The following is a 576,716-nucleotide window of genomic DNA, read 5'->3' as shown; positions in this document are numbered from 1 at the left end:
AAAGATTTTTTTGCACCAGCCCGTCTCGAATAGAATCGAAAGCCAGGGCCTTGCAAGAAGCAGTTCAGAAATTGCTTCAGTCTGGTGTAATTATCCCAGTACCCCCATTGCAATGGGGACAGGGTTTTTACTCCAATCTTTTCTTGATTCAGAAGCCGAATGGGTCGTTCTGACCAATCCTCAATCTCTAAAGGTTAGGAAAATACATTTGGATTCTAAAGTTCCACATGGAAACATTACGCTCCATAATTTTGGCCATGGAACTGGGAGATTACATGGTATCTCTGGATACAGGATGCTTACCTACATGTGCCTATAGCACGGTCTCATCAATGTTACCTCAGGTTTGCCATCCTCCAGGCAGTACAGACGGTGTAATAGTTAGCATTACTGGTTCACAGAACTGAGGTCATGGGTTTCGGTTCCCACCACTGCCCTAACTGTGTGGAGTTTGTATATTCTCCCTGTAGTTGCGTGGGTTTCCTCCAGGTACTCCGGTTTCCTCCCACAATCCAAAAAATATACTGATAGTTTATTCCAAGTTTTGCCCTTCGGGCTAGCAACAGCACCCAGGATGTTTACCCAAGCTATGGTGGTTATGGCAGCTTATCTCCGCAAGCAGGGGATAAGAATATTTCCATACCTCGATGACTTGTTAATCCTAGCACATCAACAGACAGTAGTTTGTCTACAAAGACACGGGTGGCTCATAAACTGGGAAAAGTCGTCTCTGATTCCGTCACAACTGATGGTTCATTTGGGAGCATATTGGACTCGGGTCTACAGTGAATTTTCTTGCCAGAGAAAAAGATAGCCATGCAGGTCATGACTCTGGAGTCGTTGCACACTCAGACAATGTCAGTCCATGCAGCAATGCGACTGTTGGGTCTGATGGTGTCAACCTTCGACATGGCGGAATATGCACAATTCCACTCCAGACCTTTACAGCACCTTATTCTGACCAAATGGAACTGAAATCATCAGACAATAAAAAAGCAGATGATAAAGTTTCTGGTAAAAAGGTCTCTAGCGTGGTGGCTACAGACAGACCATTTAAACAAGGGGAGACCCTTTTGGATAAAAGAATGGCAAGTCCTGACAACAGATGCCAGTCTTCAAGGCTGAGGAGCGGTGTTCGAAAACCTTTGGTTCCAGGGAAAATGGACCATAAGGGAAAGTTGCCTGCCAATATATCTGTTAGAAATAAGGGCCATATATATGGCTCTAGTTCAGGCAAAGGACAGTCTGTAAGGAAGACCAGTCCAGATCCGCTCAGACAATGCAACAGCGGTAGCGTACCTCAATCATCAGGGAGGAACTCACAGCAAGAGACTGATGGAGGAAGTGACTCACATACTGAAGTGGGCAGAGCTCCATCATCCAGCATTGTCAGCAGTGTTTGTTCCAGGAGTACTGAACTGGGAAGCGGATTTTCTCAGTCGACACTCCATTCAGGAAACCGAATGGGCATTACACCCAGAAGTGTTTCAGACTCTAGTAAACAGATGGGGTCTGCCAGAGATAGATCTCATGGCGTCGCGTCTAAACAACAAGGTTCCAAGGTACGGATCAAGAACAAAGGATCCAGGAGCATTCCTTGTAGACGCACTGTCAGTGAATTGGAAATTTAATCTGGCATATCTGTTCCCTCCAACATCCCTGTTACCCAGGGTAGTGAGAAAAATAAAGCAAGCAAAAGGAGCCATAATTCTAATAGCTCCAGCTTGGCTCAGAAGGCATTGGTACACAGATCTACTAAGGATGTCCATGGAAGCACCAATACTGCTCCCTCAACGTCCAGATCTGCTAATGCAGGGTCCTTGTTGTCACAGCCATCTGGATCGTCAGTCTTTGACGGCGTGGCTGTTGAAAGCTCTTTCTTAAGAAGCTAGAGAATCTTCAAAACAAGTAATTCAAACTATGCTTAGAGCAAGAAAAACCTTCTTAAGCTCGTATGTATTCATTAGTATAGTGAAAGAAGTTTGAATCCAAGGTCTTTTTAAAGTATCCAGGATTTTGGATTTTTCTTCAAGCAGGATTGGATAAGGAGTTGGAAGTACCTTCCTTGAGAGTTCAAGTATCAGCATTAACTGTGTAGTTTCAGAGAAAAGATGCTGACTTACAGGTTGTGTGTACTTTTTTTCGGGGAATTGTACACATTCAACCTCCATTCATTCCTCCTGCAGTTCCCTGGGATTTGAATCTAGTTCTTAAAATCTTTCAGGGACCTCTGTTTAAACCACTTAAGAGAGCAGATCTTGAAGGGTTAACGGCTAAAGTGCTCTTTCTACTGGCAAGGGTGCCAGTTAGAAGAGTGTCAGATTTAGGAGCACGGTAGTGTAAGTCTCCTTTTCTAATATTATTTCCAGATAAGGTAGTTCTTAGACCTAAATCTGGTTATCTTCCGAAGGTGGTTTTAAAGTTTCACCTTAACGAGGAGATTGTAGTCCCAGCTTTTTCAGGTATCGGGACTTTCTGCGGGAGAAGGGTTGCTGGACGTGGTCTGGGTAAGAATCTTCATAGATTTTACTAGTGCCATCAGAAAAACAGATTCTCTCGGATTTAGAAGAGGATGGCCTGCTAGTAAACAGACACTGGCAAGAGGGCTCCGAATGGTAATTTCAGCAGCTTATTCTCGTGCTCATATCCCTACTCCAGCTAATGTCTCTCCATACTCTACACGTAAGGTAGGTCCTTCATGGACAGCACAATAGGGTGCTTCAGCAGAACAGAGTGATATGGCAGACACATAGGTCTTCCATTAACACTTTCATTAGACATTATGCCATGGATACTTTTTCCTCTCATGATGCTGAATTCGGGCGAAAGATTCTCCTGTCTAATCAGGAGCGTCCCCACCACTAAACTGGCTTTGGGAATCCCAATGTTATCCTGTGGATAACCTGTGGACCCAGCCAGAGAAATTTACCGTTATGGTAAGAACCTACCGTTGATAACGGGATTTCTCTTATGTCCACAGGTATCCACAGGAGTCCCACCCTGGCGCACCTGATTTGAGGATCTTGACAATCACTAAACCTCTTCCCTCTTGCATGGAAGGGTGAGTATGTGTGTTCTTATCGCCTAAATAGGTTTCTGCCGGATGCTCCTGCCTAAATAGCTGTGGAAAGAACTGATTTGACTGAGTCAGTGGGCGGGATTATATGGAGAAGCCCCGATGCATCCTGGGAGGCCAGAAAGCTTGTGACCGATTGGTGCCAATTCCGCTGTCGCTCCGGCATATCCCAATGTTATCCTGTGGATACCTGTGGACATAAGAGAAATCCCATTATCAACGGTAAGTTCTTACCATAACGGTAAATTTTTCATCTATTTATTACTTTACAATGTAGGAACTGATGAATAGGTCCACCACTATGGAGGAGGTTGAAGGGTGGTAAGTCTTCAAACATACTTCCAGTCAAGGTATATGGAGAAATATCCCATCATCATGACAAACCCCTCATTGGATGCTGACAATCACACGTGCCCTTGGTTTTTGCACATCACAGTAGAACAATGGAACAAGGAATCATAGAAAATAAATAACTACAATGAAATATAAAAGAGACAGCTACATGGAGTATCATTATCCTGAATCTTTAGCTCTGATATGTCTGTGGGACACTTGTGACCACTTCCTTTCACTTCAGTAGTTGGGGATCGCATTGTGACATTGCAACATCATAGTCCATTGTTACACAGCTACAGATATGAGAACATGTAAGTTAACAGTAGCCCCTAGAGAGGACCGGGTTCGGTTCCCTGAGAACCAAACCCTACCGGACTTCACTACCCGAGCCCGGATCCGAGCCAGGCTCGGGTTTTCCCGCCTGACTCGGAAACCAGAACAAGGCAAAATGTCATCATCCCGCTGTCGGATTCTCGCGGGGTTTGGAGTCCATATAAGGAGCCGCATGTTGCTGCCATTTTCACTCCGGCATTGGAGAGTGTAGCAAGAGGGCGTGTCTCCGTCCTCGGTGTCCTGCATCAGTACAGTGGTAGTGTCTTGTGCTCCATCAGTCCAGTCACAGTGGTGGTGTCCTCTGCTGCTATATGTCCAGTGCAGCTGTATAAGTCCAGTCCAGTGGTGCTGTGTTGTGCTGCATCAGTTCAGTGGTGGTGTATTGTGCTGCAACAGTCCAGTCACAGTGGTGGTGTCCCCTGCTGCCATATGTCCAGTGCTGCTGTATAAGCCCAGTTCAGTGGTGCTGTGTTGTGCTGCATCAGTTCAGTGGTGGTGTCTTGTGCTGCATCAGTCCAGTCACAGTGGTGGTGTCCTCTGCTGCCATATGTCAAGTATTGCTGTATAGGTCCAGTCCAGTGGTGCTGTGTTGTGCTGTGTTGGACTATTTAGGATTGGATTGCAGTTCAGCCAAAAAGATGAGGATATCTATCTAACCCTATCTAAGTGCTCGTCAGTCCGTTAGTTGTTATTAACCAGGTATGTTTAAGGAGTGTCTTACCCCTGATGTCCTTGCTTTAGACAGCGGCTCCGGCACCCGTAGCACACGGTGCTCACTCCCCGCTGCTTCTGTTAGGTATGCGGCTGACGGCTGACCGATTCTGATTAGCTGCTTAATGGCTGGCGGCTGTAATTATCGGCTGGCAGGCTGCTTGTTCCCCGTCCGTGTCACAGTCTGATTTCACAAATTCAGTGCACAGTAGGGGCTCCTTAGTGTGTAATCCAACGCATTTCAGGCATAAGCCCTTCATCTAGGATAATTGATGGACGTCCTCAATCCCTTTTTGTAGGATAAAACTGCTGGCTTGGTTAGGGATTTCCCACAGGTTTCCAGAGGGAAAAAAATCATTTTTTCCCCCTCTGGAAACCTGTGGGAAATCCCTAACCAAGCCAGCAGTTTTATCCTACAAAAAGGTATTGAGGATGTCCATCAGTTATCCTAGATGAAGGTCTTATGCCTGAAACGCATTGGATTACACACTAAGGAGCCCCTACTGTGCACTGTGACACGGACGGGGAACAAGCAGCCTGCCAGCCGCTAATTACAGCCGCCAACCGCCAGCCAGCCGCCAGCCGTTAAGTTGCTAATCAGAAGCGGTCAGCCGTCAGCCGCATACCTAACAGAAGCAGCGGGGAGTGAGCACCGTGTGCTACGGGTGCCGAAGCCACTGTTTAAAGCAAGGACATCAGGGGTAAGACACTCCTTAAACATACCTGGTTAATAACAACTAACGGACTGACGAGCACTTAGATAGGGTTAGATAGACAATCTCTCACTGCTGCAACTTTGACATCCAGCCATTACATGCTTTTTGTACTATGATAGGTATTGACAATCTCTCACTGCTGCAACTTTGACATCCAGCCATTACATGCTTTTTGTACTATGATAGGTATTGACAATCTCTCACTGCTGCAACTTTGACATCCAGCCATTACATGCTTTTTGTACTATGATAGGTATTGACAATCTCTCACTGCTGCAACTTTGACATCCAGCCATTACATGCTTTTTGTACTATGATAGGTATTGACAATTTTATCTTTTACTAGTTATTTCTAGGCCAGACTATAGTCTGTTCTCACTGTGTATTAGTGGGGGTATAGTGATTTGTTCACACCTTGAGGCAACCTTTTGCCGTGGGTGGAGTTTTCAGAGGGTGGGGGCTGCTATCAATTAACCCTGCATCCATGTCTGCATGGTTATTTAACTAGTATTGATCAAGGCTGCAAGCATTTTAGGCTGCCAGCATTTTAGTTGCTAAGTATATTAGTGCAAAGTAGGATGATATAATCTATGGAGATATTCGGAGATAAACAGGAGAGAAACAGAGGGACAGCAGACTATCTCCCCCATCTCCACAAAAGAACTGCAACCAACAGACTACAGTGAGTTACCTATACCACTACCAGTAATGCCTGCAGCCTGCACAGCCTGGATACTGAACAACCTGTCTGATTAAGTAGCAGCCCTACTGCTTTCACACATTGCTCACACTCTCATTTACAAAATCTACAACCACTGTCTACTAGTGTCTATCCATCTCAGCCTTTCCGTTCCTAACATTATTTCTTAAAATACTGTTTGCACTCTCTCTTGCTTACAATACACCCCACATTCTCCTTGTTCATTCTATATTACACCTACACCATTCTATTCCCCTTAACACTACTGTACCAAATTATGGCTCCTCGATCCTGTCACATACCAATCCTCACTGCAAGGTCTCGCCCCCCAAATTCAAAATCACCCACAAACACTCAAAACCCAGCCAACCTTATCCCTATCTCCCCTGTCCCCTCCCTTCCTTTCTCCTGTGCACTCTGGAATGCTAGATCAATCTGCAACAAGCTGCCAACTATCCATGACCTCTTCATCTCCCACTCTTTTCACCTTCTCGCCATCACTGAAACCTGGCTCTCCTCCTCTGACACCACCTCACCTGCTGCCCTCTCCTACGGAGGCCTCTCCTTCACCCACACAGTCAGAACTGATGGTCGCCAGGGTGGAGGCGTGGGCGTCCTTCTTTCCCCTAACTGCACCTTTCGTGTCATCCCACCTGAGCCCTCTCTCACCTTCTCCACCTTTGAGGTCCACACTATCCGCCTCTTCTACCCCATTCACCTCCTTGTGGCAGTGATCTACCGCCCCCCTGGCCACTGTTCACCTTTCCTTGACAACTTTGCTGCCTGGCTTCCCCACTTTCTCTCCTCTGACCTCCCCTCTGTCATCCTCGGAGACTTTAACATCCCTATTGACTTCACTAATGCCGCTTCCACTAATCTTCTCGCCCTTTCCACCTCCTTTGGACTTTCTCAATGGACCTCCACCGCTACTCACAATCTCGGCCACTCCCTCGACCTTGTCTTCACCCACCGATGTGATCGCTCTGATTTCTCAAACTCTCCCTTCCCTCTCTCTGACCACCATCTGCTTTCTTTCACCCTCTCATCCTCCCTCCTCCTCTCCACGCCCAGACCCACCACCACCAGATGCAATCTTGGGTCTCTCAACCCCACTTTCATGTCCTCCCTCGAGACTTTCCTCTCTCCTCTTTCCACTATGACTTGTCCCAACCAGGCAGCCACCTTCTATAACTCTTCCCTAACCACTGCTCTCGACTCTGTGGCCCCCCTCTCCTCTGTCCCCCTCCGCCGCTCCAAACCCCAACCCTGGCACACCAAACTAACACGTTTCTTACAAAAATGCTCACGCTCCGCTGAACGCTGGAGGAGATCTCACTCTCTGGCGGAATTCCTCCATTTCAAGTTTATTCTCTCCTCCTACAGCTCTGCTCTTTCCCTCGCCAAGCAATCCTTTTTCCAAGCACTTATCTCTTCTCAGTCCTCCTGTCCACGCCGTCTCTTTGAAACTTTCAACACTCTCCTTCGCCCCCCTCCTCCTCCCCTCCCATCCTCCCTCACTGCCACTGACTTTGCCTCCTTCTTCATCTCCAAAATTGAGGATATTCGACACGACATCTCCCGCCGTCACCCCCCTGCCCCCTCTATCCCTCCCCTCAATCTATCCCACCCTGTCCTCCTTCCATCCGACTTCAGAAAAGGAAGTCCACTCCCTCATCTTATCCTCCCCCCCACCACCTGCCCCCTGGACCCCCTCCCCTCCCGTCTTCTCCGCTCCCTCTCCCCCACTGCCTGCTCCCACCTTGCTCACCTCTTTAACCTGTCCCTCTCCACCGGCATCTTCTCCTCACCATTCAAACATGCTCTGGTCTCACCTATTCTCAAAAAACCCAACCTCGACCCCTCATCACCCACTAACTACCGCCCCATCTCTCTTCTCCCTTACGCCTCCAAATTACTTGAACGACTAGTCTACAGCCGTCTCACAAGCTACCTCTCTGACAACTCCATCCTCGATCCACTACAATCTGGCTTTTGCCCACTCCACTCAACTGAGACTGCCCTGGTGAAAGTCACCAATGACCTGCTTTCGGCCAAATCCAGGGGCCACTTCTCTCTGCTCATCCTTCTGGACCTCTCTGCTGCCTTTGACACCGTAGATCATCCTCTCCTCCTCGGCACACTCCAAAACGCTGGCCTCTCTAGCACTGTCCTTGACTGGTTTTCTTCTTACCTCACTAACCGCTCCTTCTCTGTGTCTGCCTCAAGCACCACCTCACACCCTTCCATCCTTCCTGTTGGTGTCCCTCAGGGTTCTGTCCTTGGACCCCTTCTGTTCTCCCTGTATACCTCTTCCCTGGGTGCGCTCATTAACTCATTTGGCCTTCAATACCACCTCTATGCTGATGACACCCAACTCTACCTCTCATCTCCTGATCTGTCCCCCTCTGTCCTCTCTCAGGTTTCCAGCTGCCTCTCTGCAATCTCCTCCTGGATGTCTGAACGCTCTCTAAAGCTCAACATGGACAAAACGGAACTCATCATCTTCCCCCCATCCAGAGCAACACCCCCGACCAATATCTCCATCATTGTTGACAACACCACCATCTCCCCCGTTCCCCAACTCTGCTGCCTGGGCGTCACTCTTGACTCCTCCCTCTCCTTTGCACCCCACATCCAAGCTCTGGCACAATCCTGTCGTTTCCAGCTACGCAACATTGCTCGTATCAGGCCATATCTCTCCCAGAGTGCAACTAAACTCATCATCCACTCACTGGTCATCTCACGACTTGACTACTGCAATGTCCTCCTCACTGGCCTCGCTTGCTCCCATCTTGCTCCCCTCCAATCTGTCCTAAACTCCGCAGCTAGGCTTATCTTCCTCTCCCGCCGCACCACATCTGCCACTCCCCTTCAACAAAATCTACACTGGCTCCCATTCCCCTACAGAATCCTCTTCAAACTCCTCACCCTCACATACAAGGCCATCTCTAATTCCACTGCTCCCTACATCTCCAACCTCCTTTCCATTCATACTCCCTCCCGCCCCCTACGGTCGACTAATGACCGTCGCCTCTCCACCGCCCTGGTCACTGCTTCCCATGCACGAGTTCAGGATTTTGCCCGTGCTGCACCCCTTCAGTGGAACGCACTCCCCCGCTCCATTAGACTCTCCCCAACCTTGCAAAGCTTCAAACGGGCACTAAAAACCCACCTATTCATCAAAGCGTACCCTTCTAATGCATAACCCAGAGCTGAAGCCGCGCCTCCACCCCCTGCCTCATGCCGTGAACATCTCAGCTTTGCTTGCATACTGCCATCAGGCTACCTCCCGCTTGCCTGCACCTCTTGTCATCTGTCTGTCGCCCCTCCCCAATAGATTGTTAGCTCTTCAGAGCAGGGCCCTCTTTCCTCTTGTTATCTAAGCCCTCGTCTCAACACATTTCACTCACAGCTCTCCCCTACTCAACGACCATCTTTATCCTGCTAGTAAAGGCTCATCTCCATCTATGACCACCAGCCTCTAGTAGTACGATGATCACTCCCTCAATACTTACATCTTAGCTGTACTATGTCTTGAGAATGTGTGGTGCTCTGTTACCTGTACTCTATTTCTGTTATTTATTTACTGTAATGCAATGTTTTGTCCCCTGTACTGTCCTTTGTACGCCGCTGCGAAACACATGTGGTGCCTTATAAATAAAATGTAATAATAACAATAATAATAATAATAATAATAGATATCCTCATCTTTTTGGCTGAACTGCAATCCAATCCTAAATAGTCCTAAAAGGGCTGTAAACATTTTAATTAATCTTTTTTCTTTCACAGGTTTTGCGCATACACATATCCACACACATCAAGCGCTCTTTTTATTTTTATAGTGTCCCTGTGCTGCTGTATATGTCCTGTGGTACTCTCATATATGTCCAGTGATACTGCCGTATATGTCCAGTGGTACTGCCGTATAAATCCAGTGATACTGCTGAATATGTCCAGTGATATTGCCGTATATGTCCAGTGGTACTGCCATATAATTCCAGTGATACTGCTGTATATGTCCAGTGCTACTGCAGTATAAATCCAGTGGTTCTGGCATATAAATCCAGTGATACTGCCGTATAATTCCAGTGGTAGTGGCGTATAAGTCCAGTGATACTGCCGTATAAATACAGTCCAGTGGTACTGCCTTATAAATCCAGTGGTTCTGCCATATAATTTCAGTGATACTGCCGTATAATTCCAGTGATACTGCCATATAATTCCAGTGGTACTGGCATATAAATCCAGTGAAAGTGCCATATAAATCCAGTCCAGTGGTACTGCTGTATAGTTCCAGTGATACTGCTGTATAATTTCAGTGATATTGCTGTATAATTCCAGTGGTAATGGCGTGGCATATTAATCCAGTGATACTGCCATATAAATCCAGTCCAGTGGTACTGCCATATGAATGCAGTGGTACGGCCGTATAATTCCAGTGATATTGCCGTATAATTCCAGTGGTACTGGCGTATAAATTCAAGTGATACTGCCGTATAAATCCAGTCCAGTGGTACTGCCGTATAATTCCAGTGGTACTGCCGTATAATTCCAGTGGTACTGTTGTATAATTACAGTGATACTGCCGTATAATTCTAGTGATACTGCTGTATAATTCCAGTGATACTGCCGTATAATTCCAGTGGTACTGGCATGCAAATCCAGTGATACTGCTGTATAAATCCAGTCCAGTGGTACTGCCGTATAAATCCAGTGGTACTGCCGTATAATTTCAGTGATACTGCCGTATAATTTCAGTGATACTGCCATATAATTCCAGTGATACTGCCATATAATGCCAGTGGTACTGGCGTATAAATCCAGTGATACTGCCATATAAATCCAGTCCAGTGGTACTGCCATATAAATCCAGTGGTACTGCTGTATAATTCCAGTGATACTGCCGTATAAAGCCAGTGATGCTGCCGTATAATTCCAGTTATACTGCTGCATAATTCCAGTGGTACTGGCGTATAAATCCATTGATAGTGCCATATAAATCCAATCCAGTGGTACTGCCATAAAAATCCAGTGGTACTGTCATATAATTCCAGTGATACTGCTGTATAATTCCAGTGATACTGCCGAATAATTCCAGTGGTACTGGTGTATAAATCCAGTGATACTGCCATATAAATCCAGTTCAGTGGTACTGCCGTATAATTCCAGAGATACTGCTGTATAAATCCAGTGGTACTAGTGTGGTATATAAATTCAGTGATACTGCTGTATAAATCCAGTTCAGTAGCACTGCCGTAAAAATCCAGTGGTACTGCCGTATACTCCAAGTGATACGGCCATATAATTCCAGTTATACTGCCGTATAATTCCAGTGATTCTGCCGTATAATTCCAGTGGCACTGGCATATAAATCCAGTGATACTAACATATACATCCAGTCCAGTGGTACTGGTGTGGCGTATAAATCCAGTGATAATGCCGTATAAATCCAGTCCAGTGGTACTGCCGTATGAATCCAGTGGTACGGCCGTATAATTCCAGTGATACTGCAGTATAATTCCAGTGGTACTGACGTATAAATCCAGTGATACTGCCGTATAAATCCAGTCCAGTGGTACTGCTGTATAATTCCAGTGGTACTGGCATATAAATCCAGTGATACTGCTGTATAAATCCAGTCCAGTGGTGCTGCCATATAATTCCAGTGATACTGCCGTATAATTCCAGTGGTACTGCCATATAAATCCAGTGATACTACCATATAAATCCAGTCCAGTGATACTGCCTTATAAATCCAGATGTACTGCCATATAATTCCAGTGATACTGCTGTATAATTCCAGTGGTACTGGTGTATAAATCCAGTGATACTGCCGTATAAATCCAGTCCAGTAGTACTGCCATATAAATCCAGTGGTACTGCCGTATAATTCCAGTGATACTGTTGTATAATTCCAGTTGTACTGGTGTATAAATCCAGTGATACTGCCATATAAATACAGTCCAGTGGTACTGCCATATGAATCCAGTGGTACTGCCGTATAATTCCAGTGATACTGCCGTATAATTCCAGTGATACTGCCGTATAATTCCAGTGGTACTGGCATATAAATCCAGTGATAGTGGCATTTATATCCAGTCCAGTGGTACTGCCATATAATTCCAGTTATACTGGCGTATAATTCCAGTGATGCTGCCATATAATTCCACTGGTACTGGTGTATAAGTCCAGTGATACTGCCATATAAATGCAGTCCAGTGGTACTGCCATATAATTCCAGTGATACTTCCGTATAATTCCAGTGGTACTGGTGTGGCGTATAAATCCAGCGATACTGCCGTATAAATCCAATCCAGTGGTACTGCCGTATAACTTCAGTGATACTGCCGTATAAATTCAGCGATACTGCCGTATAATTACAGTGATACTGCCGTATAATTACAGTCATACTGCCATATAATTACAGTGGTACTGACGTATAATTCCAGTGATACTGCCATATAAATCCAGTCCAGTGGTACTGCCGTATAAATCCAGTGGTATTGTCATATAATTCCAGTGATACTGCCATATAATTCCAGTGATACTGCCGTATAATTCCAGTGGTACTGGCGTATAAATCCAGTGTTACTGCTGTATAAATCCAGTCCAGTGGTACTGCCATATAAATCCAGTGGTACTGCCATATAATTCCAATGATACTGCCATATAATTCCACTGGTACTGGTGTATAAATCCAGTCATACTGCCATATAAATCCAATCCAGTGGTACTGCCATATAAATCCAGTACAGTGGTGCTGTCTTGTGCTGCATCAGTCCAGTGGTGGTGTCTTGTGCTGCCATAAGTCCAGTGGTGGTGTCCTGTGCTGTATGTTATTTACTCCAAATAAAAGGGCTATATAAATTACTTATATTATTATCCAAATAATTTTTACAGGGTTTGCCCTATGTGGTGTAGGGGTACACTCACCTGTGCTGCATATTATTATAATAGCTCCAAATAAAAGGGTTATTATTATTACAGGCTGTGCCGTGTGTGTGTTGTTTAGGGGTACGCTCTCCTGTGCCACCAATATTGTGCGTGTATTACATCTGGGCAAATTCCAGAACGTCCCATGTTGTTTGTGCCGCACACTTGTGTTGCTTAATTTAGTCATACAGCTACCTCATTGCACCTCTTTTTCTTCTTTTCATGATGTGCTGTTTGGGGCCTAGTTTTTTAAGTGCCATCCTGTCTGCCATTGCAGTGCCACTCCTAGATGGGCATGCCAAATCTAGAGCCGGCGACAGCGAAATGTGGGCCCGCACATCGCTGTCACTGGCACCCTACACATGGAGCAATGTGTGCTTAATTTCTAAACAATCTAGTCAGATTGCTTAGAAATTAAGTAAAAATTGCTCCATGTGTACCCCCTTAAACTTTGATTAATCTCCCCCATAAATATATTTACAGTGCACATATTCTACTGTCATAGCTCAGTACCATCCACAGAGAATGTGTACATGCATTTCCATGTGCACTACAGTAACCTTTTCCTGAGAATTTACACATTATTGAAGTATTCTGCCACCCATGGGTAATGGTGTGAGAATACCCAATGCTTGATTTAATCCTGAAATTGCTGAGCATATATATACTGAACCTCTCTGTATCATAGTCTTATTCTCATACAGTGTACACTATGTTATATATCTTTTATTTGCAGTGCACCATCCTGAAAGTCACTCACCCTTATAGAATGAAAAAGTGCTGGAACTTTACTTTGCACCTTATTTGAAAATATTGGTCAGTTACCGTATTCAAAGCTGCGCACCCTGGACCGCTGACAGATATTTCACAATTTTGTCATTCATATTGTCGGCATCACAATGTTGACAGTTATGATGTCGACATTGTTGAAATTTCAACATTGTCAGAATGTTGACATTAGTGGTAGAGTGTTGGCGGGAGGGTTAGGGTTAGGCTGTGGAAGGGTTAGTGTTAGGCTGTGGGGGTTTAGGGTTAGACACTAGAAGGAGCGGTAGGGATTAGGGTTAGGTACAGTGGTGAAATACTCACCTGAATGCTGTAGGATCAGAGGTCCAACTCGTCCCATGACCACCAGGGCCGGAAGACCCAACTGGAGCCACTGCAGCCATCTGCACCAGGTAAGTCCCCTCTGGGCCACAATGTCAGCATTCTAACATGCTGACCTTTCATCACTGTCTACATGCTAAATGATGACGACATGGTCAATGTTGACTGTTGACATATTGTATAGTAGGTAGATGTGCCTTAACAGAGTTAGTTTAAGTCTTTTTACCCCATTTGTACACAATATAGCAATGTAATGAAGTGTTATACACACGAGAGTAATGTTTTGTCAGTTATTAATAAATATAAAAGTTGTATTTTCAATATAGAATATTGTTAAATACAAACAGCTCTGCAACTTTTGCTAGTCACCTTAAAATTTTATGTTAATTATTGTTCCTGCCATATACAAAGTTTAAATGTCTATAAAAAATGTGATTCAGTTGGCTGCAACTCAATGTAATAATATAGCCATGATACTATTGGTTTGAGCGATATAAGGTGGAGAGGTCAATATGCAATCAGCCAAATATATGGTTTGTTTACTATGGGAACCATTTTTCTCAATGGTCTAAGTCACAAACTTTTATCTCTACATCTGCTATGCCTAGAAAAAGCACTGGATGGGTTTCCATAAATGAAAGTCATTTTTCTAAGTGGAACACTGCAGACCTGCCTCAGTGGGTGTACACTGGATGAAGGAGTAGCAGCTGCTGGGTCATGTGTAGCCTTGCTCCCAACTGCCATCTGGTGCATGAATGGATCCAAGATATCATTTTCTATCACAAGATTACTTAAAGGAGATTCAAAGGGTGAAAGTGAAATGACAGTGGCTTCATCTGTTCATATGCAGAGCATTTTTATATTTGCAAAAGCTAATGCATTATATGAACTTAGCCTACAGTTTATTTTCAGAGGGGGGATTTATCCCCCCCCCCCCCCCCCAGGTACACTTTATAAGGAAAAGGTAAATTTTTAGGTCCTTTTTGACCAATACAAAATAATTTAAATATACAATCATTTAAATATACAATGTTAAATCACATTCAAGATGTCATTAAGTCCAATGGAATTAAACAAATCAGTCATTAGGAGACTACCTGAAAAGTGTTATGCAGTAGGGGCTGCTCCAAAGTCTAGTATGTGGTTGTATAGTTAGGAGCACCTACAGACAGACAGGAGGCAGACAATTAGCCACACATTTTGTAAATGTTCACTACCCTATGGGCCTAATTCAGAGTTGATCGCAGCAGCAAATTTGTTAGAAGTTGGGCAAAACCATGTGCACTGCAGGAGGGGGCAGATGTAACATGTGCAGAGAGAGTTAGATTTGGGTGGGGTGTGTTCAAACTAAAATCTAAACTGCAGTGTAAAAATAAAGCATCCAGTATTTACCCTGCACAGAAACAAAATAATCCACCCAAATCTAACTCTCTCTGCAAATGTTATATCTGCTACACCTGCAGTGCAAATGGATTTGCTCAACTGCTAACAAATTTGCTGCTGCGATCAACTCTGAATTACCCCCATAGTTAGGAGTACCTACAGACAGATAGGAGTCAGACAATTAGGCACACATATTGTCATTTGTAAATTAATTTTATTATCCTGATGACTTTAGGTGTACAACATGAAATGCTAAAAGAATAATCTTTATATCACACGATTTATTATTCTCCTATCTGTTGAAATACTGTCATAAAAAAAAAAAAAATCTACACTTTTTTTTAGCTGATACAAATATGAGTCTAAACGTTTCCGTCAATTGTGAAGTCTGTCAAAACAAACCTCTCTCCTGCAATAGCTTACGTCTCTACAAAGTATTTTCACAAGCTGCTCATTAAATTCGAAAAAGATTGTTCAGAGCAACTGTCCAAGGTCTTTCAATTAATTATAAGTATGAATTAAACGTTATCTCTTTAGAAATGGACTTGCTCCACTGCTCCACAAAGTCCACTTGCAATGTTTCAATAACATTGAATCTACCTATTAAAATGAGTAATTTGCCGCTTTTTTATTATTTATTTGTTATTTCCAATCCCGTTTTCTTATACTTTTGTAAAACTGATGTGTATTATTATTATTATTATTATTATTATTATTATTATTTTATAAAAAAGAGTATTTTGCATTCCATCTAATCTTTTCCCATTTTGGCCCTTCTAAATAACATTTGGCCACTGAATATTTGTTCCCTGTAGTACCACCATTCAGTTTAGAAGAGCAATTACTTGCATGTAAGAAGCATTATGATTGATGAACGGAGGAGTCCCATTCTAGGGACTGTAGCTGATCCCATCTAGATTTAAAAGCAATTGAAAAAAAAAAAAAAGAAAGAAATACATTGGTTAACTTGCCTCTATTTACGCTAGAGGGTAAAAAAAACAACAACCCTGAAAACAATAAAATAATACACACTGGGGCCCTTAGAAATGAATATGATATTGTTACATTTTCTCACTAAAGAGTACACTCAATTGTAATTCTCTCTGTTACTTTAGCGGGCGGGATTTCATTGTGTGAAATGTCTCTAAAGTATTTTTTTAATGTGCTAGGAAAATAAAAAGGAAATTGAATGTAATTTGTATTGTCACTGCCAAATCTTTGCAGACAAGAATTCCAAAGAGAGATGGATGCCTTGGTAGAAAAAGCGGCGCAGACACTGCCATTTAGCTAGCAGCTGTTCTTGCCCTAAGCTTTGCCTTTAAAGTATACCAAATCCCGATAACAGGATCACACTTTTAATCACATCTGTGTGTGGCCGGGATGTGACAGAGATGTGAAAAGTGGAAAGAATGTATTGTGTGTAACAACAGATGTAAGGTGGGGCTATTGGGAATTAGGAAACATGAATATGCTGGGTCAGATGCAAATGGAGATCACATCATATTGGATTGGCAGATGGTGAACATGCAGTTGCCAGTTAGCAGTTTGGTTTATAGATGACCAAACTACAGAAAACAAACTACAGACAAGAATACTGTATATTTGTCAATATACTTAATGACTTGATGAACCGCTTAATGACCATTTGAGCTTTGTAATCATACATATCTTAAAATCTTAGATTTGATCTTATAAAGAAGATTACCTGTTTATGGGGCTGTTATACTAAGCATTGGATAGGGATAAAGTGGAGAAAGGTAAAGTACCAATCAATCAGCTCCTGCCATTTTGCAAATACAGCCTCTAGGAGCTGATTGGCTGGCACTTTATCTCTCTCCAATGTATCACTCTGAAGGCTTAGTACATCTCACCCTTTATTTGTTAGGGCATTCAAGCAGCATACATTTTTATTTATTTTTTATTAATAATAGATAGGCTATTTTTCATTTTAATAATTTTTACACCTTACACAACATATATTAGTGATGTGCACCAGACATTTTTCGGGTTTTGTGTTTTGGTTTTGGATTCGGTTCCGCGGCCGTGTTTTGGATTCGGACGCGTTTTGGCAAAACCTCCCTGAAATTTTTTTGTCGGATTCGGTTGTGTTTTGGATTCGTTTTTTTTTTTTTACAAAAACCCCTCAAAAACAGCTTAAATCATAGAATTTGGGGGTCATTTTGATCCCATAGTATTATTAACCTCAATAACCATAATTTCCACTCATTTTCAGTCTATTCTGAACACCTCACACCTCACAATATTATTTTTAGTCCTAAAATTTGTACCGAGGTCGCTGGATGACTAAGCCAAGCGACCCAAGAGGGAGGCACAAACACCTGGCCCATCTAGGAGTGGCACTGCAGTGTCAGACAGGATGGCACTTCAAAAAAATCGTCCCCAAACAGCACATGATGCAAAGAAAAAAAGAGGTGCACCAAGGTCGCTGGATGGCTAAGCTAAGCGACCCAAGTGGCCGACACAAACACCTGGCTCATCTAGGAGTGGCACTGCAGTGTCAGGCAGGATGGCACTTCAAAAAAATAGTCCCCAAACAGCACATGATGCAAAGAAAAATGAAAGAAAAAAGAGGTGCAAGATGGAATTGTCCTTGGGCCCTCCCACCCACCCTTATGTTGTATAAACAGGACATGCACACTTTAACAAACCCATCATTTCAGCCACAGGGTCTGCCACATGACTATGACTGAAATGACTGGTTGGTTTGGGCCCCCACCAAAAAAGAAGCAATCAATCTCTCCTTGCACAAACTGGCTCTACAGAGGCAAGATGTCCACCTCCTCCTCATCATCCGATTCCTCACCCCTTTCACTGTGTATATCCCCCTCCTCACAGATTATTTATTTGTCCCCACTGGAATCCACCATCTCAGGTCCCTGTGTACTTTCTGGAGGCAATTGCTGGTGAATGTCTCCATGCAGGAATTGATTATAATTCATTTTGATGAACATCATCTTCTCCACATTTTCTGGAAGTAACCTCGTACGCCGATTGCTGACAAGGTGAGCGGCTGCACTAAACAATCTTTCGGAGTACACACTGGAGGGGGGGGGGGGGCAACAGGTAAAATAAGGCCAGTTTCTGCAAGTGCCTCCAAATTGCCTCTTTTTCCTGCCAGTATACGTACGGACTGTCTGACGTGCCAACTTGGATGCGGTCACTCATATAATCCTCCACCATTCTTTCAATGGTGACAGAATCATATGCAGTGACAGTAGACGACATGTCAGTAATCGTTGGCAGGTCCTTCAGTCCGGACTTCTTAGCCTTTTCCTCGCACCCCCAGTTGCGGGAGAATGTGAAGGATGAGCTGTTGACGGGTCACGTTCCGCTTGACTTGACAATTTTCTCACCAGCAGGTCTTTAAACCTCTGCAGACTTGTGTCTGCCAGAAAGAGAGATACAACGTAGGTTTTAAATCTAGGATCGAGCACGGTGGCCAAAATGTAGTGCTCTGATTTCAACAGATTGACCACCCGTGAATCCTGGTTAAGCGAATTAAGGGCTCCATCCACAAGTCCCACATGCCTAGCGGAATCGCTCTGTTTTAGCTCCTCCTTCAATGTCTCCAACTTCTTCTGCAAAAGCCTGATGAGGGGAATGACCTGACTCAGGCTGGCAGTGTCTGAACTGACTTCACGTGTGGCAAGTTCAAAGGGTTGCAGAACCTTGCACAACGTTGAAATCATTCTCCACTGCGCTTGAGTCAGGTGCATTCCCCCTCCTTTGCTTATATCGTAGGCAGATGTATAGGCTTGAATGGCCTTTTGCTGCTCCTCCATCCTCTGTAGCATATAGAGGGTTGAATTCCACCTCGTTACCACCTCTTGCTTCAGATGATGGCAGGGCAGGTTCAGGAGTGTTTGCTGCCACTCCAGTCTTCGGCACGCAGTGGCTGAATGCCGAAAGTGGCCCGCAATTCTTCGGGCCACCGACAGCATCTCTTGCACGCCCCTGTCGTTTTTTAAATAATTCTGCACCACCAAATTCAATGTATGTGCAAAACATGGGACGTACTGGAATTTGCCCAGATGTAATGCACGCACAATATTGCTGGCATTGTCCGATGTCACAAATCCCCAGGAGAGTCCAACTGGGGTAAGCCATTCTGCGATGATGTTCCTCAGTTTCCGTAAGAGGTTGTCAGCTGTGTGCCTCTTCTGGAAAGCGGTGATACAAAGCATAGCCTGCCTAGGAACGAGTTGGCGTTTGCAAGATGCTGCTACTGGTGCCGCCACTGCTGTTCTTGCTGCGGGAGGCAATACATCTACCCAGTGGGCGGTCACAGTCATATAGTCCTGAGTCTGCCCTGCTCCACTTGTCCACATGTCCGTGGTTAAGTGGACATTGGGTACAACTGCATTTTTTAGGACACTGGTGACTCTTTTTCTGAGGTCTGTGTACATTTTCGGTATCGCCTGCCTAGAGAAATGGAACCTAGATGGTATTTGGTACTGGGGACACAGTACCTCAATCAAGTCTGTAGTTGCCTGTGAATTAACGGTGGATACCTGACACACGTTTCTCACCGCCCAGGCTGCCAAGGCCTGAGTTATCCGCTTTGCAGCAGGATGACTGCTGTGATATTTCATCTTCCTCGCAAAGGACTGTTGGACAGTCAATTGCTTACTGGAAGTAGTACAAGTGGTCTTCCGACTTCCCCTCTGGGATGACGATCGACTCCCAGCAGCAACAACAGCAGCACCAGCAGCAGTAGGCGTTACACTCAAGGATGCATCTGAGGAATCCCAGGCAGGAGAGGACTCGTCAGAATTGACAGTGACATGGCCTGCAGGACTATTGGCTTTCCTGTGTAAGGAGGAAATTGACACTGAGAGAGTTGATGGTGTGGTTTGCAGAAGCTTGGTTACAAGAGGAAGGGATTCAGTGGTCAGTGGACTGCTTCCGCTGTCATCCAAAGTTTTTGAACTTGTCACTGACTTCTCAAGAATGCGGTCCAGGTGACGTATAAGGGAGGATGTTCCTAGGTGGTTAACGTCCTCACCCCTACTTATTACAGCTTGACAAAGGCAACACACGGCTTGACACCAGTTGTCCGCATTTCTGTTGAAATAATTCCACACAAAGAGGTGATTTTTTTTGTATTTTGACCAGGCATGTCAATGGCCATATTCGTCCCATGGACAACAGGTGTCTCCCCGGGTGCCTGACTTAAACAAACCACCTCACCATCAGAATCCTCCTTGTCAATTTCCTCCCCAGCGCCAGCAACACCCATATCCTCATCCTGGTGTACTTCAACAGTGACATCTTCAATTTGACTATCAGGAACTGGACTGCGGGTGCTCCTTCCAGCAATTGCAGGGGACGTGCAAATGGTGGAAGGCGGAACCTCTTCCCGTCCAGTGTTGGGAAGGTCAGGCATCGCAACCGACACAATTGGACTCTCCTTGGGTATTTGTGATTTAGAAGAACGCACAGTTCTTTGCTGTGCTTTTGCCATCTTAACTCTTTTAAGTTTTCTAGCAGGAGGATGACTGCTTCCATCCTCAGGTGAAGTTGAACCACTAGCCATGAACATAGGCCAGGGCCTCAGCCGTTCCTTGCCACTCCGTGTCGTAAATGGCACATTGGCAAGTTTACGCTTCTCCTCAGACGATTTTGATTTAGATTTTTGGGTCATTTTACTGAGCTTTATTTTTTTGGATTTTACATGCTGTCTACTATGACATTGTGCATCGGCCTTGGCAGACGACGTTGATGGCATTTCATCGTCTCGGCCATGACTAGTGGCAGCAGCTTCAGCACGAGGTGGAAGTGGATCTTAATCTTTCCCTATTTTACCCTCCACATTTTTGTTCTCCATTTTTTAATGTGTGGAATTATCTGCCAGTAATAGATCAACGTATAATACTGGTGGTCACTGGTCAGCAAAACTCTGCACTGTACTCCTCCTATATAATATACTGGTGGTCCCCAGTCCCCACAATAAAGCAGTGTGAGCACAGATATATGCAGCACACTGAGCACAGATATGGAGCGTTTTTCAGGCAGAGAACGTATAATACTGGTGGTCACTGGTCAGCAAAACTCTGCACTGTACTCCTCCTATATAATATACTGGTGGTCCCCAGTCCCCACAATAAAGCAGTGTGAGCACAGATATATGCAGCACACTGAGCACAGATATGCCCTCCAGCCCCGGTAACGTGTGGCTCAAAAGGCTCCAACATTCAGCTACAGGCTAAAGCCCGGGGGAGCCGCCGCAGAGCGGCAGTTCTGGAACTGGTTAGTGACAATTACCTATAATTCCTGGATATGGGCTATTAAGTACGAGTGTGGATACCACCAGTTCAGAGGACTATTACGTTCCCATACTTCAGTGGACTCTGCAGGATTAGCTTCACATTGGTGAAGTATAAACAGGCTTGCAAATATAAGAACTGCCTTGTTATACTAACATCCTGCTTGAGCTTTATGTGCAGCATTAATCAGTGGCCATACATTTTCAGTGCATGCATGCAAATTCATGTTTAACTAACCAGCAAATTATACCATATTGGCAAGTTTTTTTAGACACATGTCTAGCTCCATCTAGTTGTTCTTACGGTGTGTAAGGATTATAAGTTGTAATTTTTAAATAAACATTTTGTGATTAAAATTGTGATTTACAAAACCAGCAGCTGCAATCAAAGTATTTTTTTAGTGCGCCCACAAAATCTTGTTTCTTGCTCTGTATATTATTGGTGGACCCCCAGATCCCCTATTTGTGGGCTGCAAGAAAATTAATGCTTTTTTTTTTGGTTTTTTTGAGCAAAGTATAACTTAAGATAGCGCCCACTTATTTTGTATATTGTTTTCTCCTATATAATATACTGGTGGTCCCCAGTCCCCACAATAAAGCAGTGTGAGCACAGATATATGCAGCACACTGAGCACAGATATGGAGCGTTTTTCAGGCAGAGAACGTATAATACTGGTGGTCACTGGTCAGCAAAACTCTGCACTGTACTCCTCCTATAATACTGCTGGTCCCCAGAATAAAGATATTTGCAGCCCCCTGAAACAAAGTGAGAGGACGCCAGCCACGTCCTCTCACTATCATTTCCAATGCACGAGTGAAAAATGGCGGCGATGCGTGGCTCCTTATATAGAATCTGAATCTCGCGAGAATCCGACAGCGGGATGATGACGTTCGGGCGCACTCGGGTTAACCGAGCAAGGTGGGAGGATCCGAGTCGCTCGGACCCGTGAAAAAAAAGGGTGAAGTTCGGGCGGGTTCGGATCCAGAGGATCCGAACCTGCTCATCACTAATTATTATATACTTACCCAGGGGCAAACGATTTCGGGGGGTGGGGTGGGGGGCAGGAGTCCAAAGGTTTGATTTTAGAGCAATTGTTGCCAACCTATGAAGGATGTATAATCAGCATGTAACAAGCTATAGTCTGCGTCCCAAAAATGATACAGTTTATGTAATACAGTACTTCAGACATGTGCAGGCCCAATGGTCGCAGTAAGCCACTTATCACTAATATATATATGCCCGGTGCCCTCTTATGCAAAAGTCAATTGCTCATAATAGTCTCACTTATAAGCGGCATTCACAGGTCTTACTCAGAATAAATGCATACCTCCCAACTGTCCCGATTTAGGATTGTCCCACCCGTGGGCCACAGTGTCCCACAATGGGTGGGTGGGGGTAGGGCAGTTGGGAGGCTGCTCTACCTAGCGTCTCTCCTGCTCTCCTCCCAATGTTGGGAGGTATGTAGGCCCTCATTCCGAGTTGTTCGCTCGCTAGCTGCTTTTAGCAGCATTGCACACGCTAAGCCGCCGCCTACTGGGAGTGTATCTTAGCATAGCAGAATTGCGAACGAAAAATTTGCAGAATTGCGAATAGAAAATTCTTAGCAGTTTTTGAGTAGCTCGAGACTTACTCCTACGCTGCGATCAGTTCAGTCAGTTTCGTTCCTGGTTTGACGTCACAAACACACCCAGCGTTCGCCCAGACACTCCCCCGTTTCTTCAGACACTCCCGCGTTTTTCCCAGAAACGCCAGTTTTTTTTTCGCACACTCCCATAAAACGTCCAGTTTCCGCCCAGAAACACCCACTTCCTGTCAATCACACTACGATCACCACCGCGATGAAAAATCTTTGTTATGCCGTGAGTAAAATACCTAACTTTTGTGTAAAATAACTAAGCGCATGCGCTCTGCGAACATTGCGCATGCACAGTTAGCGGATAATCGCAGTATAGCGAAAATCAGCAACGAGCGAACAACTCGGAATGACCTCCGTAAATGGGTCCTCATCCCAGCAATTGATGTGGTGAGGGCCCGTGTATTCTGAGAGTAAGACCTGTGAGTGCCGCTTATAAGTGAGACTATATATATATATATATATATATATATATATATACAGTATATATATATATATATATATATATATATATATATAAAAACAGGGGCCCATGAGGAAAACCTACGGTGATTGGTTGAAACGGCTGTTGGGCCACTACTGCTGATACAAGATACCTGTTTGGACTTCTGTTGGCAATAAACGTATGTAACTGCAGTGGCAAACTCAGGGGTTTCCAAATGCAGTCCACAATCTCCCACTCTGCAGAACATTGGAACAAGTGCAGGAGTCTGGAGGAGCGGCAGAAGAACCTAGTAATGACCCTGGACATTAATTTAAACATTGGTCTTTCTATACACTGGATATTGTATGTAATACAGTATTAATATTTAATACTGTAGATGGTCTGTACTATAGTATAGGCTGTTTCAAACATTTAAATAACATAAAATAAGTGGTCAGGAAAAGGTTAAACATCCCATAATAAATAATTACACAAACATAATAGAACTAGTACTGCACTTTCTAAGCTCACATTCTCCCACCTCATGGTAAGACTCCTGTTTCTTCTTCCTGGTAGCTACTCTCTGGTCCAGTGCACACACACAGCAAACTCAGTGGAAGAAGCTGCTACCACTGGGCTGGTACAGCAAATCTACTCTGTCCCTTAAACTGCATGAAGTTTTGGCAGCTCTAGTAATGTAATCACTTTATGGGGGTCATTCCGAGTTGTTCGCTCGCAAGCTGCTTTTAGCAGCTTTGCACACGCTAAGCCGCCGCCCTCTGGGAGTGAATCTTAGCTTCTTACAATTGCGAACGAAAGATTTGCAATATTGCGATAAGACATCTCTGTGCAGTTTCTGAGTAACTCGAGACTTACTCGGCATCTGCAATCAGTTCAGTGTTTGTCGTTCCTGGTTTGACGTCACAAACACACCCAGCGTTCGCCCAGACACTCCTCCGTTTCTCCAGCCACTCCCGCGTTTTTCCCAGAAACGGTAGCGTTTTTTCACACACTCCCATAAAACGGCCTGTTTCCGCCCAGAAACACCCACTTCCTGTCAATCACATTACGATCACCAGAACGAGGAAAAAACCATGAGTAAAATTCCTAACTGCATAGCAAATTTACTTGGCGCAGTCGCAGTGCGGCCATTGCGCATGCGCACTAAGCGGAAAATCGCTGCGATGCAAAGAAATTTACAGAGCGAACAACTCGGAATGACCCCCTATATACCATTGCTATTGTCATAATTTGAGCCATTTGCCAAGTGGTGGGGGGTTTCCGGGCAACCAGAAACCCCCCCCTGCGTTTGCCTATGTACTGGAAGTGAGTGGTCTTATATTATTTTATTTTGGATCTGGCACCGCTATTTTATCACTGTTTAATGTGTGCTGTCTCGTACTTTTCATATTAATATATATATATATACATACAGTATATATATATATATATATATATATATATATATACACTGCTCAAAAAAATAAAGGGAACACTAAAATAACACATCCTAGATCTGAATGAATGAAATATTCTTATTACTTTGTTCTTTACATATTTGAATGTGCTGACAACAAAATCACACAAAAATTATCAATGGAAATCAAATTTATTAACCCATGGAGGTCTGGATTTGGAGTCACACTCAAAATTCAAGTGGAAAAACACACTACAGGCTGATCCAACTTTGATCTAATGTCCTTAAAACAAGTCAAAATGAGGCTCAGTAGTGTGTGTGGCCTCCACGTGCCTGTATGACCTCCCTACAACGCCTGGGCATGCTCCTGATGAGGTGGCGGATGGTCTCCTGAGGGATCTCCTCCCAGACCTGGACTAAAGCAACCGCCAACTCCTGGACTGTCTGTGGTGCAACGTGGCGCTGGTGGATTGAGCGAGACATGATGTCCCAGAAGTGCTCAATTGGATTCAGGTCTGGGGAACGGGCGGGCCAGTCCATAGCATCAATGCCTTCGTCTTGCAGGAACTGCTGACACACTCCAGCCACATGAGGTCTAGCATTGTCTTGCATTAGGCGGAACCCAGGGCCAACTGCACCAGCATATGGTCTCACAAGGGGTCTGAGGATCTCATCTCGGTACCTAATGGCAGTCAGGCTACCTCTGGCGAGCACATGGAGGGCTGTGCGGCCCCCCAAAGAAATGCCACCCCACACCATTACTGACCCACTGCCAAACCCGTCATGCTGGAGGATGTTGCAGGCAGCAGAACGTTCTCCTTGGCGTCTCCCGACTCTGTCACGTCTGTCTTCACATGTGCTCAGTGAGAACCTGCTTTCATCTGTGAAGAGCACAGGGCGCCAGTGGCAAATTTGCCAATCTTGGTGTTCTCTGGCAAATGCCAAACGTCCTGCACGGTGTTGGGCTGTAAGCACAACCCCCACCTGTGGACGTCGGGCCCTCATACCACCCTCGTGGAGTCTGTTTCTGATCGTTTGAGTAGACACATGCACATTTGTGGCTTGCTGGAGGTCATTTTGCAGGGCTCTGGCAGTGCTCCTCCTGTTCCTCCTTGCACAAAGGCGGAGGTAGCGGTCCAGCTGCTGGGTTGTTGCCCTCCTACGGCCTCCTCCACGTCTCCTGATGTACTGGCCTGTCTCCTGGTAGCGCCTCCATGCTCTGGACACTATGCTGACAGACACAGCAAACCTTCTTGCCACAGCTCGCATTGATGTGCCATCCTGGATGAGCTGCACTACCTGAGCCACTTGTGTGGGTTGTAGACTCCGTCTCATGCTACCGCTATAGTGAAAGCACCGCCAGCTTTCAAAAGGGACCAAAACATCAGCCAGAAAGCATAGGAGCTGAAAAGTTGTCTGTGGTCACCACCTGCAGAACAACTCCTTTATTGGGGGTGTCTTGCTAATTGCCTATAATTTCCACCTGTTGTCTATTCCATTTGCACAACAGCATGTGAAATTGATTGTCAATCAGTGTTGCTTCCTATACATATATATATATATAAGCAAGAGTCCAAAGAAATGGAGGTGCACTCATCCAATAAATAATTTGCAGCAACTTTTCATAATTCACATTGGTTTTATTGATAGAAATTCGGCTTATTCAGTCGACGTTTCGATCCTCAGTTCAGGATCTTTTTCAAGACAAGCTTCGAGATATACTTAATGCTCACAAGGCATCATATATTGATTTCTACAACACAATAAACAATACATACATAAATTCACAAAAACATTACAAAAATTACAAAAACTTAAAACAAAAACACAAAAGCAAATAGTCGTGAACCACCGCGTCATTAAAGCTCACTACGCACCCAATGAGAGGCAAAAGGGACACAAGAGATAAAGTGGGTGAATACCCTCACCATACATGCACATTATCAGTAACTATGATGCACTATAAGGAACACTAGGGGCCAAATGTGTGAAGATAATTAAAGCAAACTTACTCTGCTTAATCAATATATCCAGTTCGGACAATACCGTAGCTGCACGGCTGCTGTAGTCATATGTGATGTGGTTTCTAAAAAATTCAGGATCCACATCAATGTCAAACTGAAAGAAGTACAACTCATCTCCACCCCTATTGTGCTAGTGCGGATTATAATACTCACAGGTGTGGATAACAAACTCATGTAGACAACTTAGACAACTCCATAAGTCACTACAAAACAAGTGTGAAATATATAATCAAACTTTCAGTCAGTGAAAAAATCACTGAACAAGCATCACTGCAAAGGTGTCATTTCCACTCATATGATACATCAAGGTACTCACCCAATATAATCGTCATACCAGCCTCGGCAGCCACACTGGTATACCCCTAATAGCCATTCCTTATATACCCACTCACCGGAAATGGGTCGTGCACCTCTGTGCAAAAACCTCCTTACCTCAAAACAACAGGTGCGGGAGGGCTTAAAGCCCAGCAAAATCAAGCCACCGGCTCCAAAAGTCTTAATCACTCGGGCGTTCAAAAACCACCCGTGGGGGTACATAATCTACGTTATATTCAACTAAATACCATCCGTGGAACGCATTGCGTTCCACGGCCTCGTGACCGGAAGTGCCAGACGTCAAGGACAGTCAAAACTTCTACACCGCTCGTGGAGCGCACTGCGTTCCACGCCACAGGAAACGAGGGTGTCAGATGTCCTCATAGTCACTATGTGACGTGCGCACCACTCGCCATAGCAACTATGGAACGCGTTGCGTTCCACTGCCGGGTGCACGGACTCGCTCCTGTACAGGAAGAAGGCCAACTGGTACTGAGGCGCTCATGGATACTGCTCTACTCTAGATGTGACAGCTTACTGTGTGCTGAGATACATATGAGGGAATACAGGATATTTGGTCCTACGCTGGAATGTGCAAGTGCACTAGTTCAAACAAAGTCTCAATGTTCTCCACTGTGGGTGCTGTAGTGATCAAGCTGACGCGGTGTCACACAAACAAATATATTACAATAAAGAAATAAACAACATATTAAAATACAAATAAGACATATTTAGTCCGACACAACCTGATATCTGCTTGACCCTCATGTATATTAGTAAAGCTTACCCCTACAGTATAATAATTATTATAATGAGGACTAGGAAAAACAAATAATGGTTAAATAATAATAAAGAAGGAATGGGTCTCATGATCATCAAGGGAAAATAAGGCCTAGCAGTATATAGGTGGTGTCGTTCACATATGTCCATAACAGATTGAGCTCTCCACATTCACCAAGTCCCTTGCCTATTTTACTCCCAACTCTTGCATACTGGTGGACTATTTATTGGAGGTAGTTTAACCTTGGCATATTATCATAGATAAATTTAATTAGTGTATGGAATCAACGGGTAAGGAGCTGCTGGAAACCAGACTGCAAAGATAATTCACAAGAAAACATTCATGGCAGAATGTTCATTGAGGCCTTTTGGTGAAACTGTATTAAGGTGGGAGATCCAGAAACACTCCCGTTGTCGTAAAGCAAGCGTACGGTCACCACCATGAGGCAATGGTGGGACCCAGTCTATGAGTCTGCATTTAATATTTGCCACCTGGTGTCCTCTCTGTAGGTAATGTCTGGCAACAGGTTTGTCAGTAGTACCCGTTTGGATAGCCGTACGAATGGACAGCCGATGATTTGCCATTCGTTCTCTAAAGCAACGGGTGGTCAGGCCTACGTAGTGTAATCCACACGGACACGTTAGTGTGTAAACCACAAAGTCTAACCTACAGTGAAGATGATATTTGATTTTAATATTTCTCCCCGAGTGGGGATGCGGAAACGTAGGACCAGTGAGAAGAGATCTGCATGTGGTACATTTACCACATGAGAAGCAACCTGGTTTGCTGCTCATGATCTGGAGAAAATTCAATTTAGTCACGGGTACCGCTGTCGGTCTCATAAGAATCTGTCTCAGATTTGGTCCACGTTTATAGGCCATCATGGGTGGGTTCATATGCGTGAAAGGTAGCCCAGGATCTGACTTTACAATAGGCCAATGTTTGCGTAAGGTTTTTCGTGTAAACTGTGCATAATTATCATACTTGGTCGTCAAGACCATGCGAGTATCAATGCTCGAGGTTACAGGTGTAGTCTCGTTGAATTTACGTCTAGCCTTACGTAGACTGTTGTTGATCACCTTGTTTGAGTAACCTCTCTCAGTAAACCTATCTTTCATTTCTATCAGTTGTTTCTCTCTATTGCCCGCATCATTATTTATGCGCATTACTCGTAAAAATTGAGAAATGGGTAAATTATTTTTTAGAGAGGGGGGATGAAAGCTGCTGGTTAATAGGGTGGTGTTTCTATCAGTCGCTTTTCTGAATACTGATGTCACAAATTTTCCGTCTTTAATAGACACTTTGACATCCAAAAAATGTATGGTGTGGTCTGAACTCTCACTGGTAAATTTTACGGGACTCTGTAGTGTATTGAGGTTATTTACCATCTCTAAAAAGGCTTCCTGGGTATCTTCCCATATCAGGAAGACATCATCGATGAATCGTTTATAAAACGAGATCCTAGAGCCATATACAGGCATGATCTGTGTCTCCTCAAAATTGGACATATATAAATTCGCGTACGCGGGCGCCAGGTTGGAGCCCATAGCTGTGCCCGATACTTGCAGAAAATAGCTATCTTTGTACTTAAAATGATTCAAATCTAGTACAAGTTGGATTAATTCGAGGACAAATTCAGTCGGTATATTTTCAACTGGATTATGGGTGAGCACCCCTTTGATTGCTTCAATCCCTTCCGTGTGTGGTATAATCGTGTACAAAGATTGTACATCCATAGTACACAGGAGGTATTTGCCCTTGGGTACCTCAGTCTGACCGAGTAGATACAGAAAGTCGCTTGTATCGCGAATGTAGCTGCGACTAGTGCGGACATGTGGTTGAAGTATAGAGTCAACCCACTTAGCTATAGGTTGTAGTAGGGAGCCTTCAGCTGCAATGATAGGTCGTCCCGGCCTATCATTGCAGCTGATCAACCCGCCGGGACGACCTATCATTGCAGCTGAAGGCTCCCTACTACAACCTATAGCTAAGTGGGTTGACTCTATACTTCAACCACATGTCCGCACTAGTCGCAGCTACATTCGCGATACAAGCGACTTTCTGTATCTACTCGGTCAGACTGAGGTACCCAAGGGCAAATACCTCCTGTGTACTATGGATGTACAATCTTTGTACACGATTATACCACACACGGAAGGGATTGAAGCAATCAAAGGGGTGCTCACCCATAATCCAGTTGAAAATATACCGACTGAATTTGTCCTCGAATTAATCCAACTTGTACTAGATTTGAATCATTTTAAGTACAAAGATAGCTATTTTCTGCAAGTATCGGGCACAGCTATGGGCTCCAACCTGGCGCCCGCGTACGCGAATTTATATATGTCCAATTTTGAGGAGACACAGATCATGCCTGTATATGGCTCTAGGATCTCGTTTTATAAACGATTCATCGATGATGTCTTCCTGATATGGGAAGATACCCAGGAAGCCTTTTTAGAGATGGTAAATAACCTCAATACACTACAGAGTCCCGTAAAATTTACCAGTGAGAGTTCAGACCACACCATACATTTTTTGGATGTCAAAGTGTCTATTAAAGACGGAAAATTTGTGACATCAGTATTCAGAAAAGCGACTGATAGAAACACCACCCTATTAACCAGCAGCTTTCATCCCCCCTCTCTAAAAAATAATTTACCCATTTCTCAATTTTTACGAGTTATGCGCATAAATAATGATGCGGGCAATAGAGAGAAACAACTGATAGAAATGAAAGATAGGTTTACTGAGAGAGGTTACTCAAACAAGGTGATCAACAACAGTCTACGTAAGGCTAGACGTAAATTCAACGAGACTACACCTGTAACCTCGAGCATTGATACTCGCATGGTCTTGACGACCAAGTATGATAATTATGCACAGTTTACACGAAAAACCTTACGCAAACATTGGCCTATTGTAAAGTCAGATCCTGGGCTACCTTTCACGCATATGAACCCACCCATGATGGCCTATAAACGTGGACCAAATCTGAGACAGATTCTTATGAGACCGACAGCGGTACCCGTGACTAAATTGAATTTTCTCCAGATCATGAGCAGCAAACCAGGTTGCTTCTCATGTGGTAAATGTACCACATGCAGATCTCTTCTCACTGGTCCTACGTTTCCGCATCCCCACTCGGGGAGAAATATTAAAATCAAATATCATCTTCACTGTAGGTTAGACTTTGTGGTTTACACACTAACGTGTCCGTGTGGATTACACTACGTAGGCCTGACCACCCGTTGCTTTAGAGAACGAATGGCAAATCATCGGCTGTCCATTCGTACGGCTATCCAAACGGGTACTACTGACAAACCTGTTGCCAGACATTACCTACAGAGAGGACACCAGGTGGCAAATATTAAATGCAGACTCATAGACTGGGTCCCACCATTGCCTCATGGTGGTGACCGTACGCTTGCTTTACGACAACGGGAGTGTTTCTGGATCTCCCACCTTAATACAGTTTCACCAAAAGGCCTCAATGAACATTCTGCCATGAATGTTTTCTTGTGAATTATCTTTGCAGTCTGGTTTCCAGCAGCTCCTTACCCGTTGATTCCATACACTAATTAAATTTATCTATGATAATATGCCAAGGTTAAACTACCTCCAATAAATAGTCCACCAGTATGCAAGAGTTGGGAGTAAAATAGGCAAGGGACTTGGTGAATGTGGAGAGCTCAATCTGTTATGGACATATGTGAACGACACCACCTATATACTGCTAGGCCTTATTTTCCCTTGATGATCATGAGACCCATTCCTTCTTTATTATTATTTAACCATTATTTGTTTTTCCTAGTCCCCATTATAATAATTATTATACTGTAGGGGTAAGCTTTACTAATATACATGAGGGTCAAGCAGATATCAGGTTGTGTCGGACTAAATATGTCTTATTTGTATTTTAATATGTTGTTTATTTCTTTATTGTAATATATTTGTTTGTGTGACACCGCGTCAGCTTGATCACTACAGCACCCACAGTGGAGAACATTGAGACTTTGTTTGAACTAGTGCACTTGCACATTCCAGCGTAGGACCAAATATCCTGTATTCCCTCATATGTATCTCAGCACACAGTAAGCTGTCACATCTAGAGTAGAGCAGTATCCATGAGCGCCTCAGTACCAGTTGGCCTTCTTCCTGTACAGGAGCGAGTCCGTGCACCCGGCTGTGGAACGCAACGCGTTCCATAGTTGCTATGGCGAGTGGTGCGCACGTCACATAGTGACTATGAGGACATCTGACACCCTCGTTTCCTGTGGCGTGGAACGCAGTGCGCTCCACGAGCGGTGTAGAAGTTTTGACTGTCCTTGACGTCTGGCACTTCCGGTCACGAGGCCGTGGAACGCAATGCGTTCCACGGATGGTATTTAGTTGAATATAACGTAGATTATGTACCCCCACGGGTGGTTTTTGAACGCCCGAGTGATTAAGACTTTTGGAGCCGGTGGCTTGATTTTGCTGGGCTTTAAGCCCTCCCGCACCTGTTGTTTTGAGGTAAGGAGGTTTTTGCACAGAGGTGCACGACCCATTTCCGGTGAGTGGGTATATAAGGAATGGCTATTAGGGGTATACCAGTGTGGCTGCCGAGGCTGGTATGACGATTATATTGGGTGAGTACCTTGATGTATCATATGAGTGGAAATGACACCTTTGCAGTGATGCTTGTTCAGTGATTTTTTCACTGACTGAAAGTTTGATTATATATTTCACACTTGTTTTGTAGTGACTTATGGAGTTGTCTAAGTTGTCTACATGAGTTTGTTATCCACACGTGTGAGTATTATAATCCGCACTAGCACAATAGGGGTGGAGATGAGTTGTACTTCTTTCAGTTTGACATTGATGTGGATCCTGAATTTTTTAGAAACCACATCACATATGACTACAGCAGCCGTGCAGCTACGGTATTGTCCGAACTGGATATATTGATTAAGCAGAGTAAGTTTGCTTTAATTATCTTCACACATTTGGCCCCTAGTGTTCCTTATAGTGCATCATAGTTACTGATAATGTGCATGTATGGTGAGGGTATTCACCCACTTTATCTCTTGTGTCCCTTTTGCCTCTCATTGGGTGCGTAGTGAGCTTTAATGACGCGGTGGTTCACGACTATTTGCTTTTGTGTTTTTGTTTTAAGTTTTTGTAATTTTTGTAATGTTTTTGTGAATTTATGTATGTATTGTTTATTGTGTTGTAGAAATCAATATATGATGCCTTGTGAGCATTAAGTATATCTCGAAGCTTGTCTTGAAAAAGATCCTGAACTGAGGATCGAAACGTCGACTGAATAAGCCGAATTTCTATCAATAAAACCAATGTGAATTATGAAAAGTTGCTGCAAATTATTTATTGGATGAGTGCACCTCCATTTCTTTGGACTCTTGCTTGAATATTGTGGGCCTACCAGTACTTGGAGTACCCCACTAGGAGCACCCCATTGTTGTTATCCTTGATGCGAGTGCAGGAGTATACATGTTTTATATATATATATATATATATATATATAGTTACATAGTTGCATAGTTGCATATTTAGTGAAGTTGAAAAGAGGCAAAATGCCTATCGGGTTCAACCAGTATTCTGTGTTAAGCTGTGCATATTATAATGCACCTGCTGAAGTAATGGTTTAGTATCAATTGACAACTATGGTTCTTACCACTCCCAGATATATAATGTCACTATGTTAAGAGCTATAGCCCTGGATACTTTTTCCAGTTATAAATCTGTCCAATTCGTTTTTAAATGAGAGTCCGCCATTATTACCTGTTCCAGCAGGGAGTTCCAAATCTTTATTGCCCTTACCGTGAAGAACCCTTTCCTATGTTGTGTACGGAATTTTCTCTCCTCTAGCCTCAGCGAGTGCTCACGTGTCCTATTCACAGTTCTTTTAATAAACAAATCCCATGCTAACTCCTTATAGTGACCTTTTACATATTTGAAGATATTAATAATGTCTCCTCTTAGACACCTCTTTCTAGTGTATACATATTTAACCTAGTAAGCCTTTCCTCGTACTCCAGAGTCTATAACCCTTTAATCAATTTAGTGGCTCGCCTTTGAACTCTTTCTAGCTCCCCTATATCTTTTTTATAATATGGTGCCCAAAATTGAACACAATATTCCAGGTGGGGACGCACCAAAGATTTGTACAGCGCTAGGATTACATCCTCGTCCCTCGTCTCAATGCCCCGTTTTATGCACGCAAGCACTTTAGTTGCCTTCTTTGCTGCATTTTGACATTGTGTACTGTTGTTAAGCCTATTATCTATGAGCACCCCCAAATATTTTTCCACCACAGTTACCCCTTTTCCCCCTCATTTAGCGTGTAGGATGCATATGTTTTTTTATCCCACAATGCACAACTTTGCATTTCTCTATATTGAACTTCATTCCCCATTTAGACGCCCAGGTTTCAAGTTTAAATAAGTCATTTTGTAGAGAATCCACATCACTTTCTGAATTAATTACCTTACACAGTTTAGTATCATCTCCAAAGATTGACACTGTGCTTTCCAGGCCTATTCCTAGATCATTGATAAATATATTGAACAGTAGTAGGCCAAGTACGGATCATTGCGGTATTCTGCTGACTACTGGTGCCCAGCTAGAGAACATCCCATTGACCACTACACGTTGTACTCTGTCATCCAGCCAATTACTTATCCATGCACAAATAATATAACCTAGGCCAAGTTCCCTTAATTTAATGATCAGTCTCCCATGAGACACTGTATCGAAGGCTTTTGCAAAATCTAAATAGAAAACATCCACTGTTTTTTCCTAGTCAAACTTCTCGCTCACTTCCTCGTAGAAGCTAATTAAGTTAGTTTGACAGGATCTGCCCCTTACAAACCCACGCTGACTTTTGCTAATAATTTTAGTAGCCTGCAGATAATTCTCTATGCTATCCCTCAAATTTCCTTCCAATATTTTACCCACTATAGAGGTTAAACTAACAGGTCTATAGTTACCCGGATTATCTTTAGTTCCCTTTTTATATAAGGGCAATACCTCAGCTATGCGCCAATCCTTTGGTACCATGCCTGATCTAATAGAACTATAGAAAATCAAGTAAAGGGGTTTTGCTAGCTGTGACCTAAGCTCTATAATCACCCTCGTATGAATGCCATCTGGGCCTGGGGATTTATTAATCTTTATTTTGCTTAGTCTCTCCAGGACTACTTCCTCACTTAAAAGAATATCAAGCCAAGAGTCATTATCTTCACTATCGTTATGCACTACTCTCACCGTTTGATCCTCCCTGGTGAATACTGAGGAAAAAAAATTGTTCAGTATTTACGCTTTTATTTTGTCATCGTTTATCAAAGCTCCCAGTTCATTTTTTAATGGGCCTACACTTTCCTTCTTTAACCTATTACTGTTTATGTATTTATACTAATTTTTAGGGTTGGTTTTACTCTCTATAGCGATTTGCTTTTCGTTTAAAATTTTAGCTTGTCTTATTACTTTTTTGCATCTTTTGTTGCATTCCTTATAATACAGGAATGACTCCTACCCACCATTGGATTTAAATGTTTTGAAACCAGGCCTCTTTTTAGCCATTGCTACTTTGACCTCCTTGTTAAGCCACATTTTTTTGTGTTTAATACTCCTGCACTTACTACTCATGGGAATGAATTTGTGAATATTGCTATCAAGCAACCCTTTTAAAGCATCCCACATTTCTGTTGTGTCTTTACCTTGAAACAAAACTTCCCAGTCAATGTCGTTTAGTGCCTGTCTTAGCATATTGTAGTTAGCTTTTTTAAAATTAAATATTTTGGTTTATCCCTTATAGGTATGTTTCATGAAAATGATGTCGAATGTGATCATATAGTGATCACTGTTTCCCAAGGTCTCCCGAACATTAATGTTTGATATAATGTTCACATTATTGGTAATAACTAGGTCCAGAATAGTTTTACCTCTAGTTGGATCCTCTACTAACTGATTCAAGTATTGATCCTTTAATGTATTTAATAATCTGCTGCTCCTAGTTTTTACACAGGAATCGTTACTCCAATTTATATCAGGATAGTTAAAATCCCCTAACACTAGGATGTCCCCCATTCCTGCAGCTTTTTCAGTTTGCTGTAAGAGTTTTTCCTCCTCACGTATGCTAATATCCGGTTGCTTATAGCATGTGCCAATGACTAGTTTCTTTGCATCAGTGCCCCCACTAGTGATCTCATCCCATGGCGACTCCATGTTATCTCCAGTCCCCTCAAAAATTACATCTATTAAGTTTGGTTTAAGAGATGATTTAACAAAGACACATACCCCTCCTCCCCTTTTGGTATCCCTATCCCTCCTGAAAAGAGAATATCCCTCCAAATATGCAGCCCAGTTGTGAGAGTCGTCCCACCATGTTTCCGTAATACCTATAATATCATACTGATACTTTGATGCCATTCCAATTCCCCCAATTTACCTGATAGGCTTCTTGCGTTCGCAAGCATACATTTTAGCTTAGTATTTCCCCGGCCCGTTTGTTTTAATGGTATCTTATCTACGTGTACGAGTGTCTTTCAAGAATTACCCTTACCGACTGTTATTCTCCTCCCTCCCTTTCCACCCCCATCATAATTAATACACCCTTCCTCATTATTCTCTCTATTTGACCTAACATAATTTTCTCTAAAAGATATAGTTGAGCCATGTTCATCAATAAGTAATAAATTGGAAATATCGTGGGCAATACCTGTGTCAGTAAATCCTGTGCCAATACCCATGCAAATCCCTTTGCCCTTGCCTGCTGATCTTTTATATATATATATATATATATATATATGTGTGTATATGTCTATAAATATATATACACACACACACACACACACACACACACACACACACACACACACACACACACACACACCACACACACATATATATATAGTGTATAATTGTTCTGTGACTAGCTATTAGATGAATATACTGGTTATGTGATCTACCTTTGTATTATTCTATGTGCTGGGGTCAAGATATATTAGTATTTCGCTTCTGTAGCAATTTGGATACCTAGATCTCGCTTACCACTCTCTAATCCTGTGTATTATATGGAATATAATTATACAATTGTTTTATCTTACAGTGCTTCCTGTATATGTCCAGTAATTATGGTGTACATGTACTATGACGTGAGTGGGTGGTAGAGCTATGCGTTGGCCATGATGACGTCATACATATACCAAGCTGCAGGCCGGGTGGGAGATCCTGGGATTGGTGACTGACATTTACATGGTGGTGTATACTGCTATAAGGTATGTTTTTTTTTTATTATTATTTTTTATCCTGGCAAAAGTGCCACATTAAATAGGCACTGAAACGTTGACTGACATGCTGCCTATTGTGTTATTGCTGAAGAGCCAGGAGTGCCACCTTCAGAATTAGTGGGTTTTTTTTTATCCCACGTGCGAACCCGATTTTTTTCTGCAGACTTTACCTCGCAGCTCATGAAGGGGGTAATTCTGAGTTGATCGCAGCAGGATTTTTGTTTGCAGTTGGGCAAAACCATGTGCACTGCAGGGGAGGCAGATATAACATGTGCAGAGAGAGTTAGATTTGGGTGTGGTGTGTTCAATCTGCAATCTAAATTGCAGTGTAAAAATAAAGCAGCCAGTATTTACCCTGCACAGAAACAAAATAACCCACCCAAATCTAACTCTCTCTGCACATGTTATATCTGCCTCCCCTGCAGTGCACATGGTTTTGCCCAACTGCTAACAAAAATCCTGCTGCGATCAACTCAGAATTACCCCCGAAGTTCAACTGCAGGGACTTGCACGCAGGGTAAACCTCACTACTTGGATTACCTCGGTATGGCAATTAGCCATGCTAATTGAATACCCTTTCCAGGCTAGCATTCGGTGCCATTGCCTGATTAGGCGCTCCAGTTGCCTTTAACGATGGTTGCTTGTATAGGGGGTCACATTAGAAAATATAGTGGTACCTAATAAATCCAAAACAACATTTAATGACCGTGATTTCATTGATGAAACTATTGTTCTCCTTGGCAATTCCAAGCTATCATTTGGAACGTGGCATAAAGTCCTCTGCAAAAGGTCACCTTATGCCTTAACTGAACAATTAATGCATAATCTGATGAAGTACGATGTGAAACGTGAAATGCTTGAACTGCTTGAGAAAAGGAAATGCCATTTATGAATCATTTGTGAATAATAAATTAACTTTTTATTGCTTAATACATGGCTGGAAAATATAAAATTATTTATTTATTAGCAGTATTTAAATAGTGCATACATATTAGCTCTTAGGAGATAATATTTGGTCATTCACATCAATCCCTGCATTAGTACAGTTTACAATCTATAATCCCTACCATGTGCACAGTACACACTCATACAGACTAGGGTTAATTTTTTGGGGAGGCAATTTCCTAACAGTATATTTTGGGATTGTGGGAGGCAGAAAGTAGGATTCTTGGCACCCAGGACAAAATGAAATATGGCGCCTCAAAAAATAGTTCTACAAATTTATTACAGAAGTTTTGTATACTGTACATAGTTACATAGGTTAGTTGCTATGCAATTGCTTACAAAATGAAATCCTTTTATTGTTGCAAATATATATGTTCATGAATAAAACAGCATAACAATGTATCCTTGCCAATGCCATTAAATGTTAAAAATTGCAAAAAGTACCAGTGAAAATATCAAATAAATAGTTATTAATACTTTGAAAATGAAAAAAACATCCTACAGTATAACAACCAATGAATTACAACAGACCGTACCCAGCTGAAAGTATGCCACATAGTAGTGCCTCCGAGTTGACAAGATTCCACATAAGTAGTATCTCCCAGTTGACAGTATGCCACATAGTAGAAATCCTAGTTGTCAGTATGCCCATAATGAGTGAACCCCATTGACAGTATGCCACATAGTGCCTCTAGTGCAAAGTATGTCCCATTAGTAGTGCTCCTCGTTCACAGTATGGGATGCAGTTAAGATACCAAAGGATGGGATCCTGGCGGTCGATATAATGATGCTGGAATCCCCAGGGACGCCAGAAGCCCGTGATGCCGGCATCAAAATACCAACAGCCAGGATCTCGATTGTCCTTCCGGCGGGACACGCTAGTGTCCTGCCACGAAGGGCAGGGGGGGGGGGGGTATAGGGAGTTAAGTTTAGGCAGCCAGGACGGGAGGGTTAGGGTTTGGCACCCCCCGTATTCAAATTCTAGTGTCCCCAAGTTGATAGGATTTCACATACTGTACATAGTGTACCCAGTCCACAGTATGCCACATACAAAAATTATAGTTCTCAGTATTCCCCATAAGTAGTGCTCCCAGTTCACAGTAGGCCTTATAATAGTGCACCTTTTTGAAAGTATGCCCCATAAGTGAAGCCCCCCATTGTCAGTATGTATCATAATAGTGCCCCAGTTCCTAAATATGCTCCATAAGTAGTGCCCCTAGTTAACAGTATGCCAAATAGATCATGCAATAGATAATAAACATGAAGATATCAGTTTTAAGACCTAACTGCAGAACACGGAAAAAAATTACATCCCCATAAACCAAGAAAAATTAGGTATCATTTTTTTTATTTGTTGTTAAGTAATGAATGTATGGCTTTCTACTGAGTCAAATCATAGGCGGGATGTAATGGCATCCGAGTTTGCCGGAGGTGCGGGATGCCGGATGAACTCTGATTTATTTTTTTAAAGCGACAGTCATTTACAAGGTATTTTGCTCTGTAAATGACTGTCGCTTTAAAAAAATAATAGTTCGGCCAAGAGAACTTGTTGTGCTTGACGCGCTGCTCGCATTCTGGCAGGCGGATGCCGCTGTCGGGATATTGACAGCCGCCATCCTGTCCACCGGTAAATCATACTTAATCCATATATACAAGAAAAAGGAAAAAATGCTCTGCGCACCAAAAATCACTTAGAATTAATTAATTCTAAGTGATTTTTGGTGCGCAGAGCATTTTTTCCTTTTTCTTGTGCTTCAATTAGTTGTTCAGCCTAACCAGCTGTTTTGCTCAGCAGCCCATTAGGTCACGATTTTTATTGATTATCATCTGATAAATTATCATCATATATTGTATTTCAGCGCCAGATATATATACAGTTTGAGATCTATCTCTAGCTGTATGTGTTTTTAATCCATATATACACCTGATATCTCGCTTATTATGTACCAAGCATTATATAGTGGAAATGGTCTCCATTAGTATCCCTCCACCTCCACTGGCCCCCACTGTGTGCAGGTGCAGTAACACTTCCAGGACTGAACGCTGCAGTGTAAACTTTTGTAGTGAAAGTGGAGTTGTTAGCAGTGGCGCACACAGGTGGTTTCTGAGTAACCAGAACCAATTTTTTTTTTTACCTCAGCCACGTTTTGACAGTTTGACGGCTGGCAAATGGAGCCCTGCCCCCTTGCGGCTATATGCCACAATTTGCAGGACTGTCAGGAGGGGACGGAGCCAATTTGACGTAATCCTCATAGTAACTTCCTATTGGCTCGCCCCCTCCTGCTGACCTGCGAATTGCCACGAGGGGGCGGGGCTACAATTGCCTGACCATTTAAACCCTGGGGGCTTAATGATGAAAAGTGCTACGGCCCAGCCCCACATTAATGACCTCCTGCAGCTGCATCCACTTCTCACAGGGCACGGCCGTCTCCAAAAGTACTGTAAGTGTACTATATTTGTCCTATGTGTGTGTGTGTGTGTGTGTGTGTGGTTGTTTGTCTGTATACAGTGTGTATGTGTATTTGTGTTTATGTGTGTATTTGTTCTTTGTATATGTTCTGTTTGTTTAGTATGTGTATTTATGTGTTCTATGAGTGCGTGTTTGTATGTTCTAAGTGTGCGTTTCTCTATATGTATGTGTTCTATGTAATGTGTGTATATATGTTTTATCCTATAGATTGTAAGCTTGCGAGCAGGGCCTTCCTACCTCTATGTCTGACTGTTTTTACCCAGTTTTGTTCTATTACTGTTGTTCTAATTGTAAAGTGCAACAGAATATGCTGTGCTATATAAGAAACTGTTAATAAATAATAATAATAATGTGTGTGTGCACATAGACGGAACACCCTCCTACGAATCCTGCGTTTGCCCCTGGTTAGGCTTTACTGGGACAGCTACTTATTGGTGCAGTTTTTCTGGCATTGGGGGAATGATAAATTATCCCAAAATTTGTTTAAAAAACACTTTGAATAGCAGCTATTAGGAATGTAACGTGTCAAGGCATTTATTCATATTTTGACAATTAGGCCAAAAATTACATGTAATTATTGGACTAATTAAGCTAATTATAAACTTCCAATTGCCTAATTAGACATTGGAGGGTAAAGGAGAAGGGGATTTTCCTTACCATCTCTCACCCTCAGTGATGTGCGAACAGAAAAACTCAAGTTTACTCTACCTGGTTCAATGCGAGTTTCTAATCTGAATTGCTAAATTAATTTTCAATGTGTATTTGTAGAGAAAACTTTTGCTGGAAACTACCATTCGGCAACTCACAGCTAATTGGATTGATCCCTCTGTCTCGGGAGGGTGTGGGGGGGGGGACGCCCCCACTTTATAGGAGGTGAGAAGTAGGGATGAGCGGGTTCGGTTCCTCGGAATCCGAACCCGCCCGAACTTCATGTTTTTTTACACGGGGCCGAGCGACTCGGATCTTCCCGCCTTGCTCGGTTAACCCGAGCGCGCCCGAACGTCATCATCCCGCTGTCGGATTCTCGCGAGGCTCGGATTCTATCGCGAGACTCGGATTCTATATAAGGAGCCGCGCGTCGCCGCCATTTTCACACGTGCATTGAGATTCATAGGGAGAGGACGTGGCTGGCGTCCTCTCCGTTTATAGAGAAGAGAGTGAGACAGTAGAGAGAGACACAGTAGTAATTTTGGGGAGCATTAGGAGGAGTACTAGTTACTTGCTGAAGTGATAGATAGTGTGACTGTATATTATCTGACTTGTGGGGGAGACACTGACAGTGGGGAGCAGTTAGAGTCTGAGAGCAGGACTCAGGAGTACATATAACGTACAGTGCACACTTTTGCTGCCAGAGTGCCACACTGCCATTGTGACCACACTGACCACCAGTATAATATATATTGTGATTGTCTGCTTAGGAGTACTACTTGCAAGTTGCTGATAGTGTGACCAGTGACCTGACCACCAGTCACCACCAGTTTAATATATATATATATATATATATAATTGTATATAATATATATATAATATTGTATACCACCTACCCGTGGTTTTTTTTTTCTTTCTTCTTTATACATACTACTATAGTAGCTTACTGTAGCAGTCTGCGGTGCTGCTGAGCTGACTGTGTCCAGCAGGTCCGTCATCAGTCATTACATAATAAATATATATATACCTGTCCGGCTGCAGTACTAGTGATATTATATATATATATATATATTGATTTCATCTCATTATCATCCAGTCTATATTAGCAGCAGACACAGTACGGTAGTCCACGGCTGTAGCTACCTCTGTGTCGGCAGTCGCTCGTCCATCCATAATTGTATACCACCTACCCGTGTTTTTTTTTTTTCTTTCTTCTTTATACATACTACTATAGTAGCTTACTGTAGCAGTCTGCGGTGCTGCTGAGCTGACAGTGTCCAGCAGGTCCGTCATCAGTCATTACATAATAAATATATCTACCTGTCCGGCTGCAGTACTAGTGATATTATATATATACATATATTAATTTCATCTCCTTATCATCCAGTCTATATTAGCAGCAGACACAGTACGGTAGTCCACGGCTGTAGCTACCTCTGTGTCGGCAGTCGCTCGTCCATCCATAATTGTATACCACCTACCCGTGTTTTTTTTTTTTTCTTTCTTCTTTATACATACTACTATAGTAGCTTACTGTAGCAGTCTGCGGTGCTGCTGAGCTGACAGTGTCCAGCAGGTCCGTCATCAGTCATTACATAATAAATATATCTACCTGTCCGGCTGCAGTACTAGTGTGATATAATATATATTGATTTCATCTCATTATCATCCAGTCTATATTAGCAGCAGACACAGTACGGTAGTCCACGGCTGTAGCTACCTCTGTGTCGGCAGTCGCTCGTCCATCCATAATTGTATACCACCTACCCGTGGTTTTTTTTTTCTTTCTTCTTTATACATACTACTATAGTAGCTTACTGTAGCAGTCTGCGGTGCTGCTGAGCTGACAGTGTCCAGCAGGTCCGTCATCAGTCATTACATAATAAATATATATACCTGTCCGGCTGCAGTACTAGTGATATTATATATATATATATTGATTTCATCTCATTATCGTCCAGTCTATATTAGCAGCAGACACAGTACGGTAGTCCACGGCTGTAGCTACCTCTGTGTCGGCAGTCGCTCGTCCATCCATAATTGTATACCACCTACCCGTGGTTTTTTTCTTTTCTTTCTTCTTTATACATACTACTATAGTAGCTTACTGTAGCAGTCTGCGGTGCTGCTGAGCTGACAGTGTCCAGCAGGTCCGTCATCAGTCATTACATAATAAATAAATCTACCTGTCCGGCTGCAGTACTAGTGATATTATATATATATATATTGATTTCATCTCATTATCATCCAGTCTATATTAGCAGCAGACACAGTACGGTAGTCCACGGCTGTAGCTACCTCTGTGTCGGCAGTCGCTCGTCCATCCATAAGTATACTAGTATCCATCCATCTCCATTGTTTACCTGAGGTGCCTTTTAGTTGTGCCTATTAAAATATGGAGAACAAAAATGTTGAGGTTCCAAAATTAGGGAAAGATCAAGATCCACTTCCACCTCGTGCTGAAGCTGCTGCCACTAGTCATGGCCGAGACGATGAAATGCTAGCAACGTCGTCTGCCAAGGCCGATGCCCAATGTCATAGTACAGAGCATGTAAAATCCAAAACACCAAATATCAGTAAAAAAAGGACTCCAAAATCTAAAATAAAATTGTCGGAGGAGAAGCGTAAACTTGCCAATATGCCATTTACCACACGGAGTGGCAAGGAACGGCTGAGGCCCTGGCCTATGTTCATGGCTAGTGGTTCAGCTTCACATGAGGATGGAAGCACTCAGCCTCTCGCTAGAAAACTGAAAAGACTCAAGCTGGCAAAAGCACCGCAAAGAACTGTGCGTTCTTCGAAATTCCAAATCCACAAGGAGAGTCCAATTGTGTCGGTTGCGATGCCTGACCTTCCCAACACTAGACGTGAAGAGCATGCGCCTTCCACCATTTGCACGCCCCCTGCAAGTGCTGGAAGGAGCACCCGCAGTCCAGTTCCTGATAGTCAGATTGAAGATGTCAGTGTTGAAGTACACCAGGATGAGGAGGATATGGGTGTTGCTGGCGCTGGGGAGGAAATTGACACGGAGGATTCTGATGGTGAGGTGGTTTGTTTAAGTCAGGCACCCGGGGAGACACCTGTTGTCCGTGGGAGGAATAGGGCCGTTGACATGCCTGGTGAAAATACCAAAAAAATCAGCTCTTCGGTGTGGAAGTATTTCACCAGAAATGCGGACAACATTTGTCAAGCCGTGTGTTGCCTTTGTCAAGCTGTAATAAGTAGGGGTAAGGACGTTAACCACCTCGGAACATCCTCCCTTATACGTCACCTGCAGCGCATTCATAATAAGTCAGTGACAAGTTCAAAAACTTTGGGCGACAGCGGAAGCAGTCCACTGACCAGTAAATCCCTTCCTCTTGTAACCAAGCTCACGCAAACCCCCCACCAACTCCCTCAGTGTCAATTTCCTCCTTCCCCAGGAATGCCAATAGTCCTGCATGCCATGTCACTGGCAATTCTGACGAGTCCTCTCCTGCCTGGGATTCCTCCGATGCATCCTTGCGTGTAACGCCTACTGCTGCTGGCGCTGCTGTTGTTGCTGCTGGGAGTCGATGGTCATCCCAGAGGGGAAGTCGTAAGCCCACTTTTACTACTTCCACCAAGCAATTGACTGTCCAACAGTCCTTTGCGAGGAAGAAGAAATATCACAGCAGTCATTCTGTTGCAAAGCGGATAACTGAGGCCTTGACAACTATGTTGGTGTTAGACGTGTTTCCGGTATCCGCCGTTAGTTCACAGGGAACTAGACAATTTCTTGAGGCAGTGTGCCCCCGTTACCAAATACCATCTAGGTTCCACTTCTCTAGGCAGGCGATACCGAGAATGTACACGGACGTCAGAAAAAGACTCACCAGTGTCCTAAAAAATGCAGTTGTACCCAATGTCCACTTAACCACGGACATGTGGACAAGTGGAGCAGGGCAGGGTCAGGACTATATGACTGTGACAGCCCACTGGGTAGATGTATGGACTCCCGCCGCAAGAACAGCAGCGGCGGCACCAGTAGCAGCATCTCGCAAACGCCAACTCTTTCCTAGGCAGGCTACGCTTTGTATCACCGGTTTCCAGAATACGCACACAGCTGAAAACCTCTTACGGCAACTGAGGAAGATCATCGCGGAATGGCTTACCCCAATTGGACTCTCCTGGGGATTTGTGGCATCGGACAACGCCAGCAATATTGTGTGTGCATTAAATATGGGCAAATTCCAGCACGTCCCATGTTTTGCACATACCTTGAATTTGGTGGTGCAGAATTTTTTTAAAAAACGACAGGGGCGTGCAAGAGATGCTGTCGGTGGCCAGAAGAATTGCGGGACACTTTCGGCGTACAGGCACCACGTACAGAAGACTGGAGCACCACCAAAAACGCCTGAACCTGCCCTGCCATCATCTGAAGCAAGAAGTGGTAACGAGGTGGAATTCAACCCTCTATATGCTTCAGAGCTTGGAGGAGCAGCAAAAGGCCATTCAAGCCTATACAATTGAGCACGATATAGGAGGTGGAATGTACCTGTCTCAAGCGCAGTGGAGAATGATTTCAACGTTGTGCAAGGTTCTGCAACCTTTTGAACTTGCCACACGTGAAGTCAGTTCAGACACTGCCAGCCTGAGTCAGGTCATTCCCCTCATCAGGCTTTTGCAGAAGAAGCTGGAGGCATTGAAGGAGGAGCTAAAAGGGAGCGATTCCGCTAGGCATGTGGGACTTGTGGATGGAGCCCTTAATTCGCTTAACAAGGATTCACGGGTGGTCAATCTGTTGAAATCAGAGCACTACATTTTGGCCACCGTGCTCGATCCTAGATTTAAAACCTACCTTGGATCTCTCTTTCCGGCAGACACAAGTCTGCTGGGGTTCAAAGACCTGCTGGTGACAAAATTGTCAAGTCAAGCGGAACGTGACCTGTCAACATCTCCTCCTTCACATTCTCCCGCAACTGGGGGTGCGAGGAAAAGGCTCAGAATTCCGAGCCCACCCGCTGGCGGTGATGCAGGGCAGTCTGGAGCGACTGCTGATGCTGACATCTGGTCCGGACTGAAGGACCTGACAACGATTACGGACATGTCGTCTACTGTCACTGCATATGATTCTCTCACCATTGAAAGAATGGTGGAGGATTATATGAGTGACCGCATCCAAGTAGGCACGTCAGACAGTCCGTACTTATACTGGCAGGAAAAAGAGGCAATTTGGAGGCCCTTGCACAAACTGGCTTTATTCTACCTAAGTTGCCCTCCCACAAGTGTGTACTCCGAAAGAGTGTTTAGTGCCGCCGCTCACCTTGTCAGCAATCTGCGTACGAGGTTACTTCCAGAAAATGTGGAGAAGATGATGTTCATTAAAATGAATTATAATCAATTCCTCCGTGGAGACATTGACCAGCAGCAATTGCCTCCACAAAGTACACAGGGAGCTGAGATGGTGGATTCCAGTGGGGACGAATTGATAATCTGTGAGGAGCGGGATGTACACGGTGATATATCGGAGGATGATGGTGAGGTGGACATCTTGCCTCTGTAGAGCCAGTTTGTGCAAGGAGAGATTAATTGCTTCTTTTTCTCTGGGGGTCCAAACCAACCCGTCATTTCAGTCACAGTCGTGTGGCAGACCCTGTCACTGAAATGATGGGTTGGTTAAAGTGTGCATGTCCTGTTTATACAACATAAGGGTGGGTGGGAGGGCCCAAGGACAATTCCATCTTGCACCTCTTTTTTCTTTCATTTTTATTTGCGTCATGTGCTGTTTGGGGAGTGTTTTTTGGAAGGGCCATCCTGCGTGACACTGCAGTGCCACTCCTAGATGGGCCAGGTGTTTGTGTCGGCCACTAGGGTCGCTTAGCTTACTCACACAGCTACCACATTGCGCCTTTTTTTTTCTTCTTTGCGTCATGTGCTGTTTGGGGAGTGTTTTTTGGAAGGGCCATCCTGCGTGACACTGCAGTGCCACTCCTAGATGGGCCAGGTGTTTGTGTCGGCCACTAGGGTCGCTTATCTTACTCACACAGCTACCTCATTGCGCCTCTTTTTTTCTTCTTTGCGTCATGTGCTGTTTGGGGAGTGTTTTTTGGAAGGGCCATCCTGCGTGACACTGCAGTGCCACTCCTAGATGGGCCAGGTGTTTGTGTCGGCCACTAGGGTCGCTTAACTTACTCACACAGCTACCTCATTGCGCCTCTTTTTTTCTTCTTTGCGTCATGTGCTGTTTGGGGAGTGTTTTTTGGAAGGGCCATCCTGCGTGACACTGCAGTGCCACTCCTAGATGGGCCAGGTGTTTGTGTCGGCCACTAGGGTCGCTTAGCTTACTCACACAGCTACCTCATTGCGCCTCTTTTTTTCTTCTTTGCGTCATGTGCTGTTTGGGGAGTGTTTTTTGGAAGGGCCATCCTGCGTGACACTGCAGTGCCACTCCTAGATGGGCCAGGTGTTTGTGTCGGCCACTAGGGTCGCTTAGCTTAGTCATCCAGCGACCTCGGTGCAAATTTTAGGACTAAAAATAATATTGTGAGGTGCGAGGTATTCAGAATAGACTGAAAATGAGTGGAAATTATGGTTATTGAGGTTAATAATACTTTGGGATCAAAATGACCCCCAAATTCTATGATTTAAGCTGTTTTTTAGGGTTTTTTGAAAAAAACACCCGAATCCAAAACACACCCGAATCCGACAAAAAAAATTCGGTGAGGTTTTGCCAAAACGCGGTCGAACCCAAAACACGGCCGCGGAACCGAACCCAAAACCAAAACACAAAACCCGAAAAATTTCAAGTGCACATCCCTAGTGAGAAGCAAGGGTCTGCATGTCACCACGCAGACTTCCTGGCCTCGCAGGCCACACTTCCATTGGCCAGCTGCACAAGATGAGGATTACTCAGCTGGTCTTCTGTGGGGAACATTGCAACCATTAGATTCCAGCTTACGACATCGGTTGCAGTGCTGGAATTGCAACTATTTGCAGGAGACATCTCTTCTACTGAGATGTTTCCTGCATGATCCCCTAGAGATAACATGGAAAATACAATGCTGCTTGCAAGCAGCATTAACAGGGGCGGATTGGGATGGAAAACCAGCCCAGGAAACTTCTGGAAGCAACCCTAATGGAGGCGGGGTCTGTAGAGGAGATGAGGTCTTTTGAATAAGGGCGGGATGACTCCTCATAGTGCCTGATTCTCAGTGGCGTAAGTTCGTCACAGTCGCCCGGAGGCAAGATAAATATTTGTGCCCCCCCCCCTATTTCCTATATTAAGATAAATATATGTATGTATGTGTGCGTGTGTATATGTGTGTGTGTGTGTGTGTGTGTGTGTGTGTGTGTGTGTGTGTGTATGGAGTGTTCTGAAAAAAATTATAAACTGTATTTTATACATTTAATTGTCTTTTATTTTAAATCACACATTTCTTAGCAGTCATACACAGGATTAGAACCCGTGACCTGTTACACTAACAGCAGACACTTTACTGATGGAGTTATTTGCTCCTGTAGAGGAAGCATGAGAATTCTAACTATATGAAGTTACGTGTAATTGTCAGAGAAGTATCTTCATATAGATGAATTTCTCATATTTCCTATACAGGAGCAAACAGCTTCATCAGTAAGGCGTCTGCTTCCAGTGTAATAGGTTGTGGTTTCTAATCCTGGGTATGTACTTGTAAAATGTGTACCTACAGTATAATAAAAAGGGTGTGATGTCACTGATTTGTAAGGTGCAGGGACCAGTGAGGAAGTCGGCCACTGAAAAGACAGCGGCAGCTATCAATTAACTTAATTCAATGGTGTCACAGAATGGGAGGAGAGGTGCCCCCCTTCAGAGCAGGAGCCCGGCGGCAGATGACTCTGTTGCCTCCCAGAGTTCTGCCTCTGCTGATTCTGAGTTGGGTCAAGTTGCAGCTCTCTGCTTGTCTTTTGATGCAGTTGCATCTGGGACTTTATTCTTATGCTGCTACAATGCCCTTCCCTGGTGTATGTTGTGCACCTGAATATGCAAGGACCGAGAAGCCCATTATCAGTGTCTACAGATGCACAATCATGCTTTGTGTGTCTTTATACGCCGATCCCACCATTGAATCTTGCAGCAGCCCCATGTTATGTGCAGATCATCCATCTGAGTATGGTCTCCAGTGATAGCTATTCAGTGTCTCTGTATGCAGTCACTATCAACAACATGCCCAAGTCACTCCAATAACACTCCCATACTATGCTACATCTGCATCTGATTAGCCAACCCTATGTAACCTTCCAAGAATGTACAGATGTGTCCCTGCTCATCATGCATATAATCGTGGCAAGCTATGTATGTGGCAGTGATTATACTGTATGCAGTTTGCCGTGCCTAGTCACAGCGTGCTATCACGCGATTGATTTCAATAGAAGAAGATGTGTACAGAGCTGTCCCTAACCAATTTAATGCCCTAGGCAAGATTTTGTCTGGTGCCGCCTAGCCTCGTCGCTAGTTCCGCCTTTGACCAAGCACCCTTTAACCAGCACAGAATCCATCACCCAGCAGCATAGATCACAGCATGTAGCCATAGAGATCAGTGTACCTTATGACCAATACAGGGAAATGGCACTGATGAACCTATGTACATGTATTTATCTCTGATTTACTCTCTCCCCCCCCCCCCCCAAGAATATAAGAGCTACATAATGACGGTAAGGTGCAATCAGAGAAATTGTTACTCTTCAGAGAGTCAGGAAGGTTGCTACTATTTCAGGGAGTCTTCCTAGTATGTGGTAAACATTATTATCAGTATGGATTTGCTTCAGCCTCCAACCCGCAGACCTGCATTCTTTAACAGACACATATGTATCTCTGCAGGGCCATCTTAACAGCAATGTTGTAGGCCCCTGGGCAAAGCAAAGCACTTAAGGCCCCTACTCATCCTCCAGCTGTAGGGGTGCTATCAGTGGCATCTTTGATGTCCCACGGGTGGCAGGGGGTGTCCTATCGTCCGCTCAGCATGTAGAACCTAGAGCAGTTATTTCTGCTAATTACTCCTTTACTGCAAAGATGGAGGGAGATGGGGCGGGAGGGAGAACACTAAACTGTATGACTTCAAGGGTGGTAGGGGGTGTTTACTAAGCAGGGAATGGGTGTAAAGTGGAGTGGGCATAATATTCATCCTTTTCTGGTAGGGAGGCAGCTTGCGTGACTGCAGATATCTCCAGTTCCTGGAAATAGATTTCTTAGCTTTCAATAGGATAAAACACTAGAGAGTCACACTTTTCAGGAGGTTTTGGGGACTTGGGGATCAGAGTTCAGGAGCCAGAGCAATCCACCAATGAAAATATAAAACTGCATACCAGGCGTGTGGAGATTGAGCAGGGACAGCGGCTGGAAGGCTGATATCTCTGGTTCTGGGCATAGTAGAGACAAGCTAACAGTGCACACCGAAAGGGGAGAGTCCCAGCTTTTAGAATATACCCTCAGAAAAACTCAGAAAGAACCCAAGATATCTGGCTGGGAAGAGCAATTAACAGGCTCGGATGGGGACCACAGCTTTGAAGGGCTTGGGTATGTGATCCTGCCGCATGGGATGCCGAATGTCAGTATACCGACATCGGCATACTGGGCGCATACTGGGCACTTGAATGCCGGCAGGGGGGCCGGTGGAATAAAGCTCCTTGCGGGCTCGCAACGCTCACTACACTGCAGGCTCGGTGGCCACAGGTTCTATTCTCCTTCCATGGGTGTTGTGGCATAATAGGGAACATGGCTATGATCCCCCCTCGGGAAAAAAATCCATATACAATCCTAAGTGGGGCCGCATGCTGCATAGAGTTGGAGGGGGGTGAGTCAGTGCCAATTGCCTCTCATTTTTTTGTGAGGGAGGGGGGCATCAGTTCCTTATCTGGCTCTGACAAGCGGGATCCTCCTCCTTGGAATGCCATCTTCCTAGTGATATTTGGGAAGATGGTGCATGTGCACTAGAAAGCACAGTGCCAGAGTTTTTGCTTGTACAGTGCAGCACCATCTTCCCAAAGCTGAAACTGGGAAGATGGTGCAGCAGAGGAGACATGCTTGCCAGAGTCAAGTTAATATATTCAGGTGGGGGTGGTGGGGGGGAGGCATGCCCTGCCCTCCTCCGGGCCCCTCAAAACTAGCCTGGGTAATAAGTACTCACCCTCCACCTTCTCGGTGGCACTGACTACATATAAACATTGCAGCCACAACAAAAACAAAACACTTTAGTAATGTAACTTCTTTCTTTTCCTACCTGACATATTCAGACCCTTTACAACTAGCTTAAAAGAAATTGATATAATTTAAAATAGCCCTGTCACCTGTATTTATTCAGACCATCAGTTTGGTAAAAACCAGTGACATCACTGAAGCACTGAAGTACAGGTCTCCAGTGAATTGAAAGGTCAGTTGTATATTAGATACCAATAAAAAACAATAGATCAACAATAAAGAATGAAAGAATGTAATTTTTAGTGTTTATGGGCGTGATGTAAATGGAGCCTGAGTTCGCCCGACATGCGGGATGCCGGACATTTTTAAAGGGGTAATCATTTACAAGGCAAAACCATATCTTGTAAATGACTGCGCCTTTAAAAAAACGTCCTAGTTCGGGCAGCATCCCGCATGTCGGGCGAACTCAGACTCCTTTACATCCCGCCCTGTATTTGTTTTGATTTAGTGCATTGCTGAAAGTTTCAAGTTATTAAGTTAATAATAAGATTTTACTTACCGATAAATCTATTTCTCGTAGTCCGTAGTGGATGCTGGGGACTCCGTCAGGACCATGGGGATTAGCGGCTCCGCAGGAGACAGGGCACAAAACTAAAGCTTTAGGATCAGGTGGTGTGTACTGGCTCCTCCCCCTATGACCCTCCTCCAAGCCTCAGTTAGGATACTGTGCCCGGACGAGCGTACACAATAAGGAAGGATATTGAATCCCGGGTAAGACTCATACCAGCTACACCAATCACACCGTATAACTTGTGATCTAAACCCAGTTAACAGTATGACAAACGTAGGAGCCTCTGAACAGACGGCTCACAACAATAACAACCCGATTTTTTTTTTTTTGTAACAATAACTATGTACAAGTATTGCAGACAATCCGCACTTGGGATGGGCGCCCAGCATCCACTACGGACTACGAGAAATAGATTTATCGGTAAGTAAAATCTTATTTTCTCTGACGTCCTAAGTGGATGCTGGGGACTCCGTCAGGACCATGGGGATTATACCAAAGCTCCCAAACGGGCGGGAAAGTGCGGATGACTCTGCAGCACCGAGTGAGAGAACTCCAGGTCCTCCTCAGCCAGGGTGTGCCCCTGACCAAGTAGCAGCTCGGCAAAGTTGTAAAGCCGAGACCCCTCGGGCAGTCGCCCAAGATGAGCCCCCTTCCTTGTGGAATGGGCATTTATATATTTTGGCTGTGGCAGTCCTGCCACAGAATGTGCAAGCTGAATTGTACTACACATTCAACTAGCAATCGTCTGCTTAGAAGCAAGAGCACCCAGTTTTTTGGGTGCATACAGGATAACAGCAAGTCAGTTTTCCTGACTCCAGCCGTCCTGGAAATCTATATTTTCAGGGCCCTGACAACATCTAGCAACTTGGAGTCCTCCAAGTCTCTAGTAGCCGCAGGTACCACAATAAGCTGGTTCAGATGAAACGCTGACACCACCTTAGGGAGAAACTGGGGACGAGTCCGCAGCTCTGCCCTGTCCGAATGGACAATCAGATATGGGCTTTTGTGAGACAAAGCCGCCAATTCTGACACTCGCCTGGCCGAGGCCAGGGCCAACATCATGGTCACTTTCCATGTGAGATATTTCAAATCCACAGATTTGAGCGGTTTAAACCAACGTGATTTGAGGAATCCCAGGACTACGTTGAGATCCCACAGTGCCACTGGAGGCACAAAAAGGGGGTTGTATATGCAGTACTCCCTTGTCAAATTTCTGGACTTCAGGAACTGAAGCCAATTCTTTCTGGAAAGAAATTTGAACCTTAATGGACCCCAATTTGAGGCCCATAGACACTCCTGTTTGCAGGAAATGCAGGAATCGACCGAGTTGAAATTTCTTCATGGGGCCTTCCTGGCCTCACACCACGCAACATATTTTCGCCACATGTGGTGATAATGTTGTGCGGTCACCTCCTTCCTGGCTTTGACCAGGGTAGGAATGACCTCTTCCGGAATGCCTTTTTTTTCCCTTAGGATCCGGCGTTCAACCGCCATGCCGTCAAACGCACCCGCGGTAAGTCTTGGAACAGACATGGTACTTGCTGAAGCAAGTCCCTTCTTATCGGCAGAGGCCCTGAGTCCTCTGTGAGCATCTCATGAAGTTCCGGGTACCAAGTCCTTCTTTGCCCATCCGGAGCCACGAGTATAGTTCTTACTCCTCTACGTCTTATAATTCTCAGTACCTTTGGTATGAGAAGCAGAGGAGGGAACACATACACCGACTGGTACACCCATGGTGTTACCAGAACGTCCACAGCTATTTCCTGAGGGTCTCTTGACCTGGCGCAATACCTGTCCAGTTTTTTGTTCAGGCGGGACGCCATCATGTCCACCTTTGGTCTTTCCCAACGGTGCACAATCATGTGGAAACAACTTCTCGATTAAGTCCCCACTCTCCCGGGTGGAGGTCGTGCTGAGGAAGTCTGCTTCCCAGTTGTCCACTCCCGGAATGAAAACTGCTGACAGTGCTATCACATGATTTTCCGCCCAGCGAAGAATCCTTGCAGTTTCTGCCATTGTCCTCCTGCTTCTTGTGCCGCCCTGTCTGTTTACGTGGGCGACTGCCGTGATGTTGTCCCACTGGATCAATACCGGCTGACCTTGAAGCAGAGGTCTTGCTAAGCTTAGAGCATTGTAAATTGCTCTTAGCTCCAGTATATTTATGCGGAGAGAAGTCCCCAGACTTGATCACACTCCCTGGAAATTTTTTCCCTGTGTGACTGCTCCCCAGCCTTTCAAGCTGGAATCCGTGGTCACCAGGACCCAGTCCTGAATGCATAACTGTGGCACTTTAGTAGATGAGCACTCTGCAGCCACCACAGAAGAGACACCCTTGTCCTTGGAGACAGGGTTATCCGCTGATGCATCTGAAGATGCGATCCGGACCATTTGTCCAGCAGATCCCACTGAAAAGTTCTTGCGTGAAATCTGCCGAATGGAATCGCTTCGTAAGAAGCCACCATTTTTCCCAGGACCCTTGTGCAATGATGCACTGACACTTTTCCTGGTTTTTGGAGGTTCCTGACTAGCTCGGATAACTCCCTGGCTTTCTCCTCCGGGAGAAACACCTTTTTCTGGACTGTGTCCAGAATCATCCCTAGGGACAGCAGACGTGTCGTCGGAGACAGCTGCGATTTTGGAATATTTAGAATCCACCCGTGCTGTCGTAGAACTACTTGAGATAGTGCTACTCAGACCTCCAACTGTTCTCTGGACCTTGCCCTTATCAGGAGATCGTCCAAGTAAGGGATAATTAAGACGCCTTTTCTTTGAAGAAGAATCATCATTTCGGCCATTACCTTGGTAAAGACCCGGGGTGCCGTGGACAATCCAAACGGCAGCGTCTGAAACTGATAGTGACAGTTTTGTACCACGAACCTGAGGTACCCTTTGTGAGAAGGGCAAATTTGGACATGGAGGTAAGCATCCTTGATGTCCAGGGACACCATATAGTCCCCTTCTTCCTGGTTCGCTATCACTGCTCTGAGTGACTCCATTTAGAATAGGTCTCACCGAGCCGTCTGGCTTCAGTACCACAATATAGTGTGGAATAATACCCCTTTACTTGTTGTAGGAGGGGTACTTTGATTATCACCTGCTGGGAATACAGCTTGTGAATTGTTTCCAATACTGCCTCCCTGTCGGAGGTAGACGTTGGTAAAGCAAACTTCAGGAACCTGCGAGGAGGAGACGTCTCGAATTTCCAATCTGTACCCCTGGGATACTACTTGTAGGATCCAGGGGTCCACTTGCGAGTGAGCCCACTGCGTGTTGAAACTCTTGAGACGACCCCCCCACCGCACCTGTTTGTACGGCCCCAGCGTCATGCTGAGGACTTGGCAGAAGCGGTGGAAGGCTTCTGTTCCTGGGAATGGGCTGCCTGCTGCAGTCTTCTTCCCTTACCTCTATCCCTGGGCAGATATTATGGGGACGAAAGGACTGAGGCTGAAAAGACTATGTCTTTTTCTGCTGAGATGTGACTTGGGGTAAAAAAGGTGGATTTTCTAGCTGTTGCCGTGGCCACCAGGTCCGATGGACCGACCCCAAATAACTCCTCCCCTTTATACGGCAATACTTCCATGTGCCGTTTGGAATCTGCATCACCTGACCACTGTCGTGTCCATAAACATCGTCTGGCAGATATGGACATCGCACTTACTCTTGATGCCAGAGTTTCGCATATATAGAAATGCATCTTTTAAATGCTCTATAGTCAATAAAATACTGTCCCTGTCAAGGGTATCAATATTTCCAGTCAGGGAATCCGACCAAGCCACCCCAGCGCTGACCATCCAGGCTGAGGCGATCGCTGGTCGCAGTATAACACCAGTATGTGTGTATATACTTTTTAGGATATTTTCCAACCTCCTATCAGTTGGCTCCTTGAGGGCGTCCGTATCTGGAGACGGTAACGCCACTTGTTTTTATAAGCGTGTGAGCGCCTTATCCACCCTAAGGTGTGTTTCCCAACGCGCCATAACTTCTGGCGGGAAAGGGTATACCGCCAATAATCGGGGGAAACCCACGCATCATCACACACTTCATTTAATTTATCTGATTCAGGAAAAACCACATGTAGTTTTTTCACACTCCACATAATACCCTTTTTTGTGGTACTTGTAGTATCAGAAATATGTAACATCTCCTTCATTGCCCTTAACAAGTAACGTGTGGCCCTAAGGGAAAATACGTTTGTTTCTTCACCGTCGACATTGGAGTCAGTGTCCGTGTCTGTGTCTGTGTCGACCGATTGAGGTAAAAGGACGTTTTAACGCCCCTGACGGTGTTTTAGACGCCTGGACAGGTACTAATTGGTTTGCCGGCCGTCTCATGTCGTCAACCGACCTTGCAGCGTGTTGACATTATCACGTAATTCCTTAAATAAGCCATCCATTCCGGTGTCGACTCTCTAGAGAGTGACATCACCATTACCGGCAATTGCTCCGCCTCCTCACCAACATCGTCCTCATACATGTCGACACACAAGTACCGACACACAGCACATACACAGGGAATGCTCTGATAGAGGACAGGACCCCACTAGCCCTTTGGGGAGACAGAGGGAGAGTTTGCCAGCACACACCAAAAACGCTATATTATACAGGGACAACCTTTATATAAGTGTTTTTCCCTTATAGCATTTTAATATATATATACATATCGCCAAATAAGTGCCCCCCCTCTCTGTTTTAACCCTGTTTCTGTAGTGCAGTGCAGGGGAGAGCCTGGGAGCCTTCCCACCAGCCTTTCTGTGAGGGAAAATGGCGCAGGGTGCTGAGGAGAATAGGCCCCGCCCCCTTTTCGGCGGGCTTCTTCTCCCGTTTTTCTGAGACCTGGCAGGGGTTAAATACATCCATATAGCCTCCAGGGGCTATATGTGATGTATTTTTAGCCAGAATAAGGTATTATACATTGCTGCCCAGGGCGCCCCCAGCAACGCCCTGCACCCTCCGTGACCGTTGGTGTGAAGTGTGTGACAACAATGGCGCACAGCTGCAGTGCTGTGCGCTACCTTCATGAAGACTGAAAAGCCTTCTGCCGCCGGTTTCTGGACCTTCAATCTTCAGCATCTGCAAGGGGGGTCGGCGGCGCGGCTCCGGGACGAACCCCAGGGTGAGACCTGTGTTCCGACTCCCTCTGGAGCTAATGGTGTCCAGTAGCCTAAGAAGTCAATCCATCCTGCACGCAGGTGAGTTGAACTTCTCTCCCCTAAGTCCCTCGATGCAGTGAGCCTGTTGCCAGCAGGACTCACTGAAAATAAGAAACCTAAAAACTTTTTCTAAGCAGCTCCTTAAGAGAGCCACCTAGATTGCACCCTGCTCGGACGGGCACAAAAACCTAACTGAGGCTTGGAGGAGGGTCATAGGGGGAGGAGCCAGTACACACCACCTGATCCTAAAGCTTTAGTTTTGTGCCCTGTCTCCTGCGGAGCCGCTAATCCCCATGGTCCTGACGGAGTCCCCAGCATCCACTTAGGACGTCAGAGAAAATATTTTAGATGCACTCAAATTTCTGTTTCACATTTCCCTTCACAAATATTAATCTGCAGTCTACATACAACTGCAAATTTGAATAAAATTGTGAGATAAATGATGAAGAGAGCTGTGTATGGGGAAAAATAAATTGAAAGAGAAAGGGTCACTGGAGCAAGAAGCACATTCTCTATAGAAACAAAATGAAACATTTTTCTAATGCTAAAATGATTTTTGTAAAAAATGGACGGTCTGTTCCTTAGAGACAAGTTGCTGTAGAACTGTAGCAATTTTGATGAAGGCTAAGAACACTTTTTGAGCCAACTGTGGCCCTCTTTCCGAGTTGATCGCTAGCTGCCGTTGTTCACTGCGTATCGATCATTTTAAAAACGGAAAAACTACGCATGCGTTTGGGCCGCAATGCACACACGCGGCATACGGGTACAAAGAGCATAGTTGTTTTGCACTGCTTCTTGCGATGATTCCATTCACACAGCCGATCGCAAGGAGATTGATAGGAAGACTGAGTTTATGGGTGTCAACTGACCGTTTTCTGGGTGTGTTTGGGAAAACGCAGGCTTGTCCAGGCGTTTGCAGGGCGGGTGTCTGACGTCAATTCCGGGACCTTCGTCGTAGCAATCATCGCACAGAATAAGTAACTACAGGGCTGGTCTTGTTTTGCACAAAATGTTTTTGTACCGCTCGGCTGCACAGGCGTTCGCACTCTTGCAAAGTGAAAATACACTCCCCCGTGGGCAGCGTCTTCTAAAAGTAGCCAGCTAATGATCAACTCGGAATGAGGGCCTGTAAGTGCAAATGTACAAGAAACACCTGAGTGCTATAGACACGTAAAGAAGACATGACAACATACTGTAGATGAAATAACATATTAAGGGGGTCATTCCAAATTGATCGCTCAATAGCTACTTTTAGCAGCCGTGCAAACGCATAGTCGCCGCCCACGGGGGAGTGTATTTTTGCTTTGCAAGTGTGCAAACGCGTGTGCAGCCGAGCGGGACAAATTTTTTTTTTGCAGTTTCTGAGTAGCTCTGGTTGCAAAAAAGATAATTAACCAATTGGATAATTACTTTGGCGCTAACAAAGGGGCTCGTCTCCACAAGCTGCTGCTATATAAGAATAGTCAATTCAAATCACATATACAGTAAGTAAAAATAGGTAGCAGCGCTATAAAAAAATTATACATAGTGTAATATCATAAAATAGATAATTTTTAATAAAAATTGTTTATACAACAGTCATATTTTTCCAGGGGTATACTAAAATGGCATGTAATCATATGAAAGGAACCTAATACTGTCCCGTACAATTGTGCAGACCTCAGTAGATAAGTTAATTCGTAGAAATTTAAGCTGCCATAAATGGACACTAGGCAGTAATATTGGACACAGTTCATGAAGGTAACGTTACCAATTAGAAGCCGCTGGAGGAAGGTCCGTGCCTCATCCAATTGAGGTAGTTGGAAAAGCTGTCCTCTCTAGATTGCGGCATCCAAATAGAAGTGGTAGCTCTGAGTAGCCCTGGACTTACTCAGTCCTTGTGATCACTTCAGTCTTTTTGGTCCCGGAATTGTCGTCAGACACCCGCCCTGCAAACGCCTGGACACGCCTGCGTTTTTCCCAAACACTCCCTGAAAACGGTCAGTTGACACCCATAATCACCCTCTTCCTGTCAATCTCTCTATGCGATAGGCTTTGCGAATGGATTCTTTGTTAAATCCATTGCCCAGCAATGATTCGCTTTGTACCCGTACAACACGCCTGCGCATTGCGGTGCATACGCATTTGCAGTAGTAACCTGATCGCTGTGCTGTGAAAAACGGCAGTACAGGAACAGCTGTACCAAAACTGGTTCTAGACCTTGTAGGGAACGTTTCCTTTGGGGCACGCCCCCTTTCCCATTCATAATGGCAAAAATATAGGGGCATTGTTTCAAGGGAGAAGAGGCGTGGCCACAGAATAGTACCAATCCACATTATACCACACAGTAGTGTCCATCAGTCACATTACACCACACACTAGTACCCCTTATGACATGTTAGAGCCCCTTACACGCATTATACCATAGTAGAGCAGAGCCCCTTATACACATTACGCCAGGTAGAGCTCTTTATACAGATTACGCAGAGTAGAGCCCATTTTATGCACTTATATATGTTATACCAGGTAGAGCCCATTACACACATTTACACACCACAGTAGAGCCCCTTACACATGTTACACCAGATAGAGCCTCTTATACATTTTGCGCCACATAGAGCCTCTTATACACGTTAGGCCAGGTAGAGCCCCTTACACACTTTACACCAAGTAGAGTCCCTTACTCAAGTTATGCCAGGTAGAGCCCCTTACACGTTATGCCAGGTAGAGCCTCTTACAAACATTATGCCAGGTAGTGTCCCTTACACACATTACACCTGCGCCAGCGGGAGGCGGCCATTGTAGTGTGGGCAGGTGAACGCAAATCAGATGGCGCTGGTGGGGTGACTGCGGCCACGCCTCTGCCCTACTAGCCCTCACCTAAAACTGCCACTGAGCTCTATAATGCCCTGTGATGCCACGCCCCCGAACTTATGACATTGTGCCAAGGAGTCAGGGCCGCCAGCACTAGGAAGTACAGAACTGCTTATAATGTCCTAGATGCTCTACAGGCTGAAGGGTGCGTGGTGAACATCACTAGGACGCTTCAGATGTCCCTGCAGCAGCACAAGGTAAAAGTATCAAATATTTTACAACATGGAAGGGCCTTTACTCTTTTTTTTTGTAAGTAATTTCTGTCTCATGGAGGTAAGGTAACATGAAGGGGAAGTCTGAGAGAATATTTTCCTACTTGGTGCTTAAAAATACAGTATTGGTCATTGTAATGCATGCTCTCCATTATTAAGTAATGAATTAAATAAATAAAAAAATAAAAAAATGAGTGCACCACCCCCATAAAAATCCAGAACTGGCACCAGTGTGAGAAAATAAATAATGACTAAATAATTACTCAGAGCATGATTTTCAGAAAGCTTGTACATAGGCATAAATCTAAATGTTACATAAAAAGTCAAAATACATGTATCTCCTGTACATGAAATTTGTTGTGATTTGGATAATTATATTGCACTTATTCTCATCATTACCTTGATTCTGATAACTCCAGTATTAAAAACTGTTGGGATCCCGGCAGTCCATATACCGACATCGGAATTCCGACCGTAGAAATCCTGACCTCGAGCGCAGTGTGTCCGCTTGTGCGCTCAGTGGCGAGTTTCGCTCGCCACACTATTATATTCCCTATCTGGTGGTGGCATGGACCACCACCCTAGAGGGAATACTGGGCAGCTGTTGGGATTTTGACTGCCGGCAATTTCCCTGTTGTTGTGATTCCGGTGTTGGTATTTCAAACGCTGGAATCCCGTCATTTGGAAAATGAACTACATCCCCTCATACACTGTGGATTCAGTTGCACCAAATAGCCCCAGTCGATGCATGGGGGGATAGTTTTATGCTGCAGGGTGAGGTTTAGGGTTAAGCTGCACCCCGGGGGGTTAGGTTTAGGCTGTGGGGAAGGCGGGGGGTTAGGAATAGGCACCCCCCAGGAAGCCTTAGGGTTATGCTGCAGGGGGAAGGGGGGGTTGTTAGGTTTAGGCACCACCAGGGAGAGTTAGAGTTAGGCTGTGGGGAGAGGAGGGGGAATTAGGTTCAGGCTGCAGTGCGGGTGGGTTATGGGGCCAGGGGGCATAGGTAAGTTTACTTACATTCCCCTGTCGGGATTCCTATCATCAGGATGCTGCAGTTGGTATTCTGACCATCGGCATACCAAACGCTGACAAATCAAACCCAACCCCTATGGGCAACCTCACCTGATGACTAATTAAGCAATTGGGAGTTTCCAATTAGCTTGATTAGTGTGTAAATACTTACCTTCCAAATCACTGTCTTCTGGATCCAACAACGAGAGCCTGGTCTTCTGCAGCAGTGGTGAGTATATGAGTTTTTGTAAGTGTGTGTGTGCATGAGAGTCTGTGTGTGTTTGTGACCCCCCTGTTCAGTATAAACCCCCCGGAGCTGGCCGCTGGAAGAATTAAATCTCCCAGCAGCTCGTGCACCTCCCAGCAGTCATGGACCCTCCCAACAGTACCCTCCCCAGTTGGAAGATGAAGGGGAACCACCGGGAGCAATGGACACCTCCGATGGGTATCTTTTTTTTTAAACTCGCACCACAGGATTTTCAGCACTGAAAACCCTGCAACCACTTTTTTTCAAATTGGATATCATGAGTGTCGGGGGCACACAAACCTGTGGTTATCCAAAATTGTGTGCGAGGTAAGCAAGGTTTTTTTCTCTAATGGTTAGCGAGGTCTCTGTGGTGACTGGCCATACCCCCTCTGGAGATTGGTCACACCCATAATCATGGGCTACTACCACTGCATTGCCCCGATGGGCCCTTCTTGCCTCAGTCCGGCACTGGAGCTACAGTAGGTGTATGAGGACACATCTGTACCCACAAGAGGTAAATTGCTTGGGGAATGGATAGATTGCATGCTCATACAAGAGAATGTCCCTCTCCCTATGTGTCCAACCAGCCCCTGTGTCTGTGAATCAATTAGTTAGGTGTGTGATCCTGTTGACTTAGAGGAAATGTTTAGAACTCTGGTTGGCCATTATAGGAGATGTTAAGAGGGTAAAGTAAAAGTGGATGGCGCATAAATCGGTGTCTAGGGTACAACACAAGGAAGCAGGACACACACAGGGCCATATGCAATTGCGGTCGAATTGCCGCAAATGTCGAAAAACGGGGCATTTTCGACACAAAAAAATTATTCGACAATGCAATACAGTACTTTTCGACTAAAAAAGTCTGTTTCATATTCGACTTTTTGCAATTCGACAGTTGTCAAAATTCGACATGTCTGCAATGGTAAAAATGCGGCTTTTCGACAAAAGTATAGTCAATTGAAGAATGTCGATTCGACAACAGTGCTTTTCGACAGTAATTACGTAAATTTCAGTCCGCCTCCTTTTGCTGGCGGGATCTAATAAAAAAATTTAAAAACATGTTTTTTTTGTGGTTTTTTTTTATTGCTAATAGCATATCTATATTAGAAGGGATTATCTACTTGGGTTTGTGTATTTGGAGCCACAAGTATTATTTAATATATTTTTTAAAAGAATATATATTTTTTTTTACTGACTAAAATAATCAGAGCATGTTTTTCAGTGGGAAGGGTTGGGAATGGGTTAAAAATCCTGAAAAAAAAATGCGTGGGGTCCCCCCTCCTAAGCATAACCAGCCTCAGGCTTTTTGAGCCGGTCCTGGTTGTAAAAATACGGGGGGGAAAATGACAGGGGATCCCCCGTATTTTCACAACCAGCACCGGGCTCTGCGTCCGGTCCTGGAGCAAAAAATCCGGGGGACAAAAGACGTAGGGGTCCCCCGTATTTTTCACACCAGCACCGGGCTCCACTAGCTGGAGAAATAATGCTACAGCCGGGGGACACTTTAATACCGGTCCCTGCGGCCGTGGCATTAAATCCCCAACTAGTCACCCCTGGCCGGGGTACCCTGAAGGAGTGGGGACCCCTTAAATCAAGGGGTCCCCCCCTCCAGCCACCCAAGGGCCAGGGGTGAAGCCCGAGGCTGTCCCCATATCCAAGGGCTGCGGATGGGAGGCTGATAGCCAAGAGACAAAATAAAGAATATTGTTTTTTGTAGCAGAACTACAAGTCCCAGCAAGCCTCCCCGCAAGCTGGTACTTGGAGAACCACAAGTACCAGCATGCGGGGGGAAAACGGGCCCGCTGGTACCTGTAGTTCTACTGCAAAAAAGGTACCCAAATAAAAACAGTACACAGACACTGTGATAGTAAAACTTTATTACACACATGCACGCTGACACACACATACTTACCTATGTTGACACGCCGACTCGGTCCCCTTCTCCAAGTAGAATCCACAGGGTTACCTGAAAAAAAAATTATACTCACCAAAATCCAGTGTAGATCTGTCCTCTTCTACTTGTAATCCTCGCACTTGGCAAAAAAACAAAACGAAAATCCCGGACCACGCACTGAAAGTAGTGATAAGCGGGTTCGGTTCGTCGGGATCCGAACCCCCCCGAACTTCACCCTTTTTACACGGGTCCGAGGCAGACTCTGATCCTCCCGCCTTGCTCGGTTAACCCGAGCGCGCCCGAACGTCATCATCCCGCGGTCGGATTCTCGCGAGATTCGTATTCTATATAAGGAGCCGCGCGTCGCCGCCATTTTTCACTCGTGCATTGGAGATGATAGGGAGAGGACGTGGCTGGCGTCCTCTCAGTTTCTATGTTCAGTGGGCTGCAAATTGTGCTGCAAATATCTGTGCTCAGTGTGCTGCAAGTGAAAATATCTACGTTCTCTGCCTGAAAAACGCTCCATATCTGACTGTGCTCAGTGTGCTAATTGCTTTATTGTGGGGACTGGGGACCAGCAATATTATATAGTAGGAGGACAGTGCAGAGTTTTGCTGACCAGTGACCACCAGTATTATACGTTCTCTGCCTGAAAAACGCTCCATATCTGTGCTGCATTGTAGTATATAGTAGGAGGACAGTGCAGAATTTTGCTGACCACCAGTATAACTATATATATATAGCAGTACGGTACAGTAGTCCACTGCTCTACCTACCTCTGTGTCGTCAAGTATACTATCCATCCATACCTGTGGTGGATTTCAGTTTTGCACAGTTTGCTGACCACCAGTATATAATATATAGCAGTACGGTACAGTAGGCCACTGCTCTACCTACCTCTGTGTCGTCAAGTATACTATCCATCCATACCTGTGGTGCATTTCAGTTTTGCACAGTTTGCTGACCACCAGTATATACTAAATAGCAGTACGGTACAGTAGGCCACTGCTCTACCTACCTCTGTGTCGTCAAGTATACTATCCATCCATACCTGTGGTGCATTTCAGTTTTGCACAGTTTGCTGACCACCAGTATATACTAAATAGCAGTACGGTACAGTAGGCCACTGCTCTACCTACCTCTGTGTCGTCAAGTATACTATCCATCCATACCTGTGGTGCAGTTCAGTTTTGCACAGTTTGCTGTCCCCAGTATATAATATATAGCAGTACGGTACAGTAGGCCACTGCTCTACCTACCTCTGTGTCGTCAAGTATACTATCCATCCATACCTGTGGTGCATTTCAGTTGTGCGCAGTATATATAGTAGTAGGCCATTGCTATTGATATATTACTGGCATATAATTCCACACATTAAAACATGGAGAACAAAAATGTGGAGGGTAAAATAGGGAAAGATCAAGATCCACTTCCACCTCGTGCTGAAGCTGCTGCCACTAGTCATGGCCGAGACGGTGAAATGCCATCAACGTCGTCTGCCAAGGCCGATGCCCAATGTCATAGTAGAGAGCATGTAAAATCCAATAAAATAAAGCTCAGTAAAATGACCCAAAAATCTAAATCAAAATCGTCTGAGGAGAAGCGTAAACTTGCCAATGTGCCATTTACGACACGGAGTGGCAAGGAACGGCTGAGGCCCTGGCCTATGTTCAAGGCTAGTGGTTCAGCTTCACCTGAGGATGGAAGCACTGATCCTCCTGCTATAAAACTTAAAAGAGTTAAGATGGCAAAAGCACAGCAAAGAACTGTGCGTTCTTCTAAATCACAAATCCCCAAGGAGAGTCCAATTATGTCGGTTGCGATGCCTGACCTTCCCAACACTGGACGGGAAGAGGTTGCGCCTTCCACCATTTGCACGCCCCCTGCAAGTGCTGGAAGGAGCACCCGCAGTCCAGTTCCTGATAGTCAAATTGAAGATGTCACTGTTGAAGTACACTAGGATGAGGATATGGGTGTTGCTGGCGCTGGGGAGGAAATTGACAAGGAGGATTCTGATGGTGAGGTGGTTTGTTTAAGTCAGGCACCCCGGGAGACACCTGGGACGAATATGGCCATTGACATGCCTGGTCAAAATACAAAAAAAAATCACCTCTTCGGTGTGGAATTATTTCAACAGAAATGCGGACAACTGGTGTCAAGCCGTGTGTTGCCTTTGTCAAGCTGTAATAAGTAGGGGTAAGGACGTTAACCACCTAGGAACATCCTCCCTTATACGTCACCTGGACCGCATTCATCAGAAGTCAGTGACAAGTTCAAAAACTTTGGATGACAGCGGAAGCAGTCCACTGACCACTAAATCCCTTCCTCTTGTAACCAAGCTCCTGCAAACCACACCACCAACTCCCTCAGTGTCAATTTCCTCCTTACACAGGAAAGCCAATAGTCCTGCAGGCCATGTTACTGTCAAGTCTGACGAGTCCTCTCCTGCCTGATATTCCTCCGATCCATCCTTGAGTGTAACGCCTACTGCTGCTGGCGCTGCTGTTGTTGCTGCTGGGAGTCGATCGTCATCCCAGAGGGGAAGTCGGAAGACCACTTGTACTACTTCCAGTAAGCAATTGACTTAATTTACAGGGAACTAGAGACTTGATTGAGGTACTGTGTCCCCGGTACCAAATACCATCGAGATGAGCGGGTTCGGTTCCTCGGAATCCGAACCCCCCCGAACTTCAGCCTTTTTACACGGGTCCGAGGCAAACTCGGATCTTCCCGCCTTGCTCGGCTAACCCGAGCACGCCCGAACGTCATCATACCGCTGTCAGATTCTCGCGAGGCTCGTATTCTATCTCGAGACTCGGATTCTATATAAGGAGCCGCGCGTCGCCGCCATTTTCACACGTGCATTGAGATTGATAGGGAGAGGACGTGGCTGGCGTCCTCTCCGTTAGAATAGATAGAGACACTTGAGTTGATTACTTAGTAATTTTGGGGAGCATTAGGAGTACTCAGAGTGCAGAGTTTTGCTGATAGTTACTAGTGACTGACCACCACCAGTTTTATTTATTATTTAATATAATCCGTTCTCTGCCTGAAAAAAAACGATACACAGTCACATACCATATCTGTGCTCAGCCTCAGTGTGCTGCATGATAATATCATCTATATGTATATCTGACTGTGCTGAGTGCTCACTGCTCACACAGCTGAATTGTGGGGGAGACTGGGGTGCAGTTATAGCAGGAGTACAGTGCACACTTGCTGCCAGTGTGACTGACCAGTGACCACCAGTATATTGTCTGCCTGAAAAAGTTAAACACTCCTGTCTGTGGTGTTTTTTTTTTTTATTCTATAAACGCATTCTGCTGACAGTGTCCAGCAGGTCCGTCATTCATTACATTATATAAATATTTACCTGCAGTAGTGTTATATTTTTTTTGTTCATCTCTATCATCTTTATCATCTCTATATTAGCAGACGCAGTACGGTAGTCCACGGCTGTGGCTACCTCTGTGTCGTCAGTGCTCGTCCATAATTGTATACCTACCTGTGGTGGATTTTTTTTTTTCTATCTTCTTCATACTAGTAGTTTAGGAGTCTGCTGACAGTGTCCAGCAGGTCCGTCATTATATTATATATACCTGCAGTAGTGATATATATATATATTTTTTATATCATTATCATCTCTATACTAGCAGACGCAGTACGGTAGTCCACGGCTGTAGCTACCTCTGTGTCGTCAGTGCTCGTCCATAATTGTATACCTACCTGTGGTGGGGTTTTTTTTTCTATCTTCTTCATACTAGTAGTTTAGGAGTCTGCTGACAGTGTCCAGCAGGTCCGTCATTATATTATATATACCTGCAGTAGTGATATATATATTTTTTATATCATTATCATCTCTATACTAGCAGACGCAGTACGGTAGTCCACGGCTGTAGCTACCTCTGTGTCGTCAGTGCCTCGTCCATAATTGTATACCTACCTGTGGTGGGGTTTTTTTTTCTATCTTCTTCATACTAGTAGTTTAGGAGTCTGCTGACAGTGTCCAGCAGGTCCGTCATTATATTATATATACCTGCAGTAGTGATATATATATATTTTTTATATCATTATCATCTCTATACTAGCAGATGCAGTACGGTAGTCCACGGCTGTAGCTACCTCTGTGTCGTCAGTGCTCGTCCATAATTGTATACCTACCTGTGGTGGGGTTTTTTTTTCTATCTTCTTCATACTAGTAGTTTAGGAGTCTGCTGACAGTGTCCAGCAGGTCCGTCATTATATTATATATACCTGCAGTAGTGATATATATATATTTTTTATATCATTATCATCTCTATACTAGCAGACGCAGTACGGTAGTCCACGGCTGTAGCTACCTCTGTGTCGTCAGTGCTCGTCCATAATTGTATACCTACCTGTGGTGTTTTTTTTTTTTCTATCTTCTTCATACTAGTAGTTCAGCAGTCTGCTGACAGTGTCCAGCAGGTCCGTCATTATATTATATATACCTGCAGTAGTGATATATATATATTTTTTATATCATTATCATCTCTATACTAGCAGACGCAGTACGGTAGTCCACGGCTGTAGCTACCTCTGTGTCGTCAGTGCCTCATCCATAATTGTATACCTACCTGTGGTGGGGTTTTTTTTTCTACCTTCTTCATACTAGTAGTTTAGGAGTCTGCTGACAGTGTCCAGCAGGTCCGTCATTATATTATATATACCTGCAGTAGTGATATATATATTTTTTATATCATTATCATCTCTATACTAGCAGACGCAGTACGGTAGTCCATGGCTGTAGCTACCTCTGTGTCGTCAGTGCTCGTCCATAATTGTATACCTACCTGTGGTGGGTTTTTTTTTCTATCTTCTTCATACTAGTAGTTCAGCAGTCTGCTGACAGTGTCCAGCAGGTCCGTCATTATATTATATATACCTGCAGTAGTGATATATATATATTTTTTATATCATTATCATCTCTATACTAGCAGATGCAGTACGGTAGTCCACGGCTGTAGCTACCTCTGTGTCGTCAGTGCCTCGTCCATAATTGTATACCTACCTGTGGTGGGGTTTTTTTTTTCTATCTTCTTCATACTAGTAGTTTAGGAGTCTGCTGACAGTGTCCAGCAGGTCCGTCATTATATTATATATACCTGCAGTAGTGATATATATATATTTTTTATATCATTATCATCTCTATACTAGCAGACGCAGTATGGTAGTCCACGGCTGTAGCTACCTCTGTGTCGTCAGTGCTCGTCCATAATTGTATACCTACCTGTGGTGGGGTTTTTTTTTCTATCTTCTTCATACTAGTAGTTTAGGAGTCTGCTGACAGTGTCCAGCAGGTCCGTCATTATATTATATATACCTGCAGTAGTGATATATATATATTTTTTATATCATTATCATCTCTATACTAGCAGACGCAGTACGGTAGTCCACGGCTGTAGCTACCTCTGTGTCGTCAGTCACTCGTCATCCATAAGTATACTAGTATCCATCCTTCTCCATTGTTTACCTGAGGTGCCTTTTAGTTGTGCCTATTAAAATATGGAGAACAAAAATGTTGAGGTTCCAAAAATAGGGAAAGATCAAGATCCACTTCCACCTCGTGCTGAAGCTGCTGCCACTAGTCATGGCCGAGACGATGAAATTCCATCAACGTCGTCTGCCAAGGCCGATGCCCAATGTCATAGTACAGAGCATGTAAAATCCAGGGCCGGTTCTTGCCCTTGCGGCGCCCCGGGCAAAAGTTAGGGGCGTGGCTTAACATGGGGGCGTGGTCAGTCACGCCCCCCATTTGTAGCGCCGCTGAAAAAAAGAAAAAAAAAAGAAAAAAAGTATACTTACTGTACCCCGCTCCTGTTTCCAGGCCCTGCAGACCGGCGCCGCTCTTCTCCTCGGATCAATGGGAGAGACGTCAGTCATGACGTCTCTCCCATAGCACAGCATAGGCACTAGAGGTCAATTATGACCCCTAGCGTCTATGCCACAATGCTGTGCGGTGCGCGATGACGTCATCACGCACCGCACACCAAAGGTCCTCTCCATGAAGGGAAACTAGACGCTTAGCGTCTGATTCCCTTCAGAGCGGGGGAGGACCAGCGCCACGAAGGGAAACCAGACGCGTAGCGTCTGGTTCCCTTCTCACAGCGGGAGGGGGGGCACAGCGGGGGGACACTGCTGGGGCGCACACTGACAGTGGAGGATCTTGCCATGGTGCGGCGCCCTCCGGATGGCACCGGCGCCCTCTGGAAGGTGGCGCCCCGGGCAAAAGTCCTGCTTGCCCGTGGCAAGATCCGCCACTGGTAAAATCCAAAACACAAAAGATCAGTAAAAAAAGGACTCAAAAATCTAAATTCAAATCGTCGGAGGAGAAGCGTAAACTTGCCAATATGCCATTTACCACACGGAGTGGCAAGGAACGGCTGAGGCCCTGGCCTATGTTCATGGCTAGTGGTTCAGCTTCACATGAGGATGGAAGCACTCAGCCTCTCTCTAGAAAAATGAAAAGACTTAAGCTGGCAAAAGCACAGCAAAGAACTGTGCGTTCTTCGAAATCACAAATCCACAAGGAGAGTCCAATTGTGTCGGTTGCGATGCCTGACCTTCCCAACACTGGACGTGAAGAGCATGCGCCTTCCACCATTTGCACGCCCCCTGCAAGTGCTGGAAGGAGCACCCGCAGTCCAGTTCCTGATAGTCAGATTGAAGATGTCAGTGTTGAAGTACACCAGGATGAGGAGGATATGGGTGTTGCTGGCGCTGGGGAGGAAATTGACAAGGAGGATTCTGATGGTGAGGTGGTTTGTTTAAGTCAGGCACCCGGGGAGACACCTGTTGTCCGTGGGAGGAATATGGCCATTGACATGCCTGGTGAAAATACCAAAAAAATCAGCTCTTCGGTGTGGAAGTATTTCAACAGAAATGCGGACAACATTTGTCAAGCCGTGTGTTGCCTTTGTCAAGCTGTAATAAGTAGGGGTAAGGACGTTAACCACCTCGGAACATCCTCCCTTATACGTCACCTGCAGCGCATTCATCATAAGTCAGTGACAAGTTCAAAAACTTTGGGCGACAGCGGAAGCAGTCCACTGACCAGTAAATCCCTTCCTCTTGTAACCAAGCTCACGCAAACCACCCCACCAACTCCCTCAGTGTCAATTTCCTCCTTCCCCAGGAATGCCAATAGTCCTGCAGGCCATGTCACTGGCAATTCTGACGAGTCCTCTCCTGCCTGGGATTCCTCCGATGCATCCTTGCGTGTAACGCCTACTGCTGCTGGCGCTGCTGTTGTTGCTGCTGGGAGTCGATGGTCATCCCAGAGGGGAAGTCGTAAGACCACTTTTACTACTTCCACCAAGCAATTGACTGTCCAACAGTCCTTTGCGAGGAAGATGAAATATCACAGCAGTCATCCTGCTGCAAAGCGGATAACTGAGGCCTTGGCATCCTGGGCGGTGAGAAACGTGGTTCCGGTATCCATCATTACTGCAGAGCCAACTATAGACTTGATTGAGGTACTGTGTCCCCGGTACCAAATACCATCTAGGTTCCATTTCTCTAGGCAGGCGATACCGAAAATGTACACAGACCTCAGAAAAAGACTCACCAGTGTCCTAAAAAATGCAGTTGTACCCAATGTCCACTTAACCACGGACATGTGGACAAGTGGAGCAGGGCAGACTCAGGACTATATGACTGTGACAGCCCACTGGGTAGATGTATTGACTCCCGCCGCAAGAACAGCAGCGGCGGCACCAGTAGCAGCATCTCGCAAACGCCAACTCTTTCCTAGGCAGGCTACGCTTTGTATCACCGCTTTCCAGAATACGCACACAGCTGAAAACCTCTTACGGCTACTGAGGAAGATCATCGCAGAATGGCTTACCCCAATTGGACTCTCCTGTGGATTTGTGGCATCGGACAACGCCAGCAATATTGTGTGTGCATTAAATATGGGCAAATTCCAGCACGTCCCATGTTTTGCACATACCTTGAATTTGGTGGTGCAGAATTATTTAAAAAACGAGAGGGGCGTGCAAGAGATGCTGTCGGTGGCCAGAAGAATTGCGGGACACTTTCTGCGTACAGGCACCACGTACAGAAGACTGGAGCAACACCAAAAACGCCTGAACCTGCCCTGCCATCATCTGAAGCAAGAAGTGGTAACGAGGTGGAATTCAATCCTCTATATGCTTCAGAGGTTGGAGGAGCAGCAAAAGGCCATTCAAGCCTATACAACTGAGCACGATATAAGAGGTGGAATGCACCTGTCTCAAGCGCAGTGGAGAATGATTTCAACGTTGTGCAAGGTTCTGCAACCTTTTGAACTTGCCACACGTGAAGTCAGTTCAGACACTGCCAGCCTGAGTCAGGTCATTCCCCTCATCAGGCTTTTGCAGAAGAAGCTGGAGACATTGAAGGAGGAGCTAACACAGAGCGATTCCGCTAGGCATGTGGGACTTGTGGATGGAGCCCTTAATTCGCTTAACAAGGATTCACGGGTGGTCAATCTGTTGAAGTCAGAGCACTACATTTTGGCCACCGTGCTCGATCCTAGATTTAAAACCTACCTTGGATCTCTCTTTCCGGCAGACACAAGTCTGCAGGGGTTCAAAGAACTGCTGGTGAGAAAATTGTCAAGTCAAGTGGAACGCGACCTATCAACATCTCCTCCTTCACATTCTCCCGCAACTGGGGGTGCGAGGAAAAGGCTCAGAATTCCGAGCCCACCCGCTGGCGGTGATGCAGGGCAGTCTGGAGCGACTGCTGATGCTGACATCTGGTCCGGACTGAAGGACCTGCCAACGATTACGGACATGTCGTCTACTGTCACTGCATATGATTCTCTCACCATTGAAAGAATGGTGGAGGATTATATGAGTGACCGCATCCAAGTAGGCATGTCAGACAGTCCGTACGTATACTGGCAGGAAAAAGAGGCAATTTGGAGGCCCTTGCACAAACTGGCTTTATTCTACCTAAGTTGCCCTCCCACAAGTGTGTACTCCGAAAGAGTGTTTAGTGCCGCCGCTCACCTTGTCAGCAATCGGCGTACGAGGTTACTTCCAGAAAATGTGGAGAAGATGATGTTCATTAAAATGAATTATAATCAATTCCTCCATGGAGACATTCACCAGCAGCAATTGCCTCCACAAAGTACACAGGGAGCTGTGATGGTGGATTCCAGTGGGGATGAATTGATAATCTGTGAGGAGGGGGATGTACACAGTGATGAATCGGAGGATGATGATGAGGTGGACATCTTGCCTCCGTAGAGCCAGTTTGTGCAAGGAGAGATTAATTGCTTCTTTTTTTGTGGGGGTCCAAACCAACCCGTCATTTCAGTCACAGTCGTGTGGCAGACCCTGTCACTGAAATGATGGGTTGGTTAAAGTGTGCATGTCCTGTTTATACAACATAAGGGTGAGTGGGAGGGCCCAAGAACAATTCCATCTTGCACCTCTTTTTTCTTTCATTTTTCTTTGCGTCATGTGCTGTTTGGGGAGTGTTTTTTGGAAGGACCATCCTGCGTGACACTGCAGTGCCACTCCTAGATGGGCCAGGTGTTTGTGTCGGCCACTTGGGTCACTTATCTTAGTCACACAGCTACCTCATTGCGCCTCTTTTTTTTCTTCTTTGCGTCATGTGCTGTTTGGGGAGTGTTTTTTGGAAGGGCCATCCGGCCTGACACTGTAGTGCCACTCCTAGATGGGCCAGGTGTTTGTGTCGGCCACTAGGGTCGCTTAGCTTACTCACACAGCTACCTCATTGCGCCTCTTTTTTTCTTTGCGTCATGTGCTGTTTGGGGAGTGTTTTTTGGAAGAGCCATCCTGCGTGACACTGCAGTGCCACTCCTAGATGGGCCAGGTAATTGTGTCGGCCACTTGGGTCGCTGAGCTTAGTCATCCAGCGACCTCGGTGCAAATTTTAGGACTAAAAATAATATTGTGAGGTGTGAGGTGTTCAGAATAGACTGAAAATGAGTGGAAATTATGGTTATTGAGGTTAATAATACTTTGGGATCAAAATGACCCCCAAATTCTATGATTTAAGCTGTTTTTTAGGGTTTTTTTAAAAAAAACACCCGAATCCAAAACACACCCGAATCCGACAAAAAAAATTCCGTGAGGTTTTGCCAAAACGCGTTCGAACCCAAAACACGGCCACGGAACCGAACCCAAAACCAAAACACAAAACCCGAAAAATTTCCGGTGCACATCTCTACCATCTATGTTCCATTTCTCTAGGCAGGCGATACCGAAAATGTACAAAGATGTCAGAAAAAGAGTCACCAGTGTCCTAAAAAATGCAGTTGTACCCAATGTCCACTTAACCACGGACATGTGGACAAGTGGAGCAGGGCAGACTCAGGACTATATGACTGTGACGGCCCACTGGGTAGATGTGTTGCCTCCCGCAGCAAGAACAGCAGTGGCAGCACCAGTAGCAGCATCTTGCAAACGCCAACTCGTTCCTAGGCAGGCTACGCTTTGTATCACCGCTTTCCATAAGAGGCACACAGCTGACAGCCTCTTACGGAAACTGAGGAACATCATCGCAGAATGGCTTACCCCAATTGGACTCTCCTGGGGATTTGTGACATCGGACAACGCCACCAATATTGTGCGTGCATTACATCTGGGCAAATTCCAGCACGTCCCATGTTTTGCACATACATTGAATTTGGTGGTGCAGAATTATTTAAAAAACGACAGGGGCGTGCAAGAGATGCTGTCGGTGGCCCAAAGAATTGCGGGCCACTTTTGGCATTCAGCCACCGTGTGCCGAAGACTGGAGCACCAGCAAACAGTCCTGAACCTGCCCTGCCATCATCTGAAGCAAGAGGTGGTAACGAGGTGAAATTCAACCCTCTATATGCTTCAGAGGTTGGAGGAGCAGCAAAAGGCCATTCAAGCCTATACATCTGCCTACGATATAGGCAAAGGAGGGGGAATGCACCTGACTCAAGCGCAGTGGAGAATGATTTCAACATTGTGCAAGGTTCTGCAACCCTTTGAACTTGCCGCACGTGAAGTCAGTTCAGACACTGCCAGCCTGAGTCAGGTCATTCCCCTCATCAGGCTTTTGCAGAAGAAGCTGGAGACATTGAAGGAGGAGCTAAAACAGAGCGATTCCGCTAGGCATGTGGGACTTGTGGATGGAGCCCTTAATTCGCTTAACCAGGATTCATGGGTGGTCATTCTGTTGAAATCAGAGCACTACATTTTGGCCACCGTGCTCGATCCTAGATTTAAAACCTACGTTGTATCTCTCTTTCCGGATTACACAAGTCTGCAGAGGTTCAAAGACCTGCTGGTGAGAAAATTGTCAAGTCAAGCGGAACGTGACCTGTCAACAGCTCCTCCTTCACATTCTCCCGCAACTGGGGGTGCGAGGAAAAGGCTAAGAATTCCGAGCCCACCCGCTGGCGGTGATGCAGGGCAGTCTGGAGCGAGTGCTGACATCTGGTCCGGACTGAAGGACCTGCCAACGATTATTGACATGTCGTCTACTGTCACTGCATATGATTCTGTCACCATTGAAAGAATGGTGGAGGATTATATGAGTGACCGCATCCAAGTAGGCACGTCAGACAGTCCGTACGTATACTGGCAGGAAAAAGAGGCAATTTGGAGGCCCTTGCACAAACTGGCTTTATTTTACCTAAATTGCCCCCCCTCCAGTGTGTACTCCGAAAGAGTGTTTAGTGCAGCCGCTCACCTTGTCAGCAATCGGCGTACGAGGTTACTTCCAGAAAATGTGGAGAAGATGATGTTCATCAAAATGAATTATAATCAATTCCTCCGTGGAGACATTCACCAGCAATTGCCTCCAGAAAGTACACAGGGACCTGAGATGGTGGATTCCAGTGGGGACGAATTAATAATCTGTGAGGAGGGGGATGTACACAGTGAAAGGGGTGAGGAATCGGACGATGAGGAGGAGGTGGACATCTTGCCTCTGTAGAGCCAGTTTGTGCAAGGAGAGATTGATTGCTTCTTTTTTGATGGGGGCCCAAACCAACCAGTAATTTCAGTCACAGTCGTGTGGCAGACCCTGTCGCTGAAATGATGGGTTTGTTAACGTGTGCATTTCCTGTTTATACAACATAAGGGTGGGTGGGAGGGCCCAAGGACAATTCCATCTTGCACCTCTTTTTTTCTTTCATTTTTCTTTGCATCATGTGCTGTTTGGGGACTATTTTTTTGAAGTGCCATCCTGCCTGACACTGCAGTGCCACTCCTAGATGGGCCAGGTGTTTTTGTCGGCCACTTGGGTCGCTTAGCTTAGTCACACAGCTACCTCATTGCGCCTCTTTTTTTCTTTGCATCATGTGCTGTTTGGGGACTATTTTTTTGAAGTGCCATCCTGTCTGACACTGCAGTGCCACTGCTAGATGGGCCAGGTGTTTGCGTCGGCCACTTGGGTCGCTTAGCTTAGCCATCCAGTGACCTTGGTGCACCTCTTTTTTTCTTTGCATCATGTGCTGTTTGGGGACTATTTTTTAAATCTGCCATCCTGTCTGACACTGCAGTGCCACTCCTAGATGGGCCAGGTGTTCGTGTCGGCCACTTGGGTCGCTTAGCTTAGTCATCCAGCGACCTCGGTGCAAATTTTAGGACTAAAAATAATATTGTGAGGTGTGAAGTGTTCAGAATAGACTGAAAATGAGTGGAAATTATGGTTATTGAGGTTAATAATACTATGAGATCAAAATGACCCCCAAATTCTATGATTTAAGCTGTTTTTGAGGGTTTTTTTGTAAAAAAACACCCGAATCCAAAACACACCCGAATCCGCCAAAAAATTTTCAGGGAGGTTTTGCCAAAACGCGTCCGAATCCAAAACACGGCCTCGGAACCGAATCCAAAACCAAAACACAAAACCCGAAAAATTTCTGGTGCACATCACTAACTAAAAGGGGTCCCGTGTTTACACATGGGACCCCTTTCCCCGAATGCCGGGACCCCCCGTGACTCCTGTCACAGAGGGTCCCTTCAGCCAATCAGGGAGCGCCACTTCGTGGCACTCTCCTGATTGGCTGTGCGCGTCTGAGCTGTCATACGGCGCATAGCACTATGCCGCTCCATTATATTCAATGGTGGGAACTTTGTGGTCAGCGGTTGATCGCGAGTAACCTCACCGCTGACCGCAAAGTTCCCACCTTTGAATATAATGGAGCGGTATAGTGCTATGCGCCGTCTGACAGCTCAGACGCGCACAGTCAATCAGGAGAGTGCCACGAAGTGGCGCTCCCTGATTGGCTGAAGGGACCCTCTGTGACAGGAGTCACGGGGGGTCCCGGTATTCGGGGAAAGGGGTCCCATGTGTAAACATGGGACCCCTTTCAGTGCGTGGTCCGGGATTTTCGTTTTGTTTTTTTGCCAAGTACGAGGATTACAAGTAGAAGAGGACAGATCTACACTGGATTTTGGGGAGTATAATTTTATTTTCAGGTACCCCGTGGATTCTACTTGGAGAAGGGGACCGAGTCGGTGTGTCAACATAGGTAAGTATGTGTGTGTCGGCGTGCATGTATGTAATAAAGTTTTACTATCAAGGTGTCTGTGTACTGTTTTTATTTGGGTATTTTTTTTGCAGTAGAACTACAGGTACCAGCGGGCCCGTGTCCCCCCCGCATGCTGGTACTTGTGGTTCTCCAAGTACCAGCTTGCGGGGGAGGCTTTCTTGGACTTGTAGTTCTGCTACAAAAAACAATAATCTTTATTTTGTCACTTGGCTATCAGCCACCCATCCGCAGCCCTTGGATGGGGGGACAGCCTTGGGCTTCACCCCTGGCCCTTGGGTGGCTGGAGGGGGGCACCCCTTGATTTAAGGGGTCCCCACTCCTCCAGGGTACCCCGGCCAGGGGTGACTAGTTGGGGATTTAATGCCACGGCCGCAGGGACCGGTATAAAAGTGTCCCCCGGCTGTGGCATTATCTCTCCAGCTAGTGGAGCCCGGTGCTGGTGTGAAAAATACGGGGGACCCCCTACGTCTTTTGTCCCCCGTATTATTTGCACCAGGGCCGGACGCAGAGCCCGGTGCTGGTTGTGAAAATACGGGGGATCCCCTGTCATTTCCCCCCCCCGTATTTTTACAACCAGGACCTGCTCAAAGATCCCGAAGCTGGTTATGCTTAGGAGGGGGGACCCCACGCATTTTTTTCAGGATTTTTTACACAGTTTTGTGCCGTCCATGAAGTCGAATCCAGGACGTACACTATCGTCAATTGATCCGTTTTTTGACAGCGGGACTGTCGAATCCGTTTTTTATTGAATATGTTGAATTCGGGTACCGGCGGGAGGGTATGTGACTGTCGAATTGTGTTGAATTTAAAAACGGTCTAATTCCAGCCGGACACACTAGCCCATTTCAGACTACATAAAGTTTAACACAGACCATAAAAGCCATTCAATGTATAATTATGCACACGGTAAAGCAGACCCAAACAGTCTTAAAATCACATATGTGATCACAGATACAGAAACAATCACTGTCCTGGGAATGATGCATACATGCAGCCATAGTTATTGTTATTAACACTCGTCCTTACTATACTATATTTAATAAAAGCCAAGTCTGCCCCTCACCTCTGTATGTGCACTGTCGGCCACTAGAGGCGCCACATGGACCAAATGACTCCTTTGTGTACTGGAAGCTGACACAGCTCAAAGTAAAAGTGATACTACAGGGAGATGTTACAGCCTCCTACCTCGCTGTTGCCAATATTAATATTGATCTGTTTCACACTTGCTGCATGCTGAGAAAGGTTGGGGAGAGCGAGAACGGGGGTAGGGGTAGATAGGGACTGGGTAAGAAAGAAAGAGGGTTGGGAGGGTTAGGGCAGATAGTTACTGGGGAGAGAGAGAGGAAGTAGGAGCAGAAAGGTATGGAGTTGGAAGAGGGGGAGGGGTTGGGTTAGCTAGGAACTGGGGAGAGAATGGAGTGGTAGGAGCAGATAGGGATTGGGGGAGAGAGAGGGGGAGGGGTTGGGTGGATAGGGACTTTAGAGAGAGTGGAGTGGTAGGTGCAGATAGGGACAGTGGAGAGAGATGCAGATTTTTTTCAAAATAGTCACCTCTGCGCTGCCGGCGCTGGCCACTGGAGGTCCAGTAGCGCACGTAGGGGGGGGTTCTGGTTACCCAGAAAACCCCCTTGATGGGCCAAATAGTTTTTTTTTTGAGACAGAGACAACTTTGTCTCCTTCTCAACACAAACCGCGATCGCAATCACAGCTGCTGGTGGCTAATGGTGGCTACTGGTGTCCTCTTCCTTGACTACCCGGGAGATGTATGGGGACTGGTGAGCTTACACATGCTAGTTCTGGTTTATATAGTGCAGCATTATTAAAGCCTGCCCATTACTGATATACAGCATCTTATATATCTATCTATATCTATCTATCTATCTATCTATCTATCTATCTATCTATATACATATATATATATATATATCAAAGAGCCTAATGCTACACACAAACACCTACTCAGCATTACAGAACCCCGGCTCCCAGCAACAGGACTTCCAGAAACCAAGCACCTCCTGTGTGAGTAGCGACCGCCTCCCCCTATAATCCGGCCCCGGTGTCTGTCATATTGGCGGGCTTTTAACTAGTAGAGCCATGTTTGTCATAATATCAGATAACGTTCTAACTGTTCTGTGGATTGTTGAATTTTAAATTGCCTCATCGTTGGCTGGCAAGAAGTGATTTTATTGTGATGGTTAATGTAAACTCAGAATGAAAGTTCTCTAAAAACCATAGTTGAACCAGCAAAATCCAGTGTTCATGAGTGCAAGTAACGTGGGAAGATAAAAATAGAATAATCAGGTATAAAGTTACCTGCATAATATGGATTCAGTTTCAGATTATACCGCAATGTATTTTTTCCATTATTTTCATTAGAATGACCTGAAAATACAAAAAGAGGAGAAATCATTGCTGTGTAAAAAAAAAAAAATTCTAAAATGCCTTAATCACATTTTATATTTTCCATACAGTATATCTGTGCTTACATGCCCTGCTTGCATGGAACCATACTGTCTGTGAGCATGTGTCACAAATGGGGCTACAGTTGTCTGCAAGTTGCAAACCAACCTGGTTTGTCCTTGTAAATGATTGCTGCTTTAAAAAAAATGGGTAGACTCGCAGGCTGTTACATTTAGCCCATGGTGTGAAAGGGGTACTCAAAATAAAACTACTTGGTCTGTCTGAAAATTACCATTGAGTTTTAGTTCAAAACCTGCCACTCCTAGTAAATCTTCAGTTACTGCATGATTGATCTGAAAGCTGCAATCAAAACCTTAATTGCCAGTAATACTGTAAACAAAACAACGTCCTGCATAAATACAGTGCTCAGCAATCCAAATCTATCTAACAGATTTTGTTATGAATGCAAAGAAAGGAAATTATGAAATGGAGTTTAACAAAATAAAAAGTCACAATGCTACAGATATTACTTCCATCTGGTTTCCCTGTCTCATCTTTAAAGGGGTTACATACGTAATCCCGGCGGGTGGGATGCCGGCTGTCAATATCCTGAAAGCGACATCCAGCCGCCATAATGCCGGCAGCGGGGCGAGCGATAAAAGTCCCCTTGCGGGCTCGGTGGCTAGCTGCACTTGCCACAGAATCTATTCCCACTCTGTGGACACCCACAAGTGGGATTAGCCCTGGTGCGCCGGGTTTCTGGCTGCCAACATTGTCGACTGATGGGATTTTGGCATCGGTATCCTGAATACCGGGATCCTGACAGACGGCATTGTAACTGCATCCCCTTTAAAGAGACTGAGGCTTATAAATCCTCAGTATCCAGGCTTCTCAGATTCCCATCCCCCTGTGCAATAAAAGACCAGTATGTTGCTAGTGCCAGTGGCACACCCAGGGGGGGTTTCCGAGTACCCAGAAACCCTCCTCCACCAAAAAAAAAAAAAAATATTTTTTTTTTTTTTTTAATGCTGCATGAGTATTGTTAATGGCTGTCTAGCGTCCTCTGCAGCCTGCTCTCTTCCTGGTGGCACTTGTAAGTGCTTCATAAAAGTTTACTTTATTTTAATTATAGTACATATATATCCATGTGCAATTTGTGCATACATATATACACATGTATATACATACATATAAACACACACACATGATATATATACATGCGTATATATACTTGTACTGTATGTATATGTATATATATATATATATATATATTATCCTTTATATGGCGCCACAAGGGTTCCGCAGCGCCCAATTACAGAGTACATAAATAATCAAACAGGAAAACAGCAACTTACAGTTGATGACAGTATAGGACAAGTACAGGGTAAATAAACATAGTTACATCAGCAGATGACACTGGAATAAGTATCAGGTGGCAGAAGACTGCTGGAGTTGATGCAGTTGAAGATTATTAAAGTAAGACAAAGGATAAGCACATGAGGGAAGAGGGCCCTGCTCGTGAGAGCTTACATTCTAAAGGGGAGGGATAGATAGACAGAGGTGACACAGATGGGGTACATAGAGAGCGTGGAACAGAGGGTTAGGATGAGATTTGGCTGGGTTTGGTGAAGAAGTGGGTCTTGAGAGCCTGTTTGAAGTTTTGTAGAGAGGTGGAGAGTCTGAGGGGAAGCGGTAGGGAATTCCAGAGAATTGGAGCAGCACGTGAAAAATCTTGGAGGTAGGAGTGGGAGGAAGTAATCAGTAGGCAGGAGAATCGGCGTGCATTAGCAGAGCGAAGAGGACGGGTGGGAGTGTAAAGGGAGATAAGGTCAGAGATGTAGATGGGAGAGGAGTGGGTGAGGGCTTTGTAAGCGAGTGTGAGAAGCTTGAAATGGATATATATATGCATGTTTAATATGCTATGTGTATATTATATATATATATATATATATATAGGTGTATATACGGTATATATGTGTACATATATAGATATGTATATATATATATATGTATATATATATATATACACAGACACACTAGTTTTACGGACCCAGCATGTACTGGGTCACCTCAGTCCCCGCCCCCGTGCTTGGCTCCACCCAGTTCTGGAAACCCCCCCATGAAAATCCTGCGTTTGCCACTGAGTGCACTTCTCTCCTTTTCTTCCCGAACCCAAGCTGGTACTTTCCCTGAGCACATCTCTCCCCAATTATATCTGTATTTCTTTTGAGCTAATACCGCTTTCCCTCATTCCTACTCCTTCCCCTGTGTTTCCTTCCCTAACACAATTGCTAGTGCATTTCTTAAATGTTTATTTTACTTGTTACTTCCATTTTTGCACTATTTATCTAATAGTGTTGAGTGTTATAACTGTTTAAGTGGGATTACTTAATAAAAATAGTGATGACAATTGGACACAAGAAAAAAAACAAACCAGAAATAAAACAAAGAAATGGTAATATACCCTCATGTACATTATCCGTAGAGGTTCCTTATGGGTTGCACAGGCAAATGCAAGGAGTTTTTCCAGTTGCACGGAAACCCCCTTTACTCACAGGCTGGCCAGCAAACACTGCATTAGCATAAAGGGTAGAATGGAGCTGGTGCAAATGCCCATTGGCAGTAGATTTTCCTACCAAGTCTACAGTGTGTGTGTGTGTGTGTGTGTGTGTCTGAGTGCCCAATCATCTCACCAGAGAGAGAAACTTGTAAGTGGCTTACTGCGACCATTGGGCCTGCACATGTCTGAAGTACTGTATTACATAAACTGTATCATTTTTGGGACGCAGACTATAGCTTGTTACATGCTGATTATGCATCCTTCATAGGCTGGCAACAATTGCTCTAAAATCAAACCTTTGGACTCCTGCCCCCCACCCCACCCCCCAAAATCGTTTGCCCCTGGGTAGGTATATAATAATTAGTGATGAGCAGGTTCGGATCCTCTGGATCCGAACCCGCCCGAACTTCACCTTTTTTTTTCATGGGTCCGAGCGACGCGGATCCTCCCGCCTTGCTCGGTTAACCCGAGTGCGCCCGTACATCATCATCCCGCTGTCGGATTCTCGCGAGATTCGGATTCTATATAAGGAGCCGGGCATCGCCGCCATTTTTCACTCGTGCATTGGAAATGATAGTGAGAGGACGTGGCGAGCGTCCTCTCACTTTGTTTCAGGGGGCTGCAAATATCTTTATTCTGGGGACCAGCAGTATTATAGGAGGAGTACAGTGCAGAGTTTTGCTGACCAGTGACCACCAGTATTATACGTTCTCTGCCTGAAAAACGCTCCATATCTGTGCTCAGTGTGCTGCATATATTTGTGCTCACACTGCTTTATTGTGGGGACTGGGGACCACCAGTATTATATAAGAGGAGTACAGTGCAGAGTTTTGCTGACCAGTGACCACCAGTATTATACGTTCTCTGCCTGAAAAATGCTCCATATCTGTGCTCAGTGTGCTGCATATATCTGTGCTCACACTGCTTTATTGTGGGGACTGGGGACCACCAGTATTATATAGGAGGAGTACAGTGCAGAGTTTTGCTGACCAGTGACCACCAGTATTATACGTTCTCTGCCTGAAAAACGCTCCATATCTGTGCTCAGTGTGCTGCATATACTGTATATGTGCTCACACTGCTTTATTGTGGGAACTGGGGACCACCAGTATATTATATAGGAGGAGTACAGTGCAGAGTTTTGTTGACCAGTGACCACCAGTATTATACGTTCTCTGCCTGAAAAACGCTCCATATCTGTGCTCAGTGTGCTGCATATATCTGTGCTCACACTGCTTTATTTTGGGGACTGGGGACCTCCAGTATATTATATAGGAGGAGTACAGTGCAGAGTTTTGTTGACCAGTGACCACCAGTATTATACGTTCTCTGCCTGAAAAACGCTCCATATCTGTGCTCAGTGTGCTGCATATACCTGTGCTCACACTGCTTTATTGTGGGGACTGGCGACCACCAGTATATTATATAGGAGGAGTACAGTGCAGAGTTTTGCTGACCAGTGACCACCAGTATTATACGTTCTCTGCCTGAAAAATGCTCCATATCTGAGCTCAGTGTGCTGCATATATCTGTGCTCACACTGCTTTATTGTGGGGACTGGGGACCACCAGTATATTATATAGGAGGAGTACAGTGCAGAGTTTTGCTGACCAGTGACCACCAGTATTATACGTTGATCTATTACTGGCATATAATTCCACACATTAAAAATGGAGAACAAAAATGTGGAGGGTAAAATAGGGAAAGATCAAGATCCACTTCCACCTCGTGCTGAAGCTGCTGCCACTAGTCATGGCCGAGACGATGAAATGCCATCAACGTCGTCTGCCAAGGCCGATGCACAATGTCATAGTAGAGAGCATGTAAAATCCAAAAAAATAAAGCTCAGTAAAATGACCCAAAAATCTAAATCAAAATCGTCTGAGGAGAAGCGTAAACTTGCCAATGTGCCATTTACGACACGGAGTGGCAAGGAATGGCTGAGGCCCTGGCCTATGTTCAAGGCTAGTGGTTCAGCTTCACCTGAGGATGGAAGCAGTCATCCTCCTGCTAGAAAACTTAAAAGAGTTAAGATGGCAAAAGCACAGCAAAGAACTGTGCGTTCTTCTAAATCACAAATCCCCAAGGAGAGTCCAATTGTGTCGGTTGCGATACCTGACCTTCCCAAAACTGGACGGGAAGAGGTTGCGCCTTCCACCATTTGCACGTCCCCTGCAATTGCTGGAAGGAGCACCCGCAGTCCAGTTCCTGATAGTCAAATTGAAGATGTCCCTGTTGAAGTACACCAGGATGAGGATATGGGTGTTGCTGGCGCTGGGGAGGAAATTGACAAGGAGGATTCTGATGGTGAGGTGGTTTGTTTAAGTCAGGCACCCGGGGAGACACCTGTTGTCCGTGGGACGAATATGCCATTGACATGCCTGGTCAAAATACAAAAAAATCACCTCTTCGGTGTGGATTTATTTCAACAGAAATGCGGACAACTGGTGTCAAGCTGTGTGTTGCCTTTGTCAAGCTGTAATAAGTAGGGGTAAGGACGTTAACCACCTAGCAACATCCTCCCTTATACGTCACCTGGACCGCATTCATCAGAAGTCAGTGACAAGTTCAAAAACTTTGGATGACAGCGGAAGCAGTCCACTGACCACTAAATCCCTTCCTCTTGTAACCAAGCTCCTGCAAACCACACCACCAACTCCCTCAGTGTCAATTTCCTCCTTACACAGGAAAGCCAATAGTCCTGCAGGCCATGTCACTGTCAAGTCTGACGAGTCCTCTCCTTCATGGGATTCCTTTGATGCATCCTTGAGTGTAACGCCTACTGCTGCTGGCGCTGCTGTTGTTGCTGCTGGGAGTCGATCGGCATCCCAGAGGGGAAGTCGGAAGACCACTTGTACTACTTCCAGTAAGCAATTGACTGTCCAACAGTCCTTTGCGAGGAAGATGAAATATCGCAGCAGTCATCCTGCTGCAAAGCGGATAACTCAGGCCTTGGCAGCCTGGGCGGTGAGAGACGTGTGTCCGGTATCCACCGTTAATTCACAGGCAACTAGAGACTTGATTGAGGTACTGTGTCCCCGGTACCAAATACCATCTAGGTTCCATTTCTCTAGGCAGGCGATACCGAAAATGTACACAGACGTCAGAAAAAGAGTCACCAGTGTCCTAAAAAGTGCAGTTGTACCCAATGTCCACTTAACCACGGACATGTGGACAAGTGGAGCAGGGCAGACTCAGGATATGACTGTGACAGCCCACTGGGTAGATGTATTGCCTCCCGCAGCAAGAACAGCAGCGGCGGCACCAGTAGCAGCATCTCGCAAATGCCAACTCGTTTCTAGGCAGGCTACGCTTTGTATCACCGCTTTCCATAAGAGGCAGACAGCTGACAACCTCTTACGGAAACTGAGGAACATCATCGCAGAATGGCTTACCCCAATTGGACTCTCCTGGAGATTTGTGACATTGGACAACGCCACCAATATTGTGCGTGCATTACATCTGGGCAAATTCCAGCACGTCCCATGTTTTGCACATACATTGAATTTGGTGGTGCAGAATTATTTAAAAAACGACAGGGGCATGCAAGAGATGCTGTCGGTGGCCCAAAGAATTGTGGGCCACTTTCGGCATTCAGCCACCGTGTGCCGAAGACTGGAGCACCAGCAAACAGTCCTGAACCTGCTCTGCCATCATCTGAAGCAAGAGGTGGTAACGAGGTGGAATTCAACCCTCTATATGCTTCAGAGGATGGAGGAGCAGCAAAAGGCCATTCAAGCCTATACATCTGCCTACGATATAGGCAAAGGAGGGGGAATGAACCTGACTCAAGTGCAGTGGAGAATGATTTCAACGTTGTGCAAGGTTCTGCAACCTTTTGAACTTGCCACACGTGAAGTCAGTTCAGACACTGCCAGCCTGAGTCAGGTCATTCCCCTCATCAGGCTTTTGCAGAAGAAGCTGGAGACATTGAAGGAGGAGCTAAAACAGAGCGATTCCGCTAGGCATGTGGGACTTGTGGATGGAGCCCTTAATTTGCTTAACCAGGATTCACGGGTGGTCAATCTGTTGATATCAGAGCACTACATTTTGGCCACCGTGCTCGATCCTAGATTTAAAACCTACATTGTATCTCTCTTTCCGGCAGACACAAGTCTGCAGAGGTTCAAAGACCTGCTGGTGAGAAAATTGTCAAATCAAGCGGAACGTGACCCGTCAACAGCTCCTCCTTCACATTCTCCCGCAACTGGGGGTGCGAGGAAAAGGCTAAGAATTCCGAGCTCACCTGCTGGCGGTGATGCAGGGCAGTCTGGAGCGAGTGCTGACATCTGGTCCGGACTGAAGGACCTGCCAACGATTACTGACATGTCATCTACTGTCACTGCATATGATTCTGTCACCATTGAAAGAATGGTGGAGGATTATATGAGTGACCGCATCCAAGATGGTGGATTCCAGTGGGGATGAATTAATAATCTGTGAGGAGGGGGATGTACACAGTGAAAGGGGTGAGGAATCGGACAATGAGGAGGAGGTGGACATCTTGCCTCTGTAGAGCCAGTTTGTGCAAGGAGAGATTGATTGCTTCTTTTTTGGTGGGGGCCCAAACCAACCAGTCATTTCAGTCACAGTTGTGTGGCAGACCCTGTCGCTGAAATGATGGGTTTGTTAAAGTGTGCATGTCCTGTTTATACAACATAAGGGTGAGTGGGAGGGCCCAAGGACAATTCCATCTTGCACCTCTTTTTTCTTTCATTTTTCTTTGCATCATGCGCTGTTTGGGGACTATTTTTTTGAAGTGCCATCCTGTCTGACACTGCAGTGCCACTCCTAGATGGGCCAGGTGTTTGTGTCGGCTACTTGGGTCGCTTAGCTTAGTCACACAGCTGCCTCATTGCGCCTCTTTTTTTCTTTGCATCATGTGCTGTTTGGGGACTATTTTTTTGAAGTGCCATCCTGTCTGACACTGCAGTGCCACTCCTAGATGGGCCAGGTGTTTGTGTCGGCCACTTGGGTCGCTTAGCTTAGTCATCCAGCGACCTTGGTGCAAATTTTAGGACTAAAAATAATATTGTGAGGTGTGAGGTGTTCAGAATAGACTGGAAATGAGTGGAAATTATGGTTATTGAGGTTAATAATACTGTGGGATCAAAATGACCCCCAAATTCTATGATTTAAGCTGTTTTTGAGGGTTTTTTGTAAAAAACACCCGAATCCAGAACACACCCGAATCCGACAAAAAAATTTCAGGGAGGTTTTGCCAAAACGCGTCCGAATCCAAAACACGGCCTCGGAACCGAATCCAAAACCAAAACACAAAACCCGAAAAATGTCCGGTGCACATCACTAATAATAATATAATAGAAAATGTATTATTATTTATTTATTAACAGTTTCTTATAAAGTGCAGCAAATTCCGTTGCGCCTTACAACTAGACTCAATGATAAAACAAACTGGGTAATAACAAACAGATCTAGAGGTAGGAAGGCCCTGCTCGCAAGCTTACAATCCATAGGGAAATTGGTATTGATACATAAGGATAGGTGCTATCTTTTTCATAGTTGTCCAGCAGATTGCAAAGGTTCTTGGTGGTCTGCATGATATCACATCACAGCAATGATGAACCAGGGTCAGGAGGAATGGAAAGTGAAAAAAGAGAAAATATGTGGAGGATATGTGTTTACTGTACAGTGGGGATATAATTGGATAGGAAAGCTTATGAAGGTTATGTGAGCAGTTCTGGAATTTGACAAGCTTGCTGAATAGGTGAGTTTTCAGGGGACGCTTGAAAGTTTGGAGACTAGAGGAGAGTCTTATTGTCTTAATAATACTCTTAATAATACTTTTAATAATCATCATATTCATAATTGTATTTATATAGTGCTCTTTCTCCTACAGGTCTCAAGGGGCTTATTGACAAATTTCCTAAAGGGATCTTTTTAAAGATGCTTTGGTGCATAAAGATAATACACTGAACTTGGTGTGACCTCACATATGATCCTATATAGCCAAGGGAATCTTCCAATCTTGTAGGATCTTTGGAGCTTTTAATAGGGTAATCACCAATTATTAATTAATGCTTCACCCATGACAGATGAATATCTGAATGTTTTGTAATTTGTGATCTGGAAACTTTGGGGATCATTCTGACCTGAACGCAAGCTGCAGTTTATCGCAGCGGTGCGATCGGGTCAGAACTGCGCATGCGCCAGCGCATGCGATACGACCTAAGGCCGTCGCTGCAATACGATCGCTTTTGCCTGATTGACAGGCAGAGGCGGTCGCTGGCAGGGGGGGACACGAAACGGCGGCATTTGGCCGCCGTTTCATGGGCGCGGTCCGGCCAACGCAGGTGTGGCCGGACCGTGCGGTGGAGCGGGCTGCAGCGGCTGCGTGACATCACGGGAGCTACTCCTAAAGTGCAAAAGCATCGCCACTGTGTGATGCTTTTGCACTTCTGCTGGGGTAGCCGGCACTGACATGCGGGGCGGGATAGCCCTGTGCTGGGTCCCCCCCCCCCCCGCATGTCTATAGACATAATCGTAGCCCTGCAAAATTTTGCAGGGCTACAATCAACTCGGAATGACCCCCTTTGTTATCTAAAACAACTTCATTTTTAAGGAATCTTGATGACATCATCCTACTTATGAAATTGCTCTTTCAGTGTGTGTTTCTCTACATCCACCACTTCTTTGCTTCCTCTATCAGTTGGAATACAAAAAGGCTCAGTCTTATATCCTCTGCTTTTCTCAATCATCTGTATGTGGATAATACTCACATCTACCTTTCTATTCCAGATATCTGACTATCTGTGTTGGCCCAGGTCAGGGACCTCAGAAAGTATTCCTGAATGGGTTGCACTCTGACTGTGGTCAGAGTGCAGTCATTTAAATACCTAAATGGTACTGTACCACACTCCTTTTTTACTGCCATCACTTGTGATCATTACCAAGGAGCTACAGGACTCCTTGCTGTATAGCACAACTGTGTGGGCTTGACAACACAACTCCCATGCAGTTAATTTGTCACCCACTTCCAGCAATTATATAAAAGTTATAGAATACCCTGTACCAAAAATGTACAGGCTAAGTGACTCAAACTCCCACACATTTAATTTGGATGACCCCTGCTTCTAGCAATAAATAATAGCCAGTGGCGGCTCCAGAGGTGGGGCTGCAGCACAGTCCAAAATTTAAATAGGGGAGCCACACCTACTGCCAGTGAGCCCATTTGGGATGACAGTAGTGAGGCCAATCCCGGGATAGGAGTCAGCGGGATCCTGGAATTTAGGGCAAAAACGGCCGGGATCCAATCCCGGGGATTGAGGGATCAGCGTTGAGCATCCTCTGGATGCTTAGACGCTGCCTGGCCCCATCCTCCCGGCTCCCCAGCGTGACGTGCAGTGAGAAGTGACGCTGCGCTATCACCCGCCGCCGGGAGAAAGAAGATGATGTTCCCCACCTGTCTGCCCCGATCTATGGTGAGCTATGTGTGCGGGGTGGGCGGGGCGAGAGGGCGGCCACATAGGGAAAAGCCAATCCCGGGTATCCCGGGATTTACCATTTTTCAATCCCGATACCCGGAATTTAAAAAATGTCCAGGGATTGGCCTCCCTAGATGACAGCCACTGGCAGTAGGTGTGGCTACCCTATTTGAATTTTGGACTGGTAGTAGCATTGCCTTAGCAGTCTAATAGTCTCCTCAAAGACTGAGTTCTGGAGCACACAGTATATGGAAATGACTAATAAAGAATAATTTATTTATAAAAAGAGAAGTACAATGCGTAAGCACAAAAAATGTTACAAAGAAAATAGTTACAATGTTATATGCATGTGTTGCAATGTCCAAATAAAGTAGGACCAAAATTTACAGATTAACATGCACAAAATCCATCCGTAAAGAATGGTAAGAAATTCAGGAAATGCAGGTTACAAACAATCCTTCAGTCTGAACATAAGGGGGTCATTCCGAGTTGATCGCTAGCTGCCGTTGTTCGCAGGCTAAAAATCGACATTTCTGCGCATGCGTATGCACCACAATGCGCACGTGCGACGTACGGGTACAAGTCCTTTGTAGTTTTGCACAGGTTCTAGCAACATTTTCATTAGCACTGGCGGCCGCAAGAAGATTGACAGGAAAGGGGCGTTTCTGGGTGTCCACTGACTGTTTTCAGGGAGTGCTTACAAAAATGCAGGTGTGCCAGGGAAAACGCAGGCGTGGCTGGGCGAAAACTGGGCGGGTGTGTGACGTCAAAAGCCAACCCACCAATGTTAGAATCAACGCACACGAAGAGTAAGTACAGGGCTGCACTTGTTTTGCACAAAAAGATTTTGCAGGCGCTCTGCTGCACAGGCGTTCGCACTTCTGCAAAGCAAAAATACACTCCCCGGTGGGCGGCGACAATGCGTTTGCACAGCTGCTAAAAACTGCTAGTGAGCGATCAACTCGGAATGTCCACCATAGAGCAAAGAATTCCAATACCTTTCCTCAGATGATTCTCACACCCCTGGGATGAAGATATCGAAGTCTCTGCTGACTGTTGGATTAGTTAGATATATCTGGGACTATCACTGAACTGTACAAGAAGCTTTTAACTTAAAGCCACATAATTGTGCATAACTTTCCCTGTTGAATGATTTCCTAATATATTTGGCATTCACATTAATCTGTGCGAGTTTAGCTATAATATGACTGTAAATATGATGCAGTCTGTATATTAATTCTCATTTCCCTATAAATTTTAAGCGTCTTTTTTGCAATGCCTAATTGCCCTTATTATGCCCTCAAGGATTTACATCTCATTCTTTAAGATGTTAAACTTTAACAAGCTTACCCCCACATGCATACATCTGAACACGGGACAAGAAGCATCATAGTTAAAGCTTGGCCAAATGATGTTCATAAGTACCATGTAAGTGGGGTGCAAGTGCTTCTGAAGGGCAGTGTTTCCCCCTGCCCCTTTTCCAGAGACATGCAGTGAACAAAATAGCTCAGGAGGCACTGGCTAGCACCAGATCCAGATTTACACGTGACAAAGGGTACATCTGGAAATTTTACACAGGTGCAGCAGTATAAAGCCCTGGAAATATGATGAGTTTTGATCAAAGAGGTGCGAAAATGATAGGCAGATTTTATATATTTAAAGTTTATTAAAGTTGGAAGCAAGCAAATTATTTGTGTTAAATTTCCACTTCTCTGCATATTCCTGACTCGCACGTACATTAATGGTATAGTGCAAAGTTGAACATACACAGGGGCGGATTGTGAACTAAAAGTGGCCCTGGAAAAATTCCTAGAAGTGGCCTCACATGGGCGGCACCAAATGAACTGTAGGCGGGACAAACAGCAAAGTAGGAAGGATAAGTACATCACTACACTTATGTGGAAGTTGTTGCTTTCAATGTTATTGGTAGTCAAGGCCCCAACACTCCCAGACCTTTAGCCTGCAGTGACAAACCCCAAACCTCCATATTCCAAACAACACTCAGTCATCACCACTGAGACTGAACACAAACCCCAAAACTGCCAGCAAATAGACACACGAGGGGCTGGGTAACGGAAAAGGGGTTGACACACACACACACACACACACACACACACACACACACACACACACACACACACACACACACACACACACACACACACGGCTGGGTACAGGAGCAGGGGCTGGCACACACACATGGCTGGGTGCAAGGGCTGACACACAGGGCTGGGTAGAGAAGCAGGGTCTGGCACACACACAGGGCTGGGAAGAGGAGCAGAGGCTGTCACACATACAGGGCTGAGTACAGGATTGGGGGCTGTCACACACACAAGGCTGGGTGCAGGGGCTGACACACAGGTTTGGGCAGAGAAGCAGGGTCTGGCACACCTACAGGGCTGGGTAGAGGAGTAGGACCTGGCACACATACAGAGATGGGTAAGGGAGGGGACTGACACACACACACACACACACACACACACACACACACACACACACACACACACACGGCTGGCTGCAGGGGCTGACACACAGGGCTGGGTACGGGAAAGGGGACTGGCACACATACAGGGCTGAGTACAGGGGCAAGGTACAGTAGCAGGGGCTGAGTACAGGAGCAGGGGTTGGGTACAGGAGCAGGGGCTGGCGTACACACAGGGCTGGGTGCAGGTGCTGACACACAGGGATGAGTTCAGGAGAAGGGGTTGGCACACATACAGGGCTGGGTGCAGGAGAGGGTCTGAGTACAGGAGCAGGGGCTGGGTGCTGGGGCAGGGTACAGTAGCAGGGACTGGCACACATAAAGGGCTGGGTACAGGAGAGGGGGCTGGCACCTGTACAGGGCTGGGTGCAGGAGAGGGGCTGGGTACAGGGGCAGGGGCTGGGTACAAGAGCAGGGGCTGATGGTACACACACAGGGCTGGGTACAGGAGCAGGGGCTGGGTACAGGGGCAGGGTACAGGAGCAGGGGCTGGGTACAGAGGCTGACACAGAGGGCTGGGTTCAAGAGAGGGGCTGGCACACATACAGGGCTGGTTACAGGAGAGGGGGCTGGCACATGTACAGGAGAGGGGCTGAGTACAGGAGCAGGGGCTGGGTACAGAGGCTGACACAGAGGGCTGGGTTCAGGAGAGGGGCTGGCACACATACAGGGCTGGTTACAGGAGAGGAGAGGGGGCTGGCACATGTACAGGGCTGGGTACAGGAGAGGTGCTGAGTACAGGAGCAGGTGCTGGGTATAGGAGCTGGGTGCAGCAGAGGGACTGGGTACAGGAGCAGGGGTAGGGGCTGGGTACATGGGCAGGGGCTGGGTACAGGAGCTGGGGCTGGGTACAGGAGCTGGGTGCTGAAGAGGGGCTGGGTACAGGAGCAGGGGCTGGGTACAGGGGCAGGGTACAGGAGCAGGGCCTGGGTGCAGAGGCTGATACAGAGGGCTGGGTTCAGGAGAGGGGCTGGGTACAAGAGCAGGGGCTGGGTGCAGGGTCAGGGTACAGTAGCAGGGGGTGGCACACATACAGGGCTGGGTACAGGGGAGGGGCTGAGTACAGGAGCAGGGGCTGGGTATAGGAGCTGGGTTCAGGAGAGGGGCTGGGTACAGGAGCAGTGGCTGGGTACAGGAGTTGGGTGCAGCATAGGGGCTGGGTACAGGAGCAGGGGCTGGGTACAGGGGCAGGTGCTGGGTACAGGTGAGGGGCTGGGTACAGGAGCCGGGTGCAGGATAGGGGCTGGGTACAGGAGCTGGGCGCAGGAGCAGGGTACAGGAGCAGGGCCTGGGTGCAGGAGCAGGGTCTGTCTGACCCACTCACACACCCACCCCTGGGTAGGGGAGAAGTGTTTGTTACACTGTGCTGTGTTCCCCTAATCCAGCTACCATTGTACCTCTTTGCTCTATCCATACTTATGTATGTTCTCTGGCAGCTCCGTGCCTGTGTCCGGCAGCAATCACTCAGCCACAGGCAGGAAGCTAAAGTAAACACAAAACACTTCCTGTGTAGCCTGAGGCTGAGCAGAGGTTGTGCTGTCAGTGCTGCCGGGCCACTAGGTGGCTCTGCCGGTTATAGGGAGAGAAAAAACCCACACAAAAAGTCACTCAGCCAGTTACTGGCCCCACAGTAGTGACGGCCTCCTGGGAATCTCCCCCGGTAAATCTTATGGCCAGTCCGGCCCTGGACATACACCCTATTCTGCAAATTTGCATACAACAGCATGCAATGGGCCGCTATATCATACCCTCCAACATTTTACACATAAAAATCGGTACAAATTAGAAAAAGGGGCATGGCCACGGGAAAAGGGGGCGTGGCCATGCCCCTTTTCCTATATTTTCAATGGAAGTTTGGAGAGCCAAAAATCAGTACAGACCATAAAAAAGGTACTGTACCTGCCAAAAAGGTACAGTCGGAGGGTATGCTATATGCATTTCACATCTGCTGTACAGTTATAACCAAGTAAGTAGAAAGGACACATAAAGAATGGTTCTCTCATAAGCTAATTTAAGGAAGGGTGTGATGATGCCAATATGACCTTTGCAGACCTGTCTGTAAGCGAATATCGACTGTTTGGAAGAGTATATTTTCTCTCTAGAATTTGGCAGCACCAGGTTCGGTGACACCCGGTGCCGCCAATAATACCCCTAGAGTATCCAGTCCTTCCCTAAAAACTGCTACCTGAGCATGTTTTACTAAGAAATTACATCATAACTAAAGATCTAAAATTATTGACATCACCCATAACAATACAATGAGGTAAATTTACTAACATTCGTATTTTCCCGTTTCAGGTCAAAGTTCAATCACGAATGACATCGAAAGTGTAAAACTGCAACTTTTTGAATTTATTACGACTAATTTACTAAGCTGTCGTATTCGGGTTTTTCTTTTGTTCCGATGTCGATGTCATTCGTGGTTTTTTTTTTTTTTTTACGGCAGTGATTAGCAAAACACTGCCGACTTTTTAAAAATGAATCTCGGCCGGATCTGTGTGATCCGTGCTGGGGTTCATTTTTTTTTTTTTTTTTTTTTTTAAATTAAACAGTGTAAAATAAAAATAAAAATTGCGTGGGGTCCCCCCTCCTAAGCATAACCAGCCTCGGGCTCTTTGAGCCGATCCTGGTTGCAGAAATATGGTGAAAAAAATGACAGGGGTTCCCCCATATTTAAGCAACCAGCATCGGGCTCTGCGCCTGGTCCTGGTTCCAAAAATACGGGGGACAAAAAGAGTAGGGGTCCCCCGTATTTTTCAAACCAGCACCGGGCTCCACTAGCTGGACAGATAATGCCACTGCCGGGGGTCACTTTTATATAGTGCCCTGCGGCCGTGGCATCAAATGCTGGGAACTTTCTGCCCTGCGGTTGACCTAAAGTGACGTCACCGCTGAGCAGAAAGTTCCCAGCATTGGTAACAATGGAGCGCATAGGCGCTACATTGTAACACTGCCGTGTGCTGCCTGTCACTCAGTACAGGAGCACACAGCCGATCAGGAGAGTGCTACAACGTGGCGCTCCCTGATTGGCTGAAGAAACCCACTTAGACAGAAGTCAGAGTGGGTTTCTGGCATTCGGGGAAAGGAGTCCCATGTGAAAACATGGGGCCCCTTTCAGTTCGTGGCTCGGGTATCCGTTTTGTTATTTTATTCAAGTACCTGGATTACAAATGGTTGCCCCGAGGACCCTGGGACCCTGGATCTGGTGAGTAGAATTTATTCAACAGGTACCCCTTGGATTCTACTGGAGAAGAGGACCGACCTGCGTGTGAACATAAGGTAAGTATGTATGTATGTTTGTGTGCATGTATGTAATAAATCTTTACTTTCACGGTGTGTGTGTCTTGTCTTTTTTTGGGTATTTTTTTAGTAATAGTACTACAGGTACCAGCGGGCCCGTTTTTCCGCCGCATGCTGGTACTTGTGGTTCTCCAAGTACCAGCATGCGGGGGAGGCTTGCTGGGCCTTGTAGTACTGCTCCTAAAAACAATATCTTGTCATTTTCACAAAAGGCTATCAGCCCCCCATCCGCAGCCAATTGGATGGGGGGGACAGCCTCGGGCTTCACCCCTGGCCCTTGGGTGGCTGGGGGGGGGGGACCCCTTGATTGAAGGGGTCCCCACTCCCCCAGGGTACCCCGGCCAGGGGTGACTAGTTGGATTTTTGATGCCACGGCCGCAGGGCACTATATAAAAGTGACCCCCGGCTGTGGCATTATCTGTCCAGCTAGTGGAGCCCGGTGCTGGTTTTAAAAATACGGGGGACCCCTACTCTTTTTGTCCCCCGTATTTTTGGAACCAGGACCAGGCGCAGAGCCTGATGCTGGTTGCTTAAATATGGGGGAACCCCTGTCAATTTTTTCACCATATTTCTGCAACCAGGATCGGCTCAAAGAGCCCGAGGCTGGTTATGCTTAGGAGGGGGGACCCCACGCAATTTTTTTTAAAGAAAATAACCACTTTCCCACCCCTTCCCACTGATATACATGCACGGATCTCATGGATCCCTGCATGCCTATACAATCACGGATTAAAAAAGCAGGTCTGTTTTTTTTTAGCACTTTTTTACGAGTTGTAATTTTTCACGGCAGTGTTTTTTTTTTTTTGCTTTGCACTTCTTAGTAAATTACCGAGATTCATAGTTAAACAGCCGCGTTTTGACCGATGGTGTATTCATTCGTAATTTTTTTGTTGGACTTCCAAAAAATTACGAATGCCCTCATCACTGCCGTGATTATTGCTTAGTAAATTACCGAGATGACACTTTGATGAAAAAACGGCATCTCGGTCAAAATCGGGACCTTAGTAAATTTACCCCAATGAGTGAAACCATTGATAATATTATGTTTACATCGCTTAAAACAACACAATATATAAAAACTAAAATTAAATTAAATTACATCACCCTGGTTGGCACCACTGATGACATAAAATAGATGATATCACTAGGATGCTGGTAGTATTAGGATACTCTCTTTATTGCATGTTGGTTAATATGATGCTCTCTGTTTTGTTTGGTGGACACTAGGATGTTCTTTGTATTGTATGAAGGTTATAATCCTCACAGGAGGTAAACAATAATAGCCATTCAATATTTGCTCCCTACAGTACACTACATATTGTTCATGCACTGCTGGCAGATTTTGCTGCATGGTGTTCACTATAAAAGGTCTACATACTGTATGTAAAAATGAAGAACATTTTTCCTATGGTGAGACACACACACATAGAAGACAGAATATAACTTTTATCATTGTCATATTACCTGCAATATAGGTAAAATAAACAAGTGATGTCAAAATAATTTGAAATGAATTAAATCTGTTAAAAACAAAAAACACAAAAAAATGTGTTGTCAGGCTGTTCCATATATTCACTCTAGTGTGTGTTCTCATTCGTCTGTTCTAGATATATGTTCTAATATTCACTACAAGTTAGAAATGATACCCAAGTATGGACATTAAGGTGTGACACTTAACACAACTTTCATTTCATCCCAGATGACTCATTACATGTTTCTAGAAGGGAGATGTAATTGTGTGGCTAATTGTTTGCTAATATACAATGTTCTAATATCATTGCAGCAATAATTATCTTCCTGCACTTAGGATCTGATTCTGCTTGGAGCGCTATTGAGACAGAAACTGAGATATTCTCAATCCTTATTCTGCATGTGAAGAAACACCCAGAAAGGTAAAAAACGCCCACTGATACAGCCGCAAAATTGCAATGCATACGCAGAAATCGAGTACCATCGACAATTGTTGTTGACCCAGGGCTACAAAGAATAATGAGAATGTAGTTGCACCAGCGCCATGTTTTTAGTCGCAATCCATTGCAAGTGATGTCAGATACACACACTGAAAATGACCATGAACCTCCTGCATTTTTACAACCACTCCCCCAAATGCCATGTTAACACCCACAAACGGTCACTTTCTGGCAATCAAATTGCGATCGCAATTCACTAAATTGTGATTGCAATTTAGCCTGCGCGTACACAGTGCATTCACAGCGCATGTGCAGTCTGAAATAATTGCCTGATATGCGATTTTACTATTTTGCAACTGAAGCTGAATAAGGCCCTTAGTGTGGTGTACATACTGTATAAAGAGGCTGTAACAAAGTTTATGATTGTTAGCTATTTGTAGCAATGTTTTAATAGACTGCATTTTCCAGACATTCTGTGGCAAAGTCATTCATTTAGAAAGCTAATACACTCTGCTATGTGAATAATCAGTGTATGAGTAATCTAGTACAATGTTGTAATTATATCAATATGATTCTCATTCACAATTCTGTGCATACATTTAATACATTTTTGTTCAGAAGTGTCAATAAGAATATTAAAAATTAAAGCATTGTGCAAGATTACTCATACACGGATATTTTGATTATGAAATATTATCCAAGACTCTATCAATATCAAACTACCAAAAGTACATGGATGGAACATCTTTGCAATATAAACTATGGTGCTCAAAATACAGTAACAATCTTTTAGTGGTAAAATGCTAAGAGGACCAATAAAAGGGGAAGTGGTCAGGATGCCATCAGTCATGTGACCGATGCTGGAATCCTGACATCCCTCAGGAGACAGGTACCGGAACACTGACAGCCTACATCCTGAAGATGATTATTGGGGTGGGGGTTAGGGTTAGGGCCCGGGGGGGTTAGGCACCAGGGGGGAAGTAAGCACTAGGGGGGTTTAGCCATAGCCAACACCCATGAAGGGTAAGCTGTAGCCGACACCCCTGGATAATTTGCCCTAGCCACACCCCTAGAGGGTTAGGGAAGTAAGGGGAAAGGGGTAAAATACTTAAACCCCCTTCCAGTGTTAATATTCTCATTCTCAGGATGCCGCAGTCGGTCATGTGACCGCCGGCATCTTGACCACTGGCATTTCATGCCTAACCCCAGTAAAAGTACCGTGCTGAAGAAAGTCATGTACAATTTCAGCCATTTATGTTGTAGTCCCAAGTTTCTTTTAACACTTCGCAATGTGGAAAACATGCTCTCTGAACATACAGTATGTATATATATATATATGTCCACCCTTAGTCCGGCACTCCCATAAACAAATTTTTACTTAGCTGGTTGGACGCTTGTTCAATATTCATATAGTCCTCCACAGAAGCAGCTCTCCAAGCCTTTGATTAAAACATTTCAGACAGAGCCAATGTAACAGCAAACATTTCAATGCCTCTTTATTCTGGCATTTTCATCAGGACATAATACATCAATAGACAAACCACATTTATATGCCCTACTACTAACCATGTGCAACCCATTCCCAATCCCAATCACGCTGCTGGGGAGGCCAGCTTCTGTGAAGGACTATATATATATATATATATATATATATATATATAATCTGTCAATAAAGCATATATAGGGGGCGCTCCATAGTGCGTAAACTTTTTTTATTTTAAATTGACACAAAGTACTTAAGACAAATGATAAAATTACACTCGTACCAGAAGGCAACCAGTGAGTCCTCCAGCCCTCTGTCGAAGTCGACGACGAAATGTGTTAGGGCGGAGTCTAGTAACGTTGAGGACCACTGGAGCTGTTGAACTTGTAGCCGCTGGCGTGTGTGATCCTGCTCGCGAGTCCCAGGGAAAACGGCCATCGGCGGGTGGAGGACTCCAGCACGACCGTACGACACCTGTTCCAGCTTTGACCGGTGATCCATTGTGGAATCATGTGGTAACCAGCCCACACTGGTTGACTTCTGGTACGAGTGTAATTTTATCATTTGTCTTAAGTTCTTAAAATAAAAAAGTTTACGCACTATGAAGCGCCCCCTATATATGCTTTATTGACAGATATTTACTTCCGTGGGAATTCGGATTGATTGAAGGGGAGCAGCGGTCCTGAATTATCTAAGGAGGATCTAGTGCTTATAAGCGCTAATAGAGTTGCTGTGATTCCACTTTCATATATATGTTTTTATATGTGTTAACACTCCATGATAAAATAACCAGTGCTGTATCTGCTGTCTATATATATATATATATATATATATATATATATATATATATATACACTGCTCAAAAAAATAAAGGGAACACTTAATCAACACAATGTAACTCCAAGTCAATCACACTTCTGTGAAATCAAACTGTCCACGTAGGAAGCAACACTGATTGACAATCGATTTACACATGCTGTTGTGCAAATGGAATAGACAACAGGTGGAAATTATAGGCAATTAGCAAGACACCCCCAATAAAGGAGTTGTTCTGCAGGTGGTGACCACAGACCACTTCTCAGCTCCTATGCTTTCTGGCTGATGTATTGGTCACTTTTGAATGCTGGCAGTGATTTCACTCTAGTGGTAGCATGAGACGGAGTCTACAACCCACACAAGTGGCTCAGGTAGTGCAGCTCATCCAGGATGGCACATCAATGCGAGCTGTGGCAAGAAGGTTTGCTGTGTCTGTCAGTGTAGTGTCCAGAGCATGGAGGCACTACCAGGAGACCTGCCAGTACATCAGGAAACGTGGAGGAGGCCGTAGGAGGGCAACAACCCAGCAGCAGGACCGCTACCTCCGCCTTTGTGCAAGGAGGAACAGGATGAGCACTGCCAGAGCCCTCAAAATGACCCCCAGCAAGCCACAAATATGCATGTGTCTACTCAAACGATCAGAAACAGACTCCCTGGGGTAAATTTACTAAGAATCGTATTTTCCCGTTTGAGGTCAAAGTTCAATCACGAATGACATCGAAAGTGTAAATATGCAACTTTTTGAATTGATTACGACTAATTTACTAAGCTGCCGTATTCTGCATTTTCGGGTTTTCCTATGTCGATGTCATTCGTTTTTTTAGGCAGTGTTTTACGTGAGTGACTTGTAAAACACTGCCGACTTTAATACAATGAATCTCGGCCGGATCTGAGAGATCCATGCTGGGCTTCATTGTGCACCTTGTTAAAAAAAATAAAAATGTTTAAACTTAAAAAAAAAATTGCGTGGGGTCCCCCCTCCTAAGCCAAACCAGCCTCGGGCTTTTTGAGCCGGTCCTGGTTGCAAAAATATGGGGAAAAAATTGACAGGGGTTCCCCCATATTTAAACAACCAGCACCGGGCTCTGCGCCTGGTCCTGGTTCCAAAAATACGGGGGACAAAAAGCGTAGGGGTCCCCCGTATTTTTGAAACCAGCACCGGGCTCCACTAGCTGGACAGATAATTCCACAGCCGGGGGTCACTTTTATACAGCGCCCTGCGGCCGTGGCATTAAATACCCAACTAGTCACCCCTGGCCGGGGTACCCTGGAGGAGTGGGAACCCCTTCAATCAAGGGGTCCCCCCCCTCCAGCCACCCAAGGGCCAGGGGTGAAGCCCGAGGCTGTCCCCCCCATCCAATGGGCTGCGGATGGGGGGCTGATAGCCTTTGTTTAAAGTTATGAATATTGTTTTTAGTAGCAGTACTACAAGTCCCAGCAAGCCTCCCCCGCAAGCTGGTACTTGGAGAACCACAAGTACCAGCATGCGGCGGAAAACCGGGCCCGCTGGTACCTCTAGTACTACTACTAAAAAAATACCCCAATAAAGACATTACACACACACCTTGAAAGTATAACTTTAATGCATACATACACACCACCATATACACATACTTACCTTATGTTCACACGAGGGTCGGTCCTCTAGTCCATGTAGAATCCATGGTGTACCTGTTGAAAAAATTCTATTCACCAAATCCAGTGTAGAGGGCTCCTCGGATAATCCATTTGTAGTCCACGTACTTGTAAAAATAAAAAAACGGACACCCGACCACGAACTGAAAGGGGCCCCATGTTTTCACATGGGACCCCTTTCCCCGAATGCCAGAAACCCCCTCTGACTTATGTCTAAGAGGGTTTCCTCAGCCAATCAGGGAGCGCCACGTTGTGGCACCCTCCTGATCGGCTGTGTGCTCCTGTACTGTCTGACAGGCGGCACACGGCAGTGTTACAATGTAGCGCCTATGCGCTCCATTATAACCAATGGTGGGAACTTTGTGGTCAGCGGTGAGGTTACTTTCGGTCACCCGCTGACTACAAAGTTGGGGGTTGTGCTTACAGCTCAACACCATGCAGGACATTTGGCATTTGCCAGAGAACACCAAGATTGGCAAATTCGCCACTGGCGCACTGTGCTCTTCACAGATGAAAGCAGGTTCTCACTGAGCACATGTGACAGATGTGACAGAGTCTGGAGACGCCAAGGAGAACGTTCTGCTGCCTGCAACATCCTCCAGCATGACCGGTTTGGCAGTGGGTCAGTAATGGTGTGGGGTGGCATTTCTTTGGGGGTCCGCACAGCCCTCCATGCGCTCGCCAGAGGTAGCCTGACTGCCATTAGATACCGAGATGAGATCCACAGACCCCTTGTGAGACCATATGCTGGTGCGGTTGGCCCTGGGCTCCTCCTAATGCAAGATAATGCTAGACCTCATGTGGCTGGAGTGTGTCAGCAGTTCCTGCAAGACGAAGGCATTGATGCTATGGACTGGCCCGCCCGTTCCCCAGACCTGAATCCAATTGAGCACATCTGGGACATCCTGTCTCGCTCCATCCACCAACGCCATGTTGCACCACAGACTGTCCAGGAGTTGGCGGATGCTTTAGTCCAGGTCTGGGAGGAGATCCCTTAGGAGACCATCCGCCACCTCATCAGGAGCATGCCCAGGCATTGTAGGGAGGTCATACAGGCACGTGGAGGCCACACACACTACTGAGCCTCATTTTGACTTGTTTTAAGGACATTACATCAAAGTTGGATCAGCCTGTAGTGTGTTTTTCCACTTTAATTTGGGGTGTGACTCCAAATCCAGACCTCCATGGGTTAATAAATTTGATTTCCTTTGATCATTTTTGTGTGATTTTGTTGTCAGCACATTCAACTATGTAAAGAACAAAGTATTTAATAAGAATATTTCATTCATTCAGATCTAGGATGTGTTATTTTAGTGTTCCCTTTATTTTTTTGAGCAGTGTAATGTATATATATATATATATATATATATATATATATATATATATATATATACAGTGCTGTGCAAAAGTTTTAGGCAGGTGGGGAAAAAATGCTGCAAAGTAATAATGCTTTCAAATATAGAAGTGTTAATAGTTTATTATCAATGAAAAAAATGCAAAGTGAATGAACATAAGTCTAAATCAAATCAACATTTGGTGTGACCACCCTTTACCTTCAAACAACAATAATTCTTCACTTGGAAGAGTAATTTCTCTGTGTTTTTGTCTATAATATCACAAAATCATTGACAGTGTTGTCCAAATCAATTGTGTAGGGCAGGCAAGCCTACCTCATAGCCAGCAGTGCTTGATAATAGAACTGAAGTGTGTACCCACCTATCATCCCATTACTCCTGAATTCAAGTACTGCCTAGAATATATTTTAGGAATAGAGCTTTCCAATTTGTGTTTAATTACAAAATAATAATATGCCACATCACTTCTTTAGTTGCAAAATTAAATCTTTTATAGGCTTAATAGAAAACTATAAATTTTATTTTTACTTGGCAAGTACGTTGGAACAAAACATCTACCAGCCATTGAAATAAATACTTAATTCTATTTTCAATATATAAGCATAACACTGAACAGTGCATAACATTACATGAGACATTGGAATGCCAAATGTGCAAACTGTATCTAATTTCCAGGTACTGTTTATAGTGAAGCAGCACAATATTCCTGGAAGTTATATTGAAATGTTTGCATAAAATCCAATTATGCAATACATTAATACCAGGACCCAATTTTATCAACACTGCAAAAGTACATGTTGTCATCAGACCCTGTCCTCAAATGCTCCCCCCCCCCCCCGCTCCCCCTCCCGTAGCCTTCAATTAACCACTGTACACAGTTCCTTTATGCTGCATTCTCAAAATTTATAGTAAGGGTGGATGCCTTGGTGAATTATCAAACGTGCACTTATGGACAGTGTAGTTTCTTGCAAATTGCTTTATAATCTTGCTAAATGTGAGCCTAATTCATGTTTATATGCAAATGCAATTCCAATTCCAATTTTCTAGGTTATGGAACTGCTAATGTTATCAAGTGTAGCTGCCGCTCTGAAATGAAAAGGGTTACCCACCGGAGCTATCACAAACTCATTCTCAATTGTGTACACATTTGCAGCCTATAGGCAAGAACAAGGAACATCGAGGATAAGGTTTGGTCTATGGCTACGCAGACTGGCACAGCAGTAGCGATACAGGTGCCATGTTTTTGCAGCTCACAGCCATCAGCAGATGCACGCTCTGAAAACGGTCATGACATGCCTGCGTTTTCCCAACTTCTCCCGGTTAGCACCTCCAAATGGTCACTTCCTGTCAACTTATCCATAAAATCCTCATTGCAAGTAGGATCGCAGCGGCACCTGCACACATACACATTGCAATCGCAGCACATGGGCAGTCTGCCGATCATTGCGCCATTGTGAGATAATCGCTCATTACAGAATTAGGACCTGTGTTTTCTGAGGCTTCAATAATTAAACTATATGATATTTTTTAGATGTGTATTTCTGTTATAAGCACAGGTGAGGTGCACAATTTTTTTTGTTGACAAATAAGTCCTTTAGGGAGATTATTTCTGAACATAATTATTTTTTTATTAGAATAATTTGTAGACTACCAATTTGTCTAGAGAATTTGCAGTGATAAATAACATTTAGGGCCCCTGTATATTTGGGAATTCAGCCACCGCAATATGAACAGAAGGCACATTTTGCTGTCATCGTTCATAGGTAGCAAAATTAATAGTTTTTAAATTGTTTTGCACCAAGCCCCAAAGGTAAACACTGTGTAAAGTTAGAAGAATATCATCCTGTATTATCTCTGACATTTACGCAAGGGAATATTTGTTACAAATTTTTTAAACTATTTATTTTCATAATGGTATGGTACATTAAGACAAGTTTAAAAACATGCTAATATGTAATTTCAGACTTCTAATCTGTAATATGAAATGCGCCCTGCACTCTGTAGATGTCTATGTGGAATTATAGCTGTTAAATATGCAATCATGACAGCAATCAAAAACTGTAATCTGAGCACTTACGCTAGTAGGACACATTTTTAACTCAATAAAAAAAAAGCTATCTTCCTGTAACAGGGTTAACCCCTATGAAACTCCATCTGGCAAGACATGGGACTGAATGAATGGCCAGCATTACTATTAGGTGGACACAATGCTATTTTTGTGGTGGACCATAGCGTGATTCCATTCTTGAAGTTTTGATAAAGAAAGAGATAGTTAGGAATGATGTTCCTGAACCTCTCAAAGAACTGGTTTCTGTGGCTGCTGTATTCAAGTGGGTCTGGGTATGCACCTGGGTAAAAAGGGGGGGTTGGGTATGGGATACTGACAGTCAGGATGCCGACAGAGACAGACAGAGGAGGAGAGGAGGCAGATGCACAGACAGATAAGGGGGCACAGAGGTACACAGGCATAATTGGAGACATGGATAGAAAGGGCTGGTAGAAAGGGGAGCAATAGATGGAACATAAATGCAATTGGGGTTGGAATGGAGACAACAGCAAAGATGCAGTGAGACTGGGAGGCAGGTAGAGGAGCTGGCCAGTGAGGTTGGAATGTATAGAGAAAAGATGCAGTAAGACTGGGGGCAGGTAGGAGCTGTGCAGTGAGGCTGCAATGTATAGGCAGAACATGTAATGTGAGCGGGAGGCAGGTTAGGAGCTTTGCAGTGAGGCTGAAAGGTACAGGCAGGTGATGCAGTGAGAATGGGGGGGGGGGGGGGCGCACGTAGGAGCTGTGCAGAGAGGCTGGAAAGTATAGACAGAAGATGTAGTGAGACGGGAGGCAGCTAAGAGCTGTGCAGTGAGGCTGCAATGTATAGGCAGAAAATTTAATGTGGGTGGGAGGCAGGTAGGAGCTGTGCAGTAAGGCTGAAAGGTACAGGCAGGCAATTCAGTGAGAATGGGTGGGGGGGTGGGGGGCACATAGGAGCTGTGCAGAGAGGCTGGAAAGTATAGACAGAAAATGCAGTGAAAGCTGGGTCAGGTAGGAGCAGGGATGCTTTAAGATAGGAGGAGGATGCTGCCTCCTCCATTTGGTCCCCCTCCTCTCTGCTGGCAGCACTGGATAGTCTAAGCTCTATAGGGCTCAGACTCTACTGCGTATGTGCAGATCACCGGGAAAATGGCGCGGCGGCCATTTTCCCCCCAGTGATTTTGGAATGCTGCTGTCGTCAGCACAGTACTCCAGAGGATTATGTTTTTAATAAATGGGTGCAGCATGTGCGGTGGAGTCAGGGGCCCTGTGTGCAATGCACAAATTGCACCCATTATAGATACGCCAGTTGGTAGGAGCTGTGCAATAAAGCTGAAAGGTACAGACAGAAAATGCTGTGAGACTGATGAGCAGGTAGGATCTGTGCTGTAAAGCTGAAAGGTACAGACAGGAGATGCAGTAAGACTGAATGGCAGGTTGGAGCTGTGCAGTGAAGCTGGAAGGTATAGACAAGAGTAGAGAGAGCAGGGGGTAGGTAGGAGCTATGCAGAGAGACTAGAAAGTACAGATAGGAGAGGGGGAGACAGGAGAAAGGGTCTGTGAAGATAGGGGAGACAGTGTGCATACTTACACAGACAGGGACCATGCGTGCAGAATAGAATCCATGGTTCACCAACACTGTTCCAGGGAATAGTGCAGCATGTGCTGATCTCCTCCAATCAGGGACTCCTTAATTATCATATGCTATGCTCATCAAATCAGGGCTCAGCACATACTCCTCTGACCCTTTGCTGAATATTATGGGATTGCTGACCGAGCAGTGAGTCCTGCAGGGACAGGGAGGTCCCTGGGCCCTGCTCCTAACTGCTGATGAACTGCTCCTGACTGCTCCATCATACATCAAATGGGACTTGCTTGATGCATCTCAAGGGCAGGTATATGCATTCTGGTTCTGCTAACACTGCACAGTGCAGCAGTGTCCCTGTGCTCAATTCCAGGGGCGTTTTAAGAGAGGAGGAGGCCCGTGTGCAGCCTTCTGCTTCAGGGGCCCCCTCCTCTCTGACTGATGCACAGGTGTTTTAATACTTACCTCTCCTGTGTCCCCCGGCGGGGCCATCCTTCTTCGCAGCGGCAATAGTGCCTGAGAACAGACTCTATTGCCATGCGCAAACCTCCAGGAACACAGCGCGGCAGCCATTTTCCCAAAGATTTTGCTGCTGCGCGAAACTCTGGAAAAATGGCCGCCGTGCCATCTTTCCGGAGTTTTCAGCAGGCGCAATAGAGTTTGTTCCCCCTAGTGTTCAAACTCTATTACACTGCTGAGAAGAGATGGCTCCGTCGGGGGACTCCAGAGAGGTAAGTATTAAGCAAATGGGTGCGGGGTGAGTTCCCCTGGATCCTGGGGGCCTGTGTGCCTTGCACACACTGCACCCATTATAGATACGCCAATGTCAATCCCCCCTAATCCAGCTCTGCTATCTTTCAGCCAACAGAATATCCTAGAAACCTGTGCATAAAGCACATTGGCATTTTATTAGATGAGAACCCTATCATCTAGCTTTTAAGTTTACAGCTGTACAGTTACTTGTATTTCACATTCCAAACTTATTTGCAGTACTTTGCCAGGAATTTCAATGTAATCTTTCTTGAAAGTATTGGCTGCTCCATATGAACCTGCTGCCAATTTTTGTTACTAAGCGAAAGAGTCTTAGTAGCTTCCAAAATATTTTTAACTTATTTTTATTTTAAATAAAGTTGTATAACGATACAGAGGCAAACTGGGTGCCTCTATGGAAGTGTCATTCCCTGCATTATTGGTTGTACTGTTTACTGTAATTTCTTTAATAAACACAGTAGAACATGTTGAAATAAATCTGATGCCAAATCCAATTTAACAACTCAACCTTAAGGTGGTTTGTGATATACAGTCCCACGTAATATATTTTAGATATTGTTCTTTTGAATTGCACTGTTCTTGCATGTCTTGAAGGATAGGTCATACTTAATGTGCATTTATAATATCCAATTAAATGCTTCAGTACTTTTATATACAATTCTCAAACAAACACTGCATCCTGCAGGCATTTCCCTCAGCTTTATAATTATTTGAAGGGGAACAGCAGATAGTACGAAACACATCAAATAAAATCTGTACCGTATCCGGCACACTCTAACATTCTGTATTTTACAGTGCATACAAATTAAATCTTTTTACACTTGAAGAGATTATTATATGAAAATATGTTGGTTTTATTTGAAGAGAGCGTTCTCTAAGCCAAATATTTGTTTCCCTTTGGCATAGCCGACTTTCACATTACCACAATAGACACATGGTCACGTTTTACTGGTCATCGGACGAAAAGGTGCATAAAATAACAGTAAGATACACTGCTGGTAATAAATAGGGTAACATTGAGAAACTATAGAACACATCCTGTAATTAAATCAGAAACACTATAAATGTTATTAGTTGTGTCAGAAATTCATTAGAACATAGCTCTTTTTAATCATTTCCAGGTTTTTTCCCCTGAATTAGGATCACACAAGTTTCAATTTTTGCTGATGGTATATTTTTGTCTGAACTAAGGGCCCTTTTCAGATCGCATTGCGACTGCAATTTGCCCTATCAGACGCCAGTGTGCATGCGCAGGTCCTGTCCTGCGTGAAGGAAAAAATGGAGGTGGTGCGCCTACTCCGAAGGAAAAAATGGAGGTGGTGCGCCTGCCTTCGCAGCCAGGCTGCGAACACAGTTGTTGCAACTGCAATTAAATTGCGGTTGCAGCTGCAGAGCTGGGCGGTCAGCGTGATCGATGACCTTGCCCTGTGCTGGACGGTCCCCAGCATATGACAGAAACTATTGCAGATTCCGCTTTTCAGCAGACTCTGCAATCCAACCTGAATAAGGTTCTAAGTATGTTTTTTTTTTAAATTAATCTGAATTAAGAATATTCTCCAGCAGGAAGGATTTCAATTCAATTGTAAAAATAGAAAAATAACTGAATAGAATAATATAAAAATAAATAAATAAAGGGGGATATACTTTATCTTTTCAATATTCTGCTCATAGTAAGTCATAAGCATCTATTTATGAAGCAGTGAAAAGAGTGTAGAAGTTACCCAGTGGAGAAGTTGCCCATGGCAAACTATCAGCTTTTAAGTAACATTTGTCAAGTGTGTTCTATAAAATTATACGTAGCAGCCGATTGGTTGCCAAGGGCAACTTCTCCACAACATCTCCTGTCTACATAACCTCTGAACCCCTGATATGGTGATACTGCCACTGCCAATACCCTTTGAAAAGACAGTATCATATGCATGGTTTACTTTTTACAGAATATAATGTTTTTACTGCATTAAGTCAGTAACAGCAGTGGTCATGATGGGACAATGCCATTCTTATGGTCAGAGGAATAAGAGGTTTGTGTATAAACTCTCTGAAAAAGGACACCCTCTTTAATATCCAACAATGGATTTAATTGCCATGTAAGTAAAAACCAGATCATTCTGAGTTTTACATGCGTTTGCAGCAAATCAATAAATAATTTATTTAAATAATTCCTGTACTGCAATAACAATTTGGAAAAGAAAGCATTCCTGTTGTGTGCAGCACTTGCCACGTGAATAACGTTAAAATGTTTCTACAGACATGACAGCAATTTATTGAGATGCACAATAAAAAACTTCATTATGCATGACAGCATATGCTTAATGACAATTTCACTGATAATTTAGAGGGCGTGATATTACATTTAGAATTTAAAAGAGGAAACGTTATGTTGACTGCATACAAAGTATACATTAAGACTAATTGTGAATATTCTGGGACAAATGTACAGGAGTTAATGTTGTTTCTAATGCAAAACCTCTTGCATCATAATTAGGATAGGGCATGTTTATTACATATATTCCACCAGGACTGAAATCCCTGGGTGTAAGTATCATTGGCCTTCTTATTAGTACAACACTTAAAGGCAGGGCCGGTGCAAGGTTCCTCAGCACCCTAGGCAAAACTTCTGCGCCCCCCCCCCCCCTTCCCATCGTTCCCCCAGTAGCCAGCCCCTCAGCTGAAATGTTAAAAAGTGCAGAGGTGGCATCTTACAAGTTCCACAGCAACAACTGTGCTAGCTATTGACAACTGATAACCGTGACTTAAGGTCCATACACACTTGCCGATAACATGAGCGATGTCGCTCATTTTCCCCCTCCCTGAGCGACGTCACTCAGTTTATCGGCAAGTGTGTATGCCGCCAGCGACGACCGATGCGCGGCCCCGCGGGTTGGCAACGATCGTCGCTGTCGGTAGGGCATGCATGCAGGATCTGGACTGTCGTCCACGGGCTGGCGGAGGCATGACGTCACTGAGCGATATGAGCGGTCATATCGCTCAGTGTGTACAGTCGGCCGCCGACCGGCCGGCCGGCCCGGGAGGGGAAACATTAGATGACGTCGCTCACAGAGCGACATCGTCTAATGTGTATGGGCCTTTAGAGCCACACCAAAGAATATTTTCCTCAGATAAGAGCCATATGGCCTATCCAGTCTGCCCTTTATGGTTAGGACCCAGAGTATACGGGATAGGTTAGGGGTAAGGATATTAGGGTTAGTTAACTGGATTGGGTTAGGATATTACGGATAGGTTATAGGGTTGTTTTAGTGGTTTCATACTTTCAGTTAGGGTATTAGGGTTAGTTTGGGGGATGGGGGTTAAAGTATCAGGGATAGGATATTAGGGTTGGTTTATCAGTTTGGGTTAAGGTATTAGGGAAAAGGCCGGGTTATAATTAAGGAGATCATGATAGATACTGTATACTCCTGTACTTATGGGTGGGACTCTATGGATTTCAAAAAGTATGCAGACACGCACAAATAGATTACTACGTTTCAGATGCTTTAATATTGCATCTGTATTATTGCATCTTTTGTTGAAAGATGCAATATTAAAGCATCTGAAATGTTGAAAAGCTGTCTCTGCATATGTGCATACTTCTTTGAACTCCATGGAGTGCCTCCCATAGGGGTGGTCTTCAGTATGCCGGCTGTCGGGATCCCGGCGCTCAGTATACTGGCGCCGGAATCCCGACAGCCGGCATACCGACACTTATTCTCCCTCGTGGGGGTCCACGACCCCCCTGGAGGGAGAATAAAATAGCGTGGCTCGCGTAGCGCGCCACCGTGCCCGGAGTGTGGCGAGCGCAGCGAGCCCGCAAGGTGCTCATTTGCGCTCGCCACACTGTCGGTATGCCGGCGGTCGGGCTCCCGGCGCCGGTATGCTGGTCGCCGGGAGCCCGACCGCCGGCATACCATACTACACCCTCCCATAGGTACAGGAGAATGTTTGCAATTGACAATTCCAGGGAGGGCACCCAGGTACTGTACATGCAAAAGCTTAAGTGGAGTGCAGGACTTTTCTGCTTAATTCAAAAAATAAAAAATAAAAATATATATATATGTTCCAATTCAAACAGGCAGCGGCACTCAGAGACCTTTAAATAGTTTTCAACTGTATAAAAAAATGGTGACATAGTAACATTACGGAAAATAATTACCCCTCTGCCAAGGTCTTCGAGTAGTGCCGCTGCCTGTTTGAATTGGAGCATATCTACACTAATCTGGATGGCACCGAAGCAGCTGCCAGTGGGAGAGAGGAGTGCCGCTCCATTTGGAGATAGATTTTACACACATTATATATATATATATATATATATATATAGTCATTTGTTCCAGATGGCACAGACCATGAAACATTATATATATATATATATATATATATATATATACATATATATAGTAGTTTGCTCCAGATGAGACTGTACAGCAATATATATATATATATATATATATATATATATTGTAAATCTAAAAAGAGAGGGGGAGAGATTAACCTTGAAGCCGCATTTCTGGCTGCTGGACTCCCTGTCGCAGCCGCTGGTCAGGGCTAGCAGGGAACGGGGGCAGATCAGTTGGTGATTGGGGAAGTCCTTGCCGCCGTCGCTGGTCACAACCTCCTTCTCTGCAGGCAGCTCCTTGTGCGGCTTGCAATACAGGCACAGGGAGCGGATCTTCTCCTCCTCGGTCATCGGGCCGGGGGCGGGAAACCAGGAGGGGGAGGCGGGGACTCCAGCTCTGGCCCAGCTGATCCGACACTTCACTTGTGCGGCTGCCGGAACCTTGCATTTTTTCAGCGTGCGCCGCACATTGTGGCTGTCATAATTTTTTGTTCGCTCAGCGGGGCCGCCCTTCAAGTGCCGGCGCTCATAGGCAGCTGCCTAAAGCTGCCTAATGGTGGCGCCGGCCCTGCTTAAAGGGATCAATCTTCAAACCTTGGAGAAACTGATCCGAGCTCCATCTCCATTTGGATGCTGCAGAACTGTTCCAGCAATGAAACTTGTGTCTCTCTGGTGACCCTTGTTAGGATACATATTTATATTTATATAGTTTGGATATCAGATTTTTCCGTATTTTGGAATAATTGCATACCATAATGAGATATCATGGTGATGGGACCTAAGTCTAAGCACAGAATGCATTTATATATCATATACACCTTATACACACAGCCCGTAGGTCATTTTAGCCAATATTTTTAATAACTTTGTGCACTAAACAAAGTTTGTGTACATTCACACAATTCATTTATGATTCATATACACCTTATACACACAGCCTGAAGGTCATGTAATACAATATTTTTAATAAGTTTGTGTATTAAACAAAATTTGTGTATATTGAAGCATCAGAAAATAAACTTTCACTATCTCACTCTCACTCAAAAAATTCTGTATTTCAGAATATTCCGTATTTCGGAATATTTGGATATGGGATACTCAACCTGTATTTTAAGATAAAAATGTCGTCACTTGATTCAGAACTCCTGGGAGACCCCTCCTAATAACTAATTAGACAATTAGAAGTTTTCAATTAGCTAATTGGTCCAATAATTACATGTCGTTGTTGGGGTAAAAATCTGCAGAATAATAGGTTAAAAGATGTGGCACAGGTATATGGGGTGTTGCATGGATTGGACATGTGTTTTAAATTTATGCCTCAATCACCTCAAAGTCAAATTGTTGTTTTTTACATTGTTATGCACCCAAAATTTAACTAAAGTATGTATTTGTTTATTTAAATGAAAAAGAAATGCTTTTTATCAGTTTTCATACTTTTTTCTTTAAATACAACAATCAGCCATTTAAAAGCTTAACATATTTTTCTTTGGGGCAGTAATAGAAATATATAAATATATATATAAATATCTATCTGTCTATCTATCTATCTATCTATCTATCTATCTATCTATCTATCTATCTATCTATCTATCTATCTATCTATCTATCTATCTATCTATCTATCTATCTATCTATCCTGTTCCCAGCGGTGCAAGTGGGCGAGTACGGGTGGGTACGGCGTACCCTTAAGAATTTAGCCGTGGGTACGCCGTACCCACTGCCGATGGGCCGCCGCTCCCTCCCTCCGCTGCTGCTCTCCTGCCCCTCAGTGTCTTCCTTCAATTCAGCGCCGGCCCAGATCGGCGCTGAATTGAAGGTAGACACCCGCACAGCCGCCGGGGACTGAGGGGCAGGAGAGGCACGCTCTGTGCTCTCCTCCCCTCACACACAGGGCAGCAGCAGTGGTGAGCAGCAGGGGAAGAGGGGGGGGGGGGGCAGGGGGCATGAGTACCTGGCACTGAGGGCATATCTGGCACTGGGGGGACATGTGTATCTGGCACTGTTGGGACATTTCTGTATCTGGCACTGGGGGGCAATGTATATCTGACACAGTGGAGGCATTTGTGTATCTGGCACTGTGAGGCAATGTGTATCTGGCACTCTGGGGGCATTTGTGTATCTGGCACTGTGGGGGTATTTCTGTATCTGGCACTGGGGAGCAATGTATATCTGACACAGTGGGGGCATTTGTGTATCTGGCACTGTTGGGCAATGTATATTTGGCACTCTGGGGGCATTTGTGTATCTGGCACTGTGGGGCAATGTGTGTCTGGCACTGTGAGACAATGTATTTCTGGCACTCTGGGGGCATTTGTGTATCTGGCACAGTGGGGCAATGTGTATCTGGCACTGTGGGGCAATGTATATCTGGCACTGTGGGGCAATGTATATCTGGCACTGTGGAGCAACGTGTATCTGGCACTATTGGGATCATATGTGTATCTGCCCCTCCCCCCATATGCGTATAACGCCCCCATTTTCATTGGCCATGCCCCATGTGGAATTTGGCCACACCCATTTTTGGCGCGCGCACACTGTTCCTGTAAGACATTTTTTCTACTTGTACCACTGACTGTTCTCAATAATTATTTGTAGTTATTTGGGGTACAGGCTTTTTAAAAAAATGTTATCAGTCCCTATTTTTTCAACTGGATAGCACGAGTATTGGGAGTGTTTTAATTCCACCTTTAGATAACGCTTTACCAATCTTTTAGCTCTTCTATAAGAGATGTAAATCTTTGTAAACCTGCTGATGCCAGGGTTATGGGGGGTCATTCCGAGTTGATCGCTAGCTGCTTTCGTTCGCTCTCCAGCGATGAGGCAAAAAAAGGGCACTTCTGCGCATGCGTATGTGGCGCAATGCACACGCGCATCGTACTATTGCAACGAACGATGTAGTTTCACACAAGGTCTAGCGAAGCTTTTCAGTTGCACTGGCTGCTGCAGAGTGATTGCCAGGAAGAGGGCGTTTCTGGGTGTCAACTGACCGTTTTCAGGGAGTGTTCAGGAAAACTCAGGCGTGCCAGTAATAACGCAGGCAGGGCCTGTTCGTGACATCAAAAGAGTCTGAAGTGATTGCAAGCACTGAGTAGGTATTGAGCTACTCTAAAACTGCACAAAAAAGTTTGCCGCCTCTCTGCGATCCTTTCGTTCGCACTTCGGCTAAGCTAAAATACACTCCCAGTGGGAGGCGGCATAGCGCTTGAATGGCTGCTAAAAACTGTTAGCGAGCGAGCAACTCGGAATGACCACCATGATTCTCAGCTTCATGGGCTTCCCATAGAAATGGACACATTAGAGCAAAAATGGATGCATGATGACACAAAACTACAGTAATAATCACAGTTTTCTGTATTGTATTGTATCTGACCTTCACTCATCTATATGTGTAATTATAATGCAGTGGTATATGGATTGCTATTAAATACTGGCTACCATAAAGGGATTTCTATTGTACCATATGCTAAACCTACACTGTGTTGTCATGACATTTACTAATCAGCAGAAATAAGGCTCTGTATATACTGTAGATACGAGGTGCATACTTTCACACAGGGGCGGATCCAGAAAAAAATTACAGGGGGGCACCATAAGGGGCGTGGCTTCGTTGGAATGGGCGTGGCTTCGTTGGAATGGGCGTGGTATTGCAGGAAAAGACTACCTTATACCCCAGTTTTGCAACCTGCACGCCCAGACGTTGGCCACCACAGGAAAGAAAAATAATCCTGATTCATGCCCCTTACATTATTTGTCATTTTTCCTCCTTATAGTAATGCCCAGTATACATTATGCCACATACTGCAATGGCCCTTAGACATTATGCCACACACAATAATGCACATGACACAGTATGCACACACCGTAATGCCCCCGACACATTATGCCACACACTGTAATGCCCCCGACACATTATGCCACACACTATAATGCCTGTGACACATTATGACAGGAATTGCAATGCCCGTTATACATTATGCTACACACGGCACTGCCCCTGATACATTATAGCACATACAATGTCTGTGACACATTATGACACACACTGCAATGTCCGTGATACATTATACCACACACTGCAATGCCCGATACATTATAGCACATACAATGCCTGTGACACATTATGCCACACACTGCAATGACCTTGAGACATTATACCACAATGCCCGTGATATAGTATACCATACACCGTAATGCCTGTGACACATACCACAATGCCCGTTATACCCTATGCCACACACCGCAATGCCCGTTATATATTATGCCACACTGCAATGACCCTGAGACATTATACCACATACCACAATGCCCGTGATATAGTATACCACACACCGTAATGCCTGACACATTATGACACACACCGCAATGTCCGTGATACATTATGCCACACACTGCAATGACCCTGAGACATTATACCACATATCACAATGCCAGCGATATAGTATACCATACACCGTAATGCCTGTGACACATTATGACACACACCGCAATGTCCGTGATACATTATGCCACACACCGTAATGCCCATTACACATTAAGTCCTACAGTAAGGCTTCTAATTACTTTTCAAATACCTGCTCGTTGTCAGGGGTTTCATGCACTGGGTGTCATGCTCGTTGCCAGGGGTTTCATGCTCTTGGTTCCATGCACGGTGCCAGGGGTTTTCATGCTCAGGGTGTCATGCTCGTTGCCAGGGGTTTCATGCACTGGGTGTCATGCTCGTTGCCAGGGGTTTCATGCACTGGGTGTCATGCTCGTTGCCAGGGGTTTCATGCACTGGGTGTCATGCTCGTTGCTAGGAGGTAGTCCTTGTTGCTAGGGCTGTGCTCCCAGTGCCACATATGTCCCCAGTGCCAGATATTCCCCCACGGTGCCAGGTACTCACATGCCCCCAGTGCCAAATATAGCCCCCCCATGTGCCAGGTACACATATACCCCCCCAGTGCCACATATGCCCCCAGTGCCAGATATTCCCCGACAGTGCCACATATGCCCCCAGTGCCAGATATCCCCCCCAGTGCTATATATGCCCCCAGTGCCACATATGCCCCAGTGCCAGATATTCCCCCCCCCAGTGCCACATATGCCCCCAGTGCCAGATATTCCCCCCCCCCAGTGCCATATATGCCGCCAGTGCCAGATATTCCCCCCAGTGCCATATATGTCCCCAGTGCCAGATATTCTCCCCCCCCCCTCCCTGGCAAATATGCCCCCAGTGCCAGATATTCCCCCCAGTGCCAGATATGCCCCCTCAGTGCGCCCCCCCCCCCCGCTTCCTCCGCCGCCACCGCCACTCCCCCCCTGTTAGGAGGGACACAGAGGGCACAGTGCACGCCTCCCTGTGTCCCTCCTGTGTCTCCGGCGGCCGCGGGTCACTCTAATAAAGGAAGTGCTCACGAACGGCACTTCCTTTATGAGACCCGCGGCCGCCGGAGACCCAGGAGGGACACAGGGAGGCGTGCACTGTGCCCTCCGTGTCCCTCCTAACAGCAGCGGAGGAAACGAGACCGCAGACTGACATGCGGACGCTCGTCCGCATGTCAGTCTGCACTAAATCAGGGGCGCCCCCGCAGCCCCTCGCCCCCAAGCCACCGCGAGGGCTGCGGCGTGCGCACAAAATAAAAATAAAAATACTAAAATCAACTAAAAATGACAGGGGGGGCACGTGCCTTGGTGCCCCCCCCCCCTAAATCCGCCACTGCTTTCACATATACAAAAACACGCACAATGATATGAAATGGATGGGTTCCAGACAGTAATTAGGTCGACAGTAGAGATGTGCACTTGAAATTTTTCGGGTTTTGTGTTTTGGTTTTGTGTTCGGTTCCGCGGCCGTGTTTTGGGTTCGACCGCGTTTTGGCAAAACCTCACCGAATTTTTTTTGTCGGATTCGGGTGTGTTTTGGATTCGGGTGTTTTTTTCAAAAAACACTAAAAAACAGCTTAAATCATAGAATTTGGGGGTCATTTTGATCCCAAAGTATTATTAACCTCAAAAAACATAGGCCCTCATTCCGAGTCGTTCGCTCTGTATTTTTCATCGCATCGCAGTGAAATTCCGCTTAGTGCGCATGCGCAATATTCGCACTGCGACTGCGCCAAGTATCTTTGCTATGAAGAAAGTATTTTTACTCACGGCTTTTTCATCGCTCCGGCGATCGTAATGTGATTGACAGGAAATGGGTGTTACTGGGCGGAAACAGGCCGTTTTATGGGAGTGTGGCTGAAAACGCTACCGTTTCCGGAAAAAACGCAGGAGTGGCCGGAGAAACGGGGGAGTGGTTGGGCGAACGCTGGGTGTGTTTGTGACGTCAAACCAGGAACGACAAGCACTGAACTGATCGCACAGGCAGAGTAAGTCTGGAGCTACTCTAAAACTGCTAAGTAGTTTGTGAGCGCAATATTGCGAATACATCGGTCGCAATTTTAAGATGCTAAGATACACTCCCAGTAGGCGGCGGCTTAGCGTGTGTAACTCTGCTAAATTCGCCTTGCGACCGATCAACTCGGAATGAGGGCCATAATTTCCACTCATTTTCAGTCTATTCTGAACACCTCACACCTCCCAATATTATTTTTATTCCTAAAATTTGCACCGAGGTCGCTGGATGACTAAGCTAAGCGACCCTAGTGGCCGACACAAACACCTGGCCCATCTAGGAGTGGCACTGCAGTGTCACGCAGGATGGCCCTTCCAAAAAACACTCCCCAAACAGCACATGACGCAAAGAAAAAAAGAGGCGCAATGAGGTAGCTGTGTGAGTAAGATAAGCGACCCTAGTGGCCGACACAAACACCTGGCCCATCTAGGAGTGGCACTGCAGTATCACGCAGGATGGCCCATCCAAAAAACACTCCCCAAACAGCACATGACGCAAAGAAAAAAAGAGGCGCAATTAGGTAGCTGTGTGAGTAAGATAAGCGACCCTAGTGGCCGACACAAACACCTGGCCCATCTAGGAGTGGCACTGCAGTGTCACGCAGGATGGCCCTTCCAAAAAACACTCCCCAAACAGCACATGACGCAAAGAAAAAAAGAGGCGCAATGAGGAAGCTGTGTGAGTAAGATAAGCGACCCTAGTGGCCGACACAAACACCTGGCCCATCTAGGAGTGGCACTGCAGTGTCACGCAGGATGGCCCTTCCAAAAAACACTCCCCAAACAGCACATGACGCAAAGAAAAAAAGAGGCGCAATGAGGTAGCTGTGTGAGTAAGCTAAGCGACCCTAGTGGCCGACACAAACACCTGGCCCATCTAGGAGTGGCACTGCAGTGTCACGCAGGATAGCCCTTCCAAAAAACACTCCCCAAACAGCACATGACGCAAAGAAAAAAAGAGGCGCAATGAGGTAGCTGTGTGAGTAAGATAAGCGACCCTAGTGGCCGACACAAACACCTGGCCCATCTAGGAGTGGCACTGCAGTGTCACGCAGGATGGCCCTTCCAAAAAACACTCACCAAACAGCACATGACGCAAAGAAAAAAAGAGGCGCAATGAGGTAGCTGTGTGAGTAAGCTAAGCGACCCTAGTGGCCGACACAAACACCTGGCCCATCTAGGAGTGGCACTGCAGTGTCACGCAGGATGGCCCTTCCAAAAAACACTCCCCAAACAGCACATGACGCAAAGAAAAAAAGAGGCGCAATGAGGTAGCTGTGTGAGTAAGCTAAGCGACCCTAGTGGCCGACACAAACACCTGGCCCATCTAGGAGTGGCACTGCAGTGTCACGCAGGATGGCCCTTCCAAAAAACACTCCCCAAACAGCACATGACGCAAAGATAAAAAGAGGCGCAATGAGGTAGCTGTGTGAGTAAGATAAGCGACCCTAGTGGCCGACACAAACACCTGGCCCATCTAGGAGTGGCACTGCAGTGTCACGCAGGATGGCCCTTCCAAAAAACACTCCCCAAACAGCACATGACGCAAAGAAAAAAAGAGGCGCAATGAGGTAGCTGTGTGAGTAAGCTAAGCGACCCTAGTGGCCGACACAAACACCTGGCCCATCTAGGAGTGGCACTGCAGTGTCACGCAGGATGGCCCTTCCAAAAAACACTCCCCAAACAGCACATGACGCAAAGAAAAAAAGAGGCGCAATGAGGTAGCTGTGTGAGTAAGCTAAGCGACCCTAGTGGCCGACACAAACACCTGGCCCATCTAGGAGTGGCACTGCAGTGTCACGCAGGATGGCCCTTCCAAAAAACACTCCCCAAACAGCACATGACGCAAAGAAAAAAAGAGGCGCAATGAGGTAGCTGTGTGAGTAAGATAAGCGACCCTAGTGGCCGACACAAACACCTGGCCCATCTAGGAGTGGCACTGCAGTGTCACGCAGGATGGCCCTTCCAAAAAACACTCCCCAAACAGCACATGACGCAAAGAAAAAAAGAGGCGCAATGAGGTAGCTGTGTGAGTAAGATAAGCGACCCTAGTGGCCGACACAAACACCTGGCCCATCTAGGAGTGGCACTGCAGTGTCACGCAGGATGGCCCTTCAAAAAAATACTCCCCAAACAGCACATGACGCAAAGAAAAATGAAAGAAAAAAGAGGTGCAAGATGGAATTGTCCTTGGGCCCTCCCACCCACCCTTATGTTGTATAAACAGGACATGCACACTTTAACCAACCCATCATTTCAGTGACAGGGTCTGCCACACGACTGTGACTGAAATGACGGGTTGGTTTGGACCCCCACCAAAAAAGAAGCAATTAATCTCTCCTTGCACAAACTGGCTCTACAGAGGCAAGATGTCCACCTCATCATCATCCTCCGATATATCACCGTGTACATCCCCCTCCTCACAGATTATCAATTCGTCCCCACTGGAATCCACCATATCAGCTCCCTGTGTACTTTGTGGAGGCAATTGCTGCTGGTCAATGTCTCCACGGAGGAATTGATTATAATTCATTTTAATGAACATCATCTTCTCCACATTTTCTGGAAGTAACCTCGTACGCCGATTGCTGACAAGGTGAGCGGCGGCACTAAACACTCTTTCGGAGTACACACTTGTGGGAGGGCAACTTAGGTAGAATAAAGCCAGTTTGTGCAAGGGCCTCCAAATTGCCTCTTTTTCCTGCCAGTATAAGTACGGACTGTCTGACGTGCCTACTTGGATGCGGTCACTCATATAATCCTCCACCATTCTTTCAATGGGGAGAGAATCATATGCAGTGACAGTAGACGACATGTCCGTAATCGTTGTCAGGTCCTTCAGTCCGGACCAGATGTCAGCATCAGCAGTCGCTCCAGACTGCCCTGCATCACCGCCAGCGGGTGGGCTCGGAATTCTGAGCCTTTTCCTCGCACCCCCAGTTGCGGGAGAATGTGAAGGAGGAGATGTTGACAGGTCGCGTTCCGCTTGACTTGACAATTTTCTCACCAGCAGGTCTTTGAACCCCAGCAGACTTGTGTGTGCCGGAAAGAGAGATCCAAGGTAGGTTTTAAATCTAGAATCGAGCACGGTGGCCAAAATGTAGTGCTCTGATTTCAACAGATTGACCACCCGTGAATCCTTGTTAAGCGAATTAAGGGCTCCATCCACAAGTCCCACATGCCTAGCGGAATCGCTCTGTGTTAGCTCCTCCTTCAATGTCTCCAGCTTCTTCTGCAAAAGCCTGATGAGGGGAATGACCTGACTCAGGCTGGCAGTGTCTGAACTGACTTCACGTGTGGCAAGTTCAAAAGGTTGCAGAACCTTGCACAACGTTGAAATCATTCTCCACTGCGCTTGAGACAGGTGCATTCCACCTCCTATATCGTGCTCAATTGTATAGGCTTGAATGGCCTTTTGCTGCTCCTCCAACCTCTGAAGCATATATAGGGTTGAATTCCACCTCGTTACCACTTCTTGCTTCAGATGATGGCAGGGCAGGTTCAGGCGTTTTTGGTGGTGCTCCAGTCTTCTGTATGTGGTGCCTGTACGCCGAAGGTGTCCCGCAATTCTTCTGGCCACCGACAGCATCTCTTGCACGCCCCTCTCGTTTTTTAAATAATTCTGCACCACCAAATTCAAGGTATGTGCAAAACATGGGACGTGCTGGAATTTGCCCATATTTAATGCACACACAATATTGCTGGCGTTGTCCGATGCCACAAATCCACAGGAGAATCCAATTGGGGTAAGCCATTCCGCGATGATCTTCCTCAGTTGCCGTAAGAGGTTTTCAGCTGTGTGCGTATTCTGGAAACCGGTGATACAAAGCGTAGCCTGCCTAGGAAAGAGTTGGCGTTTGCGAGATGCTGCTACTGGTGCCGCCGCTGCTGTTCTTGCTGCGGGAGTCCATACATCTACCCAGTGGGCTGTCACAGTCATATAGTCCTGACCCTGCCCTGCTCCACTTGTCCACATGTCCGTGGTTAAGTGGACATTGGGTACAACTGCATTTTTTAGGACACTGGTGAGTCTTTTTCTGACGTCCGTGTACATTCTCGGTATCGCCTGCCTAGAGAAGTGGAACCTAGATGGTATTTGGTAACGGGGGCACACTACCTCAAGAAATTGTCTAGTTCCCTGTGAACTAACGGCGGATACCGGACGCACGTCTAACACCAACATAGTTGTCAAGGCCTCAGTTATCCGCTTTGCAACAGGATGACTGCTGTGATATTTCATCTTCCTCGCAAAGGACTGTTGGACAGTCAATTGCTTGGTGGAAGTAGTAAAAGTGGGCTTACGACTTCCCCTCTGGGATGACCATCGACTCCCAGCAGCAACAACAGCAGCGCCAGCAGCAGTAGGCGTTACACGCAAGGATGCATCGGAGGAATCCCAGGCAGGAGAGGACTCGTCAGAATTGCCAGTGACATGGCCTGCAGGACTATTGGCATTCCTGGGGAAGGAGGAAATTGACACTGAGGGAGTTGGTGGGGTGGTTTGCGTGAGCTTGGTTACAAGAGGAAGGGATTTACTGGTCAGTGGACTGCTTCCGCTGTCGCCCAAAGTTTTTGAACTTGTCACTGACTTATGATGAATGCGCTGCAGGTGACGTATAAGGGAGGATGTTCCGAGGTGGTTAACGTCCTTACCCCTACTTATTACAGCTTGACAAAGGCAACACACGGCTTGACAAATGTTGTCCGCATTTCTGGTGAAATACTTCCACACTGAAGAGCTGATTTTTTGGGTATTTTCACCAGGCATGTCAATGGCCATATTCCTCCCACGGACAACAGGTGTCTCCCCGGGTGCCTGACTTAAACAAACCACCTCACCATCAGAATCCTCCTTGTCAATTTCCTCCCCTGCGCCAGCAACACCCATATCCTCCTCAACCTGGTGTACTTCAACACTGACATCTTCAATCTGACTATCAGGAACTGGACTGCGGGTGCTCCTTCCAGCACTTGCAGGGGGCGTGCAAATGGTGGAAGGCGCATGCTCTTCACGTCCAGTGTTGGGAAGGTCAGGCATCGCAACCGACACAATTGGACTCTCCTTGTGGATTTGGGATTTCGAAGAACGCACAGTTCTTTGCTGTGCTTTTGCCAGCTTGAGTCTTTTCATTTTTCTAGCGAGAGGCTGAGTGCTTCCATCCTCATGTGAAGCTGAACCACTAGCCATGAACATAGGCCAGGGCCTCAGCCGTTCCTTGCCACTCCGTGTGGTAAATGGCATATTGGCAAGTTTACGCTTCTCCTCCGACAATTTTATTTTAGATTTTTGAGTCATTTTTTTACTGATATTTGGTGTTTTGGATTTTACATGCTCTGTACTATGACATTGGGCATCGGCCTTGGCAGACGACGTTGCTGGCATTTCATCGTCTCGGCCATGACTAGTGGCAGCAGCTTCAGCACGAGGTGGAAGTCGATCTTGATCTTTCCCTATTTTTGGAACCTCAACATTTTTGTTCTCCATATTTTAATAGGCACAACTAAAAGGCACCTCAGGTAAACAATGGAGATGGATGGATACTAGTATACTTATGGATGACGAGCGACTGCCGACACAGAGGTAGCTACAGCCGTGGACTACCGTACTGTGTCTGCTGCTAATATAGACTGGATGATAATGAGATAAAATTAAAATATATATATATATCACACTAGTACTGCAGCCGGACAGGTATATATTATGTAATGACGGTCCTGCTGGACACTGTCTGTCAGCACTGCAGACTCCTAAAGTAAGCTACTAGTATCAAGAAGATAGAAAAAAAAAAACCACGGGTAGGTGGTATACAATTATGGATGGACGAGCGACTGCCGACACAGAGGTAGCTACAGCCGTGGACTACCGTACTGTGTCTGCTGCTAATATAGACTGGATGATAATGAGATAAAATTAAAATATATATATATATCACACTAGTACTGCAGCCGGACAGGTATATATTATGTAATGACGGACCTGCTGGACACTGTCTGTCAGACTCAGCACTGCAGACTCCTAAAGTAAGCTACTAGTATCAAGAAGATAGAAAAAAAAAACCACGGGTAGGTGGTATACAATTATGGATGGACGAGCGACTGCCGACACAGAGGTAGCTACAGCCGTGGACTACCGTACTGTTTCTGCTGCTAATATAGACTGGATGATAATGAGATAAAATTAAAATATATATATATCACACTAGTACTGCAGCCGGACAGGTATATATTATGTAATGACGGACCTGCTGGACACTGTCTGTCAGACTCAGCACTGCAGACTCCTAAAGTAAGCTACTAGTATCAAGAAGATAGAAAAAAAAAAAAAACACGGGTAGGTGGTATACAATTATGGATGGACGAGCGACTGCCGACACAGAGGTAGCTACAGCCGTGGACTACCGTACTGTGTCTGCTGCTAATATAGACTGGATGATAATGAGATAAAATTAAAATATATATATATATATCACACTAGTACTGCAGCCGGACAGGTATATATTATGTAATGACGGACCTGCTGGACACTGTCTGTCAGCACTGCAGACTCCTAAAGTAAGCTACTAGTATCAAGAAGATAGAAAAAAAAAAACCACGGGTAGGTGGTATACAATTATGGATGGACGAGCGACTGCCGACACAGAGGTAGCTACAGCCGTGGACTACCGTACTGTGTCTGCTGCTAATATAGACTGGATGGTAATGAGATAAAATTAAAATATATATATATATCACACTAGTACTGCAGCCGGACAGGTATATATTATGTAATGACGGACCTGCTGGACACTGTCTGTCAGCACTGCAGACTCCTAAAGTAAGCTACTAGTATCAAGAAGATAGGAAAAAAAAAAAAACACGGGTAGGTGGTATACAATTATGGATGGACGAGCGACTGCCGACACAGAGGTAGCTACAGCCGTGGACTACCGTACTGTGTCTGCTGCTAATATAGACTGGATGATAATGAGATAAAATTAAAATATATATATATATCACACTAGTACTGCAGCCGGACAGGTATATATTATGTAATGACGGACCTGCTGGACACTGTCTGTCAGACTCAGCACTGCAGACTCCTAAAGTAAGCTACTAGTATCAAGAAGATAGAAAAAAAAAACCACGGGTAGGTGGTATACAATTATGGATGGACGAGCGACTGCCGACACAGAGGTAGCTACAGCCGTGGACTACCGTACTGTGTCTACTGCTAATATAGACTGGATGATAATGAGATAAAATTAAAATATATATATATATATCACACTAGTACTGCAGCCGGACAGGTATATATTATGTAATGACGGACCTGCTGGACACTGTCTGTCAGCACTGCAGACTCCTAAAGTAAGCTACTAGTATCAAGAAGATAGAAAAAAAAAACCACGGGTAGGTGGTATACAATTATGGATGGACGAGCGACTGTCGACACAGAGGTAGCTACAGCCGTGGACTACCGTACTGTGTCTGCTGCTAATATAGACTGGATGATAATGAGATAAAATTAAAATATATATATATATCACACTAGTACTGCAGCCGGACAGATATATATTATGTAATGACGGACCTGCTGGACACTGTCTGTCAGCACTGCAGACTCCTAAAGTAAGCTACTAGTATCAAGAAGATAGAAAAAAAAAAACCACGGGTAGGTGGTATACAATTATGGATGGACGAGCGACTGCCGACACAGAGGTAGCTACAGCCGTGGACTACCGTACTGTGTCTGCTGCTAATATAGACTGGATGATAATGAGATAAAATTAAAATATATATATATATATCACACTAGTACTGCAGCCGGACAGGTATATATTATGTAATGACGGACCTGCTGGACACTGTCTGTCAGACTCAGCACTGCAGACTCCTAAAGTAAGCTACTAGTATCAAGAAGATAGAAAAAAAAAACCACGGGTAGGTGGTATACAATTATGGATGGACGAGCGACTGCCGACACAGAGGTAGCTACAGCCGTGGACTACCGTACTGTTTCTGCTGCTAATATAGACTGGATGATAATGAGATAAAATTAAAATATATATATATCACACTAGTACTGCAGCCGGACAGGTATATATTATGTAATGACGGACCTGCTGGACACTGTCTGTCAGACTCAGCACTGCAGACTCCTAAAGTAAGCTACTAGTATCAAGAAGATAGAAAAAAAAAAAAAACACGGGTAGGTGGTATACAATTATGGATGGACGAGCGACTGCCGACACAGAGGTAGCTACAGCCGTGGACTACCGTACTGTGTCTGCTGCTAATATAGACTGGATGATAATGAGATAAAATTAAAATATATATATATATATCACACTAGTACTGCAGCCGGACAGGTATATATTATGTAATGACGGACCTGCTGGACACTGTCTGTCAGCACTGCAGACTCCTAAAGTAAGCTACTAGTATCAAGAAGATAGAAAAAAAAAAAACCACGGGTAGGTGGTATACAATTATGGATGGACGAGCGACTGCCGACACAGAGGTAGCTACAGCCGTGGACTACCGTACTGTGTCTGCTGCTAATATAGACTGGATGGTAATGAGATAAAATTAAAATATATATATATCACACTAGTACTGCAGCCGGACAGGTATATATTATGTAATGACGGACCTGCTGGACACTGTCTGTCAGCACTGCAGACTCCTAAAGTAAGCTACTAGTATCAAGAAGATAGGAAAAAAAAAAAAAACACGGGTAGGTGGTATACAATTATGGATGGACGAGCGACTGCCGACACAGAGGTAGCTACAGCCGTGGACTACCGTACTGTGTCTGCTGCTAATATAGACTGGATGATAATGAGATAAAATTAAAATATATATATATATCACACTAGTACTGCAGCCGGACAGGTATATATTATGTAATGACGGACCTGCTGGACACTGTCTGTCAGACTCAGCACTGCAGACTCCTAAAGTAAGCTACTAGTATCAAGAAGATAGAAAAAAAAAACCACGGGTAGGTGGTATACAATTATGGATGGACGAGCGACTGCCGACACAGAGGTAGCTACAGCCGTGGACTACCGTACTGTGTCTACTGCTAATATAGACTGGATGATAATGAGATAAAATTAAAATATATATATATATATCACACTAGTACTGCAGCCGGACAGGTATATATTATGTAATGACGGACCTGCTGGACACTGTCTGTCAGCACTGCAGACTCCTAAAGTAAGCTACTAGTATCAAGAAGATAGAAAAAAAAAACCACGGGTAGGTGGTATACAATTATGGATGGACGAGCGACTGTCGACACAGAGGTAGCTACAGCCGTGGACTACCGTACTGTGTCTGCTGCTAATATAGACTGGATGATAATGAGATAAAATTAAAATATATATATATATCACACTAGTACTGCAGCCGGACAGATATATATTATGTAATGACGGACCTGCTGGACACTGTCTGTCAGCACTGCAGACTCCTAAAGTAAGCTACTAGTATCAAGAAGATAGAAAAAAAAAAACCACGGGTAGGTGGTATACAATTATGGATGGACGAGCGACTGCCGACACAGAGGTAGCTACAGCCGTGGACTACCGTACTGTGTCTGCTGCTAATATAGACTGGATGATAATGAGATAAAATTAAAATATATATATATATCACACTAGTACTGCAGCCGGACAGGTATATATTATGTAATGACGGACCTGCTGGACACTGTCTGCAGAATGCGTTTATAAAAACACCACACGACGAGTGTTTAACTTTTTCAGGCAGACAATCACAATATACTGGTGGTCAGCAGACAATCACAATACTGGTGGTCAGTGGTCACTGGTCAGTCACACTCAGTGGTGCAAGTAGAAATAATTTCTTATGGGTACTGAGTGATCAAAATGGGCGTGGTCATGTGTTGTGATGGGGTGTGGCCACATGCTGCTAGTAGGAGTGGATACATGACACAAGTGGCATGGCCACATGACATAGCCCCTTTTTTGGGGGAGTTCTGAAAGCAAGGCTAAAAATATATAGTAATGCCTCTAGTATAATAGAAATATATAGTGATACCTCCAGTATAATAGAAATATATAGTAATGCCCACAATTTAATAACAATATATAGTATTGCCTCCATTATAAGAGGAAAATACAGCCACTATCACACTCCCAGTAACCCTGACAAAGTGGGAGGAGCAGTCATGCTGCCAAGCACCATGGTCTTGTTGCTTTGTGGCACATTATAATTGTGGCAATGACAAAGTGTGTGGCAGGTGGTACTGCGTACCCACTGCCAAATTCTTAAGGGTACTCCGTACCCGGGCGTACCCGCATACTTGCACCACTGGTCACACTGGCAGTGGCACTCTGGCAGCAAAAGTGTGCACTGTACTTAAAATATGTACTCCTGCTATAACTGCTCCCCAGTCTCCCCCACAATTAAGCTGTGTGAGCAGTGAGCACTCAGCACAGTCAGATAATGATATACAGTATTACATATGATGCAGCACACTGGGCTGAGCACAGATATGGTATGTGACTGTGTCACACTGTGTATCGTTTTTTTTCAGGCAGAGAACGGATTAATTAAACTGGTGGTCACTGGTCACACTATCAGCAGCAAGTAGTACTCCTCCTAATAATATGCTCCCCAAAATTTGTGTCTCTCTCTAGTACTCTAGTCTAAACGGAGAGGACGCCAGCCACGTCCTCTCCCTATCAATCTCAATGCACGTGTGAAAATGGCGGCGACGCACGGCTCCTTATATAGAATCCGAGTCTCGCGATAGAATTCGAGCCTCGCGAGAATCCGACAGCGGGATGATGACGTTCGGGCGCGCTCGGGTTAACCGAGCAAGGCGGGAAGATCCGAGTCGCTCGGCCCCGTGTAAAAAAACCTGAAGTTCGGGCGGGTTCGGATTCCGAGGAACCGAACCCGCTCATCTCTAGTCTACAGTCAATATGTTGACATGCAAAAGGTCATCAAGGACAAAACATTGACATGGTCAAAAGCTCGACAGGTAAAAAGTAGTCAGACCTTAAGGTTGACAGGTTCAAAAGGTTACGAAATACTGTATCTTTGGCATTTGCCACAAAGAAGGTTCCTTTTTGGAGCACTCTTTTGTTATATGCATTTATCTACATGATATGGTTGTTGAAATTAACACATAAAAGGGGCAAGAAGAAATAATAGTATGTGACTCTAAGAACAATTCTATAATAGTCACACCCTTGTAAATATTAGTTAAAACATGTGATAGACGTTTTACTGTCTCTGTGGTGAAATATTGTGTTTGACGTAAATTAAGTGTTTGAAAAAAATATTATTTGTGGCAAATGCCAAAGATATTTCGTATACTTGTGAACTGAGTTCATGGTTCCAGGAGCACCTCCAGTCATAGACTATAGTGATCCTGTTGAAGGATTTGATGAAACTAGCTGGTTTTTCTGAGATAAGTTTAATTATTTAATCTGGGGCTGGATAAAAAAGTTTAAGGTTCAAAAGGTTACCAGGTTCAAAATATCGACATGACAATGGTCGATGCACATATAGTCGACACATTTTTTTGTGTGCTTTTTTTCATCCTTTGCCATCCACGTGGACTATATTTGGGAATAGTATCCTTGTGTGTTGAGTGAAGCCTTTGCAGACCATGCAAGAGGATGCAGTACACTAATTGGAGTCACATGTGAACATGACATCAGAAAAATGTTGTGTCAACCATTTTGTTCCATGTCGACATTTTGCATGTAGACCATTTGAGGTCTACCTATGGAATGTCTATATTTTCCATGTAGATCTATTGATCCCAAAATGGACCACTTAATAAAGTTCCCCTTGCTGTGTCCTAGGATGCTGCACTACATCTCCTGCTGCATTACCATCTGTGGTGGTCATTCCGAGTTGTTCGCTCGGTAATTTTCTTCGCATCGCAGCGATTTTCTGCTAATTGCGCATGCGCAATGTTCGCACTGTGACTGCGCCAAGTAAATTTGCTATGAAGATTGGTATTTTACTAATGGCATTATGAGGTTTTTTCTTCGTTCTGGAGATCGTAGTGTGATTGACAGGAAGTGGGTGTTTCTGGGCCGAAACTGGCCGTTTTATGGGAGTGTGTGAAAAAACGCTACAGTTTCTGGGAAAAATGCGGGAGTGGCTGGAGAAACGGAGGAGTGTCTGGGCGAACGCTGGGTGTGTTTGTGACGTCAAACCAGGAACGACAAGCACTGAACTGATCTCACTGGAAGAGTAAGTCTCGAGCTACTCAGAAACTGCACAGAGAAGTCTTTTCGCAATATTGCAAATCTTTCGTTCGCAATTTTGATAAGCTAAGATTCACTCCCAGTAGGTGGCGGCTTAGCGTGTGCAATGCTGCTAAAAGCAGCTTGCGAGCGAACAACTCGGAATGAGGGCCTGTGTGCATTGCTGCTGCTTCCAAGTAAGCAGCAATGCACACTCCAACCACATCTGAACCAAGGCCCCTGTGCTGAGCTGAGCCCCACTAGACATGATATAAATGATTTTCAGATGCAGAAATGAACATTTTCTACTTTACGAATTGTAAAATATGTTCTGAAGCTTTGGTATTAGATTTTTCCATTGAATACACTGGAAAAACAAGTTAGTACATGTCCTTTTCTGTCTTCTCAACAGTATCAAATGTGGCCTTTAAGTTATTCCTCAATCTGCTTCTTTCACTCTGAAAAGGTAGCCTTATTTCCATGGGCATGACTAAAAATATCTGCTCCCCATAGCAAAACTGTGATGTACAGTAGTCCTCTAGATCTCCGTCTCGGACACTCCCTTGACCTTGTCTTCACCCACAAGTGTGATCCATCTGACTTCTCCAACTCTCCCTTTCCCCTCTGACTACCATTTGCTCTCTTTTTTCCTCTCATCTCCTCCGTTCCTCCGCGCACTCAGATGCAATCTCTGGTCTCATGACCTCGCTATCCTATCATCCCTCAATCCTCACCTTTCTCTTCTATCCACCATCTATAACGCCAATCTTACCTCCACACTTGATTCTGTTGCCCTTATCTCCTCTGTCCCCCTCAGCTATTCTAAACCCCAACCCTGGCACTCCAAACTGACCTGGTTTCTGCAAAAATGCTCACGCACTGCCAAGCACCTCTGGAGGAAATCTCGCTCTCTGGTGGACTTCCTCCATTTCAAGTTTATTTTCTCTTCCTACAGCTCTGCCCTCTCACTCACCAAGCAATCCTTTTTTCCAGTCACTCATCTCTTCTCAGTTCTCCATTCCTGCCACATCTTTGATACTTTCAAAACTCTCTTCTGCCCCCCCACCGCCTCTCTCATCCTGCCTCACTGCCACAGACTTTGCCTCCTCCTTCTCCTAGAAAATGAAAGCAATCCTTCATGAAATCTCTTCCTGTCTCCTGTTAGCAGCCCCACCGCCCTCACTGTCCTCTCCCTCCAGCCATCCCACCTTGTGCTCCATCTGCCCCACCACAGACAAGGAAGTCCACTTCCTTATCTTATAAAAAATATAATGGCATGGCTTTATGGGGAAGGGGCATGGTCACAGAATAATACTAATTCACTGGACATGGCACAGTACTGTCCATTATTCACATAACACAACACAGAAGTACCCCTAACACACATTACACCACAGTAGAGGCCATTATACACATTACACCACAGTAGAGCCCCTGATACATATTATTCCACGTAGAGCCCTGATACACATTATGCCAGGTAGAGCCCCTACTATGCCAGGTAGAGCCATTGATAAACATTATACCAGATAGAGCCCACATTATGCCAGGTAGAGTCCCTGATACACATTACACCAGGTAGAGCCCACATTATGCCAGACAGAGCCACTGATACACATTATGCCATGTAGACCCCCAATACACATTATGCTAGGTAGAGCCCTGATACACATTATGCCAGGTAGAGCCCCTGATAAACATTACACCAGTTAGAGCCCACATTATGCCACGTAGAGCCTCTGATACACATTATGCCAGGTAGAGGACACATTATGCCGGTAGAGTCCCTAATAAACATTACGCCAGGTAAAGCCCACATTAAGCCAGGGTGTGTGTGTATTTGTGTGTCTTTCCCACCTCCCTGAAGCACACAACTTTACCTTACAGTACAGGAAGAGCAGGGAGCCGGGAAGACCACATCATTTGGTAGACAAACTACAGCACTACCCGACTGTAAAAAGTACCTGGTACCTTACAGTACACAATGCAAGAATTGGAAGCCGGGAGGAGCATAGTGTGCTGCCGACAAGCTGCAGCACTGCACGGCTGTAAAGGCTGCAGCAGCTACTACCACAAACACACATTGCGGCACAGACCTGTGGGTGTTGCCTGCAGTTCTGCACCCACAGTGCACATGCGCTCTGTGCCATGCATCGCTGGCACGCACCTAGTTACGGCCCTGACTCCATTTCCCAGTCAGTATCTGGTAAGGCAGGTTATCAATTGCATTAGGGGTGGGGAATCCACACTCCTTCGCTGTGTTGTGGTTATTTTGTCTGCTTTTAGCAGAAAGATATGGATGCAGAATCCTCTCTTAGCAGACATGGGAAGCATTTCTTTCTCTGTGGTGCAGGTTTTGCGTGATGTATGCAATTAGTGTTAATATAGAAACATATAATTTGATGGCAGATAACCCTATTTGTTGCTTAGGTCTTTGTAAGTATATTTGTATGTCTATCCCAAGCGTGTTTAATAAAGTCCAGTACCAAACATTTGAATAATTTTTTTCTATATTAATGATCCATTCAAAATCCATTAAAAGGTAAGCTGAGCTCAGTGTATTTTAACAACGGATGGAGGGCCTAATTCAGACCTGATCACTGTGCTGCAAATGATACTGTCCTGCGATCAGATAGTTGTCGTCCATGGGAAGTGAAAATTCACCCCGTGCAAGTGTGGGAATTCATGTGTACGCAGTGCAAAAATTTCCCACAGTCAGCGGACAGCTGCAAAACCGTTCGCATCAAACTCACCATCGAATGTTTTTCCCATTCTGTGCAGTGTGTGCACTCTGTGCATAGCTCAATACTTACTCCTCCAGTGCAAAGAAATCAGACTGATTGGGTCCGGAGCTGCCCTGAAAACACTTGGGAACGCCTGCGTTTTACCTGACACTCCCAGAAAATGGTCAGTTACCACCCACAAACATCCTCTTCCTGTCAATCACCTTGCGAATGCCCGTGCGATCACATTTTTTTGCACCATCATGTCGTTGTTTGGCGATACACATGCACATTACAGTGGATATGCATGCGCAGTCATACAATAATTGGCCGCTGTGCGATTTTGCACAACAGCGAACAGGTCTGAATCGGCCCCGTAGTACAATAAAGAGTTGTGAACTTATTGCATTTCACTGGTCATCTGTCCCATTCATCAGAACTGGTTATGCTGTAATATTTGCCACAAGAACTCGTTGTGATAAAAGGACTATGCGATTCTGAAAGTGTGTGCTCTTTAGTAGAGTGATCTCATGTGTACAGGCTGTAGAATCTTACAGCCATTGAAAAATTTGGTAAAATGTGCTTCCAAGAGAAAACTCTGCCTCCTATATCAATTGCAGTCACATCAGATTTATATAAACAGCATTTTACCCTCAGTTATTTTCAGATCACATAAGTACCCAGATAAAGGTGGTCATTCTGAGTTGTTCGTTCGCTAGCCGTTTTTAGCAGCCATGCAAACGCTATGCCGCCTCCCACTGGGAGTGTATTTTAGCTTAGCAGAAGTGCGAATGAAAGGATCGCACAGCAGCTACAAAAAAATTATGTGCAGCTTCAGAGTAGCTTCAGACCTACTCAGCGCTTGCGATGACTTCAGCATGTTTTGTTCCTGTTTTGTCGTCATGAACACGCCCTGCGTTCGCCCAGCCATGCCTGCGTTTTTCCTGTCACGCCTGCTTTTTTTCGAACACTCCCTGAAAACGGTCAGTTGACACACAGAAACGCCCACTTCATGTCAATCACTCTGCGGCCACCAGTGCGACTGAAAAGCTTCGCTAGACCTTGTGTGAAACTACATTGTTCGTTGTAATAGTACGGCGCGCGTGCGCATTGCGCCGCATACGCATGTGCAGAAGTGCCTTTTTTTGCCAGATTGCTGCGCTGCGAACGAAATCTGCTAGCGAACAACTCAGAATGACCACCAAAGTCTTTATGTAGCCTTATTAAGTGTATACTTTAAGACATATTTTTTACTTTGGAACACCATTCTGAGTACTGTTGTGCTTTTAAGAGTCACATGGACTGTATGGCTACATTTGTGCTTGTTCTCTTATGCTGCTTTCACATCGCAAATGCCGGATCCTACCCGGTAAGAGAAACGTGTACTTACCGTGTGGGATCCGGCATTTGCGCTCCGTTGCTGGCTTTCCGACCCGGCAATATACCGGGTCGGTTGCCATAGCAGCGGAGGGCGCAGCAGCAGCAGGGGCGGGGGTGGAGGCGGCATCGGGAGATGAGCTCATCTCCTGCGCCGCCTCTGCCTATGCTGTGAATGGGAGCCGTGTCGCATCGGAACGGCTCCCATTCACACTGCGCCTGACCCGGTAATCAACCCGGTAATAACCCTTCTTTTTTACCGGGTTGAATTACCGGGTCAGACGACCCGCTAATTCACCAAAGGACCTTTCACATCGCACACGGACCCGTTTCGATACGGCAATATGCCGTGTCGATACCGGGTTTTTAGTGCGATGTGAAAGGGGTATTAGTTTCCTGATGTTATATACACAGGCTAGTGCACACAACATTCCAGTGGGTCTTTCTTAGTTTACTCCTTCTCAATAATGAAAATGCAAGTTCTTAATTAACAAATACGTATACGTTGCCTGTAACAGTATGAACTGTGTACTCAGCATTCTATTACTGATGTTTGAAGATATTTAAAACTTTGAGCAATGTCAAGGTTCATATTAATAGGTAACTGTTTTCATTTAGATGCAATTCCTGGGAATGTGTACTGCCAATTAGTAAACAAACATATTTAATATTATTCATTTGTAAAAGAACCTAATCATGTAATTGTTAGTTAGATTTTAATAACTATAATATGTATGTTTGTAGGCAGCAGTAAATTAATTAAAAAAGAATGCATGATTCATTTAAAACTGAACCTTAGGTCATGAAGCTAAGAAATGGTTCTGTGCACAGTCACAGCAGTATTCATTTGAGGCCTATGTATTTAGTCTAATCTTTTGTAAGATTACAAATTACAATTTTAATCTGACATTTGCATTGCATGAAATATTCAGTAGGACAGCTATTGAATTATTGAAATGTAATTGTAAAATTACATGATTCCCAACAAAATTTGACATGACTTTTGACCATGATCCGAATACAGAAAACCACAATTCCCAGAGTTTATGCTCCATTTTTTAAACACCACACCTTTAGACTCACCGAATTAGCGCTACCTGAGGTCCTCCAGGTGTGTGCAATCACACTACAAACATTCATTTTCTTCTATTTAACTAGTCTGGATTTGTCTATTTTTAATTGTATGTTATACCTCTTTCTGTTGGGATGCAGTCACCATGTCACCATTCAAAATGATGACAGTCATAATGTCAATACCACAATGTCAACAATTATGATGTCAACATTATTGAAATGTTGACATGAAACATGTCAACATATGCAGAATGTCTGCATGTTCACAATGTCTACATTCTGCAGGGAATGGAGTGTTAGGGTTAGGCTGCAGGAAGTGAGGTTTAGGATTAGGATTAGGGGTTATCATTACTAACTGCCGGAAACACTAGATGACAGGTGTAAATCACTATCACCTGTCCGTGGGACTCGGCAGACACCACCGGAGTCATAGTATATCCACTACCAAGGACACACTGTTTTGGAAACATTCTCATCATGTTGACATTACATCAGTGTCAACATGATGTTATGACCATGTCAACAGTGTCATATCAGCATTACGAATGTCAACATTGATAAATGTCAACAATATATACCCAAACCCTAATGTTGTGGTAGTGTGTGATATGGGATAGGTCTGGAGTGTGAATGGAGAGAGTTTAGATAGAAGTGAGTTCTCTGAACCTCGAGTTTAGAGATAGGGTTCCCAGAATGGAAAATAAGAACATGTTCCAGAATTGGAGCTGAAGATACAGTACATACATATGTATTGTCATACATATACCCTCAATACACCAAGCATCTTTTTCTGAAAATGCATCTTAGATGCACAAGAAGACTCTGCTGATTAAATTGATATGCAACACTTCTATATCTATGTGCAATTGAGTCTATATATGTGGCACAATGGATCTTTGCATGGAAGAAAGCCACGGCCGCTGCATCATAGCATTTTATATGTAGATTCGAAGACTGAGTTGCACAGATATACAAGTGTCACCTACAGTATCAAATTCATCAGCACAGTCTCTTTGTGCTTCCTAGTCATGTCACATTGTGACTAAGATGCATTATCAGGTGAAAAAGATGCAAAAAGACTCTTGGCACAAGCAGAATCTCACAGGTCCTGGCGTGCCGAAAGGGACTGTTTGTAACAACAATGTAAGAGGACACAACTTAAGAGTTGAGTGTTATAGCAGAGCATGTTAGTTTGCCTTGATCCAGGAGAGTTCAGGCTAAAATCTGCCCATGGAATTTTTGCTGTGTGTGCACGTAAAGACAGGGAATGAATATGTGGCATGGGGTGCGCCGTGATTTGCAGGGGTATGGCCATGTGGCACACCCATCTAAATATTATAGGTATATGTGAGAAATGTATATAAGAGTTGGGCAGTACGGATGGTGTAATGGTTAGCATTACTGCCTCACAGCACGGAGGTCATGGGTTCAATTCCCACCATAGCCCTTGCGTGGTTTTCCTCCTGGTGCTCTGGTTTTCTCCCACAATCCAAAAATATACTGGTAGGTTAATTGGATCCCAACAAAATTAACCCTAGTGTGAATGTGTGTGCTTGTACATTTGGTAGGGAATATAGATCGTAAGCTTCACTGGGGCAGGGACTGATGTGAATGGAAAATGTTCTCTGTAAAGCACTGCAAAATATGTGTGTGCTATATAAACAGAAAGAAAGAAAGAAAGAAAGAAAGAAAGAAAGAAAGAAAGAAAGAAAGAAAGAAAGAAAGAAAGAAAGAAACTAAATAAGAGTTGAATAAATATAGTCTATTCCAATTAAGTGAATACTGAACCTTGCCAAAGAGGTTAGGGGAAAATAATCAATTACTGTCCTTATACAGAGTAAAGAGAGAGGGTGACAGGTGAGTATTTGAGTTAAAGTAGATATCATGGGGACAACCCCTTGTTCTTATAGTATTTTTCGTGAAACTTGTCTTTGAACTGTTGATTACACACTCAGGAACTCTTACTAAAGTTCCTCCTCTCTCAGGAGAAAACGAAAAAGAAATACCCGAAGGTATTACTAAACCCAGGCGCTAGATGGGTGGTTCCCCACAGCAGCTAAACAAAAAGGGGTTGGTCAGACCCCCGAACAGTATATAAACAAAAAAAGTACAGCGCCTAGTTGGTCACACATGCAAAAACAGGTAGCATATAGAATCTTTGTTTTATTAAAACATAGGGTAAGAGTATATTTAAAAGATGTATAATAATGGTTGGATCAAGTGCACATAAGTGGCAACTGCGACATAAAATCAAGTATAAATCAAGATTGGTGTTTTTCCTAGTATTATAAGTCCTTATAGAAGGTAAATAATGTATGGAGCCTGTTCCTATAATAGTCCCCTTGGGTATAAGGACCCAATGTCCTATCCGTGAGTTATAGTTACCACCAGCGTCCCTTGTGGTAATTAGGCAAATCTGCGTCCGCAAAAGGCTGTTCCTCAGAGGGTGGTAGATGTAAATCCTCCACGGTATGGTAGAAAGTTCTTTAGGGGTCCAAATGTTGGAATACCAAAAGCGGGGGCTTGGTCCAGGTCCAGTCCTTCCAAGGTCTGGGCAAAAACTCTGTCAGGCAGGTCCCACCAACGCGTTTCGTTGCATACGTGCACGCTGGTGATGCGACCATGCCAGGCAAGTGGTTAAGGGACCCATATATCAGCAATCGACTGGGACAATTTGCAAATTTGCAGACAATTGTTGAAATAAATAAATCAGCCACACATTGAGTGAGATTGTTAAATCAGGTTTTTCAACATGTTTAATTTCACAGATCAAGTGGGGCTGTAGATTGCTAGTGTACTGACAACGCAGATCTGCAGACCATTTCTAGTAACCTGATGAGTCTTTCAAGATTGGCATATCTGTTTAACCGAAAATGATCTGCAAATCATTGAAAAATATCTGTAATGTATGGGCAAAGTCAAATGGAAAAATAATAAATCTGGGAAAAAACCCCTCAGGATCTGTGAAACAATAAATTGTGAATGCCGATGTATGGGTCCCTTAACTTATCATCAGAAAACATTTTTTCTATAACGCTCTGATTCAACTGTATTTTGACTACAGATGGGCGACAATACAACAAAGTTTAATGCTTCACCATTCTGCGGATTTCCCAATGACCATTTCACACTGTGAGCCTGTTTCAGAGTTGCATGCCAGTTCATTCTCCCTGACAGAAATATAGCCAAGAATATTCAACATTGGGCAACTACAGCAATTCAGTCATACATATCTCTGTTGCATCTCCACTTTAGAGGTACAGTAGGTGTAGGTGTAACTGGTCAGCACCTGGCCATTCGCAGGTAGGATAAGTGTGCCATAGGCATCTAGTCTGACTTGTGTGTGATTAAGAGTTGATTTCAGACAGATCTCTAGCACCAGGTATAGGGTTGGTGGATATGTTTGCTCATAGTGTTGAAGCCACCTTCACAAGTGAATAGATGGGGGCGGTGTGGTCACATAGTTGCATGCAACTGAATACGGGTGGATATTCACATTTATTTCTGAGCACACTGTGAGATTGTGAATCAAGCCCTGTATATGAAAATGGGCCTTTAGCTTAAATTATAATTGATGGTTAGAGCTGGGATGATTATGGTCAGTTGTTTTGTGGTGGGGTAAGGTGGTGACCATTTAAAGCTAATCATGCAATGCCTCATAGCAAAATTCAGACTGACCACCTTTTACAGCATCTTTTTACTATTTACTTATAACTAATTTTTAATGACTTGTACAACTGAAAATTGTTCCTTTTTTACAATGAAAATAGAATGACGCACAAGGAAACCAATGGAAAAGCTGTACGCCTTAGAATGATCGTTGTGCCGTGTCACTTATGCTGTCCGCAATAGTGACTAAAAACATTCAGATGTCCTTGTCTTCCGATAAACAATGGGCACAGCCCAGATAGTAATGGAACAGTTAGAATCATGTGCATTTACACTGTATTCACATCTAAGGAGGTAAATATGTTACAAAGGTTGGTTTGCACACAGCACCCAATCATCCTGTTATAGGCAGAGCTGGAGATACAATTAGGCAAACCTAGGGGAATGCCTATGTCAACCATTGCTTAGGGTAGGCTTTATGCAGTAAATGAGTGAAATGATGTCACAATTACAGGATCAATGCTAGCTCCAGGTGTGCCCAGGCTCTCCTGTTGGAAGCCACGAACCCCCGTCTGACTCTAGTGCAACCCCAGGGCTAATCCTGGTTTTAGGCTGGCAACATTGCAACAAGACACCATAAGTTAATGTTTTAAAGTAAAGATGGCATGAAGTATGGCAGAACTCAGTAATTACAATCACTATATAGGCAGACAAAACACATAAGTATCACTGCCATTTGTCCTCACTAGTGCTGTATGACTTTTATTTTATTATTATTATTATTTATTTGTTACCAGTTATTTATATAGCACACACATATTGCGCTGCACTTTACAGAGAACATGTGGCCATTTACATCAGTCCCTGCCCCCGTGGAGCTTATAATCTATATTTCCTATCACATGTACATGCACACATATTCACACTACGGTTATTTTAGTTGGGATCCAATTAACCTACCAGTATATTTTTGGATTGTGGGAGGAAACTGGAGTACCCAGAGGAAACCCACACAAGTACAGGGAGAATATACAAACTCTGCACAGTTAGGGCCATGATCGGAATCGAACCCATAACTTTAGTGCTGTGAGGAAGTAATGCTAACCATTACACCATCCGTACTGCCCAATGACTTATGTAGGGACAGTTTTTTTGCCATCTAAAAAAGCTTTTTACTGGCACAAGTAGCTGCAGTAGAAAACAACCTTTGTGCTATTTCCTGTTTGTGTACAAGAACATTCTCTGCTTTATTTCCACAGGTTACACACCGGAGTCTCATTTCATTTTTGCAAAGGCAGCTGCTCATGTCTAACTGAAATAAGATCTTCCAAGAAATGCAGCTGGATAGTCATAGGAACAATGTAAGCAGCACATTACAAAACTGTTTCTAAAACATGGCAAGGAGAGAGGTAATGTAATTACTGGAGATGAATGATCTGATTGGATTTGCTTGAATGTAAGCTAATTTGTGAATTTGCTATGATGCACAGTATGATCTTCACTGGCAGATAAGTAGTCAGGTGGGAGGAAAAGTGATCACATTACTACTTATTTTTAAATGTACATTCATTTTGTTGTGTCGTTCTTGATAAAGAATATACTTGGCAACTCTCATGGAGGGATTGGTTGGAAGAGTCTTGAAAGCGGGTGGGGGGTGGGGGCTCTCCAAAACTCTCAACAGAATTGGCCAGTTTCCCATTGTCCACCTACTTCCTGACTGAAGTGAGTTGCTGGGAGATAGATGACACTGTTCGCACTGAATTATATCATCCTAGCCCCGCCCCCAGTGTAAAATGCAGGGGTGGGGCTACAATCAAGGATTTAGCTACTATAGGTGCAAGGAGTGCAGCTGCTATGGGGCCCAGAGCTGATAGGGGCCCACCTTCCCTGTCACAGTTACATGTGTTATATATAAGGGTGTAGCTACCAAAAGGTACAGGAAGTGCAGCTGCTATGGGGCCACTATCCCTGGCACAGTCACATGTATATACATTTTTCACTATTGGGAGGTACATAGGGGCCCTTGCACATTTTTGCCTTGGAGCCTACAATACATCTAGTTATGCCCCTGGATCTGCTCATTGTAATGTGGTATAAAATGAACTAGAGGGCATTATAATGTTGTGAGCACTGCCGAGGAGAGCCAGTTATGTCCGCAGCGGGCACCGCAGCTCGTGGCCCATGACCGCCACGCAAACTGTCACCAACTGCACCGGGGACCCGCTAACCGGGACCCTGGTATAACACTCACCACACCTTGAACTTCGGCATCTGTTAGAGGGTGGTGGCAAGCTGCCAGCGTGGGCACACAAACTAACAATGTGTGAACAGCACCTCAGAAGCTCAGTGTCCTGTCAGCTGGGATTACGAACCATTAACCCTCAGGAGGTTGGTTCGGTCCCCCCTCTAAGTCCCACGAAGCAGATGGCCTGGTTGCTAACCAGGGCTACCTGAAAATAACTAACTAAAATAAACAAAATAAAGGAAACTCTCTGGAGCTCCAGAGAAATGTGCGCAGCTCCTTGGGCACATTTTTCTAAACTGAGTCTGGTAGGAGGGGCATAGAGGGGAGGAGCCAGCACACACATACACACACTAAAGGTTTTAAAGTGCCAGGCTCCAGTGGACCCGATCTATACCCCATGGTACTAAAGTACACAACCCCAGTTTCCACTAGGACGTTAGAGAAAAAATGCTAGCTAGATCCTAATCGGTTGCCATGGGCAACTTCTTCACAATGGCTACGCCGATAACAACAGTCCCTAGTAACTATAGCATTAAAATACACAGCAGAAAGGGGCTGTACAGGAAAAAGAGCCTGAAGATTATTTCTGGATTTAGGACACTGCAGCCCCTTCCATGGGATATAAAACTACAATATGTATGCCATTAGGGGGCAACCATTTTGTGATTGTGATTACTGTATGTTGTATAGTAGAGTAATGAGAATGGCACAATTTCTTGCATTAAGATAAACAGTATGTTATCACAGAGTGATTGCTTTTGTTTTTGGCCACTAGTCTTCCATAACAATCCTCCTATTGTCTATGTTTAGATTACAATACAACAGAGGCAGGCAGGTCTGGATTATCCATAATTCTCACATGGAGTTTTCTTTTTCTAATGTTTCTCATTGTAAAATCTAGAAAGGACTAGGGGGATATCAGGTACCCATAGCCCTGGTCTGTGTGATCTAGACCTTCCAGGTATAGTGAGCCTGGCTGATTGCAGGTTGGCTCTGCCATTGTTCTGCTACCTGGTGGGCAGCTACTACCAGGGGTCTCTTAAGTGAGGAGGGGGCCCGAGTGCAGACTCCGGGTGGGCCCCCTCCTCTCCACGGCACTGTAGGCTCTGACATTGTGCTGGAGCCTACTGCCCATGCGCAGGTCTTCCGGAAATATGGCACCGGCCATGTTCCGGAGACATAATTCAAAGTGCGCATGCGAAGTGGCCATTTTGGAAAGTATTTTTCAAGCGACGGTGGCGGCTGCAGCACCCGACGCTGAACTCCGGAGAGATGAGTACTAAAATTAGAGATGAGCAAGTTCGGATTTAACACCAGAATTAACGCCAGTTCGGTTTTATCCGTATTTTTTCTATTGGCTATCCAAAACACGTGACACCCGTGAGCTAATAAGATGCCGTTTTGAGAACCGAGTAAATCCGAGTAAAACCGAGTAAAACCGAACCCGCTCATCTCTAACTAAAATATAGGTGCGGTGTGGGCCCCCCTCCCTGGACCCAGGGGCCCGTATGCGCCGCACACATTGCACCCATGATAGAAACGCCTATGGCTGCTACCCAGACATTAACCACTTTCCTGGAAGAGATGCCTGGGTTGTGGATCAGCAATCCACTTTTTCTCTCGCTCTTCCATTAAATTGCTTTCCACATCACCCCTCTGCACAAATGGCTGTCACAGTTACTCTATGAGAGGCTACTACTGAAAACTGTATAATAAAAATTATCTACTCTATGAGAGGCAGACAGAGATGTGGCATTAGTAACAGACAGGATAGTAAATATGGGCCTTATTCAGCATGGATCGCATCAGCAATGCGATGGCATACTGAACTATTAATGCCCAGTACGCACACGCAGCAGCCGTACTGCACATGCGCACACAATGAGGTGCAATCGCATCTCACTTATGCAAACTCCTCTGCCTGGCACGGTGTTGGGTGGGCATGGTGTGGGAAACGTGATTGGGTACTAGGCGGCTGCATAACATCACACGCGGCTGCACCAACACAGAAAATTGCTGCCCTGCGCCTGCCTTTGCAGCCTGGCTGGGAGGCAGGGGGCATCCACAAATCAACAATGTGATTGAAATGAATTTGTGATTGCATCGCTGCTGGGTATTTGCATGCTGGGCAGCATTGCTCTGTGCTGAGCAGACCCTAGCACATGATAACAGCCAGTTGCAGTTTTGCTAAAATAGCAAAACTGCAACTGAAGCTGAATAAGGTCTTATATCTAGTACTTAGCTGTCATTTGACTATACTAAACATGATTAAGACAATAAATGTGGTTATAGACACTTTAAGTCAAAGTTTCATGATCTCTTAAAATAAGAAAGAAATTGAGGACAAAGGGCTGATGCAGAACTTCTATGTGGAGATAATGTAGGGTGACACAGATGTTTGCTGATTCTGAAGTGGAAGTCATGTTTGGTGAGGTCTGATGTGAAATCATTTATGTTATGTGGCAAATTTGACATTTTGGGAATTGTTTCTGTCAGAAATATCTGTCATAGTGAGGTAGTGATGTGCTGCTTCCCTGTGAGAGCTGGTTCTGTTTTAATTTGTGGAGTAATACAGCAGTGGCTTTGTGATGAGGTTCAAATTACAGTTGGAAGAAGAACAGGCCTGAGGTGTGTGGTCATTGGGAAATAATGCACAGTCATGTGATCTAATGTGTCCAATCATGCTGGTTAAATCTGTCTCAATACATCACACCATTTTGTTCTTCGGGAGGCTTGCCACCTAGCAACAGCAGGTGGGTTAGGCAGCAAGCCTCCGGAAAACGCTGAGGGAGAGAAAGTGAAAGAATTTTCACTCCTCTACCTGCACAGTGCCAGCTGTCACGTGCACGCTGCATCACGTGCACGTGTGCCCCCCCCCCACCGCTTATTAGATTTTTCTGTCAGTGCTGGCATGAAGGACGGCGTTTCTGTCTCAGCAACAGATTCACTGTCTCTGTTCTCCATGGCTGGCAGTTTGGTGGAGAGAAGAGTCCTTAAAATGGCACAAACACATTCCCCCTCAAATTCAACCTATTCTGAGGAAATAATTACCAAAAAGAAAAAAGCAAAGTCAGTCAGAAGTGTTATTGATTCTGACTCCTCTGATTCTGAAGTAAGGAAATCACCTCAGCAGAATAAAGGGTTATCCCCCAGCTCACGGACCCCTTTTACACATAAGAAAAAATTACAAATGACAGATAAAAGTAAGTCTTATAATAAGGGGACCTGTTCAGGTGAAATTCCCCCATTTCCCGGTATTGTCCATAGCAGACAACCTAACAGTGCTCGGAGCAAGCACACTACTCCTGCCTGTAGCTGGCAAAAAGTTCCTGCCCGTAGAAGGCATCTCGAAGGTACCCGCTCTCAGTACATGGGGTCACCTACCAGTCAGCCACATTCTTCCTATAGGGAACAAGGCCACTCTTCCTCAGTAGACTGGGAATCTGGGGAATTGACAAGATCATCCGCTTCTTCCCAGCGTGGGGAATTTAGCGATATCCAAATGGCCAGAGTGGCTTTAGCGGGGAAAACCCCTCCACCTAAACTATATGCCACACTCTGGGCACTAAAGCATGAGTCTGAAGTCCAAAAGTTTGCTCAGCTGGCATTTAGGGCAACACTGATTAAAGAAGATGAGCTAGTGTTGCGCTCCTATTAGGGATGAGCGGGTTCGGTTCCTCGGAATCCGAACCCGCCCGAACTTCATGTTTTTTTACACGGGGCCGAGCGACTCGGATCTTCCCGCCTTGCTCGGTTAACCCGAGCGCGCCCGAACGTCATCATCCCGCTGTCGGATTCTCGCGAGGCTCGGATTCTATCGCGAGACTCGGATTCTATATAAGGAGCCGCGCGTCGCCGCCATTTTCACACGTGCATTGAGATTCATAGGGAGAGGACGTGGCTGGCGTCCTCTCCGTTTATAGAGAAGAGAGTGAGACAGTAGAGAGAGACACAGTAGTAATTTTGGGGAGCATTAGGAGGAGTACTAGTTACTTGCTGAAGTGATAGATAGTGTGACTGTATATTATCTGACTTGTGGGGGAGACACTGACAGTGGGGAGCAGTTAGAGTCTGAGAGCAGGACTCAGGAGGAGTACATATAACGTACAGTGCACACTTTTGCTGCCAGAGTGCCACACTGCCATTGTGACCACACTGACCACCAGTATAATATATATTGTGATTGTCTGCTTAGGAGTACTACTTGCAAGTTGCTGATAGTGTGACCAGTGACCTGACCTCCAGTTTAATAATCACCACCAGTGAGTTTAATATATATATATATATATATATATATATATATAATTGTATATAATATATATATAATATTGTATACCACCTACCCGTGGTTTTTTCTTTTTCTTTCTTCTTTATACATACTACTATAGTAGCTTACTGTAGCAGTCTGCGGTGCTGCTGAGCTGACAGTGTCCAGCAGGTCCGTCATCAGTCATTACATAATAAATATATATACCTGTCCGGCTGCAGTACTAGTGATATTATATATATATATATTGATTTCATCTCATTATCATCCAGTCTATATTAGCAGCAGACACAGTACGGTAGTCCACGGCTGTAGCTACCTCTGTGTCGGCAGTCGCTCGTCCATCCATAATTGTATACCACCTACCCGTGGTTTTTTTTTTCTTTCTTCTTTATACATACTACTATAGTAGCTTACTGTAGCAGTCTGCGGTGCTGCTGAGCTGACAGTGTCCAGCAGGTCCGTCATCAGTCATTACATAATAAATATATATACCTGTCCGGCTGCAGTACTAGTGATATTATATATATATATATATTGATTTCATCTCATTATCATCCAGTCTATATTAGCAGCAGACACAGTACGGTAGTCCACGGCTGTAGCTACCTCTGTGTCGGCAGTCGCTCGTCCATCCATAATTGTATACCACCTACCCGTGGTTTTTTTTTCTTTCTTCTTTATACATACTACTATAGTAGCTTACTGTAGCAGTCTGCGGTGCTGCTGAGCTGACAGTGTCCAGCAGGTCCGTCATCAGTCATTACATAATAAATATATATACCTGTCCGGCTGCAGTACTAGTGATATTATATATATATATATTGATTTCATCTCATTATCATCCAGTCTATATTAGCAGCAGACACAGTACGGTAGTCCACGGCTGTAGCTACCTCTGTGTCGGCAGTTGCTCGTCCATCCATAATTGTATACCACCTACCCGTGGTTTTTTTTCTTTCTTCTTTATACATACTACTATAGTAGCTTACTGTAGCAGTCTGCGGTGCTGCTGAGCTGACAGTGTCCAGCAGGTCCGTCATCAGTCATTACATAATAAATATATATACCTGTCCGGCTGCAGTACTAGTGATATTATATATATATATATTGATTTCATCTCATTATCATCCAGTCTATATTAGCAGCAGACACAGTACGGTAGTCCACGGCTGTAGCTACCTCTGTGTCGGCAGTCGCTCGTCCATCCATAATTGTATACCACCTACCCGTGGTTTTTTTCTTTTCTTTCTTCTTTATACATACTACTATAGTAGCTTACTGTAGCAGTCTGCGGTGCTGCTGAGCTGACAGTGTCCAGCAGGTCCGTCATCAGTCATTACATAATAAATATATATACCTGTCCGGCTGCAGTACTAGTGATATTTTATATATATATATATATTGATTTCATCTCATTATCATCCAGTCTATATTAGCAGCAGACACAGTACGGTAGTCCACGGCTGTAGCTACCTCTGTGTCGGCAGTCGCTCGTCCATCCATAATTGTATACCACCTACCCGTGGTTTTTTTTTTCCTTTCTTCTTTATACATACTACTATAGTAGCTTACTGTAGCAGTCTGCGGTGCTGCTGAGCTGACAGTGTCCAGCAGGTCCGTCATCAGTCATTACATAATAAATATATCTACCTGTCCGGCTGCAGTACTAGTGTGATATAATATATATTGATTTCATCTCATTATCATCCAGTCTATATTAGCAGCAGACACAGTATGGTAGTCCACGGCTGTAGCTACCTCTGTGTCGGCAGTCGCTCGTCCATCCATAAGTATACTAGTATCCATCCATCTCCATTGTTTACCTGAGGTGCCTTTTAGTTGTGCCTATTAAAATATGGAGAACAAAAATGTTGAGGTTCCAAAATTAGGGAAAGATCAAGATCCACTTCCACCTCGTGCTGAAGCTGCTGCCACTAGTCATGGCTGAGACGATGAAATGCCAGCAACGTCGTCTGCCAAGGCCGATGCCCAATGTCATAGTACAGAGCATGTAAAATCCAAAACACCAAATATCAGTAAAAAAAGGACTCCAAAATCTAAAATAAAATTGTCGGAGGAGAAGCGTAAACTTGCCAATATACCATTTACCACACGGAGTGGCAAGGAACGGCTGAGGCCCTGGCCTATGTTCATGGCTAGTGGTTCAGCTTCACATAAGGATGGAAGCACTCAGCCTCTCGCTAGAAAACTGAAAAGACTCAAGCTGGCAAAAGCACCGCAAAGAACTGTGCGTTCTTCGAAATCCCAAATCCACAAGGAGAGTCCAATTGTGTCGGTTGCGATGCCTGACCTTCCCAACACTGGACGTGAAGAGCATGCGCCTTCCACCATTTGCACGCCCCCTGCAAGTGCTGAAAGGAGCACCCGCAGTCCAGTTCCTGATAGTCAGATTGAAGATGTCAGTGTTGAAGTACACCAGGATGAGGAGGATATGGGTGTTGCTGGCGCTGGGGAGGAAATTGACAAAGAGGATTCTGATGGTGAGGTGGTTTGTTTAAGTCAGGCACCCGGGGAGACACCTGTTGTCCGTGGGAGGAATAGGGCCGTTGACATGCCTGGTGAAAATACCAAAAAAAATCAGCTCTTCGGTGTGGAAGTATTTCACCAGAAATGCGGACAACATTTGTCAAGCCGTGTGTTGCCTTTGTCAAGCTGTAATAAGTAGGGGTAAGGACGTTAACCACCTCGGAACATCCTCCCTTATACGTCACCTGCAGCGCATTCATAATAAGTCAGTGACAAGTTCAAAAACTTTGGGCGACAGCGGAAGCAGTCCACTGACCAGTAAATCCCTTCCTCTTGTAACCAAGCTCACGCAAACCACCCCACCAACTCCCTCAGTGTCAATTTCCTCCTTCCCCAGGAATGCCAATAGTCCTGCATGCCATGTCACTGGCAATTCTGACGAGTCCTCTCCTGCCTGGGATTCCTCCGATGCATCCTTGCGTGTAACGCCTACTGCTGCTGGCGCTGCTGTTGTTGCTGCTGGGAGTCGATGGTCATCCCAGAGGGGAAGTCGTAAGCCCACTTTTACTACTTCCACCAAGCAATTGACTGTCCAACAGTCCTTTGCGAGGAAGATGAAATATCACAGCAGTCATCCTGTTGCAAAGCGGATAACTGAGGCCTTGACAACTATGTTGGTGTTAGACGTGCGTCCGGTATCCGCCGTTAGTTCACAGGGAACTAGACAATTTCTTGAGGCAGTGTGCCCCCGTTACCAAATACCATCTAGGTTCCACTTCTCTAGGCAGGCGATACCGAGAATGTACACGGACGTCAGAAAAAGACTCACCAGTGTCCTAAAAAGTGCAGTTGTACCCAATGTCCACTTAACCACGGACATGTGGACAAGTGGAGCAGGGCAGGGTCAGGACTATATGACTGTGACAGCCCACTGGGTAGATGTATGGACTCCCGCCGCAAGAACAGCAGCGGCAGCACCAGTAGCAGCATCTCGCAAACGCCAACTCTTTCCTAGGCAGGCTACGCTTTGTATCACCGGTTTCCAGAATACGCACACAGCTGAAAACCTCTTACGGCAACTGAGGAAGATCATCGCGGAATGGCTTACCCCAATTGGACTCTCCTGTGGATTTGTGGCATCGGACAACGCCAGCAATATTGTGTGTGCATTTAATATGGGCAAATTCCATCAAGTCCCATGTTTTGCACATACCTTGAATTTGGTGGTGCAGAATTTTTTAAAAAATGACAGGGGCGTGCAAGAGATGCTGTCGGTGGCCAGAAGAATTGCGGGACACTTTCGGCGTACAGGCACCACGTACAGAAGACTGGAGCACCACCAAAAACGCCTGAACCTGCCCTGCCATCATCTGAAGCAAGACGTGGTAACGAGGTGGAATTCAACCCTCTATATGCTTCAGAGGTTGGAGGAGCAGCAAAAGGCCATTCAAGCCTATACAATTGAGCACGATATAGGAGGTGGAATGTACCTGTCTCAAGCGCAGTGGAGAATGATTTCAACGTTGTGCAAGGTTCTGCAACCTTTTGAACTTGCCACACGTGAAGTCAGTTCAGACACTGCCAGCCTGAGTCAGGTCATTCCCCTCATCAGGCTTTTGCAGAAGAAGCTGGAGGCATTGAAGGAGGAGCTAAAAGGGAGCGATTCCGCTAGGCATGTGGGACTTGTGGATGGAGCCCTTAATTCGCTTAACAAGGATTCACGGGTGGTCAATCTGTTGAAATCAGAGCACTACATTTTGGCCACCGTGCTCGATCCTAGATTTAAAACCTACCTTGGATCTCTCTTTCCGGCAGACACAAGTCTGCTGGGGTTGAAAGACCTGCTGGTGACAAAATTGTCAAGTCAAGCGGAACGCGACCTGTCAACATCTCCTCCTTCACATTCTCCCGCAACTGGGGGTGCGAGGAAAAGGCTCAGAATTCCGAGCCCACCCGCTGGCGGTGATGCAGGGCAGTCTGGAGCGACTGCTGATGCTGACATCTGGTCCGGAAGAAGGACTTGACAACGATTACGGACATGTCGTCTACTGTCACTGCATATGATTCTGTCACCATTGAAAGAATGGTGGAGGATTATATGAGTGACCGCATCCAAGTAGGCACGTCAGACAGTCCGTACTTATACTGGCAGGAAAAAGAGGCAATTTGGAGGCCCTTGCACAAACTGGCTTTATTCTACCTAAGTTGCCCTCCCACAAGTGTGTACTCCGAAAGAGTGTTTAGTGCCGCCGCTCACCTTGTCAGCAATCGGCGTACGAGGTTACTTCCAGAAAATGTGGAGAAGATGATGTTCATTAAAATGAATTATAATCAATTCCTCCGTGGAGACATTGACCAGCAGCAATTGCCTCCACAAAGTACACAGGGAGCTGAGATGGTGGATTCCAGTGGGGACGAATTGATAATCTGTGAGGAGCGGGATGTACACGGTGATATATCGGAGGATGATGATGAGGTGGACATCTTGCCTCTGTAGAGCCAGTTTGTGCAAGGAGAGATTAATTGCTTCTTTTTCGGTGGGGGTCCAAACCAACCCGTCATTTCAGTCACAGTCGTGTGGCAGACCCTGTCACTGAAATGATGGGTTGGTTAAAGTGTGCATGTCCTGTTTATACAACATAAGGGTGGGTGGGAGGGCCCAAGGACAATTCCATCTTGCACCTCTTTTTTCTTTCATTTTTATTTGCGTCATGTGCTGTTTGGGGAGTGTTTTTTGGAAGGGCCATCCTGCGTGACACTGCAGTGCCACTCCTAGATGGGCCAGGTGTTTGTGTCGGCCACTAGGGTCGCTTATTTTACTCACACAGCTACCTCATTGCGCCTCTTTTTTTCTTCTTTGCGTCATGTGCTGTTTGGGGAGTGTTTTTTGGAAGGGCCATCCTGCGTGACACTGCAGTGCCACTCCTAGATGGGCCAGGTGTTTGTGTCGGCCACTAGGGTCGCTTATCTTACTCACACAGCTACCTCATTGCGCCTCTTTTTTTCTTCTTTGCGTCATGTGCTGTTTGGGGAGTGTTTTTTGGAAGGGCCATCCTGCGTGACACTGCAGTGCCACTCCTAGATGGGCCAGGTGTTTGTGTCGGCCACTAGGGTCGCTTAGCTTAGTCATCCAGCGACCTCGGTGCAAATTTTAGGACTAAAAATAATATTGTGAGGTGTGAGGTATTCATTATAGACTGAAAATGAGTGGAAATTATGGTTTTTGAGGTTAATAATACTTTGGGATCAAAATGACCCCCAAATTCTATGATTTAAGCTGTTTTTTAGGGTTTTTTGAAAAAAACACCCGAATCCAAAACACACCCGAATCCGACAAAAAAAATTCGGTGAGGTTTTGACAAAACGCGGTCGAACCCAAAACACGGCCGCGGAACCGAACCCAAAACCAAAACACAAAACCCGAAAAATTTCAAGTGCACATCCCTAGCTCCTATACAGCGTTACCAGATGTCCCTACACTATTCGCACCGGGTATTGACCCGGCCCTAACTTCCATAGTGGATGAAAAAAAATATAACGACCCCACTGACCGCATCTTGAGAAAGATACAGTATAAAATAGCGGATGCAGCTGGGCCCCTTTTGTACGTACTTGACAAAGATGACAGAGAAGGGGATTCCAGCGTCTCCCTACACTTGCTAGTCCCATCCAAGCTTTCTCTACTTAAGGCCATTAGCAGAGCAACACTGATTATAGGCCAGACCGTTAAACATATCACAAATACCCGCAGGTCTAGATGGCTCACTACTGCAGGTCTCGCAGATCTAGCTCCAAGGTCACTAGAATTCCCTAATTTGGATAATGCTGACCTTTTCGGTCCCCAATTCATTGAGAAAGTTAAAATACAGCAAAAGGCTTGAAAATCTTTCTCTGACCTCAAAAAAGGGAATGAGCAGTTCAAAAGGCCCTTTCCCCAAGGGGGCCGGACTTCGAGAGCCACAGGTCCGACCCGAGACTTCCAAGGTACAAGAAGAGCCCAGACAGGAGGCCCCTAGAGCATTGTCCTCAAACGCCTGGAACTCCAAGAGAGGTCGCAACTTTGGTTAGCATACCCACACATCCTGTTCCACACAAAACACTCAATCAAACCTTTGCAGAATGGCAAAAGATTTCAACAGACAAATGGTTGCTAAAAACAATTCGGCTTGGTCTGAACCTCCCTATAATTCGGTTACCTCGCCAAATAAGTCATATTCCTTGTTCAAGGAATTGCAGTCCTCAGCTAGACGAGGTACTTATAATAGCCCTGCTTAAGGAGAAAATAGAGCCAGCAAATTCAGCAGTTTCCGTCTGGATAAGTCACCTGTTTCCAATATTAAAACAAGACGGTTCTGTAAGACCAGTGTTGAACGTCAGAGGGCTGAACCGATACCTGAAAACAAAAAAGTTTGGCATGGAAGGTATCGCAGACATTCCATACCTACTCACGAGGGACTGCTTCTGCATAAAAATAGATTTAAAAGAAGCTTTCCACTCTATATCGGTTTACCCCAACTATAGGCGGTTTCTCAGATTTGCTAGGAAAGACAGTATATATCAGTGGACTGTCATGGTATTTGGCTTCTCCTGTGCACCTTATACAGTACAATTACATGGGTCATGAAGGCGATAATATCCCATCTGCGCCAGCAGAGTGTACTGTGCATAGTTTACTTAGACAACATATTACTGGTGCACCTGGACCTCAATACTATTCTGAAACACAGAGAACTAGTCCTCTCCCTGTTATCCAGTTTGGGCTTCACTCTGAACACCCAGAAGTCCATCCTTACCCCAATCAGAAAAATAAAATTTCTGGTGTTTGACCTGGACACCCATTCTTTCTCTCTAGCGGTCCCATCAGAGAAATGGTTAGCGCATAAAGCTTTATGTACAAAAAACTGTAAACAAACGCAGATTATACCTTTCGGACTTAGCAAGAATAATTGGGAAGATGATAGCGATGTCCCCAGGGTTTCGACGTGTACCATTACTATGCAGAGAAATGCAGGGTCTTCTCAGATCTCTAATTCATACCCAATATACCTGGACAGATACGATATTCCTGTCCAAAACAGTGAAGACAGAATTGTTCCAATGGAACAGTCTTCCTATTCCTCCTCCTCGCCCTCTCCTAGACCCCACACCCTCCATGACAATAACCACAGATGCGTCTCTAACAGGGTGGAGAGGCTTCTCACAGGAAAGAGCAAGGGCACTTGGTCGGCTGAGGAAGCCCAGTTGTTCATAAACATTCTAGAACTACGGGCAGCAAAGCTAGCTTTAAAAACTTTAGTTCCCAAACACATGACGAACACTTGCATAGAGCTATGTTTGGACAATACGACAGCGGTGTCATACATAAACAGAATGGGAGGCACCAAATCAATAACCCTTTGCAGAGACACCCTAGAAATTTGGCAATAGGGAACTCAGAGACATCATCCTTCTCGCATCTTACATTCCGGGTCAACTAAATGAAGTAGCAGACTCGTTATCCCGTGAAAAAATTTCCCTAGACTTGGCACAGCTAAAAAGTCAGGTCTTTCAAAAAATACTAGAAACCTTCAGAAAATTAGAAATAGACCACTTTGCCAATCCCACAAATGCTCAGATCCTGTGCTTCGTATACAGAATATGGACCGAAGGGGTATGGAAGATGGATGCGATGTCCTTCCCATGGACGGACCTTCCGCACCCCTATGCCTTTCCACCCCTGGCCCTTCTCCTGAATGTCCTTCAGAAAATCAGGGAAGACTGGGTACCCCAGATAGTGTTAGTGTACCCTGTGTGGCCATCCAGAGTGTGGTTCCCTCTAATCAGCCAACTACACATAGGCCCCAAAATTCCCCTGGGACTATTCAGGGAATGCTTCCAGGGATCTCCCGACATACTGGAGTCTTTTCTCCAGTCCATGTGGATGGCAATATCACTGGGCTGTTAACTGACCTTTTCCTAGCCTCTTCCACAAAAGCACAAATTAACACTTCCTTAAAACTCCGTATTAGAACTAGATATTGTGCAATTATTAAAGAATTTGATCTCTGGAGATCTGAACAAATTTCATCTACTCTGGGTTCATTACTCCATTTATCTCTAGACTTTCTAGCCTCTAAATACCAAACAGGTCTATCCTCGGCTACAATAAGGCCATACGGCTCTGCTTTAGCCATTTTGATCCGAAATCTAACAGACAATAAACTCTACCTCCGCCTACTCAGAGGTATTCACCTCTCTAGGCCTACCCTCCCAAAATATTCCAATACATGGGACATTGAACCATTCCTATCTTTCCTGGCTTCCTGGGAAGCAGACACTAATATCAGTGTACTTTCCTGCAAATTGGCATCCCTACTAGCTCTGGCTATAGCAGCAAGAGGAGCTGAACTTACCCTTAGTCACATCTCAGACTCATGGCTATCGCGCACCCCAACAGGATACCACATCATCCTTAAGGCATACAAAAACCTCTTCTTTTAATACCCCAATAGTCGAATTCAACATCATACAGGATCCCGCAAAACCTAATCTATGCGTGGCTTCATGCTTATCAGCCTACCTTACCCTAACGGCACCAATTAGGGACAATATCACCTAGCTCTTCATCACCTCCAGAAAAGTTTATTGCTCCGCTAAATCCGCTACTATTAGGGGATGGATAGTAACCTCTATGAGGGAAGCGGGAATCGATACACACCATTTTAAAAGCCATTCCCTTCGGGGAGCAGCTGCAACAGGAGCGGCTGCTAAAGGCATTCCTCTGCAGTCAATTATGCTAGCAGAAAGATGGTACTCTGCCTGTACCTTTGCAAAACACTATTGGAGACCAACCGATCTGCAAAAGTTTCTCAGCGCAACCACAAGGTATGCTGTTGCTAGGTGGCAAGCCTCCCGAAGAACAAAACACTGGTTTGCAGGAATCTATGTCCTGCAAACCGGATTTGTTCTAGGGAACAGAGTTGCCACCTAGCAACAGCTCCCACCCGTCCACCCAGTGGCGTAAGTTCGTCCCAGTTGCCCGGAGGCAAGATAAATATTGGTGCCCCCCCATATATTTAAATAAATATAAGCATGTATGTGTCCGTAAAAATTCAGAATTCTCCATACCACACACACATGTGTGTGTGTAGTGTTCTGAATTTTTTTAATACACTGTATATATACACTTCATTGTCTTTTATTTTAAATCACACATTTCTTAGCAGTCATACCCAGGATTAGAACCCATGACCTGTTACACTAACAGCAGACACCTTACTGATGGAGCTATTTGCTCCTGTACAGTACGCATGAGAATGTTAACTATATGAAGTTACATGTAATTGTCAGAGAAGTAACTTTATATAGATAGAATTCTCATGTTTCCTATACAGGAACAAACAGTGCATCCAGTGTAATGGGTCGTGGTTTCTAATCCTGGGTATGACACTTGTAAAATGTGTATCTACAGTATAATAAAGAGGGTGTGACTTGTAAGGTGCAGGGACCACTGTGGAAGTTGGTCACTGAAGAGATAGTGGCAGATATCAATTAACTTAATTCAATGGTGTCACAGAATGGGAGGAGGGAAACTACCTGTTTGTGGTTCTCTTACAGTGACTGATCCAGGGGTAATTAAGCTTGAAGGTTATACTGCCTTCCTATATGCTTTGGGGACAGGTTTGTCACCAGTGAGCTTCCGAAAAATCTAATCAGCGGTGGGGGCATGCGCTCTCGTGACTGCGCATGTGCACGAGAAGCAGCGTGCACGTGACCATGGGCGCGCACACGCCCGCTCACCGCTGGGGCTGTGCATGGAGAGGAGTGAAAACTATTTCACCTTCTCTCCCTCAGTATTTTCGGGAGGCTTGCTGCCTAACCCACCTGCTGTTGCTAGGTGGCAACCCTGTTCCCTAGAACAAATCCAGTTTGCAGGTCATAGATTCCTGAAAACCAGTGTTTTCTAAAAATATAGGGGCACTGTAATAATGTATCAGCCAATGAGCTCCTAACTGCCACGTTACAAGCCAGGCAGGGGTGTATCTAGGGATCAGAGCGCCCCTGGCAAAGTCAGGGACAGCCCCCCCCACACACACACACACACACACACACACACATACACATATTTGAAATAGGGGAGGCGTGTCAAAAAAGGAATGTGGCCTTGTGGGGACACAATAGGCCACACAATAGTACTTCCAATTCAAATTATGCCACACAGTATCACATTACACCGCACAGTAGTGTCCATTACTCACATTACAATGCACAATAGTGTCCATTACTCACATTACAATGCACAGTAGTGTCTCTTATTCACGTTACGCCACACAGTCATACCCCTACAGAAAACACAGTCTATAAAGGGCATATGGGGAATGCAAATAGAAAATGGAAATGTGGACTAGTGCTAATAAATATATTCCTAATTTTATATGAGGAATGCGGTCAAACCACATTTGCCATTGGTATATCTGATCCTGCCCATAGGCACACACATATACACTTACATACAAAGAAAACACATACATATGATATACAGTCCAGTCACACATGCAGTATATACAAATACAGTCACATACATGTTGTACATAGTTACACACTTATTCGCATACATAGTCACACACTAAAACACACATAAATACAGTAGATACTTATACACACACAAACATACATGCATACATAGTCACACACTAAAACACACATAAATACAGTAGATACTTATACACACACAAACATACATGCATACATAGTCACACACATACATAAATTCAGTCACAGACACACTATATAGTATCCCCCCCAGCCCCCCACATTACAGACAGGGTATGCTGACTGCATGTACTTTAGTAGCTCATTGTCCTCTCTCCCTCTCCTCCATGCTGTTGGGCAGTGCAGATAACACATATTATGTAACTGAGAATAAGCTAAACTATGGGGGTAATTCCAAGTTGATCGCAGCAGGATTTTGGATAGCAATTGGGCAAAACCATGTGCACTGCAGGGGGGGGGGGGGGGAGAGAAAAAAACATGTGCAGAAAGAGTTAGATTTGGGTGGGTTATTTTATTTCTGTGCAGGGTAAATACTTGCTGCTTTATTTTTACACCGCAAATTAGATTGCAGATTGAACACACCCCACCCAAATCTAACTCTCTCTGCACATGTTATATCTGCCTCCCCTGCAGTGCACATGGTTTTGCCCAATTGTTAACAAAAATCCTGCTGCGATCAACTTGGAATTACCCCCTATGTTAGTAAAGTTATGTGCAACCATATCAGAACTCACAGAGATAGAAAAAACTTAGCAAACTTGTTAACTATGCAGAAATTTATATTAATAAGTGTAATTTCACAGCATACAAATGTATTATACATCATATATCGTATACTGAATAGCTGTGCTGTTTCACAAATCTGTACAGCACCATAAAATATAGAATGCCACCCTAACACACTAATGACTTTCCTGCCACTCTCCAACCCTACGGATAGTGGAAAGGTGACAGTGAGAGGATTTCCAATGTGTAATTGCAGTACAGGGAGCAACTGTGTGGACTGACTCCACGGGGATTTGCATTTTGCATTTTGAGATTTACTAAAGGCAAAATCGAATGTAAAATTAGATATAAAATCAAACCCCACTAAAAATTGAATATTGGTAATACATCGGTACTTTCACATAGATGAACATAGGGGGTCATTCCGAGCCATTCACACGCAGGGCTGCACAAGCGATCGCAGCCCTGCTATGCTAAAATACACTCCCCCATAGGCGGCGTCAAGTTGATCGCACAAGCAGCAAAAAGTTGCTACGTGCGATCAACTCGGAATGACCACCATAGTATCCGGATTTACTAACATTCAAATTGAAAATCAAACAAAAAATCAGGATATCCCTAAACAGACAGGCGATTTTAGCTTCAAGACAGCATTCTCTTTTCTAAACCTTCATTATGATGCCTATAAAAGTAGAGATGACAGACGCTATGCCAATGTTTTTGCAATTGAGCGCATGAGCCAAAGTCTAATAGTGATCCCACATGCAGCGTTTATCTTTATGCAGAGTGATTGACAGTCAGGCACCATTTCTGGGTATTGATGGGGTAGTGGTTGTAAAAACGCAGATGCGTCGCGGTCATTTCGGGGGTGTCGCTGGGTCTACCTGTTATTCCATACTCTCTGGCATCTCTGTTCAGGCTGCCATGCTGCATAGCCATTCACGTAATTGAGCTGCGGAATATGGATGGATCTGCGCATGTGCTGGGAATGTGTACGCAGTGGCAGTGCCTTTGAGATTACTCAGCTGGGCGTCTCTGTACTTTCAGGGCTACTGTTTTTATTTTTATTGTATAATTTCGCACATTCTCAACATGCACAATTGCAGCTGCGATCACCACAGCATCCGTCAATGAATCATGCCAGATATTAATAATACTGTAAAGGCTCTATGTGACAGGTCCAAATTACACGATTTTAAATGTTTTTATTAATTTAACGAACGAAAGATTAGCAGAACTGCTACTAAATAATTTGCTGCAGTTTCTGAGTAGCTCCAGACCTACTCCTAGACTGCGATCACCTCAGTCCGTTTAGTTCCTGGTTTGACGTCACAAACACGCCCTGCGTTCGGCCAGCCACTCCCTCATTTCTCCAGCCACTCCTGTGTTTTTACCTGGCACACCTGCATTTTTTAGCACACTTCCTGAAAACGGCCAGTTTCCGCCCAGAAACACCCACTTCCTGTCAATCACACTATGATCACTCGAGCGATGAAAAAACGTTGCTCGACCTTGTGTAAATCTACAAAGTTTTGTGTGAAAGTACTTAGCGCACGCGCGCTGCGTACCAAATGCATGCGCATTTTTGCAATTTTTTAACTTAATCGCTGCACTGCGAAAAATCGGCAGCGAGCGAACAACTCGGAATGACCACCAATATCAGATCCGATTTTTGAAATGGTATGCAAAATCGAATATTAGTAAATGTGGGATTTGATGAATGAAAAAGAAGTACGATTTCATTCTATTTCACTCAATTTAAATCGAATCCAAAATCGAACATTAGTAAATATACCCCCAAATATGTTCAAAATCTATGCAGCATGGAAGTACAGTGGTTATCATTGCCTGAAAGAACTGGGATCGCAAGTTCCGAACCGGTACCCTACCTTTCTAGTTTTTGTATGTTCTCCCTGTGTTTGCACATATTTGTGAACATGTGCTTGTGTTAGGAAATTTACACTATAAGATCCAGTGGGACTGATGTGAATGATAAATATTCTCTTTAGAGTGCTATATAAATAAACAAATAAATAAAAATAATAATCTGTTTATTTAACTACAATAACCCCATTTCTCTTACTTATATCCTAGAGCATACTGGTGTCCATTTAGTAACATGGGGTATAGATGGGTCCACTAGGAGCCATGGGACTCTTTAAGAATTGTGGGCTGGCTCCTCCCTCTATGCCCTTCCTACCAGACTCAGTTTAGAAAATGTGCCCGGAGGAGCCGGTCATGCTGGAGAAAGCTCCTAAAGAGTATTCTGCATTTATTTTTTCTGTTTGTTATTTTCAGGCAGGCCGGGTGGCACCAGCCTGCCTGCTTCATGGGACTTAGGGATGGGGGGGCAGCCCAACCTCTTCAAGAGTTAATGGTCCCGTTCCCCGCTGACAGAACACTGAGCTCCTGAGGGAACTATTCGCAAGCCCCACCACGGCGAGCGTACATTCCAGCAGCACGCCGCCACCCCTAACAGAGTTAGAAGAATGAAGATTGGTGAGTACTGAGCCGGTATCCCGGCTAGCGGGGGCCGGCCATTACGGGGGCACAAGGGTACAGAGATGCACGGCTTCTAAACAGAGCGGAATGCATCTCCAGACACCGTACACAACTGCGTCTCAGTACACTGTACACAGTACCCAAACTGGCAAACACAGCCTTAAAACGGTTCTGCTGCATTATAAGCACAAAAATTACCTCAGCCAGTATAAAAAAAGTGGGGAAACCATGCACCATTGAAGGGGCGGGGCTTCACTATGAGAGGATCCAGCAGCTCACCAGCACCATTTACCCTCTGAAGTGGACACAGACATAGGCGTGCGCACGGGGGGTGCCTGGTGCGCACAGGCACCCCCTAATGTCCGGCACCCCCCGCACATCATGCCTGCGATCCGATCATCGCTGTCTGTGTGCTGCTGTTGTAGCAGTGCTACTACAGCAGCACACTGATAGCGATGATCGGATCACCTGCATCGCTGCCTGGGCTGTCACACGGTCACCTCCTCCCACTCCACCGCTTAGACTCACAGCTGTCAGCTACGTTGTGGGTGGGTGGCTGGCCGCACAGCCCAGCCCACCCGCCGTCATGATCCGACTGTCTGCCTCACGATGTGACATACTAACGTCACACCGCGCGCCCTCCCCGGCCTCCCTGCGCTGTAGTACTTTACGCCCGTGCTCAGTCAGTCTCTCCAGTCACTCATGTGTGCCCGGCTCTGCCATTTTCAACAGCAAAACACAGGCGTAGACTGGAGCCGGCCTAGGACTATTATTCATAATGTGAGTGTTCAGACTTGATGACCACTCACTCACTGTGTGCACCAGGGAAAAAGAGAGGGATTCAGGCCAGCCAAGGGGTGGGGGGATAAAATTCTGTATAAAAAGATAAAGGGTTATTACCTTATGCTAATTATAGATCTATCTATCTATCTATCTATCTATCTATCTATCTATCTATCTATCTATCTATCTATCTATCTATCTATCTATCTATCTATCTATCTATCTATCTATCTATGTAGATAGATAGATATATAATTAGCATAAGGTAATAACCCTTTATCTTTTTATACAGAATTTTATCCCCCCACCCCTTGGCTGGCCTGAATCCCTCTCTTTTCCCTGGTGCACAGTGAGTGAGTGGTCATCAAGTCTGAACACTCACATTATGAATAATAGTCCTAGGCCGGCTCCTGATATGCCGCTCCTGATTGACTGCCGTCAGCTGCAGATTTGATATAGTTGCGCAGCGCTCATAGGAGCCGCGGTGCCGCCAACCACAGCCTCCTCCTCCATGCACCGCCGCCCTCTGTCTCCTTCAGTACACCGCCACTGCCCTTAGTCCTTCTCTGCACCATGCAGACAGCCTCCTCATCCACCACAGATCACAGCATCCTCAGCACTGCCACTGTTAAATAGGTAATCTTGCCCTGCCGCTTTACTCTCTCCCTAGTCCCTACTGTATGCCCTTGCTGTCCCTCTCTCTGTCACTCTCCTTGTCCCTTCTGTCACTCTCCCTGTCCCTATGTCCCTGCTGTCACTCTCCCTGTCTGTGTCACTCTCCCTGTCCCTTCTGTCACTCTCGCTGTCCCTATGTCCCTGCTGTCACGCTCCCTGAATTTCGTCTTATTCCATGTGTCATAATTTGAATTTCAGCTCATTCTGTGTGCAATAATGTGAATTTCGGCTCATTCTATGTACTATAATGTGAATTTCGGCTCATTCCGTGTGCTATAATGTGAATTTTGGCTTATTCCGTGTGCTATAATATGTATTTCGGCTTATTCTGTGTGTTATAATGTGAATTTCGGCTCATTCTATGTACTTTAATGTGAATTTCGGCTCATACCGTGTGCTATAACGTGAATTTCGGCTCATACCGTGTGCTATAATGTGAATTTCGGCTCATACCGTGTGCTATAATGTGAATTTTGGCTTATTCCTTGTGCTATAATATGTATTTCGGCTTATTCTGTGTGTTATAATGTGAATTTCGGCTCATTCTATGTACTTTAATGTGAATTTCGGCTCATACCATGTGCTATAACGTGAATTTCGGCTCATACCGTGTGCTATAATGTGAATTTCGGCTCATACCGTGTGCTATAATGTGAATTTCGGCTCTTACCGTGTGCTATAATGTGAATTTTGGCTCATACCGTGTGCTATAATGTGAATTTTGGCTCATACCGTGTGCTATAATGTGAATTTTGGCTCATACCGTGTGCTGTAATGTGAATTTTGGCTCATACTGTGTGCTATAATGTGAAAGGGACACCAGTTATACATAGTATATGTGTGTGTGTGTGTGTGTGTGTGTGTGTGTATATATATATACATATATATATATATATATATATATATATATGGACTTGTAATCCGTATGCAGGTTACATACTTGTCTCCCTCATCTTGCTAATATATGGTGCAAGACATGCCCAGTGGGTGGTGCTAGGCATGCCACTCCAATCATGCACCCCCTAATAAAATGTTCTGCGCACGCCTATGGACACAGATGCTGACTGACAGGGACGTGCAGCTCCTCCGATGTGACTCCAGATTACCTCAGCGGTACCAGGGGGTCATAGAAGGGGAGGAGCGACTATTAGTGTACTAAGTCCCCTATCAGGGTACTCAGTCTGCAACCCAGCTAAGCTTGGCATTAGCGGTAAGGGCGCGGTGGGGGCTGGCTCCAAACAACTCTGTGTCTTGTGCTTAATCTTTTCCTGTGTGTGTGTGTGCTGTCACATTTACATTATGTCAGGCAAAGAGTGCTTTTCTTGTACAGCGGAGTGTTCCTCTTCACCAGGGGGCTCACTACTGGGTACTCAGGGTTCACAGAATAGCGGGGCTTAACCGGAGTGGGAAAATTCTCTTAAAGGAATGATCTCCACTCTTTCTACAAAATTGTCCCGCAATGAGAAAGAGACGCAATACATAAAACAGACTGTGGATAAGTTTATGAACAGAGACTCAGTCCCCAAAACAGCGTCTCAATCCCCTCCAATTTGTCCGCAAAAGTGATCTCTGGCCCATATCCTGCAGTCTGACTCTGACGCTGAGGGATAAGACATGGAGGAGGGAGAGGTGGTCTCAGAGGGGGGGATGCAGCTCTGTCACAGGGAATAGAGGCGCTTATAGAGGCTATCAGAGATGTACTGCATATTCCTGATAAGGTGTCAGAGGAGTGTGAGGAACAGAGGCGGATTGGAAATAGGGTTCACAGGGAAGATTCCCGGTGGGCCGACGCACCCATGGGGCCTGTTTTGTTTGAGGACATGTGGTCCTTTTTATAGACATAATGAATAAGATGCAAAATAATTTGCATATATGAAAATGACTTTGCCACTTAGCCTGTGATTGCAGATGATCTAGTGTATGGTCTGTCTGCCTGCTTGGCTGACATATAAGATTGAGTGAATAGTGATTGGGATACAGTTGGTGTAATAAGCAAGAAAATATATCTTTCTAAAGAATGATATACAGTAGGTTCCTAAATTCTGAAGGTGTATCATATAATGTGCTCATAATATTTAATTTTATTTCTATTTAACTTCCCCCTTGATGCTGGACATGCCCACTATCTGGAAAGTCTTGTGAGGAAGGTGCTGCTGCCATGGCCCATGGCTAGACCTTACACCTCTGGTGCTGCCCATGTGGGGCCACTAATGCAAATTTTTCCAGGGCCGCTTTTTGTTCCCAATCTGCCCCTGGTGAGGAATCTTATTTTAATGTAAAAAAGAAGTCCTCCGTTACTTTTCCTGTGTCAAAGGAATTGAATACCCTGTTTGAAGAACCGTGGGTTAATCCTGATAAGAAGTTTCAGAACCCTAAAAGCTTGCTGTCATCTTTTCCTTTTCCTCTGGAGGATAGGAAAAAATGGGAAAATCCACTGATAGTGGACGCATCAGTCTCTAGGCCAGTGATTTTCAACCTTTTTTTACTCGCGGCACACTGAACAATATTTTAAAATTGCCAAGGCACACCATCAGTTCCCCACAGAAAAAAACAAAGGGGGTCATTCCAAGTTGTTCGCTCGTTATTTTTTCCCGCAACGGAGCGATTAGTCGCGAATGCGCATGCGCAATGTCCGCAGTGCGACTGCGCCAAGTAAATTTGCTATGCAGTTAGGAATTTTACTCACGGTTTTTTCTTCGTTCTGGTGATCGTAATGTGATTGACAGGAAGTGGGTGTTTCTGGGCGGAAACTGGCCGTTTTATGGGTGTGTGCGAAAAAACGCTACCGTTTCTGGGAAAAACGCGGGAGTGGCTGAAGAAACGGGGGAGTGCCTGGGCGAACGCTGGGTTTGTTTGTGACGTCAAACCAGGAACGACAAGCACTGAACTGATCGCAGATGCCGAGTAAGTCTCGAGTTACTCAGAAACTACTAAGAGGTGTGTAATCGCAATTTTGAGAATCTTTAGATCGCAATTTTAAGAAGCTAAGATTCACTCCCAGTAGGCGGCGGCTTAGCGTGTGTAAAGCTGCTAAAAGCAGCTTGCGAGCGAACAACTCGGAATGAGGGCCAAAAAACACACATTGGCCCTCACAGTAAAAATTCCACACATACACTGTACATTGGCCTACACAGAAAAAACAATCACATTGCTACCCACATAAATCATGTTGCTCCCCACATTAATTATTCACATTGTTCCCCCCCATAAATCCATATGCTACCCACATAAATCCTATTGTTCCCCACAGGAGAAATAAAATAACAAATATTAGCCCCTACCGGTCAGCTGTCCTCCTCCCTGTCCCTCAGTGGCGGGGGTTGTTCATAGTGGAGTGCTGCGAATATTGAGCAGCGGGCGGTCGAGCAGGTGTGGATGTGGGTGGGCAAGGAAAGCTGTGTATGCAGGCAGGAACTGGAAGATGAGTATGCAGGCGGGTGGGCTGGCTGGGTGGTGAGACGCGGCGGCCATGACCTATGATATCACACCGGCGCGTCTTCAAGGCATAGGTCACGGCCAGAGCACGACTGATCCTCTAAGAAGAGCCCGGGCCAACAGTTCACTCTGAAGGTGCAGGAAGCTGCTCTGATTCCGCGGCACACCTTGCTACTGGTCGCGGCACACTAGTGTGCCACGGCACACTGGTTGAAAAAGCCTGCTCTAGGCTGTCACGGAAAAATTGTATTGCCTGTTCCTGGTGCAGCCTCCCTGAAAGACATGGCTGATCATAAAATTGAAACTACACTCAAATCATTGTACACAGCTGCTGGGGTGACCCAAAGACCCACTATTGCATGTGCGTGGATCACTAAAGCCATTGCTAAATGGTCATGTAACCTACTTGAGGGGTTAGATTCCTTATCTAGAGAGGATGTTGTGTTACTCCTGCAGCATATACAGGACTCTGCGAACTTTATGGTGAAAGCTATAAAGGGAATAGGCGTGCCCGCTATGGCAGTGTCAGCATGCAGGGGCTTGTTGCTACACCAGTGGACTGCTGACGCGGACTCCAGGAAAGGCGTGGAAGGCCTACCTTTCACAGGAGAGGCCTTGTTTGGACATGAATTATACAAATAGATCTCCACAGCTACTCCGGGTAAGTCTACGTATCTTCCTTCCGCAGCCCCCCCAACCAAGAAGACTTATTCAGCTTCTAAGTTACAGTCCTTTCGGACGGCCAAGTTCAAGGGCAAATCCAGAAGTGCTTCTACGTCCTCCAGTGGTACAAGAGGTAAACCACGCAAACCAGCAACAGCAGGTGCTCAGGAACAGAGCTCAGGCTCTGCTTCCTCAAAGATGGTGGACTGCAATGCCTGGAAAGCTGTTAGGTGGGAGCCCGACTACAATTCTTCAGTCAGATCTCGTCAAATTCGTGCCAGGATCCCTGGGTCATAGATCTTATTTCCCAGAACTACAGACTGGAGTTCCAATAGCTCCCACCTCACAGATTCTTCAAATCAGGCTTGCCAGTTTCACAAGAGGCAAGTATGACTTTACAGCATGCCATCCAAAAACTGGTACAGACTTAGGTCATTGTTCCAGGTCCACCTCATCTACTAAACATTAAACAAGGGGTACTATTCCAGCTTGTTCGTAGTACCGAAGCCGGACGGTTCGGTAAGACCAATTCTGAACCTGAAGTTTTTTAACCCGTACTTACAAACGTTCAAATTAAAGATGGAGTCTCTGAGAGCAGTGATCTCGGGTCTGGAGGAGGGGGAATTCCCAGTGTCTCTGGATATCAAGGATGCGTACCTTCATATTCCGATCTGGCCGCCTCATCAGGCTTAACTCCGGTTTGCACTGCAGGACTGTCACTACCAGTTCCAGGCCCTGTCCTTTGGTCTCTGCATGACACCAAGGGTGTTTTACAAGGTGATGGCAGAGATGATGTTTTCTACTTCGCAAACAGGAAGTGAACATTATTCCGTACCTGGACGATCTCCTGATAAAAGTGCCGTCCAGGGAAAGGTTGCTGGACAGCATTGCTCTCTCAACCAAACGCCTCCAGGATCAGGGGTGGATTTTGAACCTTCCGAAATCACACCTAGAGCCAACACGGAGGCTCCCATTCCTGGGAATGATACTGGACACGGAGTCACAAAAGGTGTTCCTTCCGTTGGAAAAGGCATTGGTAATCCAGTTGATGGTTTGGGATGTCCTGAAGCCAACCTGGGTGTCGGTGCATCTGTGCATTCACCTTCTGGGGAAAATGGTAGCCTCTTATGAGGCACTTCAATACGGATGGTTTCATACAAGACCCTTCCAGCTCGATCTGTTGGACAAATGGTCCGGATCGCACCTTCACATGCACCAGAGGATCTGTCTGTCGCCAAAGGCCAGGATCTCCCTTCTGTGGTGGCTACAGTCTTCTCACCTCGTCGCAGGATGGAGGTTCAGAATTCAGAACTGGATTCTGTTAACCACAGACGCAAGCCTCAGAGGTTGGGGAGCAGTCACTTAGGGGGTGCAGTTTCAGGAAAGATGGTCAAGTCAGGAAGTTATCCTTCTAATCAACATTCTGGAACTCAGGGCCATATACAACGCCCTTCTGCAGGCCTCACATCTTCTTCAAGATCGGGCAATTCAGGTCCAGTCAGGCAATGTGACAGCAGTAACATACATAAACCGACAGGGCGGATTGAAAAGCAGAGCAGCGATGTCAGAGGTGTCAAGAATTCTCCTCTGGGCAGAAAGAAATGCTGTGGCATTGTCAGCGGTCTTAATTCCGGGACTAGACAAACGGGAAGCAGAGTTCCTCAGCAGACACAACCTGCTCCCGGGGGAGTGGGGCCTTCACCCAGAAGTGTTCAGGTGCTTGACAAGTTGATGGGGATATCCACAGATCGACATGATGGCTTCTCATCTCAGCAAGAAGCTCAGACGGTATTGTTCGAGGTTGAGAGACCCACAGGCGGTGGCGATAGACGCCCTGACACTCTATAGGTCTATCAGATGGTGTACGTGTTTCCTCCACTTCCTCTGATCCCAAGAATTCTAAAGTGAATAAAAAGGGAAAAGGTTCAAGCAATACTCATTGCTCCAGACTGGCCAAGAAGGGCCTGGTACGCGGACCTTCTGGAGATGCTCCTTGAAGATCTGTGGCTTCTACCTCTTCGCTAGGATCTTCTGCAACAACGTCTAAGCATTACCATCGTATTTGGAGGAAATACGTCTCTTGGTGTGAGAGCAGAAATTCTTCTGCGGTGGAATTTCATCTGGAACGTTTTCTGCTTTTTCTGCAGGCAGGCGCGGATGTGGGCCTGCTTCTGGTCTCCATAAAAGTCCAGATTTCGGCCTTGTACATTTTCTTTCAGATACATTTGGCTTCTCTACCTGAGGTCCAGACATTCTTGAAAGGTGTTCGGCACATCCAACCTCCCTTTGTGCCTCCCACGGCACCTTGGGATCTCAATGTGGTGCTGCAGTTCTTCCAATCGGACGGGTTTGGACCGTTACAGGAGGTGGATGTAAAATATTTTACGTAAAAGACTGTCACACTGTTGGCCTTGGCTTCAGCAAGACGTGTGTCGGAGCTGGGGGCTTTGTCTCACAAAAGTCCCTATTTAATTTTCCATGAGGACAGAGCTTAACTCAGAACTCGTCAGCAATGTCTTCCTAAAGTGGTGTCCGCATTTCACATCATATATATATATATATATATATATATATATATATATAAAAACAATACTCCCCTCCTGTGCTATTCTATTATAATATAAGGAATGTGAGAGACAGTATCCAAACGATACTAGTACAACTGGCTGCCTAATTCCACTAAGTTCCCTATTAGGGGGAACTAAACATAGAAATGGAGTAAGAAATAGAGGAATAGGGCGCCCAAGGATTATGTCAACCCCAAAATTTGAAGAACCTCAGAAAATTACGCGGTATGATTAGATCTGGCATTAAAATATAAAAATATACTGTTAATTTAATAATTTATTTAAAAAATACAGAAGCATGCATGGTGTCCATCGTATAACATAGTTAACAAGGAGCAAATCTCCTATGTTTTGTGGAAGGGTGCAGATAAACTTCTGCCTGTGTCCTTAATCTTCCTTATTGAGTATTCGGAGATAACATCAGAAAACAGAGTAATAGCCCAACGCGTTTCGTCTAATATCAAGACTTCATCAGGGGTGTGTCTCTGATCTTTGATAAATAATGACAAAAGAGTACTATTTTGATGAACCCAGACAATCAATCAAGGATATTCATAAGGAAAAATCGATAACCACCATTGTGGTAATATCACTCCAACCTCTAGAGTCGACTACCCAAATTCTAACCATCAATTAAGGAGGTTCAGAAGGTGAATGAAGTCGGCTAATTCCAACCAAAAAGAACCTCAAGGGTCAGCTCAAAAAATGGAGCTTATGCATACAAAAGATCCTTGTATGAATAAATGGATTTTGGAACCTTCCAACAGCAAGTCAGTGACTGTCCAGTCCTCCATGCATGGAGGACTGGACATTCACTGACTTGCTGTTGGAAGGTTCCAAAATCCATTTATTCATATATATATATATATTTCTTCAAATACACTTTGTCATTTTCAAGACGCCGAGTGCCGCTCCTCCTTTTTCATGTAGTATCCTATATATATATATATATATATATATATAAATCACAGTCTAGTTAAGAACAATAGTCCATAATAAGGCACGGCACTCCAGCACACTCTACTTACTGTCCTGAGGAAGGGGTCCATTGTGGCTCCAAAATGCTGCATTGACATATTGCATGTGTTACAGGGTGTAGTAGGAATTGCCGGCGCTTGGGATCCCGGCGCCGGGATCGGTGCCAGAGCAAAAGAGACCCTTGCGGGCTCGTTGCACTCGCCACACTGAGCTTGCCACGCTGCAGGCACGGTGGCACGCGTCTCCCTCTAGGGGTGTCATGGACACCCCAGGAGGGATATTAGAGTCGTCGGTATACCAGCGGTCGGGATTCCTGCGCCAGTATGCTGAGCGCCGGGATCCCGACAGCCGGTATATCAAGTACCACCCGTTTTACATGTATGGGTGAGATGTACTATTTTCAATTAATAATACAATCATTTAAAAATTCCTGGAGTGCCGTGCCTTGTGATGGACTATTGTTCTTAACTAGACTGTGACTGTGGAATCTAGCAAGGGTCGAACAGGTGCCTACATACATTTATCAGAGTGACGGATTTTTTTGTATCATATACTGTATATATATATATATATATATATATATATATTTATTTTTTATTCATTTTTATGTTATAAATGTCACTAATTCACCCTTTTCAAATCAGTAGGCAGGTTACACAAACACACACACAGACACACACACACACACACACACACACACACACACACACACACACACACACACACACACACACACACACACACACACACCATTCTAAAGTACAGTATACGTTTCATACTGTATATGCACAGTTGTACTGGTTTACAAAATGATTAACTGAAAAAGTAATAGTAGATAAAAAGTTGCTACTTACATTTACATTGCTTTTTTGCTACAGTGTATTTAGTGACCAGAAAAATAAGCAAGACCCAGCTGAGGATTTGGATTTTTCCCATAGTGATGCCAGACAATTCTATGTACCTACAGAGAAGTCATGAGAAGTTAATTATTAAACTTCACTCAATCAGCTGTAAAACTCATTTTGGGAAATATTCGGCATATTATCTTTTGTTCTCTCTGTAAACCTACTGGTCATAATTCAGTTCAGCTAAAAACAGAAAATACCTGATGCTTGAAGGAGAGATGTCACAGCTGGATAGCATGAAAAAACCTTTTTAAAGCTTCTTATGTGTGACGTGAAATGAGCTGGTTGACAAATTGTCCAATCTGGTGACATTGTGAAATAACACGCCTAAACACAAATAACAGAAAGTCCTTGTTACTTCTAACCTACTGTAATTATACAAGTACTAGGCATTACACCGTGCTGTAGGTTTGGTAAATACTATATGTATAATAGTAAATGTGATGCTAATGTAAAACACAGGTTTGTTAATGTGTGGAAAAGGTGAGGTGGGTGAAGATAGACAGTCAGAAAGTCTACAGTGAATAGGTCGACACCATATGATCAACTATCAATAAGTCGACAGGTACAAAAGGTCGACACGGTCAAAAAGTTAACATGTAAAAGGTACAGTTCAAAATGTTGATATGACAATGGTCGACACACATGATTGACACTTTTTTTCATGTTTTTACAAGTTTTGCTAAATTTACTATCCATGTCGCAAACTATTATTACCTTTGTGAGGGGATACGTTTCTACTAATTTGAGTCATATATGGTTAAACATACACAATAACACCCCACATAAAAAAAAAAACTTGAGTCAATCTTTTTTGTGTTGACAATTTTCATGTTGACCTTTTGACCCTACTGACTTTTTGTACCTGTCGATCTACTGATTGTTGACCATGTAGTGACGTCTTCTTGGCTGTAGACCTTTTGACATTCTATCTATTAATCCACACCCTTGTAAAAGGTTGGAATAGTCTTACAGTAACTGCCTTCCCAAAATCCAAACCCATTGCCAATTTTACCTGGAAGAGATTGATGTACACCCATATTTGCTGCTTATTTCCCAGTTGTGGGCGTGATTCTGATGTGGTTAGTATTGCATAATCACAGGGGTGTGGCTGTGCAATACCGTGCAACAAATATTGTTATGCTGCAGGAGGCATCTGAGGGGAAAAGCTGCCTTCTGCCAACATCTGCAATCTGAGTGCTGCATCTGAAGATGCATCATGGGATCACCATCACTCCCATCTCAACCATCTGTCATAATGGCCGCAGCCCTTGGCCAGTCTGTGTACTCCGAAGCTTACTCTGAAACCGTCTGCCAGGTCCAGGAAGTCTGTATCCAGGGCCGGCTCCAGGCATGTTCTAATAGAGCGGCCGCGCAGGGCGCCACCCTTAAAGGGCGGCGCATGCTAGCGCCGCCATATTGGAGCTTGCCTGGAACCAGGTACTGCAGCAGTGGCTGTGTGTGCCAATGAGGGGGAGTGCTATGGGCGGGACAAAGCTAAAATACTCTGTGCGCGTTGTGCGATGCCGGCGTCTTACAGAGTAGCTTTGCTTTAGTCTGCCCACAGCACTCCCCCTCATTGGCACACACAGCCACTGATAGGACTCAGCCAGGAAGTGGGCAGCGGGATGGACGCTGCTGCAGACTCAGTGCAGCTGTCCCGTGGCCGAACACACGCGGGGGCATCTGTATCTGGCACTCTGGGGGTAAGTGTATCCGGCACTCTAGGGGCAAGTGTATCTGGCACTCTGTGTCCAATTGTATTTGGCACCCTGGGGGGGCAAGTGTATCTGGAACTCTGGGGGCATGTGTATCTGGCACCCTGGGGGCACGTATATCTGGCACCATGGGGGACACGTGTATCTGGCACTGTGGGCATTTAATGTATATCTGGAACTGCACTACTGTGGGCATATAATGTGTATCTGGCACTGCACTACTGTGGGCATATTACAGTGCCGTAACTAGATATTTTAGCGCTGTGTGCAAAATAGGGCATCAGCGCCCCCCCTCTATGTAAAAAAGGGGCAGTGCGTGCCGTAGGTGCGCACAAAAAATATAGGGGCATGGCTTCGTGGGGAAGGGGAGTGGCCACAAAATAATACCAATACATATTACATATTATAGTAGTCTCCATTATTCAAATTACGCCGCACAGTAGCGCCACTACACCAGGTACAGCCCCTCTTACACATCACGGCCGACAGATTCCCCATTTTACACATTACGGCAGACAGCGTCCACTTTTACACATTACGGCGGACGGATTCCCCTTTTACACATTACGGCAGACAGCATCTCCTTTTTACACATTACGGCAGACAGCTCCCCCTTTATACACATTATGACAGACAGCGTCCTCTTTTTTACACATTACGGCAGACTGCGTCTCCTTTTACACATTACGGCAGACAGATTTCCTTTTTATACATTACGGCAGATGGCGTTCCCCTTTTTACACATTACGGCAGACAGCGTCCCCTTTTTACACATTACGGCAGACAGCATCCCCTTTTACACATTATGGTGGACAGATTCCCTTTTTTACACATTACGGCAGACAGCATCCCCTTTTTACACATTACGGCAGACAGCGTCCCTTTTTACACATTACGGCAGACAGCATCCCCTTTTTTAAACATTACGGTAGACTGCGTCCCCTTTTTACACATTACGGCAGACAGCGTCCCTTTTTTACACATTACGGCAGACCGCGTCCCTTTTTTACACATTAGGGCAGACAGTTCCCCTTTTTACACATTATGGCACAGACTGCGTCCCCCTTTTTACACGTTACGGAAGACAGTGTCCCCTTTTTACACATTATGGCAGACAGTTCCCCTTTTTACACATTATGGCAGACAGCACCCCCCTTTTTTACACATTACGACAGACAGCGTCCCCTCTTTACACATTAAGGCAGACTGCGCCCCCTTTTTTACACATTATGGCAGACAGCGTCCCCCTTTTTACACATTACGGCAGACAGCGTCCCTTTTTTACACATTACGGCAGACAGTGTCCCCTTTTTTACACATTACGGCAGACAGTTCCCCTTTTTACACATTATGGCACAGACTGCGTCCCCCTTTTTACACGTTACGGAAGACAGCATCCCCATTTTACACATTATGGCAGACAGCGTCCCCTTTTTACACATTATGGCAGACAGCGTCCCCTTTTTACACATTATGGCAGACTGCGCCCCCCTTTTTTACACATTACAGCAGACAGTGTCCCCTTTTTACACATTATGGCAGACAGTTCCCCTTTTTACACATTATGGCAGACAGCATCCCCCTTTTTACACATTATGGCAGACAGCGTCCCCCTTTTTACACATTACGGCAGTTAGCGTCCCCCTTTTTACACATTACGGCAGTCAGCATCCCCTATTTTACACATTACAGCAGACAGAGTCACCCTTTTACACATTAGGTAGACAGACCGATAGATAGATAGAGAGATAGATAGATAGATAGATAGATAGATAGATAGAAAGAATAGATGATACTTACTATCTCTCCACTGGCTCAGGCAGTCAGGCTCCTCAGTGCTGGCAGCTCCGGGGGCAAGGGAGAAGGAGGGAGCCGCAGCAGCGCACTGTAATTGACGGCAGCGCCGCTGCAGCAGTCCCTCTCCTTCCGCATTGGCTGGCCGCCCCCGCCGCTGTGAATGCTGGGATGAGGAAAGCGCAACCTAGCATTCACAGCAGTGCCGGCCAGCCAATGCGAAAGGAGAGGGACTGCTGCAGTGGCGCCGCCACCAATTACATAGTGCTGCTGCGGCTCCCTCCCTCCCTCACGCTCCCTCCTATTTCTTCTCCACTGCTTCTCTCCTCCTCCGGCACAGGTGGCTTGTAGTGAGTCAATTTGACTCATTACAAGCTGCTGACTTTAGGGAATGGGGGCCATTGTGCCCTCAGTGTGACTGCACTGTGTGCCAGGCACACACACCTGGCATACACATAGTTACGGCACTGGCATATTATGTGGGGCATATAATGTGTATCTGCCAATGTGGGGGCATATAATGTGTTTCTGGCACTGTACTGCTGGGGACATATGTGTATCTGCCACTGGTGGGAGCATATAATGTGTATCTGGAACTACTGGGGTTGTATATGTATTTAGCACTACTGGGCGTATGTGCATCTGGCACTATACACGATACTGGAGACATTGGGGGTCATTCCGAGTTGATCGCTCGCTAGCAGTTTTTAGCAGCCGTGCAAACGCATTGTCGCCGCCCACTGGGGAGTGTATTTTCGCTTTGCAGAAGTGCGAACGCTTGTGCAGCAGAGCACCTGCAAAATCTTTTTGTGCAAAACAAGACCAGCCCTGTAGTTTCTCTTCGTGTGCGTTGATTCTAACGATGGAGGGATGGCTTTTGACGTCACACACCCGCCCAGCGAACACCCAGCCATGCCTGCGTTTTTCCAAACACTCCTTGAAAACGGTCAGTTGCCACCCAGAAATGCCCACTTCATGTCAATCTTCGGCCGTGCGACAGGAATGTTCGTTAGACTCTGTGCAAACCCACGATGTTCATAGTACCTGTACGACGCGCCTGCGCATTGCGGTGCATATACATGCGTAGAAATGCTGATTTTTAGCCTGATCGCTGTGCTGCGAACAACGGCAGCTAGCGATCAACTCGGAATGAGCCCCATTATGTCTAAGGAACACTACTGTGGGCGGTATGGGTAAGGCTGCTAATTGTGTGTGTAGAGGGGTGTGAAAATATATCTATAGTCTGATAATATAAAGTTGAGAGGCCACACCCACTTTTCCAGGAGCGCACGCGCCTTCGTCGTGCACATGGGATGGGGACAGGGGCGCACGTTCAAATTTTCTCGCTCGGGTTGCTAGTAGGCCTGGAGCCGGCCCTGTCTGTATCCCCAAATGCTGCAGCATGTCAATCATGTTGCGCTAACAGGGACATGCAAGCAATAACGCAGGACCCATTCTGCACATGCGTAGAACGGGTCCTGTGCATGTGCAGTTCCCCAAGCATTGGATTTGTATTTAAACCATTGGGTTTGCGTACAAATCCAAATCAGGAAATATATCCACCTATGCCAAGTAAGCGGTTCAAATTGAAGAGAAAAAAAAAACGCTAAGAAATGAAGTGAAGACCATACCAGCCACAGGTGGTTTAAGAGAATAGGGGAGCAAGTGTGCAGTCTCAATACTTTCCCCAATCCCTCTCTCACTTTGGCACCGTTGTGCATGCAGAGATCTCCAGGAAAATGGCGCTAATGCTATTTTTCCAGTGATTTTTGTACTGTCTGGAAAAATGGTGCAAATAAATATATAAAGACATTGGTCCTCATTCCGAGTTGTTCGCTCGTTGCCGAGTTTCGCTATATTGCGATTAGTCGCTTACTGCGCATGCGCAATGTTCGCAGAGCGCATGTGCTAAGTTATTTTACTCAAAAGTTAGGTATTTTACTCACGGCATAACAAGGATTTTTCATCGTTCTGGTGATCGGAGTGTGATTGACAGGAAGTGGGTGTTTCTGGACGGAAACTGGCCGTTTTATGGGAGTGTGTGAAAAAACACTGGCGTTTCTGGGAAAAACGCGGGAGTGTCTGAAGAAACGGGGGAGTGTCTGGGCGAACGCTGGGTGTGTTTGTGACGTCAAACCAGGAACTAAACTGACTGAACTGATCGCAATGGCTGAGTAAGTCTGGAGCTACTCAGAAACTGCTAAGAATTTTCTATTCGCAAATCTGCTAATCTTTCGTTCGCAATTCTGCTATGCTAAGATACACTCCCAGAGGGCGGCGGCTTAGCGTGTGCAATGCTGCTAAAAGCAGCTAGTGAGCGAACAACTCGGAATGAGGGCCATTGTGTACTTGGTGTATCGGTACAACCATCTACAGTCACAATCTCCTCCTCCACCAAAATACTCCATCTGCTGCCTGCATTCTACAGTACTCCCTACTACCTATTTACTCCTTCTGGAAAGTTAGACTAACCTGCTGCATATCACCTTCTGCTGTGTTGTCTTTTGGCTTTTTCTGTACTCATAGACCAGGGCCGCAACTGGGGGTGGGTGGGGGGGCCTAAGGGGGCATGCGCCCCGGGTACAGGATTTCAGGGGGCACCGAGGAGTTACAGAGGACTAGGTTTTTGTTTGTTTGTTTGTTTATTTATGTGCTGCTCCAGTGAGACAGCAAATGACTCAGACGACTCCCAGGGCAGTGTCTCTGACCCACCTGTATGCCCACAGCTGGCTCTGACGCTGTGTGGGTGAGCTCCAGTACCTGGGATCTCTCCTATGCCAGCTACGGTCTTAAACTCTGTTCTTTGCCATGCAGTGCTGCGACTAGCATATGGTGCACCATGCAAGCTATAGAAGTGAGCTGTTGGTGCTGTGCTTTTAAGCAGGCTATGATCCTGGATGCCTGCCCTGCACCAACTATTGAGAGGACATGCTGTAGTGTAGTGATGTAGTTCAGCGTGTAGGAGATGTAGTATAGTGATGTAGTTCAGTGGATATGGGAATGTAGTACAGTGATATAGTGCATTGTATGGGTACACACAGGGGGGCTTAGGGCATTTGGGGCACATAGGGGAATATTGTCCAATAGTATCACCTTTTTTGTCCGAAATATTTGACCATCTGAATATTTTAGTCTGACAGGGTTTGTTTGTGTGCTTTATGGTTGTTTGTTTGTTTGTTTGTTTTTGTGGGGGAGTGGTGGTGGTGGCAAATTACCGCCCTGCCCCGGGTGACAAAAATACTTTTTTCAGCCCTGCATGGACTTTGTTTTATACTAGCACTTCTCCACAGATATTCCAATCAGAACAGGGACTAAGGGGCAGATTTAATGAGTGATATTCTTGTTATTATTTATTACAAATTATAGATGGATTTTTCAAACAAATGACAGGAACTGATTGGCTGAAGCACCATTTAACATTTGTAATTAGTGATAACAAGAATATCACTCGTTGTTTAATCTGCCCCAAAGTCCCTGTTATAACCTGGATTACTTCCATGGTGGAAATTTACTAAGCTCCCAAATCCATTTCGAGTTTTTTTTTTTTCCTAAGTTTCACCTCAGGAATTTACTAAACACAAATCTGTGCAGTGTTGGGGCTATTCGTATTGAGATACACAGCCGTCCTCAAAAATACGAATCAATAGACCATCGGTCAAACAAGGCTGTTATTTTATACAACACGGGAATTTACTAAGGATTTGTATTCTCAATCACTGCCGACAATAGCCAAACACTGCAGGGAAAGCAAAGAATTCGTAAAAAATGGAGCTTTCACATAGACCTGCTTCTGGGTGGTGTGTTTTGATAGTCATGCATGGATCAGTGAGATCTGTTCATGCTTCTTTGTGTAGCAGAGAAGCACCCACTCTTGTGGGTGACCTAAATTAACCTTGCGGTTAGCCCCAGACCGCAATTTTCCCACCATTGACTATAATGGAGGACCGCGATCCTCCATTACAGCCAGTGCATTCCGCCTGATTAACAGGCCAGGAGCACACAGCCAATCATGAGAGCGCTATGACGTGGCACGCTCCCTGATTGGCTGCCGCGTCCTCTTGTGACAGGAGTCACAGGGGGTCCCGGCATTCGGGGAAAGGGGTTCCATGTGTAAACATGGAACCCCTTTAGTGGCATGGATCGAGGTTTTCATTTTATTATTTTTTTAACCCTGTGGATGCCTACATGGAAAGTAGAGGACCGCTCTTCACTGGATAATAGGTGAGTATTTTTTTTTTTTTACAGGTACACCAAACGATTCTACTTGACAAGGAGGCCAATGGGCTCAATGGGACACTAGGTAAGTATGTGTGAGTGTGTATATGTGTGCAAGTCTGTGTAAATAAACTTGTACTTTCACGGTGTGTGTGTTGTGTTTTTTTGGGGGTATTTTTATTGTTGTGGAACTACAGATACCAGCGGGCCCGTTAATTCTCCGAATGCTGGTACATGTGGTTCACCAAGTACCAGCAAGCAGGGGAGGCTTGATGAGACTTGTAGTTCCACACCAAAATACAATATTCTTTTTTTTTACACAGTTTTAGCTATCAGTCCCCCATCCACCGCCCAGAGATGGGGGGGGGGGGCAGCCTCGGGCTTCACCCCTGGCCCTTGGGTGCCTGGAGGGGGGAACCCCTTTATTTAAGGGGTCCCCACTCCCCCAGGGAACCCTGGCCAGGGGTGACTAGTTGGGGGGAGTGATGCTTTGGCTGCACAGACCTATATAAAACTGTTTCCCAGCTGCGGCATCACCTCCCTGGCTAGTGGAGCCTGGTGCTGGTTTCAAAAATACGGGGGACCACCCCATATTTTTATTACCAGGACCGGTCCAAGAGCCCGTTGCTGGTTATATAAATACTGGGGTACCCTACACAATTTCCCCCGGTATTTAAACAACCAGGACCGGCTCAAAGAGCCCGGGGCTGGTAATGCTTAGGAGGGGAAACCCCACACAATTTTTGTTTTAACTTTTAACTATTTCTGTACTGTACACAGTGAAGCCCTGCACGGATCTCACTGATCCGGCTGGGTTTCATTGTGTTAAGTCCAGTAGTGTTTTACTATTCTCTCCCATAAAACACTGCTGGCATTACGAAGTACACTGACATCGGTTAATTTGAATTGAAAAAACACGGTCTTTAGTAAATTACCGTGTTTTTTCTCAAAAAGTTGCAATCTGACACTGCCGATGTCAGCCGAGATTGATCTTGGCTGAAATCGGCAGAACTGAGAATCTTAGTAAATATACCCCTATATCTACCACTCCTAGCAACTCACTCTGAAATCTGCAACCACTGCCTTTCTTTCTTCTTCACGCTTCCTGTGCTAGACTCTACCTATGTTATTTAATTTGCCAGTGTCTTGGCATTTAATATCTATGCATTTTCCTACCTTATTCTTCCACTGTTTTAATTTAACTGTTTGCACAATTTTAATTTAACTGTAATTATCCTGATTAATTTATCATTTTTCCCCTGATTAACTTAACTGTATTTCCCTGGTTTTAATTAAATGAAAATTGCATTTGCTCTGCTTTTTCAGCATATTAATATAACAAGCCCTTCTCTCACATTATTTTTCATCTTTTCTACCCTCCAGCTCCTGTCTAATACTGTTACTGCCTCTTAACTACTTTGATCCCTCCTGTCTCTGTTACCATACTGCCCTACCTGGTGTTCTTGCTAGTATGTCCTCCAATACTCCTCTCCCCTTGCCATTTTTCACCACTTTTCCTTTCCCAGCCACTTCCATTCACACACCCCTACACCTTCATTCTTCAATCTCCCATTCTGCTCTGGTTCTTTACAGTTTCCACTACTTTGTCTTGTCTCACCCCTCATCCCAAATTAAACTCCTCCAGGTTTGAACTGGCTCACAGGGGTACTGGGGAAACCACCGGTGGGCCCCACTGCCTGAGGGCCCAGTCCTTCCTCTAGGGATCAGGTTCCAGACTGTGCACTTGTATTATACATGGTATATATGTTGCATCACACTGCACAAGACTATTGTGCATTTCAAGCCTTTGTGGAGGCTGGCCACACTCCCTTTGTAGGCTGGTCACACACCGAAATATGGGCCCCTATAACTGCATTCCCCCGGTGGGCCCTTCATACTCCAGTCCGACATTGAACTCTTCATTCTGATCCTTCTCTGTTTCTACCTCCAACTCTAACTTTTCCCGTATTCCTCTTCCTGTTGGTGTTGCCTAAAGCTCTGTCCTTGATCCCCATCTATTCTCTCTGTACAAATCCTCCCATGCTACTTGGTGTCATTCTTGAATCCCCCCCTTTGTTCATGCTATCTCTAAATCATGACATTTTCACCTCCACAACAGTTGTAGGACTAGATTTAAGGCATACCTCCCAACTTTCAATCTTTTGAAGTCGGGACACTCGCGCGGTGTATCCGCGCGCATCCCAAAAAAGGGGCGTGACCTCAGATGGGAGGGTGTGGCTACAACAGAGTGGGCATGGTCACGTTCTGAGGACTTATTTACCGTCATTTTGGGGGCGTGCCCAGTGCTCCCTGAGCAGCAGGGCAGCCCCCGGCTCACTTCCCGCAATGAATAGATGCTGTGCGCGCAGCATTTATTCAGAGATCACTCGCTGCCTTGCAGAGCAGAGCAGCGGGTGATCTAAGGCCCCCCACCCGTGGGACACTGTGACCCGTGGGAGGGACAGCGGGACAGTGTCCGAATAGCGGGACTGTCCTGCTGAAATCGGGACAGTTGGTAGGTATGCTTAAAGGGGGTACTCACGGAGCGATCGCTGCTTAAAATCTGTGGGAGTTCTACAGCACGCAGGCCCAACATCATTTGCAGCCTTTTTCCATACATGCACAGCACCCAGTATCAACTCCTGCCGTCTGCCACAAGTACTACAAGTGCTCCATTGCTGTTACACCAGTAGCCTTCCTCTACTGTACTAAAGTCCAGAGACCATGTCCTATAGATTGTCTTGCGATAATAGCCCTTGAATTCAGGACACCTATGGTTTACAAAGGTTCTGTGGCTGATTTAAACCAGGTGTCAATTTAGCCAGCAACGCAGAGTCTGTGGATTTTACCCGGGGGCACCCTTTTCAGTATAGACTATACCAGTGCTCAGTCATTATACATGGTATGCATATACCCATATTTGTTCACCCTCATTTATCCAAATAGCTACTAGTAGCATTGGCCAATATGACAAGGAGCTCTATCAAGGCCTCAAGCTTTGTCTACTCTGCTGCTAATAAAGCTAATCCTAAGGGTTCCGAACCAAATCTACAAAACTCCAGTGATGTGACACATGTCAATCCACACTACCTCTCACAGTCCCTGCTCTTCCTCTGATTTCTGCGTTGTCTCATCACTGATTATCTCCTCCAACACTCAAGACTTCTCCCATGTTTTGCCTTAGAAACTCACCTCATCAACCATATCAGAATGTCTGCATGGATTCAAACATACACTAATAACACACCCAGTGGCATCACAAGGAGGGTGTGGCCTGCACCCGGGTGTGACACCTGGGGAGACTGTCTCCGGGGGCAGCCCAGCATCTCCGGAGATGCTGGGCATGCCCCCAGAGTGCCAATTTTCAGGATCTTGCAAGGCCACGTCCTATATATAAGGACACCCCTTTTTTGTCCCGAGCGCGACGGGAGATCAGGGGCGATGCCTCTCCTCACACTCTTAACTCTTTCCCTCTGTTCTCCCTCCTTTCTTTCTTCCTCATCTCATCCCAGGTTACCTTCCAGTTTTATCTCTAACCACCTAGACTTTAAGCTGTCATGGACAATGCCCTCTTTCCTCACCATGCTCGAACCTTGTCTCCAGAGCACTCACAACCACAGTGAGTGACTCCGGTCCTTTCTGTCTACCAATCCGAGGACAATGGGTGTTTGAGTACAACTGTGTATATACATACTAGGTGATTCATCGTGCCCTATGGGCGCTCTTCACACCGTCATAAGGGGCCCTTGCATGCCCTTGTGGCGTGCAATATTTTTATTATATGGAGTATTACCTCTAATCATAATTGTGTGAATGGTTAGATATTGCATGGACAAAGGGCGTGCGATGGTTAAGGGGTCGTAGCCCCTTGCAACGGCATGAACAGTGCACGCAGGGCCTGATGAATCACCTAGTAGGTGCTGTGGTTGGGGGAGTGGTGGGTGCGGGGGAGACGCGGATGGGGGAATGAGTCCGGGGGTGTCACAGGTGGGGGAGGGGCGGTTGAGGGGGTGCCACGGGTGGGGGAGGGGCTTGTGCATTGTGGAAGGGCGGGTACGTGAGTGCCACAGGTGAGGGAGGTGGTCCGGAGCCACCACGGGTGGGGAGGAGCGGTTGCGCGGATGGGGGAGGGGTGGTGGCGGTGGTGCCACAGGTGGGGGGGTCGGGTGCAGGGGTGCTGTGGGTGGGGGGGTCTGAAGCCACCGCGGGTGGCGGAGGAGGGTGTGGGGGTGCCGCGGATGGTGCCAGGAGGTACTGCAAGTGGGGGAGGGGCGGGTAATGATTCTCCTTCTTCTCCTCCTGGAAGCAGCTAAGCTGCTGTCCTCCCTTTGGCAGTGGCTCTCGTGGAGACTCGCACAGCAGCCAAGTAGCCAGTCACTATTGTTAGCGCCAGTGTCCCAACGCTTCGCATTACAGGGAAGAAGATGCACCCAATAAACTACAGCTCCCAGTAGCCCTTAGCGCCGGAACGCTTCAGCGCTAAGGGCTGCTGGGAGCTGTAGTTTATTTAGTGCGTCTACTTCCCTGTAATGCGGCACGTTGGGACACTGGCACTAAAAATAGTGACTGGCTGGCAAAACTGACTGACTCGCTGAATCATTGTAAAAGGTGAGAGTGCATTGCAGTGTCAGTGACATTGCACACCCACTGCACTGCACAGCACAGCACTGTCACCTTTTACACTGATTCAGTGTCCAGACATTACCCTCCGCGATATCACCCACTCTATCCATTACATTAGCCATCTCAAGGCTTCCAGGCCGGCACCCCAGGTGCTGTGTTGCGGAGTCAGGTTCTCTGGGGATCTGGGTGCGGCTGTGGTGGGGAGGCACTCCTGGCTCAGAGAGTATGCGGCTCAGGGAGGGCTATGAAAGCCTTCCGCTGCGCCGCTATCATACACATCTATGCCGGTGGCCACAGCAGCTTTTGTTCCACCTGCGCTGCGGCTAGGGAGTGGGGATTGTTGATGCCGGAGGGGGCTGGCGGACTGGCAGCAGGACAGAGGATGCTGCAGTAAATGATTTTTTCCCCTATCTACAGCGCAGAGACTTGCTGCAGATGCAGTGGGCCTGTTTTGGGGTGTGGGCCTGGAGCTGCAGCTTCATCAGCCCCATTGTTAATCCTGCTCTGGGAACACACAGCAGCCAAAGGGCAAAACCTCCCTTTGGATGTAACCTGTGTGGGAGGGCGTTTCTCACCCAATCAGCTGTGGACTGGGTGTGATAGACCTGCCACTAACCCAATGAGAGCTCCTAGCCACGCCCAGCGTTAGACACACAGGCACAGAGTCACAGATCTGGGCTATTATATAGGAGATTTATGTATACATATATCCACTTACACAAGGGGATACCTGGGTGCCCTCCCATGATCCATAGGAACAAACATAGTAATACCAACGGGCAGCACTCCTCGTGGGAGCCCGAGGAGTGCCACCCGTTGGTGTTGACTATATGTATACATACATATATACATATCATATATTTGATTATCTTGTTGATTGTTGCACCTGTACTGTCTGTGGAACTTTTTATATTGCAATATGGGTCAATTCAAATAGAAACCCATAGACATCTGAACAAATACGCGCACCTGAGCTCCTGAGAATTCTCCAATCCAATTAAAAATACCTATTTGTGGTACTTGTAGGGGGAATTTGCAAATTATCAGCCATATGTGATGTGAGAGAAGTGCATGAAAAAGTGGGGTGACCTTCCTGGACCCCCCAAATAAATTGCAATTATATTTGCAAAACATAAACAAGGCTGTTAGTGGTCATAAGGAAGTACTGGAGGTTATTAAGCAGTGATAAAAGACTGATTTGTGCATTTAAAAAAATAAAAATAAAATAAATAATAAAAATCAACATTTTTTCAGTAACTTTCATATGAAAAAAATGAAAACATAAAAGTACAAAAAAGATGCTTTTGGGGTACTTTGAGGTGACAAAATTTTTTTACAAAAATTATAAAATGCAAATATTTAAAACAGCAATACTGTGAGTATATTTGGGGTGCATAAAGCAATGAAAAAATAGATTTGGGGGTAATTTAAGGCCATTTTTTTAAACCCCAAAAAATGACATATACTGTAATTATACAATTAATTAAGCAAGTTTTAAAACTTCCAATTGCCTAATTAGTCATTAAGGGTGGTGTTCAAGGGGTTCTGCAGCGTGTCCTAACATGTTAACTTTAAAATAAGGATTTTCCCTACATCTCTGACCCTCAGCAAGGTATGAACAGAAAAAGTTTACTCTGCCTGGTTTAATGTGAGTTTCTACTTGGATTGCAAAATGCAAATTTGAAGAGAAATTGGAAACTCGCAATCTGAAACTCACACCTAATAGGATTGAACTCTTAGTAGTACATTAAAAAAGAAGAAGAAGAAGAAGAAGGAGGACAAGAAGAATCCCATACTGTACCTTCCAACATTCCCAATTTTGGCTGGAAAGTACAGTGTTTAGGACACAGTCCCAATATCTCATGATCTCAACTTTTATCCCATTTGCCAATTACTAGGAAGTACTGTATATTCAGAAAATTGTGGGGTTTTTTTTTTGCAAAAAATACATCTGGAAGAGAGGTATTGCACACCCACTATGACTCCCATTTTATGCAGATTTTGCATTTGTGCTTTGAAGGCAATACGGTTTTACTCCTCTTTCTGTTTCATATTAAGGGAAAATGTATCTATAGTAGAAATTATATTATCATTATGAATAGTTGAGGTACTGTATCAACAATTTGAAAACAAACATTTAAACAACACATCTAAACTATGTTGTTTTGTATTAAGAATTGCTGATAAAAAATATCCCACTCCTTCCAAATGAGATGTCCTTGCATTCCAATTCATCTCAAGGTACTCAAATGGGATGAAGTTAGGCTTCCGTGCAGGAAAGCCAATGTCTGTTGCGATCCCTCTCCTGCAGCCTCCGTCCTCCACTGAAGTGTTTCAGAAAATAACACTGCCTATATGCATAGTGTCAGAAGGTAAAATCTTTTGTAAAAACGAAAGATTTTTATGCCTACTTCACATCACAGGGACAGTGCGTTCTCGTTTATGCCTACTTCACAGGGACAGTGCGTTCTTGTAACTACAGTCCCTGTATAAATATTTCATACATCAGAGGTGTAATTGTTAAAAAACACAATAAATGGCTCAATACAGATTGAAAAAAACAACACCACAACCACCACCACCACCACCACCACCACCACACTGATTAGTGCATAGGCTACTTATAGTTTTATTATGCAGTAATAAAACAAGTTATGTGTGCCAAAATTTCAGAAGCATATAAATGATTCAAAATGTCCCTCAGCAAGGGGTCTGAACCATACAAACCCAGCTTGAAACAGAGGATTGTTTGTAGAATTTGTATTCTGATACCATGAATTAATTTATATACATGGTAAATATTATGCATTATTAATGTGTGCATTCTGTTTCACATGCTCCTTTTCTGCTCTTTACTTTCCATAGAGTATATCCTTAATCTCATTACTATTTTCAGTAAGATTATTTTATAGCTAATCATGTCCTGATAAAAAATAAATTGTACCATCCCAAAGCTGCAATGTTTTTTACATGTTTATTTTCTGCAAAAAAAACCCCTGTCAATTCATTTGCAAACAGACACTTTTGTTTCTTCTTTAGTTGCTGTGTGAAAACTAATTATGTTACCATCATTATCGTAGCATGTAAGTGGACAGGTTAATTAACAGATGAGGTAATCAGCATGCAGAACAATAAAACATAAAGCAGCAAAAGACAACAAAAAGCAAACAAACACATAAAAAGAAAACCAAAATGAAAATAACAACTGGATAACAAGTTTTTTTATTTAAATCAACAATGAACTGAACAATGTCTTTTAAACACATACAATGATTTCAAGGTACCACATAACTTGCAGTTGTTAAATAATTATTTTTTTTCTGCTTGAAACATTCCTGTTATGGGTGTGGTATTGAAGGTCGACCGCACTTAGGTGGACAGTGTCTAGATTGACCACTATTGGTCAACAGTAACTAGGTTGACAGGGATTCTAGATTGATAGGGTCTCTAGATCGATATGGTCTAGGTCGACAGGTCAAAAGGTCGACATGAGTTTTTAAATCTTTTTTGGTGTTGTTTTCACCATATAGTGAAGGGTAACCCCAATTAGTGCACCGCGCCCTCGCTTCAGGCAAGGTACCTCGCTCTGCTACCACTGCACTCGGCACAGGTTACCGCTCCCAATCATAGACCACGTGTATCGTAAAGTATGAAAAAGTTCAAAAAAGAAAAAATGTGAAAACCATATGTCGACCTTTCGACCTGTCGACCTAGAACATGTTGACATAGAGACCATGTTGACTAAGAAACCCTGTCGACCTAGTTACTGTCGACCAATAGTGGTTGACCTAGACACTGTCGACCTAAGTCTTGTCGACCTAGAGACCGGATACTCCTTGTTATAATACATTTCTGCAGGTATGATCTGCTCTTTTAAGCTACAGAGGCATCTTTAATTCATCCCACAAATGGGTTGCATGCCCAGCCGCATTGTGATTGTAACTAGTGGAGCATGCGCGTGACCCGTTCGCGGGACACACTGTGCATGCGCACACCCGTGGCATATGACATCTGCGGAGGCGAGTGGAAAAGATGAGGAAGGACATATCTATACATGAGGATCCAATGAAACGCCCTGAGCCCAAAATGGTTCAACTAGCTATTGATATGTGTATACTATCCTGTGTTATACATGATTGTTAAATAACAGACACCAGCGGAAAGCGGTTTGGTAGACATGCCAGCCGGATAGTCTTAAACAGGGGCTTCTATTTATTTTAGTGCACAGATTGTGTACAGACATACTCACTGTTACATATCGTGGGGCTGATAAGCAAAATTATTGTGTACTTTGTGATAAAAACATTTAATTTGGACCTATTGGAGCACAGCTGATTGGACCAAGAACAAAAATGGTGGCCATTTTTAAAAAAGCGCTCATAGAGATTATGAACATTTTCTCAATTGCATAAATAGTCGACACTGGTATCAAATAATATGTTTTTGAGCTTGTAGAAGTTAAAGAAAATTTTATTAAAATTCAGATAAACACATATTATTGATATATTCAAGATCCAACTGATATTAAAACTGTGATACCTCTATTGGGCAAGAAAACATTAATAATAATAGTAATAATAATAATAATAATAATAATAATAATAATATTATTGTTTTATTAACACTGAAGTGTTATCTACACTTTATACTAAAAATATCACATTGAAATGTTTATAACGCAAATATAACTGTCCTTTACATTTACAGTATAATGAAACACATCTGATTTATTCACATATCACAGGTGAAACAGTGTCCTCCACAAAAGCACAAAGTAGTAAATACAAGTCCAACTACATTGTCTGTCACATTCCTTTTTTGTATTTGCAAGATATGAGTTCTTGGCATGCCTTAGTTGCTTCAGGCAAGGTAGTCCACAGTGGTTCATACACCCAGATTGTGGTGTTCGCCATCCCCATGCAGTTGGAGATAGAATTTCTGAAGAATTTCTGACCTTGCAAACAAGACTTAACCCCACACATGAGCCCTCTGATATATAGCTCTCTTCATCTCTTCACATGTTCGAATAAAAGCAGTTCATGTTGGGGGAATCAGCTGAATGTTGCTTTTCTGCATAAAGTGTTTCCTTGCTTCATCTGTATTCCAGCAGGTACTTATTCAGTAATACATCAAAATCTAAAAACTTGCGATGTAAGCAAAGACTATGGGGGTAATTCTGAGTTGATCGCAGCAGGAATTTTGTTAGCAGTTGGGCAAAACCATGTGCACTGCAGGGGAGCAGATATAACATGTACAGAGAGAGTTAGATTTGGGTGGGTTATTTTGTTTCTGTGCAGGGTAAATACTGGCTGCTTTATTTTTACACTGCAATTTAGATTGCAGATTGAACACACCCCACCCAAATCTAACTCTCTCTGCACATGTTATATCTGTCCACCCTGCACTGCACATGGTTTTACTCAACTGCTAACAAAGTTCCTGCTGTGATCAACTCAGAATTACCCCCCTTGGCAGATACGGAACTTGGTGCTGATGAGACCTTCACCAGTGCCTCTGTAAATTCTGTAGACACATTGTCCAAACAGACATAACTGTTTTCTTACCATACCCTACAAAACTTGACAGTGTGAATTCCAGTAAGTGCATGAAACATTGGCACTGCTAAAGATTCCACTGGTCCTAATCTAACTGCTAATTTATGGACTGCTAAGTAACAACATTTTTTTTCTAGCTCCAAAAGATATCCATAGGTCATGCCCTGCTTCCAACCGTTGGGCAAAGGCAACAGACAGCACTATAACATCTGAATCAGTGGTTCAAATAGTGATGATTCCATGATCCCGTAGGGTAGCATGTATTGCAGTTGCTTCTTTGTGAGTGCACGGCACTACATACTCTAGCTCTTTCATAGTTTGCAAACTATGAACACTCTCACCATTGGTGATGACAAGTTACTTACTACAGTATGATTTGTGAAAAAAGCTTAGTGCAGCATCTGACAGGAAATTGAACAGTGTTATTATGAAACTGTGTGCCTAGGCACCTTGGGATGCATTGGGACACTTGCAGGGGTGCCTTGGACTTATGGTCCAGGACCAATTCAAATTTTTTATGTAATGTAATGTAATAGGTAAAATCAGTGCTAGTGGCTTCCAATCTTAAAATATGTGGACAACAAATGTGAATCTTGTCCCATACCACATAATTGAACAAATTTTACAAAGGAAAAGGGGGGATGGGAAAACTACTGCACTAGTACCGTATTCTAAATTGAACAATGAAGAAACCCCAACTTACAATTCATAACAATTCCTTGTCTTGTGTATCAACTGGGGGTGCTGCCACACATATATTGTTGCCAATATATATAGATAGGTTTTGGAACAAGGAAGAAAAGATTGGTCTTAGGTGGCGCACTAATGCAAATGATTTTAAATTTAAAATATAACTTTTATTTCATATACTTAAAAAGCCTGTAACTGTGAAATATTAAAATGAATTAAAGGACAAGTGAAAGACAAAGTGCAACCTGTGATTATTAAAAAACCACACACTACACCCACTATGCTGTGCAATGTCTCTATATAAAATACTTCAATTATTGTGTACAATGACCTCGATTAGGACTATGTACATTGTACACAAGATTAATGGCTTATAACAACTAGCATCACTTAGCTGTTTTCTCAGTTCTGCTACATACATGTTCATAGGCCACAACACTATATTGCCCCCTTTATCAGAGGGCTTGATTATAATGTCATGCCATTTCATGATCTACTGTAGTGCCTCTCTTTCTCCTTTCGTTAAATTATCAGCGCCATAGTCATAATCTTAAAAAAGAATGGGAAGCAACCTTAACACAGTGTTCAAAGGATCTCATTAAGATATTAATTAAACATGATGAAATCTTACTGGCACAGTATGCACAGGAAATCTCAACATTGGGGGAAAGACTTAAGAAATTTGAATCGGTCGATAAATTTCAGCAAGTATATAAAAAATATAAGAAAGAAGTGGAGGAGCTTGAGGAAGAGGTCATTGAGAGAAAGAAAAGGAAACTCTATAGAGACAAAAATGATTTTGCCCAGGATAGAGTATACAAATGGAGGTCCTATCCACAGTGAACAAGGAACATCAATACAACGAATTACACGACCTCCGATGTAGAATCCTCTGAAGGAGAAGAACTATTTCATAGAAGAAGATCCCAGAGCAAGGATTTTTTAGATCAACCATTGAAGGGAGGCAAAGACCATACCAGTATGGAAGATTAAGATCAGGAGGGGGAAGGGGGGTGAGAAGAAAAAGAGACACCAGGTACTGGAGAGAGGAACCCAGGGAGCAAAGGAGACGGAGATTAATAACGATGACACACTGAGGATAATTAACCTTATGGATAAGACACTTTCTGAAGACCAAACACGTCTGCTCAGTAAGGGGTTATCCTTTGCTCCCACTCATAGTCCAGATAGATTCGAGTGTGAAAAGGACTTACAAATGTTTATGAGGAAAATTCTGCTGAAAAAATTCTTCTTATCTCAACAACAAATTAGAGAAGAAGCCAGCAATATGGAGATGATCCTCGCCCCAGCCGCATCCTCCATGTCCCTAACAACAGAAGATCAAGTCATGGTGAATATATTGGAGGAATTAGAATCAGGGATTGAACAACCTCCCGACCCTTCCCCATATGATCCCCATAAAATTAAGAATAAGTCATCCTTCTTCCCGGACTTTAAAATTTCCCCCTCAGCAAAAGTGTTCTATGATTTAGTTTCTAGGGACCTCGATCTCATGTTCACACAAAAACATCCATTCCAATCAGGCGCTGATAATTTAATGAAAGGAGAAAGAGAGGCACTACAGGAGATCATGAAATGGCATGACATTATAATCAAGCCCTCTGATAAAGGGGGCAATATAGTGTTGTGGCCTAGGAACATGTATGTAGCAGAACTGAGAAAACAGCTAAGTGATGCTAGTTGTTATAAGCCATTAATCTTTAATCCCACAAAAAACTTCCTCTGTCTTTATAATTCCATCATTTCGAGAGCACATCAGGATGGTGTAATTAAGAAAAAGGATTTTGACTTCCTTAAAACAGAGAATCCAAGAGTTGCAACATTGTACCTGTTGCCCAAGGTACACAAGAATGATCGGACCCCTCCTGGGAGACCCATTGTCTCTGGTGTGGAGAGCCTCACCAGCATTAACAGCATTAAAAATGCAAAACAGGATGCGAGAAGATTTAAGACCTTGACACCAGTGGCCAAACATTTTTTACAACAACATGGAGGTGAAACTGGAGGGTTGAAAGCATATGGCATGCAACACATCCAGCTGGGTATTAGGGGAGGTGACCTGGACAATAAGCTGTTAAAATTAGAAACCAAATTAATCTTCTTGATGGACAGCATGCATCCAGTGGGGTTGAATGAATATTACAGCTATCTCTCATTTCTTTGAAGAACATTCTATGAATTTATAAGATGTACAAGTTGTTTAATCTTATTCACAGAAGTGACAGTCCTGACTCAGTTCAGCTATAGAAAATACACATTAGGGACAAAATTGAGGTTATAATACTTATCCTGTGGATAGGTCCCAGCCCAAGTATAGGCAGATACGGGGCAATGAAAAAAAGCAAGGATTATTGCTACAATAACTCATAATAATCCATAAACTGCGCTCAGTGACAATCACCATGTAAACATACAAAAAAAGGGGCTTCATCAAAGATTCCCTAATACTGGACACTTACCGTTGATGTTAGGCTGTGTGATTCCATGGTGAAAATAATTATGTAAGTACAATTGTATACAAGCATCATAAATAAACAGCGCAATTAAACTCATCATAAATGAAATGATAGGTTATAGTCATGATGAAATTTAACAACACTATACAGTGGAATACACATGTTGGAACCATGCTTAAGAGGTGGTATATAATATATAATTATCCACATTATGACAGATTAATCTGTGAAATCATATCTATATCTATACCAGTCCAAGTCTTTTGAGACACAATATGATGATATGAAGAAGATCAACCAGGACCGATGCACAGTGAATAGGCAGTGGGTTGGAATTTTTTATTGAGGATTCTAAATCTGTTAATAAAGGAATGTGCAATATCATATCTCACATTTGAATCATATCTATATGTTTCACTGTACACACTTCACGTTTATTCATTAATTCATATATCACACACGTAATGAATAACTGCACAACATTAAAGGCACTATCGTACATTTTAATAATTATTCATGACACTTCAATTTACACACCCTGAAATTTAACATAATCACTTTTTAATTGAGTTCATATTAATTATATATAATTATTATTCTCAAGGGCACGGTTTTCACATATTGTTTACACTTTTGGACTTTGTTTTTTGCACATTATATTTTTTCTTAGTACTTTCACAAATCTGACGTCACGCCCCTTGTGAACACCTATACTCTTTGTCACATTAATACAAGATACTGTGTATGTGATTAAAATACACAAGATTAACAGAGATACACATAAATATTATTTATAATGAACCCCTGGTGGAAGGGTGAATGAATTTCCACATAATTCACTGCAGTGTATGGAATATGAACTCCAATATGAGCACTACTAACTTAAACTGTTCACAGAAAAGACAAAGCGGAGTCCAGAACGATGGACATCTAATTATTATTATCTTTTCCTCTAGTGCATGGTTTATCCTGATAGTGATTGGTCCTTAGAATCATGTGATCGGACCAGAAGAAACACTAGATCCCAAATGAAGGGACCTGCACTGCTATTGGATGCTGTAATCATGTGACCGGGGAGATGCCCCGTGATTGGAGCGGCTGCTTTGTGATAATCCGGTCACCGGAGACATTCTGGTTAGCCCTGAGGAAACTAACTGTGAAACACGTGTTGGCAATTCACACCTCACCCACATGCTTTACTAAAATGTGCTTATCAATGATATGTGCTTTATTCAGAATATGATTAGAGGAATATGAACTTTAGACAATAGGGGACCATGATTAAGCTTATATTATAGGTGCAAAGTGTGATTACAAACCATAGAATGAATAACTTAAGCTGAACACTGCACCCACGATTAAGGGCCATTAAGCTATCACGCAGCAGCAGATAATTTTAACACACTGCATATTTATTTGCATATGTAGGACTGTGCAATACTGACAGCCTGATAATATATAACAGCTTGAAATCCCAGTGTATCATCTTGCAGCTGCAGATTAAAAGCTGTGAAACACATTGTATATAATTAAAGCTTGTTACAACACTGATACATTTAGGGATAAAAGTGTGTATATATAACACAGCCTGATAATATGTAACACCTTGAAATCCCAGTGTATCAGCTTGCAGCTGCAGATTAAAAGCTGTGAAACACATTGTATATAATTAAAGCTTGTTACAACATTCTCTGATACATTTAGGGATAAAGTGTGTATATATAACACAGTCTGATAATATGTAACAGTCTATCAGCCTGCAACCGCAGACTAAAAGCTGTGAAATATATTGTGCATAATTAAAGCCTGTCACAACATCCTCTGATACACTTAGGGATAGAGTGTATACATAAACCTGCATGACAAATACTGCAGTAAGCTGCTGGCCTGGATTTTGTAAACTATGATGATTGAAATCATATAGATATACAGGAGGGGTATTTAGCACATAAAGCTTATTTAAGCTTATTTCACAATATTATTTTTAGTGCATCTCTTGTCTATGTAATATCCTAATTAGTTCCTGAACCTGATCTAAAACACGCTGATACTAAAACACCCTTTTCTTTCCCACATTACTAATTATTAGGACCTCTCTCACTGTTAATAAGAAATCGAGCAGAATACTGACAATTTATTAATTTTTGATCTGTATTCCCAGATAAAGTTGCATTAACAGGTTACTTGCCAACAGTAATAAACAAGAGGGGATTTAACCAGAATTATTGTGCCCAGATGGATACATAGCACTATACTAGGCAGCGTCGACAACCGAGATTGAGAACGCTAGCCACATGAGGAATTTTTATTACATTCACGCTGTTTGAATAAGCAATTTGCCAACAGCAACTAACAAGAGAGCACTGAAAGTTACATATTGTGTGCTATACCAGTACAATTGCATTGCATGAGGCAGCGTTGACAGCAGAGACTGAGAACGCTAGCAAGGTACAATAGTTCTGTCCCTAGATTATCTATACGATTGGGCAAGCTGCCAATAGTTATTTGTAGAAGGAAATTACAAGAACAGCACTCTACAATACAGTACAATGCACCATATGGGACAGCACTGACAGCAGAGTCTGGAAATGCTGACCAACATTGTACTTTTATATAATGGTCAGTACAAATTTGATTGATGCTCATCAGTGGTGATACAGCATTATGTGTTAATATAAAGAGATCAATTAGTATCAAGAAGGATAGTGGTATAGCGAATATTGTGGGAACATCGGATGATGTAGTCACAGTTTTGACAGGCAAGGAGCTAATTGGGACATATTGAGTTTATTTGGTCTACCCTATCAGATCTAACGTCTAATAACATACATGTTACAGTAAACTTAAGGAGCCCATATCATATTAAATTGATTGACAGAATTGTGGTTCACTTAGGTGGAACTTTTGTTTCTCTGATAAGCACGCATAGTCATAATCGAGGTCATTGTACACAATAATTGAATTATTTTATATAGAGACATTGCACAGCATAGTGGGTGTAGTGTGTGGTTTTTTAATAATCACAGGTTGCACTTTGTCTTTCACTTGTCCTTTAATTCATTTTAGTATTTCACAGTTACAGGCTTTTTAAGTATATGAAATAAAAGTTATATTTTAAATTTAAAATCATTTGCATTAGTGCGCCACCTAAGACCAATCTTTTCTTCCTTGTTCCAAAACCCACATAATTGAACATAAGGATGACCTAAAAACACAATTTACTTAATGTTATATTCTTTTCTAAATTTATCAATAAGAAACTATTGGGGTGCTGTGAAAAGAATTCTGATACTCTAGGGTACCGTGATTTAAAAATTTTTTGGGAACCACTGATTTATGGAATGAATACATGAGCAGCATACTCCCTAAAATTATTTGCGGTTGTTGGTTTCAGCATCTGCATAATCACAGCTTCATCATCAATACAGATTGCAGATGGTGGGTCTATGTGATCAGTAGAAACATTTTCCAAACACTTAAGGATTTCACTTTTGGAACCCATACGTATATTTCCCCATCAGAGAGTGATGGAAGGAATTCTGTTTTTTCATGACAGAAAACTTCTTCCAGATCACCACCTCATTTCTGACTACCAATGTACAGCCTTGAAAACGGACACCATGATTTTTCAGAATAGCCATTAGAAACTTTTTTATGTCTGTGTCCCCTCCCCCCCCCCCCCCCCAGTATATTATTGGAAAACTAGAATCTTGTTGCTGTGAATAGTATCATCAATTGATCTGGTCATTGTATGAAGCATTCTGCAGTAATTTCCTTAAACTGTTACTTACCTATTTATTTCACTTCCCTCACTGCATCAACAACCCAAGGAACAGCAATCTCGTCTGGTGCAATGGATATGAGGTCCAAACTCTCCTACTTAAATTGATTCCCTCGGTCTTCTAAGACAGTAACTAATATATTTGGGAAATGCTTGCTGCACACTGCTTATTGGAGCTTGGTAGCTTGTGTTTCACAAATTCTCTTTTGATGTTTTCCTTCTTCAAATTCTGGATTCATTGGGTATTTTTATGTTTTCTCATCTGGCAGAAGTATGATAGCTTGAATACCAGATTCATATGTGCATATCTATTTAATAACATTTTATTTCACTTCCATGACCTAAAAAACATAATATTTGACACCAATATCAACCATATAGGCAATTAACAAAACTTTCATAGTCTATATAAGTGCCATTTTTAAAACTGGCCACCATTTTTGTTCTAGGTCAGCCATGCCCCATGATCTAAATCTCTTACATATACACTGAGGAAGCTCTGTGCCAAATACCATGTGTTTATCAAAAAGTGCACGATACTGTTAATTTTTAAATCTTAACCTCCCACAAATATTCATGCAACAGAGATGGAGCAGAGCAGACAGTCATGCATGTAGGCAGGTTTTAGCAGGATTATGCAGGGTCCCCTACAGAGCTGAATTGCACCATTGCGGCACTCAAATACAGTGACAAGATGATACCTTGCATACTCAGACTGTAGAATGGTGGCCATCTTGGTAAAGGTAAATGCTTCATCTAATGGAGTGTTTTGGAGGAAGTGCATGAAGAGTATTCCATATTCTGGCACTAGCACTATAATGAGATTGAGTAATATTGTTTCTTAAAACCAGTGTGTTTATATGGGATCAGTATGATATCCTGGCTGTTGGGATTTCAGCGGTCAGGAGGCTGACGCCGGGATCCTGACAGCTGGAAAACCGGCAGAAAGCGCAGTGTGTCCCTTCGCGGGCTCGCTATGGTCACCACAGGGTTATATTCCCCCCCTGGGGGGGGGCGTGGATTCCGACCACCGGTAATTCACCAGGTGTCGGGATTCCGACATCGGCCTCCTAACAGCTGGGATCCCAACAACTGGTAAATTGACTGCCTCCCATTTATACATATGACTTGATACAGCACATTGTGTAAATGTGATTGTTTGTAGAATAGATTTGATAAATAAATTTTCTTATGGTGTGTATTGCCTATTTTAAATATTATATAAATGTCTATATTAACATTATATTTATTTCAAGTATGACATGCATGTACTAAGCATTCATTTTTAACATGGCTTCCACAACAATCTGTTATAATTAGCTCATATGGCAGTCCCTACATATTTAAACCTACTTTTTCTCTTTTCTTTACAGTGTTAGTGTTTGTAATCAATTAATGTCAGTGTAGATTGGTGTTATTCTTGTTTGCTGACTAAATGTACTCACTGGAAAATACACTTAATAATGTATATACAGTGCATCCGGAAAGTATTCACAGCAATTAACTTTTTCCACATTTTGTTATGTTACAACCTTATTACAAAATGGAATAAATTATTTTTTCCCCTGAAAATTCTTTACACAATACCCCATAATGACAACATGAACATTTTTTTTTAGATTTTTGCAAATTTATTAAAAATAAAAAACTAAGAATTCACATGTACATAACTATTCACAGCCTTTGCTGAATACTTTGTTGATGCACGTTTGGCAGCAATTACAGCCTCACATATTTTTAAATATGATGCCACAAGCTTGGCACACCTATCTTTGGGCAGTTTTGCCCATTCCCCTTTGCAGCACCTCTCAAGTTTCATCAGGTTGGATGGGAAGCGTCGGTGCACTGCGATTTTCAGATCTCTCCAGAGATGTTCAATTGGATTCAAGTCTGGGCTTTGGCTGGGCCACTCAAGGACATTCACAGAGTTGTCCTGAAGCTACTACTTTGATATCTTGGCTGTATGCTTAGGGTCGTTGTCCTGCTGAAAGATGAACCGTCGCCCCTGTCTGAGGTAAAGAACACTCTGGAGCAGGTTTTCATCCATGATGTCTCTGTACATTGCTGCATTTATCTTTCCCTCTCTCCTGACTAGTCTCCCAGTTCCTGCCGCTGAAAAACATCCCCACAGCATGATGCTGCCACCACCATGCTTCATCAAACATGATACCTGGCATTCACACCAAAGAGTTCAATCTTTGTCTCATCAGACCAGAGAATTTTGTTTCTCATGGTCTGAGAGTGCTTCAGGTGAATTTTGGCAAACTCCAGGTGGGCTGCCATGTACTTTTTACTAAGTAGTGGCTTCTGTCTGGCCACTCTACCATACAAGCCTGATTGGTGGATTGCTGCAGAGATGGTTGTCCTTCTGGAAGATTCTTCTCTCTCCACAGAGGAATGCTATAGTTCTGACAGAGTGTCCATTGGGTTCTTGATCACCGCCCTGACTAGGGCCCTTCTGCCCTGATTGCTCAATTTAGATGGACGGCCAGCTCTAGGAAGAGTCCTGGTGGTTCCAAACTTCTTCCATTTATGGATGATGGAGGTCACTGTGCTCATTGGGACCGTCAAAGCAGCAAATATTTCCCCAGATTTGTGCCTCGAGACAATCCTGTCTCGGAGGTCTACAGACAATTCTTTTAACTTCATGCTTGGTTTGTGCTCAGACATGCACTGTCAAGTGTGGGACCTTATATAGACAGGTGAGTGCCTTTCCAAATTATGTCCAATCAACTGAATTTACCACATGTAGACTCCAATTAAGCTGTAGGAACATCTCAAGGATGATCAGTGGAAACAGGATGCACCTGAGCTCAATTTTGCGCTTCATGGCAAAGGCTGTGAACACTTATGTACATGTGATTTCTTAGTTTTTTTAATTTTAATAAATTTGCCAAAATCTCAAAAAAACTTTTTTGAAAGAATGGTGGAGGATTACATCTGTGACAGTATCCAAGTAGACATGTCAGACAGTCTGTACCTGTACTGGTAGGAAAAAGAGGCAATTTGGAGGGCCCCTGTACAAACTGGCTCTATTTTACCTAAGTTGCTCCCCCTCCAGTGGGTACTCTGAAAGAGTTTTTAGTGCAGTCGGTAACTTTGTCTGCGATAAGCGTAGGAGTTTACTTCTACACAATGTGGAGAAGATGATGTTCATCAAAATGAATGATCAATTCTTCCGGGAAGACCAGCCTCCAGAAAGTACAGAGGAACCTGTGGTGGTGGATTCCAGCGGGGACAAATTAATACTCTGTGAGGATGAGGATGTACACAACACTGAAGGGGGTGAGGAATCGGTCAATGAGGATGAGACGACATCTTGCCTTTGTAGAGACAGTTTGTGCAGGGACAGTTTAATTGCCAGCTTGTTTTGTGGGGGCCCAAACGAACCAAGCATTTTAGCCACAGTCGTGTTGCAGACCCTGGCGCTGAAATGATTGGTTTGTTAAAGTGTGCATGTCCTGTTTATACAACATAAGGCTGGGTGGGAGGACCCAATGACAATTCCATCTTGCACCAGTTTATTTTTTTGCATTATATACTCTTTGTGGCCTATTTTTTCAAACTGCCATCCTGCCTGCCACTGCAGGGCCACTCCTAGATGGGCCAGGTGTTTGTGCTGCACACTTGTGTCGCTTAGCTTAGTCACCCAGCGACCTCTGTGCACTTTTTTTTTCTTTGCATGATGTGCTCTTTGGGGCCTATTTTTTAAAAGTGCCATCCAGTCTGCCACTGCATTGCCTCTCCTAGATGGGCCAGGTGTTTGTGCCGCACACTTGTGTCGCTTAGCTTAGTCATCCAGTGCCCTCGGTGCCCCTCTTTTTTTTCTTTGCAAGATGTGCTCTTTGGGGCCTAGTTTTTAAAACTGCCATCCTGTCTGCCACTGCAGTGCCTCTCCTAGATGGGCCAGGTATTTGTGCCGCACACTTGTGTCGCTTAACTTAATCATCCAGTCACCTTGGTGCACCTCTTTTTTTCTTTGCATTATGTGCACTTTGGGGCCTTGTTTTTAAAATTGCCGTTCTGTCTGCCACTGCAGGGCCTCTCCTAGATGGGCCAGGTGTTTGTGCCACCCACTCGTGTCATTTAGCTTAGTCATCCAGCGACCTCGGGGCAACCTTTTGGCCTAAAAATAATATTGTAAGGTGTGAGGTGTTTAGAATAGACTGGAAATGAGTGGAAATGAATGTGATTGAGGTTAATAATACCGTAGGATCAAAATTACCCCCATATTCTGTGATTTAAGTAGAGATGTGCGGCTGGCACTTTTTGTGTTTTGTGTTTTGGTTTTAATTCCACTTTCGTGTTTTGGTTTTGGCTTGGTTTTGCCAAAACCACCCTTTTGTGTTTTGGCTTTGGTTTTGGATCTGGATGATTTTTGAAAAACAACAACATAAAAACAGCTAAAATCACAGAATTTGGGGGTAATTTTGCTCCTACTGTATTATTAACCTCAATAACATTCATATCCACTCATTTCTAGTCTATTCTGAACACCTCACAATATTGTTTTTAGGACTAAAAGTTGCACCAAGGTGGCTGTATGACCAAGCTAAGCGACACAAGTGTGCGGCACAAACACCTGGCCCATTTAGGAGTGGCACTGTAGTCTCAGACAGGATGGTACTTTTCAAAAACTAGGCCCCAAACAGCAGCTCATGCAAAGATGTAGAAGAGGTGCAATGAGGTAGCTGTATGACTAAGCCAAGTGACACAAACAATTGGCCCATCTAGGAGTGGCACTGCAGTGGCAGACAGGAGGGCAAATATAAATAAAAGGCCTCTAACAGCACACGATGCAAAGAAGAAAAAAAGGTGCACCGAGGTTGTTGTATGACTAAGCTAAGCGACACCACCACCTGGCCCATCTAGTAGTGTCATGCAGTCCACTGACAGCATCTCCAGCACACCCCTGTCATTTTAATGGCTGTCCACAGGACAGGAGGAGTGTGGACATCCATTTTTTTCCAGTCTTACCTTCTAAAGACTTTGTGTAAGGTAAAAACCTTGTTTTTAATTTTTCATGTTTTTTATCCAGAAGAAAATTTTATTTTAGTTTTTTGTTCTTCTATATTTTTGCATGTACTTTATTGTTTTTGAACATTGTTGTTTGGCCCACTCTCATGTGGCGAGTGGTGTGGAATAAAATACAAGTATTTTGTATCTTCACGTGGATTTCTTAAATTTATGGAACTGTATACGTCTGGCTGGAGGCTATTCAGAGGAGCTGTATGAGAGAGAATAAAAAGAAACCCTGATGTGTATGGCCAGAATCAGCTAGACTGTGAGTGGGGTACGCTTGCTGGAATCTTTTCCACTTTCTCTATATTAAGAAACTGCTATGTGTATATTACTTCACCTACTTTGTGTAAGTGGGGTACTTCCACTCTAAACCTATATCAATCCATATACATTGGGCTTATTTTGCAAGATCACATATACCATATATAAACAGGGTACGTTGTTTATCTTTGGGGATCACTATATATATATATATATATATATATATATAGTCAAGCAGAGACTCGGCACTCCCATATATAAACAACAAAGCTTGGTCTGGTGCCCTCATAACTGCATGGCAGCAGTAAATATAGATTCCTCACCAGCGGCACACAGGACACAGTTACAAAGACATTGAATGGATATCAACGTTTCAAACCTTTACTGGTTTTTCGTCAGGATACAGATAAAAAACAAACAAAAGTGACTTGCCTATATACCCGCCACCATACAGCCTATATGATGATTCTATCTGTGCTTTTTGATCTCACCTGAGATGATGGAGATAATGATCCCTGAATTTCTTATTACACCTATTATGTATACGTTACCTAAAATACATAAGGGTATCAATCCCCCTCCTGGTCGTCCCATCATCTCAGCCCGTGGCTCTTTGTTACAGCCTACTGCTGTTTTTGTTGATTCCATACTACAGCCAATTGTACAGAGACACAAGCATTTTCTTTTGGACACAACATCTCTGCTGAACAAATTGTTGCAATTACCTCCTCTCCAAGATGAACTGTGGCTCATTACGGCTGATGTGTCAAGCCTATACACGATTATTCCGCATTGTGATGGCTTATCTGCGACTAGAATATTATTAAACAGGGATTGTGTACTTGATGCTGCTCATGTTGATATCATAATTAATTTGCTTGAAATCTTGTTAACAAAGGATTTCTTCATGGTAGAGGGTATATACTATTTGCAGACGACAGGGTGTGCCATGGATTCAGCCATGGCACCGGCGTATGCAAATACTTACATGTTTGCCATAGAAGACGAGATCTTCTTTCAGGATGCTGAAATTAAGTCTAAAATATTCTTTCACACTCGTTTTATAGACGATTTGTTGATTATCTGGAGTGGCACTAGAGATGAGTTTACGAGGGTTGTGAAGGATCACAATAATAGTGGTTCCCCAGTAAAATTTACCTATACTATGAGCCAAACCAGTGTCAATTTTCTTGATGTATCCATTGGTAAACAGGATGGAAAAATCTCTACTACAGTGTTTATAAAAGACACTGACTGGAATTCAATGTTGCATTTCAGTAGCTGCCACCCTAGGTCATTAAAAATGGGACTTCCCTACTCCCAAATGATACGCATCTACAGAATTAATTCTAATCCTGAGATAGCTATGACTCAGATTGATTCACTTATTGATAAATTTACAGCTCGAGGGTACAAACGTAAACAACTGGTAGATACAAAGAATAAAATCCTCGTTAAATAGAGAAGATTTACTTAAAAAGAAAGAGACCATTATTAAATCTAATAAATTAACGTGGGTCAATAAATTTAATGTAGGATCATCTATTACTAAGCAAGCCTCTAGAAAATTATGGCCCATAGTCAAGAGTGACCATGAAGTGGGGATCCCTGATCACTCTCTTATGCATTGTTATTCTCGTGGGAATAACCTTAGGGATATTCTTGTTAAAACAGATCTACCTGGTTTAGTACCAACCACTGTAAAAACTTTCTTACCCCAGGCCAAAAATGGTTGTTTCAAATGCTCCTGTACCACATGTGGATTCCTGCTATCAGGTAACTCGTTCTTTCATCCACATTCCGGTAAAAAATACTTTATTAGACACCGTTTAACATGTGAGAGTACTTATGTAATATATCAATTGATTTGTCCTTGTGGGCTATCATACATAGGTAAGACAATAAGAAAATTCAAGGAACGCATGACCCTTCACAGGTCAGCAATTAGGGCGGCATTGGCAGGTGGCATTAAAGATCAACCAGTGGCGAGACATTTCGTTGAGGCTAAACATAGCCTGACAAGCTTGAAATATCGCATGATTGATCATGTCCCTCGTCTACGCAGAGGGGGTGACCGTGGTAAATTACTTCTTAGGAGAGAATCCTTTTTGATTAATAAACTAGATGTAATAGCACCAAGGGGGCTAAATGAGATGCTTCCACTATCCTGTTTTATCTGATTATCCTTAATCTATCTCATTATTGATGCTCTTGTAATACAAGATCGTTTTAAATGATTGATCATATAAATGCAGCTTTGATCCACTCTCGATATTCAATATTCTAAGGGGTTAATATGAATAATTTGACCTGTCGACTATGGTTAATATATATATTATCTTTATATTATGTTAGCCCCATTAATATAATCACTACAGCCTATATGATGATTCTATCTGTGCTTTTTGATTAGGTGATTGATGTCTTGGTCTGTTCATGTATATTTCTATGCTCTATTTCAGTGTAATGTCACAGTGGTGTATGTATTGCCATGACAACAAGCACACGGACGTGCGACGACGTCATAGGCGGGCGCCCGACACCGGAAGCTGCATCTGGCGCCGGTGAGCGGGTCCCACATGTGTATGGTGGCGGGTATATAGGTAAGTCACTTTTGTTTGTTTTTTATCTGTATCCTGATGAAAAACCAGTAAAGGTTTGAAACGTTGATATCCATTCAATGTCTCTGTGACTGTGTCCTGTGTGCCGCTGGTGAGGAATCTATATATATATATATATATATATATATACACACACCTTTATATACAGGTATATTTTCCACTAATAATTTTTTTTTACGGCACATTCCTCTCTAATATCAGAAGAGAGATTCTCTCATACATATACCTTTTTTGCACTAATTCACTAGTTCAGTCTACACATTTGTTTTTTCCATTTTTTTCACATATTTGGCACTGAATATCTGGGGGAGATTGCGAAGAAAAACAAAGTCGCTGCCAGCAGAAAACTAAGGGAAAAAGAAACCTTGATACGCGTGTGATCACTTTCAACCCTGTAAGTTGGGTACGCATCTGAAGATAAAGATACCTTTATGAGCTTTCTTCACCCTACAGACTTAGTGAGTGGGGTATGCCAATCTAAAACACAGTAAAATTGGTGATCTGGTGGTGGAAAGAAGGAAAGAAAGATACCTTTATATGTACAGCTTTACGTTGAATAGTGTGAGTTGGGGTACGCCCAGATCACGCTTTTTATCATCTATTTAAAGGACTTTGCACATTGTTTTATATAGAGACAGAGACTGTTTTTTTACGGCACATTCCTCTCTAATATCAGAAGAGAGGTTCCCTTATACATATACCTTTTTTGCACTAATTCACTAGTCCAGTCTAGACATTTGTTTTTTCAATTTTTTTCACATATTTGGCACTGAATATCTGGGAGAGGTTGCGAAGAAAAACAAAGTTGCTGTCAGCAGAAAATTAAGGGAAAAAGAAACCTTGATGTGCTTGTGATCACTTGCAACCCTGTAAGTAGGGTACGCATCTGAAGATAAAGATACCTTTATGAGTTTTCTTCACCCTACAGACTTAGTGAGTCAGGTATGCCAATCTAAAACACAGTAAAATTGGTGATTTGGTGGTGGAAAGAAGGAAAGAAAGATACCTTTATATGTACAGCTTTACGTTGAATAGTGTGAGTTGGGGTACGCCCAGATCACGCTTTTTATCATCTATTTAAAGGACTTTGCACATTGTTTTATATAGAGACAGAGACTGTTCTACACATGTATTATTTTTATTTTTTTGCATATAATTCACATCATTGGGATATAACACTGGATGAATATAAAAAGAAGACAAGAAAATATTCCCTGAGGATCCATTGAAAGGAACGTATTGTGTAATTTTTGATATATATGTACACTTAGAGTGTTAAATATTATGTTATAGCGCCAAGAGCTGCATCCCTTCTACTTTTTTTAACCAAACACGACATATCCATCTTGCTCTGCTAAAATAATACACATACATGATGTTACTCCATTATATAATTAAAACATTATGATGTCTGGCGCTTGATATGTTCAAATTATGTGCTGTATGAAATATGTGTCAAATCTATCTCTGTGGCATGTCTGTGTAAATGCTTATGTTACCATATATTGCTGTGCTCGCTGCGCGTATTTGCAAGTATAGCGACTCATAATGTGTGGAGTCTGTATGTTCTCTCTATGTAATATTTTTGACTTCGGCAGTCCACCCTTTGGCAGTAAACAATAACTGCCATATATTATTAACATAAGAAAAATGTTTCAGACAATAATCGGTGACCTAGACACACGTAAGTATTCATTTCACAAATCAGACATTTGACTATATTTGGGGAAGACAGGGAGGAGGATGAGACATCCTCTATATGCACTCGGCGGTCACAGGACCACTGGTTGGGTGTGGGACAACATTCAACCTATAGAGTATGCTGGGACAGTGCTTTGGTCTATAATGTCTGATTTGAATGAACATTTCACACATACATGTACCTACGTCTTTGTACACTGATGTTCGGATTCGATTGAGGTTCTGCTGGGTAGATGAAGAAAACAAACAAATCATGAAAGTGATATATAAAATTTTCATGATTTACATATTCCTATCATTTTCTGAACATTGTTTCCATTTCTGGAACGTATTCTAGGTCTGTTTAATCATTGAACAAGGGTTATAAGTAGTGTCCTTCCTAGATAACATAAACCTTCGGAGTTCGGGGAGAGCCACTCATAAACCTTTCTTTCTGAGCTCTTTATCTGCTATGTGTGAATAGCCATTGTCTGATTGTTCCTGATTACCTCCCAATTTCCTGAAATTGGTGAGATTTAACCATACCAAGGATTTATCTATGGTACTGGTGGATCTTAAGGCTAGGGGGTCTAGTTATATTGTACTCTTTGTCCCCCTCCCCCTTCCGTGTAATTCAAGTACCTCAGCTAACTCTAAAAAAAATATGGCACTAATCCTGCATCTTTTTATCTTAGAGGTACCGGTGAGCACATCCAACATTCCGTTTGGTTTAAGACCTTACCCACTAGTGAGTGGTAATCACTCAAGGGATGTCTGTCACCTTATTGCTAGACTGACATCTCTGGATGCTCTCATCTTCAAATATGGGGTCACAATAACTACAAAATACAGTATTCCTCAGACAAAAGCCTATCACGTTACCTCCGAACTCCATAACTACTAGACCTTTGATTTTCTCTGGCTTTAACAAACTGATAGGCTAATCCTGGGATCCTATAAGGAAATCACTCCTTCCTCCAGAACCAGTTCCAGTCCCACACTCGACTCCTCATGAAAAACCTCGCAAAAATAGAATGTCCTAAAAAAAAATGTTTGTCAGCGGGAAAGATAGAAAAGAGAAATAGAACAAAACAACTCTTGTCCATAGCAAATCAATTACAACGACTGGTCTTTCTGTGATCCTTTAGCACACTCAGGTAGTATTCAACAGTGCCGCCTCTCAGTCTTCACGGAACAGACTCTCTGGTGATACTTTTGCGATCTCACTCCATTTACGAGTTCCTTCCGGACTACCAACTTTCCTGCAATGGGAATCGTGGACCCAAGTCTCTCTCTCGGCTACTTTCACTGGGATAGTGCTGTCAACAAAACTTGGTACGGTCCTTCCCACCTGTCTATTAGGCAACCTGAGCGTAAGAACAATCACACAGTCTCTTGGTTCACAATCAAGACAGTTAGTATTTGGCATACCAGGAATCAACAGTTTCAAGTTCTTTTGTCAAGTTCTCAAATGTTGGCTCATCTCAATAAGGTACTGTACTGTCACCTCATTGGTGTATTTCTGATCATTGTGCGGATCAATCATGACATGAGATTGTCTTCCAAAACAAAAAAAAACACAAATACCAAAACAAAAACAAAAACAAATTTCGAAGAGGGTGATTCGTTAAGTGAAGATCTGGGAGTGGTTCTGATGCTACATAATACTAGTGGCAGTGTCTATGATCACAATAGTCCAATTTCACTTTGCTCCTACTTCTATGGGTACCATATCTACACACAAATTACTGCGCAATTTTCTTTGCGGTAAACACAGCAGCATCCACGGCGGCAGGAAATGCCTCTACCCAGTTTGAGAAAACACCAGTGCACACCAATACATAACAATAATACCTAAAGGGTGTTAACTGTACGAAGTCGATTTGTATTACCTGAAAAGGTCCGTCTGCAGGAGGGATATGGGATGGCTCTGTAGGTATTGCCTTACCAATATTCTTCCTCAAGCAAGTAAGACATGTCATTTCTTTCTTACCTGCATGAGAAGAGTACCCTGGTGCATTCCAGTAGGCTCTTACCAGCTTGCACATACCTTCCTTACCCTAGGTGAGTCAGACCATATGCTGCCTCAGCTAGGCTTGCGAGATATGCTCTGGGGGCCACTGGCTTACCGTGTCCATCTGTCCAAAGTCCTGAGGACTCCTGACCATATCCCTTCACCTTCCAGACCTTTTCCTGTAGGGAACACAAATTTGTATCTTAATTTAACTGTTGTGTGTTTGCAATGTAGAGTACCATGAGCATAACTCAAAAAAAAAATCTCTAGAGGAGAGAAAGAAGAAGAAAATGAAAAAGAAAATGTCAGGTTTGCCATTCACCGACAGACATATTAGTGTCTATACAAAATTTCCCTTCACCAGTATTCTCATCCTTCCTCCACCCTTTGTGCATGACAAGGCACACTGCAGTAATACTGCTGCTATCGTGCTGGTGCGATATACTGGGTTCGGGCAGAACTCTGAAGGACCAATTAGGCATGTAGTGCTTGAACTGTAATCAGGTCCATGTATTGTACCACCCTGTGTGAACGCAAAAGATGAAGAGGAAACTGTGGAGAAACAGAATATAGGTTAGTGACAGATGAGTTTGTAGGGTAAAGAAGATTTTATAAAAATTTGACAACTGGATTAGGCACTACGGGGAAGTGATTCTCTACTTCATCTACTCCCCTTAAAAAAAATTCTGTGTTTGTTGTATCGCTATTGGGACTATCTCAGCCATCAATCCAGTGTCCTGTCCATCCTAAGTTCATAGGGAACCCGGTATCTGTGAGATAATTTCCTCTACTTGTGATGGACATGAATCTAGAACAGTGAAATGTAACATTAGTCTTCGTGGGTGTCTAACATACTTTGTACTTCCTGAGCGGGAGCACATTATATGTATATCATATCTAACAAAGCTCCTGTTAAGTTAATCAGGGGCCATTTCTGCTAGGAAAAATAAGCAAAAGTTTAGAGGCCCCATCTTAACCCCAGCAAGTTTTGTCAAAGGGTAATGTTGCATTTATTTTGTTCTTCCCATTAGCTGAATCTGTGTTTTCTATATGGCTTGTGATTCCTTACTATATGTCCCTTGGTCCCGTCTATGTGTTTAATAATGTGGCTTGTGTTTTCTGTCTAGGGGGTCTATATTGACTATGTGTCCTACTACTCCTACAATCTCTGGCAAAATGCCCTTCCTTCCTACAAGTGTAACATATTATTGACCTTGATTTACTATTAGGGATCTGGGGTTTGGATTGATGGGTCTTTCCTGTATGTGCCTGTATACTTACCGTCCTCAACCTCTCCTCCTGTTGTTCTCTGCGCCTAGCAATTTTCTTGTGATGTTCAATAACGCACTCTCTAAGATTAGCTACTGTGACCCCTTTCCAATTTGGCAAAGAAGTCTGCACCCTGACCCTCAATGCCTTATTGGGCCCGTCCATTAGCACAGAGACAGCCACCTCCCATTTGCCGAATTAGTGTTTACCAGTGATCTTATCCAGACAGAGAGTTTTCTATTACTGCAAAAGAAAAAAATTATAATTTTGAACAAGCTTCTAGGTCATGCGAAGTATTCATTCAATCCTTCTCATCCCGTATTAAGGGTCTGTACATGGTCCAACAAACATTTCTGAGCTCATCTTGACTAGGGGCATTACTAGGAATGAATACTTTTTATATGGTAACTAAAAGAAATACCCGGGGGTTACCCTGTCTTTGTCCGCTTTCCTACTGGCAAATACTAATGTGCGGACAGGTTTTTCTCCATTTCTGACATTACTTTCTTGATTTTTATTTTATTTTTGGGTTTTACTATATATGTACACGAATGATACCATACTTACCAGTTCCACTGGTCTAAGCCACTTCCCCAGCAGGCTACTGCTCTTCTTTTACTGGTTGGATACTCCTCTGAGTGCATGAGAAATGGCTGAAACCAATCAGGTCGCCTTCTCCTCCTAAATAAAACTTTGACATTCATTAGTACATATGTAGGTTACATTCAGATTTTTTTCATATTTTTATTATTTTCTATAGTTTGTATGCAGGCCTTAACTGCTTCCACATCTACATATGGCGGTGTACTTGCTTACTCTTTTTTTTCTTCCTACTTGTTTATTGTTGCTACAAGTTCAAACAGTTCTTATATTTCCGTTCTTGTCTTATATGACTTTGGTTAGACATACCACCTGCAATACCTTAGGATCAAACTCACCAACCCCAGCGAATGATGTCATATCTTTAGCAGTCATATGTACCCATTCATTGCAAAAAGCCTCCGTGTGTGAGCCATATTTCTCACACATAATAAACCTTGTTGACCCTTTTGGCCTCAATTCTCCAGCCTGAACCCTGCATAAACGTCTCTCACTTGAGCAACTGGCTCCCATATTTGTGGGTCTTGCCTTCTTGGCCATTCCTACAAACACCAAAATACTCAATGCAAGCAGACGGTGAAAGTTACTCGAGCGCCTTTCACTTGCTCTCACCCACACTGGCCAGTACTACAATACACTGTTGATAGTGGATCGCGATGTACCCAACTTAGGGCTCCTATAAGACCTTACAGCACCGTAACTTCTTTCGGTGGAGGTTCTGTTGGAATATTTTCCTGAGAGAGGCAGCAAAAAATTCCTTTTCGGTATCTTTCCACTGGAATTTTATGTAGGGTGAAAAACAGAGAAATTAGATAACTATTGGTCACCCTTTCGAGTGGAAGCCCACAAGGAGATTTCCCGTTATCAAAGAAAAACCCCTTTGTCTATACAGTCACGTCTGCGTATGCTTTTCCACAGTGCATATGACACAAAGGTATCACGTTGTGCTGTGTAGAACAAACGGACATGCGATTCAATCGCACAGCATATAGATACTAGTTATCTATATGCCCTATGATTGCTGTAGACCACCTAGAACAACTAGACCACTCTAGACCACCTAGATTTGGGACACCTAGACCACCTAGTTTTGATCACGCAAGGTAGCGAACCCTACGCCACCGGGCCTCTACTAACCCAATGTTTCCACGGGACCCGAATTTCTGGGGTTCAGCTCCACTCACTCCGCTTTCACTCACTCAGATACACCTTGTTTTTCTTTTCTGTACAGAAAATTCCACTCCCTCCGATTGATGGTTTTAACCCAAAGGCCTTTACGCTATGTGCGCTCCTGTACTTTGTCCGTACCATGTGTACAACGTATGTCCACAATAAAACAAACCACACAGTCTCTATAAATATGAGCAATAAAAGCTACTATCGCTCATAAACACAACACCCAGTTTTTCTGTATAAACCTTTAACGACTAGGCCAGAACTGCGTTTCATATCTTTATAATTACTCCCTTAATATACTTATTTCAAATGTATCTGTATAGCAAACAAATGTATCCGATTTCACACAGATCTATAATGACTGCAATAATCTATAATTTAAATAATATAATTCAGATTGGATAGCTATCTTGCAGAACATACACTGATATAAATATACACATAATTAAAATAATAAAATATATATATACACACACTATATACTGCACTTCTATGAAACCCCTTCATATGTATTTGTGGGCACATTGACTGACTAGTTTCTCTCAGGGCCTCTAATTTGCACATCAAAGATATTTGCCTTGCCTATACTATAAAAAATTAGTCACACAATTTAATTTGCATTTCAATGGCTATACTCCACAAGTCTTGGAAGAAAAGAAAGAAAAAAACCCTCTTTTTTTCTATTTCTATCTGTGTGCAACCCCCCACTTGGTGTAAGGTTAGTACACACAGACAAGAAGGAAAAAAAAACATTCACTTATCTCACCATTTACTCTCACTAGGCCCAATTGAAACTATTTGTAATCTATATCTCTTGATAAAAGCGAGGTCCAGGGTAAGGTTGGTGCAGAACATTGCACTCTCCGACAGTACTTCAACAACATGGTTGGATCATAAATTTTCCAAAATCACAGTTGGAACCAATGACAAGATTGTCTTTTCTGGGGATGATACTGGACACAAAAGTACAGAGGGTATTTCTTCCAGTAGAAAAGGCTCTGAAAATCCAGAGAATGGTCAAATAAATTCTGAAACCAACAAGAGTGTCGATTCATCAATGCATTCGGTTGTTGGGAAAGATGGTAGCGGCCTACGAGGCCATACAGTTTGGCCGATTCCATGCCAGAGTATTCCAGTGGAACCTGTTGGACAAGTAGTCCGGATCCCATCTACACATGCACCAGAGGATAATCCTGTCATCCAAAGCCAGAATTTCACTCCTGTGGTGGCTACACAGTTCTCACCTACTAGAGGGACGCAGGTTCAGGATTCAGGACTAGGTCCTAGTAACCACGGATGCAAGTCTCCGAGGCTGGGGAGCAGTCACACAGGGGGAAAGCTTCCAAGGAAGATGGTCAAGTCAAGAAACTTGTCTTCACATAAACGTTCTGGAGTTAAGAGCCATTTACAATGGCCTTCTACAAACGGTGCATCTTCTTCAAGATCAACCCGTACAGATCCAGTTGGACAATGTAACAGCAGTCGTGTACATAAACCGTCAGGGTGGAACGAAAAGCAGAACGGCGATGGCAGAGGTGACAAAGATCCTCCTCTGGGCAGAAAGACATGTAAGAGCTCTGTCGGCAATTTTCATTCCAAGAGTGGACAACTGGGAAGCAGACTTCCTCAGCAGACACAATCTCCATCCAGGAGAATGGAGCCTCCACCAAGAAGTTTTCGCAGAGGTGACAGGTCTTTGGGGAGTTCCTCAAGTAGACATGATGGCATCTCGTCTCAACAAGAAGCTTCAGAGATATTGTTCCAGGTCGAGAGACCCTCAAGCAATAGCAGTGGATGCACTAGTGACCCAGTGGGTGTTTCGTTTGGTGTATGTCTTCCCTCCACTTCCAGTAATACCAAAAGTTCTCAAGATCATAAGAAGAACAAGGGTTTGAGCGGTCCTCGTGGTCCCGGACTAGCCAAGGAGGTCTTGGTATCCAGATCTTCAGGAGTTACTCATAGAAGATCCTCGGCCTCTTCCTCTTCATGAGGACCTGCTGCAGCAGGGGCCGTGCGTGTATCAAGACTTACCGCGGCTGCGTTTGACGGCATGGCAGTTGATCGCCGGATCCTATCCCGGAAGGGTATTCCCAAAGAAGTCATTCCCACTCTGATTCAGGCCAGGAAAGGAGTAACGTCTAAACATTACCACCGTATTTGGAGAAAATATGTGTCTTGGTGTGAATTCAAGAAGGCTCCAACGGAAGAGTTTCAGTTAGGAAGTTTCCTCCATTTTCTTCAGGTGGGTGTGGATTCCGGCCTTTGATTGGGTTCAATCAAGGTCCAGATTTCGGCCTTGTCCGTTTTCTTTCAAAAACAATTGGCCTCCCTTCCAGAAGTTCAGACCTTCGTGAGAGGGGTTCTGCACATCCAACCTCCATTTGTGCCTCCTGTGGCACCATGGGATCTTAACGTGGTTTTGCAGTTCCTTCAATCGGATTGGTTTGACCCTCTCCAGGAGATAGAATTGAAGTTTCTCACTTGGAAAGTGGTCATGCTGTTGGCCTTGGCATCCGCAAGAAAGGTGTCTGAGTTAGGGGTCTTGTCTCACAAGAGCCCGTACTTGATTTTCCATGAAGATAGGGCTGAGTTAAGAACTCATCAGCAATTTCTTCCTAAGGTGGTTTCTTCTTTCCATATAAACCAACCTATTGTGGTGCCAGTGGCTACTGACACCTTAGCTGGTTCAAAGTCTCTGGATGTGGTCAGAGCTTTGAAAATTTATGTTGCAAGAACAGTTCGAATAAGGAAAACAGAGGCTCAGTTTGTCCTGAATGCTCCCAACAAGATTGGGTGTCCTGCTTCTAAGCAGACTATTGCGCGCTGGATCAGAGGTACGATTCAGCACGCTCATTATACGGTAGGATTGCCAGTATCGAATTCGGTGACTGCCCATTCTACTAGGAAGGTGGGCTCATCCTGGATGGCTGCCCTGGGGGTCTCGGCGTTACAGCTTTGCCGAGCAGCTACTTGGTCAAGGACAAACACATTTGCTAAGTTTTACAAGTTTGACACCTTGGCCGATGAGGACCTACAGTTTGGTCAATCGGTGCTGCAGGGACATCCGCACTCTCCCACCCATACTGGAGCTTTGGTATAACCACATGGTACTGAAGTGGACCCCAGCATCCTCTAGGACGTATGAGAAATAGTTCAACACAGGTGACGCCAATCATATATTAAGTGGGAAGTACAGGTAGAGATCATTTTGTCCCTCCTGGAATGGGACATGTTGGGAGGTATGCACAGCTTAATATATATCCCCCACCTTCCATCGGGGACCCCAGTCTCAAGTGCCCCGGGCACATGCAAGGCTTAATCCAGTCCTGACACCTGTAATTATATAATTGATACTGTATGTGCGCCCAGATTTCCAATTGTTCCAGTAGCTAAGTAGTTAATATGTGCAGCTGCAGAATATAGAGTCAGCGCTCAGTGCTTATTTAGAATGTGTGAAATAGATCTGCCACACACTGATATAGAAATACTGAAGCCTGAACTTGCAATATTCATATGATGCAAATGATCTGCATTCCATAGCAAACACCAACAAGAATTTGCATTTTGTTTCCCTTATTACTGTTCAAATCTTTCACTGGAGGTAACCATAGCCACAGGGGTTCAAAGGCTTTACCTGCTTTATTTGTGCACTTTCATAAGAACAATCAAATAATGAGCATGTTTCAAGCTGTTCATCTACAAAAGCTCTCTGTAGAATACTTCAACAAGAATAATACTTTATGTGTAAACAGACAATGACACAAGCATATACAAATGCACTTTCATTTATCACTGAAATAAAGTGTACAAGTTCATACAGTATAAGGATTTATACATGTTACATTGTCATTGTCGCTAAATATTTTTTACTTACTTGTCACAAATGGTAAATGACTGTGTGGTAATTTGGTAAACAACATGTGTGCATTGGTATAGTACTGTATATCCCCTTTGTCCAATTTATTATATATACAAAGTATTTTGGGGTCGTCATATGCTGAGTTCAAATGCTGCTGTTTAGAATCCCGCTGTTTAGAATCCCAATAGGGGTTGGGTAAGAATGCTACCACTCACCCCTTAACCCTAACTCTCCCTTACTGCAGCATAAGCCTAACCCCCCCCCCCCCCCTCCAGCAGCCTAACCCTAATCTGGTCCAGTGGTGCCGAACCCCCCCTACCCGCAGCCTAAACCTAACCCTCCCCCCAACATAGTCAAACCCTACCCCCCCCACAGCCAAAACCTAACCCCCCTTCCCACAGCCTAACCCTAACCCTCTGCCCGCTGCCTAAACCTAACCTTCCTCCGGCTTACCTATACGGCAGCTTGGCAGTCACTCGATCAGGATCCCAGGTTTTGGGATGCTGGTGGCGGCATTGGGATGTCATTTTAGATGCCGGCGCCAGCATTCTGATCAGTGTCAGGATTCTGGCATTGGTATTTCGACAGCAGGGATCCCGACCGCCGGGAGCCTGACCAGATCCAGTTTTCCCTTTTTATTCCCCCACCTTCCATTCACTGCCTCCCCCACCACTCCCCTACTCCTGTCCATAGGCGGATCCAGGAAGGGGGGGGCACTCGGGCCCATGCCCCCCCCCTGTGGTTTCTGACTTCTTTTTTTCAATAGGAGAACAGTAGTAGCACTACTGCTATTTCCGTCAGTCAGATTTGATAAAAGAGCCAGCAGGCACTAGGAACCGCCGCGGCTCTAACAGCAAGTCTATGTGGTTTCCGATGGGGAGGCTGGAGCTGCAGCTCCAGCCTCCCCCTGCTCACACCGCAACCTACCTCCTCCACAGCCAGCTGGCCAGAGTCCAGCCCAGGCGCGGGATTCAAATGCCAGCATCGAGTAAGACTGTTACTTATGACGGAGCAGAAGGCTTCATTAGCCCTCACTGCACCGCACAGTTTCCCAGCACTTCCTCCTTCACTTCCTTTACCACCATGCTAGGTGCAGTCACACTCAGCTCAGGTTTGAGAAGGCAGTCTGTGTGATTGTGACAGGGCTGTCCTGCAGATGTCTTATGCTGCTTGTTGGAGATCCAGCTGGCTGCTTCTGCTAATCAAAGATAGGCAGTTTGTGTCCTGCAGTCTGAGTCTCAAAACAAGGTATGCTGCACCTGCCACTTTAATAATTATATTGTGCTGGGGTGCCTTCCAGGATCCCATAACTAATGGAACAGGTGACCAACATTTCAAGGCCCAATCAGCCTTTTCATCAGGGTGAAACATCGGCAATACACCAGGATGCACTCCTACAACCAATCATTACCTGATGGCGTATTATGTGAGGCCACGCCCCCTGTGATACCACACCCCTTATCTGGGAGCACATGTGCCTTAAACATAACTATTACTGTTACCCTATCATGGTGCCCCCCCTTTCATCTTTTTCTGGATCCGCCCCTGCTCTTGTCTGTATGTTTCTGTCATCCCTGTTCTCCAACTGTCTGTTTCTTACTCTCTCTTTCAATTATGTGCCTCCCACCCCTTTCCATCTCACTCTTTTGTCCCACATTTTCCCATCTTTATCCCCACCCCCATATGTGTCTCATCTTTGTCCTTGCTAATACCCATTTCTCTCTCTCTCTCTCTCTCTCTCTCTTTCTTTCATCTGTTCACCTCCCCATCTTTCCTCTGTCCCCACTCCCTATGTCTCTTTTTCTAAATCCATACAGCCCCTCCCTCATCTCACTAATCTTTTACCTTCTCCCGCCTATGTCTATGTATTATTTCCCTTTCCCTTTGTGTTTCTCTCCCTGTCCCTCTAGTCCACTCTCCTCCATGTGTCTATCTCTCTCATCCAGTGGTGCAAGTAGACATTTTTCTTAGTGGTACTGATTGTAAAAATGGGCATGGTCATGTGTCATGAGGGGGTGTAGTCACACAAAACTAGGGAAGTGGCTACATGACAATAGGAGCATGGTCACATTATGCCACACACCGCAATGCCCCTTCCACATTATGCTAAACACTGAAATGGCCATTACACATTATGCCACACACCATAATGCCCATTACACATTATGCCAGACACCGTAACACCCTTGACACATTATGCCAGACACCGTAACACCCATTACACATTATTCCACACACCGTAATGCCTTACATATTATACCACACACCGTAATGCCTATTACATATTATGCCACACACAGTTATGCCACTGACACCATTTTATGTCCCACACACAAAAATGCCCCTTATAAATTATGCCTTAATGGTGGGCTGGTGGTACTGAGTACCACCACCATATGTCTTAACGGTACTCCGTACCACCCCATACCACCCTACTTTCAGCACTGCTCTCATCTCTACTCCCCTGCCCCATCTCTCTCATATCTACCTCTCTAGACCCCCCCATTTGTCTGTCATCTCTGCCCCCCTTCCCCATCTCTCTGATTTATATCCCTTCACCACCTGTGTGTCCATGTCTGCAAGCTCGTTAATATCCTAATGGCAAATGCTGCAGTTGCTATTATTTACAGCAATTTGGAAAATTATCAAACTCACCAACATTGAGAACTAAAATGTTCCAACACTGTATGCTTACCTGAGGTCCTGCAAGGAGGTCACTTATTTACTTTCGGCGTGTTTGATCTGACACACCATTCCCTCCAACATGGGTTCTGTATCCTTCCAATGTGGGTGCTCTGTTTGCATAAATCTGCATTCTTCTACTGCTGCTCAGGAGCATTACCTTCTACTCTGCTCTCTTGCCAGGACCAAGACCAATATAGTAAGGATAGAGACCAAGGGGTAAATTTACTAAGCGGGGAGGTTTTTTTTAGAACTGGTGATGTTGCCCATAGCAACCAATCAGATTCTATTACCTTCTAGAAGCAGGTAGATAAATGTTAAGTTGAATCTGATTGTTTGCTATGGGCAACATCACCAGTTCTAAAAAAACTCCCATGTTAGTAAATTTACCCAATGTGTCTGTTGCTGGGGCGTGCACTGGCTGTTAACTGTGATAACTTTCACCAGCCAGGGATGTTATATAAAGATTTAACATGGTGCCGATTTGTCCTAGGGAAGAGCAGCATGTTTTTTGTTGACTAAAGTCATCAACCTCAAAATATACAAAATTCAAAGGAGGGAGTACAAGTTGTGTTGGTCCAAATCCTTACCAATACAACTTAGTTCAATGGTTCTCAACCTCAAAATTTCCGAGCAGAACATGTATTGAGGATTTCTGTCTATGGTAACAGATGGTATAATTACTGACCCAGCAAAACAGATTAACTTAAATGAGCATGAAATGAAATCCACAAAACATGTCAAAACACTTGGTACTTCAGAACTGAGTTGCAAACCCCTGTTCTAAGGGAAAGACCAAGATGTTTCCTGTAGGCTGAAGTCATCAACTTCAAAGTATACAAAATTCAAAGAAGAGTTGACTGGGGTATGGCTCATTAGGTCAACCCTAATTAGGTCAACAGTCAGGTTGGCCCCATGCGGTTGACAAAGAAAAGGTCAACATGGGCAAAAGTCGACAGGGTCACTTAGTCTACAGGTAAAAGGTAGACAAATGAAAAATGTCAGCATGGAAAATGATTGACGCAAAAAAGATCGACAATATTTTTTTTTCTTTTGTGTAGTTTTCACCATCAACCCACATGGAACCCCAATTAGTGTACCGCATTCCCTTGCATGCGGGAAAGGTGCCTCACTCCGCTACTGCTGCACTTTGCACAGGTTACTATTCCCAATCGTAGTCCATGTGGATAGTAAAGTAGGAAAAAGTTGAAAAAATGCAAAAAAAACTCTTAAATTTTTTTGTCAACCATATGTGTCAACCATTTTCATGTCGACCATGTGTATCGACCAATTGAACCTGTCAACCTTTTGTACCTGTTGACCATAAGCACTGTTGACTTTTTACATGGTGACCTAACGACCATGTCGAACTTTTGACCATGTCAACCTAATTCATGTTGACCATTATTGGTCAACCTTTTTACTGTCGACTTATAGAACGGATACCGGTTCCATACACACTCTACTTTTTAAATACATTTAAAGGTGGTTCACTGCTGTGACTGAAAATTCAATATACAATAAAGGAGCAGCTGCACAGGGGTGGAATATAGGGAATGATGTGGTGGGACACAGTGGCTACTAAAGGAGAGCAGTTGCACAAGACAACCAATCAGCATGTAAAGCTGGGAACACACTAGCAGATAAATTCTGAAGATCCAATAGTTGCTCTGATCTGACAGAGCGATTATCGGATCAGTATGCACCCATACACACTGAGCTCCTCCTTAAATATCTCAATTAACATTTTTTTCTATTTCATTCTATAATAAATACATTTTTTGACATCTAATATGGAATCTCTATGCTAGAAAAAAATAATATAGCATTCTCTATTAAGGTGGTCTTGGGGAGCGCCACATTTAAGTGATCTTCACAATTTTCTTTAAATAAACAACCTTTGCTTAGATGCTGATATTTATAAAGATAAAACCTCATATTATGATTCTCTCATACAAAGGTACACCCAAAAAGATCTATATATCACTTAGTTTTACAATTGATAAAAAGATGTTCATTGTAAACCATACTTAACAATGTACTTTACATCACACATGCAGACGTTGTTTAAACTCGCTGTCACCCTTAGGTAGGGTGAGCTTGTTGACAGCTTGTTCAACCCACTTCTGATCACGATATTCAACGTATTTGTTTCTTAAAATTACTTCATCAGCGGTGTCTCATTTCTAGTGTGAACCTCCAATGTCTACTTGAGGCCTTATTCAGTATGGATCGCATCAGCGCACACACGCAGGAGCCGTACTGTGCATGTGCATACACTGACATACAATCGCATCTCACTAATGCGATTGCCTCTGCCTGATTGATAGACAGAGGTGTTCACGATGCGGTCTGGGGTGATGACGCAGCATTGTGGGGGCGTCGACTCAGGGATTTGAGGGCGTGCTATCGGGGGCGGATCCGAGGCGGCCACGTGACTTCACACGTGGCAGCTGTGACTGGAAACATGGCGGCGGGTCGACTGCCTTCACAGCCAGGTTGCGGAGGCAGGGGGACTACCCTAAATCTGCAAATACAATACAATTGCGATTACATCACTGGCCACCATTAGCATGCTGGGCAGCCTTGCCCTGTGCTGGGCGGCCCCCAGCATGTGAGAGAAAGCAGTTGCAGTCTTGATATTTTAGCAAAACTGCAACTAAAGCTGAATAAGGTCCTTAGTTCTTCTGTTAAAAATACCAATATCACATCCTTTTAAAATACCTGCTGACTGCTCCTATCGCTGAATGAGGACCTATCAGGTCTGGATTTTCTTAATACCAACAACTAGATGATGAAGAGCAATTTCCCTGCACCAGGAACATAGAATAAAACACAATTCCCAAGTGCGCTATATTGGTTGAATGTTTTTTCATAGATTCTTCCAAGATAACCCAATTACACGTTAAACTTTTTAATGTGTATGTTCAAAACCTGTGTTAATAAATTAACAACTGATATTAATTGACCTTGGGCCTTTTGTTTGGGTGATTTTCTGGTGAGAGGATATCTGTTTCAGATCTCCAGGAAACAGTATTTCTAAGAATTCTCCAGTTTGCAGTCTATACCTATTTGGGTTATCTTGGAAGAATCTATGAAAAAACATTCAACCAATATAACGCACTTGGGAATTGTGTTTTATTCTATGTTTATTTGAGTTTTGTCAACAGAGACCTCTCCTGTAGTGCTGCTCCAGTTTTGGCGCAAGATAAGGATATTGTTGTTACTATATATATATATATATATATATATAGAGAGAGAGAGAGAGAGAGAGAGAGAGAGAGAGAGAATACAATTTATATATATATATATATATATATATATGGTTCAGTGTGTGTCCGGCACTCTTGCTGTCTCATGTAGTTGACATGGGGTCGCGGTTTGCAATAATGTAGTCTCCGGATGATACCTGGCACGCGTGGACAAAAGAATCGCACTACCAAACAGGAGGATATCATCGACGTTTCAGGATCTGAATCCCTTTATCAAGACTCTATATACATACAAGAGAAAAACCCTCCTCCACACTGACCTAATATCTAGGATGCACCTTTCAGTTAGTCCCCTGCTGTTGGGGGCTTGAAAAAGAAATACAGAAAGAAATTACCTAAAGTGTGTTGGGAATACCTAATATATATATATTAAGGGAATATATCCTCAATGATTTTTTATACCCTTTTACTTGGTGGTCACTCTAGGTTGTAAATTAAATAAAAACATTGATTTTGTACCTGAATATTTATTCTTGGTATACAAACAAAAACATTTTTATACACAGTTTTTACATAAAATGTACACAATTTTTACATAACATTTGATATACATACACAATATATAATACGATAACATAAAGCTGACCATTACTAGGAGGTGTGATTTTACTTCCACCTCACCCTTACGGGTGTGAGCTCAAAGGTGGATGCCTCCTACAGTTGGTATCGGCTGTTACATTTGGGTCAAATTTATATGTACAGTATTACAATATTTGTATTAATATGGTGATTGCCTCATACTTACCTACCTTATTGAATTCATCTGCAGGAGATACGATGGGTATGGGGCTGGGTTAATAGCGGAATTAGGCTCAGCCTTCTTGCAGGGAAAGGCCACAATTGGATTGGATTTGCATAGCGGTGTGGCTAAAATGGTGCAATTAGACACCCCCCCCCACACCGGAACTGCAGTTTTCATGTATTTATTTCAACATTTTGCCCACGTCACTATTAAGTGGTCAGAATGTGGGAGAGGTGTTTCTCCTGCAGGATACGGGAGAGTAGGCAAGTATGGATTACTTCTTTATCAGGATAGGAAATGTTTATAAGAAGAACATTTGCTTCCTGCCTGCTGTATTTTATTTTATGTAGCTTTTCATATACTTCCTGTGTGGATATAATTCAAAATGGTATGTGTGAGGGATCAGGGCTGGCCACCATGACAAATGTTATATGATGGCTGGCAGCTTGGAAGCCCAGATCCCTGATTCCCTTATGTATCCCTGTTGCAAAAAGAAATAAATACGTTTTTTTTTTAATTACCCAACACCACTATGGAAAACATATAGTGGGCCCTTTGGCCAATCTAATCCTACTGTATGTATACAGACCTCCACATCTAACTTATTCTACCTTACCTAACTTGCCAACTTGCCTTATCTAACTTACCTACACAATCTAATATATAGGAGCATAGCTTCATTTTCTAAGCTGCCAAAAAACGTAAATCCATCCCATTATGTTTAAACTGTGAGAGACTTATTAAGATGAAAAAAGACATGTTTTGCAAAGTATTGTAAACTTTTAGAGCTTCCTTGTGATATATTGTGTTCTCGCAAAATATCTGGGATGGCTGTTGAGATTAAGGTCAAGAATTTGATATTATTCCAATAAATACAACAAAGAAGGCTCATTTATTTTTATAGCAATTTGGCAGAGTATGCTTGGTCTGATGTGTTTTAAGTATTTTCTTATCTGCTGGCTGCATCCAAATCACTTATGTATATTATTTTATAAACTTTATAATACACTTTTAAAGGAAATACTTCAAAGGCATTTGTTTTTATTCACTTGTAAGCATTAACACAGATTATATTCAAAATGTAAAATAAAAGTAAGCATGTGACACTGCTGTGTGAGGTAATGGGATATGAGCAGCTTTATGTAAATTACATCATATACTGGCTTACAGTATGAAATATCGGTTATGGATCAATGGGTCGACCGTCAATAGTTCGACCACTGTTGGTCGACATTGACATGGTCGACACAGAAAAAGGGTTGTCACGTGAAAATGGCTGACGTAGGGCAGGTCGACACATGAAAAGGTCGACATGCCAGTTTAAAACTTTTTGCTGTCATTTTTTGTGTAACATGACCAGGAACCCCAATTAGTGCACCGCGTCCCCTTGCATGGCTCGCTTTGCTCGCCATGCAGCAGGCGAGGTACCTCGCTTCGCTACCGCTGTGTTCGGCAAAGGTTACAACGCCCAATCATAGTCCATGTGGATGGTAAAGTATGAATAAGTTAAAAATCTATTTTCTTTTTTTTTTTTTTATTCATGCATGTCAACCTTTTCATGTATCAACCTGTCCCGTGTCAACCATTTTAACATGTCAACCCTTTTCCTGTGTTGACCATGTGTTGACCATGTCAGTCTCAACCATTAGTGTCGATACTGAAATATCATAGGTCTGATAATCAATTGCAACTGTTTGTTTATGTGGTTACTTGCCCACCCGCTTCCCCTCAAGCCACAAGAAAGTACAATAAAAACTTATTTACAACACATGTAATATATGTAGAAGACAAAAGGTTTTGCTGAGAGATATATGTTTAATGTACTAACTGTAGCTTTTTGTCACATATACAGTATGCCAGTAATAGAGGGGGTAAGTTTTAGCTTCTAGTTCATTCCCTTCTTGTCAGTGTGGCACAATATTGTACTTGTTTATCACATCCAAAACTAGGATTTTTGTCACCCGGGGCAAGACAGTAATTTGGCATCCCCCAACTCCCCCATCTGTTTTAAACTTTTTATTATTAGGACTTAAGTCCTGACTGGGCAATTGCCAGCATACTGTAAAAGTAAAACAAGCTAAGAGCTATAACTTTTTTTTAAGCAAAATAAAAAGGTATGTACACAATGAGATAGAGCTCTCTATACATACTGTATATAAAGGTAGGAAAGGACCAGCAATGGTTGCTGCCCATGGGCTGGCCAGGACATATGAACATACATGTGAAGTTGTATGTAACATATGTCCTGGCTTCCTTCCCCGGGGATCAACAACCGCCGCAGTACGGGACTCAGGAATACACTGCTTAGCCTGTCAAGTCATCATTTATCCTGCCCCTGGACTCCTGTGAAACCAGCCAATGGGAATATTTAATAGTCGGTATGCAGTGGATCACAAGACTGCAGGCACTTGGCTGTTATAGATAACAGCCAAGCTGGCAGATCCTCTTATATAAATTAACAGAAAGCTCTGCAGTGAATCTGCATGCCTTTGTATGTATTAAATACACATTATATGTTCATGTAACAGTCACCAATATAAAGGCTTTATGCTTCACAAATAGCCGGCATATGAATAACCCCATTGATATGTGGAAAGTATTTCCTAGCTGATGCTACAAATGCTGCTGTAAGTCCCCGTAATGTGTGGCAGGTTAGTGTTATACATTCGATGTGCGATAGTTATATAGTTCAAACAGATTGACATTTTCTCAGTAGTGATATAAATCATAAGGTTTTCATTAATACATCTAGCAAAAATCCAATACGCGTTTCGCTATGCATTTCTAGATAGCTACAGATGTTGGCACACTCATCTAGCCTGCAGAATGCCATAATCGCAGCAATCCAGATGTAGCAAGTGTGCCCGGGACTAGGATGAGTGCATCCAAGTACGTGCATGCATAGGAATACATGGGCAGCGTATGAAGCCGCAGCTCGGCGTGGCACATGTGCCCATGTGGCGTGGCACATGTGCCCATTTAACTATTTGTGTAATAAAGCATTTAAATCTTAAAATAAGTTTTTTTGTAGAGGGTTGGAGTGAACCTAAATTAATAGTCCTTCTTTGCTTTGGTTGGGATATGGTACAGTGCCTTGCTAAAGTATTCACCCCCCTATGCATTTTTCATGTTTTGTTGCCTCACAACCTGTAATTAAATGGATTGTTTGAAGGTTTGCATCATTTCATTCACAGAACATGCCTACAACTTTGAAGATGTTTTTTTATTTTTTTTATTGTGAAGCAAACAACAAATAGGACAAAACAACAGAAAACTTCAGCGTGCATAACTATTCACCCCCCTAAAGTCAGTACTTTGTAGAGCCACCGTTTGCGGCAATTATAGCTGCAAGTCGCTTTGGATAAGTCTCTATGAGCTTACCACATCTTGCCACTGGGATTTCTGCCCATTCCTCAAGGCAAAACTGCTCCAGCTCCTTCATGTTGGATGGTTTCCGCTTGTGAACAGCAATCTTCAAGTGTGACCACAGATTCTCAACTGGATTGAGATCTGGGCTTTGACTAGGCCATTCCAACACATTTAAATGTTTCCCCTTAAACCACTCGAGTGTTGCTTTAGCAGTATGCTTCGCGTCATTGTCCTGTTGGAAGGTGAACCTCCGTCCCAGTCTCAATTCAAATGCAGACTGAAACAGGTAAGAGAAAATGTATATTAACCCTCAGGCGCCAGCAAATGCAGAGCAGAATCTCAAATAACTGCTGCAAACCTCCAGAACCCTTCTGTATAGGTTCCAATACAAATGGGGATAAACAAGCAAGAAAAAAAGAGGATAGCTCAATAGTTATGTAAAATTATATATCAGAAGAAAATAAATAAATAAAGAATTGCCAGTGGTTATATTAAAAAAACTTTATACTTTATCATAAGAATCACATTCAAAAACATATAAAACCATGTATTTATAAAGTGCATTTATTGATGTAGTACAATACACTCTCCAGAGTATCACAAGCTTAAAATGAGTTGCAACTGTAGCAAACCTAAAACCACAGGTGTTTATTCAAGTGTTACCGGATACTTTTGTATCTAATATGAGAGGTTTCTCCACACAATAACTTTGAAACACTGGATGTCAGTGATGGGAGGCTAAAAGTCAGTGTTAGGTGTGCCAGCTAACATTGTACAGACAGCGCTGTACTGTTCTGATCCCGCTGGACTCACGTGTATGGATGGCCACCGTCCGGGCACATCTGTGACCAAACTAATGAACAATGTTGGCAACTGTGAGTCCAAATGAAACGTGCAGTCCACACTTAGACTAGGCAGTCTGAATCAATGTGTGTATCCCCTGCGGTAAGCGGTACCTTGTTAAATGTACAGTCACTACACGCCGGGCGTCCCCGGCTTCCACGGCTACAGCTGAACCCGCTGGCAATGAATCCACAGCTACAGCAACATTTGCCAAATAATTACACAAAGTCCTAAATGCATTTCATCACTTCCGGTGTCTTTTTCAATATTGAAAAAGTCACCGGAAGTGACAAAATGCATTTAGGACTCTGTGTAATTATTTGGCAAACGTTGCTGTAGCTGTGGATTCATTGCCAGTTCCAGCATCTACAGACTCCCGGCTGAACATGCACACCACCCCGAGATAGAAGCAGCGGGTTCAGCGGTAATGTGCAGTGACTGTACATTTAACAAGATACCGCGTACTGCAGGGGGTGCACACATTGATTCAGACTGCCTAGTCTAAGTGTGGACTGCACGTTTCATTTGGACTCACAGTTGCCAACTATTGGGGTAATTCTGAGTTGATCGCAGCAGGAACTTTGTTAGCAGTTGGGCAAAACCATGTGCACTGCAGGTAGGGCAGATATAACATGTGCACAGAGAGTTAGATTTGGGTGGGTTATTTTGTTTCTGTGCAGAGTAAATACTGGCTGCTCTATTTTTACACTGCAATTTAGATTTCAGATTGAACACACCCCAAACAAATCTAACTCTCTCTGCACATGTTATATCTGCCTCCCCTGCAGTGCACATGGTTTTGCCCAACTGCTAACAAAGTTTCTGCTGCGATCAACTCAGAATTACCCCCATTGTTCATTAGGTTGGTCGCAGATGTGCCCTGACGGTGGCCATCCATACACGTGAGTCCAGCGGGATCAGAACAGCGCTGTCTGTACAATATTAGCTGGCACACCTAACACTGACTTTTAGCCTCCCATCACTGACATCCAGTGTTTCAAAGTTATTGTGTGGAGAAACCTCTCATATTAGATACAAAAGTATCCGGTAACACTTGAATAAACACCTGTGGTTTTAGGTTTGCTACAGTTGCAACTCATTTTAAGCTTGTGATACTCTGGAGAGTGTATTATACTACATCAATAATTGCACTTTATAAATACATGGTTTTATATGTTTTTGAATGTGATTCTTATGATAAAGTATAAAGTTTTTTTATTATAACCACTGGCAATTCTTTATTTATTTATTTTCTTCCTATATATAATTTTACATAACTATTGCGCTATCCTCTTTTTTCTTGTTTGTTTATCCCCAGACTGAAACAGGTTTTGCTCAAGACTATCCCTGTATTTAGCACCATCCATTCTTTCATTTTGCTCCAGTTCAACAAGCCTGGTATGCAGTTTTATATTTTTGTCTGTGGACTGCTCTGGCTCCTGAACTCTGATCCCCAAGTCACCAGTACCTCCTGAAAGGTGGAACGCTCTAGTTTTTTTATCCAATTGAAAGCTAATAAATCTATTTCCAGGAACTGGAGATATCTGCAGTCAAGCAAGTTGGCCACACACGGAAAATTATTAATATTAAGCCCACTCAACTATACACTCCTCAGCATATTAAATGCCTCCTACCACCCTGGAAATCATGTACAGGGGCTCCTTCATTCAGCCCAATGCCTACAGTTTGATGTTTTCCTTCCCCATCTCCTACCATCTGGAGTAATTAGCAGAAATGACTGCTACAGGTGCTGCTGAAAATTAGCAGTAATTACTGCTACAGGTGCTGCTGAAAAACATCCCCACAGCATGATGCTGCCACCATGTTTCACTGTGGGGATGGTGTTCTTGGGGTGATGGGATGTGTTGGGTTTGCACCGGACATAGAATTTTCCTTGGTGGCTGAAAAGTTCAATTTTAGTCTCATCTGACCAAAGCACCTTTCTCAATACATTTGGGGAGTCGTCCACATGCCTTTTGGCAAACTCAAAATGTGCCTTCTTATTTTAAAACTAAGTAATGGCTTTTTTTCTGGCCACTCTTCTGTAAAGCCCAGCTCTATGGAGTGTACGGCTTATTGTGGTCATATGCGCAGATACACCAGTCTCTGCTGTAGAACTCTGCAGCTCCTTCTGGGTTACCTTTGGTCTCTGTGCTGCCTTTCTGATTAATGCCCTCCTTGCCCGGTATGTGAGTTTTGGTGGCCAGCCCTCTCTTTGTAGGTTTGTTGTGGTACCATGTTCTTTGCATTTGAAGATGATGGATTTGATGGTGCTCTAGGGGATCATCAAAGATTTGGATATTTTTTTTTAAACCAATTCTGACTTGTACGTCTCATCAACTTGTTTGGAGAGCTCATTGGTCTTCATGGTGTGATGCCTCTTGCTTAGTGGTGTTGCAGCCCTTCAGAAAAGGTGTGTTTATACTGAGAGATGATGTGACACTTAGATTGCACACAGGTGGACTTCATTTCACTAATTATGTGACGTATGAAGGTAATTGGTTGCACCAGAACTTTTGAGGGGCTTCATAGCAAAGGGGGTGAATACATATGCACATGCCAATTTTCCATTTTTTTAATAAAAATTATGTTTTATATACATTTTTCTAATTTCTCTTCATCAACTTAGACTATTTTGTGCAGATCCATCACATAAAATTCAGATAAAAAAAAATTAAGTTACAGGTTGTAATGTAACAAAATAGGTAAAAAGCCAAGGAAGGTGAATACTTTAGCAAGGCACTGTATGTTCATGGACTATACTATCAGCATGCTCTGTATTAAAAGAACATACTGTACGTATATTTAACATACACACATGATTGATAAACAGTAGATACGCCCACAAGTGACACTAATGATGGTTAGAATTTTCTTTAGTGCTGGTATAAATGTTTCATGTGCCAACACTGTGTGGCATTTTAGTGTGTACTTCTGCCTGTAGCTATCTGTTTGATATAAAAATAATTCTATTGAATCAAAAACCCACACGATAAAAAGGGCTACTCTAACCAGGGTCGGACTGGCCCACAGGGGTACAGGGGAAACCACCGGTGGGCCCCACTGCCTGAGGGTCCACTCCTTCCTCTAGGGATCAGGTTCCAGACTGTGCACTTGTATTATACATGGTAGATATGTTGCATTACACTAAACAAGACTATTGTGCATTTCAAGCCTCTGTGGAGGCTGGCCACACCCCCTTTGTAGGCTGGTCACACCCCTAAGTATGGGCCTCTATCACTGTTTCCCCCCGGTGGGCCCTTCATACCCCAGTCTGACATTGCAACTAACTGCTCCCAATGAGTTCATGTCTGTAAGCCTGCCTACTTAATAGACAGGCAGCTAATCAGGAGTGGTCCCTTGTTCATGGATTATGTTAAATCAAGAAAAGAAGAAGATTCCAGTTAAGTGTTTTTGGTTTTGGTTTTTTAGGGACACTGTACAGCAGGAAAATATATAGGGCCAATAATATAAAAAAAATTGATGAACAAATTATTTCTTTACAGTATTTGCAAACCTAAGATGATATTTTTCAGGATTAAATAATCAAGGGGGCACAGTTAACAATTTATAATATTCAATACTACTTTTATTTATTTATTTTAATTATATTAAGAGGGCAAATGTTGCTATGTATTCTTCTACGGGGACCAATGTACATACTAGAGCTTAAAGTAGGCAGGAACCAGTGCTACTTTGCATAATGGAATGGCTCCCTGCTGAGTGCTATAGCACAAAATGTGGGTTTGTTTGTTTTTTACATTTATTTCTTTACACACCTTTCCTTTGGGGTGTTTTACATTTGTTTATAAAAGGTGTTTGTCCAAAATCACATGCAATTTTGGGGGTTTTAAACTCACACGTTGCTGGTGGTTTCAGCTTTTATCCTAATTTTTTGAGAGTACTAATTAGTACATTTCAATTTAGGACTGTGAATCTTCTTATGATAAGTTAAGATGCTGCATATAATATAATATAATATAATATAATAGATATGTGTGAGATTTTGTTAGCAGTAAGGCCTGTATTGGTGAGAAAGCCACCTAGGACCAGGCCTGGTTCTGATGCTGTAGAGTTGCTATGATGCCCATTGCTTCATAATTGTACTGTCTGTTTTCAGCATGACCAAAATAAATGACAGTTTTAAATTACAAATACAGTACATGTGTTTCTTTTATATAGATATTGAGCTTTATGGCAATTGAGACTATGGATACTATGGGGCAGCAAAAGTAGCCAAGGGTAGAAAAATATAAACAGTTCTAGGCTGGACTTTCAATACCTAGAGCTGGCTTTTCTCACAATCGACAAATGAATCTACAGGGAGCTCAGTGTATTAAAAAAGTAAAAAACAAAAATAAATTATTTGCTTTGTACAGTTGTTAATATTGTATGAAACTGTTATTATCTTCTACACTAAGGTGAAATGTACAGAATGTTATGTGACAGGTTCTTTACCTTTAATTGTTTTTTTTTATATTTATTTTTTATTAAATGCTTTAGTTGAAAGAATTGTATTCTTCTATATATCATCCCCCATAGAACTGAGTGCTCAGGTAAACATTTCTATAATTGCAGAGAAAATGACTCTGCATTTCAGTAAGTTAGAACAATTGTGAAGTTTTATCAAAGCTAAAACTCTGTAATATTTAGAAAAATAAATTTACTGAATACTGACAATAAAATATTTTTTATAAAACGCTTTCTCCCAATGGGACTCAAAGTGCTTTACATTTACATTTGCAACACAAAATAGGACATAGGCTTAACAGGAAAGAGAACCAAGCATTTGAGTTGAATGTTTTTTAGGAACAAAAAGGATATTAGTGAAATGCTGAGTAAACAGGGAAGTTTTGAATATGTTCTTGAAGGATTCTAGAGTGGGACCCTCTCCCACAGTGTGGGGAAACGAGTTCCATAGAGTTAAAGCCGCAAAGCTAAAAGCTCAACCCCAGATGAATTCAGGGAGATTCTAGGTACTGCTAACAGTCCTTCATCTACAGATCGCAGTTATCATGAGGGGCAGTATGGAATTAGAAGCTGTTTCAGGTACCTTGTGCCCTGGTTAAGTTTGGCTTTGAAGGTCAGTAAGCCAATCTTGAAACACCCAGTGAAGGGGGTAGAGAATGGGTGTTATGTGGCTGGAATAGGGCTGGTTAGTAAATAGCCTGACAGCTGCATGTTGTACCAGCTGCATTGCAGTAGTCCATGCGTGACTATGCAAATATATGTATGACTTTAGGCATACCTAAACCCTGCACCCAATACAGTAGGAAGGTCACCGATGGAGAGCTGATAGAGCATTTGTATAGAACCTAGTCATGTTAGGGTTAAGAAATAAAGTCAATATAATGTTGATCTATGCACACAAACACATTTTAGCTGCCATACAACAATTACCTTGATTTATAATAGCAGTTATAGTTATATGACACATTGCAACACTAACTGATTCTATTCCAGTCTGTGCAACCACATTCTATTCACATATGATCTTTTCTTTCCAATTTGTTTTATAAAGCTGCACACATAAGTCCTTGAGCACAGACAGTTTCCAGATTACAGTAGAATAAAAAGCAGAGATACATGGTGTGTCATGCAGCTGGCGACAACTTGTATACAATGTATTTTCCAGTGAAAGATAGAGAACAAATACAATAGCTACAATGTGTTACAAGTGCTGTGATAACTTGGAAATGATGATGTGCTCATACTTTTACTGATTTTCTTATTTAAGTCGCTTACAATTATTCAGAGTTATGCTTATTTTGTTATCGTTTAAGATAAGGAAAATGCCAGTCTCAAAATGTTATTTGCTGATTGGTTCAATAGTTCTCTTCTTGAAATTGTTATTGAATATTGTTTTATTGTTATTCACTTTCGTTTCTGTTTTTATCTTTTATTTATAGATGAAGATATTTTAATAATTGATGTACAGTAAGCAAAATGAAGTACAGTCCTATACAATCTAAGTTCTAGGCTTGCACAATACTAGAAGCATCTCTCTGATCAGCAATAGGATCATAGCACTATATAAGCATCTGTAATTAGGACACGCATGGAATTGTAAGGGTGGGTATAAGGTACTGCACCTCAGGGACAATGTAAGTGGGGAAAGGGAAGGGTCACTGTGCACATTGGGGAGGAAAATCTTCACAAAGGGGAGGATCTAAATGCAAACATATGGGTGTCTGTGTGGGTGACTGTCTGCAAAACATGAGATATTGGTGTCACTAACTATGCTCCTGTACAAAGACCACATAATGTTAGATCATACTGTATGTATATGTGAACTAACCAAGTGTTAGCCCATCGCACATGATAAATTTGTGGCACATTCACCATTATCTAATGGTGCGAATCAGCGCTAGGCCCCAAGTACAGTAAATGTATAGGGAATAATGTGTTTTTAATGCATGGTTGTAGAATTGCATGTTTAAAATGCATGGACAAAGCACTTATGAGTAATGTGTAAGTTGTTTTGGTTTTAAAATGCATTAATATTTGGGGACATATTGCCTTGGGACATCCTAACATAGGAATTGATGTTAATGACCCTGGTACCAGCAAAGGGGTCCCCGGACAAGCAATATCTTTGAGATGCAGTCCAGAGAAGAATTTTTGTGCCTCAGAGATAAATAGGTGAAAAGATAGTATTGTTGGGTTTCAGAATTTCATGTTGTTCCTAAGAAGTTGTTAAGATTCTGATTACGCTGAACTGGTTTTAGCATAGATATGTGAAAGGGGGGGGAGGGGATGCAATTGAAATTCGAGTTATATTTACATTTGTGAAAGAAACAGGTACATGTTAATCAGATTTTGCTTGGGAAAGCACACTGGTTTGGTTTATATATGAAATTGTTTTATATAGTTATTTAACTCATTTGAAGTGTAATCAGTATTTATTTATATTTTGTGAGATAGCCTGATAGGTTAATAAGACCCAGGCTGGAATTACCCCTTTTTCAGCAAATAAACCTCTTGCCGCAAGACAACTGCCTTTATCTTGTGACTACCAGGAATGCAAGAAATGCCGTCCCATTCTCTGCCAGTCCTGGAGTGAGCCCAGTGCCTCCAAGCTTTGCCTTTTGCTAGCTACAGATGCAGTGGCCTGGTCAGTGGTCAGTAACCAATGAGGGTTAGCGGACGCCAACCAGAAGGTGTGGCAGCAGCTTGTCTCCGCATACACAGCAACAAGCGGTACAGGTGCTGGTGGTAGGAGCCTGAGTAGAAACGTGGTTCTAGGTGCCACATGGTAGGATCCTGGTGGTGACAGCAAAATACCCACCCACTATGCAGTTTGTGGAGCCAGTAACAGGTGGTTACTGATGATAAGAGGGAATCCCTTATTGGTCAGGTCCCATGTGACCTAAACGCAATCTGGGTTCGCTTGGTGCAGGCAGCGAGGGTGCATCCAGTCACACCAAGGTTTGGATGAAAATCACATAAAGGCCTAACATACTGTACTGTTACATATTTCATGTGTACACCTGGTTCCTATCATCAATTTTGAAATAATTTAAAAGAAAAAGAAATAGCTAAACATCACTTCTGTTTATTATGATGCACATATAAAGGGCCATCCACCTGCACAGAATACCTATAAATGGTAGACACAGAATAAACTTACATCAGCATTTTGTGAGTTATTCATTTTGAGAACATAGCTATGAAAAGTATCACAAAAAAGTAAATTTTTATGACTGCTTTATAGTTTTACCAATAGGTTAAGAAAGTATTAACTTAAATATAGTGCTGAAAGAAAGCCGTATTGAGAAAAAGAACTATTGGCTTGAATAAAGTAAAAAAGTAAAAAGAAGTTTAATGTACAGTATATTTGTCTGATACTGTGAGTTGGTCAGACAAATGGGGGCTTCAGTAAGAGCCTCCAAGATGTAGGCTGGTGAGATTTCAGGGGATAAAAGGCTGGTATTGCCTTTTAAGTGATTGGCGCTTTAAAAATACAGGTACGGGAAACTCGCTGGAATCTCACCAGAGTTTGCACCTTGTAGGCTATTACATAAGCCCCATCGTTGTTTTAGTCTGGATACAAAAATAGTGCTGTTTACATGGCACCTGAAGATATATTAGTTACTGTAGTTAGAAGAATATGTATAACGTCACAAATCAGGGCCTGATTTAGACTTAGGAATAAACCTAGTTAATGGATGCATATCAGCAAATGGGCAAAACAGGTTGTGATATTTTGTGTGCAAAATCACAGCTGTGTTTAACTTTGCTTCCTCTGCTAAGCACAATATTGCGGGTTGTTGCAAATGATCGAATGTGAGCAACAGCATTTTGTCTGTTGTTATAAAGGGTCAAATCCCATAGTGTAATGTTTAATAGCAAGTATTATTTAACCAACTAACAATAGCAACATTGTAAAGAGGTGTTATCAAAGGCAACGGGAGAGAGGGGGCAGTTACAGCTTAACTGGGACTCTGTAGGGGCCCAGGAGGGCTTGTGAGATGTAACCACACCCCCTGAAATACTGCGATCATGCCCCTCGGTGCAGGTACCATAGATGTGTATACGAGTGGGCATAGTTGCGCCCCCTACAATGGCCATGCTTACACAGCACCCGGACCTGGACCCCAATTCTTGGCAGCTCTGAAAATTACAATATTGAAAATTGCAGCAGAGGACATTTTAATTTCTAGTGGTGCATTATATTTCATATTCCTGCACTTTTATATATGGTAATAATAAACGCCTGTGTTAGTTTTAGTGACTGCTCCATCATTCAACATTACTCACCAGTATACTGTTACTATCATGTTGCCATATTTTGCATTGATTTGTTATTTTGTATATATATTTGTATATATATTGTGCATTTATAGGAGTATATTCAATTAGTGACGAATTTTCCAACAGTCAGAAAATCGGCACTAATTCTACCTCAGCATATTCAATAGCGGGTTTTCGGACATTTTTTGAATCCATTTTCACCCATGCCTTTTTTTTTGTTGTTGAATTGGCATGGGTGCAAATGGACCCAAAAACTGACAAAAATGGCCACAAATTCAACAAAACACATGGATCGGTGGCGAATTCGTCGATCCATGTAGTTTTCACTCATGCAGATTTTTCGACAAGTCGAAAAAGTGTCACGGCATTGAATAGGTCAAATATAAATTCAACCTACAAATGGGCGAAAAGTGAAGTTTTTTCGACTAGTAAAAAAAAACCCCAACACTAATTGAATACCCCCCATAGTATGTTATACATTCTACAGTGTATTGGTGGTTGGGTATGTTTATTCTGCCTTTATTTCCATGGTATTATTTTTCTGTACTGTAAATTTCAAGCAAGTTATTTCTTTATTACAGCATATGCGATTTGGATACAATTTAATTAAGTTTAATTTGCCCTATGTTATATAACTGAGTCTATTTTGGTGTGTATTCTCAATTCAGAAATTGGTTGCTCTTTTTTTTCCAATTTATGACCGTACAGGGAGGTTTTCCATTCTGGCTGCAGTGTAATTCTTAATGCAGTAGAACTGACTTTCTTCCTAGTGTAAATATTGTATGTGATAATCATTGTGCACTCATATCACTTCTATCATAGCACTCACATACAGTACACCGTGTTTGTATTTTATATTATAATAATATATTAAAGTTGCTGCAGTCATTTTTCCCCATAAAGATTATGATAAACTTTTATTCTTCCTGGAGGGCTAGTAAACAAAATGCATAAGAAAATGTTAATGTGTAGCGTGGGAACAGTTTCAGTAGTGCTGTATTAACAAAACTAATGGAAACAAAATCTGGTGTCATGCCTTTAAAGTCTGCAAGTGCTTCAAGTAATGAATGTAGAAAAAAGAAACAAGTCTAAACATATTGTAAATATGTCCATAAAGAGCCACTGTAAATGTATCTTGCAAAACATCACAATGGATGCTCTTCAGTGTGCAGAATTTCTCACATTTATATAGCAGAGTTTAAATGGAAATAGAACAGATACACAATACAACTTCTGATTTTTAAGACAAAGCACAAATGTATTAAGCTCTGATTTGCTGGTCCTGGCACCATTTTGGCCACATAGATGCTAAATTTAAAGGAAAACAACTTGGCTTTACCTTGAAATTATTTGCTGCCATAAATCGAGCAATACCTGTATATTGCCAGACTCAGAGCCTGTTACATTTGGCCCAAATGCTACAAGATTATACATTAGCACCTCTTTTAAGAGACAGTGCACACACGGGAGGTCATCTTGAATTGTTTGTGCTCTTCCTGGATGTGATCCAAGTGATAATCTTGTTGGTGATCCTCTTCCTGCTTACTCTTATTCTTATTATCTGTAATGCTAAAGAAAAAAACCTAATTATTACACTTCTTAGTATTATTTGAACATGAGAAGTTCACATTTTTTATCCCCATTTTCTTATACACATTGTTACAAAATTATATAAGATGAAAGTATTTGTAACATATCTAATAGTTTGTATAGTGCTCATACCATTTTCACTATATGGACAAACGTATTTGGACGCCTGACCATTACATCAGCAGGGACTGTAATGACATTGTATTCAAATGCACTTACTTTCATATGGAGTTGCCCCCCCCTCCCCCTATTGCAGCTATAACAGCTTCTACTCTTCTTGTAATGCTTTCCACAAGATTTTGGAGTGTTTTTGTGGGGATTTGTGCCTATTCATTCTTTAGAGCATTTATGAGGTCAGGCACTGATGTTGAACGAGAAGGCCTGGCATGCAATCTCCGTTCCAGTTCATATCAAAGGTGCTCAATGGGGTTGAGGTCAGGGCTCTGTGTGGGCCAGTCAAGTTCTTCCACACCAAACTAGAAATAATTCCTCTGATACTAGTAATGTACTATTTGAAACTTTTTTTGTTTTAGAAATAAATTTAAATATTTTAAGAGTCTATATTGCTGGATATAATTATTTGTACAATAAAGATTGAATGAAGCGCTAGTTCCACAACAGAATTGTGTGTCTCCCTTGGGATGATTAAAAATGCACTAAATAACACGATATTATATATACATATATGCTAGTCACTTATCTGGTAAATTTGGATACAACAACAGAAATTTTTTTATAGATTGACTACACTTGAACGAATTCAAAAGCAGACAATCTGTTTATTTTCTAGAGTTAATTAGTCAGATGGACGAAACGCGTTGGGTGTACCTCTAAACTGACCCTCCATTTCAAAAGATAAGCACTGTTTTTATCTTTTTAGAATATTGATATATTTTTCTTATTTAATTTTTTATTCTCATATGTTATATATCCGTTTTTTTAAAAAAATATCTTTGTTGTATTCTTAAATATCTCCCTATGCTTGTAAACTTTTATCCCACCAATCTCTTTTATAAATTAAATTGAATTTTATAATTTTATCTGAATGTATCCAGCCATTTCTTCATATCATATCTAAAAACCATTAGACACCGATGGTCGCTGGCACCCCCATCCCCCTGTTTTTTACCTTTAAATTATAGACAGCTTATCCCTGTCTAATTTGCTTGGAGGCTAGCTGACACCTTATATTTACAAAGGAGTGTCTACGGTTGGGTCTATTTTTATAACCCTATATATAATCTACTTACACAAATCTGTGGCGCCGTACTACCACTATTTCATCTTAATTAGTATTTTATTAACAAATCTACAAGTTAGATTTTGCCATGTTGTGCAAGTAAACAGTTTTTTTTAACCTGAACATTCCCCACTGCAGTCATTTTGATATGCTGGTGCAGCCAAAGAGAACCAGCAGTTGCAAATGCAATCTGGTTCATGATTGACAGTACCACAAGCATTGTGTCCTTTTGGAACTTGCACCAAAGCTATTGTATAGCTTATTTCAAAAGCTTTGAAATCTCTCTTAAGGCCAGTACTGACGGGGGAGATGTGTGCTGAGCGATCTTAACACAGACAGCCCAGCACACATCTCTCCCCCCCCCCCCCCCCCGCTCAGCACAGCGCGATGTGCTAAACGAGGGGGAATGACAACGGGGGCCACTCAGTTCACACAGTGCTAAAGCGAGCGACCCAATCTAGCAAAGGCGATTGTGATGCACGGGGCCGCGCATCGCTATCGCTGGGGGGCATACACACGGCAGATCCGTGCTTAAACTCTAAGCAATCTAGTCAGATTGCTTAGATTTTAAACACGGATCTCTCCGTGTATACCCCCCTCAAGGGGCCCACAGAAGAGATAGCAGTGGCTATCAATTAACTGATTAAAACAGCGAATTGAATGGTGTTGCTGAAATAGAGGTCAGCACACACGGAACAGGAGACAATGTATGAGAGGTGTCCCCTTCAGAGCAAGAGCTCAGCGGCAGCTGACTCTGTTGCCTCCCACAGTTCCACCTCTGGATGTTTGCAATTATATATCATTCAAATGAAAACAAGAGTGATCATAGTGCCCCCTAAGTCTACAATATCTATTAAACTAATGAAAACAAACACATAAGACTTGTAAAAAAAAACAGAATAATTCCAGTATGGTACCAAATGAGAGCCTTCTATAATAAGAATAAAATGTAAAGTAATAAAAAAGTTATTCTTGGCATTAACAACACAGAGTAATAACATAAAAATGAGTGTTGATAGTGTAAAATGGCTCCAGTCTTTTATTGTATAGTTAATATAGTTAATATATTTTATGTGTCTTGAACAGAAAAGCATACTGTAGGTACAAGGCAGATGCTACCTTAGGAAGGATTTTAGAGGATAGTTTTAATATGATTCTTGTAATGAAGATGGAAGTCTTCAGAACGCAAAGGACAGCTCTTATCGGAAGAGCTGTACTTTGTGTTTTTAATCGCAATTGTACATGCATACAGTAGTAATAAATAATTGCATTGAACATAGGATGCTTGATACATCCTGCCTAAAATGTTGTTCTATTGGCAGGGCAGCCATCAGGGGGGGACTGGTGTCCCGGGCCCTTACAAAGAGAGAAGCCCACCCCTGACTCCTACCACTAATACCTGGAGAGCTGCACCAGGCTGTGATACAACAGCGGTTTGATGCACAGGGAGGCCCATCTAGGAATGGCCATGTAGTGGCAGACAGGATGGCAAATTTAAAAAATAGGCCCCAAACAGCACATGATGCAAAGAAGAAAAAGAGGTGCAATGAGGTAGCTGGATGACTTTGCTAAGTGACACAAGTGTGCGACACAAACACCTGGCCCATCTAGGAGTGGCACTGCAGTGTCAGACAGGATGGCAGATTTAAAAAATAGGCCCCTAACAGCACATCATGGAAAGAAGAAAAAGAGGTGCAACAAGGATGCTGGATGGCTAAGCTAAGCATGAGAAGCTGAGCCACCAGTCATTAACATAGGCCAAGTCCTTAGCCTTTCCTTGCCACTTCGTGTAGTGAATGGCATATTGCCAATTTTACATTTCTCATCAGATCATTTCTTTTTTCTTCTGATTATTAATTTTTGCTTCTTGGATTTTACACACCCTCTATGACATCGGGCATCAGCCTTAGCAGATGACATTGATGGAATTGCATTGTCAATGTCATGACTGGTGGCAGCAGCAGCTTCAGCACTTGTAATAGGAACTGGAACTAGTTCCTGATCTTCCACTATTTTTTCCTCCAAATTGTTGTTCTCCATTTCACAGGACAGCACCCCTTTATTATTACAGCACACAGAACAGTGCCCCTTTATTTTCACAGTGCCCCTGTATTCTAACAGCATACAGGACCAGTGTAATGTTATTTTAGCAGCAGCACCCCGGAATATATACAACATACAGGGCCAGTGTAATGTTATTAAGACATCAGCACCCCTATATTTCACAGCATACAGGGACAGTGTGCTTTTAATTTTTAACCACCCAAAATTTTATAGCAGACAGGACCAACGTAATGTTATTAAGACATCAGCACCTCTATATTTCACAGCATACAGGAGCGGTGTGCTTTTAATTTTTAACTGCACCCAAACTTTTATAGCAGACAGGGCCAGTGTAATGTTATTAAGACATCAGCAGCACCCCTATATTTCACAGCATACATGAGCAGTGTGCTTTTTACCTGCACCCAAACTTTTATAGCAGACAGGGCCAGTATAATGTTATTAAGACATCAGCACCCCTATATTTCACAGCCTACAGGAACAGTGTACTTTTATTTTTTTACTGCACCCAAACTTTTATAGCAAGCAGGGCCAGTGCAATGTTATTAAGACATCAGCAGCACCCCTATATTTCACAGCATACAGGAGCAGTGTGCTTTTAATTTTTTACTGCACCCAAACTTTTATTGCAGATAGGGCTAGTGCATTGTTATTAAGATACCAGCACACCTATATTTCACAGCATACAGGAGCAGTGTGCTTTTAATTTTTAACTGCACCCACACTTTTATATCAGACAGGGCCAGTGTAATGTTATTAAAACATAAGCACCCCTATATTTAACAGCATACAGGAACAGTGTGCTTTTAATTTGTAAGAACTGCACCCAAATTGTTATAGCAGACAGGGCCAGTGTAATGTTATTAAGACATCAGCACCCCTATATTTCACAGCATACAGGAACAGTGTGCTTTTACTTTTTAACTGCACCCAATCTTTTATAGCAGACAGGGTCAGTGTAATGTTATTAAGACATCAGCAGCACCCCTATATTTCACAGCATACAGGAGCAGTGTGCTTTTAATTTTTTACTGCACACAAACTTTTATAGCAGACAGGGCCAGTGTAATGTGATTAAGACATCAGCAGCACCCCTATATTTCACAGCATACAGGAACAGTGTGCTTTTAATTTTTAACTGCACCCAAACTTTTATAGCAGACAGGGCCAGTGTAATGTTATTAAGACATCAGCAGCACCCCTATATTTCACAGCATACAGGAGCAGTGGGCTTTTAAACAGCACCCCTATATTTCACAGTGCCCCTGCCCCCTGTACAACACAGTGACAGCCAGGACAGAAACACACATGCATAGCTGCAGCACCCGGCAGTAACATCAGTGACAGCCAGGACAGCAAGGACATCACCCCTAACACAGCACAGGTACCCCACAGTGACTGCAGCAGTAACCCAACAGAGCACGCACTAACCTCACGCCACCAGCCACAGGGAGACAGAGGTCTGTCTCCCTCACTCTCCAAGTCCGGAGTGAAAATGGCGGCAATGCACAGCTGTTTACATGGGATCCAAAGTCTGTGAGAATCTGACAGCAGAATGATGATGTTTTGCCTCGTTCTGGTTTCCATGTCTGGCGGGAAGTCTCAAGCCGGACTCTGATCTGGGCTCGGGACATGAAATTCGGGGGGGTGTTCAGTTCTTAGGGATCCGAACCCGCTCATCCCTAATTGTAATGTTACATAAACAGGAAAAGAAAGCAAACAAAAGAGATGTCCTATGGTCTAAACCGTGATGAAAATGTAAAACTAAAATAAGTGTGCCCCGGGGAAGGCAGAGCATGGGACTAAGCTCACTTTACCAAAAGCCCAGTTTTCATCCACTAACTGAAATGTTCTAAAGAGAATTGGAGGATATTAGCGACTATCCTAAATTTATACCAAAAGGTATGTTGAAGACTTTTGTGGATTGAAGTCTAGTTGCAAGGGGAAGGATATCAATAGAACTGTAATTTTGTAAAATGTATTTGTAATGGTGCACAATCACTTGTTTTGTGATATCTGCATGCACAGCTATTATTTTTTTAGCGGATAAAGAAATACTACTGTAGGCTGTGTACAGCACAGCTTCTTCCACTCTGCTGCCACATCATGCAGTGTCCTGTGTCTTTCACCTGTCCAGCTGTCACTTCCTGTGATGGCCATTTGGCTAAGTCAGTGACAGGCCATTTGTTAAGAGCAAAATCTATTTGATGGATGTAATTTAAAATAAAAGTCAAAACTGACATCCTCTTACAGTGATACTGTAGGTCGTCCGTATGTGGAACATTTAGCAGCAAGAAATATATAACAACAGTGGGTGTGGATAATTGGGTTGACCCTAACTAGGGGGTTTATTTACTAATATTCGTGTTTTGTCCGTTTTGAAGGATGTTTGAACTCGAATGGTATCTGGTGCATTTTACTGCAACTTTTTGAATCCTGATACGGTCATTCACTAAGCTGCCGAGTTTTGCACAATCGTTTTTTCCGATGTCGATGTGATTCGTAATATCAGGCAGTGTTTTACGGGAGTGATGAGTAAAACACTGCCTGACAAAACACAAGGAAACCCGGACGGATCTGTGAGATCCGTGCAGGGCTTAATTGTGTACCCTAAAAAGTTCATTAAAGTCTTTAAAATCCTGGAAAAAAATTGCGTGGGGTCCCCCCTCCTAATCATAACCAGCCTCGGGCTCTTTGAGCCGATCCTGGTTGAAAAAATATGGGGGAAAATATGACAGGGGTTCCCCCATATTTAATCAACCAGCACCGGGCTCTGCGCCTGGTCCTGGTTCCAAAAATGCGGGGGACAAAAAGCGTAGGGGTCCCCCATATTTCTGAAACCAGCACCGGGCTCCACTAGCTGGGGAGATAATGCCACAGCCGGGGGACACTTTGATATTGGTGCTTGCGGCCGTGCCATTAAAACCCCAACTAGTCACCCCTGGCCGGGGTACCCTGGAGGAGTGGGGACCCCTTCAATCAAGGGGTCCCCCCCTCCAGCCACCCAAGGGCCAGGGGTGAAGCCCGAGGCTGTCCCCCCCATCCAAGGGCGGCGGATGGGGGGCTGATAGCCTTTTTGAAAAAATGTGAATATTGTTTTTAGTAGCAGTACTACAAGTCCCAGCAAGCCTCCCCCGCAAGCTGGTACTTGGAGAACCACAAGTACCAGCATGCGGTGGAAAACCGGGCCCGCTGGCACCTGTAGTAGTACTACTACTAAAAAAATACCCCAATAAAAACAGGAGACACACACCTTGAAAGTATAAGTTTATTACATACATGCACACCGCCAAACATACATACTTACCTATGTTCACATGAGGCTCGGTCCTCTTCTCCATGTAGAATCCATGGGGTACCTGTGAAAAAAATTATACTCACATAATCCAGTGTAGATCGGTCCTTTTCTGTTCTCTGTATAATCCACGTACTTGTAAAAAAAAAAAAAAAAAAAAACGCAAACCCGACCACGCACTGAAAGGGGACCCATGTTTTCACATGGGACCCCTTTCCCCGACTGCCAGGACCCCCCTGACTCCTGTCTAAGAGGGTTCCTTCAGCCAATCAGGGAGCGCCACGTCGTGGCACCCTCCTGATTGGCTGTGTGCTCCTGTAGTGTCTGTCAGTCAGCACACGGCAGTGATACAATGTAGCGCCTATGCGCTCCATTGTAACCAATGGTGGGAACTTTGTGGTCAGCGGTTGACCGAAAGTAACCTCACCGCTGACCACAAAGTTCCCACCATTGGTTACAATGGAGCGCATAAGCACTACATTGTATCACTGCCGTGTGCTGCCTGACAGACACTACAGGAGCACACAGCCAATCAGGAGGGTGCCACGACGTGGCACTCCCTGATTGGCTGAAGGAACCCTCTTAGACAGGAGTCAGGGGGGGGGGGGTCCTGGCAGTCGGGGAAAGGGGTCCCATGTGAAAACATGGGGCCCCTTTCAGTGCGTGGTCGGGTTTGCGTTTTTTTTTTTGACAAGTACGTGGATTATACAGAGAACAGGAGAGGACCGATCTACACTGGATTATGTGAGTATAATTTTTTCCACAGGTACCCCATGGATTCTACATGGAGAAGAGGACCGAGCCTCGTGTGAACATAGGTAAGTATGTATGTTTGGAGGTGTGCATGTATGTAATAAACTTATACTTTCAAGGTGTGTGTCTCCTGTTTTTATTGGGGTATTTTTTTAGTAGTAGTACTACAGGTGCCAGTGGGCCCGGCTTTCCACCGCATGCTGGTACTTGTGGTTCTCCAAGTACCAGCTTGCGGGGAGGCTTGCTGGGACTTGTAGTACTGCTACTAAAAACAATATTCACATTTTTTCAAAAAAGCTATCAGCCCCCCATCCGCCGCCCTTGGAAGGGGGGGACAGCCTCGGGCTTCACCCCTGGCCCTTGGGTGGCTGGAGGGGGGGGGACCCCTTGATTGAAGGGGTCCCCACTCCTCCAGGGTACCCCGGCCAGGGGTGACTAGTTGGGGTTTTAATGGCACGGCCGCAGGGACCGATATCAAAGTGTCCCCCGGCTGTGGCATTATCTCCCCAGCTAGTGGAGCCCGGTGCTGGTTTCAGAAATACGGGGGACCCCTACGCTTTTTGTCCCCTGTATTTTTGGAACCAGGACCAGGCGCAGAGCCCGATGCTGGTTGATTAAATATGGGGGAACCCCTGTCATTTTTCCCCCCATATTTTTTCAACCAGGATCGGCTCAAAGAGCCCGAAGCTGGTTATGATTAGGAGGGGGGACCCCATGCAATTTTTTTTCTGATTTTAAACTAAACAGACCCTTTCCCATAGATAACCATGCACAGATCTCACTGATCCGTGCATGGTTATCCAAACTCGACTGGAAAAAGCAGGTCTATTTTTTTGCTGCTTTTTTTAACGATTCGAAAAAAAACAGACCCGCACTTGAGCACTCAGAAACTAACACCCAAATACGAATGAATAGTGAATGGCCGTATTCTATGAAATAACAGCCGCATTTTACCGATGGTCTATTCATTCGTATTTCGGGACGTTGTCATTCAAACCATTACGAATAGACCAGACACTGCCGAGATTGCTGCTTAGTAAATTCCCAGATTGGGACTTAGAAAAAAAAACACAAATCGACCAAACTCGTATTTTTAGTAAACACTGGCCTAGGTCTACATTCACTAGCTCGACATTCACTAGTTTGACCACAGGAAAAATGTCGACATGAACTAACGATCGACACAGTTAAAGGTTGACATGAGTTTTTTAAACTTTTTTTGGTGGTTTACTCTGTAAAATCAGCGGGAACTCCAGTTAGTGCACCACGTTCCTTCGCATGTCTCGCCATACTTCGGGCAAGGTGCCTCGTTCCACTACTGCTGCTCTCAGCACAGGTTACTATTCCCAATCGTAATCCACGTGGATCACAAAGTATGAAAAAGTTCAAGAAATGGAAACATTTTTTGAAAAATTCATGTTGAACTTTTCCCATGTCGACCTTTGCCATGCTGTCCTATTGTCAATGTAGACCTTTTAACCATGTCAACCTAATGCATGTGGACCAAACGTGGTCGACCTATTGACTGCTGACCTAAGTGTGGTCGATCTATCAACCGCATACCAACGACAATATAAGGGTAATGTGGAACACACACAATAGTGCAAAAAATATAAAAAAAGTCAAGATTGCCCAATTTTGACATCAGGTCATTAACATTTTTTTTTATTTATTAACGGTTTCTTATATAACGCAGCATATTCCGTTGCGCTTTACAACTGGAATGTTTTTGTCAATTTGTTTTTACAAATTTTATGTTTTTGCCTGGTAATGCAAACAAATTATTATAGGTAGAAGATGGCGATGTACAGTTATTATGTATTATTAATACTGTTTATAGCTACACAAAATTATGCATCACTTTCTGGAGATATTGAATCATTCTCATCAGTCCCTGCCTATTGGAACTTACAGTCTAAATGCCTTGATTTTCCTGATATAAACTGACTTTATTTCCCAGTAGAAATGAAAACACAACATTATTGCAGAGAGTAAGGCAGACATTTTGGAACGCACTTGCTTGCTCTTCTACAGTATGCAATCATTCACACCAACCCCTGCGCCACTGGAGCTTACAATGTAAAATTCCCTACCACACATAAAGGTTCATTGTTATCACCAGTCTGTTACCTATATGTTACTGCACTGTGGTGAGAAACCCATGTAAACACACTGAGAACTTACAACCGCAGTGCACACATATTGAATTGCACCTTATTGCAACATTGCCACCAACGTCTCTTCCTCTTCCTGATAGTTAAATATGTCTGTCCACACATCAGTGGCGCAAGTTTATCCCAGTTGCCCGGAGGCAAGAAAAATATTGCCCCCCCCCATATATTATCCGTGTGCCAATAAGATGCCGTTTTGAGATCCGAGTAACACCGAGTAAAACCGAACCAGCTCATCTCTAATTCTAACTATATGAAGCTACTACAAAACCGTTGCAGCTAGGCAGATCTATGTAGCAGTGACATGCGGTGCGGTGGGGTGAGGCAGAGTCTTTACTGTCATACTAACGTTTGTGGCAGAGTTTTGACTGTATAAAGTATATGAAAAATACAAAGAATATGTTTGAAATATCTTCTTTGCATTATTCTAATAATTTTTATAGCCAAAACTCCAGAGTGAAAAGTCTATGGCAGGTGAGGCAGTGCCTCACCTGGCTAACTTTTCCGCTCATCTCTGATCAAAACACACCAAATTTCCAGGAGTTTCTACTGCTGCACCTGTGTATAATGCCCACATGTACCCTTTGGCTCATATATTGCATGTAAATCTGGCTCTGGTGATAGCCAGTGGCTCCTACGCCATTTAGCTCACTGCATGTCCCTGCTACGTAGGGGTCCAACCACACACTACATAGATCTGCTCAGTCACTCACAATGCTGATTTTTTTCTCTGACAATTAATTTGCAAGTGTCATATCCAGGATTAGAACCCACAACCTTTTACACTGGTAGCATGCACCATACTGATGGAGATATCTGCTCTTGCATAGGAAGTATGATAAATATAATTATATGAAGTTACGTGTAATTGTCAGAGAAATAACTTCATATAGTTAGAATTCTCATGTTTCATTTATAGGAGCAAATAGCTTCATCAGTAATGTGTCTGCTTCCAGTGTATCTATAATAAAGAGGGTGTAATTTGTAAGGTGTAGTGACTAGTGGGGAAGTCGGCTACGGAAGAGATACCGGCTGCTGTCAATAATCATTGACATTGATTAATGTCGATGAACACACAGAACAGGAGGAGAGGTGCCCCCCTTCAAAGCAGGAGCCCGGCGGTAGCTGACTCCGTTGCCTCCCAGAGTTCTGCCTCTGCCACACATTAGGATTGTAAGCCTAGCAATGTCACTAGGTGCTGCTGAATTTAAAAGTCAGTCTGCTGTACCGATGGGTGTGGTCTAAAGGTCGACATGAGGATTTTTTTTTTTGGTGTCGTTTTCTTCGTAGAGTGACCGGGATCCCAAATTAGTGCACCGCATCCCCTCGCATGGCTTGCTTCGCTCGCCATGCTTCGGGCATGGTGCCTTCGCTCCGCTACCGCTTCGCTCGGCACACTTTACCGTTCCAATCGTAGTCCACATGGATCGTTAAGTATGAAAAAATTCAAAAAAAGAAAAAAAATGTGAAAAACTCATGTCGACCTTTAGACCTGTCGACCTAGCACATGTCGACCTAGAAACCCTGTCGACCTTCCATCCATGTCGACCAAGTGACTGTCGACCTATAGTGGTCGACCTAAACATTGTCGACCTAGACACTGTCGATCTTCAGACCGGATCCCGTACCGACATAGTTTTGCTTCTCAGTGTTACAGTCTATAGTGCTGCTCTCATTGAGCTACCATTCCTCTCTGAAAATGAACCTATGCTTAGTACAGCCTTGAATATGAGCCGATCTGTCTTCAACAGTTTGACTATGTTTCTGTATTATTCTCATGGTCACCTGCACCAGGGGCTGATTTAGGGGTGAGGGGGCCCCTAGGGACAACAGTTAATGGGAAATTCACCACTGACCTGCACTGTACCCTGCAGCTGCTGCATAGAGGGGCAAGTCCTTAAGCCGTGTCTTGTTGTTGTCCTGTAACTAACTCCATTTCATCCTTGCAGTGGTCCCTTAATAAGACTACTGTGGTTATACATTAGATTTAACACTCCAGGTGAGCCAATGACATCGTCTTATATCATGTTGGGTCCAATAGTAATGTGATTACACTTACTTTCACTAGTTAAAAATATTAGTCCATCCCAAACAGGCATGGTAGATTTTTTATATGTGTATGTATATAATGCAGTTTGGATGGACAGTTATTAATTTAATCACTACCAGGGGAGGATTTAGGAGTTAGGCTGCCCCAAGGACCAATTATAATGCCCCCCCCCCCCCCCCTTTGTGGACAGGTCAGACTGTATATCTTACTGCATCTGCAGCCCAGTCAGAGAGCTGCCTTTGATAACTTGTCTTTCCATTTTGATAGTAACAATAAAGCATTTCCAATGTACTGTACTGTAAATATGTCCCACCAATTCACACTGTGCTCAAGATGGAGTGTGGTATGGTCCACTGGAAATATTTTGTAGTTACTGGGAAAACTAGGTCTGACAGTAATAAAACAAGTGTCCGAGTGCTGCCTGCAACAAGTGGTACCTCACATGTCTTATGGGAAATTCACTAGTGATCACTAACAGGACACAGCAAAATAGATAGCACAAAGACTAGCAACGTGCTAGAGTCTTTGTCTGCTGTCACGGTTCCAACTTTCTGAATACATCATGGAAAGTTGGCACACCTGGGTTTACTTATAGGGGGATCGGGATGCGGTTAATATACCGCCTGTCGGGATTCCAATGTTCAGGATACTGACGCCGGAATCCTGACAGCAGGGGAAAATGCTGTTGGTTGGAATCCCAACCGCAGCCTGTGATTCCCACATATTATTTTGATCCGTTGTTGTGGGGCCCCTAAATGGCGCAGGGCCCACAGTCTGGTGCCTTCTCAGTCTATTTGAAAATCCAGCACTGGGCCCCTTGGATCCATAGGCCCATGTGCACTGCACGATCTGCACTCATTATAGATACATTACTGTCACTCACATCCACTACAGCATAATTGGTTTCTCTTACTTTCCTGAAACGCACTTAGCATAGTGCAGTGGATGGTGTAGCCCTTATGTGTTTGTATGTTTGCACCACTTATACTCATGCTTGCCTACTATTCCGGAAGTTGTGGGAGACTCCTAATTTTTCGAGGTCATCCTCCTCAACCCTGGAAGAATGTCCGACCCCTAGCTTCCCGTCCTTTTCCTAGTGAGATAATACTGGGCATCGGCCGCCTGTATATAGGCGAAGGGGCTAAAACAAAATGCATTTTGTATCATTTTAGCTCTATCCCCTCCACATGGACCCCTCAAATAGCAGCATTTTCCAATGTTGGGGGTCTAGGCCCTGCCTCCTGAAGTGATCAGCTGCCTCTCCTCCCATAGAGGAGAATTTGAAAAAAGGCAATTATGCTTATACTAATGATTATGATTCATGGTGGAGCTCAATCATCAAGTCATGACCATTTGCTCGTTTAAGCCAATGTTGTATATTATATATAATATATATTATATTTACTGTCATTCAAGCACCTTATTCACAAAGGTGAATTATTTGCACATTTCTTAAGAATATTAATATTCCCTTTCTTAAGAATATTAATATTTGTTTTTTGAGATTATGATTTGTGAAATTGATTACTATTTTAACAATATACATTAGGACTTATTTCTACAAACCTACTATGTACTGCAATATTAAATTGAGAAGAACCTTTCTGCATAGAAATGGCAGATTTTAACAGTGAATAAACTTTAGCTACTGAAGTGAATCTCAGAAAACATATAGGAAATAGCAAAATAAATGATATTGGGGGTCATTCCGACCCGATCGCTCGCTGCAGTTTGTCGCAGCACAGCGATCAGGTCGGAACTGCGCATGCGCCGACGCCGCAGTGCGCCGGCGCCAGCGCATGACAGAGGCGGTCGCTGGGTGGGAGGGGACTGAACGGTGGAGTTAAGCCGATGTTTAGGTGGCGCAGTCCGGCCAACGCAGGCGTGGCTGGACCATTGGGGGGGTGGGCCGCGGTGGCTGCTTGACATCTCACGCATCCGCTGCTGCCAGCAACAGCGAAGAACAACTCCCCACCAGCCGCAGGAGCTGCGCTGGCCGGGAGTTACTCTAGAAATACAAAAGCATCCCCACGGTGCGATGCTTTTGTATTTGTGCAGGGGGGGGGGGCAGCACCGACATGCGGGGGCAGACTAGCCCTGTGCTGGGTGTACCCCACATGTCAGGGAATATGATTGTAGTTGTGCTAAATTTAGCACAGCTACGATCAACTTGGAATGACCCCCATTGTCCGGTGTCTACACACAATATGCTAAGACATAGTGAGGTACTTCTGTAAGACATTAATGGAGCATGTGTATCAAAGGTTGGAGAGAGATAAAGTAGAGAGAGATAAAGCAGTAATCCAGGCCTGGCCAACCTGTGGCTCTCCAGCTGTTGTAAAACTACAAGTCCCATTATGCTTCGCTACAGTTTTGCTATTAGGAAATGCTAAAACTGTGGCAGGGCATGCTGGGATGTGTAGTTTCACAACATCTGGAGAGCCACAGGTTGGCCAGGCCTGCAGTAATCAATCATCTCCTGTCATTTTTCACATAAAACCTGTACAATGAGAGTTAGAAGCTGATTAGTTAGTGCTTTTTCTCTCTCCACTTTATCTCCCCTCATACTTTGATAAATACCCCCTTAGTACAGAAAGAGCTATTCCATTTCATGGTGAAGGACAGATATAATATTAAGTAGCTTTTATTTTATATCAACTATTTGTATTGATAAAATATTTTTATTTTGGTTTTGTTTTAAAAAGATCATTTGTAATTATTATTATTATTATTATTATTATTTTTTGTTTAAACAGTGGAACTGGATGCTCAAACTAGCTTCCAGTTCCATGCATGCATGTGCCAGACCACCACAAGGTCTCAGTAGAGCTTCACCATGACAGCTGAGTGCAACCAACACTAGTAAGATTTCAGTATCCAAAGACATTCAAGAGTAGGTGCCTTAAGCTGGGTGCAGGGGCAAATCCAGAACAAAATGATAGGAGGGGCACTATGAATGGGGAAGGTGTGGCCTTGCAACAAGGGCTGTGGCCTCAAAGGGAATGCCATATCTGTAGGACTGGAAGAGGGTGATGCCTTGGAGAGACAGAGGGTGACAAGAAAGAGAGGGTGATGGTAAGATAGTGGGAGATGGAGAGGCAGTGGATAGTAGGAGATGAAGAGAAGAGAGGGAGAGGGGACACGGAGAGGCAGTGGATAGTGCTAGGGAGTGGGTGACAGGGGGAGGTAGTAGGTGACGCCAGGGAATAGTAAACAGGGATGGGGTGGATGACACCAAGGGGAGGCAGTGTGTGACATAGAGGATGATGGGGAAGGCAGTGGGTAACAGGGAGAGGGTAACATGAGAGAGATGTGAAGGGGAGAGATAGTGGGTAACAGGTAGAAGGTGATGGGGAGAGGCAGTAAAGGACAGGGCAAGGCAGTGGGTAATAGAGAGAAGTAGAGGCTGACGATGAGAGGGTGATGCCTTGGAAAGGCACAGGGTGACAGGAGAGAGAGGGTGATGGGAAGATAATGACACGGAGAGGCAGTGGGTGATGTAGAAGATGACAAGGAGAGGAAGTGGATGACAGAGAGGGTGACAGAAGAGATATTTGGAGAGAGCGAGGAAAAAAGGGCGATATGGAAAGTCAGTGGGTAACAGGGAGAAGGTCATGTGGAGAGGCAGAAATGAACAGTGAGGAGACAGTGGGTGGTAGAGGGAAGCAGAGGGTGATGCCTTGGAGAGGTAAAGGGAGAGTGATGGAGAGATATTGACACAGGGGGAGGCAGTGGAAGGTGGCAGGGAGAGGCAGTGACTGGTAGTAGGTGACAGCAGGAGGCAATGGGTGACAGAGGCAGTAGGTGACATGGGTGGCAATGGGTGACAGTGGGAGAACAGAGTGACTGGAGAACAAGCATGTGATGCTCACAACCAGCACTACCTCATCATCCCACCACCACTCCCTTCACCTCCCCTTGCAGAACACAGTGACAGTATGGGCTCCCCCTCTTTCCTTGCAGAACACAGTAACAGCATGGGCTTCCCCCTCCCCTCCAGAACACAGCGACAACATGAGCTCCCACCCCTCCCATTGAAGAACACATTTACAGTGTGGATTCCCCCCTCCCCTCCAGAACACAGCAACAACATGGGCTCCCCCCCTCCCATTGAAGAACACAGTTACAGCCAATGTTGGACTGGGGCATGTAGGGCACCCTTGGGGAATGCAGTAGGGGCCCATGTTTAGGGGTGTGGTCAATCTCTAGAGGGGGTGGGACCAGCCACCACAGTGGTTTGCCTTTGCAAGTGTTGGTTCCCTAGATAAATATATACAGTAAATACTGTAGTGCATGCAAGATAATAGTAACAGCACAGTCTGGAACCTGATCCCTAGAGGAGGGGGTGGGGCCCCAGGGAGTAGGGCTCACCGGTGGTTCCCCCTGTACCCCTGTGGGCCTGTCCAACCCTGGTTACAGCGTGGATTCCCCCCTCTCCCCCAGAACAGTGACAGCATGTGCTCCCCTCTCTCCTTGCAGAATGCAGTGACAGCATCGGTCTTTTCCTCCTTCCCCTCCCAAATCACTGTAGTAGGGGGTGGAACAGATAACATGGTGATAATATGTTGTTTCTGGCTTAATCGAAATGGCATATAGGCTGGATCGTAGCCTGGAAGTTTGCAATAAAACATTATTACATTTATACTCTTCTTTCGTTTTGGTACTAACCTACAAATGTCTGCATCTAATCTAATTGCTAACACTGCATAATACATAGTTTAAAAAAAAATTTCATTATATTTGAAAGATGTTTAATGTTTCCCATTTCAGGATTTCTTAGCGGAATTGTCACTGAAGAAAATCATTCTAAGCAAATGTTGCCTAGGGCGCTTAAAACACAGAATGAGTATCAGAATGTGACTCATGCATTGTCTCTATTGTCCCTTTGGTGCCCCCCTTGCTATTTGCACAATGACTTGGAGGGGCAGTATTTTCATGTTTATCTTTCATTTTATCACTGGAAGCAATTTCTACAAATGCTCCGATGTAGTTTTGTCAATTGGATCATTTACAATAGTACTGTTATCATACAATGCTTTGGATATTGCATGTACAATTAATGTCATTTCCACACTTGTCGTGAGACAACACATAGCAGAAGCATGCAAGAATAGATGCTAAAAATCTTTGGGGCAGATGTACTGTACTAAGCCTTGGAGAGTGTTAAAGTACCAGCCAATCGGCATCTGTTATTTTTCAAACACAGCCTGTAACATGGCAATTAGGAGCTAATTGGCTGATACTTTATCTGTTTCCACTTTATCACTCTCCAAGGCTCAGTACTTCTCCCCCTTTGTCTGTTATTAAAGGGCCCTACACATCTAAAGATCCGCCGCCAAGCTGCCCGACGGCGGATACGGCTCACGGGCGACCCCGTGGCGGGAGGAACAGTGATAGGGGGAGTGAAGTTTCTTCACTCCCCCCGTCACCCGGCTCCATTGCAGTGCAGGCAAATATGGACGAGATTGTCCATATTGGCCTGCATGCACAGCCGACGGGGCACCAGCGATGAACAAGTGCGGGGCCGCGCATCGTTCATCACTGGTGACGCCACACTCGAAGATATGAACGTTATCTCGTTCAGTAATGAATGAGATCGTTCATATCTTTGAGTTATCTCGTTCAATAATGAACGAGATCGTTCATATCTTTGAGGAATATCGGCCAGTGTGTTGTGCCTATAAGACATACTGCAGAGGCATATTTATATACTAAGCAGATTTTTATTGTTACAATTTATATTGCTGAGACAGCTGACCAATTCATAGCTGCCCCAGCAATCGTGGCCCTTAACAGTCAGGATCAACTTACTGCTTAGACAACCTAATATTTGCAGATACTATACAGGTTGAGTATCCCATATCCAAATATTCCGAAATATGGATTATTCCGAAATACGGAGTTTTCCGAGTGAGAGTGAGATAGTGAAACCTTTGTTTTTTGATGGCTCAATGTACACAAACTTTGTTTAATACACAAAGTTATTAAAAATATGTATTAAATGACCTTCAGGCTGTGTGTATAAGGTGTATATGAAACATAAATGAATTGTGTGAATGTAGACACACTTTGTTTAATGCACAAAGTTATAAAAAAATATTGGCTAAAATGACCTTCAGGCTGTATGTATAAGGTGTATATGTAACATAAATGCATTCTATGCTTAGATTTAGGTCCCATCACCATGATATCTCATAGTATGCAATTATTCCAAAATACGGTAAAATCCGATATCCAAAATACCTCTGGTCCCAAGCATTTTTGATAAGTGATACTCAACATGTATTTGCATACTGGCTTGTTGGCTCTCGTATTCACAATGGAACTAAATGGTCTTTTACTTTCTCTAAAGTGTAAACTAAATTTATTAATAAATTAAACTAGCTGTTGCTGCCAACAGTGCCTGGATTTTCTCTCTCTGTCTGTCTCACTCTTTCTTCCCTTCTCTTTTTGACACCCCCTCTTCTTTTTTGCCTCTCTCCCCCCCCCCCCCCCAAACTTCAAATCTCTCTCCCAGCTCTTCTTCTTTACCATCACATTCTTCTCCCCCTCTATTTCTCCTTTTCCCTCTGACACTCTTCTCTCTCCCCCTTTTGTTTTACAAATCCTTCTTTCCCACCGCTCAGTCTCTCTTTCCTCCCTCTCAACTACCCTTTCTTGTTCTTTTTCTCCCAATCTCTTTACTGTTCCTCTGTGTCTTTGTTTCTCTCCTGCCACTGAGGCTCACTTTCTCCTGCCCCTGAGTATCTCTCTCCTGGCCCTGAATTTTTCTCTCTCTCTTTTGCCCCTGTTTCTCTCTCTCCTGTCCCGGAGTCTCTCTCTCTCCTGCTCCTGAGTCTCTCTCTCCTCTCCTTGAGTCTTTGTCCCCTATCCTTGAGTCTTTGTGTTCTGCTCCTGAGTTTCTCTCCCCCCTGCCCCTGAGTCTCTATCTCTCCTGCCCCTGTGTGTGTCCTTTTCTCCTTCCCGAGTGTCCTTTTCTCCTGCCCCTGAGTCTCTCTCTCACACTCTCTTTCTCCTGTCCCTGAGTCTCTCTCTCTTACCATCTCTCTCTATCTCTCTCTCTCTCTCCTCTCCCATTTATCTTAAAATATTCTGTTGGAGATTTTGAGGCTTCCCATCTTCTTATCACCTCCTCCCCTATGGGCGTGTGTAAATCCATTTCTGTGATTCCAGCCAGTAGTTTGGGTGGTAATTGATGGTGGTGAGGAGCTTGGGTATTCCAGAGGTGGTGTATGTTCTTTAGTACGGGAATGGCGTTGGGGTTTTCTAATAGGATGGTCTACTTCACATTGATTTGATTTGTTTTTTATTTAAGCCAAAATGCATGAAATTGCTGTTGTACAGTATTGTACATAATTTTTCTGCTAGGTGGGGACAGTCTAGTGCTGAAGAGGAGGTGAACCGACCAGTGCAAAGGAGGCGCTTGTTGCAGAGGAACAGGGCCACGTTCTGTACATCATTTCTGCACTGTGTGTTTCCCTATGCAATCCGGCAGGAGGCCATCTTTCTAACTCAGCTAAATTGTTTGGAATACTTGTTTGTGTTTTGTTTCTGTCAAGTGTGTCAGTTTCTAAAACAAAAAAATAAAATAAAAAATAAATAAAAAATATTTACACTATGGAATCCTTTTCCCTGGATTCTGCTTTCTTTGTATGGGGTGAGAGACCGGATATGAGAAACGGTACGTGGGAGAGAGAGGAGAAAATACTATTGCAATCTACTGAAATACACACTTGACGTGCTCGACTAAAGATCTCTAATTTGTGATTTTAACCCATTCGGGGCAACCCCAGAAATTATTTGTTGAAGACTCTACAATTGCCTCTTTACATTAAAAAGGGGTGTGGGGACTATATAGAAACATCACCTAATTATAAAGTGTGTGGGATGTGACTATTGATACCCCTCTTTTTGATATTGTAAAATAGGATCTGGACTATAACCTATCCCAAGGGAGTACGATTATTCATTATAGAGCGCTAATGCTCATAGTTGGAAATATTTTCTGTATGTTCTATTTCATTGAGGAGCAGAAGAAGTGTGACTCCTACTCTAACTGTTGAACATAAGCTACTTTCTCTGTGCACTAGGATTTACCAGTTGTTTTTGTTTACAGGTCACACTGATATCACACTTCTGATATAAAGTGATCACTGTACACAGATCACACTGATTTTGCACACCAGATACACACTGATAACTATACACAGGTCACACTGATATCACACATCTGATATAAAGTGATCACTGTACACAGATCACGCTGATTTTGCAAAGCAGATACACACTGAAAACTATACACAAGTCACATTGAAATCACACATCTGATATAGTGATCACTGTACACATGTCACCAATATCACACAACTGATGCACAATGATATTTATACACAGGTCATACTGACATCATACAACTATTACACACTGATCACTATATACAGGTCACACCAATATTACATTTAATTACTATAATCTGGCAATATAGTAAACCAACTCTCAGCAAACCATCCAACTACTGTAGTTGGTTGGTAGAAATTAAAATCTGGTAATGTATGAGAGCAGTCAGCAATTTGCTCTCAAACCCCGGAAAATGAACAAACATTCTGTAACCAGTTGGGTTAATGTTAAAATTCATGTGACCTTATCCCACATTGATAGTATAAGGCTGCATGTTTGTGCGTTGTAGGATGTGAAGGAAACATTTTGCCTGCCATGGGTTCTGTTCAGACTGTCATAGGCAGATTGGTTACTAATGGGCCTTGCTCTTAACACAGTTGGTCTTGAGCACAAGTAAATAGATGGATTTAATGTGTTATTATTTAGTTATAATCATAAATGGAGCAATAATGCCCCCTGCCACTAATAAAGTAGAGCATCAATGTAAGGATGCCATACAGTTTATATACATTTCTGGGGAGACAGTGCCTCTAATCTCAAGGGAGATAAAAAGTTGTGATGTGCGACACATCTTGATCTTTGTAACTGGAGTTGACATGGATGGATGTGTCCAGTGTTCTTGTTCTTCAATGTGGGTGTCTGATTGTGACAGAAAGGGGCCCAGAGAAATTGTTAAAGTCTAAACACAGTTAGGTATAGGCTTATCATTTTTATTTTTTTATACATTGTTAAATACTTATTGTTTATCAATAAACTGATGTTCACTTGTATTACATTATAACAACTTTGTGCTGCGTACTTTACTTAATTATGTATATTTTCATGGATACAATGTATGAACCCATTTTTAACATTCTCAAAAGACTACAAATTGTCATTCAGGCAAGTTGTGTAAATGAAAGAGATTTAACCAAGTTGTCTGAATTACCGTTTCTGTCTGTTTTCTGGCATTTGGAAGCAAATGGCAGATTATCATTTGCTCCCATGCATTACCAGATGTTCATTCCAACTAACTGGTTGGATGGTTGGATGAAAGTTGGTCTAGTGTATGGCCAACTGTAATGTTCTCCTGGTGAACTTACACAGAATAACTGTCCTGTCACCAGTTCTCAACTTTATAACAATCACTGGCACTGCATATGTGAAACAGGTAAAGATTGCTGTATAGGTGGCACAGCTATAATTGGGACTGTCAATTATCACAACAAGAGAAAAGACATTGTGTATGGGTCAATTGCTTCAATAGATCCTAGTGATATTATATGCTTCATTCTGCCTCCTACTGTACAAATCATTTTTTATTAATGTTTTTATATTTTCAAAATCCATTATTAAATGTAAGACTATAATGCAGGGTCGTAACTAGGTGTGTGCAGAGGGGGCAGTGCACACAGCGCTGCAGTCTAGGGGGCGCTGTTGGTGGCACTTGTCAATTATCTGTTTTAATTACTTTCACTTGCAGCTTCCTCCCTTTATGAAACCCAGTATCTCCAGACCGCCGCTGTCTCCTACACTGACCCCTTCTGTCGCTAATATCTATACAATATTCACGAACTCAACTTGAGGTTTCTTTGTTATTCAGTCACACTGAATACATTTCAAGATGCTGACATACACAGAATTCAAACCCATTGCCTGTGGCATTGCAGTCAGAATCTATTCATTCAGCTATCTGCCCTTGCATAGAAAGGTAGATCATTCTAAGCTAGAGAATTCTAACTATTTGAAGCTTACCTTGTACTTTGTGAAAAAATTATCAGCATTGCGGCTGAGCAGATCTATGTAGTGTATGGCTGCAAGAGATTGGATGTGTGACTCCTTGCTACATAGATCTGCTCAACTGCAATGCTGATTTTATTTTATTTTTTACAAAGTGCCAGTAGCTTCATATAGTGTTCATAGTTTTATGCAGTATCAAATAGCTGAATGAATAGGGTGTTTAATTAGAATTGAACAGGTCAAAGGTTTTAATCCTGGAGATGCCAGTATATTGAAATGTGTTATTTAATAGAGTATTGTAACTGAATAACAACGAGCTCTCAAGTTAAGTGCATGAATGTGGAATAAAGAGGATTTGTGTCCAAATTTGTGGGAAGGGGCATCATAGCATGGGGTTTCTCTGGGGTCGACCTTGTCATGCCCCTTACCCAGAGCTGGATTAAGGCTTCGGGGGGCCTGGGGTACTTAAGACAGGGGGGCCCTAAGATTTAAGATTAAAATCATGTGGGTTCCGGTAGCAGGTGCTGCTGAGAAATGTACCCTCTACCGCCCCTGCAGCGGCATGTCTGTCGCCGGGCCTGTTGACCGAGCATAGAGGGCGAGTGTAGAGAGGGAAGGGTCGGGTGGATGATGGACGCGGGTGTAGAGAGCGGGTGTGGGTGGGCGTAGCGAGCGGCCGTAGGTAGCGGGATGTCTCTGCGCGCAGGAAGTCTGTATATATATATATATATATATATATATATATATATATATATATAAAAAACCAGAACATATTGTAATGCAGCCTTACGTTTTTTTATGTGCTTTTGCACAGGTACAGGTAGCCAAGGAGTCCCCTAAGCTGGCTGAGAATGGGTGCTGGGCTTGCTGCTGCCTCCACGGAGTCCACGGGCGGCTGTCCGACTCCTCCTTCCCTGCAGCCAGCGCGCCCAGCCAATGACTGAGCCGCAGGCTGCTGTTCCTCACACTATTGGACAGCTGAGCCGTCGCTCAGCTGTCCTTCTATCAGGGGCGGATCGGGATGGAAAACCAGCCCGGGAAATTCATGGAAGCAGCCCTAAAAGGGGCGGGATTTGTTGAGGGGGTGGGGATTGTCAAAGATTCCTCCTCATAGGGCCTGATTCTGAGTTGGACAAACTTGCAGCTTCCTTGTGACTTTTGCTGCAGTTGTTTTTGCATCTCTATGGGAATGCTGCTTCAATGCATCTCCCTGGTATACATCCATGCATCCGAATATGCAGGGGCTGAGGCGCCCACCATCTGTCACAACATAGTAACTCACCAGCCCTATGCTATTATTATTATTATTATCATCAACAGTTTATTGTATAGTGCAGCACATTCCGTTGCGCTTTACATAGAGAACAGCAACAACAGCAATAGACAGACAGCAAAAGAGCAGCCAAGATAGCAATAGAGCTGCAGAGGGAGACAAACAGCAAGAGAGCAGCAGACACAGCAACATAGGAGCAGATAGAGACAGAGAGCAATAGAGTAGCAGAGACAGACTGCATGAGAGTAGCGGAGAGACAGACAGCAAGAGAGCAGTCAGAAGTGCCAGGAGACAGCTTCTCTCAAATAGCAGTAAGGAGAGGTCCTTATAGCAGTTGCTGCCTGCTGCCAATCAGGGAAGGTAGTGTATTTGCTGTTCACCTTCAGGCGACTAACATCCAGCGTGTCTCCCGACTTGAGCAGAGGGAGAGGGAACTTATTAACAGTGTCTGCCCGCTATTTGCTGTTGCGGTACACTGTCACCCGTACTATACACTTCAACAACTGACAGTGTACCGCTACAGCAAATAGCGGGAAGTGCATATGCACATTAGACAAGAATGAACATGGCAGCCACTTACAATAAGGTATGGCATGCTGTAGGAAATGCTGGGTTCACTACGGCTGGCCGGCGGTCGGGCTCCCGGCGACCAGCATCCCGGCGCCGGGAGCCCGACCGCCGGCTTACCGACAGCTTGGCGAGCGCAAATGAGCCCCTTGCGGGCTCGCTGCGCTCGCCGCGCCACACTATTTTATTCTCCCTCTATGGGGGTCGTGGACCCCCACGAGGGAAAATAAGTGTCGGTATGCCGGCTGTCGGGCTCCCGGCGCCGGTATACCGAGCGCCGGGAGCCCGACCGCCGGCAAACAGAAGACCACCCGGAAATGCTAGATGAGAAAAGGAAATGGTGGGTTAGCATCAATGTGTTGGTAGTATAAAAAGGACAAGAACCACAAAAATTGCATAGTAATAACCTGTTCTAACAGCAGACCTCTGACACCAGGGCATAATACAAATGCCTGGTTACTATGCCATCAACTTTATTGCCTCAGGCTCCAAGGCATGCAAGCACTGCTCATGCAATGCACACAGTAGAAGGTTCTGTCGCAGTAATATCTGATATGCAGAAAATTCTAGCAGCTATTATAATGCAATGTGGCTTTTATAATATTAAGAGAAAAAAAGGTGAAATCTCAGGAGTTTTCAATGGCGGCTGTCATACAAAGAGGAGGGGGACCAGACTGCAGATACAGATAACATGCATACTGCCTCACATATAGGACACAGGAATAAAGGAAGGGCCATGGCAGGGAAGACTGAAACATGCATTTAAACATTAACCAGACAGCAGTCAATAAAGCTAAAAAAAAAAATATATATATATATATATATCTCACTACATACACATATGTAACAATTGCACACGTACATATATGCAAGGACATCATTATTACATCTCTCGTGTACATAAATTGACGGTCATTACATTGCAATTTTAACACAGAAATGTACTCATGCTGTATATTTGCAGGAATAAAGCCATAATGCCCCCAATATCTCAGGCCACCAGCTGTGGAATAACGTGCAGAACATGTACACAGCTCCTATGTAACCCTACACGTATGTACATGCAGCCTGTGCATGCAATCCAGAGACAGTGACAGGACAAATAGAGAATTGTCGGAGAATGATGGGGAGATAGCGAGGATACAGGCAGCTCCCATTTATCCACAGCAGCATCGGCCCCTTACCGTCAGCGCAGACAGATCTATCTCATCCAGGCTGCGCACCAAGTTTCCTCCACAGTGCTCTTATTATGCCGGCTCCACCTGCCCTATTATTCCAGCATGTGGCTGTGGCTCTTCCAGGATCTCGGGAGCCGGAGGTGCGTGTGCCTGTCCCTGCGTCCGGGGTCCGACTACCATCCAGTATGTCTTCGGACTTGAGCGGAGGGAGAGGGAACTCAGTAACAGTGTCTTCCCGCTATTTGCTGTTGCGGTACACTGTCACTCGTACTATACACTTCAACAAGTAACAGTGTACCGCAACAGCTAATAGAGGGAAGACACTGCCACCCGCTCCAGCAGGCTGCGGAATATCACATTTTCTGGTTTGCGTTAAGAACCCGGCAGCAGACGCGTGGATCAAGTCGGCCGCAGGCATAGTGAGCCAGCCTGGCCAAGGGCAAATGTGACCGGCTGGCCATCACAGGCAGTGGAGCCGCTGCCGGGAGCCAGAGGCGCCAGGGACGGCTGTCGCTGAGCTGCCCTGTCGCTGCGTGTGGCGCCGGCTCCCGGGAGCGCAGGGCAATACCGCAGATCGGATCTCTGTTCCGATCTGCGGCGGCGACGGGGGGCCCTTTGAAAAAAGGGGGCCCGAGGTACTTATCCCTGGGACCCCCCTCTTAATCCGGCTCTGCCCTTACCCCACAAAGCATCCACCTTATGTCCCACTCCCTACTGAAACAAAATGGGGGGGGGCGCCAATACTCTCTCTGACTCAGGGCACCAAAAAGTCTAGTTATAGCTCTGCTATAATGGGTGGCATATTATTATTATTATTACAATTTATTTATAAGGCGCCGCAAGCGTTTCGCAATGCCGTAGCATACAACACACATTAAAACATTACAGGGTATATAGAACTTACCGTCATAGAAAACTGAAACAGAGCACAGGTAACAATAAGCACCACAGTTCTCAGTATACAATACAGCTGAGAGAAGGAAGTAAAGGAGTAATCCGCATAGTACTAGGGGCGGGCAGCCAGTCATGAGCAGGAGGAAATGCAGGTATAGACAGTCACTGAGATAGACGTAATGTATGGCATAGAAGTAATGTTTCTTAGATAGCACTTGTTAGACACTAAACACCACAGAAAACACATCCCTCTAAACCACCATGTGAAGTAGAAGTATTGTAAATGTGAAGTAAAAGTATTGTACAGTGCAAGTTTATGTGGACGTTTTAGCACTTTAGGGAATGTTTAAGGGGCATATTCATCATCCTGTCACATGTCACAATTTCTACATTCTTCCAGGAATGTAGAAATTGTGGCATTCATCAAACTCAGAAAAAGCATATTTTTTGTAGTTTGTGCGTGAAACTGTTCGCCATCCTGAGATGGCGAACAGCCTCAGAATCTCTGCACAAGCTGCCGTTTGCACAGCAGCTTGTGCAGAAGGAGGGGTAATTTCTGCAGCCGGGACCGCCATTGCAGTGACTGTTAAGCAGTCAGCCAGCCCCGGTAATTAGGTGGGGGGTGGTGTGGGGCTGCCGGCCAGCCCCAGTAGTTAGTGCGCCCCCTGCGTAAGGTGCGGGGGTCTCTGCTAGCCGGCCAGCCATGGTGATAATGTCACGGCTGCGTAGGGGGGGGGGGGGGAGCGGGGGCCGTGGCTGCAGTGATCGCCGGACAGATCATGGTGGCAGAGAGGGGAGAGGGAGGCCGTAGCTGCTGTGTGACTACAGCTCCGGTGACAGTGTCCTGGTGGCAGGGGAGAGCGGGGTGCCACGGCTGCAGCCAGGGAGACCCGGCAGTAAGGTGTCGGCAGGGGGTCAGGGTGGTTGCGGCTGCAGAGCTCCATTCTGCAACCGGCAGCCTGAGGGTGAAAATAAGAATTTACTCACCGGTAATTCTATTTCTCGTAGTCCGTAGTGGATGCTGGGTACTCCGTAAGGACCATGGGGAATAGACGGGCTCCGCAAGAGACTAGGCACTCTTTAAAGAAAGATTAGGTACTACATCTGGTGTGCACTGGCTCCTCCCTCTATGCCCCTCCTCCAGACCTCAGTTAGGAAAACTGTGCCCGGAAGAGCTGACATTACTAGGAAAGGATTTGGAATCCAGGGTAAGACTCATACCAGCCACACCAATCCCACCGTACAACTTGTGATAACTATACCCAGTTAACTGTATGAATAACAGCTGAGCCTCATTCAACAGATGGCTCAGAACAATAACCCTATAGTTAAGCAATAACTATATACAAGTATTGCAGAAGTCCGCACTTGGGACGGGCTCCCAGCATCCACTACGGACTACGAGAAATAGAATTACCGTTGAGTAAATTCTTATTTTCTCGGACGTCCTAGTGGATGCTGGGTACTCCGTAAGGACCATGGGGATTATACTAAAGCTCCCAAACGGGCGGGAGAGTGCGGATGACTCTGCAGCACCGAATGAGCAAACTCAAGGTCCTCCTCAGCCAGGGTATCAAACTTGTAGAATTTTGCAAACGTGTTTGATCCCGACCAGGTAGCAGCTCGGCAAAGTTGTAAAGCCGAGACCCCTCGGGCAGCCGCCCAAGAAGAGCCCACCTTCCTCGTGGAATGGGCTTTTACTGATTTAGGATGCGGCAGTCCAGCCGCAGAATGAGCCTGCTGAATCGTGCTACAGATCCAGCGAGCAATAGTCTGCTTAGAAGCAGGAGCACCCAGCTTGTTGGGTGCATGCAGGATAAACAGCGAGTCAGTTTTTCTGACCCTAGCCGTCCTGGAAACAGATTTTCAGGGCCCGGACTACGTCCAGCAACTTGGAATCCTCCAAGTCCCGAGTAGCCGCAGGCACCACAATAGGTTGGTTCAAATTAAACGCTGATACCACCTTAGGGAGAAATTGGGGACGAGTCCTCAATTCTGCCCTGACCATATGGAAGATCAGATAGGGGCTTTTACATGACAAAGCCGCCAATTCTGACACACGCCTAGCCGAAGCTAAGGCCAATAGCATGACCACTTTCCACGTGAGATATTTTAGCTCCACGGTCTGAAGTGGCTCAAACCAATGTGATTTAAGGAAATCCAACACAACGTTGAGATCCCAAGGTGCCACTGGAGGCACAAAAGGGGGCTGAATATGCAGCACTCCCTTGACAAACGTCTGAACTTCAGGCAGTGAAGCCAGTTCTTTTTGAAAGAAAATAGACAGGGCCGAAATCTGGACTTTTATGGATCCCAATTTTAGGCCCATAGTCACTCCTGACTGTAGGAAGTGCAGAAATTGACCCAGCTGAAATTCCTCTGTTGGGGCCTTCATAGCCTCACACCAAGCAACATATTTTTGCCATATGCGGTGATAATGTTTTGCTGTCACATCCTTCCTAGCTTTTATCATCGTAGGAATGACTTCAACCGGAATGCCCTTTTCCATCAGGATCCGGCGTTCAACCGCCATGCCGTCAAACGCAGCCGCGGTAAGTCTTGGAACAGACAGGGCCCCTGCTGCAGCAGGTCCTGTCGGAGCGGCAGAGGCCAAGGGTCCTCTGAGATCATTTCTTGTAGTTCCGGGTACCAAGTTCTTCTTGGCCAATCCGGAACGATGAGTATAGTTCTTACTCCTCTCTTTCTTATTATCCTCAGTACCTTTGGTATGAGGGGAAGAGGAGGGAACACATAAACCGATTGGTACACCCACGGTGTCACTAGAGCGTCCACAGCTATCGCCTGAGGGTCCCTTGACCTGGCGCAATATCTTTTTAGCTTTTTGTTGAGGCGGGACGCCATCATGTCCACCTGTGGCCTTTCCCAACGATTTACAATCAGCGTGAAGACTTCTGGATGAAGTCCCCACTCTCCCGGGTGGAGGTCGTGCCTGCTGAGGAAGTCTGCTTCCCAGTTGTCCACTCCCGGAATGAACACTACTGACGGTGCTATCACGTGATTCTCCGCCCATCGGAGAATCCTTGTGGCTTCTGCCATTGCCATCCTGCTTCTTGTGCCGCCCTGTCGGTTTACATGGGCGACCGCCGTGATGTTGTCTGACTGAATCAGCACCGGCTGGTTTGAAGCAGGGGTTTTGCTTGACTTAGGGCATTGTAAATGGCCCTTAGTTCCAGAATATTTATGTGTAGGGAAGTCTTCCTTGGAAGTTTCTTCCCTGAGTGACTGCCCCCCAACCTCGGAGGCTTGCATCCGTGGTCACCAGGACCCAGTCCTGTATGCCGAATCTGCGGCCCTCGAGAAGATGAGCACTCTGCAGCCACCACAGCAGAGACACCCTGGCCCTCGGGGACAGGGTGATCAGCCGATGCATCTGAAGATGCGATCCGGACCACTTGTCTAACAGATCCCACTGAAAGATCCTTGCATAGAACCTGCCGAAGGGAATTGCTTCGTAAGAAGCTACCATCTTTCCCAGGACTCGCGTGCAGTGATGCACCGACACCTGTTTAGGTTTTAGGAGGTCTCTGACCAGAGATGACAACTCCTTGGCCTTCTCCTCCGGGAGAAACATCTTCTTCTGTTCTGTGTCCAGAATCATACCCAAGAACAGCAGACGCGTCGTAGGAACCAGCTGCGACTTTGGGATATTCAGAATCCAGCCGTGCTGTTGTAGCACTTCCTGAGATAGTGCTACTCCGACCAACAGCTGCTCCATGGACCTCGCCTTTATAAGGAGATCGTCCAAGTACGGGATAATTATAACTCCCTTCTTTCGAAGGAGTATCATCATTTCGGCCATTACCTTGGTAAATACCCTCGGTGCCGTGGACAGACCAAACAGCAACGTCTGGAATTGGTAATGGCAGTCCTGTACCACAAATTGGAGGTACTCCAGGTGAGGTGGGTAAATGGGGACATGTAGGTAAGCATCCTTGATGTCCAGTGATACCATATAATCCCCCTCTTCCAGGCTTGCAATAACCGCCCTGAGCGATTCCATTTTGAACTTGAACTTCCTTATATAAGTGTTCAAGGATTTCAAATTTAGAATGGGTCTCACCGAACCGTCTGGTTTCGGTACCACAAACATTGTGGAATAGTAACCCCGTCCCTGTTGAAGGAGGGGAACTTTGATTATCACCTGCTGGAGGTACAGCTTGTGAATTGCCGCCAGTACTACCTCCCTGTCCTTGGGAGTAGCTGGCAAGGCTGATTTGAGGTAACGGCGAGGGGGAGACGTCTCGAACTCCAGCTTGTATCCCTGAGATACCACTTGTAGAACCCAGAGATCCACCTGTGAGCGAACCTACTGGTCGCTGAAGTTCCGGAGACGGGCGCCCACCGCACCTGGCTCCACCTGTGGAGCCCCAGCGTCATGCGGTGGACTTAGTGGAAGCAGGGGAGGATTTTTGTTCCTGGGAACTGGCTGTCTGGTGCAGCTTTTTCCCTCTACCCCTGCCTCTGGGCAGAAAGGACGCGCCTCTGACCCGCTTGCCTTTCTGAGGCCGAAAGGACTGTACTTGATAATACGGTGCTTTCTTAGGCTGTGAGGGAACCTGAGGTTAAAAAAGTCGACTTCCCAGCTGTTGCTGTGGATACGAGGTCCGAGAGACCGTCCCCAAACAATTCCTCACCCTTATAAGGCAAAACCTCCATGTGCCTTTTAGAATCAGCATCACCTGTCCACTGCCGAGTCCATAATACTCTCCTGGCAGAAATGGAAATTGCATTAATTCTAGATGCCAGCCGGCAAATGTCCCTCTGTGCATCCCTCATATATAAGACTACGTCTTTAATATGCTCTATGGTTAGCAAAATAGTGTCCCTGTCAAGGGAATCAATGTTATCAGACAGGGAATCAGACCATGCTGCTGCAGCACTACACATCCATGCTGAAGCAATAGCAGGTCTCAGTATAGTACCCGAGTGTGTATACACAGACTTCAGGATAGCCTCCTGCTTTCTATCTGCAGGCTCCTTTAAGGCGGCCGTATCCTGAGACGGCAGTGCCACCTTTTTTGATAAGCGTGTGAGCGCCTTGTCCACCCTAGGGGATGTCTCCCAGCGTAACCTATCAGTTGGCGGGAAAGGGTACGCCATTAGTAACCGCTTAGAAATCACTAGTTTCTTATCTGGGGAACCCCACGCTTCTTCACACAATTCATTCAACTCATCAGATGGGGGAAAAGTCACTGGCTGATTTTTCTCCCCAAACATAATACCCTTTTTTGTGGTAACCGGGTTAATGTCAGAAATGTGCAACACATTTTTCATTGCCGTAATCATGCATCGGATGGCCCTTGTGGATTGTACATTTGTCTCATCCTCGTCGACACTGGAGTCAGACTCCGTGTCGACATCTGTGTCTGCCATCTGAGGTAGCGGGCGTTTTTGAGCCCCTGATGGCCTCTGAGATGCCTGGGCAGGCGCGGGCTGAGATGCCGGCTGTCCCAAAGCTGCGTCATCGAACCTCTTATGCAAGGAGTTGACACTGTCGGTTAATACCTTCCACATATCCATCCACTCTGGTGTCGTCCCCGCAGGGGGCGACATCACACTTATCGGCACCTGCTCCGCCTCCACGTAAGCGTCCTCATCAAACATGTCGACACAGCCGTACCGACACACCGCACACACACACACACACAGGGAATGCTCTGACTGAGGACAGGACCCCACAAAGTCCTTTGGGGAGACAGAGAGAGAGTATGCCAGCACACACCAGAGCGCTATATAACAGAGGGATTTACACTATACACAAAGTGAATTTTCCCCCAATAGCTGCTTATATCACAATTTGCGCCTAAATTTATGTGCCCCCCCTCTATTTTTTACCCTTTCCGTAGTGTATACTGCAGGGGAGAGCCTGGGGAGCGTCCTTCCAGCGGAGCTGTGAAGAGAAAATGGCGCTGGCTGTGCTGAGGAAGATAGCCCCGCCCCTTCAGCGGCGGGCTTCTCCCGCTTTTTTAATAATAATTATGGCGGGGGATTAGGCACATATACAGTTTAGAACTGTATTATGTGCATTTTGCCACTTAAGGTATACTAATTGCAGCCCAGGGCGCCCCCCTCCAGCGCCCTGCACCCACCAGTGACCGGAGCGTGTGGTGTGCTGTGGGAGCAATGGCGCACAGCTGCAGTGCTGTGCGCTACCTTATTGAAGACTGGAGTCTTCAGCCGCCGATTTTCTCCGGAATCTTCCGTCTTCTGGCTCTGCAAGGGGGACGGCGGCGCGGCTCCGGGAACGGACGATCGAGGTCGGGCCCTGTGTTCGATCCCTCTGGAGCTAATGGTGTCCAGTAGCCTTAGAAGCACAAGCTAGCTGCAAGCAGGTAGGTTTGCTTCTCTCCCCTAAGTCCCACGTAGCAGTGAGTCTGTTGCCAGCAGCTCTCACTGAAAATAAAAAACCTAACAAATATTTTCTTTTTAGTGAACTCAGGAGAGCCCACTAAGTGCATCCAGCTCTGGCCGGGCACAGATTCTAACTGAGGTCTGGAGGAGGGGCATAGAGGGAGGAGCCAGTGCACACCATAGTTACCTACCCTCCCTCATTCTGCAGGAGACTCCCTGAAACAGCAGCAATCTCCCTCACTCCCTGAATAGTCCATCAATCTCCCTGATTGCACCTGACCCCTATTATGTAGCTATTACATTCTTGGGGGGAGGGGAATCAGAGATGCATACATTCAAATGGGCTCATTGGTGCCATTTCCCTGCATTGGTTATAAGACACAATGATCCCTATGGCTACATGCATTTTAAATAAGGTTTCTCGTGGCCACTTACAGTATATGGAACCTCTTGTAGAATACAATACACAAACAAATCCTGCAAAATATCAGTGTCTTTTCTTCAACAAATAGATCTTACTAACTTTGGGGCTCATTTACATTTGGATGTAAGTCATTTTCATTACACGCTTCTCAGATGTAGCAGTACACGTCCACGCTGATAGGAGTTACTTTCACATCTCCCTGAAATGCTTTTTCAAAAGTAGGCAAGTATGGTGCACACCAGATGTAGTACCTAATCTTTCTTTAAAGAGTGCCCAGTCTCCTGCGGAGCCCGTCTATTCCCCATGGTCCTTACGGAGTACCCAGCATCCACTAGGACGTCAGAGAAATTATCACTGACTTCGCAAAATGTCCAGTTTTTCGAGAGTGATAATTTTATGAAGGTGGCATGATGAATCCTGAAAAAATTGTGTGAGAGTACATTGAGAATTTAAAACTAAAAATTCTCATTGCACAGTTTTTTCATGATGAATATGCCCCTGAATGATTTTCGCCCCCCATTTATCAGGCCTTTGAGAGTGATAAATAGCAAGGTGATGAACTACCAACCAACCAGGCTGTGTTTGAAAAATGACAGTTAGGAGCTGATTGATTGTCACTTTATCTCCATGCTAATTATCACTCTCCAAGGCTTTATAAATCTGGGCCTAAGTCCAACTACAAAACTTTATCCAACCCCAGAGGTAGCTCCATTCACACCATGAGGTCTGTTTATGAAGTAGTGACAACTGCTTTCTCCAAGAAGTTGTCATTGCTTCCTCCATTTTAACAACAACAACAACAACAACAACAACAACAACAGTGATACTGCAGAGAAATAACTGTAGTGTCTGGTCAATTTAATAAATGTCAGAAAGCAAAATATTGAAATGTGTTACCCAATAAGCTTCAATGGGGGCAAGCTGATGTGGTAAGTCATATCTTTTTTGCACGCTCAGCCACTTACCATGCATGATTTGAACTCTTTGCCGGCAGTGTTAGGCTGCCAATGAGGTGTAGAAAACCTCAGCTTAGTAGGAGCGTGGTAAATTGCTTACATATTTAAAATCACATAATATGCTGAGACATGGAATGCTAATTTGAGTGGGGACATACAGGTGTGTCCAGTTTAGAATTAGAAGCAAACTAAAAAGCAGCAAAAAAAATAGCTTATTATACTTTGGTAAAACTGTGTTGCACTGTAGGAGCGGCAGATTTGTAGTTGGGATGCGGTGTGCCCTACTGTAGCTTCATTCTAAATATCACTGTAAAACCAAATCTGCACAGTATTTCTTCACTATGGGCCCGATTCAGACCTGATCGTTCTGTGCGTTTCTGCACAGCGGCCGATTATTGATAGACTGCCCATGCGTATGTAACGCAATGTGCACGTGTGTCGCCAAACAACAACAGGCATCGCCGAACAGCGACAGGCTGTTGCGAAAATCTCTAGCGCACAGCCATTCGCATGCTGATTGACAAAAAGAGGCCTTTTGTGGGTGGTAACTGACCGTTTTTAGGGAGTGTCAGGGAAAACGCAGGCGTTCACAAGCGTTTTCAGGGAGGGTGTGTGACGTCAGCTCCGGACCCGATCAGCCTGTTCTCATCGCACTGTAGGAGCAAGTTCTGGGCTGCGCACAGACTGCACACACTGGTAAAAACATTTGATGAGTGTGGTGCGAACAGATTTGCAGGTATCCGCTGACTGAGGGATTTTTTTAGCACGGCGTACACATGTGATCGCACACTTGCACGGCAACTATACACTCCCCTTGGGCGGTGACTATCTGAATGCAGGACAGTAAAATTAGCAGCCCAGCGATCAGGTTTGAAATTTGAATCACCCCTGTGTGCAGAAGGATTCCATATGTACCCTGCATGAAAACAATGCAGTTGCAGCAGTTGCATTACAACATGGGCCCTCATTCCGAGTTGTTCGCTCTGTAAAAATCTTCGCATCGCAGCGATTTTCCGCTTAATGCGCATGCGCAATGTTCGCACTGCGACTGCGCCAAGTAAATTTGCTATGCAGTTAGGAATTTTACTCACGGCTTTTTCATCGTTCTGGAGATCGTAATGTGATTGACAGGAAATGGGTGTTACTGGGCGGAAACAGGCCGTTTTATGGGCGTGTGGGAAAAAACGCTACCGTTTCCGGAAAAAACGCAGGAGTGGCCGGAGAAACGGGGGAGTGTCTGGGCGAACGCTGGGTGTGTTTGTGACGTCAAACCAGGAACGACAAGCACTGAACTGATCGCAGATGCCGAGTAAGTCTGAAGCTACTCAGAAACTGCTACGAGGTGTGTAATCGCAATATTGCGAATACATCGTTCGCAATTTTAAGATGCTAAGATTCACTCCCAGTAGGCGGCGGCTTAGCATGAGCAAATCTGCTAAAATCCGCTTGCGAGCGAACAACTCGGAATGAGGGCCATGGTTTGATTCAGGAACAAATTACTACTTTACGTTCTTTTTTTTATCTGCTCCTAACTCTGATTCATGCCCGTTGTGAGCAAAGTAATGGCATAAAGGAGGTGGCACCACAGAAACATGGATTCCTTATTAATTAATTAGGGAATTACATTTTCTATTATTTATCTCTCTATTAATTTATTATTGCAAAATGCATGACGATTAGGGGTATATTTACTTAAGTGCAGGTTTATAGAAGTTGCAATGTTGCCAATAGCTACCAATAAGTTTTTAGCTTCTAGCAGGTGGTAGATAAATGATAAGAAGATTCTGGTTGCCATAGGCAACATCTCCATTTCTATAAACTCACACTTTAAGAAATATATCCCCAATAATCAAAACAATGGTTACTACTACTACTACTACTACTACTACTACTACCACTACTACTACTACTACTACCACTACTACTACTACCACTACCACTACTACCACCACTACCACTACCACTACCACTACCACTACTACTACCACTACTACTACCACCACCACCACCACCACTACTACTACTACCACTACCACTACCACTACTACCACCACTACCACTACTACTACCACTACTACCACTACTACCACTACTACTACTACCACTACCACTACTACCACCACTACCACTACTACTACCACTACTACTACTACCACTACCACTACTACTACCACCACTACCACTACCACTACTACTACCACTACCACTACCACTACCACTACTACCACCACTACCACTACCACTACTACTACTACTACTACTACGTCTTTCACATTCTAGAATAGGGGTGGGCAAAATACGGCCCGCGGGCCGGATGCGGCCCGCAAACCGATCCTGCCCGGCCCACTGCCTCCCACCAGCAAGTAATGACAAGCGGCCCGACCGGCTGAGCTGCTTGTCATTGCTCTGCACTGCAGTACCTCCTAGCTGCCGGCGGCGCCTCTCTCCCCTGCTGCTGCGTTGTAGCAGCCTCCTCCAGAGTCCCCAGTGACAACGGCTGTGTTCAGCCGAAAAGGGGGCGGGGCTACACGGGACCTCAGGGGGCGGAGCTACATGGGACAAGAGCCAGACTGCTACAGATCCATCCTTCCTGCCACTGCCAGCCAGATCAGTAAGTTAATGGGAAAAGTGAAAGAAAGTGTGTGTGTGTGTGATAGTGTGTGTATATTTGTGTGTGTGGGCAGTGGCGTCAGACTAGGTTTGGGGGAGAGATCTTTAGCTCTCGCTGTACCAACCCCTCCCGTGTTCTGTCACCATGTCACCCCCATGTTCTGTCACTGTCACCCCCCCGTGTTCTGTCACTGTGTCACTAGAGATGAGCGGGTTCGGTTCCTCGGAATCCGAACCCGCCCGAACTTCAGTTTTTTTTACACGGGTCCGAGCGACTCGGATCTTCCCGCCTTGCTCGGTTAACCCGAGCGCGCCCGAACGTCATCATCACGCTGTCGGATTCTCGCGAGGCTCGGATTCTATCGCGAGACTCGGATTCTATATAAGGAGCCGCGCGTCGCCGCCATTTTTCACACGTGCATTGAGATTCATAGGGAGAGGACGTGGCTGGCGTCCTCTCCATTTATAGAGATTCGAGAAGAGAGTGAGACAGAGAGAGACACAGTAGTAATTTTGGGGAGCATTAGGAGGAGTACTACTACTACTAGTACTTGCTGAAGTGATAGAGAGAGATAGTGTGACTGTATTATCTGACTTGTGGGGGAGACACTGACAGTGGGGAGCAGTTAGAGTCTGAAAGCAGGACTCAGGACTCAGGAGTACATATAACGTACAGTGCACACTTTTGCTGCCAGAGTGCCAGCCACACTGCCATTGTTTGTGACCACACTGACCACCAGTATAATATATATTGTGATTGTCTGCTTAGGACTCAGGAGTACTACTTGCAAGTTGCTGATAGTGTGACCAGTGACCTGACCACCAGTTTAATAATCACCACCAGTTTATGAGTTTAATATATATATATATATATATATATATATATATAATTGTATATAATATATATATAATATTGTATAGCACCTACCCGTGTTTTTTTTTTCTTTCTTTCTTCTTTATACATACTACTATAGTAGCTTACTGTAGCAGTCTGCGGTGCTGCTGAGCTGACAGTGTCCAGCAGGTCCGTCATCAGTCATTACATAATAAATATATAATATATACCTGTCCGGCTGCAGTACTAGTGATATTATATATACATATATATTGATTTCATCTCATTATCATCCAGTCTATATTAGCAGCAGACACAGTACGTTAGTCCACGGCTGTAGCTACCTCTGTGTCGGCACTCGGCAGTCCATCCATAATTGTATACCACCTACCCGTGGTTGTTTTTTTTTTTCTTTCTTCTTTATACATACTACTATAGTAGCTTACTGTAGCAGTCTGCGGTGCTGCTGAGCTGACAGTGTCCAGCAGGTCCGTCATCAGTCATTACATAATAAATATATAATATATACCTGTCCGGCTGCAGTACTAGTGATATTATATATACATATATATTGATTTCATCTCATTATCATCCAGTCTATATTAGCAGCAGACACAGTACGTTAGTCCACGGCTGTAGCTACCTCTGTGTCGGCACTCGGCAGTCCATCCATAATTGTATACCACCTACCCGTGGTTGTTTTTTTTTTCTTTCATCTTTATACATACTACTATAGTAGCTTACTGTAGCAGTCTGCGGTGCTGCTGAGCTGACAGTGTCCAGCAGGTCCGTCATCAGTCATTACATAATAAATATATAATATATACCTGTCCGGCTGCAGTACTAGTGATATTATATATACATATATATTGATTTCATCTCATTATCATCCAGTCTATATTAGCAGCAGACACAGTACGGTAGTCCACGGCTGTAGCTACCTCTGTGTCGGCACTCGGCAGTCCATCCATAAGTATACTAGTATCCATCCATCTCCATTGTTTACCTGAGGTGCTGTCAGATTGTGTTTTGGCTGTGTCCCCGGAGGGGGCGCTAGTGGGTCAGTGGAGGTAGCTGGGAGAAAACGAGGAGGCTGGATAACGTTCCTGCGCATGAGCGCAATGATATTTATTAGCAGATGATATAAACAGAATGGCAGCAGAAATAATAATAACAAATGGAAATGTCAATCACACAGCGTAATAGCTGAAAGTCTATGGCAACAGGATGACAGATGACTGGAGAAATAATAACCGGTAATATGATAAACAGAAGAACAGGTGCTTGTAGTGATGATTCTGGTTTGGAAACTAGTGCAGGTTTTAAACATGAAACTTGGCAGTGAGATGTTGAATGGCAAACCTGATAGCAGAGGCAGGAGTCTGACTATCCACAGTGCAGGTGGTGAAGCACTGACAGCAGCAAGCTGTATCACAGGTGGAGGAATGGAACACACCTGGAGTCAGTCTCAACTGCAAGGCTGAAGCACACAAGGTGGTGATGAGTGTGAAGCCTGTTTGAAGATTGCAGGTATTGCTGGGCCTTGAAGTTCCACGGAGCTGTGCAGAGTAACCAGGAGTACAAGTCTTTAAGCAGAGAGCCAGGAACACGGAAGGAACAGGAACAGATCCTTTCATATGGGTCGCAGGAGTGACACAAAGTCCAGGATGCCTGCAGACTGATCCTGCAGTCTCTTATGTACCCCTTGGTGCACAGGCATTGGATGAGTGAGGGAAAGTGGGTGCGGCCAAGCACCGGATTGGCCGCTGTATGCTGGTTGTTGTGAACTGTCATGGCGGCGCCCATGCCGCGGCCTAGCGGGAACGCGGCGTGCTACACGCCTGCTGTCTCAGGAGCGCTCCCAGGCCCGTGATGGCGTCCAGAGGCAGGGACACGGACGACAGGTGACCGCAGGGAGCCAGGTCGGAGTCCGCAACGGCGGACAGATGTCAGCTTGGTGAGTCGATTCCTGACAGTACCCCCCCTTTAAGGGTGGACACCGAACACCCACGTGGCTTGGATGGATGAGTGCTGTGGAAGACACGGACCAACCTTGGAGCATGGACATCCGATGAATTTACCCAACTTCTTTCCTCTGGGCCATAACCGGACCAATCGACCAGGTACTGGAGACGTCCATACCGGCAACGAGAGTCCAGAATTTTGCCAATCTCGAATTCCACGCCCCGCTGAGTTCGAATTTTGGGGCCAACTGGAAGAGCACTCTGAAAACGGTTCAGGACTAGAGGTCTGAGGAGAGAAACATGAAAAGCGTTAGGTATTCGAAGAGAAGGTGGTAACTTCAGTTTATAGGCCACAGGGTTGATGACTCTTTCGACAGGGAAAGGACCAATGAAACGGGGTGCAAACTTCATGGACGGAACCCTAAGACGGAGGTTACGGGTTGACAGCCAAACCTTGTCCCCAGGTTTCAGGTTAGGAACCGCACGTCTCTTGCGGTCGGCAAAGTACTTGTACCGGCTGGAGGCCTTTTTGAGAGACACGTGAATCTTTCTCCAAATTAATGAGAACTGAGTCAGAGCAGTAGTGGCAGCAGGAACATCCATATGAGGGAGTTCTTGGAAGTCTGGAACACGGGGATGTTGCCCATATACTGCGAAGAATGGTGTTGTTTCAGTAGCAGTATGATAGCGGAAGTTGTGGGCAAACTCGGCCCATGGGAGCAGATCGAACCAGTCATCCTGGGAGGATGAAACATACAATCTTAAAAACGTCTCAAGTTCTTGATTAACCCTCTCTGTCTGCCCATTCGTCTGAGGATGGTACGATGATGAAAACTTCAGCTTGACTTGCATGGCAGAACAGAGGGCCCTCCAAAACCTCGCTACAAACTGTACCCCCCGGTCGGATATTATTTCCGAGGGTAGACCATGTAAGCGGAAAATCTCCCGTAGGAAGATTTGGGCAAGTTTCGGGGCAGAAGGGAGACCCTGGAGAGGAACAAAATGAGCCATCTTGGTGAATCTGTCCACTACAACCCAGATGGTATTGTATCCCTGAGAAGGAGTAAGGTCGGTGATAAAATCCATGGACAGGTGTGACCAGGGACGACTAGGAACAGACAATGGTTGTAACTGACCTGCTGGAGACTGACGAGGAGTCTTATGCTGCACACACTTAGGACAGGATGCCACGAAATCCTTGATGTCAGCCTTCATCTTAGGCCACCAGTACGTCTCAGAGAGAAACTTGAAGGTCTTCAGGACACCAGGATGACCGGTGAACTTGGATTGATGAGCCCAAGATAGCAACTTGGGACGGAGTTCTGGGGAAACAAAAGTCTTACCAGGAGGAGGAGCTGGGGAGACTTGAGATGCAGCGAACACCACTGGACTCAGGATGGAATGAGGCACTGAGTCAGGCGTTTCCTCTTCGGATTCCATAGATCGGGATAAAGCGTCAGCTTTAACATTCTGCGAACCTGGGCGGAAATGAAGCTTAAAATTAAAACGTGAGAAAAACATAGCCCACCTGGACTGGCGAGGATTAAGGCACTGAGCTGCCTTTAAGTATAGCAGGTTTTTATGATCCGTGTAGATGTTGAACGGATGTTTGGCCCCTTCTAGGAGGTATCTCCATTCCTCGAGAGCCAGCTTGATCGCCAATAGTTCTTGATCTCCAACGGAGTAGTTAGCTTCTGCAGGAAGGAATTTGCGAGAATAAAATCCACAAGGGTGGACCTTCCCATCGGTTCCCCTCTGGGAAAGAACAGCTCCAACCCCAACTGTAGAGGCGTCCACCTCCAACTCGAACGGTCTGTTTACATCTGGCTGAGACAGAACTGGGGCAGACATAAAGGCCAGTTTGATCTTCTGGAAGGCTGCTAAGGCTTCTTCTGTCCAGTTGGAATGGTTTGCCCCTTTCCGAGTCAGGTTGGTAATAGGAGCGATGAGAGTGGAGAATCCCCGAATAAATTTCCTATAGTAGTTGGCAAAACCCAGGAACCGCTGGATAGACTTGAGAGAATTTGGAATGGACCAATTGGCAATAGCTTCCAATTTTGTCGGGTCCATCTGAAGATCCGATCCGGAAATTATATAACCCAGGAAGGGTATAGAGGGAACTTCAAAGGTGCATTTAGAAAGTTTACCGTAGAGCCGGTTCTCACGAAGACGTCGGAGGACTTCACGGACTTGTAGACGATGAGATGGAAGGTCTTGGGAGAAGATGAGGATATCATCCAAGTAAACAACGAGGTACTTATACAGGACATCACGAAAGATTTCGTTCACAAAGTGTTGGAACACTGCTGGAGCATTACTCAACCCAAATGGCATTACCAGGTATTCGTAATGGCCATCTCGAGTGTTAAAAGCTGTCTTCCACTCGTCACCACTCCGGATTCTGATGAGATTGTAGGCACCGCGGAGATCTAACTTGGTGAAGATGCGGGCTCCTTTAACTCTGTCAAATAATTCGGTAATGAGTGGTAATGGATAACTATTTTTAATGGTAATGTCATTGAGACCCCGGTAGTCAATGCATGGACGCAGTCCTCCATCCTTCTTTTTAACAAAGAAGAAACCTGCACCAGCGGGTGATGATGAAGGGCGGATGAATCCCTTTTGTAGATTCTCCCTGATATATTCACTCATCGCCTCGGTTTCAGGAACAGACAACGGGTAGGTGCGCCCCCTAGGTGGCTTCTTGCCAGGAAGGAGATCGATGGGACAATCCCATTCCCTATGGGGCAGTAGGACATCAGCGGCCTTCTCACTGAAGACATCTGAGAAATCTTGATAAACTGCTGGGAGACTTGACTGTGTCTTAACTTCGGTAGACTTTATGGGACACACTTGGGCTAAACAGGACTGATGGCAAAGTGAACCCCATGAGGTAAGCTGCAACGTTGACCAGTCAAACTGTGGATTATGTAGCTGGAGCCAGGGCATGCCCAAGACGATCTCCTGGGTGGCTTGAGGGATGACTAAGAACTTAATCAGTTCAGAGTGTAGGAATCCAACTCCCAGAACCACTGGGGCAGTTTGATGAGAAATATTCCCCTTGGAGATTCGACTACCATCCACAGCGGTAATATAAACTGGACAGGAAAGTTCACATATAGGTAAGCAAAATTTATTTACCGCAGCTTGGGTGATGAAGTTACCTGCAGCTCCACAGTCCACTAATGCTGATGCGGACTGGAGCCCAACTGAAGTCTCTAACGTCACAGGAAGGATAAGGTCTTGACTAGAAGGAGCTTGACTAAAAGATCCCAACTTGACTCCTCCTTTACAAGTCAGGATCTGGCGTTTCCCGAACGCACTGTGCAGGAGTTAATCTGATGGCCCGCAGCCGCACAGTACAGACAGAGTCTCTCACGCATTCTTCTTGCCCGCTCTTCAGGAGTTAGGCGGGACCTATTTACCTGCATAGGCTCGTCAGAAGAAGGAGACTGGAACTGTACTGAAGGTATCATCCTTGATCTGCGTGGCTCACTCCGAGCGCGTTCATTATTGCGTTCGCGGATGCGAGAGTCCAACTTAATGCACAAGGAAATCAATTCAGACAATTGTACAGGAAGGTCGCGGGTCGCCAGTTCATCTTTGATCCGGTCAGAAAGTCCATGCCAGAAAGCTGCTACCAGGGCCTGATTATTCCACTGAATCTCTGCGGCCAACGTCTGGAACTGAATGACATATTGTCCCATGCTACGGGTACCTTGACGAAGTTGAATCAGGTCAGCGGAAGCTGATGTTGCACGACCAGGCTCGTCAAAGATCCGTCTGAAGGTTGACACGAAGTCTGTGTAGTTGTTAATCAGAGGGTCAGCACGTTCCCACAGAGGAGACACCCAGCTCAGAGCAGATCCAGAAAGTAAGGAGATGATGTAGGCAACCTTGGATCTTGGCGTGGGGAAATTATGTGGCAACAACTCAAACTGGATTTCACATTGGTTGAGAAACCCGCGACATAACTTTGGACTGCCATCATACTTGCTTGGCACGGGCAGGTGCAGACGTGACACTGGAGCTGATGCAGCCGGCATAGAGGAACTCACAGCACTGGCAGGTGCTGGAGTAACAGGAACAGTAGGAGTGAGTACACTAGGCAGGGATTGCTGTAGTGTATCTATCCGGGAGGACATCCCTTGCAGGAATTGAAACATCTGCTGCTGCGCAGCCTCTTGACCATCCAGACGGGAGACCAGATTTTGCAAGGCCTCTGACCCCACACTCCGTCCACCATCCGAGTCCATCGATCCTGGACTTACTGTCAGATTGTGTTTTGGCTGTGTCCCCGGAGGGGGCGCTAGTGGGTCAGTGGAGGTAGCTGGGAGAAAACGAGGAGGCTGGATAACGTTCCTGCGCATGAGCGCAATGATATTTATTAGCAGATGATATAAACAGAATGGCAGCAGAAATAATAATAACAAATGGAAATGTCAATCACACAGCGTAATAGCTGAAAGTCTATGGCAACAGGATGACAGATGACTGGAGAAATAATAACCGGTAATATGATAAACAGAAGAACAGGTGCTTGTAGTGATGATTCTGGTTTGGAAACCAGTGCAGGTTTTAAACATGAAACTTGGCAGTGAGATGTTGAATGGCAAACCTGATAGCAGAGGCAGGAGTCTGACTATCCACAGTGCAGGTGGTGAAGCACTGACAGCAGCAAGCTGTATCACAGGTGGAGGAATGGAACACACCTGGAGTCAGTCTCAACTGCAAGGCTGAAGCACACAAGGTGGTGATGAGTGTGAAGCCTGTTTGAAGATTGCAGGTATTGCTGGGCCTTGAAGTTCCACGGAGCTGTGCAGAGTAACCAGGAGTACAAGTCTTTAAGCAGAGAGCCAGGAACACGGAAGGAACAGGAACAGATCCTTTCATATGGGTCGCAGGAGTGACACAAAGTCCAGGATGCCTGCAGACTGATCCTGCAGTCTCTTATGTACCCCTTGGTGCACAGGCATTGGATGAGTGAGGGAAAGTGGGTGCGGCCAAGCACCGGATTGGCCGCTGTATGCTGGTTGTTGTGAACTGTCATGGCGGCGCCCATGCCGCGGCCTAGCGGGAACGCGGCGTGCTACACGCCTGCTGTCTCAGGAGCGCTCCCAGGCCCGTGATGGCGTCCAGAGGCAGGGACACGGACGACAGGTGACCGCAGGGAGCCAGGTCGGAGTCCGCAACGGCGGACAGATGTCAGCTTGGTGAGTCGATTCCTGACAGGTGCCTTTTAGTTGTGCCTATTAAAATATGGAGAACAAAAATGTTGAGGTTCCAAAATTAGGGAAAGATCAAGATCCACTTCCACCTCGTGCTGAAGCTGCTGCCACTAGTCATGGCCGAGACGATGAAATGCCAGCAACGTCGTCTGCCAAGGCCGATGCCCAATGTCATAGTACAGAGCATGTAAAATCCAAAACACCAAATATCAGTAAAACAAGGACTCCAAAACCTAAAATAAAATTGTCGGAGGAGAAGCGTAAACTTGCCAATATGCCATTTACCACACGGAGTGGCAAGGAACGGCTGAGGCCCTGGCCTATGTTCATGGCTAGTGGTTCAGCTTCACATGAGGATGGAAGCACTCAGCCTCTCGCTAGAAAAATGAAAAGACTCAAGCTGGCAAAAGCACCGCAAAGAACTGTGCGTTCTTCGAAATCCCAAATCCACAAGGAGAGTCCAATTGTGTCGGTTGCGATGCCTGACCTTCCCAACACTGGACTGCAGTGCCACTCCTAGATGGGCCCGGTGTTTGTGTCGGCCACTAGGGTCGCTTATCTTACTCACACAGCTACCTCATTGCGCCTATTTTTTTCTTTGCGTCATGTGCTGTTTGGGGAGGGTTTTTTGGAAGGGACATCCTGCGTGACACTGCAGTGCCACTCCTAGATGGGCCCGGTGTTTGTGTCGGCCACTAGGGTCGCTTATCTTACTCACACAGCTACCTCATTGCGCCTCTTTTTTTCTTTGCGTCATGTGCTGTTTGGGGAGGGTTTTTTGGAAGGGACATCCTGCGTGACACTGCAGTGCCACTCCTAGATGGGCCCGGTGTTTGTGTCGGCCACTAGGGTCGCTTATCTTACTCACACAGCTACCTCATTGCGCCTCTTTTTTTCTTTGCGTCATGTGCTGTTTGGGGAGGGTTTTTTGGAAGGGACATCCTGCGTGACACTGCAGTGCCACTCCTAGATGGGCCAGGTTTTTGTGTCGGCCACTAGGGTCGCTTAGCTTAGTCATCCAGCGACCTCGGTGCAAATTTTAGGACTAAAAATAATATTGTGAGGTGTGAGGTATTCAGAATAGACTGAAAATGAGTGGAAATTATGGTTTTTGAGGTTAATAATACTTTGGGATCAAAATGACCCCCAAATTCTATGATTTAAGCTGTTTTTTAGTGTTTTTTGAAAAAAACACCCGAATCCAAAACACACCCGAATCCGACAAAAAAAATTCGGTGAGGTTTTGCCAAAACGCGGTCGAACCCAAAACACGGCCGCGGAACCGAACCCAAAACCAAAACACAAAACCCGAAAAATTTCAAGTGCACATCTCTATATGTCACCCCCCCGTGTTCTGTCACTGTGTCACCCCCCCGTGTTCTGTCACTGTCACTCCCCCGTGTTCTGTCACTGTCACTCCCCCGTGTTCTGTCACTATGTCACACCCCCCGTGTTCTGTCACTGTGTCACCTCCCTGTGTTCTGTCACTGTGTCACACCCCCCGTGTTCTGTCACCGTGTCACACATCCGTGTTCTGTCACTGTCACCCCCCCTCCCCGTGTTCTGTCACTGTGTCACCCCCACCGTGTTCTGTCACTGTCACCCCCCCTCCCCGTGTTCTTTCACTGTGTCACACCCCCCGTGTTCTGTCACCGTGTCACACATCCGTGTTCTGTCACTGTCACCCCCCCTCCCCGTGTTCTGTCACTGTGTCACACCCCCGGTGTTCTGTCACCGTGTCACCCCCACCGTTTTCGGTCACTGTGTCACACACCCGTGTTCTGTCACTGTCACCCCCCCTCCCCGTGTTCTGTCACCGTGTCACCCCCACAGTGTTCTGTCACCGTGTCACACACCCGTGTTCTGTCACTGTCACCCCCCCTCCCCGTGTTCTGTCACTGTGTCACACCCCCGGTGTTCTGTCACCGTGTCCCCCCCACCGTTTTCGGTCACTGTGTCACACACCCGTGTTCTGTCACTGTCACCCCCCCTCCCCGTGTTCTGTCACCGTGTCACCCACACAGTGTTCTGTCACCGTGTCACACACCCGTGTTCTGTCATTGTCACCCCCCCTCCCCATGTTCTGTCACCGTGTCACCCCCCCATGTTCTGTCACCGTGTCACCCCCACCGTGTTCTGTCACTGTGTCACACCCCCGTGTTCTGTCACCCCCACCGTGTTCTGTCACCATGTCACCCCAACTGTGATCTGTCACTGTGTCACCCCCACCGTGTTCTGTCACTGTGTCACCCCCACTGTGATCTGTCACTATGTCACCCCCACCGTGTTCTGTCACCGTATCACACCTTTCCGCAGAGGCCATAAGACACTGGATAATTTGCTTGCTGCACAATAATCATCCTAAATAAAATGTTAATGTGTAAAAAGGCTCTCTACCTGCCGTAATGTGTGTAAAAGGGGCTCTACCTGGTGTAATGTGTGTAAGTGGCGCTGTGTAGCGCAATTTGAATAATGGAGACTATTGTGCAGCCTAATATGAATCTGTATTATTTTTTGCCCACACCCCTTCCACATGAAGCCACGTCCCTATATTTTTGGCAAGTGGGGCGAGCTGCTATTTTGTATGTGGCCCTCGGATGCTGACAGGAAATGTCAAGTGGCCCCTCAGCTGAAATAATTGCCCACCCCTGTTCTAGAACCACAGCAAGAAGCTCATAGTCAGCACCATAGGCGCCGATTCCGTGTGTGCTCCCATGGAAAAAGATGAGCACCCACGGGCAGGGCCAGCAACAGAAATTTTGGGGCCCAGAACACGTATTTCTCTGGGCTCCCCCATCAACCCCTCTCAACACACTTGCATGTAGATACTGTATATTGTGGCAGTCCAGTCTGGATGCCACCCCGAGTGTTTGCAGGACAGGGCACAATAGTTCGGGTGCCCGGGCTAAGGCGACCTGGGTTTAGGACTGGACCAAGAGGAAGCCCCAGGGAGGTGTTGGGACACAGCAGGTTGTCTCTTTAATGTTGTGTCAAGGATTATCTGGCAGTTGGATCTTATAGTATTATATTGCTGTTGATACACAGAAATACCCTGCAATTTCATACATGAGATCCCATCCATGCAGGTCCAGTCCAGGTATTGGAGCAAGTGCTCCCAGCAATCAGGCACACCTGTGCCACACTTTTCTAAAGCTCGTTAGGGCAATGGCTCATGGCTCCTGATGCCAACAAGTGGCCAGGCAATAGAGGGCGGGCCAGTAGGTTAGAGACAGGGAGCCTGAGATTGTGTACACGCTGTTTGTGAACTGGTGCCTAATTAACGTACCCATTGAAACTTGCTGTGAAAAGTCTGTTTACTATGCTGCGGAAGCAAACAGTCTGCATTTCTTTCATACAACTGTGTCAGCGTCTTGTCTGGTGGAAGGTCGCTTGTTACAAATTGTCGCCCAAACAGGGACCTTCTGCTGGATGCAGCAAGCGCAGCAGGAACCCAGTGGCTGCAGGAGCCGTGACAGACTCTGAATACTTCCTCTGGTCAGGTTAGTAACCAGCCAGGGTGTGTGTGTCAATTAGTTTAAAAAAAAAAAAAAAGTTTTTTTTTATTTCCCCCTTGGTGTTGTTGTTTTTTTTATGTTGTTGTTGTGTTGAACTGTGGTTTGGTGGTGATGTTAAGGGACGCAAGATTCATATATCGTGCATCCATCCCGTCTACCATGGAGGAGTTGTTAAGGGCCCTAACTAATGTGGCTGCGGGGCAACAATCCCAGATGCAGCTTCTCCAAACACAAGTACAGACTCAGCAGGAAACCCTGCACCTGATTCGTGATGAAGTGGGTCTTCTGCGACAGCATCACCAGGAGCCTTAGCCACTGATGTCTCCCTCAGACGATGTGGAAGCCTACCTGGGGACCTTCCAGCGCGCAGCTGCACGCCTGGGATGGCCAGAGGATAGCTGGGCAAATAAGCTGGCCCCATATTTGACGGGGGATCCCCAGAAAACGTACCATTACCTCCCGGCGGACCAGGCATCCACCTATTCGCAGCTTAAAGCTGCCATACTGGGTCACATCGGTGTAACCAAGGCCTGCAAAGACCAGCGGTTCCAGGACTGGGGTTAGACCTCGACAGAGAATTCTCTAATCCAGCTCGCTGAACTGCTAAAAATGGCGAGGTCTTGGCTTCAGCCGGAAAAGAATACGACTGCCCAAGTGGTGGGGACCATAGCCATAGACCACTGTGTACGGGTCTTAGACAGAGGCATGCAGAGGTGGGTTCTCCAGGCTGACCCTCAAAATATGTAGGACCTAGCCGCCGCAATGGAGAGATATGCTGTTCTGGGGAAAATGGCTAAGCCCTTAAACCGAGAGACTCAACCAGTCCCAAGACCCCGGACTCATCAAACTACGGAAGTCGAGCCCCGGACCAATCCGGTCATCTGCTATGAGTGCGGGGAACAGGGCCACATACGAAAGGACTGTACCAAACAACCTGAGCCTATGGAATGCAGAGCAGGGAAATAAGGGCAACCAGCCTACAGCTGTGTCGGAAGCAAGGGTTCGTCTGTGACCTCCCGATTCCAGGTGACCCTCCAGATCGCAGCATGGCCATCCAGGTGCTTGTCGATACCGGGAGTGAATTGTCAATTATCTCCGCGGGGTTGGTCCCTGAAGGCGCTGACCAGGTCTTACCTGCGGTTGAGGTGCTATGCGTCTATGGTGCCACTCGCAAGTACTCCAGAGTGCGGTTTCCAGTACAACATCAGGGGCGGACAATCCAGCTGGTGGCAGCTGTCGCCCCGCACTCTCCCTATCCTTTGATCCTGGGGTGAGATTTCCCTGGCCTATCGGAACTGTTGGCGTTTCAACTCGAGGAGCTGCCTTCCTCTCCCAGCTTCGTGGCTCGAAGGTCGAGTAAGTCCTCGGGAACTGAGTGTGTGTGTGGAGTTGGTACGTCTACGCCAGAAGATACAACCAATCCAGAGGAGGCGAGTGACGAAAGGACTTTACTGTCATGTCGCTTCAGGATTTCGGACGAGACCATCAGGAAGACCCGAACCTCGCAAATGCTTTCCAGAACATTTGTACTTATAATGGGAACATTTATTTGCCCTTACCAAGGGGGGCAGCCTTTACTTCATACTAGAGAACTATTTACTATATCGAGTTGTCGAGGAACGGGGCAAGAAAGTTGAGCAGCTTATAGTACCACGGGTCCATCAGCCTCTGGTCCTAGAAGCTGCCCATTCACAGTTGTGGGGAGGACATTTGGGGGAGGAGAAAACACTGCAGAGGATACAGCAGCGGTTTTTCTGGCCGGGTATCCAAGTGTCGGTAGCAAAGTACTGTCAGGGGCATCCCATCTGCCAGCGTACTGCACCAAAGCCCCAGTACAGAGCTCCCCTCATCCCTCTTCTGGTATTTTCTATTCCCTTTGAAAGGATTGGGATGGATATTGTGGAGCCAGTAGAAAAATCAGCAAGGGGACATCAGTATCTCTTAGTCCTCCTTGATTATGCCACACGATACCCTGAAGCCATCCCTCTAAGAAATAAGAAGACAGCAACCATTGGCAAAGAACTATTGCTGATCTTCTCCTACCTGGGCATACCCAAGGAGGTTCTCACTGACCAGGGTACCCCCTTCATGTCCCGGCTGATGAGCGACATATATTAGCTGCTGGGTGTTAAGAAGATTCACACCTCAGTGTATCATCCCCAGACTGATGGCTTGGTGGAGCATTTTAACTGCACACTCAAGCAGATGCTCAGGAGGGTAGTCACCCAGGACAAAGGGGACTGGGACCAGCTCCTACCTTTTCTGAAGTTCGCCATCCGAGAGGTTCCCCAGTCCTCTACGGGCTAAGTTCAGCCCCTTTGAGCTGTTGTACAGGAGACAGCCCAGGGGAATCCTGGACCTCCTAAAGGAGGGATGGGAACAACAGATGTCCCCAGAACCAAATGTAGTACAGTTCGTTCACCAGCTCTACAGGCGGTTCCAGCAGATAGCTCCGTTGGTCAGGAACCATATGACTCAGGCCCAGTCTAGGCAGAAACATCATTATGATGTCCCAGCTGAGAAATGGAGTTTTAACCCTGGAGACAAGGTCTTGGTCCTGGTACCCACAGTGGAGGGCAAGCTTTATGCCCATTGGCAAGGGCCATATAAAGTGCTTGAGGCTGTGGGACCAGTGACTTATCGTGTGAGCCAACCGGGAAAGCGAAAGCTTACACAGATCTATCATATAAATCTGCTGAAGCCTTGGAAGAAAAGCTCAGAGACAGCAAATGCAAGAGTGGCCAAGATCTCGGCATGCGCGGTCCCAATTGACGAGGTCAAGACGCCTGAAGCTCAAGACATTGTCAGGAGAAATTTAGATATCTTTTCGGCAATTCCAGGGAGGACAGAGATCACCGAGCACAATATCGTTACTCCTCCGGGGGTAGTGGTCAATCTGCGGCCGTACCGGATACCCGAGGCAAAGAGATACGCAGCACGCAAGGAAGTGGAGGACATGTTATGCCTGGGGGTTATTGAAGAGTCTATCAGCGGGTGGAATAACTCCATAGTGCTGGTTCCCAAGCTGTCCGGAGCATTGCGGTTCTGCAAAAACTTCCGCAGGTTCAACTAAGTATCTAAATTTGATGCCTATCCCATGCCACGCATTGATGAGATGACTGAGCAACTGGCCCAAAGCCAAAACTTAACCACTAAAGCCTATTGGCAGATTGACCACTAAAGGCTATTGGCAGGGTCCCCTCACCGAGGCTGCCAAGGCGAAAACGGCTTTTTCCACCCCAGATGGCCTGCTTCAGTATCGAGTTTTGTCATTCGGTCTTCACGGGGCCCCAGCCATGTTCCAACGGGCTATGAATAAGCTACTCCAGCCCCACCGAAAGTACACAGCCGTGTACCTAGATGACATTGTTATCTTCAGCGATGACTGGGAGTCTCATCTGGCCAAAGTGGAAGCTGTATTAAAGTCTCTGCACTTCCACGGCCTCACGGCCAACCCAGAGAAGTGTGTGATAGGTATGTCTGTGGCTAAGTAAATGAGGTACGTGGTGTGCCGGGGCCAAATCAAACCTTAAGTCAATAGGTGGAGGCAGTTGCTGCCTGGCCAAGGCCTGAGAGGAAAACCCAACTCAGGGCCTTTTTAGGCCTGGTGGGATATTACCACAAGTTTATCCCGAACTTTGCCACCAGAGCAGCCCCGCTCACGGATTGCTTGTAAAAGCAAAGTCCGGACAAGTTTGTGTGGACGTTCCAGGTACATGAGGCCTGGAAAGACTTAAAAAGTGACCTGTGTAAAGCACCAGTGTTAATGGCCCAGGACTTCGGTAAAAGGTTTATCCTGCAGACGGATGCTTCAGGAACAGGCCTCGGAGCAGTCTTGTCTCAGGAGGTAGGTGGGGAAGAGAAACCAGTCCTCTACCTCAGCAAGAAACTACTGCCTAGGGAACAGCGATATGCCACGGTAGAGCAGGAATGCCTGGCTTTCAAGTGGGCAGTAGAGACTCTGAGGTACTATCTTCTGGGATGGGGGTTCACCTTAATCACCAATCATGCTCCGCTCCAATGGATGTGCCTAAATAAGGAGACCAACGCCCGTGTAACAAGGTGGTTTTTTGCCCTCCAGCCATACGGCTTCAAGGTCCAGCACAGAGCAGGAGGATTACAGGGCAATGCGGATGTCCTTTCAAGAAATTTCCTCTCCTCAAAAGGTGCAGAGCCCTGTGGGGTGAAGCTAGAGGGGGGAGGGGGGACGAGGACTCTGAGATAGACCGACCCAAAAAGGGGTATGCCTGCTGAGATTGGCAATCAGGTACTGTATGTGCGCCAAAGAAGGACTCAGCTTCACCCGTAGGCTCGAAGTTTAGGTGGAGGATATGTGGCAGTCCAGTCCAGATGCCACCCCGGGTGTTTGCAGGACAGGGCACTACAGTTCGGGTGCCCGGGCTAAGGCGACCGGGGTTTAGGACTGGACCAAGAGAAAGGCCCAGGGAGGTGTTGGGACACAGCAGGTTGTCTCTTTAATGTTGTGTCAAGGATTATCTGGCAGTTGGAAATTATAGTATTGTATTGCTGTTGATACACATAAATACCCTGCAATTTCATACATGCAGGTCCGGTCAAAGGTTTTGGAGCAAGCGCTCCCAGCAATCAGGCACACCTGTGCCACACTTTTATAAAGCTCGTTAGGGCAAGGGCTCAGGGCTCCTGATGTCAACAAGTGGCCAGGCAATAGAGGGCGGGCCAGTGGGTCAGAGACAGGGAGCCTGAGATTATGTACACGCTGTTTGTGAACTCGTGCCTAATTAAGGTACCCATTGAAACTTGCTGTGAAAAGTCTGTTTACTATGTGTGGAAGTAAACAGTCTGCATTTCTTTCATACAACTGTGTCAGCATCTTGTCTGGTGGAAGGTCGCTTTTTACAATATATATATATATATATATATATATATATATACATACATACATACATACATACATACATACAAACAAACAAACAAACAAACAAACAAACAAACAAACAAACAAACAAACACAAACAAACAAACAGGAAATTATGCACTCACCATACCAAGCTCACTTATCCTCACAACATCCAATAAATAAATGATGGGGGTTTAGTTAGTGAATTGGCCAATGCACGGAAGCCTGCAACCCGATCGCCAAGGTACTCCATCTTCATGCAGGTCCTACACTATCACAGAGTCTTAAAAGTGTCGGATTCTCGCGGGTTTTGGACGCCATTTTCACTCCAGTCTTGGAGAGTGTAGCGAGAGGACGTGTCTTTCTCCTCAGTGTCTGTGTGTGGGGGAAAGTGATGTGGCGACCTGCTCTTATGTGTCATTCCAGTGCTGTCTTGTGCTGCATCAGTCTAGTGGTGGTGTCTTGTGCTGCATCAGTCAAGTCATAGTGGTGTGTCCTGTCCATAAGTCCAGTGCTGCTGCTGTATAAGCCCAGTGCAGTGGTGCTGTGTTGTGCTACATCAGTCCAGTGGTGGTGTCCTGTGCTGCCATAAGTCCAGTGGTGGTGTCCTGCGCTGCCGTAAATCCAGTGCTGCAGCTGTATAAGCCCAGCGCAGTGGTGCTGTGTTGTGCTACATCACTCCAGTGGTGGTGGTGTCCTGTGATGTCATAAGTCCAGGAGTACTGCCGTATAGATCCAGTCCAGCGGTACTGCCGTATAAGTCCAGTGGTACTGTCATATAAATCCACTGGTACTGCCGTATAAGCAAGGCTGGCAACAGACATCTTGGGGCCCGGTACAGTGATATCCCTGGGGCCCCCTCAGAGCAACGGAATTAACTGGTCTATATAATAAATGGTTATTAAATAAATAAATATTTTTTTATTTATCCACAGCATACAGATATATAAATATGTATATCTCTCCTTCTCCCCCCCCCACACACCACGGTCTGTCTCTCCCCAATATCTCCATGATGATTCCCTGCTCACATCCCTGCCGGACACTAAGTGGCATATATTGGGGCCCTTCTGGTCCTTGGGGCCCGGTACAGGTGTCCCCTTTGACCCCACTGTCACTGGCCCTGCATATAAGTCCAGTGGTACTGCCGTATAAGTCCAGTGGTACTGCCGTATAAGTCCAGTGGTACTGCCGTGTAAGTCCAGTAATACTGCCGTATAAGTCCAGAGGTACTGCTGTATAAGTCCAGTCCAGTGATACTGCCGTATAAGTCCAGTGATACTGCAGTATAAGTCCAGTGGTACTGCTGTATAAGTCCAGTCCAGTGGTACTGCCGTATAAGTCCAGTGGTACTGCCGTATAAGTAGAGTGGTATTGCTGTATAAGTCCAGTCCAGTGGTACTGCCATATAAGTACAGTGGTAATGCCGTATAAGTCAAGGGGTACTGCCGCATAAGTCCAGTGGTGTTGCCGTATAAGTCCAATCCAGGGGTACTGCCGCATAAGACCAGGGGTACTGCCGTATAAGTCCAGGGGTACTGCCGTATAAGTCCAGTGGTACTGCCGAATAATTCCAGTCCAGTGGTGCTGTCCTGTGCTGTATATTATTTACTCCAAATAAAGGGGTTATTGATATTTAATCCAAGAAATTTTTAAAATGTTTGCCCAGTGTGGTGTAGGGGTATGCTCTCCTGTGCCGCATATTGTTATGTAACTCCAGAAAAATAATGGAGAACAAAAATGTGGAGGATAAAATAGGGAAAGATCAAGAAACACTTCCTCCTACTGCTGCTGCTGCCACTGCTGTTGTTGCTGTGGGAGTCGATCGTCATCCCAGAGGGGAAGTCGGAAGACCACTTGTACTCCTTCAAATAAGCAATTGACTGTCCATTAGTCCTTTGCAAGGAAGATGAAATATGACAGCAGTCATCCTGTTGCAAAGCAGATAACTGAGGCCTTGACAGCTATGTTGGTGTTAGACATGCATCCAGTATCTGCCATTAGTGCAGTGGGATTTAGACAATTGATGGAGGTAGTGTGTCCCTGGTACCAAATCCCATCTAGATTCCACTTCACTAGGAAAGTGATTCCCGGACAGGGACATTAAGAAAAGTGTCCTCAGTGTCCTGAAAAATGCGGTTGTACCCAGTGTCCACTTAACCACGGATATGTGGACAAGTGGAGCAGGGCAAACGAAGGACTACATGACTGTGACAGCCCACTGGATAGATGTTTTGTCTCCTGCAGCAACAGCAGCAGCAGCGGCACCAGTAGCAGCATCTCCCAAACGGCAGCTCGTTCCTAGGCAGGCTATGCTGTGTCACTGGTTTCCAAAAGAGGCACACAGCTGACAATCTTATGGAAACTGAGGGACATCATCGCACAATGGCTTACCCCACTTAGACTCTCCTGGGGATTTGTGATATTGGACAATGCCACCAATATTGTGCGTGCAATACATTTGGGCAAATTTTAGCACATCCCATGTTTTGCACATACAATTAATTTGCTGGTGTAGAATCCTTTGAAAAATGACAGGGGCATGCAGGAGATGCTGTCAGTGGCCAGAATAATTGCGGGCCACTCTCGGCATTCAGCCACTGCGTGTCACTCCTAGATGGGCCTGGTGTTTGTGCCACACACTTGTGTCGCTTAGTTTAGTCATACAGCTACCTCATTGCACCTCTTTTTTTACTTTGCATGATGTGCTGTTTGGGGCCTATTTTTTAAATCTGCCATGCTGTCTGCAACTCCAGTGCCACTCCTAGATGGGCAGGTGTTTGTGCCGCACACTTGCGTCTATTAGCAAAGTCATCCAGCTACCTCATTACACCTCTTTTTCTTCTTTGCACTATGTGCTCTTTGGGGCCTAGTTTTTAAAAGTGCCTTCCTGGCTGCCACTGCAGTGCCACTCCTAGATGGGCCAGGTGTTTGTGCCACCCACTTGGGTCGCTTAGCTTAGTCATCCAGCGACCTCGGTGCACCTCTTTTTCTTCTTTGCATCATGTGCTCTTTGGGGCCTAGTTTTTAAAAGTGCCATCCTGTCTGCCACTGCACTGCCACTTCTAGATGGGCCAGGTGTTTGTGCCGCACACTTGGGTCGCTTAGCTTAGTCATCCAGTGACCTCGGTGCAACCTTTTGGCCTAAAAACAATATTGTGAGATGTGCAGTGTTCAGAATAGACTGGAAATGAGTGGAAATTAATGTTATTGAGGTTAATAATACTCTAGGATCAAAATTACCCCCAAATTCTTTGATTTTAGCTGATTTTTGTTTTTGTTTTTTCAAAAATCATCCAGATCCAAAACCAAAACCCGAAAGGGTGGTTTTGGCAAAACCAATCGAGGTCCAAAACATGAGCGAGGATCCAGATCCAAAACCAAAACACGAAAAGTGCACGCACCTAATATATATATAGAGTGCCGCTCGTTCATCTTTGCATATGATTTAGGGTGCTATCCCTGTTTGCATATGATTCGGGGTGCTATCCCTGTTTCAGAAGGAACCGGGCATTATAAAAGAAGTATTTGGAGTGCCGAATGCATGTGTGTGTATATGTATGTATATATATATATATATATATATATATATATATATATATATATATATATATATATATATATATATATACATATATATATATACATATACATACACAGCAAACAAGAAAAGGCGGCACTCCCACATTTTTAAGGTGAAAAAACGTTAAGTCATATATATATATATGTGCGTGTGTTATATATGTGGGGAGTTTTGGAGGCTGTCTTCAGGGGTGGACACTACCGGGGTTGGCTGGAGGCTAGCTACAGGAGAGCACTAGCTGCATGGGAGCATACTATGGGGAGGGGGATTGGTAGCTGACTACAGGAGAGTACACTGGAGGGAGGGGGTATGGTGGCTGGCTACAGGGGAGCACACTATGGGAAGGGGGTGGATGGCTACAGAAGAACGCACTATGGGGAGGGGTGTGTGGAGGCTGGCTACAGGGGAGCACACTATGGGGAGGGGTGTTTGGTGGCTGGCTACAGGAGAACACACTATGGGGAGGGGTGTGTGGAGGCTGGCTACAGGGGAGCACACTATGGGGAGGGGTGTTTGGTGGCTGGCTACAGGAGAACACACTATGGGGAGGGGTGTGTGGAGGCTGGCTACAGGGGAGCACACTGTGGGGAGGGGATATGGAGGCTCTCTATAAGGGGATAAACAAATTACAGGGGATGGCTGCAGGGGTTTGCACACTATGGGGGGTGGAGGGTTGTTAGCTGGCTACAGAAGTGGTGGGTGGGAAGTGGTGCATATTGTGGGCTCGGGGCGGGGAGCTGGAGGCTGGTTACATTAGCTTAACTAATCTTACCTGCAGGCTGTCAAGAGTTGGGATTGAGGAAGAAAAGCTCAGAGTAGTATCTGTCTTTCCTCTCCAGACCTCTCCCCTGCTCTCCTCACTTGTATCTCCAACTGTCTCTCTGCTACCTCTTCCTGGATGTCCCAGCGCTTTCTTAAACTTAACATGTCTAACACCAAGCTGATCATCTTTCCTCCCTCCCGCATAACCTCACCTCCTACAATCTCATTATCTATTGATGGCACTACTATCTCCTCTAGCCCCCAAGTGCGCTGTCTTGGAGTAATCCTGGACTCCTCCCTCTCCTTCAAACCACACATTCAGCACCTCTCACAAACCTGCCGTTTTCATCTAAAAAATATTTCCAGGATCAGACCCTTTCTGACCCAGGATGCTACTAAGACTCTAATCCACTCACTGGTCATCTCCAGACTGGATTACTGTAATCTCCTCCTGACTGGCATTCCTGACAAACACCTCTCTCCACTCCAATCTATCCTCAATGCTGCTGCCCGGCTCATTTTCCTCACCAAACGCACTACGTCTACCTCTCCTCTCTTACTAGACCTTCACTGGCTCCCCTTCCCTTTCAGAATCTATTTCAAGCTTCTCACACTCGCTTACAAAGCCCTCACCCACTCCTCTCCCATCTACATCTCTGATCTTATCTCCCTTTACACTCCCACCCGTCCTCTTCGCTCTGCTAATGCACGACGACTTTCCTGCCTACGGATTACCTCCTCCCACTCTTACCTCCAAGATTTTTCGCGTGCTGCACCACTTCTCTGGAATTCCCTACCTCTCCCCCTCAGACTCTCCACCTCTCTACAAAACTTCAAACGGGCTCTCAAGACCCACTTCTTCACCAAACCCAGCCAAATCTCATCCTAACCCTCTGTTCTACACTCTCTATGTACCCCATCTGTGTCACCCCTGTCTGTCTACCCCTCCCCTTTAGATTGTAAGCTCTCACGAGCAGGGCCCTCTTCCCTCATGTGCTTATCCTTTCTTACTTTAATAATCTTCAACTGCATCAACTCCAGCAGTCGTCTGCCACCTGATACTTATTCCAGTGTCATCTGCTGATGTAACTATGTTTATTTACCCTGTACTTGTCCTATACTGTCATCAACTGTAAGTTGCTGTTTTCCTGTTTGATTATTTATGTACTCTGTAATTGGGCGCTGCAGAACCCTTGTAGAGCCATATAAATAAATGATAATAAATAAATAAAGCCCCCTGGGAAGTCAGCGCTGGTGCGGGGGCGGAGCTGTGTGGGTGGAATCGTGGGGAGGCTTCCTGCAGCTCCAATGTGCTGTACAGGGTTGGAGAGGGGAATCGCGCTGGGTCAGTTAATTGTTTTATGTACTTAATTGGCAGGCGGGCAGCCATAGCCGAGTATTAACAGACGCTCCAGCACCCATTTTTGTGCCCCTCGGCCTTGGGGAACTCTGAACTGCAGGGCCCAGTATAGCTGTCCCCTTTGACCCCCCCGTCACCGGGCCTGCCCACGGGAGTCCTGGCCGCTGCCCCGGTAAAGTTTGAGATGGCCCCTGCAGCCCCAGCAGAGGATTGAGATGTGCTGGGGGTTGCGGAAGCGCTTCCGTCCACGGCAGTGTAATAAAACCACCAAAAATGGCCAAGGAGACATTCGCAACGGATTACATTTGACCTCAAGCACCTGTCGCCCCAGTGGCGGACATTTTAAGAGGGTTAGCCAGGTACACAAAGCATAATCCTCAATAAGTGCCAGGGATAGGGGCTAATTGGATGGCCCTGGCAAATCCATTAGCAGCTGAAAATCACTGTGTGGCATAATGTGTAGAAAGGGCACTACTACTGTGTAGCAGAATGTGTAAGAGGATTTACAAAGTGGCATAATGTGCAAGGAACATTACTACATGGCATAATGTGTTATAAGGGTTACTACTACTGTGTGGCATAAAGAGTTATAAAGAGCACTACTACTGTGTGGCATAATGTGTATAAGGGTCATTACTATGTGGCATAATTTGTATATGGGGTACTACTCTATGGCATAATGTAAAGAAGGGTCTCTACTATGTGGTGTAAAGGGCACAACTGTCTTTTCGTGAGTAAGGGGCACTACTGTGCAGTGTAATGTGAATTTGGTTCCACTACTATGTGGCATACTTTGAACTGGGGGTACTATTGTATAGCCACGCCCCTATTTTAAATATGGTACAGGTCACCAAAATAGATTGAGGATGTTTTTTTTAATTGCTCTTACTCTGTACAGTGTTTTACTGTATATTGCTAGCAGTAGCGGATCTTGCCACGGGCAAGCAAGACTTTTGCCCGGGGCGCCGCCTTCCGGAGGGCGCAGGGCGCCATCCGGAGGGCGCCGCACCAGGGCAAGATCCGCTGCTGCTGTGTGCCCCCGCGGCTCCCCTGCTGCCGCTGGCCGCTGCCCCCCCGCTGCCGCTGGGAAGGGAAACTAGACGCGTACGCGTCTAGTTTCCCTTCGTGGAGAGGTCCTTTACTGTGCGGTGTGCGATGACGTCATCGCGCACCGCACAGCAAAGGTCCTTTCCACGAAGGGAACTAGACGCTACGCGTCTAGTTTCCCTTCGTGGAGAGGACCTTTGCTGTGCGGTGCGCGATGACGTCATCGCGCACCGCACATCATTTCAGTCTGTACAGGGGGCGTAAATGACCACGCCCCCTTATGAAGCCACGCCCCCTAATGCCGCCCGGGGTGCCAGAAGCCCCGGAACTGGCCCTGATTGCTAATAACAGATGGTTCTCTGAATTGTTATATTATAATCCTCAACAATTAACAGCTTTAAGAAAGCTGAGCAAGACTTGATTATAGTTCATTGCATTAGGATTTAGTCTTTACATTTTTTGTATATTAATGCTCTTTGTGAAAGCATGCAAACTCCAAGCAGTTTATAAATCTATCAAAGGATTTCACAACTTTTTTTTAGGTTTATAAAAATAATGATAAGTTATTTATGATTCGGTATAATATACTGATGGACGGGATGCCAGCGGTCAGAATACCAACAATGGCATCCCGACCATCAGAATACAGTCTGCCCCCAAAAAAGTACCCTATCCCTCCCCTTCCCCCTACCCTAACCCTTCCTTGTGGGTAACTAACCCTCTCCGGTAGTGCCTAACCCTAACCCTCCCTTCTCCGCTGCCTAAACCTAACCCTTCCCGCTTGGTGCCTAACCGTTGTAAGTGCCTAACCCTAACCCCCTCTCCCTAGTACCTAACCACCCCTTTCCCGTCCCTGCACCCTAACCCCCCTTCTATTGCCTAACCCCCCCCCCCCCCCCAGCGGCAGGACGCAAGTGTGTCCTGCTAAAAGAGCTTTCTGGATTCCTGGCATCAGTATTTTGACGTCGGCATCCCGATCTCTTTCGGGATTTTGATACCACAGGTCGGGATTCTGGCATCGGTATGTCAGCTGCTGGGATCTCATCCGGGGGCATTGTAACTACATCCCGTTATTCATTATACTTCCATAACAATAGCGCTACAACACCTCCTTGTATTTCATATTGACTTTTTTTTTGGGCAGGTATATGGACAGCTGCTTTTATGCCTGTTTTTCTTTAACATTTTTGATCATTAATTACTTTAGCGCTTGAACTTCAAAACCATTCTTTTTGGATCTGTGTATGTTCATCTGTGATTAGCCCGCTACTCCATTGACATGCCCGCAATGCCCATAGAGTACAGTATTTACCCTATGTGCCAACAGCTGGTTGTCTGGTTACACAAGCTCAGACAGAAAGAACTACTGTAGATTCAACTTCATCCCTATATAAACTAGAGATGAGCGGGTTCGGTTCCTCGGAATCCGAACCCCCCCGAACTTCAGCCTTTTTACACGGGTCCGAGGCAGACTCGGATCTTCCCGCCTTGCTCGGCTAACCCGAGCGCGCCCGAACGTCATCATCCCGCTGTCGGATTCTCGCGAGGCTCGTATTCTATCGCGAGACTCGGATTCTATATAAGGAGCCGCGCGTCGCCGCCATTTTCACACGTGCATTGAGATTGATAGGGAGAGGACGTGGCTGGCGTCCTCTCCGTTTAGATAGAGAGTGAGACACTTGATTTACTAGTAATTTAATTTTAGTAATTTTGGGGAGCATTAGGAGTACTCAGAGAGTGCAGAGTTTTGCTGATAGTTATACTAGTGACCACCAGTTTTATTTATTATTTAAAATCCGTTCTCTGCCTGAAAAAAAACGATACACAGTCACATACCATATCTGTGCTCAGCCTCAGTGTGCTGCATGATTGATAATATCATCTATGTATATCTGACTGTGCTGAGTGCTCACTGCTCACACAGCTTAATTGTGGGGGAGACTGGGGAGCAGTTATAGCAGGAGTACATAACAGTGCACACTTTTGCTGCCAGTGTGACTGACCAGTGACCACCAGTATATTGTCTGCCTGAAAAAGTTAAACACTCGTGTGGTGTTTTTTTTTTTTTTTTATTCTATAAACGCATTCTGCTGACAAACAGTGTCCAGCAGGTCCGTCATTCATTATATTATAATATATACCTGCAGTAGTGATATATATATATTTTTTATATCATTATCATCCAGTCTATACTAGCAGACGCAGTACGGTAGTCCACGGCTGTAGCTACCTCTGTGTCGGCAGTGCTCGTCCATAATTGTATACCTAGCTGTGGTGGGTTTTTTTTTCTATCTTCTTCATACTAGTAGTTTAGGAGTCTACTGCTGACAGTGTCCAGCAGGTCCGTCATTATATAATATATACCTGTCCTGCAGTAGTGATATATATATATTTTTTATATCATTATCATCCAATCTATACTAGCAGACGCAGTACGGTAGTCCACGGCTGTAGCTACCTCTGTGTCGGCAGTGCTCGTCCATAATTGTATACCTACCTGTGGTGGGTTTTTTTTTTCTGTCTTCTTCATACTAGTAGTTTAGGAGTCTGCTGCTGACAGTGTCCAGCAGGTCCGTCATTATATAATATATACCTGTCCTGCAGTAGTGATATATATATATTTTTTATATCATTATCATCCAGTCTATACTAGCAGACGCAGTACGGTAGTCCACGGCTGTAGCTACCTCTGTGTCGGCAGTGCTCGTCCATAATTGTATACCTACCTGTGGTGGGTTTTTTTTTTCTATCTTCTTCATACTAGTAGTTTAGGAGTCTGCTGCTGACAGTGTCCAGCAGGTCCGTCATTATATAATATATACCTGTCCTGCAGTAGTGATATATATATATTTTTTATATCATTATCATCCTGTCTATACTAGCAGACGCAGTACGGTAGTCCACGGCTGTAGCTACCTCTGTGTCGGCAGTGCTCGTCCATAATTGTATACCTACCTGTGGTGGGTTTTTTTTTCTATCTTCTTCATACTAGTAGTTTAGAAGTCTGCTGCTGACAGTGTCCAGCAGGTCCGTCATTATATAATATATACCTGTCCTGTGTTACAAACCTGCAGCGGCCGCGGCGGCCGCGCTTGTCCCTACGGGTGGTCTGGTCTGCCCGGCGCCTCGTTCCCCCTGGCGGTCTCCGGATTCAGTGGCGGGTCGGCGCTGCTCCCCGGCGGCTTCCCGGAAGCAGGGATGCCGCCATCGCAAGTGAGGGCAAGCAGGCGGAGCAGGTCTGACGTCACCTGCCTGCTCCGTCAATCAGGCTGGGGCGGGGAGTTTAAAAGCGGATACCAGGCAGAGATCCGGTGCCTGAGTATCTTCGTTTCTCCTTCGGAAGCTGAGATTCCAGAGCTCCCTCGTCCTGTGCCTCCAAGCATCCTGTGCCTCCAAGCTCGTCCTGTGCCTCCAAGCCTCCGTGCCTCCAAGCACCTCCGTGCCTCCAAGCACCTCGTGCCTCCAAGCACCTCCGTGCCTCCAAGCACCTTCGTGCCTCCAAGCACCTCCGTGCCTCCAAGTACCTCCGTGCCTCCAAGTACCCTCGTGCCTTCAAGCACCTCCGTGCCTCCAAGCACCTCGTGCCTCCAAGCACCTCCGTGCCTCCAAGCACCTCCGTGCCTCCAAGCACCTCGTGCCTCCAAGCATCTCCGTACCTCCAGGGGCCTCCTAGCACGCCCTGTACTTCCAGCACCTCAGAACCCCAATACCGCGGAGCCTCCGACATCACGGTACCTCTAATATCTCAGTACCCCAGCCTTCAGTATTTCTACGAGTCTTGTCTTACAGGAGACCGTCAAGAACTCCTCTGTGCCTCCCGCCAGCCGACGTAGTCCTGCATGAGGAAGACCTACATCCGGCCATCCCTACTGCGACCCAGTGGCGGTTCCTCTTCCCGGTCATCGGAAGAAGCCCCGAGTCCACAACACTCCCAAACCAGGTCAGTGATAGTATACTCAGGCCTAATGGACTCGGGGATTCGGAACACGGACTCGAGTGCCATCCAGAACCTGGCTTCCCGAGTACAAAGTCAGGAGGCGGCGCAAGGCCAGGTGATGCAGTACCTCCAGCAGTTGTCCGGACGTCTGGATCAGATCCAGGCGTCTCTGGCCTCAGTAATTCCGGCTCCTGCTCCAGTGGTCGCACCAGTTGTCGTTGCCAGTAATGTTCAACCATCGGCTGGTATCACTCCACGTCTTCAGTTGCCTACTCCGTCCCGCTATAATGGGAATCCCAAAAATTGCCGCGGTTTCTTGAACCAATGCGAGGTACATTTCGAGCTACTTGCACACAACTTTCCTACAGACCGGTCCAAGGTAGCATATATCATTTCTTTATTGGAAGGTTCTGCTCTGGATTGGGTGTCTCCACTATGGGAACGGTCCGATCCCATGGTTTCCAACTATACCAACTTCATCTCGTCCTTTCGAAGGATTTTCGACGAACCCGGCAGAATGACCACGGCTTCTTCCGATTTGCTCCATGTTCGGCAAGGCGCCCGTTCCGTGGGCCAGTATGTGGTTCATTTCCAGACCATTGCTTCCGAACTACGCTGGAATAATGACGCCCTGAGAGCTGCCTTCTGGAACGGTCTTTCCGACCGGCTGAAAGATGAGCTGGTTACTAGAGATCTGCCGGATCCATTAGAAGATTTGATTTCTCTGTGCGTCAAGGTGGATCTTCGGATGCAAGAGCGTGGAAGAGAACGTAGCCATTCAGATCGTCCCAGGCTCCGGAATCCTACTCCTAGGCCGGTGGCCTCACCTAGCTCAGATGAGCCCATGCAAATTAACCGCTCCCGACTGTCTCCAGAAGAACGACAGCGTCGTCGTGAGGGTAAACTCTGCCTTTACTGTGGAGCCGCAGATCATTTTCTTAAATCTTGTAAAGTCCGTCCGGGAAACGGGCAGTCCTAGCTTGTTCCGGAGGAGTCAAGCTGGGAGTTGCGACAAAAGCTTCTCCAACTTCGGACTGTTTGCTTCCAGTAACTCTAGTCTCCAACTCAGTCTCCAAGTCTTGTGAAGCCCTATTGGACTCCGGAGCTGCGGGGAACTTCGTTTCTTCCATCTGTGCCCAAAGTTTGGGTTTGAAGTTACGGCCTATCGAGCGGCCAATCTCACTGACGGCTATCAATGGGACTAGAATTGCCAAAGGTCTTATAAGGTGGCGCACGGGGCCAGTTAAGCTGCAGGTCGGGGCTCTACATCAGGAAGATTTGGAACTCTTGGTAATCCCAGAAATGTCCCATGATCTGGTTCTTGGAATACCTTGGCTAAAAAGTCATAATCCCCACATCGACTGGAAGTCGTCACAAATTCTGTCCTGGAGTTCCTTTTGTCACACTAATTGTCTTACTCCTGTCTGTCCGCTCCGTGTCACTTCCAAGACGGATGAAGAGCACATTCCGGAGGCATATCAAGGGTACAAGGACGTGTTTTCGGAACAAGCTGCGGACCTATTACCACCTCACAGGCCTTGGGACTGCTCTATTGACCTTGTCCCAGGGAAGACGCCACCCCGTGGTCGCACATATCCTCTGTCTCTTCCTGAGACCCAAGCCATGTCGGAGTATATTAAGTCCAATCTGCTCAAAGGATTCATTCGCCCCTCTTCCTCCCCTGCTGGTGCAGGCTTCTTTTTTGTGAAGAAAAAAGACGGAGGGTTGAGACCATGCATCGACTACCGCGGCCTAAATGACATTACTATTAAGAATAAGTACCCTTTGCCACTAATCACAGAGTTATTTGATAGGGTTCGTGGGGCCCGCATTTTTTCCAAACTCGACTTGAGAGGAGCTTATAATCTTATACGCATCCGAGAGGGGGATGAATGGAAGACTGCCTTTAATACCCGAGATGGGCATTACGAATACTTGGTGATGCCATTTGGTCTTAGTAATGCTCCCGCGGTTTTCCAGGGATTCGTCAATGAAATCTTTCGTGATATGCTGTATCGGAGCGTTGTGGTATATTTGGACGACATATTGATTTTTTCCAAGAATCTTGTCGAACACAGGTTACAAGTCAAAGAAGTACTACACCGTTTACGAGAGAATCATCTCTACGCCAAGCTCTCCAAGTGTACATTTGAAGTAACATCTATTCCGTTCCTCGGTTATGTCATCTCGGGGACGGAGCTTCGCATGGATCCGGAAAAGTTATCTGCCATTCGTGACTGGACTCAACCTCTTTCCCTGAAAGCAATACAAAGATTCCTGGGCTTTGCGAACTACTACAGGAAATTCATTAAGGGTTTCTCCACCATTGTTGCGCCCATTACTGCCCTGACGAGGAAGAGTTCCAATCCTAGTCTGTGGTCCCCGGAAGCCATTTTAGCTTTTTCTCGTTTAAAATTAGCCTTCATGACGGCTCCAGTTCTCAAACAACCAGATTTCGATGAACCCTTCTTCTTAGAAGTTGATGCGTCTTCAGTCGGAGTTGGGGCTGTTCTCTCCCAGTATTCCTCTGATAAGAAACTACATCCGTGTGGCTTCCATTCTCGTAAGTTCTCTCCGGCCGAACGGAACTACACTATTGGAGACCAGGAACTCTTGGCAATCAAGTCTGCCTTGGAAGAATGGAGATATCTTCTGGAAGGGGCTAAACACGTGTTTACTATCTACACAGATCACAAGAATTTGCTGTACATCAAATCCGCACAGTGCTTGAATCCTCGCCAGGCAAGATGGGCACTTTTCTTTTCCCGATTCTCGTTCATTATCAAGTACCGGGCCGGGAGTCTCAATATTAAAGCAGATGCACTTTCTCGTTCACAAGTTTCCTCTGACGAGGATGAACCTCCGGAGCGGGGTTTAATTCTGAATCCAGTTTCTGTCTCTGTTGCTTTAACTACTCCAGCTCCTCCTCCTGGAAGAATGTCCGTACCAGCTAGATTCCGCTCAAGGATACTACTGTGGGTCCATAACTCCAAGTTTTCCGGTCATCCCGGCGCTCAGAAGATGTACAAGTTTCTGCAAAGATCTTACTGGTGGAACACCATGAGGAAGGATGTACAAGATTGCGTTAATTCCTGTCCCCAATGTACACAACACAAATCTCCTCGTTTGCCTCCTGCAGGGTTACTTCGTCCTCTGCCTATCCCTGTGAGACCCTGGACTCACATTTCCATGGACTTCGTCACTGACCTGCCCTGTTCCAAAGGTTTCAACACCGTTTGGGTTATCGTTGACCGTTTTTCGAAGATGGCACACTTTGTGCCCTTGACTGGTCTTCCAACAGCACCGAAACTGGCACTACTGTTTATCCGAGAACATTTTCGTTTGCATGGGTTGCCACAAGAGATTGTTTCTGACCGAGGAGTACAGTTCACCGCCAGGTTTTGGAAAGCCCTTTGTTCGACTCTGCAAATCAAACTTAAGTTTTCGTCTGCTTATCATCCCCAAACAAATGGACAAACGGAACGTGTCAATCAGGATCTAGAGACTTTTCTTCGTCTGTACCTCTCTCCTTCACAGGACAATTGGGTGGAGTTGCTGCCTTGGGCGGAGTTTGCCCACAACCATTTGTTTCATTCTTCCACTGGGGAATCACCATTTTTCGTCAATTACGGGTTCCATCCCCGTGTTCCGGAATTTCCAAGCCTTCCGTTAGTAGAGGTTCCTGCTGTAGTATCCACTCTACGACACTTTGGACAAATTTGGAGGAAGGTTCATGCCAATCTTAAGCAGGTTTCGGCTCGGTACAAGTTCTTCGCAGATAAGAAACGGCGAGCTGCACCTCAATATAAAGTTGGGGACAGGGTATGGCTGTCCACACGGAACCTCCGGCTGAAGGTGCCTACCATGAAATTCGCTCCAAGGTTCATCGGGCCCTACCCTGTGCTAAAAGTCTTAAATCCTGTGGTCTGTAAACTGGGTTTGCCTGCCCATCTTCGAGTACCTAACGCCTTTCATGTTTCTCTACTCCGTCCCCTCGTTCTGAATCGGTTCCACTCAGCACTCCCTAGGTCAACGTCAGTAGTGGCAGAAGCCGGAGCAGAGTTTGAAATCAAAGCTATTCTTGACTCCCGTTATCTTCATAAAAAATTACAGTACTTGGTGGACTGGAAGGGTTACGGTCCTGAGGAAAGAAGTTGGATTGGAGCTACTGAAGTAATGGCTCCTCGTCTGATTCGGATCTTCCACTCCAAACATCCGACTAAGCCCGGGAAGTGTCCAGGGGCCACTCCTGGAGGAGGGGGTACTGTTACAAACCTGCAGCGGCCGCGGCGGCCGCGCTTGTCCCTACGGGTGGTCTGGTCTGCCCGGCGCCTCGTTCCCCCTGGCGGTCTCCGGATTCAGTGGCGGGTCGGCGCTGCTCCCCGGCGGCTTCCCGGAAGCAGGGATGCCGCCATCGCAAGTGAGGGCAAGCAGGCGGAGCAGGTCTGACGTCACCTGCCTGCTCCGTCAATCAGGCTGGGGCGGGGAGTTTAAAAGCGGATACCAGGCAGAGATCCGGTGCCTGAGTATCTTCGTTTCTCCTTCGGAAGCTGAGATTCCAGAGCTCCCTCGTCCTGTGCCTCCAAGCATCCTGTGCCTCCAAGCTCGTCCTGTGCCTCCAAGCCTCCGTGCCTCCAAGCACCTCCGTGCCTCCAAGCACCTCGTGCCTCCAAGCACCTCCGTGCCTCCAAGCACCTTCGTGCCTCCAAGCACCTCCGTGCCTCCAAGTACCTCCGTGCCTCCAAGTACCCTCGTGCCTTCAAGCACCTCCGTGCCTCCAAGCACCTCGTGCCTCCAAGCACCTCCGTGCCTCCAAGCACCTCCGTGCCTCCAAGCACCTCCGTGCCTCCAAGCACCTCGTGCCTCCAAGCATCTCCGTACCTCCAGGGGCCTCCTAGCACGCCCTGTACTTCCAGCACCTCAGAACCCCAATACCGCGGAGCCTCCAACATCACGGTACCTCTAATATCTCAGTACCCCAGCCTTCAGTATTTCTACGAGTCTTGTCTTACAGGAGACCGTCAAGAACTCCTCTGTGCCTCCCGCCAGCCGACGTAGTCCTGCATGAGGAAGACCTACATCCGGCCATCCCTACTGCGACCCAGTGGCGGTTCCTCTTCCCGGTCATCGGAAGAAGCCCCGAGTCCACAACACTCCCAAACCAGGTCAGTGATATCCTGCAGTAGTGATATATATATATTTTTTATATCATTATCATCCAGTCTATACTAGCAGACGCAGTACGGTAGTCCACGGCTGTAGCTACCTCTGTGTCGGCAGTGCTCGTCCATAATTGTATACCTACCTGTGGTGGGTTTTTTTTTCTATCTTCTTCATACTAGTAGTTTAGAAGTCTGCTGCTGACAGTGTCCAGCAGGTCCGTCATTATATAATATATACCTGTCCTGCAGTAGTGATATATATATATTTTTTATATCATTATCATCCAGTCTATACTAGCAGACGCAGTACGGTAGTCCACGGCTGTAGCTACCTCTGTGTCGGCAGTGCTCGTCCATAATTGTATACCTACCTGTGGTGGGGTTTTTTTTTTCTATCTTCTTCATACTAGTAGTTTAGGAGTCTGCTGCTGACAGTGTCCAGCAGGTCCGTCATTATATAATATATACCTGTCCTGCAGTAGGGATATATATATATTTTTTATATCATTATCATCCAGTCTATACTAGCAGACGCAGTACGGTAGTCCACGGCTGTAGCTACCTCTGTGTCGGCAGTCACTCGTCATCCATAAGTATACTAGTATCCATCCATCTCCATTGTGTTACCTGAGGTGCCTTTTAGTTGTGCCTATTAAAATATGGAGAACAAAAATGTTGAGGTTCCAAAAATAGGGAAAGATCAAGATCGACTTCCACCTCGTGCTGAAGCTGCTGCCACTAGTCATGGCCGAGACGATAAAATGCCATCAACGTCGTCTGCCAAGGCCGATGCCCAATGTTATAGTACAGAGCATGTAAAATCCAAAACACCAAATATCAGTAAAAAAAGGACTCAAAAATCTAAAATAAAATCGTCGGAGGAGAAGCGTAAACTTGCCAATATGCCATTTACCACACAGAGTGGCAAGGAACGGCTGAGGCCCTGGCCTATGTTCATGGCTAGTGGTTCAGCTTCACATGAGGATGGAAGCACTCAGCCTCTCGCTAGAAAAATGAAAAGACTTAAGCTGGCAAAAGCACAGCAAAGAACTGTGCGTTCTTTGAAATCACAAATCCACAAGGAGAGTCCAATTGTGTCAGTTGCGATGCCTGACCTTCCCAACACTGGACGTGAAGAGCATGCGCCTTCCACCATTTGCACGCCCCCTGCAAGTGCTGGAAGAAGCACCCGCAGTCCAGTTCCTGATAGTCAGATTGAAGATGTCAGTGTTGGAGTACACCAGGATGAGGAGGATATGGGTGTTGCTGGCGCTGGGGAGGAAATTGACCAGGAGGATTCTGATGGTGAGGTGGTTTGTTTAAGTCAGGCACCCGGGGAGACACCTGTTGTCCGTGGGAGGAATATGGCCATTGACATGCCTGGTGAAAATACCAAAAAAATCAGCTCTTCGGTGTGGAAGTATTTCAACAGAAATGCGGACAACATTTGTCAAGCCGTGTGTTGCCTTTGTCAAGCTGTAATAAGTAGGGGTAAGGACGTTAACCACCTCGGAACATCCTCCCTTATACGTCACCTGCAGCGCATTCATCATAAGTCAGTGACAAGTTCAAAAACTTTGGGCGACAGCGGAAGCAGTCCACTGACCAGTAAATCCCTTCCTCTTGTAACCAAGCTCACGCAAACCACCCCACCAACTCCCTCAGTGTCAATTTCCTCCTTCCCCAGGAATGCCAATAGTCCTGCAGGCCATGTCACTGGCAATTCTGACGAGTCCTCTCCTGCCTGGGATTCCTCCGATGCATCCTTGCGTGTAACGCCTACTGCTGCTGGCGCTGCTGTTGTTGCTGCTGGGAGTCGATGGTCATCCCAGAGGGGAAGTCGTAAGACCACTTACTACTTCCACCAAGCAATTGACTGTCCAACAGTCCTTTGCGAGTAAGATGAAATATCACAGCAGTCATCCTGCTGCAAAGCGGATAACTGAGGCCTTGGCATCCTGGGCGGTGAGAAACATGGTTTCGGTATCCATCATTACTGCAGAGCCAACTATAGACTTGTTTGAGGTACTGTGTCCCCGGTACCAAATACCATCTAGGTTCCATTTCTCTAGGCAGGCGATACCGAAAATGTACACAGACCTCAGAAAAAGACTCACCAGTGTCCTAAAAAATGCAGTTGTACCCAATGTCCACTTAACCACGGACATGTGGACAAGTGGAGCAGGGCAGACTCAGGACTATATGACTGTGACAGCCCACTGGGTAGATGTATGGACTCCCGCCGCAAGAACAGCAGCGGCGGCACCAGTAGCAGCATCTCGCAAACGCCAACTCTTTCCTAGGCAGGCTACGCTTTGTATCACCGCTTTCCAGAATACGCACACAGCTAAAAACCTCTTACGGCAACTGAGGAAGATCATCGCAGAATGGCTTACCCCAATTGGACTCTCCTGTGGATTTGTGGCATCGGACAACGCCAGCAATATTGTGTGTGCATTAAATATGGGCAAATTCCAGCACGTCCCATGTTTTGCACATACCTTGAATTTGGTGTTGCAGAATTATTTAAAAAACGAGAGGGGCGTGCAAGAGATGCTGTCGGTGGCCAGAAGAATTGCGGGACACTTTCGGCGTACAGGCACCACGTACAGAAGACTGGAGCAACACCAAAAACGCCTGAACCTGCCCTGCCATCATCTGAAGCAAGAAGTGGTAACGAGGTGGAATTCAACCCTCTATATGCTTCAGAGGTTGGAGGAGCAGCAAAAGGCCATTCAAGCCTATACAACTGAGCACGATATAGGAGGTGGAATGCACCTGTCTCAAGCGCAGTGGAGAATGATTTCAACGTTGTGCAAGGTTCTGCAACCTTTTGAACTTGCCACACGTGAAGTCAGTTCAGACACTGCCAGCCTGAGTCAGGTCATTCCCCTCATCAGGCTTTTGCAGAAGAAGCTGGAGACATTGAAGGAGGAGCTAACACAGAGCGATTCCGCTAGGCATGTGGGACTTGAGGATGGAACCCTTAATTCGCTTAACAAGGATTCACGGGTGGTCAATCTGTTGAAACCAGAGCACTACATTTTGGCCACCGTGCTCGATCCTAGATTTAAAACCTACCTTGGATCTCTCTTTCCGGCAGACACAAGTCTGCAGGGGTTCAAAGAACTGCTAGTGAGAAAATTGTCAAGTCAAGCGGAACGCGACCTGTCAACATCTCCTCCTTCACATACTCCCGCAACTGGGGGTGCGAGGAAAAGGCTCAGAATTCCGAGCCCACCCGCTGGCGGTGATGCAGGGCAGTCTGGAGCGACTGCTGATGCTGACATCTGGTCCGGACTGAAGGACCTGCCAACGATTACGGACATGTCGTCTACTGTCACTGCATATGATTCTCTCAACATTGAAAGAATGGTGGAGGATTATATGAGTGACCGCATCCAAGTAGGCACGTCAGACAGTCCGTACGTATACTGGCAGGAAAAAGAGGCAATTTGGAGGCCCTTGCACAAACTGGCTTTATTCTACCTAAGTTGCCCTCCCACAAGTGTGTACTCCGAAAGAGTGTTTAGTGCCGCCGCTCACCTTGTCAGCAATCGGCGTACGAGGTTACTTCCAGAAAATGTGGAGAAGATGATGTTCATTAAAATGAATTATAATCAATTCCTCCATGGAGACATTCACCAGCAGCAATTGCCTCCACAAAGTACACAGGGAGCTGTGATGGTGGATTCCAGTGGGGACGAATTGATAATCTGTGAGGAGGGGGATGTACACGGTGATGTATCGGAGGATGATGATGAGGTGGACATCTTGCCTCTGTAGAGCCAGTTTGTGCAAGGAGAGATTAATTGCTTCTTTTTTGGTGGGGGTCCAAACTAACCCGTCATTTCAGTCACAGTCGTGTGGCAGACCCTGTCACTGAAATGATGGGTTGGTTAAAGTGTGCATGTCCTGTTTATACAACATAAGGGTGGGTGGGAGGGCCCAAGGACAATTCCATCTTGCACCTCTTTTTTCTTTCATTTTTCTTTGCGTCATGTGCTGTTTGGGGAGTGTTTTTTTAAAGGGCCATCCTGCGTGACACTGCAGTGCCACTCCTAGATGGGCCAGGTGTTTGTGTCGGCCACTAGGGTCGCTTAGCTTACTCACACAGCTACCTCATTGCGCCTCTTTTTTTCTTTGCATCATGTGCTGTTTGGGGAGTATTTTTTGGAAGGGCCATCCTGCCTGACACTGCAGTGCCACTCCTAGATGGGCCAGGTGTTTGTGTCGGCCACTTGGGTCGCTGAGCTTAGTCACACAGCTACCTCATTGCGCCTCTTTTTTTCTTTGCGTCATGTGCTGTTTGGGGAGTGTTTTTTTGAAGGGCCATCCTGCGTGACACTGCAGTGCCACTCCTAGATGGGCCAGGTGTTTGTGTCGGCCACTAGGGTCGCTTAGCTTACTCACACAGCTACCTCATTGCGCCTCTTTTTTTCTTTGCGTCATGTGCTGTTTGGGGAGTATTTTTTGGAAGGGCCATCCTGCCTGACACTGCAGTGCCACTCCTAGATGGGCCAGGTGTTTGTGTCGGCCACTTGGGTCGCTGAGCTTAGTCACACAGCTACCTCATTGCGCCTCTTTTTTTTCTTTGCGTCATGTGCTGTTTGGGGAGTGTTTTTTTGAAGGGCCATCCTGCGTGACACTGCAGTGCCACTCCTAGATGGGCCAGGTGTTTGTGTCGGCCACTAGGGTCGCTTAGCTTACTCACACAGCTACCTCATTGCGCCTCTTTTTTTCTTTGCGTCATGTGCTGTTTGGGGAGTGTTTTTTTAAAGGGCCATCCTGCGTGACACTGCAGTGCCACTCCTAGATGGGCCAGGTGTTTGTGTCGGCCACTAGGGTCGCTGAGCTTACTCACACAGCTACCTCATTGCGCCTCTTTTTTTCTTTGCGTCATGTGCTGTTTGGGGAGTGTTTTTTGGAAGGGCCATCCTGCCTGACACTGCAGTGCCACTCCTAGATGGGCCAGGTGTTTGTGTCGGCCACTAGGGTCGCTGAGCTTAGTCACACAGCTACCTCATTGCGCCTCTTTTTTTTCTTCTTTGCGTCATGTGCTGTTTGGGGAGTATTTTTTGGAAGGGCCATCCTGCCTGACACTGCAGTGCCACTCCTAGATGGGCCAGGTGTTTGTGTCGGCTACTTGGGTCGCTGAGCTTAGTCATCCAGCGACCTCGGTGCAAATTTTAGGACTAAAAATAATATTGTGAGGTGTTCAGAATAGACTGAAAATGAGTGGAAATTATGGTTATTGAGGTTAATAATACTTTGGGATCAAAATGACCCCCAAATTCTATGATTTAAGCTGTTTTTTAGGGTTTTTTGAAAAAAACACCCGAATCCAAAACACACCCGAATCCGACAAAAAAAATTCGGTGAGGTTTTGCCAAAATGCGTTCGAACCCAAAACACGGCCGCGGAACCGAACCCAAAACCAAAACACAAAACCCGAAAAATTTCCGGTGCACATCTCTAATATAAACTCTCAGATCTTAGATTGTAAACCTTACATTAAAACAAAACAAAAAAAACCCTAAGGTATCGTATAAGATACTTTAATTTTTTGGCCCCCCAAAAATGGGCTACAATTGTAATTGTAGCCTAATATCATTATTGGGCTATCCAATTATAGACCATTTTTTTCGGATGAAAAATGTCCCATTTTGAGCCAAAAAAACGTGGCATCTGGGATAAATTCCCGTACCCATGTGTTATCGCCGCTCTGAGGGCTGGTAATTGCAGATTATGCCAGCAAGGCATAATCCTCAATAAGTGCCAGGATAGGGGCTAATTGGATGGCCTTGGCAAATCCATTAGCCCCTGAAAATCACTGTGGCTAATTGGATACCACCCTAAGTCTATTTCTAACTACAAGCAAAACATTGACACTAGAGATGAGCGCCGGAAATTTTTCGGGTTTTGTGTTTTGGGTTCGGTTCCGCGGCCGTGTTTTGGGTTCGACCGCGTTTTGGCAAAACCTCACCGAATTTTTTTTGTCGGATTCGGGTGTGTTTTGGATTCGGGTGTTTTTTTCAAAAAACCCTAAAAAACAGCTTAAATCATAGAATTTGGGGGTCATTTTGATCCCAAAGTATTATTAACCTCAAAAACCATAATTTACACTCATTTTCAGTCTATTCTTAATACCTCACACCTCACAATATTATTTTTAGTCCTAAAATTTGCACCGAGGTCGCTGTGTGAGTAAGATAAGCGACCCTAGTGGCCGACACAAACACCGGGCCCATCTAGGAGTGGCACTGCAGTGTCACGCAGGATGGCCCTTCCAAAAAACCCTTCCCAAACAGCACATGATGCAAAGAAAAAAAGAGGCGCAATGAGGTAGCTGACTGTGTGAGTAAGATAAGCGACCCTAGTTGCCGACACAAACACCGGGCCCATCTAGGAGTGGCACTGCAGTGTGACGCAGGATGGCCCTTCCAAAAAACCCTCCCCAAACAGCACATGACGCAAAGAAAAAAAGAGGCGCAATGAGGTAGCTGACTGTGTGAGTAAGATAAGCGACCCTAGTGGCCGACACAAACACCGTGCCCATCTAGGAGTGGCACTGCAGTGTCACGCAGGATGGCCCTTCCAAAAAACCCTCCCCAAACAGCACATGACGCAAAGAAAAAAAGAGGCGCAATGAGGTAGCTGACTGTGTGAGTAAGATAAGCGACCCTAGTGGCCGACACAAACACCGGGCCCATCTAGGAGTGGCACTGCAGTGTCACGCAGGATGGCCCTTCCAAAAAACCCTCCCCAAACAGCACATGACGCAAAGAAAAATAAAAGAAAAAAGAGGTGCAAGATGGAATTGTCCTTGGGCCCTCCCACCCACCCTTATGTTGTATAAACAGGACATGAACACTTTAACCAACCCATCATTTCAGTGACAGGGTCTGCCACACGACTGTGACTGATATGACGGGTTGGTTTGGACCCCCCCAAAAAAGAAGCAATTAATCTCTCCTTGCACAAACTGGCTCTACAGAGGCAAGATGTCCACCTCATCATCATCCTCCGATATATCACCGTGTACATCCCCCTCCTCACAGATTATCAATTCGTCCCCACTGGAATCCACCATCTCAGCTCCCTGTGTACTTTGTGGAGGCAATTGCTGCTGGTCAATGTCTCCGCGGAGGAATTGATTGTAATTCATTTTAATGAACATCATCTTCTCCACATTTTCTGGATGTAACCTGGTACGCCGATTGCTGACAAGGTGAGCGGCGGCACTAAACACTCTTTCGGAGTACACACTTGTGGGAGGGCAACTTAGGTAGAATAAAGCCAGTTTGTGCAAGGGCCTCCAAATTGCCTCTTTTTCCTGCCAGTATAAGTATGGACTGTGTGACGTGCCTACTTGGATGCGGTCACTCATATAATCCTCCACCATTCTTTCAATATTGAGAGAATCATATGCAGTGACAGTAGACGACATGTCCGTAATCGTTGTCAGGTCCTTCAGTCCGGACCAGATGTCAGCATCAGCAGTCGCTCCAGACTGCCCTGCATCACTGCCAGCGGGTGGGCTCGGAATTCTGAGCCTTTTCCTCGCACCCCCAGTTGCGGGAGAATGTGAAGGAGGAGATGTTGACAGGTCGCGTTCCGCTTGACTTGACAATTTTCTCACCAGCAGGTCTTTCAACCCCAGCAGACTTGTGTCTGCCGGAAAGAGAGATCCAAGGTAGGTTTTAAATCTAGGATCGAGCACGGTGGCCAAAATGTAGTGCTCTGATTTCAACAGATTGACCACCCGTGAATCCTTGTTAAGCGAATTAAGGGCTCCATCCACAAGTCCCACATGCCTAGCGGAATCGCTCCGTGTTAGCTCCTCCTTCAATGTCTCCAGCTTCTTCTGCAAAAGCCTGATGAGGGGAATGACCTGACTCAGGCTGGCAGTGTCTGAACTGACTTCACGTGTGGCAAGTTCAAAGGGCATCAGAACCTTGCACAACGTTGAAATCATTCTCCACTGCACTTGAGACAGGTGCATTCCACCTCCTATATCGTGCTCAATTGTATAGGCTTGAATGGCCTTTTGCTGCTCCTCCAACCTCTGAAGCATATAGAGGGTTGAATTCCACCTCGTTACCACTTCTTGCTTCAGATGATGGCAGGGCAGGTTCAGTAGTTTTTGGTGGTGCTCCAGTCTTCTGTACGTGGTGCCTGTATGCCGAAAGTGTCCCGCAATTCTTCTGGCCACCGACAGCATCTCTTGCACGCCCCTGTCGTTTTTTAAAAAATTCTGCACCACCAAATTCAAGGTATGTGCAAAACATGGGACGTGCTGGAATTTGCCCATATTTAATGCACACACAATATTGCTGGCGTTGTCCGATGCCACAAATCCACAGGAGAGTCCAATTGGGGTAAGCCATTCCGCGATGATCTTCCTCAGTTGCCGTAAGAGGTTTTCAGCTGTGTGCGTATTCTGGAAAGCGGTGATACAAAGCGTAGCCTGCCTAGGAAAGAGTTGGCGTTTGCGAGATGCTGCTACTGGTGCCGCCGCTGCTGTTCTTGCGGCGGGAGTCCATACATCTACTCAGTGGGCTGTCACAGTCATATAGTCCTGACCCTGCCCTGCTCCACTTGTCCACATGTCCGTGGTTAAGTGGACATTGGGTACAACTGCATTTTTTAGGACACTGGTGAGTCTTTTTCTGACGTCCGTGTACATTCTCGGTATCGCCTGCCTAGAGAAGTGGAACCTAGATGGTATTTGGTAACGGGGGCACACTGCCTCAATAAATTGTCTAGTTCCCTGTGAACTAACGGCGGATACCGGACGCACGTCTAACACCAACATAGTTGTCAAGGCCTCAGTTATCCGCTTTGCAGCAGGATGACTGCTGTGATATTTCATCTTCCTCGCAAAGGACTGTTGGACAGTCAATTGCTTACTGGAAGTAGTACAAGTGGGCTTACGACTTCCCCTCTGGGATGACCATCGACTCCCAGCAGCAACAACAGCAGCGCCAGCAGCAGTAGGCGTTACACGCAAGGATGCATCGGAGGAATCCCAGGCAGGAGAGGACTCGTCAAAATTGCCAGTGACATGGCCTGCAGGACTATTGGCATTCCTGGGGAAGGAGGAAATTGACACTGAGGGAGTTGGTGGGGTGGTTTGCGTGAGCTTGGTTACAAGAGGAAGGGATTTACTGGTCAGTGGACTGCTTCCGCTGTCGGCCAAAGTTTTTGAACTTGTCACTGACTTATTATGAATGCGCTGCAGGTGACGTATAAGGGAGGATGTTCCGAGGTGGTTAACGTCCTTACCCCTACTTATTACAGCTTGACAAAGGGAACACACGGCTTGACAAATGTTGTCCGCATTTCTGGTGAAATACTTCCACACCAAAGAGCTGATTTTTTTGGTATTTTCACCAGGCATGTCAACGGCCATATTCCTCCCACGGACAACAGGTGTCTCCCCGGGTGCCTGACTTAAACAAACCACCTCACCATCAGAATCCTCCTGGTCAATTTCCACCCCAGCGCCAGCAACACCCATATCCTCCTCATCCTGGTGTACTTCAACACTGACATCTTCAATCTGACTATCAGGAACTGGACTGCGGGTGCTCCTTCCAGCACTTGCAGGGGGCGTGCAAATGGTGGAAGGCGCATGCTCTTCACGTCCAGTGTTGGGAAGGTCAGGCATCGCAACCGACACAATTGGACTCTCCTTGTGGATTTGGAATTTCGAAGAACGCACAGTTCTTTGCGGTGCTACTGCTTTTGCCAGCTTGAGTCTTTTCATTTTTCTAGCGAGAGGCTGAGTGCCTCCATCCTCATGTGAAGCTGAACCACTAGCCATGAACATAGGCCAGGGCCTCAGCCGTTCCTTGCCACTCCGTGTGGTAAATGGCATATTGGCAAGTTTACGCTTCTCCTCCGACAATTTTATTTTAGGTTTTGGAGTCCTTTTTTTACTGATATTTGGTGTTTTGGATTTGACATGCTCTGTACTATGCCATTGGGCATCGGCCTTGTCAGACGACGTTGCTGGCATTTCATCGTCTCGGCCATGACTAGTGGCAGCAGCTTCAGCACGAGGTGGAAGTGGATCTTGATCTTTCCCTAATTTTGGAACCTCAACATTTTTGTTCTCCATATTTTAATAGGCACAACTAAAAGGCACCTCAGGTAAACAATGGAGATGGATGGATACTAGTATACAATTATGGATGGACTGCCGAGTGCCGACACAGAGGTAGCTACAGCCGTGGACTACCGTACTGTACTGTGTCTGCTGCTAATATAGACTGGATGATAATGAGATGTAGTATGTATAAAGAAGAAAGAAAAAAAAAACCACGGGTAGGTGGTATACAATTATGGATGGACTGCCGAGTGCCGACACAGAGGTAGCTACAGCCGTGGACTACCGTACTGTGTCTGCTGCTAATATAGACTGGTTGATAATGAGATGTAGTATGTATAAAGAAGAAAGAAAAAAAAAACCACGGGTAGGTGGTATACAATTATGGACGGACTGCCGAGTGCCGACACAGAGGTAGCTACAGCCGTGGACTACCGTACTGTACTGTGTCTGCTGCTAATATAGACTGGATGATAATGAGATGTAGTATGTATAAAGAAGAAAGAAAAAAAAAACCACGGGTAGGTGGTATACAATTATGGATGGACTGCCGAGTGCCGACACAGAGGTAGCTACAGCCGTGAACTACCGTACTGTGTCTGCTGCGACTGGATGATAAATAATGATATAAAAAATATATATATATATCACTACTGCAGCCGGACAGGTATATATTATATAATGACGGACCTGCTGGACACTGTCTGTCAGCAGAATGAGTTTTTTATTTTATAGAATAAAAAAACACCACACAAGTCACACGACGTGTGTTTAACTTTTACAGGCAGACATTCACAATACAATATAGTATACTATATACTGGTGGTCAGGTCACTGGTCAGTCACACTGGCAGTGGCACTCCTGCAGAAAAAAAGTGTGCACTGTTTAATTTTAATAATATGTACTCCTGGCTCCTGCTATAACCTAACTGCTCCCCAGTCTCCCCCACAATTAAGCTGTGTGAGCACAGTCAGATATTATACATAGATGATGCAGCAGCTGCAGCACACTGGGCTGAGCACAGATATGGTATGTGACTGAGTCACTGTGTATCGTTTTTTCAGGCAGAGAACGGATTATATTAAATAATATAAAACTGCACTGGTGGTCACTGGTCAGTCACTAGTATAACTAACTAATACTATCAGCAAAATTCTGCACTCTCTGTCTGAGTACTCCTCCTAAGCTCCAGTAAATGAAGTGTCACTGTCTCACTCTCACTCTCCTATCTATTTCTTCTCTAAACGGAGAGGACGCCAGCCACGTCCTCTCACTATCAATCTCAATGCACGTGTAAAATGGCGGCGACGCGCGGCTCCTTATATAGAATCCGAGTCTCGCGATAGAATCCGAGCCTCGCGAGAATCCGACAGCGTCATGATGACGTTCGGGCGCGCTCGGGTTAACCGAGCAAGGCGGGAAGATCCGAGTCGCTCGGATCCGTGTAAAAAAAGCTGAAGTTCGGGCGGGTTCGGATTCCGAGGAACCGAACCCGCTCATCTCTAATTGACACAGCCTTTATTGATTGCATAGCCTACATGCAATTTTCCATGTAACTGTTACTGATTCCAAAGTGAGTGGTAGCTTTAGATTTGATTAAACAGGACACATAAAATCTAATTTAGCATCTCATCTAAAACAAATATTTGCCTATATTTGCAGTAGTATTGTTTGCATATTTTATATCATACTGCATTCAGAACTCAGTTTGCTTTAATCACAATCTTCCTGAATTATTCAGATGAGCAGCAGTCATTTATAACATAAAAACAAATATTTTATTCACTTTGAAATAAGCATTACTAAGCTAGCTCAAATCTTGGGCCTATTTTACTGCATGTACCATATGTATTTGATATATAATTTAAAAAGAATCTTGAAATATGGTAGTATTAAGACAGAAATTTTGTTAGCTGTGATCCAATTGAATTTTAGCTTAAAAATTTGCTTTCAACATTATGCTTTCAAATTGGAATTTATTTGACATGGTTACTAGATCATGCCTGAGTTATGCCAGAAAATACCTTGGCATTACATTGCTGTATTTGGATAGTCTCCCAGTATACATAAAGATGCATGCCTCCTCTCTTCATTTTTTGTGCTTTTAAGTTGAAAAGTGAAAGTACTCTGCAAAGTACAGAGAGGCAGAAAAAGTTTAGAAGATGCAATGTGCAAAAGTGTAAACTGCTGGGAATGATGTGTGCAGGTGTCACGTTTAGTTAACGTGATGAACCATTCCTTTTTGCAGCTGAAATGCCTTGTTGCGCCTGAATCAATACACTGTGCATATTTTCCCTGGCTATTTGTAACACTTAAGGGCCCTACTCACTTGGCGATGTGCCGCCGAGGTGCCCGACGGCCGATACGGCCGACGAGCGACCCGGCGGCGGGGGGGCAGTGACGGGGGGAGTGAAGTTTCTTCACTCCCCCCGTCACGCGGCTGCATTGAAGTGCAGGCAAATATGGACGAGATCGTCCATATTGGCCTGCATGCACAGCCGACGGGAGACCAGCGATGAACGAGCGCGGGGACGCGCATCGTTCATCGCTGGAGTCTCCACACTGAAAGATATGAACGAGTTCTCGTTCATTTATGAACGAGATCGTTCATATCTTTCCGAAAATCGGCCAGTGTGTAGGGCCTATTAGACCAGCCTCATCGCTGCTGTTGCAATTCTTGCTTTGTATAGGGTTCACACTCTTTTGCTTGCAATAAATTGCCTTGTGACCTATCTTGTAACAACTGTAGCACATGAATTAAAATTTTAATTTTTCAATCTTTGAACGCAATGCAATTGTCTCATCATTTGAATCACAGGGTACATGTTCTTGGAACTGTAATGACTTTGCTCTGACTGTGTATGTTGTTAACTTTGTGCAAGGGGTTTAGGTAAGCCTATTAGTCAAATAGGGGGCAATTCAAATCAATGCTCAGCTGTGCACATATCCACTGTATAGTTTTCCTGCTCACTTTGATGTTGCTGGTCACAATGTGCTGCTACAAAATGAAACATTGCGAATATCGCATCTAATTGAATCATCCCCTTAAAATGTTAAGTTGTGTGGGTTTATTATTCTTTTGGTAAAAGGGGCATGGGTCTTAGGGATCTTTGTCTATTATACTGGAACAACTGGGGCAATATTAATGGTGTAATGGTTAGCATTAACTATTGTATTAGACCCTATCGTTATGCAACAATCTCACTCCATAGGATGAAATGCTATTTCTGTACTGCTCACAAAGCCTGGCAAACTGGCCTAATTTCTACTATGCATAACTTTTGGGTGAAATTTCTATCAACACCAATGGAGGAACATACATGAATTCCCTGGATTTTTAAAATGTTCTATTACCATCTACATTTGACTGACAGTTTTTGAATTTTATCTTAATTCGGCAACGCTTCCATCAAATAATGTTCCTTTGATTTTAGCTCATTAGAGTTAGCTCCTTCTTTTCTATATAAAGATTTAACCCCAAATTTATAGTTCGATAAAGATCTAAAAACTTTGTTAAATGCTTTTGGATATGAAACATTGGCATCTGGAAACCTCACAAGAGGCCTAATTCAGATCTCATGGCACCACTGGTGTCAGTAGGGGGTGACACCAAAATGCTGGCTTCTCCACAGAGAGAGAAGCCAGGTGCTGCAGAGTAACATTCTCCTGTAGCTCCCGACTCCTGTCATAGCGGAGGAGCCGACACTGTATACAGGACAGTCTCCGGGGGCAGCCAGCATCTCCGTGGATGCTGGGCCTGCCTCCGGGAGTGACAAAATCGGGGGGCTATCTGCGAAGCCATGTCCCTTCCTAGCTTGGCCACGCCCACTGCATTGGATTAGCCGGAATTCCACACCCCCTTTGTGATAGGCCTTGCCTCTTTTCGGCCACAAGGGGGGTGCTGCACCAGGTGTCACCAGTACCAGTGATGCCTCTCCATGGCACACAGCGCAAAATACAGATATTCAATACTTTGCGCATGCGTCGGACCCGGATTCAGTGATTGACAGTCTGCTGCCATTTGGGGGCAGGGAGGGGGGCGGTGACAGCCAAGGAAGCAGTGATGACTCCTCCAACTACATCTGATTTAGGCACAATATTTAATCTATATTATTTTGTACCTTTGTCCCTTTTGGTCATTACTTCCACTTGTTTTAGGTTTTGAAATATTTCTTTCAACTCGGGACTCTTCTTTGGATGTTTCCATATTTTTTGATGTATCTTTCGTATCAATTTCAGCACTTTTAAATGGTGTCAGCAGATCTGTGTTTTTGTGCTTGAATTGATCTTCATCCTCTGTTGGACGTTTGTTACATTCAGATATTGAAGCCTTTGCCTGCCGTCCATGCTGGTGTGTGTCATCATTCTCTGAAATGTCATTCTCCCAAGTTTTAAAGTGTTTCAGTTTTGAATCCAACAAGTGACCTCTGAGCCTGTGTCTTGGTTCTTCATCATTATCTGAGCTGTCGGTAGCTGTGATGTCACTGGATAAACTGCAGAATACAAGGGGATTAGTATTAATGAGTTGTGTATTCATTTGTAAAATGTAACAGTTTGTTCTAGTACATAGCCACTATAGCAGGGGTTCCCAAACTGGGTGCCGTAAGGCAACTGCAGGGGTGGCAAAGGTTGATTGCCCAGTACCAAATTAAAAATTATTTATGGTCAATGTGATAGACCAAACCAGTGGTGGTGACTGCCAATTACAAAATAAACAGAAGCACCACCACATAACTGAACCTCAGGATTATAACAATTTTATATTGTTTTGTTGAATTTCTAAATAAGAAACTTGGTCTAGGGGTGCCGTGAAAAAATGCTGATACTCTAGGGTGCCGTGATTCAAGAAAGTTTTGGAAGCAAATTATGCAATATAGATATGAATAATGTTTCATCCTGTTTAATAACAAAGCAACGGATCATTTCTCTGGAAAGCTTTTCCAGCAGTGGTTCTCTGATAGAGGGAACCAGGTTTTCCTGTGTTTGTACAAAAATCCTATTAGGCGCATGGCAGAACAATGGGCCTAATTCAGAGGCGATTGCTGCTACAACAGCGATCGCACTCTGAAGCCCTTTATACAGTGCATACACGCGGTTGAAGCTTTATTTACTAACTAGATGTTGTGCCCAATACTACCTGTTGTTGTTTTTTTTTTGTCTCTTCCTCTTCTCTTCAGCACTCTGTGATAGCCGTAAGAGCAGAGAATGAAAAACACATTAGTACATAGCAGTGCCGTAACTAGACATTTTAGCGCTGTGTGCAAGAAACAGCATCGGCGCCCCCCCTCCCCTCATATGTAGAACAGGGCCAGTGCGCCGTAGGCACACGTAAAAAATGAAGGGGCGTGGCTTTTTGGGAAGGGGAGTGGCCACAAAATAATACCAATTCATATTACGCTGTACTGTAGTCTCTATTATTCAAATTACGGTGCACAGTAGTACCACTTACACACATTACACCAGGTAGAGCACCTTTTACACATTATGCGTGGCAGAACCACTGTCACACATTATGCCAGGTAGAGCCCATCATACAATATGCCAGGTAGAGCCCCATTTTAACACATTATTCCAGGTAGAGCCCCTATCACACATTTATGCCAGGTAGAGCCCCCTTTTACACATTACGGCAGGTAGAGCCATCTTTTAAACTGTATGGCAGGTAGAGCTCCATTTTATATATTACAGCAGGTAGAGTCTCCTTTTATACATTACGGCAGGTAGAGCCACCTTTTACAGATTGCACCAGTTAGAGCCCCGTTTTATACACTGTGCCAGGTAGCACCCCCTTCTACATACTGCACCAGGTAGAGCCCCATTTCCTTTTATACATTGCACCAGGTAGAGCACCTTTCTTTTTATGCATTGCACCAGGTAGACCTACTGCACCAGGTAGAACCCCCTCTCGTTTTATACATTGCACCAGGTAGACCTACTGCACCAGGTAGAACCCCCTTTCTTTTTATACATTGCACCAGGTAGACCTACTGCACCAGGTAGAGCCGCAGAGGGGGCAAACTTAATTACCCGGACTTCCGTTTTCTCCTGAAAGGGGCTGCTTGCTCCTCCGGTGCTTCCAAGGCACCTCTCTCCTCTAGAAGCGTGCCATGATGTGATACGCCACAAATAAACTTTATTGTTCTGCTGCTTTGAGCAGTAGCTGGCAGCCAGCAGGACCTGGGCCCTTCCTCACTTTCCGGCAGGGGCGGGCGGGCAAGCAGATTGGAAGGTAGGCGGGCTGGTGGGCGGCCGGCCAGGCAGAGGACAGGCTTGTCATGGGTGCTTGATTGATAGCGGCAGGAGCGCGGTCGTGCGGGTACTGCTGGCGGTATTGCACCCACAGTGCATTTGCAATGTGGGCAAGGCACCGCTAGCACACTGCTAGTTACGGCCCTGGGTCAGGGTAGGAGACGGGGGAGGGCAGGAGATGCTGGACTTCAAAAAGGGTGGAATCTGCAAGTGAAAGTAGTTAAAACAGATAATTGACAAGTGCCGCCAACAGCGCCCCCTACCCTGCAGCGCTATGTGCGGTGCCCCCTTCGCACACACCTAGTTATGGCCCTGGTACATAGACTCACAGAAACTGGGAGGTATGTAAAGCTAAATTGAAATATGCAGTATGTATAAATGACTTATCCCTTAAGTAAATGCATCACTTTAAGAGCGCTCCAGAGGATGGTTAGTTTTAAATCACATACAGACAGGAAGGATTCTTGATACAGAGAGAGAGAATATTTACTGCACTGTTACTGCTGTAAAAAAAGTCATCACAAAGGTATAATATCAACACTGACAGAATGCTGGCATTGTTTTAATATTGACAAACAACTTTAGAGATTAGGCTGTGGTTAGCGTTAAGGTTGATAAACTTATATAAAACTACATTGTATACATGCTGACTGTCAGCATATTATTAGTGTTGATAATATCCGGATGATAGGTTGACGTTAATTAGGTGGACATTCAATAGGTCAACAACTAATGGTCAACATGCATTAGTGACATGTAAAAGGTTGACAGTGCTTATGGTCGACAGTTACAAAAGGTCATCAGGGACAAATGGTCGACACATATTGTTGACACCGCGTTTTTGTTTTCAACTTTTTCATACTTAACCATCCATGTGGACTACGATTGCGAACAGTAACCTGTGCTGACTGCAGCGAGGCATTTTGCTCTTACATGGCGAGCAAAGCGCAGTATACTAATTGGGGTTCCATGTGCTGTGACAGTGAAAACGACACAAAAAAAATGCTGTGTCAACCTTATTTGTGTTGACCAGGTGTCATGTCAACCAATAGTGGTCGACCTTTTGACCATGTTGATCTTTCACATGTCGACTTTTTCATCAGGTCGACCTTTGCAATGTTGACCTATAGCGGTCGACCTAATAACTGTCAACCTAATTAGGGTTGACCCTGTGATCCATACCCAAGTGTCGATATTGTGAATGTTGATATTTCACCTGTCGATATCCCATCCATGTTAACATTCAGACCATGTTGATAGTCTGGTATCCACATACTCAGTGTCAACTTTTGGTACTATGGGGTTAATTCAGACTGCATCGCTTTTGACACTGTTGACCACTCTCTTCTCATACAAACACTACAATCCCTAGGTATTCAGGACACAGCCCTTTCTTGGTTCTCATCCTACCTATCTAATCGCTCCTTCAGTGTTCGTTTCTCTGATTCCACCTCTCCTTCGCTACCTCTCTCAGTTGGAGTACCGCAAGGCTCAGTCCTAGGTCCTCTGCTTTTCTCTATCTATACCACATCTCTTGGCAAACTAATCAACTCTTTCGGATTTCAGTACCATCTGTATGCGGATGATACTCAAATCTACCTATCCTCCCCTGATTTGTCACCATCTGTATTGGGTCGTGTCACTGAATGCCTTTCTGCCATTTCATCTTGGATGACATCTCGCCACCTCAAACTTAATATTTCCAAAACAGAATTAATTATATTTCCACCGGCCAATAGTAGTTTCCAACCTGATATCTCTATCACTGTTGAGAACTCTGCAATCACCCCTACCCCACAAGCTCGCTGCCTAGGTGTCATTCTTGACTCTGAACTGTCCTTTGTTACCCACATTCAATCTGTCTCAAGATCATGTTACATACATCTAAGAAACATATCCAAAATACGCCCTTATCTTACACAAGACACAGCAAAAACTCTAATCCATGCTCTCATTATCTCCCGCATTGATTATTGTAATAGTCTCCTGACCGGTCTTCCCAAACATAAGCTCTCACCACTACAATCCATTTTGAATGCAGCTGCGAGGCTAATCTTCCTTGCCAGACGTTCATCGTCTGCAGATCCGCTCTGTCAGTCCCTCCATTGGTTACCGGTATTCTACCGTATTAAATATAAAATACTTTTACTCACATACAAGGCTATTAACCAAACTGCACCAACATACATCTCTTCACTCATCTCAAAATATCTCCCTACCCGACCTCTCCGCTCTGCACAAGACCTACGTCTCTCATCCACACGCATTACTTGTTCACACTCAAAATTACAGGACTTTATCCGGGCTTCACCCACTCTGTGGAATGCCCTCCCACGCACAGTAAGACTCGCCTCTAGTCTCCAAACCTTTAAATGTTCCCTGAAAACTCACCTCTTCAGACAAGCCTATCAAATTCCAGACCCACCCACATAACCTTCAGTGCTTCCCTATCTAATTACATCCTCTGTAGAGTATTCATAACATCACATATCTTGTCTTTCTTTAGTCTCACACCCTCCTAACACTTGGATAACTTTGTGGGGTATCATCATACAACCCATTAAGAACCTAGCAATCTGGTGGACCATTATGCAATAGGTAGCATCAATCCTTGTGTATCTATGCCTATTTCCCTATAGATTGTAAGCTTGCGAGCAGGGCCTTCCTACCTCTGTCTGTTTTTACCCAGTTTTGTTCTATTACTGTTGTTCTAATTGTAAAGCGCAACGGAATATGCTGCGCTATATAAGAAACTGTTAATAAATAAATAAATAAATCGCTGCAGCGGCCCCGTTAGAGCGCCATTGGCGGGGCACGGTCCAGACAGCGGAGGCATGCCCGGAGCACAGGAGCTGCACAGGTAGAAAGCGACTAGCCAGGTACAAAAGCATCGCCACCATGCAATGCTTTTATACCTGTGTGTGTGTGTATGTGGGGGGGGGACATGCAATGATTTTATAACTGCGTGTGTGTGTGTGGGGCAGGGTCTGACATGCAGGGCGGCCTAGCCCAGTGCTGGGTGACCCCCCCCCCCCCCCCGCATTTCAGAGTAAATTTAGCACATCTGCGATCAACTCTGAATTACCCCCTATATCCCCCACAAACTAAGCAGGCCACATAGAGAAATAAATGAAAAATTATGTACATAAAAAATAAAAAGGAAATAAACAGGTAAAATTGCTGGAGAAGCTTTTTTCTGCTAAGTACATAATACTTTTTTCTGTTCATACTACAGTATACTGCCCTGTAAACATTTGAACCTCCAGTGACATCTAGGTGTTATTCTGCAAGTGGGAGAGGCTTGCTGTCAGAGACACCCCAAAATCATACAGGCTATGACTAGGCCTGGCGACAGCAGAGGAGGGGGGTCAAAGGGGACACCTGTACCACACCCCGCGAGTCCAGAGTTGCCCCAAAAATCAGGGATTTAAAAATGAGGCAAGCCACTGTGCGTCATCCCTGATTAGGGTGGCAAATCCTGGGCCTTTTTTTACAATCTCGGGAATTGGAATTGAAAAATTGTCAATTCCAGGATAACCGGGATTGTTTTTTTTTTTTTTTTCAGTGGCTTCACCCCCCAGCCCTGCCCAGATAACTCACCCTACTCTGTGAGGAGAGGAGGTGAGATGCAGGGCAGTGCAGGGCGGCGGAGAGAGGTCAGACTGGCAGGTGCCTGGCTGCGCAGCGTGACCTCTGACTTCACGTCACACTACGCAGGGCACACAGCCGGGCCAGGTCCGCCATAGGATGCTCAACGCTGCCTGGCATAGAAAAAAGTAAGGTAGTGGCCAATCCTGAAATTCTGGTATTGAAAACTCCAATCCCGGGATTGAATACCGGCCAATTTTAGGCGGGGATCTCGCAGATTACGAACCCAGGATTGGCCACCATATCCATGATGTTTCTGCTTGCTATGTGCTCCGTACCTGCAGGATGTGGCAATAGTGACGGAGATCATACGGATGATGAGGGAAGGATGAGGGAAAGTCAGGAAGAGGTAATATATATATATCTATATATATATATATATATATATATATATATATGTATGTATGTATGTATGTGTATCTATCTATCTATCTATCTATCTATCTATCTATCTATCTATCTATCTATCTATCTATCTATCTATCTATCCTCACTATCTCTCTCTTTCCTGCCCTGAACAAGCTACTTTCCTTTACAATGCATCCCTTACCTCTGGTCTTGACTCTGTCACCCCACCAACCACTATTCACCCTCGCACACCAAATGCACCAGATATCTGCAAAAATGCTCACGTACCGCTAAGCGACAGTGGAGGAGATCATGCAATAAGGCCGACTTCCCCCACTACAAATTTATGCTCTCATCCTACTTTACCACCCTTACCTTCTCTAAACAATCTTACCTCATCCCCTCCAAATCCTCAAACCCCAGGCGCCTCTTTACCACTGTCAACTCGCTCCTCTGCCCACCCCCACCTCAACTCCCCTCTTCACTTTCTGCTCTTGACTTTGCCACCTACTTCACATCCAAAATTGACTCCATTCATCAGGACATAACATCCCACCAGAACCTGAGCAACCCTCCTCCTCCATTTCTCAACCCCCCCCCCCCCCTTTCCTTCCCTCCTACCAACTCTGACATTTTTCTTCCCTGTATCTGGAGAGGAAATCATGGTCCTCATCCGGTCCTCACCCCCCTCCATCTCCCCACTTGACCCTATTCCCTCCTGCCTTCTCCGCTTCCTCTCTTCTTCTGCCTGTTCCCATCTACTCAATCTCTCACTCTCATCAGGCACTGTCCCTTCTGCTTTCAAGCATGCACTTGTCTCCCCTATTCTTAAAAAACCTATCCCTGATCTAACCAATCTCTCCAACTACCGACCCATCTTTCTTCTCCCTTTTTCCTCCAAACTCCTTGAGCTTATTGTCTACAACCGCCTCACTGTCTTTCTTTCTTCCCACTCACTGCTTCACCCTTTCCAGTCTGGTTTCCGTCCTCAGCACTCCACTGAAACTGCCCTCACAAAAGTCTGCAATGACCCCTTGCTGCTAAATCCAGCAGCCACTACTCTCTGCTTATTCTCCTTGACCTCTCTGCTGCTTTTGACACTGTAGACCACCCTCTCCTCCTGCAAATCCTTTACTCCCTTGGTTTGCGTGATACTGCTCTCTTCTGGATGTCCTCCTACCTTTCTAACCGTTCCTTCTCTGTCTCCTCTCATGACTCCACCTCCCCCACCACTTCCTCTACCAGTAGGTGTCCCCCAAGATTCTGTTCTTGGGCCTCTCCTTTTGTCTCTCTACACATCCTCATTAGGTGCGCTCATTAGCTCTTTTGACTTAAAATATCATCTTTACGCTGACCATACTCAAATCTACCTTTCCTCCCCTGACCTCTCCCCTGCTCTCCTCACTCATATCTCCAACTGTCTCTTAGCTATCTCCTCCTGGATGTCCCAGAGCTTTCTTAAACTTAACATGTCTAAGACTGAGCTGATCATCTTCCCTCCCTCCCGCATCACCTCACCTCCCAAAATGTCATTATCCATTGATGGCACAACTATCTCCTCTAGCCCCCAAGTGCGATGTCTTGGAGTAATCTTTGACTCCTCCCTCTCATCTTCCTCACCAAACGTACTACATCCACATCCCCTCTCTTGCACGACCTTCACTGGCTACCCTTCCCATTCAGAATCCAATTCAAGCTTCTCACACTCACTCTCCCTCTTACATCTCTGACCTTATCTCTCTTTACATTCCCACCTGTCCTCTTCGCTCTGCTAATGCACACCGTCTCTCCTGCCAACTGATTACCTCCTCCCACTCCTACATACAAGATTTTGCACATGCTGCTCCCTATCTCTGGAATGCTCTACCTCTTTCCATCATACTCTCCACCTCTCTACAAAACTTCAGACGGGCTCTCAAGACCCACTTCTTCACCAAACCCAGCCAACCCTCCTCCTAACTCTCTTGTCTATGCTCACTGTCTACCCCTTCTGTGTCACTCCGGTCTGTTAGCCCCTCACCTTTTAGATTGTAAGCTCACAAGAGCAGGGACTTCTTTCCTCATGTGCCTTTCCTTTTCTTACTTACACTGTCTTATACTCCATACTCCCTTTGATGGCACCTAACCCCAGGTTTTCTATACCTGTCCTATATGTCTTGTACTGTAAGTGCTGTTTTCTTGTTTGCTCATTTGATTATGTACTGTGTAATGGGCGCTGCGGATCCCATGTAGCACCATATAAAGAATAATAATAATTTTAATATATACAGTATACACATACACACAGTACAATATATATACATATATATATATATATATATATATATATGAGCTTGGTGGCAGCGGCACTCAGCAGACTGGTTAAAGGTAAATAATAGCCTTTGTTTCGGTCCTACGCCGTTTCGGGGATCACCCCATCTTAAGGGACAAACAGTACATACAAAGGTGCAAAACAATACCACTTATATACCATCTAACATGTGCTCATAATAGGTAATGTTGCTCACCTGTCTGGCGCTGCCGTTCCCGCCACGTCCAGCCACAGTGTAAGCGGGTCTCAAAGTGATGACGTCAGCGGTCAGCGCCGGGCCAGGAGAACCAATCAAGGAGTCAGTGAGGCCGTTTCTAAGCGACTCCTATATACAATAACAACGTAATGCATGTTACTACTACAAATCCGTGCAAATTAAAAGCTCCTAACGAGCAAAACACTGACTACCTAACCACATACTAATATACAAATTTAAAAACAAAGGAGTTCATTACCACTGGTTGTTAATTACTATTCAAGGTCTTAATACATATTATTACTACAATAGCCCTAGCTATATATAGAGCTATCTGCAGACTTATATTTAAACATTATTCATAATATTGTTAATAAAGCTTACACTAGATAATAATATGTCAACCTCTATTGAACGCTAGCCCCTTCAGATCAATAGTAAAATACTAAAAAACACAATTATGAAAAGTATGTAAATGATGGTTATAGAAAACACTGGAGCCCCAAACTTTTGTTCAAACCACCTGGAGATATCGTATTCAGAACATGGATCCAACGACTTTCTCTCTGCATTAAAATCTTATTACGATCACCCGCTCTATGTAATGGGGGTACATGATCTATGATGATGGCTTGTATGCTCGCTATATTATGTTTAGCCGTCAAACAATGGCGAGCCACTGGCTGTTCACTCATTCCTTTTTCCTTAGCTTGCTTAATGGCACTTCTGTGGAGGGCCATCCGCTCTCGGAATTGGCGCTGCGTCTTACCGACGTAGGCCAACCCGCAGGGACATTTCAACATGTATATGACATGGGTGGTCGTACAGGTCACCCGATGTTGGATTTTAAATGGTTTGTCTGTATGAGGATGGTAAAAATTAGGGCCTGTTAGTAAGGTATTACACGTGGAACAGCCCAGGCAGCGGAAACATCCCACCTTGGGACGTAAAAAGTGGGTTTGCTGCTGCTTTGTGAGAGAAAAGACATCCAATTTCACAACTCTATCACCTATATTAGAACCCCTGGTATAACTTGGTAATACACTGGAGTCCAGTAAGGCTGGTAGTGCTTTATCTGTGTTAACTATAGGCCAGAGTTTTTTAACCTGTTTGGTAATGGCTGTAGTGGCTGCTGTAAATTTATTCACCCACGAAATTATCCGTCCCTGCTGTTGTTCATCGGCCAAACTAGACCGATTCAACAATGAATCTCTGGAGAGATTCATCACTTTGTTCTTACTGGCCAATAGATCCTGACGTGGATATCCTCGTTGTTCAAATTTACAGACCATCTGGTCAATAGAGGATTCTACCAATTGTGGATCTGATATGATCCGTCTCGCTCTCAAAAACTGTGATTGTGGCAAACCTTTACGTAATGGAAGAGGATGTGAACTAGCATGATGTAAAATAGAATTTCGATCAGTGGGTTTAATGTACAGAGCTGTTTGTAATTGGCCTTCCTGTATTGATATAATGACATCCAGAAAATGTATTCTAGGTGTGACATCTGATAAGTGAATTTCACCGGACTCACAGTGTCATTATGCTCCTTTAATAGATTCTCTAACTGTTCCTGTGGTCCCTGCCAAAAAATAAGGAGATCATCTATGTACCTCTTATAGAAGTACATGAATGAAGAGTACGTGGAGCCAAAGAGTGTGTTCTCTATCAAGTACATAAAGGCGTAGGCGTACGATGGGGCCACAGGGGACCCCATCGCACAACCAAGTATCTGCAGGTAAATGCGACCATTAAAGGTAAAATAGTTGCGCGTCAACACTAGTGTTAATAATTTCAGGAAGAAGTCTACCGCTGGACCAAGATAAACAGGATTATCAGTGATCAAGCGTCGGACTGCCTCCACACCTGCATCATGCGGGATGTAGGTGTAGAGGCTGGTCACATCCGTGCTGCACAGGGTAAGACCCTCTGGTAATGTACCCAATGATTGTAAACATACCAACAGTGATGTTGTATCTTTAAGGTATGACGGAATAGCCTGATAATAAGCATGATGCAGGTGTGGAGGCAGTCCGACGCTTGATCACTGATAATCCTATTTATCTTGGTCCAGCGGTAGACTTCTTCCTGAAATTATTAACACTAGTGTTGACGCGCAACTATTTTACCTTTAATGGTCGCATTTACCTGCAGATACTTGGTTGTGCGATGGGGTCCCCTGTGGCCCCATCAAACGCCAACACCTTCATGTACTTGATAGAGAACATACTCTTTGGCTCCCCGTACTCTTCATCTATGTACTTCTATAAGAGGTACATAGATGATCTCCTTATTTTTTGGCAGGGACCACAGGAACAGTTAGAGAATCTATTAAAGGAGCATAATGACACTGTGAGTCCGGTGAAATTCACTTATCAGATGTCACACCTAGAAATTCATTTTCTGGATGTCTTTATATCAATACAAGAAGGCCAATTACAAACAGCTCTGTACATTAAACCCACTGATCGAAATTCTATTTTACATCATGCTAGTTCACATCCTCTTCCATTACGTAAAGGTTTGCCACAATCACAGTTTTTGAGAGCAAGACGGATCATATCAGATCCACAATTGGTAGAATCCTCTATTGACCAGATGGTCAGGATCCACATCAGGATCTATTGGCCAGTAAGAAGAAAGTGATGAATCTCTCCAGAGATTCATTGTTGAATCGGTCTAGTTTGGCCGATGAACAACAGCCGGGACAGATAATTTCGTGGGTGAATAAATTTACAGCAGCCACTACAGCCATTACCAAACAGGTTAAAAAACTCTGGCCTATAGTTAACACAGATAAAGCACTACCAGCCTTACTGGACTCCAGGGTATTACCAAGTTATACCAGGGGTTCTAATATAGGTGATAGAGTTGTGAAATTGGATGTCTTTTCTCTCACAAAGCAGCAGCAAACCCACTTTTTACGTCCCAAGGTGGGATGTTTCCGCTGCCTGGGCTGTTCCACGTGTAATACCTTACTAACAGGCCCTAATTTTTACCATCCTCATACAGACAAACCATTTAAAATCCAACATCGGGTGACCTGTACGACCACCCATGTCATATACATGTTGAAATGTCCCTGCAGGTTGGCCTACGTCGGTAAGACGCAGCGCCAATTCCGAGAGCGGATGGCCCTCCACAGAAGTGCCATTAAGCAAGCTAAGGAAAAAGGAATGAGTAAACAGCCAGTGGCTCGCCATTGTTTGACGGCTAAACATAATATAGCGAGCATACGAGCCATCATCATAGATCATGTACCCCCATTACATAGAGCGGGTGATCGTAATAAGATTTTAATGCAGAGAGAAAGTCGTTGGATCCATGTTCTGAATACGATATCTCCAGGTGGTTTGAACAAAAGTTTGGGGCTCCAGTGTTTTCTATAACCATCATTTACATACTTTTCATAATTGTGTTTTTTAGTATTTTACTATTGATCTGAAGGGGCTAGCGTTCAATAGAGGCTGACATATTATTATCTAGTGTAAGCTTTATTAACAATATTATGAATAATGTTTAAATATAAGTCTGCAGATAGCTCTATATATAGCTAGGGCTATTGTAGTAATAATATGTATTAAGACCTTGAATAGTAATTAACAACCAGTGGTAATGAACTCCTTTGTTTTTAAATTTGTATATTAGTTTGTGGTTAGGTAGTCAGTGTTTTGCTCGTTAGGAGCTTTTAATTTGCACGGATTTGTAGTAGTAACATGCATTACATTGTTATTGTATATAGGAGTCGCTTAGCAACGGCCTTACTGACTCCTTGATTGGTTCTCCCGGCCCGGCGCTGACCGCTGACGTCATCACTTTGAGACCCGCTTACACTGCGGCTGGACGCGGCGGGAACGGCAGCGCCGGACAGGTGAGCAACATTACCTATTATGAGCACATGTTAGATGGTATATAAGTGGTATTGTTTTGTACCTTTGTATGTACTGTTTGTCCCTTAAGACGGGGTGATCCCCGAAACGGCGTAGGACCTAAATAAAGGCTAATATTCACCTTTAACCAGTCTGCTGAGTGCCGCTGCCACCAAGCTCTTGTTCTGGATTACAATATCCCTGGATGGCACCACAGCAAGTATCTTTCACCTACAAGCGAGTGCCGAGCCCTCCAGCAGTCTATATATATATATATATATATATATATATATATATATATATATATATATATATATATATATATATATATATATACACATAAAGTATATGTGTGTGTATGCAGGGATGTTTTTGTAGGAGTTTGAGGCCAAGTGTGCTTGAGGGGGGCCCCAGAGATATCAGTGTACCGGGCCCCAAGATCTCTGTCGCCATCCCTGGCTATGCCATAATAATTTAAAGATATAGCACAGTAAGATAGCTTTAAATAAAACTGTCAATTATACTGGCACAAATATAAACTGCAGACACATAATACTGTTTTTCCAAGGCTACCTGTCACTCCTCTTTGTAAGAATTCTATTTATTAATTAATGTAGAGATAAAAAATTTAAACCTAGAAAGAAATAATATATTAAACGGAAAAGTGTTTTATGATATACTGAGGACTGCACCTTGACGATTACACACAAGCCGATCTTGTCACTCAAGTGGAAGGCCTATTATATTTGATAGTGTATTTAACAGACAGCTGACAGCAATCATTTGCTGAATTGATTTTTTGTGCATGTCCAAAAATGATCCCATTTATTTCAGTTAGTTAATTTTCAGAAATGCAAATCATTTTGGAGCCAGCTTCAATCCTGTGTTGAAACAGAGCCTGTCATTTTGCAAGTCATCAGGGGAAAGATCTGATTTGTAATAACTTGGGGGATCAGGGGCTTGGTGATTCCAGGATTTCTTATCACAAATTTCATATTTTATAAATTTCAAATTTCATATTCTGTCTGTGACACGACCTTAATAAAAAATAATAATAATAACATAGGCACTGAAGTAAAAAAAAACAAAAAAAAAAACCTTTTCTGTGTTATTAAGAAGCTCATAGAGTCTGTTCTGGTCTACAGGGATTTTCCCATACCTAAATAAATATATCTTATATATACATATTGCGATGTGTGCACCTGGCTAATTGTCATACTCTTGCCTTCTATTGTCAGGACGTCATAGTTAAAAAAAAAATATTTCAAACAAAAAATACACACTTTCTTGAGACCCTAAAGCTGGCTAGACTTTGGGGGTCATTCAGATCTGATCGCTGCAGTGTGTTTTCGCACAGCGGGCGATTAGATCCGAACTGCGCATGCATATGCACCGCACTGTGCCCGAGCGTCGTACGGCTGCAATGGGCATCGGCGCGCAGCGACGGGATAGTGTGAAAAATCCATTCGCACGGGGGGCGTTCGCAAGGAGATTGACAGGAAGAGGCTGTTTGTTGGTGGCAACTGACAGTTTACAGGGAGTGTCTGGAAAAACGCAGGCGAGCTCTGGCGTTTTCAGGGAGGATGTCTGACATCAGCTCCGGTCCCGATCAGGATTCCATTGCACAGGAAAAGTAAGTCCTGGGCTGCGCAGAGACTGCACTAAATCAGTTTGTGCATCTCTGCTACACTTGCGATCACACACTTGAACAGCGAAAAAACACTCCCCCTGTAGACGGTGACTATCTGATTGCAGGACTGCAAAAATCGCTGCCCAGTGATCAGATCTGAAATGGCCCATAGTTACCTCAGGTGGCTAGACATACAGTAGTTATTTCAATAGTCACTGGACAACTGTTTCGGCATCATTCTTCCTGTTTACGTGAAACAGCTAGCTCTGAGCTCTGCCCTAGTTCTGACTGGAATCAAACCCATGTTTTCCTAACAGCTCAGACCCTCCCTGTGGTAAGATGTTAAGATCTCCACCGTTCTCCCTAGAAAGTTTACTTACAGTTGCAGCCATTTATCTATGATTTTCGCTATTTCTGATAGTTCTGGACAGGTTGTTATTTCCTTTGCAAACTGCCAGTCATTTTACCAGCTGGGCTTCCCCTGACTAAATAATACCAGATTAAGGGGGTGGTGCAGGGCACACTGTACCCAGGGCCCCCCCTTTTACAGCCCCCCCCCCCCCCCTTGGCCAGAGCACACTGACATCACTAGCTTTCCCTCTTAGCAGCAGCAGAACCAGCAGCCAGAATGTGAGCAGGACAGTATGCAGTGCAGGAAGAGACACAGGAATATCATGTTTTCTGAACTATCGAGCAGAGGAGAGAGAGGAGGGTGGAGAAAGCAGTAATTGACCAGGGATCCCAGTTTCTCCTCCTCCCCACCTGGGTGTCTGAGTCCTATGTAAATTGTTATACAACTAAACCATTTGGGTCCAGCGATAGAGACACACAGAGAGTCCTCCTGAGTCCTGTCCCAGTGTGTACGTAGTACAGAGGCTGCTGCTATTATTACATGTGACAAAATATATGTAGTTATAGTAGACTTACCGTTAATAACTCTATTTCTCCTGCAGGGTCCACAGTATCCACAGAATATACATTGAGATATGAGGTAGCATCAGTGGATTGGCTCCAATCGATCAAAGCTTTCGGCCTCCCAGAATGCAATGGGCCAGTCTCCAATAGCCCCGCCTCCTGGCTCATGCAATTCAGTTATTTTCCAAAGCTCAAGGCAGGAGCATCATAGAGAGCCCTAATCAGGCGGAAGAACACATACACACACTTCCACACATGAGGGAAGTAAATGTAAGGATCCTCAAATCAGGTGCATCAGGGTGGGATCCCTGTGGATACTGTGGAGAAATAGAGATATCGAAGGTAAGTCTTCCATAACTACATATTTCTCCTGCAGGGTCCACAGTAGTTTCAAAAGGATATACATTGGGATGTCCCAAAGCAAATTTAGTGGAGGGAATGTTCCTGATTGGACAGGAGAATCCTTCACCCAGATGCAGCGTCCTGAGAGGCAAAGGTATCAAAGGCATAGTGTCTAATGAATGTGTTAATGGAAGACCATGTGGCTGCCTTACATATCTGTTCAGCTAAAGCGCCACGTTGTGCTGCCCTTGAAGGACCTACCTTACGAGCAGAATGAGCAGACATTAGCCGGACCAGGAAGATCAGCTTGAGAATATGCTTCTGAAATGGTCATCAGAAGCCATTTCGCCAGTATCTGCTTATCAGCAGGCCATCCTCTCTTGTGAAATCCGTAGAGAATGAAGAGAGTGTCTGTCATCCTGATGGCACTGGTATGATCCACGTAAAAGCACGGACTACGTCCAATGATGCATCTCCCGCAGAAAGGTCTGGCCCTTGGAAAGCAATTTCTTCGTTAAGGTGGAACTTGGAGGCCACCTTAGGAATATATCCAGATTTGGTTCTAAGAACAGCTCTATCTGGATGAAAAATCAGAAAAGGAGGGCGGCATATTGTAACAATGCCCCTAAATCTAAAACTCTTCTAGCTGAAGCAATAGCCAGTATAAAGCTGTCATCCATTTAAGATCCACTTGACTGGTTCAAATGGAGCAACTTGAAGCACCTTTAGGACTAAATGTAGATCCCAATGAGCTGTAAGAGTAACAAAAGGAGGTTGGATGTGAAGTATTCTATGGAAAAAGGTGCGAACATCCTGTAGGTTAGCAATTTTCTTTTGAAACCATACAGTCAACGCTGACACCTGAAATCTCAAGGAAGTCACACGTAGACCTTTGTCCATTCCTGACTGAAGGAATGCTAGGGTCAAGCTTCCTGGCACTGCACCACTGAATATATGCATGCCATATCAGGTAATAAATGCGAGCCAAGGATGGTTTCCTTGCTCTAAGCATTGTTTGAATTACCTGTTGTGAAAACCCTTTTGCTTTCAGGATGGATGTCTCAAGAGCCACGCCATCAAAGACAGCCGATCCAGGTGCTTGTAATGACAAGGACCCTGAGACAGTAGATCTGGATGTTGAGGCAGTAGAAATGGAGTATCCACAGACAGCCTCTGCAGATCTGTATACCAATGTCTTCTGGGCCATGCCAGAGCTATTAGTATCACGGCACCCTTTCCTTGTTTGACTTTCTGAATCACCCTGGGCAACTGGGCGATTGGTGGAAACACATAGGCTAGATGAAAGTCCCATCGCACTGACAGAGCATCCATGAAGATCGCTTTGGGATCCCTTGTCTTTGACCTGTATGTGGGAACTTTGTTGTTCTGACGAGAAGCCACGAGGTCTATCTCAGGCAAACCCCCTTGTTTACCAGAATCTGGAAGACCTCTGGGTGTAAAGCCCATTCATTTGCATGAATGGCGTGTCGACTGAGAAAATCCACTTCCCAGTTTAACCTTCCTAGGATGTTCGGTTCTTTTTTCACCCATATCAAATTTATTTCTTTTAAATCTATTATATTTTGGGGGAATTTTTCAAATATATATTTTGTGACTTTGTTTCCATAGTCATAGTAAATATTCAGTTATGTGTAACTTTTTATTTCAAATGATAAGTTTTTGTACAGTAAAAATTGTAACACATAAGTTGTTCGGGTCAATTTTGACCCGTGTTAAATTTTCAGTGCCTAGGATGTACGAGTACTGCAATTTTCAATATATTATTCACCAGTACATGCCCAGCAAACCAGACAAGTATGGTATAAAATTTTGGATACTTTGTGACAATGCTACCAGTTATGTCTGGAATATACAGTCGTATCTTGGAAAGCAGCCTGGTTCTACACCAGAATGAAACCAAGGTCTCAGGGTTGTCATCGATCTCGTTCAAAACTTGACAGGACATAATGTAACGTGATAACTTTTTCACTTCCTATGACCTTGGACAGGTTCTTCTGAAAAAAACACTGACAATGATTGGAACAATCAGAAAGAACAAACCAACATTTCCTCCGCAGTTGCTTGCAAAAGGGGCCCCAAAGTACACATCGACATTTGCATTCACGAAGGATACGACATCCCGAAGAAAGGCAAGTGCGTAGTCCTGCAGAGCACTCTAAACCATTAAAGAAAACTAGCAGACACAGACACAAAGAAACCTCAGATCATTCTGGTTTATAACATCACCAAAGGTGGAGTAAACGCGTTAGATAAACTGGCCTCCCACTATTCGTGTCGGAGGAAGATAAACAGATGGCACATCGTAGTTTTTTCCAACATCCTAGACATTTCCGAGTATAATGCTTTCGTATTGTTCATCAAGATCAATCCAGCATGGAATATGACCTCGTTTCACAAAAGGAGAATCTTCATTGAGAAGCTTGGCATGACTTTGGTTTCCCACCACATTGAAGGAAGAAAGCATCTGCCAAGAGCAAGGGCTGTCCGAGATTTGGCGGCGAGTACTCGAAAGTCAGGACAACCTGAGCCCTGACCTGAAGCATCCGGAAGTGTAGCAAGTTCAGGCAAAAGGGGAAGATGTCACTTGTGCCCACAGACTGACAACAAAAGTTCTGTAAAGTGTTTCAAATGTGGAAAGTTCACTTGTAAGACACATTTCATTCAAGTGTGTAATGATTGTATATAACAGAACAACTAACAGACTAACGAATTTACAAATTTTCTATGACTGCCCTTCAATGTTTGTTCAAACATCTAAAATTGTATTGATGGATGCAAGCTAAATATTTCACAAATATTTTGTCTGTATTGTGTAATTTTAGTTTAGAAAATAAACAAATAATATACACAAATGCAAATTTTCTTGTTCAATTAAACGAATGTAAAAATAAATATATGTAATAAATACAGGAAAAATATGTCATATATTGTATTGTTCGAAAGTTTACAGTGATTTTCAGGGGTGAATGATTGAATTACAGCATTTTTATTCCATAAATAGTCATTAAATTCATACTCCCTTATGTTTATGAAAATTTACCTGTAAGGCGATGTTAAATGATACACAAATACAAAAAAGGAAAATAAAACAATAACTAAATAAATAATTAAATTACTAATATTAAATAAAATGTGCCTAAAATTCAATAACATTGAATATTACACCATGGGTCATTTTTGACCCGAACACCTTAGGTGTATGCTCCATTGCAACACCCTAGGAAGGTTAAGACTCCCGGAAAAAACACTGCGAACAAGGCTGGATGATGAAGTTCTGTCCACTTTAATGTGCGGCTTACCTCCTACATTGCTTTTTGGCTGCGAGTCCCTCCCTGATGATTGAGGTATGCTACTGCCGTCACATTGTCCGAGCAAATCTGAACCGGCTTTCCTTGAAGTATGTCCTTTGCCTGAGTAAGTGCCATATACAGTATATGGCCCGAAGTTCCAATACATTTTTTGGCGGGCAACTTTCTGCCTTGGTCCACTGCCACTGGAAGCAGCACTTTTCTGACACGACTCCCCAGCCCTGAAGACTGGCGTCCATTGTCAGAACCTCCCACTCCGAGATCCAAAAGAGGCGCCCTTTGTCCAGATGCGATGTCTGCAGCCACCAGGCTAACGACCTCCATACTTCCTGAGGAAGGACCATAGTCTGAGTTTTTATCATCTGATGTAGTCTATTCCATCTGGAAAGAATCAGACGTTGAAGGGGCCTCGAGTGGAATTGCGCATATTCCACCATGTTGAATGTTGACACCATAGATCCCATCACTCGCATTGCTGCATGAATGGATACTCTTAGAATGTGTAGTAGCTCCTGAATCCTTGTCTGTATTGTGGATATTTTGTTCAAAGGTAGAAAAACTCTCTGAAGCCTGGAATCCAATACAGCCCTCAGCTGCGTCATGCATTGTGACGGAACCAGGGATGACTTCGCCCAATTTATGAGTCAGCCATGACTTTGTAAACAGGCTATTGTCAGTTGCAGATGGAACTGGAGAGTTTCCTGGGATTGAGCCAGGATTAACAGGTCGTCCAGGTTTGGAAAATTATTCTCCCCTGACGACAGAGATAAGCCGCCATCACCACCATAACTTTGGTAAACACTCTTGGAACTGTAGCCAGTCCAAATGGTAGGGCCTGAAACTGAAAATGTTGCTGGAGGATAGTAAACCTGAGATAGCACTGATGGGACGGTGCTATAGGTACATGCAGGCAAGCATCCTGGATATCTAAGGATACCATAATATCCCCCAGCTCCATGGCCAAGATAATGGAACGTAAAGTCTCCACATGAAACTGAGGCACCCAAATGTATTTAATCAGAGCTTTGAGATTGAGAATGAGCCGGTATGACCCATTCGGTTTCTGTACTAGAAACAGGTTGAAATAGAAACCTTGTCCCTGCTGTGCAGGAGGGACCGATACTATCACTCCCAATTGTAGAAACTTCTGAACTGCCTCCTGTAAAGCCCTGACCTTTGTTTCTACTAAAGACGGGCTGGTACAAATTTTTTTTGCAGAGGGCGTTTCTTGAAGGCAAAGCATAACCGTAAGATACCGCTTCTTGCACCCATCTGTAGTGACATCTGTGGTGGACTGGTGACAGGTCTGTGCAAATAGAAGAAGCCGGCCTCCCACCCTGGGGTCCCCCAGGTGGAGGCCCATGCCATCAAGCTGATAGCTTATCTTCTGGTTTGGAAGCAGGTCCTCTGGTAGTCCAATGCTTTTTAGTCTTTCCAGACCTATGCAATTGGTACTGTTTGCCATAACCCTTTCCTTTCGCTTTTCCTTGAGTCCGAAAGTACCAAAAAGCTGGAAACATAGGTTTAGACTTGGGGGTAAAAGCAAACTTCACTTTCTTAGAGTCTGCTTCTGATTCCAGAATGTTGTTTTATTCTTACCCAAAAAAATATCTCCAGTGAAAGGCAAAGACTCTAATACCTTTTTGGACTCTGAGTCAGTCTTCCATGTACATAGCCAGACAACTCTGCATGCTGCTACTGCTGAGACTGATGTCTGAGAATCTGCTATACCCATATCCAAGGCTGCTTCTTCCATAAAGACAGCTGCTTGTTTAATATGTGCAATATGGGACTTTTGTTCTCTAGACGCCAATGAAAGGTCGTCTTCCAATGCATCAGCCCAGGCCAATACTGCTTTTTCCATCCACGCTGAAGCCATGGCCGGCCTCACTACTGCTCCTGATAAGGAAAAAAATGTTTTTAGAAAATCATACATTTTTCTATCCGTTACATCATTTAATGATGTTGAAGACAAAGGTAATGTAGATTTAAGCACCAACCGAATCACATGTGTATCTACTTTGGAAGCAACCTACTTTTTTAAACAATCCCCAGCCAGAAGAGGATAATGAAACCACATTTTTTAGGAATTCTGAACTTCTTACTTGGGGTGACCAAGCCTCTTGCATGATTTCTGTCAGCTTCTCTGAACCTGGAAATTCAGTTCTGACCATTTTGGGACATTTAAATAAAGGTGCCTTGGATTTTAAGAGAGGCTCTGCTGCCTCTAAGTATAGAATGACTTTCATAGCATTAATTAGCTTATGTATACAGTATCTGCCGAGCTGGGACCTTCATCCTAATCTCTGTATGCAGAATTAGAATGTGAGGAATCATCCTCTGAAGTGTCCCCTTCCAAAACATGTGTAGACTGTGAAGATGTTTTATGTCTGTGTGATTTCATTTCCACAGGCCTTTCAGCCTGCTTTTGTTGAAAGGCTGCAGCTTCCTGAACTGAATGTGTCATAACCTAGGGGGAATACTGCACATAAGGGTTAATAGGGTAACCTATACCTGGTACTGGCGTTGGCACAATTCACTCAGCTATATTACTGTAGATACTGTTTGTGCAAATGATGCCCATGGAGGTTCTGCCTGAACCTGAGCCTGACTTGACATATTAAGGAGGCTTTGATGGAAGCTAAAACAATTTACACATAACCCATTTTGAAGCAGATCTTGAGAGGTTAACCCTGCTTTGCATAACAAACATGATATCAATGTAGGTACAGCTGTGGAGAGTGTATCCTCCCCACTCTTGCCTCTCTTAGACATGATAAACAAATCACACACCTGTCTGGTGTAAACTACACAATTAGTGACCATATTCACGTTAAGTTTGCTAAAGTGATATACAATCCAATCCCTCCCTGCCTTGCACCAGCATTGAGGATCAGATATATGAGAACGCAGAACTGACAGAAACAAAGTATAAGTTAGCAGCCACACTAGCAATCAGTCAATTTGCTATACATTAGTATACATTAGCAATATGAGCCACACATTCAACTACAGATACATTTCAGGTATGTCGGAAAAACATATGACTGCATTATCTTATATAGGACTTTTAACATATTCAGTTGCATACCTAAAGAAACAGCAGTAAACATTTACAATACTCATATGCATTCGACACTTATACAACTACTCGTACCCCAGTGGTAGGTAGAGACTCAGTGCTGTATCACCTGCCTCAGGAAAGTAGTATACTGGGAGACTTAACCCTGCTTCCAGGCTGAATATGCTAGCAAGCGCTGAGTGGATCCAGATGCTCATAGTGAACACAGACGCCCAAGTGAACACAGACACACAAGTGACACAGCCGCCTATGCTGTGACTGGGTCAGTTAGATATCTAGCATCTCAGACAGAAGCAGGAAATCAGTTCATGGCAGGAAACTCGGAGGAAACTAGTCATGAACCGGGGGGAGAGGTGACCAGAGGAGCGTCTTACTCTCCACTGCTGACATCAACTCCAGGGATCGCGGCCTCACACTAATCCCTGGAGCCAATGATCCCTGAGGACTAGCGCTGGTGCACCTGAGGTGGCAGCCGCGTCAGCGACTGTTCGGTAGTCTCCTCCCGAAAACAGTGTGGCTGTGTCTCACGTCTTACCCGCTAAGCGGAACCACGCCTTACCTTCTCCCTGTGCTCCGGCCACAGCCTGGTAATGTCAGCTGGACTTGCTAGTACATCCTCACTGAGGCCCGCCAAAACAGCACTGTACACGTGGGTTAGCGTTGTCACGATCCGGCGGAGAGTTGTTGGAGTGACTCTTTCTAAGGTGCACATAAGACGCTTTTTAGAAAAATTGCTCAAAAAGAATAAGGCTATAAAAATAAAATAATAAAATGCTGGCTGCAAAAAAACATCAGCCCCATGACCGTGGTCCGGCTCCTGCCGCACCAAACAAAAAATGGAAATGCCTGAGCCAGGAGGCGGGGATATAGGAAATAGGCCAATTGCATTCTGGGAGGCCAAAAGCTTTGATCGATTGGTGCCAATCCGCTGACTAACTCATATCCCAATGTTTTTCCTGTGGCTACTACTGTGGACCCTGCAGGAGAAAAAAATATTTTATTTTTCTATGTGTATTTTAATATTAAGTTGTCTTTGTTCCACTACAAGAAAAGTTGATAAAATAGTTGTCTTTCAATTAGGTGGAGCTATAAACAGTACCCGGGTATTAAACTATTAGTTAAAACTAATATACACCATTGGTTTAAATTTAATATACACAATCTATACGTTCCATCATGACCCATTCCAGGAGGGACAACATGCTCTCTACGTGGACTTCCTTCTTAATTTATGATTGCCATCACCTCTGTTGAAGTACCTTTCTTATCAATTAAATAGTTCAACACAGGTGACGCCAATCATATATTAAGTGGAAAGTCCAGATAGAAAGCATCTTGTCCCTCCTGGAATGGGACATGTTTGGAGGTATACACAGTCTAATTTACATCCCCCGCCTTCCATCGGGGCCCCCCCTTGTTTTAAGTGCCCCAGGCACCTTCAAGGCTTAATCCAGCTCTATAATGCCAGAACTGGCTAAAATGTTGTCCTCTACCTGCTGGTAAATGGTGGCCTGCTCATAGGCTCACAGAGCATTGCCAATCAGATAAGTTGCCAACTTCTCTGAAAAAACTGGCAACCCACTCTCAAAGCAGTGCATTCAAGAGCAAGGATGTCGGCTTCAATATCATTAACTGCAGAATTTTTCTGAAGTTCCTGGACTGGGTGGGGGTAGGGGGAGATTTATCAAATCTTGGAGAGAGATAAAGTGGAGAGGTTGCCCATACCAACAAAGCATCTTCTAACTGCTATGTTACTGGCTGTGCTAGAAAAATGACAGAATCTGATTGGTTGCTACAGTATGAGCAACTACCCCCGCTTTTTCTCTCTATGATTTGATAAATCTCCCTGTATGAGATATTCCACATGTTAGTTCTTCTCACAGTAGCCTAACGTTCAGCTCCTGCTCCTCAGTGAGTTGCAACACCTGAACCTATTGTTGCTGCTGCCTAGCTGCGACATTTACCTTAACTTGCAGCAGATCCTCCATTTTGCTTTGTTGAGGTATAGGAATACTAACACTAACATTCCATTTCTGAGCACCACTTGTGACACTGCACCTTTCAGATGATGCTCACACATGGGTAATAGTCATAGTAAAAGAAAACATTCCAAACAAAAATACACACTTTCCTGCGACACTAAAGCTGGCTAGAAATAGTTTACATCACGGCCAACTGGTTCGGCTTCCGTCACACTGACCACAGGAAACACAGGCCATTTATTGCCTGCTAGAGAGAAGGAAGAGGCCTGCCAGCAGAAAGAATAAAGATGTTCTATGGAAAATCTATTACCTTGCTAAAATCTATCTATCTACATACATACTAGTGATGTGCACCGGAAATTTTTCGGGTTTTGTGTTTTGGTTTTGGATTCAGTTCCGCGGCCGTGTTTTGGATTCGGACGCATTTTGGCAAATCCTCCCTTAAATTTTTTTGTCGGATTCGGGTGTGTTTTGGATTCGGGTGTTTTTTTTTTTTCAAAAAACCCTCAAAAACAGCTTAAATCAGAATCTGGGAGTAATTTTGATCCCATATTATTAATAACCTCAATAACCATAATTTCCACTCATTTCCAGTCTATTCTGAGCATCTCACACCTCACAATATTATTTTTAGTCCTAAACTTTGCACTGAGGTCACTGGATGACTAAGCTAAGCGACCCAAGAGGCCGGCACAAACACCTGGCCCATCTAGGAGTGGCACTGCAGTGTCAGACAGGATGGCACTTAAAAAAATTAGCCCCAAACATCACATGATGCAAATATTTTTTTTAAAAAGAGGTGCAAGATGGAATTGTCCTTGGGCCCACCCACCCACCCTTATGTTGTATAAACAGGACATGCACACTTTAACAAACCCATCATTTCAGCGACAGGGTCTGCCACATGACTGTGGCTGAAATGACTGGTTGGTTTGGGCCCCCACCAAAAAAGAAGCAATCAATCTCTCCTTGCACAAACTGGCTCTACAGAGACAAGATGTCAACCTCATCATTTTCCTCCGATTCCTCACCCCTTTCACTGTGTACATCACCCTCCTCACAGAGTATTAATTCGTCCCCACTGGAATCCACCATCACAGGTCCCTGTGTACTTTCTGGAGGCAATTGCTGGTAAATGTCTCCACGGAGGAATTGAGTATAACTCATTTTGATGAACATCATCTCCACATTTTGTGGAAGTAACCTCGTATGCCGATCGCTGACAAGGTGACCGGCTGCACTAAACACTCTTTTGGAGTACACGCTGGAGGGGGGGCAACTTAGGTAAAATAAAGCCAGTTTGTGCAAGGGCCTCCAAATTGCCTCTTTTTCCTGCCAGTATACGTACGGACTGTCTGACGTGCCTACTTGGATGTGGTCACTCATATAATCCTCCACCATTCTTTCAATGGTGACAGAATCATATGCAGTGACAGTAGACATGTCAGTAATCGTTGGCAGGTCCTTCAGTCCGGACCAGATGTCAGTTTTCGCTCATGACTGCCCTGCATCACCGCCAGCGGGTGGTTTTAGAAATTTGATCCTTTTCCTGGCAGCTCCAGTGGCGGTAGAAAATGAAGGAGGAGCTGTTGGCAGGTCACGTTCCGCTTGACTTGACAATTGTCTCACCAGCAGGTCTTTGAACATCTGCAGACTTGTGTCTGTCGGAAAAAGAGATACAACGTAGGCTTTAAACCTAGGATCGAGCACGGTGGCCAAAATCTAGTGCTCTGATTTCAACTAGTGATGTGCACCGGAAATTTTTCGGGTTTTGTGTTTTGGTTTTGGATTCGGTTCCACGGCCGTGTTTTGGATTCGGACGCGTTTTGGCAAAACCTCCCTGAAATTTTTTTGTCGGATTCGGGTGTGTTTTGGATTTGGGTGTTTTTTTTACAAAAAACCCTCAAAAATAGCTTAAATCATAGAATTTGGGGGTCATTTTGATCCCATAGTATTATTAACCCAAATAACCATAATTTCCACTCATTTCCAGTCTATTCTGAACACCTCATACCTGATAATATTATTTTTAGTCTTAAATTTGCACCGAGGTTGCTGGATGGCTAAGCTAAGCGACCCAAGTGGCCGACACAAACACCTGGCCCATCTAGGAGTGGCACTGCAGTGTCAGACAGGATGGCACTTAAAAAAATAGTCCCCAAACAGCACATGATGCAAAGAAAAAAAGAGGTGCACCAAGGTCGCTGGATGGCTACGCTAAGCGACCCAAGTGGCCGACACAAACACCTGGCCCATCTATGAGTGGCACTGCAGTATCAGACAGGATGGCACTTAAAAAAATAGTCCCCAAACAGCACATGATGCAAAGAAAAAAAGAGGTGCACCAAGGTCGCTGGATGGCTAAGCTAAGCGACCCAAGTGGCCAACACAAATACCTGGCCCATCTAGGAGTGGCACTGCAGTGTCAGACAGGATGGCACTTACAATAATAGTCCCCAAACAGCACATGATGCAAAGAAAAAAAGAGGTGCGCCAAGGTCGCTGGATGGCTAAGCTAAGTGACCCAAGTAGCCGACACAAACACCTGGCCCATCTAGGAGTGGCACTGCAGTGTCAGACAGGATGGCACTTAAAAAAATAGTCCACAAACAGCACATGATGCAGATATATATATATATATATATATATATATATATATACTGGTGGTCAGCAAAATTCTGCACTGTCCTCCTACTATAATACTGCGCACAACTACAATGCAGCTCAGATATGGATAGTATACTTGACGACACAGAGGTAGATCAATGGACTACTGTACCGTACTGCTATATATATACTGGTGGTCAGCAAAATTCTGCACTGTCCTCCTACTATAATACTGCGCACAACTACAATGCAGCACAGATATGGATAGTATACTTGACTACACAGAGGTAGAGCAATGGACTACTGTACCGTACTGCTATATATATACTGGTGGTCAGCAAAATTCTGCACTGTCCTCTTACTATATACTGCGCACAACTACAATGCAGCACAGATATGGATGGATAGTATACTTGACGACACAGAGGTAGAGCAATGGACTACTGTACCGTACTGCTATATATATACTGGTGGTCAGCAAATTCTGCACTGTCCTCCTACTATATACTGCGCACAACTACAATGCAGCACAGGTATGGATGGATAGTATACTTGACGACACAGAGGTAGAGCAATGGACTACTGTACCGTACTGCTATATATATACTGGTGGTGAGCAAAATTCTGCACTGTCCTCCTACTATATACTGCACACAACTACAATGCAGCACAGATATGAATGGATAGTGTACTTGATGACACAGAGGTAGAGCAATGGACTACTGTACCGTACTGCTATATATATACTGGTGGTCAGCAAAATTCTGCACTGTCCTTCTACTATATACTGCGCACAACTAAAATGCAGCACAGGTATGGATGGATAGTATACTTGACGACACAGAGGTAAAAGCAATGGACTACTGTACCGTACTGCTATATATATATATATATATATATATATAATCAATAGGGAAAAAGGGGGAGGGGAATACCCTCTGCACAAGTAAAATGTCAATATGTTTTCTTTTTAAATATAATGGGAACCCCAAAAAATACACGTGCTCTGGTTACTATACCTATTACTGTATTGGGGGTGCTGCCACAGACAATAAGATTGAGAACAAAAAAAGGGACAGAGAAGATTGTCTCTTAGTTGGCGCACAAAGAAAAAGAAGTTTTGATTAGTTTTAATAAATATAAAATATAACTTTTATTATCAACCAATAAAAAAGGGTGATGTGAAATATATGAAAAAGTCTTGACTAATGAAATATATCTTTATTAATGAAATATATCTTTATAATAAATAAAAATTGTATTAAATTGTATTCACTGTGTGTGATTAATCATTGTACTCTATATAGAAGAATTACTGTATTCACTATGTGTGATTGATCATTATACTCTATATAGAAAAATTACTGCATTTTTGTAGGAACCAGGATCTGTGTCTCAGATTATCTTGCTAGGCTTATGAGGATAAGATATAATGTGTCTAAATAGGTCTAGCAGTGTTATGATTATTTTGAAACTAGTATCACTGTCTAATCAGTTCTGACAGTGTTACGATTCTCCTAACCACCGCTGTATTGTGACCACTAAGGACAGATTTGATATGAGTTTTACTGTTTACTGGAGCATGTTAATTTGTTGCGTCATCTAAGATGTGATAATATACAACATGCCTAACACAGACAGACCGGAATATCCGCAGACATCTGTTATTGACACCTGAGCTGCTTGTAATGTAGCGTTATTCCCAATGCAAACTGTCTTTGTGTGTACACTAAAATTGTCCACAAATATCTTTAAAACACATTATTTTGTTATGCTAACTGGGATCTAATAATAATCAGCATAAGAGACACAAACACACCAAAGTGTCCGCGAGCATCTGTTGCGGACCTCTCAGCCGCTCGTAATTAACTTCATTCAGTGTGTGAGCTATCCATTTACACACACTGAAATTATCCTCAAGTACTACAATTGGAGCAAATTAATTTATTGTATCACCTGGAATCTAATGATATATCACAGGCAGGACCCAAATAGACTTAAATGTCCGCAGACGCCTGTTATTGACAGTTGAACCACTTATAATTTAACGTGGTTCAGTATATGAGCTGTTCATATATATGCATCAGAACAAGTGCTTATAGTTAAGGCACATTAATTTATTATGCCGTCTTAAGCCTAATAATAGTCAGCATACGGGACACAAAATAGATCCGAGTATCCGCGGGCGTCAGCTATTAACAGCTGGGCTGCTTATAATTAGCGTGATCCAGTATGTAAACTGTCCATATACACACGCTGCAATTGTCCTCAAACCCTACAATTGGGATATATTAATTTATTAAATCATTCTAAGATTTTGATAATATACCGCATGCAGGATACAAACAGACCAGAGTGTCCTCAGATATCTGTTACTGATAGCTAAAGCACTTGTAATTTAGCATGGTTCAATATATGAGCTGTCTTTGTGTCTACAAAAATTTTTTTCACAGATAATTTTAATTAGATCACTTAGATTTATGATGCCGTCTAGGGTCTAATAATAGTCGGCATACAGGACACAGACAAACTAGGATGTTAGTGAGCGTCTGTTATTAACAACTGAGCCGTTTGTAATTATCATGATTCAGTGTGTAAGCTATCCACATTAAGATTCTCCTCAGATACTTTTAGATAGAAAACAAAATACATTATCTAAATATTTTCTAAATAGCTTTCCATTCTGGTGTGCTAATCCTGGTTCTATTATAAATATTATTACTATTTTTTAAAAAATTTTACAACATTTTTTCACAGTGAGAACAGCAGGCACATCCGTGCCGCTTTGAAACGACACCCAACGTGCACGTTTCACATCAGCTTCCTCAGGGCAAAAAAAAAGCTTGCCCTGAGGAAGCTGATGTGAAACGTGCACGTTGGGTGTCGTTTTAAAGCGGCACGGATGTGCCTGCTGTTCTCACTGTGAAAAAATTTTGTACAATTTTTTAAAAAATAGTAATAATATTTATAATAGAACCAGGATTAGCACACCAGAATGGAAAGCTATTTAGAAAATATTTAGATAATGTATTTTGTTTTCTATCTAAAAGTATCTGAGGAGAATCTTAATGTGGATAGCTTACACACTGAATCATGATAATTACAAACGGCTCAGTTGTTAATAACAGACGCTCGCTAACATCCTAGTTTGTCTGTGTCCTGTATGCCGACTATTATTAGACCCTAGACGGCATCATAAATCTAAGTGATCTAATTAAAATTATCTGTGAAAAATTTTTTTGTAGACACAAAGACAGCTCATATATTGAACCATGCTAAATTACAAGTGCTTTAGCTATCAGTAACAGATATCTGAGGACACTCTGGTCTGTTTGTATCCTGCATGCGGTATATTATCAAAATCTTAGAATGATTTAATAAATTAATATATCCCAATTGTAGGGTTTGAGGACAATTGCAGCGTGTGTATATGGACAGTTTACATACTGGATCACGCTAATTATAAGCAGCCCAGCTGTTAATAGCTGACGCCCGCGGATACTCGGATCTATTTTGTGTCCCGTATGCTGACTATTATTAGGCTTAAGACGGCATAATAAATTAATGTGCCTTAACTATAAGCACTTGTTCTGATGCATATATATGAACAGCTCATATACTGAACCACGTTAAATTATAAGTGGTTCAACTGTCAATAACAGGCGTCTGCGGACATTTAAGTCTATTTGGGTCCTGCCTGTGATATATCATTAGATTCCAGGTGATACAATAAATTAATTTGCTCCAATTGTAGTACTTGAGGATAATTTCAGTGTGTGTAAATGGATAGCTCACACACTGAATGAAGTTAATTACGAGCGGCTGAGAGGTCCGCAACAGATGCTCGCGGACACTTTGGTGTGTTTGTGTCTCTTATGCTGATTATTATTAGATCCCAGTTAGCATAACAAAATAATGTGTTTTAAAGATATTTGTGGACAATTTTAGTGTACACACATAGACAGTTTGCATTGGGAATAACGCTACATTACAAGCAGCTCAGGTGTCAATAACAGATGTCTGCGGATATTCCGGTCTGTCTGTGTTATGCATGTTGTATATTATCACATCTTAGATGACGCAACAAATTAACATGCTCCAGTAAACAGTAAAACTCATATCAAATCTGTCCTTAGTGGTCACAATACAGCGGTGGTTAGGAGAATCGTAACACTGTCAGAACTGATTAGACAGTGATACTAGTTTCAAAATAATCATAACACTGCTAGACCTATTTAGACACATTATATCTTATCCTCATAAACCTAGCAAGATAATCTGAGACACAGATCCTGGTTCCTACAAAAATGCAGTAATTTTTCTATATAGAGTATAATGATCAATCACACATAGTGAATACAGTAATTCTTCTATATAGAGTACAATGATTAATCACACACAGTGAATACAATTTAATACAATTTTTATTTATTATAAAGATATATTTCATTAATAAAGATATATTTCATTAGTCAAGACTTTTTCATATATTTCACATCACCCTTTTTTATTGGTTGATAATAAAAGTTATATTTTATATTTATTAAAACTAATCAAAACTTTTTTCTTTGTGCGCCAACTAAGAGACAATCTTCTCTGTCCCTTTTTTTATATATATATATATATATATATATATATATATATACTGGTGGTCAGCAAAATTCTGCACTGTCCTCCTACTATATACTGCACACAACTACAATGCAGCACAGGTATGGATGGATAGTATACTTGACGACACAGAGATAGAGCAATGGACTACTGTACCGTACTGCTATATATATACTGGTGGTCAGCAAAATTCTGTACTGTCCTACTATATACTGCGCCCAACTAAAATGCAGTACAGGTATGGATGGATAGTATACTTGATGACACAGAGGTAGAGCAATGGACTACTGTACCGTACTGCTATATATATACTGGTGGTCAGCAACATTTTGCACTGTCCTCCTACTATATACTGCGCACAACTAAAATGCAGCACAGGTATGGATGGATAGTATACTTGACGACACAGAGGTAGAGCAATGGACTACTGTACCGTACTGCTATATATATACTGGTGGTCAGCAAAATTCTGCACTGTCCTCCTACTATATACTACAATGCAGCACAGATATGGAGCATTTTTCAGGCAGAGAACGTAGATATTTGCAGCACACTGAGCACAGATATTTGCAGCACACTGAGCACAGATATTTGCAGCACACTGAGCACAGATATTTGCAGCACACTGAACACAGAAACTGAGAGAACGCAGCCACGTCCTCTCGCTATCATCTCCAATGCACGAGTGAAAATGGCGGCGACGTGCGGCTCCTTATATAGAATACGAATCTCGCGAGAATCCGACAGCGGGATGATGAAGGTCGGGCGCGCTCGGGTTAACCGAGCAAGGCAGGAAGATCCGAGGCTGCCTCGGAACCATGTAAAATAGGTGTAGTTCGGGGGAGTTCGTATCTTGACGAACCGAACCCGCTCATCTCTAATTTCAACAAATTGACCACCCGTGAATCCTGGTTAAGCGAATGAAGGGCTCCATCCACAAGTCCCACATGCCTAGCGGAATCGCTCCATTTTAGCTCCTCCTTCAATGCCTCCAGCTGCTTCTGCAAAAGCCTGATGAGGGGAATGACCTGACTCAGGCTGGCAGTGTCTGAACTGACTTCACGTGTGGCAAGTTCAAAGGGTTGCAGAACCTTGCACAACGTTGAAATCATTCTCCACTGCGCTTGAGTCAGGTGCATTCCCCCTCCTTTGCCTATATCGTAGGCAGATGTATAGGCTTGAATGGCCTTTTGCTGCTCCTCCGTCCTCTGAAGCATACAGAGGGTTGAATTCCACCTCGTTACCACCTCTTGCTTCAGCTTATGGCGGGGAATGTTCAGGAGTGTTTGCTGGTGCTCCAGTCTTCGGCATGCGGTGGCTGAATGTCGAAAGTGGCCCGCAATTCTTCGGGCCACCGACAGCATCTCTTGTATGCCCCTGTCATTTTAAAAAAAATTCTGCACCACCAAATTAATTGTATGTGCAAACCATGGGACGTGCCTGAATTTGCCCAGATGTAATGCACGCACAATATTGGTGGTGTTGTCCGATGTCACAAATCCCCAGATGAGTCCAATTATTATTATTATTATTACATTTTATTTATAAGGCGCCACATGGGCTTCGCAGCGCCGTACAAAGGACAGTACAGGGAGACAAAACAAAGCATTACAGTAAATAAATAACAGAAATAGAGTACAGGTAACAGAGCACCACACGTTCTCAAGACATAATACAGCTAAGATGTAAGTATTGATGGAGTGATCATCGTACTACTAGAGGCTGGTGGCCATAGATGGAGTTAAGCGTTAACTAGCAGGGTAAAGATGGTCGTTGAGTAGGGGAGAGCTGCGAGTGAAATGTGTCGAGACGAGGGCTTAGATAACAAGAGAAAAGAGGGCCCTGCTCTGAAGAGCTAACAATCTAGTGGGGAGGGGCGACAGACAGATGACAAGAGGTGCAGGCAAGTGGGAGGTAGCTAGATGGCAGTATGCAAGCAAAGCTGAGGTGTTCACGGCATGAGGCAGGGGGGTGGAGGCGCGGCTTCAGCACTGGGTTATGCATCGGGAGGGTATGCTTTGATGAATAGGTGGGTTTTTAGTGCCCGTTTGAAGCTTTGCTAGGTCGGGGAGAGTCTAATGGAGCGGGGGAGTGCGTTCCACTGAAGGGGTGCAGCACGGGCAAAATCCTGAACTCGTGCATGGGAAGCAGTGACCAGGGCGGTGGAGAGGCGATGGTCATTAGTCGACCGTAGGGGGCGGGAGGGAGTATTAAGGGAAAGGAGGTTGGAGATGTAGGGAGCAGTGGAATTAGAGATGGCCTTGTATGTGAGGGTGAGGAGTTTGAAGAGGAATCTGTAGGGGAATGGGAGCCAGTGTAGATTTTATCGAAGGGGAGTGGCAGATGTGGTGCGGCGGGAGAGGAAGATTAGCCTAGCTGCGGAGTTCAGGACAGATTGGAGGGGAGCAAGATGGGAGCAAGCGAGGCCAGTGAGGAGAACATTGCAGTAGTCAAGTCGTGAGATGACCAGTGAGTGGATGATGAGTTTAGTTGCACTCTGGGAGAGATATGGCCTGATACGAGCAATGTTGCATAGCTGGAAACGACAGGATTGTGCCAGAGCTTGGATGTGGGGTGCAAAGGAGAGGAAGGAGTCAAGAGTGACGCCCTAGCAGCGGAGTTGGGGAACGGGGCAGATGGTGGTGTTGTCAACAATGATGGAGATATTGGTCGGGGGTGTTGCTCTGGATGGGGGGAAGATGATGAGTTCAGTTTTGTCCATGTTGAGCTTTAGAGAGCGTACAGACATCCAGGAGGAGATTGCGGAGAGGCAGCTGGAAACCTGACAGAGGACAGATCAGGAGATGAGAGGTAGAGTTGTGTGTCATCGGCATTGAGGTGGTATTTAAGGCCAAATGAGTTAATGAGCGCACCCAGGGAAGAGGTGTACAGGGAGAACAGAAGGGGTCCAAGGACAGAACCCTGAGGGACACCAACAGGAAGGATGGAAGGGTGTGAGGTGGTGCTGGAGGCAGACACAGAGAAGGAGCGGTTAGTAAGGTAAGAAGAAAACCAGTCAAGGACAGTGCTAGAGAGGCCAGCATTTTGGAGTGTGCGGAGGAGGAGAGGATGATCTACGGTGTCAAAGGCAGCAGTGAGGTCCAGAAGGATGAGCAGAGAGAAGTGGCCCCTGGATTTGGCTGAAAGCAGGTCATTGGTGACTTTCACCAGGGCAGTCTCAGTTGAGTGGAGTTGGCGAAAGCCAGATTGTAGTGGATCGAGGATGGAGTTGATGGAGGCGAAAGGGAGAAGAGAGATGGGGCGGTAGTTAGTGGGTGATGAGGGGTCGAGGTTGGGTTTTTTGAGAATAGGTGAGACCAGAGCATGTTTGAATGGCGAGGGGAAGATGCCGGTAGAGAGGGACAGGTTAAAGAGGTGAGCAAGGTGGGAGCAGGAAGTGGGGGAGAGGGAGCGGAGAAGACGGGAGGGAAGGGGGTCCAGGGGGCAGGTGGAGGGGGGGGAGGATAAGATGAGGGAGTGGACTTCCTTTTCTGAAGTGGGACACGCACAATATTGGTGGTGTTGTCCGATGTCACAAATCCCCAGGAGAGTCCAATTGGGGAAAGCCAATCTGCGATGATGTTCCTCAGTTTCCGTAAGAGGTTGTCAGTTGTGTGCCTCTTATGGAAAGCGGTGATGCAAAGGGTAGCCTGCCTACGAACGAGTTGGCGTTTGCTAGAAGCTGCTACTGGTGCCGCCGCTGCTGTTCTTGCTGCGGGAGGCAATACATCTACCCAGTGGGCTGTCACAGTCATATAGTCCTGAGTCTGCACTGCTCCACTTGTCCACATGTCCGTGGTTAAGTGGACATTGGGTACAACTGCATTTTTTAGGACACTGGTGACTCTTTTTCTGACGTCTGTGTACATTCTCGGTATCGCCTGCCTAGAGAAGTGGAACCTAGATGGTATTTGGTACCGGGGACACACTACCTCAATAAATTCTCTAAGTCCCTGTGAACTAATGCCGGATACCGGATGCACGTCTAACACCAACACAGCTGCCAAGGCCTGAGTTAACCGCTTTGCAACAGGATGACTGCTGTGATATTTCATCTTCCTCGCAAAGGACTGTTGGACAGACAATTGCTTACTGGAAGTAGTACAAGTGGTCTTCCGACTTCCCCTCTGGGATGATGATCGACTCCCAGCAGCAACAACAGCAGCGCCAGCAGTAGTTGGCGTTCCACTCAAGGATCCATCGGAAGGAATCCCAGTCAGGAGAGGACTCGTAAGACTTGCCAGTGACATGGCCTGCAGGACTATTGGCGTTCCTGTCTAAGGAGGAAATTGACACTGAGGGAGTTGGCGGTGTGGTTTGCAGGAGCTTGGGAACAAGAGGAAGAAGGGATTTAGTTGTCAGTGGACTGCTTCCGCTGTCAGCCAAAGTTTTTGAACTTGTCAATGACTTCTGATGAATGCGCTCCAGGTGACGTATAAGGGAGGATGTTCCTAGGTGGTTAACGTCCTTACCCCTACTTATTACAGCTTGACAAAGGCAACACACGGCTTGACACCAGTTGTCCGCATTTCTGTTGAATAATTCCACACCGAAGAGGTGATTTTTTTGGTATTTTGACCAGGCATGTCAATGGCCTTATTCATCCCATGGACAACAGGTGTCTCCCCGGGTGCCTGACTTAAACAAACCACCTTTCCATCAGAATCCTCCTGGTCAATTTCCCCCTCAGTGCCAGTAACACCCATATCCTCATCCTGGTGTACTTCAACAGTGACATCTTCAATTTGAATATCAGGAACTGTATTGTGGGTGCTCCTTTCAGCACTTGCAGGGGGCGTGCAAATGGTGGAAGGAGCCACCTCTTCCCATCCAGTGTTGGGAAGGTCAGGCATCGCAACCGACACAATTGGACTCTTCTTGGGGATTTGTGATTTAGAAGAATGCACAGTTCTTTGCTGTGCTTTTGCCAGCTTAACTCTTTTAATTTTTCTAGCGGGAAGATGAGTGCTTCCATCCTCATGTGAAGCTGACCCACTAATCATGAGGAACATAGGAGAGGGCCTTAGCCGTTCCTTGCCGCTCCGTGTCGTAAATGGCATATTGGCAAGTTTACGCTTCTCCTCAGACGCTTTTAATTTAGATTTTTGGGTCATTTTACTGAACTTTTGTTTTTTGGATTTTACATGCTCTCTACTATGACATTGGGCATCGGCCTTGGCAGACGACGTTGATGGCCTTTCATCAACTCTGCCATGACTAGTTGCAGCAGCTTCAGCACTAGGTGGAAGTGGATCTTGATCTTTCCCTATTTTACCCTCCACATTTTTGTTCTCCATTTTTTAATGTGTGGAATTATATGCCAGCTGCAAGATACAGCAATGGCCTACTGTACTGTTCTACTATATACTGGTGGTCACCACAATGCAGCACTGTACTACTATATACTGGTCACAACAATGCAGCAGATATTGAGCACTGATCAGGATACTAGAACTGAGTCTGACACAGAGCTGCAAGATACAGCAATGGACAACTGTACTGTACTACTATATACTGGTGGTCACCACAATGCAGCACTGTACTACTATATACTGGTCCCCAGAATGCAGCACACTGAGCACAGATATTGAGCTTTTCAGGTAGAGAATGTAGCCACGTCCTCTCCGCTCAATTGGCAATGCACGAGTGAAAATGGCAGCGACGCGCGGCTCTTTATATGGAATCCGAATCTCACGAGAATCCGACAGTGGGATGATGATGTTTTCCCCCGTTCCGGTTTTGCGTGTTAGGCAGGAAGAACCGAGGCTGCCTCCGACCTGTGTAAACCACGTAAAGTTCGGGGGGTTCGTATCTTGACGAACTAAACCCGCTCATCTCTAATACATACATACAGTATATCAGACCCTTTCTCACTCAGGATGCCACTAAGACCCTTATCCACTCACTGGTCATCTCCTAACTGGACTACTGTAATCTTCTCCTATCTGGCACCCCTGACAAATAGGTGGAAGTGGATCTTGATCTTTCCCTATTTTACCCTCCACATTTTTGTTCTCCATTTTTTAATGTGTGGAATTAAATGCCAGCTGCAAGATACAGCAATGGCCTACTGTACTGTTCTACTATATACTGGTGGTCACCACAATGCAGCACTGTACTACTATATACTGGTCACAACAATGCAGCAGATATTGAGCACTGATCAGGATACTAGAACTGAGTCTGACACAGAGCTGCAAGATACAGCAATGGACAACTGTACTACTATATACTGGTGGTCACCACAATGCAGCACTGTACTACTATATACTGGTCCCCAGAATGCAGCAACGATATTGAGCACTGATCAGGAGAATAGAACCGAGTCTGACATGGAGATGCAAGATACAGCAATGGACATCTGTACTGTACTACTATATACTGGTGGTCACCACAATGCAGCACTGTACTACTACAGTATATACTAGTCATGACAATGCAGCAAAGATATTGAGCACTGATCCGGAGAATAGAACTGAGTCTGACACGGAGCTGCAAGATACAGCAATGGACAACTGTACTGTACTACTATATACTGGTGGTCACCACAATGCAGCACTGTATTACTATATATTGGTCCCCACAATGCAGCACACTGAGCACAGATATTGAGCTTTTCAGGTAGAGAATGTAGCCACGTCCTCTCCGCTCAATTGGCAATGCACGAGTGAAAATGGCAGCGACGCACGGCTCTTTATATGGAATCCGAATCTCACGAGAATCCGGGGATGATGATGTTTTCCCCCGTTCCGGTTTTGCGTGTTAGGCACTAATGGTGGCTACCGGACGCACGCCTAACACCAACATAAGTGTCAAGGCCTCAGTTATCCGCTTTGCAACAGGATGACTGCTGTCATATTTCATCTTCCTCACAAAGGACTGTTGGACAGTCAAGTGCTTACTGGAAGTAGTATGTACAAGTGGTCTCCCGACTTCCCCTCTGGGATGATGATCGACTCCCAGCAGCAACAACAGCAGCGGCAGCAACAGCAGACGTACCACTCAAGGATCCTCCGGAGGAATCCCGGTTAGGAGAGGACTCCTCAGTTTTACCAGTGACATGGCCTGCAGGACTACTGATGTTCCTGACTGAGGAGGAAGTTGACGTTGAGGGAGTTGGTGGTGTGGCTTGCAGGAGCTTGGGTACAGGAGAAAGAAGGGATTTAGGTGTCAGTGGACTGCTTAGGCTCTTACCCAAAGTTTCACAACTTGACACTGACTTATGATGAATGCGCTGCAGGTGATGTATAAGGGAGGATGTTTCAAGGTGGTTAACATCCTTACCCCTACTTATTACAGATTGACAGAGGCAACAGATGGCTTGACACATGTTGTCTGGATTTGTGGAGAAATAATTCCACACCGAAGAGGTGATTTTTTGGTAGTTTGCCCAGGCATCACAATGGGCTTCTTCATCCCACGGACAACAGGTATCTCCCCCATTGCCTGACTTAAATAAACCACACCACCATCAGTAGCCTCATCGTCAACTTCCTCCTCAGCGCCAGCAACACCCATATCCTCATCCTGGTGTACTTCAACAGTGACAGCTTAAATTTCAATATCAGGAACTGGACTGTGGGTGCTCCTTCCTGCACTTGCAGGGGGCATGCAAATGGTGGAAGGAGCCACCTCTTCCCGTCCAGTGTTGGGAACGTCAGGCAGCGCAACCGACACAATTGGACTCTCCTTAGGGATTTGTGATTTAGAACGCACAGTTCTTTGCTGTGCTTTTGCCAGCTTAACTCTTTTCATTTTTCTAGCGGGAGGATGAGTGGAATTATATAGCAGTATCACGGGAATTATATGGCAATATCACAGGAATTATTCGCCGGTATCACGGGAATTATATAGCAATATCACAGGAATTATACGTCACTATTCATAGAATTATATGGCAATATCACAGGAATTATACGGCAATATAACAGGAATTATACGTCAGTATTCCGAGAATTGTACGGCAATATCACAGGAATTATATGGCAATATCATAGGAATTATACGCCAGTATTCCGAGAATTATACGGCAATATCACAGGAATTATACACCAGTATCACGGGAATTATATGGCAATATCACAGGAATTATACGGCAATATCATAGGAATTATACGCCAGTATTCCGAGAATTATATGGCAATATCACAGGAATTACACGCCAGTATCACAGGAATTATATGGCAATATCACAGGAATTATATGGCAATATCGCAGGAATTATAAGACAGTATTCCGAGAATTATACGGCAATGTCACAGGAATTATAAATCAGTATTCCGAGAATTATACGTCAAAATCACAGGAATTATACGGCAATATCATAGAAATTATACGCCAATATTCCGAGAATTATATGGCAATATCAGAGGAATTATATGCCAGTATCACGGGAATTATATGGTAATATCATAGGAATTATACGGCAATATCACAGGAATTATACGCCAGTATTCCAAGAATTATACGGCAATAACACAGGAATTATACGGCAATATCATAGGATTTTTTTACACCAGTATTCCGAGAATTATACGGCAATATCACAGGAATTATACGGCAGTGTCACAGGAATTATATGACAATATCACAGGAATTATACCCCATTATTTCGAGAATTATACGGCAATGTCACAGGAATTATATGCCAGTATTCCGAGAATTATACGGCAATACCACAGGAATTATAGGTCAGTATCACGGGAATTATATGGCAATATCACAGGAATTATACAACAATATCACAGGAATTATACGACAGTATTCCGCGAATTATACGGCAAGGTCACAGGAATTATATGCCAGTATTCCGAGAATTATATGGCAATATCATTGTAATTATACGACAGTATCACGGGAATTATACAGCAATATCACGGGAATTATACAGCAATATCACTAGTATTATACACCAGTGTCAAGGCCTCAGTTATCCGCTTTGCAACAGGATGACTGCTGTCATATTTCATCTTCCTCACAAAGGACTGTTGGACAGTCAAGTGCTTACTGGAAGTAGTATGTACAAGTGGTCTCCCGACTTCCCCTCTGGGATGATGATCGACTCCCAGCAGCAACAACAGCAGCGGCAGCAACAGCAGACGTACCACTCAAGGATCCTCCGGAGGAATCCCGGTTAGGAGAGGACTCCTCAGTTTTACCAGTGACATGGCCTGCAGGACTACTGATGTTCCTGACTGAGGAGGAAGTTGACGTTGAGGGAGTTGGTGGTGTGGCTTGCAGGAGCTTGGGTACAGGAGAAAGAAGGGATTTAGGTGTCAGTGGACTGCTTAGGCTCTTACCCAAAGTTTCACAACTTGACACTGACTTATGATGAATGCGCTGCAGGTGATGTATAAGGGAGGATGTTTCAAGGTGGTTAACATCCTTACCCCTACTTATTACAGATTGACAGAGGCAACAGATGGCTTGACACATGTTGTCTGGATTTGTGGAGAAATAATTCCACACCGAAGAGGTGATTTTTTGGTAGTTTGCCCAGGCATCACAATGGGCTTCTTCATCCCACGGACAACAGGTATCTCCCCCATTGCCTGACTTAAATAAACCACACCACCATCAGTAGCCTCATCGTCAACTTCCTCCTCAGCGCCAGCAACACCCATATCCTCATCCTGGTGTACTTCAACAGTGACAGCTTAAATTTCAATATCAGGAACTGGACTGTGGGTGCTCCTTCCTGCACTTGCAGGGGGCATGCAAATGGTGGAAGGAGCCACCTCTTCCCGTCCAGTGTTGGGAACGTCAGGCAGCGCAACCGACACAATTGGACTCTCCTTAGGGATTTGTGATTTAGAACGCACAGTTCTTTGCTGTGCTTTTGCCAGCTTAACTCTTTTCATTTTTCTAGCGGGAGGATGAGTGGAATTATATAGCAGTATCACGGGAATTATATGGCAATATCACAGGAATTATTCGCCGGTATCACGGGAATTATATAGCAATATCACAGGAATTATACGTCACTATTCATAGAATTATATGGCAATATCACAGGAATTATACGGCAATATAACAGGAATTATACGTCAGTATTCCGAGAATTGTACGGCAATATCACAGGAATTATATGGCAATATCATAGGAATTATACGCCAGTATTCCGAGAATTATACGGCAATATCACAGGAATTATACACCAGTATCACGGGAATTATATGGCAATATCACAGGAATTATACGGCAATATCATAGGAATTATACGCCAGTATTCCGAGAATTATATGGCAATATCACAGGAATTACACGCCAGTATCACAGGAATTATATGGCAATATCACAGGAATTATATGGCAATATCGCAGGAATTATAAGACCGTATTCCGAGAATTATACGGCAATGTCACAGGAATTATAAATCAGTATTCCGAGAATTATACGTCAAAATCACAGGAATTATACGGCAATATCATAGAAATTATACGCCAATATTCCGAGAATTATATGGCAATATCAGAGGAATTATATGCCAGTATCACGGGAATTATATGGTAATATCATAGGAATTATACGGCAATATCACAGGAATTATACGCCAGTATTCCAAGAATTATACGGCAATAACACAGGAATTATACGGCAATATCATAGGATTTTTTTACACCAGTATTCCGAGAATTATACGGCAATATCACAGGAATTATACGGCAGTGTCACAGGAATTATATGACAATATCACAGGAATTATACCCCATTATTTCGAGAATTATACGGCAATGTCACAGGAATTATATGCCAGTATTCCGAGAATTATACGGCAATACCACAGGAATTATAGGTCAGTATCACGGGAATTATATGGCAATATCACAGGAATTATACAACAATATCACAGGAATTATACGACAGTATTCCGCGAATTATACGGCAAGGTCACAGGAATTATATGCCAGTATTCCGAGAATTATATGGCAATATCATTGTAATTATACGACAGTATCACGGGAATTATACAGCAATATCACGGGAATTATACAGCAATATCACTAGTATTATACACCAGTAACACTGGATATATGGCAGCAGAGGACACCACCACTGTGACTGGTCACTGGACTGATGCTGCACAAAAGAGACACTACCCCTGGTCTGATGCAAAACAACACAGCAAAACTGCAAGGGACTTATACAGCAGCCAGCAGCACTTGGGACATATAGCAGCAGAGGACACCAACATTGTGACTGGCTGGACTGATGCAGCATAGGACACTGACTACACTGGACTGAGCAGTCCAAGACAGCAGTAGAATTGCCACCCCACTTTCCCGCGCCCACACAGACACTGAGGACGGAGACACGTCCTCTCACTATACTCTCCGAGACCGAAGTGAAAATGGCCGCGACGCGCGGCTCCTTATATGGAATCCAAATCCCGTGAGAATCCGACAGCGGGATGATGACGTTTTGCCTCGTTCTGGGTTCCGAGTCAGGCGGGAAAACCCGAGCCTGACTCGGAACCGGACTTGAATGGTAAAGTCCGGTAGGGTTCGGTTCTCAGAGAACCGAACCCGCTCATCACTAGTTTGTACCCTTGCATTGTCAATCTATCATCCAGATACCAAAAAATGGCAGTCTGTTACAAGTGACCTGCATCATTCTTCATGCAACATATTGCTTAATCTGATACTTTGTACCTATTCCTTTGAAACAAAAACACTAATCCTAGGTTCCTAGTACACTTTAAACTACTTTGTATGTGGCTACAAGGCAAATAAGATGCTAAATTTATTAAAAAGTATGAAAGTCCAGAAATTGCTACCCATGGTGGAACGTCTAGTGCCATAAGCCACAAAAAGGATAAGTGCATGAGAACACATCTATACCACTATAGCTTACCCTATTTGCCATTTCATACTTGGGAACTGTCTTATTATCTACTTTGAATATTGCAACTTCTCTAAATAAAAATTCAGTTTGTGCTATGCCTCAGGGAATACACATCTAATGTTCCTAGAAGCTGACGGAGATGAGCTTAGAAGAATTTACTGCACTGATGGAGAAATTAAAAACCGAGAAGAGTAAACTAGAGCATCATAATGGTGCTTATGTTTTAAACGTGTCTAGGTGACAGTGGGATGAAAGCGTGCCATGGACCAGAATTTCTTAAAAGTTCTTGTAATATGACACCTAGTGGCTATAATGTGTTGGTGCATGGTACCAATCTAAATGAATTCTGCAATTTTACAGTTGAGGATTACAGATTTTATCTTGTATCCTTTAATTAATCTTGTATCTAAGCTGTAAAATAGAAAGTGAACTAAGACCATTTCTATGCTTAAGAACTTAAGATTTCTTGACAGATTTGACACCTTAAATCGCGGTTGATCTTAGCTCACTCAGAGCTATGAGACCTGGAGAGAAGAGATTTGAAATCTAAAAGTTATTTTCACGTCAGCCAGTCTTAAGAATTTATTGTTTAATAGCTGTACTTCTGTAACTCACCAGGATTCATGACACTGAGAGGTGATGGATTTGCAGGCATCATTAACATAGTTGCTAGGAGATTGCTGTGGAAAAAGAAGTACAATTTTTATTTTATCACTGGCAGCAGCATTAGATACAATTATAATTCCATATTCTTTTATTTTGTTATGGTTTATTGTCATTTTGTGAATTAAATATTTAATTTGATATTGCCCTTTTTTCAAGGTTCTATTAACTGTAACAGTTCAGGAAAAGCATTGTTGCTGCTCATGCCGCCAAAGTTGTACTCTCTCTATCCTCCTCTCCTGGACTCTCCCAATGGACTCACTCCTGTACTCATCAGGAGGGTCACTGCCTTGATCTTGTATGCACCAGACTATGGGGTTGATGTACTAAGCACTGAAAAGAGTGGAGAAGTGAGCCAGTGTAGAAGTTGCCTGTGGCAACTAATCAGCTATAATTTTATAGAATGCAAATTCTAAATGTTTCTTCAATGCTGATTGGTTGCCATTGGCAACTTCTCCACTGGCTCACTTCTCTACTCATTCACTGCTTTGTACATCCCCCCCTATGTTCAGATGGCTGTATCATACCTAAACCAATCCAAATATCACTTGATGAAGTGGTTCCAGGTATCCATCACACTCCACGTAGACTTAGATGTCAACAGTGGCAATCTAAATTAACAGGTCACCTACAAAAACTGTCACGTAATGCTGAATGTTAGTTGGCATAAATTTCGTACTCCAAGTGACTTTCTCATTTATAAGACTATCTACCACTCCTGATAAGATCCGACATGAAATGGTATGCTCTTCCTCAGCCAGTGACTTGCGTTGGTACCTTCTCATCAATTGATCCCACAAATGAAGATGAAGTATCAACACCCTTCTCATCTTCCTACTCTACTACCTCTCCTCTTGATCTTATACTATCAAAAATAAGTAAAGTTCTGTCTCCTGTGCTCATCCCGATATTAACTACAATCTGTAATTTCTCTCTCTCTCTCTACTTGTGCCTTTCTTTCCTTCACTGTTGAAACATGCAGTGATTACTCCCATTCTGAAAAAACAAAATTCTGACCCAAACTCTCTCAAACTACTATTCCATCTCTCAGCACCTACACTTTCTTAACTCACACAACTTATTGGACCCCTTTCAGTCAGGCTTTTGTGCTCTACACTCCATAGAGACGGCACTGACTAAAGGCCCATACACACTTGACGATAAAATGAACAACGTCGTTCATTTCAGCCCTCATCAACGACGTCGCTTATTATATCGTCAAGTGTGTATGCATCCGACGACCACCGATGCGCGGCCCCGCGGGACGTTAACGACCCTCGCTTATCTGTGGAGCATGTATGCTCAATTTCCACTATGGTCGTTACCGACCAGAGACGTCGTTGAATGTGTATGGTGTGAAAGACCAACGACCAACGACCAAGCCACTGTTCATCAGCCCTGTTCCCAGCTCATTATTTTAATAAACTGTTCAGCTTGGATATTTCAACGATGAATGGTCTATGGTCTTTGGTCTTTCGTCTTTGGTCGTTGGTAGTGTGTATGCTCATGTCGTTTGCTCAACTGTTCAAGGGAAGTTCAAGGGAAGTCGTTAACGACGGTCGTTAACGATGTGTGCATCTTCAAGTGTGTATGGGCCTTAAGGGAGTGAATGATCAGGTCACTGTAAAGTCTAAAAGGCCAAGGCTCACTTCCTATTCTTCTAGATCTCTCTGCTGCTTTTGACACTGTTGAACACTCTCTTCTCATATAAACACTACAATCCCTAGGTCTTCAGGACACAGCCCTTTTGGGTCTTTCAGTTTCCACTTCTCTGAATCCACTTCCTCTTCGCTACCTCTATCAGTTGGAGTGCCGCAAAGCTCAGTCTTAGGTCCTCTGTTTTCCTCAATCAATACCACAACTCCTGGCAAAGTAATCAGCTCTTTTGGATTTCAGCATCATCTGTACATGGATGATACTCAAATCTACTTATCCTCCCCGGATTTGTCTCTGTCTGTATTGGTCCGTGTCACCAAATGCCTATCTGCTGTTTCATCTTGGATGTCATCTTGCCACCTCAATCTTAATATTTCCAAAAAAGAAATAATTCTATTTCCACCAACCAATAGTAGTTACCAACCTGATATCTCTATCGTTTTTGAGAACACAATAATCAATAGTACCCCACAAGCTCACTGCCTAGGTGTCACCCGTGTCTCTGTACTGTCCTTTGTTCCCCACATTCAATCTGTCTCAAAATCATGTTACATGCATCTAAAAAACATATCCAAAATACTACCATTCCTTACACAAGACACTGCAAAAACCCATGCTCTCATTATCTCCTGCATTGATTATTGCAATAGTCTGCTCACTAGTCTTACCAAAAAGAAACTATCACTACTGTAATCCATTCTGAATGCAGCTGTGAGGCTAATTTTCTACGGTAGATGTTCACGCACTTTTACTCACACACAAGGCCATTAACCAAAGTACAGCAACATACATCTCTACGCTTATCTCAAAATATCTCCCAATCTGACATCTTCGCACTTCACAAGATCCACACTCATTATTTACTCTCATTCACGATTGCAGGACTTTCTTTGGGCTGTACCCACTCTGTGGAATCTCCTCCCACGCACACTAAGACTTCTTTCTAGTCTCCAAGCCTTCAAGCTTTCCCTGAAAACTCACATCTTCAGGCAAGCTTATCATATTCCGGAACTGCCCACATAACCTTCATAAACTTTCCTATCAAATTGCATACCCACAGTACAGTCCACACTTATCCTCACGTTTTCACTTTCCCATCCTCCTGACCCCAATCCAACATTGTTGTGTGACCATATCATAGTGCCCACCAAAAACCTTTGCAATCTGGTGGACCATTATGCAATAGATAACACCTATTCTTGTGTATCAATGCCTATTTACCTACAGATTGCAAGTTTGCGAGGAAGGCCTCCCTACCTCTATGATTGTCTGTCTGTTATTACTAAATTTTGTTTTGTCACTGTTGTTTCTAATTGTAAAGTGCAACAGAATTTGCTGTGCTATATAAGAAACTGTATAATAATAATAATAATAATAAAAAATTAAATAATACATTTATAACAGCAAATAGCTAATGCTTTTAATATAATAAAGTCATTAATGCGAGGAGCAAGTTTGAAAAGGTAGAGTAGCACACTGAAAAATTTCTTACTTTGTAGCACTGTGCTTAGCTGGCCTTTCCAGCATATATAAAAGTCTACTCTGCTCCCAAGTTACAGCTCTGGCGGAACGTCTCTGCTGTCACCCAGAGGTATAGGCCCTCATTCCAAGTTGATCGCTCGCTAGCTGCTTTTAGCAGCAGTGCAAACGCTAAGCCGCCGCCCTCTGGGAGTGTATCTTAGCTTAGCAGAAGTGCGACCGAAAGGTTTGCAGAATTGCTACTAAAAAAGATTGTGCAGTTTCTGAGTAGCTCGAGACTTACTCCTACCTAGCGATAACTTCAGACTGTTTAGTTCCTGTTTTGATGTCACAAACACGCCCTGCGTTCGACCAGCCATGCCTACGTTTCCCCAGCCACTCCTGCGTTTTTAACCGACACGCCTGCATTTTTTCACCCCTCCCCGAAAACGGTCAGTTACCACCCAGAAACACCCACTTCCTGTCAATCACTCTGCGGCCAGCAGTGCGACTGAAAACCGTCGCTAGACCTTGTGTGAAACTGCATAGTCTTTTGTGAAAGTGCACCATACGCATGCGCAGAAATGCCGCTTTTTTATCTAAACGCCACGCTGCGACCGAAAGCAGCTAGCGAACAAGTCGGAATGACCCCCATAGTCTTCACTGAGGATGGTGCAGGTGAGAGCATGCTGCTTCTCTGAAGCTACAGGTAGTACATTGCCCAAACTACAAAGACTAGACAGTCTGTTTTGTGGGTTTTGGTATTCTGCAGACACCTTTCCTCCTCACGGCACCCCACTCTGACCCTTGCCAGACACTGTGCATTTGGATGTGAATGCTAATAGACCTCTTATTCTGTAGCCTAATAAAAAAACATATGGGTTCCACTTTGTCTCTGATGTAACAATGATAGAAACAAGTGCTTCAGTAAGACACTGATAACATATATAAAACATATATGAAGACACTAATATAAATGCAAAATTAAGATACAATAAATCAGTCTCTGTACTTAGGGGGTCATTCCGAGTTGTTCGCTCGTTATTTTTTTTGCCACGGAGCAATTAGTCGCAAACAGCGCATGCGCAATGTACGCAGTGCGCCTGCGCCAAGTAAATTAGCTCAAAAGTTTTGTCTTTTACTCACAACGTAACAAAGTTTTTACATCGTACTGCTGATCGGAGTGTGATTGACAGGAAGTGGGTGTTTCTGGGCGGAAACTGGCCGTTTTCTGGGAGTGTGCGGAAAAACGAAGGCGTTTCAGGGAGAAACGCGGGAGTGGCTGGAGAAACGGGGGAGTGTCTGGCCGAACGCTGGGTGTGTTTATGACGTCAAACCAGGAACGAAACTGACTGAACTGATCGCAGTGTAGGAGTAAGTCTGGAGCTACTCAGAAACTGCTAAGAAATTTCTATTTGCAATTCTGCTAATCTTTCGTTCGCAAATCTGCTAAGCTAAGATACACTCCCAGAAGGCGGCGGCTTAGCGTGTGCAATGCTGCTAAAAGCAGCTAGCGAGCGAACAACTCGGAATGAGGGCCTTAGGGGGTAATTCAGAGTTGATCGCAGCATCAAATTTGTTAGCAGTTGGGCAAAACCATGGGGGTCATTCCGAGTTGATCACTCGCTGCCGTTTTAGCCAGTTCTGCGCATGCGTATGGGCCGCAGGGCGAACACGCCAAGTACTTTCACACAAAACTATGCAATTTTACACAGGGGCGTACAACGCTTTTCAGACGTTCTGCTGATCGGTGAGTGATTGACAGGAAGTGGGTGTTTCTGGGTGGTAACTGAGCGTTTTCCGGGAGTGTGTTAAAAAACGCAGGCGTGTCAGGCTAAAACGCAGGAGTGGCTGGAGAAACGGGGGAGTGGCTGGCCGAACGCAGGGCGTGTTTGTGACGTCAAACCAGGAACCAAACAGTCTGCAGTGATCGCAATCTAGGAGTAGGTCTGGAGCTACTCAGAAACTGCCTGAAAAGATTTTCGAAAAGAATACATAAAAAACGGCTGCGCTGTATGTCAGAAATAAAATATAAGAGAGAGAGCCAACATATAAAAATAAAATGTTTAATAAGAATGATATTAAGATTATTCCAATATGGTAATACCAATAAACAACAATGTGAATAAAAAACCACACACACTTGTCACAGAGTGTCAGATAGAACTTGAAACCTTCCAATAGGTAATGACTGAGATGAAGACTGCAGTCTCTATCCACAGCTGCCGATGCTAGCTGCTGATCAAGCACTGGGAGATCAGTAAATCAAATGGAGTTCCAGAACTGAATGTCTGTGCAACACCCATACAATGCAGTAGTTAATACCTCTCCAATGGGCTGGTGAGTAACCGGGCGTCCCCGGTCAGATGTCCTGCGTTGACCACGTAAGCTGTGCAGCGGAGAGGAGATGCCGCGCCGTGTACTGTTTAGCTGGCTGAAGCGCTGTTAACCGTAGCGGTTGCTACTGGCATAAAGGCATCAGAGGTGTAACCATCAGGGTGTATGGGAGATGCAGTAGTGGAGACACCTGTGCAAGGTGTGTGGAAAGGCAGGTCCTAACGCGTTTCGTCACGCTCTACGTGACTTTTTCAAAGGTGATTTCCTGCTTCCAGAATATGCAGTATTTAAGCTCTGAACTAATCAGAGTAAACAGCTGTCAAAAATCAGTATCTAATTACAATGGTGCTTAATAACGTTGGCTCTCTTGTCAGTATAGCAATACTTAATATTTAAACATGGCAGACATGACTTGCAATAGATTCCATGATCATCTAAATCAGACATAAAGGACCTCATGTTCCCTTTATATAATTATAATATTAAGCCTTATAGCTGTGTCAGAGGGTACTATAATAGAGAAGTAGTCTCAGACATGAAGTTAAAACATCCAATTAATACGCCTCTGCATCCAATCTAATATACCTAATGATTCAGATAGTCAGATGTATTACAATAAATACGACATAAAGGATTAAAAAAACTTACTAAAAAAATAATAATAATAAACAATATTAACAATGTGAGTATGCCCCATCAGAAACGTAAAAAGAATTTTTTTTTTTTTTACAGTCTATCATCCTCATTTGGATTAGAACATAGGAATCTCCAGATTCAGAGTTTAGTGTCTTAACCGAGTGCGCCACTGAGCAGGACAAGTGCTCAGTGTGCACATTTCCATCTTATATTACGTTCTCATTAGTTATACTATCGACTGAATAAGAAACTGAGTTTAGTGTCTTAACCGAGTGCGCCACTAAGCAGGACAAGTGCTCAGTGTGCACATTTCCATCTTATATTACGTTCTCATTAGTTATACTATCGACTGAATAAGAAACTGAGTTTAGTGTCTTAACCGAGTGCGCCACTGAGCAGGACAAGTGCTCAGTGTGCACATTTCCATCTTATATTACGTTCTCATTAGTTATACTATCGACTGAATAAGAAACTGAGAAGACTAGAGAACTAGAGGGACCCGATGACTAATATAACTAGTAAACAGCAGTGTGTCTGTATACAAACTCCACCAGTATATATATATATATATATCGGGACTGGTCTCCTATTAACGGATAATTATTTAATGACCATTATGTATGATTAGGTCCAAAATAAAATTTTTCGAGCAGTTCTGCTAATCTTTCGTTAGCAATTCTGCTAAGCTAAGATACACTCCCAGAGGGCAGGCCCAGCGTGTGCACTGCTGCTAAAACCAGCTAGCGAGCAATCAACTCGGAATGAGGGCCCATGTGCACTGCAGGTGTGGCAGATATAACACGTGCAGAGAGAGTTAGATTTGGGTGGGTTATTTTGTTTTTGTGCAGGGTAAATACTGGATGCTTTACTTTTACACGGCATTTTGACCTGTCGACATTTTACATGACGGTATTTTGACCTTGTCGGTATTTTAAATGTCGGTATTTTTACCATGTCGGGATTTTGACCTTCGGTCAATTGCTGTCGGGATTTTGACCGTCGGGATTTTTATTGTCGGTAAATTGACTGCATCCCGTTAGACAGTCACTATCAATTCCAGGCACTACCATTTGGCCTCTCCACAGCACCATGGGTGTTCACCAAGGTGATGGCAGAGATGATGGTTCTCCTCCGCAAACAGGGGGTGAACATAATCCCTTATCTGGACGATCTGCTGATAAAGGCATCGTCCAGGGAGAGGTTGTTGCAGTCCGTTGTTCTCACGACTCATCTGCTCAGGGAACACGGTTGGATCCTGAATCTTCCAAAATCACACTTGGAGCCGACCAGGAGGTTTTCTTTTCTGGAAATGGTCCTCGACACGGAAGTGCAGAGGGTGGTTCTCCCCCGGAGGAGAAAGCATTGGTGATACAAACAATGGTCCCAGATGTCCTGAAGCCAGCTCGGGTTTCGGTTCATCAGTGCATTAACCTTCTGGGGAAGATGGTGGCCTCTTACGAGGCTCTACAGTACGGAAGGTACTTCCAACTGGATCTCCTGGACAAGTGGTCGGGATCTCATCTACACATGCACCAGAGAATACGTCTTTCGCCGAAAGCCGGGATTTCACTCCTCTGGTGGCTGCAACTACCTCACCTTCTGGAGGGTCGCAGGTTTGGGATTCAGGACTTGATCCTTCTAACCATGGATGCAAGTCTCCGGGGCTGGGGCGCAGTCACTCAGGGGGAAACCTTCCAAGGAAGGTGGTCAAGCCTGGAATACAGCCTTCCAGTAAACATTCTGGAACTAAGAGCTGTCTACAACCGTCTTCTCCAAGCAGCCCATCTTCTGCGAGATCGATCCATTCAAGTGCAGTTGGACAATGTAACGACGGTGGCTTACATAAACTGACAGGGCGGAACGAAGAGCAGAATCATCCTCTGGGCAGAAAAACATGTGTTGGCGCGGTCAGCAGTCTTCATTCTGGGAGTAGACAACTGGGAAGCGGACTTCCTCAGCAGACACGATCTCTATTCAGGAAAGTGGGGACTTCATCCGGAGGCTTTCATGGAGGTAACAGATCTTTGGGGTGTACCTCAAATAGACATGATGGCCTCTCGGCTCAACAAGAAGCTTCAGCGATATTGTTCCAGGTCGAGGGACCCGCAAGCTGACGCTCTAGTGACTCCGTGGGTGTTCCAGTCGGTTTACGTGTTTCCTCCACTTCCACTGATTCCAAGAGTTTGAAAATTCATAAGGAGAACAAGAGTTAGCAATCCTGATTGCTCTGGACTGGCCAAGAAGGGCTTGGTACGCGGATCTTCTGGATCTACTGCTAGAAGAGCCTCTTCCTCTTTGAGAGGACCTGCTGCAGCAGGGGCCGTTCGCTTATCAAGACTTACCGCGGCTACTTTTGATGGCATGGAAGTTTAACGCCAGATATTAGCTCGGAAGGGCATTCCGAACAAGGTTATTACTACCCTGATACAGGCTAGGAAAGGAGTAACGTCTAAACATTACCATCGTATTTGGAAAAAATATGTATCTTGGTGTGAGTCCAAGAAGTTTCCTACAGTGGAGTTTCAACTGGGATGGTTTCTCCTCTTCCTGCCAGCAGGTGTGGATATAGGCCTGAGGTTGGGATCCGTAAAGGTCCAGATTTTCGGCCCTTTCCATTTTCTTCCAGAAACAGTTGGCTTCCCTCCCTGAGGTTCAGACTTTTCTGAAAGGGATTCTGCACATCCAGCTTCCCTTTGTGCCGCCTACGGCGCCCTGGGATCTTAACGTGGTGTTACAGTTCCTCCAATCCGATTGGATTGAACCTTTGTTGGCCTTAGCTTCTGCTAGACGTGTGTCGGAGTTGGGGGATTTATCTTGTAAGAGCCCCTACTTGATCTTCCATGAAGATAGAGCTGAGCTCCAAACGCGTCAGCAGTTCCTTTCCGAAGGTTGTGTCGGCATTTCATATCAACCAACCTATTGTGGTGCCAGTGGCTACTGACTCCTCAATTTCATCAAAGTCCTTGGATGTTGTAAGGGCTCTGAAAATCTATGTGAAGAGGACTGCTTGTCACAGAAAATCGGACTCTCTGTTTGTCCTGTATGATCCCAAGAAACTTGGGTGTCCTGCTTCTAAGCAGACGATCTCTCGGTGGATCAGGTTCACTAACAAGCATGCGTATTCTACGGCAGGATTGCCGTGTCCTACGTCTGTGAAGGCCCACTCTACTCATAAGGTGGGTTCTTCCTGGGTGGCTGCCCGGGGTGTCTCGGCTTTGCAGCTTTGCCGATCGGCTACTTGGTCTGGGTCGAACACGTTTGCAAGGTCCTACAAGTTCGATACTTTGGCCGTTGAGGACCTGAAGTTTGGTCAATCAGTTCTGCAGGAGTCTCCGCGCTCTCCCTCCCATTTTGGAAGCTTTGGTACATTCCCACGGTACTAATGTGGACCCCAGCATCCTGTAGGACATAAGAGAAAATAGGATTTTAATTACCTACTGGTAAATCCTTTTCTCGTAGTCCGTAGAGGATGCTGGGCGCCCGCCCAGCGCTTCGTGATCCTGTAGTGGTTATAGTTCAGTACTACTTCGTTCTTGGTTGAGTACTGTTTTGTTACTTGGTTGAGTAATATTGTTCAGCCGTTGCTGATGTTTCAAGCTGGTTAGCTTGGTTTGCCTTGTGTGTGAGCTGGTGTGAATCTCGCCACTATCTGTGTAAAATCCTTCTCTCGAAGTTGTCCGTCTCCTCGGGCACAGTTTCTTGACTGAGTCTGGTAGGAGGGGCATAGAGGGAGGAGCCAGCACACACTCTCAAACTCTTAAAGTGCCAGTGGCTCCTAGTGGACCCGTCTATACCCCATGGTACTAATGTGGACCCCAGCATCCTCTACGGACTACGAGAAAAGGATTTACCGGTAGGTAATTAAAATCCTTTTTTTCAACACACTATTATTATACATTTGTACTGAAATCCGATTTTTTATGAAGATACAGGGGCCCATTTATCAACAAGTTTTAGCTATTTAAAACTTGTTGTATATGACACATGGTACTCCAGTTAATCAGCTCATAACTGCCATGTTTTTTTAGAAACATAACAGTTTGGAGCTGATTGGCTGGAGCACCATTTATCATACACAAAAAGTTTTGAATAGCTTAAACTCATTGATAAATGGGCTCCACAGTATTAAAAATAACCAATTTCAAAATAGCATAATGAGCATTTCATAGTGATGCTAGTAGTCCACTATAATTATCCTTAGACAAAACACAAAAAGAGCTACTACAATTTAATAGAGTGATGGTCAAAACATGTATAAAATTTATTCCAGAAGATCTTTTTCATATTGGAAGAATAATAACCATTATAATGTAAACATAGGGCCCCAGGGGCGTCGCTACAGTTTGTGACACAGGCTGCAGTGTAAATATCCCCATCAGTACGCTGACAAAAGGAGGCTTGGCCTCATGGGAAGGAGGTGTGGCCAGACCCCCGTTGTCATCACTCAGGAGGGTCCCAGAGATGCTGGGCTACCTCAGGAGACTGTCTGTCTGCACTGCCAGCTCCTACACTGTGACAGGAGCCAAGTGATGCACGTAATGTTACAGTGCAGCACTTGGTTCCTATCACTGAGGAGGAGCTGGCATTTTGATGTCACTACTCGGCGCGTGATACCCGGGTGCACCCCCTGCACCTAACTAGTGATGCAACTGTAGATCCCCATTAAACTATGAGACATAACCCCTTTAGCACTCGCTAAAGGAGTTATGTCCTCCTTGCCATATTTAAAAACCAGCGTTAAGATCAGCTTCACTATACTGCAAGTAATGTAATTAACAATGGCATATTTGTTAGTATCATTGCGATACTAAATGAAATATGGCGAAGGTAATAAGCATCATTGCTAAATGGGGTCCATAGTGCTAAAAGTAATACAACCCTGAGAAAAAGAGAAAAAGGTAATTATTAAACTGGCAACACTTACATCTTTTATAAGACACAGTGGGTGGAATTCAAATGTTTGAAAAGTCGGTTGGGTGTCTATTTTTTCCTGTCTATTAGATAGGAAAAAACAGACTCCCAACTGACTTTTCATACATTTGAATCTCCCCCAGTGGACGGTATTCAATCATATCACGACCAATCTCCTTTCTAAAATGATCCCCGTTATAACGCCTATTGCTCCCATAGTAATCAGGTTTAGCTGTGTAAAGGATTGAGTGCCTCGTTACCCCGGATGTAGCGAGCTGAAATGATGATACAATGCCCCTGAGGGCAGAAACAGAATGCGTGTGGAAGGGGGTGAAAAGAATTGAATACCACCCAGTCTCTATTCATGAGAGACAAAGGGACTGGGGGCATGGTCAGTAGCTCACAGTGCACTAGGCATGCCCCCACAGTGACAAAAAAGCAGGGGTATGAAGCCATGCCCCTTTTTTGTCCCCTTACCCGCGCAAGGGAGTCCCTCCTCCCTGGATGTTGGAAGGTATGATCAACGTGTAGCTATAGGTGAGTACAGGCACCTTTCTTAATAGAAATAAAGCAGTGATGTACGGTCAGGTGAGGCAGAGCATGTCCTGTCATATTCCAATAAACTCCAGAGTTTTTATTATAACAATGATATGAAAAATACAAAGAATCTGCGGTGGCTGCTGCCCTGGGCTGCAGTACCGAACAAAGGGGGTCATTCCGAGTTGATCGCACGTAGCTGCTTTGTGCAGCTCGTGCGATCAACTATACTCCGCCTATGGGGGTGTTTTTTTTTTCCCATAGCAAGGCTGCGTTTGTTTGTGCAGCCATCTTATGGGGAAAAAAAATGTGCAGTTTCTAAGTAGGTCTAGACATATTTACCAGCTGCAACGTTTTCAGCCTGTTCGGTCCTGGCTCTGACGTCAAACACCCGCCCTGGACACGCCTGCGTTTCTTCAAACATGTCTGCATTTTTCTTACCACTCCCAGAAAACGGGTCCGAGCGCTGTGTTGCCGCCCAGGAACGCCCACCGCCTGTCTATATTCAAGCGATAGCCGCTGCGATCGCTTTCTTCATTCCCTTCGTCGTTGCGGCAATGACGTGCGCACGCATTACGGCCCCTGCGCATGCGCAGTAGTGACCCGGTCGCAGCTGTGCGAACGAAAGCACGCTGCAATCTGGTCGGAAAAAGACCCCCAAAAACTGCAGTGAACAAACATGTAAAGTTGTATGTACATATATGATGGCTTCTTTACCTGAGGGTCAGCAACCGCAAAAGGCATTGGACACGGGCACACAGTGGCCCTAATTTAGATCTGATCGCAGCAGCAAATTTGTTAGCTAATGGACAAAACCATGGGGGTCATTCCGAGTTCGCTGCTATTTTTAGCAGAATTGCTAATAGGCTAAAAACCGGCAGTTCTGCGCATGCGTATGCACCACAGGGCGCACGCGCTAAGCAATTTTACACAAAACTATGCTATTTTACTCACGGGCGAACAAAGCTTTTCAGTCGCTCTGTTGATCGGAGAATGACTGACAGGAAGTGGGTGTTTCTGGGTGGTAACTGAGTGTTTTCCGGGAGTGTGCTAAAAAACGCAGGCGTGCCGGCAGAAAACACAGGAATGGCTGGAGAAACGGGGGAGTGGCTGGCCGGACGCTGGGCGTGTTTGTGACGTCAAACCAGGAACTAAACGGACTGAGGTGATCGCAATCTAGGAGTAGGTCTGGAACTACTCAGAAACTGCAAGGAAATACTTAATAGCAGAATTGCTGATCTTTCGTTAGCAATTCTGCTATGCTAAGATACACTCCCAGAGGGCGGCGGCTTTGCGTTTGAATTGCTGCTAAAAGCAGCTAGCGAGCGAACAACTCGGAATGACCACCCATGTGCAGTACAGGGGGGCAGATATAACATGTGCAGAGAGTTAGATTTGGGTGGGGTGTGTTCAAACTGAAATCTAAATTGCAGTGTAAAAATAAAGCAGCCAGTATTTACTAGAGATGTGCACCGGAAATTTTTCGGGTTTTGTGTTTTGGTTTTGGATTCGGTTCCGCTGCCGTGTTTTGGATTCAGACGCGTTTTGGAAAAACCTCCCTGAAAATTTTTGTCGGATTCAGGTGTGTTTTGGATTCGGGTGTTTTTTTTACAAAAACCCCTCAAAAACAGCTTAAATCATAGAATTTGGGGGTCATTTTGATCGCATAGTATTATTAACCTCAATAACCATAATTTCCACTCATTTCCAGTCTATTCTGAACACCTCACACCTCACAATATTATTTTTAGTCCTAAAATTTGCACCGAGGTCGCTGGATGACTAAGCTAAGCGACCCAAGTGGCCGACACAAACACCTGGCCCATCTAGGAGTGGCACTGCAGTGTCAGACAGAATGGCAGATTTAAAAAATAGTCCCCAAACAGCACATGATGCAAAGAAAAAAAGAGGCGCAATGAGGTAGCTGTGTGACTAAGCTAAGCGACCCAAGTGGCCGACACAAACACCTGGCCCATCCAGGAGTGGCACTGCAGTGTCAGACAGGATGGCAGATTTAAAAAATAGTCCCCAAACAGCACATGATGCAAAGATAAATTAAAGAAAAAAGAGGTGCAAGATGGATTTGTCCTTGGGCCCTCCCTTGGGCCCTCCCACCCACCCTTATGTTGTATAAACAGGACATGCACACTTTAACAAACCCATCATTTCAGCGACAGGGTCTGCCACACGACTGTGACTGAAATGACTGGTTGGTTTGGGCCCCCACCAAAAAAGAAGCAATCAATCTCTCCTTGCACAAACTGGCTCTACAGAGGCAAGATGTCCACCTCCTCCTCATCGTCCGATTCCTCAGCCCTTTCACTGTGTACATCCTCCTCCTCACAGATTATTAATTTGTCCCCACTGGAATCCACCATCTCAGGTCTCTGTGTACTTTCTGGAGACAATTGCTGCTTGTGAATGTCTCCACGGAGGAATTGATTATAATTCATTTTGATGAGCATCATCTTCTCCACGTTTTGTGGAAGTAACCTCGTACACCGATTGCTGACAAGGTGACCGGCTGCACTAAACACTCTTTCGGAGTACACACTGGAGGGTGGGCAACTTAGGTAAAATAAAGCCAGTTTGTGCAAGGGCCTCCAAATTGCCTCTTTTTCCTGCCAGTATACGTACGGACTGTCTGACGTGCCTACTTGGATGCGGTCACTCATATAACCCTCCACCATTCTTTCAATGGTGACAGAATCATATGCAGTGACAGTAGACGACATGTCAGTAATCTTTGGCAGGTCCTTCAGTCCGGACCAGATGTCAGCACTGCTCCAGACTGCCCTGCATCACCGCAAGCGGGTGGGCTCGGAATTCTTAGCCTTTTCCTCACAGCCCCAGTTGCGGGAGAATGTGAAGGAGAAGCTGTTGACGGGTCACGTTCCGCTTGACTTGACAATTTTCTCACCAGCAGGTCTTTGAACCTCTGCAGACTTGTGTCTGCCGGAAAGAGAGATACAACGTAGGTTTTAAATCTAGGATCGAGCACGGTGGCCAAAATGTAGTGCTCTGATTTCAAAAGATTGACCACCCGTGAATCCTGGTTAAGCGAATTAAGGGCTCCATCCACAAGTCCCACATGCTTAGCGGAATCGCTCCGTTTTAGCTCCTCCTTCAATCTCTCTAGCTTCTTCTGCAAAAGCCTGATGAGGGGAATGACCTGACTCAGGTTGGCAGTGTCTGAACTGACTTCTCGTGTGGCAAGTTCAAAGGGTTGCAGAACCTTGCACAACGTTGAAATCATTCTCCACTGCGCTTGAGTCAGGTGCATTCCCCCTCCTTTGCCTATATCGTAGGTAGCTGTATAGGCTTGAATGGCCTTTTGCTGCTCCTCCATCCCCTGAAGCATATAGAGGGTTGAATTCCACCTCGTTACCACCTCTTGCTTCAGCTTATGGCAGGGCAGGTTCAGGAGTGTTTGCTGGTGCTCCAGTCTTCGGCACGCGGTGGCTGAATGCCGAAAGTGGCCCGCAATTCTTCGGGCCACCGACAGCATCTCTTGCACGCCTTTGTTGTTTTTTAAATAATTCTGCACCACCAAATTCAATGTATGTGCAAAACATGGGACGTGCTGAAATTTGCCCACATGTAATGCACGCACAATATTGGTGGCGTTGTGCGATGTCACAAATCCCCAGGAGAGTCTAATTGGGGTAAGCCATTCTGCCATGATGTTCCTCAGTTTCCGTAAGAGGTTGTCAGCTGTGTGCCTCTTATGGAAAGCGGTGATACAAAGCGTAGCCTGCCTAGGAACGAGTTGGCGTTTGCGAGATGCTGCAACTGGTGCCGCCGCTGCTGTTCTTGCTGCGGGAGGCAATACATCTACCCAGTGGGCTGTCACAGTCATATAGTCCTGAGTCTGCCCTGCTCCACTTGTCCACATGTCCGTGGTTAAGTGGACACTGGGTACAACTGCATTTTTTAGGACACTGGTGACTCTTTTTCTGACATCTGTGTACATTCTCGGTATTGCCTGCCTAGAGAAATGGAACCTAGATGGTATTTGGTACCGGGGACACACTACCTCAAGCAAATCTCTAGTTCCCTGTGAATTAATGCTGGATACCGGACACACGTTTAACACCACTGAAGCTGCCAAGACCTGAGTTATCCACTTTGCAGCAGGATGACTGCTGTGATATTTCATCTTCCTCGCAAAGGATTGTTGGACAGTCAATTGCTTACTGGAAGTAGTACAAGTGGTCTTCCGACTTACCCTCTGGGATGATGATCGACTCCCAGCAGCAACAACAGCAGCGCCAGCAGCAATAGGCGTTACATTCAAGGATGCATCGGAGGAATCCCAGGCAGGAGAGGACTCGTCAGACTTGACAGTGACATGGCCTGCAGGACTATTGGCTTTCCTGTCTAAGGAGGAAATTGACACTGAGGGAGTTGGTGGTGTGGTTTGCAGGAGCTTGGTTACAAGAGGAAGGGATTTAGTTGTCAGTGGACTGCTTCCGCTGTCACCCAAAGTTTTTGAACTTGTCAATGACTTCTGATGAATGCGCTCCAGGTGACGTATAAGGGAGGATGTTCCTAGGTGGTTAACGTCCTTACCCCTACTTATTACAGCTTGACAAAGGCACCACACGGCTTGACACCTGTTGTCCGCATTTGTGTTAAAATAATTCCACACCGAAGAGGTGATTTTTTTTTTGTAATTTGACCAGGCATGTCAATGGCCATATTCATCCCACAGACAACAGGTGTCTCCCCGGGTGCCTGACTTAAACAAACCACCTCACCATCAGAATCCTCCTTGTCAATTTCCTCCTCAGCGCCAGCAACATCCATATCCTCATCCTTGTGTACTTCAACAGTGACATCTTCAATTTGACTATCAGGAACTGGACTGCGGGTGCTCCTTCCAGCACTTGCAGGGGGCGTGCAAATGGTGGAAGGCTCTTCCCGTCCAGTGTTGGGAAGGTCAGGCACAGACACAATTGGACTCTCCTTGGGGATTTGTGATTTAGAAGAACGCACAGTTCTTTGCTGTGCTTTTGCCAGCTTAAGTCTTTTCATTTTTCTAGCGAGAGGATGAGTGCTTCCATCCTCATGTGAAGCTGAACCACTAGCCATGAACATAGGACAGGGCCTCAGCCGTTCCTTGCCACTCTTTGTCGTAAATGGCATATTGGCAGGTTTACGCTTCTCATCAGACGCTTTTAATTTAGATTTTTGGGTCATTTTACTGAACTTTTGTTTTTTGGATTTTACATGCACTCTACTATGACATTGGGCATCGGCCTTGGCAGATGACGTTGATGGCATTTCATCGTCTCGGCCATGACTAGTGGCAGCAGCTTCAGCACGAGGTGGAAGTGGATCTTGATCTTTTCCTATTTTACTCTCCACATTTTTGTTCTCCATTTTTTAATGTGTGGAATTATATGCCAGTAATATATCAATAGCAATGGCCTACTGTACTGTACTGCTATATATTATATACTGGTGGTTAGCAAAATTATGCACTGTCCTCCTACTACTGCGCACAACTAAAATGCACCACAGGTATGGATGGATAGTATACTTGACGACACAGAGGTAGGTAGAGCAGTGACCTACTGTACCGTACTGCTATATATTATCTACTGGTGGTCAGCAAAATTATGCACTGTCCTCCTACTACTGTGCACAACAACTAAAATGCACCACAGGTATGGATGGATTGTATCGACACAGAGGTAGGTAGAGCAGTGGCCTACTGTACCGTACTGCTATATATTATATACTGGTGGTCAGCAAAATTATGCACTGTACTCCTACTATATATACTGCGCACAACAACTAAAATGCACCACAGGTATGGATGGATAGTATAATTGACAACACAGAGGTAGGTAGAGCAGTGGACTACTGTACCGTACTGCTATATATTATATACTGGTGGTCAGCAAAATTATGCACTGTACTCCTACTATATATACTGCGCACAACTAAAATGCACCACAGGTATGGATGGATAGTATACTTGATGACACAGAGGTAGGTAGAGCAGTGGACTACTGTAATGTACTGCTATATATTATATACTGGTGGCCAGCAAAATTATGCACTGTCCTCCTACTATATATAATGCGCACAACAACTAAAATGCACCACAGGTATGGATGGATAGTATACTTGACAACACAGAGGTAGGTAGAGCAGTGGACTACTGTACCGTACTGCTATATATTATATACTGGTGGTTAGCAAAATTATGCACTCTCCTCCTACTATATATGCTGCGCTATATATACTGCGCACAACAACTAAAATGCACCACAGGTATGGATGGATAGTATACTTGACGACACAGAGGTAGGTAGAGCAGTGGACTACTGTACCGTACTGATATAATACTGGTGGTCACTGGTCAGCAAAATTCTGCACTGTCCTCCTACTATATACTACAATGTAGCACAGATATGGAGCGTTTTTCAGGCAGAGAACGTATAATACTGGTGGTCACTGGTCAGCAAAACTCTGCACTGTCCTCCTACTATATAATACTGGTGGTCCCCAGTCCCCACAATAAAGCACACTGAGCACATATATTTGCAGCACACTGAGCACAGATATGGAGTGTTTTTCAAGCAGAGAACATAGATATTTTCAGCACACTGAGCACAGATATTTGTAAGCACACTGAGCACAGATATTTGCAGCACACTGAGCACAGATATTTGCAGCACACTGAACACAACTGAGAGAACGCTGCACGTCCTCTCCCTATCATCTCCAATGCACGAGTGAAAATGGCGGCGACGTGCGGCTCCTTAAATAGAATACGACAGCGGGATGATGACGTTCGGGCACGCTCGGGTTAACCGAGCAAGGCGGGAAGATTCGAGTCTGCCTCGGAACCGTGTAAAATGGGTGAAGTTCGCGGGGGTTCTGATTCCGAGGAACCGAACCCGTTCATCTCTAGTATTTACCCTGCCCAGAAACAATATAACTCATCCAAATCTAACTCTCTCTGCACAGGGTGTGGTTCATTAGGTCGATATGAGTTAGGTCAACAGACATTGGGTCAACCACGTTTGGTCGACATGCATTAGGTCAACATGATCACTAGGTCGACGTGGTCATTAGGTCGACATGGTCATCAGGTCGACATAAGTTTTTTTAAAACTTTTTGGGCGTCGTTTTCTTTGAAAAGTGACGGGGAACCCCAATTAGTGCGCCATAACCCCTCGCATGCTTCGGGCATGGTGCCTCACTCCGCTACCGCTGCGCTCGGCACAGGTTACCATTCCCAATTGTAGTCCACGTGGATCGTTAAGTATGAAAAAATTGTGAAAAACCCATGCTGACCTAGTACATGTCGACCTAGTGATCATGTCAACATAATGCATGTCGACCAAACGTGGTCAACCTAATGTATGTCGACCTAACTCATGTCGACCTAATGACCGCTAACACATTTGCTGCTGCGATCAGGTCTGAATTAGGCCCAGTGTAAAGCCTGTCTATCTTCAATAAGCCCGCCCCCAGACAGACTCCTGTGAAACCAGTCAATGGGAGTATGGGGGGCGGGCTTATTGAAGATAGACAGGCTGAGCACTGTGAGCCTGTGTCCCGTGCTGCAGCTGTTGCTGATTCCTGGGTAATGAAGCCAACACATATGTTACATACATCTTTACATTCCCCCAGAGTGCCAGATACACATGACCCCAGAGTGCCATATATGCCCCCCACAGTGCCAGATACACATGCCCCGAGAGTGCCAGATATGCCCCAGCAGTGCAACTCATCGTTGTTGCTGCTGCCTGGGGCTGACACTGTCTTCTGCTGCTGGCCTGCTGCTGGGGAGAAGAAAGCGCAGCACGCGCTCCTCCTGTCCCTCTCCTGCCCTCAGTCCGGTCTCCTGAACTGGCGCCGGTCCGCGAGCGATCCGGCAGCAGCGGCTCCTGATTGGCTGCTGGACCGCGAGCTCTGATTGGCTCACGAACCGGCTCAGTGCATGCCGCTGCCAGACTCAGGGGACTCGCAGGCAGGAGAGGAGCATGCACTCTCCTCTCTCCAACACCCGGTGTCTGCAAGGTGGTGGCACGGCGGTACGGCGTACATACTGGGATTTTCTTACAGGTACGCCATACCACCATACTTACAGCACTGTTGTCCTGATTCATACTACATCCGCTGTCATGAGACCATTTCGGCACATGCGCAGTGCGCCTCTGACACATGCTTAGTAGCAGAGGCGGATTTAGACCTCATGGGGCCCTAAGCAAGACACTGATTTGGGGCCCCCCTTCCTAAAACAATCCAGAGCACTATATCCTGTCATCATCGCCCCTGACTGTGCCTCCTTCCCTCACATGACCAAGAGGCAGTAGCAGCTGAGCCCCTGCCGTAGGGGCAGATTCCTCTGCGGCAGTGTGGGGACTGCTTTTGCTCGTCTCCAGTCTCCACCACCACCAACAGCTCTTCCAGTAGCCGCCTCAGTGGTGGAGGCTGGAGATGAACAGAATCGCCCCCAAACAGCAACGACAGCTGGGGCAGATCTATACTTATCTTTTAGGGGGAGCCCTAAAACCCTCTAAAACCATCAGGATAATATATATGTGTATTTATATATTTATATATACATATGTATATATATATATATATATATATACATACATACAGAAAAAAACAGCACTCAGGGTCCATACAGCTAAAATAAATCACTATATATATACACACCTTGACAAAGGGGCATGTGAGCCCCGAAACGTTGGACTTCTTCGTTGTGTTGTTTAAATACACTTTTTTTCCGTTTAAGTCGCCGAGTGCCGCTCCTTCTTTCCTATTTATGCGATAACCCTATTTGGAGAGGGCATCTGTGCCTGTTTGGTATTGCTAAGGGAGTGCCAATTCGTCCATACTCTATATATATATATATATATATATATATATATATACACAATTAGCCACAATAATGGGATCTGCGATAATGGCTAAAGTCATCACACCTATCTTCCGAAAAACAGCTTATCGCAGACTGCACGCTCCCATTTTTTGCACCTATCCTATTCCAAAATGGCGATAATGGGATTTGCACGATAATTCTAGCCAACAAAACTAGAGATAAGTAAAGGAGAAATGGGGAGATCTGTCTGAACCCCCCAAAAAGCCAAACTAATATAGGAAAACATTATTGAAGTCTATCAGTGGCCATAATAAAACTATTTGGGGTAATTAGATTGGGTCAAATGGCTGTTTTATGCATTTTTTTTTTACAAATAAGAAAAAATTATAGATAGCTATCTTTTTCAGCAAAATAAGTGCCCTCATTAAATTTGGGATACATAAAAATGGGTATAAGTATACAGTATATCTGGGTCATTTTAGGGTACTAAAAAAGTAGAACTGGACCGCTTACTCTCACCTGCCAGTCTAAAAACACTTGTCCCAATCATAAAGCACCCCATTATCGCTGTCCCATACCTTCTACCCCATTTTCCATAACTTTGCATTTTTTGACCCCAAAAATGGCATGTCATTATTGAACAATTAAAAATAATTAAAAACACCTAAGTGCCTAATTAGTCATTCAGGGGGGTGTCCCAGGGGTTCTGACCTTAAAATAGGGATTTTGCACTACTTATTACCTGCTCAGAGATGGTGAAAAGAAATTTGCGATAAACCCTATGGAGATTTTTCGCTGATAACAGCAAATTAAATACTGAGTTATTGAAATGTGATAAAATATTGCGAAACCATGTTATCGTGGCTAATTGGATACCCCCCAATATCTTTAACTTCCCTTTTGAACCAATACACTTCAAATAACACAAGTGTCATTGAAAGGCCATTACATAAGCCATGCACTGGTAATAATGTTATCAAATATGCAATTGGCAATATAATGAATTGGATTCATAATGCAACATTTTTATTCGTTGTCAACAACTCACATCTGGTCTTGTACTGGAAATGTTTTCATTTAAAGCTGCATTATGTTGCTGAATTACTTTATACTCAATAACATCTGTGAGTTTTCCTAAAATTCTCTCTCTTGGGGCATCAGTTGTTTCCTGCAAAAAGGTAAAAAAGAGAAATTGCCATAAACTATATTAATTCATTGCTTCACAATGTAAATGTCATCATGTATAAACTAAGGAAGCAATTTACAAAGCACATCCCAATGCACAGCGTAATTCTCTTTGTCTTTTTTGCTGGTGTGCCCAGTGTACATTGGCTCATCTACTCTCTGCTCTCGGGAAAGGTCTCCAAGCAAAGACAGGTTCAAAACTGCTTATGCACTGCGGAGCAGCCATATTGTCACTTTCAATAGAAACTCCAGAGTCATATTTAATTCAGCAGGGGTTTAATAAATAGTACCCTGTTCTTTTGTATTGCTCAAGCTATGGACACCCACTACACATAGGTATCTGTTTGGATGGTCGACCATGTTATGGTCAACAGTCATTAGGTCGACCACTATTGGTCGACATTGACATGGTCGATATGGACACATGGTCGACACATGAAAATGGTCGACGCATGTTTGACATGAGTTTTCGCATTTTTTTTCTTTCGGGGAACTTTTCCATACTTTACAATCCACGTGGACTACGATTGGGAACGGTAATTGGTGCAGAACGCAGCGGTAGCGGAGCGAGGTACCTTGCTCATGCGAGGGGACGCGGTGCACTAATTGGGGTTCCCCATCACTTTACGCTGAAAATGACACCAAAAAATTTATGTCAACCCATAACATGGTCGACCATTCATACCAGAACCCTACACAAATATCTTTACATGTTTGACCAGCTACCAAAAATTCATACCCTGGACCACTGTTGGATTTATCTTTCAGCAAGCCAAGTATTTTGAGAGGGGTGCTCCAACTAATAAAGTAAGTAGGCCTACCAATGTAGGAAAAGAATGGGAGAGAATAGTCAAACCCAGGTCCATCTTAACGTATAGGCACACTGGGCAGCTGTTCAGGGCCCCACAATTCTGGGAGCCTTTGAGCAGGGGCAGGGAGCATCTGCCCCTGGGCTGTTGCCTCTGAAGCTTCTTGGGAGGCAGATAGATAATGCTGCCCGGCTGCTCTGATTGTGAATTACACACAATCAGAGCAGTAAGGCAGCCTTCTCTACCTGCCTCCCAGCCTACAGCCAGATAGTGAATGGCTGTTAGCATGCTGACTGCTGGAAGGCTGAAGCGATCCACCAATGAAAGTGCTGATACATTAACTGTATGGCAACATGTGAAGAGATGGCATAGGACCACAGAAGAAGCAGGTTATGATATTTTCTTATTTCTGTGAATGGCTGGGTAGGGGCCCCAGAACATTGATTTGCCAAGGGCCTACAATGCTGTTAAGATGGCCCTGGTGGAACCACATAGTGCTTATGACTGAGCAACATCCATTTACTCATCAAAGCTGGATGAGAGGCAGGAGAAAAGGGGAGGCAGGCGGCAGCTTCATATTCAGTTGTTTATTACAGTATGTGTTTCATTTGTGTGTCTGAACCTCTTAATGACTAGTTGGAATGTGCCTACAAGAGCGCTTTCCTGCAGAAGTAGAAATGTTAGGTACTAAAGTATAGGAATGTAACACAAACTCCAGGACCTCACATGTGGCAGGGAATGCAATTCTTTTTATGGTAAACAGCATGTTTAGTGTTATAATACCCACACAGTTAAAATGCTTTAAGTAGAATTAGAACAGTGTCAACATTGTCTTGACAGCATAGACATGATGACTGCGTACTGACTGAACATGGGGCCTAATTCATGTTAGTACGTATGGCCAATTCACACACAACAGAGTGATTATCGGCAGATTGTACATGTGCTGCAATGCACATGTGTGAGAATGTCATGGAGAAGTGATTGACAGGTAATGACCATTTGGAGGTGTTAATGGAGAGTTTATGGGGAATGGTTGGGAAAACGCAAGCATGTCACAGCCGTTTTGAGGGCAAGTACAGTATCTGTTGATGGGTGTAGTACAACTGGCTGGCTGCCGGGATGTCGGCGCCGGGATCCTGACCGCCAGAATGCCGACAGTAGGGCGAGCGCAAAAGAGCCCTTTGCAGGTTCGCTGAGCTTGCCACGCTGTGGGCATGGTGGCACGCGATGCGCACCACGCTATGTAGTCTCCCTTCAGGGGTGTCGTGGACACCCCAAGAGGGAAAATAGTTGTCGTATCCCGACCCCGGTATGCTAAATGCCGTAATCCCGACAGTCAGTATATCGAGTACCTCCCTCTGCTGATGGCTGCGAGCTTGTACATGCAAAAGCATGGCGATTGAGTCGATACTGCTGTGTCCAGTCAGCATAGCCATAGACAAACCCTTACCAGCGATGCTCCTCATATTTGCATATAGGATGTGAATGTGTATGCAATTGTGAATGAGTTTGTGATGGCAGTGGTGGCCATCTCTCTTCATTTCTGCGCAGCAGTTTCACTGGCTAACATTAGCAGCTCTGTAGCCTACAAAATCGCAATTGCATTTGCATACAAACATGAATTAGGCCCATAGGGGTATATTTATCATGAAAAATTGTGAACAGAGAATTTTTCGTTTTCAATTCTCAACCTTCTTATTTACAGTTTTTTCAGAATTTATAATTTCTGCATAATAAATGTATCACTTCCGGAACCTGCTCCTTTTTGGAAAGGGATATATTTCTCCTAATTGGCAGGTCTCAGAGCCTGTCCGGCTGCCGTCATGGCGCCCCAACCTCCTACCCACTGGCAACAGAAGTCCCCCCCCCTACCCCGTCACTTTACTTTACTTCCGGGACACTGCCAGATCACTGTAGCGGTGGACCCCCGCACCCCAACACCCCCACCGGCACCTTACTGTTTATGTGTCCGCAGCCTCCCCCCACCCCGCAGGCACAGTGTGTCTGACGCCGTTTCCCCTTCCCCCTCACACCTTACTGTTTATGTGCCCGTGGCCGCCACCCCCCTGCACCGTGTGTCTGTGGCCGCCCTAACCTCCACCCCACCGACTCCTTACTATTTATGTGTGTGTGGCCGACCCCCACCTGCAGGCACAGTATATATGTAAACACTCAAAACTATGTTACATAAAGTATTAGAAATATGTCTTTCATTTTGTTAAGGTAAATTTCCTGTACATTATGGCCATTCAGTGTACATACTGTATGCAATCACTGCAAAAGTAACTCAGACCGGGTTTCTATTATTCATTATTGTCATTATTTCTATTATCCATGCCCTTGTGAGGAAGCTGATAAATCCCAGTAAATCTCAGGGACACAATTGCCAAAGAGCTGATAATTACAATATAGTTAGGCTCTCATCTCCGAGTGGCCAAGTAAAGTGGCACCACTGTGATTGTCTTCATTCCGCTGCTATATGACTGCATGATTAGGCATATCTTCTGTCAGTAACCCAAACATTGTGCGCATGCTGATGATTTTAATTCATTGCAATCCTATTAAGTATGATTTATCTGCAATGACAATGAGGATTATTTGCAGTGTAGGATAATTTCCACCACAGAAGGCCTGTTATCATCCAGATAAGGAGCTGAAGTCTGCAAATCTATTGTCAACTGTGTTTGGTATGAAGAATGCCGTATCCTATAACTGATAATCATGTTTTTGAAGTAATCCTAACAGTGTTAAAATGAAATAAGCTATCTTGATGAAATATGTATAATATGCATTGTACAAGTGTTTAAAGTATTATACTTTTCATTGTTTTATCTGTATTTCTTGGTACGTTTTATCATTGACAAAATACAGCATATCAAGGAAAGTAGAAAATAACAGCTGATTAGTACTCCAATGGCAAGTAGTTCAGTATTATTTTTCATTCCCGTTTAGCTGCAAAACTAAATGAGGAGCTCTTCTAGTGTATTGCTGGCCATAGAGCCAGCAGTTACATTTTATGATTAGCCTTATGTACAATTAGATACATTTTCTATTTCACATAGAATGAACTTCAATTTACACACACACACACACACACACACACACACACACACACACACACACACACACACACACACACACACTAAAAGCCGGATAAGGGTTCCTGGTGTGTGGATGTAAGAGAGAAGAGAGAGCTCCATCCACAATCTAATTTCGGGTATTTAGGCCTTTAACCTGAAAGCAGGCTAATTAGTGCCATCACCTGTAAGAGGCTGATAAAAGCTGTGTCAGGCCCAGGCTCAGGGTCTCACTGGGCTCTAGTCCTGAAACTGCGATCTCCAGTGACCACTGGTAAGATGGTTCCAGGGGAGAAGGGTGCTGGGCGATGGAAAGAACCTAAGACTGTGGGCTTGGAACCTGAAAGTAGGCCAGCAGTGCCAGGAAGGTTCCTACCTCATAAAAGACTAGGGGGCCTATTTATCACCATCTGCATCCAAGGATGTGGATGTGGTGTGATAAAATGATCTGAATCCGCACTGCAATAATTTATTACATCACATGGATGTTTCAGTTATCGCATGCAGAGACAGAGCTTAAGAGTGAGCTCTGTCCCTACAATGACAATCCGCAGCATCATCGAGGTATTTTTCGGGAAATATATCCCAATGTCTTACTGCGCATGCACCACTACTGCCGACATTGCCGCTACCACCACCATGTTACCCCCCATCGCGACTTCCAGTCTGCGCACCACGGACCCCCCCACGGTACATATGCTTACTAGTCCAGGAAGGCGGTGATAGCTGCTCCTGCAGGGCTACTGGGTGCCAGATCCTGTGCGCTGCTGTAACCCCCTTGTGCTGTAAATTGAGCTGCCATTTAGCAGCATCACTTTACTGCACCGGGGGTCACAGTGCAGCACATGGAGGACCCCTTCGCCCACCAGATCGCACCGGAGTACCGATCACCGGCTCCCTGGACTGGTAAGTATGTTGTGATTTTTTTTTTTACTTTTTTTTTTGTTTTAACCAGTGATCAGCTTTGTTAAAACATAGCTGATCACACTGGCCAGTCCCTACACAGCTTTCTCGGCCAGGGGGCAGAGAAAGCTGGGCAGAAGTAGGGATCTTGCAGTGCTGCCCTGTGATTTCGCTAGCCTGACTTGGCATCAATATCACAGGGCACAATGCAGTGTTTTCTTACTTTTTTTTAGTAAATTCGGCAATATCACATTTCCCATTATAAGTATGGGGAATGCAATATGGGTTACTAAAAAAATTACAATTAAAGGGTTTGGAGCAGTTTTTCATAAAAACTGCTCCAAAAACCCTTTAATGTGTGAAAATACCCGTTTTCACATTTTTTTTTTGTAAAAATAATGTTAATAAATAGGCCTCTTGCCAATAATATGATTAAATGTTTTTAATGTGGTGGTTTGGGCCATATTGCTGCTAATTATTTTTTTACCTTTAAACCTATGCACAGTGATACTGCTTATGTCAATTGTAAAGTGTCTTTCTTTGTTCAGATAGCCTGCACTGCAGACCGACAGGCTGAGACAAATTAAACATTTGTATAGCCACTATGAAAGGCAACTGGGTAGAGGTTTTGTTAAATTCTTATAGCCTGGTTACTTATGAAACTTGAATTGGTGAACCCCTTAAATTGCTAGGGGAAAACTGTTGGTGTGACTTGTATACATGGGGATACTTTGCATTATGTTACTGCGGAGGTAAACATAAAAACACAGTGTGGTTTCACTGTAGTCTCTGAGATTTGGTTACTGGCTTGATGTATGATTTGATATTGTGGAGAGACTTTGCCCACTTCTCGAAGCTTGGGAAGTTGATTTGTTGCAAAAGCAAATAACCCAGACCCATTTGAGAATGTTACTGATACAGTGGCAGTGGGAGTGTCTTCTGAGTCTGAAAAGTACCCTCTTTCAAGCATGTTTGGGGAGCCAGAGAAAGATGAGAACACTAGTGGGGCACCAAATGATATACGAGATTTGACAACTAAGTTTGCAAACTCATTGCTGTACAAGTTCTACATAGCTCAATTCTGAATAACATTGTGGTTGGTGCCTTCAAAGCAGAGCCGGCCTTAGCTATAGGCAGGTTAGGCATTTGCCTAGGGCATCCAAGCATGTTTAGGGGCATCCAAGCATGTCCCTGCAGTATCTCATGCTTGGAGGTACAGTCTAAAACTATCTGTGACTTTCTAAATGTATTCAATCAGTACTTGTATACACTGCTGTTTACATTTGTCAAATGGAATGCAGCCATTCCCTTAAACTCTCTCCGACATGCTTGAATGCCCTCAGACAGACAGCAGAAGCCCAGTAACTGCAATTCCTGGACCTGTGATATTTTCACTGACTATATAAGGTTATTACTGGATGGCTCCTTATGATACCACATGTGTATTTTAGAAGACTGCACCACATAAATCTGAGATCACCTTTACTGCTTATGCACATGGGGGAGAGGGACCCTGCTATCCTGTGTCCCTTATCCCTGTGCAAACCCCAGGCATCTGCAGGGATATAACATGGGCAGTGTTCTCCCCACACTTTATTTCTCAGTCAGTCCATGCCGTAAAATTCCCCTGCCATTTAGCACTGTAACGTGGTCAGTAAGTTGCGTTGTGCTATTTAATAAACCTTTATATGCCTGCATAACACTGGCTTACATGTAAGTAAACGTAAGCATTTATTGCTTTGCGAGTGTCACGTGGTTAATTCCCGCTGCTATTTGGGGATTCACATCTGACAAGATTTCTGTTGGAGGAGATATCACCACTTTCCACCTGCTATATCACAGGGAAATCTATCCTTGTCAAAAATAAGGAACAGAGACGTTTTTACACATTTTTTTCTATTTTATTTTCTGTTTTATTCACATATGTCCATTGAATCTGCACTTGTATGAGGATACAAGAATTGGAGATCCTGTGTAGAACATGTGCTAAGTATGTATATGATGAAACATTGACATAGCGCCATTATTGTCACAACCTTTATTTATGTGCTTGATTTGTGAATAGAAAGGTGTCTTTTCTTGTATGACAATAGGCAGCTTTGCCTATACTGTATATTGCGCCGTTGGTACTCTTTTAAAAAATCTACATTGCTCAGAATGTAAAAGTAATTAATGGAAACCCTGTAGACCGTCATAGTCGGTTGTCATATGCTCACATGGCAGTATGCCAGTATTTTTTGTATCAAGTGACTAAGAAAGGGGAAGATATTGTGGAACAATTGGTAGTCCCCAAGTCATATAGAAGAATAGTATTAGACCTAACTCATAGTCACATAACTGCAGGGCCCCTGGTGGAGAAAAAAACAGAGGTTTTTCTGGCCCGGGTTCATAAAGAGGAATCTGAATATTGTGCATCATGTCCTTAACATCAGTATCATGCTCCAAGGCCCACATTTTAAAATTCTGCTTGTCTTATTGCCCATTATTGAAGTTCCAATTAAAAGAATAGCTATGGATTTGGTTGGTACTCTAATTAAATATACCCAGGGCCATATTTTGGTGATAATGGATTACACTACCACATACCTGGAAGTGATACCATTAAGCAATATGTCAACAAAGACCATTGCTAGAACTAGTAAATGTCTTTAGCAGGTTGAGAATACCTAAGAAAACCTGACTCATCAGGGTTCCCCATTCATATAAAAAATCATGAAAGAATTATGCCACCTGTTTAAAATTACTGTTAAGAAACTCTGTATATCACCCCCAATCTGATGGGTTGGTGGAGAGGTTTAACAAAACTTTAAAAAACATGCTAAAGAAAGTGGTGGATAAAGATGGAAGAGATTTGGATTATTTACTACCATATTTATTGCTGCCCATAAAAGGTTCCCCACTCTTCCACAGGGTTTTTACCTTTTGATTTGTTGTATGGGGACATCCAAGGGAATTACTTGACATTGTCAAAGAGACATGGAATGGGCAATTCCAGCCATATGAAACTGTTACTGAGCATGTTTCTCAGATGCCGGAAAGGATTGCTGCAGTGGTGTTGATAGTGAGAGAGCACTTGGAACAGGCCAAACAGGCACAGCAGCGGTTGTACATTCACAATGCCCAGTTATGCGTCTTTGCTCCTTGGAATAGAGTACTTGTTTTGGTTCCCACAGTAGAAAGTAAACTTTTGGCCAAGTGTCAAGGACCCTTTGAAATCCCAGACAAAGTGGGGGAGGGTCATTATAATGTGTACTCATAAGTAATAGAGTTTTGTTTTCAACATACCAAGTAAAACAAGTAATTAATGATGACATAATCACTGACCCAGGAGTTAAGCTCAACCTAAAGCCATATAGAATGCCAGAAGCACAACAGAATCAGTGTCTAAATAAATAAAAAAAATGTTTTAATGGGGGTAATAGAAGAGTCACATAGTGAATGGTAAAGTCCTATTGTTCTTATTCTGAAGCTGGATGGAAGTTTGCACTTCTGTAATGATTTTTGTAAGTTGAATAATGCATCGAAGTTTGATGCCTACCCAATGCATCGGGTGGATGAACTTATTGAAAGATTAGGGACAGCAAGGTACTTAACCATGCTAGACTTAACCAAAGGGTATAGACAAGTGCTGTTAATTGAGAATGCCAACGAAAAGACAGCTTTTTCTGCACCAAAAGGGTTGTTCCAATATAAGATGTTGCCATTTGGGTTACATGGGACACCTGCCAACATTCAAAGGATGATGGAGAGAATTCTAAGGACCCATAGACAGTATGCTGCTGCTTATCTGGATAATCATCTATTGTCCTGATTGCTAGTGCCACTTTCCCACAGTATAAGCAGTGTTGGTCTCCATCCGTGAGGCAGGATTAACAGTCAATCCAAAAAAAGGTTGTCTGGGGATGGAAGAAGTACAAAATCTTGGATACACCAATGGCAGAGGTTTGATAAAGTCCTAACTTAATAAAATTGAAGCAATGCAAAACTGACCACAACCCCTAAATAAAAAACAGGTGAGAGCGTTCTTAGGAATCACGGGGTATTATAGAAGTTTTATACTCGATTTGGCCCCCAGTCCAACTGACGGACCTTACCAAGGGCAAACAGAAAGTTATGGTTAAATGGAGTCCTGAAGCAGAAAAGGCATTTCAGGAGTTGAAGGTAGCATTGTGTACCCATCCAGTTCTGATGACGCCTGATTTTCAAATGTAATTTGTAATATAAACTGATGCATCAAATGTAGGTATAGGTGAGGTCCTGTCCCAGAACAAAGAGGGTGAAGAACATCCTCTTATTTACTTAAGCAGAAAGTTAAATATGAAACTATGACATTGTCGAGAAAGAAGTATTTGCAATAAAGTGGGCATTAGAAACTCTCAGGTTACTGGGAAGAAAATTCAGGATACCGATCATGCCCCATTGAATTCTATGTCTGAGAATAAAGAGAGCAATGGAAAAAGACCAAGATGCTTCAGGTGCATTGAAAAACTATACATTTACAGTAGAGTTCAGGCCAGAAACCAACTGGCCAATGCAGATGCGCTGTCTTGTGTGTTTTGTTTGGGGGCTTTCGCAACTGATGGTGAAGTTCTGCAAGCCGTCATGTTCTTGCTTCAGGCAACTGACTGTGATTTCTTTTATGCCAGGATATATGCGATGGTATATCATTAGAACAAATGCTTAGACAAGTATGGGGACTATGTGGAACCATATTTTGTACCAAGTCATACTATTGACTGTACATCAACTTATGCAATTTCTTATCTGTGTGGCTGAAGGAAATATGGATCAAACCCTTATCAGATTGGTCTCCTGCCCAAATGAACCAACTTTTTCTGTCAGACAGGACATTTTAAAGTTGAAGCAGCTCCCTGTTTCAACTCTGCCTTACCAGCTACTGTCACTTCTGCAGGTCAGTGTAAATACAAATGGGGATTCTATAATCTTTCAAATCATCTCTTAAATCAAATTCTTAATGAGAACAAATATTTTCATCATATTGTCCTATGCATAAAATATTACACACAGATGTCCTCATACATTGTGACTTCAGTCACGCCAAACAGCCCTCTTGGCGCACAGGGACCCAATTTTCGCACAAATAAAAAATGCTGGAAGTGACAAAACTACTTTGCTTGATTTCAATGATCAATTTGATGTGCTACATTTGTATATCTGTTTGCGAATGAGTCTTATTATGTACACAAAATGCTATGATGAAATGGCCACGGCTCTTTCTCCTGCCAAGTTCCGTTCTACTTCATCTGCTTTGTACATATTTAAAACTAAGGGGGGTTATTCAGAGATGAACACAGATTGCTTCATACGCAGCCATATCTGCATTCATCTCTGCACATGTATGGGGCCGCCCTTAGTTTTAAACATGTACAAAGCAGATGAAGTACAATGGAACTTGGCAGGAGAAAAAGCTGTGGCCATTTCATCGTAGCATTTTGTGTACATAATAAGACTCATTCGCAAACAGATATACAAATGTAGCACATCAAATTGATCATTGAAATCACGGCAAACTGTGCTTTGGGCCGCTGATGCGGCTGGGTCTGAATGACCCTTTAATTCCTGTGTAGTTAAAGTCACAGCCTAGCATCTGCAGTAAATGTTAAATTGTGTCTTGCTACATCTGCAATGTGAATATGATGCCCAAATCATCATTTAGGTGGTAGAAAATTAACTTCTAGAAATAAATATTACTACTCAGTGAAGTTTTTTTTTTATAAACAGACTATGGGCCTGGTTTACAATTTGATAGATTTTATGTTGTAAACATACACATAGAAAAAATGTGGCCACAGAATTGCGGTCTAAGGTGTGTAAAAAAAAGTTGTGGGTATCTCACATTGCTGATTCTTGTCCAACAGATTCTTGTCCCCCAATGTAACATACACAGCATGCCGTCCAACCGACACACAACCTGCCATACAACATTACTATATTTTTATTACTTAGAAGGCACAAAAACTAGATTATATATAATTCCAAGCACAATGTCATACATTATCCAAAAATTACCTTTGATTTTCCATAGAGATTCAGTGAATTTTTGTAGAATTGGATGGCATGATCCAGATTACCAAGGCAAAAATATGTAGCACCCAGTCCTTCACTGACATGACACTGTCTCAAAAGGTCACCTGTGAACACACAGATAAGCAGTATGAATGGAAATTAATATTTGTTTTCCATAACCACTGACAGGTGAAGCAAATCACATTATCTTGTTATAATGGCACCTGTCAAGGGACGGGCCAGCAGTTGAACACTTAGTTCTTGAAGTTGATGTGTTGGAAGCAGGAAATATGGGTAAGTGTAAGGATCTGAGCAACTTTAACAAAGGCAAAATTATGATGGCTAGATGACTGGGTAAGAGCATCTTAAAAAGACTTGTGGGGTGTTCTTAGGGGATGCAGTCAAGTTGCCAGCTGTCGGGATCCCGGCGACCGGCCTGATGTTTGGCGAGTGCAGCGAGGCAGGAAGGGGACTTGCTGCGCTCGCTGCCGAGATTCTGTCTGTTGGGATTCCATCATTGGTCTCATGACTGCCCAGATCCCAAATGTCAGCAATACATACTGAACCAGTTCTCAATATTCACTCAGGGTCGGCTCAAGGGGTGGGCTGGCAGAGCTTTTGCCTGGGGCGCTACAGCATGTGGGTATGCTTTCCGTCACCCTGCCAGCACCACAATCTGTTGAGAGGCATGTTCTTTTTACTGTCGGCCAACAGCCACTACGTATTAGTACCAAGTGGCTTTCAACAGAGGCATGACCTCCGACATTCACTTACAGTACTGAGCATGAACATTTCGCCAATGCATCTTTCCTCCATGCTTTGCCATTGAGGAGCATGAAGAGTAGCATTGCAGGCTGTGAAGAAGGTAAGTTTGAGGCACCTGGGGAGGGTGTTGGCTCAAGAGGCTGCAGTGAAATGGGGTGCTGGAGTAACACAGGAAGCAGGAAGCTGGAGTGACACAGGGGGAAGGAGGCTGGAGTGATAGAAGTCTGGAGGTAGGAATCTGGAGTTACAAAGTGGGCAGTGTTATATCCTGATGTACATCTCTTTATTTCAATGAATCATGCAGTATGAAGATTATGTATTTTATGTCTTATTGGTAAGTAATACTTGCATGATTACAGATAGACATCAAAACCACATGGCTGCTCTCCTTCTCCTTCTCTCTCCTTCTACTTCCTGATCACATGTTCATCTGTGCAGCAAGATTCTTAAAGGTACACTACCTCATCTAGCTAATGCACATAAACTATCTTCATAGATACTACAGGAGGCTAAAGTGGCAGAGGTCTAGAGTGACACAGGGGGCAGGAGGAAGGAGGCTGGATATCTCCTGGCTACCAGCACTCTGCAGCAGACTGTTCCGCTTCTCAGCACCACACCCTGCAGTCCATGAGTTTGTTTTCAAAGGCTTAAATACACTTGTATTTACACCGGTACTAAGGCAAGGACCTTACCTTTACAGTGGTATAGCTTCTGGACTATGGCGGAGTTGTATCAAACCTTTTAAAGAGATCACGTGGAGAGGTTGCGCATAGGAATCAAACGGGCACTACTGTTATGGTGCACAACCATGGTTGTTCCTGGACAGTGCATACCCTCCAACATTTTACACATAAAAATCGGTACACATTAGAAAAGGGGCGTGGTCATGGGTAAAGGGGGGGGGGGCACTGCCACGCCCCTTTTCCTATACTTTCAATTGAAGTTTGGAGAGCCAAAAATCAGTACAGACCATAAAAAAAAGGTACTGTACCTATTAAAAAGGTACAGTTGGAGGGTATGACAGTGACCTGAAGTGTTAGAAAACAAGGCCTTCTCTCTGTGTGTTATGGGAGTGTCACAGCCATGACAGTAAACACAACTACATTCCCAAACGCAGATTACCAGATATATAGCGCTCTTTCTCCAAACAGGACTCAAGGTGCTATCCAGACATCAAAAACAAAGCACTTAGTACAAAACAGACAAACCACACTGCAATTAAAAAAAGAAAAGAGAACCTGCAGTGGGGAGTATAGTAAGCATACTGCTGGGTTGGTGCAGACATTTTTGATAACTTCTATGGGTTATATATTCCCCCCATGAAAGGTACCAGGTGAGGCAGCTGGGATGGGCTCACTGTGTAGTATTACCCTGGGTTAAATAGGTCACACCAAAAAGATGACACAAAATAGGTGGTTGCAGTGTCCTAACGCTAGGAGTAGGGTCCCAACAGTCAGTTCCATGTATTTTTACTCATCTATGAGTGTATCAGTTGAAGCAGCCGTGTTGTGCGCACTTCAAAAGTTACAGTGTGGGGGAGGGGTAAGCCATATAAGGACCCAGGCATATACGGGAAAGCTGACACATGTGTAATAGTATGATATACCCTGTATGGTTAGGTTCATGTGAAGCACATCCGGCCCATAGAGGGACTATACAAGGCAACAGAGCCGGCCTTAGCTATATGCAGGCTAGGCATTTGCCTAGGGCATCCAAGCATGTCCCTGCAGTATCTCATGCTGGGAGGGACAGTCTGCAAACTATCTGTGACTTTCTAAATGTATTAAATCTGTACTTGTATACACTGCTGTTTACATTTGTCAAATAGAATGCAGCCATTCCCTTAAACTGTCTCCGACATGCTTGAATGCCCCTGACTTGTGAGACCTCAGACAGACAGCAGAAGCCCAGTAACAGCAATTGGACCTGTGACATTTTCACTGACTATATAAGGTTATTACTGGATGGCTCCTTATGATACCACATGTGTATTTTAGAAGACTGCTCCACATAAATCTGACATCACCTATACTGCTTATGAACATGTGTCCCTTATCCCTGTGCAAACCCCAGGTGTCTGCAGGGATATAACATGGACAGCGTTCTCCCCACACTTTATTTCTCAGTCAGTCCATGCCGTAAAATCCCCCTGCTATCCAGCACTGTAACGTGGTCATTAAGTTGCGTTGTGCTATTTCTATATGAAACGTCAGTACAGTGTGACTTTCAGACGCGTCAGACTGGAGAGTAGAACATATTGCTCCCGCAGTATAAAATAAAGGTCATGCAGTTGCCAGGAGTAACAAACACTAGCAAACACACTGAACAGTGAAGAGAATGGACAGTTGCTACATGTATGATACTGTTTTTTTTTTGTATAACCAGCAAGTATGGCAGTATCTGGACTTTGCTGCCATCTGTCTCCAAGCAGCAAGATAAAATAAAGGATGAGGCTTGCAAAGGATGGCATACACTGTGAGGTCACATCCCTTGTACGGGTGTCCCTTTAATGGGTGTGAGCGCAAGAACTCACCCATCCTGCCACCCCCATCTCACAAAACGCAGTCACGGATCTAGGGAGCTGCATGAGCACGCACACTGACTGCAAGCACATCAGCAAGCAAAAGTAAGTTTTATAAAAATTAAAAAAAAGCTACTAGCATTGCTAATGTGGGGCATATGTGTAAGGTGAATTGCTGTTAGAGATGAGCGGGTTCGGTTTCTTTGAATCCGAACCCGCACGAACTTCACTTTTTTTTTCACGGGTCCGAGCGACTCGGATCTTCCCGCCTTGCTCGGTTAACCCGAGCGCTCCCGAACGTCATCATGACGCTGTCGGATTCTCGCGAGACTCGGATTCTATGTAAGGAGCCGCGCGTCGCCGCCATTTTCACACGTGCATTGAGATTGATAGGGAGAGGACGTGGCTGGCGTCCTCTCCATTTAGATTAGATTTAGAAGAGAGAGAGAGAGATTGCTGTGATACTGTAGATTAGAAGAGAGTGCAGACAGAGTTTAGTGACTGACGACCACAGTGACCAGTGACCACCAGAGACAGTGCAGTTGTTTGTTTTATTTAATATATCCGTTCTCTGCCTGAAAAAAACGATACACAGTCACACAGTGACTCAGTCTGTGTGCACTGCTCAGCCCAGTGTGCTGCACATCAATGTATTGTATATAAAGCTTATAATTGTGGGGGAGACTGGGGAGCACTGCAGGTTGTTATAGCAGGAGCCAGGAGTACATGATAAATAATATTATATTAAAATTAAACAGTGCACACTTTTGCTGCAGGAGTGCCACTGCCAGTGTGACTAGTGGTGACCAGTGCCTGACCACCAGTATATTAGTAGTATTGTATACTATCTCTTTATCAACCAGTCTATATTAGCAGCAGACACAGTACAGTGCGGTAGTTCACGGCTGTGGCTACCTCTGTGTCGGCACTCGGCAGGCAGTCCGTCCATCCATAATTGTATTATAATATATACCACCTAACCGTGGTTTTTTTTTCATTCTTTATACCGTCGTCATACTAGTTGTTACGAGTATACTACTATCTCTTTATCAACCAGTGTACAGTGCGGTAGTTCACGGCTGTGGCTACCTCTGTGTCGGCACTCGGCAGGCAGTCCGTCCAACCATAATTGTATTATATACCACCTAACCGTGGTTTTTTTTTCATTCTTTATACCGTCGTCATACTAGTTGTTACGAGTATACTACTATCTCTTTATCAACCAGTGTACAGTGCGGTAGTTCACGGCTGTGGCTACCTCTGTGTCGGCACTCGGCAGGCAGTCCGTCCATCCATAATTGTATTATAATATATACCACCTAACCGTGTTTTTTTTTTCATTCTTTATACCGTCGTCATACTAGTTGTTACGAGTATACTACTATCTCTTTATCAACCAGTGTACAGTGCGGTAGTTCACGGCTGTGGCTACCTCTGTGTCGGCACTCGGCAGGCAGTCCGTCCAACCATAATTGTATTATAATATATACCACCTAACCGTGGTTTTTTTTTCATTCTTTATACCGTCGTCATACTAGTTGTTACGAGTATACTACTATCTCTTTATCAACCAGTGTACAGTGCGGTAGTTCACGGCTGTGGCTACCTCTGTGTCGGCACTCGGAAGGCAGTCCGTCCATCCATAATTGTATTATATACCACCTAACCGTGGTTTTTTTATACCACCTAACCGTGGCAGTCCGTCCATAATTGTATACTAGTATCCAATCCATCCATCTCCATTGTTTACCTGAGGTGCCTTTTAGTTCTGCCTATAAAATATGGAGAACAAAAAAGTTGAGGTTCCAAAATTAGGGAAAGATCAAGATCCACTTCCACCTCGTGCTGAAGCTGCTGCCACTAGTCATGGCCGAGACGATGAAATGCCAGCAACGTCGTCTGCCAAGGCCGATGCCCAATGTCATAGTACAGAGCATGTCAAATCCAAAACACCAAATATCAGAAAAAAAAAGACTCCAAAACCTAAAATAAAATTGTCGGAGGAGAAGCGTAAACTTGCCAATATGCCATTTACCACACGGAGTGGCAAGGAACGGCTGAGGCCCTGGCCTATGTTCATGGCTAGTGGTTCAGCTTCACATGAGGATGGAAGCACTCAGCCTCTCGCTAGAAAACTGAAAAGACTCAAGCTGGCAAAAGCACCGCAAAGAACTGTGCGTTCTTTGAAATCCCAAATCCACAAGGAGAGTCCAATTGTGTCGTTTGCGATGCCTGACCTTCCCAACACTGGACGTGAAGAGCATGCGCCTTCCACCATTTGCACGCCCCCTGCAAGTGCTGGAAGGAGCACCCGCAGTCCAGTTCCTGATAGTCAGATTGAAGATGTCAGTGTTGAAGTACACCAGGATGAGGAGGATATGGGTGTTGCTGGCGCTGGGGAGGAAATTGACCAGGAGGATTCTGATGGTGAGGTGGTTTGTTTAAGTCAGGCACCCGGGGAGACACCTGTTGTCCGTGGGAGGAATATGGCCGTTGACATGCCAGGTGAAAATACCAAAAAAATCAGCTCTTCGGTGTGGAGGTATTTCACCAGAAAAGCGGACAACAGGTGTCAAGCCGTGTGTTCCCTTTGTCAAGCTGTAATAAGTAGGGGTAAGGACGTTAACCACCTCGGAACATCCTCCCTTATACGTCACCTGCAGCGCATTCATAATAAGTCAGTGACAAGTTCAAAAACTTTGGGTGACAGCGGAAGCAGTCCACTGACCAGTAAATCCCTTCCTCTTGTAACCAAGCTCACGCAAACCACCCGACCAACTCCCTCAGTGTCAATTTCCTCCTTCCCCAGGAATGCCAATAGTCCTGCAGGCCATGTCACTGGCAAGTCTGACGAGTCCTCTCCTGCCTGGGATTCCTCCGATGCATCCTTGCGTGTAACGCCTACTGCTGCTGGCGCTGCTGTTGTTGCCGCTGGGAGTCGATGGTCATCCCAGAGGGGAAGTCGTAAGCCCACTTGTACTACTTCCAGTAAGCAACTGACTGTTCAACAGTCCTTTGCGAGGAAGATGAAATATCACAGCAGTCATCCTACTGCAAAGCGGATAACTGAGTCCTTGACAACTATGTTGGTGTTAGACGTGCGTCCGGTATCCGCCGTTAGTTCACAGGGAACTAGACAATTTATTGAGGCAGTGTGCCCCCGTTACCAAATACCATCTAGGTTCCACTTCTCTAGGCAGGCGATACCGAGAATGTACACGGACGTCAGAAAAAGACTCACCAGTGTCCTAAAAAATGCAGTTGTACCCAATGTCCACTTAACCACGGACATGTGGACAAGTGGAGCAGGGCAGGGTCAGGACTATATGACTGTGACAGCCCACTGGGTAGATGTATGGACTCCCGCCGCAAGAACAGCAGCGGCGGCACCAGTAGCAGCATCTCGCAAACGCCAACTCTTTCCTAGGCAGGCTACGCTTTGTATCACCGCTTTCCAGAATACGCACACAGCTGAAAACCTCTTACGGCAACTGAGGAAGATCATCGCGGAATGGCTTACCCCAATTGGACTCTCCTGTGGATTTGTGGCATCGGACAACGCCAGCAATATTGTGTGTGCATTAAATATGGGCAAATTCCAGCACGTCCCATGTTTTGCACATACCTTGAATTTGGTGGTGCAGAATTTTTTAAAAAACGACAGGGGCGTGCAAGAGATGCTGTCGGTGGCCAGAAAAATTGCGGGACACTTTCGGCGTACAGGCACCACGTACAGAAGACTGGAGCACCACCAAAAACTACTGAACCTGCCCTGCCATCATCTGAAGCAAGAAGTGGTAACGAGGTGGAATTCAACCCTCTATATGCTTCAGAGGTTGGAGGAGCAGCAAAAGGCCATTCAAGCCTATACAATTGAGCACGATATAGGAGATGGAATGCACCTGTCTCAAGTGCAGTGGAGAATGATTTCAACGTTGTGCAAGGTTCTGATGCCCTTTGAACTTGCCACACGTGAAGTCAGTTCAGACACTGCCAGCCTGAGTCAGGTCATTCCCCTCATCAGGCTTTTGCAGAAGAAGCTGGAGGCATTGAAGAAGGAGCTAACACGGAGCGATTCCTCTAGGCATGTGGGACTTGTGGATGCAGCCCTTAATTCGCTTAACAAGGATTCACGGGTGGTCAATCTGTTGAAATCAGAGCACTACATTTTGGCCACCGTGCTCGATCCTAGATTTAAAGCCTACCTTGGATCTCTCTTTCCGGCAGACACAGGTCTGCTGGGGTTGAAAGACCTGCTGGTGACAAAATTGTCAAGTCAAGCGGAACGCGACCTGTCAACATCTCCTCCTTCACATTCTCCCGCAACTGGGGGTGCGAGGAAAAGGCTCAGAATTCCGAGCCCACCCGCTGGCAGTGATGCAGGGCAGTCTGGAGCGACTGCTGATGCTGACATCTGGTCCGGACTGAAGGACCTGACAACGATTACGGACATGTCGTCTACTGTCACTGCATATGATTCTCTCAACATTGATAGAATGGTGGAGGATTATATGAGTGACCGCATCCAAGTAGGCACGTCACACAGTCCGTACTTATACTGGCAGGAAAAAGAGGCAATTTGGAGGCCCTTGCACAAACTGGCTTTATTCTACCTAAGTTGCCCTCCCACAAGTGTGTACTCCGAAAGAGTGTTTAGTGCCGCCGCTCACCTTGTCAGCAATCGGCGTACGAGGTTACATCCAGAAAATGTGGAGAAGATGATGTTCATTAAAATGAATTATAATCAATTCCTCCGCTGAGACATTGACCAGCAGCAATTGCCTCCACAAAGTACACAGGGAGCTGAGATGGTGGATTCCAGTGGGGACGAATTGATAATCTGTGAGGAGGGGGATGTACACGGTGATATATCGGAGGGTGAAGATGAGGTGGACATCTTGCCTCTGTAGAGCCAGTTTGTGCAAGGAGAGATTAATTGCTTCTTTTTTGGGGGGGGTCCAAACCAACCCGTCATATCAGTCACAGTCGTGTGGCAGACCCTGTCACTGAAATGATGGGTTGGTTAAAGTGTGCATGTCCTGTTTTGTTTATACAACATAAGGGTGGGTGGGAGGGCCCAAGGATAATTCCATCTTGCACCTCTTTTTTCTTTTCTTTTTCTTTGCATCATGTGCTGATTGGGGAGGGTTTTTTGGAAGGGACATCCTGCGTGACACTGCAGTGCCACTCCTAGATGGGCCCGGTGTTTGTGTCGGCCACTAGGGTCGCTAATCTTACTCACACAGCTACCTCATTGCGCCACTTTTTTTCTTTGCGTCATGTGCTGTTTGGGGAGGGTTTTTTGGAAGGGACATCCTGCGTGACACTGCAGTGCCACTCCTAGATGTGCCCGGTGTTTGTGTCGGCCACTAGGGTCGCTAATCTTACTCACACAGCTACCTCATTGCGCCTCTTTTTTTCTTTGCGTCATGTGCTGTTTGGGGAGGGTTTTTTGGAAGGGACATCCTGCGTGACACTGCAGTGCCACTCCTAGATGTGCCCGGTGTTTGTGTCGGCCACTAGGGTCGCTAATCTTACTCACACAGTCAGCTACCTCATTGCGCCTCTTTTTTTCTTTGCGTCATGTGCTGTTTGGGGAGGGTTTTTTGGAAGGGCCATCCTGCGTGACACTGCAGTGCCACTCCTAGATGGGCCCGGTGTTTGTGTCGGCCACTAGGGTCGCTAATCTTACTCACACAGCTACCTTATTGCGCCTCTTTTTTTCTTTGCGTCATGTGCTGTTTGGGGAGGGTTTTTTGGAAGGGACATCCTGCGTGACACTGCAGTGCCACTCCTAGATGGGCCCGGTGTTTGTGTCGGCCACTAGGGTCGCTTATCTTACTCACACAGCGACCTCGGTGCAAATTTTAGGACTAAAAATAATATTGTGAGGTGTGAGGTATTCAGAATAGACTGAAAATGAGTGTAAATTATGGTTTTTGAGGTTAATAATACTTTGGGATCAAAATGACCCCCAAATTCTATGATTTAAGCTGTTTTTTAGTGTTTTTGGAAAAAAACACCCGAATCCAAAACACACCCGAATCCGACAAAAATAATTCGGTGAGGTTTTGCCAAAACGCGTTCGAACCCAAAACACGGCCGCGGAACCGAACCCAAAACCAAAACACAAAACCCGAAAAATTTCAGGCGCTCATCTCTAATTGCTGTGTGGAATTATGTGTATTATGGGCATTACTAATGTTGTTCATATGTGTATGGTGCATTATTGTGTGGAATTATGTGTATTATGGGCATTACTAATGTGGGGCATATGTGTAAGGTGCATAACTGTGTGGAATTATATGTATTATGGGCATTACTAATGTGGGGCATATGTGTAAGGTGCATTATTGCGTGGAATTATGTGTATTATGGGCATTACTAATGTGGGGCATATGTGTAAGGTGCATTACTGGGTGGAATTATATGTATTATGGACATTACTAATGTGGGGCTTATGTGTAAGGTGCATTATTGCGTGGAATTATGTATATTATGGGCATTACTAATGTGGGACATATGTGTAAGGTGCATAATTGCATGGAATTATGGGCATTACTAATGTGGGCACATGTGTAAGGTGCATTACTGGGTGACATTATGTGTATTATGGGCATTACTAATGTGGAGCATTATGCAGGGTTGAACTGGCCCACAGGGGCACAGGGTAACCCCCAGGTGGGCCTCACTGCCTGAGCGTTGCTGGGTCAGATGCAGAACTAGCGGCGGTGCTAGGGGGCACCAGACAAGATTTTGCCTAGGGCATCAAATTGGCTAGGGCCGGTTCTGCAAGGCAGCCATCCGGGGCGTACTGCGTAGGTTGCTGCCGGCAGGGTGTGCAAACAGTGGATGTACAGCATATAGGTATAGTATATAGTGTGTGTGTGTGTGTGTGTGTGTGTGTGTGTGGGAAGGGGAGGGGGGGTTGGGAGACCATGGCAGTAGCGGCATAGGGCCAAAAAATCCAATACAATATAAACAAATGAAAAGATATAAGAAGTAAAGTCCAAGATTATGACAGATGTGTGTGGGGGAAAGGGGGCTGGTGTTGTGTTGGTGGGGAGTTAAAGCATTCAAATGAAGCAAAGTTTAAGTAGAATAAAATAGCCTGCTTTGGTTCCTGGGGAAGATGATAGTAGCTGGGTATCTTCAGCTCTCTCTTTAAGGTCAGCAGAGCAGGAAATTGACCGGTGCAGTTCCTTCAGTGTCCCCCAGCAATAGGCTTGACGGAGGCCCAGTGCTAGAGACGACCCTCCCCCGCATTGGCCAACTGGAAAGGAGATCAGTGCTGCACATGCTGACCCCAAGATGAAGCCAGGATCCGCAGCGACAGTCCGGGTGCAGCTGGAAGCGCCGTGGAAGCCAAAGCCTCTTCCATCCAATGCCAGTAGTGCCCTCCAACAACGTGGGAGACTACCTGAACATCCAGCCTGCAGCTTCACAGTAGGCCACAATGGAGATCCACTACAGAGATCCATAGTCAGCAGCTCCATGGATAGCTGGAGAAGCAATGCTGCTGACTCTCAGCCAATGAGGGGAGGGGGTCCAGGTGAGTTCCCCGTCAGGTGGAAGGAGGTAGACAAGGCCCCCAGCTGGTGTGATGAGGCAGCAGGAGATTCAGCACAGGTCTCTATCAGCGCTTAAGAAGGACAGGTCGAGTCTGCGGAGGTCTCAGCTACTTCCCTTTGGAGAGCCAGTGCCAGTGAAATTCCTCTGGATGCAAGGCGAAGGCGATGCAGGGTGATCTTGATTGGGGAGCCGAGGATGGGAGCTCTGTAAGCATATGACCATCCTTGGTCCCAACCAGGTGTGTTATATATTTATGAATGCATACACCACTGCAGTATGATACAGTATGTCCTCAGAAATAAGTCGTAGGCACAATTTTCCCAGAGACCTGTGCATGCACAGTAGACTTTGGCAGAAACTCAGAGTCTAACAGAGTCTATAGCACTGCAGTCACTGACAGGGAGGAGGGAGACTACAAGGACCCTGCATACGGACCACCTCTTCTCTTAATCTGCCCCTGGTGCCAATGGTGGAAAGTTCTTTGCCACCGTCGTAGTTGCACTGTCCATGGTCTCAAAAAGTGAACACATCAGCGCTTGTAATGTCTGTCATAAGTAGATGCACAAGGAGAAGGCTGAGTTTATTATATGCATATTATCGCACCCATTGTATTGACGGAGGCTGTTATAGCGAATACATCTGTAAATCAGCCCTTACTCAGTCACAGTCAATAAAAAAGTAGTAGTACACAACAGTATAAATGAATATATAAAGTATACTGTCAAGGGCGTAGCTACCATAGGTGCAGGCAGTACAGCTGCTATGGGGCCAAGAGCTGAGAGGGGCCCCCCTTCCCTGTCAAAGTTACATGTATTTTATAAATTTTTTGCCATTGGGTGGTACGTAGGGGACCTTTAAAACTTTTTCCTTGGGTCCTGCAATATATCTAGGTATGCCCCTGGACCTGATCATTGTAGTGTGGTATAAAATTAACTGGACGGCATTGTAATGTTATATAATATGAACCGGGGCACTGTAATGAGGCCCAATATGAACGGGGAGCACTATATATCATAATGTGAATTGGGGGTACTGTACAGCATAATGTGTACTGGGAGCTCTCAAATGTGACATAGGGGGTCATTCCGAGTTGTTCGCTCGCAAGCTGCTTTTAGCAGCATTGCACACGCTAAGCCGCCGCCTACTGGGAGTGAATCTTAGCATCTTAAAATTGCGAACGAAAGATTCGCAATATTGCGATAAGACATCTCTGTGCAGTTTCTGAGTAGCTCGAGACTTACTCTGCCAGTGCGATCATTTCAGTGCTTGTCGTTCCTGGTTTGACGTCACAAACACACCCAGCGTTCGCCCAGACACTCCTCCGTTTCTCCAGCCACTCCCGCGTTTTCCCCAGAAACGGTAGCGTTTTTTCACACACACCCATAAAACGGCCAGTTTCCGCCCAGAAACACCCACTTCCTGTCAATCACATTACGATCACCAGAACGAAGAAAAAACCGTGAGTAAAATTCCTAACTGCATAGCAATTTTACTTTGCGCAGTCGCAGTGCGAACATTGCGCATGCGCATTAAGCGGAAAATCGCTGCGATGCGAAGAAATTTACCGAGCGAACAACTCGGAATGACCCCCATAGAGTGAACTTAAGCACTACTGCAATTCATAATAGAAACTAGGGCACTAATATGGGGCATAACTTTAAATAAGGCTCTACTATTGTTCAGAAAATGAACTACAGTAGGGCACTATAATAGGGCATAAAAAAAACAACTGCTGCAGAGAAGTGTCTCTCTAGAAGCATTGGCACGGGGCTCCTTCAAAATGTTGCTATGGGGCCCACAAAGTTCTGGCTACACCCCTGTATACTGTATATTGGGCCTAATTCATGTTGGATCGCAATAATCGATCCAACCGCAACTTCTGAGAAAAAGATGCACTCGCATTTTCAGGGGGGGGGGGGGGGGGGCAGAAAATGCGTTCGCCTCTGCCTGTCAATCAGGCAGTGGCGGTCGCGGGGCGGGGGAGAAGATGGAGCGTTGCGGGGGCGGCCAAACAGTGGGCGGAGGTGGCCAAACGGAAGCGTGATCACGGCAGCTGCATGATGTCACACGCAGCCGCCGTGATCAGTAAGATGGTGGCGAGTCTCCTGCGGCCGCAGCAAAGCTGCGCCGGCAGGAGGATTCCACAGTTTCTGCTAACAAACAGAAATAGCGAACGCTTCCCAATTTCTGCTTGTTAAAGTGGAGGAGGCTTCGGTCAGCATCCTGGGCGGCCTTGCCCAGCGATGGGCGGCCCCCAACATGCGATCCAAAGGATAGCAAATTCTGCTAATTAGCAGAATTTGCTTGAATTAGGCCCATTATACGAAGTGGGCCTACCTCCTACATACAGGTTAGGCAGTCACTTTGTGTGAATAAGGTGTCTCAGTGATGTTACTAGTCAAGGTTGACTTTAAAATTGAACATTTCTAGAGCTGCAGTACATGTGTGACATTTAGTGCATTTAAAACATATGGCAGCGTGCAGCATCTATAGCAAAATTATTTATATACGGAACCATGTGGTCATTTGTTTATCTGCAAATATGCTTACTGGATATCTGCCACTTAAGCCATCCCTGCTGTTTTCAGCAACAAATTGGCAGACATCAAAATGTCTCATAAAACAAAAATGATTTAATAGTTAGCATACACCATACACACAGCAGTAAATACAACAAAGTGTCTCGGAAAATATTGAATGCTCAGATGAGCAGAAGATCATCATAATTTAACAGCAACAATTCTTGCAGTGAATAAGCAGCACCTCGTTGCAGGGAACACTTGTCTGGAGGACGGCTCATGCTGTTCTGTTTTGCAGTCTGTGCTGTGGATATCTTATTCCAACCATTCCATGGGAGAGTCGCAATCATTTACTATTGATCTGAAGTGGTATGAAGTTGTATCTGTTGAGGATTTGCTCAGCCTAGCTTGTGACTGTTCCTGAATAAAAAGTTGTATTACTCCTAGAAAGCCTTGTTTTAAAGTGATAGTTTAAGTTTTCTCCAGGGCAACCCACCAATTGCATATCACACTTGTACTGTTTATGGGCTGAGTTCTTCATCAATAAGAAAAGCTCTGCTGCCTGTACGTATATCAAGCACTGTAATTCTGGCAGCAGTGCAGGTCTAATGCCAGCTATACATTAAACGATTTGTTCGCAGTGTGATATTGTCAGCGACGGGATCCAGCAGGATACACACATGCTGATGCTGTTAACGATGAGTGATGGCGCAGGGTAGAGAATGCAGCATGGCCCTCGCTGGCAATGTTGCGCGTTGGACCAGCATGTAGGCTGTCACTGATGATGCGCAGGAGAACGCATTTTCAGCGACATAGGCCCTCATTCCGAGTTGTTCGCTCGCTAGCCGCTTTTCGCAGCAGTGCACACGCTAAGCCGCCGCCCTCTGGGAGTCAATCTTAGCTTAGCAGAATTGCGAACTAAGTATTCGCAATATTGCGAAAAGTTTTTTCTTTGCAGTTTCTGAGTAGCTCGAGACTTACTATTCCAGTGCGATCAGTTCAGTGCTTGTCGTTCCTGGTTTGACGTCACAAACACACCCAGCGTTCGCCCAGACACTCCCCCGTTTCTCCAGCCACTCCTGCGTTTTTCCCAGAAACAGCAGCGTTTTTTCACACACACCCATAAAACGGCCAGTTTTCGCCCAGAAACACCCACTTCCTGTCAATCACACTCCGACCACCAAAACGAAGAAAAAGCCTCGTAATGCCGTGAGTAAAATACCAAACTTCTTAGCAAATTTACTTGATGCAGCCGCAGTGCGAACATTGCGCATGAGCAGTTAGCGGAAAATCGCACCGATACGAAGGAAAATAACGAGCGAACAACTCGGAATGAGGGCCATAGTGCATACATACTAGACGATGTCGTGAACGATTTGTCGGGAATCCGGCACATCATCCATGATATCATCTACTGCACAGGTTCTCAAACTCAGTCCTCAGGACCCCACACGGTTCAGGTTTTGCAGGTCACCTGTAGATTTTAAAAATGTGACAGTTGGTGATACACTGTGCACCTGCTGTGTAACATGGAAAACGTGAACTGTGTGGGGTCCTGAGGACCGAGTTTCAGAACCACTGGTCTAGTGTGAACCTGGCTTAAGAGAAATTATTATTTTGTTACATTTATCAACATATTACAATGTAGTCAGGGGCGTCACAATGTTTTTAGGTTGGGGGGGAATATATAATTTCAGTTTGGCGCCGCATGTCTGGGGGTGGGCCACGGGTGAAGCACATATAACCATGCATGTGAGGATTAGCAGAGGCACCATGTACCACAGCCTCCGTGCGAACACATAACTCGGCATTAGGCTTCATTCTCCTAAGCCCACCCCAGAGTGAAGCCTTATGCCGAGTGCCGGGTTCTGCACAGTGGCTGAGGTAGTGGTAGCCAACCCTGGTCCTCGAGAGCTACCAATAGTTCACGTATTCCTACTCACCTAGCAGGAGCACAGGTGTAGTTATTACTTACTGACACATTTTAAAAGATCCACAGTTGGAGCTAATTACTTCACTTGTGATTCTGTGAGGAGACCTGGAAAACGTGAACTGTTGGTAGCTCTCGAGGACCAGGGTTGGCTACCCCTGGGCTGAGGTATACAGTGCTGCTGCCTATCCCAGATACACTGCCAGCATATATATTACATACGTCTTCAATATATGTTTATATCTGCTTATCTAATTCAGTTATGTGGTGGTGAACACAGTTTCTGTTTGCCCATGTTACTTTTGATGGGTAGTCACTAGTCAGAGGCACTTTAAGAGAGTAGAGGGCCCGTGTGCAGGCCCCCTCCTCTCCAGCGGAGCAGTAGACTCTGACATGTGCAGGTCTCCGTGAACATGGCACCCTCGCTGTGTTAGTAACATAGTATCTAAGGTTGAAAAAAGACAATTTGTCCATCGAGTTCAGCCTATTTGTGGTCTCCTATGCAGAATTATTTTGTAAATTTTGTCTGTTGCTGATGTCAGCCGTTGTGTTTTATTCCTCTTTTTATAGTAACTATAGAGCGTGACTATGCAGCATAACCCTGGATATCCTTATCCATTAGGAATTTATCTAACCCATTCTTAAAGGTGTTGACTGAGTCCGCCATTACAACTCCCGCAGACAGGGAATCCCAAACGCGTATTACTTACTGTGAAAAAACCTTTACGCCGCATTGTGAGGAATCTCCTCTTCTCTAACCTAAGTGAGTGTCCACGTGTCCTCTGTGCTGATCTTACCAAAAACAGGTCCCGCACAAGCTCTGTGTATTGCCCCCTTATATATTTGTAGATGTTGATTATGTCCCCTCTTAGTCTCCTCTTTTCCAATGTAAACATGCCTAGCCTTGCAAGCCTTTTCTCGTATTCCAGCGTCTCCATGCCCTTAATTAGTTTGGTCGCCTGCCTCTGAACCTTTTCTAGCTCCAGGATATCCTTTTTGTAGTATGGTGCCCAAAATTGTACACAGTATTCAAGATGTGGCCTCACTAGTGATTTATATAATGGGAGTATAACACTCTTGTCCCTTGCATCAATTCCCCGTTTTATGCATGCTAATATCTTATTACCCTTCTTTGCTGCAATCCTACTTTGGGTACTGCTGCTTAGTTTGCTATCTATGTGAACACCTAAGTCCTTTTCCAGTACAGAATCCCCTAATATTACCCCATTTAGTATGTAGGTGTTATTTTTGTTCTTGCTACCACATTGCATTACCTTACACTTGTCTGTATTGAAGCGCATTCTCCATTTGGCTGCCCATACTTCTAGTTTAACTAAGTAGTTCTGAAGAGACTCAGCATCCTCCTCCGTATAACTCATCATCCTCCTCCGTATTATGTCCGGGTACATCTCTATTGCGCATGAACAAATCGCCAGAAAATGGCTGTGGCAGCCATTTTCCCAGTGATATTTGCAGCTCTGCAACCAGTGACAGGCTGACGGAGTGATAAGTATCATTAAATTGGTGCAGCATGTGTGGTGTGTGGGGTATCCGTTTGGATGGTCGACCATGTTATGGTCGACAGTAATTAGGTTGACCACTATTGGTCGACATTGACATGGTCGACATGGACACATGGTCGACACATGAAAAGGTTGACGTGGGTTTTTAAAAAAAATCCTTTTGGGGAACTTTTCCATACTTTATGATCCATGTGGACTGTGATTGGGAACGGTAACCTGTGCCGAGTGCAGTGGCAGCGGAGCGAGGCACCTTGCCCGAAGCATGGCGAGCGAAGCGAGCCATGCGAGGGGACGCGGTGCACTAATTGGGGTTTCCCGTCACTTTACGCAGAAAATGACACCAAAAAAAGTTTAAAAAACGTATGTCGACCTTTTAGTGTGTCGACCTTTTTCATGTGTCAACCATTTCATGTGTCGACCAATTCTCCATGTCGACCATGCCAATGTTGACCAATAGTGGTTGACCTAATGACTGTCGACCATAACATGGTCGACCATTCATACCGGAACCGGTGTGTGGGCCCCCCTGGACCCTGGGCCTGTGTGCACCGCACACCTTGCTCCCTTTAGAGATACGCCAGTGTCACTAGTGCTAGTTTTGCCTGTTATATTGAGCAAAAGACGACCCCTACATGCCCTCAAACTTCCTTACGTGCACCTTATAATGCCCAAATGACCCCCTACATGCCATATAAATAAGAATCAGATCCCATACATGATGTGAGACCCCCACATGCCATTTAAATGCCAATCTGACCTGCTATCATGCCATGAGATCTTTTTACTTGTCATGTATATACCCTTCAGACCGTAAAAAAATGCCCTCAGACCTCCTTATATGGCCTTTGGCATGTTCATTGGACCCACATACATGTCCTCAGAACTCTTTGTGAGCCCTTTCTTATGCCCATCAGACCCACCCATCACCACCACATCCTCCTTAAGCTGCCCATCATGCACTTACAGAGCTTGCTTTGGCTCCTATGCAACAGTGAAGACGGTAAGGGGAAAGTACACTCTTCAGTCCTCTTCTCTTCTTCTGCCCACGTTTGATTAGCAGCTGAGGACAGCTCTACTTTTTGGCTGCTGAAAGCACTCTGCAGCCTGCTGAACCCAATAAGCCAGTGTTTCTTTCTAAAGTTCCCCACCATCAGTGCGAGACTGCATGTGATCACTATGATGGTTTAGGAATGGCCATGGATGACTTAATCATCAATGGCCAATGTTGTTTATCCATTGGTGGGAAACTGCTGCTGGTTTAACCACTGATGAATTTGGTCAGTGTCTCTGCAACAGAATGGGAACTGCAGTCACACATGCAGCAATGGGATTTTTTCATTGGATCTCCCATTGAATGGTACAACTATTTACTATTGATTGGAAATAATTAATGGTTATGAACCATCAGTGGTAGATGGCAAACTCTACCGCATTTTTAGAAGTAGTAAACAGGAGTGCAACCTGTGTAAATGGCTGGCAAAAAATTAATTTGGGACTTAACCACCCACCTGCAGCAACCCTGTGAGTATGCAGTCATGCTCCAGGGTGCTCTGACACAAGGAGATCGCAAACCACTGCACTTAGGGCATTTTAAGGGCAGGATGTGAGGTTGCAAAGGATTTAGGAGCAGAAAGAATATGTTTTCCTAAAGAATTATGTGAGAGTTAATTGATGAGAATCTGGGAGAGTCTACTGTATCGAGCAAGTGTAGTTCTACTTCTACTAAAACCTTGTATATGTAAGCGAGAAATGGTTATGAAATAGCAGGAGATCACTGATGGACTGTTCAGAAACCCAAGCATGTGTTTAGGGAATAAGGTGAATGACAGGAGTGAAATAAAGTCATGGAAAGATTTGCAAGTGAAGGATAGGATTTAGATTTGTATCCAAATTACCTGAGGAATCGGCAGACAGAAAAGACTGGTGGTGACATTATGTCATAGAGTGGTTCCAAATATAAAAGGTATAGATAAAAGAATGGGAAAGATTATAGAATCAAATACTGGAAAATATTCTTTGTGTAATGCCATATAAATATTGTATATATTCCTTATATAAATATAGCATACACAGAAGTTCGGATTATATAAACTAGGGGTGTGCGCCGAGCCATTTTTCAAGTTTTGATTTTGGATCTGGATCTCCTTCGTATTTTTGATCTATATTGGTGTAGCTCTCTAGTACATGATGTCCACTTTAGTACCCCGTGGTATAGATATAAAATATATATATTAGTTTGCAGGTGTACATATATGAGTTGCATGTATATATATATATATTAGTGATGAGCGCCGGAAATTTTTCGGGTTTTGTGTTTTGGTTTTGGGTTCGGTTCCGCGGCCGTGTTTTGGGTTCGACCGCGTTTTGGCAAAACCTCACCGGGTTTTTTTTGTCGGATTCGGGTGTGTTTTGGATTCGGGTGTTTTTTTCAAAAAACACTAAAAAACAGCTTAAATCATAGAATTTGGGGGTAATTTTAATCCCAAAGTATTATTAACCTCAAAAAACATAATTTCCACTCATTTTCAGCCTATTCTGAACACCTCACACCTCACAATATTATTTTTAGTCCTAAAATTTGCACCGAGGTCGCTGTGTGAGAAAGATAAGCGACCCTAGTGGCCGACACAAACACCGTGCCCATCTAGGAGTGGCACTGCAGTGTCACGCAGGATGTCCCTTCCAAAAAACCCTCCCCAAACAGCACATGACGCAAAGAAAAAAAGAGGCGCAATGAGGTAGCTGACTGTGTGAGAAAGATAAGCGACCCTAGTGGCCGACACAAACACCGGGCCCATCTAGGAGTGGCACTGCAGTGTCACGCAGGATGTCCCTTCCAAAAAACCCTCCCCAAACAGCACATGACGCAAAGAAAAAAAGAGGCACAATGAGGTAGCTGACTGTGTGTGTGAGAAAGATAAGCGACCCTAGTGGCCGACACAAACACCGTGCCCATCTAGGAGTGGCACTGCAGTGTCACGCAGGATGTCCCTTCCAAAAAACCCTCCCCAAACAGCACATGACGCAAAGAAAAAAAGAGGCACAATGAGGTAGCTGACTGTGTGTGTGAGAAAGATAAGCGACCCTAGTGGCCGACACAAACACCGGGCCCATCTAGGAGTGGCACTGCAGTGTCACGCAGGATGTCCCTTCCAAAAAACCCTCCCCAAACAGCACATGACGCAAAGAAAAAAAGAGGCGCAATGAGGTAGCTGACTGTGTGAGAAAGATAAGCGACCCTAGTGGCCGACACAAACACCGGGCCCATCTAGGAGTGGCACTGCAGTGTCACGCAGGATGTCCCTTCCAAAAAACCCTCCCCAAACAGCACATGACGCAAAGAAAAAAAGAGGCACAATGAGGTAGCTGACTGTGTGTGTGAGAAAGATAAGCGACCCTAGTGGCCGACACAAACACCGGGCCCATCTAGGAGTGGCACTGCAGTGTCACGCAGGATGTCCCTTCCAAAAAACCCTCCCCAAACAGCACATGACGCAAAGAAAAAAAGAGGCGCAATGAGGTAGCTGACTGTGTGAGAAAGATAAGCGACCCTAGTGGCCGACACAAACACCGGGCCCATCTAGGAGTGGCACTGCAGTGTCACGCAGGATGTCCCTTCCAAAAAACCCTCCCCAAACAGCACATGACGCAAAGAAAAAAAGAGGCACAATGAGGTAGCTGACTGTGTGTGTGAGAAAGATAAGCGACCCTAGTGGCCGACACAAACACCGGGCCCATCTAGGAGTGGCACTGCAGTGTCACGCAGGATGTCCCTTCCAAAAAACCCTCCCCAAACAGCACATGACGCAAAGAAAAAAAGAGGCGCAATGAGGTAGCTGACTGTGTGAGAAAGATAAGCGACCCTAGTGGCCGACACAAACACCGGGCCCATCTAGGAGTGGCACTGCAGTGTCACGCAGGATGTCCCTTCCAAAAAACCCTCCCCAAACAGCACATGACGCAAAGAAAAAAAGAGGCACAATGAGGTAGCTGACTGTGTGTGTGAGAAAGATAAGCGACCCTAGTGGCCGACACAAACACCGTGCCCATCTAGGAGTGGCACTGCAGTGTCACGCAGGATGTCCCTTCCAAAAAACCCTCCCCAAACAGCACATGACGCAAAGAAAAAAAGAGGCACAATGAGGTAGCTGACTGTGTGTGTGAGAAAGATAAGCGACCCTAGTGGCCGACACAAACACCGGGCCCATCTAGGAGTGGCACTGCAGTGTCACGCAGGATGTCCCTTCCAAAAAACCCTCCCCAAACAGCACATGACGCAAAGAAAAAAAGAGGCGCAATGAGGTAGCTGACTGTGTGAGAAAGATAAGCGACCCTAGTGGCCGACACAAACACCGGGCCCATCTAGGAGTGGCACTGCAGTGTCACGCAGGATGTCCCTTCCAAAAAACCCTCCCCAAACAGCACATGACGCAAAGAAAAAAAGAGGCACAATGAGGTAGCTGACTGTGTGTGTGAGAAAGATAAGCGACCCTAGTGGCCGACACAAACACCGGGCCCATCTAGGAGTGGCACTGCAGTGTCACGCAGGATGTCCCTTCCAAAAAACCCTCCCCAAACAGCACATGACGCAAAGAAAAAAAGAGGCGCAATGAGGTAGCTGACTGTGTGAGAAAGATAAGCGACCCTAGTGGCCGACACAAACACCGGGCCCATCTAGGAGTGGCACTGCAGTGTCACGCAGGATGTCCCTTCCAAAAAACCCTCCCCAAACAGCACATGACGCAAAGAAAAATAAAAGAAAAAAGAGGTGCAAGATGGAATTGTCCTTGGGCCCTTCCCACCCACCCTTATGTTGTAACTATAAACAAAACAGGACATGCACACTTTAACCAACCCATCATTTCAGTGACAGGGTCTGCCACACGACTGTGACTGAAATGACGGGTTGGTTTGGACCCCCACCCAAAAAGAAGCAATTAATCTCTCCTTGCACAAACTGGCTCTACAGAGGCAAGATGTCCACCTCATCATCATCCTCCGATATATCACCGTGTACATCCCCCTCCTCACAGATTATCAATTCGTCCCCACTGGAATCCACCATGTCAGCTCCCTGTGTACTTTGTGGAGGCAATTGCTGCTGGTCAATGTCTCCGCGGAGGAATTGATTATAATTCATTTTAATGAACATCATCTTCTCCACATTTTCTGGATGTAACCTCGTACGCCGATTGCTGACAAGGTGAGCGGCGGCACTAAACACTCTTTCGGAGTACACACTTGTGGGAGGGCAACTTAGGTAGAATAAAGCCAGTTTGTGCAAGGGCCTCCAAATTGCCTCTTTTTCCTGCCAGTATAAGTACGGACTGTGTGACGTGCCTACTTGGATGCGGTCACTCATATAATCCTCCACCATTCTATCAATGTTGAGAGAATCATATGCAGTGACAGTAGACGACATGTCCGTAATGGTTGTCAGGTCCTTCAGTCCGGACCAGATGTCAGCATCAGCAGTCGCTCCAGACTGCCCTGCATCACCGCCAGCGGGTGGGCTCGGAATTCTGAGCCTTTTCCTCGCACCCCCAGTTGCGGGAGAATGTGAAGGAGGAGATGTTGACAGGTCGCGTTCCGCTTGACTTGACAATTTTCTCACCAGCAGGTCTTTGAAACCCAGCAGACTTGTGTGCGCCGGAAAGAGAGATCCAAGGTAGGTTTTAAATCTAGGATCGAGCACGGTGGCCAAAATGTAGTGCTCTGATTTCAACAGATTGACCACCCGTGAATCCTTGTTAAGCGAATTAAGGGCTCCATCCACAAGTCCCACATGCCTAGCGGAATCGCTCTGTCTTAGCTCCTCCTTCAATGTCTCCAGCTTCTTCTGCAAAAGCCTGATGAGGGGAATGACCTGACTCAGGCTGGCAGTGTCTGAACTGACTTCACGTGTGGCAAGTTCAAAGGGCATCAGAACTTTGCACAACGTTGAAATCATTCTCCACTGCGCTTGAGACAGGTGCATTCCACCTCCTATATCGTGGTCAGTTGTATAGGCTTGAATGGCCTTTTGCTGCTCCTCCAACCTCTGAAGCATATAGAGGGTTGAATTCCACCTCGTTACCACCTCCTGCTTCAGATGATGGCAGGGCAGGTTCAGGCGTTTTTGGTGGTGCTCCAGTCTTCTGTACGTGCTGCCTGTACGCCGAAAGTGTCCCGCAATTTTTCTGGCCACCGCCAGCATCTCTTGCACGCCCCTGTCGTTTTTTTAAAAATTCTGCACCACCAAATTCAAGGTATGTGCAAAACATGGGACGTGCTGGAATTTGCCCAGATGTAATGCACGCACAATATTGCTGGCGTTGTCCGATGCCACAAATCCACAGGAGAGTCCAATTGGGGTAAGCCATTCCGCGATGATCTTCCTCAGTTGCCGTAAGAGGTTTTCAGCTGTGTGCGTATTCTGGAAAGCGGTGATACAAAGCGTAGCCTGCCTAGGAACGAGTTGGCGTTTGCGAGATGCTGCTACTGGTGCCGCCGCTGCTGTTCTTGCGGCGGGAGTCCATACATCTACCCAGTGGGCTGTCACAGTCATATAGTCCTGACCCTGCCCTGCTCCACTTGTCCACATGTCCGTGGTTAAGTGGACATTGGGTACAGCTGCATTTTTTAGGACACTGGTGACTCTTTTTCTGAGGTCTGTGTACATTTTCGGTATCGCAACCCTAGAGAAATGGAACCTAGATGGTATTTGGTACCGGGGACACAGTACCTCCAACAAGTCTCTAGTTGGCTCTGCAGTAATGATGGATACCGGAACCACGTTTCTCACCACCCAGGATGTCAAGGCCTCAGTTATCCGCTTTGCAGTAGGATGACTGCTGTGATATTTAATCTTCCTCGCAAATGACTGTTGGACAGTCAATTGCTTGGTGGAAGTAGTAAAAGTGGTCTTACGACTTCCCCTCTGGGATGACCATCGACTCCCAGCAGCAACAACAGCAGCGCCAGCAGCAGTAGGCGTTACACGCAAGGATGCATCGGAGGAATCCCAGGCAGGAGAGGACTCGTCAGAATTGCCAGTGACATGGCCTGCAGGACTATTGGCATTCCTGGGGAAGGAGGAAATTGACACTGAGGGAGTTGGTGGGGTGGTTTGCGTGAGCTTGGTTACAAGAGGAAGGGATTTACTGGTCAGTGGAGTGCTTCCGCTGTCACCCAAAGTTTTTGAACTTGTCACTGACTTATTATGAATGCGCTGCAGGTGACGTATAAGGGAGGATGTTCCGAGGTGGTTAACGTCCTTACCCCTACTTATTACAGCTTGACAAAGGGAGCACACGGCTTGACACCTGTTGTCCGCATTTCTGGTGAAATACCTCCACACCGAAGAGCTGATTTTTTTGGTATTTTCTCCTGGCATGTCAACGGCCATATTCCTCCCACGGACAACAGGTGTCTCCCCGGGTGCCTGACTTAAACAAACCACCTCACCATCAGAATCCTCCTGGTCAATTTCCTCCCCAGCGCCAGCAACACCCATATCCTCCGCATCCTGGTGGACTTCAACACTGACATCTTCAATCTCACTATCAGGAACTGGACTGCGGGTGCTCCTTCCAGCACTTGCAGGGGGCGTGCAAATGGTGGAAGGCGCATGCTCTTCACATCCAGTGTTGGGAAGGTCAGGCATCGCAACCGACACAATTGGACTCTCCTTGTGGATTTGGGATTTCGAAGAACGCACAGTTCTTTGCTGTGCTTTTGCCAGCTTGAGTCGTTTCATTTTTCTAGCGAGAGGCTGAGTGCTTCCATCCTCATGTGAAGCTGAACCACTAGCCATGAACATAGGCCAGGGCCTCAGCCGTTCCTTGCCACTCCGTGTGGTAAATGGCATATTGGCAAGTTTACGCTTCTCCTCCGACAATTTTATTTTAGGTTTTGGAGTCTTTTTTTTTCTGATATTTGGTGTTTTGGATTTGACATGCTCTGTACTATGACATTGGGCATCGGCCTTGGCAGACGACGTTGCTGGCATTTCATCGTCTCGGCCATGACTAGTGGCAGCAGCTTCAGCACGAGGTGGAAGTGGATCTTGATCTTTCCCTAATTTTGGAACCTCAACTTTTTTGTTCTCCATATTTTATAGGCAGAACTAAAAGGCACCTCAGGTAAACAATGGAGATGGATGGATTGGATACTAGTATACTATATATACAATTATGGACGGACTGCCACGGTTAGGTGGTATAAAAAAACCACGGTATAAAAAAACCACGGCATAAAAAAACCACGGTATAAAAAAACCACGGTATAAAAACCACGGTATAAAAAAACCACGGTATAAAAAAACCACGGTATAAAAAAACCACGGTATAAAAAAACCACGGTATAAAAAAACCGCACTGTACACTGGTTGATAAAGAGATAGTAGTATACTCGTAACAATTAGGATGACACTATGACGGTATAAAGAATGAAAAAAAAACCACGGTTAGGTGGTAGGTATATAATAATAAATAATACAATTCTGGTCGGACGGACTGCCTGCCGTGTGCCGACACAGAGGTAGCCACAGCCGTGAACTACCGCACTGTACACTGGTTGATAAAGAGATAGTAGTATACTCGTAACAATTAGGATGACACTATGACGGTATAAAGAATGAAAAAAAAACCACGGTTAGGTGGTAGGTATATAATAATAAATAATACAATTCTGGTCGGACGGACTGCCTGCCGTGTGCCGACACAGAGGTAGCCACAGCCGTGAACTACCGCACTGTACACTGGTTGATAAAGAGATAGTAGTATACTCGTAACAATTAGGATGACACTATGACGGTATAAAGAATGAAAAAAAAACCACGGTTAGGTGGTAGGTATATAATAATAAATAATACAATTCTGGTCGGACGGACTGCCTGCCGTGTGCCGACACAGAGGTAGCCACAGCCGTGAACTACCGCACTGTACACTGGTTGATAAAGAGATAGTAGTATACTCGTAACAATTAGGATGACACTATGACGGTATAAAGAATGAAAAAAAAACCACGGTTAGGTGGTAGGTATATAATAATAAATAATACAATTCTGGTCGGACGGACTGCCTGCCGTGTGCCGACACAGAGGTAGCCACAGCCGTGAACTACCGCACTGTACACTGGTTGATAAAGAGATAGTAGTATACTCGTAACAATTAGGATGACACTATGACGGTATAAAGAATGAAAAAAAAACCACGGTTAGGTGGTAGGTATATAATAATAAATAATACAATTCTGGTCGGACGGACTGCCTGCCGTGTGCCGACACAGAGGTAGCCACAGCCGTGAACTACCGCACTGTACACTGGTTGATAAAGAGATAGTAGTATACTCGTAACAATTAGGATGACACTATGACGGTATAAAGAATGAAAAAAAAACCACGGTTAGGTGGTAGGTATATAATAATAAATAATACAATTCTGGTCGGACGGACTGCCTGCCGTGTGCCGACACAGAGGTAGCCACAGCCGTGAACTACCGCACTGTACACTGGTTGATAAAGAGATAGTAGTATACTCGTAACAATTAGGATGACACTATGACGGTATAAAGAATGAAAAAAAAACCACGGTTAGGTGGTAGGTATATAATAATAAATAATACAATTCTGGTCGGACGGACTGCCTGCCGTGTGCCGACACAGAGGTAGCCACAGCCGTGAACTACCGCACTGTACACTGGTTGATAAAGAGATAGTAGTATACTCGTAACAATTAGGATGACACTATGACGGTATAAAGAATGAAAAAAAAACCACGGTTAGGTGGTAGGTATATAATAATAAATAATACAATTCTGGTCGGACGGACTGCCTGCCGTGTGCCGACACAGAGGTAGCCACAGCCGTGAACTACCGCACTGTACTGTGTCTGCTGCTAATATAGACTGGTTGATATTTAAAGAGATATTAGTAGTATACAACAATACTATACTGGTGGTCAGGCACTGGTCACCACTCCTGCAGCAAAAGTGTGCACTGTTAATTAATATAATTGTACTCCTGGCTCCTGCTAACAACCTGCAGTGCTCCCCAGTCTCCCCCACAATTAATTATAAGCTTTTAATTTATACATTGATGACTGTGCAGCACACTGGGCTGAGCTGAGTGCACACAGACTGAGTCACACTGTGTGACTGACTGTGCTGTGTATCGTTTTTTTTTTCAGGCAGAGAACGGATATAGCAGAGAGAAGTGAACGGATATATTATATTAAATAAAAGTTAACTAGCAACTGCACTGGTCACTGACTGTGGTAAACTAACTCTGTCTGCGACTCTGCACAATCTCTCTCTATCTAATCTATCTATCTCTATTCTAATGGAGAGGACGCCAGACACGTCCTCTCCCTATCAATCTCAATGCACGAGTGAAAATGGCGGCGACGCGCGGCTCCTTATATAGAATCCGAGTCTCGCGAGAATCCGACAGCGTCATGATGACGTTCGGGCGCGCTCGGGTTAACCGAGCAAGGCGGGAAGATCCGAGTCGCTCGGACCCGTGGAAAAAAAAGTGAAGTTCGTGCGGGTTCGGATTCAAAGAAACCGAACCCGCTCATCTCTAATATATATATATAATTATAAGCATATATATAGTAACTGTGCATATGTATTGTATGGACTATATTAACACTGGGGAGCCAACTTGCACGAGCAGGCTGGAGAGACTCATGGAAGGAGCCCCCGCACCAGCTAGGAGGGTGTGTGATCGCAGACTGCTGGAAGAAAAAAAAAACGGTTGGAGCGGTTGCAGGGGACAGTTAGCCCCGCAGCAGCGGGAGAAAAAAAGTCGGAGGTTACCTGGAGAGAGAGAGGGACACTGCGGGACTGATCCGGCGTGGTGCTTGAGATCGGAGCTGGGAGAAGAAATTCTGCAGAGCTGGGGGAGCGCCGCTGATACGAGCGATTCCCGACCTGTAGTAGTGGTTGGAGGATGGCTGAAGGCGGGGCAGGCTCCTGATTCCCCTCAGTTGGCCCGGCTGGAGTGACGGCTGGCCGGGTCCACCCCTAAAAGGAGACTCATCGCTACCGAGTGCAGCTGGGATCCACTGGCCAGCAGGAGAACAGACTAAAATACACAGGCAGCCAGCGCAGCTCCAGGGGAGATGAACAGTCAGCTTAAACGGTGAGTGCCAACCCCTCGCCCTCACATCAGCTCAGGGAGGCAGAGACAATTTAATTGCACATATCCATCAGCTCCGAGAGGCAGAGACAGTCTAAGTGCATAAGCACCATCCCCATCACCTCCGAGAGGCAGAGACAGTCTAAGTGCATAAGCAGCATCCCCATCACCTCCGAGAGGCAGAGACAGTCTAAGTGCATAAGCAGCATCCCCCATCCACTCAGGGAGGTAGAGACAATATAAGTGCATCAGCAGAATACCCCTGTGGCCAAGTGACACCAAAGTCATCCCCCCATCCAATCTGTCAGCTCGCGCCGGCTACTATTAGGACAATACGGACGTCACGCAGTCCCCCCTAGGGGGATGGATCGATCGTAGCGATTGATCAGGTGCAGAGTATCGTAGACTCCACGCCTTCCCCTTTTTGGGTGTTTTAATATCCTGCCTATAGTACTCCAGGGGCTGAGCCTGTATTCCCCGGAGAAGAGGATCAGAGAGCAGTTAGTGTAGCAATTGCTAGCAGGCTCAAGGCACCAATACCTCACAGTGAAGGGACTGCTAAATTAAGAGGAGCGTCACTTGGTAGCAATTGAAGCCATCTGACAGGGATAACAGGATAGTCATCCTTCTACACAGAATACCGACCCTTTTTAAACTGCCAGCTACTCAGTTATTAACTTTACCACACAATGCTAAACCTAGACCCGCAATTACATATATAACCACTTTATGGAGATTATAGGCTAATGCGACAAGCATCCACCCGGGGCATCAATATTACTCCGGGTCTCTCTCTGGAACTAACTTCATATTAGAGACTACTCACCGTCAGGAATCTATTCATAGCCTCTTCTACTATGGGCCCCAACTGTGCACCAACGTGTTACGAACCTCCACTATTCGGAGGTAATACCCTTGCATTGGACTACCTAGTGTCAGGCAGACGTTCAGGCAGCAGGATGTGACGCTGGTAGGAGTAAGGCTCTGTTATAGTACTAATTGTTTTATTTATAACCGGTTCCCTACATTTTTTTGTACTGCATGCATGGGAAAGTGTATAGGGGTGGAAACTGTAGTAAAGTCACTGCTTATTATTATCTATAATTATCTGTAATGTGTTGTTACGTTGTACCCTACTCATTTTAACTTAACCTTGTGTGACTAACATTGTGTTTGGTGGTATAATAAATACTTACCGGAATACCCAACGTCCAGTGGAATACCTTGATAGGGAATCAGAAAACACCAATGAACCATCGGGGGAGACAAGGTAGGTGTTAACCTAATCCAAGAGCGAAGGGTAACCTTAGCTACTCTTTACTGGCTTTCCCAAGCAAGCCCTGAACTTGACTAGCGCTTGGGTGGAGGCACGCCTAATACAGCCCAACAAGTAACCCACTTAATATCGGGCCTAGAGAGGAAGAAAGGGTTACATTGGTTTTGCCATAACCGCTCGTGCTGGTTTTGGATCTGCATTTTTTTAAAAAAATCATAAAAACAGCTAAAATAACAGAATGTGTTTTTTTCTTTCTTCCTGCAGTATTAGTAACCTCAATAACATTGGTTTCCACTAATTTCCAGTGTATTCTTAACACCTCACAGCTCACAATATTGGTTTTGTCCAGTTTAAGCCAAAAGGTTGCACCCAGGAAGCCTAAGGTGGAACGGCCATGGGCTGCTTCTGAATAATGTTAAAACTCTAAGTTCAACTAATGTGATAAACGTGTCTACAGTTGTATTGTCCTCCCACAGAGATAAGCAGTACTGATATAAGGATAGCTCCCTCTCACGATCTCCATTGCCGGCAGCGGCTTTGTGTACAAAGCCGTCAGACGGAGAGAAGAGAGAGAGAGCGGGGAGTCCCGGCGTCAGCCCGCGTACACGCTGAGCTCAGTGCGGCCAGCGGCATAGAGACGGGCGGCCGTTCTCCAGTGCTCTCCTGCAGTAGTGATCACAGCATCCCAAGTTACATGGTGCTGTGATCATAAAACATATAAGTTATGCAATAAGTATAATCCTCTTACAACCAATCAAAACTATCAGATAGGGAAATAAATAAATATAGAGGAAATACTATTGATGCTGAGAGACTATAATGAATTAGCAGTGTTATGCACGACTGCCTAATAGATATAATTTCTCTGAAGGGATGGAATTGTGAGGGTTATTATATACAAACTAACAGATTGCTTAAAATTCAAAATAAAACACACTTGATATGATGGGAAAGATCTCCTTTAATATTTAATATCTAAAGGATGGTGTGTTAATCACAGATAACTGGGCAATACATTACAGAAATAAAACTGATAATATTTAAGTAGCTATAATACATAAGAGCATATCTGCAAATGTTGTGTCAGTCAAAGATAACCAGTGGAGGAATTATTTCCCCTACATGAAGTACTAGCAGTGACACATCCTTGGAACAAAGCTAGCAACATACAACTAGCTACAACTTATAAGAGTAGCTAAATAGCTACAATTTATAAAAGTGTGTCTGTAAGTGTTGCAAAGGATAAGCAACAATACTGCTAGCTTGCTATACCCATCAAAAAAGTAGTTTATGGGACAATATCAATAAAAGACACAGCTACCTTGTTACAGGCAATATAGCCTTTATTTCAGTTGACACTTTGAGGGATCATCAGTCGGAAATTAGTAGTTTTTATTATCACATTCTGTTTTTCTTATTCACACTATATTTTAATATTTCACCAATTCCTTGATATTATAATTTTAATGCATATCCATTAAAGATTAGACATTTTAAGAAAATGAACAGTCTCTGTGGGGAATGCCTGAAATAGATCTGATGGCGTCTCATCTCAACAAGAAGTTCCCTCAATACGGATCGCGTACTCAGGATCCTCAGGCAACACTAATCAATGCCTTGACAGCTCCATGGCAGTTTCAACTGGGATATGTGTTTCCAACGATTCCCCTAATTCAATGCCTACTTCAACGCATCCGGCGAGAAGGCCTACCAGTCATGCTTGTAGCTCCAAGTTGGCCGTGTCGTCAGTGGTACATGCTTCTGCGCAGCATGGTAGTCAGGGAACCTTTCAGTCTATATCTGCGACCAGATCTTCAAGGACCCAGATTTAAATCGACTGGCTTTGATGCCATGGTTCTTGAATCCAACATTTTAAGAGCAAAAGGATTATCTCGGCCAGTCGTGAAAACGATGCTCCAGGCGAGGAAGCCTGTAACTTCTAGAATTTATCACAGGGTGTGGCTTATTTACATTGCTTGGTGTGAGAAATGCGGATTGGCACTGGACCTATTTAGAGTACCTCACCTCTTGTCTTTCCTTCAGGATGGACTCACTAAAGGACTATGGCTTTCCTCCCTTAAAGGACAGGTTTCCGCTTTTTCTGTGCTTTTTCAGAAAAGATCGGCTCTCATTCCAGAGGTCCAGACGTTTCTTCAGGGAGTGCTTAGGATTCAACCGCCGTTTGTTTCCCCGGTTCCTCCCTGGGACTTAAATTTAGTTCTTACGGCTCTTCAGAAATCTCCATTTGAACCATTGGAATCTGTGGAATTAAGGTTCCTCAAACTCAAGGATGTTTTCTTTTGGCCATTGCTTCGGCCAGACATGTCTCGGAGTTGGCGGCCCTTTCTTGCAGGCTGCCTTTGTTGGTTTTTCATGATGACCGAGTTTTTCGTACGAAACCTTCCTTCCTCCCGAAGGTTGTGTCGGCTTTCCACTTAAATCAGGACATTGTGCTTCTGGCATTTACTCCTTCTTCCTCCGGAAAGGATAACCATTTGGCTTTATTGGATGTTAGGGCTTCACACATTTATTTGTCTCGTACCGAATCTATTTGTCGTACAGATACGTTGTTGGTTTTGATTGACGCACTCTAATGGGGTTGGCCGGCTCCTAAAAACACGGTGGCTCGTTGGGTGACTTCGGTTATTTGACAGGCCTATGTATCTTCCAATGTTACTGTTCCTGACCCAATACTGGCTCATTCGACTAGAGCTGTTGGAACCTCTTGGGCTGTTTGTGGGGGTTTATCTGTCGAGCAGTTGTGTAGAGCAGTGACCTGGTCGTCCGTGCATACCTTCACAAAGTTCTATCATTTTCAAACTTTTGGTTTGGAGACTGAATCTGTTGGGCGTCATATTTTACAGACAGCTATGCCGTCTGTGTCTCCCTCCTCTAATTAGCTTGCTTTGGGAAATCCCATCAGTAAGTGTGCAGCGTCCCCCAGATGGATGAAAGAGAAATAGGGATTTTTGTTTCCTTACTGTAAAAATCTCTCTCTGATTCCGTCTGGGGGACACTGCGATCCCTCCCATATATTTGTCTGGTTTATTGGTTACATTCTGTTTTATCACTTTAGGCTTGGCTAAACGTTAAGTGAGGTGCTTGTTGATCAGACTGGTGATGGGAGGGGTTAGAGGGGGGATGAGTTAGTTTTCTATAGGTTCTGTGCCAAACTCCTCACCCACACACTCTAACCCATCAGTAAGTGCGCCGCGTCCCCCAGATGGAATCAGAGAAAGCGATTTTATGGTAAGTAAACCAAAATCTATATTTTTTTGTACTGAGCTTGTGTCTGAGTTGCAATGTGTATGCGTTCTGATGGATTACCAACAGTGGCTGCAATAAGTACTTGAATGCAGTGCGATTAACAGACAGGGAGCTATTGTGGGCGGCAACAGAAGATGACAAGTCAAATGCAGGTGTGTTGTGACTATTTCGCTGAGGTGTCTAAGCCTGCGACTATGACTGCGTAAACAGTGGAAAAGGCTCCAGGGGATTTTTGATGGGCTCTTCCACTTTCCATAGATGTCCTTGCTGTGGTAAAGATATTGCAAATGTTCATCACTGATCTTTTGCCAGTTAGAGCCTTTTGGCTTTGGATCCGACAATTTGCTCAGGAGCAATTGGTTAATCCCAAATGGGTCATAGTCATACTGAGGATTTTCCTCAGGATCAACGGGTTGTTCGAAACTCCTACTTACTCTGAGTGCAGCCACTAAAAATACCATAGTACAAGTATGGACTTGGCCAGGATTGCCTCTTTTCTTTGTCTTTAAGGAAAAACATGATTTATTTAATCAGCTGGATTGTCTGGAAGTTTTTTTTGGCTTAAAAATCTAGAGTTTCCAAATGTTTTAACATCTGGGAAAGTTACATAGCTATACTCCCATTGCAGTCACGACTGCTCGTCCAATGCCTTCATCCACCTCATTGTATTCACTGCAACTGGTATATAATAATAATAAGAACAATAACAACAACAACAATAATAATCCTCCTATATTCTTGTTGGGGGTCTCATAGTCCGCATGACACCATTGTTGTTGTTATTATTATTATGTAATTTATGTTCTACTTTGTGAACTTTGAGCCTTATTCAGGTTTGCTAACAAACTAAAAAAGCACACTAATGGACAAAACCATGGGGGTCATTCCGAGTTGATCGTAGCTGTGCTAAATTTAGCAAAGCTACGATCATCTTTCCCGAAATGCGGGGGGACGCCCTGCACAGGGCTAGCCCGCCCCGCATGTCAGTGCCGCCCCCGCAGAAGTGCAAATGCATCGCACAGCGGCAATGCCTTTGCACTCCAGGAGTAGCTCCCGGCCAGCGCAGCTTTAGCGTGCTGGCCGGGAGCTACTCCTCACTCCCCGGCCCGCAACGGCTGCGTATGACGTCACGCAGCCTCTGCGGCCCGCCCCCCCATTCGGTCCGGCCATGCCTGCGTTGGCCAGACTGCGCCTACGAAACGGCGGGCAAGCGCCGTCGTTTTGCCCCCTCCCGCCCATCGATCACCTCTGCCTGTCAATCAGGAAGAGGCGATCGCTGTCCTGCTATGGCCTTCGGTCGTCCGGCAGGTGCACTGTGGCACCGGCGCATGCGCAGCAGGGACCCTTTCGCTCTGCTGCGTTAAAACGCAGCGAGCGAACGGGTCGGAATGACCCCCCATGTGCACTGCTGAGAGAGTTAGATTTGGGTGGGGTGTGTTCAAACTGAAATCTAAATTGCAGTGTAAAAATAAAGCAGCCAGTATTTACTCTGCACAGAAACAGAATAACCCACCCAAATCTAACTCTTTCTGCACGTTACATCTGCCCCACCTGCAGTGCAGATGGTTTTGCCCATTAGTGTTATTTTTTGGTTTGCTAATAAACCTGAATAACCCCCTTTATTTCCTAATTACCTAAGTGTTTAGTAAATTAATTTTTTTACTTTTGCATGTTATGTATGAGCGCCATCTTTTAATGATTTTTTTAATACAGGTTGAGTATCCCATATCCAAATATTCTGAAATACGGAATATTCCGAAATACGGACTTTTTTGACTGAGAGTGAGATAGTGAAACCTTTGTTTTTTGATGGCTCAATGTACACAAACTTTGTTTAATACACAAAGTTATTAAAAATATTGTATTAAATGACCTTCAGGCTGTGTGTATAAGGTGTATATGAAACATAAATGAATTGTGTGAATGTAGACACACTTTGTTTAATGCATTCTGTGCTTAGATTTAGGTCCCATCACCATGATATCTCATTATGGTATGCAATTATTCCAAAATATGGAAAAATCCCATATCCAGAATACCTCTGGTCCCAAGCATTTTGGATAAGGGATACTCAACCTGTATGATATTGTACACTGGGTGTGATTCAGACCTGATCGATGGGCTGCTAATTTTGCTGTCCTGCGTTCATATAATCTCCGCCTCCAGAGGCAGTATATATTCGTCATACAAGTGTGCACTCCTATGTGTACGCCGAGCTGCTAAAATCCACTTTGTGCAGTCTCTACGCAGCCCAGGACTTACTCCTCCAGTGCGATCACAAGAGGCTGATCGGGGCCAGAGCTGACGTCAGATACGGTCCCTGAAAATTCTTTGGTAACCTGTGTTTTTCCGGACACTTCCAGTAAATGGTCAGTTGTCACCCACAAATGGCCTCCTCCTGTCATTCACCTTGCGAACGCCCATGCAAATGGATTTTTCGCACCATCCCGTCGCTGACCAGCAATTCCCTTTGTTGCTGTCCGACGCAAGTGCGCATTGCGGTGCATACACATGCGCAATTTGTACCTGATCGTCCGCTGTGCTAAAACACACATCAGTGATCAGATCTGAATCACCTCCACTGTCTGATTCTTTGCTCAAAACACGTTATAATCAATTAAAAAAACATTAAAAAAAAATGTCTTACTGTACTTCCAACAGACATTCTGAGCAAATATAGGTGGTGTGACCAATGTGCATCTGATGCTGCATTTCTGTATGCAGGTGATGGATTTGAGACACAAACTGTGGGCATCTCAGTGTGGCTGCTATATTTGCATATTTTTGCATATCTGCTGCGTATGGGATCGCAGTCATAATGTGATGTGATTTGTGTGCATCTCTGAATCAGGTCCTTAGTCTCCTCTAATTATTAATTATCTGCTGTAATTTATGTAGGTACAATTTTGCGGTAACATATTAGCAGCTTAGGCTGCTTTGGTCACTGACATTTAATAGCAATATTCCAAAACAAATATTTGTTTCAAAGCCACCAAGATTCTCCTACTGCAGTCATGCTCCAGTACTATAACCAGCAGCGGCTCCTAACACCTAGCTCCCAGTGGTCTGCATCTGGTTCATACTCAGCTATAGGGGAAGGTGGGTAGTAAGGAGCCAGACACACAGATCTGTTCTCTGTGGAACTTCTGCTGGCTTCCCTACAGCATTACACTCACTCTGGTGCCCACTCCCGGACTGGTCTCAACTCTCCAATGTGCACATGCGTGGAATCGCAATCCCGCACATGTGCACAAATCAGGAAGCAGGCTTCTAGGGACTGCATTTTCTGCAGGTCCTAGAAGCCAGATTTGGCTGACATTATAGCAGGGGAGTGACTAATGATTGGAAGCGCTCTCTCCACTAATTGCAGTCTGGTCTGTGCTAATTGCAGTCTGGTCTGGCAATCACCTAGGACTGCCTGTCCGTCTGATTAGCAGGGAGCGCTTCCAATTGGAAGCAACTATCCTGCTAGTCCACTACTTACAGCCTGTACTAGCCGGAAGGGGTGGTGGATTTTACTGGGCTACTGCAGCCCTGCAGCCCCTGGATAAAATCCGCCACTGACTATAACAATGTTGGCAACCAGAATTATACAGCATATTTACTGTACATGACTTGAGGCATGCTGGCTTTCATGACATCTTTGTAAAAGACTTAATTTCAGCCCAAATCAGGAAGGTAATTATACTTGTTATTGATAGAAATGGGTATGTACATATACTATAGCAGCGTTGACATGTTCAATAAAGTATTCATAACCTTACCTGCATCCACAAAAGCATGAAGTGCCTGCTGGTAGTAGAACTCTGCCATGTCATAGTTTCTCAGCTGACTGTAAGCAAACGCCAAGTTGCAGAGGCACTGTCCTTGTGCGTTTCTGTCTCCCAATGATCCTAAAATGCATCATAAAATCGTTGATGTGACATAGACCTACTCAGATAAATATGTCAGACATAGATCTGTTCTTACTGTTGCTTCAGTCGTGCCAAATAACCCCTCTTGGTGTGCCAGGTTCTATATGAATCGGCCTTGCTGAGGGTCTTTACACTCAAAATGGGCACCTATTTTTTGTATAATCAAAACATATAAAAGCAAAAACAACACTGATCAATTTGATTTGTGACATTTGTACAGATATATCCTCAAACATCTTTGCTGCAGGTGCGCCAAACAGCCACTCTCAGCACGCCAGGTCACGTGAAAATCTTTTAGCGTTGGCAACTTTTTTACTTTTTTTTTTTTGCCAAATTGCCTCTTAAGGTGCATACACACTTGCCGAGAAAATAATCGACGTTGCTCATTCTCACCCTTCCTGAGTGGCGTCACTCACTTTCTTGGCAAGTGTGTATGCCGCCACTGCTGAGCGATGCACAGCCCCTCAGGTCGTTAATGACCCTTGCTGTCAACCGGGCAGACAGTTCAATTTGGACTGTCATCCAAGAGCTGCCTGCACGGCCCAGCCGCTGCGTGACGTCACTGAGCAATATGGTCGTCATATCGCTCAGTGTGTACGCCCTTTCACTGACCGCCCCGAGAGAGGAAACACTAGGCGACGCATAGAGCACGTTGCCTAGTGTGTACCCACCTTTAGTCACAACCCAGTGCGACTAGGATGCATAAGGAAACTGTGCTGATTTGATATGCAACACTTGTATATCTGTGTGTTAGGGTGTGTACACACGGTGAGATTTTTTTCTTAAGATTTTGACTATATAGTCAAAATCGTAAGAAAAGTTAGTGCAGATCGCAAGGTGAAAGTCACCTTGCGATCCCGATGCGCGGTCCCGTCAGGTCGGCATCGCAAGAAAAGATAGACTGTGCAGGCAAGTCAATCCTTGCTAGATCGGTGTACTATCTAGTTCTTCTCACATGTCAATGACATCTCACATAAGCCAAAATCTCACATAAGCCAAAATCGTAAGCACACATAGTACAGATCTCAAGAAAAGTTAGTCAAAATCTGTCCTATCTGGCCTCCGGGGAGTTCAAGGGAAATCGCAAGTAAAAATAGGACATAGCAAGGATCTCACCGTGTGTACACACCCTTACTGAGTCTCTGAATCTGTATACAAAGTGCTACAATGTAGCAGCTGCAGCTTTTTTCAAATACAAGTTCTGTTCTGCTCTGTATGCAGACTCAGTCACACACAATATACACGTGTCATATATCACGTTAATCAGCAAAGTCTCCTCGTGCGTCCTAGTCGCACTGCATTGCAACTGAATGTATACATATTGAGGCTAGGTGTTTGAGGACACACCTGATTGGACAAAGGCAGCTTGGGTAAAAGAGAGTCTTGTGGAAAGAAGAAGGAGGAGCCAGGAGGTACTGTCTGGAGATGCAGGCTGAATGTGGAGCAGAGCTGGAGTTGGAGACAAGTGCCAGCTGCCTGGGTATGAGTAGTGAGTTGCTGCCGGGGAGCCAAGTGCCGTAGAGCGGATGTTAAGACGCTACAGCCGGAGACCGGACACCACCAAGCTTGGTGAGAGGTGCAGATGACTCAGCTATCTTGTGTCATTGAGGAACAATTTAGAGCCTGGTTCTACACCCCCCCACACACATCCACACCTGTCAGCAAGCAGCAGGGCTGCTATCAGAAAATGTGGGGCCCGGGACTGACAACATAGGCAGGGCCTCTCCCTCCCCCCAACCCCTGAAAAAAGTTAAATAAAAAGAAATATATATTAAGAAAAGAAAATTCTATGCAGGCATGAACCCCCTCCCCTCAAGTCTCAATCTGTGTATTTAAGGTAGGATTTTTTTTCCCAGACACCTCCAGATCTCATCTAATTTTTCTTTTTTTTTTCCTTTTCAGAGAACCTTATAAAAAAAAAAAATCTATTTATAAAATGTCTAAATAAAGATATATACACATGCATAAATATATGTGCCGCTGCCGGGAAGGCCAAGGATACTCATGCCCCTAACTGCCTGCCTCCGTCCCTGCTATTCTGCTGCTGTCCTCCGTCCTCCTACAGCTTTGTACAGTATTGAAAAGATCCCTCCCAAAATGGCCACCGCCTCAGAGGAGACAGTTATTAAAGATACTAGGGGGCTCCTCTAGTATCTTGAACTGTCTCCTCTGTGGCGGTGGCCATTTTGGGAGGGACATTTTGAATACAGAGCTGCTGTAAGTTTGGAGGACAGCGGCAGAGCAGCGGGGACGACAGGGGGATGGCGGACTCCTCTGCCTGCAGGTGTGTGTGAGGGAAGTGGGCAATTTCATAATAGGGTCCCAGGAAAGTTTTCTACGGCCCTGCACTTATCTCTATGAAACCTGCTTCAAAAGACAATATTTTTACAAGGACAATTAATACAAAATTAATTTGATTGAGATGAAGTAGAAAAGGTAATGAACAGAATCTTAATTTTCTTTAAATGTTTTTCAGGCTCATCTGAAAATCAGCAGCTTAATGTAATTTATAATACTATTTTGAGGATTGTGATGACAACATTCATTCAATGCATTCATTTCAGAAACTTAATTTCATCTTTAGTGCCAATACATCATTTTAAAACCATGGTGTTAAACATTGTTTATTGGCCAGTGACTCAAGAAAAGACTAAAGAGCTATTTAATGGAAATATCGATTGATTGCAAGACTGCTTTAATTAATACACATAATGAGTATAATACCTTACCATACATATCTGCTGCTTCGGCATGGCTCCTAAGTGATTTTTCATATTGGTAAAGAGCGTTGTCAACGGCTCCCAGGTTTTGAAGTAGTACAGCCATTTTTCTTATTGAAAATTGTTTCCCACTACACAAATTCATACTTTCCATAAAACACTTTTCAGCTTCACTAAAGCATTTCATTTCAGCATAGTGCAGACCAATATGGTTATATAGTGTTCCTGAAAAAATAAAGGTGAAAAAATAAAGCACCCTTGGACATGGGAACAAAAAAACTTTGAAGCTTTTAATTTTCTACAAAAGTAGGAGGCAGGATTAATAGATACATTTTAACGGGATGTAGTTATTTGTCCGGCGGTCAGGAGACCAACGGTCACATGACCTCACCCAACATCCCGACCAACAGGGACTAGCATGCCGACCAACAGGGACTATTCCCACTCTTGGTTGTCCACGACACCCATAGAGTAGGAATAGAACCCGTGGCGACCGGGATCCCGGCGTCGGTATGCTGACCGGCGGTCACACATACCACACCCATTTTAACAATAGCAGCTGCTATTCAAAACAGACTCTCTGGGGGCTGTATAAAGTTTTATAAAACAACTCACAAAAGAAAAGAACCAGCAACATAGATCATAGGCGTGCGCAGCTAATTTTATTAGGGGGTGCACCGCCGGAGGGGTGTGTCTAGCGCCGCATTTTTGGTGTGTCCAGCACCGGCCAAGGACATGTCTAGCACTATTTTACATTCTCTCAGTAAAATCACATGCTTAATCTAATTTTTCTCTAGTTCCTAATAATAAAGTAAATTAAAATGAAACATAATAGTGCGACCACTGGCCGATGCCGCTATGGCATAACCCAGAGTCCTCGCTGCTGCTGCACCCTATTGCTGCTCACACTTCCTGAACCTATCCCTGACCCAGTGGTGGAACAATATAGTGGGGGCTTAGTGCATATACATTCACCTCCCCCCCTCACACACCCCACCACTTGCACCCCCCAGCACCTTCACCCTGATTTTGAGTGGGCCACTCTGAAAAGTACAGGAGATTTAGGGGGCCCAACATTTAAGTTTTAATATAATACAAGTAAAGTTTAAAATTTACACATATGCCATCAGAGCCACATTTGCCTCTATCTATGCCATCAGACCTCAACTCTGCAGGACACCAGCATTTGTCACACATGTCCCCATGCTCACCAGCTACTGACAGTAGTGACCCATATTCACATTACGCCAGACAGTATGAGTCGAATTCACATTACGCCACACAGTATGAGCCGAATTCACATTACGCCACACAGTATGAGCCGAATTCACATTACGCCACAGAGCATGAGCCGAAATTCACATTATGCCACACAGTATGAGCTGAAATTCACATTACGCCACACAGTATGAGCCAAATTCACATACGCCACACAGTATGAGCTGAAATTCACATTACGACACACAGTATGAGCCAAATTTACATTAAGCCACACAGTATGAGCTGAAATTCACATTACGACACACAGTATGAGCCAAATTTACTTTAAGCCACACAGTATGAGCCGAAATTCCCATTACGCCACATAGTATGAGCCAAATTCACATTACACCACACAGTATGAGCCAAATTCACATTACTCCACACAGTATGAGCCAAATTCACATTACTCCACACAGTATGAGCTGAATTCACATTACCACACACAGTATGAAGCTGTTATTTTCCCTGGCTGGCCTGGCCAAATACAGTACGTTTCAAAAAAGGAAAGAATTAGATCTATAGGTGCACTCAGGGAACTACTGAGTGTTTGGCTCCCTGGCTTATATATTTATGTAACCTTTTTTCTTTTAATTTTTTTTCTCTGAGTGCACACACAGATCTCTTTTTTTTATTGTAACTTTACTTCATTTAGACATGTTATTTTATTCCCCCGGGCTGGCCTGGCCCCTCTCTTCCCTGCAGGAGTAGGTTGCAGCACTGAGCATTTCACACACAGACTTACTGCCTCAGAGACACACACTCCGAGTCCTCAGTGAACTTTCTCTCCTTCTCCCTCTGTTTTTTTCTGCTGAACATGTGTCCTCCGGTTCTGAGTCCTCATTAGAGGCATGCTGACCGTGATGCTGCGTGGTGGCCGCGGCACATGAGGATTTGAACGCCGTGAAAGAAGAGAGACTGAGCGCGGGCAGCAGGGACGGAAGGAGCGCGGTGTGACATCTTAACGTCACATCGCGAGGCGGAGCCAGGAGTATGCATCTATGTACCCAGTGCGCCGGCAGCCAATAGTACAGACAGAGCGCTGTGTCCGGCTGCGGCGGCAGGCGTCAGGAGGGTCGGGGCACAGGATGGTCATCGATCGCTGTGCTGCAACAGGCGTGGGGGGTGCCGTGCATTAGGGGGTGCCTGTGCGCACCAGGCACCCCCCGTGCGCACGCCTATGATATAGATGTGTAACTCACAAAAGAAAAGAACCAGCAATATAGATGTGTGTGTGTGTGTTAATAAATACATGTATAATATATATTATACACACTGTATATATGATAAACCCAGTGAATTCATGTATTTGGTGGATAGAGAATGTGTGTCTCGCCTCTCCCTTGCAGTCTGATACAGCTGAATGCATGTCAGTGATTAACTAGAGCACATGTGAAGAACTCTCTTATGAAGGCAGTCATTTAGTCTGGGTCATTTAGTAGATCTCTGTTAGATACTGATAGGGCTTTAGACATTTGCTGTGTGATGGTTACTGGTCATCGGTCATCCTGACAAAATAAACTGTAGTGGACAAGTCCTGAGTCAGTGTCTACAAGTGGTGCTAAGAGAATCTATTTTCCACTTCCCAACCCACAAAGAAACCAAAATGGAAAAAATATTAAAAATGCTTGTGAGTCAGCAGCAGATGATACATATGCAACAGAGGCAAGAATTGCGGTATGTAGAGCTGCTGCTGCTGCAATGCCAGCAACAACAGCTAGGTCCTAAGGAAGAGCCAAAGCTTCAGAAATGTCAGCTGATGATGGCATAGAAGTCTACCTCGCCACCTTCGAGAGAATGGCAAATAGGGCGAAATGGCCACCAGAAGTCTGGGTGGAGTAGCTGCTGCCATACTTATCCGGTGATGCCCAGCTGATTTATATAGACCTCGAGGCAAAGAGGCATAAGTGTACTTGAACATAAGGATTAGATACTTGATCATGACAGCGTTACCGCGCCACATCGCGCTTATTGCTTTCATTAGCGGCATTTCTCCAAAGAAACTCTGGTCAGGACTCTGGTCAGAACAAAGTTCAAAATACTGAGGAAGTGGTTGAAAACAGAGGAAAACACCATCGGATGGTGGAGTTGCTGGCAATTGACCACTGCATCAAGACTTTGGACCAGGTCTGCAGAAGTGGGTGATGCAGGCAGATCCCCAAACCTCTGAGGAACTCGTCATGCTGGTGGAGAGATTTGGAGCATTGCAACAAAATGGCCAAGCCCCTTGGTTTTGTTCCAAAACAACGCCTGGGCTTGATGGTGAAAAACCCTGTAGATAAAGAGGTGAAGCAGAGGCTGACTAAGTTAACATGCTTTCAATGTGGGGAACCCAGACACATCAGAATAGAGTCAGTGGACTGCTCCCTAGTCTAGGAGGCAGGGTCAATGTACTCAAGTTACAGTACTATGAGTATACCCCAGAAGAGCAATGGGTTATTTTGGGTAACCAGAATGTGGTCCTGTCCTTGATGGATACTGGTAGTGAACTTACACTGTTGTGGGTTCACTGATCCTGGCAGAGCTAGCACCTCGGTTGACAAGAGTGAAGGACCTGTGTATTCATGGAACATCTGAGGAATGCAATAAGACCCTCCTACTAGTCAACTTCATGAGCCAAACTGTATGGACCATGGCTGCAATAGCTCCTAAGCTGCCTTATGCACTCATCTTGGGACTTGACTTTGTTATTCCATTAAGTAAATGGACACTATGTCCAAAAATAAATACAATTTGAACTTAAATTTCTCTGTTATTCATGTTTAGGACATTGACTCCTAGATCTACCCTTGTACCATTATTATTATTATTATTAATATTATAATATTATAGTGTAATGTGAATGACACTTCTGGGTTAGACACTTGATCCTCTGGCGTTTCAGTAAGTATGTCTTCCCCATCATTAACCCACCTGCCCTCCAGCCTAACTCTAACCTTTCCCTGTAGCCTAACCCTAAACCTCCCTCTGGTGCCTAACCCTAATCCCCACCCTTCCCTCAGCCTTACCATAACCATTCCTCAGCCTAACCGTAATGTTGACATTCTGAGAATGTCAATACATTACACATTGACTGTCAACGTATTGACAATGTCGACACATTGTTGACATTACGAATGTTGACATTGTCATTATCACTCTTTTGACTACATCCGATCCCACTTGGGGTGACCTGGGCTACTTTTCTGTGTGTCAGAGCTTCCCAGTAGAAAAATTACTATTTTGGAGGTCCTGTCTGAATTTTTCCCTTACTTTCACAGATGCAATCTAATGTATTTGTAGGACCATCCCTTTCAAGGGTTATTTATTTAGATCACAAATCCAGTGTACAACAAATGATGCTATCAAAATCATTCCTTTCATTACTTACATAAGCAAAAAGGGGTCTATTTACTAAGCCTTGGAGAGAGATAAAGTGGACGGAGATAAAGTACCAGCCAAACAGCTCCTGTCATTTTTCAAACAAAGGGGTCTATTCATGAAGAAGTGAAAAGAGGAGAAGTGAGCCAGTAGAGAAGTTGCCTATGGCAACAAAGTAGTGTTAACGTAACATTTAAAAAGTGCATTCTATAAAATTATACAGAGCAGCTGATTGGTTGCCATTGGCAACTTCTCCACTGGCTCACTTCTCCACACTTTTCACTGCTTCATGAATAGACCCTTAAGTTTGGTAATAAATATCATTGTTAATAACATTTTTCATGGTAGCCACTTGCTGTGCTATGACTCTTTATAGATGGTATTCTACCTAGCATCTCCCATTTATTTCAAACAAATATTAAGAAATACAGTTTTTACTACAGAATGGCTGCGGCCCAAAACATACAATCTTTATTTTCTAGCACTTACCCAACAGTTGCTTGTCGGATACACCTTTCAGTGACTCAACACATGAATTCAATGTTTGGAGCACTTCAGTTTTGGAGAATGTTTGGGAGCTTATCATGTATTTAGCGGCCTCTCTCATGGCCATAGTAGCATCTTCCAGTTTCTGGCTCTTCAGGTATGAGTGACCTGCAAGTCTAAATGAATGTGCAGCAGAAGAAAGATCCCCAACAGTGACAAAACAGTACCCCAGCTTGATTAGGGCATCTGCAATACTGTTGATTTCAGTATAACTGTATTCATTGATTGCTCTTTCATAAAACTTCAAAGCTTTACCATATTCTTGCATTTCATCATATGCAGCCGCTATGTTAAAGTATAAATCTCCATCTCTGTCTTCCATGCCTGTGGTTCTCGATTTAACAAGACACTTTAAGGCTTTATGTGGTTTGCCAACACAAATATATACTGCACCAAGGTTAAATAGACATGATCTCTGAATTCTTTCATCCGACAGCTTGCAGGAAAGAATGAAAGCTTTTTTGAATGTTTTCAAGGCTCCACTTATGTCCTCTTTATTTAATAAGTCACTTCCCTCTTTACACAATGACTTTATTTTATCATGAACAGCCTTTTGGCATTTGGGTGAATTTGGAGAACTTGAAACATCAAAGGTAGCCATTGTGAACGATAAACACCTGCAAGAAGCATATGCAACATTGTCAGAAGCAAACTCTAAATTATGCATAATACAATTATGCTTTATTTCTGTTTGACAGTGTATAATATACTGTATAACACATATTTAGGACCAGCAACGGAAATTGGATAATGTTGAATTTGACATGATAATGACACAATTATCATATTCCTGAGTTTAGCCAGGATGCCCTAATCAGTAATCTGTATGGATTTGTTAATAGGAGGATAGTAATACAGGTGATCGAGTCCTAATAGAGATTCCTCACCACCACCACACCCCCTTACCTAGCAGGGTGCTCTTCTCCACAGCCCAGCTGATGCTGCTGACACTGAGCAGCCACAACAAACTGCTCTACCTGTGTGGGTGGGGGTAGCGATCCCACTGATCGAACATGCCCCCTTCCTGGATTCGCCTCTAGCTGGGGGGCTCACTGGGTCCAGTGTCGAAGTACTTTTTCTAAGGGGGCATTATCACACCTCCTATGATTACGCCCCCCCCCCCCCCTCCAATCTGTCCCCCCCTCCCCCCCAACCCAAAAAAAATAAAGAATTACCTGGACCCGGACAGGATCTCTACTGCCCTGTCCATAAAGGTGCATATACATGTCTGCAAGTGCTGTTTGTGGTGCATATACAGTCTTCATCCTCCACAGACAAAGCTATGCCCAACTCAATATCAGGCCCTGTGTTCCCATTCATCCTTTACTTCACATACTGTAGCAAATGTTTAGATAGATCACTGCCAGAAGGTTTAATAGGAAATAAAGAGAGGGAATATATGGGGATCACAGATGAATGACAGAAAAGGTAATGCCCAGTGAGGAGGTGATACTTGAGCTGGGTACACACTAAATGACATGCAAATGATACGATATTGATCACGATTTCTATTGAATTCCGTTAGAACCCCATTGGTGGGGTGGCGTCTGGACATGCCTGCGATGTCCAGACTGTGACCCTCCAATGGCGTTCTAATGTGCGGGGGGGGGCAGGCTGTGGCGGCTGCGTGATGTCACTTGCAGCCGCTGCGACACAGAACGCGGCGGGTAGCCGCCTGCCAGATCAGCTAGGCTGCGCAGGTAGGGAGCTACTTGACTGGTGTGAAAGCATCGCCGCCATGTGATGCTTTCGCACCCATGCGGGTGGGTAGGGCCTGACATGTGGGTGGGTAGGGCCTGACATGCGGGATCAGGTCTGAATCATTAGTCAATAGCAACAAAGCCTTAGTCATTAGCAACAATGTTAAAATAGAGCTGCATGTACATACGACATAGGATGTTGCTAATGAACCATGCAATATAGTGTGTACACACTGGACGATAAAACAAACTCGTCATTACAAATGGTCATTATCGTCAAATTCATTTAAAATGTCATCTAGTGTGTACCCAGCTTTAGGCTGGTTCTGATCACATTAGCCAAAAGGAAGTCATGTGAAAATAGCCCTAGGTCACCAATAGGGATGTAGTTATGTGATCGGTGGTCAGATCATCGCCGGTCACAATACCAGCACCTACATCCCGCCCCATCACTATCCCGACAGTTGGCATGCCAACCAACAGGGACTGCCACCGAGCCCGCAAGGGGCTTAGTTCCACTAGCTTCCCCCCGCCGGGCATCTCAATGCCAGGATCCCGCCGTCGGTATTGTAGCCACACATACCCAACCCCACCAAGAAGCAGGAGGGTTGTAGACACTGACTGAATGAAGATTTCTTTCTTGCACCATTAGTATTGTCATACTTCTTTAGTATCTGTAGAACATTTTATGGAAATTCTTAGATAAATTTGATTAAAAAAAACACTATAAATACAGAAATAATGGATTATTGCTTATATGCAAAAATAAGAATAAAACACCTACAGCAACAAACACTGCATTTGCTTTCAAGTGCGAAAATGTTATGTTATTAAAGCAGTAATGAAACTTATTATTTGCAATTCTTCATCAAACGTGAAGATATTTTTTCTGCCTTTGCTTCATTTTAAATTTATTCTGATCACTCATGTTATCGTCATTGAACATTCTTAAATTTGCTCTTCACTGATGTAATATTGGTGGAGAATTTGATCTAGAAAAGTGTTGAATTCAGCAGGACTATTGCACCCGTCACAACATGAGTTCTATTTCATCACTATTGCTTTATAAAATACTGTTTCCCATTTTTAATGAGATTGCCTAACTTAAACTCAGAGACAACCATAAAAAACACACCTCAAGTTTTCATTTCTAATTACTTTCATGTAAATTGAATTTTTGACATCCGAAAGCATTCCATGGACTGCAAAGTGTGTATACTCTATTCTGCGTGCAGATTCTGATGTGTTATTTGTTTCAGCTACCCAGGGAGCTCATTAGCTCCTCATTAAATATTTGATATAAACAGACCACATTTTATGCTGCTGACTCAAAAAGAGCCCATAACCATTCGCCAGTGAGTCATGTTTTGAGTCTCTGAGATAGGCTGTGTAAGTGGCTGCATAATTAACGTAATATAATTGATAAGAAAAATAAATATAAAAGCGACAACAGGTTTCATTGTTCCCATATGACTACATTTAATTTTGTCTCAACATAAAACAAAGCACTATAGTACTTGTGATGCATTTAGAACAGCTTATTGCAGCTCAATTTGCCTTTTAATACCTCTTCTTGCATTATGGGTTATCCCCAATGTATCATTTTGTTGCTGGTTCAGTTTGGCTCTGGTTAACCTAACGCAATGTGTGAGATATATAGAGATTGTTAGTATTTTGATGAGTCTGTAAATAGCTTTGTGGATAATGATAATCACTGGCGCTGTCTGAATTGTAGATGCAAAACAGGCTCCAAATACCTGGCTGTCCAGCTCTTAATCATATCATGTAATGTATAAATGCATAGTGATATTAAATTCTGGCTTCACACTAAATCAGATCAGCAGTTTCTCAGCAATTTGCTGGTAATTGATGAGTCATAAATCCTTTAAGATTTGTGGAACAGAAAATAAGTCTCATTGGCCCAAATGTATTAAGCCTCAAAAAGTGATTAAGTGGAGACGGATAAAGAGTGATAAATGACCAGCTAATCAGCTTCCTGTCTTTTTTAAACACAGTTTGTAACATGGCAGTTAGGAAGCTGATTGGCTGGTCATTTATCACTCTTTATCCGTCTCCACTTTATCACTTTTTAAGGCTCAAAACATGTGGGCCAAAGTCTGCTATACAAATATACTGTAAGCATATTGCATACAGATGCCAAATATTTGTGTACCCGGAGCTTATGCTGGGTACACACTATTCCAATGGATTCACTGACAGTCCAGCTGATTTGGTAAGTATACACTTAACAATTGGTTACTCAATGGAGTAAATTTACTAAAATGGGAGTTCTATTTAAGATGGGATGTTGCCCATAGCAACCAATCAGATTACAGGTATTATCTTGTAGAAGGTGCTAGAATGAGAAGTAGAATCTGATTGGTTGCTATGGGCTTAAATAAAACTCCCATCTTAGTAAATTTATCCAAATTTGTCAGGCCAGACATAACAATTGGGTGGGCATTTGAATTTGCCCGTCCATCTGTGACATCAGTATTGGCGATTCCTGTTGCCAGAATATGGAGTGGTTGGCTGTACACATAGCCAGACATGCCAATATATCTGCATAAGTTTAATGGTGAAAATGTATGGATGATCCCGCACCGGTCTGGTAAATCATTTATGAGATAGGAAAACCAAAATTGACAATTAAAGGGGAAAATCCTGATTAGAGTCAGGTTGGTGGTACACCCAGAGTCAGTGTAAATAGCTGGATTACAAAAGAGAAAAAGAAGAGTCTTGTGTGGGCGCACTGTTAAGTGCACCCACACAAGTCTTTTTTCTCTTGTAATCATGCCAAAATATCCGCAAGATGTATTGGCATTGGCTGTGCTTCAGAGCCAATCTCCTACAGTATATCAGTGAACAATGTCATTCGTTGACATATTGGGTATACACTCCACTGATGCACTACAGATATATATCATTCATCACTCGAAGAGGGGGATTCAATTATTTTCACCCCTTTCCACACTCATTCTGTTTCTGCCCTCAGGGACGTGGTATCATTATTTCAGCTCGCTACCCCTGGAGTAGCGAGGCACCCAACCCTTTACACAGTAAACCTGATTACTATGGGCGCAATATGCGTGATAATGGAGATCATTTTAGAAAGGAAATTGCGCGTGATATGTCATTTGAATCTCACCCAAACAATATATATTTCTAGTGTGTACACAGCTTTAGATTCTCCTGAATTCAAAAGTGGCTTTAGACCTGTGTGTGATTAGTGTTTATTAGGAGCTGTGTTTACCTCCCAAGGTATAAGAATTTATCTTGAAATTAAAGCTAATTTTCTTACTGCCACATAAATATTGAAAGCACTTAACTTTACCCATATGCCCCCAATTTACTCCCTCGCAAATAACAAGAATCTACATTTTTCATGCAGACACATTGCACCCCAATTCTGAGGTGGAACCAGAACAAAATGACGGGGGGGGGGGGTGGGGGGGGTGTTATCTGCTCGCACTGGAGGTGTTCCCAGAAAAGTGTGATTGGTCTTCAGACAAGGACATGCCCTTACAAGGGGCATGGCCACAAAGGGAATGTCATATCCTTATTGTTGGAAGAGGGTGATGCCATGTATAGGTAGAGGGTAACAGGAGGGGGAAAGTGATGGGAAGAGGGTGACAGGAAGCAGTCGATGACAGGGGGGGGGGTGACAGAGAGAGGCAGTGGTTGATGCCAGGGAGATGCAGTGGGTGGCGGAGAGAGTGACAGGCAATGGGTGACAGGGAGAGGTAGTGAATGACAGGGTGGATGACGCCAGAGAGAGGCAGTGAGTGACACCAGGGAAAGGCAGTGGGTGATACCAAGGAGAGGATAATAGGCATTGGGTGACAGGGCAAGGAAGTGGGTGACAGAAAAAGGTTGACAAGGAGGCTGTTGCCAGGGAGTAGAAGTGGGTGACACCAGGGAGTGGGTGACACAGTGAGGCAGAATGTGACAAGGAGAAACAGTGAGTGATGCCAGGGAGAGGCAGTGGGTGACAGGAAGAGTATGACAGCAGTGGGTGACAGCGAGAAGGTGATGCCAGGGAGAGGCAGTGGGTGACACCTGGGAGAGGGTGAAAGTGAGAGGCAGTGAGTGGTGCCAGAGAGAGGCAGTGGGTGACAGGGAGAGGGTGACAGCAGTAGGTGAAGGGGAGCGGTTGACTCCATGGAGAGGGTGACGGAGAGGGAGAAGCCATGGAGAGGGTGACAGCAGTGTTTGACAGGGAGAGGTTGACATCAGGGAGAGTGTGATGCCAGGGAGAGGATTACAGTAGTGGGTGACAGGGAGAGGGTGACAGGTGACGCTAGGGAGTGAGTGACAGCAGTGGGTGACAGTGAGAGGGTGATGCCAAGGAGAGGGCGACAGCAGTGGGTGATCGACAGAGGGAGACAGCAGTGGGTGACAGGGAGAGAGTGACAGCAGTGGGTTACAGGGAGTTACAGCAGTGTGTGACAAAGATACAGTAGTATCATTTTTTTACCTGGGACCAGAATTGCAGCGCATGGATGGTGGCTCCTCCTTAGATTTAATGCCAGGGATTGTCACGAGATCATAAAGTCAGCTCACCAGTACTGACAGCATGGCTATCCTCAGTAAGAAAGCCGGCATCAGAGCAATTCAGAGAGGAGAGGGGATCACGGCCCCTCATTCCCCTCCAGGCGAACCACACTCAGACAGCAGCTGTCTGCTGCTCTAAGTTACTGGATGATGGGTGTTCAGCAGCATACAGTATAATGAGTCAGTCTAACTCATTGCAATGCTATGGGGCCCTTTCACTTCGGTGAGCCCTGGTGCATCGGCTGCATCACCACTAGTTCTGCTGGCCCCCTTCTGCTATTTAAATAATAATTTAAAAAAATGATCCTAAACAGGGGAGGGGGACACGTGCCTTGGTATCCCCTCTTCCCCCGATTCCGCCACTGCCACCATATGTGTGATTGTGGGCTGAGATGGGAAAGCATGTGCTGGAAATAATAAAAAGCATACCTCATCCCTCACTATTATCAAACTTTGAATTATGTCTTAAATGCTAACAGTAAGGGGACAAGATGACTGTCTGTTTTAAGAAAGACATTTAACTGCAGCTGGTTGTTGCAACGATATCCCACTGAAATAATAGAATGAAGACATCACTCATTTAAATGTGCGTTTTCATCAGTTGATATAAATATCTCGTCAAGGTATATAAAATCTCTGTTTTGCATGTTGGCTGATGAGATACACTTTCCTGAATGTATCTCACATTCAACAAATTACACCCAAATTTGCTCAACTGCTCCAAACAGAAGGATGTTGCCACCACCCTGATGTGCAAATCCATATGTGATTCAGTGTGAGCCCAATGAGCTCACAAGACAACATTTACACTGCTGAAATACACTTTTACAACACTATAAACAACTCTTGCTGTTTCTAAAGTAGAGATGTATGCGAACCCACGTGTTTTGATTTTGATTTTAGTTTTGGTTTTGACAAAACCACTCTCTGTGTTTTGTTTTTGTTTTGTGGTTTTGGCAGAATCACCCTAACATGTTTTGGTTTTGATTCTGTGTTTTTGGGTTAGTTTATTGCTAAAAACAGGTAAAATTATGTAACTCTGGTCTAGTTTTATACCTTCAGTATTATTAACCTCAATAACATTCATTTTCAGTCATTCCCACTTAATTTTGACCACCTCACAATATTGTTCACCAACATAGGCCAAAAGCTGGCTGGCTAAACTTAGCAACAGAGCAAAGACACACACATGGCAGCTATTTCTGTACCAATGAGATTAAGGGGGATATGTACTAAGCAGTGATAAAAGTGGAGAAGTGAGCCAGTGGAGAAGTTGCCCATGGCAACCAATCAGCTGCTCTGTATACTTTTATAGTATGCAAATTATAAATGTTACGTCAATGCTGATTGGTTGCCATAGGCAACTTCTCCAGTGGCTCACTTCTCCACTTTTATCACTGCTTAGTACATGTCCCCCTAAAGCATCTAACACTGTTGTTAATCCTCTTTACAGTTGGAAGAGGTCATTCTCTTCGATTCCTGGCCCTCATCAGTGTTAATATTTTTATTGCACAATATTAGCTCTTCCCCACTGCAATCCACTATTAAATTCTCTGTACTTTGATGTAATTGGCGAGAAAGGTCTAAGTGGAATCTGGTGTTCATTTTTATGAACATCAGTTTTTCAAAATTTTTAGGAAGTAGTTCTCCAGGTTCCCGACTGTGCTAAACTCTCTTTCTGAATACACACTGGAGGGTAAGCAGCTTTGTGCAGTGGGCTCCAAATTGCCTTTTTTTTCTCCCAATAGTCATAGGGACTGTCTGACATGCTAACTTGTACATTGTTGTTCTAATAATCCTCCACTATTCTACTGATGGTTACTGTATCAGATTGACTGTAGAGGTGTCAATAATTTTGTCCAATACTTTTAGACGTGATCACTCTGGTGACTGAGTGGACTTCTTCTCATCACCAGTGGGTCTCTGGGAAAAGGTTACTTTTTTCCTGACAGCAGCCGCAGCACTAAAACAGGATTGCTGCTCCTGCTCTTCTATCGACTAACCCATATCAACTCACAGTAATGGTGGCACTTAGTAAATATTATTTTACAACACAATGCCTGTGCCAGAACAACAAACTTTTTTACTTTTACACACTGAGACTCACAGCAATTCTAGTAATGGTGGCACACTGGCACCTAATGAACATTATTATTATACAACACAATGCTTGAACCTGAACAACACACTTTTTTTTTTATATATACACACACTGTCTCACTGTGCTTTTAGTAATGGTGGCACCTATTGGGACACAATGTCTGAACCTGAACAATACACACAAGTTGTTCTTCTTTTTTTTTTTTTTTTTACAGACTGCTGTGACTCACAGTTCTTCTATTAATGGTGGTATACTGGCACCTAATGAACGTTATTATTTTCTTATAACACAATGCCTGATAATATAAAGAGAGAAAGAAAAAAAGACTCTTTTTGGGAGCACTCTTCAAAACATATTTCAACAAAATCTAAGTGAAAACATGAATGTTGCTGGTGTATCACTTAAAACTTAACATTTATTCTGTTTATATTAATTCAAAAGGGACATAATGTCCAACCTTATTTAAAAATCTTGATTCAACTGGTAATTGATAAGGTTTCAAGATAACAAGTGGTGAAAATATATTCTGTGGTGCTGTACCCAAAGTGAGCTCCAAATTATTTATCTGTGGTAAGAGATAGAAAGTAAATGAAGAATTCATCCAAATGGGGCGTGGCCTGGACCTAGCTCTGTGCAGACGTGCAGTTTCGGAGCTCCTGTTGCCTGAGGCCAGATTTCTGCTTAATAATTGTTCCCTACGGCTTGTATCATCCTGAACTGCTCCACCTATAGCCCTGCTTGGCGTGCGGGTCTCAGGGAGACTTAAAAGTGGTCCCCCGTGACGATAGACGACTGAGGCCTACCACCCCTGTTAAGACCGGGGCCTTGAGTTTGGCGCCTCCCCGGCCGTGAGCTCCGGGAGCGTGCTGGAGCCGGACCGGGATCGGTGGTGGCTCCCTCCCGCCCCAGACGAAGTTCCCCCGCTGCCTACCACCTGCTCTGGGGCTCCGGGACCGGCGGTGAGACCAGGGCCCCTCTGTCTGCCCTCCTGAGCCGCGGCTGCGGTGTGCCTGCGTCTACCCCTCTCCTCCCGGCGGCCATCTTCCTGCACCCGACCTCCTCTCCTGCTGCCCCGTCCTGCTCCGGCGGGCACCGCCCACGCTCCTCCGCACGCCAGATTATCTAGACGCCCTCCTATGGTGAAGTGGAGTGGCTGGCTGCCTTCTTCGGAGCTCCGGCCGTTCGCGGCCTATACCAGAACCGGGAGCCGCGGCTTAAATTTGAGCCTCCCCCTGCCGGAAGTGCCATATCAGCGTGGAAACCCGGAGCTGGCCTTCCCTCAGCCTGCCTGCACTCCTGGGTGGCAATTATCATTTACCTACTCCTCTCCTACCTGCTGACCCCTACATTTTGCTACATGGGAGTACTTAGAGGGAAGTGTGCCCTATCAGTTCAGTCCTGTTTCCTATCATCTAAGGTGCAGTGCTGCTGGACCCTAGCTGTGTGCCTGACCTCTCACCCCTCTCTCCCGGCTGGGAGCCTACCATCTGGGTGCCGCAGGCTGGAGATGACCCTCTGCCTGGCGCTGTGTGACAACGATCTTCTGATGTAGTCCAGACCGCTTGTTCTCCACCACCCGTGTTCTTTATGCTTACCTAACTCTACGTCATATATTCTACGAGATCCTGAGCTTCTTTATCATCGTCATTCCGCCTACGGAACCTCATTTCATTGGAATGCCTCCAAAAAAGGTCAAAGGGGTGCTTCCTCCCAGAGTATCTTTTCCATCTCAGAAAGCGGCCCTTGCCACCTCTTCTCTACGGAAGTCCTCGGTTGCCGCTTCCCCGCAAGATACCCCCTGCAGCCCTGCCTCTAAGCCGGGGTTTGACCCTGATTCTGATGCACCTCTCACGGTCAAAACTCTGTATCAGGCCCTCTCAGCGTTTAAATCTGAGTTGGCTCAAGATCTCACAGCCGCTGTTCGGGAGGTTAAGACGGAGCTGCATGCTACAGGAGACCGTACGGAGCATTTAGAGAGGAAAGTAGAGGAACTGGTCTCATCTCATAATGACCTCATAACGGCCCACGATCAGCAGCAAAGTGACCTTGAGGCGTTTAAACTCTAGATTGCAGATATAGAGGACAGATCCCGGTGTAATAATATTAAGATCTGAGGCATCCCAGACTCCGTGCAGAATTCCGAGTTGGAGAATTACGCTACCGTGCTGTTCCAGAAACTTCTGCCTAGAGCCGACCCCAGAGAGCTGCTTATAGACAGGATTCATAGACTGCCTAAACCACGCTCAGTTGATCCCTCGCTCCCGAGAGATACGCTCATGAGAGTTCATTTCTTCACAACCAAAGAACGCATCCTGAAAGCGGCCAGGGAGGCGGGCGACTCCGACTCGGATGTGCTTGGCGGATTACAACTGTTTCCGGATTTCTCTGCCCTGACTTTGGCCAAATGAGGAGCATTCCTCCCTATCACTTTGGCACTTCGCGACCAAGACATCACGTATAGATGGGGTTTTCCGGTGAAGTTCGTCATCCCGTATGAAAATAAGTTCTACACAGTGACTTCATTGGAGGCTGGAGTCAAACTACTGGCGGAGTGGGATATCTCTGTCACGCTGCCCCCTGGATTCAAGAAACAGCCTACCCTTCAATCGGAATGGGTCACCGCCTGACGTTGACACCTTCAGCTTTGGTTTTCACTTTGGACTGTATCCTGTACCGTTATTACAGAAGGGACTCAGCCATTATCCTTGTTGGGGTCATGTGAGTTGCCCTGCTTGCAGTTGTGTTAATGGTGTCCCATCTCTCCATGTTTATATCTTAGATTATATGTATCTGTTTTTTCTTTTGTTCTAATTTGTACTGTTGGTAGGCATATTTGCTCCTGCTTTCTTTTCTTTTTCCTGTTCAGTTTCATGGGTGGTGGCGCTAGGCCACATGTTCCCCCCTGGTAATATACTACTGCATTTTTTTGCTTTCCTTGCAGTAGTTATGCCGACCCGATGTACTGGGTCGTTTTGGTTTGTTCCTTTCCTCTCCCCTCCCTTCACCCTTCCTCTCCCCCCCCCACCTCCTATATTATGATGTAGGTATTCGCTGTTTGAGACAAATCTACCTCTGTATGTGTCAAGGTCTTTCACCACCCACAACATGCATTAGTTTACTCCGATGGTTCAGGTCTTATTCATGAATGTCAAGGGGCTGAACTCCCCTAATAAGTGAAGGATGGCTTTGGGATATTTTGCTAGGCATAAAGCAGATATTGTCACGCTGCAGGAGACACACTTTTCATCTGTAGCACCCCCTATTTTTAAAGATCGCAGATTCCCTCTAGGTTATTTTGCTAATGGCCCTTTTAAGAGGAACGGTGTGGCCATATTGTTTAGGGACTCCATCTCCTTTATTTTGCATTCTCAGATAAAAATGGCCGGTATCTTATATTGAGCGGCCTTTTAAACGATAAGCCGGTTACTCTGGTCTCAGCATATGCCCCGAATTCAAACCAAGTTCCTTTTATCCGTAAGTTATATGTAGCTATTCAGAAGATTCGTACGGGCTCCCTTCTTCTCACGGGGGATTTTAATTTAGTCCTTGACCCTAAACTGGACAGGTCTCCCAGGCCCTCTCCCTCCTCTTCAACCTCCCCCAACGCCCCCTCCTTAGCCTTTCATAACCTCTTAGCTGAATTTGACCTCTATGACATTTGGCGAGTGCAAAACCCTACTGGCCGGGAGTACACTTATTATTCCCCCGTCCACAACTCTTACTCCCGTATTGATTGTATGTTTTCGGACAAATGGACCCTCCAGTTTCCCAGATCCATGGACATTCTCCCTATTACTTGGTCAGACCATGCCCCGCTGACTCTTAAATGGGATGTTGCTAGTCAACACTCTCCCCCCCCCCCCCGCCCTTGGAGACTCTCTCCTCACTTGCTGTCTAACCCCGTTTCAAAAAAAATCATAGTTGACAGTATATCGTCCTATATAGAATTTAATTCCCCCTCGGACACGTCCACCCTGAACTTTTGGTGCGCACTTAAGGCCGTTACCAGGGAGTCAGCGATTCAGGCAGGAGCGCAGCTTAAGAAACTTAACCAACAATGCCAGGCCGATTTGGAGCTTAAGTTGAAGGACTTAGAGGACAAAAATCAATCTAGATCTACGAAAACCCTACAGAAGCAGTTAGCCGACATTAGGTCCCAACTCCAGAAAATACTTATGGCGCGCACCCAGGCCTCACTAAATAGGATGCGTCAGAAGTTTTATCTAGCAGGTAACAGGCCGGGTAAAATGCTTGCCCGTAAGCTTAGGGCTCAGCAGGCTCGGAATAGAATCAAGCTCATTGTATCCCCCACAGGCACCAAAATTTCTAACCCAAGGGAGATAGCGAATCAGTTTGCCAACTTCTACTCCCAACTTTATAACCTCTCGACTGATCCTTCTACCCCTCAGCCTACCCCCTCCTCTATCAACTCCTTCTTAGCTGATATAAACCTCCCAACTATCTCAGACGATCAATTAGCATTACTGAATGCCCCCTGGTCCTTATCGGAAACCCTTCAAGTGATCAAGTCGCTTCCTCGAGGTAAGGCGCCGGGCCCCGATGGCTTTATTAATGACTTTTATGTTTCGCTCAAAGACCTCCTAGCTCCCTCTCTGGTGGCAGTTTACAATGACATTACCTCTCGAAGTACCCTCCCTGAGGAGATGCCCGAGGCACGTATTGTCACGATCCCCAAACCGGGCAAAGATGTGACCTCTTGTCAAAATTACCGTCCCATTGCGCTATTGAACGGGGACATTAAAATATATGCTAAATTAATAGCTTCTCGATTGAACGCCCTCCTCCCCTCCCTGATACATCCGGACCAGGTTGGCTTTATCCCGGGAAGACAAGCGTCTGATAATACACGCAGGGTTTTTAACCTTGTCGATTCCCTAGCCCCTAAGCATGGTCTCCTTCTGCTATCTTTGGATGCAGAGAAGGCCTTTGACCGCTTAAACTGGTCTTATATGCGAGAAGTTCTACTAAAATTTGGCCTGCGCAATCGCATCCTTTCTTCGATATTAGCCCTGTATAGCTCCCCGTCGGCCCGGGTCTTCAGTAATGGTTTTTTATCTCCCTCTTTTCCAATTTACAATGGCACCCGCCAGGGCTGCCCTCTCTCCCCTCTCATTTTTGTACTGGCCATTGAGCCTCTGGCAGCTAGGCTTCGAGCGGACCCGCAGTTCCCTGGACTGCGATTAGGCACCTCGCTACACAAACTATGTTTGTTCGCGGACGATGTTCTTTTATTTGTAACGTACCCTTGCACTACACTCCCCCATTTGCACAATATTTTAGATATGTGCTCTGCAGCATCCTATTATAAATTAAACGCCTCTAAGACCGATGCTTTGCCCATTAATCTCACACACTCCTTGCCCCTCTTACGCGCTAAGTACCCATACAACTGGCAAACATCTTGGATACGATATCTAGGTATCTCCATCCCCCCATCTACCTCTTCTGTTTTTGAGGTTAATCTTCCTTCTCTGTTGTCCTCCCTTCAGCTGTTCACCAAATCATGGCTCAATTATGAAGTTTCTTGGTTGGGGCGTCTGGCCGCTTTTAAAATGTCGTTGCTCCCCAAATTAATGTTCCTGTTCCGAACTATCCCTTTTATTTTCCCCAAGAAATATCTAGATAAGGCCACTGCAATCCTCACCAATTATATATGGTCTTCGCGCCCGCCTAAACTTGCTCGCGCGAGGATGTCTCTGCCGAGGAGAGCCGGTGGCCTGGATATGCCTAATTTACCATTGTACCAGGAAGCCTGCCTCTTGGCCCAGATTAAAGAATTCTGCAGAGAAATGCGTCCGGGGTGGACGTGTCTGGAGGAGGCGGCCTGCCCCCGCTTTCCCCTGAAAGATCTCTTTTGGCTGCCCAAACCCCTTCGCCCACAGGGCTTAAACCTCCTTCCCTCTACCCGAGCCACGCTCCAGGTTTGGGACAAATTGACTGCGGCCATATCCCCCTCTTATCATAATATGTCTTTGTTATCACTACGAACGGTGGCAGCCCTAGTCCCTAATCTTAATCTGGCAGGCTGGCGGTCCAGGGGGATGGGGGTCCTGGGAGATTTGTTGAAAGGGTCTGTGCTCGCCTCCTTTTCTGATATTCAGGGACGCTTCTCTTTGCCTGACTCTGAGAGGCTTAGATACTATCAAATCCAGCACTGGTGGACTAGCCACCACCTTACTCCCACCCCACCACTCCCTGTTATTCTGCACGTCATAGGCCGATTTTTTAGTGTTACTTCTAAGGGGGAGATTTCCTTCTGGTATAGAACATTACTGTCACCGATCCCAGTTTCTAAATCTAGAGCCCAAATCAGGTGGGAGGCGGATGTTGGCTGTGTTCTCCATGATTCTCAATGGCAGCACATTTTTATGTCATCTTTTACTATGTCTAAATGCCTGAATCACTCCGAAATGCATGTCAAGCTACTTCATAGATTATACCTCACACCTGATAGGTTGCATACGATTTGGCCTGCATGTTCGAAGTTTTGTTGGCGTCTGTGCGGAGAGGTAGGCCACCTCTTCCATATTTTTTGGACATGTTCCCATATTCAATTGTACTGGGTGGAGGTATTTGGGCTCATCAATAAAGTTCTGAATCTTGATTTGTCCCCCTCCCCCCTTATAGCTTTATTGAATGTATACCCATGATCCGTGGGTGCACATTTACACTATGTCTTAGGACATATCTGCCTCGCTGCACGTGCGGCTTTAGCCCAAAACTGGAAACAGCCCACACCGCTTCCCCTATTGAAGGTTTTACACAAAATACAGCTGCAAATCCCCCCTGGTGCGTTGGATGCCCTGGCATCTGTTTATCACGGAGGGTGAGGGTGCTACACTGATACTACGTTCCCCTCCCCCAGACATTCACCCTCCGGTCCTCTCGGCTGATGAGGCCCCCCTCCCTAAGCCTGGGATGGCCTTCTCTTTAGTGCTGTATTTATAATATGCCCATTGCCGCCTCTCCCCTATTTTTGTTTTTCTTCTCCTTGTATTACTATCATTATTTTAGGTTCACTGCAATTTTTTTGATGTACTTCTCTGATGTACCTGTTTGATTGACTTTGAACTGTTTGTACATGTTTGCCATTACGTTGTCTTATGTATTTATGTAATAATTCCTCCCCCCCTTTCTTCCTTCTGTACCTGTTTTGCAACACGAAAATTCAATAAAAACTATTGATGATGAAAGAATTCATCCAAATAAGAGTCCACAGTACCTAGTGTTCCTGAGTGATCTCCCATCCAAGTACTAACTAGGCCTATCCTGCTGAGCTTCCGAGATTGAATGGGATCGGGCGTATTCAGGATAGTGTAGCCATGGGCAATTATTTTATTATTTATTAACAGTTTCTTATATAGCGCAGCAAATTCCGTTGCGCTTTACAATTGGAAATAACAATGATATAACAAAACTGGGTAATAACAAACAGTCATAGAGGTAGGAAGGCCCTGCTCGCAAGCTACCAATCTATAAACCAGGATGATGAAGCAAGGAGAAGAACCCACTTCTGCTGTCTGTACTAGGCCTGGATCAAAAGCATAAATTGCTGGTTCCAGAATGTGTTGGAAAAAGAGAAGAGAATATTTTTATGTATAGTTCAGAAGTATAAATAAGGGCTCTGGTTATTAAGTCCTGTCACCAGGCCTGAATGAAGATAAGACACTTCTGCTGTCTGTTGTGACTGCAAATTGTTCACTGTAGAGAGCAAAGCCATGATCAGTACTGCTGTCAACCAGATGAGAGTGATAAAGTACTGTTAAATTCCACAGATGAACATAAATAAAAGAATTCATACAGATACTTAATATACTAGAGCTCAAATAGTTAATGGCACTAGTGATACTAAACAATAGATTTTACCATGGTGGGATATTCAAAATATATGAAGAAACCAGATCTCCTAGTAATACTAAACAATATATTTTACCATGGTGAGATATTCAAATATATGGAGGAACAAGATCTCCCATAAATACATATAGTATCTTACTGCCATGCAAAGTGTCAGTCCAGTTCCACTGACATAAACAATTTATCATAAATGTGCATAAACATCTTCATATGTGGGTGAAGTCTCCATGCTTACTGTGTGTACCATAAGATACATAAAAGAATGAAAATGCTGTAAGCTGGAGTCTGAAGGCATCACATATTAACCAAGACAGTTTTTAAATTCAGATTTCAGCAAAGAAAAAATTCAACAAATGTATCTTAATCATATATGGACATTAACGTTGTTATGCTGATGTAAATCATATATAGACATTAACGTTGTTATGCTGATGTAAGTATGGTCAATCAAATGTCAAAAAATCACTAATAAACATAAGTAAAACATCTTGATGTGTTTATACTGGCACATTGTCAGGGACTGGATAAATCAATTATTTCCAGGGATATCAGCATCCACATATAATTGTGTCATTCAAAAACCAGGAGAAATAAATGAACATTGTTTATGGGTCATAATAAATCAATTGGTTTAGATGATATAGGCACTCCAATGTAATTGTATAAATATGAACCAAGGAAAATGGGCAAGGTCTCTGGATCACACGGTCATTGCCATGTGTATTTGATATATAGGTAGCATACAGCCTAATGGGGATCCGGTCTGAAGATCGACAGTGTCTAGGTCGACAATGTTTAGGTCGACCACTATAGGTCGACAGTCACTAGGTCAACATGGATGGAAGGTCGACAGGGTTTCTAGGTCGACATGTGCTAGGTCGACAAGTCTAAAGGTCGACATGAGTTTTTCAAATTTTTTTCTTTTCATACTTAACGATCCACGTGGACTACGATTGGAACGGTAAAGTGTGCCGAGCGAAGCGGTAGCGGAGCGAAGGCACCATGCCCGAAGCATGGCGAGTGAAGCGAGCCATGCGAGGGGACGCGGTGCACTAATTTGGGATCCCGGTCACTTTACGAAGAAAACGACAAAAAAAAAAAAAATCCTCATGTCGACCTTTAGACCTGTCGTCCTAGAAACCCTGTCGACCTTCCATTCATGTCGACCTAGTGACTGTCGACCTATAGTGGTCGACCTAAACATTGTCGACCTAGATACTGTCGATAAAACGAACCACACCCGCCTAATGATCCATTGCTGCCTTATGGTTGCTGGCTGAGACACTTGAGAGCAGGGGAGAGCGAGAGATGTGTGTGAGAAGTGTTGAGAGTGTAATTGTGGGGTTAATTAGTACCAAAACCTAGGTACTGATAGCACTTCAATGACAATATTTTCTTGATTTGGGACAGCCCAGAGACCAAACTGGAGAAATACATTCAAGTACAGTCTGTGGGCCTAATTCTGAGTTGATCGCAGCAGGAAATTTGTTAGCAGTTGGGCAAAACCATGTGCACTGCAGGGGGGACAGATATAACATGTACAGAGAGATTTAGATTTGGGTGTGGTGTGTTCAAACTGAAATCTAAATTGCAGTGTAAAAATAAAGCAGCCAGTATTTACCCTGCACAGAAATGAAATAACCCACCCAAATCTAGCTCTCTCTGTACATGTTATATCTGCCCCCCCTGCAGTGCACATGGTTTTGCTGAATTGCTAACAAACTTGCTGCTGCGATCAACTCATAATTACCCTCCGTGTGTGAGCCATCAATGAATAGGCTGTGCTGATCCAAATCCAGCATCTCCCTCACGTCCTCGGCATTACCACACCATTACCTCACTCCAAATTCCCCTGCCCCGGCCTCAGTGATGCGGCCGCCCATTCCAGAAGGGGTGTGACTGCGATGATGTCAACTGGTGACGTCAATCCCAACGTTCGTTTCACCACTGGGCTTGATCACGGGAGCCTTACTCCACTAGCCCCAGTGGTGAGCACAAAAGGTTTCAAATAGCCAATCACCTGCTTGGGATTTTGAGTGGCATCTGATTGCTCCTATGGCACTGTTCTCCAAATTTCATCCTAAATCACTATGGAAACCCAGTTGTTAGGATCTTAAAAGATAGCTTGTGTATCTTATTATGCATAGATTATAAAAAATAAAAAAAGAATGTAAACATAAAGAATTGAAAAAAATATATAGAAATTTTGTGATGTGAATACAAACTATAAATATCTAACAGAGTACACTCTCAATTAGTATATGTATGGAAAAGGTATTAATATTACATTTTACCAGTGTCACTATGTAACACCTGGTATAGAGGAATATTGTAGATTATTGATCGCATCCATGTTAGTTATATATACACTAAATGATTAATCTATATTCCGTAGTGATAAAAGAATCTGAGAAGTGGCTAAGTATACGTTAATAGTGTGAGAGGAGGAAAGGTGTGAATGAATGAATGAATGAATGAATAGGTGTTAAGGAGTTGTTATATTGTGAAATAAAAAGGAATGTGTATGATTATATGCAGGTCAAATTTATCTGTGTGGAGTTTATGGTGATTGGATTGTGAGGTGAGAATGATCATAAGGAGGTTGGGGACAGGAGATTGGACTTCCACCGGTGTTGGATTGAGCTTGCAGGGACGCCTGAATTTACTACACTCATGCTTGTTTGTCTGCTTTGTATAGTGGACCATTCCACCGGGTGACAGTCCAACACTACTGCCTCTGTATATATTTTATTGTTATTTTATTGTTTTTATATATTAAATTACTTGATTACGCTATGGCGGAATTTTTCCATTTCCTTTGAGGATACGTGGCTGTTAATCCGTGGTGGGATAAAACCCTCTTAAACACCTGTGCAGTTGTCTACTTGTATAGAACGGGTAAATAGGAATAAAATACCACAGGGCGCCACAAAATTCACAGTATATAAAATATATACAATACGTCCCTTATGTAGCTGGATTCAATTTCAGATAAACAGACTTTTCTCCTCATTCATGGATGTATTCACATGTAAAATATGAAGCAGAGAATACCATCATGTGCAGACAGTATAAAATTTAATGAACATCATGCAAGATGTAAACATAAAACAGAAATTAAAAACAAATGACAGCTACAGTGGAACCACGAAATAATTACCAGATGGTCTGAGAACCCTATAAAAGTTCTCAGACAAGCTCTTAAATCACCAACGACCACCCGGATCAGGAAGCTGGGAACGGGAATCTGGTCCTTATTAAGTCGGATCGACTAGCTGATGGGATGTGCAGGATAGCCAACGCGTTTCAACTCCTTCCTGGAGTCTTTTTCAAGGCATAATAGACATGATAGAATGGTGTCCTATTTACATACACTTGTAACCAATCAAAATGTCCCTTTCCGGCGGGACTCCGGTCTCCTATGATTGTAGTGAACACATATATCGGGGCGTCATATCCGGTGTGCCCTCTAGTACATCATTTCCTGTGAGTCTCCCGTTTGTGTCAAACAAAAGCCGTAGGACGTTACTTCCGGTTTTACCCCCGGCGGCGCATCACTCCCGATGCGTCTGTTGTTCCCGAGTCACTTCCGGCGGCACGTCACTTCCGCCGCGTTCCACGGCTTTTGAGATGGAAATAAACAAAGTCCCATATCGGAAGTCCATTCCGCACAGCGGAACCACAATTGTCCACATAAAGTCCTCTAATATTTATAAAAGCTGAAATAACAAAACAAAACCATATTGTTTAAAAACAAGAACAAAAACAATTTATAATATAATAGAAAGTGAATGGAATTATCTTCTCCCATTAAAACCATCATGCATATATATTAGGGTATCTTACAAAACTTTTGAAGGGACAGGGATCCGTAATGGCACAGTGTGCCCATAATGGAAACCCATAAAGATGCATATAGTATACAAGAATAGAGAGAGTTGAGAGAATATAGAGGTGCAAACAGATTTCTAAATGAACCACTTGAGCTCAAAATCTTTATTCAGGCCCATCGGGTGAAGGGTATTGCATTCATATATAAGTTGCATCTCCTTTTTGGCTAATAACCTAGTATTGTCCCGCTGGCGTTGATTGTTTTTAATTATCTTAATCGCTGCAAATTGCACTATCCCCCTAGTGGAACATTCATGATGGCCCTTAAAGTGGTTTGATAGGGCATGAGTATCAAGGCCCTTTTTTATGTTTCTGCAATGTTCACTAAGGCGGATTTTAAAGGGTCGAGTAGTACGGCCAATATAGAAGAGATTGCATTTACACTGGATGAAATAAACCACGTTCTTGGTGTTACACGTGATGAAATCCAGGATCTTCACGGTGTTTCCATTAATGCTGATGGATTCTAATTTTTTTGAGCCGTCGCTGGGAATCTCCCCACATCCAACGCACATTCCACAGCGGTGAAAGCCCTGAGTTGTAATTCTTGGTTCCCGTTTTTTTGGGGGCAGATAGCTTTTAACTAGGGTTTTTCTCAGATTGGGAGCCTTTTTATAGATGAATTTTGGATATGTGGGTAACGATGCTCCTATAATTGGGTCCTTTTTTAATATGGCCCAATTTCGTCTCACAGAATTCTCCAATGATCTATATTGTGAGTTGAAACTTGTGACGAATGCCCATTCAAACTTCTCCCGGGTCGACTGTTTGGTGATATTTCCTTCCAGAAGAACCTTCCTGTCGATCTTATCCACCTCTTGTATGGCATTCTGTATTTTCTCCCGATTATATCCACTTCTTTCAAACCTCTCTTTCAATGCACTGGATTGTTCTTGATACACTTCTTTTGTCGTGCAATTCCTTTTTAGACGTTTTAATTGTCCTTGGGGGATACTATCCAGCCAGTTGGAATGATGGCAGCTATCCACATGAATATAACTAAGAGAATCCGTTTCTTTCGTAAATGTCTTAGTGCAGAGGCAATTATTTTCAACGTAGATGGTTAAATCTAAGAAATTTACAGATACCCTATCTATAGTGTACGTAAGATGTATATTTAGAGAGTTGTTGTTTAGGTGGGAACAGAAAAGATCCAAAGATGGCAAATCCCCTCTCCATATGAATATAATTTCATCAATATACCGCCTCCAGGACACCAGGTTCGCTCCAAATGGGTTGTTGTTAAAGACAAAGTCTGATTCCCACTTGCCCATGAAAATATTAGCATAACTGGGAGCGAACCTGGTGCCCATGGCCGTGCCCACCTTTTGGACATAATAATCATTCTCTACAATGAAGTAGTTGTTCGTGAGGATAAACCTAATACCTTCTAAAATGAATTCTTGAGTGTCCTTCTTCAATAGACTGGCCTCCAGAAAGGTTTTCGTGGCCAGAATTCCTGCCTCATGCTCTATAATAGAATAGAGCGACTTCACGTCAGCTGTTACTAACACATAGTTCTCATTCCACTCTATATTGGACAGAAAGGATAAAGCATCTTTTGTGTCTTTTAGATGAGAGGGATTGTTTAATACCAGCGGTTGGAGGAAAAAATCAATGTATTCTGATAAGTTGGCCGTGGCCGAATCGACCCCCGACACAATAGGTTGGCCTGGAGGGTGTGTCGCATCCTTATGGACTTTGGGAAGTAGGTAAAGACTGGGGACCGTTGGAGTCAGGTTCAGTATGAATTCCTTTTCTCTATCCTCTAATACCCCCATGTTGTTATATTTCTCCAGCAGAGTCTGTAACTTAGAGACTATCTTTGCTGTGGGATCCGTCCTAAGTTTAGAATATTGACTTTGATCCTTTACATGTAAATCTAGTTCTTTGCTATACCAGTCACTGTTCATAACAACTACTCCTCCACCTTTATCGGCCGGTTTAATTGTTATATCCTTGTTGGATCTTAATTCTTTAAGCGCTGTTCTCTCTTTATAGGAGAGGTTACATTTGAATCTTCTCGGTTTAATATTTCTGAGATCTTCCTGTACCATCTCACTAAAGGTCTCAATAAAATTGCCCTTTACATGGGAAGGGGAAAAAGCCGATTTAGGTTTAAAGGGTGTCGAGTTTGTTATCTCAGCTTGACCCAGATCTCCTATAAGTGACTTGGTTGCAAAAAACTTTTTTAAACACAGTTTGCGTACAAATTTGTGTATATCAACAAAAGTTTCGAATTTGTTGATAGAGGTAGAGGGTGCATACTTTAGCCCCTTTTCCAGCACACTTTTTTCGTGCTTGGTTAATATGTGTGAACTGATGTTAAAGATTTTAACACCTTGGGATTCTTTATCTGGCTCTATCACCTCCAAGTTAGACCCTGATATACCTTCCACACATGGAAGTTTCTTATTTTTCTTCTTTTTTAATCTATACAGTTGATTTTTTTCTTTGTTTCTCCTCTGTACGACGATTCCGTCCTTTCTTTTTTCCTCCTCTTTTCCCTCTATGGGTCCGAAAATGTTCTACTTCCACCGTACTGTCCAGTCGCGTTTGTCTAAAAAACGTGGATTTCCCTCTTTTTCGTTTAGGGCCTCGTATCTATTTCTCAATTGTATTGGTCTAATACCCCTAAATCTCCAGTCCTTTCCATCTCTTTGTCTTCCGCCATTATCCCTTCTGGTGATGGAATGATCTTCCGAATCCTCATGTCCATGATAGTTTCTATTGCGGTTCTCTCCGTACCTCTCGGTTCTTCCTTGTTGGTATCGATGATTTTCTGGTCTATTTGAAAAGGTTCTTGATCTGTATCTATCTTCTTTATGATTAAATGTATCATTTTCCCTTCTTCTGCCTCTCCTAATAGGTCCGCCTCTTTGGTGGATATTCGCCTTCCTCCAGTCTTGTTCAACTTCCCGTTGTGGTGTTCTCCGTCTATCAGGCGAATGATCATCTATATATTCATGGGATGTATTAGCGATATCTGCTGTCTCATCCTCAGATGTGTTAGCCTCTTTTTTATCTCTAATAAACTTTCTGATCTTTCTGTCTACTAGAATTTTTTCTTGTTTTTTGATGTTGCTTTCAATTCTGTTTTCGAACTCTTTGTAATCAGTTAGATCACTGAAGGGGGTAATCAGATCTTTATGTTTTTTAATCTCACTATCCAAATCGCTAAGTTCCTTTTTTCTTTCGCTTATAATTCAATTTATCAGAGCGAAGGAACACTCATTGATGATTCTATCCCACTCATCCTTAAAGGTCTCAGAGGCCGTATCAAAAGAGGCCTTTTTATTGATCCTCAGACCCTTTGGGATGAGATCATGGGCTAGATATTTTTCTAATGTCACGGTTTCCCACCAGATCTTGTTTTCCTTAAGTAAAGTGGATTCTAACTTTCTCATAATATTTTCTAAGCTGATATCTAGTAAATCGATACGTTCAACCTCATCTTTAAATAGGTTGTCGAGCATAGACCTTCTTTGATCACGGTATTTGAACATAATTGCAGCTAGGTGAAACACAGAAAATTGGGGAGAATAGGGTGTACAGAGAATAGATATAAATGATTTCTGTGCAACACACCCAGCGCAACAGACGGACACTGGAGGGCGGCCCTAGTGAACATTGCAGAAACATAAAAAAGGGCCTTGATACTCATGCCCTATCAAACCACTTTAAGGGCCATCATAAATGTTCCACTAGGGGGATAGTGCAGTTTGCAGCGATTAAGATAATTAAAAACAATCAACGCCAGCGGGACAATACTAGGTTATTAGCCAAAAAGGAGATGCAACTTATATATGAATGCAATACCCTTCGCCCGATGGGCCTGAATAAAGATTTTGAGCTCAAGTGGTTCATTTAGAAATCTGTTTGCACCTCTATATTCTCTCAACTCTCTCTATTCTTGTATACTATATGCATCTTTATGGGTTTCCATTATGGGCACACTGTGCCATTACGGATCCCTGTCCCTTCAAAAGTTTTGTAAGATACCCTAATATATATACATGATGGTTTTAATGGGAGAAGATAATTCCATTCACTTTCTATTATATTATAAATTGTTTTTGTTCTTGTTTTTAAACAATATGGTTTTGTTTTGTTATTTCAGCTTTTATAAATATTAGAGGACTTTATGTGGACTATTGTGGTTCCGCTGTGCGGAATGGACTTCCGATATGGGACTTTGTTTATTTCCATCTCAAAAGCCGTGGAACGCGGCGGAAGTGACGTGCCGCCGGAAGTGACTCGAGAACAACAGACGCATTGGGAGTGATGCGCCGCCGGGGGTAAAACCGGAAGTAACGTTCTACGGCTTTTGTTTGACACAAACGGGAGACTCACAGGAAATGATGTACTAGAGGGCACACCGGATATGACGCCCCGATACATGTGTTCACTACAATCATAGGAGACCGAAGTCCCGCCGGAAAGGGACATTTTGATTGGTTACAAGTGTATGTAAATAGGACACCATTCTATCATGTCTATTATGCCTTGAAAAAGACTCCAGGAAGGAGTTGAAACGCGTTGGATATCCTGCACATCCCATCAGCTAGTCGATCCGGCTTAATAAGGACCAGATTCCCGTTCCCAGCTTCCTGATCCGGGTGGTCGTTGGTGATTTAAGAGCTTGTCTGAGAACTTTTATAGGGTTCTCAGACCATCTGGTAATTATTTCGTGGTTCCACTGTAGCTGTCATTTGTTTTTAATTTCTGTTTTATGTTTACATCTTGCATGATGTTCATTAAATTTTATACTGTCTGCACATGATGGTATTCTCTGCTTCATATTTTACATGTGAATACATCCATGAATGAGGAGAAAAGTCTGTTTATCTGAAATTGAATCCAGCTACATAAGGGACGTATTGTATATATTTTATATACTGTGAATTTTGTGGCGCCCTGTGGTATTTTATTCCTATTTACCCGTTCTATATATATCTTTGATGTCTGGGGAGAGGCATCCACACTGGTGTAATTAACCCTAGGGCCGCCCTCCAGTGTCCGTCTGTTGCGCTGGGTGTGTTGCACAGAAATCATTTATATCTATTCTCTGTACACCCTATTCTCCCCATTTTTCTGTGTTTCACCTAGCTGCAATTATGTTCAAATACCGTGATCAAAGAAGGTCTATGCTCGACAACCTATTTAAAGATGAGGTTGAACGTATCGATTTACTAGATGTCAGCTTAGAAAATATTATGAGAAAGTTAGAATCCACTTTACTTAAGGAAAACAAGATCTGGTGGGAAACCGTGACATTAGAAAAATATCTAGCCCATGATCTCATCCCAAAGGGTCTGAGGATCAATAAAAAGGCCTCTTTTGATACGGCCTCTGAGACCTTTAAGGATGAGTGGGATAGAATCATCAATGAGTGTTCCTTCGCTCTGATAAATTTAATTATAAGCGAAAGAAAAAAGGAACTTAGCGATTTGGATAATGAGATTAAAAAACATAAAGATCTGATTACCCCCTTCAGTGATCTAACTGATTACAAAGAGTTCAAAAACAGAATTGAAAGCAACATCAAAAAACAAGAAAAAATTCTAGAAGACAGAAAGATCAGAAAGTTTATTAGAGATAAAAAAGAGGCTAACACATCTGAGGATGAGACAGCAGATATCGCTAATACATCCCATGAATATATAGATGATCATTCGCCTGATAGACGGAGAACACCACAACGGGAAGTTGAACAAGACTGGAGGAAGGCGAATATCCACCAAAGAGGCGGACCTATTAGGAGAGGCAGAAGAAGGGAAAATGATACATTTAATTATAAAGAAGATAGATACAGATCAAGAACCTTTTCAAATAGACCAGAAAATCATCGATACCAACAAGGAAGAACCGAGAGGTACGGAGAGAACCGCAATAGAAACTATCATGGACATGAGGATTCGGAAGATCATTCCATCACCAGAAGGGATAATGGCGGAAGACAAAGAGATGGAAAGGACTGGAGATTTAGGGGTATTAGACCAATACAATTGAGAAATAGATACGAGGCCCTAAACGAAAAAGAGGGAAATCCACGTTTTTTAGACAAACGCGACTGGACAGTACGGTGGAAGTAGAACATTTTCGGACCCATAGAGGGAAAAGAGGAGGAAAAAAGAAAGGACGGAATCGTCGTACAGAGGAGAAACAAAGAAAAAAATCAACTGTATAGATTAAAAAAGAAGAAAAATAAGAAACTTCCATGTGTGAAAGGTATATCAGGGTCTAACTTGGAGGTGATAGAGCCAGATAAAGAATCCCAAGGTGTTAAAATCTTTAACATCAGTTCACACATATTAACCAAGCACGAAAAAAGTGTGCTGGAAAAGGGGCTAAAGTATGCACCCTCTACCTCTATCAACAAATTCGAAACTTTTGTTGATATACACAAATTTGTACGCAAACTGTGTTTAAAAAAGTTTTTTGCAACCAAGTCACTTATAGGAGATCTGGGTCAAGCTGAGATAACAAACTCGACACCCTTTAAACCTAAATCGGCTTTTTCCCCTTCCCATGTAAAGGGCAATTTTATTGAGACCTTTAGTGAGATGGTACAGGAAGATCTCAGAAATATTAAACCGAGAAGATTCAAATGTAACATCTCCTATAAAGAGAGAACAGCGCTTAAAGAATTAAGATCCAACAAGGATATAACAATTAAACCGGCCGATAAAGGTGGAGGAGTAGTTGTTATGAACAGTGACTGGTATAGCAAAGAACTAGATTTACATGTAAAGGATCAAAGTCAATATTCTAAACTTAGGACGGATCCCACAGCAAAGATAGTCTCTAAGTTACAGACTCTGCTGGAGAAATATAACAACATGGGGGTATTAGAGGATAGAGAAAAGGAATTCATACTGAACCTGACTCCAACGGTCCCCAGTCTTTACCTACTTCCCAAAGTCCATAAGGATGCGACACACCCTCCAGGCCAACCTATTGTGTCGGGGGTCGATTCGGCCACGGCCAACTTATCAGAATACATTGATTTTTTCCTCCAACCGCTGGTATTAAACAATCCCTCTCATCTAAAAGACACAAAAGATGCTTTATCCTTTCTGTCCAATATAGAGTGGAATGAGAACTATGTGTTAGTAACAGCTGACGTGAAGTCGCTCTATTCTATTATAGAGCATGAGGCAGGAATTCTGGCCACGAAAACCTTTCTGGAGGCCAGTCTATTGAAGAAGGACACTCAAGAATTCATTTTAGAAGGTATTAGGTTTATCCTCACGAACAACTACTTCATTGTAGAGAATGATTATTATGTCCAAAAGGTGGGCACGGCCATGGGCACCAGGTTCGCTCCCAGTTATGCTAATATTTTCATGGGCAAGTGGGAATCAGACTTTGTCTTTAACAACAACCCATTTGGAGCGAACCTGGTGTCCTGGAGGCGGTATATTGATGACATTATATTCATATGGAGAGGGGATTTGCCATCTTTGGATCTTTTCTGTTCCCACCTAAACAACAACTCTCTAAATATACATCTTACGTACACTATAGATAGGGTATCTGTAAATTTCTTAGATTTAACCATTTACGTTGAAAATAATTGCCTCTGCACTAAGACATTTACGAAAGAAACGGATTCTCTTAGTTATATTCATGTGGATAGCTGCCATCATTCCAACTGGCTGGATAGTATCCCCCAAGGACAATTAAAACGTCTAAAAAGGAATTGCACGACAAAAGAAGTGTATCAAGAACAATCCAGTGCATTGAAAGAGAGGTTTGAAAGAAGTGGATATAATCGGGAGAAAATACAGAATGCCATACAAGAGGTGGATAAGATCGACAGGAAGGTTCTTCTGGAAGGAAATATCACCAAACAGTCGACCCGGGAGAAGTTTGAATGGGCATTCGTCACAAGTTTCAACTCACAATATAGATCATTGGAGAATTCTGTGAGACGAAATTGGGCCATATTAAAAAAGGACCCAATTATAGGAGCATCGTTACCCACATATCCAAAATTCATCTATAAAAAGGCTCCCAATCTGAGAAAAACCCTAGTTAAAAGCTATCTGCCCCCAAAAAAACGAGAACCAAGAATTACAACTCAGGGCTTTCACCGCTGTGGAATGTGCGTTGGATGTAGGGAGATTCCCAGCGACGGCTCAAAAAAATTAGAATCCATCAGCATTAATGGAAACACCGTGAAGATCCTGGATTTCATCACGTGTAACACCAAGAATGTGGTTTATTTCATCCAGTGTAAATGCAATCTCTTCTATATTGGCCATACTACTCGACCCTTTAAAATCCGCCTTAGTGAACATTGCAGAAACATAAAAAAGGGCCTTGATACTCATGCCCTATCAAACCACTTTAAGGGCCATCATGAATGTTCCACTAGGGGGATAGTGCAATTTGCAGCGATTAAGATAATTAAAAACAATCAACGCCAGCGGGACAATACTAGGTTATTAGCCAAAAAGGAGATGCAACTTATATATGAATGCAATACCCTTCACCCGATGGGCCTGAATAAAGATTTTGAGCTCAAGTGGTTCATTTAGAAATCTGTTTGCACCTCTATATTCTCTCAACTCTCTCTATTCTTGTATACTATATGCATCTTTATGGGTTTCCATTATGGGCACACTGTGCCATTACGGATCCCTGTCCCTTCAAAAGTTTTGTAAGATACCCTAATATATATACATGATGGTTTTAATGGGAGAAGATAATTCCATTCACTTTCTATTATATTATAAATTGTTTTGTTCTTGTTTTTAAACAATATGGTTTTGTTTTGTTATTTCAGCTTTTATAAATATTAGAGGACTTTATGTGGACAATTGTGGTTCCGCTGTGCGGAATGGACTTCCGATATGGGACTTTGTTTATTTCCATCTCAAAAGCCGTGGAACGCGGCGGAAGTGACGTGCCGCCGGAAGTGACTCGGGAACAACAGACGCATCGGGAGTGATGCGCCGCCGGGGGTAAAACCGGAAGTAACATCCTACGGCTTTTGTTTGACACAAACGGGAGACTCACAGGAAATGATGTACTAGAGGGCACACCGGATATGACGCCCCGATACATGTGTTCACTACAATCATAGGAGACCGCAGTCCCGCCGGAAAGGGACATTTTGATTGGTTACAAGTGTATGTAAATAGGACACCATTCTATCATGTCTATTATGCCTTGAAAAAGACTCCAGGAAGGAGTTGAAGCGCGTTGGCTATCCTGCACATCCCATCAGCTAGTCGATCCGGCTTAATAAGGACCAGATTCCCGTTCCCAGCTTCCTGATCCTGGTGGTCGTTGGTGATTTAAGAGCTTGTCTGAGAACTTTTATAGGGTTCTCAGACCATCTGGTAATTATTTCGTGGTTCCACTGTAGCTGTCATTTGTTTTTAATTTCTGTTTTATGTTTACATCTTGCATGATGTTCATTAAATTTTATACTGTCTGCACATGATGGTATTCTCTGCTTCATATTTTACATGTGAATACATCCATGAATGAGGAGAAAAGTCTGTTTATCTGAAATTGAATCCAGCTACATAAGGGACGTATTGTATATATTTTATATACTGTGAATTTTGTGGCGCCCTGTGGTATTTTATTCCTATTTACCCGTTCTATATATATCTTTGATGTCTGGGGAGAGGCATCCACACTGGTGTAATTAACCCTAGGGCCGCCCTCCAGTGTCCGTCTGTTGTGCTGGGTGTGTTGCACAGAAATCATTTATATCTATTCAGTTGTCTACTTGTGTTGTAGACCTACATATATGGTAGGAGTCCATTTAACCATTGACATCCTGACCATCTTTGAACATACACCTTTTGCCCTATGAAGTGTCTCTCTCTTCTTCTTTTTTTTTATATAACAATTTTTATTTTTATTAATGGTATACATCCATAATACAACATTTGTATTCAATGAGACATGGAGCAGGAGATACACAATAGTAAAACTTTAGGCTAGTCTTATCTTGTTGTTCTCGGTTTGAAAATGAATCTTGACTTCAATAACTAAAATAATAAAAAACAACTCTAAACGGCAATGTTGTAACATGACATTTCAAACTGGAACCCTTTTTAACATTTTTATATAGCAAAGAGTACAACATAACATTGTTACGAGCTAGATACTTGTCACTATTAGTGGCTGGCATGTCATTATAATGCCGTCCGTTTCGGTGAAAGAGCTGTTGCTGAAATGAATTTGGAGAAGGCGATTGCCGGATGTTTAATGGCTTTTGCAAAACATCGTAGCCTTAGAATGTTACTCCATAAAACTGGATGGTATGGAGTATGCCTATAAAGAAGGGGCGAGAGATGAAAGAATATATAGAGAGAAAGAAAAGGTGAGATAGAGAATAGAGATAATAAGGAAAAGAGCGGAAGAGAGAGATAAAAGAAAAGGGTAGAAAAGGAAGAAAGGTCAGAGAAGAAATATAGCTCTACCTAGGTGTATTTGTGCTTGAAGAAACTTTTATTGACATCACAAGGAATGCACATTATACTTGTCTGTCTCTGTCAGATAATATACTTCGAGGGTTGGTAACCGTGAGGATGAGAGAAAGGTGGCTAAGAGGGGGCGAGCTCTCCGAACCTGGGCGACACTCCAGAGGAAGCGGGGAGGGATATTGTACAGAGGGTGATAAACTTTCAAACCTACAATGGATTCTGTACTTTGAAAAACAGAAAACAAAATGCTCATTATACTTCAATGGCTAGACCATTGATTTATGTCAAACACTTTGGTTAGTGATGTTCTCACGTCTTCCGGTAGAGATAGAATATAGAAGTGCCATTTGTTCATAAATTTGGAAAGGTTCTCACCTCTGGCCAAAATCAAAGATCTTCTGTCAAAGAGAAAGAGCTGTCTCAGTTTCTGCTCTACCTCATTAAGGGATGGAGTGGATTTGGTGGTCCAATGGATGAGGATTATCTTTTTTGCAATTGTGACTATAATAGTAAGTAGAGGATTGATCTGAGATGTATGTGGACCAATTCTCCAATTAGTGAAATTTGCGCATAAGCATGCTAGGATGTCAGGTTTTACCTTGGCATTAAATAGTTTATTGACGTAGGCTATAACTTTGTGCCAGAATTTTTTGATCTTTCCACATGACCAGAAGGAATGTAGAAATTTGGCTTGGTGTGCTGAGCATTTTGGGCAGTCTCCCGATTCTTCCAAAACCATGTGGCTTCTCTGTGCAGGGGATATATAAGCCCTATGGATAGTTCTGAAGTGGACCTCCTGTAAATATGAGGAGTTAAGCCAACGCATAGTTAAGTTGAGGGTAGGGCATAGATCAGTGATTTTCGAAACCATTGGTATATCTTGAGCCCAGCTAGCTGTGTTTGATGAGGAGAAGGCAGGGTCCCTGGCGAACATCAGTTTGGGATAGAGAAGGTTAGTCTTGTACGGTCTGTGTGATAGAGATTGGAGTAATGAGATTATGAGATCTTGTTTGTCTGCATGGAAAGTGTGTGTATGAAGAGATATTGCGAAATAGCGTGCTTGAAGAAACATGAAAAATTGGGAGTTAGGAAGTTGGTACTTCTGTTGGAGGGTGGAGAAAGAGTGGTATTCCCCCTGGGTCAAAGACTTTTGCAGTTGTCGACAGTCCCTTAGCCTTCCATTCAAGGTACAGGCAGTTGGTTAAGGATGGGGGAAACCCTGGGTTGCTCCATAGTGGAATGTGTATGGATGTAGAGTTGTTTTGGTGTAAGATTTTGTTGATGGAGATCCAGGTTTTGTATGTGTCCGTGAAAATGATGTTGTTGTATATATGTGTTGGGATTTCTTGCTTACTGGAGTGGAGTAATGCACATGGGGATTAGGGTGCAAACATGGCCATGTCAAGATCTACATCTGTATATGTGGAGAATTCCAAAATCCAGTCCGAGATGTAGCGGAACATGACCGAATGTGTATACATGCGAAGATTGGGGGCTTTGAGACCTCCTTGTTTGATGGGATTTTGTAATTTGGTCAGTGAAATTCTGGATTTTTTATGTTTCCATAAAAATCTGGAGGTTAATTTGTCAAAGGTGGTAAAGTCTGAGGATTTCAAAGAGAGTAGCAGCATTTGAATGAGGTAAAAAATTTTGGGGAAAATAATACTCTTTACAGCAGCGAGGCGACCCAAGAGTGATAATAGGAGATCCTTCCAGTTATCATAAAGAGTGGCTATTTTAGTTAGTAAGGGGGTGTAGTTAAGTTTATAGATGTTGGCTGTGGACGGTGCGATTTTGATCCCTAGGTATTTTATGCCTTCTTTGGCTAGGTGAAAGGTAGAGAGAGATGAGATATTTTGAATGATGGAGGACGGGCCATTAATGGGTAAGATTTCAGATTTGGATATGTTTATTTTGAGGCCTGCAATTTGGCCCAAAGCTGAGATAAGGGACATAACATGTGGTACTGAGGAGGAGGGGTCGGAAAGGAATAGAATCATATCATCTGCGAACAGAGAAATCTTTAATTCCGGGTGCCCTATAGCAATTCCAGATATATTGGTCGAGTTACGGATGGCTATTGCGAGAGGTTCAATGGCTATGTTGAATAGTAAGGGTGATAGCGGGCACCCTTGTCTAGTGCCTCTAGCTATAGGGAAGGGCGAGGAGAGGAGTCCATTGCAGGAGATTTGGGAGGTAGAATTTAAGTATAAGGCTGATATTAAATTGATAAATTTCTTAGGGAAACCAAATTTATGTAACGTGTGATGTAAGTGAGGCCATAGGACTAGATCGAAGGCCTTCTCGGCGTCCAGTGATAGAATAATAGCTGGTTTGGAGGGAGGGGAAGTATTCATGCACTGGATGGCCGAGAAGACCTTCCTCAGATTTATCACCGAATGGCGGCCAGAAACAAAGCCAGTTTGGTCCTGATGGATTATATGGGGTAAAATCGGTTGGAGGCGGTTGGATAGGATCTTAGTCAAGATTTTGTAGTCAAGATTGAGCAAGGATATAGGCCTATAAGAGCTAGGTAGAGACAGGTCACGATTTGGTTTGGGTAGGGTTTTTATTATTGCTGAAGTGAAGTAGAGTGGGGGGTTTAGATTTGTGAGGAGATGGTTGTATAGCAGTACTAGAGTGTTAATAATTTTGTTAATAGAGTTTAGATTTGTGAGGAGATGGTTGTATAGCAGTACTAGAGTGTTAATAATTTTGGGGGCTAGCAATTTGTAAAATTCGCCTGAGAATCAGTCAGGGCCTGGGGCCTTGTCTCGTTGGAGATGTTTGATAACTGAAAGGATCTCTTCGTCCGTTATGGGTGCCATCAGGGTGTCAGAAAGAGATTGTGGAATGGTAGGGAGTGATGGATATTCCCATGTGGGTGAAGGAGGGGATGCTTCCTGGGATGGGGTGTCTGTAAGAGGGGAAGAAGTAGGGGCAGAGTATAGTGATTCATAGAATGATCTCATCACCTTAGTTACTTGTTGGTTAGAGGTTGTTATTTTGCCCTCCTGTGTTTTTAGAGGGTGTATAAGCGCAGGAGGTCGAGAGCCATGAAGTAGGTTGGTCAAGAGCTTGCCTGTTTTGTTGCCAAATTTGTGGTATTTATAATTTATATTAAACAGATGTTTATCACCTAGAACTTGAAGATGGTCTTCAAATTTGGTTTTTGCTTTTGTGTATGTATCTTTGTTTTCAGGAGAGGGTGATGTCTTGAATCGTTGGAATGAGCATGTTAAATCAGACTGTAGTTGTAAGTAGGATGAGGCTATATGTTTTTTGGATCTGGATGTGTAAGAAATGATCATGCCCCGCATTATTGATTTGGCAGTTTGCCAAAAAATTGGAGGATTAGAGGTGAGGTGTGATATGTTATTAACTGAAAGTTCATCCCATTTCTCCATTAATGCTTCACAGAATGATTGTGAGCGTGATAGATGGGTAGGGAATCTCCAGACTTTTGTGGTAGAGGGGTCATGTGAGAGTTGGAGATCAAACCAAATAAGGGCATGATCAGAGAGAGAGATGGATTCTATATTAGTGGAAATGATATCAGGGATTAGGATGTGTGAAATTAGGAAGTAATCTATTCGTGACAGGGTACCATGTGCGGCCGAGAGGCATGTGTATTCTCTGTCAATAGGTTTGAAGGCTCTCCAGACATCTGTGGTTTGGAGGGATGAGGCAAAGTGTGGTATCCCGAATTTTGGTAAAGAGGTGGGTTTAGAGGTAGTGTTGGATCGGTCAAGGAGTGAGGATGAGATTAGATTAAGGTCCCCCCCCAATAATTAGTCTATCAGAGTGGAGAAAAATGACTTTGTGAAGGTGTTGGGTGCGTATATGTTACATAGTACATATGATGTGTCCTGTAAGATAGCTTGGGCTATGATAAATCTACCATTAGGGTCGGGTGTAACCCTGGTAACCTTTAGAGGTAGGGATGATCTGGCTAAAATTATAACTCCACGAGCCTTAGAAGAAAAGGGAGCTACCGCAACAACCGTCCAGCCCATGGTGCCGAGTTTGTTCGACTCCAGATCTGTCAGGTTTGTTTCTTGTAGATATGCTAAATCTAAGTGTTGCTTGGTCAGGTATTGCAGGATTTTCCGACGCTTGGCTGGGGAGTTTATGCCGCCCACGTTCAGAGAGCCCACCTTAAGGTGGGAGGTTGTCATAAGAAAAAGTTACCATGTAGAGAGGAGACAGAGAGATGGAGCTATGTATGCCATATTTTAGGTAGGTAGAAGTGTATAGACGGAAGGGAAAGGGATAGATGAGAAAGAGAAGAGATAACAGAATTGTGAGAAACAAAACATATTGCAATAATGTCCTGCATAGGACTTCACTAGGAGGAAGCCTAGGTGTTTGACGGCATGACCAGCATACCAGCTTCCGATTCATCATTATAAAGGAAGGGATAACTTCGGGTGGAACCTAGCTGCCCGGGGAAAACCCACCATATAATAACAAGGAGGAGGGAACAAACCTTTTGTAAACATAATATGCTACTGAATTAAAAGGAAGGGTGGGAAGAGGGGGAGGGTGGAAGGAAGGAGGTATAATGGAAAGGGAGGAATGGGGAGGGGATAATGAGAAGGGGTTATGAGTATACACTGCAACTGAGAACTGTATGTCATTAGTGACATCAAAAGGCAGCACAACAACCTATGATATACTTAATTACGCATGTAATAATGACAGAAAAGACAAATGTAACAAGGAGGTGCTTGTGCCTGAGTAGACTCGCAAAGATTGTTCTGCAAAGATTGGGTGGATGGTCGGAGGAATGGTGTCAATCATCAATGGTAGATGTCGATCAACAGTGGTAAATATCCACTAGGCAGTCACTCGTAGTTTGAGCTCAGGAGGATAGTAGCAGACTCTGAAAACTATTAAAATTGCTATGTGGTGTCAGAAATGTCATCATGGTGCCCTTGAGCTTCATCTTTGAGGAATGCATCCACGTCACCAGGGGTGGAGAAGTCATAGAAAGAATCCCCTATGAATATACGTAATTTTGCTGGATATTGGAGGGCGAATTTTCGTTTAATCTGTACCAGCTGAGCACAAATAGGTGAGAAGGCCTTTCTGGCCCTTGTGAGCTCAGGGGAGAAGTCTTGGAATATTAACAACTTATTTTTTTCCCATAACAGCGGGCGTATTGGTCTAGAGGCAGTCCAAATGGCTTGCTTATGGAGGTAGTTTAAGCAGCGGAAAATGACCACTCTGGGACGGGTGTCCGCGGGACGCAGGTTGGGGCCAATTCTATGTACCCTTTCTATGACAATATCTTTGCAAGCGTCTGAGATATGAAGCAGCTGCGGTAGCGTGTTGCTCACAAAACTCTCCAGTGCAGTGTCTTTCACTGATTCAGGAATACCAATTATTCTCAAATTGTTTCTCCTGGATCTATTTTCAATATTATCAAGCTTATTTAAAAGGTGGTAATTTTCCTTTTGCAAGCGTATTATGTTGTGTTGCACATCTGCCATTTCGTGTGCTTTTTTCCCCATATGTGTCTCATTTGCGGTCACTCTGTGGGTGAGGTTTTTAAGCTGCGTGGATATGTCATTGACAGCCTGTGATAAAAGAGGTCCCATTGTGGCCGTTATAGCTTGGGCCAAATCAGAGTGTGTAATGGGGGAATCAGGGTGTCTCTGTGTGGCAGAATTATCTGTTTCAGGAGCAGCTTTCTTGTGTGCTGGAGACGCTGGCGGTGAGTCTGTGTCCGGCGCCATCTTTGATTCTGCTCGGCGTTTCTCCTGCCGAAACAACTGCGTGCGGGCGGAGGTGGATGGAGCAAGAAACTTCTCCATGCACTGGGGGAGAGTGGGGAGGTTCGTCCCTGGTCGATGGAGGCTCCGGGGAGCCGTTACAAGTTGATAGCGGTGGGTTCGTCCCGGGAGCTGCACGGACACGCTGTTCACAGCATGAACCCGGAACCGGAAGCCCTCTCTCTATTCTTTTTGAGGATATATCCAGAGAAGAAGGAAGTTCAGTTGTGACATTTCAATAAGAACCGGTGTATATTTGTGTTCATTCAGCGCCGAGGGATTCGTTATTGGTGATATTGTTGCATATTTATGTTTTTGGAGTGTGGGTGACACTCTTCACCAATCGAATCACATAGGCTGCTTATTATTATGTGCAGTGATTAGGTTCAAATCTCTTTCTTTGAAGATGACTGTGTGAAGCTGTGCTAAAAGGGAGAGAGATGCAATGTGAAAAGGAAATTAAATAGACAGATTAATGGGGGATGGAGAGAAAGACAGATATTAAAGGGGGAGGGAAAAAGAGAAAGAAAAAATATAAATGAGTGATGAAAACTTATTAGAGTGAGCGAGAGAGTGATTGTATAAGTGTTGTGTGACAAGCTACAATAGGATCATGTAAGAGCATGTACATGAATAGTGACTGAAATCATAATACAGTATATGGCGAACGCACTGCAAAGTGAAAAGGAAAGACTAGAAGGGACGGAAGATGTAAAAGTCTGGGGAGAAGAAAAATATTGAGAAAAAGAGGGAGAGAGAGAGAAGGACAATAAAAGACAAGGGGGGTAATTCCAAGTTGATCGCAGCAGGAATTTTGTTAGCAGTTCAGCAAAACCATGTGCACTGCAGGGGAGGCAGATATAACATGTGCAGAGAGAGTTAGATTTGGGTGGGTTATTTTATTTCTGTGCAGGATAAATACCGGCTGCTTTATTTTTACACTGCAAATTAGATTGCAGATTGAACACACCACACCCAAATCTAACTCTCTCTGCACATGTTATATCTGCCTCCCCTGCAGTGCACATGGTTTTGCCCAACTGCTAAAAAATTTCCTGCTGCGATCAACTTGGAATTACCCCTAAGGAAAGAAAAGAAGAGAAGAAGAGAGACAAAAAAGGAAAGAAGTGTGTATGTTGCCAAAAAAATATGTTGGTGAATTTAATAAGAGAACAGTCACACTATTGAATTTAAGGAGCAAACTGGCCAGTTGTCAAAGTAGAATAGTACAAATTACTTAAGAAAAATGCTATAATTGATGTTTTCATTGAGACCTCTAGGTATCAACGTGTCCAATTTGAAGATCCATTCGGATTCTTATTTCTGCAAGACTGTCATATTATCACCTCCTCTGAGGCCCATTTTCACATGTTCTGGACCAAAGATATGTAAATCTTGAGTTCTACTGTTGTGGACTTGGAGGAAATGTTTTGCTACTGTAGTAGATTTTGCCAATATGTTCTAATGCCCTCACTTTGAGCATACGTGAGGTCTTACCTACATATTGTAGTTTACAAGGGCATACAATGCAGTAGATTAAATTTTCTGTTCTACAGTTGAAGTATCCTTTCATGTTGATCTGCTGGTCAAATTTGTCTGTAACAAGAGTTTTATTACAAACATGTGTACACGCTTTACAATTGCCGCATGGATAGCTCCCTTGTAAGGATGTTTGAATCTTTGGTGGATATGAGAAATTACTTTTCTCTGACGTCCTAGTGGATGCTGGGACTCCGTCAGGACCATGGGGAATAGCGGCTCCGCAGGAGACAGGGCACAAAATTTTAAAAGTTTGACCACTAGGTGGTGTGTACTGGCTCCTCCCCCTATGACCCTCCTCCAAGCCTCAGTTAGGTTTTTGTGCCCGTCCGAGCAGGGTGCAATCTAGGTGGCTCTCCTAAAGAGCTGCTTAGAAAAAGTTTGTTAGGTTTTTTATTTTCAGTGAGTCCTGCTGGCAACAGGCTCACTGCAACGAGGGACTTAGGGGAGAAGAAGTGAACTCACCTGCGTGCAGGATGGATTTGCTTCTTAGGCTACTGGACACTAGCTCCAGAGGGACGATCACAGGTACAGCCTGGATGGGTCACCGGAGCCGCGCCGCCGACCCCCTTGCAGATGCCGAATAGAGAAGAGGTCCAGAAACCGGCGGCAGAAGACGTCTCAGTCTTCATGAGGTAGCGCACAGCACTGCAGCTGTGCGCCATTGCTCTCCGCACACTTCACACCAGCGGTCACTGAGGGTGCAGGGCGCTGGGGGGGGCGCCCTGGGCAGCAATGTAATATACCTATTCTGGCTAAAATATATCACATATAGCCCCTGGGGCTATATGGATGTATTTAACCCCTGCCAGGTTCCAAAGAAACCGGGAGAAGAAGCCAGCCGAAAAGGGGGCGGGGCCTATTCTCCTCAGCACACAGCGCCATTTTCCTGCCCAGCTCCGCTGCGAGGAAGGCTCCCAGGACTCTCCCCTGCACTGCACTACAGAAACAGGGTAAAAACAGAGAGGGGGGGGGCACTTATTGGCGATATTTATAATATTTGAGCTGCTATAAAGGGAACACACTTATTAAGGTTGTCCCTATATATATTTATAGCACTTGGGTGTGTGCTGGCAAACTCTCCCTCTGTCTCCCCAAAGGGCTAGTGGGGTCCTGTCTTCTATCAGAGAATTCCCTGTGTGTCTGCTGTGTGTCGGTACGTGTGTGTCGACATGTATGAGGACGATGTTGGCGTGGAGGCGGAGCAATTGCCTGTAATGGTGATGTCACCCCCTAGGGAGTCGACACCAGAATGGATGGCTTTGTTTATGGAATTACGGGATAGTGTCAGCACGCTACAAAAGTCGGTTGACGACATGAGACAGCCGGCAAACCAGTTAGTACCTGTCCAGGCGTCTCAGACACCGTCAGGGGCTGTAAAACGCCCTTTACCTCAGTCGGTCGACACAGACCCAGACACTGACACTGACACTGAATCCAGTGTCGACGGTGAAGAAACAAACGTATTTTCCAGTAGGGCCACACGTTATATGATCACGGCAATGAAGGAGGCTTTGCATATCTCTGATACTGCAAGTACCACAAAAAGGGGTATTATGTGGGGTGTGAAAAAACTACAGATAGTTTTTCCTGAATCAGAGGCACTGAATGAAGTGTGTGATGAAGCGTGGGTTACCCCAGATAGAAAACTGCTAATTTCAAAGAAGTTATTGGCATTATACCCTTTCCCGCCAGAGGTTAGGGCGCGCTGGGAAACACCTCCTAGGGTGGATAAGGCGCTCACACGCTTATCAAAGCAAGTGGCGTTACCGTCTCCTGATACGGCCGCCCTCAAGGATCCAGCTGATAGGAGGCTGGAGAATACATTAAAAAGTATATACACACATACGGGTGTTATACTGAGACCAGCAATCGCCTCAGCCTGGATGTGCAGTGCTGGCGTGGCTTGGTCGGAGTCACTGTCTGAAAATATTGATACCCTGGATAGGGACAGTATTTTACTGACTATAGAGCAGTTAAAGGATGCATTTCTTTATATGCGAGATGCACAGAGAGATATTTGCACTCTGGCATCAAGAGTAAGTGCGATGTCCATATCTGCCAGAAGAAGTTTATGGACGCGCCAGTGGTCAGGTGATGCGGATTCCAAACGACATATGGAAGTATTGCCGTATAAGGGGGAGGAATTATTTGGGGTCGGTCTATCGGATCTGGTGGCCACGGCAACGGCCGGAAAATCCACCTTTTTAACCCAGGTCACCTCCCAGCAGAAAAAGCCGCAGGCTTTTCAGCCGCAGTCCTTTCGTTCCTATAAGAACAAACGAGCAAAAGGACATTCCTATTTGCCCCGAGGCAAAGGAAAGGGTAAGAGACTGCAACAAGCAGCTCCTTCCCAGGAGCAGAAGCCCTCCCCGGCTTCTACAAAGGCGTCAGCATGACGCTGGGACCTTACAAGCAGACTCAGGGGCGGTGGGGGGGGTCGCCTCAAACATTTCAGCGCACAGTGGGCTCACTCGCAGGTGGACCCCTGGATCCTGCAGGTAGTATCTCAGGGTTACAGGTTGGAATTCGAGAAGTCCCCTCCTCGCCGTTTCCTAAAGTCTGCTTTGCCAACGTCTCCCTCCGACAGGGCGACGGTATTGGAGGCCATTCACAAGCTGTATTCTCAGCAGGTGATAGTCAAGGTACCCCTCCTACAACAGGGACAGGGGTATTACTCCACGCTATTTGTGGTACCGAAGCCGGACGGCTCGGTAAGACCGATTCTAAATCTAAAATCTCTGAACCTGTACATACAAAAATTCAAGTTCAAGATGGAGTCACTCAGAGCAGTGATAGCGAATCTGGAAGAAGGGGATTTTATGGTGTCCTTGGACATCAAGGATGCTTACCTTCATGTTCCAATTTGTCCTTCACACCAAGGGTACCTCAGGTTCGTGGTCCAAAACTGTCATTATCAGTTTCAGACGCTGCCGTTTGGATTGTCCACGGCACCCCGGGTCTTTACCAAGGTAATGGCCGAAATGATGATCCTTCTTCGAAGAGAAGGCGTCTTAATTATCCCTTACTTGGACGATCTCCTGATAAGGGCAAGATCCAGAGAACAGCTGGAGGTCGGAGTAGCACTAACCCAAGTAGTGCTCCAACAACACGGGTGGATTCTGAATTTTCCAAAATCCCAACTTATCCAGACGACACGTCTGTTGTTCCTAGGGATGATTCTGGACACTGTTCAGAAAAAGGTATTTCTTTCGGAGGAGAAAGCCAGGGAGTTATCCGATCTAGTCAGGAACCTCCTAAAACCAGGAAAAGTATCTGTGCATCAATGCACAAGAGTCCTGGGAAAAATGGTAGCTTCTTACGAAGCGATTCCATTCGGCAGATTCCATGCACGAACTTTTCAGTGGGATCTGCTGGACAAATGGTCCGGATCGCATCTGCAGATGCATCAGCGGATAAAATTATCCACAAGGACAAGAGTGTCTCTGCTATGGTGGTTGCAGAGTGCTCATCTGTTAGAGGGCCGCACATTCGGCATACAGAACTGGGTCCTAGTGACCACGGATGCCAGCCTGAGAGGCTGGGGAGCGGTCACACAGGGAAGAAACTTCCAGGGCGTGTGGTCAAGCCTGGAGACGTCTCTTCACATAAATATACTGGAGCTAAGAGCAATCTACAATGCTCTAAGCCTGGCAAAACCTCTGCTTCAGGGTCAGCCGGTGTTGATTCAGTCGGACAACATCACGGCAGTCGCCCACGTAAACAGACAGGGCGGCACAAGAAGCAGGAGGGCAATGGCAGAAGCTGCAAGGATTCTCCGCTGGGCAGAAAATCATGTGTTAGCACTGTCAGCTGTGTTCATCCCGGGAGTGGACAACTGGGAAGCAGACTTCCTCAGCAGACACGATCTGCACCCGGGAGAGTGGGGACTTCATCCAGAAGTCTTCCACATGATTGTGGTCCATTGGGAAAGACCAATGGTGGACATGATGGCGTCCCGCCTCAACAAAAAACTGGACAGGTATTGCGCCAGGTCAAGAGACCCTCAGGCAATAGCTGTAGACGCTCTGGTAACACCATGGGTGTACCAGTCAGTGTATGTGTTTCCTCCTCTGCCTCTCATACCAAAAGTACTGAGAATTATACGGCAAAGGGGAGTAAGAACGATACTCGTGGCTCCGGATTGGCCAAGAAGAACTTGGTACCCGGAACTTCAGGAGATGCTCACGGAAGATCCGTGGCCTCTACCTCTAAGACGGGACCTGCTTCAGCAGGGACCGTGTCTATTCCAAGACTTACCGCGGCTGCGTTTGACGGCATGGTGGTTGAACGCCGATTCCTAAGGGAAAAAGGCATTCCGGAAGAGGTCATCCCTACCCTGGTAAAAGCCAGGAAGGAGGTGACTGCACAACATTATCACCGCATTTGGAGAAAATATGTTGCGTGGTGTGAGGCCAGGAAGGCCCCGACGGAGGAATTTCAACTGGGTCGATTCCTACATTTCCTGCAAACAGGATTGTCTATGGGCCTCAAATTAGGGTCCATTAAGGTTCAAATTTCGGCCCTGTCGATTTTCTTCCAGAAAGAATTGGCTTCAGTTCCTGAAGTCCAGACTTTTGTAAAAGGCCCTGGCTTCAGCCAGGAGAGTGTCAGAATTGGCGGCTTTATCGTATAAAAGCCCATATCTGATTTTTCATTCGGACAGGGCAGAACTGCGGACGCGTCCTCACTTTCTGCCTAAGGTGGTTTCAGCGTTTCACCTGAACCAGCCTATTGTGGTGCCTGCGGCTACTAGCGATTTGGAGGATTCCAAGTTGCTGGACGTTGTCAGAGCATTGAAAATATATATTTCAAGGACGGCTGGAGTCAGAAAATCTGACTCGCTGTTTATACTGTATGCACCCAACAAGCTGGGTGCTCCTGCTTCTAAGCAGACGATTGCTCGTTGGATTTGTAGCACAATTCAACTTGCACATTCTGTGGCAGGCCTGCCACAGCCTAAATCTGTCAAGGCCCATTCCACAAGGAAGGTGGGCTCATCTTGGGCGGCTGCCCGAGGGGTCTCGGCATTATAACTCTGCCGAGCAGCTACGTGGTCAGGGGAGAACACGTTTGTAAAATTCTACAAATTTGATACCCTGGCTAAGGAGGACCTGGAGTTCTCTCATTCGGTGCTGCAGAGTCATCCGCACTCTCCCGCCCGTTTGGGAGCTTTGGTATAATCCCCATGGTCCTGACGGAGTCCCAGCATCCACTAGGACGTCAGAGAAAATAAGATTTTACTTACCGATAAATCTATTTCTCGTAGTCCGTAATGGATGCTGGGCGCCCATCCCAAGTGCGGATTGTCTGCAATACTTGTACATAGTTATTGTTACAAAAAAATCGGGTTGTTATTGTTGTGAGCCGTCTGTTCAGAGGCTCCTACGTTTGTCATACTGTTAACTGGGTTCAGATCACAAGTTGTACGGTGTGATTGGTGTGGCTGGTATGAGTCTTACCCGGGATTCAAAATCCTTCCTTATTGTGTACGCTCGTCCGGGCACAGTATCCTAACTGAGGCTTGGAGGAGGGTCATAGGGGGAGGAGCCAGTACACACCACCTAGTGGTCAAACTTTTAAAATTTTGTGCCCTGTCTCCTGCGGAGCCGCTATTCCCCATGGTCCTGACGGAGTCCCAGCATCCACTACGGACTACGAGAAATAGATTTATCGGTAAGTAAAATCTTATTTTTACCAATCGATCTTTTAAATTGGGTGCTCTTCTCCAACTCATATTGACCCTATCTCCAATCTGTTCTGATAGGACATCATCCATGTGTAATATATGCCAATTGGTTTGCAGGAATTTTCTGGCTTTCTTCCAACTTCCACAGAAATCACCAATAAATCTCATAGTTCCCTTTTCTTTTTGCTTTTGATCTTTCTTATCCACAAACACTAGGGCAGTGTTTTTCAACCACTGTGCCGTGGCACACTAGTGTGCCCTGAGCAGTCTCCAGGTGTGCCTCCATAGAAGCACAGCCAGGCCCGTCAGTGTTTTGCCGCTACTGAGGCCCTGGAATGATCAATACTGGTGGGTTTAGCGGTTGCAGAGCCAGTTCTAATTTTGTGCCCGGGCAGTGTTGGGCTCTTCTGGCTTTCTCAGATGTGGCTCAGGCATGACCTATGGAGAAGCTGCGACATGACATCCTAGGACACGCAACTGCACCATGCATCACCATTATATAAGTGTGCCTTGGCAATATTTAGATCTTATTCAGTGTACAGGAAGTTGTAAAAGGTTGAAAATCTTTGCACTAGGGATTTGCGTTGTATTTTGCCAACTTGGAATTTAGCTTTCTTAATCAGCCGATTACTATAGCCTCGTTCCTTTAGTCTGACACTAAGATCTTCACTTTTAGTCAGGAAGCTTTTATTATCTGAACAGTTTTGTCTCAGACAAAGGAATTCTCCCTTTGGGATGTTCCTTATGGTGGGTGGGAAATGTGCGCTGAAGGAATGGAGTAAACTGTTGGTAGAAGTCTCCTTTCTGAAGATCTTGGTGGCAATTTTATTGTCACAATCTCAATATATCCTGAGATCCAGGAAAGAGACATTCATTCTACTACTCGTATGAGTTAATTTCAGATTAACATCATTTTGATTAAGGATTTGAATGTATTCCTCCAGTTTGGTCTCTGGCCTGTCCCAAATCAAGAAAATATCGTCATTGAAGCGCTATCAGTACATAGGTTTTGGTAATAATTAACCCCACAATTGCACTTCCAACACTCCTCACACATGTCTCTCCCTCTGCCCTGCAGGCGATACCGAGAATGTACACAGACGTCAGTAAAAAAAAAAAAGAGTCACCAGTGTCCTACAAAATGCGGTTGTATCCAGTGTCCACTTAACCACGGACATGTGGACAAGTGGAACAGGGCAGACTAAGGACTATATGACTGTAACAGCCCATTGGGTAGATGTATGGCCTCCCGCAGCAACAACAGCAGCGGCACCAGCAGCAGCATCTCGTAAATGCCAACTCGTTTCTCGGCAGGCTACACTATGCATCTTCACTTTCCTTAAGAGGCACACAGCTGACAACCTCTTAACGAAACTGAAGAACATCATCGCAGAATGGCTTACCCCAATTGGACTCCCCTGGGGATTTGTGATATCAGACAACGCCACCAATATTGTGCGTGCATTACATGTGGGCAAATTCCAGTATGTCCCATGTTTTGCACATACAATTCATTTGACGGTGCAGAATTTTTTGAAAAATGACAGGGGTGTGCAGGAGATGCTGTCGGTGGCCCGATAAATTGCGGGCCACTATCGGAATTCTGCCACTGCGTGCCGAAGACTGGAGCACCAGCAAACACTCCTGAACCTGCCCCGCAATCAATTGAAGCAAGAGGTGGTAAAGAGGTGGAATTCAACACTCTATATGCTTCAGAGGATGGAGGAGCAGCAAAAGGCCATTCAAGCCTATACATCCACCTACGATATAGGTAAAGGAGGGGTAATGCACCTGACTCAAGCGCAGTGGAGAATGATTTCTGTTTTGTGCAAGGTTCTCAAACCCTTCGAACTTTCCACACGTGAAATTACTTCAGACACTGCCAGCTTGAGTCAGGTCATTCCCCTCATCAGTCTTTTGCATAAGCAGCTGGAAAAATTGAAGGAGGAGCTAAGATGGAGCGATTCCGCAAAGTATGTGGGACTTGTGGATGGAGCCCTTCATTCGCTTTGAAAGGATTCACGGGTGGTCATTCTGTTGAACTCAGAGCATTACATTTTGGTCACCGTGCTCGATCCTAGGTTTAAAACCTACGTTGTATCTCATTTTCCAGCAGACACAAGTGTGCAGAGGTGCAAAGACCTGCTGGTGAGTAAATTGTCAACTCAAGCGGAACGTGACCCATCAACAGCTCGTCCTTCAATTTCTCCCGCCACTGGGTCTGCAAGGAAAAGGATAAGATTTCCTAGCCCACCAGCTGGTGGTGATGTAGGGCAGTCAGGAGCGAAAGCTGACATCTGGTCCAGACTGAAGGACCTGCCAATGATTACCGATATGTCTACTGTCACTGCATATGATTCTGTCACCATTGAAAGAATGGTGGAGGATTATATGAGTGACAGCATCCAAGTAGGCATGTCAGGCAGTCCGTATGTATACTGGCAGGAAAAAGAGGCAATTTGGAGGCCCTTGCACAAACTGGCTTTATTTTACCTAAGTTGCCCCCCCTCCAGTGTGTACTCCGAAAGAGTGTTTAGTGCAGCCGGTCACCTTGTCAGCGATCAGCGTAGGTTACTTCCACTAAATGTGGAGTAGATGATGTTCATCAAAATGAATTATAAATTCCTCCAGGTAGACCTTTACCAGCAATTGCCTCCAGAAAGTACACAGGGACCTGTGATAGTGGATTCCAGTGGGGACGAATTAATACTCTGTGAGGAGGGGGATGTACACATTGAAAGGGGTGAGGAATCAGAGGATGAGGATGAGGTGGATATCTTGCCTCTGTACATCCAGTTTGTGCAAGAAGAGATTGATTGCTTCTTTTTCGGTGGGGGTCCAAACAAACCAATAATTTCAGCCACAGTCGTGTGGCAGATCCTGTCGCTGAAATGATTGATTTGTTAAAGTGTACATGTCCTGTTTATACAATATGAGGGTGGGTGGGAGGGCCCAAGGACAATTCCATCTTGCATCTCTTTTTCTTCTTTGCATCATGTGCTGTTTGGGGACTAGTTTTTTTTTGTGCCATCCTGCCTGTAACTGCAGTGCCACTCCTAGATGGGCCAGGTGTTTGTGCCGCACACTTGTGTCGCTTAGCGTAGTCATACAGCCACCTTGGTGCAACTTTTAGGCCTAAAAACAATATAGTGAGGTGTTCAGAATAGACTGGAAATGAGTGGAAATGAATGTTATTGAGGTTAATAATACCGTAGGAGCAAAATTACCCCCAAATTCTGTGATTTTAGCTGTTTTTATGGGGTTTTTTTTCAAAAATCATCCAGATCCAAAACCAAAACACGAAAGGGTGGTTTTGGCAAAACCAAGCCAAAACACGAAAGTAGAATTAGTACCAAAACACGCAAAGTGCCCGATGCACATCTCTAATGTCTATATATGATTAAGATAAGTTTGTTTAATTTTTTCTGTGCTGAAACTTGAATTTAAAAAATGTCTTGGTAAATATGTGATGCCTTCAGACTCCAGCTTACAGCATTTTCATTCTTTTATGTATCTTCTGGTACATACAGTAAGCATGGAGACTTCACCCACATACTGTATGAAGATGTTTATGCACATATATGATAAATTGTTTATGTCAGTGGAACTGGACTGACACTTTGCATGGCAGTAAGATACTATATGTATTTATGGGAGATCTTGTTCCTCCATATATTTGAATATCTCACCATGGTAAAATATATTGTTTAGTGTTACTAGGAGATCTGGTTTCTTCATATATTTTGAATATCCCACCATGGTAAAATCTATTGTTTAGTATCACTAGTGTCATTAACTATTTGAGCTCTAGTATATTAAGTATCTGTATGAATTCTTTTATTTATGTTCATCTGTGGAATTTAACAGTACTTTATCACTCTCTCATCTGGTTGACAGCAGTACTGATCATGGCTTTGCTCTCTTCAGTGAACAATTTGCAGTCACAACAGACAGCAGAAGTGTCTTATCTTCCTTCAGGCCTGGTGACAGGACGTAATAACCAGAGCCCTTAATTATACTTCTGAACTATACATAAAAATATTCTCTTCTCTTTTTCCAACACTCTCTCATCTGGAACAGCTCTGGAACCAGCGATTTATGCTTTTGATCCAGGTCTAGTACAGACAGCAGAAGTGGGTTCTTCTCCTTGCTTCATCATCCTGGTATAATTGCCCACGACTACATTACCCTGAATATGCCCGATCCTATTCAATCACGAAAGCTCAGCAGGATAGGCCTAGTTAGTACTTGGATGGGAGACTACTCAGGAACACTAGGTACTGTTGACTCTTATTTTGATGAATACTTCATTTACTTTCTATCTCTTACCACAGATAAATAATTTGGAGCTCACTTTGGGTACAGCACCACAGAATATATTTTCTCCACTTGTTATCTTTAAACCTTATCAATTACCGGTTGAATCAAGATTTTTAAATAAGGTTGGACATTATGTCCCTTTTGAATTAATATAAACAGAATAAATGTTAAGTTTTAAGTGATACACCAGCAACATTCATATTTTTATCTGCATTGTCTTGTAATCTATTTTGAAGAGTGCTCCCACAAAGAGTCTTTTTGTCTCTCTCTCTTTATATTATTGTAGCTTTATCTACAAAAAGTATCTGGGAGCACCACCAATAAGTGACTACTGTTAATTGCCAAAAAGAACAGCAGTGTTCATATTGTTTTTTTTATAAAATTATATACTCATGTGATTAGTTGGTGCAGAACTGATAACTGCTATAACACAAAGCCTGAACCTGAACACCACATGTTTTTGTTTTTTTAGACACTGCGATTCGCAGCTACTGTACTTCGATAATGGTGGCACAACTGCCCTGCACATACAACACAGTTCCTCACATCTCTGCAGCCCACAGTACACAGTGTCCCTTTAAGTTATAATAATTATAGACAGTGCCCCTTTAAGATAAAATAATGTAGAAGGCACCTACAGGTGTTTGGTTTTTTTAAATAATAGACACAGTGCCCCTTTAAGTTATAATAATACATAGCTCCTACTGGTTTTTTATTTATTAAAAGACACAGTGCCCTTTTAAGTATGGTAATAAAGTGCTCCTAATGGCTTTTTCTTTTTAAATAAAATGAAGGATTTGACACTTGACAGTGACACATACCTCCCAAATGACCCAATTTTCTCTGGACCGTCTTGTTTTCTTGGGACTGTTCTGCTGTCCCACCCACGGGCTGCAGTATCCTGCAGTGGCAGTGTGTGGGGGGGGGGGGGGCATGTCCCCTCACTGATGAGCGCTGGGCATGTCCCCTCACTGATGAAAACGCAGGCGTAGCTCATCATCCATGAAGTCACTGTGTTGCAGTGCATGGGTCCGCATATTTGAGCAAAGGTGTGCTAAGAACTTCAGTTATACTCTATGTTAATTATGAGGGTTTATTTAAGTTATTTATACTATTAGTGTTCTTAGTCTAGTAGGGTGTATCAGCTTTTGTCTTCCTCCAACATGGTATTAGAAACCTCAGCATGATAACACCTCTTAATATCTTTAGTTAGAGGGTATGCAGTCTAGCTCCCCCTTTTTCCTATATGTGTGTGTATATATTGTACACTTGAAGGTCAGGCTCCTTCATGCTGGTATTGGCACCCCTCCCATTCACCCTCAGGTGTTTTAATAAGCAGCAGTGCTACACTTCAGATCACACATTGATAAGGGCTCTATTTGAAGGTAAGACCTAGATAAATTTATGTAATGCGATAGTATTAGTGTTAGGGTCTCCTGCCCTGTGCTGCCACGTCGTCATGGCAACCGGGAGACAAGTGCTAGCGGAGTAACCTGAGCGCAGCTGATACTCCGGTTCGGGTCTTGTGCTGTGCAGTGGTTACAGGCTCTGTGCACGGCAGGGGATCCGGTGCTGGTTTTTGTGCTCACAGTCTGTGAGGTCTGAGTGGGGCGTGGACAGCACCTGCTTTATAAGGCCTCTTCTCAGGTTAAGCAGATGCTGCTGAATCTTTGTTGGTTAGTCAGTTCCTGAAAGTTAGCCAGTACTGTGTAGCTTTGTATTTGTTGTTGCTTACTGCAAATAGGCCTGGGGATTTGGTACTACACTCTGCCAATCCAGACCTAGCAGTAAGACTGGAGTCAGTCGTTTAGCTTGCTGGGGTTCTTTTACTACTCTGTGAACTTAGCAAGTTTGCGGCTGTATTCTAAGACTTGCCTGCCTAAATCCTGTCTCACTGTGCAAGGTGTCAGGTGTCAGTTTAGTGGCAGTAAGCTGAACCTGTGCACTGCAAGTGAGAATTAGGATTGTGGAGACTCTCCTTGTGTCTATCATTCCATCTCTGACCAAGGAGTTTACTGCCACACCCGTTGGTAACCCTTTAGGGTTTTGCTGTTGCCCTTAGCAACAGCATTTCGGGTTCTCTACGTATTAAAACACAACATCTTGCTTTTCCCATCTGAGCATTACTAATACTAGGGAGACACCCAGTTCCTTAGCCTCTGGGCTTCTCTGTTCACTTTGTGTGTATTTTGTTACCCTATCACCTTCTGTGTACGTAATGTCATATTCCCCAGTCTGTCTGTGAGTTCATTTGTTTTGCATACCTATCCGTTCAGACACCAGTACATTCCTGCAGGCACTGGTGTGCATAACAGTTCAAACACCAGTGCATTCCTGCAGGCACTGGAGTGCATAACAGTTCTGACACCAGTACATTCCTGCAGGCACTGGTGTGCATAACATATTCAGCAGCCTAATACTCCTGTTGAAATTTTGTGGGAATATGGAGCATACCCCTCAAAATACGTTGCAACAGGTGGTCGATCAGGTGCAGGTCCTGACTCGACAATTTAATGATTTGTCCATTAAAATGCACACCTCCCAGGCCGCTGGTGGAGCTCCCGCAGCAGCAGCACCTTCAGGGGTTAAGGAGCCGAAAGTAAATCTCCCGGATCGTTTTTCTGAGATCGCTCGCAGTTCTTTTGTTTCAAGGAGAGCTGCAAGCTATACTTCCGGCTTAGGCCTCAGTCTTCTGGGTCGGAGATGCAGCGGGTGGGCATAGTGATTTCCTTGCTACAAGGAGACCCACAGGTCTGGGCATATGGGTTGCAGCCTGACTGTCCGTCGCTTAAAAGTGTTGATTCTTTTTTTACGGCACTGGGCATGTTGTATGATGACCCTGACAAGACGGCCTCAGCCGAGGCTCAGATTTCGATCCTTAAGCAAGGGCGAAGGCCAGTTGAGGTTTACTGTACGGAGTTTCGGAGGTTGGCCCATGATACCTAGTGGAATGACCCAGCCCTGAGACACCAGTACCGAAGAGGTCTTTCTAACCAGATAAAGGACCAACTGGTACAATATCCCTTGCCTGATAGCTTGGATCAGCTCATGCAGTTATCCATCCGGGTGGATAGACGGCTGAGAGAGCGTAGGCTTGAAAGGGAGACTGAGGTTTCCTTCTTTCCCAAGGGAACCTCAGACTCTGAGGAATTTTCCGAGGAGCCTATGCAGATTGGGGCTACCCGCCTCTCCTCGCATGAGAAGACGCGGAGGAGACAGCAGGGGTTGTGTTTGTACTGTGGGAATAAAGGTCATGTGGTAGTATCATGCCCAGAAAAGCTGGAAAACTTCAGGGCCTGAGGGTGATGGGAAATATCCTGTCAGGCCAGAAGTCAGAATTTCCCAAGAAGACTTTTATCATTCCGGTGACCTTGAAGATCCTCGGTCAAACTGTCAAGACTGAGGCCTTTGTGGACAGTGGGGCCGACGGGGTTTTTATGGACCGCCAATTCGCCCTGAAACACTCTGTTCCCTTAGTACCCTTGGCATCGGAAATTGAGATTTGTGGGTTAAACGGGGAACCATTATCCCAAGGTAAAATTACCTCTTGCACTAGCCAGATTTCTTTGTTTATTGGAGCCACACACTCTGAAAAATTGTCCTTTTATGTGACTGTCTGTACTTTTGCCCCATTGGTGTTGGGGTTACCCTGGTTAAGGGCCCACAATCCTCAATTTGACTAAGTCTCTGGGGAGATTCTTAGTTGGGGTACTGATTGTTTCAGGAGTTGCTTGAGCCTTCCAGTCAGGCTCTCGCAGCTAAGTTTGCCAGGATTGCCAGGGTGTTATGCAGATTTTGCGGACGTGTTCTCCAAAAAAGTTGCAGAGGTACTACCTCCCCATCACCCCTATGACTGTGCCATTGATTTGTTGCCAAATGCTAAGCTTCCCAAGAGCAGGTTGTACTCCCTGTCACGTCCTGAGACTCAGGCTATGGCAGAGTACATTCAGGAGAACTTGGCTAAGGGATTTATCAGACCTTCACAGTCTCCAGTTGGGTCGGGGTTCTTCTTCGTGGGTAAAAAGGACGGTTCGTTGCGACCCTGCATCGACTTCAGGGAATTGAACCGTATCACGATTAAAAACTCATACCCACTGCCTCTCATTTCGGTCTTGTTTGACCAGCTTCGTACTGCCACCATTTTTTCTAAGATTGACCTACGCGGTGCGTACAATCTAATCCGAATAAGAGAGGGGGATGAATGGAAGACTGCCTTTAATACCCACTCAGGGCATTATGAATATTTGGTGATGCCTTTTGGGCTCTGTAATGCCCCGGCAGTCTTCCAGGATTTCATGAATGATGTGCTCAGGGAATATTTGGATAGATTCTTAGTTGTATACTTAGATGACATCCTAATCTTCTCCCATTCCCTGGAGGAACATCGGAAGCATGTACGCTTAGTCCTCCAGAAACTCAGAGACCACCGGCTTGGGGCGAAGCTGGAGAAGTGCGAATTTGAAGTTCAGCAAATCGCATTTCTAGGATATATTATCTCCCCAGAAGGTTTCCAAATGGAAGGTTCCAAGGTACAGGCAGTCCTGGATTGGGTGCAGCCCACTAGTTTGAAGGCGCTTCAGCGTTTCCTGGGCTTTGCGAATTTTTATAGACGATTTATCGCTGGATTTTCGTCTATAGTGGCGCCCTTGGTGGCACTCACTAAGAAAGGGGCGGATGTTGCTCACTGGTCTTGTGAGGCTAAAGCGGCTTTTGCCCATCTCAAAAGGGCATTTGTATCGGCCAAGGTGCTGTGACACCCAGATCCAGAGCGTCCTTTTGTGGTGGAGGTGGATGCCTCTGAGATGGGTATTGGGGCAGTGCTTTCTCAGATGGGAGTGTCTGATAATCGCCTTCATCCCTGTGCTTACTTTTCCCGTAAATTTTCGCCTGCCGAGATGAATTATGACGTGGGTAACCGGGAATTGTTGGCTATTAAGGATGCACTCGAGGAGTGGAGACACTGGCTTGAGGAGGCTAAGTTTGTGGTCTCAATTTTCACCGACCATAAGAATCTGGCATATTTAGAGTCAGCGAAGCGTCTCAATGCCAGGCAGGCACGATGGGCTTTGTTTTTTGCTCGCTTTAATTTTTTGATAACATATCGCCCTGGGTCAAAAAACATCAAGGCTGATGCGCTCTCGCGGAGTTTTGCTCCAATCCAGGAGACCACAGAGGAGCCGTTGCCCATTGTGTCCCCATCATGTATTAAAGTGGGCATTACCCAGGACCTCTTATCATTAGTCCTTAGAGCACAGGAGCAGGCTCCTCCAGACCTTCCGGTAGGTCTTTTGTTTGTGCCTCCTAGGTTAAGACAGCGAGTGTTCCTGGAATTCCATGCCAAGAAGTCGGCAGGTCACCCGGGTATTGCCAGAACTCGGGAGTTGCTATCTAGGGCGGTGTGGTGGCCCTCGGTGGCTAAGGATGTGGATCAGTGGGTTCGGGCATGTGACATCTGTGCCCGAAATAAGACTCCTAGAGGGGTTCCTGTTGGCCCATTACATCCACTCTCTATCCCATCTAAGCCATGGACCCACATTTCAATGGATTTTGTGGTGGACTTGCCCAAATCCTCGGGGATGACAGCCATCTGGGTTGTCGTTGACAGGTTTTCGAAGATGGCGCACTTCGTTCCACTGGTTGGGCTGCCATCGGCCAGACGCCTGTCTGAATTATTTATGCTGCATGTTGTGCTTCTCCACGGGTTGCCACTTGATGTGGTCTCTGACCGCGGATCCCAGTTTGTGGCCAAATTCTGGAGGGCATTTTGTTCCGATCTCCAGATTTCTGTCAGCTTGTCGTCAGGCTACCATCCGCAGTCTAATGGGCAGACTGAAAGGGTGAACCAGTCCTTGGAGCAGTTCCTCAGGTGTTATGTCTCCAAGTGTCAGACTGACTGGGTTGCTCATCTGTCCATGGCGGAGTTTGCCTATAACAACGCGGCTCACTCTGCTACAGGGATCTCTCCCTTCCTTTGTGTGTATGGGCATCATCCTAAGGCCAATTCTTTTGACCCCCTGGACTCCACGCCTGGTGGTTCCTCTGTGGTTTCGGTCCTTAGAGGTATTTGGCGGAAAGTGAAGAAAGCCCTTGTGTCTGTGTCATTAGTGACCAAAAGGGTTTTTGATAAGCGGAAAAGACCCTGCAGCTTCAAATTAGGAGAATTCGTCTGGTTGTCTACCAAGAATTTGAAGTTGAGACAGCCATCTCATAAGTTAGGCCCCCGGTTCATCGGCCCTTATAAGATCACCAGGGTTATCAATCCGGTGGCATTTCAGTTAGATCTGCCCCGTTCTTTGGGTATCAATAAAACATTTCATTGTTCCCTTTTAAAACGGGCGATTAGTAATCCTTCTTCCAGTGGAAGACCTTCCCCTCTTCTGATACGTGGCCAGAGGGAGTTTGTTGTTGAAAGGATTCTTGACTCCAAGATGGTTCGGGGTCGGCTGTCATTTTTGGTGCACTGGAAGGGGTATGGCCCGGAGGAGCGGTCGTGGGTGCGCAGTTGTGATCTTCATGCCCCCAGACTGATACGCTCTTTCTTCTCGCAGTTCCCCGATAAACCCGGTGGTAGGGGTTCTTTGACCCCTCGTCAGAGGGGGGGTACTGTTAGGGTCTCCTGCCCTGTGCTGCCACGTCGTCATGGCAACCGGGAGACAAGTGCTAGCGGAGTAACCTGAGCGCAGCTGATACTCCGGTTCGGGTCTTGTGCTGTGCAGTGGTTACAGGCTCTGTGCACGGCAGGGGATCCGGTGCTGGTTTTTGTGATCACAGTCTGTGAGGTCTGAGTGGGGCGTGGACAGCACCTGCTTTATAAGGCCTCTTCTCAGGTTAAGCAGATGCTGCTGAATCTTTGTTGGTTAGTCAGTTCCTGAAAGTTAGCCAGTACTGTGTAGCTTTGTATTTGTTGTTGCTTACTGCAAATAGGCCTGGGGATTTGGTACTACACTCTGCCAATCCAGACCTAGCAGTAAGACTGGAGTCAGTCGTTTAGCTTGCTGGGGTTCTTTTACTACTCTGTGAACCTAGCAAGTTTGCGGCTGTATTCTAAGACTTGCCTGCCTAAATCCTGTCTCACTGTGCAAGGTGTCAGGTGTCAGTTTAGTGGCAGTAAGCTGAACCTGTGCACTGCAAGTGAGAATTAGGATTGTGGAGACTCTCCTTGTGTCTATCATTCCATCTCTGACCAAGGAGTTTACTGCCACACCCGTTGGTAACCCTTTAGGGTTTTGCTGTTGCCCTTAGCAACAGCATTTCGGGTTCTCTACGTATTAAAACACAACATCTTGCTTTTCCCATCTGAGCATTACTAATACTAGGGAGACACCCAGTTCCTTAGCCTCTGGGCTTCTCTGTTCACTTTGTGTGTATTTTGTTACCCTATCACCTTCTGTGTACGTAATGTCATATTCCCCAGTCTGTCTGTGAGTTCATTTGTTTTGCATACCTATCCGTTCAGACACCAGTACATTCCTGCAGGCACTGGTGTGCATAACAGTTCAAACACCAGTGCATTCCTTCAGGCACTGGAGTGCATAATAGTTCTGACACCAGTACATTCCTGCAGGCACTGGTGTGCATAACAATTAGAAATGTTAAGGACCCATGTGAAATGAAGTCACCTGGTTGCGGTACATGGGCCCACATATTTGCATAAATGTGTGCTAAGAACTTCACTAATACTTCATGTTAATTGTGAGGGTTTATTTAAGTTAATTATACTTTCAGTGTTTTTAGTGCTAGTAATCTGCATCAGCTTTTCTCTTCCTCCAACATAGTATTAGAAGCCTCAGCATCAGTGGCATAACTAGAAATTTTTATCCCCCAAGCCAAAAAAAATTCTGCCAACCCCCACAAAATTGGCATTTTAAAACAAGGGTGCGGCCTCGCGGCAAGGGCATAGCTTTAATCCAAGGGGCGTGGCATTGCAGGAAAAAAGACTACCTTATACCCCAGTTTTACAACCTGCACACCCAGACATTGGCCACCACAGGAAAAAAATTATCCTGATTCATGCCCTTACATTTGTCATTTTTCCTCCTTATAGTAATGCCCCTTACACATTATGCCACACACCGCAATGGCCCTTAAACATTATGCCACATACCATAATGCCCATTACACAATATGCCACACACTGTAATGCCTGTGACACATTATGCCACACACTGTAGTGTCTGTGACACATTATGCCACACAATGCAATGCCCATTATACATTATGCCACACACTGTAATACCTGTGATACATTATGCCACACCCCACAATCCCCTCAGATATTATTCTACATACGGCAATGCCCGTGATACAGTATACCACACACTGTAATGCCTGTGACATATGTCGCACACCGCAATGCCCATTATACATTATGTCACACACCACAATGTCCGTGATACATTATGCCACACACCACAATGCACATTATACATTATGCCACACACCGCAATGTCCGTGATACATTATGCCACACACCATAATGCCCATTACACATTATGCGCCATAGTAAGGCTTCTAATTATTTTGAAATTACCTGCTCATTGCCAGGGGTTCCATGCTCATGTCAGGGGCTTTCATACATTGGGTGTCATGCTCATTGCCAAGGGGTAATGCTTGTTGCCAGGGGCTTTATGTGCTGGGTGTGTAATGCTCATTGCCAAGGGGTAATGCTTGTTGCCAGGGGCTTTATGCACTGGGTGTTAAATGCTTGTTGCCAAGAGGTTTTCATGCTCACTGCCAAGGGTGTAAGGATGCCACGGCCTCAAGCACTACCCAACACTTTGCGCTCCTGGGTCGCAGCACTAGTTCTGGGCTCTGATAAACGCTAGAGGTCTAGTATGACCTCTAGCATCTGTCTCCTCCATTGTGGCGGTCATTTTGGGAGGAACATTTTATTACGCTGACTACAGTGTGCTATGGGCTATCTCAGGGGTGGGCAATTATTTCAGCTGGGGGGCCGCTTAACACTTCCAGCGAATATTCGAGGGCCACACACAAAATACTCAAAAAGAGTCCCCTTTTTACACATTACGGCAGACAGCGTCCCCTTTTTACACATTACGGCAGACAGCGTCCCCATTTTACACATTGCGACAGACAGCGTCCCCCTTTTTACACATTACGGCATACAGCGTTCCCCTTTTTACACATTACAGCAGACAGCGCCCCCGTTTTTACACATTACGGCAGACAGCACCCCCTTTTTACACATTATGGCAGACACCGTCCCCTTTTTACACATTAAGGCAGACAGCGTCCCCTTTTTTACACAGACAGAAAAGAAAGAAAGAATTATACTTACTCTCTCCGCTGGCTCAGGCTCCTCGGTGCAGCTTCTGCAGAGATCCCGGGCAAGGAGGAGGAGGGAGGGGGAGGAGGGAGCAGCAGCAGCGCTGTGTAATTGGTAGAGCCTCACCATAGGCTGTTCTCCGCCGCTATGAATGCTGGGATGCGCTTCCCAGCATTCACAGCGGTGGAGGGCAGCCTATGGTGAAGCAGAGGGACAGCAGCAGCAGCACCTCTACCAATTACACAGCGCTGCTGCGGCTTCCTCCTCCCCTCCCTCCTCCTTCTCCCCTGTGCGCTCTTCTCCTTAGTCACTGTCCGCCGCTCCTGCTCACTGCCCGCCCTCCCCGTGCTGCCCAGTGCATAACAACAGAGGAAATCCCTGTCAGCTGACCCTGTGACGTGACCAGGATTTCCTCAGAGGCGTCGCGTCTGGTAGCAGTGTAGCGCAATGACAAGCGGCTCAGCCTGTCAGGCCGCTTGTCATTGCACTCTGATGGGGCACAGCAGGCCAGGCAGGATTGGTCCGCGGGCCGCATCCGGCCCGCGGGCCGCATGTTGCCCACCCCTAGGCTATCTGGAGGCTCTTGGTGATGCTCACGCAATTACCCTTGCCAAGCAGTCATTTAGCCTCCTGCAGCCAAAGACTTTGCCTATAGCAGCTGCCTTTCCAGGGTGAATTAGGTCCACCCCATACTCAGATGCCTCCAGGTTTTATATAAAGACAAGGTGGCTGTTTGAGGCTGGGCAAGAGTAGGTTGCAGTACAGTGAGACGTACACTGAACCCAATCTAGATACCGCTGCACTACACGCAGACAGAGATAATTAACCAAATGTACATGAGTGCAACAATGCACAGGTTTGAATATAATCTTAATACAAAAAAATATGTATATACTACAAAGCACAGGATGTTATTAGCAACAAGATCATATATACATGCAATAATGAACAAGATGGTATGAATAATAAATCAGAAGCAGTGAGTTCCTAACGAACTTGGCAGAGCAAGGCAAGGTATAGATGACCAGAGAACTTAGCTGCAGGAGACCCCTGGATTCCAATCCAGGCAAGGCAGGACCAAGCAAGATAAGGCTGGAGCTGTCTGAAAGTACTTCCAGGCAAGGTCTCACATGCACAATCAGGAACTCAGCTGACAAGGATAATGTGGCAGGACAGGACACACAGGATTCAGACTGGACTGGGTATCACAAACAATGCAATAGCACCAACTGCACAGGTTAAAGATTCCACCATAGGACAGGGACCGGGCACAGGTACATACAGGACAAGTAAGCTATAGCTGGCCTCAGGTGAAGGGCAAGCTGGGTAATAAAGGGAGCAAGTACCAATCAGAGCAGCCAGAGAAACTATACCCTCTGATGAGGAGACTCAATGCATCTATTCAGCTACACACACAGACAAAACTCCTAATTATACTGCAGCTGAACCTGAACACACAGGGAACCTGTAGGAATAAGAAATGCACTGAGAATGCAGGAAAACATGGCATGCTGATCCAATAGAAACAGATAACACAAGGTAATGACCTAGCTATTTGACAGGTGAAGTGCTCAGACCACACATACAGGAGACAGGGTGTAGTTACACAGAATACACACAGGAATAAGCCACAGCAGTGGCTCATGACACATTTAGCAGATTGAAATGCAGATGGCTAGTCCGCATGTCAATGTGCACTGAATCAGCCTCTGTGCCCCCGTAGCCCTGGGCCTCCAAGCATGAGCAGTGCTGCGGGGGCTGTAGTTACGCCCCCTGCTCAGCATGATAGCACCTCTTAATATTTTTAGTAATAGGTTGTGCAGTCCAGCTCCCCCCTTTTTCCTTAATACTGAGGGCTCAAGCCGAGACTGCTTTTCATGGACATTGGGATATGCTGCACTTGTGGATTATCCATTATAGCTAGAGTCGTGATTTACTTATATGGGGCTCTAGTGGTTTATTGTAATGTATGCTGAATGCTGGGTACACACTGGTGGATATATCGGCCATTCTATTGAACGGCCAATAGATCGCTGGCCCATCGGCCAGTGTGTACAAACAATATGTCTGTGAACGCTGTCGTTCACAGACATATGACGTCGGCCCTGCAGCACACATGATGGCCAATATATCTACAGATATATTAGTGCACAGGTTCTCAAACTCGGTCCTCAGGACCCCACACGGTGCATGTTTTGCAGGTCTCCTCACAGAATCACAAGTGAAATAATTAGCTCCACCTGTGGGCCTTTACAAATGTGTCAGTGAGTAATTAATTCACCTGTGCACCTGTTGGGTTACATGCAAAACATGCACTGTGTGGGGTCCTGAGGAACGAGTTTGAGAACCTATGTATTAGTATATCGGTGTGTGTGTACAGGCGGTCTGCCGACTGCCCGTACACTGCCTGCAAGAGCTGGTGCTGATTGAAAGCACAGCTGTGCAGGTGCATGTAGATGCCCATCCACTTTGTGACTTCAGTCCCGACGGATTGGTTCGTCTATAGATATATCTGCAGATCAATTGTTCTGCAGATATATCTTTAAGTGTGTACCCAGCATTACTTGCTTATTTTTTTTGTGCTTCTGTTTTAAGTATGATAAATAATAAAAAGTATTTACCAAAAAAAAAAAAACATGCAAGATCCGACGGCAGGATGATTACATTTTGCCTCGTTTTGACATCCGAGTCTGATGGGAAGCACTCTCAGAAATACTCGGAAATGCCAAATACCCTGATCTCAAAGGAAAGCAGTGGTTGAAAAGCAATGTGTGAATTGTGTGTTTTGCTACAGGAGTTTCCATTTAAGAGAACAACGCCTTTTTATTGTTATTGGCACTTTGACTAATTTTTCATGTACTGATGTGATAACAGTACACTTTATACACATTTATGTTAGACAAATGCCTATTCATTATCCAGCACAGGAACTGTTTGCTTACAGGATGACCTGCTTACAAAACATACCCAACCAAAGAGCAGCATATCATACTGTAATCAGCATATCAGCAAATGACCAGTAGACACGAGTTCCTTGTTACAATAATACAAAATATTGCATTTGGCTACTACTCTTCAATACAGAGCAGTTGCTGCTGGCTGTGACACAAGACAGCGACCATACTGGTGGAAAGTATGAAAAGAGCCAATTTGACTAGGTGTACATATCCCATTTTGGTAGAAAATGAACCAGAACCCATTCAAGTGACTAGTACACAGAAGATGGATTTAACCAATTTGTTTGAACAACACTTTTTGTCCATTTTCCAGTGTTTGGGAGTAAATGGTCGATTGTCATTTGCTCCTATACATTACCGGATTTTCATTATAACCAGCCAGCTTGGACAGATGGTCTGCCAGATAATTGTATAGTGTATGCCCAGCTTTTGTCTGATCTCAAATTTTCTGTCCACCAATGACAGAAATGTAAACAGTATAATTGAAATATTTACTTTAGTTTCCAACATGACCAATTTCAAACACAATGCTATGCTCCTATTAATAACACTATGGGGTAAATTTACTAAGATAGGAGTTCTATTTAAGATGGGATGTTGCGAATAGCAACCAATCAGATTACAGGTATTATCTTCTAGATGGTGCTAGATAAATGAGAAGTAGAATCTAATTGGATGCTATGGGCAACATCCCATTTTAAATAGAACTCCCATCTTAGTAAATATACCCCATTGTTTCTAATTGAGCTACTCTATACTAATTGTACATCAAATAGTTTAGGTTGGAAAAGCACCCCCATGGTACAGTTAGGTCCATATATACATGGACACTGGCACAATTTTCATTTTGGCTCTATACACCACCACAACGGATTTCAAATGAAACAATGGAGATGCAACTGAAGTGCAGAGTTTGAGCTTTAATTCAAGGGGTTGAACAAAAGTATCATATGAAGCATTTAGGAATTGTAACCATTTTTGTACACTGTTCTCCATTTTTAGGGTATCAAATGTATTTGTACAAATTAACATATATTATATTAATGTGATTTGGTATCCAGATGATAAGGTGACCTTAATTAGGTCGATAGTCAATAGGTCGATCACTAATGGTTGACATGCATCAGATTGACATGGACATAAGGTCGACATGGTCATTAGGCCATCCTGTAAAAGGTTGACACGGCTTATGGTGAACAGGTACAAAAGGTCAACAGGTACAAATGGTCGACACATATATAGTCGACACAGCTTTTTTGGAGGGGTGTAATGTTTTTCAACTTATTTCATAATTTGCAATCGACGTGAACTACAGTTGGGACTAGTTTATCTGCATGAAGCATGGCGAGCGAACAGGTACACTTATTGGGATTCCATGTGAAAACAACACCGAAAAAATAAAAAATGTTGCGTCAACCTTTTGTTGTGGTGAGCATTTGCCATGTTGACCTTTTCCAGTGTCAACCTTTTGTCTCTGTCGACCTTATCCACAGTTGACCTTTTGACCATGTCAATCTTTCAAAAGTCGACTTTTTCATCATGGCGACCAATAATAGTCGGCCTAATGACCATTAGGGTCGACCATGTGAGCCATACCCGAGTGATTCTGCATTCATAAACCAGAGGCCTGATATGAATGACATATATAATACACTGCTCAAAAAAATAAAGGGAACACTTAAACAACACAATGTAACTCCAAGTCAAGTCACACTTCTGTGAAATCAAACTGTCCACTTAGGAAGCAACACTGATTGACAATCAATTTCACATGCTGTTGTGCAAATGGAATAGACAACAGGTAATTATAGGTAATTAGCAAGACACCCGCAATAAAGGAGTTGTTCTGCAGGTGGTGACCACAAACCACTTCTCAGCTCCTATGCTTTCTGGCTGATGTTTTGGTACGGCGTAGTGTTAGTACGCGTTTCTCCGCACCCCAGGCAGCTTCTTCAAGAGGCCTCTTGAAGAAGCCGCCTGGGGTGCGGAGAAACGCGTTGAGGATACAGAGAGGACGGGTCACTGAGACTATCACTGGGACTACCAAGCGCTCACAGCAGAATTATACCAGCTTATAATTATATCAAGCGGTTTGTAACCTGTTGCCGGCATTCAGCCTGCCTGTGATGAGATTGGACTTCTTATTCCGTTTACATCAGTAATACTACAATCCTGCTCTGCTGAGCACAGTTACTTCCAAGCCAGGGATGATGCACGACGGCTCAGCACACTAACACTACACCGTACTAAAGAGAACAGCTTCTACCTGAGCGTGCCGCCGACGGATGTCTCACCCGTGCAAAGGGTGATAGAGAGCTGCCTTTTATCATCCACCGTGTGCAGGAAAGCAAGTACAGTGACTCAGTGAGTAATTGAAACCGTACGGTTTTTCAGTATAAATCTAAATACAGCCCATGGAAAAGTTTACATCATTACATGGTTACAGAGGCTGAATTCACCAGCCGGAGGACATATTCTTTCTGAACTGTGAGATACTGAACAACATAGAATCCAATTATAATCTATTGAAAGTTGCTCAGATGAAAACCAGTGACCCTCTCCTATATGTTTTTATTTAGGCATGTATTATGCTAATATTTGAGGTGCAATATACCCAAGTTTTATGTGTTATTTAACATTGTGGTCTATTATTAGTGTTTTTAAATTTCTGTGTATTTTTTGTTCTTTTGGATGCTAGCTAAATAAATTGTTTTATTATACTTGGTAGTATTATTGAAGTTAAGCGCCGGCCTGGTGTTTGTTTGTTTTCAATTGCTAATTGCTGAGGAGGCTGGCTACCTCCTTACCAGGTGGCTGCTGATTCCAATCTTCATTAACACAGTTCTGTCTAGCGCCAACAAACCTTATTTTTTGTTTGATGTCACTGGCATGACTGACGAGTCTTTTCCTATCCAGGATTCCTCCGAGGATTCTTGAGTGGTATGCCTACTGCTGCTGCCGCTGCTGTTGTTGCTGCTGGGAGTCGATCGTCATCCCAGAGAGGAAGTCGGAAGACCACTTTTACTATTTCCTACTAAGTAATTGACTGTCCAACAGTCCTTTGCAAGGATTATGAAATATGATAGCAGTCACCCTGTTGCAAAGTGGATTAATGAGGCCATAACAACTACGCTGGTGATAGACGTGCGTCCTGTATCCGCAATTAGTGCAGTAGGATTTAGAGAGTTGATGGACATACTGTGTCCCGGGTACCAAATCCGATCTAGATTCCACTTCACTTGCCAATCGATTCCCGGACTGTACAGCGACATCAAGAAAAGTGTCCTCAGTGTCGCGAAAAATGTGGTTGTACCCACTGTCCACTTTACCACAGACATGTGCACAAGTGAAGCAGGGCAAACTAAGGACTACATGACTGTGACAGCCCACTGGGTAAATGTATTGCCTTCCGCAGCAACAACAGCAGCGGCACCAGTAGCAGCATCTCACAAACGCCAACTTGTTCCCAGGCAGGCCACGCTGTGTATCACCAGTTTCTGTAAGAGGCACACCTCTGAAAGCCTCTTACAGAAACTGAGGGACATCATCGCACAATGGCTTACCCCACTTAGACTCTCCTGGGGATTTGTGATATCTGACAACGCCACCAATATTGTGCGTGCATTACATTTGGGCAAATTCCAGAACATCCGATGTTTTGCACATACAATTAATTTGGTGGTGCAGAATTTTTGGAAAAACGACAAGGGCTTGGCAGGAGATCCTGTCGGTGGCCCAAAAAATTGCGGGCCACTTTTGACATTCAGCGACTGCGTGCCGAAAACTGGAGTGGCAGCAAACACTCCTGAACTTACCTTGCCATCACCTGAAGCAAGAGGTGGTAACGAGGTGGAATTCAACACTCTATATGCTTCAGAGGATGGAGGGGCCGCAAAAGGCCATTCAAGTCTGCACATCCACCTATGATATATGCAAAGGAGGGGCAATGCACCTGACTCAAGCGCAGTGGAGAATGATTTCTGTGTTGTGCAAAAGGTTCTCCAACCATTTAAACTTGCCACATGTGAAGTCAGTTCAGACACTGCCAGCTTGAGTCAGGTCATTCCCCTCATCAGGCTTTTGCAGAAGCAGCTGGAGAAATTGAAAGAGGAGCTAAAACGGAACCCATGGACATCACCAAATGCTTAGTTTCCTCCTTTGTTATGCTTTGCTAGGCCTTTAATGCTGCTGTCTTCAGTTGTTGTTTACTTATGGGTCTTTCTACCTTTAGTTTTGTCTACAGCAAGTGAAATGCATGCCCAATTGACTTGGCCATAGCACAATATTTCACTACTCTAAAGAAACTCCTGGCTTGCTTTCGCAGAATGTTTTCCCACCATGTTTTACAGATGATGTGGTATGCTTCAGATCATTCTAAGCTTTCTCCATACTTTTTCCTTCCCGTCATTATCCAGCCTGCGGATGGCCTGTTTCACTTGCATTGAGAGCTCCTGTGACCGCAATGTGTGGGTTTACAGCAACAGCTTCCAAATGCAAATGCAACACTTGGAATCAACTTCAGACAATTTGTTTGCTTAATTGCTGAATAAATAACAAAGGGATAGCTCAGACCTGTCCATGAGACAGCTTTTGAGTCAGATGTCCAAATACTATAGTTTTGGTCCCTTGAAGAAGAAAGGAATGCAAAATAAAACGGTTATAAATCCTAAACCCTTCCTCCAATTTGGATATGAATACCCTCAAATTGAAGGTTATAGCTTTGACTTTAAAACCACAGTCATTAGAGAACTGTAACTTGAATATGTTTTGGTAAAAAGCTAAACTAACACAAGTTATGTCAGTGTCCACACTAGTGATGAGCGAGGTTCGGTTTTACTCGGTTTTACTCGGTTTTACTCGGTTCTCAAAACGGCATCTTATTGGCTATCCAAAACACGTGACATCCGTGAGCCAATAAGATGCCGTTTTGAGAACCGAGTAAAACCGAGTAAAACCGAGTAAAACCGAACCCGCTCATCACTAGTCCACACATATATATGGTCCTATCTGTATGGACCATGTACTGTATATTGGTAAGTATATAGTATGTTGTTGTTTGAAATTCCACCAAGTGTAAAAGTTTAGTTTTTCCCAATAATTTATAATAATATACTATATTATTTTGTTAAAACTTACAGCACACTATACATTCTTACCGTAACATTATATATTCTTAACAGATATTTTATGTACTATTTGTACTCATAAGTGAAACACATTTACATTATTGTATTACCATATCTATTCATACTGTATAATCAAATGCTATCATATTGAAACAAATTAGATTTCACTTACCATGAAATACAAAATCGTGATACTGTATATTTGCTATAAAATTGTTACTATATATCCAGAATCTTATGCTGAAACCGTAAGTCTTTAGTACTGCCTAGATTTCTATATGAAGTGTTTACAATTGATATCTTAGCAACTTGCAATGAATGGTTCTCTGCAAACAGTGAAACATAACAAACCTGTTTAAGGAGTGGCTAGTGACATAGATAATTACCTTTAGAGGTTTTAAATGTCTATACATTATACAATGTAGAAAATTATGTTACTGCAGAATATGTATTGGCCCAAACTAAAATTAAATGAGTACGTGTATGTTTACAGTAGGAAAATAAGATGAATTGTTTTCATTTGTTGCAATGAAGTAAAGTACTGTAGTATTTACTTTTATTAGACCCGGAATTCCTTCTAGGAAAACACAACATAATTGACTCTGTCTATTAGTTTCATATAAAAGCATAATCATTAAAACAGACTTATGGAAAATAATATTGTAGAATTAATTATACTTTTTAATTTTGTAAAACTTGCATTACCATGAGTTAGAGTGGCTTTATACCAAACTGGTTTATTACACAGTGTTTAAAATCTTAGAATGCAGCATGCCAGACCCAGTGTAATAGAGGGATGTAGCTAACTTGTCGACAATTAAAATGTTGACACTCAGATGGGGGACTGCAGTATGTTGTACCCGATATACCGGCATGCTACTACTGCGCTTTGGATGTATTGGTAGAACGGAATGCCATGCTACTACTGCGCTATGGATGTATTGGTAGAATAGGATGCGGTCAAAATTCTGGCTGTTGGGATCCCGGCAGACGGAATGCCGACGCCGGATTCCCGACAGGGGCAAGGCTGCAATTTGGCACCCCCTACACACACACACACACACACACACACACACACACACACACACACACACACACACACACACACACACAATGGGGGTAATTCTGAGTTGATCGCAGCAGCAATTTTGTTAGCAATTGGGCAAAACCATGTGCACTGCAGGGGGGGCAGATATAACATTTGCAGAGAGAGTTAGATTTGGGTGGGTTATTTTGTTTCTGTGCAGGGTAAATACTGGCTGCTTTATTTTTACACTGCAATTTAGATTTCAGTTTGAACACACCCCACCCAAATCTAACTCTCTCTGCACATGTTATATCTGCCCCTCCTGCAGTGCACATGGTTTTGCCCAACTGCTAAAAAATTTCCTGCTGCGATCAACTTGGAATTACCCCCATTATCACACTAAATTACCATATATTTAGAAAAAAGTGGATACAATTAGACTATATTGCCCCCCTGTGTGCCCCAAATGCTCTAAGCATCTGTCATATGGCACACAGCAGCGTGTTCCCCACATGTCCACTGTGTGCCCCAGATATTCTTAACTTCTGTCACATGGCCTCCCCAACAGCGTCTTCCACTACGTGCCCCCTGTTTGTCCCCATACATTGCACAACGTCGCTGCACTGCATCATTACACTACATCACTACACTACATTCCCCTGTACGCTGCACTACATCACTAAACATCCGCCTATACGCCACACTGCGCTACATCACTACACTACATACCCCTATACGCTGAACTACATTACTACACTATAACCCCCTATATGCTGCACTACATTACTACACTATAACCCCCTATACGCTGCACTACATTACTACACTATAACCCTCTATACGCTGCACTACATTACTACACTATAACCCCCTATATGCTGTACTACATTACTACACTACATGTTCCTCTGCACTGCACTACATACCCTATATACTACACTACATAACTACACTACAGCCCCCATTCCACACAATAACATCAGAACATCTTACTGACTCCACATAAGCTTACCTTGAGTAAGATGTGTCTTTCATTCTTAGCTCCTCTGTGCTACTATGGAGCTCTAGATAGATTTAAATTAGCACAGCATGAAGTGGGCTCGGTGGATGAAGGGGGGCGGGCCACCTGGTTCACAGCAGCAGCACACGGGTGGCTGGTCCTGGAGCAGGGACCAGCCACCATAAACAAAAGGTCACTTGCAGAGGAGGTAGGGCGCAGCAGAGATTGCATGCAAACACTGACACTCTGCAGGCCGCCGCCTCTCCTCTGGCTTGGCCACCTGCTAGTGACTTGAGCAGGCTGCTGAGAGCTGGGACATCGCCGTGTGCCTGAGCCTTTCTAGGACCGGTGGTGAGTGACATCCGTGGCTGTGAAAGGGAGACTCAGGAGGCACGGCTTCACTAGTGCTCCAAGGAGACGCTGGCGTCTGTGTCACAGCTCCACCCCGGGTCCGCCTCTCACAGCTGCAAGCTCCAAATTATGTATACCGCTGCTGCTGCTGCTGCCGGGTCTGCCACCTGTTCTCTTGGTCTGTCTGCGCCACCCAGAATCCTGCGCCCAGGTCACGTGCCCCCCTAGCCCCCCCCCCCCCCCCCCCCAGTTACGGCCATGATAAAAGAAATACTCCTTCTTGGTGCACTCGTTTAGATTAGTGTAAATATTAAAACATTACTTTTATTTTGTAACAATAAATCAGTAGAATTTTTTATACACACAACACATAATTATTAAATGTACTTATTTCTGTTCATTATGTCTGGTCATTCCCAATACTGACAATGTGCTCATCTCATACTTATTGTCATATGGAATTCATCCATTCTGGGGAAATACATCATACCCAGCGCCTCCTCCTACAGCTGTTTCGGTCAGTGCCATCAGGGGAGTATCAACTGTATACTGCTCAGATGGCCTCTTAAATATACTGTTAAAAAAATACACTAAGTGTGCTCACCTGTATGCCATCACCAGTGTTGTAGGTATATGATTGTCTCCCCTCTAATGTAGATCAAAAGAGGATATTGTATAACAATATTTAAGATGCCCCCGATAGACCTATTAGATGCAGTTACATCTCAGGCGTGCAAGATTTGTGCTTCTGATGATCCACTGCAAGAGCTTGTATGCCCTGTATACATAAATAAATATATACATACATCATACTGTACATAATGCAAATATACAACCAGCACTAATGTCTGCTATCAGCAAAGATGGGGGACAAAAATGGCTGGTGGCAATACAGCAGGTAGACACAAAGCATGTGTTAACTTCCCCCGACCATAGTGCCAAACCAGTCATAGGCTAATCAGCAAAGGGCTGTATTTCCAAAGGGACAACACAAAAGGCTGGTCCAGCCTAGGATAACCAGCCAAGTGCTCTTTGGACTTTTCCCATGACCCTTGAGCGGTAGGATTAAAAGTTAAAAAATAACAAAAATTTTTTTTTTCCACTGGTGAACTAAATGTTCCAGCATGTACAGGCTGCCTATAAAGGGTTGGCTTGCTGATATTTGTAGTCCTACAAGCCCTAGAGTATCCATGGCTTCCAGAGCATACTGGCAATTGAGAAACAACATGATTACTTTAAGGGCATGTTCGGGTAATTGTGATTGAGGTAGACGTAGACGGGTTCACTACGATATGCCGGCGGTCGGGCTCCCGGCGACCAGCATACCGGCGCCGGGAGCCCGACCACCGGCTTACCGACAGTGTGGCGAGCGCAAATGAGTCCCTTGCGGGCTCGCTGCGCTCGCCACGCTACGGGCACAATGGTGCGCTACGCGCGCCACACTATTTTATTCTCCCTCCAGGGAGGTCGTGGACCCCCACGAGGGAGAATAAGTGTTGGTATGCCGGCTGTCGGGATCTCGGCGCCGGTATACTGTGCGCCGGGATCCCGTCAGTCGGCATACTGAAGACCACCCGACGTAGACATATAGGAATATGCAGCTGTCAGGAGGTGAGTCTATTGTGGGTGATGGAGAACTGAGGTAACAAGATGCACTGATGATGATGATGATAATAATAATAATAATAATAATAATAATAATGCTGATGATGATTACATATCTTCTTCTGATTGACTGATTGCATTTCAGCCCCTGCTACAGACTTCATTCAATACAGAAACTATTCTATTCACATTATTTTTATTTTTTTATTACCAGTTATTTATATAGCACACACATATTCCGCAGCACTTTACAGAGACTATTTGCCCAATCACATCGGTCCCTACCCCAGTGGAACATACAATCTATACTCCCTAACACATGTACACAAGCACACATTCATACTAGGGTTAATTTGTGTTTGGATCCAGTTGACCTACCAGTATATTTTGGGATTGTGGGAGGAAACCGGAGTACCCAGAGGAAACCCACGCAAGTACAGGAGAAAATACAAACTCCGCACAGGTAAGCCATGGTGGGAATCGAACCCATGATCTCAGTGCTGTGATTACACAATCCGTACTGCATTACTGATATTTCCATTTGTTCTATGCTAGGAAAGATGAACTGGATTTAATTTAACTTGTATTTTGTATTAGTGTCTTAATCACTGTGAAAACAAAATAATCTCATGTATATGACATGTCATTGGAAAATTATATTGTGCACAAATCGGTAAATCAAATTTTGTATTTACTACTAACACTGTGAAATTATTCTATCATTATACTTTCTCTGTGTCACATTTCCCAAGCTCTGCTTTCTGCACCCTTGGGAAGATACTAGGGGCAGATGTATTAACCTGGAGAAGGCATAAGGAAGTGAGGGGCAGATGTATTAAGCCAGGTGAAGTGATAAAGTGGAAGGTGATAAAGCACCAGACAGTCAGCTCCTAACTGTCATTTTTCAAACCCAGCCTGTAACATGTAAGTTAGGAGCTGATTGGCTGGTGTGTTATCACCTTCCACTTTATCACTTCACCAGTCTTAATACATCTGCCCCAGACAAACCAGTGATATGTGTAAGGTGATAAAGGCACCAGCCAATCAGCTCCATTATGTAAATTAACAGTAAGGATCTGATTGTCTGGTGCCTTTATCACCTTGCACATATCACTGGTTTAGCACTTCCTTATGCCTTCTCCAGCTTATTACATCTGCTCCATTGTTACTAAAGTGTTGGTTTTTAGAAGTACAGATGTTGTCCATGGCAACCAATCAGATTGTATTTATCATTCATTTAGCACCTTCTAGAAGATTATAGCTAGAATGTGATTTGTTGCATTCATACAGTACTGAACATTTAGGTTCATATCATACAACCTTAGTTGTGGTTAGATGCAGAATTTTTAAGTGGGCTGCGAAACAGCTTGTAATCCATATAGCTGGGGGCTCTACCACATCTAATGGGGAGATTTATCAAAGCTCGGAAAGAGATAAAGTAGAGAGAGATAAAGTAGAGAGCTTCCAACTGTCATTAAACTGCCTGTGTTTGAACAATGACAGTTAGGATCTGATTGGTTGATACTTTTTCTCTCTCCACTTTATCTCTTTCCAAGATTTCTAAAATCTGATTTGTAGAGAAATTAAATAAATTGAAATAACATGAACTGAAAACTCTGCAATAGCATCTAGAGATATCAGCAGGAAATACGAGCGCAATCCAGACATGGCCAAAAGTTTTGAGAATGACACATATATTAATTTTCACAAAGTCTGCTTCCTCAGTTTTTATGATGCCAATTTTGCATATACTCCAGAATGTCATGAAGAGTGATTAGATGAATTGCTATTAATTGCAAAGTCCCTCTTTGCCATGACAATGAACTTAATCCCGAAAACAATATTTCCACTGCATTTCAGTCCTGCCACAAAAGGACCAGCTAACATCATGTCAGTGATTCTCTCATTAACACAGATGAGAGTGTTGACAAGGACGAGGCTGGAGACTACTCTTTCATGCTTGCTTGCCTTGAGGCAAAAGTGATAACTAAGTGACTCAGGGGGAAAAAAAGCTAAATTTTGGGTCCATGGCCAGGAAACCCCCCAGACCTAATCCCACTGAGAATTTATGGTCAATCCTCAAGAGGTGGGTGGACAAACAAAAACCCACAAATTCTGATAAACTCCAAGCATTGATTAGGCAAGAATTGGCAGCCATCAGTCAGTTTGTGGCTGACAGCATGTCAGGGTGAATTGCAGAGGTCTTGAAAAAGAAGGGTCAACACTGCAAATATTGACTCCATACCCTCCAACTTTTCTCTGCTAAAAATCTGTACTGATGAGGTGAGTGGACATGGACACTGGTAAAGGGAGTGTGGCCACATGTAAAATGGGTGGTAGAGTAAGCCTGTTCGGGATAGTGTCCCCTATAAAGAGAAGACAGCAAGCAGAGTGGGCAATGGGAAACTGACTGCTCATGACCGTGGACCCCCAAGAGGGAGCAAAGATCGGTCTGCCCACAGCCCGGCAGCCGGCAACCTGAAGATTACCCCTTAAAATAACCTACAGTATAAAAAGCTTATATAGCACAAGTCAGGGCCGGATTAAGCCCTTCGGGGGCCCAGGGCACACAAGACAGGGGGCCCACCCACCAGCAACCACCCCCCGCAGGGGGGAAAGCAGGATTCGGAAGGGGGGTTTCCTTTGAAGCACACACGTGTGTGTGTGTGTGTGTGTGTGTGTGTGTGTGTATACACACACACACACACAATCATTACATAGAACTCATGTACCCCCATACACACAAATACACACACACAAAACACATACACACATATACACGAATAGAACATACACACATATATATAGTATACACAGATAAAACAAATACACACATAGAACACAAACTGCGCACACTTACACTGAAGCCTGCCCTGAGGAAAGGGGTGAGGATGCCGCAGCCAGGACATATTGCTGGGAGCCAGGGGCACAGTTCACCATTAGCCCCCCCCCCCCCCGTCTGGCAAAAATGCTGTGATTTGCGGGTCGGTGGGGAGGGGGCGGAGCCAACATGACATGATTCTATAACAATTATCTTATATTACCTCCGTCCCCTCTGCTCCGACCCCCGAATCGCGGCATACCCCCGCACAAAGACCCCACACTGCAGTGGGGAGAAGACTACCGGCTGCTAGGGAGGGAGGTTTCCGCGCTGCCAGCGGGTGTGTTATGTCCCGCTCGCGGCTGTGCGTGTGGCTCCCTCCCCTTCCTAATGGGCAGCTCGGATCAGGGATTGATACAGGCAGCAATCTCCAGCCTCCACTGCAGCCAGGAGAGCTACTGCTGGCGGCGGAGGCTGGAGACGGGACAGCAGCACCAGAGCGGGCCAGAGCAGCTTTGGCTGGGGGCCCCTTATGACAGGGGGGCCCGGGGTACTCACCCCCTGCCCCCCCCCCCCCCCTTAATCCGGCTCTGGCACAAGTAATGTATTTTTGTTTTATATTTGTGAACCCCAGAAATACATGTTTTGGATGCAACAGTTAGTGTTTCAATAATGAGACTACTAACACCTGTGGAGAAGGTAACACAATATGGAGTTAACATAGGGAAGGCTGGGCACGACTAACCCATATATCTGTGTCTGCAAATCATAACAACTGCAGCGAACATTACCGTATTACTCTATAGACAACCACTACCACTACCATTCTGTACTAGGAAAACTGTATGAATAGGACTAATGTGTATTAAGAACAAATAGCTACATGGGGGTTTATTTACTAATATTCGTGTTTGTGCCGTTTTTAAGGGAGTTTGATATCGAATGTTATCGGGTGCATTTTTCAGCAACTTTTTTAATCCTGATACGGTCATTTACTAAGCTGCCGAGTTTTCAACATGCGTATTTTCCGATGTCGATGTGATTCGTAATGTCAGGCAGTGTTTTACGTGAGTGATTAGGAAAACACTGCCTGACAAAACACAAGGAATCCCGGACGGATCTGTGAGATCCGTGCAGGGCTTCATTGTTTGCATTCTGAGAAGTGCAGAATGGGTTAAAAAAAAAAAATTGCGTGGGGTCCCCCCTCCTAAGCATAACCAGCCTCTGGCTCTTTGAGCCGGTCCTGGTTGTAAAAATACAGGGAAAAAACTGACTGGGGTTACCCCATATTTAAACAACCAGCACCAGGCACTGCGCCTGGTCCTGGTGCCAAAAATACGGGGGACAAAAAACGTAGGGGTCCCCCGTATTTTTACCACCAGCACCGGGCTCCACTAGTCAGAGAGATAATGCAACAGCCGGGGAACACTTTTATATTGGTCCCTGATTTGACTTGTGTTTAGTAAATTCCCATGTTGCCACTTAGAAAAAGAAAAAAAAAATCGGACAAACTCTGAACTTTAGTAAATATACCCCATGGTATAATAACAGAAAGCGTCCCTGGATGGTAAAATATGGAATCATGCGCTGAAATGACTGGGTGTAAAAATAAAACTGAATTAAAAACTATGCTGGAAAAATACTTGAAAATAAAATGTAATTGCATAAGTAGTTTTCTAAGGATATTGGTCTGACATTGCTGATATACTCATATTTCCTTCCCCTTATCGACAGAAGCTTACCTACAGTATGCACAGTAGCAAATCCAAGCAGTAAATGAGCAATTAATTTCCTCTGTAGACTTAACTGCAGCTCTCTGCCCCTATCCACATGAACTACAAAGATGTTATCTGGCATATCCGCATTGCAGAATAAACTACAAATTAAGACACTAAGGGGGGAATGTAATAGGGTATGAGAATCAGAAAGTGAGAGATTTTAGGAGAATTCTCCTGTTTTTTTTTTAAAGTGGCAATCCTTTACATGTCAAAATCAACCTGGTTTTGCCATGTAAATGATTGTCACTTTAAAAAAAAACAGAATTCTCCCAAAATCTCTCACTTTCTGATTCTCACACCCTATTACATTCCCCCTAAAAGTCAATTATTTGTGTTACTGCCTGCTGATTAATTACAATATTTCCTTCTGCTTCAACTTTCTGTAATATGTATTTAATTTTACCACATCACCCTAAAACTGACTGGATAAATATACTTGAAAATAAAGTGGAATAAGTCATGAATATGCAAATAAAATTCAGAAAGGATGATGAATATATGTACTGCAACTGAGTGGGGGGCACCTTATACCGTCACAGAGCACAATTGTCTATGTGTAATTTAGACAATATCCATCAAAGCAAGACTAATATCATAGGCTCTGATTAATGTGTTTTAATGCAGACCAACAATATTTATTACAGACATTTTTAAAATAAAATAACATAGCAATCTGTGAATGTTCCAGATCAGACCACAGTGCACATGAAAGAGGTACAATATGTTGGGTGTGTCGTGTGTGTTTGATCTGTACAGGTTTGTAACTGTTCTGCAGAAATAACTGTCTCATCAAATTGCATTAGTTTAGCAATTTTTTTTGTATATTGCTCTGCAGTTCATTTGCTCTATTATTGCATCCATATAGGGATCTCCAAAAATACAGTTCTTGGCAATAGCACCCAACAAACACAGCCAGTAAGATAATGACTTGGGAGGGTACTGAGGTGGTACAAGGGTCCTATCTGTGCGGCATCATTAGTTCACCAAAAATAGTTTTCTGAAATAAATGATTTTTTGGAAACATTCACAGCCTGACACTGATTACATGGTACATTGTTTTTCTTCTGTTAGAAAAAGATTTAGGACTTTCATTGTTATTTCATATATCATTAGTTCAGCAGCACTATATACTACTCCAAAGTTATATGTCAAATCTTCTGATACACATACAGTCATTATACATTTCATGCTGTGACTACTGCAATACACAGTGTAGCTTTCTTAAGAATATTGATAGCAGGATCTAAATGTCATGATCTCATAGTTTTACCTTATTACCTTATCTGTTTATATTATTAAATTGCGCACAGCTTTTAAAATTCTATGCATTTCTTTTCCTATTTCTTATACAGTACCTAGTATTTCTTAGTCAGGTTATTGATCATGCTGTGGGTAGACACAGAGACAAATGGGTCAATTTCTTAAAAAGCTATGGGGGGAATTCAGATGTTTGAAAAGTCGGTTGGGGGTCTGTTTTTCCTGTCTATTAGATAGGAAAAAAACAGACACCCAACTGACTTTTCAAACATTTGAATTCCCCCCAATGTGTCTAAAAAATAAAAATCCAAATGTTAGTGTTTGGTCCATAAAAAATAAAGCTCCCCGTGCACAACATCTGTTTTTTTGTCAAGGTAATCTGGACCTGATTTGTAGTTAATGCTAGAGATGTGCACCGGAAAGTTTTCGGGTTTTGTGTTTTGGTTTTGGGTTCGGTTCCGTGACCGTGTTTTGGGTTCGAACGCGTTTTGGCAAAACCTCACCGAATTTTCTTTGTCGGATTCGGGTGTGTTTTGGATTCGGGTGTTTTTTTTCAAAAAACCCTAAAAAACAGCTTAAATCATAGAATTTGGGGGTCATTTTGATCCCAAAGTCTTATTAACCTCAATAACCATAATTTCCACTCATTTTCAGTCTATTCTGAACACCTCACACCTCACAATATTATTTTTAGTCCTAAAATTTGCACCGAGGTCGCTGGATGACTAAGCTCAGCGACCCAAGTGGCCGACACAAACACCTGGCCCATCTAGGAGTGGCACTGCAGTGTCACGCAGGATGGCCCTTCCAAAAAACACTCCCCAAACAGCACATGATGCAAAGAAAAAAAGAGGCGCAATGAGGCAGCTGTGTGAGTAAGCTAAGCGACCCTAGTAGCCGACACAAACACCTTGCCCATCTAGGAGTGGCACTGCAGTGTCAGGCCAGATGGCCCTTCCAAAAAATACTCCCCAAACAGCACATGACGCAAAGAAGAAAAAAAAGAGGCGCAATGAGGTAGCTGTGTGACTAAGATAAGTGACGCTAGTGGCCGACACAAACACCTGGCCCATCTAGGAGTGGCACTGCAGTGTCACGCAGGATGGTCCTTCCAAAAAATACTCCCCAAACAGCACATGACGCAAAGAAGAAAAAAAAGAGGCGCAATGAGGTAGCTGTGTGACTAAGATAAGTGACCCTAGTGGCCGACACAAACACCTGGCCCATCTAGGAGTGGCACTGCAGTGTCACGCAGGATGGCCCTTCCAAAAAATACTCCCCAAACAGCACATGACGCAAAGAAGAAAAAAAAGAGGCGCAATGAGGTAGCTGTGTGACTAAGATAAGTGACCCTAGTGGCCGACACAAACACCTGGCCCATCTAGGAGTGGCACTGCAGTGTCACGCAGGATGGCCCTTCCAAAAAATACTCCCCAAACAGCACATGACGCAAAGAAGAAAAAAAAGAGGCGCAATGAGGTAGCTGTGTGACTAAGATAAGTGACCCTAGTGGCCGACACAAACACCTGGCCCATCTAGGAGTGGCACTGCAGTGTCAGGCCGGATGGCCCTTCCAAAAAATACTCCCCAAACAGCACATGACGCAAAGAAAAAAAAAAAGAGGCGCAATGAGGTAGCTGTGTGACTAAGATAAGTGACCCTAGTGGCCGACACAAACACCTGGCCCATCTAGGAGTGGCACTGCAGTGTCACGCAGGATGGCCCTTCCAAAAAACACTCCCCAAACAGCACATGACGCAAAGAAAAATGAAAGAAAAAAGAGGTGCAAGATGGAATTGTCCTTGGGCCCTCCCACCCACCCTTATGTTGTATAAACAGGACATGCACACTTTAACCAACCCATCATTTCAGTGACAGGGTCTGCCACACGACTGTGACTGAAATGACGGGTTGGTTTGGACCCCCACCAAAAAAGAAGCAATTAATCTCTCCTTGCACAAACTGGCTCTACAGAGGCAAGATGTCCACCTCATCATCATCCTCCGATTCATCACCGTGTACATCCCCCTCCTCACAGATTATCAATTCATCCCCACTGGAATCCACCATCACAGCTCCCTGTGTACTTTGTGGAGGCAATTGCTGCTGGTGAATGTCTCCATGGAGGAATTGATTATAATTCATTTTAATGAACATCATCTTCTCCACATTTTCTGGAAGTAACCTCGTACGCCGATTGCTGACAAGGTGTGCGGCGGCACTAAACACTCTTTCGGAGTACACACTTGTGGGAGGGCAACTTAGGTAGAATAAAGCCAGTTTGTGCAAGGGCCTCCAAATTGCCTCTTTTTCCTGCCAGTATACGTACGGACTGTCTGACGTGCCTACTTGGATGCGGTCACTCATATAATCCTCTACCATTCTTTCAATGGTGAGAGAATCATATGCAGTGACAGTAGACGACATGTCCGTAATCGTTGGCAGGTCCTTCAGTCCGGACCAGATGTCAGCATCAGCAGTCGCTCCAGACTGCCCTGCATCACCGCCAGCGGGTGGGCTCGGAATTCTGAGCCTTTTCCTCGCACCCCCAGTTGCGGGAGAATGTGAAGGAGGAGATGTTGACAGGTCGCGTTCCGCTTGACTTGACAATGTTCTCACCAGCAGTTCTTTGAACCCCTGCAGACTTGTGTCTGCCGGAAAGAGATATCCAAGGTAGGTTTTAAATCTAGGATCGAGCACGGTGGCCAAAATGTAGTGCTCTGATTTCAACAGATTGACCACCCGTGAATCCTTGTTAAGCGAATTAAGGGCTCCATCCACAAGTCCCACATGCCTAGCGGAATCGCTCAGTGTTAGCTCCTCCTTCAATGTCTCCAGCTTCTTCTGCAAAAGCCTGATGAGGGGAATGACCTGACTCAGGCTGGCAGTGTCTGAACTGACTTCACGTGTGGCAAGTTCAAAAGGTTGCAGAACCTTGCACAACGTTGAAATCATTCTCCACTGCGCTTGAGACAGGTGCATTCCACCTCCTATATCGTGCTCAGTTGTATAGGCTTGAATGGCCTTTTGCTGCTCCTTCAACCTCTGAAGCATATAGAGGGTTGAATTCCACCTCGTTACCACTTCTTGCTTCAGATGATGGCAGGGCAGGTTCAGGCGTTTTTGGTGTTGCTCCAGTCTTCTGTACGTGGTGCCTGTACGCCGAAAGTGTCCCACAATTCTTCTGGCCACCGACAGCATCTCTTGCACGCCCCTCTCGTTTTTTAAATAATTCTGCACCACCAAATTCAAGGTATGTGCAAAACATGGGACGTGCTGGAATTTGCCCATATTTAATGCACACACAATATTGCTGGCGTTGTCCGATGCCACAAATCCACAGGAGAGTCCAATTGGGGTAAGCCATTCTTTGATGATCTTCCTCAGTTGCCGTAAGAGGTTTTCAGCTGTGTGCGTATTCTGGAAAGCGGTGATACAAAGCGTAGCCTGCCTAGGAAAGAGTTGGCGTTTGCAAGATGCTGCTACTGGTGCCGCCGCTGCTGTTCTTGCGGCGGGAGTCAATACATCTACCCAGTGGGCTGTCACAGTCATATAGTCCTGAGTCTGCCCTGCTCCACTTGTCCACATGTCCGTGGTTAAGTGGACATTGGGTACAACTGCATTTTTTAGGACACTGGTGAGTCTTTTTCTGAGGTCTGTGTACATTTTCGGTATCGCCTGCCTAGAGAAATGGAACCTAGATAGTATTTGGTACCGGGGACACAGTACCTCAATCAAGTCTATAGTTGGCTCTGCAGTAATGATGGATACCGGAACCACGTTTCTCACCGCCCAGGATGCCAAGGCCTCAGTTATCCGCTTTGCAGCAGGGTGACTGCTGTGATATTTCATCTTCCTCGCAAAGGACTGTTGGACAGTCAATTGCTTGGTGGAAGTAGTAAAAGTCATCTTACGACTTCCCCTCTGGGATGACCATCGACTCCCAGCAGCAACAACAGCAGCGCCAGCAGCAGTAGGCGTTACACGCAAGGATGCATTGGAGGAATCCCAGGCAGGAGAGGACTCATCAGAATTGCCAGTGACATGGCCTGCAGGACTATTGGCATTCCTGGGGAAGGAGGAAATTGACACTGAGGGAGTTGGTGGGGTGGTTTGCGTGAGCTTGGTTACAAGAGGAAGGGATTTACTGGTCAGTGGACTGCTTCCGCTGTCGCCCAAAGTTTTTGAACTTGTCACTGACTTATGATGAATGCGCTGCAGGTGACGTATAAGGGAGGATGTTCCGAGGTGGTTAACGTCCTTACCCCTACTTATTACAGCTTGACAAAGGCAACACACGGCTTGACAAATGTTGTCCGCATTTCTGTTGAAATACTTCCACACCGAAGAGCTGATTTTTTTGGTATTTTCACCAGGCATGTCAATGGCCATATTCCTCCCACGGACAACAGGTGTCTCCCCGGGTGCCTGACTTAAACAAACCCCCTTACCATCAGAATCCTCCTTGTCAATTTCCTCCCCAGCGCCAGCAACACCCATATCCTCCTCATCCTGGTGTACTTCAACACTGACATCTTCAATCTGACTATCAGGAACTGGACTGCGGGTGCTCCTTCCAGCACTTGCAGGGGGCGTGCAAATGGTGGAAGGCGCATGCTCTTCACGTCCAGTGTTGGGAAGGTCAGGCATCGCAACCGACACAATTGGACTCTCCTTGTGGATTTGGGATTTCGAAGAACGCACAGTTCTTTGCTGTGCTTTTGCCAGCTTAAGTCTTTTCATTTTTCTAGCGAGAGGCTGAGTGCTTCCATCCTCATGTGAAGCTGAACCACTAGCCATGAACATAGGCCAGGGCCTCAGCCGTTCCTTGCCACTCCGTGTGGTAAATGGCATATTGGCAAGTTTACGCTTCTCCTCCAACGATTTTATTTTAGATTTTTGAGTCCTTTTTTTACTGATATTTCGTGTTTTGGTTTTTACATGCTCTGTACTATGACATTGGGCATCGGCCTTGGCAGACGACGTTGATGGAATTTCATCGTCTCGGCCATGACTAGTGGCAGCAGCTTCAGCACGAGGTGGAAGTGGATCTTGATCTTTCCCTATTTTTGGAACCTCAACATTTTTGTTCTCCATATTTTAATAGGCACAACTAAAAGGCACCTCAGGTAAACAATGGAGATGGATGGATACTAGTATACTTATGGATGACGAGTGACTGACGACACAGAAGTAGCTACAGCCGTGGACTACCGTACTGCGTCTGCTAGTATAGAGATGATAATGATATAAAAAATATATATATATCACTACTGCAGGTATATATAATATAATGACGGACCTGCTGGACACTGTCAGCAGACTCCTAAACTACTAGTATGAAGAAGATAGAAAAAAAAAAACCCCACCACAGGTAGGTATACAATTATGGACGAGCACTGACGACACAGAGGTAGCTACAGCCGTGGACTACCGTACTGCGTCTGCTAGTATAGAGATGATAATGATATAAAAAATATATATATATCACTACTGCAGGTATATATAATATAATGACGGACCTGCTGGACACTGTCAGCAGACTCCTAAACTACTAGTATGAAGAAGATAGAAAAAAAAAAAACCACCACAGGTAGGTATACAATTATGGACGAGCACTGACGACACAGAGGTAGCTACAGCCGTGGACTACCGTACTGCGTCTGCTAGTATAGAGATGATAATGATATAAAAAATATATATATATCACTACTGCAGGTATATATAATATAATGACGGACCTGCTGGACACTGTCAGCAGACTCCTAAACTACTAGTATGAAGAAGATAGAAAAAAAAACCCCACCACAGGTAGGTATACAATTATGGACGAGCACTGACGACACAGAGGTAGCTACAGCCGTGGACTACCGTACTGCGTCTGCTAGTATAGAGATGATAATGATATAAAAAATATATATATATCACTACTGCAGGTATATATAATATAATGACGGACCTGCTGGACACTGTCAGCAGACTCCTAAACTACTAGTAAGAAGAAGATAGAAAAAAAAACCCCACCACAGGTAGGTATACAATTATGGACGAGCACTGACGACACAGAGGTAGCTACAGCCGTGGACTACCGTACTGCGTCTGCTAGTATAGAGATGATAATGATATAAAAAATATATATATATCACTACTGCAGGTATATATAATATAATGACGGACCTGCTGGACACTGTCAGCAGACTCCTAAACTACTAGTATGAAGAAGATAGAAAAAAAAACCCCACCACAGGTAGGTATACAATTATGGACGAGCACTGACGACACAGAGGTAGCCACAGCCGTGGACTACCGTACTGCGTCTGCTAATATAGAGATGATAAAGATGATAGAGATGAACAAAAAAAATATAACACTACTGCAGGTAAATATTTATATAATATAATGAATGACTGACCTGCTGGACACTGTCAGCAGAATGCGTTTATAGAATAAATAAAAAAAACACCACAGGAGTGTTTAACTTTTTCAGGCAGACAATATACTGGTGGTCACTGGTCAGTCACACTGGCAGCAAAAGTGTGCACTGTACTCCTGCTATAACTGCACCCCAGTCTCCCCCACAATTCAGCTGTGCGAGCAGTGAGCAATCAGCACAGTCAGATATACATAGATGATATTATCATGCAGCACACTGAGGCTGAGCACAGATATGGTATGTGACTGTGTATCGTTTTTTTTCAGGCAGAGAACGGATTATATTAAATAATAAATAAAACTGGTGGTGGTCAGTCACTAGTAACTATCAGCAAAACTCTGCACTCTGAGTACTCCTAATGCTCCCCAAAATGACTAAGTAATTAATCAACTCAAGTGTCTCTATCTATTCTAACGGAGAGGACGCCAGCCACGTCCTCTCCCTATCAATCTCAATGCACGTGTGAAAATGGCGGCGACGCGCGGCTCCTTATATAGAATCCGAGTCTCGCGATAGAATACGAGCCTCGCGAGAATCCGACAGCGGGATGATGACGTTCGGGCGCGCTCGGGTTAGCCGAGCAAGGCGGGAAGATCCGAGTCTGCCTCGGACCCGTGTAAAAAGGCTGAAGTTCGGGGGGGTTCGGATTCCGAGGAACCGAACCCGCTCATCTCCAGTTAATGCTATGCTAATTTTTTTTGCAGATGAACGATTATTGGGGGTAATTCAGACCTGATCACTAGGCTGCGTTTTCTCACAGCCTGCGATCAGATCCAAACTGTGCATGCATATGCACGGGCGATCGCAAGGTGACTGACAGGAAGAACGTATTTGTGGGTGGCAACTGACCGTTTTCAGGGAGTGTCTTGAAAAACGCAGGCGCGTCCAAGCATTGCAAGGGGAGGGTGTCTGATGTCAGTTCCGGTCCCGGGCAGGCTGAAGTGATCGCAGTGGCTGAGTAAGTCCTGGGCTGAACAGAGACTGCACAAAATCAGTTTGTCAGCTCTGCTACACATGCGTTTGCACACTTGAACAGATAAAATACCCTCCACCAGTAGGCGGCGACTATCTGATCGCAGGGCTACAAAAATCGCTGCCCAGGGATCAGGTCTGAATTAGGCCCATTGTCCGAAGTCCATTACCATAGTCACTGGCTGTGAGAATTCATTGGCAAAGTGATTGACAGTAAGGGACCATTTGGGGGTGGTAACGTTGAATGTCTGCAAAACCATAAGTGTGTCGCAGATACTGAAACTCTTTTCTGGAACATAGTAGAGATATGGCATTCCAGCCACTAAACATGCTATGGTTTTCCTCACATATGCAAATGAAACATGATTATGTTTGGGAAGATCATTTCCCCTATAGACTCCTTTTGTGGCAAGTATGCATCATTAGCACATGTTATATTGTTACTAACAGTAGAACATGTATATTATGATCAGTATTTCTCTGACTTATGTTTCACTTCAAACTACAAGTGACTTCAAATATGGTTCTCTTTCTAACTAAAGATATGTCAATTGTTTAAGATCTATGGATTAGACAAGAAACACATATGTACTGCCTATCTGTGACACTAGGCATCTCAGAATGAACAATGAAAGCCAGGTGGCATGGAACATCAAGATAGGAAAATTAATAATGAATGAATAACAAAGGACCTGCATACTCCAGCATTTTGATAACTTAAAGTGCAAAGCAAAACAGACAAGTAACTAGAGATGAGCGGGTTCGGTTTCTCTGAAACCGAACCCGCACGAACTTCATGTTTTTTTCACGGGTCCGAGCAGACTCGGATCCTCCCGCCTTGCTCGGTTAACCCGAGCGCGCCCGAACGTCATCATGACGCTGTCGGATTCTCGCGAGACTCGGATTCTATATAAGGAGCCGCGCGTCGCCGCCATTTTCACACGTGCATTGAGATTGATAGGGAGAGGACGTGGCTGGCGTCCTCTCCATTAGAAATTCGATTAGAAGAGAGAGAGAGATTGTGCAGAGTCAGACAGAGTTTACCACAGTGACCAGTGCAGTTGTTGTTAGTTAACTTTTATTTATTTTAATATATATCCGTTCTCTGCTATATCCGTTCTCTGCCTGAAAAAAAACGATACACAGCAGCAGCCAGTCACACAGTGTGACTCAGTCTGTGTGCACTCAGCTCAGCCCAGTGTGCTGCACATCAATGTATAAAAGGCAAAGCTTATAATAATTGTGGGGGAGACTGGGGAGCACTGCAGGTTGTTATAGCAGGAGCCCCCAGGAGTACATAATATTATATTAATTTAAAATTAAACAGTGCACACTTTTGCTGCAGGAGTGCCACTGCCAGTGTGACTAGTGGTGACCAGTGCCTGACCACCAGTATAGTAGTATATTGTTGTATGTATTGTATACTATCTCTTTATCAACCAGTCTATATTAGCAGCAGACACAGTACAGTGCGGTAGTTCACGGCTGTGGCTACCTCTGTGTCGGCAGTCGGAACTCGGCAGGCAGTCCGTCCATCCATAATTGTATTACAATATATACCACCTAACCGTGGTATTTTTTTTTCTTTCTTTATACCGTCATAGTGTCATACTAGTTGTTACGAGTATACTACTATCTCTTTATCAACCAGTGTACAGTGCGGTAGTTCACGGCTGTGGCTACCTCTGTGTCGGCAGTCGGCAGGCAGTCCGTCCATCCATAATTGTATTATTATTATAATATATACCACCTAACCGTGGTTTTTTTTCCATTCTTTATACCGTCGTCATAGTGTCATACTAGTTGTTACGAGTATACTACTATCTCTTTATCAACCAGTGTACAGTGCGGTAGTTCACGGCTGTGGCTACCTCTGTGTCGGCAGTCGGCAGGCAGTCCGTCCATCCATAATTGTATTATTATTATAATATATACCACCTAACCGTGGTTTTTTTTTCATTCTTTATACCGTCATAGTGTCATACTAGTTGTTACGAGTATACTACTATCTCTTTATCAACCAGTGTACAGTGCGGTAGTTCATGGCTGTGGCTACCTCTGTGTCGGCAGTCGGCAGGCAGTCCGTCCATCCATAATTGTATTATTATTATAATATATACCACCTAACCGTGGTTTTTTTTTCATTCTTTATACCGTCGTCATAGTGTCATACTAGTTGTTACGAGTATACTACTATCTCTTTATCAACCAGTGTACAGTGCGGTAGTTCACGGCTGTGGCTACCTCTGTGTCGGCAGTCGGCAGGCAGTCCGTCCATCCATAATTGTATTATTATTATAATATATACCACCTAACCGTGGTTTTTTTTCCATTCTTTATACCGTCGTCATAGTGTCATACTAGTTGTTACGAGTATACTACTATCTCTTTATCAACCAGTGTACAGTGCGGTAGTTCACGGCTGTGGCTACCTCTGTGTCGGCAGTCGGCAGGCAGTCCGTCCATCCATAATTGTATTATTATTATAATATATACCACCTAACCGTGGTTTTTTTTCCATTCTTTATACCGTCGTCATAGTGTCATACTAGTTGTTACGAGTATACTACTATCTCTTTATCAACCAGTGTACAGTGCGGTAGTTCACGGCTGTGGCTACCTCTGTGTCGGCAGTCGGCAGGCAGTCCATCCATAATTGTATTATTATTATAATATATACCACCTAACCGTGGTTTTTTTTTCATTCTTTATACCGTCGTCATAGTGTCATACTAGTTGTTACGAGTATACTACTATCTCTTTATCAACCAGTGTACAGTGCGGTAGTTCACGGCTGTGGCTACCTCTGTGTCGGCAGTCGGCAGGCAGTCCGTCCATCCATAATTGTATTATTATTATAATATATACCACCTAACCGTGGTTTTTTTTTCATTCTTTATACCGTCGTCATAGTGTCATACTAGTTGTTACGAGTATACTACTATCTCTTTATCAACCAGTGTACAGTGCGGTAGTTCACGGCTGTGGCTACCTCTGTGTCGGCAGTCGGCAGGCAGTCCGTCCATCCATAATTGTATTATTATTATAATATATACCACCTAACCGTGGTTTTTTTATACCACCTAACCGTGGCAGTCCGTCCATAATTGTATACTAGTAAACTATCCAATCCATCCATCTCCATTGTTTACCTGAGGTGCCTTTTAGTTCTGCCTATAAAATATGGAGAACAAAAAAGTTGAGGTTCCAAAATTAGGGAAAGATCAAGATCCACTTCCACCTCGTGCTGAAGCTGCTGCCACTAGTCATGGCCGAGACGATGAAATGCCAGCAACGTCGTCTGCCAAGGCCGATGCCCAATGTCATAGTACAGAGCATGTCAAATCCAAAACACCAAATATCAGAAAAAAAAGGACTCCAAAACCTAAAATAAAATTGTCGGAGGAGAAGCGTAAACTTGCCAATATGCCATTTACCACACGGAGTGGCAAGGAACGGCTGAGGCCCTGGCCTATGTTCATGGCTAGTGGTTCAGCTTCACATGAGGATGGAAGCACTCAGCCTCTCGCTAGAAAACTGAAAAGACTCAAGCTGGCAAAAGCACCGCAAAGAACTGTGCGTTCTTTGAAATCCCAAATCCACAAGGAGAGTCCAATTGTGTCGTTTGCGATGCCTGACCTTCCCAACACTGGACGTGAAGAGCATGCGCCTTCCACTATTTGCATGCCCCCTGCAAGTGCTGGAAGGAGCACCCGCAGTCCAGTTCCTGATAGTCAGATTGAAGATGTCAGTGTTGAAGTACACCAGGATGAGGAGGATATGGGTGTTGCTGGCGCTGGGGAGGAAATTGACCAGGAGGATTCTGATGGTGAGGTGGTTTGTTTAAGTCAGGCACCCGGGGAGACACCTGTTGTCCGTGGGAGGAATATGGCCGTTGACATGCCAGGTGAAAATACCAAAAAAATCAGCTCTTCGGTGTGGAGGTATTTCACCAGAAATGCGGACAACAGGTGTCAAGCCGTGTGTTCCCTTTGTCAAGCTGTAATAAGTAGGGGTAAGGACGTTAACCACCTCGGAACATCCTCCCTTATACGTCACCTGCAGCGCATTCATAATAAGTCAGTGACAAGTTCAAAAACTTTGGGTGACAGCGGAAGCAGTCCACTGACCAGTAAATCCCTTCCTCTTGTAACCAAGCTCACGCAAACCACCCCACCAACTCCCTCAGTGTCAATTTCCTCCTTCCCCAGGAATGCCAATAGTCCTGCAGGCCATGTCACTGGCAAGTCTGACGAGTCCTTTCCTGCCTGGGATTCCTCCGATGCATCCTTGCGTGTAACGCCTACTGCTGCTGGCGCTGCTGTTGTTGCCGCTGGGAGTCGATGGTCATCCCAGAGGGGAAGTCGTAAGCCCACTTGTACTACTTCCAGTAAGCAATTGACTGTTCAACAGTCCTTTGCGAGGAAGATGAAATATCACAGCAGTCATCCTACTGCAAAGCGGATAACTGAGTCCTTGACAACTATGTTGGTGTTAGACGTGCGTCCGGTATCCGCCGTTAGTTCACAGGGAACTAGACAATTTATTGAGGCAGTGTGCCCCCGTTACCAAATACCATCTAGGTTCCACTTCTCTAGGCAGGCGATACCGAGAATGTACACGGACGTCAGAAAAAGACTCACCAGTGTCCTAAAAAATGCAGTTGTACCCAATGTCCACTTAACCACGGACATGTGGACAAGTGGAGCAGGGCAGGGTCAGGACTATATGACTGTGACAGCCCACTGGGTAGATGTATGGACTCCCGCCGCAAGAACAGCAGCGGCGGCACCAGTAGCAGCATCTCGCAAACGCCAACTCTTTCCTAGGCAGGCTACGCTTTGTATCACCGCTTTCCAGAATACGCACACAGCTGAAAACCTCTTACGGCAACTGAGGAAGATCATCGCGGAATGGCTTACCCCAATTGGACTCTCCTGTGGATTTGTGGCATCGGACAACGCCAGCAATATTGTGTGTGCATTAAATATGGGCAAATTCCAGCACGTCCCATGTTTTGCACATACCTTGAATTTGGTGGTGCAGAATTTTTTAAAAAACGACAGGGGCGTGCAAGAGATGCTGTCGGTGGCCAGAAAAATTGCGGGACACTTTCGGCGTACAGGCACCACGTACAGAAGACTGGAGCACCACCAAAAACTACTGAACCTGCCCTGCCATCATCTGAAGCAAGAAGTGGTAACGAGGTGGAATTCAACCCTCTATATGCTTCAGAGGTTGGAGGAGCAGCAAAAGGCCATTCAAGCCTATACAATTGAGCACGATATAGGAGATGGAATGCACCTGTCTCAAGTGCAGTGGAGAATGATTTCAACGTTGTGCAAGGTTCTGATGCCCTTTGAACTTGCCACACGTGAAGTCAGTTCAGACACTGCCAGCCTGAGTCAGGTCATTCCCCTCATCAGGCTTTTGCAGAAGAAGCTGGAGGCATTGAAGAAGGAGCTAACACGGAGCGATTCCGCTAGGCATGTGGGACTTGTGGATGCAGCCCTTAATTCGCTTAACAAGGATTCACGGGTGGTCAATCTGTTGAAATCAGAGCACTACATTTTGGCCACCGTGCTCGATCCTAGATTTAAAGCCTACCTTGGATCTCTCTTTCCGGCAGACACAGGTCTGCTGGGGTTGAAAGACCTGCTGGTGACAAAATTGTCAAGTCAAGCGGAACGCGACCTGTCAACATCTCCTCCTTCACATTCTCCCGCAACTGGGGGTGCGAGGAAAAGGCTCAGAATTCCGAGCCCACCCGCTGGCGGTGATGCAGGGCAGTCTGGAGCGACTGCTGATGCTGACATCTGGTCCGGACTGAAGGACCTGACAACGATTACGGACATGTCGTCTACTGTCACTGCATATGATTCTCTCAACATTGATAGAATGGTGGAGGATTATATGAGTGACCGCATCCAAGTAGGCACGTCACACAGTCCGTACTTATACTGGCAGGAAAAAGAGGCAATTTGGAGGCCCTTGCACAAACTGGCTTTATTCTACCTAAGTTGCCCTCCCACAAGTGTGTACTCCGAAAGAGTGTTTAGTGCCGCCGCTCACCTTGTCAGCAATCGGCGTACGAGGTTACATCCAGAAAATGTGGAGAAGATGATGTTCATTAAAATGAATTATAATCAATTCCTCCGCGGAGACATTGACCAGCAGCAATTGCCTCCACAAAGTACACAGGGAGCTGAGATGGTGGATTCCAGTGGGGACGAATTGATAATCTGTGAGGAGGGGGATGTACACGGTGATATATCGGAGGGTGAAGATGAGGTGGACATCTTGCCTCTGTAGAGCCAGTTTGTGCAAGGAGAGATTAATTGCTTCTTTTTTGGGGGGGGTCCAAACCAACCCGTCATATCAGTCACAGTCGTGTGGCAGACCCTGTCACTGAAATGATGGGTTGGTTAAAGTGTGCATGTCCTGTTTTGTTTATACAACATAAGGGTGGGTGGGAGGGCCCAAGGATAATTCCATCTTGCACCTCTTTTTTCTTTTCTTTTTCTTTGCATCATGTGCTGATTGGGGAGGGTTTTTTGGAAGGGACATCCTGCGTGACACTGCAGTGCCACTCCTAGATGGGCCCGGTGTTTGTGTCGGCCACTAGGGTCGCTAATCTTACTCACACAGCTACCTCATTGCGCCTCTTTTTTTCTTTGCGTCATGTGCTGTTTGGGGAGGGTTTTTTGGAAGGGACATCCTGCGTGACACTGCAGTGCCACTCCTAGATGTGCCCGGTGTTTGTGTCGGCCACTAGGGTCGCTAATCTTACTCACACAGTCAGCTACCTCATTGCGCCTCTTTTTTTCTTTGCGTCATGTGCTGTTTGGGGAGGGTTTTTTGGAAGGGCCATCCTGCGTGACACTGCAGTGCCACTCCTAGATGGGCCCGGTGTTTGTGTCGGCCACTAGGGTCGCTAATCTTACTCACACAGCTACCTCATTGCGCCTCTTTTTTTCTTTGCGTCATGTGCTGTTTGGGGAGGGTTTTTTGGAAGGGACATCCTGTGTGACACTGCAGTGCCACTCCTAGATGGGCCCGGTGTTTGTGTCGGCCACTAGGGTCGCTTATCTTTCTCACACAGCTACCTCATTGCGCCTCTTTTTTTCTTTGCGTCATGTGCTGTTTGGGGAGGGTTTTTTGGAAGGGACATCCTGCGTGACACTGCAGTGCCACTCCTAGATGGGCCCGGTGTTTGTGTCGGCCACTAGGGTCGCTTATCTTTCTCACACAGTCAGCTACCTCATTGCGCCTCTTTTTTTCTTTGCGTCATGTGCTGTTTGGGGAGGGTTTTTTGGAAGGGACATCCTGCGTGACACTGCAGTGCCACTCCTAGATGGGCCCGGTGTTTGTGTCGGCCACTAGGGTCGCTTATCTTACTCACACAGCGACCTCGGTGCAAATTTTAGGACTAAAAATAATATTGTGAGGTGTGATGTGTTCAGAATAGGCTGAAAATGAGTGTAAATTATGTTTTTTGAGGTTAATAATACTTTGGGATCAAAATTACCCCCAAATTCTATGATTTAAGCTGTTTTTTAGGGTTTTTTGAAAAAAACACCCGAATCCAAAACACACCCGAATCCGACAAAAATAATTCGGTGAGGTTTTGCCAAAACGCGTTCGAACCCAAAACACGGCCGCGGAACCGAACCCAAAACCAAAACACAAAACCCGAAAAATTTCAGGCGCTCATCTCTACAAGTAACTGCAGCTCAGTTGACAGAAAATGTCAACATTTGCTACAGGCATCTAGTTTAATAAATGTTCAGAAGAGAACCCTATGGAGCAGGACATCATAGTCGTGTTATGGTGCATAAAAGTCATCACAAGTGGAAATGCAGGTTAGAAGGTTAGCCGTGCAAATAGACTACTGAGTATATCAACATTTACCAACACTCTTTAGTCATTATCTTTACCTCATGTTGGCTTCTTGCTTCATCCCATGTTTTGTTCTTGCTTAATTTATGGATATTCTAGAATGACACAGAGTTCTGCATTTTTTTTTTATCATTGTCAATCAGTGATCAGTTGAGTGTCTTCCTTCAGGAGACAGTGTCATACTGGCAGCATTTAGTGTTCACATTCAGTTTTAAACTACTTTATGTTGGTGTACATGTAGATTGCAGTGCTGTCTGGCTGTCAAAACCTCTGGGTTTTCTGACAAGAGAAATGACAAACTGCCTTGCCAAAAGGAAGGGATCGTCTTTATTATTATTATTATTATCCTTTATTTATATGGCGCCACAAGGGTTCCGCAGCGCCCAGTTACAGAGTACATAAACAAATAATCAAACAGGAAAACAGCAACTTACAGTTGACGACAATATAGGACAAGTACAGGGTAAATAAACATAGCTACATCAGCAGATGACACTGGAATAAGTATCAGGTGGCAGAAGACTGCTGGATTTGGTGCAGCTGAAGATTATTAAAGTAAGAAAAGGGTAAGCACATGAGAGAAGAAGGCCCTGCTCGTGAGAGCTTACATTCTAAAGTCTTCCGTCTCATGCAAAGGTTTCTGATCTAGAAATTTAATAACTGCAAATTTTAAACTTCTCAACAATGTGCAGATCCTTCACAATAAAGCTTATACTGGCATTATGCACATTTTTCTGCTAAAGCATTAAATACTACAGTAAATAATAATGATAGCAATGTCTGTGACATAACAGCTTGATTTCATTTGGTCTTGTTGGTGGGAGCAGCCTAATGGTGCAAAATGAGCCAGCCACATACTGAACTGCATTTTACTGCAATGGAACGCAGCTTGGTATCCAGATGATAGATCTACACTGTCTAGTTAGACAGTCAAAATGTTGACACCATATGGTCGACATGCATTGGGTCGGCAGGTACAAAAGGTTGATAGGTACAAAAGTTCGACAGGTTTAAAAGCTTGACATGACAATGGTTGACACACAAATGGTCGACACATGTTTTATGGGTTTTTCCATGTTTTCTCAACATTTGCTTGATATACTATCCACGTGGACTACAATTGGGAATAGTAACCTATTGAGAGTGCAGCAATAGCAGAGCGAGCCACCTTTCCTGAAGTGTGGCAAGTGAAGTGAGCCCACGAAGGTCTACATTTCTACTGAGGATGGTCACAGTACATGAAAAAAAACAAAATGTGGCCAAAAAAACCCCCAAAACATCTGTCAAACATTTTTGTGTCTACCACTGTCATGTCCACCTTTTAACCCTGTCGACCTTTTGTAAGCTATCCTACAAGCGTATTGGCTAAAGCTTGTGTTAAATGGCACACACGGAGGGCTCACAGATCAGACGATCATGTGAACAAGCTCCTCCCAGCGAAACGTGCGTCACTTCCGGTCCGGCACTCGACTTCCGGGTCCTCCGCGACGGGGCTCCGGCGGGCGGACTCCTCAAACCAGCATCGCAGCAAGTATACCACCGCTCCATGCGGCGGATCTAGCCCCCTGCTCAGATCACCTCCCTGTGCACTCAGCACAAGAAGAAAGCCTTTCACACCTTTAAGCGGCACAAGACGGGTTTTTGTTTCCCTGGCAACCATGGTGAAGTGTTTGAGGTTTCCATGGTAACTGTATACAACAGTTACCAAGTGTAGGGAAACCACTCATCAACTTCATCAAAATTCTACATATTTAATTTAAAATTATTTATGACATTTTGCCTATGCAGGGAAGCACTTATCAGCCGCATATTAATTCTGTATTTACAGAGTTAATTATTTGATTATCCATATCATTACAGCAGGGGAGCTTTGCTAAGCGACACTATTGTTATTGATATCTGTATAAGACAGTTTTTTTCTTCATATGAGATAGTCCTAGCTGCTACTCTTTGCTGGATTCTACATTCAACTTGATTAACAATATCATATGGGTCAGCACAGTTTTTGCACATATATATACATGAGACAATCAGTATAAAACCAATGCGTCCTCGTGGTACAAATGCATAGCTGTTCTTACAAAATACTGTAATTAAGTGAATCTTTATCAATCTTTGCATTGTATTATGTGTGATGTCTGAGAACAGACGGACAGCTGCTTTTGCAGCCTTTGTGCTGTAGTCCATTAATTCCTATTATTTCTCATACTGGATTTTATGTCAAGTCGGAGATTACTGTGCCTATCAGCAAGTTACGGTTAACCTTTTATTTATAAATTACTGTTCAGGCTAATCCGTGGGCTGTAACTTCTGAGTCCATATGCTCTGTAAGATACAGCACAGGTGCATTACTGTCCCCATCTCCCACGGCAATTTCCACACTAATAACTCAGGTTGCATGTTTATGGAGCAATTGGGTTATTTTTGAGCAGGTGCTCTCACTATAGTCCTTATTTCATTTTTTTTGGGACATTTCTCACCATGGACTATTTGTGAATTTATTCACGCGTGCTCTCACTACAATCTCATTTTGTGAAATCTTTTAGGGGTGAGCAATTAACCTCCCCGTCTTTTTCAGATTTACCCATCCATTTAACACGTCATTTTAGTTGTATAAATAAATTTTGTGAGGGGAGAGAAATTAACCTCTCCCTTTTTTCTAGACCCCCCCACCTATTTACGCATCTTTTTTGGGGGCGACCTAGGGTCATTGACCAATATCAATTATTATATCATTTTTTCCGAATTGGCCCCATCAGTGGCCATTGTCTATGCTGACAGGTACCTTCTTGACTTTCTACAGTCATACCATGCTGGACATGCCCGATCTCGCCTGATCTTGGAAGCCAAGCAGCATTGGGCCAGGTCAGTACCAGAAAGGGTGACCCTCTGGGAATACCGGGTACTGTAGTACTAAGGAAGATATCTTCCGCCGATCAGCAAATCTCATTCCAGTTCAACCTTGCAATCCAATACCGTAGCTGATCCACTCTCTAGGAGTCCAGCTTTATATAAGCCGGTTTCCTATCATCTCTTCTATGAATGTACAACTGTACATAACATCATAATTTCATAGAGATAATAGGAACACTTATATTTCTCTAACGTCCTAAGTGGATGCTGGGGACTCCGTAAGGACCATGGGGAATAGCGGCTCCGCAGGAGACTGGGCACAAAAGTAAAGCTTTAGAACTACCTGGTGTGCACTGGCTCCTCCCCCTATGACCCTCCTCCAAGCCTCAGTTAGATTTTTGTGCCCGAACGAGAAGGGTGCACACTAGGTGGCTCTCCTGAGCTGCTTAGTGAAAAGTTTAGTTTTAGGTTTTTTATTTTCAGTGAGACCTGCTGGCAACAGGCTCACTGCATCGAGGGACTAAGGGAAGAAGAAGCAAACTCACCTGCGTGCAGAGTGGATTGGGCTTCTTAGGCTACTGGACATTAGCTCCAGAGGGACGATCACAGGCCCAGCCATGGATGGGTCCCAGAGCCGCGCCGCCGGCCCCCTTACAGAGCCAGAAGACAGAAGAGGTCCGGAAAATCGGCGGCAGAAGACGTCCTGTCTTCAACAAGGTAGCGCACAGCACTGCAGCTGTGCGCCATTGCTCTCAGCACACTTCACACTCCGGTCACTGAGGGTGCAGGGCGCTGGGGGGGGGGGGCGCCCTGAGACGCAATAAAAACACCTTGGATGGCAAAAAAAATGCATCACATATAGCTCCTGGGCTATATGGATGCATTTAACCCCTGCCAGAATACATAGAAAAACGGGAGATAAGGCCGCCGATAAGGGGGCGGAGCCTATCTCCTCAGCACACTGGCGCCATTTTCCCTCACAGCTCCGTTGGAGGGAAGCTCCCTGGCTCTCCCCTGCAGTCACTACACTACAGAAAGGGTTAAAAAAGAGAGGGGGGGGCACTAATTACGCGCAGTATTAAAGATACAGCAGCTATAAGGGGAAAAACACTTATATAAGGTTATCCCTGTATATATATAGCGCTCTGGTGTGTGCTGGCAAACTCTCCCTCTGTCTCCCCAAAGGGCTAGTGGGGTCCTGTCCTCTATCAGAGCATTCCCTGTGTGTGTGCTGTATGTCGGTACGTTTGTGTCGACATGTATGAGGAGAAAAATGATGTGGAGACGGAGCAGATTGCCTGTAATAGTGATGTCACCCCCTAGGGGGTCGACACCTGAGTGGATGAACTGTTGGAAGGAATTACGTGACAGTGTCAGCTCTGTATAAAAGACAGTGGTTGACATGAGACAGCCGGCTACTCAGCTTGTGCCTGTCCAGACGTCTCATAGGCCGTCAGGGGCTCTAAAGCGCCCGTTACCTCAGATGGCAGATATGGACGCCGACACGGATACTGACTCCAGTGTCGACGGTGAAGAGACAAATGTGACTTCCAGTAGGGCCACACGTTACATGATTGAGGCAATGAAAAATGTTTTACACATTTCTGATAATACGAGTACCACCAAAAAGGGGTATTATGTTCGGTGAGGAAAAACTACCTGTAGTTTTCCTGAATCTGAGAAATTAAATGAGGTGTGTGATGATGCGTGGGTTTCCCCCGATAACAACTGATAAAAAATGTTATTGGCATTATATCCTTTCCCGCCAGAGGTTAGGGTGCGTTGGGAAACACCCCCTAGGGTGGATAAAGCGCTCACACGCTTGTAAGGGCTCTACCCTCTCCTGAGATGGCCGCCCTTAAGGATCCTGCTGATAGAAAGCAGGAGGGTATCCTAAAATGTATTTACACACATACTGGTGTTATACTGCAACCAGCAATCGCCTCAGCCTGGATGTGCAGTGCTGGGTTGGCGTGGTCGGATTCCCTGACTGAAAATATTGATACCCTAGATAGGGACAGTATATTTTTGCCTATAGAGCATTTAAAAGATGCATTTCTATATATGCGTGATGCACAGCGGAATATTTGCCGACTGGCATCAAGTCTAAGTGCGTTGTCCATTTCTACCAGTAGAGGGTTATGGACACGACAGTGGTCAGGTGATGCGGATTTCAAACGGCATTTGGAAGTATTGCCTTATTAAGGGGAGGAGTTATTTGGGGTCGGTCTTTCAGACCTGGTGGCCACGGCAACAGCTGGGAAATCCACGTTTGTACCCCAGGTCGCCTCTCAACATGAGAAGACGCCGTATTATCAGGCGCAGTCTTTTCGTGGACAAGCGGGCAAAAGGTTCCTCATTTCTGCCCCGTGACAGAGGGAGAGGAAAAAGGCTGCAGAAATCAGCCAGTTCCCAGGAACAGAAACCCTCTCCCGCCTCTGCCAAGCCCTCAGTATGACGCTGGGGCTTTACAAGCAGAATCAGGCACGGTGGGGGGCCCGTCTCAATGAATTTCAGCGCGCTGTGGGCTCACTCGTAAGTAGACCCCTGGATCCTTCAGGTGATATCTCAGGGGTACAAATTGGAATTCGAGACGTCTCCCCCTCGCCGTTTCCTAAAGTCGGCTTTACCGATGTCTCCTTCTGACAGGGAGACAGATTTGGAAGCCATTCACAAGCTGTATTCCCAGCAGGTGATAATCAAGGTACCCCTCCTGCAACAGGGAACGGGGTATTATTCCACACTGTTGTGGTACCGAAGCCGGACGGCTCGGTGAGACCGATTCTAAATCTAAAATCTTTGAACACTTACATACAGAGGTTCAAATTCAAGATTGAGTCACTCAGAGCAGTGATTGCGAACCTGGAAGAAGGGGACTACATGATGTCTCGGGACATCAAGGATGTTTACCTTCATGTCCAAATTTACCCTTCTCACCAAGGGTACCTCAGGTTTATGGTACAGAACTGTCACTATCAGTTCAGACGCTGCCGTATGGATGGTCCACGGCACCCCGGGTCTTTACCAAGGTAATGGCCGAAATGATAATATTCCTTCGAAGGAAGGGAATTTTAGTTATCCCTTACTTGGACGATTCCCTGATAAGGGTAAGATCCAGGGAACAGTTGGAGGTCGGTGTAGCACTATCTCAGGTAGTGTTGCGGCAGCACGATTGGATTCTCAATATTCCAAAATCGCAGCTGGTTCCGACGACTCGTCTTCTGTTCCTAGGGATGATCCTGGACACAGTCCAGAAAAAGGTGTTTCTCCCGGAGGAGAAAGCCAGGGAGTTATCCGAGCTAGTCAGGAACCTCCTAAAACCGAGCCAAGTCTCAGTGCATCAATGCACAAGGGTTCTGGGTAAAATGGTGGCTTCCTACGAAGCAATCCCATTCGGCAGATTCCACGCAAGAACTTTCCAGTGGGACCTGCTGGACAAATGGTCCAGGTCGCATCTTCAGATGCATCAGCGGATAACCCTGTCACCAAGAACAAGGGTGTCCCTCCTGTGGTGGTTGCAGAGTGCTCATCTTCTAGAGGGCCGCAGATTCGGCATTCAGGACTGGGTCCTGGTGACCACGGATGCCAGCCTGCGAGGCTGGGGAGCAGTCACACAGGGAAGGAATTTCCAGGGCTTATGGTCAAGCCTGGAGACATCACTTCACATAAATATCCTGAAGCTAAGGGCCATTTACAATGCTCTAAGCTTAGCAAGACCTCTGCTTCAAGGTCAGCCGGTGTTGATCCAGTCGGACAACATCACGGCAGTCACCCACGTAAACAGACAGGGTGGCACAAGAAGCAGGAGGGCAATGGCAGAAGCTGCAAGGATTCTTCGCTGGGCGGAAAATCATGTGATAGCACTGTCAGCAATTCCGGGAGTGGACAACTGGGAAGCAGACTTCCTCAGCAGACACGACCTCCACCCGGGAGAGTGGGGACTTCACCCAGAAGTCTTCCACATGATTATAAACCGTTGGGAAAAACTCGACAGGTATTGCGCCAGGTCAAGGGACCCTCAGGCAATAGCTGTAGACGCTCTGGTAACACCGTGGGTGTACTAGTCAGTGTATGTGTTCCCTCATCTGCCTCTCATACCCAAGGTACTGAGATTGATAAGATGGAGAGGAGTAAGCACTATATTCGTGGCTCGGGATTGGCCAAGAAGGACTTGGTAACCGGAACTTCAAGAGATGCTCACGGAGGATCCGTGGCCTCTACCTCTAAGAAGGGACCTGCTCCAGAAAGGACCCTGTCTGTTCCAAGACTTACCGCGACTGCGTTTGACGGCATGGCGGTTGAACGCCCGGATCCTGAAGGAAAAAAGGCATTCCGGATGAAGTCATCCCTATCCTGATCAAAGCCAGGAAGGATGTAACCGCAAAACATTATCACCGCATTTGGCGAAAATATGTTGCGTGGTGCGAGGCCAGTAAGGCCCGACGGAGGAAATTCAACTGGGTCGATTCCTACATTTCCTGCAAACAGGAGTGTCTATGGGCCTGAAATTGGGGTCCATTAAGGTTCAAATTTCGGCCCTGTCAATTTTCTTCCAAAAAGAACTAGCTTCAGTCCCTGAAGTTCAGACGTTGTAAAAGGGGTACTGCATATACAGCCTCCTTTTGTGCCTCCAGTGGCACCTTGGGATCTCAATGTAGTTTTTGGGTTCCAAAAAGTCACATTGGTTTGAACCACTTGAATCTGTGGAGTTAAAATATCTCACATGGAAAGTGGTCATGCTGTTGGCCCTGGCCTGGGCCAGGCGCGTGTCAGAATTGGCGGCTTTATCCTGTAAAAGCCCTTATCTGATTTTCCATTCGGACAGGGCGGAATTGAGGACTCGTCCTCAGTTTCTCCCTAAGGTGGTTTCAGCGTTTCACCTGAACCAACCTATTGTGGTGCCTGCGGCTACTAGGGACTTGGAGGACTCCAAGTTGCTAGACGTTGTCAGGGCCCTGAAAATATATGTTTCCAGGACGGCTGGAGTCAGAAAATCTGACTCGCTGTTTATCCTGTATGCACCCAACAAGCTGGGTGCTCCTGTTTCTAAGCAGACTATTGCTCGTTGGATTTGTAGTACAATTCAGCTTGCACATTCTGTGGCAGGCCTGCCACAGCCAAAAATCTGTAAATGCCCACTCCACAAGGAAGATGGGCTCATCTTGGGCGGCTGCCCGAGGGGTCTCGGCTTTACAACTTTGCCGAGCAGCTACTTGGTCAGGAGCAAATACGTTTGTAAAATTCTACAAAATTGATACCCTGGCTGAGGAGGACCTGGAGTTCTCTCATTTGGTGCTGCAGAGTCATCCGCACTCTCCCGCCCGTTTGGGAGCTTTGGTATAATCCCCATGGTCCTTACGGAGTCCCCAGCATCCACTTAGGACGTTAGAGAAAATAAGAATTTACTTACCGATAATTCTATTTCTCGTAGTCCGTAGTGGATGCTGGGCGCCCATCCCAAGTGCGGATTGTCTGCAATACTGGTACATAGTTATTGTTACCAAAAAATCGGGTTATTGCTGTAGTGAGCCATCTTTTCTAGAGGCTCCTCTGTTATCATGCTGTTAACTGGGTTTAGATCACGAGTTGTACGGTGTGATTGGTGTGGCTGGTATGAGTCTTACCCGGGATTCAAAATCCTTCCTTATTGTGTACGCTCGTCCGGGCACAGTATCCTAACTGAGGCTTGGAGGAGGGTCATAGGGGGAGGAGCCAGTGCACACCAGGTAGTTCTAAAGCTTTACTTTTGTGCCCAGTCTCCTGCGGAGCCGCTATTCCCCATGGTCCTTACGGAGTCCCCAGCATCCACTACGGACTACGAGAAATAGAATTATCGGTAAGTAAATTCTTATTATTTTCAAACATAGACAGAAAAAATGGAGAAACACTTAACTAGCGCTTCAGTTCAATCCGTAATTTGCTCAATTCTCGTCAGGTCATCCCCAGTACATATATATATGTAATAGAAAATAAGGGGTAGAGAATATAGTGTAACACAATTTTTAATACATAAATAACATAAAAAACAATAAAATCCAAGGTTTGTGCAAAATGGCATATAATTGACAAGGAAGTAATCCAGTCAGTTTATGTATTGGAGGTTTACCAGATAAGTTGGAACTGTGTATTAGACAGTTCAAAAGCAGCTTAAATGATGCAGTAGGGATCCCAAGAACGTCACTCACATCGGTCTTTAGTGCTGAATTCAACAGGTATCGCCCCAAACAGTACTGGAACTGAAATGCCTCCTCCACCAACGCTTTTCCTCCCCCAACTGGGGTCTTTATCAAGGTGTCAATATGCCAAACATCTGATCCTATTTAAATTGTAAATGTCCAATGGGATACCACCGTGCACAGCTGCCTGTAACTAGACAACAAAATCCTACAAGTCCCAGCGTCCTCCAGCTGCGCACGATGCTCCCGCTAGGTCACTTCCGGTATCGCGGGTTGTCATGGTGCTCCCGCTAGGTCACTTCCGGCATCGCGGGTTGTCATGGCGATGTCGGGTTTTTTCTAATGCAATCATATACCCGCTCACCCGTGTCTCTATTGTGGTTACATATCTGAAGGTCCCGGTCTGCTGAAATATCAATTGTTTAATGAATGTGTATTAGAAAAGAAGTCCAGGTTGATTGTATTCGCGTCACGTCACTTCCGGTATTTCCGGTTGTCATGGAGATCATGGATTTCCTCGAACGCAATTTTATCACAAGTTCTATATATTTCTTTATAATTAGTAGATCCTAGAAATTCGTGGGTAGATACCAAAGTAAATAAAACGTCCCGGTATTAAAAATCATCAAATCCCATCCGGAGAGATTTTTTTCGGGCACATAGCACAGTTGTCATGGAGATAGAAGTGCAATCTACAATAGTCACAAAAAATGCTTTTTAAAACACATAATTAATCAAAAAAAATTCTTTTTAAAACACACAATTAATCAAAAAAAATCCTAACTTAGAAACCATTTTAATTCAAAATCGACATTTAAGCCGCCGGGTGTCAATGTCCCTAATTCATAAATGGCTTGCATTTCTGCTCTAGCAGGCTGATTTGGCAGATCTTTCTTCCTCCAGTGATTTTTTATGTGTTTAATTCCACAAAAGCATTTAATCCCTGCTATACTACAGTTATGGTGAACCCTAAAATGCTCAGATAGCGCATGGGTTGTGAGGCCTTTTTTAATATTTCGTAAATGTTCGCTAATTCTAATTTTTAGCGATCTTGAAGTGCGGCCTATATACCATAGATTGCACGTACATTCAATCGCATATATAACACTGGCAGTATTACAAGTAATAAAATCTTTTATTTTAAAATCTTTATTATTAATTAAAACTTCTGTTATTTTTCCGCCACTGCTTATTGTGCTTTTGCATCCGATACATAATCCACATCGAAAGAAACCTTTCGATTTTACTGTACACATAGGTCTTTTAGCAGGTAGGGCACTCCTCACGAGGTTTGTTCTTAAGTTCGGGGCCCTCCTGTAAATACATTTGGGTTTCTCCGGTAATAATTGACCAATAACAGGATCTTTTTTCAAGATTCCCCAATGTCTGTTGAGGGATTTCTCTAGGATCTTATGCTGGCTATTAAACATGGTAATGAACGCCCAGTCATAATGTGACCCCTTATCCTTGTTTTCTTTCTTTTTCGGTTGCAACAATTCCTTACGGTCAAATTTTGCCACCTTTGTTTTGATGTTCTCTATTTTTTCACTTGAGTATCCGGAGGCCCTAAATTTGAGTTCCATCTCTTTCGCCTGAGCTTCATATAGGTCATAATTAGTGCAGTTACGTTTTAAACGTATAAATTGGCTGTCAGGGATGGAGTTAAGCCAATTCGGATGATGGCAGCTAGTAGCGTTAATATATGCACCTGAATCGGTAGGCTTGATAAAAGTTTTGGTCTCTATCCTACTATTTTCGATAAAAACAGTAATATCTAAAAAATTAATAGTTTCCTTATTACTATCGAACGTAAAAAAATTTATTTTCAGTATTGGAATAGAGATATGTAAAAAACTGCTTCAGTGTTTCTTCACTACCCTTCCAAATAAAAAAGACATCGTCTATGTACCTCTTCCAGGACACCAGGTTCGCCCCAAAGGGGCAATGGTTCCAGATGGTAAGTTCCTCCCATTGCCCCATAAAAATGTTTGCATAACTTGGGGCGAACCTGGTGCCCATGGCGGTGCCAACGTCTTGAAGATAAAAACTGCCTTTAAAAGAAAAATAATTATTCTCTAATATAAAAAGTACCCCCTTCTTGATGAATTCCTGCAAGTGGACATTCAGCTCACTACTCTGTAGGGCCTTGGTAACCGCTTCAAGGCCTTTTTGATGTTCAATGATAGTATAAAGTGAGCGCACATCCGCCCCTACCATGATATAATCGTCTTCCCATTGGATACCTTCTAAAACATTGAGAAAATCTCGGGTGTCTTTAAGGTGTGAGGGATATTTATTGACCAGAGGTTGCAAATAGTAATCAAGGAACTCCGATAGGTTCGAGGTAATGGAGCCGATTCCAGAAACTATTGGTCTTCCTGGGGGATTCATTGGATCCTTATGAATTTTTGGAAGAGCGTAGAGAACGGGAATAACCGGATCTTCGATTAAGAGGAACTTATTCTCCTTGTCCGTAAGGGTCCCATTCAGAACATACTCTTCCGTCAGTTTTTCAAGTTTACGGAGGATATTTTCTGTTGGATCCGATCTCAACTTATGGTATGTACATCCATCGTTAAGTTGTCGGAAGATCTCTTTATTATAATTCTCCCTAGTCATAAGGACAATTCCTCCACCTTTATCTGAAGGTTTTATGACAAGGTCTCCACATTCCCGTAATTTTTTCAGAGCTTGGCGTTCTTTGAAAGTCAAGTTAAAATGTGATACTTTATTCTCAACTTCCCTTATATCATCTGCAACCAATCTTGAGAAGGTCTCCAGGAAGTTTCCCCTTATAAAAGAGGGATTAAAGACAGATCTAGGTTTGAATGGAGTTTCCTCCACTTCTCTTAGATCAGTATTCTCTCTAGTGAGGAAGAATTTTTTTAGGCTGAGCTTCCTTATAAACTTTTGCAAGTCGACAAAAGTGCTGAACTTGTTTAGGGGTATGGATGGAGCAAACTTCAGTCCTTTTTCAAGTAGTGAAATTTCCTCTTTGGCTAATAAATGATCAGTTAAGTTGAAGATTTTTATCTTTCCTTTACTGACATTATCCGTAGTAGAAGTTGCTTTTCCATCTGAACTTTCTTTTTTCTTAGAGTGTTTCTTAGTTTCCTTCCTTTTCATTTTCTTTTTTGCCAATTTATTCTTTTTCCCCCCTCTACATCCTCGAAATCTTATCTTCTGGGGTATTGTTCCTTCCTTTTGGATAAAAAAGAAGAAGAGGAGGGGTTGGTTTCACTCTCAAGGTTTTCGAATCTATTGTGAACCCTCACATTGGGGGTAATTGGGCGGGAATCCCCCCTTCGGTGTCTATTTCTTGGCGGTGATCTTGATCTTGTATCCCTGCGTTTTTCTTCTTCATCTCCTCTATATCTTGTCCATCTTTCTTTATTTTCCTCATAATGATTTTTTTTCAAATGTTTTCTTGTGAGGGGTCTTAATGCAGGATCTGTATAATTCTCTTCATGTGCACCCTTATCCTGATTTTCTCTAGCTATCCTTTTATTTTGATTTCTCTTTTGGACTGAAATCCAATTATTTTTATTTCTGTTCTTAGGAGGTGTTGGAACAGGAGAATAGTCTACACACTCCTCTTCCTCAGTTGGCTCCTGACAGGATCCTTCTTCCTCTTCAGTATCCCTTCTTTTATCTCTATTAAATTTACGCACTTTGCGTTCAATGAGCGCCTTCTCATTCTTTTTCAAAGCAAGTTCTACTCTTTTTTCTAAATCTTTATACTCCTGTAAATCTATAAAGGGGTGGATCAATGATTTATAATTCATGATCTCCCCTTCCAGACGGTCTAGCTCTTGCTTTCTATCATGTATAATTAATTTCATTAAAGAGGTAGAGCATATATTCAACGTTTTTTCCCATTCTAATTTAAATTCCTCACTTGCTGATGAGAAGGTAGCTGCTTTATTAATGAGGAGTCCTTATGATCTGGTGGGAAAGGTACCTTTCCAGGGTTACCATCATCCACCAGATCCTATTTTCCTTTAATAGGATCACCTCTAATTTTTTCATCAGGCTTTCTAAATTTTCATCAATTAAGACTATAGAGTCTCCTTCTTCTCTAAACACGTAGTCAAATTTAGATTTTCTATTCTCTCTTATTTTGAACATAGTGCAGCACAGATAAATTCTAAAAAAAGGATAAAATGAATCTAAAACCAGGGGTTAAAAGAACTAGTTCTGTGCGCAAGAGCAGCCAATCAGTGTTAAAACTCCTGAAGGTATCCTTAACCCTTCACCAACAGTGCAAACATAGACAGAAAAAATGGAGAAACACTTAACTAGCGCTTCAGTTCAATCCGTAATTCGCTCAATTCTCATCAGGTCATCCCCAGTACATATATATGTAATAGAAAATAAGGGGTAGAGAATATAGTGTAACACAATTTTTAATACATAAATAACATAAAAAACAATAAAATCCAAGGTTTGTGCAAAATGGCATATAATTGACAAGGAAGTAATCCAGTCAGTTTATGTATTGGAGGTTTACCAGATAAGTTGGAACTGTGTATTAGACAGTTCAAAAGCAGCTTAAATTATGCAGTGGGGATCCCAAGAACGTCACTCACATCGGTCTTTAGTGCTGAATTCAACAGGTATCGCCCCAAACAGTACTGGAACTGAAATGCCTCCTCCACCAACGCATTTCCTCCCCCAACTGGGGTCTTTATCAAGGTGTCAATATGCCAAACATCTGATCCTATTTAAATTGTAAATGTCCAATGGGATACCACCGTGCACAGCTGCCTGTAACTAGACAACAAAATCCTACAAGTCCCAGCAAGTTATGCAAACATTTTTATGGGGCAATGGGAGGAACTTACCATCTGGAACCATTGCCCCTTTGGGGCGAACCTGGTGTCCTGGAAGAGGTACATAGACGATGTCTTTTTTATTTGGAAGGGTAGTGAAGAAACACTGAAGCAGTTTTTTACATATCTCAATTCCAATACTGAAAATATATTTTTTACGTTCGATAGTAATAAGGAAACTATTAATTTTTTAGATATTACTGTTTTTATCGAAAATAGTAGGATAGAGACCAAAACTTTTATCAAGCCTACCGATTCAGGTGCATATATTAACGCTACTAGCTGCCATCATTTGAATTGGCTTAACTCCATCCCTGACAGCCAATTTATACGTTTAAAACGTAACTGCACTAATTATGACCTATATGAAGCTCAGGCGAAAGAGATGGAACTCAAATTTAGGGCCTCCGGATACTCAAGTGAAAAAATAGAGAACATCAAAACAAAGGTGGCAAAATTTGACTGTAAGGAATTGTTGCAACCGAAAAAGAAAGAAAACATGGATAAGGGGTCACATTATGACTGGGTGTTCATTACCATGTTTAATAGCCAGCATAAGATCCTAGAGAAATCCCTCAACAGACATTGGGGAATCTTGAAAAAAGATCCTGTTATTGGTCAATTATTACCGGAGAAACCCAAATGTATTTACAGGAGGGCCCCGAACTTAAGAACAAACCTCATGAGGAGTGCCCTACCTGCTAAAAGACCTATGTGTACAGTAAAATCGAAAGGTTTCTTTCGATGTGGATTATGTATCGGATGCAAAAGCACAATAAGCAGTGGCGGAAAAATAACAGAAGTTTTAATTAATAATAAAGATTTTAAAATAAAAGATTTTATTACTTGTAATACTGCCAGTGTTATATATGCGATTGAATGTACGTGCAATCTATGGTATATAGGCCGCACTTCAAGATCGCTAAAAATTAGAATTAGCGAACATTTACGAAATATTAAAAAAGGCCTCACAACCCATGCGCTATCTGAGCATTTTAGGGTTCACCATAACTGTAGTATAGCAGGGATTAAATGCTTTTGTGGAATTAAACACATAAAAAATCACTGGAGGAAGAAAGATCTGCCAAATCAGCTTGCTAGAGCAGAAATGCAAGCCATTTATGAATTAGGGACATTGACACCCGGCGGCTTAAATGTCGATTTTGAATTAAAATTGTTTCTAAGTTAGGATTTTTTTTTATTAATTATGTGTTTTAAAAAGCATTTTTTTTGATTAATTATGTGTTTTAAAAAGCATTTTTTGTGACTATTGTAGATTGCACTTCTATCTCCATGACAACTGTGCTATGTGCCCGAAAAAAAATCTCTCCGGATGGGATTTGATGATTTTTAATACCGGGACGTTTTATTTACTTTGGTATCTACCCACGAATTTCTAGGATCTACAAATTATAAAGAAATATATAGAACTTGTGAGAAAATTGCGTTCGAGGAAATCCATGATCTCCATGACAACCGGAAATACCGGAAGTGACGTGACGCGAATGCAATCAACCAGGACGTCTTTTCTAATACACATTCATTAAACAATTGATATTTCAGCAGACCGGGACCTTCAGATATGTAACCACAATAGAGACACGGGTGAGCGGGTATATGATTGCATTCGAAAAAACCCGACATCGCCATGACAACCCGCGATGCCGGAAGTGACCTAGCGGGAGCACCATGACAACCCGCAATACCGGAAGTGACCTAGCGGGAGCATCGTGCGCGGCTGGAGGACGCTGGGACTTGTAGGATTTTGTTGTCTAGTTACAGGCAGCTGTGCACGGTGGTATCCCATTGGACATTTACAATTTAAATAGGATCAGATGTTTGGCATATTGACACCTTGATAAAGACCCCAGTTGGGGGAGGAAACGCGTTGGTGGAGGAGGCATTTCAGTTCCAGTACTGTTTGGGGCGATACCTGTTGAATTCAGCACTAAAGACCGATGTGAGTGACGTTCTTGGGATCCCCACTGCATAATTTAAGCTGCTTTTGAACTGTCTAATACACAGTTCCAACTTATCTGGTAAACCTCCAATACATAAACTGACTGGATTACTTCCTTGTCAATTATATGCCATTTTGCACAAACCTTGGATTTTATTGTTTTTTATGTTATTTATGTATTAAAAATTGTGTTACACTATATTCTCTACCCCTTATTTTCTATTACATATATATGTACTGGGGATAACTTGATGAGAATTGAGCGAATTACGGATTGAACTGAAGCGCTAGTTAAGTGTTTCTCCATTTTTTCTGTCTATGTTTGCACTGTTGGTGAAGAGTTAAGGATACCTTCAGGAGTTTTAACACTGATTGGCTGCTCTTGCGCACAGAACTAGTTCTTTTAACCCCTGGTTTTACTTATATATTTTCGCTTCTGACAAACGTCAAACATCAATACTCACTTACAAATCGGTGGGTTTACAGACAAACTTTCTGTCACCCTCTCTATACAAGTGAGTTACATATTACCATATCGTCAACATCATTTTGTTGTTTAATACTTGTTTTAACATTTATTGCTGATGTACAGCAATCATTTTATTATCCTTTCGTCTGTGATTAAAAGTTAAGTTTTATCCCATCCCACCCAAAAATTACATCATCATATTCTATCCTTCTATGAATATGTAGAATTCAAGAGTGCCCCTGAGAGACATTATCTATAGTCCACCCTTTTTTCGCCACTTTGCGAAACAACCCTTCAACAGTTTGTTTTGGAACTGATGTCTGGGAGCACCACCAACCTTGTTCTACTTCAAAAGCCTTATTAGGCGAAGTCGGTAGCTTTATGTTGGTTTAATACATTTGGTCACATGTTATATATACAAATTGAATTATAACCATTGTACAATCTGGACCAGTGCAGATTCCTAAAAACCCCCATCCAATACAGACCTTTTGTAACCGACAACCAAATGCATGTAAACCTATTGACTGTCTATCTTGACAGGGTGAGTATTCTATACCACGCCCATGCATCTTGGACAGCTGTAATTAATATGGAGAACTGATACCTATTGTAGACTGTGAGGAAATTAGGTCTGTGACAATTAATATAGCTATGCCTCATTTCCCATGTCAAATATGTACTTTTTATACTCATATTCGTATACATTCAATTTGTCTGTTTGTTCATTTTCCATAACATGTCCACTGCTGCTCACCAATACTGTGTTTAAATCAACCATAATGTTGTTAATATATGCAAATGTGTTATGCTGTTACCCTTTAGATAATGTATTCATGTTAGACCTAGTTTCCTATTGTTTACTAACACCACAGTGGACAGTCAAAGCATGAGTCATATAAGGTACCATTGTTCCTTCTTGTTTACTCTCTATTATCCAAAGGTGAGCTGACCAGACAGGGTGGCTCTCTGGCTGATGTAATCACCTTGATTAGAATATGTATTGTAGTCCAATGCTGTACAATCCTAACACAAAGAGGTCACACACCCCTGCAATATGAAGCTTCTGGGGGTATAAATAGAGCTACCCAGAGAGCTGAAGAGGGAGATTCTTTTTCCCTAGGTCAAGAATTAATGTTCTTCCAGGGATCTGCTGTGAAATACATTATATTGGATTTATCTGGGATTCTGTGTTGCTGGAAGAGATGCTCTGCTCCAAGACTAAGAAGTAATGTTCTGTCAAGAGTTTGTGGTGGGAATTGTCATGTGGAATTGGATTACAGAAGTGTGCTGATCTGTTTATAACTAGAGATGTGCACCGGAAATTTTTCGGGTTTTGTGTTTTGGTTTTGGATTCGGTTCCGCGGCCGTATTTTGGATTCGGACGCGTTTTGGCAAAACCTCCTTGAAAATTTTTTGTCAAATTCGTGTGTGTTTTGGATTCGGGTGTTTTAAAAAAACAACAACCCTCAAAAACAGCTTAAATCATAGAATTTGGGGGTAATTTTGATCCTATAGTATTATTAACCTCAATAACCATAATTTCCACTCATTTCCAGTCTATTCTGAACACCTCACACCTCACAATATTATTTTTTGTCCTAAAATTTGCACCAAGGTTGCTGGATGACTAAGCTAAGCGACCCAAGTGGGCGGCACAAACACCTGGCCCATCTAGGAGTGGCACTGCTGTGTCAGACAGGATGGCACTTAAAAAGAAAATTGGCCCCAAACAGCACATGATGGAAAGAAAAGAGAAAAAGAGGTGCACTGTGGTTGCTGGACGGCTAAGCTAAGCGACACAAACACCTCAATATCACAGGAATTATTTGTTCTAATCAATGGTATTATTGGTCCAAATCACTGGAAGAAAATGACAAAATCATAGGAATTATTCGTTCAAATCAATGGTATTATTGGTCCAAATCACTGGAAGAAAATGACAAAATCACTGGAATTAAATTGCAGTAATGTCGGGAATTATATCAAATGGCAGTACGACTGGACATATATACGGAAGTGTCAGACAGGATAGCACTTAAAAAAATAGTCCCCAAACAGCACATGATGCAAAGAAAAGAGAAAAAGAGGTGCACTGTGGTCACTGGACGGCTAAACTAAGCTACACAAACACCTCAATATCACAGGAATTATTCGTTCTAATCAATGATATTATTGGTCCAAATCACTGGAAGAAAAATGAAAAAATCACAGGAATCATTTGGCAAGATCACTGTAATTAATAAGTAATTATAAATCACTGATATTAATTGGTAAAATCTCGCTATCGCCTGCCTAGTGAAGTGGAATCTATATGGGATTTTGTACCGGGGACACAATAACTTCATCAATTGTCTAAATCCCAATGCACTAATGGCGGAAAACGGGCGCATGTCTAACAGCACACTGATTATACCGATCAATGACTGATTATACTGAGCACTGATTTTACTGAGCACTGATGAAACTACGGAGAACTGACCAGAGCCGGATTAAGTCGCTGGGGGGCCCGGGGTACTTAAAACAGTGCGGCCCCTATTCAAGAGAGGAGGAGGAGGACCGGGGGGGTGGGGGGATGTCCAAAAAAAGGCATGGAGAAAACGGTGCAAAACACTGTCGAAAACTCCCGCTATTGGCTACCAGACGGGCGAATTAGTGCCGATTTTCCGACTGTTGGAAAACTCGGCACTAATTGAATATCCCCCTATGCCTCAGACATGGGCACACTAGTCATGAGCATGGCTATATCTGTAGATATTGATATATGTACTGTATACACACACATAGTAAAACACACACATTAGAATACATATATACACACACACCCATAGAGAAAAAACACCCACACCTACAGCTAAACACACATAGCAAAACACATATATACACACAAACACACACCCATAGGAAAACACATACACACACTAAACACCAATAGCAAAACACATACACACACACCCATAGGAAAACAGATATACACATACACACCCATAGCAAAACAAACACACAAACAGCTAAACATACACACACAGCCAGCAAAACACACACACCCTTGTATTTACAGTACATGTGTTTTCTTTATCCACAACTTACTTTGCTGCACCTCCTGGCTCTGGCTCCCTGGTTTCGGCAAGGCTCTTCACTGCAGGGGGTGAGTGCTGACGTCTCCAGTGCACACACTGCTGCCCTGTCAGTGACTTTCCCTCCTCCCTCCCGGCCTCCCCCTTCTCCCAGCATGCAGTCACAGACAGTGGACACAGAGCCAGCAGGAAACTGATAGCTGCCGCAGCAGCGCGGTGCCGAGTTGAAGGGTGATGAGATCACCCTTCTCACTCACTGGCGCCGTGTCCTGTGTGCAGACTACCTTCTTTGTCAGGGCCCATGGTGCAGCGGCAGGCAGCGTGTAATGAGTCAGGCTGACTCATTACATTGCTGCCGGCTGTGGGACCCTTCATAGCGCTGGGCCTCTGTGCATTGCACTGGCTGCCCTGGCGCAAGTTCCGCCGCTGGTGGTGTGGCAGGGGGCCCTTTTGGGAAGGGGGGCCCGGGGGTACGTATCCCCGGGACCCCCCCCTTAATCCGGCTCTGGAACTGACACTGAGCAGCGAGAACAGCACTGGACTATTGTACTGTAGTATACTGGTCACCACAATGCTGCACTGTACTACTATATATACTGCTCACAACAATGCAGCACAGATATGGATACTTGAAGTGACACGGAGCTGCAAGATACAGCAATGGCCTACTGTACTGTACAACTATATACTGTTGGTCACCAAAATGCTGCACTGTACTACTATATACTGCTCACAACAATGCAGCACAGATATGGATACTTGCAGTGACACGGAGCTGCAAGATACAGCAATGGCCTACTGCATTGTACAACTATATACTGTTGGTCACCAAAATGCTGCACTGTACTACTATATATACGGCTCACAAAAATGCAGCACAGATATGGAATGGATACTAGCAGTGACATGGAGCTGCAAGACACAGCAATGGCCTACTGTACTGTACAACTATATACTGTTGGTCACCAAAATGCAGCACGCTGAGCACAGATATTTGCAGCACACTGAGCACAGATATGGAGCTTTTCAGGCAGAGAACGTAGATATTTGCAGCACACTGAGCACAGATATTTGCAGCACACTGAGCACAGATATGGAGCTTTTCAGGCAGAGAACGTAGCCACGTCCTCTCCGTTCGATCTCCAATGCATGAGTGAAAATGGCGTCGACGCGCGGCTCTTTATATAGAATACGAATCTCACGAGAATCCGACAGAGGGATGATGACGTTCGGCCGCGTTCAGGTTAACCGAGCAAGGCGGGAAGATCCGAGGCTGCCACGGACCCGTGTAAAATAGGTGAAGTTCGGGGAGGTTCAGATCTCAATGAACCGAACCTGCTCATCTCTATTTATAACCCATTCTGTTCAATAAACCACTGTTGGTTTTTCATCTACCAGCGTGCCTGAGTGATTCGGAACCCGGTATCTTCACATTTGGTAGTAAGCAGAGGTATCACTCAGGTTATAAGCACGGAAGCAAGATATTGCAGCAGAATGGAAGCAGCAGCACAAACCTCCAAACACAACAAGAAGGGAGTTCTGCAAGAACTGTGTCATGTAAGAAAACTTGTAATCAACACAGTGGATACCAAGGGGTCCCTAATCGAAAAAATGGTGCAATGGGACATAGAACACCCTGTTGGAGAGGAGGAAGAGGAGGATATGGTCCAGGACCCGGTGGAGTGGACTAGTAATGGAACCAGGTCAATGGCCACTCCTGCAGCAGCAATAACTGTCGGTAACATGGGGCCTAATTCAGAACTAAAACAAAAAATGACTTAGTGCTCACTCCCAAGTAGGTTTAGTGCATATATGTAGTAAAGCTAAAAAAAGCACACACCAATCAATAGCAGCTGTTAGAAAAAGGGAGAGTACTCTACCCTTAAAACCACAGAATATACACACAAATAACAGCGCTTAATAGAAAAGTGTAAAATTTTAATAACAAATTAAAATTTAAACATGTAATAAATTCTCATCGTGACTGTCGGCCAGTCCTGCCGGGCATACAGTTCGAGGCACAGTATAATTCTGAGCCCTTATGCAAGAATTCGTTGCACAAGCTTTCTAGGCAAGGTTAGTTAATTAGTCATTAAGCTCTTTCCAAGTTAGCAAGTCTTTTGCAAAACAGTAGTTATTGCTACTGGTGCTGGCTAGTCGGTTAGTTGCAACTACCATTCAAAGCATTGTTAGTTTTTATAGCATGCTCTTTATATTATTTAGAAAAAGCAAGTAACAGTGTTCCACATTTTTGTGTAGATATAACCTGCTTCCTGGGTCTGGAAATAAACCCTTTGGTCCAGTATGATGGTATCTCCCGGCTCCTGGTGCTTTAATTACCATTTAGTGGTGCCATATCTGGAGTATCCCAATAATGGTCCAAACGCCTGCAGGTTATCGAAATGTACACCGGTCCCGGAAAATGATGATAGAGACCTCTTACGCGTTTCTCCACCTCTCAAAGATTCAGCGGCTTCCTCAGAGAATCTTTGAGAGGCGGAGAAACGCGTAAGAGATCTCTATCATCATTGTCCGGTACCGGTCTACATTTCGATAACCTGCAGGCGTTTGGACCATTATTGGGACACTCCAGATATGGCACCACTAAATGGTAATTAAAGCACCAGGAGCCGGGAGATACCATCATACTGGACCAAAAGGTTTATTTCGAGACCCAGGAAGCAGGTTATATCTACACAAAAACGTGGATCACTGTTACTTGCTTTTTCTAAATAATATAAATAGCATGCTATAAAAACTAACTAACAATGCTTTGAATGGTAGTTGCAACTAACCGACTAGCCAGCACCAGTAGCAATAACTACTGTTTTGCAAAAGACTTGCTAACTTGGAAAGAGCTTAATGACTAATTAACTAACCTTGCCTAGAAAGCTTGTGCAACGAATACTTGCATAAGGGCTCAGAATTATACTGTGCCTTGAAATGTATGCCCTGCAGGACTGACCGACAGTCACGATGAGAATTTATTGCATGTTTAAATTTTAATTTGTTATTAAAAGTTTACACTTTTCTAATAAGCGCTGTTATTTGTGTGTATATTCTAATTCAGAACTGTTTGATCGCTAGCGTTTTTCGCTGTGCAGCGATCAGGTAACTACTGCGCATGCGTATGCAATGCGCAGGTGCGCCATACGGTTACAAAGCGGATCGTTGTTGTGCACTGGTTCTAGCGAAGAATCCATTTGCATAGCCGTTTGCAAGGAGATTGACAGGAAGAGGGCGTTTCTGGGTGGCAACTGACCGTTTTCTAGGAGTGGTTGGAAAAACGCAGGCGTGTCAAAGCGTTTGCAGGGCAGGTGTCTGACGTCAATTCTAGGGTTCGAATATGGTTAAAGTGATCGCAGCTGCTGAGTAAGGTCAGAGCTACTCAGAAAAAACACAAGCTGTTTTTGTACAGGGCAGCTGCACACGCGTTCGCACACTTGCAAAGCTAAAATACACTCCCCTATAGGCGGCATCTATCTGTTCACAGCGCTGCAAAAACTAGTGTCAAAGTCGAAAAATATCCTCATACATATGCCTTGTACTAACCCCTCATGCACATGCCTGCTGCACGTGCACACGCCCTGCCGTGCGTGCGCATATCCGCAATTTGCGTAAGATCGCTCCGGCGATCACGCGCGGTGTATGCGCATTTACGGTAGAGTTTGTAAGCGTCTAGCGGGCGACTCGATCATAACATATTTTACCCATATAGTGTGTTTTATAGATAATATTCCCCTTAACAATGTCAGAAAGTATGTTTAGTTTAAACGGTTCTTGGACAGAGAAATTCCTCTTTGCATGATAGGAAGGGTCAGATAAAGGTAGAACGGTGGTGTCTAGTATCCAGCTGTAGAGTATTTTAATAGTAACATTTCGGTGTTGGTTAGGAAGAGAATGCTCACTCCTGCGCATAGTTATGTACAAAAGTAGTTTATAGATATTTACTGTATTTGCTGTTCATTACCCATGCAGCGGGAATCCTAAGGATACCTCCCACCTAAGCAGTTGGAGAAAGGCACAGCCCACCTGTTCGAATCCACCTATGACCTTTTGTTATATATATTGAACATTCCTGTGTCCAATGAACCATGAGATTATAGGGACCATTGTATTGTTACTGTATGTTGTGTATATAAAGACCACCATTGCCTGTCCAGTCACTCACTCTCTCTGCAAGGTTTTCATATTGAAGGCTGAGGGCTGGATTCAGGACGCGCCTGCGAATCATTCTGTAGCCATTTTGTTATCCTCTGTGTTTGCCATTTGTTCTCATTGTGTACTCATTCTGTTTTTCTTGTGTTTGCGATCGTTCGCTATTGTTCATATTATTTCTCGTTATTCTGTTTAGATTTTTATGTTAGTTTTGTAGTGTATAAGCTGTACTGTTTTTCCCCTTTTACTCAAATAGAATTATCCACTGGGTGTTAGAGCCTAAGTGGTTTTTATATCCTAACCAGGTCTTGTGTTTTCACTAATTACTGTAAAGGGTTTTCTGAGCTTCTCAATCGCTCAAACAGCTTCTCATATAATTAAGGTTAATAAGTATTACATCGTTATAGTATTTCATTGCCAAGGTTTAAAGTGTAAATCGTACCCTTAAGGTGTGTTGTTACTAAGGGTTACTGTGTAACATTCTGTGAGCGTGCGTGTCGATCGTGCGTCGCGCCCACGGCCTAGCGTCTGCTACGCTAAGTGCGTACCCTTACGGTACGCAGTGCGCCAATAGCGTACTTAGTCCATAATAGAATATAGCTTAATGTTTTTAGGTAATAACTGACTTTATCACTAGCTAGCATGCGAACAGATCTGAATTAGCAAAAAAGAAAAAAAGTGGGTGGGCGCTAGTTTAATGGCTATAAGACACCTAAAATATAAGTGCTGTTGTACTGGTTGCAGCTTCCCCAGGTTGAGGTGCTGATCCTCAGCCAAAAAAGGTTATGAAACAAAGAATACTCGGTGAAGCGCTACCATTCAACAGCATAAATAAATTTATTAATGAAAAGCATATATAAAAAAACTGTCACAATTCAATAAAATATACACCAATATCTTGTATTATAATGAGCTCATGTATTATGTAACAAACAATCGTAACACAAATGGTACCAATATATATAATGGAAACTCCCCGGGAGAAAGAAAACCACCTATGTTCTGGTGGAAACTGCAGCATTTATATTAAATGGCCCTCATTGTGTTAAGCTCCATGCATGGGCTATTTAATCGTGTAGATTTTCTTTGAAAGTCCATCCGTTTTTAAATGATGTTAATGTGGTGTAATTATGATCTAACCACCATTTAATGAAGAGCCGATTTGCTTGCAGTAGGTAATTTCCAACGGAATTAGGGTTTATCGGGTAGCTCTAATGGATGAGCTTCCATATGTAAATGACTTTAAGCTATACTAGCTATTTGAAAAAGTCCCGTATATACGGCTTACCCCAGCCTTTCCGTGATGAGAAGGTAGATTGTTCTCTCCTGTATAACGGTGGGTGCCGGCTGCCCACACTAAGGTCCTGCTGTGCGTCGATGTCCGGACGCTGATAGGAAAAACGGATGGAGGTCAGCCTTTCAAGTGCTGGTGTCGGAGCGTGGATTTATGCCTATATTACATAGGCTTGTAGCTCCATCTGCGGGAGCCGCCGAACACCCTTGTGCACTGGTGTAGGAGCGCGGCTTGATGTCTCCGGGTCGTGCGCTTATGTTCTATTAGCGGGAGCCGTTGTACACACTCCTTGTGTGTGGATGCTTTAATGAGCTCAGGATATCGGGTCGACGTCGGGCGGATGCTTGACGCGTTTCTCAGCCACAAAACAGGGGCTGTTTCATCAGATGAAACAGCCCCTGTTTTGTGGCTGAGAAACGCGTCAAGCATCCGCCCGACGTCGACCCGATATCCTGAGCTCATTAAAGCATCCACACACAAGGAGTGTGTACAACGGCTCCCGCTAATAGAACATAAGCGCACGACCCGGAGACATCAAGCCGCGCTCCTACACCAGTGCACAAGGGTGTTCGGCGGCTCCCGCAGATGGAGCTACAAGCCTATGTAATATAGGCATAAATCCACGCTCCGACACCAGCACTTGAAAGGCTGACCTCCATCCGTTTTTCCTATCAGCGTCCGGACATCGACGCACAGCAGGACCTTAGTGTGGGCAGCCGGCACCCACCGTTATACAGGAGAGAACAATCTACCTTCTCATCACGGAAAGGCTGGGGTAAGCCGTATATACGGGACTTTTTCAAATAGCTAGTATAGCTTAAAGTCATTTACATATGGAAGCTCATCCATTAGAGCTACCCGATAAACCCTAATTCCGTTGGAAATTACCTACTGCAAGCAAATCGGCTCTTCATTAAATGGTGGTTAGATCATAATTACACCACATTAACATCATTTAAAAACGGATGGACTTTCAAAGAAAATCTACACGATTAAATAGCCCATGCATGGATCTGAATTAGGCCCATGGAACAGCTGAAGATTTGGCTCGACATCCTGGGACCAAGAGCTGCCACACATGAGAGGGCAGCAGTATTAGGAGAGGCACTGGGGAGACCTGTCATAGTACCATCGATAGCATCAGCACCAGGGTCAGAAGAAAGACAGATGCCGTGACTGGGCTACAACGATGTATCGCGCTTTGTGGAATTGGCCACGCTTATTGACACGCACCTTCAGGTATTTGAGTCCACGATGAATATGCATGATATACATGGGAGAGAGTGGTCAAAATATTTAGTGCCTAGTTTGATGGGTTGAGCACAGGAAGCATACCATGCCCTGATCCCAGAGCAAGGAAGAGACTACCAGGAGTGTTGTTGGCTCGGTATGCAGTTACCCCCGAAACCTACCGCACTAAGTTCCGATCCATGGCAAAAAGTGGAGATTCTTCGTACACAGAATTTAGTAGTTTATTGCGAAAGAACTGTGATCAGTGGCTAGAAAGGAAGCAAGCCACAACTGCAAAGGACATTAAAAATCTCTTCATATTGGAGCAACTAATGAGCAAAATGGCTCCAGAAGTCCGAGAGTGGGTGGTGGACAGAAACCCCATAGACCCAGAAGCAGCAGCAGTACTGGCACAGGTGCGCCGTATGGTTACAAAGCGGATCGTTGTTGTGCACTGGTTTTAGTGAAGAATCCATTTGCACAGCCGTTCGCAAGGAGATTGACAGGAAGAGGGTGTTTGTGGGTGGCAACTGACCGTTTTCTGGGAGTGGTTGGAAAACCGCAGACGTGTCAATGCGTTTGCAGGGCAGGTGTCTGACATCAATTCCAGGGTTCGAATATGGTTAAAGTGATCGCAGCGGCTGAGTAAGGTCAGAGCTACTCAGAAAAAACACAAGCTGTTTTTGTACAGGGCGGCTGCACATGCGGTCACACACTTACAAAGATATACTCCGCTATAGGCGGTGTCTATCTGTTTGCAGCGCTGCAAAAAATAGCTAGCGATCGAACAGATCTGAATTAGGCCCATGGAACAGCTGAAGATTTGGCTCGACATCCTGGGACCAGGAGCTGCTGCACATGAGAGGGCAGCAGTATTGGGAGAGGCACTGGGGAGACCTGTCATAGTACCATCGATAGCATCAGCACCAGTGTCAGAAGAAAGACAGATGCCGCTACTGGGCTACAACGATGTACCGCGCTTTGTGGAATTGGCCACACTTATTGACACGCACCTTCAGGTATTTGAGTCCATGATGAATATGCATGATATACCTGGGAGGGAGTGCTCAAAATATTTAGTGCCTAGTTTGATGGGTTGAGCACAGGAAGCATACCATGCCCTGATCCCAGAGCAAGGAAGAGACTACCAGGAGATTCAGAGAGAGTGTTGTTGGCTCGGTATGCAGTTACCCCCGAAACCTACCGCACTAAGTTCCGATCCATGGCAAAAAGTGGAGTTTCTTCGTACACAGAATTTAGTAGTTTATTGCAAAGGAACTGTCATCGGTGGCTAGAAGGGTAGCAAGCCACAACTGCAAAGGACATTAAAAATCTCTTCATGTGGGCGTGGCCTGGAGGCTGTATGAGCAGGCTGCGTTTTTGGTGAGCTCTCAGGGACCTGGGAGTTTCTTTATAAAATTACAGCCTCCAAGCAATTATTTTTCATTTAAAGTGCCTGGATTACCCTCCTATAGTGTTGGAGCAGGGGGCGAGTACGAGCTGCGGAATCAGGGAGCCGGTTTCCTGGCTCCCGCGGATTGCGGCCTACTCGTCGCCCAGAAGCAGGGGCCTAAATTTCTATTCTGCCCCCAGACGGGTGGTCGGCCTGCCCGGGACGTCGGACGGACCTGCCTTGACCCTGTCCCCTGCAGGGACATCACTACAGACTCCCCGGGGGTCCCTGCTGGCTGGCGGGGGAAGATCCGGGATCGGATAGGAGCCGAGACGCGCGCTCCGGAGCGCGAGCGGCGGCCATCTTGGAGGAAGGAGGACGGGAGGCGAGGCGGCGGTCGGAGGTGAGCGAATTGTAGCGTCCACTCCACAGAGGTGGCTGTGCGTCTCCCCCCCGGGTGCCTTTACCAGTCACCAGCGGAGCACTGCTACGGAGGATTGCGGGCCCGGCCGGGACTCCCCCCCTCTCCCCCCTCTGCCTGTCAGTCAGAAAGTGAGTGGCCAATCCAACAGACGCACCCCCATATATCTGAGGCCCGGAGTCAGCTGGGACGTACACAGGGGTGCAGATCCCCCTCAAGCGGAAGACGGGCCCCCCCCTCACTCAATATTTGCTCACCGACATACACGTAGATACAGGAGGAGCCTGTGTGCCTCGGCACCTCTGCGAGTACGCCCACGGCTGTGGGTGGCTCGTTGGACGGGCGGGAGGTCGACACAGAGACCTGCGACTCGCAGCTGCCCCACATTGGACCCGGGAGCTGTGAGGAAGGAGCCCAGAAAGCACGGCGGTAGGGGCGAACACGTCGGATGGGCCCCTCAGCTCAGTAGACGCATCCTTCATTTGTCTGGCCCCTCTATTGCGGCTGTGCAACACTCCTGGTTCTACACTTGATATCACCAAGAACCTTCTTTCTACAAGATATAATATCCCTCCGGGGGGCCCTGGGCTTAATCCTGACCTTATACAGCCTGCGGCCTGACCCTGAGTGTACCTCGGTTGCCTGGGGTGCGGGACTGGAGTTCCCCCCAATACTACATATGCACATAGAAGAGGATGGCTAGTCTCACAGCCTTGCCAGCCCTGCTCATGCCAATGTAGAATGAGCAGTATCTCCTACCCCTGCCAATATCTACGTGACATCTTGGTGATCCCGGAGACAGCGGAGCCTCCAACTTCTCATATCTTACGTGATTGGAACCGTCGAGCTATCTTTTTCTGGCCTTAGTATGCCTTCCAGACGCAGCAAGCCGTCAAAGCCCGCGCAGCAGATTTCATTTTTCAAGTCATCCCCGAGGATGTCGGGCTCTAAATCCACCGGGTCCTCTACAACAGATACAGTCCCGCAAACTCCCCCCTCTCTGGAGGTACCCCCTTCCACTTCCATAGCTGCTACAAGCCTTTATAAAGTCGGAGATGGAGATGCTCTGACCGTGGGCACTATGAAACTACTTCTGTCTCGCTTTAGGGAGGACATGGCAGCGGAGTTCCGTACCACATTAACGGCATGTCAACAATCCATAGATGACCTAGGTGGACGTACGGACCATTTGGAAACTAAAATGGAGGAGGTCGTGGGGTCCCATAACTGCCTGCTAGACTCCCATGATGCCTTGGAGGCGGAGGTGAAGCTTTTGCGGGACAAAGTCACAGAGCTGGAGGACAGATCGCGTCGTAGCAATCTTAAATTACGTGGAGTCCCCGAATCTGTGTCACATAGCAGTTTGCACGATTATGCCGTGGCCCGATTTAAAGCTCTATTACCCCAGTCCCCTTCGGCAGACTTCCTTATTGACCGAATACACCGATTGCCAAAGGCTAGAGCGGCCCCGGGAGACGCGCCTAGAGACGTCCTAATGAAAATGCACTACTTTCACGTTAAGGAGGCCTTACTGAAAGCATCAATACCGACGTCAGACAAATCTTCAGCCCTTCAAGGACTTCAACTTTTCGGAGACTTGTCTGCAGCCACTCTCTATAAACGGCGTTCCTTTCACCCCATCACGGCAGCTCTCAGGAAGGCGGATATCCCTTATCGCTGGGGTTTCCCCACCAAGCTGCTGATACACCGAGATGGCTCCACAGTCTCTATTTCTACCGCAGATGAAGGAGCAAAGTTGCTCAAATCCTGGAACATTGCGGAACCCTCAGCGGACTCCTCGCCCCGTCGACTTCAGCAGGACTGGTCCTCGGTGAAGTGAGGTGGCCTGCTCGGGATCGGATAACTTCCACAGATGCTATCTCTCTACTGTTATGACTCTAGTGACTCGCCAGTTATGGTTGTCGGAGTTTGATATGTAGGGTGAGTCGCTGGAGAGACCCTACTGATTCTTCTGATTTCAGTGTCTGTTTCTATGCTTTGTTTCCAGGTTGGACCGTTTTTGTTATGCAATATTTGCTCTTCATGTTCTATTTACATGCATATGTAACTATATGCCCTAATATTACCAAGATGTTTATGTGTTTAGTATAGTTTACAGTATAAAGTATGGCAACGGGTAGGTGCTATGCCACTAACCCCCCCTTTAGCCTACACAGCCGCCATATTATGGCGACTGGTTATGATCTCAAGGGAGATCAATTCAGTTTTGTTTTTTTAATTTTTTTTCTGTCTGCCTTCCTGTTCCCGGAAATGTTTCCCCCCCCCCCCCCCCCCCTATCAGGTATATCAATGTAAGCACGGAAATTGGTCAACGGAATTATCAGCTCTATTTGCAATGGATTATGGTTAACATAGTCTCTATCAATGCCAAATGGCTCAATTCCCCTCAAAAACGAAGAGTAGCCTTGAATTTTTTTTATAAGCTCAAGGCACATGTGGTAGCAGTACAGGAGACACACTTCCAGAGCCAAAATCCCCCCTCCTTCACTAACTCACGTTACCCCCACTGCTATACGGCAAATGGACCCGCCAAGAAAGCTGGCGTGGCTCTTCTTATAGCACAACACTGCTCGTTTGTTCTGTCCGATAAATATGAGGACCCAGATGGGAGATATCTAATCTTAGTGGGCAAACTGGATAATGTAGAGACTACTTTGGTCTCTTGCTATGCACCCAATGCCAAACAAATCCCATTTCTTAGAACCTTCTGTAGAACTCTAAAGAAACATACTAAGGGAGCCCTTTTGATCCTAGGAGATTTCAATATGGTACTGGACCCCGTTATTGACCGCTCCCGTTCGACCCGGGCCCTTCGTAGCAGCCCGCCTCAAGATCCCTCAGGCAAATTTAGCCAACTGCTGGCTGAGTATGCGCTGTATGATGTCTGGAGGGCTAAACACCCGGCAGAGCGAGATTACACTTTCTATTCCCACGTACATAGTTCGTACTCTCGAATAGATTTAGCATTAGCTGATAGATGGACATTAGCGGCTATCAGCAAGATAGACATATTACCTATGTCTTGGTCAGACCACTCACCGCTTATTGTTGTTTGGGATATTAGTAAGAGGGTGGTCCCTCATGGCCCCTGGAGAATGGGCCAACATTTACTGGCCCACCCTGAGGCTCACCAGGCCATCCAGCAATCTCTGGATTTATATTTGACCACTAACCGCCCCGGGGACACATCTGTTTTCACCCATTGGTGTTCTCTGAAGGCCGTGATTAGAGGCTCTGCAATTCAAATCGCGGCTAGACTTAAACGCGACTATAGGAAAAGACACGACTCGGCCGAAAGAGAGGCTGCAAGGTTGGAAGCCGCACATAAAAGTAACCCTGACAATAAATCTCTTTTTAAGCAACTCCTTATTGCCCGTGACAAAGTGAACACCTTTGCCTTAACCGAAGTTCATCGCAACCTGCAGCGGCTAAATCAAAATTATTATAGGCTTGGCAATAGAGCGGGACGGTTATTGGCGCGTAAATTGAGAGGGCGTAGAGCCAAGGAACGCATACATGCTATACATACATCTTCGGGAGTTAAAGTGACTGATCCGGATGAGATAGCGAATGCGTTTGCTGAATATTATTCGCAGCTGTATAACCTCAGAGATGACCCGGGTACCCCTCAGCCCACTTTGGCAGATATCACTGGTTTTTTGGACGGCTGTCGCTCCCCACTATAGACGCCCAGACCCGTGTATCCCTTAGCGCCCCTTGGTTACTCGACGAAGTCGAAGCAGCCATAGATTCATGTCCAGTAAATAAAGCCCCCGGCCCGGATGGGTACCCCTCCAGCTTCTACAAAACATTTAAATCAACCCTTGCCCCACTCTTAATGTCAGTCTACAATGAAGCCTCTGACTCCACGTGCTTCCCGAAAGAGATGTTAGAAGCCTGAATAGTTACCATCCCTAAACCAGGAAAATCCCCTACAGTGGTTCAGAATTACCGCCCAATAGCATTGCTGAACACTGACCTTAAATTGTTCGCCAAGATGGTTGCAAATAGGATCTCCCCTCTCCTGCCAAGTTTGATTAACCCTGATCAGGTGGGTTTTGTTCTGGGCAGGCAAGCGTCAGATAACACACGTAGGGTTATTAACTTAGTTGACCGCTGCCAGGCCCGGAGTGAACCTCTCTTGCTTCTCTCCCTGGATGCTGAAAAAGCATTCGATAGGCTCCATTGGGACTACCTGAGGGTTACCCTGGGCCATTTTGGATTTGCGGGTAGGATACTTGACTCCATTTTAGCTTTGTACTCCTCGCCCTCGGCTTCGGTTTTCACTAATGGGTGCAACTCCACTATATTTAATATTACTAATGGGACCCGGCAGGGATGCCCATTATCACCCCTTATTTTTGTACTAGCGGTGGAACCTCTGGCAGAGCGAATTAGGGTGTCGGACTCAATTGTTGGTCCAGAGGTGGGAGGGATACCGCATAAAATCTGTCTTTTTGCGGATGATATTTTGGTGTGTCTTAGAGAGCCTGAAGCGTCCTTACCTCATTTACACTCTCTTTTAGACTCATATGCAGCGGTCTCTTACTACAAACTGAACGCTACTAAGACTGAGGCCCTCCCTTTGAATATTTCTGACAGCACTCTTAGTCGTCTAAAGAATGACTATAAGTACGCGTGGCAACTTAGATCGCTTAAATATCTGGGTGTTCATATATCTAGGGGGCGGGACCTAATGGGGTGCAACTATGACCCACTCTTTCGTACATTTGAATTGGTAATTAAAGATTGGATGATGCAGGAGGTCTCCTGGGTCGGACGGGTGGCAGCTGCGAAGATGGTCCTCTTACCAAAGTTGATGTACCTCTTTCGTACCATCCCAAGGGCTTACCCCAAAGATGTTTATAACAGATTCAATCGTCTATTAACTAAATATATATGGGGGGGCTCAAAGCCGAGAATAGCGAAATCCACATTAACTGCACCTAAATGTGCCGGGGGTGTCGCGTATCCAGATTTAGAGAGATACCATATCGCCTGTTTACTTACCCAGGCTAGAGATTGGTTCACTCAGAGCAATTTTAAACCATGGGTATCCCTGGAACGGGACGCGATATTCCCCTTCACACTACCGGATTTGTTATGGCTGCCCACCAACTCAGTTCCAGCTAGAGTTGCTGAATGCCCCGCAGTGCACGCAACCCTGATGGCATGGAAAGAAGTAACTAGGTCTCTCTCTCCTGGTGCTCTGCCCTCCCCCTAGTTGTCCCTCCACGCTATAGCCCTATTGATCCCAGATATGCAACTATACCACTGGCGGGCCTTAGGTCTTACTACTCTAAAAGATGTCCTCCGAGATGGTGCTTTAGTCCCCTTCTCCCTACTCCAAGAACAGTTTCAGATTCCCAAACAGGATTTTCATAAATATCTACAAGTGCGGCATTGGCTTCAAAGCTGCTCTCCAAGTCGAGTCCCACATACTGGTCTCCCTAAAATACTGATGTCACTCCTAATACCCAGCGGCAACAGGGGAGGCATATCCCGATGGTACCAGCATCTTGTGACCGAGGCCCATCATGGGGCCTTCCCTGCACAGACTAAATGGGAAAAAGACCTCCCTGCGGTCTTCACTGAAGATGTCTGGAGAGACATCTTTAAATCTTGTTTTAGAATTTCTAAATGTGTAAATCACTGTGAAATGTACTACAAATTGGTTCATAGGGACGCCAGATCGTCTGCATAAAATTTGGCCTGATGTCTCCGCTAGTTGCTGGAGAAATTGTGGGATTGTGGGAGATATTCTACATATATTTTGGTTGTGTCCGGCAATCCGGGCGCTCTGGAGGGAGGTGTTCCTATTCATTTCCCACATCTTGGGAGTGGTCCTTGTGCCTGACCCCCTCTTGGCACTTTTCCATTATTATGAGAAGGAGATGTCTAGCGGTGATAGATACCTTTTAGGCCATATCCTCATAGCCTATAAAGCCGCCATTGCCTCTAAATGGAAATCGGCGGTCATCCCCAATATTTCAATGATAGAAAATAAAGTCCATCAACACTATGTTTTTGAAACAGCAGAGGGCAAGTACTCTCCAGGAAATACCGCTATTAACAAGAAATGGATTAAATGGTCCCTTTACAAGGAGGGTTCAGGCCAGATGGGCGCTTCCAGTGCTCCAGTTGACATTCCAGACCTTTCCGTGCTTCGCTCCCTGGTCCATTCCGGGCATTGATTAGCTAAGTGAGGTGGACCTCTTGTTTTTCACTATACTATGATACCACTGTTGTATTAAGATATCCCTGATACGTATTTCCCCCCCCCCATGTCTTTATTAGTTCTGTTTTGTATATGTCTCCTTACCCCCATTCAGATTTTGTTTACCGATATAAATATACACGTACATGTAATCTGTATGAAAACTCAATAAAAATTTAATATTAAAAAAATAAAATAAAAAAATCTCTTCATATTGGAGCAACTAATGAGCAAAATGGCTCCAGATGTCCGAGAGTGGGTGGTGGACAGAAACCCCATAAACCCAGAAGCAGCAGCAGTACTGGCACAGGTGCGCCGTATGGTTACAAAGCGGATCGTTGTTGTGCACTGGTTCTAGCGAAGAATCCATTCGCACAGCCGTTCGCAAGGAGATTGACAGGAAGAGGGCGTTTGTGGGTGGCAACTGACCGTTTTCTGGGAGTGTTTGGAAAAACGCAGGCGTGTCAAAGCGTTTGCAGGGCAGGTGTCTGACATCAAATCCAGGGTTCGAATGTGGTTAAAGTGATCACAGCGGCTGAGTAAGGTCAGAGCTGCTCAGAAACTACACAAGCTGCTTTTGTATAGGGCGGCTGCACATGCGTTCGCACACTTACAAAGCTAAAATATACTCCCCTATAGGCGGTGTCTATCTGTTTGCAACGCTGCAAAAAATAGCTAGCATGCGAACAGATCTTAATTAGGCCCATGGAACAGCTGAAGATTTGGCTCGACATCCTGGGACCAGGAGCTGCCGTACATGAGAGGGCAGCAGTATTGGGAGAGGCGCTGGGGAGACCTGTCATAGTATCATCGATAGCATCAGCACCAGTGTCAGAAGAAAGACAGATGCCGCAACTGGGCTACAACGATGTACCGTGCTTTGTGGAATTGGCCACGCTTATTGACACGCACCTTCAGGTATTTGAGTCCACGATGAATATGCATGATATACCTGGGAGGGAGTGCTCAAAATATTTAGTGCCTAGTTTGAAGGGTTGAGCTCAGGAAGCATACCATGCCCTGATCCCAGAGCAAGGAAGAGACTACCAGGAGATCTGGAGAGTGTTGTTGGCTCGGTATGCAGTTATCCCCGAAACCTACCGCACTAAGTTCCGATCCATGGCAAAAAGTGGAGATTCTTCGTACACAGAATTTAGTAGTTTATTGCAAAGGAACTGTCATTGGTGGCTAGAAGGGAAGCAAGTCACAACTGCAAAGGACATTAAAAATCTTTTCATAATGGAGCAACTAATGAGCAAAATGGCTCCAGAAGTCAGAGAGTGGGTGTTGGACAGAAACCCCATAGACCCAGAAGCCGCAGCAGCACTGACGGATGAATTTCTTGCTAACCGTCCCTGATGGAGGGGAACTAGCAGAGGAGAATGGGTTCCTGGACAAATGCCCCCACCTGATCGAGATACACCCTTGGCTACATCATGCCCAATGTCACCCAGTACCCCAGCCACACACCCTAGTGCACCCAGACCTCGCAGTGCAAGGCTATCTGACTCTAGAAGGTGTTACGTTTGCCAACAGCCTGGGCATATACAGCGAGATTGCCCACAAGGAAGAAGGTCATTGTTGGGAGCAAGACCAGCCATGCCCTGAGTGGCAGTGTGCCAGGAGACATCTGTTGAGGGTGGGGAGGGGTGCTACTATCCCAATTTGCCAGAGGCGGAGGAAGTAGTTTATCAGGTAGAGGTAGCGGCGGTACTCGAGAAGGCTACCCTAGCAAATAGGGAGGGTCACCTACAGCCTGTCAGAGAAAATGTCCAGAACCTACAGGACCTCTGGGACTCAGGCGCCTCTATTACCCTGATTAGGTCCTTTTAGTTCCACGGATCAATGGCTAAAAAAACGCTAAATTAAAATTTTTAGGGCAAGTGGCCAGATGGTGGTTATATCCATGACTCAAGTTCATTTGGATTGGGGCCAGGGTTCAGGGAGAGGTGAATGTGGGCTTGCTGGAGGGATTACCAACCTCTGTGATTTTAGGTAACAACTTAGGCCAAGGGTAGGCTAGTTACTTTGTGGGAGCTGTCACTCACAGCCAGGCTTCTGCTACCGAAGCAGGAACCTCCAACACTTCACACAAAGCACTGGGTGTCTTGGATGAATTGGCCACCTCAGCCCCTGAACTTTTGGCAATGAGTACTATTGAACCTGACCTGCCTGACAGGGATACAAAACTCTACATAACTGGGTGTGTAGCCTGTCAGCAGAGGAAAGGACATGACTATGTAGCAGCTGGAATGCCACAGGAGATTCGTAGACAGTGGAGGGAGAGAAAAGTAAATGACTGCTTGCCAGTCCTATCAGTGAGCCCAACTAGTGAGAATAGACCACAGTATCTGCGCAGATGGCAGTCCTTGAGAAGGGAGCAGGCAGGGGAGGTTGACTCAGCTGGTAAGGGAGGGATGGCAGGAAGATGGTGGCAGAAGAGACAGATGTCCACCAACACATCTAGTGATAGAATTACAGCACCTAGCTGGTATAGGCGAAAGAGGGATAGTTACTGGTGTAGGGGATAGCGACTTTCCACAGAGGAAAGAATGATTGACCAAAACTGGCGGCTCAGGACTGGAAGTCCAGTCGAACAAGCCGGCAAAGTCTCCCACCCATTCTGCAATGTTGGCTGCCAATGGTACTTTAAGCAGCTTTCAGCAGAACATTGACACTGTATGGACCGAGGAAGTTCGAGTCAATATGTGAGGGCACCCTGGATACAGGAACTGTTGATTTGGGGATCCAGCAAACTTGGGATCCTGCTTGAGAACTTAGGAACTGTATACTGCTGATTACCCTCTCACCAAACCTAAGAAAAGATTTACTGGATTGCCCCAACAGCCTCGCTTGGACATTGAGGACTGTACCTACAACTTGTAGGGACATTGGGTCTAAAAAGCAGGATAGGGATGTGAGGAAATGAGGTCTGTGACAATCAATATAGCTATGCCTCATTTCCCATGTCAAATATGTACTTTTTATATCCATATTCGTATACATTCAATTTGTCTGTTTGTTCATTTTCCATAACATGTCCATTGCTGCTCACCCAATACTGTGTTTAACTCAACCTTAATATTGTTAATATATGCAAATGTGTTATGTTATCTGTTACCCTTTAGATAATGTATTCATGTTAGATCAAGTTTCCTATTATTTACTAACACCACAGTGTACATTCAAAGGATGAGTCATATAAGCTACCATTGTCCCTTCTTGTTTACTCTCTATTGTCCAAAAGTGAGCTCACTAAACAGGGTGGCTCTCTGGCTGATGTAATCACCTTGATTAGAATATGTATTGTAGTCCAATACTGACAAAGAGGTCACACACACCCCTGCAATATGAAGCTTCTGGGGGTATAAGTAGAGCTACCCAGAGAGCTGAAGAGGGAGAGTCTTTGTCCCTAGGCTAAGAATTAATGTTCTTCCAGGGATCTGCTGTGAAATATATTATATTGGATTTATCTGGGATTCTGTGTTGCTGGAAGAGATGCTCTGCTCCAAGACTAAGAAGTAATGTTCTGTCAGGAGTTTGTGGTGGGAATTGCCATGTGGAATTGGATTACAAAAGTGTGCTGATCTGTTTATAACCCATTCTGTTCAATAAACCACTGTTGGTTTTTCATCTACCACCGTGCCTGAGTGATTTGGAACCCGGTATCTTCACATAGACATATTGGGTATGATTCTCCATGTCTGCAGATTTTCCTCTAGACACACCATCGCACCATGGCTTCTTGTGTGAGTGGCTGCTTAAAGGGACATGCCCACATCTGCCTAGTCATCCCTCTCTTACCGCCCATAAACTACACAACAATCATGAAAAATAGTGCTAAAAGTATTCAGGAAAAATATATGAATAAACCTTAAATGATGCGAAGGGTATGTGGATAAAATTGATTACATACAGTACAGGTTGAGTATCCCATATCCAAATATCCGAAATACGGAATATTCCGAAATACGGACTTTTTGAGTGAGAGTGAGATAGAAACTTTTGTTTTTTTGATGGCTCAATGTACACAAACTTTGTTTAATACACACAGTTATTAAAAATATTGCATTAAATGACCTTCAGGCTGTGTGTATAAGGTGTATATGAAACATAAATGAATTGTGTGAATGTAGATACACTTTGTTTAATGCACAAAGTTATAAAAAATATTGGCTAAAATGACCTTCAGGCTGTGTGTATAAGGTGTATATAAAACATAAATGCATTCTGTGCTTAGATTTAGGTCCCATCGCCATGATATATCATTATGGTATGCAATTATTCCAAAATACGGAAAAATCCGATATCCAAAATACCTCTGGTCCCAAGCATTCTGGATAAGGGATACTCAACCTGTATATTTAATTCATTTAAAAATTACAATATATACATAAAAATAATATAAAATTATATATGCAGATGGACTGCCTAGATTGCAACCCAGTATAATGTCCCCAATAAGAAGGTTGAGCCCTTATTCATCTGAAATTACAGTCTCAAGTGTGTGAGCTTTGGGTGTAGAATTCAGATTAAATGTCAATCTGGATACACCAGGCACGGTTAATGGTATATAACCAGTATATGGTGACAAGTGTCCAATCAGTTCTTTAGCAAGAAGTCCTGACCAGATATTGTAATTGTCTACTGGTTGTCCCATTAACTGCCGTATAATGGAGAGTTCCTGTGACTGGGACAAAATATGAGGTTGCAGTAACAGAATCACGGTCATCCAGGAATCACTTGACACATTTCGCTGAGGCATTGCCCCTCAGCTTTCTCAGAAGCAAGTGTATCCTATAAGACTAAATATATGTTTAAACCTTAGATATTATTAGTGTAAAGTATACAGTACCTTGCTATAATATTCTGTCAGTGTTTCTATGGGTACATCACGTAATGTGAACGTGCATCATGTGATCTATGCTCCAGGTCACATAGCATCTTGGGTGGAACATTCCTGATAACAAACTTGTAAAAGCGGGAGTACCTCATGTAATCAGAGTGTACTCCCATAATGAGCAGTGTTATTGTGAGCTCCAAATGTGGTGACGGTGGTGTGCTGATACATCACATGATCAGGGACTCAGAGTTCACAGCTTTCTGGGAAATTTGATCTCTAACAGTGATAAGTTTATACATAGTTAACTATGGTAATCAGGAGGTTCAGAAGAAAGAAAAAAAATTATTTTATTTTATCTTAATTTGCAGAATAGTTAGTTAGAGTAATAATTATTATTATGTGTATCAAGTGAACTTAAGACAAATATATATCTAAAAACACTATTAATGTAGATGAAAGATTCATTCTACATGTAAAATGCCTCTTGTTGATCATTGTGTTAGTCATAAAGCCATTTCACTATCAGTAAATTAGCAGAAGAAATATCTATTAAGCCTACAATATAATACACAAATACACATTATATATTAAATAATATTGTTTGTTATTTCTACTGTCAAGACAGTGAGAAAATAATTCTGGTCCTGCATTGGTAGTAATTGAGATATAGAGGATCGCACAGACATGTGATATAATCAACTTATTTTATTATATGTAATCGTCTTTTCCCCATTTAGAAAGCAATTTATCATAAAAATGAAGCAATATATCTATTGGGGTGTGCTCCTGGAATAGAGGTTTGGCATACAATATTAGTCAAAAATAGAAAGTATTCCTTGAATAGGGCACACAAAGACTATTACATCTTAAATTTACTTCAAGTCATTATCCCATAGGAAAATGACCATTAATATTAAAATATAACTTTTATTAAATATACATTATAAGCCAGCGAAATATGTGAAAGTGAAAAAGTGTGTGGATAAATTATAATTAAAGTGATATTAAAAAGCTAAACCGCTGGATTTCTGTGTGCTTAGTTTTTATTTTCCCATATTGGCCATATTGGGATATATTTCTTATGTTGCTGAATAAAGTATGCTTCGGCTGCTGCAACACTGTTGCTTTTCAAAAATGCTGTAGTTATAATAAGAATTTACTTACCGATAATTCTATTTCTCGGAGTCCGTAGTGGATGCTGGGGTTCCTGAAAGGACCATGGGGATAGCGGCTCCGCAGGAGACAGGGCACAAAAGTAAAGCTTTTACAGGTCAGGTGGTGTGTACTGGCTCCTCCCCCTATGACCCTCCTCCAAGCCTCAGTTAGGTACTGTGCCCGGACGAGCGTACACAATAAGGGAGGATTTTGAATCCCGGGTAAGACTCATACCAGCCACACCAATCACACCGTACAACTTGTGATCTAAACCCAGTTAACAGTATGATAACAGAGGAGCCTCTGAAAGATGGCTTCCTAAACAATAACCCGAATTAGTTAACAATAACTATGTACAAGTATTGCAGATAATCCGCACTTGGGATGGGCGCCCAGCATCCACTACGGACTCCGAGAAATAGAATTATCGGTAAGTAAATTCTTATTTTCTCTATCGTCCTAAGTGGATGCTGGGGTTCCTGAAAGGACCATGGGGATTATACCAAAGCTCCCAAACGGGCGGGAGAGTGCGGATGACTCTGCAGCACCGAATGAGAGAACTCCAGGTCCTCCTTTGCCAGGGTATCAAATTTGTAAAAATTTACAAACGTGTTCTCCCCTGACCACGTAGCTGCTCGGCAGAGTAGTAATGCCGAGACCCCTCGGGCAGCCGCCCAAGATGAGCCCACCTTCCTTGCGGAATGGGCCTTAACAGATTTAGGCTGTGGCAGGCCTGCCACAGAATGTACAAGTTGAATTTTGTTACAAATCCAACGAGCAATCGACTGCTTAGAAGCAGGTGCACCCAACTTGTTGGGTGCATACAGTATAAACAGCGAGTCAGATTTTCTGACTCCAGCCGTCCTTTAAATGTATATTTTTAAGGCTCTGACAACGTCCAACAACTTGGAGTCCTTCAAGTCGTCTGTAGCCGCAGGCACTACAATAGGCTGGTTCAGGTGAAACGCTGATACCACCTTAGGGAGAAAATGCGGACGCGTCCGCAGCTCTGCCCTATGTCGAATGGAAAATTAAATAAGGGCTTTTATAAAACAAAGCCGCCAGTTCAGATACTCTCCCGGCCGAAGCCAGGGCCAGTAACATAGTCACTTTCCATGTGAGATATTTCAAATCCACCTTCTTTAGTGGTTCAAACCAATTTGATTTGAGGAAATCTAAAACTACATTTAGATCCCACGGTGCCACCTTAGGCACCACAGGAGGCTGTATATGCAGTACTCCTTTGATAAAAATCTGGACCTCAGGGACTGAGGCCAATTCTTTTTTTTTGGAAGAATATTGATAGGGCCGAAATTTGAACCTTAATAGATCCCAATTTGAGACCCATAGACAATCCTGATTGCAGGAAATGTAGGAAAACGACCCAGTTGAAATTCCTCCATCGGAGCACTCCGCTGCTCGCACCACGCAACATTTTCGCCAAATACGGCGATAATGCTTCGCGGTGACTTCCTTCCTTGCCTTTATCAAGGTAGGAATGACTTCTTCTGGAATGCCTTTTCCTTTTAGGATCTGGCATTCAAACGCCATGCCGTCAAACGCAGCCGCGGTAAGTCTTGAAAAAGACAAGTACCCTGCTGAAGCAGGTCCCTTCTCAGAAGTAGAGGCCACGGATCGTCCGTGACCATCTCTTGAAGTTCCGGGTACCAAGTCCTTCTTGGCCAATCCGGAGCCACTAGTCTTACTCCACTTTGCCGTATAATCCTCAATACCTTTGGTATGAGAGGCAGAGGAGGAAACACATATACCGACTGGTACACCCAAGGTGTTACCAGCGCGTCCACAGCTATTGCCTGCGGATCTCTTGACCTGGCGCAATACCTGTCCAGTGTTTTGTTGAGGCGAGACGCCATCATGTCCACCATTGGTTTTACCCAACGGTTTAATAGCATGTGGAAAACTTCTGGATGAAGTCTCCACTCTCCCGGGTGAAGGTCGTGTCTGCTGAGGAAGTCTGCTTCCCAGTTGTCCACGCCCGGGATGAATACTGCTGACAGTGCTATCACGTGATTCTCCGCCCAGCGAAGGATCCTGGCAGCTTCTGCCATTGCCCTCCTGCTTCTTGTGCCGCCCTGTCTGTTTACATGGGCGACTGCCGTGATGTTGTCCGACTGGATCAACACCGGTCTTCCTTGAAGCAGAGGTTCCGCCTGGCTTAGAGCATTGTAGATTGCTCTTAGTTCCAGAATGCTTATGTGAAGAGACTTTTTCAGGCTCGACCACACTCCCTGGAAATTTCTTCCCTGTGTGACTGCTCCCCAGCCTCTCTGGCTGGCACCCGTGGTCACCAGGATCCAATCCTGCATGCCGAATCTGCGGCCCTCCAATAGATGAGCCTCCTGCAACCACCACAGAAGGGATACCCTTGTCCTCGGCGACAGGGTTATCCGCAGGTGCATCTGAAGATGCGACCCTGACCATTTGTCCAACAGATCCCTTTGCATGGAATCTGCCGAAAGGGATTGCTTCGTAAGAAGCTACCATTTTTTCCCAGGACTCTTGTGCATTGATGTACAGACACCTTTCCTGGTTTTAGGAGGTTCCTGACCAGGTCAGATAACTCCTTGGCTTTTTCTTCGGGAAGAAAAACCTTTTCTGAACTGTGTCCAGAATCATCCCCAGGAACAGCAGACGAGTTGTCGGCATTAATTGGGATTTTGGAATATTCAGAATCCATCCGTGCTGCTTTAGCACCTCTCGAGATAGTGCTAAACCCATCTCTAGCTGTTCTCTGGACCTTGCCCTTATTAGGAGATCGTCCAAGTATGGGATAATTAATACGCCTTTTCTTCGAAGAAGAAATATTATCTCGGCCATTACCTTTGTAAAGACCCGAGGTGCCGTGGACAAACCAAACGGCAGCGTCTGAAACTGATAGTGACAGTTTTGTACAACGAACCTGAGGTACCCCTGGTGTGAGGGGTAATTGGAACGTGGAGATACGCATCCTTGATGTCCAAGGATACCATAAAGTCCCCTTCTTCCAGGTTCGCTATCACTGCTCTGAGTGACTCCATCTTGAACTTGAACTTCTTTATGTACAGGTTCAAGGACTTCAGATTTAGAATAGGCCTTACCGAGCCATCCGGCTTCGGTACCACAAAAAGAGTGGAATAATACCCCTTCCCTTGTTGTAGAAGAGGTACCTTGACTATCACCTGCTGAGAATACAGCTTGTGAATGGCTTCCAAAACCGTCTCCCTTTCTGAGGGGGACGTTGGTAAAGCAGACTTCAGGAAACGGCGAGGTGGCTCTGTCTCTAATTTCAACCTGTACCCCTGAGATATTATCTGCAGGATCCAGGGATTTACCTGCGAGTGAGCCCACTGCGCGCTGTAATTCTTGAGACGACCGCCTACCGCCCCCGAGCCCGCTTGCGAAGCCCCAGCGTCATGCTGAGGCTTTTGTAGAAGCCGGGGAGGGCTTCTGTTCCTGGGAAGGAGCTGCCTGTTGCTGTCTCTTCCCTCGTCCTCTGCCTCGTGGCAGATATGAATAGCCCTTTGCTCTCTTATTTTTAAAGGAACGAAAAGGCTGCGGTTGAAAGGTCGGTGCCTTTTTCTGTTGGGGAGTGACTTGAGGTAGAAAGGTGGATTTCCCGGCCGTAGCCGTGGCCACCAAATCCGATAGACCGACCCCAAATAACTCCTCTACGCATCGCCTGTCCACTGTCGTGTCCATAAAGCTCTTCTGGCCGAAATGGACATAGCACTTACCCGTGATGCCAGTGTGCAGATATCTCTCTGTGCATCACGCATATAAAGAAATGCATCCTTTATTTGTTCTAACGACAGTAAAATATTGTCCCTGTCCAGGGTATCAATATTTTCGATCAGGGACTCTGACCAAACTACCCCAGCACTGCACATCCAGGCAGTCGCAATAGCTGGTCGTAGTATAACACCTGCATGTGTGTATATACCTTTTTGGATATTTTCCATCCTCCTATCTGATGGATCTTTAAGTGCGGCCGTCTCAGGAGAGGGTAACGCCACTTGTTTTGATAAGCGTGTTAGCGCTTTGTCCACCCTAGGAGGTGTTTCCCAGCGCTCCCTAACCTCTGGCGGGAAAGGGTATAAAGCCAATAACTTCTTTGAAATTAGCAGTTTTTTATCGGGGCACCCCACGCTTCATCACACACGTCATTTAATTCTTCTGATTCGGTAAAAACTACTGGTAGTTTTTTCACACCCCACATAATACCCTGTTTAGTGGTATCTGTAGTATCAGCTAAATGTAACATCTCCTTTATTGCCAAAATCATATAACGTGTGGCCCTTTTGGAAAATACGGTTGATTCGTCACCTTCACTACCGGAATCAGTGCCTGTGTCTGGGTCTGTGTCGACCGACTGAGGCAAGGGGCGTTTTACAGCCCCTGACGGTGTTTGAGGCGCCTGGACAGGCACTAAGTGAGTGTCCGGCCGCCTCATGTCGGCAAACGACTGCTTAAGCGAGTTGACGCTATCCCGTAATTCCACAAATAAAGGCATCCATTCTGGTGTCGACCCCCTAGAAGGTGACATCCTCATATTTGGCAATTGCTCCGCCTCCACACCAATAACGTCCTCATACATGTCGACACACACGTACCGACACACAGCAGACACACAGGGAATGCTCTATACGAAGACAGGACCCACTAGCCCTTTGGGGAGACAGAGGGAGAGTCTGCCAGCACACACCAAAAAGCGCTATATATGACAGGGATAGCCTTATGATTAAGTGCTCCCTTATAGCTGCTTTTATATTAATATATTGCCATTTATTTTGCCCCCCCTCTCTGTTATACCCTGTTTCTGTAGTGCAGTGCAGGGGAGAGACCTGGGAGCCTTCCTGACCAGCGGAGCTGTGACAGAAAATGGCGCCGTGTGCTGAGGAGATAGGCCCCGCCCCTTTTCCGGCGGGCTCGTCTCCCGCTATTTAGTACATTTAGGCAGGGGTAAATATCTCCATATAGCCTCTGGGGCTATATGTGAGGTATTTTTAGCCTTTTTAAAGGTTTACATTTGCCTCCCAGGGCGCCCCCCCCCAGCGCCCTGCACCCTCAGTGACTGCCGTGTGAAGTGTGCTGAGAGGAAAATGGCGCACAGCTGCAGTGCTGTGCGCTACCTTAAGAAGACTGCAGGAGTCTTCAGCCGCCGATTCTGGACCTCTTCTTGCTTCAGCATCTGTGAGGGGGCCGGCGGCGTGGCTCCGGTGACCATCCAGGCTGTACCTGTGATCGTCCCTCTGGAGCTTCATGTCCAGTAGCCAAGAAGCCAATCCATCCTGCACGCAGGTGAGTTCACTTCTTCTCCCCTCTGTCCCTCGTTGCAGTGATCCTGTTGCCAGCAGGAATCACTGTAAAATAAAAAACTTAAGCTAAACTCTCTAAGCAGCTCTTTATGAGAGCCACCTAGAATTGCACCCTTCTCGGCCGGGCACAAAAATCTAACTGGAGTCTGGAGGAGGGTCATAGGGGGAGGAGCCAGTACACACCACCTGACCTGTAAAAGCTTTACTTTTGTGCCCTGTCTCCTGCGGAGCCGCTATCCCCATGGTCCTTTCAGGAACCCCAGCATCCACTTAGGACGATAGAGAAAAATTATTGCATACTCTGTATCTATTGTGGGGTAATCGCAATAATATTATTATGCCTGAGCTTAATTGTTAGCAAAGCCTCATATTATTGGTGTGTGCATCACCACTTAGTCACGGCTCCTACTAGGCATGTTTTACATTAATTTCTGAAATAGTTATTACCATATCAAAACAGAGTCAATAATCTTCCTTATATTGAGTATAAGTAACAATATTTAAACAACACACCTGTGTAGTTTTATTCAAATCAGCTCATAATTTTACATGTGTATTACAGTAAATAACGAGTATATATTTAAAAAGGGTATTAAAACACTCCCCGGGAACTATAGACCGGTAAGTTTGACATCTATAGTGGGGAAAATACTGGAAGGTATATTAAGGGATAGCATACTAGAGTACTTGGATACCTCCAAGGTTATTACTAGGAATCAGCATGGCTTTGTGAAGGACAGGTCATGTTAAACTAACTTAATAAGCTTCTACGAGAAAGTGAGCGATAATATTGATCAGGGCCAAGCAGTGGATGTGATCTTTTTGGACTTCGCTAAGGCCTTTGACAAAGTTCCACACAGGAGACTAATTCTAAAACTAAAGAGAGCTTGGGGTAGGAAACACTATTTGTACTTGGGTGAGTAATTGGCTGTTTAATAGGGAACAGCGAGTGGGGATTAATGGGATGTACTCTGAATGGACTTCAGTACTCAGTGGAATACCGCAGGGTTCAGTACTCGGGCCATTGCTGTTTAACATATTTATTAATGACCTAGGAGAGGGACTGGAAAGCACAGTGTAAATTTTTGCAGATGATACTAAACTATGTAGAGTAATTAATTCAGACAAGGATGATGAGTCTCTACAGAATGACTTATCTAGACTTGAGGTCTGGGCGGATAAATGGAGAATGAGGTTCAATATAGACAAATGTAAAGTTATGCACTTTGGGACTAAGAACAATCAGGCAGCCTATAAACTAAATGGGGAAAATGTAGGGATAACAGTAGTTGAAAAAGATTTGGGAGTGCTCATCAATAATAAACTTGGTAGCAGTAACGCAATGTCAAAATGCAGCAACAAAAGCTAATAAGGTGTTAGCATGCATAAAACGGGGTATAGGAGACAATGGATGAGAGTGTAATCCTGCCACTGTATAAATCATTGGTGCGGCCACACCTGGAATATTGTGTACAGTTTTGGGCACCATACTATAAAAAAGATATCTTGGAACTCGAAAGGGTTCCGAGGCGAGCCACTAAATTGATTAAGGGGTTAGAGGCACTGGATTATGAGGAAAGACTTAAAAGGTTAGATATGTTCACACTGGAAAAGAGGCGACTGAGAGGGGACATTATTAATATTTATAAATACATTAAGGGACAATATAAGGATTTATCAATTGATTTGTTTACCAAGAAAACACTACATAGGACACGAGGACACCCCCTGAGGTTAGAAGAAAAAAAATTCTATACTCAATGGAGAAAAGGGTTATTCACAGTAAGAGCAGTAAGGATTTGGAATTCTCTGCCAGAGAACGTAGTAATGGGGGACTCAATCAATAAGTTTAAAAATGGATTAGATAAATTCCTAGCTGAAAAAAATATCCAGGGATACAGCATTTAATGAACATAAAAAATTATAATATAGGTTGAACTCGATGGACATTTGTCTTTTTTCAACCTCAACAACTATGTAACCATGTAACTATATGTATAAGTAGCCCCAGGGTGTTTGAGTAGCAATTTGGCTTATAATATATACTATGGACCTTTGAATAAGCTTAATGTCCTTATGGACTGTTATGGATGTGGTGGTGGGGTGGGAGTTGTGAGTCTGGGTTGTTAGATGAAGGGGAAAAGGTGGGTTTAGGGTGGGTACCTACAGGAATGTAGGAAGGTTGTAGTTGATATTTAAGGTGATAATTTTGATATTGTGTATGCATTTGGCTTCTCTTAAAATTTTACTCACAAATATTGTATATGGCAGAGATGTGCAGTTCTCCAGAAATCCAAATCCACCCAAATTTTGTGGGTCCAAACCGAACCAAAACCCAATCCGGATCCCAGAGGAGAGCCAATCTGAACCGAATCCCGGTTCAAATCTTCCTGTGGTTTGGAATTCTGACTTTAAATCCAAATTTCAGGTCTTGGTTTGCAAAAAACAAAAACAAAAATGAAATCAATGATTATCTATTTTTTATCAATTTTAGACCGGACGAAAATCTGAATCCAAACCAAAACACTTGAGGGTGGTTTTGCCAAAACACAACACGATGATGAATTAGAACCAAAACACAGGACTCCACGCACATCTCTAGTTTATGGACGTGCTGATGCCTGAGAAAGTCATTTCTGTTGGGTCGTGGTTTGCCTCAAATGTTTGGATATGCATTGGGGTTGGATTTTCTTTGATGTTGATGATGTGTTCTGCAATTTTTGTTTTCAGGTCCATAGTGGTTCTTTCTAAATGTTAAGGGGCAAATGAGCAGTGGAGGGATAGATGCCTCCTACTGTGTTGCATGATATTCACCCTCTGATTTCCTCTGCTTCTGTTTGTCCATTTAGCTTTGTGTGAGGTAAAATACGTGGAACGTTTAGTTTGTTGTGGGTTTCTTCAGGATCATGCATCATGATAACTCAGCAAGATTGCCATCCTTTTTGCTACGATATAGCTGTAACATTTAAAACTCTGTTTAAAGTTAATATAAACCCTGGGGCTAATTCAGACCTGATCACTAGAAGGTGCTAGATCAATAACTTGAATCCTATTAGTTGCTATGGGCAACATTTCCACTTCTAAATACCTGCACCTTAGTAAATATTAGAGATGAGCGGGTTCGGTTCGCAGAGAACCGAACCGTACTGAACTTCACCATTTGAGTCCGGTTCCGAGCCAGGCTCGGGTTTTACCAATAAAAATTATACCAATTGTATTTAGCAAATGACAATTTAAATTTAACCTAATAATAAATAATAACGTGCTGGCCAGCAGTTTAAAAATTATAACAAATACTGTTAAAACATCCCTGATAGGGAATCAGTGCACTGAGAAAAAAAGTATCAACCAGTAGTAACTTTGTATCAATCAGTGAAAATAACTGTTCCTTACATAAGGGATCAATGTACTAAAAGAAACTGTCCTGTTGAGACATCAGCGTGTGTTAGTTTGTATCAGTCAATTTGTAACTGAAGCACGCTGAATAGTAAAGGTGTAGCGGCAGATATCAGCTTGTAACAGAGTGTCCGATTACCTCCCTGATGGAAATCCCGGTGTGGTCCTACCCCCGATAACCGAGCGTCCTCGGTTGTTATGTTGTGCACGGGGGGTGCCTCTTGTGTCACCGGCTGTGGCTTGCTTCACAAACACAGGGGGATACGATGTAGCGGACTTGCAATGCTGATACCTGATTTGGCGGTCGTGCTGATGTTGACGGCGGCGTAAGCAGATAGCAAAGTCCCGTACCGACTCCCGCTCTGCTACGCTCTACACCTGTAGGTTGATGGAAAGCACTGCTGCAGCTTCATAAAATGGGCGGAGACTGACGCGTTTCGTCACGAAATCACGTGACTTTTTCAAAGTGATACCTCCTCACCCAAACGGAGTTACTTTTAAAAGCATTAATTAGTATCCTCAGCTGTAAAGTTAACAAAGGTTGTAAGCACCTTATTACCCAGTGATTTTTACCGGCTCTGTGAAATGATTTATATGATATTGTCTAATCAATGATTACTTACATTATCTAAGGACTTATCTCTAGTTTCAATCAATGCATAAACCGGAGACATTTAACAGAGACATTTAATTGCTGATCAGAAAATAATGAAAAAAAGAGAAATATATATAAATATAATAAATATTATCAGAAAAAATATCTGTATGTATATCCAAAAACATACATATATATGTATAAAGATTGAATAAAAATACTGAGTGTATATAAATAAGAATAAGAATGAAAATAATAGC

At 44.6% G+C, this 576,716-nt stretch overlaps 2 protein-coding genes and 2 pseudogenes across 2 annotated transcripts in view; 1 reads left to right on the top strand and 3 right to left on the bottom strand.

Moving 5' to 3' along the window:
- Positions 1-169,644, bottom strand: part of LIPC (lipase C, hepatic type) — a 305,507-nt gene extending 135,863 nt beyond the window's left edge. The window contains exons 1-3 of the mRNA XM_063926172.1: positions 169,563-169,644; positions 169,312-169,418; positions 79,428-79,496 (exon numbers count right to left, since the gene is read on the bottom strand). Of these exons, the coding sequence (XP_063782242.1) occupies positions 79,428-79,496; positions 169,312-169,418; positions 169,563-169,600 (214 nt within the window). The 5' untranslated portion in view covers positions 169,601-169,644. The remainder of the gene's footprint in view (positions 1-79,427; positions 79,497-169,311; positions 169,419-169,562) is intronic.
- Positions 169,645-231,197: 61,553 nt separating this feature from the next.
- LOC134932100 (tetratricopeptide repeat protein 24-like) lies at positions 231,198-502,179 on the bottom strand. Its single transcript, XM_063926170.1, has 9 exons — positions 502,081-502,179; positions 436,580-437,253; positions 431,480-431,695; positions 428,601-428,729; positions 392,345-392,466; positions 381,386-381,505; positions 359,901-359,965; positions 316,441-316,812; positions 231,198-233,948 (listed from the first exon to the last, which is right to left on the bottom strand). The coding sequence occupies exons 2-9, from the start codon at positions 437,235-437,237 to the stop codon at positions 233,825-233,827; spliced, it is 1,806 nt and encodes a 601-aa protein (XP_063782240.1). The 5' UTR covers positions 437,238-437,253; positions 502,081-502,179; the 3' UTR covers positions 231,198-233,824.
- LOC134937212 (5S ribosomal RNA) lies at positions 452,223-452,340 on the bottom strand (annotated as a pseudogene).
- A 27,667-nt stretch (positions 502,180-529,846) lies between the features above and the next one.
- LOC134937187 (5S ribosomal RNA) lies at positions 529,847-529,965 on the top strand (annotated as a pseudogene).
- The last annotated feature ends 46,751 nt before the right edge of the window (positions 529,966-576,716 follow it).

Source organism: Pseudophryne corroboree, chromosome 6 (assembly GCF_028390025.1).
Source record: "Pseudophryne corroboree isolate aPseCor3 chromosome 6, aPseCor3.hap2, whole genome shotgun sequence".
Lineage (NCBI taxonomy): Eukaryota > Metazoa > Chordata > Amphibia > Anura > Myobatrachidae > Pseudophryne > Pseudophryne corroboree.
Note: the sequence above shows the minus strand (reverse complement) of the source record. Positions and strands in the feature narration are given on the sequence as shown.

Coding starts and splice junctions, on each gene's coding strand:
- LOC134932100 (XM_063926170.1), bottom strand. CDS start 437,237: ATGGCTACCTTTGATGTTTCAAGTTCTCCAAATTCACCCAAATGCCAA. Junction 392,467..428,600: donor TCATGCTTTTGTGGATGCAG/GTAAGGTTATGA, acceptor GTGTGTTCACAG/GTGACCTTTTGAGACAGTGT. Junction 359,966..381,385: donor TTTCCAGTACAAGACCAGAT/GTGAGTTGTTGA, acceptor CTTTTTCCACAG/CAATCTCCTAGCAACTATGT.